At 45.0% G+C, this 576,716-nt stretch overlaps 2 protein-coding genes and 2 long non-coding RNA genes across 11 annotated transcripts; 2 read left to right on the top strand and 2 right to left on the bottom strand.

Annotated features, from left to right (window-relative positions):
• Positions 1 to 209,695: 209,695 nt before the first annotated feature.
• Positions 209,696 to 312,571, bottom strand: LOC130295673 (uncharacterized). The gene is made up of 3 exons (XR_008848955.1): positions 312,474 to 312,571; positions 275,967 to 276,083; positions 209,696 to 210,142 (listed from the first exon to the last, which is right to left on the bottom strand). It is a non-coding gene; the product is annotated as an uncharacterized LOC130295673 (long non-coding RNA).
• A 66-nt stretch (positions 312,572 to 312,637) lies between these two features.
• RASGRP1 (RAS guanyl releasing protein 1) lies at positions 312,638 to 476,565 on the top strand. Of its 6 annotated transcripts, none has more exons than XM_056545526.1 (17): positions 312,638 to 312,665; positions 415,024 to 415,202; positions 451,136 to 451,245; positions 456,408 to 456,466; positions 456,589 to 456,720; positions 457,320 to 457,473; positions 460,280 to 460,453; positions 460,544 to 460,660; positions 461,487 to 461,762; positions 463,925 to 464,005; positions 465,405 to 465,509; positions 465,581 to 465,690; positions 466,224 to 466,368; positions 467,844 to 467,880; positions 468,556 to 468,705; positions 469,101 to 469,468; positions 469,601 to 473,752. In XM_056545526.1, exons 2-17 carry the CDS (start codon positions 415,130 to 415,132, stop codon positions 469,733 to 469,735), a joined length of 2,226 nt encoding a protein of 741 aa, XP_056401501.1. In that variant the 5' UTR covers positions 312,638 to 312,665; positions 415,024 to 415,129; the 3' UTR covers positions 469,736 to 473,752. The 6 variants fall into 6 exon arrangements, with proteins under 6 accessions (XP_056401501.1, XP_056401498.1, XP_056401497.1 ...); XM_056545523.1 differs by having other exon boundaries at positions 312,650 to 312,770; positions 415,021 to 415,202; XM_056545522.1 differs by lacking the exon at positions 312,638 to 312,665 and adding an exon at positions 372,860 to 373,136.
• A 36,989-nt stretch (positions 476,566 to 513,554) lies between these two features.
• On the bottom strand, positions 513,555 to 567,124 carry FAM98B (family with sequence similarity 98 member B). The gene is made up of 8 exons (XM_056545944.1): positions 566,987 to 567,124; positions 554,578 to 554,723; positions 552,980 to 553,111; positions 541,917 to 542,089; positions 538,004 to 538,084; positions 535,669 to 535,785; positions 529,373 to 529,540; positions 513,555 to 514,642 (listed from the first exon to the last, which is right to left on the bottom strand). The coding sequence occupies exons 1-8, from the start codon at positions 567,022 to 567,024 to the stop codon at positions 514,379 to 514,381; spliced, it is 1,119 nt and encodes a 372-aa protein (XP_056401919.1). The 5' UTR covers positions 567,025 to 567,124; the 3' UTR covers positions 513,555 to 514,378.
• A 19-nt stretch (positions 567,125 to 567,143) lies between these two features.
• Positions 567,144 to 571,642, top strand: LOC130295312 (uncharacterized). 3 transcript variants are annotated; one of them, XR_008848769.1, is made up of 5 exons: positions 567,144 to 568,302; positions 568,488 to 568,664; positions 568,994 to 570,001; positions 570,093 to 570,218; positions 570,796 to 571,642. It is a non-coding gene; the product is annotated as an uncharacterized LOC130295312 (long non-coding RNA). The 3 variants fall into 3 exon arrangements; XR_008848770.1 differs by having other exon boundaries at positions 567,145 to 568,664; positions 570,157 to 570,218; XR_008848768.1 differs by having other exon boundaries at positions 567,145 to 568,664.
• Positions 571,643 to 576,716: the final 5,074 nt, after the last annotated feature.

Here is a 576,716-nt window from a genome sequence, read left to right as displayed (position 1 = left end):
CGGACAGCCGGTGGAGGTGAGCCAGGCGGAGCCGGGGTCAGTGAACGACCCCTGTCCGCCGCCCGAGAAAGTGACCATGCCGCATTTGCACGCTGGAAGTGAGCGTGCTGGACGGAGGAACTCGTGGCGCGGGGAAGTGACGTCACCCGCCCGGCTCCGGGGTCGGAGCAGAAGAAACACAGCCGGACCGGGAGTGAGGGTATGTGACCCCGTACGCCCCGCCTGTATGTAGCGGGGGCTTTTTATAGCGATGCCCCTTGCATTGCCCCGCCTGTAGGTGCGGGGGGCCATGGGAATTCCCGCCCCCTCGCACAAATGCAGCCTATTAGAAAAACCAGCGCTCGGAGACAGTTCAAAACATGATAACAGTCAAACCATATTGTAGTAGATTATCACTGAGATGAACTTACTTCACTAGGGGAGATGTGTAGGTAGAGTTACCTTTCACATCATCCCCTTCCAGGAGAGTATGACAAAATGGCCAAAAAGCCCGTGGATGGGTAGGATAGGATTTATTGCGACGCATTTCGGAGGGCTTACAGGATCGCCTCCTTCCTCAGGCATATAACAAGACAAAGTGATAATAACCCCCTTATATACATACCATGTCCGGGGTAGAGGCGTGTTGATTGGTTCTTTGGTTCTAATAAACTAGTAATTTGAGGACCTGCAGATCCGGTTCTGCAGGTCACATGTTCTGTACCCGGGTCACGTGATCCTAGATCACGTGATACCCAGTGGTATGCTGATTTCCTCCTAAGGGAGGAAAGCCGGAAGTTACGGCAATGGGACCCGCGACCACGTGACGAATATCGCCACGTGATCGAGGATCACCCTCCGACCTTCCGGAATGATGCGTTCCACAATGGAGCGCATACCTCCAATGCGCAAGCGGAGATGGGTAGAATGCTCAACGCCTGCGCACCTGATGTATCGAGGACCCGATGCGCTCCAGAGTGGAACGCACTGGAATAACTATGGATACATTGTTTAAGAACCAAAAACGCCTATCCTACGGACATGTTTACACAAAGGAGGTAAATAATACATAAAGAGAAACATATTCAATAAAAAACATGCAATGATAATATAATATAATATAAATAGGATACAAATGTAAAAAATTTATATATATATAATATAGATATATACATGCAGGTGCATGAAAGCATACACATGCGCACGCATATATGTATTACACACTCAATACATATATATATACACACATACACGTACTTACACACACCCACTAAGCAAAAAAAGAAACTTACCCCACGGAGGGAGGTGGTCACTTTCTTTGGAGGTGAGGCTATTACAGGGGCCTACAAGTGTGGACTTAAGAAATGTAAATGCTGTGACATTATTATGCACAGGAGAACTGAAATTCCTTTAGCTGATTCTAAACCTTATCACATCAAGGATTATCTTAAGTGTGCTAGTGGTTTTATTATATATCTATTGGAGTGTCCGTGTGACGTCAGATATATTGGTAGAACCACTACGAGTTTAAGACAGCGTATTAATGGCCATAGATTTAATATACGCCATGGCTTTAACCTCCATAGTGTATCTAGGCACTTTAATCTTCAACATAATAGAGATCCAACACTATTAAGAATAACACCTCTTGAAAAGATTCCAAATAATAACTATAAACTACTATGTGATAAGGAGATGTTTTGGATCTTTAAATTGAACACCTTAATGCCCCGAGGGTTAAACGAATCTTTAGAACAAGTGTATTGATTTCCTTTCTTTTGTGTATTAAGTATTTGACGCATATTTTATATAATATGTAAATACTATGAAATACATTTTAAAGTTACCTGTTTACATGAAAGAATGCAGGTATGTGTGTATGTACACGCGTGTGCGATGGCATATGTGTGTACGTATGCACATAGATATATGTATGTATATATACATTTTATTTTATTTTTTATTTTTTCTACAATGTTAAATCAAGTATACACCTTTGATTGAAATGTGATATGTTATAATATGCTTTATGTGTTTTATGTGATATATATGTGCGATATATATGTGCGTGCGTGTGTGTGTATGTACCAGTATACATATTATTAATGTGTATATATTTGTGTATGTATGAATATATATGTGTATACATTTTATTTGTGTAGGTGTGTGTAAGTACGTGTATGTGTGTATATATATATATATGTGAGTATGGGTGCGTATGTTGGCATATGTGTGGGTGTATTGAATGTGTAATACATATATGCGTGCGCATGTGTATGCTTTCATGCACCTGCATGTATATATGTATATTATATATATATGCATTTTTTACATTTGTATCCTATTTATATTATATTATATTATCATTGCATGTTTTTTATTGAATATGTTTCTCTTTATGTATTATTTACCTCCTTTGTGTAAACATGTCCGTAGGATAGGCGTTTTTGGTTCTTAAACAATTTATCCATAGTTATTCCAGTGCGTTCCACTCTGGAGCGCATCGGGTCCTCGACACATCAGGTGCGTAAGCGTTGAGCATTGGAGGTATGCGCTCCATTGTGGAAGGCATCATTCCGGAAGGTCGGCGGGTGATCCTCGATCACGTGGCGATATTCGTCACGTGGTCGCGGGTCCCATTGCCGTAACTTCCGGCTTTCCTCCCTTAGGAGGAAATCAGCATACCACTGGGTATCACGTGATCTATGATCACGTGACCCGTGTACAGAACATGTGACCTGCAGAACCGGATCTGCAGGTCCTCAAATTACTAGTTTATTAGAACCAAAGAACTAGGGATGCACCGATATATCGGCGGCCGATATATATCGGCCGAAAATAGCTGTTTCGGGGAAATGCCAAAACAACTAAAAATGTGCCGATAATGACCACCTCCCCTGCCCGCCCACAGCACAAGTTGCAAACACTGCCAGTGGCAGAGGCACTCGTGGGCGGTGCAGGGGGGGGCGGCCGCAACATCTTAGGGGGGGGGGGGGGGGAGGATAGAAATACTTCTTCTTATGTGCCCGAGCCGGCTCCCGTGTGTGGCTGCAGGCGGGGGCCGGCCAGAGCATATAAAACCTAATACTATATACTAAAAACCAGGGGGCCTCCAGCTGTTGTGAAACTACAACTCCCAGCATGCCCAGACCGGCAAAGTCTGTCCGGACATGCTGGGAGTTGTAGTTTCACAACAGCTGGAGGCCCCCGGGTTTTTAGTATACATACAGTATTAGTTTTTATATGCTCTGGCCGGCCCCCGCCTGCAGCCACACACGGTAGCCGGCCCGGGCACATAAAAAGAAGTATTCCTAATCCTATCCCGGACATCCCTGTGTCCCGAAAAATCTTTTCGGGACATAAGGATGTCCGCCGGTCACTCACCATTCCCCGGCGTCCTCCTGCGATCCTCCTTCGGTCCTTCGCTTCTCCGCCTCTATGGTCGTACGCACGGGACGTCACTGACGTCCCGTGCGTACAACCATAGAGATGCAGGAGGACTGCAGGATCGTCGCAGGAGAACGCACGCTGGCCGGGGCCTGGTAAGTGACCGCGTCATCTTCTTCAGTGTTCCGGTCACCGCTCCTCTGGTCCCGGCACCTACTGCTATGGTCCATATGCCATAGCAGTAGATGTGACCCCGGGCCGGAGGAGCGGTGACCGGATCACTGTGGGGGCAGCAGTACAGACATACAGCCTCCAGCCATACACTGCATATGACTGGAAGCTGTATGTCTGTGGGGTGGGGGGAAGCTGCCTACTATTGTGGGGGAGCTGCCTAATATTGTTGGGGGGCAGCTGCCTACAAATGGGGGGGGGGGGAGCTGCCTAATATTGTTGGGGGGGAGCTGCCTAATATTGTTGGGGGGGAGCTGCCTAATATTGTGGGGGGGGGGCTGCCTACAAATGGGGGGGAGCTGCCTAATATTGTAGGGGGGAGCTGCCTAATATTGTGGGGGGAGCTGCCTAATATTGTGGGGGGAGCTGCCTAATATTGTGGGGGGGAGCTGCCTAATATTGTGGGGGGAGCTGCCTAATATTGTTGGGGGAGCTGCCTAATATTGTTGGGGGGAGCTGCCTAATATTGGGGGGGGGAGCTGCCTACAAATGTGGGGGGAGCTGCCTAATATTGTTGGGGGAGCTGCCTAATATTGTTGGGGGGAGCTGCCTAATATTGTTGGGGGGAGCTGCCTAATATTGTTGGGGGGGAGCTGCCTAATATTGTGGGGGGAGCTGCCTACAAATGTAGGGGAGCTGCCTAATATTGTGGGGGGAGCTGCCTAATATTGTGGGGGGGGGGGAGCTGCCTAATATTGTGGGGGGAGCTGCCTAATATTGTGGGGGGGAGCTGCCTAATATTGTGGGGGGGAGCTGCCTAATATTGTGGGGGGGAGCTGCCTACAAATGTGGGGGAGCTGCCTAATATTGTGGGGGGGGGGAGCTGCCTACAAATGTGGGGGAGCTGCCTAATATTGTGGGGGGAGCTGCCTAATATTGTGGGGGGGAGCTGCCTAATATTGTGGGGGGGAGCTGCCTAATATTGTTGGGGGGAGCTGCCTAATATTGTTGGGGGGAGCTGCCTAATATTTTTTGGGGAGCTGCCTAATATTGTGGGGGAACTGCCTACTATTGTGGGGGAACTGCTGACCTAATGTGGGGGGGAGCTGCCTAATATTGTTGGGGGGAGCTGCCTAATATTGTGGGGGAAATGCTGACCTAATGTGGGGGAGCTGCCTACTATTGTGGGGGAGCTGCCTACTATTGGGGGGGAGCTGCCTATTAATGTTGGGGAGCTGCCTACTATTGTGGGGGAGCTGCCTACTATTGTGGGGGAGCTGCCTATTAATGTGGGGGAGCTGCCTATTAATGTGGGGGAACTCCCGACCTAATGTGGGGGAGCTGGCAATCTAATGTGGGGGAATCTAATGAGCGGAGCGCTGCATTTTACCAGAAGACGGGGAGAAGTCATTTTCGGTTTCGGTATCGGTTTCGGACGGACATTTTTTTTTTATTTCGGTTTCGTTTCGGTTCTGAAATTTCCATTTCGGTGCACCTCTACAAAGAACCAATCAACATGCCTCTACCCCGGACATGGTATGTATATAAGGGGGTTATTATCCCTTTGTCTTGTTATATGCCTGAGGAAGGAGGCGATCCTGTAAGCCCTCCGAAACGCGTCGCAATAAATCCTATCCTACCCATCCACGGGCTTTTTGGCCATTTTGTCATACTCTCCTGGAAGGGGATGATGTGAAAGGTAACTCTACCTACACATCTCCCCTAGTGAAGTAAGTTCATCTCAGTGATAATCTACTACAATATGGTTTGACTGTTATCATGTTTTGAACTGTCTCCGAGCGCTGGTTTTTCTATTTGTCTTTTTCCTATACACGGACCACGGTACTGTGATTCCGGCTCACCCTGCGCCCTCCCTAAGGGATGTCTATATGACGGAGATTGTTTCAGTGTATAAGCGACAAGAGGACTCTAGGTGTTAGTGGGGGATCACTGCCTTGTGACCTCCCACATACACCGGGTGAGTACATACCTCTTCTACTTCCAATTGCTTTTGGGATTCGAGCGCCGCCTTTTTCAGTTTTACCTATTATATTTACAAATGCAGCCTGATAGGCTTCCCACATGCAACTCTATATGTATTATAATCTATGAAATGCAAATATACGATTTTGTATGTGAGCATATACAGTTGTGGTCTTGATGTTGTTGTAGAAAGTAATATAATAATAATAACAGGCAGTTTATAAATGTGTGTATCTATACATGAATTTCTGAATAAATACAAATAAAAACAGATAAGATGCAATAAATAGAATACTAGCGGAATTGATGTGAAGAATTGTAGGAGGGGGCCCAATAAAGGGTCTGTCGGGGTGCTGATAGACAGCCAGACTCCGATGGGCCGTCCAAAGGGACCGCACCCACTTCAGTCCAAAAAGCCAAACAGTTCTAGGTCATTATTTAAGCCTTTAGGTGCCAAAGAGCCAAACTCAAAAATCTTGCGAGATTCTGCCCTCGACATTTTTCCAATGAAATTCCCTCCCCTCCAGTCTTGATGTATTTGTTGGAGTGCCACATATTTTAAAAGATTAGGATTACCCTGATGAAAAAGTTTAAAATGTGCCGACAAGGGATGTTTCTCATTCTGTTTTTTGATATTATATCGATGTTCAAGAATGCGCGTTTTCAATGCACGTGACGTGCACCCTATGTACTGTTTGCGACATGGGCATTCAATAAGAAAGATAACTCCCTTGCTGGCACAATTTAAAAACTCTTTCATAGAAAAACTAAAATCATTGGATGTGGATTTAATCGTCATCGTTCTTTTGTCAAACTTGGTAGATTTACAATTGGGGCAGTGCCCACATCTAAAAAAAACCTTTCAGATCTACCAAAGTGGAATCTGATTTGGTGTGTTTTAAATTAGAACGGACAGTGGGGGCTATTTTGATTCCTAATTTACAAATCTTTTTAACTTTCTGGCACCAGTTGATAAAAAAAAAAAAAAAAAGTTTTCCACCCGAGTATCCCTTTAACCCCTTCCCGACCAATGACATACATGTACGTCATGACCGGGAAGGTTTTCCCGACCCATGACGTAAATGTACGTCATGCAGATACTGACCGCTATTCGTGGCATCCAGCTGTGCCTGGTAAGATGGTGGCTATCACTGATAGCCAGCCATCTTGCCTCGGGACCTAGGGGGGTTTCGTTCCCCCCCCCCCCCCTCACAGCGATCGCTCCTATCAGCTAGTCAAATCTGAGTAGCTGATGGCAGCGTTTCGAAAAGAAAAATCCTGAGCACCGCAGTGTGTGGTGTCCCGATCACAGGGATCAGGACACACACACTGCTCTGCTAGGAGACCCCAGTGCCCCTTACCTGTCCCCCCTTCCCCGGTGTCCCTTACCCATCCTGAGCTGCTGATGCTGTACCCGCCGGCATGCTTTAGTTTAACTTTCACTTGTTTTTTTTTTTTTGGAAAGGAGCTGTTTTGTTGTACAACAGCTCCCCCTAGTGTCCTAAACCTGTTACTGCATGTTTTGTGCACTAGACAATAGGGAGGAGCTGTTGTACAGAAGTAAAAAAAAAAATATATATATATACGCATATATATATATATATATATATATATATATATATATACACACGTGTATATATACATATATATATATATATGTGTGCGCATATAAATATATATTATATATATGTATAAATATATGTGTGTGTATATTAATATATATATATATATATATATATATAGATTATAGAAAGGTGGGCAGCACTGTTAAGTGTATGCTGGTGCTGCAGGTAAACCCGGTCACAGGTCCAGTAAATCCAACGTAGAGAGCAGCAGCACTCAATTCCGTGGAAAAAATGTGTGGCTTTATTCAACCAAACATACAGGGGGCCACGTTTCAGCTGTCTCACACAGCCTTTGTCAAGCAGTGACTGGTACATAGTGTGGGGTTTATATAGTCAACAGGTGACAATCAATTAGTGTCATAATTGTTTACAAAACAAAGTGCAGCAGTACAGTGGTTATTACGATCATAGATAGTAGGGCAAAATTAAACACCTTACATGCATCAGGCGCCTACCATACATGAAATAAACTCGGTGCAAAACAATAAGTAAACTCAAAACTGTTCACAACTTTTGTAAAGTGCATAATTGTGCATGTATTCACCGTGATGTGTGAGTCTTCCGGGAGGGAGGAGTTCCGCCGCGCGTCTTCCATTCACCGGCACACACGAGGACGCCAACCAGTCCAGCCCAGGTCCGTCTCCTACGTATTTCCGGTTTGCGTCGGAAGTGATCTCATGGTAAACAAAAGCACGTGTATGGCTCACGCTTGCGCGCTAGAGTGAGTGCGGGCTGTACGCCATCTTGGGTCCTGGCTACCCTTACTGACAGTCCATATATGCAATAGTGGTACCTATGATACCGGTTGTACCGGCGCATCGTGGGGGTGGGATTGTCAACTGTTGTGGGGTGATGCCATGGAACGGAAAACCGTTCTGTTTGGCATACCGGCTCTGTGTCTCCCTATCTGGCAATCCAGTCGGGTGGCACAATCCGGATATACCACCCCTAAAGTGACAACCTGGCATCCACTCACCCATCTTTGCCTTCGTAGGTGTATTTCATGCAGCTCGTTTTCGGGGTGCTCAGGTACCCGGCGTCAGGTGCTTAGGAGTATCCGTAGAATAAGGAAAAGGGTGTCGTGATGGCGTCCTCAGTGACCGGTCATGGCTGGAGGCGCAGCGTCTCTCATTCACTCCTCTGGAAGAAAAAAAGTATAAATATATAGAAAAATATATAGAAAAAAAGTACCAATCATACACCATATTACGCGTACTTGTCCTGTGGCGTGTCTCCATGCCAGAGGAGGAATTATGGATTACATATTTTATGGCTGATTTTATATTCAGTGTTCAAACCATGAGGTTTGAGAGTATTTAACTCGTAGATCCACCTCTGCTCTCTCCTTTTTAACTTACACTCCCTATCTCCACCTTTTTTAAGGGGGGGAATGTGGTCTACCAACATAAAACTTAAATCACGTTCTGTATGGCCCAACTCCTCAAAATGTTTAGCCACTGGAAGGTCTTGGCGATTCTTTCTAATGGTATAACGATGGTGATTTATCCTGGTTTTGAAATCCCAGGTGGTTTCCCCAACGTATAACAATTTACACGGGCACCATAGTACATAAATCACGTAAGAAGAATTGCAAGTGAGGTAGTGTTTAATACCAAACTCCTGCCCTGTGTTTGGATGTATAAACTTGTTGCCTTTATGCATCAGGGGGCAATTGATGCAAGATCTACACGGATATGATCCCAAGTTGGCACTGGTGATGAAACTCTGTTTGGGACCTCCCCATCCCACATCAGCCTTCACCAGACGATCCCTCAAATTGCCGGATCTCCGGTATGACATGAGTGGGGGGGAGGCAAATTCCTGTATTCCTGTGTGTCCCTCTTGTAGGATGTGCCAGTGTCTATGTAAGACGCCTGCCACCCTACCAGAGATACCCGAAAATTTGGACACAAACGCTACTCTTTTAGAGGCTGGTCTCTGTTGTGTGATCTCTTCAAGCGGATGGAGAACCTTCTGTTTACTCTCTCTGATTATATGTGCCGGGTAGCCACGTTCTGCAAAGTTGGACACCATTGTGGTAAGGGCGGTCTCCAACTTATCCTCAGAGCTGACTATCCTTTTGACCCGCAACATTTGACTGGTTGGTAGGGAGTTGATCATGTGTCTGGGATGTTGGCTGTCGTAGCGCAAGATTGAGTTACTGTCCGTGGGCTTAACATAAAGGTCAGTCCGCAGACAGTTTCCCTCAATCCGTACCCACGTGTCAAGAAATTGTACTCCTGTGGTGGAATGTGTTAATGTGAACTTGATATTATCATGGATATTGTTCAGATGTTGATGAAAGGATTGAAGTTGGCTCTCACTGCCGGACCAGATGAGGAAGACGTCATCAATGTACCTCCACCACCCCAGTACATGACTGAAGTGGTGGGATACAGAGATGACGTCCTCCTCCAAATGGGCGACGAATACATTCGCGTACGTGGGCGCGACATTCGTCCCCATTGCGGTCCCGACACATTGTATATAGAACTGGTCATTAAATTTAAAGTAGTTCTTGGTTAGAACTATCTTTAAGAGGTCGATGAGCAGGGTGACTTGTTCGCTTGAGAAGTCTCCGGCAATTGTTTGCCTCACAGCGTCAACACCCCCTCCATGGGGTATGGACGTGTAGAGGCTCACAATGTCGAGTGATGCCAATATGGTACCTTCAGGTATAAAGATGGGTTGTATTTTCTCAAGGAAGTCTGAGGTATCCCTTATGTAGGATTTGGCTCTACTAGCATAAGGACGTAGGACCTTATCCAAAAAGATGGAGATGTGACTTGTTGCAGAGTCCCTACCCGAAACGATAGGTCGTCCGGGGGGGCTCTGCAACGATTTATGTATTTTAGGTAATATGTAGAAGTAAGGAGTAACCGGGTGTTTGACTATCAAAAATTCAAACAATGCTTTATCAATCATGCCCTTGTCTACCGCAGGGAGTAATATCCCCTTTATGGCTCTCTCGACTTCCCACCTGGGGTCGGACTGTACCTGTCTGTAGGTGACTGTGTCACTTAATTGCCGATTGACCTCTGCAATGTACTTGGACTTGTCCATCACCACAACCGCTCCACCCTTGTCCGCTGGCTTGATGACCAGGTTGTGGTTCTGGACAAGTTCAGTCATGGCAGTCATTTGTGTTTTGGTGAGATTCGGGTAAAGATGTTGTGAAAAATCAATTTTGAGGCCTTCAATATCTTTTTTAACTAACATCGCAAAAGTTTCCAAGGTAGAAGAATGTAACATAGGAGTGTAATCACTTGGTACACGTATATCATAGTTTTTTAACATGAAACAGCATATATTTTGTTCCAACGGTGGGGCCGGGCCCTCCCCCCGCTCTCCAGAAAACCAAACCCGTAGTTTTAGCTTCCTAAAGAACTGGAGGAGGTCCAGCTCCAACTGGAACCAGTCGGGTTTGGAGGCCGGACAATAATTTAGACCCTTAGCAAGTACATCAAGTTGGCTTTCAGTTAGATCAATAGAGGAAATATTTACCACTAATTTTTTGTGTCTTTCTTTTTGAAGGGGATCTTGGGTTGTATCACCTTCTGGTTGCGTTGTCCCCTTGTCTTTATGGTGTCGTTTGTGTCTCCTACCACCTCTTCTAATGGTCCTGCGGTAGAATTGCTGCCCAGTCCTAAAAAAGGTGCTGTAGTGGAGTGTCCTTGTGCATGGACTGTCGATGTTGATGGTTCTTGGAGTTGTTCTTTGTTTCTTCTGAACCGTCTTGGTCCCGTCTGGTTGTTATTCCACTGGTAAACCCTGTTGTCAGTATAGTCCTGCTGGTCTCTTGCCCACTTGGTGCGTTTGATCTCTTCCTGTTCAGATTTAAGTTTAGACAAAAAGAGTCTCTGTTTGTCCAAAAATTTGGTGCCTTCTTCCTGTGATACATGAATCTTGATGAGAGCCTCAAGGTCAGATACTTTTTTCTTGGTACAATCAATGTCTTTATGTTAGTATTCCAAGTTTAGCAAAATCAGATCTAGTGCGTATTTATTAGAAATCTGTTCGTACCTTGTACGGAAATCAGAGTCTATGGCATAACTGTTCTCCTGTGGTTGAGATCGCATGCCACGTGGGATGCGTTGCTGGCGGTGATATTCCCGCAGTGTGGCTGCGTGTAGACTCAGAGATACAAGTCTTTTAGATTCAAATTCATATCTCCTCTGGAGATCCCGTGCAGATGGTTTATGCAAAAAAGAGGGATCTTCTTCCACGTCCCCAAGGATGCGGTCCGCATCATTACTGGTGTATGAGTATATGTTGGCCGAAGTAGCCATGGAGTAAATATCCAGATGAAAGAGGAAAGCAAATTATATCCAGTGCAGGCTCCACTTGACCCAAGTAGAGATTATAGAAAGGTGGGCAGCACTGTTAAGTGTATGCTGGTGCTGCAGGTAAACCCGGTCACAGGTCCAGTAAATCCAACGTAGAGAGCAGCAGCACTCAATTCCGTGGAAAAAATGTGTGGCTTTATTCAACCAAACATACAGGGGGCGACGTTTCAGCTGTCTCACACAGCCTTTGTCAAGCAGTGACTGGTACATAGTGTGGGGTTTATATAGTCAACAGGTGACAATCAATTAGTGTCATAATTGTTTACAAAACAAAGTGCAGCAGTACAGTGGTTATTACGATCATAGATAGTAGGGCAAAATTAAACACCTTACATGCATCAGGCGCCTACCATACATGAAATAAACTCGATGCAAAACAATAAGTAAACTCAAAACTGTTCACAACTTTTGTAAAGTGCATAATTGTGCATGTATTCACCGTGATGTGTGAGTCTTCCGGGAGGGAGGAGTTCCGCCGCGCGTCTTCCATTCACCGGCACACACGAGGACGCCAACCAGTCCAGCCCAGGTCCGTCTCCTACGTATTTCCGGTTTGCGTCGGAAGTGATCTCATGGTAAACAAAAGCACGTGTATGGCTCGCGCTTGCGCGCTAGAGTGAGTGCGGGCTGTACGCCATCTTGGGTCCTGGCTACCCTTACTGACAGTCCATATATGCAATAGTGGTACCTATGATACCGGTTGTACCGGCGCATCGTGGGGGTGGGATTGTCAACTGTTGTGGGGTGATGCCATGGAACGGAAAACCGTTCTGTTTGGCATACCGGCTCTGTGTCTCCCTATCTGGCAATCCAGTCGGGTGGCACAATCCGGATATACCACCCCTAAAGTGACAACCTGGCATCCACTCACCCATCTTTGCCTTCGTAGGTGTATTTCATGCAGCTCGTTTTCGGGGTGCTCAGGTACCCGGCGTCAGGTGCTTAGGAGTATCCGTAGAATAAGGAAAAGGGTGTCGTGATGGCGTCCTCAGTGACCGGTCATGGCTGGAGGCGCAGCGTCTCTCATTCACTCCTCTGGAAGAAAAAAAGTATAAATATATAGAAAAATATATAGAAAAAAAGTACCAATCATACACCATATTACGCGTACTTGTCCTGTGGCGTGTCTCCATGCCAGAGGAGGAATTATGGATTACATATTTTATGGCTGATTTTATATTCAGTGTTCAAACCATGAGGTTTGAGAGTATTTAACTCGTAGATCCACCTCAGCTCTCTCCTTTTTAACTTACACTCCCTATCTCCACCTTTTTTAAGGGGGGGAATGTGGTCTACCAACATAAAACTTAGAACGGACAGTGGGGGCTATTTTGATTCCTAATTAACAAATCTGTTTAACTTTCTGGCACCAGTTGATAAAAAAAAAAAAAAAAAAAAGTTTTCCACCCGAGTATCCCTTTAACCCCTTCCCGACCAATGACATACATGTACGTCATGACCGGGAAGGTTTTCCCGACCCATGACGTAAATGTACGTCATGCAGATACTGACCGCTATTCGTGGCATCCAGCTGTGCCTGGTAAGATGGTGGCTATCACTGATAGCCAGCCATCTTGCCTCGGGACCTAGGGGGGTTTCGTCCCCCCCCCCTCACAGCGATCGCTCCTATCAGCTAGTCAAATCTGAGTAGCTGATGGCAGCGTTTCGAAAAGAAAAATCCTGAGCACCGCAGTGTGTGGTGTCCCGATCACAGGGATCAGGACACACACACTGCTCTGCTAGGAGACCCCAGTGCCCCTTACCTGTCCCCCCTTCCCCGGTGTCCCTTACCCATCCTGAGCTGCTGATGCTGTACCCGCCGGCATGCTTTAGTTTAACTTTCACTTGTTTTTTTTTTTTTGGAAAGGAGCTGTTTTGTTGTACAACAGCTCCCCCTAGTTTCCTAAACCTGTTACTGCATGTTTTGTGCACTAGACAATAGGGAGGAGCTGTTGTACAGAAGTAAAAAAAAAAAAAAAAAAAAAAATATATATATATATATATATATATATATATATACGCATATATGCATATATATATATATATATATACACACGTGTATATATACATATATATATATATATGTGTGTGTGCATATAAATATATATTATATATATGTATAAATATATGTGTGTGTATATTAATATATATATATATATATATATATATATATATATATATATATATAAAAAGATGATAATAGGCAGCACACCAAAGTTAGTGCAAATAAAGGTGTTCTTTATTCCATATACGAGAAAACCTTTATTTGCACAAACTTTGGTGTGCTGCCTATTATCATCTTTATGTAAAGTGGAATCGGAGCACCGAGATCCAATTGGCGTGCACCCCTGGGACTCTTTTTACTGGATGTGCTGCTTACTATTGGTATATATATATATATATATATATATATATATATATATATATATATATCAACATATATATTCAAAATCTCATTGTTCCCCCAAAAATGTGTGATTTTAAACTTTTGTCGAAAATTTGAAAAAATGCTCATAATAATATAAGTTTTCTAATGTCGTAAAAAGTAAAAGAATGTTTAACAAATTATGCCAGCATAAAGTAGACATGTTGTGGATGTGAATTAATAACTACATTTATTTGGCATGACTATTTCTCTTACAAGTAGAGCATTTTAAACATAGAGAAAAGAACATTTTTCCAATTTTTTTACAAAAAATCGCTTCATGTATCGACAAAAATTTACCGCTAATATAAAGTACAATATGTCTCGAAAAAACTATCTCTGAATCACTTTGCCATCTAAAAGCAGTCGAAAGTTATTACCACTTAAAGAGACACTAGTCAGATTTGAAAAAAACAGACTGGGTCCTGAAGGCCAAAACTAGCTGGGTCATGAAGGGGTTAAAGGTTATATATGCTAAAATCTGCTGATTTATTCTTCCATTTACCCCTTAAGGACTTAGCCCATTTTGACCTTAAGGACAAGGCCAATTTTCCTTTTTGTACTTTAGTTTTTTCCTCCTCTCCTTCTAAAAATCAACGCTTTCAATTTAGCACCTACAGACCCATATGAGGGCTTGTTTTTTGTGCCACCAATCATACTTTGTAATGACATAAATAATTGAATAACAAAATCTACTGCAAAACCCCCAAAAATATATTTGTGCGGTGAAATAAAAACAAAACAAAAAAAACACCATTTTGTAACTTTTGGGGGCTTTTGTTTCTACGCAGTTTTCGGTAAAAATTACACCATGGCCCTTATTTACTAAAAGCAAAGTGTAGGTTTCTTTGTGGATTTTAATTCTCTACAATTTATTTTCTACAGTATTTACTAAGGTTTCCCTACATTTTCCACTTTACCTACATTTTGCTTTTTTTTTACACATACTCTGATCTGTCCGGTTTTCCTCCTGAAATCCACCACATTTTCTGTGGAAACCTTAGTAAATGTGTTGGGTTTTTGTGAAAATGTCAGGAACACGCACCTTTTTGGTGATCAACTCCCCTTTCCCTGACAGCCATGCCCCTTTTTCGGGTTTTCTTAGCAAAATGGAGAGTTAGTAGAGGTTTTTTTCAATTCTGGCGCAAATTCTGGCGCACGACCTGACAAAACATGTCAGGTTTGCAATAGTAAATGAGGGCCCATATCTTTATTCTGTAGGTCTATACGGTTACAAGGATACCCAATATATGTAGGCTTTGTTATATTTTACTACTTTAAAAAATTAAAACTACATGCACAAAAATTTGTATGTTTAAAATTGTCATCTTCTGACCCCTATAATTTTTCCGTAAACAGGGCTATATGAGGGCAAATTTTTGCCGCCTTGGTCTGTAGTTTTTATCAGTACCATTTTTGTTTTGATGGGACTTTTAGATCGCTTTCATTATTTTTTTTTAATGGTATATGAAGTGACCAAAAATGCACAATTCTAGACTTTGATATTTTTTTACGTGTACGCCACTGACCGTGCAGTTTAACTAACCTTATTTTAAAATAGTTCGGACATTTCTGCACATGGTGGTACCACATATGATTATTTTTATTTTTTATCACATTATTATATTTAAAAAAAAATGGGAAAAGGGGCGTGATAGAAACTTTTAAGGGAAGGGGTTAATTCAATTTTATTCACTTTTTTTTTTCCCCCATAGGGAGCTATACCATGCAATCTTCTGATTGCATATACTGATCAATGCTATGCCATAGCAAAACATTGATCAGTGTTCTCAGCGCTCTGCTGCTCTAGCCTGCATCTGAGGCTTGGAGCAGTTGATTGCTGAACAGACGATGAGAAGGCAGGTGAGGACCCTCCCGTCATCCAGTCAGCTGATCTGAACCCGTGATTTCACCACGGATGTCCCGATCAGCTCCACTGGGCTAACTGACACCATTAACCCAGCACTTTAGATGCCGCAATCAACTTTGATCGCAGTGTCTAAAGGTTTAATGCCAGGCATGGGCTCGATCGGTGGTGACCGGCATTAGCTGTAGGTCCTGGCTGCCCATACCACCCGGACCCACCGGGTTTAGCCCATTCTCCGCTCCTGAGAACGGTTTAAACCCCTAAACGGGACCAGGACGTACCTTGGTCCTGGACGAGTTTAATAAAATGGAAGTCTAACATAAACACAAAATGCAGTGGGAACCTAGCCTAAAGGGGAAGTAATTTACTTTATTTTTTTCTTTCAATTTTGGGGTATTCATTCACTGCTTTATTTACCTTTTTTATATTGTTTTATTTTTAACTGATTTATATACTCACTTTCACATTTATTAACCTGGGGCAAGAGTAATCTGGGATCTGCCTTATCCCAGCAAACCTCTGTATGCAGATGACAGATTATATATATGTAATGCACTATTAGCAGTGATCTCAGTACAGAGGATTGCTGGGGGGACACAGGTCATGTTCTCCAGCCTGCTCCTGTTCTGCAGGTCACTGCTCTCCTGGAATCTGACAGTGACCAGCCGACTGCAGGAAGGTAGATTCCTGTATATGTCGGCACTAAGCACAGGGTCTAATCGGGCTCTGTGTTTAGTGATTTATGTGACAAGGAGCCGATCATTTCAGCTCCCTGCACTTCAGGAGCGTGGGCTGACACACTGACAGCCCGACCTCTTTAATAGGAGTTTGCTGTGCTAAAAAAAAACTATTTTGAAGTGCAGCATGCCTTCCCCATCCTGACTGCTGCAGCCTCCCGGGCACTTCACAGTGAGCGGGCTGGAGTGAGCAGGGATTGGATGGGAAAAATCTCTGCCTCTTCTGATCTCCCTGTATCACTGCTCTGCAAACAACTATTGAGGTATGTGCCTTCCTCTCCCCTCCTCCATCTGTCAGAAGCGCAGACTTTATGTCTGCTCAGCATCAGTGAGCGGAATGACGCTGTCATGCAGCAAGGGGTCCGGACTACTGGCCTCTGCGGTCTGGATTTGGACTGCAGTCTGCCAGTTGAGGACCCCTGCTCTAGGGCAACAAAGATCTGGCAGGGAAGTGTGGGAGGTGGAGGAATTTATCAATGAGCCACAGGTGTTACTTCACCAATGGGCGCACTGGCCCTTTAAATCTTAAAGCTCCGGCACGTGAGCGCCCTATGGGACGGGGACACACGCGCCAGATCAGAGAGGCAGGGGCAGAAGTAGGTGAGTGACGGGCTGTGATTTGCATACGGGCGCATCCCAGCCCCGCCGGCAGCAGCAGGTAACGGGACCATGCACTCACGGCCAGCGTGTGTGGCTGGGGCACATAACGCAACAGTACCCCCCCCTTTGGTCTCCTCCTCCTTTTACGATTCAGAAAACTCTGGAGAAATTCAAGGTCCAGGATATTCTACTCAGGCTCCCAAGATCTCTCCTCAGGTCTGTAACCCTCCCAGTCGACCAGAAAAAAGTGTTTACCTCTCACGGTTTTAGTGGGAAGAACCTCTTTAACTTTGTAGATGTCAGAAGAACCATAGACAGGTGTGGTGACAAGATTCTTTTGAGAAAACGGGTGTAGGACAAGAGACTTGAGGAGAGAGATGTGGAAAGAATTGGGAATATGTAACGTAGCAGGTAGATGGAGTTTGTAGGAGACAAGATAAATTTTTTGTAGATTCTGGAAGGGACAAAGCTTGTAACAGGATATCTTGAAGCGGATGTACTCTGATGAAAGCCACACCATGTCACCCGTAGAGAAGGATGGAGGAGGTCTTCTACTCTTATCAGCTTGCGCCTTCATGCGTGAAGAAGCCTGGGATAACGACTGTCGGGTCTGCTGCCAAATGGTGGAGAAGTCGCGGACCAGCTCTTCAACAGTAGGCACACCGGAGGAAACTGGGAGAGGAAGAGGAGAACGGGGATGGAGTCCGTAGACAACAAAAAAGGTAGACGACCTTGTGGACTTGGAATCATTATGATTATATGAGTATTCAGCCCAGGGGAGAAGGTCGACCCAATCGTCTTGGCGAGCTGAAACAAAATGCTGAAGATAAGTCTCAAGAATTTGATTAACCCTCTCCACCTGACCGTTGGACTGAGGGTGGTAGGCCGAGGAGAAGTCCAGATTGATGTCCAGACAGTTACAAAGGGCTCACCAGAACTTAGAGACAAACTGCACACCTCAATCCGAAACGATATGCTGAGGAAGACCATGTAAACAAAAGACATGCAAAAAGAAGTACTTCGCCAGCTGCACTGCAGAAGGAAGACCTGGTAGAAGAATGAAATGAGCAGCATTCATGTCTAGCTGCTGAGGAAAGGTCCTATGGGGGACCTGAAACATGTCCAGTCACAGCCTTAACCACAAGTACCACAATACCAAGTTCCTTTTCCTAGGATACAGTGCTCCTAACCTTCACCACAACTGTTTTCTTATTGGATAAGTGCGCATTGCTCTGCCACGAGGATGCTACCTGTCCATGCACACATCCACAAAAGAAGCTCTGCAGTCCACCTGAAGTGACCCCACTACTGCCGCTGCACACCTGAGACGGCTTAATCTCTAGCAGCGCGCTCCCTGCCCAGGGCGCCGGGACCTCACCGAGACCAGCGCATACCAGTAATGTACTCTCTTTTACTATTTGCTTACTCTGGTATTGCACTTTGTGTCCACCAAATCCGTTCACTGCTTCTCCATTGCGAGACGGCTGAGTCTCCTGCAGCAGGCTCTTTGACATAAGAGCAAGGATTGACACACATACCAGCAAGTGGTCATCAGACTTATTTGGCGTTGCTACAAACTATTTCAGGCCGGATACTTTTTGGCACTACTAGCGCTGTTATCATTACATTTAAAGGAAAAGGTAACTCCTTACCTGGATTACAAAATATTGTGCAATAGTGTTCTAATGCTGCAGGATCAGTATTTATTTGAACCTTTTGCTTTTACATATCCAGGCTACCTACTTCTTTATTGTGGTTACCTTTTATCAAATGTATATTAGCCATGTGATTTTTTATGATATATATATATATTCATTGTTTTTATACACACACATCATTTGTGGTTTAGCTGACCTACAAGGGCCCTGTAGGTCGCAGACCACTTTATTGTAATTTTATTATATTGTTGATTATTTACTAAATAAATACATTATCCAATATTCATTGACCTTGAGCCCCAATTTCTTTACTAATTTTCAAATCTGTTAAACTTTCTGGCACAAGTTGATTTAAACTCCAGTGGAGTACCCCTCTAAGGTGAAAATGGGTTGAGTCCTTAAGGGGTTAAAGGGTAAATTGGTCAAAGCGAGAAGAGATTATGTGATTGTCATAAAGCTAAGCTAAGGCCCCACAAGGCACTATGACTATGAGCCTTCAAAATCTGTGCAATCTGGAAAGAAAAAGAAAAAAACAACAACTGCTTTTCAAATAAAAGAAGTGAAGAGCAATGAGACCGGCTCATTGTGTTCAGATAAAGACTGTGTTGCCATGGTAAGTTAGTCAAAGTGCTCCCATGTAATTGAATCTCTGTGCGTATCATTCACGCATTTAACTAAATGAGCCAGCGACCTGTGAGTCATGTGGAGTGTGCAAAGGATGGCAATGCAGGAGAAACACCTACTCCCGACAGTGATAAGTGGGCAAGTGAACAGTACTAAGTGGCTATAGGTATTATGGGAACTCCAACGCCTTTCCGGATTGTGGGCGACAATAATACAAAAGCTGGAGAGCTGGATTCTAGAGTTCTTACAAGTATCTCTCACTAATTTACCATTTAACCCATTCAATAATAGGGTAACACTGCCTGGCTAGAAATGAACAGGGGAAAGTAGTGCCATAACTATTATGTAACCTTCCTGGAACTTTTTAAATATTCTGTCTGTAATTAGAGTGGACATGTCCGGATTTTATGATTGTATTCAGGTAACTATTGTATCTTATATAGGGGTATCCCGGACCTAATACATCTTATCCCCTATCTAAAGGAAAGGGGATCAGATATCTGATCGCGGGGTCCCGCCGCTGGGGACCTCCGCAATCTGTCATTCAGCACCCACCTTTGCAAGCTCTCCGCAGCGCTGGAGGCTCCGAATGTGCAGCGTGATGACCACAGGGCCAGAGTATCATGATGTCACGACTCAGCCTCCGTGTGACATCACACCCCGCCCGCGTGATGGCTGTGAAGACACCAGAATGCATTTAACCCCTTAAGGACCAAGGGTTTTTCCGTTTTTGCATTTTCGTTTTTCCTCCTTGCCTTTAAAAAATCATAACTCTTTCAATTTTGCACCTAAAAATCCATATGACGGCTTATTTTTTGCGCCACCAATTCTACTTTGTAATGACATCAGTCATTTTGCCCAAAAATCTTTGGCGAAATGGAAAAAAAAATCATTGTGAGACAAAAAATTTTTAAAACGCAGTTTTGTAACTTTTGGGGGCTTCCGTTTCTACATAGTGCATTTTTTGGTAAAAATTACACCTTATGTTTTTTCTGTAGGTCCATACAATTAAAATGATACCCTACTTATATTGGTTTGATTTTGTCGTACTTCCGGAAAAAATCATAACTACATGCAGGAAAATTAATACGTTTAAAATTGTCATCTTCTGACCCCTATAACTTTTTCATTTTTCCGCGTATGGGGCGGTATGAGGGCTCATTTTTTGCGCTGTGATCTGAAGTTTTTAGTGGTACCATTGATAGGACTTATTGATCATTTTTTCATGATATAAAAAGTGAACAAAAAAATGCACTATTTTGGACTTTTGAATTTTTTTGCGCGTACGCCATTGACCGTGTGGGTTAATTAACGATATATTTTTATAATTCGGACATTTCTGCATGCGGCGATACCATATATGTTTGTTTTTATTTTTATTTACACTGTGTTTTTTTTTATGGGAAAAGGGGGGTGATTCAAACTTTTAACAGGGAAGGGGTTAAATGATCTTTATTCACTTTTTTTTCACTTTTTTTTTTTGCAGTGTTATAGCTCCCATAGAGACCTATAACACTGCACACACTGATCTTTTACATTGATCACTGGTTTCTCATAGGAAACCAGTGATCGATGATTCTGCCGCTTGACTGCTCATGCCTGGATCTCAGGCACTGAGCAGTCATTCGGTGATCGGACAGCGAGGAGGCAGGTAGGAATCCTCCAGCTGTCCTGTAAGCTGTTAGGGATGCCGCGATTTCGTCGCGGCTATCCTGAACAGCTCCCTGAGCTAACCGCCATGCATTCACTTTCACTTTAGACGCGACATTCAACTTTGAACGTCGCGTCTAAAGGGTTAATAGCACACGGCACTGCGATCAATGCCACGCATTATTAGCCACGGGTCCCGGCTGTTGTTAGAGGCTATGCCGGCTATGCCATGGCCCCGCGTTATAGATTGGAAGCGGACTCATGACGTACCGGTACGTCATGTGTCCTTAAGGGGTTAATGGTGCAGAGCATGTGAAAAATGTGGTAGTACACATTTTTTATTTTAGTTTTCCACTTTGTATGGTTTCTCCTTTGCAACTGGTTTACCCATTTGCACCGAAATGTGCAACTTTTTTTTACAAATGCTGTCCCCAGTTAGTTGTGTAAGACAGGTCTTGGCCTGTGAACATTTGGGAAAAATTGAGGGCTTTGCAACAATTTGTGTGACAAATCACTATGATAAATAAATGATAACCACTGCATGAGGCTAGGTTTCCACTTGTTTTTTTGTTGACAAAAACGCCAATAAAAACGCCCATCCTGCCGCATGGCGTTTTTTTGGTGAAAAAACGCTGCGGCCAGATGTTAGCTGCAAGTCAATAGTAAACTGCAAAATGCCAAATCCACTTGGCGTTTTTCAGTTTGGCGTTTTTTTTAATCCTTTTGGCGTTTTTGGGCTCCTTGGCAGTTTTTAAAAAACGATCTCTTGTCGAGACTTTGGCGTTTTTTCGGGAAAATCTTGGCGTTTTTCTCCCATAGAAGTCTATGGGAGTGAAAAAACGCCAAGAAAAACGCCATGTGGGTTTTAAATTTGGCGTTTTTTCAGGCGGTTTTTATTCTCTTTTGGACTTTAGCGATCCAAAAAAGTGTTGGAGATACCTTTTTTATTAAAATTTAGTAGGGTACCATTAAAAAATAATAATAAAAAAGATACAGTAGTGATGGAAAAAATTGTATTTAACGAAATGTATCTTTTTTATAACAACATTTTTATAAATTTTTAAACAGGGATCAATTTATGTGGGCGGGTAGGGCAATAAAAATGTAGCCGACAATAATAAAAATGTAGTGTGTGTGTGTTTCACTTTTTTAAAATTTTTTAGGTAGTACTACTACTGCCAGCATGGAACACACTGTTCCATGATAGGAGTAGTAGTTACCTGTACTAATTGACAGATCACAGGGGTCCCTTGCGATCATCCTGTAGAATGTATAGATGCGGCGGCCGCTCTTCTATGGTCCCCTGCACTGCCGTACATATACACATATTCATATTTCCCGCAGAGCTGTGATTGGTCAGATGGTTCCAGCCAATCACAACTCTGTGGGAAATAGGAATATGTGTATATATACGGCCGTGCAGGGGACCATAGGAGAGCAGCCGCTGCATCCATACATTATACTGGAGGATCGCAACGGATGTCAGGAGAAGTGACACTCGCTGCGATCTGTCTATTAATGCAGGTACTACAGCTCCCAGCATGGAGCAGAGTGTACTCCATGTTGGGAGTATTAGTACCTGCAGTAAGGGACAGATCCCAGCGGATGTCACTCCTCCTGACACCCCCTGTGATCAAAGTGACTGTCGGGATCAGCTGTTCTGAAGGCTACAGAGCCAGGAGATCAGCTGATCCTGAGCAGCAGATATACATCGTATATCTACTGCCCAGCAAGAACTTACAGTGAGCCAGCAATGTGTATACAGTATACACATTGCTGGCTCACTTAACCACTTGCTGAGCTGTGCGCTATGCACCAGCCCGGCAAGGAAAGAGTTAACTTACACAGCTGGACAGTGTAGGTTAACTTTTTGGGCGGTATACACTATATACAGCTATCTATAGATAGCTGTATATAGTGTATACAGAAGATGGAGAAGTCCCCTTACCTCTGTCCAGTCCCCGCGGGTCCGCGTAGCTCCGCCCCCTAGTGATGATGTCATTAGGGGGCGGAGCTACAGACGCGATCCAGGCTGGCAAGGGTATAAGGCTCTGTTAACATTGTCCGTATTGAATAATGGGAACAGACCCTTCTGCCAGTGTCTACCCAGACAGTGAGACTCCAGCTGTTGCTAAACTACAACTCCCAGCATGCCCAGACAGCCAAAGGCTGTCTGGGCATGCTGGGAGTTGTAGTTTTGCACCAATTGGAGACTCACTGTTTAGGTAGACATTGCATTATGGGCGCTCTCACCTGCAGAGAGCACAAAAAATGTCCTAACCTATTTTTTTTTGTGTTTTTTCCTTTCTTCTCGTTTCAGATCCGTGTATGCAGAGGATTACGACGGATTCGATGGATTACGACGGATGAACAGTATTTTTTTTAAATATTTTAATAAAATGGTTATCGAGGGCTGTGGGGGAGTGTTTTTTAAAATAAAATAATTTTTCTAATGTGTTGTGTTTTCTTTTTTATTGAATATTCAGGCTTAGTTATGGAGGCTGTCTAATAGACAGAATCCATTACTAAGTCAGGGCTTAGCGCTAGACCCAAAAACAGCTAGCGCTAACCCCCAACTATTTCCCCGCTACCCACCGCCACAGGGGTGCCGGGAAGAGCCGGTACCAACAGGCCCGGAGCGTCAAAAATGCCGCTCCTGGGCCTAGGCAGTAACAGGCTGGGGAGGGCCGGTAACAATGGTCCTTGCCCACCCTGGTAACGTCAGGCTGTTGCTGCTTGGTTGGTATCTGGCTGATATTGAAAATAGGGGGAACCCTTTGCGTTTTTTTTTTGTTTTTTTTTATTTATGAAAAAAAAACGCATAGGGTTCCCTGTATATTCAGTATCAGCACGATACCAACAAAACAGCAACAGCCTGAGGTTACCAGGGTGGGCGAGGACCATTGTTACTGGCCTCCCCAGCCTAAATAACGCCAGCCTGTTACCGCCTAGGCCCAGGAGTGCCACTTTTGACGCTCCGGGCCTGTTGGTACCGGCTCTTCCCGGCACCCCTGTGGCGGTGGGTACCAGGGTAATAATTGGGGGTTAGCGCCAGCTGTTTTTGGGGCTAACACTAAGCCCCGGCTTAGTCATGGATTCCGTCTATTAGACAGCCTCCATAACTAAGCCTGAATATTCAATTAAAAAAAGACACAACACATTGGAAAAAATATTTTATTTTAAAAAACACTCCCCCACAGCCCTCGTGAACCATTTTATTAAAATTAAAAAATAAAGTTCATCCGTCGTAATCCATCGAATCCGTCGTAATCCTCTGCATACACGGATCTGAAACGAGAAGAAGAAAAAAACACAAAAAAATAGGTTAGGACATTTTTTGCACTCTCTGCAGGGGAGAGCGCCCATAATGCAATGTCTACCTAAACAGTGAGCCTCCAATTGGTGCAAAACTACAACTCCCAGCATGCCCAGACAGACTTTGGCTGTCTGGGCATGCTGGGAGTTGTAGTTTAGCAACAGCTGGAGTCTCCCTGTCTGAGTAGACACTGGCAGAAGGGTCTGTTCCCATTATCCAAAACGGACAATGTGAACAGAGCTTCAGACTAGCCTGAATATGTCTGTAGCTCTGCCCCCTAATGACGTCATCACTAGGGGGCGGAGCTACATGGACCGGCAGTGAGAGAAACGAGGGAGGTAAGTGGACCTCCTGTTCTGTATACACTATATACAGCTATCTATAGATAGCTGTATATTCTGTATACTGCACAAAGGGGCTATAGGTGCAGGGAGTCCTGTCAGTCTGGTGACAGGATTCCCGGCTCCTGTATAGTATACCCGGGTACACTATGCCCCCCTGTATACTATACGGCTGGGGGAGGTGAGTAGTGATGCTGTACATCACTCCTCATCTCCATACACTCTGTGGACCGGGCGCTCAGCATCCGACCCACAGAGTGGTACCTGAAGGCAGTGAGAAAACTGCAACAGGGGACAAATTTGGCTGTTTCCACACACCAGGGAAAACGCCAGCAAAAACACCAGAAAAACTGCCAAAACTCAGGAAAAACCTGTGGCAGTTTTTCTGGCATTTTTGATGGCGTTTTTTTAGGTGTACAAAAAAAAACAAGTGGAAACCTAGCCAGAAAGTTACTACAAATCTGTGTATCACAGGGGTAGATTGATCACAGATGCTTAACCCTTTAAGGACCAGGCCAATTTCCACTGTAGGACCAGAGCGTTTTTTGCACATCTGACCACTTTCACTTTAAGCATTAATAACTCTGAAATGCTTTTACCTTTCATTCTGATTCCGAGATAGTTTTTTCGAGACATATTCTACTTTATGTTAGTGGTAAATTTTTGTCGATACTTGCATCATTTCATGGTGAAAAATTACAAAATTTGATGAAAAAATTGAAAATGTTGCATTTTTCTAACTTTGAAGCTCTCTGCTTGTAGGGAAAATGAATATTCCAAATAAATGATATCTTAATTCACATATACAATATGTCTACTTTATATTTGCATCATAAAGTTGACATGTTTTTACTTTTGGAAGACATCAGAGGGCTTCAAAGTATAGCAGCAATTTTCCACAAAATTTTCAAAAGCGGAATTTTTCAGGGACCAGTTCAGTTTTGAAGTTGATTTGAAGGGCCTTCTTATTAGAAATACCCAACAGATTACCCCATTATAAAAACTGCACCCCCCAAAATATTCAAAATGATATTCAGTAAGTGTGTTAACCCTTTAGGTGTTTCACTGGAATAGCAGCAAAGTGAAGGAGAAAATTCAAAATCTAAAATTTTTACACTTGCATGTTCTTGTAGACCCAGTTTTTAAAGGGGTAAAAGGAGAGAAATCTTCCTAAAATGTTTAACCCAATTTCTCTCGAGTAAGGAAATACCTCATATGTGTATGTCAAGTGTTCGGCGGGAACTGTAGAGGGCTCCGAAGGGAAGGAGCGACAGTGGGATTTTGGAGAGTGAGTTTTTCTGAAATGGTTTTTGGGGGGCATGTCCCATTTAGGAAGCCCCTATGGTGCCAGGACAGCAAAAAAAGAAACACATGGCATGCTATTTTGGAAACTACACCCCTCAAGGAATGTAACAAGGGGTCTGCTGAGCCTTAACACCCCACAGGTGTTTGACGACTTTTTGTTAAAGTTGGATGTGTAAATAAATAAAAAAAATTTCACTAAAATGCTGTTTTTTCCACCAAATTTCACATTTTTACAAGGCGTAATAGGAGAAAATGCCCCCCAAAATGTTTAACCCCATCTCTTCTGAGTATGAAAATACCCCATGTTGGGCATCAAGTGCACTGCGGGTGCACTGCAATGCTCAGAAGAGGAGTCACATTGGGCTTTTGGAAAGCACATTTTGCTGAAATGGTTTTTGGGGGGCATGTCCCATTTAGGAAGCCCCTATGGTGCCAGAACAGCAAAAAAAAAAAAACACATGGCCTACTATTTTGGAAAATACACCCCTCAAGGAACTTAACAAGGGGTCCTCTGAGCCTTAACACCCTACAGGTTTTTGACGACTTTGGATATGCTTTTACTAAAATGCTGGTTTTCCACAAAATTTTACATTTTTACAAGGGGTAATAGAAGAAAATGCCCCCCAAAATTTGTAACCCCATCTCTCCCATGTGTGGACGTCAAGTGCACTTTGGGCGCACTACAATGCTCAGAAGAGAAGGAGTCACAATTGCAAATGTTGTTGAAATGGGCGGGGGGGGGGGGGGGGGCATGTCGCATTTACAAAGCCTGTATGGTGCCAGGACAGCAAAAAAAAAAAAAAAAAAACACATGGCCTACTATTTTGGAAACTACACCCCTCAAGGAACATAACAAGGGGTACAGTGAGTCTTAACACCCCACAGATAAATATTCATGAAGTGGGATGTGAAAATGAAAAATTTGATTTTTTTTTTTACACTAAAATGCTGGGGTTACCCCAAATTTTTCATTTTCACAAGTGATTAAAGGAGAAAATGTCATTGTAAATGTGTAAATACATTTCTTTGGAGTAAGGACATACCTCATGTCTGGGCGTAAACAGCTTGCACACCAGTCTCAGAGGTGCCAGAGATCAGTCAGGGTCTTGAGCTTTGGCTTTCTCCTATGGAGCCAGAACAGTGGGACCCCCCCTCAAGGGGCATTACATGGGGTAAATAACTGGGGTACACGTAATAACTAAAATTGGGTACAGTGAATAACTAAAATGGGGTACATAAAATTATAAAACAGATTGTCAGGATCCGGACTGGTAAGCAGCGAGATCACTGGAGGCTGATCCTCTGTGTCAGTGAGGTGATGGCGTGGGCCATACCAGGGGAACGGAATCTAAGGGGTTACTGGTTTTCACCAGAGCCCGCCGCAAAGCGGGATGGACTTGCAGCGGCAGGTAACCCCCAGGTCGTTGCACCCGATAGCGACTCAACCCCACTGACAGCTGAGACAGGTGCGGTACACAGGGACAAGGCAAGAGCAAAGTCGGACTTGGCAGAAGGTCAGGGCAGGCAGCAAAGGGTCGTAGTCAGGGGCAACGGGTAGGGTCTGGATACACAGGCTTGGGATACACAAAACACTTTCTAAGGGCACTAGGGCAACAAGATCCGGCGAGGACAGGAAGGGGAAGTGGGTGAACAACTTATTGGGCCAGGCACCAATTAATGGTGCACTGGCCCTTTAAATTTCAGAGAGCCGGCGTGCGCGCCCTAGAGAGCGGGGCCGCGCGCGCCGGGACGTGACAGCCGGGGAACAGGACAGGTGAGAAGAACGCCATGCGACCCGTGGGCAGGCACGTCCTACCGCGCGGATCGCATCCCCGCCGGGGGACTCAGAGCAGCATCTCCGGTCAGCACTGCTGACCGGAGCGCTGCAGGGCAGAAGAAGCCGCGAGCGCTCCGGAGGAGGAGCAGGGCCCGGAGCGCTCGGTGTAACAGTACCCCCCCCCTTAGGTCTCCCCCTCTTTTTGGAGCCAAGAAACCTGGAAATGAGGTCCTTGTCTAAGATGTTGGCTTCAGGCTCCCAGGATCTCTCCTCAGGGCCGCAATTCTTCCAATCCACCCACATTTTTTTTTTTACCTCTGACCACCTTGGAGGCAAGGATTTGTTTGACAGCGAAGACATCAGAGGAGCCAGAAACAGGAGCGGGAACAGTAACCTTGGGAGAAAAGCGGTTAAGCACAAGAGGTTTGAGAAGAGACACATGGAAAGAGTTAGGAATGCGAAGAGAAGAAGGAAGATGAAGTTTGTAAGAGACAGAATTAATTTGATTCTTGATTTTAAAAGGACCGAGGTAGCGAGGACCCAACTTGTAGCTAGGGACACGAAAGCGTATGTATTTGGCAGAGAGCCACACTTTGTCCCCAGGGAGAAAGACAGGAGGAGTTCTCTTTTTATCTGCATGTCTCTTCATTCGAGACGAGGCCAGTAGGAGCGACTTTTGAATCTCCTTCCAGATAGCAGAGAAGTCCCGGGTTACTTCATCCATGGCAGGAACTCCAGAAGAAGTGGGAATGGGGAGGGGGGGCAGAGGGTGATGGCCATACACCACAAAGAATGGGGATTTGGCAGAGGATTCAGAATTTTTGAAATTGTACGAGAATTCAGCCCAGGGCAGAAGGTCTACCCAATCATCTTGGCGGGAGGAGACGAAATGTCGCAAGTAGTCACCAAGAATCTGGTTTACTCTTTCCACTTGTCCATTGGATTGGGGGTGATAGAAGGACGATAAATTTAATTTGATCTTTAATTGATTACAGAGAGCTCTCCAATATTTTGACACAAATTGAACGCCTCTATCCGAGACGATATGCGTGGGAAGCCCGTGAAGACGAAAAATCTGCAGAAAAAATAGCTTTGCCAACTGTGGCGCAGAAGGAAGGCCTGGAAGCGGAGTGAGCCATTTTGGAGAAACGATCAACGACCACCCAGATGACGGTGTTGCCATGGGATATGGGAAGATCTGTAATGAAATCCATGGCAATTTGGGACCATGGTTGCTCAGGGATGGGCAAAGGATGGAGGAGTCCAGCAGGCTTCTGGCGAGGAGTTTTTTTCCCGGGCACAAACAGTACAAGCCCGAACAAAATCAGTGACGTCACCCTCCAGTGTAGGCCACCAATACAGTCGGGAGATTAGCTGTAAGGACTTTTTAATGCCAGCATGACCAGCCAGGTGAGAAGAATGCCCCCATTTGAGGATCCTGAGGCGAAGGCATGGAGGAACAAAAGTCTTTCCAGGGGGGGTTTGCCCCAGTGAGGCTGTAGCAGAGGAGACCAGGCACTCAGGTGGTATGATATGCTGCAGAGGGGCTTCAGACTCGGAGGCATCAGAGGAACGAGAAAGGGCGTCAGCTCTGACATTCTTGTCAGCGGGACGGAAGTGTATCTCGAAGTTGAAGCGGGCAAAAAACAACGACCATCTAGCCTGGCGAGGATTCAGACGCTGAGCGGACTGGAGGTAAGACAGATTCTTGTGGTCAGTGTAAATGACAATGGGGTGTTTGGAACCCTCCAATAGATGTCTCCACTCCTCGAGTGCTAACTTGATGGCATGAAGTTCACGATCTCCAATAGAGTAGTTCTTTTCTGCCAGAGAGAAAGTCTTTGAGAAAAAAACACAAGTAATGTTACGTCCGGTAGCGTTTTTTTGCAGAAGTATGGCTCCGGCTCCGACTGAGGAAGTATCTACTTCCAGGAAGAATGGTTTTAACGGATCAGGTTTGGACAGAACTGGTGCAGAGGCGAAGGCAGCTTTGAGGCAAATGAAGGCCTCATCCGCTTGTGGAGGCCACGACTTAGGATTAGCATTCTTCCTGGTCAGAGCCACAATAGGGGCCACAATGGTGGAGAAGTGGGGAATAAACTGTCGATAATAGTTGGCGAATCCCAGGAAGCGTTGGATAGTGCGGAGTCCAGAAGGGCGTGGCCAATCCAAAACCGCCGACAGTTTACCTGGATCCATTTGAAGCCCTTGGCCAGAGACTAGGTAACCTAGGAAAGGAAGACTGTTGCATTCAAAGAGACATTTTTCAAATTTAGCGTACAGGTGGCTTTCAAAGAGTCTTTGGAGTACTTGATGGACATGACGACGGTGTTCCTCTACGTTAGAGGAAAAAATCAAGATGTCATCCAAGTAGACCACAACACAGGTATACAATAAGTCCCTAAAGATCTCATTAACAAAGTCCTGGAAGACTGCAGGGGCGTTGCAGAGCCCAAAGGGCATAACTAGATATTCAAAATGTCCATCTCTGGTATTGAAAGCGGTTTTCCACTCATCACCTTTACGGATGCGAATAAGATTATACGCGCCCCTTAAGTCCAGTTTGGTGAAGATACTTGCTCCACGTAGACGGTCAAAGAGTTCGGAGATCAAAGGCAGGGGATAGCAGTTTTTGATGGTAATCTTGTTTAAACCGTGGTAGTCAATACATGGGCGTAAGGATCCATCCTTTTTAGAAACAAAGAAGAACCCCGCTCCAGCAGGGGATGAGGATTTCCGAATAAAACCTCTCTTTAGGTTCTCCTGGATATACTCCGTTATGGCTTGAGTCTCTGGGGCTGACAGAGGGTAAATCCTGCCACAGGGCGGAGTGGTACCAGGAAGAAGGTCAATGGGACAATCAAAACGTCTATGTAGAGGTAAGACCTCTGCTTGCTTTTTGCAGAATACATCTGAATAGTCCTGGTAAGCCTTGGGAAGGCCCGGTAAAAATGAAGCCTCAGCGGTTTGACAAGTGGGAGCATATAGTTACATAGTTAGTACGGTCGAAAAAAGACATATGTCCATCAAGTTCAACCAGGGAATTAAGGGGTAGGGGTGTGGCGCGATATTGGGGAAGGGATGGGATTTTATATTTCTTCATAAGCATTAATGTTATTTTGTTCCAGAAATGTATCTAATCCTTTTTTAAAGCTGTTAATTTTTCCTGCTGTGACCAGTTCCTGAGGTAGACTGTTCCATAAGTTCACAGTTCTCATGGTAAAGAAGGCGTGTCGCCCCTTGAGACTAAACTTTTTCTTCTCCAGACGGAGGGAGTGCCCCCTCGTCCTTTTGGGGGGGGGGGGGTTTAACCTGGAACAGTTTTTCTCCATATTTTTTGTATGGGCCATTAATATACTTATATACGTTTATCATATCCCCCCTTAAACGTCTCTTCTCAAGACTAAACAATTGTAACTCCTTTAATCGCTCCTCATAGCTAAGATGTTCCATGCCCCATATTAGTTTAGTCGCACGTCTCTGCACCCTTTCCAGCTCCACAGTGTCCCTTTTATGTACAGGCAACCAAAACTGAACAGCATATTCCAGGTGATGCCGTACCAATGCTTTATAAAGGGGGAGTATTATGTCCCTGTCCCTTGAGTCCATGGCTCTTTTGATACATGACAATATCCTGCTGGCTTTTTAAGCAGCAGCCTGACATTGCATGCTATTCTGTAGTCTGTGATCCACAAGTACACCCAGATCCTTCTCTACCAGTGACTCTGCCAGTTTAATCCCCCCTAAGAGATATGACGCATGCAGGTTATTAGTACCCAGATGCATAACTTTACATTTATCCACATTGAACCTCATTTGCCAATTGGATGCCCAGACACTAAGTCTATCCAAGTCATCTTGTAACTTATGCACATCCTCTATAGACTGTACTGTGCTACAAAGCTTGGTGTCATCTGCAAAGATAGAAACAGAGCTGTTAATGCCATCCTCTATATCATTGATAAATAAATTAAACAACAGCGTCCCAGTACAGAACCTTGGGGTACACCACTAATTGCCGGGGACCAATCAGAGTACAAATCATTGACCACCACTCTCTGGGTACGATCCATGAGCCAGTGTTCAATCCAGTTACAAACTAAAATTTCCAAACCCAAAGACCTTAACTTACCTGTCAGACGTCTATGAGGGACAGTATCAAATGCTTTAGCAAAATCCAGAAACACTATATCCACAGCCATTCCTCTGTCAAGGCTTCTACTCACCTCTTCATAAAAGCAAATTAGATTGGTTTGACAACTTCTATCCTTAGTAAACCCATGCTGGCTATCACTTATAATACTATTATCCCCTATGTATTCCTGTATGTAATCCCTTATAAATCCTTCAAACAATTTACCCACAATGCACGTTAGACTTACCGGTCTATAGTTTCCTGGGGAAGACCTAGAGCCCTTTTTGAAGATTGGCACCACATTCGCCTTGCGCCTGTCCCTTGGCACAATACCAGACACCAGTGAACCTCTAAATATCATGAACAGGGGTACAGATATTACTGAACTTACCTCTCTAAGAACTCTTGGGTGCAATCCATCTAGCCCTGGAGATTTGCTTACATTTATATTACTTAACTTACCTTGTACCATCTCTACATTAAGCCAGTTCAGTACATTACATGATGTGTTACCAAGACTGACCTGTCCAATGTCAGCTCCTCCTTCTTCCCTAGTATATACAGAACTAAAGAACCCATTCAGTAGCTCCGCTTTCTCTTTATCGCCTGTGACAACCTTCCCATTATCATTATTAAGGGGTCCTACATGCTCTGTCCTTGGTTTTTTTGCATTTATATATCTAAAAAAAATATTTAGGATTAGTTTTGCTTTCTTTGGCCACCTGTCTCTCGTTTTGAATTGCTATTTTTATTACATTTTTACAGATTTTATTAAGCTCTTTGTACTGTTTAAATGTTATAGCTGACCCATCAGATTTGAATTTTTTGAAGGCTATTTTGTTTGTTTGTTTGTTGTTTATTGCTCTTTTAACATCATTTGTCAGCCATGTAGGATTTAGTTTTAATCGTTTATATTTGTTCCCCTTTGGTATATATTTAGCTGTATAGTTATTTAGAGTTGATTTAAAGATGTCCCATTTACCTTCTGTATCAGTATTTGAGAACACCTCCCCCAGTCTATGTCCTGTAGTGCAGCCCTCAGCCCAGGGAAGTTTGCCTTTTTAAAGTTATATGTTTTTGCCTTCCCAGCCTGTTTTTGTTTTCTACATTTTAAGTCAAAAGTAACTATATTGTGGTCGCTATTACCAAGGTTTTCCCGCACAGTTACATTACCAACCAGCTCTGTGTTGTTGGAAATGATCAGATCCAACAAGGCATCACTTCTTGTTGGGTCCTCCACAAACTGGCCCATAAATTTATCCTGCCACAAATTTAGGAATTGTCACCCCTTTGTAGTTTTAGCCAACCCCGGACCCCAATCTATATCTGGATAGTTAAAATCTCCCATTATTACCACTGTACCTGCCCGGGCGGCCCTCTCTATTTGTTTATGCAGCCGACCTTCTATCTCTTCAGTGATATTAGGGGGTCTGTAGATTACACCAAGTATTATTTTTTCAGATTGGGCACAGGTGTATAAATCTTAGCTTGGGACTCTTATTGAGAGCTTGCTCTTCTGAGTGTTGCTGTGTAAGAGGGGGCGTGAAAGAGGAGTTTCAAAAACTGTGATTATCTGTTGTGCGGACTGAATCTGTGGAGTGGGTGCGACTGCCTATAGTCCACATTCATATTTTGGGTAAGTCTTTCTCTCTTGCACATAGTTGTTACGCCTAGCGCTCCGGGTCCCCGCTCCTCCCCGGAGCGCTCACGGCGTCTCTCTCCCTGCAGCGCCCCGGTCAGTCCCGCTGACCGGTAGCGCTGCACTGTCATGGCCGTTGGGGATGCGATTCGCACAGCGGGACGCGCCCGCTCGCGAATCGCATCCCAGGTCACTTACCCGTCCCGGTCCCCTGCTGTCATGTGCTGGCGCGCGCGGCTCCGCTCTCTAGGGCGCGCGCGCCAGCTCTCTGAGACTTAAAGGGCCAGTGCACCAATGATTGGTGCCTGGCCCAATTAGCTTAATTGGCTTCCACCTGCTCCCTGGCTATATCTGATCACTTCCCCTGCACTCCCTTGCCGGATCTTGTTGCCTTGTGCCAGTGAAAGCGTTTAGTGTGTCCAAAGCCTGTGTTACCTGAACTTCTGCTATCCATCCTGACTACGAACCTTGCCGCCTGCCCCCGACCTTCTGCTACGTCTGACCCTGCCTCTGCCTAGTCCTTCTGTCCCACGCCTTCTCAGCAGTCAGCGAGGTTGAGCCGTTGCTAGTGGATACGACCTGGTTGCTACTGCCGCAGCAAGACCATCCCGCTTTGCGGCGGGCTCTGGTGAAAACCAGTAGCCTCTTAGAACCGGTCCACTAGCACGGTCCACGCCAATCCCTCGCTGACACAGCGGATCCACAACCCGTAAGCCGAATCGTGACAGTAGATCCGGCCATGGATCCCGCTGAGGTGCCGCTGCCAAGTCTCGCTGACCTTACCACGGTGGTCGCTCAGCAATCGCAGCAAATTGCCCAACAAGGACAGCAGCTGTCGCAGTTGACCGCCACGTTACAGCAACTTCTGCCTCTGCTACAGCAGCAACCATCTCCTCCGCCAGCTCCTGCACCTCCTCCGCAGCGAGTGGCCGCCCCTAGCCTCCGCTTGTCCCTGCCGGACAAATTTGATGGGGACTCCAGACTCTGCCGTGGATTTTTGTCTCAGTGTTCCCTGCATATGGAGATGTTGTCGGACTTGTTTCCTACAGAACGGTCTAAGGTGGCGTTCGTAGTAAGCCTTCTTTCAGGAAAGGCCTTGTCTTGGGCCACACCGCTCTGGGACCGCAATGATCCTGCCACAGCCACAGTCCAGGCCTTCTTCGCTGAAGTCCGGAGTGTCTTCGAGGAGCCAGCCCCAGCTTCTTCTGCCGAGACTGCCCTGTTGAACCTGGTCCAGGGTAATTCTTCAGTGGGCGAGTACGCCATCCAATTTCGTACTCTTGCTTCCGAGTTATCATGGAATAACGAGGCTCTCTGCGCGACCTTTAAAAAAGGCCTATCCAGTCGCATCAAGGATGTGCTGGCCGCACGAGAGATTCCTGCCAACCTGCAAGAACTCATCCATTTGGCTACCCGCATTGACATGCGTTTTTCTGAGCGACACCAAGAGCTCCGCCAGGAAAAAGACTTTGATCTCTGGGCACCTCTCCCACAGCATCCTTTGCAGTCTACGCCTGGGCCTCCCGCCGAGGAGGCCATGCAAGTGGATCGGTCTCGCCTGACCCAGGAAGAGAGGAATCGCCGTAGGGAAGAAAATCTTTGTCTGTACTGTGCCAGTACCGAGCATTTCTTGGTGGATTGCCCTATCCGTCCTCCACGTCTGGGAAACGCACGCACGCACCCAGCTCACGTGGGTGTGGCGTCTCTTGGTTCTAAGTCTGCTTCTCCACGTCTCACGGTGCCCGTGCGGATTTCTCCTTCAGCCAACTCCTCCCTCTCAGCCGTGGCCTGCTTGGACTCTGGTGCCTCCGGGAATTTTATTTTGGAGTCTTTTGTGAATAAATTCCGCATCCCGGTGACCCGTCTCGTCAAGCCGCTCTACATTTCCGCGGTCAATGGAGTCAGACTGGATTGCACTGTGCGTTACCGCACAGAACCCCTCCTGATGTGTATCGGACCCCATCGCGAAGTGATTGAGCTCTTCGTCCTACCCAACTGTACCTCTGAGGTCCTCCTCGGTCTGCCATGGCTCCAGCTTCATTCCCCCACCCTTGATTGGACCACCGGGGAGATCAAGAACTGGGACTCTGCCTGCCATAGGAAGTGCCTCTCCCCCCCCTCCCAGTCCCGTCAGGCAAGCCTCAGTGCCTCCTCATGGCCCCCGTCCTGGTGACACACTGCCCCGTGCCAGGCTTCGCCCTCTGCCCTCCCTCCCCATTCCCACTCCTGCTGTACTGCCTGCCGTTGAGGAAACCCTCCATTCTTTCCCGGTGTCCTCATCCCAGGGGAGGCGGTTACCGGACAAAGAAAAGGGGAGACCTAAGGGGGGGGTACTGTTACGCCTAGCGCTCCGGGTCCCCGCTCCTCCCCGGAGCGCTCACGGCGTCTCTCTCCCTGCAGCGCCCCTGTCAGTCCCGCTGACCGGGAGCGCTGCACTGTCATGGCCGTTGGGGATGCGATTCGCACAGCGGGACGCGCCCGCTCGCGAATCGCATCCCAGGTCACTTACCCGTCCCGGTCCCCTGCTGTCATGTGCTGGCGCGCGCGGCTCTGCTCTCTAGGGCGCGCGCGCCAGCTCTCTGAGACTTAAAGGGCCAGTGCACCAATGATTGGTGCCTGGCCCAATTAGCTTAATTGGCTTCCACCTGCTCCCTGGCTATATCTGATCACTTCCCCTGCACTCCCTTGCCGGATCTTGTTGCCTTGTGCCAGTGAAAGCGTTTAGTGTGTCCAAAGCCTGTGTTACCTGAACTTCTGCTATCCATCCTGACTACGAACCTTGCCGCCTGCCCCCGACCTTCTGCTACGTCTGACCCTGCCTCTGCCTAGTCCTTCTGTCCCACGCCTTCTCAGCAGTCAGCGAGGTTGAGCCGTTGCTAGTGGATACGACCTGGTTGCTACTGCCGCAGCAAGACCATCCCGCTTTGCGGCGGGCTCTGGTGAAAACCAGTAGCCTCTTAGAACCGGTCCACTAGCACGGTCCACGCCAATCCCTCGCTGACACAGCGGATCCACAACCCGTAAGCCGAATCGTGACAATAGTGGGATAACTGTTAGAGTTTAAACACCCTTTTTCATTTTTTTTTTTTCTCTGTTCCACCTCTAGGGGGATGAGGAGTTGATTGGGCACAGGTGTATAAATCTTAGCTTGGGACTCTTATTGAGAGCTTGCTCTTCTGAGTGTTGCTGTATAAGAGGGGGCGTGAAAGAGGATTTTCAAAAACAGGAGTTTGAAAGCAGGAGGTTGAGATGAGGCTGTGAGTGTTAATTTCTGAACCCACAAGGTCTACAAAAAATTTTAAGTGTAATTTTGACTGTCTGTTTTTGCCTATACATTTGTGAAATCCCCATAACTAGATGGCCTCCATGTTGGAAAATGCAGTCCAATGTACATCCTGTTCAATGTATGCAATCCTTGAACAACAGTTTGAGGGTGCATATTGTTGTGCGAGATGTGTGCTAGTTGTCCGTTTGGAAGCCCAGATCCTGCATCTAGAGGGGCGACTGGCAACAATGAGAAGCATTAACAACATGGAGAGGAGTCTCCTGCTCACTGAGCAGGCACTCTCAGGAATAGAGGTGGGGGAGGACAGTGGGACGGAGTTGCAGGACAGTCAGGCAGTTAGCTGGGTTATAGTTAGAAAGCGGGGTAGGGGAAAAAGTGTCAGGGAGGCTAGTCCTGAACTGGCACACCCCAACAAGTTTGCCCGCTTGGCAGATGAGGGGGATGCCATTACAGAGCTAGCAGAACTGCAGCAGGATACCGCCTCTGACCGCCAGGGGGGTGTCTGCTCCAGTAAGGAGGGAGGGAGGAGTACAGGGCAGGCCAGACAGGTACTAGTGGTGGGGGACTCAATTATTAGGGGGACATACAGGGCAATCTGTCACAAAGACCGGGATCGCCGAACAGTGTGTTGTCTGCCTGGCGCACGAGCACGAGTCTGTTGTCTGCCGAACTTGTGCGCCAGGCAGACAACAGACTGTTCGGCGATGTGAGACATCGCTTGTGACAAGAAGGACCCCAACTTTTGATCTCCCCGGTGGTCCAGTCAAGGGTAGGAGCATGACGCTGGAGCCACGGCAGGCCGAGAAGCACTTCAGAGGTGCAGTTAGGCAGAACGAAAAATTCTATTTTTTCATGGTGAAGTCCAATGCTCATGGGCAGGGATTCAGTGCGGTAGCGCACAGTGCAGTCCATTTTCTCTCCGCTTACAGAAGAGATAAAGAGCGGCTTGACGAGACGGGTTACTGGAATACTGAACCTATTAACGAAAGAGGCCAAGATAAAGTTTCCTGCAGAACCTGAGTCCAAGAAGGCCACTGCTGAGAAGGAGGAGTTGGCGGAAGGAGAAATCCGCACAGGTACAGTCTGACGTGGAGAGGCTGAATTCACACCAAGTGTTGTTTCACCCTTGTGAAGCAGGTGCGTGCGTTTCTCCTGACGCGGAGGGCGGATCGTACAGTCTTTTAGGAAATGTTCGGTACTAGCACAGTACAGGCGCAAATTCTCATTTCGGCGGCGAGTCCTCTCTTGTAGGGTCAGGCGAGACCGATCCACTTGCATAGCCTCCTCGGCGGAAGGCACAGGAACAGATTGCAAAGGACGTTGGAAGAGAGGAGCCAGGGAGAAAAACCGCCTGGTGCGAACAAGATCCTTTTCCTGTCGAAGTTCCTGGCGTCTTTCCGAGAAACGCATGTCGATGCGGGTGGCCAAATGGATGAGTTCCGACAGATTAGCAGGAATTTCTCGTGCAGCCAGGACATCTTTGATGTTACTGGATAAGCCTTTCTTGAAGGTAGCGCAGAGGGCCTCATTATTACAGGACAGCTCTGAGGCGAGGGTGCGGAATTGGATGGCGTATTCGCCCACAGAAGAACACAGGGACGTGACAGCCGGGGAACGGGACAGGTGAGAAGAACGGGATGCGACCCGCGGGCAGGCACTGGCGTAAAACAGATTATATTACCAGAATGATGACCCAGAGCATAGCCAAAACAAAAAAATATGCCCGCCCCAAACCCTATGCTCTGAATCATCATTCTGGGAATGTGATGTGTGTGGCCGTCCCTAAGCTCAAATGCGCACCCCGCTCAGGGGAGAGAGAGCGCTGAGCATTTGAGGCAACATAAAAAGTCCCCGATCATAGTGACTCAGTGACCCATGACCCAGAGAAAAAAATACCCCAAGAAAAATGCCCGGATGATCGGGGCAAGTGTCACATTGATAGGTTGTGTCCTTCTGAAACCCCCTCCTGTTACACACACTGCATTTTTTCTGGGATCGTCCCTTCTTTCCAGTGTGGGGGACTTCACCTGGAAAGTGTTGGCCTGGGACAATCTCGGCACCTATTACTTCAGTTCCTTGAGAAGTCCGGCCTGCTCTTTTCCGGTTGCCAAAGATCAGGACCTTTAGGACTTCTTCTTGGAACTGGAGGAATGTCCCTGTGTTGCCAGCATGTTGGGACAGTACAAAAGAGTTGTACATGGCAACCTGTACCATGTAGACCGCAACTTTCTTGTACCATACCCATGTTTTTCGCATGGCCATGTATGGCTTGAGGACTTGATCAGAAAGATCAACTCCCCCCATATACCGATTGTAGTCCAGAATACAATCGGGCTTTAGGACCGTTGTTGTGGTACCTCTCACAGGGACAGGTGAGCTGCCGTTACCATGGATAGTGGTCAGCATAAGGACATCCCTCTTATCCTTATACCTGACCAGGAACAGGTTTTCATGGGTAAGGGCACGGGACTCACCCTTGGGCATAGGTGTCTGGATTAAATTTAGAGGGAGGCCTCTCTGGTTTTTCCGCACGGTCCCACAAGCGGACATGGATCTGGTGGCAAGGGATGTGAAGAGAGGGATGCTGGTATAAAAGTTGTCCACGTACACATGTTAACCCTTATCCAGCAATGGGTGCACAAGCTTCCAAACGATTTTCCCACTAACACCCAGAGTGGGGGAACAATCTGGGGGTTCAATACGGGAATCTCGTCCCTCATACACCCTAAACTTGAGAGTGTACCCGGAGGTACTCTCACAAAGTTTATAGAGCTTCACACCATACCATGCCCGCTTTGAGAGAATATACTGGCGGAAGATGAATCTCCCCTTAAAACTGAAGAGACTCATCAATCGAGAGTTCCCTGAGGGGTACGTAGGCCTCCAAACATTTGGACCCAAAGTGATCGATGAGCGGCCTCACTTTGTAAAGCCGGTCATAGGTGGGATCACTTCGGGGTGGACATGCCACAATACCTGCATAATGCAGGCATTTCCGAATGGCCTCGAACCGCCTCCGTGTCATGACCATACTGTAAAGCTCCAGTACTGTTTGACACTGGGTTTTTTGACCAGGCCCATATGCAGCAAGAGGCCCCAAAATGTCCTCATTTCTGCTGCATCAATGGCGTACCATTCATTGGGCCTGGCCAAAACGGAATCAGGGTGGTGGGCGATGAACTGCTGGGTGTACAGATTTGTCTGCTCCACCATCAGATTGACAAAACTATCACTGAAAAAATAACTGAAATATTCAATTTCAGTGAATCCAGAATTGTCAATCCAGATTCTGGAGTCGCCAACAAACTCCGGAACCCCTGGCTGATAACCCTCTGGGGGTCTCCAGACAGGTTCACCGGAAGGGGGCTCCAGTAAACTTGTCTGGGGGGTCGGACTCCTAGTACGGGCGGCATTGTCGCTTGCACTAGTGCCGGCCACTGGGCCACTTTCATGGGGGGTGCGTGGCCTCTCCTGGCGGCGTCTCCGCCGCCATACAGGTGACTCATCATCAATACTAGATGATGAGGAGGACGATGAAGAACACAGGAATGTAGGATCTTCATCGTCCTCACTGACAGAATCGGAGTCGGAGGCAAGAAAAGCGTATGCCTCCGCTGCCGAAAATGCCTGGCGAGCCATCGCCTTTTTTCTACGGTGGCGAGGGGGGGAGGAGTATGTAGTGTTGTGTGCTTGGTGTAACTATTATATAACTGTTTGTGATTAGAAATCACACACCGTTATATGGGGGGGGGAAAGGTCTGCGGCCCCCAAAAAAATGGTGGGGCCAAATGCAGCGCCCTGAACCCCTAATAGGGCCCGGGTAACACTGAAAAACTGGACCCTTGGGGACCTATTAGGGGGTCGGGGGGGGGGGGATTTAAAAAAAAACTTTTATTAATTTTTAACACCTACCTGTCCCTGGGGTTAATCTGTACCTGCTCTAAGGGGGATCTTCGGTCCTGAGGGGGCTCCGATCGTGCAGAGGGGGGGTCCCTGGCTTCCTCCAGGAGCTCTGGCCGCTGACTGAACCCAGCGGCAGGAGCTGCAGGAGGATGCCATTAACCCCTCCCCAGCCGGCTGCGATCGTCTGGCCAATAGTAGCGATCCTGGGGGGGGGGGGTGGGTGACAAAATCATTACCTCCCCATAGATACAGTGGGTGATAGGGGGTGTATCCTACACCCACGATTGCCATGTATCTCCTGGTCATCACCGGAATAGCCGAAAATCACAAGTGTGAATTCACTTGCGGTTTTCTGCGATCGCCTAAATGGGAGGGGGGGGGGGGGTCTAATGACCCCCCTGGGCATTTGCCCGGGGTGCCTGCTGATCGATATCAGCAGAGGCGTACCTGTACGCCCTTGGTCCTTAACAGGCTAAATCTTAGTTTGGGACTCATTTCTGAGCTTGCTCTGTCTGAGTGTGGCTTTGGAAGAGAGGCACCTGAAAGAGAGTTGTAAAACAGAGAGTTTGAAAGCAGGAGTTTGAAATCACTGTGAGTGTTACTTTCCTTACACTGTAGAGACTTTAACTCCCAAGGCCTATGGAGAATTTAATTCTATCAGTTACTGTCTGTTTTTGGCTTTTAATCTGTAAAATCCCCTTAACTAGATTACCTCCATGTTGGAAAATGCAGTCTGGTGTACCTCTTGCATAATGTATGCAATCCTTGGGGGTGGGGGAGGATAGTGGGACGGAGGTGCAGGACAGTCAGGCACTTAGCTGGGTTACAGTTAGAAAACGGGGTAGAGGGGAAAAGTGTCAGGGAGGCTAGTCCTGATCTGGCACACCCCAACAAGTTTGCCCACTTGGCAGATGAGCGGGAGGCCATTTCAGAGCTAGCAGTACTACAGCGAAGGGGTGTCTTCTCCAGTAAGGAGGGAAGGAGGAGTTCAGGGCAGGCCAGAGCAGTACTAGTAGTGTGGGACTCCATTATTATGGGGACAGACAGGGCGATTTGCCACAAAAACCGGGATCGCCGAACAGTGTGTTGTCTTCCTAGCGCTCGAGTTCAGCACATCGCGGATCGGGTTGACAGGTTACTGGGTGGGGCTGGAGAGGACCTAGCAGTCATGGTACATATTGGCACCAATGACAAAGTAAGAGATAAATGGAGTGTCCTTAAAAAGATTTCAGGGACTTAGGCCACAAGCTTAAAGCAAGGACCTCCAAGGTAATATTTTCTGAAATATTACCTGTACCAGGAGCCAAACCAGAGAGGCAGCGGAGGATCAGGGAGGTAAACAAGTGGCTCAGAAGCTGGTGTAGGAAGGAGGGGTTTGGGTTCATGGAGAACTGGGCCGACTTCGCTGTCGGATACCAGCTCTACCGTAAGGACGGGCTGCAGCTCAATGGAGAGGATGCAGCTGTGCTTGGGGAGAAGATGGCTAGAAGGGTGGAGGAGTGTTTAAACTAGGGACTGGGTGGAGGGAACCTACGTAGAGGAAGATAGTGTAGATAGAGAGGGGGACGTATTAAGGTACCTGGAGCGGAGGTAGGGGTAAGAATAGTTAATAGAGATAGGCTTCATAGGAAAAAAAACATACACCATTGAATTGCATGTTAACTAATGCCAGAAGTTTGTCCAATAAAACTGACGAACTGGAGTTGATAATGTCTGAGGAGAATTATGACATAGTGGGAATAAGAGAGACTTGGTTGGACGATAGCTGTGACTGGGCTGTCAACATACAGGGTTATAGTCTATTCAGGAAGGATCGGACAAAACATACCAGCAAGGATTAAAGGGGTATTCAAGGCCAAAACTTTTTTTTATATATCAACTGGCTCCGGAAAGTTAAACAGATTTGTAAATTACTTCTATTAAAAAATCTTAATCCTTCCAATATTAGCTTCTGAAGTTGAGTTGTTTTTTTCTGTCTAACTGCACTCTGAGGACTCACGTCCCGGGAGCTGTGCAGTTCCTATGGGGATATTCTCCCATCATGCACAGCTCCCGGGACGTGACATCATCATTGAGCAGTTAGACAGAAAACTTCAGAAGCTAATAACTATTGGAAGGATTAAGATTTTTTAATAGAAGTAATTTACAAATCTGTTGAACTTTCCAGAGCCAGTTGATATATATATATAAAAAAAAAGGGTGATTTCAGGTAGAAAACAGACATGGTGCACATCTACAATCTTGTATAATGATCTGATTGCTTCTCAGCATAATATCAAAAACTAACAGGTTGTTAGTATACATTTTTGATCAAAAAGTACAAGCTCACTCTTTACGTCAAGGCCACCTATTTAGAGTGGGTCCCTAACTTCCCTAGCATAAAATGGCGTAACACTGGGCGGCGACCACCACCGCTGCGACACCAGTGCCCACGGGGGGAAAACGACCCACTGGCAGAGCGGCCCCAACGCCACTCAAACCAGTCTATGGGTCGCACCCCCCCGCAGACACGGCGCCACGGCAGCAACGGACGCTGCACAGCACCACACCAGTGTGAACAAGGTGTAATAGCTCACTTACCATGCTCTCCTAGTCAGACTGGGAGGCTGCTAGGAAAGAAATGGCCCTTGTATAGCTAACTACTACTTATATAGGATTGGGCTGAGGGGGTGGGGAAGAGTGCAGCACATGTTCAAACAAAAAAAAAAAGGAGGGGATAGAAAACACAGTGTGAATTCGGGTAGAAAAAAGACATGGTGCACATCTACAATCTTGTATAATAATCTGATTGCTTCTCAGCATAATATCAAAAACTAACAGGTTGTTAGTATACATTTTTGATCAAAAAGTACAAGGCCACTCGCAACGTCAAGGCCACCTATTTAGAGTGGGTCCCTAACGTCCCTAGCATAAAATGGCGTAGCACTGGGCGGCGACCACCACCGCCGTGACACCAGTGCCTACGGGGGGGAAACGACCCACTGGCAGAGCGGCCCCAACGCCACTCAAACCAGTCTATGGGTCGCACCACCCCGCAGACAAAAAGAAGGTTTTGCCTGGAATACCCCTTTAACCTTCTGAGTGATGTCAGGATGATTTTGTACTGTCACTGCTGTTATTGTGACCATGAGAGTTCCTTCCACGGTGCACAGATATTTCCCATTCTTTCCATTTTATGGGTTGGGACCAGAGCTTTATGGGTGGTCAGAGATGAGAAGAAAGCTTTGATTTAGGTTTGAGGAACAGTGTGTGCAGTGTCCCAGTATCCGTGTCCCAGCTACTTTTAGGAAGTTGCAGTGTGGCTGAGAAACCTCTTGCTATCTATCTTACTCTGTGTCTAGGGCATTGTGATTTAGAGGAGTGTACATGGGTGACAGGGGTGTACATGGTTGACAGAGCGGTGTAGAGGAGTGTACATGGGTGATAGAGGGGTGTAAATGGGTCACAGAGGGGTGTAGAGGAGTGTACATGGGTGACAGAGGGGTGTACATGGGTGACAGAGGGGTGTAGAGCAGTGTACATGGGTGACAGAGGGGTGTACATGGGTGACAGTGGGGTGTACATGGGTGACAGAGAGGTGTGGTGTAGTGTACATGGGTGACAGAGGGGTTTAGAGGAGTGTACATGGGTGAAAGAGCGGTGTAGAGGAGTGTACATGGGTGATAGAGGGGTGTAAATGGGTCACAGAGGGGTGTAGAGGAGTGTACATGGGTGAAAGAGGGGTGTAGAGGAGTGTACATGGGTGACAGAGGGGTGTACATGGGTGACAGAGGGGTGTAGAGCAGTGTACATGGGTGACAGAGGGGTGTACATGGGTGACAGAGGGGTGCAGAGGAGCGTACATGGGTGACAGAGGGGTGTAGAGTAGTGTACATGGGTGACAGAGGAGTGTACATGGGTGAGAGAGGGGAGTAGAGGAGTGTACATGGGTGACAGAGGGGTGTAGAAGAGTGTACATGGGTGAAAGAGGGGTGTAGAGGAGTGTACATGGGTGACAGATGGGTGTAGAGGAGTGTACATAGGTGAAAGAGCGGTGTAGAGGAGTGTACATGGGTCACAGAGGGGTGTAGAGGAGTGTACATGGGTGAAAGAGGGGTGTAGAGGAGTGTACATGGGTGAAAGAGGGGTGTAGAGGAGTGTACATGGGTGACAGATGGGTGTAGAGGAGTGTACATGGGTGAAAGAACGGTGTATAGGAGTGTACATGGGTGATAGAGGGGTGTAGAAGAGTGTACATGGGTGAAAGAGGGGTGTAGAGGAGTGTACATGGGTGACAGATGGGTGTAGAGGAGTGTACATGGGTGAAAGAGCGGTGTAGAGGAGTGTACATGGGTCACAGAGGGGTGTAGAGGAGTGTACATGGGTGAAAGAGGGGTGTAGAGGAGTGTACATGGGTGAAAGAACGGTGTATAGGAGTGTACATGGGTGATAGAGGGGTATAGAAGAGTGTACATGGGTGAAAGAGCGGTGTAGAGGAGTGTACATGGGTGATAGAGGGGTGTAAATGGGTCACAGAGGGGTGTAGAGGAGTGTACATGGGTGAAAGAGGGGTGTAGAGGAGTGTACATGGGTGAAAGAGCGGTGTAGAGGAGTGTACATGGGTGATAGAGGGGTGTAAATGGGTCACAGAGTGGTGTATAGGAGTGTACATGGGTGACAGAGGGGTGTAGAGGAGTGTACATGGGTGAAAGAGTGGTGTAGAGGAGTGTACATGGGTGAAAGAGGGGTGTAAATGGGTCACAGAGGGGTGTAGAGGAGTGTACATGGGTGAAAGAGGGGTGTAGAGGAGTGTACATGGGTGACAGAGGCGTGTAGAGCAGTGTACATGGGTGACAGAGGGGTGTACATGGGTGACAGAGGGGTGTACATGGGTGACAGAGGGGTGTAGAGGAGTGTACATGGGTGACAGAGGGGTGTAGAGGAGTGTACATGGGTGAAAGAGGGGTGTAGAGGAGTGTACATGGGTGACAGATGGGTGTAGTGGAGTGTACATGGGTGACAGAGGGGTTTACATGGGTGACAGAGGGGTGTAGAGGAGTGTACATGGGTGACAGAGGGGTGTAGGGGGGTGACAGGGGTGTAGGGAGGTGTACATGGGAGACAGATGGGTGTAGAAGAGTGAACATGGGTGACGGGGGCATAGGGGTGGACAGGAGTGACAAGGTGGTAACAGGGGTGAAAAGGATGTGGTCAGAGGGGTGGACAATGGAGGGTGAACATGAGTGACAGGGATGGACAGGAGTGACAGAGGGTTGGATAGGGGGATGAATATGGATGACAGGAGGGTGGACACGGGAGACAGGGGATCAGAGGGGTGGACAAGGGTGACGGGGGTAAAAGAGGGGTGGACAGGAGTGACAGAGTGGTGGACTGGGGTTACAAAGGGACAGAGGGGTAAATAGGGTGGACGGGGGGGGGTGAACATGGGTGACAGGGATGGACAGGGGTGCGAACAAGGCGGACATGGATGACAGGAGGGTGGACATGGGTGATGGGGGGAGGGTGGACATGAGTGACGGGGGGTGGACATGGGTGACAGGGATGGACAGGGGGGTGGACAAGGCGGACATGGTTGACAGGAGGGTGGACATGGGTGACGGGGGGGTGGACATGGGTGACAGGAGGGTGGACATGGGTGACAGGGATGGACAGGGAGCAGAACAAGGCGGACATGGATGACAGGAGGGTGGACATGAGTGACGCGGGGAGGGTGGACATGGGTGACAGGGGGGGTTGACGCGGGGAGGGTGGACATTGGTGACAGGGGGGGGGGTGGTTGGACAGGGTTGAGAAGGGGTAACTGGAAAGGGTACTGTATCTTAAGCAAGCCAGCTAGGGAATCCTGCACAGCTTGCAGTTCCACGGCACAGGAATTTGGTGCAGCTTGCAGTTCCACAGCATCTTATAGTTGTAGCAGGGCACCATTTTCGTTTCACTGCGTCGCAAGGGGGATGGGGATGCTGGGGACACTGTGGAACACTGTGTGCGCAGTGCTCACGCAGGCTTCCCTTCCCCCTTGCAGCGCCATGAGTCATAGGCGCACAGGCCGGGGCGGGACATTTAAAAAAAAATTAAAAATTCACTGCAAAATCCTGCGGCATTCCCGGTTGGGAATCACTGACATAGATTGATGTATTCCATATGTGTAAGGCAGTGTTTCCCAATTTCCATGGGGTACCCCTACCGAATTTGATGAGCAAAAAAAAAGAACAGCTGCTATGCACAACATCAAGTTATCTGTTAGCTATGTAGATTACAGTGCTGCTTTATACAGCAACTCACAAGTGACGTCTTCTAAAATCAGCGTTGTTCCCTTCTCTACTCCGGGTCTAGGTCGTCATAATGACTTCTTCCAGCCACAATTCTTCACCGTTAAACCTGCAAAACAAACCTATTAGGCTCCACACTTTTCCTGCATTAGCCTCCAGATTCCCCTTTTACAAGTGAAGAGGAATACAGGGGGGCATAGGTGTAAAGGGGGTAACAGAGGGGTGTAGAATAGTGTACATGGGTGACAGGTGTGTAGAGGAGAGTACATGGGTGACAGATTGGTATAGAAGAGTAGGTAACAGGGGTGACAGGGGGGCGTAGTGGGTGACAGAGGGGTGTACATGGGTGACAGGGGTGTTGGGAGTGTAGAGGAGTGTACATGGGTGACAAAGGGGTGTTGAGGGGTGTACATGGGTGACAGATGGATGTAGAAGAGTGTACATGGGTGACAGGGGGGCATAGGGGGTGAAAGAGGGGTGGACAGGAATGACAATGAATCAGTGGTCACAAGACACACTCCCCAGCTTGCTTCTATGCAGAAGCTTCTGGAAGGCTGAGGGGAGGAGTATCTAATCCAACTCACTCTCTTTTAAAAAAAGATTAGTGAACATCTCTTAGTTCTTCTCCTGCTAGGTAGTCAGTCACAGAAAAAGTGCCTTTACCCAGTTTAAGCAGGGCAGGCCCTACCATGGGACTCAGTGGTACCACTGGCCCCAGGCGGCACTTTTCAGGGGTGGCACTATGCTACCCTTGTTTTTGTTGTTGTTGTACCACCCCATGGTTTATGGCCGCTGCTCACTGTTCTGCGCATAACAGTACAGCGGCCACTTTAGACAGTCAGTCTGCAGCTGGATGGTCCGGGTCTGACGGGGGATGTTGCGCAAGTGACATTCCTCCGCAGACCCACACAGGAGGACATGCTGCCTACCTAATGTGGGGAAACTATGCTGCCTAAATAATATGGGGGAACTATGCTACCTACTGAATGTGGGGAAACTATGCTGCTTATCTAATGTGGGGAAACTATGCCTCCTATCTAATGTGGGGAAACTATGCTGCCAACCGAATGTGGGGAAACTATGCTGCCTACCTAATGTGGGGGGACTATGCTGCCTATCTAATATGGAGAAACTATGCTGCCTACCTAATGTGGGGGAACTGCTGGCTACCTAATGCAGTGTAATTTTATGGAATGGTACATTTTTTTTTTTTTTTGGGGGGGGGGGGGCAGCATTTCGCTCTTTGACCCAGACAGCACAATGTCTTTGCCCGAACCAGAGTTTGAGTGTATCTCTTAAATTCAGCTTAGGCCTATCCTATGTCTTGTCCAAACTAAAGCCTCTTACAAGCAAGTACCAATGCTCATCCAGTTGCAGACTAGCATACAGGCCAGATTTTCTCAAGCTTTCTACTGCTCTGTGCACATGCCAAACACTACCCCAACTTTTCTGTGGTAAGGAGTCATTCTTGGTTAAAAAAGAACTGATATACAAATATGTCAGGAATCATATTGGGGGAAGTTGTTTGATGGTTGTTGGTGGTCCATATGCAGGTATTTAAACGGTCACTGTCATTTCAAATAGGTGCCCACCGTCAGACAGACCACCCCCACCACCACCAGATATCACATTTCCTGACTCCATTAGCTCCATTACAGACCACTTAGTTCCTGCACACTTCCTGTGGATCTGACCACCAAGGAATACATTCAGCTTGCTCATTTACCATCAAGCTTCAGCAACTCAGTGTGGCAGCAACTACCAGAGATGACTGCTTTCATTACAGTGCTGTAAAATCTGTACTATGAAGTTGAATGGCAAGCAGAAGTTTCTGCTTTTCATTTAAAGAATATTATGTAATGCTGAAACATTGTGATTCAGTGACGGGAACCTTGTGAAATTCCTTTGTTTCTCCCTAGTATAGAAAAACGCAGTGTGACAATCTGAGGAACAAATTGTTCAGACAAAAGCAGTAAGGCCAAAAACTCTTTTACTTACATTGCAGTATGCAACTTTGTGAGATCAAATAATGTTCATAGACTTAAAGAAAATGTCCAGCGGTAAGAAACTTATCCCGGGGGTCCAACTGCTGTAAGGCTGCTTTTACACCATAAAAATATTTTCGTTATAGATGCCCGTCAAAAAATCTTGAAAATCGTCCGTTAAACGGCCGATAGAAAATCCCATTCTAGTCGATGGGATTTTTCTAATAGCCGTTTTAACCCGTTATCGCCCGTTATTTTGTGATGGGCGATAGTAACGGGAGAAATAGTGCATGCACTATTCTTCCCGTTCATTCGCCCGTCACAAAATAATAGCTGTTATTAATACTTGGGCGATAACGGGTTAAAACGGCTATTAGAAAAATCCCATAGACTGTGGGTGTTTATAACAGAAGTATTTATATAGTGTGAAAGCAGCCTAACCCTCCACCATCTCCCATACAGGGCCCCGGCTCAGCTCCTGTGTGTGACATTTCCCACACAGCACTTCAGCTAGTCGAAATACGCCCCGTCAATTAATCTCTATAGGGAAAGGCGGAGACACACAAATGCTCCGTCTCAGCCTCTCCCATAGAGATGAATGAAGGGGTGTGTTTAGACCCGCTGAAGTGCTGTGTGCAAAATGTCACACACAGGAGCTGAGCCGGGGCCCAGTACGGGAGATCGCGGGGGCCCAGCAGTCCAATTGGTCTCTTACTGCTGGACATCTTTAAATTATATATGCACATTTTTCATTCTAGCTTATTCAACACTCTTGCTTGCTATGTTGGCCTACAATTCTGGCACTCTTTGCTATTACTCTTGTTTTACACTTCCTACATCCAAAACCTCTTGTGTACGCATGTTTTTATGTAATACCACCATTTTAGGGTACATATAACTTATTGATTCACTTTTATTTACTGTCTACTGTTTATTTTTCCTGCATCCTTTATCATGCTTTTTTTTTTTTTACCTCTATAATATAGATTGTTACAATGACATTTTTTTTAAAATATTTTTATTTATGAATGGAGACTTCACAATGCAATCTTCTGATTGCTGATATTATGAAGCATAGAGGAAAAAAAGAAAAAAGGAGCCTGCACTCAACGGGAGGTTTTGTTTGAAGATTTTGCAATACATGTATGTATGTATTAACCCCTTAAGGACCAAGGGCGTACAGGTACGCCCTTGGACCTGCTCTCCTGATATAACGCGGGGTTACACAGTAACCCCGCGTCATATCACGGCGGGCCCGGCGTCATAGTGAAGCCGGGACCCGCCTCTAATAGCGCGCAGTGCCGATCGCGGCACCGCGCGCTATTAACCCTTTAGCCGCGCGCTCAGAGCTGAGCCGCGCGGCTAAAAGTGAAACCGAAAGTGGCCGGCTAGCTCAGTCGGGCTGTTCGGGATAGCCGCGGCTAATCGCAGCATCCCGAACAGCTGACAGGACAGCGGGAGGGCCCCTTCCTGCCTCCTCGCTGTCCGATCGCCGAATGACTGCTCAGTGCCTGAGATCCAGGCATGAGCAGTCATGCGGCAGAATCGTTGATCACTGGTTTCTTATGAGAAACCAGTGATCAGCATAGAAGATCAGTGTGTGCAGTGTTATAGGTCCCTATGGGACCTATAACACTGCAAAAAAAAAGTGAAAAAAAAAAGTGAATAAAGATCATTTAACTCCTCCCCTATTAAAAGTTTGAATCACCCCCCTTTTCCAATAAAAAAAAAAACACAGTGTAAATAAAAAGAAAAATGAACATATATGGTATCACCGCGTGCGGAAATGTCCGAATTATAAAAATATATCATTAATTAAACCGCTTGGTCAATGGCGTGCGCGCAAAAAAAATTCCAAAGTCCAAAATAGTGCATTTTTGGTCACTTTTTATATCATTTAAAAATGAATAAAAAGCGATCAATAAGTCTTATCAATGCAAACATGGTACCGTTAAAAACTTCAGATCACGACGCAAAAAATGAGCCCTCATACCGCCACATACACGGAAAAATAAAAAAGTTATAGGGGTCAGAAGATGACAATTTTAAACGTATTAATTTTCCTGCATGTAGTTATGATTTTTTCCAGAAGTCCGAAAAAATCAAATCTATATAAGTAGGGTATCATTTTAATCGTATGGACCTACAGAATAAAGATAAGGTGTCATTTTTACCGAAAAATTTACTACATAGAAATGGAAGCCCCCAAAATTTACAAAACTGCGTTTTTTTTTTCAATTTTGTCGCACAATGATTTTTTTTTCCGTTTCACCGCAGATTTTTGGGCAAAATGACTGACGTCATTACAAATTAGAATTGGTGGCGCAAAAAATAAGCCATCATATGGATTTTTAGGTGCAAAATTGAAAGAGTTATGATTTTTTAAAGGCAAGGAGCAAAAAACGAAAATGCAAAAACGGAAAAACCCCCGGTCCTTAAGGGGTTAAAACATACATACATAATAGTATCCTTATGGTGACGCATTTCAAGTCTTTCATTATAAACATAAAGCATCCTATTTATGTGTTTCTTATCCTCATCTTCCGGTGTGCGCTCAGATCCCGGTGGTCACGCCACTTTCGCGGTTCCGGAACTTCCGGTTGCATTTTCCACTGCGTGTTCCAGGTCTCCATTTTATTGTCATTGCACAGACAGAGCTCCTGTGTGGCGGAGATGGGGTGGGAGCATGGCGACATGTGCCCCAGGCACAGAGAGGCGTGTGCACATCCACAGATCTATCACTTCTATGCTGAGATATACAAGCAGGACAATCTTCCCTGCACCACTCTTTGCAGCAGAGTGATTAAATGGGTTAGCCATGTTTTGATTTTTTTAAAGACCCCTAATGCTGTAAATGTCTAGGAGTGCACTATTCTAAAACAAGTGTTCATAAAGTGTACCTCCAGAACTTTTTGCAGTTTTATGATAAAATGACTATAGGGTAGCATTGTTCACAAGTCCTTTTTCTAAATCACTTTAATTTTGAATTAAATGGCAGAATACCTTCACCAAGCGCCCATTCTCCCCGCTTATGTAACTGTGCTTATGTAACTCCATCTTAATATCCCTTACACTGGGCCTTGCACTGGCCAGAGGTGCTTTCGCAGGAAGCTCCCACTCCAAGGGCAGGGAGAAGGGGGAACTCTGTTGCTGAATTCAAAATGTAAAGTTATTTTAAAAAAATATGTTTTTTCATGAAAATACATTTTTTTAAGTATGCGGAAGAGGGAGCCTGGCAAATGAAGTTAAACGGGTACTCCATCGCTAGACATGTTATCCCTTATCCAAAGGATAGGGATAACATGTCTGATCGTGGGGGTCCAGCTGCTGGGGACCCCTTTGATCTCTGCAGTTGCACCCCAGTCATCCGGTGCATGAGGCGAACTCGCTCTGTGCCGTAAGACGAACACAGCCGACATGCCCCCTCCATTTATGTCTATGAGAGGAAGCATGGCAGCCCGTCACGCCCCTCCCATAGACATGAATGTAGGGGGCATGGTGTGACATCACGATCACGGAAGCCTGGGTGACCGTAATACCGCAGTGCTGGTCCGGAGATCACGGGGTCCCTGTGGCTGGACCCCCCGCAATCAGACATGTTATCTGCTATCCTTTGGATAGGGGATAAAATGTCTAGCGACAAAGTACCCCTTTTTTTTTAACTGTAAATTTTTATTAAAGATTTTATCGTAAACAAAAATCCAAACAATGGAGAAAGAGTACACTGATACCATCATAAAGAGGCGGAATTGATGTCACTGTGAATAGAACCGCGCCAAAACATTAATATAGCGAAAACAATGGAGCAGTACATCGACTGGAATAATACACAAACTAGCTGAAGCCCACAGCTCCATACGTGTAGGCAATGAGGCCCAAAGGTCACAACAAAAAACGGGGGGACAACAACAAGTTCCACAGAGACAAACACCGAACAAAACATAACACCCAGGGAAAGAAGAGGGAGAGGAAAAGGAAGGATAAAGAAGAGGAAGAGGGGACAGGAGAGTCAACGTGGCTGGTGATCAGAAAAGTGGTACCAGGGTTCCCAAATAGAAAGAGAGGAAGGGATAGAATTATTTAAGGAGGTCGGGAGGAATTCCAAGGAGTGGATCTCACGAATGCAGGCCAACAGGTCTGATTCAGAGGGAGGTGGAGTCCTCTTCCAAGACTTAGCTATGAGGGTTTTGGCTAACAAGGCAATATGCATGAAAAGTTTAAAGAGTTTCTTAGAAAGGGAAGGGTGAGACAGGTGAAGGAGATAAACAAGAGGGTCTAGAGGGATGAAGACTCCCAGTACATCAGAAACAAGGCTCCGCACTTTAGTCCACTATGAGAGGGCAGGACCAGAAAATATGATATACCGAACTCAACCCCACCCCACAACGCCAGCATTAAGGAGGAATGTCAGGATGCAATCTTTTCAGCAACTCCGGGGTATGATACCAGCCCACAATCATTTTATTCTGAGTTTCCTTTTATGCAGTGCAAATGGAGGCCTTAGAAGCCCTCTCCCAAAGAACACGCCATTGAGGTATGGTAATGGTAGTATTCAGGGCAGTCTTCCAGAGACCCATGTATCGGTGTGAGGGAGGGTCGCCATTAGGGGGTTGAAGAAGTAAGGAATAAATATCCGAGAGAAGGCCCCTCATCTTAGGACCCCCCGACATAATTGCTCAAAATTAGTGGGCAGAGAAAACACAGCAGAGCCGATGCCGAAGGACAAAAAATGTCTCAATTGTAGGTAGTGGAGGCGCTCAGACGAGGGGAGCTCCCAGCAGTTCATCAGTTGGTCAAAAGGCAGAAGAGAGCGAGATAGAGGGTCCACCACGTCATCCCAGCAGAAGAAGCCCCTCGACTACCATTCCCTCACCATTGCAGAAGACATACCAAAGGGGAAGTCAGGGTGATAGAGGAAGGACCACATAAGGGAAGAGGAGGATAACAGTTTGAATTTCACAGAGCAGTAACCCCAGACATATCTAGAGAAAGACATTGGGCCTAGTAGAGGAGAAATTGACAGTGTAAGCGCAGGTGCCAACCAGAGGAGCACATTAGGGTGGACAGGAGCCAACCAGAGTTCTCAAACTCCATCCAACGGCTATACGCGTGATAGGAAGACCACACCACTAGATGGCACAGGTGAGCAGCCCAGTAGTACTTAATCACATCAGGGACCGCCACACCCCCCATAGCTCTACTAGCCATCATGACGGACTTCGGCAGCTGATGTCTCTTTCTGTCCCAGATGAACCGAAAATTGCTGATTGAAAGGAACAAAGGGCAGACAAAGATACTCGAGTGGGCAACGTCTCAAAAAAATAGAGTAATTTTGGCAGTATCGTCATTTTGACTGCCGCTATCCGAAAAAGGAGATGTATTGCGATCAACATTTCTCCAATAGAGCCCGCAGTTTCCGAAAAAGGGGGAGATAATTAGTAGAATAAAGAGAGGAGTAGTGAGAGGTAATATAGACCCTGAGGTATTTGACAGCAGAGGTAGACCATTTAAACGAGTACTCAGAGCGTAGAAGAGTAGACAAGGACAAAGGGAGGTTCAGAGGAAGGGCCTCAGATTAAGAGAGGTTGACCTTGTAGCTTTATACCACATCATAGGCATGAATAGCTTTATAGAGACTAGGGAGAGAAATCAAAGGACAAGAGAGGGTAAGAAGAACATCATCAGCAAACAAAAATATCTCAAATTCCCTATCATGCAAGGGAATACCAGTGATGGGTCACCTTTTATCATAGCGGCCAAAGGTTCAATACACAAGGCAAAAACCTGGCAGTCGCATTAAACAGAGAAAAGGTCGGGGAGGAAGCATGAGGAAGTTTGAGAGAGGCAGTAGGAGAGGAATAGAAACCCTGCAGAGCTGTCAGAAAGTTGCCCGTGATTCCGAACTTTTTCAAGGTAGAGAAAAGAAACGCCCATCCCAATCTATCAAAGGCCTTTTCCACATCAAAACTGAGAATCAGCGGCTGGTCGGATCTCCGATTGATCAAGTCAACCAGATCTACCACCCTCCTAGTGTTGTCACCTCCCTGACGACAGGCGATGAAACCAACCTGATCCTTGTGGATGAGGAAGGGAGAAAAGAGCAAAGTCTGACTGCCAATTCCTTGGAAAAGAGCTTAAAGTCAGAGTTAAGGAGGGCAATAGGCCTGAGGATCCTTACCAGGTTAAGGAATCAGAGTAATTAGGGAATGTAAAAAGGACTGAGGGATCTCCTCTCCCCCCATAAAAGAGTTAAACAAGATGAGGTAAAAGAAGAGAAGAATAAGTCTTATAGTACAGGTACGTGAATCCGCCGGGAGAGCGACCAGCAGGAAGAGATTTGAGAACCTCCAGGAGTTCATCCCCAGTGATAAGAGCATTAAGGACCTCGCGGTCGGCCCCAGACAGGGTGGGCAGCCCACAGCGGGAAAGGTAGGATTCAAGGGCAGCAGCTCTCTCCCCCGGATCAGACTGAAGGAAGAGAGTAAAGACCAGAATAGTAATCAACAAAAAGGCGAGAAATGTCAGCAGGATGATAGTGGAGGACACCAGAGGGATCCTTCAAGGCCGAAGGAGATTGAGCAACAGCACGGTCTCGCAGGCGCCTGGCTAACATGCTGTGGGCCTTATTGCCTTTCTCATAAAAACGCTGTTTAGCATAAAGGAGCTGCCGCTCAACTCTGTGAAGAGCCAGGTCACCCAACTGAGCACAGGCAGTCACCAAGCTCCTCAAGGTCGATGAAAAAGGGGAAGACAGGAGAAGAGTTTCTAAATGCAGAATCTGAGCATGAACTTCCCGAGAGCGAGACAGAGCGCTGCACTTATGTCGAGCACCTAGGGCAATACAATGTCCCCGCACAACTGACTTATGAGCCTCCCAGAGGGTGGCCTGCGATGAGACAGAACCCTCATTGGTTGCAAAGTAGTCAGTGAAACACGTTTTAATCGACTCTAGGGAAGATGGAGATTTAAAAAGAGAATCATTAAGTCTCCATTGGCAGCTCCGAAGGGAAGAAGGAGAGGAGGAAAAAGAAAGGAGAAGGGCACAGTGGTCAGACCAATAGATAAGCTCCTAGGAGGCCGCTGAGAGCATGCACACCATGGGGAGGTTGCCAAAAAAGTAGTCTATGCGAGTGTGCAACTTATGGGAATGGGAGAAAAACCTAAACGAGCGGTCCATAGGGTGATTTATCCGCCACAAATCGAACAGCAAGGAGGCCCGGACAATCCGTCGGAAAACTGCAGCTAAGCAGATCTGGGCAGGGGAAGGAGGAGCAGCAGTGAGAGAGTGGCGGTCCATAGAGAGGGAGAGAATAAGGTTAAAGTCTCCCCCAAGCAGCCAGGCAGAAGAGGGGTATTTATGGAGCTTAGCGAGCACTCTGCGCAGGAAAGGAATTTGAGAAGAGTTTGCGGCATATATATTACAGAGCAGGAGTGAGACCCCACCCAGGACCCCCTCCACCACTACAAAGTGTCCCTGCAGGTCCAAGAATGAGGAAGAGACTTGTAGCCGACAGGAGCCAGAGACAAGAATAGCAACTCCAGCAGTCTTCCTGTCAGAGACGGCAGAATTGGCCTGCGGAAAGAGATGCTGGAGAAAGAGAAATGACCCAGAACGGTCAAAGTGTGTCTCCTGAAGAACTACAACAGGTGCTTTTTAGCGGGAGAGTTCAGACCATTAACATTCAGGGAGACACACTTGACCATGGTAGATGGTGAGAGGAGAAAGACAGCCAGTGAAGAAAAATACTCACAAGGAAATCCAGAAGAATCACATCCCTTCGAAAGAGAGAGAGAGAGAGAACCAGGGAACCAGGCATCCAGGGGGAAGAAAGTGGGGACCTAGAAAAAGAAAAGAACAGGGGGGGGGGGGGAGAACACAAGGGCACATGGAGACCAACAAACAGACACTAAACAGACAAAATAACAAGAGATAAACAGAATGCAATATTGTGCAAAAAAATATACCATTGACCAAAGAGCCAATGCGGAGGCCAGGACCCGGAGTCACGACAAAGGCGATCCATTGCTACAGTCTCGAGGGGAGAAATGGAAGGACACCACCGGAAAACAATCACCTAAAGGGCCAACACTCCGCCCCGAGGCCGTAGCAAAAGGAACACAGAAAAACTACAAACCACTGGTGACCAAAAATGCAACATTAGCAAAACAGATAAAGTGAAGAACGGCAGGATATTGCAACAGGAAAGGGGTAGTCCACAGCAATCAGGAACAGGCCATGAGTGTAGGAGCATCACAATTCAGGAGTATCAAGTGGGAAACAGAGGGCCAAGGTCCACATCTCAGGGGAGACCACGGGAAGGTGCCCCAGGGTCACGAGGGGACGGCTTCCTCTGGGCACTGGACCGACGGGGCCTAACAGGTTGCCACACTTGAGGCAGAGGTGGTGGGGGAGACTTCAGGTCCCAGTCCACCATCTGGGGCACCGGCAGGTCCAGGGCAGCACAAAAGGCAGGAAGATCAGAGAAGGAGCGTAGAACAGCAGAGCGTCCCTCTCTATGGGCGTGGAGAGCAAATGGAAAGTTCCACCGATAGGGAACTTGGTGCGAGCATAGGACCGCAAGAGTGGATGGAGCATCCAACGTTTCCTGAGTGTCAGCCAGGACAGATCTTGAAAGAGTTAAATAGGGGCCCCATCAAAATCAAAGTTCTGCAGAGTCCGAGCCTTAGCCATGATAGCCTCTTTGATTTGAAAGTCGTGGACACAGCAGACAACATCGGGCGGAGGGCTCTATGGGCCTGATCCAGCTTAATTTTGTGGGAAGAGGGCTCGCACAGGATGAGGTTGAAGATGGCCTCCAAGTTAACAGATAAGTCCTCCTCATGGGTAGCCTTAGGCAGCCCCCGGACATGAATATTGTTGCGCCGTCCCCTGTTATCTAGGTCCTCCACATGCACATGTAGATCACACAGAAAGTCAGTTTGAGAGGCAATCGCAGAATGAAGCTGGGCAATATAAGCTCTGGTAGAGTCATGGGCTTCCTCCAAATCTTCCACCCGAGCAGAGACATGTTGGCGATCCTTGCGCATTGGCCGAGATGAGGGAGCGGAAATCTTCTTTAGTAGGGATTTGAGAAAGCAGAAGTCCCATGTCAGACAGAGCAAAGGAGGGTATAGACAGACCTGAGCAGGGCAGGTCAGACTCTGAGAGGGCATCTCATGAGGTAGCAGCAGGTGCTGGTGGGGGAGGCCACGGGGACCCCAAGGGGTGAGGAGGAGACCCCTGCAAGGGCAGGCGGGATGCAGCAGCAGGTAGCATGGCAGCTGGGTGGACCCTCTGGGGTAGAGGAGAGACTGAAGAGAAGGTGCACACTGCAGGGGGGACCAGGGGCACAGCGGAAGATGGCCCAGGGGAGGCAACTGCAAATCCCTACAGGGCAGGCTGTGTGGAGGTGAGACAGCACTTCTCCTGTGATGGTGAAGTAGGAGAGGGGAGGGGTAGGCAATGAGAGTCGGCTGTGGAGGGCAGCAAGATGGCCGCGGGCAGTGCCAGGCCCATCACCACAGAGGCCCAAGATGGAGGCTCCCTGTTTTTGCAGGAGGGGACAACCCTGGCCCCAGAGCACAGGGGCAGGCAAGGATGGCCAAGGGGAGCAGGGTCCACTACGCTCCGACATGGGAGCACACTCACCGCCTATCCCGGACAGTCAGGAGCTCCCCCAGGTTCCCCGTTCTTTACAGCAGCCGGAGCGGGGAGAGCTGGAGACAGGGCCGCAGCACCTGTCAGGGGAGGCAGAGCCGCGTCCAGGGACCCAGGCGGTACAGCAGAGGTCTGCAGGAGCTGATGGGGAATTAACCCCATAGCGGCCGGAGGAGGCAGGTGGAGAGCGGGAGGACCCGACTCCCGGAGTGCAGGTACTGTCCTGGAGTGGGAGTGCAGGCTGCAGGCAGGGCCTGCAATGGCTGGCTGGTGGGTGCGGAGGCCGGGGGAGCCTGGAAGAAGCGGGCAATCTCACCGGGCGGGGTGGAAAGGAGCCGGGCAGCGGAGGGTGAGTTCCTGACCCTACGAGAGGTCCTCCCCATCTGAATAAGCAGGGTCACCAGGGTTTTTAGACAGATTCATGGCCTCAGTAGCGGGAGCAGTCCTAACATCGGGCCATCTCGTTCAACGCCAAGCCACGCCCCAACAAAGTACCCCTTTAAGCTTCAGATGGGGGGGGGGGAGATGCACCCACCAAATTTAATCTACAACACCTCTGACAGATAGGGGTTTGGCAGGAACTATAACCTTCACATAACATTCATGTTTATTTTTTTGCATTAAAGGAACGTTTAAAAAATGTTTTAGAAATTATTTTAAATATATACATTGATTTTTATTTTTTAAAGCCCAAATATCTCCTTGATTGGGTAAATGGGAGTGTTTGCACAGCCAAGTAAGGCTGTATTTTTACGTTCATAAAACATATGTAAGACCGTGCCCGGCAACAGATCTAGAGCCCTGAACTGAAAACCTCACATCGATCTATGATGCTATATCAATTTCGGATCATTAGACATGTGGGTGGGCCCCGACTTAATACAAAATCCATAATATAGCCATAAACATGGGTCCATATTATGGACATGTTTACGTTGCATTACTTTCTAGGATCACACCTGCAGATCTTGCTGTGTAAGCATTAAACAGTAGTGACTCTCAGGAATAGCAAAATATGAGGTAAGAAAGTCATAATCAGACTGTTTTTACAGTATGAAATAATAAAACAGAAATCAGGATTTTCACTGTGATGAAGATTAACTCTGAGACTATCCTAATAATCCACTTTATAGTCTCAGAGTAAATCGTTTGTAGCATATGTGTTTAGAAAGTGCTTTCCATAGACTAGAACATGATTATTAAGTCCTGCAGAGGGCAGACAAGTATAAACCAGTGGGATACTATTGTGTTTTTTTTACAAGATGCTGAATATTTCACACTGAGCATTGTATAACTCTCTGCATGCAAAATGTTCAGGTTATTTTCATGTAACAAACTGGTTTATACTCAGACCTGTGTGAGATAGAAAGTGTCATTGTCATAGCTAAATGTAATTTTCTCCCTCCAGCATTGTGGTCTGTTGCTAGGATCACAAGTTGCTGTTATGTACTTGGCAGTACCCTACACACTAGAGACATTTTTATTTTTTAATGTACGCAGTGTAGGACCAGAGTATCCAGGATCCAGCCGAGAAAGTGTTCAGAAGAACCAACCTTCCAGCTATGTAATACAGATAGATAGATATTGTGACACATTTTTCCATATAGCCTATTAGGTTAGGCTGGGTTCACACGGTAGAATTTCTACACTGAATTTTGCATGGAATTCTGCATGAATTCCATGCATAAATGTATAGCCAATTGTAGTTGAACACTATTGTAATGTCCATATATTTATGTTTTGTTTTAACATTGTTTTTGTCTGGACAGTTTTTGTGTTAATACTCCCTGGTTTGGGAAGAGTTAATGCTTCCAGCCTATGGTATCCCAGGTGGGGTTATTTAGACCCTAGCTCTGGTGGAACTTGCAGCTGGTGATTAGACTTTTTGTCACGCACCTGAATGCGGGCTGTTACAGAGCTGAATGTGGATCCTCTACCTGTGTGGCAGATGGCTCGGACCGTATCGGGGAGCGGAGTCTGAGGTGCCGCTGGTCTTCACCAGAGCCCGCCGCAAGGCAGGATGGATTTGCTGCGGCAGGTGACACCCAGGTCGCTACCCCCAATACAGCTCGACCACACAAGTTACTGGGCAAAGCGAGGTACCGTAGGATAAGGCAGATGCATAGTCAATGTAGCAGAAGGTCTAGGAAGGCAGCAAAGATTCGGAGTCAAAAAACGTAGCTGGAAGGTCTGGAACACGGGTAGGCAAAACACAAATGGGAACGCTTTCTCTTAGGCAATGAGCACTGAAGATCTGGCAGAGAAGTATGGGAGGTGCAGGGACTTATAGAGTAGTGTCAGGTGTTACACATAATTATGGGAGTACTGGCCCTTTAAATTTCAGAGCTCCTAGGAGACGGGGACACCCGTGCTGGAGCTGAGACACAGTGGAGGAGGTGGCAGAGGAGCGAGGTAAGTGACGGGCTGGGATTCACATTTGCGTCCCGCGATGCGAATCCCGGCCCCGCCGGGAGCAGGGACAATGCGCTCGCGGCCAACATGCGCAGCCAGAGCTCAGGCTGTAACAGTACCCCCCTTTTGGTCTCCCCCTTCTTTTGCGGCTCAGGAATTTCTTGAGTAGGTCTTTGTCCAGAATATTGTCCTGCGGCTCTCAAGACCTCTCCTCCGGGCCGAAACCTTCCCAGTCTACCAGAAAAAAGTGTTTTCCTCTGACGAACTTAGAGTCCAAGATTTCCTTTACAACATACACATCTGAGGTACCAGAGATGGGAGCAGGAGAAATGTCCCTAGGAGAAAAACGGTTGAAGATGGCTGGTTTCAGGAGGGAAACATGGAAGGAATTCAGGATCCAGAGAGAGGAGGGAAGATGGAGGGAATAAGCCACAGGATTGAGCCGTTTCTTGACTTTATAGGGACCCAAATAACGAGGACCTAGTCAAGAAATGGTTCAATCCTGTGGCTTATTCCCTCCATCTTCCCTCCTCTCTCCGGATCCCGAATTCTGGGTAACTGTGTATCTTGGGTATCTTGAAACTGGGTATCTTGAAACGGATATATTTAGTGGATAGCCAGACTTTGTCACCAGGAGAACACTCAGGAGGAGGACATCTCTTCTTGTCTGACTGAACTTTCATGCGAGAAATAGCCTGTAGAAGTGAAAGACGTGTCTTTTGCCAGATGGAAGAAAAATTCCATACTTGTTCATCAACGGAAGTAACTCCAGAGGAAGATGACAACGGATGAGGAGGACAAGGATGAAGTCCATAGACCACAAAGAAAGGAGAAGCACCTGAGGAATCGGAATCCTTGTGGTTGTAGGAGAATTCAACCCATGGCAGCAGATCGACCCAGTCATCTTGACGCGCAGAAATAAAATGGCGTAGATAGTCTCCCAAAACCTGATTGATCCTCTCGACCTGTCCATTGGATTGGGAATGGTAAGCCGAGGAGAAATCCAACTTGATTTGTAGACGTGAGCACGGGGCCCACCAGAATTTAGAGATGAACTTAACCCCTCGGTCGGAAACAATATGGGGAGTCCATGCAAATGAAAGATATGATGAAGAAAAAGCTTGGCAAGTTGTAGTGCTGATGGGAGGCCAGGTAGCGGTGCAAAATGAGCCATCTTACTAAATCGATCCACTACCACCCATATGACAGTATTACCTTGGGAAGATGGAAGGTCTGTAATGAAATCCATGGCAATATTAGACCAAGGAAGCTCAGGAACTGGCAAGGGCTGAAGCAGACCTGCTGGCTTGGAACGGGGAGTCTTGTCCCGGGCACAGACTGAGCACGACTGAACGAAATCAACTACATCCTTTTTCAAAGTTGGCCACCAGTAATGTCTGGAGATGAGCTGTAGGGATTTACAAATACCAGATGGCCGGCCAGAAGAGAATAATGTCCCCATTTCAAGACTCAGAGTTTCATACGAGGTAATACGTAAGTTTTTCTAGGAGGTAGATGTTGGAGACTTGCTGGTGCTGTAGAGACGCTCCAGTGGGATAATATGCTGTGGAAGAGATTCACCGTCGTGCACATCTGAACATCTGAAGACCTGGAGAGAGAGTCAGCTCGGACATTCTTATCTGCAGTACGGAAGTGGATGAAGAAGTTGAATCTGGAGAAAAATAAAGACCATAGGGCCTGTCATGGATTGAGATGATGGGCTGACTGAAGATAAAGCAGATTCTTGTGGTCTGAATAAATTGTGACAGGATGTACCGAACCTTCCAAGAGGTGATGCCACTCTTCTAAGGCCAGCTTAATGGCTAAGAGCTCTCGATCTCCAACATTATAGTTTCTTTCCGCAGGGGAGAAGGTTTTAGAGAAAAAGCCGCAGGTTAAAGTTCTCCCTTTAGTAAACTTTTGTGTTAAAACTGCCCCAGCTCCTACTGAGGAAGCATCCACTTCCAAGAAAAATGGCTTGTTAGGATCAGGTCTGCATAAAACCGGAGCAGAAGCAAAGGCAGACTTCAACTGTACGAAAGCTTCTTCAGCCTCTGGTGTCCACACCCTTGGATTAGCCGTCTTTTTGGTAAGGGAGACGATGGGAGCTACCAGAGTAGAATAGTGAGGTATAAATTGCCGATAGTAGTTGGCAAAACCAAGGAAGCGCTGGGTTGCTTTCAAACCAGACCGTTGAGGCCAGTCTAGAACTGCAGACAACTTGTTGGGATCCATTTGGAGACCTTCACAATATAGCCCAAGAAAGGAAGACTGGTTTTTTCAAAAGTGCATTTTTCCAGTTTGGTATAGAGACGATTTTCACAGAGATGCTGTAAGACTTGGCGGAGGTGAGAGCGATGAGATTGAAGATTGGGCGAATAGATGAGTATGTCGTCCAAATAGACTACGACACAGGAGTATAGAAGATCTCGAAAAATATTGTAGACAAACTCCTGAAAGACTGCTGGAGCATTACAAAGTCCAAATGGCATGACAAGATACTCGAAACCTCCATCACAGGTATTAAACGCGGTCTTCCATTCGTCCCCTTTATGAATGCAATTCAAATTATATGCCCCACGTAGATGAAGTTTTGAGAAGATTCTGGCACCTCTAAGGCGATCAAATAATTCCGAGATTAGGTAGTGGCTAGCGGTTCTTTACAGTAATTTTATTAAAACCACGGTAGTCGATACAAGGTCACAAAGAGCCGTCTTTTCTCTCTATGAAGAAGAACCCAGCCCCGGCAGGAGAAGGCAAATTCCTGATAAACCCCTTTCAAAGATTTTCTTGGATGTAGTCTGTATTGGCCTAGGTTTCTGGAACAGACAAGGGGTAAATTCTGCCTCTGGGAGGAGTGGTGCCGGGCAGTAAATCTATAGGGCAATCGTAGGGACAGTGTGGAGGCAATACTTCAGCTTGCTTTTCGCTGAAAATATCCACAAAGTCCTGGAGGAAAGAAGACAGTCCAGGCAGAGGTCTAGAAGTTGGTTTCAACTTAGTAACACGTACATGGATGCAATGCCTGTTACAATGTGGACCCCAGCATGCACAATTACGTCAGGAATGCCTGGAGATTAGTAGTGATGACATCACTGCGATCCCACAGCGGGGTTGCCCAGGCCAAAGCCCTTCCAGACAGGAGACTAATGACGAAGGCTACCTTTGCACGTTCTGTGGAGAACTGGTCCACCTTGAGTTCTATGTGCATAGAGCACTGCGTCACAAAACCACAACAGGACTTTGGATCCCCCTCATATTTTTCTGGAAGCGACAAATGGAGTTTGGTTCCGGAGGAGACTGCAGCAGCGGGAGCGAGGTAAGTGACGGGCTGGGATTCGCATCCCCCGCATGACGCGCCGCATGTGAATCCCAGCCTGTCACTTACCTCGCTCCTCTGCCGCCGGTAGCAGGGACAATGCGCTCGCGGCCAACATGTGCGGCCAGAGCGCAGGCTGTAACACTTTTATATAGACCTTGTCTTGTCTATGATGCACTTTAGTTCTTGTCTGTCTGAGCACATATCCTGGTTTTCTGTCCTGTTTGATATATAAATTTTAGTTTTTTTTTTTTGTACATTTGTCGGATTTTAGTTGTCACGATTCGGCTTACGGGTTGTGGATCTGCTGTGTCAGCGAGGGATTGGCGTGGACCGTGCTAGTGGACCGGTTCTAAGATGCTACTGGTTTTCACCAGAGCCCGCCGCAAAGCGGGATGGTCTTGCTGCGGCAGTAGCAACCAGGTCGTATCCACTAGCAACGGCTCAACCTCGCTGACTGCTGAGAAGGCGTGGGACAGAAGGACTAAGCAGAGGCAAGGTCAGACGTAGCAGAGGGTCGGGGGCAGGCGGCAAGGTTCGTAGTCAGGATGGATAGCAGAAGTTCAGGTACACAGGCTTTGGACACACTAAACGCTTTCGCGACCACCGTGGGAGTCCGGAGTGTCTTACTGTCACGATTTGGCTTACGGGTTGTGGATCCGCTGTGTCAGCGAGGGATTGGCGTGGACCGTGCTAGTGGACCGGTTCTAAGATGCTACTGGTTTTCACCAGAGCCCGCCGCAAAGCGGGATGGTCTTGCTGCGGCAGTAGCAACCAGGTCGTATCCACTAGCAACGGCTCAACCTCGCTGACTGCTGAGAAGGCGTGGGACAGAAGGACTAAGCAGAGGCAAGGTCAGACGTAGCAGAGGGTCGGGGGCAGGCGGCAAGGTTCGTAGTCAGGATGGATAGCAGAAGTTCAGGTACACAGGCTTTGGACACACTAAACGCTTTCACTGGCACAAGGCAACAAGATCCGGCAAGGGAGTGCAAGGGAGGAGATCAGATATAGCCAGGGAGCAGATGGAAGCCAATTAAGCTAATTGGGCCAGGCACCAATCATTGGTGCACTGGCCCTTTTAGTCTCAGAGAGCTGGCGCGCGCGCGCCCTAGAGAGCGGAGCCGCGCGCGCCAGCACAAGACAGCAGGGGACCGGGACGGGTAAGTGACCTGGGATGCGATTCGCGAGCGGGCGCGTCCCGCTGTGCGAATCGCATCCCCGACGGCCATGACAGTGCAGCGCTCCCGGTCAGCGGGACCGACCGGGGCGCTGCAGGGAGAAAGACGCCGTGAGCGCTCCGGGGAGGAGCGGGGACCCGGAGCGCTAGGCGTAACATTAGTATTGGTGTATGTTCATTCTGCATTGCTTTGTGGTGCCTTAGTCTGTATTCACACTATGCGTTTTGTCAGTCCTGTTTTGACCTTGTTTTATCCTGCAACTCCGAGGATAGAATCCTGTTCTGAGCCTGGGGCTAATCTGTCAATCTAGGAGTGAGTGAGTCTTGTGCCTGTACCCATGTTTGCTTGTATTTAGGATTTTTGTTTCCTCCTAGGCCAGTATCCTGATCACTTGGTGGAGAGTTACCGCCGGCTAGGAGCCTATTTGGCTTTGGTGTTGATGTCCCTCCATGCTTGTAGTGGGGTGTCTATTGTGTTCCTTGTTCTGAGTCCAGTGAGAACAGTGCCCTTGATTTCCTGGCCCATTTAGTGTTCTGGCATTCAGTTAACCTGTTCATCCCCTGCATCTCCTGCTTTTGTCTGCTGTATACTTATCCCAATATCTAGTCTTGTTCATTTTATCATATCTGCTGTTAATCTTGATTCTAGTTTCTGAACTGTATGTTAGTATGCCATATCCTGCCTTGTTTGTATTTGACTTTTTTCCCGACTTTGAACGGTTCTGTTTGTTTTGTTGACTTCAACGCCCATGCACTTTAGCGTAAGGAAGGGACTAGTTCCAAGTTGTCCACCCGTCAATTAGAGTGGATGGGCAATTATGATAATTATATTGTAAACTATAGTGTATAATATAATGTAGTTGGACTCTATTGTACACTATATTGTTGGAGCTGGGTGTGGAATCATTGGTCTGTATTTTTGGACCCCCTGACAAAGGGTTTGAAACTTGCACGTCGTTGGATAATGGTTGTATAATATCTTATTCCATACTGCTTCTGTTTGTTGTACTAGTGTTTAAAAAAGAGAGCTTTTTAATGTATCCTTAGAGCAGGGGTCCTCAAACTACGGCCCGCGGGCCACATGCGGCTCGCCGAGGACATTTATCCGGCCCGCGGCTGCCTGGGACATCCCTGTGTCCCGAAAGATGGTTTCGGGACACAGGGATGCGCTCTCGGAGACCCCGCGTATACTTTAAAAACGCAGGGGCCGCCGGGAAGGTGGCGCACGCAGGGACGTCACTGACGCCGTGCATGCACCCATAGCAACGGAGCGCGGAGGAGCGGGGCAGTGATGAGGACGTGCGCTGGCCAGCTAGGTAAGTGTTACCAGCGGCACGTCAGCTTCAGTGCTCCGACCACCGCTCCTTCGGTACCGGCACTTACTGCTATGTCCGGACCGGAGGAGCAGTGGTTGGAGCTCTGAAGTGGGGCAGAACACAGGCATACAGCCTCCAGCCATACACTGTATGGCTGGAGGCTGAATGTCTGTGGGGGAACATACTGCACCTAATGTGGGGGAACACTGCACCAAATGTGGGGAGCTGTACTGCACCTAATGTGGGGGAACTATACTGCACCTAATTTGGGGGATCTATACGGCACCTAATGTGGGAGATCTCTACTGCACCTAATGTTGGGGAGCAATACTGCACCTAATGTGGGGGAGCTATACTGCACCTAATGTGGGTAGAACTATACTGCACCTAATGTGGGGAGATCTATACTGCACCTAATGTGGGGGAGCTATACTGCATCTAATGTGGGAGATCTATACTGCACCTAATTTAAATTTTTTTCCAGTGACGACTTTGTCAATCTGATGGTTGATCAGACAAACCTGTATGCCCAACAGTTCATCACCGCAAACCCGGGCTCCTTTTTAGCTAGGCCCGGTGGCTGGTTCCCAGTGAGTGCAGCCGAAATAGATACCTTTTGGGGCCTCGCACTGCATATAGGCTTAGTTAAAAAAACAAATTCAGGCAGTACTGGAGGGGAGACCTCCTCTACCAGACCCCACTCTACAGTATGGCCATGACCCATCCACGTTTCGAGGCCATTCGGAAATGTTTGCATTATGCAAATCAGAGTACATTGTCTTCCAAATTTTAAAACCAAACACCCTCCCCCCCCCACCAAAAAAAAAAAACTATTTCACAATACCCGATAATATATATATATATTTTTTCTCTAAAAAAATGGTTGATGGGTAGAAATGAGCGAATCGAAGCTGGCGAACTAGAATTCGTTATGAATTTCATGAAATATTCGATTTGCAACGAATGCGAATATCACCGCGATTCTATAGTGCGAATCGCTTCATAAAACTCCATTTACTGCGGTTCAGGCTCCAGGGAATCTAAAATGGCGGATCCACATGTCAGTACATGGGGAAAGGAACGCTGGGGAGGCGCAAAGGCGAGACAGGAAGGGAAGTAGGCAGGATGACCCTGAAAGACATGCAGGATGCAGCCTATCAGCAGACAGTACCCCCTCTGATGCCACAGCCCTATATATTCGGCAGCCATTTTCGGCTCGTCATATCATTCATTACACTGTATAGAAATAGTATGGACATCGCTGTGTGTGTTACACAGAAAAGCTCATTCCAACAGGTTTCACATCCTAGTCACATCAGCATTCTGGTGGACAGAGAGCAGTGTTTTTTTCATTGAAAAGGATTTTTACTGAAGCCATTAACCTCCCAGTCACTTTCTACAGCATTGTATAACAGAGAGGGGCAGATAGCTGTGTGTTGCCTCATACATTTCAACAAGCTGCCTGAACTTAATAAACCTTAGCAGAGAAGGTAGGAATAATTTTTCAGCTCAATTCTGTGTCTTTGTTCCACAACAAATCATCTGCTGGTTATACTAGTCTGTAGACGGTACAATACCCAGCAGTCCATTCCTAATAGTCTTTGACAGAGTGCAATTTTGTGTTCAGTACACAGCTTTTTTGTGCTGCAGCACTGTTGTGTACTGCTGGTGTTGTGCAAAAATAAGTTGTTTTTTTTAAGTGTACTGTACCACATTTTTCTGCCCTCATAAGTGCATACCACATACTTACATCTAAGTAGTGTACTATTTTGTACCTGTTAATCTGTCAAGGGCCTACATACTGTGAAAGGACAGCCAAAAGTAATCACCGGCAGTTTTTTTTTACTCCAATACGTTTGTAAAGCGTACTGCAGCGCATTTTTCGTCCCTCATAAGTGCATACCACACACCTACATATAAATAGAGTACTATTTTGTACTTGTTAATCTGTCAAGGGCCTAGATACTGTGAAAGTCCAGGCAAAAGTAATCGGCTGTTGTTTAACTAAAATACGTTTTTTTTAAGCGTACTGTACCGCATTTTTCTGCCCTCATAAGTGCATACCACATATTTACATCTAAGTAGTGTACTATTTTGTACCTGTTAATCTGTCAAGGGCCTACATACTGTGAAAGGACAGCCAATAGTACACATCTGCTGCTGTTCTACACAAATACTGTTTTAAGCGTAGTGAAGCGTATTGTACTTGTCACGATGCCGGCTGGCAGGTAGTGGATCCTCTGTGCCAGAGAGGGATTGGCGTGGACCGTGCTAGTGGATCGGTTCTAAGTCACTACTGGTTTTCACCAGAGCCCGCCGCAAAGCGGGATGGTCTTGCTGCGGCGGTAGTGACCAGGTCGTATCCACTAGCAACGGCTCAACCTCTCTGGCTGCTGAAGATAGGCGCGGTACAAGGGAGTAGACAGAAGCAAGGTCGGACGTAGCAGAAGGTCGGGGCAGGCAGCAAGGATCGTAGTCAGGGGCAACGGCAGGAGGTCTGGAACACAGGCTAGGAACACACAAGGAAACGCTTTCACTGGCACGATGGCAACAAGATCCGGCAAGGAAGTGCAGGGGAAGTGAGGTGATATAGGGAAGTGCACAGGTGATCACACTAATTGGAACCACTGCGCCAATCAGCGGCGCAGTGGCCCTTTAAATCGCAAAGACCCGGCGCGCGCGCGCCCTAGGGAGCGGGGCCGCGCGCGCCGGGACAGGACAGACGGAGAGCGAGTCAGGTACGGGAGCCGGGGTGCGCATCGCGAGCGGGCGCTACCCGCATCGCGAATCGCATCCCGGCTGGAGGCGGTATCGCAGCGCCCCGGGTCAGTGGATCTGACCGGAGCGCTGCAGTGAGGAGAGTGTAGCGAGCGCTCCGGGGAGGAGCGGGGACCCGGAGCGCTCGGCGTAACAGTACCCCCCCCCTTGGGTCTCCCCCTCTTCTTAGAGCCTGAGAACCTGAGGAGCAGACTTTTGTCTAGGATATTGTCCTCAGGTTCCCAGGATCTCTCTTCTGGACCACAACCCTCCCAGTCCACTAAAAAAAAGGTTTTCCCTCTGACCTTTTTGGATGCCAGAATTTCTTTGACGGAGAAGATGTCCGAGGAGCCGGAAACAGGAGTGGGAGGAACAGATTTGGGAGAGAAACGGTTGATGATAAGTGGTTTAAGAAGAGAAACGTGAAAGGCATTAGGAATACGAAGAGAAGGAGGAAGAAGAAGTTTGTAAGAGACAGGATTAATCTGGCACAAAATTTTGAAAGGACCAAGATAGCGTGGTCCCAACTTGTAGCTAGGGACACGGAAGCGGACATATTTAGCGGAGAGCCATACCTTGTCTCCAGGGGAAAAAATGGGAGGAGCTCTTCTTTTCTTATCCGCGAACTTCTTCATGCGTGATGAAGCCTGTAAGAGAGAATTTTGGGTCTCTCTCCATATGATGGAAAGATCACGAGAAATTTCATCCACAGCGGGCAGACCAGAGGGCAAGGGGGTAGGGAGGGGGGGAAGAGGGTGACGGCCGTACACCACGAAAAATGGGGATTTGGAGGAAGATTCAGAGACTCTGAAATTATACGAGAATTCGGCCCAAGGTAGAAGATCTGCCCAGTCATCCTGGCGGGAGGAAACAAAATGTCGTAAATAATCACCCAAGACCTGGTTAATTCTTTCTACTTGTCCATTGGATTGAGGATGATATGCAGAAGAAAAATTTAATTTAATCTTGAGTTGTTTACAGAGAGCCCTCCAGAATTTAGACACGAATTGGACGCCTCTATCCGAGACGATCTGCGTAGGCAACCCGTGAAGACGAAAAATGTGTACAAAAAATTGTTTAGCCAACTGAGGCGCTGAAGGAAGACCAGGAAGAGGGATGAAATGTGCCATTTTGGAGAATCGATCAACGACCACCCAAATAACAGTGTTGCCACGGGAAGGGGGTAAGTCAGTAATAAAATCCATACCAATCAGAGACCAAGGCTGTTCGGGGACAGGCAGAGGATGAAGAAAACCAGCGGGCTTCTGGCGAGGAGTCTTATCCCGGGCACAGATAGTGCAGGCTCGCACAAAGTCCACAACATCCGTCTCCAGAGTCGGCCACCAATAGAAGCGAGAGATGAGTTGCACAGATTTCTTGATGCCCGCATGACCTGCGAGATGGGAGGAGTGACCCCATTTGAGGATTCCGAGGCGTTGGCGTGGAGAAACAAAGGTCTTTCCTGGAGGAGTTTGCCTGATGGAGGCTGGAGAAGTGGAAATCAGGCAGTCAGGAGGAATGATGTGTTGCGGAGAGAGTTCAACTTCAGAAGCATCCGAGGAACGAGAGAGAGCATCGGCCCTAATGTTCTTATCGGCAGGCCGAAAGTGAATTTCAAAATTAAATCGGGCAAAGAACAGAGACCACCTGGCCTGGCGAGGATTCAGCCGTTGGGCAGACTGGAGGTAGGAGAGGTTCTTGTGATCGGTGTAAATAATAACTGGAAATCTTGATCCCTCCAGCAGATGCCTCCATTCCTCAAGTGCTAATTTAATGGCTAGAAGCTCTCGATCCCCGATGGAGTAGTTCCTCTCCGCCGGAGAGAAGGTCCTAGAAAAAAAACCACAAGTAACAGCATGCCCGGAATAATTTTTTTGTAGAAGGACAGCTCCAGCTCCCACTGAGGAGGCATCAACCTCCAATAGGAAGGGTTTAGATGGGTCAGGTCTGGAGAGCACGGGAGCCGAAGAAAAGGCAGACTTGAGCCGTTTAAAGGCGTCTTCCGCTTGAGGAGGCCAAGACTTGGGATCGGCATTTTTTTTGGTTAAAGCCACGATAGGAGCCACAACGGTAGAAAAATGTGGAATAAATTGCCTGTAATAATTGTCGAACCCCAAAAAACGTTGGATAGCACGGAGTCCGGAGGGGCGTGGCCAATCTAAGACGGCAGAGAGTTTGTCTGGATCCATTTGTAGTCCCTGGCCAGAGACCAAGTATCCTAGGAAAGGAAGAGATTGGCATTCAAACAGACATTTCTCTATTTTGGCATAGAGTTGATTGTCACGAAGTCTCTGAAGAACCATACGGACATGCTGGCGGTGTTCTTCTAGATTGGCAGAAAAAATCAGGATATCGTCCAGATATACAACAACACAGGAGTATAAGAGATCACGAAAAATTTCATTAACAAAGTCTTGGAAGACGGCAGGGGCGTTGCACAGGCCAAAGGGCATGACCAGATACTCAAAGTGTCCATCTCTGGTGTTAAATGCCGTTTTCCATTCATCCCCCTCTCTGATGCGGATGAGATTATAAGCACCTCTTAAGTCCAGTTTGGTAAAGATGTGGGCACCTTGGAGGCGATCAAAGAGTTCAGAGATGAGGGGTAGGGGGTAGCGGTTCTTAACCGTGATTTTATTAAGACCGCGATAGTCAATGCAAGGACGTAGAGAGCCATCTTTTTTGGACACAAAGAAAAATCCGGCTTCGGCAGGAGAGGAGGATTTACGGATAAAGCCCTTTTTTAAATTTTCCTGGACGTATTCAGACATGGCAAGAGTCTCTGGGGCGGACAGAGGATAAATTCTGCCCCGGGGTGGAGTAGTGCCCGGGAGGAGGTCGATAGGACAATCATAAGGCCTGTGAGGAGGTAGAGTCTCAGCTTGTTTTTTGCAAAAAACATCCGCAAAGTTCATATAGGCCTTAGGGAGACCGGTTACAGGAGGAACCACAGAGTCACGGCAAGGGTTACTGGGAACCGGTTTTAGGCAGTCCTTGGAACAAGAGGGCCCCCAACTCTTGATCTCCCCAGTGGACCAATCCAGGGTTGGGGAATGAAGTTGAAGCCAGGGAAGTCCAAGGAGAATTTCAGAAGTGCAATTGGGGAGGACCAAAAGTTCAATCCTCTCGTGATGAGATCCGATGCACATTAGAAGGGGCTCCGTGCGGAAACGTATGGTACAGTACAATCTTTCATTGTTTACACAATTGATGTAGAGGGGTCTGGCGAGACTGGTCACCGGGATGTTGAACCTGTTGACGAGAGAGGCCAAAATAAAATTTCCTGCAGATCCGGAGTCCAAGAAGGCCATAGTAGAGAAGGAGAAGGCAGAGGCAGATATCCGCACAGGCACAGTAAGACGTGGAGAAGCAGAGTAGACATCAAGGACTGTCTCATCTTTGTGCGGAGTCAGCGTACGTCTTTCCAGGCGGGGAGGACGGATAGGACAATCCTTCAGGAAGTGTTCGGTACTAGCACAGTACAGGCAGAGATTCTCCATGCGGCGTCGTGTCCTCTCTTGAGGTGTCAGGCGAGACCGGTCGACCTGCATAGCCTCCACGGCGGGAGGCACAGGAACAGATTGCAGGGGACCAGAGGAGAGAGGAGCCGGGGAGAAGAAACGCCTCGTGCGAACAGAGTCCATATCCTGGCGGAGCTCCTGACGCCTTTCGGAAAAACGCATGTCAATGCGAGTGGCTAGGTGAATGAGTTCATGTAGATTAGCAGGGATTTCTCGTGCGGCCAGAACATCTTTAATGTTGCTGGATAGGCCTTTTTTAAAGGTCGCGCAGAGGGCCTCATTATTCCAGGATAATTCTGAAGCAAGAGTACGGAATTGTACGGCATACTCGCCAACGGAAGAATTACCCTGGACCAGGTTCAACAGGGCAGTCTCAGCAGAAGAGGCTCGGGCAGGTTCCTCAAAGACACTTCGAATTTCCGAGAAGAAGGAGTGTACAGAGGCAGTGACGGGGTCATTGCGGTCCCAGAGCGGTGTGGCCCAAGACAGGGCTTTTCCAGACAGAAGGCTGACTACGAAAGCCACCTTAGACCTTTCAGTGGGAAACTGGTCCGACATCATCTCCAAGTGCAGTGAACATTGGGAAAGAAAGCCACGGCAAAACTTAGAGTCCCCATCAAATTTATCCGGCAAGGATAGTCGTAGTCCAGAAGCGGCCACTCGCTGCGGAGGAGGTGCAGGAGCTGGCGGAGGAGATGATTGCTGAAGCTGTGGTAGTAACTGCTGTAGCATAACGGTCAGTTGAGACAGCTGTTGGCCTTGTTGCGCTATCTGTTGTGACTGCTGGGCGACCACCGTGGTGAGGTCAGCGACAACTGGCAGAGGAACTTCAGCGGGATCCATGGCCGGATCTACTGTCACGATGCCGGCTGGCAGGTAGTGGATCCTCTGTGCCAGAGAGGGATTGGCGTGGACCGTGCTAGTGGATCGGTTCTAAGTCACTACTGGTTTTCACCAGAGCCCGCCGCAAAGCGGGATGGTCTTGCTGCGGCGGTAGTGACCAGGTCGTATCCACTAGCAACGGCTCAACCTCTCTGGCTGCTGAAGATAGGCGCGGTACAAGGGAGTAGACAGAAGCAAGGTCGGACGTAGCAGAAGGTCGGGGCAGGCAGCAAGGATCGTAGTCAGGGGCAACGGCAGGAGGTCTGGAACACAGGCTAGGAACACACAAGGAAACGCTTTCACTGGCACGATGGCAACAAGATCCGGCAAGGAAGTGCAGGGGAAGTGAGGTGATATAGGGAAGTGCACAGGTGATCACACTAATTGGAACCACTGCGCCAATCAGCGGCGCAGTGGCCCTTTAAATCGCAAAGACCCGGCGCGCGCGCGCCCTAGGGAGCGGGGCCGCGCGCGCCGGGACAGGACAGACGGAGAGCGAGTCAGGTACGGGAGCCGGGGTGCGCATCGCGAGCGGGCGCTACCCGCATCGTGAATCGCATCCCGGCTGGAGGCGGTATCGCAGCGCCCCGGGTCAGTGGATCTGACCGGAGCGCTGCAGTGAGGAGAGTGTAGCGAGCGCTCCGGGGAGGAGCGGGGACCCGGAGCGCTCGGCGTAACAGTACTCCTCTCATATACGCAATAAGCATGTCATTCAGAATAGTGCCAGGACGTGCACAGTGAAGTGACAGAGACTTAAATTCATCAGGCGCAGGTAGAGGTTCCAGAGTCGGGGTGTGTGGCAGCCGGAGTCGCAGCAAGAGGTCCTAGCTCCCGGTGTCAGCTAGCAGTCATGTCTCAACCAGCAGCCATGATTGATCGGTTCACTAGGTCATCCACTTCATCCCAAGTGACATGCGACACCCCCAGTCAACAGTCAGTGGGTTCCTCAGACTCAACCCTCAGTTGGCATGGCCCTCATGCTGCTGCTGCCACCTCAAGGCTCTGTCATTGTGCTGCTCTATGGTCTCCTCATGCTAATGCTAACACCTCCAAGCTCTGTCATTATGCCACCATATGGTCTCCTCATGCTGATGCTGCCACCTCTAGGCTCTCTCATTGTGCTGCTCTATGGTCTCCTCGTGCTAATACTACCACCTCCAGGCTCTGTCATTGTTCCGCTATATGGTCTCCTCATGTTGATGCATCCACCTCCTAGCTCTCTCACTGTGCTTCTCTATGGTCACCTCATGCTGATGCTGCCACCTCCAGGCTCTCTAATTGTGCTGCTCTATGGTCTCCTCATGCTGATGCTACTGCCTCCACACTCTGTCATTGTGCCACCATATGGTCTCCTCATGTTATGCTGCCACCTCCAGGCTCTCTAATTGTGCTGCTCTATTGTCTCTTCATGTTGATGCTGCTACCTCCAAGCTCTCTAATTATGCTGCTCTATGGTCTCCTCATGCTAATGCTACCACCTCCAGGCTTTCTGATTGTGCTGCCATGGATACTGCAAAACTTAATTCAGGTGCTTGTCCCCAGTTTCAGAAATTCCTCTGCATTAGGATCACTTTCAGGACTCCTAATACTGTTGCTGCCACCTCCAGGCTGTCTCATTCAGCCACTATATGGTCTCCTTATGCTTCAGCCAACTCCAGGCTGTTCCCTTCAGTCACTCTATGGTCTCTTCATGCTGCCACAAACTCCAGGCTGTGCCATTCAGCCACTATATGGTCCCCTTATGCTTCAGCCAACTGAAGGCTGTGCCATTCAGACACTAAATGGTCTCCCCATGCTGCCACAAGCTCCAGGCAGTCATTCAGCCCCTATATGGTCTCCTCATACTGATACGACCTCCAGGCTCTGTCATTGTGCTGCCATGTGACATGTGACTCCTTGTTTGATTTGGTCGTTTGTACCCACACGCTGGGCCTGGGACACTAAAACTTGGGAGTTAAAGTTTCAATTTAAAAATTCTCAATTTCAATTAAAAAATCTTAAATTTCTATTTAAAACATCTTAAATTTCAAAGGTCTCCTCATGCTTCTGCCAACTCCAGGCTGTGCCATTCAGCCACTATATGGTCTCCTCATGCTTCGGTCAACTCCAGGCTGTGTCATTCAGACACTATATGATCTCCTCATACTTCAGCTACCTCCAGGCTGTGTCATTCAGCCAATATGTGGTTTACTGATGCTGCTGTCACCTCCAGGCTCTGTCACTGTGCTGCCATGTGACATGTGAATCCTTGTTAGATTTATTTTTTTGTACCCACACGCCGGGACCCGGGACACTAAAACTTGGGAGTTAAAATTTCAATTTCAAAATCCTCAATTTCAATTTCAAAATCTTACATTTCTATTTAAACATTTTAAATGTTAATGGTCTCCTCATGCTTCTGCCAACTCCAGGCTGTGCCATTCAGACACTATGGCCCTCATTTACTATTCTAAACCCGACTTCTTTTGTCAGGTTTTTTTGGCGCATCTTTGTCTGCGACATGTCTCAGACATCGTGCGCCAGTCTGCGACACGATGCAACATTTTTTCCCGACGGACCCGATGTGGATTCTCCCAAACCCGAAAAAGGGGCGTAACCCGACATTTCTGAGCTTTCCCACGTATTTATAAAGGTTTCCAACCCGAATTTGTTGAATTGTTGTGGATTTTTTCCCGACAATTCAGAGGAGTTGGAAACCAAAACCAACAAAACCCACGTGCGACAAACAGGATGCGACATAGTAATAAATACCAGGGGAAAAAAGCAGTCGGGTGTCACGATGCCGGCTGGCAGGAGGTGGATCCTCTGTGCCAGAGAGGGATAGCGAGGACCGTGCTAGTGGACCGGTTCTAAGACACTACAGGTTTTCACCAGAGCCCGCCGCAAAGCGGGATGGTCTTGCTGCGGCGGTAGTGACCAGGTCGTATCCACTAGCAACGGCTCACCTCTCTGGCTGCTGAAGATAGGCGAGGTACAAGGGAGTAGGCAGAAGCAAAGTCGGACGTAGCAGAAGGTCGGGGGCAGGCGGCAAGGTTCGTAGTCAGGGGAGATAGCAAAGTTCTGGTACACAGGGTATAAACACACAAAAACGCTTTCACTAGGCTCTAGGGCAACAAGATCCGGCAAGGAAGTGCAAGGGAGGAGACTAGATATAGCCAGGAAACAGATGGGAACCAATTAAGCTAATTGGGCCAGGCACCAATCATTGGTGCACTGGCCCTTTAAGTCTCAGGGAGCTGGCGCGCGCGCGCCCTAGAGAGCGGAGCCGCGCGCGCCAGCACATGACCGCAGGAGACGGGAACGGGTAAGTGACCTGGGATGCGATTCGCGAGCGGGCGCGTCCCGCTGTGCGAATCGCATCCCCAACGGCCATGACAGGGCAGCGCTCCCGGTCAGCGCTGACCGGGGAGCTGCAGGGAGAAAGGCGCCGTGAGCGCTCCGGGGAGGAGCGGGGACCCGGAGCGCTAGGCGTAACAGTACCCCCCCCCTTAGGTCTCCCCTTCTCTTTATCGGGTAACTGCCTCCCCTGGGATGAGGACACCGGGAAAGGAAGGAGGGATTCCTCAACGGCAGGCAGAACCGCAGGAGTAGGAATGGGGAGAGAGGGCAGAGGGCGAGACCTGGCACGGGGCAGTGTGACACCAGGACGAGGGCCATGAGGGGACACAGAAGCTTGCCTGGGAGGGGGGGAGGGGCATTTCCTGTGGCAGGCAGAGTCCTTAATGACCTTAGGGGGACCGGATACAGGAGGAACCACAGAGTTACGGCAAGGGTTACTGGGAACCGGTTTTAGACAGTTCTTGGCACAAGAGGACCCCCAACTCTTGATCTCCCCAGTGGACCAATCCAGGGTTGGGGAATGAAGTTGAAGCCAGGGAAGTCCAAGGAGAATTTCCGAGGTGCAATTGGGGAGGACCAAAAGTTCAATCCTCTCGTGATGAGATCCGATGCTCATAAGAAGGGACTCCGTGCGGAAACGTATGGTACAGTCCAACCTGGCTCCGTTGACCGCGGAGATGCGGAGTGGCTTGACAAGACGGGTCACCGGAATATGGAATTTATTCACAAAGGACTCCCGAATAAAATTCCCAGAAGCTCCAGAGTCCAGACAGGCCACGGCTGAGAGGGGAGAGCTGGCTGAAGTGGAAATCCGAACAGGTACCTTGAGACGTGGAGAAGCCGACTTGGCATCAAGAGACGCCACACCCACGAGAGCTGAGTGTGAGCGTGCGTTTCCCAAACGTGGAGGACGGATTGGGCAATCCACCAGAAAATGTTCAGTACTGGCACAGTACAAACAAAGATTCTCTTCCTTACGGCGATTCCTCTCTTCCAGGGTCAGGCGAGACCGATCCACTTGCATGGCCTCCTCGGCGGGAGGCCTAGGCGCAGATTGCAGTGGAGACTGTGGGAGAGGTGGCCAGAGATCTAAGTCTTTTTCCTGGCGGAGCTCTTGATGCCTCTCAGAAAAACGCATGTCAATGCGAGTGGCTAGATGAATGAGTTCATGCAGGCTAGCAGGAGTCTCTCGTGCGGCCAGAACATCTTTAATGTTGCTGGATAGGCCTTTTTTAAAGGTCGCGCAGAGAGCCTCATTATTCCAGGAAAGTTCAGAAGCAAGAGTACGGAATTGTATGGCGTACTCGCCAACGGAGGAATTACCCTGGACCAGGTTCAGCAGGGCAGTCTCAGCAGAAGAGGCTCGGGCAGGTTCCTCAAAGACACTTCGAATTTCCGAGAAGAAGGAGTGTACAGAGGCAGTGACGGGGTCATCACGGTCCCAGAGCGGTGTGGCCCATGACAGGGCTTTTCCAGACAGAAGGCTGACTACGAAAGCCACCTTAGACCTTTCAGTAGGAAACTGATCCGACATCATCTCCAGATGCAGGGAACATTGGGAAAGAAAGCCACGGCAAAACTTAGAGTCCCCATTAAATTTGTCCGGCAAAGACAGGCGGAGGCTAGGAGTGGCCACTCGCTGCGGAAGAGGTGCAGGAGCTGGCGGAGGAGATGGTTGCTGCTGCTGTAGCTGAGACTGAATCTGCTGTAGCTGCGACTGGAGTTGCTGAGTCATGGTGGTCAAGTACGACAGCTGGTGATCTTGTTGGGCAATCTGTCGGGCTTGCTGGGCGACCAGTGTGGGGAGGTCGGCGACAACAGGCAGAGGAACTTCAGCGGGATCCATGGCCGGATCTACTGTCACGATGCCGGCTGGCAGGAGGTGGATCCTCTGTGCCAGAGAGGGATAGCGAGGACCGTGCTAGTGGACCGGTTCTAAGACACTACAGGTTTTCACCAGAGCCCGCCGCAAAGCGGGATGGTCTTGCTGCGGCGGTAGTGACCAGGTCGTATCCACTAGCAACGGCTCACCTCTCTGGCTGCTGAAGATAGGCGAGGTACAAGGGAGTAGGCAGAAGCAAAGTCGGACGTAGCAGAAGGTCGGGGGCAGGCGGCAAGGTTCGTAGTCAGGGGAGATAGCAAAGTTCTGGTACACAGGGTATAAACACACAAAAACGCTTTCACTAGGCTCTAGGGCAACAAGATCCGGCAAGGAAGTGCAAGGGAGGAGACTAGATATAGCCAGGAAACAGATGGGAACCAATTAAGCTAATTGGGCCAGGCACCAATCATTGGTGCACTGGCCCTTTAAGTCTCAGGGAGCTGGCGCGCGCGCGCCCTAGAGAGCGGAGCCGCGCGCGCCAGCACATGACCGCAGGAGACGGGAACGGGTAAGTGACCTGGGATGCGATTCGCGAGCGGGCGCGTCCCGCTGTGCGAATCGCATCCCCAACGGCCATGACAGGGCAGCGCTCCCGGTCAGCGCTGACCGGGGAGCTGCAGGGAGAAAGGCGCCGTGAGCGCTCCGGGGAGGAGCGGGGACCCGGAGCGCTAGGCGTAACATCGGGTAAGAAAGCAAGATAGACTTACAACCCAATTTTCAAAGTAAATGAGGGCCTATATGGTCTTCTCATGCTTCAGCCAACTCCAGGCTGTGTCATTCAACCAATATATGGTTTACTGATGCTGCTGGGCCTGGGCCTAAAAATGGTAGCTCTAGCTACAATAAATCTTCAATTTAAATTTCAAAATTCATCTTCTAATCTTTGGGATTGTAATGCCCTAGTGTCTACTCATGCTGCTGCCAGCTCCAGGCAGTGTCATTCAGCCACTATATGGTCTCCTCATGCTGCCAACACCTCCACGCTGTGTCATTCAGCCACTATATGTTCCCCTCATGCTTCAGCCACATTCAAGTTGTGTCATTCAGCCACTATATGGTCTCCTCATGCTGCCAATGCTTCCATGCTTTGTCATTTAGCCACTATATGGTCTCCTCATGCTGCCAACACCTCCACACTGTGCCATTCAGACACTATATGGGCTCCTCATGCTGCCAACACCTCCACGCTGTGAAATTCAGCCACTATATGGTTTCCTCATGCTTCAGCCACATCCAAGCTGTGTCATTCAGCCACTATATGGTCTCCTCATGCTGCCAACACCTCCACGCTGTGTCATTCAGCTACTATATGGTCTCCTCATGCTGCCAACACCTCCACACTGTGTCATTCAGCCACTATATGGTCTCCTCATGCTTCAGCCACATCAAAGATGTGTCATTCAGCCTCTATATGGTCTCCTCATATTGATGCCACCTCCAGGCTCTGTCATTGTGCCACTCTGCAGCAGGGATTCTAAAAGCGATGCCTATAATCTGCATGTCATACTGAATAACAGTATTATTTCACTATCCCAGCACACTCCATATGCGTGTTAGAACAAAGCAAAGTGTTTTACACCCCTATTGAGGCTCTCTGTAGTCCAGAAATAGCCATTTTTAATATAGATTCACAAATCTAATTTTTCAAAAATTCGCTCATCTCTAGTCATGGGACACAAAGTCAACAGCATTGGGAGTTTGCAGTTACCTCAAATGCACAGCGCTCTCTCCCCACCTGAGCAGGGTGCGCATTTGAGCTACCAGAATAGGGACGGCCACATACATCACATTCCCAGAATGAGGATTCCGAACATAGGATTTGGGGCGGGCATCATTTTTACTTTTGGCGATACTCTGGGTCATCATTCTGGGAATATAATTGGCATATCAGTACTAAAATTGCAATTTTCATTTTCCCCAAACTACACATCCATTCCTGGAAAATTAATTTAGGGAACACCCGTCTGTTCCAAATCTCCACTTCACCCCTATACACCTTCCCTAGGAGGTGTACTGTTTGTAATAGGCTGAAATATGGGTGTTCCTTTCTTGTATTTTCCTCTGACTGTATGTAACTGTTAGGTCCGTAAGAAACATCAGCCTCAAATGCGAAGAGTTCTCGATCATGAGCTCTGACGTATTTCCAGGAGTCACATGTTAGTTGTTCACAGAATGAGGAAGCAGAGCATAGGTTGAGAATTGCAATTTTCAAATGCTACCCTTCATCCATTCCTGGAAAATAAATTTAGGAAACACCTGTGCGTCAAAAATGTCCACTTTACCCCTATACCCATTCCTCAGGGTGGGTACTTTCTGTAATGGTGTCACATCTGGGTGTTTCATTTTTGTATTTTTTATATCCTACTGATATGCTATGGGCCTGAAATGCATATAGATCTCTATGATTTCTAAGCCTTGTTGTGCGCCCGTCCAGCACGTTACCCCATATGTGGATGTATTTCCATAGTCAGGAGAAAAAGCCCTAAAAAATTTGTAACCCAATTTCTCCCATTACCCCTTTCCCATTATTTTAGTGTAAAAAAATTAAAGTTTTCAATTTATGGCCCACTGTTCAAAAAACCTGTGAGGTGTAAGTACTCACTGTACCCCTTGTTACCTTCCCTGAGAAGTGTAGTTTCAAAATTGTGGTCACTTGCCGGGGTTTTTTCTTTTTAGATTTTATGTCAGAACCTCAAATATTGCAGTGCAAAGCACCACTTTAGGCCACCATTGGTGCTGTCTCACTCCTAAGCCCTGTTTTGCACCTGCATAGTGGTTTACCACCTTACAGGGTGTATTTCCTTATTCCGGAGAAATTGGGCTACACATTTTGTGGAGAATTTTTTTTCTTACTACTTGTAAAATGAAAAAAAATTTGGTTAATACCAACAATTCAGTGTTAAAACTAAATTCTTTCACTTTTACGGCCCACTGTTCAAAAAACTTGTGAGATGTAAGTACTCACTATAACCCTTGTTACGTTCTTTGATGGGAGTAGTTTCTAAAATGGTGTCACATGTGTGGGGTTACTGCTGTTCTTGCACAATGGGTGCTTTGTAAACGCACATGGCCCCCGACTTAAATTCCAACAAACTTTTCACTCCAAAAGCTCAATGGTGCTCCTTCTATTCTGAGCATTGCAGTGCGCCCGCAGAGCACTTTACATCCGCATATGGGGTAATTTCTTTCTCAGGTGAAATTGTGCTTCAAATTTTGGGGGCCTTTTGCCCTATTACCCCATGTGAAAATTAAACATTTGGGGTAACACTATCAATATAGTGTGAAAAATCAAATTTTTCACTTTTACGGGCACTGTTCAAAAAAACCTGTGAGGTGTAATAACTCACTGTAACCCTTGTTACGTTCCTGAAGGGGTGTAGTCTCCAAAATGGTGTCACATGTGGGGGAGTTTCTGCTGTTCTGGCTCCAAGGGAGGTTTGTAAGTGCACATTGTTACGCCGAGCGCTCCGGGTCCCCGCTCCTCCCCGGAGCGCTCGCAGCGTCCTCGCATTTGCAGCGCCCCGGTCAGACCTGCTGACCGGGTGCGCTGCGATATTACTCCCAGCCGGGATGCGATTCGCGACGCGGGATGCGCCCGCTCGCGATGTGCATCCCGACTCCTGTACCTGACCCGTTCCCCGTCTGTGTTGTCCTGGCGCGCGCGGCCCCACTCCTTAGGGCGCGCCGGGTCTCTGCAATTTAAAGGGCCACTACGCCACTGATTGGCGCAGTAGGTCTAATCAGTGTTATCACCTGTGCACTCCCTACTTATACCTCACTTACCCTGCACTCCCTCGCCGGATCTTGTTGCCATTGTGCCAGTGAAAGCGTTCCCTTGTGTGTTCCTAGCCTGTGTTCCAGACCTCCTGCCGTTGCCCCTGACTACGATCCTTGCTGCCTGCCCTGACCTTCTGCTACGTCCGACCTTGCTCTTGTCTACTCCCTTGTACCGCGCTTATCTTCAGCAGTCAGAGAGGTTGAGCCGTTGCTGGTGGATACGACCTGGTTGCTACCGCCGCTGAAAGACCATCCCGCCTTGCGGCGGGCTCTGGTGAATACCAGTAGCAACTTAGAACCGGTCCACCAACACAGTCCACGCCAATCCCTCTCTGGCACAGAGGATCCACTTCCAGCCAGCCGAATCGTGACAGTAGATCCAGCCATGGATCCCGCTGAGGTCCCGCTGCCAGTTGTCGCCGACCTCACCACGGTTGTCGCCCAGCAGTCGCAACAGATAGCGCAACAAGGCCACCAGCTGTCTCAACTGACCGTGATACTACAGCAGCTACTACCACAGCTTCAGCAATCATCTCCTCCGCCAGCTCCTGCACCTCCTCCGCAGCGAGTGGCCGCTACCAGCCTCCGGTTATCCTTGCCGGATAAATTTGATGGGGACTCTAAGTTTTGCTGTGGTTTTCTTTCGCAATGTTCCCTGCATTTGGAGATGATGTCGGACCAGTTTCCTACTGAAAGGTCTAAGGTGGCTTTCGTAGTCAGCCTTCTGTCTGGGAAAGCCCTGTCATGGGCCACACCGCTCTGGGACCACAATGACCCTGTCACTGCCTCTGTAAACTCCTTCTTCTCGGAGATTCAAAGTGTCTTTGAGGAACCTGCCCGAGCCTCTTCTGCCGAGACTGCCCTGCTGAACCTGGCCCAGGGTAATTCTTCTGTTGGCGAGTACGCCATCCAATTCCGTACTCTTGCCTCCGAATTAGCCTGGAATAACAAGGCCCTCTGCGCGACCTTTAAAAAAGGCCTATTCAGTAACATTAAAGATGTGCTGGCCGCACGAGAAATTCCTGCTAACCTGCATGAACTTATTCATCTTGCCACCCGCATTGACATGCGTTTTTCCGAAAGGCGTTAGGAGCTCCACCAGGATATGGACTTTGTTCGCACGAGGCGGTTTCTCTCCCCGGCTCCTCTCTCCTCTGGTCCTCTGCAATCCGTTCCTGTGCCTCCCGCCGTGGAGGCTATGCAAGTTGACTGGTCCTGCTTGACACCTCAAGAGAGGACACGACGCCGCATGGAGAACCTTTGCCTGTACTGTGCCGATACCGAACATTTCTTAAAGGATTGTCCTATCCGTCCTCCTCGCCAGGAAAGACGCACGCTGACTCCGCACAAAGGTGAGACAGCTCTTGATGTGAACTCTGCTTCTCCACGCCTTACTGTGCCTGTGCGGATATCTTCTTCTACCTTCTCCTTCTCTGCTATGGCCTTCTTGGATTCCGGATCTGCATGAAATTTTATTTTGGCCTCTCTCATCAACAGGTTCAACATCCCGGTGACCAGTCTCGCCAGACCCCTCTACATCAATTCTGTTAACAATGAAATATTGGACTGTACCGCGCGTTACCGCACGGAACCTCTCCTAATGTGCATCGGACCCCATCACGAAAAAATTGAAAAATTTTTGATCCTCACTAACTGCACTTCAAAAATTCTTCTTGGATTACAGTGGCTTCAACGCCATTCCCCAACCCTTGATTGGACCACAGGGGAAATCAAGAACTGGGGTACTTCTTGCCACAAGGACTGTCTTAAACCGGCTCCCAGTACTCACAGTCGTGACCCTGTTGTTCCCCCGGTATCTGGTCTTCCTAAGGCCTATCTGGACTATGCTGACGTTTTTTGCAAAAAACAAGCAGAGACTTTGCCTCCTCACAGGCCTTATGACTGTCCTATTGACCTCCTCCCGGGTACTACTCCACCCCGGGGCAGAATCTATCCTCTGTCTTCTCCAGAAACCCAAGCCATGTCGGAGTACATCCAGGAGAATTTAAAAAAGGGGTTTATCCGCAAGTCCTCCTCTCCTGCCGGAGCTGGATTTTTTTTTGTCTCCAAAAAAGATGGCTCCCTACGCCCTTGCATTGATTACCGCGGACTTAATAAAATCACGGTAAAAAAACGCTACCCCTTACCTCTTATCTCGGAACTCTTTGACCGCCTACGAGGCGCCCACATCTTTACCAAGCTGGACTTAAGAGGTGCTTATAATCTCATCCGCATCAGGGAGGGGGACGAATGGAAGACTGCATTTAACACCAGAGATGGACACTTTAAGTATCTGGTCATGCCCTTTGGCCTGTGCAACGCCCCTGCGTGATCTTCTATATACCTGTGTTGTGGTTTACCTGGACGATATTCAGATTTTTTCTGCCAACTTAGAAGAACACCGCCAGCACGTCCGCATGGTTCTTCAGAGACTTCGGGACAATCAACTTTATGCCAAAATGGAAAAATGTCTCTTTGAATGTCAGTCTCTTCCTTTTCTAGGATACTTAGTCTCTGGCCAGGGACTACAAATGGACCCAGATAAACTATCTGCTGTATTAGATTGGCCACGCCCCTCCGGACTCCGTGCTATCCAACGTTTTTTGGGGTTCGCCAATTATTACAGACAATTTATTCTACACTTTTCCACTATTGTGGCTCCTATGGTGGCTCTAACCAAGAAAAATGCCAATCCTAAGTCCTGGTCTCCTCAAGCGGAAGACGCATTTAAACATCTCAAGTCTGCCTTTTCTTCTGCTCCCGTACTCTCCAGACCTGACCCATCTAAACCCTTCTTATTGGAGGTAGACGCCTCCTCAGTGGGAGCTGGAGCAGTTCTTCTACAAAAAAATTCTTCTGGGCATGCTGTTACTTGTGGTTTTTTTTCTAGGACCTTCTCTCCGGCGGAGAAAAACTACTCCATTGGTGATCGAGAACTACTGGCCATAAAATTGGCGCTTGAGGAATGGAGGCACCTGCTGGAAGGATCCAAATATCCAGTTATTATATACACTGATCACAAGAATCTCTCTTATCTCCAGTCTGCCCAACGACTGAACCTTCGCCAGGCTAGGTGGTCGTTGTTCTTCACCCGTTTTAACTTTGAAATACATTTTCGCCTTGCTTACAAGAACATTCGGGCCTATGCCCTCTCTCGTTCTTCAGATGCCTCTGAAGTGGAAGCCTCTCCGCACCACATTATTCCTCCGGACTGTCTGATCTCCACTTCTCCAGCTTCCATCAGACAAACTCCTCCAGGGAAGACCTTCGTTTCTCCACGCCAGAGCCTCGGGATTCTCAAGTGGGGTCACTCCTCCCACCTCGCAGGCCATGCGGGCATCAAAAAGTCCTTTCAACTCATCTCTCGATTCTATTGGTGGCCTACTCTGGAGACTGATGTTGTTGATTTCTTGCGGGCTTGTACTGTCTGTGCACGGGATAAGACTCCTCGCCAGAAGCCTGCTGGTCTCCTTCATCCTCTGCCTGTTCCTGAACAACCTTGGTCACAGATTGGTATGGACTTTATTACGGACTTGCCCTTATCCCATGGCAACACAGTTGTTTGGGTGGTCGTTGATCGATTTTCCAAGATGGCGCATTTTATCCCTCTTCCTGGCCTTCCTTCAGCGCCTCAGTTGGCAAAGCAATTTTTTATACACATTTTTCGCCTTCACGGTTTGCCCACGCATATCGTCTCGGATAGAGGCGTCCAATTTGTGTCTAAATTCTCAAGCAGCTCAAGATCAAATTAAACTTCTCTTCTTCTTATCATCCCCAATCCAATGGGCAAGTAGAAAGAATTAATCAGGTCCTGGGTGACTATTTATGACATTTTGTTTCCTCCCGCCAGGATGACTGGGCTGATCTTCTACCATGGGCCGAATTCTCATACAACTTTAGAGTCTCCGAATCTTCTGCTAAATCCCCATTTTTCGTGGTGTACGGCCGTCACCCTCTTCCTCCCCTCCCCACTCCCATGCCCTCTGGTTTGCCCGCTGTTGATGAAGTGACTCGAGATCTTTCCACCATATGGAAAGAAACCCAAAATTCTCTTTTACAGGCTTCATCCCGGATGAAAAAATTTGCTGATAAAAAAAGAAGAACTCCCCCCATTTTTGATCCCGGAGACAAGGTATGGCTCTCCGCTAAGTATGTCCGCTTTCGTGTCCCCAGTTATAAACTGGGACCACGCTATCTTGGTCCTTTCAAAATCTTGTGCCAGATCAACCCTGTCTCTTACAAACTCCTTCTTCCTCCTTCTCTCCGTATTCCCAATGCCTTCCATGTCTCGCTCCTTAAACCACTCATCCTTAACCGCTTCTCTCCCAAAGTTGTTTCTCCCACTCCTGTTTCCGGTTCGTCTGACGTCTTCTAAGTGAAGGAGATTCTAGCATCCAAGACAGTCAGAGGTAAAAGATTCTTCTTGGTTGACTGGGAGAATTGCGGCCCAGAGGAGAGATCTTGGGAACCTGAGGACAACATCCTAGACAAAAGTCTTATCCTCAGGTTCTCAGGCTCCAAGAAGAGGGGGAGACCCAAGGGGGGGGGGGTACTGTTACGCCGAGCGCTCCGGGTCCCCGCTCCTCCCCGGAGCGCTCGCAGCGTCCTCGCATTCGCAGCGCCCCGGTCAGACCTGCTGACCGGGTGCGCTGCGATATTACTCCCAGCCGGGATGCGATTCGCGACGCGGGATGCGCCCGCTCTCGATGCGCATCCCGACTCCCGTACCTGACCCGTTCCCCGTCTGTGTTGTCCCGGCGCGCGCGGCCCTGCTCCTTAGGGCGCGCGCGCGCCGGGTCTCTGCAATTTAAAGGGCCACTGCGCCACTGATTGGCGCAGCAGGTCTAATCAGTGTTATCACCTGTGCACTCCCTACTTATACCTTACTTCCCCTGCACTCCCTCGCCGGATCTTGTTACCATTGTGCCAGTGAAAGCGTTCCCTTGTGTGTTCCTAGCCTGTGTTCCAGACCTCCTGCCGTTGCCCCTGACTACAATCCTTGCTGCCTGCCCTGACCTTCTGCTACGTCCGACCTTGCTCTTGTCTACTCCCTTGCACCGCGCTTATCTTCAGCAGTCAGAGAGGTTGAGCCGTTGCTGGTGGATACGACCTGGTTGCTACCGCAGCTGCAAGACCATCCCGCTTTGCGGCGGGCTCTGGTGAATACCAGTAGCAACTTAGAACCGGTCCACCAACACGGTCCACGCCAATCCCTCTCTGGCACAGAGGATCCACCTCCAGCCAGCCGAATCGTGACACACATGGCCCCAACTTCAATTCCAGCAAAATTCTCTCTCCAAAAGTCCAATGGCGCTCCTTCTGTCCTGAGACCTGTAGTGCACCAAATGTTAAAAGGGCAATAAATGAGAAAAATAAAGCATTTAAACTACTAAAACAGGACAACAGTGAAGAAGCATTAAAAAACTATAGAGAAAAATGTAAAATATGTAAAAAACTGATAAAAGCAGCAAAAATAGAGACAGAAAGACTCTAAATGTTCTTTAACTATATAAATAGCAAAAAGGGCAAAAATGAAAGTGTTGGCCCTTTAAAAAATGATGAGGAAGAAATTATAAACAGGGATCAGGAAAAAGCTAATATATTAAAAAAATTCTTCTCCATTGTATTCACCGAGGAAAATGAAATGCCAGGTGAAATACAGTGAGATAAGGTAAACTCCCCAGAACAGGTCACCTGTCTAACCCAGGAAGAAGTACGGTGCCGCCTACAAAAAAATCAAAATAGACAAATCACCAGGTCCAGATGGCATTCAACCCCGCGTTCTAAAGGAATTAAGAAATGTAATAGACAGACCCCTATTTTTTAACAACCATGGACTCTATAGTGACAGGGACTGTTCCCCAGGACAGGCGCATGGCAAATGTGGTGCCAATATTTAAAAAGGGGTTAAAAGGTGACCCCGGGAATTATAGACCTTTTAGTTTAACCTCAGTTGTATGTAAATTGTTTGAGCTTTTCCTAAGAGATTCTATTTTGGAATATCTTAATAAAAATAAATGTATGACTCCATATCAACATGGCTTTATGAGGGATCGGTCCTGTCAAACTAACCTGATCAGCTTTTATGAAGAGGTGAGCTCCAGACTGGACCAGGAGAAATCGCTGGATGTCGTATATCTGGATTTTTCCAAAGCATTTGATACGGTTCCACCAAAAGGTTGGTGCATAAAATGAGAGGGATTGGGCTGGAGGAGAATGTGTGTAAGTGGGTAAGTAACTGGCTCAGTGATAGGAAACAGAGGGTGGTTATTAATGGTACTTATTCTGATTGAGTGACTGTTACTAGTGGGGTACCACAGGGGTACGTCTTGGGTCCTGTTCTATTTAATATATTTATTAATGACCTTGTAGAGGGGTGGAATAGTAAAGTAGCAATCTTTGCAGATGATACTAAACTCTGTGAAGCGGTAAACACTATAGAGGACAGTGCACTGTTACAAATGGATCTGGATAGGTTGGAAGTTTAGGCTGGTAAGTAGCAGATGAGGTTCAACACTGATAAATGTAATGTTATGCCCATGGGGAAGAAAAATCTGGGCTGGGTTTATGTGTTAAAAGGGAGAACACTTGGGATGACTGACATGGAAAAGAACTTGGGAGTCTTAGTTAACAGTAAATTTGGCTGTAGTGACCAGTGACGGGCAGCTGCTGACAAGGCTAATAAAATCATGGGGTGCATCAATAGGGGCATAGATTCCCACGACAAGGAAATAATTCTACCAGTGTACAAATCACTAGTCAGACCACACATAGAATACTGTGTACAGTACTGGGCACCAGTGTACAAGAAAGATATAGTGGAGCTGGAGAGGGCAACCAGGGTAATACGGGGAATGGGAGGACTACAGTACCCAGAAAGATTATCAGAATTAGGGTATTTAGTTTAGAAAAAAGAAGGCTTAGGGGCACCCTAATAAATATGTATAACTATATCAGGGGACAGTACAGAGATCTCTACCATGATCTATTCATACCCAGGACAGTATCTATAACAAGGGGGCATCCTCTACGTCTTTACTGTAAGAGCAGTGAGACTATGGAACTCTCTGCCAGAGGAGGTGGTCATGGTGAACTCTGTAAAATAGTTCAAAAAGGGTCTGGATGCATTTTTGGAGAATAATAACATCGCTGGTTATGTATACTAGATTTATAGGACAGAAGGTTGATCCAGGGATTTATTCTGATTGTTATATTTGGAGTCAGGAAGGAATTTTTACTTCTAGTATGAGGGTTTTTTGCCTTCCTTTGGATCACCTCAGTATGGACTCACTAGGGTTATAGGTTGAACTTGATGGACTCTGGTCTTTTTTCAACCTTATGAACTATGTTACTATGTTACCTGTGAGGTGTTAAGGATCCCTATACCCCTTGTTACATTCCTTGAGAGGTGTAGTTTCCAAAATAGTATTCCATGGCACCATGGGGGCTTCTTAAATGCAATATGGCCCCCAAAAACCATGACAGCAAAATTTGTTTTCAAAACTCCCACAGTTGCTCTTTCCCTCTTGAGCCATGTTGTGAGCCCGCAGAGCACTTTATGTCAACATATGAGGTATTTCCATAGTTGAGCGAAATTGGGCTAAAAATTTAGGGGGCTTTTTCTCCTTATACCACTTTTAAAAATGGGGGAAAAAATGGGCTACAAGAACATGTTAGTGCTGCCATTCTTGTGAAACACCTAAAGGGTTAACAAACTTTCTGAATATCATCTTGAATACTTTGAGTGGTTTAGTTTCTATATTGGGGTAATTTATGGGGTATTTCTCACAGAAAGGCCCCTCAAATCCACTTCAAAGTTAACTGGCTCCAGAAAAATTCTGATTTTGAAATTTTCGTGAAAATTTTGGAAATTGCTGCTATACTTTAAATCCCTGTAATGTCTTCAAAAAGTTAAAACATGTCAACTTTCTGATGCCAACATAAAGTAGACATATTGTATTTGTGAATCAATGTATAATTTATTTGAAATATCCATTTTCCTTACGAGCAGAGAGTTTCAAAGTTAGAAATATGTTACATTTTCAAAATTTTCATGAAATTTGGTGATTTTTCACCAAGAAAGGATGCAAGTAACAACAAATATTTACCACTATGTTAAAGTAGAATATGTCGCGAAAAAACTTTCTCAGAATCAGAATAAAAGCTAAAAGCATCCCAGAGTTATTGATGCATAAATTGACAGTGGTCAGAATTGCTCAAAAGGGCCGAGTCCTTAAGGTGAAAATGGGCAGAGTCCCTAAGGGGTTATCTATGCTTTGTTTTGACTCCTACTATTTATAATATGCATTTTTATTGATGTTCCTTTTCTTAGTCAGACAAAACCTTTTTGTACTTGCATTTAATTATTGGTCTTGTTATTGACTTAGTTCTATTTGAGTCTTACACCTGGCGCATATGCAAAGAGACACTGTTTTCTATTTTTTTGTAATAAACTAAGCAGCTCTTTTGGATTTAATAGTTTACAATTGTTTATCTGGAGCACATGTGCATTCTAATATTACAGAGTTTTTCAGTGCCCATGTGGTGTATTTTGTGAAATCCTTTTTTTTCTTCCAAAAGGTTTTTATTTTTGTTATGAACAGAAATAGAACACAAAAGCCCGAAATCCTCTTTTTTCCCATCCATGTACTGTCTTTTTAAGCATTCTATACAATAATGCAGTCAATAACATAATGTTGAATAAAATACCAAAGCATCTTGTCTGTATGATTTATGGGCATTAATCATTATATCTTGTGGCGTCATAATTATGTTGCAGCAGTTACACATTTATATGTAATATAGCACCTGACTCATTGGCATAAACATTAGAGATGAGCGAATCGAAGCTGACGAACCCGAATTCGTTACGAATTTCATGAAATATTCGATTCACAATTAATGCAAATATTGCCGCGATTCTATCGGGCAAATCACTTTATTAAACTCCATTTACTGCGGTCCAGGCTCCAGGGCATCTAAATTGGCTGATCCACATGTCAGTAAATGGGGCAAGGAACGCTGGGAAGGCGGGAAAGGAAGTAGGTGGGATGACCCTGAATCACATGCAGGATGCAACCTATGAGCAGCCAATCACCCCTGTGATGTCACAGCTAGAGATGAGCGAATCGAAGTTGACGAACCCGAATTCCATGAAAAATTCGATTTGCAACGAATGCGAATATCGCCGCGATTCGATCGCACAAATCGCTTCATTAAACTCCATTTTACAGCGTTACAGGCTATTGGAGACCTTAGATGGCGGATCCACATGTGAGTACATGGGGCAGGGGATTATGGGAGGGCGGGAAACAGCGGCGGGAATGAAGGTAGGCGGGCTGACCCTGAATCACATGTGAAATGCAGCCTATCAGTGTTCACTGACCCCTGTGATGTCACAGCCCCTATATAATCGGCGGCCATCTTGCCTCTCTTCATTTCATCTATGCACTCAGATGGAGAGGACGGGACTGTGCGTGTGTGAATAGCTCATACCACAGCATTACACTGCAACTGCTAGTCACATCAGCATTAGGGAAAGACAGGAGTGCAGAGTGCTTTGCCGTTCACACTGAGAAGAATCATTGATATATAAACCTCCTATTCACGTTAATGAGCATTGCAGCAGAGAGGGGCAGATAGCTGTCAGCTGCCTCATACAGATTTCCAAGCTGCCTGAACTTTCTGAAGCATCTTATCTCCTCATTTTTCAGCCCAATTTAGTTAGTTTTTTTTTTGCTCCACAAATCTTCTTCTGGTCAGAATTGTGTGATAGAGTGCAATTTAGTGTTTAATCCTAGGATTTTTTTTTTTTTGTGGTGCAGCACTGTTGGGTCCTGCTGCTGTTCAGAAATATGTGATTGTTCAATGGACTGTAGTGCATTTGTACCATTTAGTACCTGTTAAGCTGTCAAGGTGCTCCATACCGTCAAAGTGCAAACAATAGTATTCACCGACTGGTGTTTTACAAAAATACAGAGTTTTTTCTGCGTATAGTTAGGCATATTACTGCCCTCATCATAGTTACATAGTTAGTACGGTCGAAAAAAGACATATGTCCATCAAGTTCAACCAGGGAATTGAATGGTAGGGGTGTGGCGCGATATTGGGGAAGGGATGGGATTTTATATTTCTTCATAAGCATTAATGTTATTCTGTTCCAGGAATGTATCTAATCCTGTTTTAAAGCTGTAAATTTTTCCTGCTGTGACCAGTTCCTGAGGTAGACTGTTCCATAAGTTCACAGTTCTCATGGTAAAGAAGGCGTGTCGCCCCTTGAGACTAAACTTTTTCTTCTCCAGACGGAGGGAGTGCCCCCTCGTCCTTTGGGGGGGGGTTTAACCTGGAACAGTTTTTCTCCATATTTTTTGTATGGGCCATTAATATACTTATATACGTTTATCATATCCCCCCTTAAACGTCTCTTCTCAAGACTAAACAATTGTAACTCCTTTAATCGCTCCTCATAGCTAAGATGTTCCATGCCCCATATTAGTTTAGTCGCGCGTCTCTGCACCCTTTCCAGCTCCACATTGTCCCTTTTATGAACAGGCGACCAAAACTGAACAGCGTATTCCAGGTGAGGCCGTACCAATGCTTTATAAAGGGGGAGTATTATGTCCCTGTCCCTTGAGTCCATGCCTCTTTTTATACATGACAATATCCTGCCGGCTTTGGAAGCAGCAGCCTGACATTGCATGCTATTCTGTAGTCTGTGATCTACAAGTACACCCAGATCCTTCTCTACAGTGACTCTGCCAGTTTAATCCCCCCTAAGACATACGATACATGCAGGTTATCAGTACCCAGATGCATAACTTTACATTTATCCACATTGAACCTCATTTGCCAAGTGGATGCCCAGACACTTAGTCTATCCAAGTCATCTTGTAACTTATGCACATCCTCTATAGACTGTACCGTGCTACAAAGCTTGGTGTCATCTGCAAAGATAGAAACAGAGCTGTTAATACCATCCTCTATATCATTGATAAATAAATTAAACAACAGCGGGCCCAGTACTGAACCTTGGGGTACACCACTAATTGCCGGGGACCAATCAGAGTACGAATCATTGACCACCACTCTCTGGGTACGATCCATGAGCCAGTGTTCAATCCAGTTACAAACTAAAATTTCCAAACCCAAAGACCTTAACTTACCTGTTAGACGTCTATGAGGGACAGTATCAAATGCTTTAGCAAAATCCAGAAACACTATATCCACAGCCATTCCTCTGTCAAGGCTTCTACTCACCTCTTCATAAAAGCAAATTAGATTGGTTTGACATCTTCTATCCTTAGTAAACCCATGCTGGTTATCACTTATAATACTATTATCCCCTATGTATTCCTGTATGTAATCCCTTATAAGTCCTTCAAACAATTTACCCACAATGCACGTTAAACTTACCGGTCTATAGTTTCCTGGGGAAGACCTAGAGCCCTCTTTGAAGATTGGCACCACATTCGCCTTGCGCCAGTCCCTTGGCACAATACCAGACACCAGAGAATCTCTAAATATCATGAACAGGGGTACAGATATTACTGAACTTACCTCTCTAAGAACTCTTGGGTGCAATCCATCTGGCCCTGGAGATTTGCTTTCATTTATATTACTTAACTTACCTTGTACCATCTCTACATTAAGCCAATTCAGTACATTACATGATGTGTTACCAGCACTGACCTGGCCAATGTCAGCTCCTTTTTCCATAGTGTACACAGAACTAAAGAACCCATTCAGTAGCTCCGCCTTCTCTTGATCGCCCGTGACAACCTCCCCATTATCATTATTAAGGGGTCCTACATGCTCTGTCCTTGGTTTTTTTGCATTTATATATCTAAAAAAATATTTAGAATTAGTTTTGCTTTCTTTGGCCACCTGTCTCTCGTTTAGAATTTTTGCTGTTTTTATTACATTTTTACAGATTTTATTAAGCTCTTTGTACTGTTTAAATGTTATAGCTGACCCATCAGATTTGGATTTTTTGAAGGCTATTTTTTTGTTGTTGTTGATTGCTCTTTTAACATCATTTGTCAGCCATGTAGGATTTAGTTTTAATCGTTTATATTTGTTCCCCTTTGGTATATATTTAGCTATATAGTTATTTAGAGTTGATTTAAAGATGTCCCATTTACCTTCTGTATCAGTATTTGACAACACCTCCCCCCAGTCTATGTCCTGTAGTGCAGCCCTCAGCCCAGGGAAGTTTGCCTTTTTAAAGTTATAAGTTTTAGCCTTCCCCGCCTGTCTTTGTTTTCTACATTTTAAGTCAAAAGTAACTATATTGTGGTCGCTATTACCAAGGTTTTCCCGCACAGTTACATTACCAACCAGCTCTGCGTTGTTGGAAATGATCAGATCCAACAAGGCATCACTTCTTGTTGGGTCCTCCACAAACTGGCCCATAAAATTATCCTGCAATAAATTTAGGAATTGTCGCCCCTTTGTAGTTTTAGCCAACCCCGGACCCAATCTATATCTGGATAGTTAAAATCTCCCATTATTACCACTGTACCTGCCCGGGCGGCCCTCTCTATTTGTTTATGAAGCCGAACTTCTATCTCTTCAGTGATATTAGGGGGTCTGTAGATTACACCAAGTATTATTTTTTCAGTATTTCCTTCCTTTTGTAATTCTACCCACAGTGATTCCACCTCCTCAGAATCATCACACACTATGGCATCGTTCACACTGACTTTCATATCACTTCTTACATACAGACACACTCCACCACCTTTTCTGTTCATTCTATCCTTGCGAAACAATGTAAACCCCTGCAAATTTACAGCCCAGTCATGCGAGGAGTCCAGCCATGTCTCAGTGACCCCAACTATATCAATATGTTCCTCCAGTATCAAGGCCTCAAGCTCCCCAATTTTATTTGCTAGGCTTCTGGCATTTGTGAACATACACTTTACATTTCCATCCTTTATGTTATTGGGGTTAATGGGATTCAAGGGTGTAAGTTTTATTTTCCTATGAAGCCTATTCCTATTAACTATTCTAACCCCTCCCTCCACTCCACCCCCAGGTACATTTATAATTCACACCTCTCTATCTACACTATCTTCCCCCTCTTTGCTGTAGGTTCCCTCCCCCCAAGTCCCTAGTTTAAACACTCCTCCACCCTTCTAGCCATCTTCTCCCCAAGCAAAGCTGCACCCTCCCCATTGAGGTGCAGCCCGTCCCTACGGTAGAGCCGGTAGCTGACAGCGAAGTCAGCCCAGTTCTCCATGAACCCAAACCCTTCCTTCCTACACCAGCTTCTGAGCCACTTGTTTACCTCCCTGATCTCCCGCTGCCTCTCTGGTGCAGCTCGTGGTACTGGTAGTATTTCAGAAAATACTACCTTGGAGGACCTTGCCTTAAGCTTGTGGCCTAAGTCCCTGAAATCATTTTTAAGGACACTCCACCTACCTCTTACTTTTTCATTGGTGCCAATATGTACCATGACTGCTGGGTCCTCTCCAGCCCTGCCCAGCAACCTGTCAACCCGATCCGCGATGTGCCGAACTCGTGCGCCAGGCAGACAACACACTGTTCGGCGCTCCCGGTCTTTGTGACAGATTGCCCTCTCTGTCCCCCTAATAATTGAGTCCCCCACCACTAGTACCTGTCTGGCCTGCCCTGTACTCCTCCCTCCCTCCTTACTGGAGCAGACACCCCCCTGGCGGTCAGAGGCGGTATCCTGCTGCAGTTCTGCTAGCTCTGTAATGGCATCCCCCTCATCTGCCAAGCGGGCAAACTTGTTGGGGTGTGCCAGTTCAGGACTAGCCTCCCTGACACTTTTTCCCCTACCCCACTTTCTAACTGTAACCCAGCTAACTGCCTGACTGTCCTGCAACTCCGTCCCACTGTCCTCCCCCACCTCTATTCCCGAGAGTGCCTTCTCAGTGAGCAGGAGACTCCTCTCCATGTTGTTAATGCTTCTCATTGTTGCCAGTCGCCCCTCTAGATGCAGGATCTGGGCTTCCAAACGGACAACTAGCACACATCTCGCACAACAATATGCACCCTCAAACTGTTGTTCAAGGATTGAATACATTGAACAGGATGTACATTGGACTGCATTTTCCAACATGGAGGCCATCTAGTTATGGGGATTTCACGAATGTATCAGTGCATACTGCATACGTACATCCAAGTATTGTACCATTTAGTACCTGTTCAGCTGTCAAGGTGCTCCATACCGTCAAAGTGCAAACAATAGTATTCACCGGCTGGTGTTTTACAAAAATACAGAGTTTTTTCTGCATATAGTTAGGCATATTACAGCCCTTATCAGTGCATACCGCATTCGTAGATCCAAGTATTGTACCATTTAGTACCTGTTAATCTGTCAAGTGACATCTGACACCCCCAGTCAACAGTCGGTGGGTTCCTCAGACACAACCCTCAGTTGGCATGGCCTGGGAGCAGTCCCTGTCCTCCCATTGCCTTTGTCCTATGCTGTTCCCTCTCCTAAAGAAGTATCTTATGCTGTGGGTTCAGCTCCACTATTTACTGAGGACAATCTAATAGAGGACAGTCAGCAGCTACTGGACAGCCAAGAAGGGGAGGAGACATGCGCCGCTTGCTGCCAAGTAGTGATGCGGAGAGTGACGTGGGAGGCGGTGTTGCAAGTGTTCAGGGTCCTGAAGCGGACACTGTTGGGGAACCTGATGAGTACATCAGTGACGTGCATACACCTGTTGATGATGATGAAGGGGCTTCATCATCATCAGGAGAAGAGAGTTGCTGGTTGCCCTTGAGGCAGCAAGGCGGTAGCACGGTTGACAGTCAGCGTGGTGGTAGTAGTGGAAATTCAGGAGCCAAACGTGCCCAAGGGAGGCCATCTGCTTTGCGGCAGCCTACCTTTCTGGGAGGTAGTGGTACAGGAGTTCCTGTAGACGGTGCCAGTAGGAGTCAATTAGTGCGGACTGCGGGTGGGAAAATCAGCTACTCTGCGGTGTGGAAGTTTTTCCTAAGGCATCTGGAGGAGGTTCATGTAGATACATGCAAGATCTGTCGGCAGAAGTTGAAGCGTGGCCTGGGTCCCAATGTCAGCACCACGGCCCTGCGTCAACACATGCTTCGCCACCATAAAGCGGCCTGGGAGAACCGTGGCTCTGATGTAATGGTCCAGCCTGCTGCATCACCCAGTGGCTATCCGCTCCCTCCTTCATCCAGCCAAGGCTCCACCACCTCAGCTGAAGGGAGCTGTGTGTCAAACCCTCCTTCTGTCACTCCTGCTTCTCCTGCTTTTAGTCAGCCATTCCGCCAACAATCCATAGGCGAAGCCATGTCCAAGAGACAACAGTAACGGCCCACTCATCCAACGGCGCAGAAGTTGAATGTGCTCCTGTCCAAGTTGCTGGTGTTGCAGTCCCTCCCTTTTCAAGTGGTGGACTCTGTACCTTTCAGAGAATTGATGGCTTGTGCCGAGCTGAGGTGGAGAGTCCCAAGCCGTCATTTCTTTGAGAAGAAGGCAGTACCAGCCCTGCATAAGTTTGTACAAGAGAAGGTGGGCCAGTCCTTGAGCCTGTCGGTGTGTTCAAAAGTGCACAGCAGCGCCAACGTGTGGAGCTGTAACTACGGACAGGGACAATACTTGTCTTTTACAGCCCACTGGGTAAATGTGGTTCCTGCACAGCCACAACAGCAACTTGGACAGGTCACACCGCTTCCTCCTCCACGCTCTCGCTCCCAGGCAGTTGGTCCTGTTACAGTGTGCGACGCCGCCTCCTCATCCTCCACCGTGTCCTCGGCCTCCACTGCACGTCCAAATCTCGGGGCCCTTCATCGTACCATGTGTGTAGGGCACGGCGGTGTCAAGGTGTTCTTCACATGGTTTCATTCGTAAAGAAATCCGAGTATGGCTTACTCCACGAAATCTGGAAATGGGAACCATGGTGACCGACAACGGGAAGAACATTGTGTCCGCGCTGCGACAAGGAAGTGTGAAACATGCACCCTGAAACATAAATCTGGTTGTCAAGCACTTCCTCAAGTCTTCACTCCATTTGCAAAAAATCCTGAAAATGGCATGAAAACTGTGCATGCACTTCAGCCACTCGTACATCGCCAAGCACACCTTCCTTAGGCTGCAGCGTCAGAACGGTATCCCGCAACATAGTCTTATTTGTGACGTTGCCACACGTTGGAATTCCACCCTCCATATGTTGGACAGACTATACGAACAAAGAAAAGCCGTCACCGATTTCTTGATGATCCATTCAGATAGGAGTACTCCCCTGTGTAACTTCAATGTGAACCAGTGGCAGTTCATACGTGACACCTGCCGTTTGCTGAGGCCCTTTGAGGTTCAAATAATTTTTTATTGAATTTTTCAAGAAAAATTTTTCACAAAACCGAATTGGCCAATATATAACAAACACGGCCAAAAGAACAATACAGAAATAAATAGAACAGAATCAAAAAATTCTTTAGAAATGATCACTCAGTTTAGATACACTTTAAAAAAAAAATTATAATAGTTAATCAGATCCATCGGATATTGTATAAGCATATCCGGAATGTGTTGGAAAAATCTATAAGATTTACCATTAATTAAATGAACAGATAAGGAAGCCACATTATTTGTGAGACGCCTGGATTACGCCATGAACGACGTAATTCCACTCCTACATTTCCTACAACAAATGATTGAAACCATGACTGGTCACGGCAATGGAGACGTTGCGCCTACATCTCAAGGCTACATGAGCCCTGGGGGGGCTGAACTGGAGAAGGAGGATGATGAGGGGCAGAGCGGAGCACAGTTTAGGTTGGATGAGATGACCGGTGTTTCTAGTCATCGGACAGGAGAGAAGGAGCAGGAGCAGCCAGAGGAGCTGGAGGGTTATGAGGAAGTTGAGACAGAGGACGCAGACACACCGTAGCAGTATGCAGTGGAGATGGAGGCAGGTTGTCCCTCTGAGTCACTGGCGCAAATGGCACGATGCATGCTCAGTTGCTTGCGTAGTGACCCCCGAATTGTCAAAATTCGTCAGCGGGATGACTTCTGGATCTCCACCTTATTAGACCATCGCTACCATCCCAAAATGGGGGCCTTTTTTTACACCCACTGAGAGGGAGGACAAACTGACCTACTACAGAGAGATTCTACGAAGTCAGTTGGCTGATGCCTATCGGCCACATGGTCCATCCACTCGCAGGTCTGTCTCGGGGTGCCCTCTGCGCTCACCTTCCACTGCCATGGCTGCTGGGGAGGGGAGGGGTGGCAGGAGCAGTACCAGCTAGATCAGCAGCATCCTCAGTCTACAGTCGCTGATGAGTAGCTTTCTTCACCCGCATAGTGAAGCAACTCATCAGCAGCAAGTAGAGACGGAGCACTATATGAACCAGCAGGTGGTGGCATACCTTGACATGGCCATGCCAACAACCATTGAAGATCCGCTGGACTTTTGGGCAGCCAAACTTGATTTATGGCCACAACTAGCAGAGTTTGCCCTGGAAAAGCTGTCCTGCCCATAGTCACCCCAAGGCGAACTCATCTGTCCACTAAAAATGTGGAGAGACTGACGTTTGTGAAGATGAATCAGGGATGGATCAGCCAGGATTTCCAGCCACCAATGACAGATGGGTCTGAGTAGATTGACCATGCTGCTACACCAACATTTCCCAATTATGGTTGGTTATGAAACCTTCTTGGGTTATCAATTAGGGTTATGAAACCCTCTTTAGTACTGCTCATCCTGTATCTTTCAGGAACTACTTGCCTCACTGATGCTTCTGGCCTTTGGCCTTTAATTTTTGGATGTTTAGCAGTAGCTAAATATATGCTTAATGCAAATGTCAACATTGATCTTTAAATATAAGGGGTTATGAAACCCTCTTGGGTACTGCAAATGCCTGCTCCTAACTCATTCTGTGTCTTTCAGGAACTACTCGCCTCCCTGATGCCTCAGGCCTTGGGCCTTCAATTTTTGGATGTTTAGCAGTAGCTAAATACATGCTTAATGCAAATTTCCACATTGATCTTTAAATGTAAGGGGTTAGGAAACCCTCTTGGGTACTGCGAATGACTGCTCCTGACTCATTCTGTGTCTTTCAAGAACTACTTGCCTCCCTGATGCCTTGGGCCTTAAATTTTTGGATGTTGAGCAGTAGCTAAATACATGCTTACTGCAAATTTCCACATTGATCTTTAAATGTAAGGGGTTGGTTATGAAACCTTCTTGGGTACTGCGAATGACTGCTCCTGACTCATTCTGTGTCTTTCAGGAACTACTTGCCTCCCTGATGCCTCAGGCCTTGGGCCTTAAATTTTTGGATGTTTAGCAGTAGCTAAATACATGCTTAAAGCAAATTTCAACATTGATTTTTAAATGTAAGGGGTTATGAAACCCTCTTGGGTACTGCGAATGACTGCTCCTGACTCATTCTGTGTCTTTCAGGAAATAATTGCCTCCCTGATGCCTCAGGCCATGGGCCTTCAATTTTTGGAAGTTTAGCAGTAGCTAATACATGCTTAATGCAAATTTCAACAATGATCTTTACATTTTCGGCGCTCTGACAGGGCCTTCTCCTACCCCGCCGGGGCCGTTCCGAGGACCTCACTACACCATCCAATCGGTAGTAGAGACATGCGGAGTGTACAAAGGGCAGGGACTTAATGAACCTGATCTTATGTCCCACGCTTAGTTGTGATTCTTCTATACTGGCAAATAATTTCAATCCCTATCGCGAACGGGGTTCAGCGGGTTACCCGCACCTGTCTGTGAAAGATAGACACACGCTGGTCCGTTCAGTGTAGCGCGCGTGCAGCCCCGGACATCTGAGAGCATAACACACCTGTTATTGCTCGATCTCGCGAGTGATTGTGGAATGGAAGGGGTTATTAAAGCCTCTTGGGTACTGCTGATGCCTACTCCTGACTGCTCCTGTGTCTTTCAGGAACTCCTTGACTTCATGATGCTTCTGGGCTTGGGCCTTTAATTTTAGGATTTTTGAAATACATACATACGTGCTTAATTAAAATATCAACATTTATGGTGCAATGTATGGGGTTATTAAACACTCTTGGGTAGTGTTTTTTTTTCAAATTTTCTGATAATTATCACAGTAATAAACTAGAATTTTCCACAATAATAACCATTATACCATTGAACGCTGGTTGCGTGTGATTTTTAAAGTAAAATTTTCCCAAAAAATACGCAGAGAGATGAACTCTGCTTCTTTGTTTCATAAAAAAATTATTTTATAGAAGAATATCTTTTGGTGGTCCACCGTCCCGCATTATAGAGTCTTCTAAACTCTTGGACATGCGCTTGTTCTTAAACAAAGGTACAAAAACCAAAAATGGACGGCCAGGGCTATGGAGACGTTGCGCCTACATCTTACGGCCACATGAGCCCTGTGGGTGCTTGTGAGATTAGGTCCTTTGTACCCACACGGCGGGGTTCGGGACACAAATTTTGATTTAAATTTCAAATTAAAAAATTACACATTTCAATGGTCTCCTCATGCTGCAGCCAACTCCAGGCTGCGTTATTCTGGTAATATATAGAGAGCACTCGGTGTCCTAAATTTTCGTTAACATTTTTCTTTTTTATTAGGGATTGTGAAGCTTTGGTGCGTACTCATGCATCAGCCAACTCCAGGCTGTGTCATTCAGGCAATAAATGGTTTACTGATGCCGCTGCTGGGCCTGGGTCTGGGAATTTCAAATTTTCTCATAGGTATCACCTGCTATCCAAAAATCTTCTTCATAAATTTCTACAATTGTTGTGTTTTTTGGGGGGGATTGTGAAGCCCTGGTGTGGATTCATGCATCAGCCAACTCCAGGCTGCGTCATTCAGGCAATATATGGTTTGCTGATGCCGCTGCTGGGCCTTGGTCTGGGAATTTCTAATTTTCTCATAGGCAGCACCCGCTATCCAAAAGTCTTCTTCATAAATTTCTACAATTGTTATGTTTTTTGGGGGGGATTGTGAAGCCCTGGTGTGGATTCATGCATCAGCCAACTCCAGGCTGCGTCATTCAGGCAATATATGGTTTACTGATGCCGCTGCTGGGCCTTGGTCTGGGAATTTCAAATTTTCTCATAGGCAGCACCCGCTATCCAAAAGTCTTCTTCATAAATTTCTACAATTGTTATGTTTTTTGGGGGGGATTGTGAAGCCCTGGTGTGTACTCATGCATCAGCCAACTCCAGGCTGTGTCATTCAGACAATATATAGGTAGCACCCGCTGTCCTAAATATTCGTCATTATTATTTTTTTTTTTAAATGGTTGCTTTTTCTTTGGGATTCTGAAGCCCTGGTGTGTACTCAATGCTGCTTCCTGCTACACTCAGCCCGTTGGTCATGTGACAGTGTGCTACTCCGCCTCCACATCCTCAACTGTGTCTTAAGCCTCCACTGCCCGGACAAGTCTCAGTGGCCCTTCAGCATACCATGTGTGCAGGTCACGGCGGTGTAACGCTGTTCTTCACATGGTTTGCCTTGGCGAGAACTCTTGGAAACAATGGCCGGTCAGGGCAATGGGGACGTTGCGCATAAATCTCACGGCCACATGAGCCCTGTGGGGGTTTGTTGGATTTGGTCCTTCGTACCCACAATCTGGGGTCCGGGACACGCAAAGGTTGTTTTAAATTTCAAATCAAAAAATGATGGCGCTGCTGGGCCTGGGTCTGGGAATTTCAAATTTTCTCATAGGTAGCACCCACTATCCAAAATCTTTTTCAAAAATTTCTAAAATTGTGTTGTTTTTTGGGGGGGGATTGTGAAGCTCTGGTGTGTTCTCATGCATCAGCCAACTCCAGGCTGTGTCATTCAGGCAATATATGGTTTACTGATGCCGCTGCTGGGCCTGGGTCTGGGAATGTCAAATTTTCTCATAGGTAGCACCCGCTATCCAGAATCTTTTTCAAAAATTTGTAAAATTGTTGTGTTTTTGGAGGGGGATTGTGAAGCTCTGGTGTGTACTCGTGCATCAGCCAACTCCAGGCTGTGTCATTCAGGCAATATATGGTTTACTGATGCCGCTGTGGGGCCTGGGTCTGGGAATTTCAAATTTTCTCATAGGTAGCACCCGCTATCCAAAATCTTCGGTTTAAATTTCTTAATTCATCTTTTAATCTTAGGGATTGTGAAGGCCTAGTGCCTACTCATGCTGCTGGCAACTCCAGGCTGTGCCATTCATCCACTATATGGTCTCCTCATGCTGCTAACACCTCCATGCTGTGTTATTCAGCCACTATATGGTGTCCTCATGCTTCAGCCTCATCCAAGCTGTGTCATTCAGCCACTATGTGGTCTCTTCATGCTGCCAACACCTCCATTCTGTGTTATTCAGCCACTATATGGTGTCTTCATGCTGCCAACACTTCCACGCTGTGCCATTCAGCCACTAAACGGTCTCCTCATGCTGCCAACACCTCCATGCTGTCATTCAGTCACTATATGGTCTCCTGACACTGATGCCACCACAAGGCTCTGTCATTGTGCTGCTGTGCGGCAGTGATTCTAAAAGCAATGCCGGTAATCTGCATGTTATTCTGAATAACAGTATTATTTCACTAACCCAGCACACTCCATATGCGTTTTAGAACACAACAAAGTGTTCTATACCCCTATAGAGGCTGTATGTAGGCTAGAAATAGCCTTTTTTAATATAGATTCGCCGCCAAAAAAATTGGATCAAAACAAACTTTTTTCGGAAAATTCGGCAAATGGGCCGAATCGATTTTTTGAAAAGTTCGCTCATCTCTTGTCACAGCCCTATATATTTGGCAGCCATTTTGCAGCTCGTCATATCATTCATTACACAGCATACAGATAGGAAGGACATCGCTGTGTGTGTGTGTGTTACACAGAAAAGCTCATTCCAGCAGTGTTTCACCTCCTAGTCACATCAGAGTTCTGGTGGACAGAGAGCAGTGTTTTTTTTTTTCACTGAAAAGGATTTCTACTGCAGCCATTAACCTCCCAGTCCCTTTCTTCAGCATCGTATAACAGAGAGGGGCAGATAACTGTGTGTTGCCTCATACATTTCAACAAGCTGCCTCAACTTCATAAACCTTAGCATAGGAGGCAGGAATAATTTTTCTGCGCAATTCTGTGCCTTTGTTTCACAACAAATCATCTTCTGGTTATATTAGTCTGTATACAGTATAATACCCAGCAGTCTATTCCTAATAGTCTTTGACAGAGTAAAATTTTGTGTTTAGTACACAGCTTTTTTGTGCTGCAGCACTGTTGTGTACTGTTGGTGTTGTGCAAAAATGCATTTTTTAAGCATATTGTACCGCATTTTTCTGCCCTCATAAGTGCATACCACATACATACATCTAAGTAGTATACTATTTTGTACCTGTTAATCTGTCAAGGGCCTAGATACTGTGAAAGTCCAGCCAAAAGTAATCACCGGCTGGTGTTTTACTAAAATACATTTTTTTAAGCGAACTGTACCGCATTTTTCTTCCCTCCATAAGTTTATACCACATACCTATATCTAAGTGGTATACTATTTTATGCCTATTAATCTGTCAAGGGCCTACATACTGTGAAAGTATAGCCAAAAGTAATCACCGGCTGGTGTTTTACTCCAATACGTTTATTAAGCGTAAAGTAGAGCATTTTTCTGCCCCCATAAATGCATACAACATACGTACATCTAAGTAGTGTGCTATTTTGTTCCTGTTAATCTGTCAAGGGTCTAGATACTGTGAAAGTCCAGGCAAAAGTAATCACCGGCTGGTGTTTTAATAAAAAAATTTTTTTTAAGCGTACTGTATAGCATTTTTCTGCCCTCATAAGTGCATACCACATACCTACATCTAAGTCGTGTACTATTGTGTGCCTGTTAATCTGTCAAAGGCCTACATACTGTGAAAGGACAGCCAAAAGTAATCACCGGCTGGTGTTTTACTCATATAATTTTTGAAGCGTACAGTAGCGCATTTTTCTGTCCTCGTAAGTGCATACCACATACCGACATCTAAGTTGTGTACTATTTTGTAACTGTTAATCTGTCAGGGGTCTACATACTGTGAAAGGACAGCCAAAAGGAATCACTGGCTGGTGTTTTACTCCAATACGTTTATTAAGCATACTGTTGCGCATGTTTCGGCCCTCATAAGTGCATACCACATACGTACATCTAAGTAGTGTACTATTTTGTACCTTTTAATCTGTCAAGGGCCTACATACTGTGAAAGGACAGCCAAAAGTAATCACCGGCTGGTGTTTTACTCCAATACGTTTATTAAGCGTACTGTAGCACATTTTTCTGCCCTCATAAGTGCGTACCACTTACGTACTTCTAAGTACTGTACTATTTTGTACCTGTTAATCTGTCAAGGACCTACAATGGGGATCAAAAGTTTGGGCACCCCAGGTAAAAATTTGTATTAGTGTGCATAAAGAATCCAAGGAAAGATGGAAAAAATGCCAAAAGGCATCAAATTACAGATTAGACATTCTTATAATATGTCAACAAAAGTTAGATTTTATTTCTATCATTTACACTTTCAAAATAACAGAAAACAAAAAAATGGTGTCTGCAAAAGTTTGGGCACCCTGCAGAGTTAATATCTAGTACTGCCCCCTTTGGCAAGTATCACAGCTTGTAAATGCTTTTTGTAGCCAGCCAAGAGTCTTTCAATTCTTGTTTGAGGTATCTTTGCCCATTCTTCCTTACAAAAGTCTTCCAGTTCTTTGAGATTTCTGGTCTGTCACGCACTGCTCTTTTAAGGTCTATCCATAGATTTTCAATGATGTTGAGGTCAGGAGATTTTGAAGGCCATGGCAAAACCTTCAGTTTACGCCACTTGATGTAATTCCCCATGGATTTTGAGGTTTGTTTAGGATCATTATCCATTTGTAGTAGCCATCCTCTCTTCAACTTCAGCTTTTTCACAGATGGCATCAAGTTAGCATCCAAAATATGCAGAAATTTTATTGAATGCATTATTCCTTCTACTTGTGAGATGTTCCCTGTGCCACTGGCTGCAATACAACCCCAAAGCATGATTGACAGTTGGACAGAGGTTCTTTTAATTAAATCCTGTTCCCATTCTTCTCCAAACGTACCTTTGCTCATTCCGGCCAAAAAGTTAAATTTTTACCTCATCGGTCCACAGAACTTGTTTCCAAAATGCACCAGGCTTGTCTATATGTTCATTTGCAAAGTCCAAACACTGATTTTTGTGGTGAGGACGTAGAAGAGGTTTTCTACTGATGATTCTTCCATGAAGACCATATTTGTACAAGTATCTCTTTATAGTGGAATAGTGTACCACAACTCCAGTGTCTGCCAGATCTTTCTGGAGGGATTGTGCAGTCAAACATGGGTTTTGAATTATTTTTCTCACAATCCTGCGAGCTGTTCTGTCTAATATTTTTCTTGGTCTTCCAGATATTGCTTTAACTTCCACTGTTCCTGATGACTGTCATTTCTTAATTTCATTCCGAACAGAGGATATTGACATCTGAAAATGTTTTGCTATCTTCTTATAGCCTTCTCCAGCTTTGTGAGCGTCAACTATTTTCAGTTTCAGATTTCTACAGAACTGCTTAGAAGAACCCATGGTGCTGATTGTTGGGGCAAGGTCAGATGAGTCTGGGCATTTAAAACCTTTGCGATTGACATCACTAGGCTTCCCAGATGATTGAGAACAATCCATGACGCTGGCAGGTCTCAGCTTTGCAAAGGGGGCAGTGCATGCTATAAATTCTGCAGGGTGCCCAAATTTTTGCAGATGCCATTTTTTTGTTTTCTGTTATTTTGAAAGTGTAAACAATGGAAATAAAATCTAACTTTTGTTGACATATTATAAGAATGTCTAATCTGTAATTTGATGCCTTTTGGAGATTTTTCCATCTTTCCTTAGCTTCTTTATGCACATTAATACAAATTTTTACCTGGGGTGCCCAAACTTTTGATCCCCACTGTAAGAAATGTAGAATCCCAACTTATCCTGGAACTTTCCCCACAGAACTATACATCAATCTGCACAGCTCCTCCTGCTCTATAGCATGAGGTCTTTGGATTTGACATTAAAATTACCCTTATAGGTTAAAGGAAAGAAAGAAGACTTCTTATAAACATTCACGTTTGGCGGGTATAGACACGTCATTATTAAATGTACTTATCATATCACAGGTTAAGTCCATTTCGCCAGTCGCGCAAAAAAACATATCTCCATCAGTAGCAGATGTTTCAAATGGAGTAATATTAATATTACTATTCCCCTGGTGTATTTTTTTGTTCTCCGTAAGTCAAGTCAAGAAATAGCTGGAAACAATCGACCTGCGTTGCCGGACAAAAAGAGAGACCCTTACTCAGAAGTGATCTCTCATTTTGCAGCAGCGTATGTGTCGATAAGTTAAATATTTTTATGTTTTGTGATTCACCAATTTTTTTGGGATCTTTTTTTATTGCCCCCTTCCCCCCCCCCCCACCCCCCGCCCCTCCTCATTTTCCTCTGGGACAATTGTTCTTTTTAGGCTTTTTGATGGTGTTCCTGTTATTGATGTTACTTGCAGTAAAAGGGATGAGGTTTCCACAATTCGGTGGACCAGCATCACAGGTGGAAAAAAGCTGGTTATCATTTTCATTTTCGGCACAGCATTTACATGCGGTTTTATCAGACCTTCTGCACTGGACAGACGGCAGTCTAAAAAAGAGCTATCAGACATGTCGCTAATCAATAATTCTGAATTATCTGAATTAATGTTCACATTTTCCACAATAGTGCTATCTCCATCAGAGGAAAAAATTATTTTTAAAAATAAATTTTAATGAATGGGGTCTTAATTTTACTTTAAATTATTCTGATACTTCCATAGTGTTTTTAGATCTTGAATCTAAACAACACTATTAAAACAAGGACCCTTTTTAAAAAAGTTGATGTGAATAGTTTTTAAAATTACGATAGCTGTCATTTTCCAAAGTGGGTCAGGAATATACCCTTTGGACAGTATCAAAGAATCAAAAAAAACTGTACCCTGGATGCTGATTTTAAAACACAATCTAAATTATTGTATACACATTTTAGAGAAAAGGGCTACCCTAAAAAAATGTTGGAGTCTGTGTTTAAAAAAACTAACACTAATGAACAAGGGGACTTGTCTTGTTAGTCCCGAAAACAAAAATAAAAGAGAATAAGAATAAAGAAAAACGTAAATTTTATTTTATTACCAATTTTAATAGTTTCACTTTCCAGATTCAAAAAACCTTGAAGAATCATTGGCCGGTAAGTAGACAGCTCTCACCTCCCACTGTACACAGGTGTGCACGGACTGGCGGAAGCGCAACCGCCCAATACAGCAAACAGAAGAGAACGTCCAGCACTCGATGTCCGTTGCAATAGTGTTTATTGGCATAAAAACAGATACATGAACAGGACAGAGCGTAAGCCTACGCGTTTCAGGTAACAAGACCCTTAGTCATGGCATAAAACAAACCCAAAGGTAAAACTATTTATAGTACAACAATTAGTCATGTGACTGCCTCAGCAGATAGAAGTAAAACATGGAACTGGATTACAAATATTTATAAAATTTACATATATAAAGGCAAAGAAGTAGACATGGTAATAGTATCTTTTCAAAACTAGTTACAACATAAATGGATAGATAATCTGGTATTGAAAGTGACATAAAATGTTATCTCCATATACCGTGGTTCACATCGTGCATCCATGGCATAGAACCCCAGATTACTAGACTCCGACACCAATTGCAGCATTGTTTAGCATAGTCATTATATTGTTGCATTGGGTCTAGTAATCTGGGGTTCTATGCCATGGATGCACGATGTGAACCACGGTATATGGAGATAACATTTTATAAGTCACTTTCAATACCAGATTATCTATCCATTTATGTTGTAACTAGTTTTGAAAAGATACTATTACCATGTCTACTTCTTTGCCTTTATATATGTAAATTTTATAAATATTTGTAATCCAGTTCCATGTTTTACTTCTATCTGCTGAGGCAGTCACATGACTAATTGTTATACTATAAATAGTTTTACCTTTGGGTTTGTTTTATGCCATGACTAAGGGTCTTGTTACCTGAAACGCGTAGGCTTACGCTCTGTCCTGTTCATGTATCTGTTTTTATGCCAATAAACACTATTGCAACGGACATCGAGTGCTGGACGTTCTCTTCTGTTTGCTTGAAGAATCATTGGCCTATATTAATAGTGTTGCTCGCGAATATTCGCAATGCGAATTTTATTAGCGAATATCGCATATTCGCGAATTCGAGAAAATTCGCGAATATAGCACTATATATTTGCAATTCCGAATATTCTTTTTTTTTTACAGTACACATCACAGTGATCATCCCTCTCTGCTTCCAGCTTGTGTGGTGTAAAGAAGGCTCTAATACTACTGTGTGAGTCTGGCGTACAAATTTTCGCATTTGCATTTTTCTGCTTATGCTAATTTTCGTATATGCTAATTTTTGCATATGCGAATTTTCGTTTTATGTACATTTACGCATATACGAAAATAAAACGCGAATATTACGAATATGCAAATTTATCGAATATATGACAAATATTCGTCCATATATTCGCGAAATATCGCGAATTCGAATATGGCCTATGCCGCTCAACACTATATATTGATTCAAGAACCGATTTTAAATCAGCAGCTGCCGAAAGCACCAGCAATGACATATCAGAGGGCAAAGAGTTTGCGGAACTATTTTGCGCCCAGTCGTCTCAAAATAGAAAAAGAAAAAAAGATAAAAAATGCTGTGGTGAATACAGAAAAAGTAGGAACCTTTAAATGTAATGTTTCTAGATGTTTGTGTTGTGTTCCTCAGTGAAATTCGAGAAAGGTGATATCCTTCTCTTCGGGTGAATCTTTTGCCCTGGGAGAAGTCAACAATTGTTCTTCTACCTATTTGGTCTATCTATTAACATGTACCACATGCACCACATTCAAACGCTGAGGGCCCGCATGAATAAACATAGATTTAATATTCATTCAAAATTTATGCAGCATAGCGTATCCCGGCATATTGCTTTGATGCACGATGGGGTGGATGAAGGATTGTCCGTAATAGTGATCGAAACAATCCCATAAGAAGCCCCTAACAGATTTCAAAGATGAATAAATAGGGAATCTTTCTGGATATTTAACACATTATCTTAACACAATGTGTAACCACGCATGACGAAAAATCCGAAACGGCTTTGAAACACGTTGCGTGGATCCTTTGTGTGCAATAAATTTACCCATATATACTTCTTGTGGCAGCGCGATTCATCTCCCTTTCTTGGATCTCCTTTTATCTATATTTGCGCCTGGACACTGGGAGCCGCAGCAGCTGCGATTACAGGATTCCTGATCAAGCGCATTGAGTGTTGTGCCTCCATTCGCACAACTCGCATAGATGAGTGCGTTTGATTGGGCTCTTCACTATCTCATCCATCAGGTTCCATCCAGGGGCGCGCACCCTGTTCTCTTTTGTATACCCCTATTGAGGCTCTCTGTAGACTAGAAATAGCCTTTTTTAATATAGATTTGCCATAAATAAATTCGGATCAAAACTAACTTTTTGGGAAAATTCGGCGAATCGGCCGAACCAAATTTTTTAAACGTTCGCTCATCTCTAGCTGCCAACTCCAGGCTGTGCCATTCAGACACTATATGGTCTTCTCCTGCTTCAGTCAACTCCAGGCTGTGTCATTCAGCCAATATATGGTTCACTGATGCAGCTGGGCCTGGGTCTGGGCCTAAAAAGGTTTTCAATCTTCAATATAAATTTCAAAATTCATCTTTTAATCTTAAGAAGTGTGATGCCCTAGTGCCTACTCATGCTGCTGCCAACTTCAGGCTGTGCCATTCAGACACTTTATAGTCTCCTCATGCTTTAGCCAACTCCAGGCTGTGTCATTCAGCCAGTATATGGTTTACTGATGCTGCTGGGCCTGGGTCATGGCGTAATTTTTTTTTCATGGTAGCACTAGCTACCATCAATCTTCAATTTAAATTTGAAAATTCATCAGTTAATCTTAGAGATTGTGAAGCCCTAGTGTCTACTCATGCTGCTGCCAACTCCGGGCTGTGCCATTCAGACACTATATGGTCTCCTCGTGCTACCAACACCTCCATGCTGTGTCATTCAGCCACTATATGGTCTCCTCATACTGATGCCACCTCCAGGCTCTGTCATTGTGCCGCTCTGCGGCAGTGATTCTAAAAGCGATGCCTGTAATCTGCATGTCATTCTGAATAACAGTATTATTTCACTACCCCAGCTCACTCCATATGCGTGTTAGAACAAAGCAAAGTGTTCCACACCCCTATTGAGGTTCTCTGTAGTCCGGAAATAGCCCGTTTCAATATAGATTAACCGCAAAGAAATTCGGATCAAAACAATTTTTTCAAAAAATTCGGCGAATTGGCGAATAAAATTTTTCAAAAGTTTGCTCATCTCTAATAAACATGTTACATAGTTACATAGTTAGTACGGTTGAAATAAGACATATGTCCATCAAGTTCAACCAGGGAATTGAAGGGTAGGGGTGTGGCGCGATATTGGGGAAGGGATGGGATTTTATATTTCTTCATAAGCGTTAATGTTATTTTGTTCCAGGAATGTATCTAACCCTGTTTTAAAGCTGTAAAATTTTCCTGCTGTGACCAGACTGTTCCATAAGTTCACAGTTCTTATGGTAAAGAAGGCGTGTCACCCCTTGAGACTAAACCTTTTCTTCTCCAGACGGAGGGAGTGCCCCCTCGTCCTTTGGGGGGTTTAACCTGGAACAGTTTTTCTCCATATTTTTTGTATGGGCCATTAATATACTTATATACATTTATCATATACCCCCTTAAACGTCTCTTCTCAAGACTAAACATTTGTAACTCCTTTAATCACTCCTCATAACTAAGATGTTCCATGCCCCATATTAGTCTAGTCGCGCCTCTCTGCACCCTAAAGACCTTAACTTACCTGTTAGACGTCTATGAGGGACAGTATCAAATGTTGTTTATATCTACATACTAGGTGTAGGATCACTGGTCTGTATTGGCGACCAGAGACCAGATAGTTCATATTTGTAGATTCTTTTATTCTGGTGTGTTAGTTTGTCTTTTATGTGCACAATCAAGCTGACTTAAAGCAGTACTGTGGTGTTTTTTTTAATCATCCCTCTGTGCCCGTGATGCCAAACGAAACAAAACAAATTTTAACTTATCTTCCTACATTCCCCAGTTGTGCCGATATCGGTGTCCCGTTCTCCTTCCATTTTCTGTGGAATGATGAGTCACGCTGCGTTCAGTGTATCACCGGCGGCAGCAGGACATTGCTTCGGCCGGTGATACACTGAGCACAGAGTGACTCATCGTCCCGCAGGAAGCAGAGGACAGGAGAACGGGACACCGATATCCCCGCAACGGGGGAATGTGAGCTAAAGATAGTTTTGTTTTGTTTAGCAGCCCGGGCACAGAGGGATTAAAAAAAACACCATAGTACTCTTTTAACTTCTGAATATCTGCGTGAGGTGCACCCCTCTTATTAAATGCTTCTGTTTCTCTTCTATTTGGTCCGAATGGCACAGTACACAGGCATTGTACCTCATTCATCTATTATAGCTGTCGCTGAACATTTGTTTGTCCAACAGCTATCTCTCTTATTCACCCCATCCACGTTCATGTGAAATATTGATAGGGGATCGAAGCCGCTGCCAGACTCTTCTAGTGGTTTCCTCCCTCCTGAAAAACAAAAGGGTTGAATAGTTGAAATCCTTCTCCTCCCCTACATCATCTATCAGGGGAGACTCAGAATTGCCTCAAACACAATAGAGAGTCAGCCAGTCCAGTCAACTTGGTGGGGATGGCCAACCTTTAATTAACCTGATAACGACCAAGGACGAGTATAGACATCCTGTTTGGCGGCCGTTCCAGCACCAGGACATCTATACTCGTCCTTGGTTCTAACTGTCGCCGCTCCTAAACAGCGGTGACAATCAGGTGGCGCTCACTGTCACAAACAGCTGAGGGTCAATGGTCCTCGCCCCGGTAGCAATCAGAGCTGTCCTTACAGTATAACCCTTACAGCCGCGGTCGGAAGTGCTGTGTGTGATCCCCGGCGGTGGGGGGGAGGCTCCCTCTGTCTCTCTCCTGTAGCACCCTGCAACGATCGCAGGGTGCTGCTGCTTACCTGGGCAGCCGGGGGTCTGCCCCGGTTATTGACTGTCAGGACGTGCCAGAGGCAGCATATATCTGCAATGCTTTGGAATACTAAGTATTCCAAAGCATTAACCCCTTAAGGACCCAGCAGGAGTGAGGTAGCACGGTTGCCGCCTCACGATCACGTGATTGATCAGTCGGAACGACCAATAAATCACTGTAATGCTGGGCGGAGATCGGGGCGGAGATCGGCGCCGGCGGGGGTCTCCTACCTTTGCCCTGGTCCGGCGGGGGTCCCCTCAAGAGCGGCGGCGATGGTCCCGGCGGCAGCAGCACTGATAGCCTCGGTGGTGCAGGCAGCAGGATACAGCAGGAGGTGAGTCCTGTTCACCTCCTGCTGTTGCTTAGCAACAACTCTCAGCATGCACAGCCAAAGGGCATGCTGGGAGTTTTAGTTTTGCAACAGCTGGAGTTCCAACTACAACTCCCAGCATGCCCTTTGATAGTCTGTGCACGCTGGGAGTTGTAGTTATGCAACAGCTGGAGGCACATTTTTTCTATGAAAATGTGTGCATCCAGCTGTTGCATAACTACAGCTGCCAGCCAACACAGACTACCAAAGGGCATGCTGGGAGTTGTAGCTGTGTGCCTCCAGCTGTTGCAAAACTACAACTCTCAGCATGCCCTTCGGCTGTCAATGCATGCTGATTGTTGCAGTTTTGCAACAGCTGGAGACACATTGGTTGTGAACCAGAGTTTGTGTCCTAACTCAGTGTTTCGCAACCAGTGTGCCTCCAGCTGTGTCAAAAATACAACTCCCAGCATGCACTGAGAGACTGTACATGCTGGGAGTTCTAGTTTTACAACAGCTGGCACAATAGTTGCAAAACACTGAGTTAAGTAACGAACTCTCAGTGTTAAACAGCCAATGTGCCTCCAGCTGTTGCATAACTACAACACCCACCATGTATTGTCTGTCAGTGCATGCTGGGAGTTGTAGTTTTGCAACAACAGGAGCATTCCCCCCCCCCCCCCACAGGCGGGTTTACAGTGAGTTTTGTGCTGCAAGTTTGAGATGCGGCAAATTTTCTGCCGCAGCTCAAACTCCCAGCGAGAAACTCACTGTAAACCCAACCGTGTGAATGTACCCTAAAAACACTACACTACACTACACCTACACAATATAAAAAGTAAAACATTACATATACCCCTACGCAGTCCCCCCCAATAAAAAAAAATAATAATAATTTCTTGTACGGCACAAGGAGCCTCCGGCTGTTGAAAAACATCAACTCCCAGCATTGCTGGACAGCCACTGACTGTCAAGGCATGCTGGGAGTTTTGCAACAGCTGGAGACACCCTGTTTGGGAAACACTGACGTAGGGTATTTTGGTGAGGATGCAATTCCCCAAAATAGGCCTCAATTGCGCATGGCGCTCTCTCGCTTTGGAGCCCTGCCGTATTTCAAGGAAATAGATTAGGGCCACATATGGGGTATTTCCGTACTTAGGAGAAATTGCATTACAAATTTTGGGGGCTTTTTCTCCTTTTACCCCTTAAGAAAAGGTAAAGTTGGGGTCTACACCAGCATGTTAGTGTAAATGTTTTTTTTTTTTTACACTATCATGCTGGTGTTGCCCCATACTTTACATTTTCACAAGCAGTAAAAAGAAAAAAAAGACCCCCACAATTTGTAACACAATTTCTCCTGAGTACAGAAATACCCCATATGTGGGCATAAAATGTTCTGCGGACACACAACAAGGCTCAAGAGTGAGAGTGCACCATGTACATTTAAGGCCTAAATTAGTGATTTGCACAGGGGTGGCTGATTTTTCAGCGGTTCTGACATAAACGCAAAACAATAAATACCCACATGTGACCCCATTTTGGAAACTAAACCCCTCACAGAATGTAACAAGGGGTATGGTGAGCCTTAACACCCAAGGTATTTGACGAATTTTCATTAAAGTAGGATGTGAAAATTAATACTGGTGTTACCCAAAATTTTTCATTTTCACAAGGGAGAATAGGAAATAAGCCCCCCAAAATTTGTAACCCCATTTCTTCTGAGTAAGAACATACCCCACATGTGGATGTAAAGTGTTCTGCGGGTGAACTACAATGCTCAGAAGAGAAGGAGCGCCATTGGGATTTTGGAGAGAGAATGTGTCCGAAATTGAAGCCCATGTGTGTTTACAAAGCCCTCATAGTGCCAGAATAGTGCCCCCCCCACATGTGACCCCATTTTGGAAACTACACACCTCACAGAATTTAATAAGGGGTACAGTGAGCATTTGCACCCCACAGGTTTCTGACAGATTTTTGGAACAGTGGTGCGTGAAAATGAAAAATGTTATTTCTCATTTCCACAGCCCACTGTTCCAAAGATCTGTCAAACGCCAGTGGGGTCTAAATGCTCACTGCACCCCTTATTAAATTCTGTGAGGGGTGTAGTTTCCAAAATGGGGTCACATGTGGGGGGGGGTCCACTGTTCTGGCACCACAGGGGGCTTTGTAAACGCACATGGCTCCCGACTTCTATTCCAATAAAATTCTCTCTCCAAAGTTCAATGGCACTCCTTTTCTTCTGAGCATTGTAGTTCGCCCGCAGAGCACTTTACATCCACATATGGGCTAGTTCCATACTCAGAAGAAATGGGGTTACAAATTTTGGGGGTTATTTTCTCCTATTACCGCTTGTAAAAATGTAAAATTTGGGGGAAAACTGCATATTTGTGAAATTATTATTATTTTTTTCATTTACACATCTAACTTTAACAAAAAGTCGTCAAACACCTGTGAGGTGTTAAGGCTCACTGTACCCCTTGTTACGTTCCTTGAGGGGTGTAGTTTCCAAAATGGGGTCACTTGTGGGGGTTCTGTATAGGTCTGGCAGCTAAAACCCTTTGCAGGCATGAAGTGCGGCCTATAATCCATTCGGCCTAAAATGATGCCCTGAAAGCCAAATGGTGCTCCTCTCCTTCTGGCTCTTACCACGCGGCCAAGGAACCAAATATGGCCTAAGCGGGGGAATTTCCAAACAGGGGCCGAGCAGCTTAATAAAATATGGGGTGTATTTCTTGCAATATCAGAAGTGATTTACAAAAGTATGCCCCACAAATGATGCATTTGTGAAAAAATGCAAATTTTGAATTTTTAACACTGACTTTGTAATAATTCCTGCCATATAACTATGGTGTTAAAATACTCACTGTACCCCCTAGTGAATACCTTGAGGGGTCTAGTTTTTAAAATTGGGTCATTTGGGGGGGGGGGGTGTTCCTATGTTCTACCACCTTCAAATTTCTGCAAACCTTGCATAGCACATAAAAAAAGATGTACTTTTCAAATTTTCTAAATTTTCGAAATTTCAAGTTAAATTGTTAGGCTTCTAATTAATTTAAAATGTTAATTAAAAACAAAAAAATGCTGTCAAAATAAAGTAGACATCTGAAAGTATAAATTCCATAAACTATTTGATCAGTAAGTATAAATATATGCAACCTATTAGTGTTAAAATAGCAAAAAATCGTAATAAAAAAAAAAAAATGTCATGATTTTTTGCATTGTAAAAAAAAAAACTACAAACGATATCGGCTTACTTTTACTATGTACTTGAAGGACAACTTGTGACAAAAAAACTATGTCAGAATTATTGTGATTGGCAAAACGTTACCAGAGTTATTCTCTAATAAAGACAGACATCCCCGATTTGAAAAAACAGGCCTGGTCTTTCAGGGGCGTACAGGTTTACTTGTATTGGTCCTTAAGGGGTTAAAGTATATGGGCACCTTAACAGTGCCATATTACCACTCCATACCACTTGGATCTTGAATTGAGCCAAGGTAATACATTAGTCCAAATGATATAAAAGATTATTTTGTTCTCATCCCCGAGGTCAGATATTTGATCCAACAGCTATTTACAGAACTTTGTAATTGATAATTATGATGCAGCCTTAGCTGTTCAGACTGTATGTATTAAAAGAAAATGTATTTCTTAGACCAGCATAATCAATGTTAGGAAAATCATTTCCATATTAATACTGCTTCTATTTTACACTACTATAATGAAAACTCCCCAGTCACTAATGAAGTGGTGCTCAGCAGACGGCTATTTACAGCACCGAAGTGTTATTTATAGGGAATCATCTATTGATTGGGTGGGGAAAAGGAAAAACAATTTAGTTGTATCAGCAGCCGGAGAGCAAAGCTTTCATTAGACATGGAAAGTAAGCGTCACACTCTTATTATCAGCAAGGACAGCTGTACTAATGAATGAGAAGCTTGTTTGAAGAATTAATCTCATCCAAATGTCACTCTGACTCCTGGCACACAATTAAAAGAAAGGCAAATGTGGATTATGTTCTATATTTCTGGATATACTGTGCACACACACAGTTCATCGAAAAAGAACTCCACAGGAAAACAATGTCATCTACAGGGTGTGTATTGTATGGTAGTGGCTAACTCCATGGGGTGGTTTAAACCAAATTAGGAGTGAGAGTGACAGTGTTCCATAAACTTTACCCATGTGCAAATACAAGATTTTAATTTTATGATATAGTTACATAATATTAGTCAGATGGACCTTGGACATGTGGGGGCCATTCCTAGCTGGTGAGTGTATGCAATGCCTCCTCAACCATCAAAAAATTGAAAAACTAAAGAAAAACTGACAGCTAGTTCATCCGCACTAAACCCAATATTCTGGGTTATAGTACAGGTGAATAGCTGTTAAAAAGGGATTACTCATTTACATATTTAGGTATTTCCTGAGTTCTGCCTGTTTCTAATTCACAGTTATTGTGCAGATATGTGCAGATTTGAACAATGGAGGTGGAGAGCTGGCTCACCTAGTTCCCTAGCCCGTCCCCTTCCTGAATATGTAAACAAACGGGAGAGTCTGCAGCAAGGGGGGAGGGGGGATAAGTAGTGGTGGAGTGAGCACTCAGCTCTAAAAGTATAGTGCAGGCGCCTCTGCCTTGCTTTCCTAGGAAGTTTAGTGTAGCAGGGAACAGAGCACTCATCTCCCCCTAATCCCCCTCCCCTGACAGCTCTCACATGAAAGAAGTGACAGTGAATATGTTTGCATATTCAGGAAGGGGGTGGGCCGGGGAGTAAATATTGAGGAGGCAGGGCTGCTGGACAAGCTGGCTCCCTACCTTCATTAAGCAAAGCTACAGAATAGTTACAGAATTTGAAACAGGCAGAACTCAGGAAATACTTTACCTAAATATGTGAGCAATTACTCTTTTTATAGCTATTCACCCAGCATGTTGGGTTAAATGCAAGTAAACTAGCTTTCAGTTTCTCTTAAGGGGGGGTCATGTAATCAGAAACAGCCTCAAACATGTATTCTCAAAGTACTCAGACATAATACATTTGCCCTGTTGTATCAATGTTTGTCCTCATGAATAATGACCAGGCTTAGGCTGCATTCACACCACGTTTTGTACATACGGGTGCCGAATCCGGCATGGGGAGGGGCAAACCGGGCGCTCCCGTACCCCAGCCGGACCAGCGCTGAACTCCATTTACTTTAATGAGCCACACCCCTACCCCTTAATTCCCTGGTTGAACTTGATGGACATATGTCTTTTTTCGACCGTACTAACTATGTAACTATGTAACCGGAGTCAAACGGTGACTCAGGTCGGCTCAGTTTTTACCCGTATGCGGTTTTGTGACCGGACCTAAAACCGTAGTATACTACCGTTTTAGGTCCGGTCCAAAACCGCATACGGGTCAAAACTGAGCCGACCGGAGTCACCGTTTGACTCTGGTCGGCGCCCTGTCCCCCGCCGGATCCAGCACCCGTATGTACAAAGCGTGGTGTGAGTGCAGCCATAGCCATTCTTTATTGGTTGAAGTGCAAAAAAGAAGTGAAGGGGGCTCATAAGATATAGAAAAGAGCTGGGAGGTGTAAAAGATCTGATACAAAAATGCATTTCAATGAATTGTATCAATATGTGTCACGTATGGACAGGGAAGGAGTGCAGTACTGATCTCACCCACTCCTTCTATCCCTGCCTACTTGCCTATCCAAGTCAATGTCCACTAGCCTAGTCAATACCAGGAGTTGTCTAAGTACAAAAACGCTAATACAAGAGAGAAGCCGAGAAGTCAAGCCAAAAGTCACAGATACCTGGTAAATAGCAATAAACAGGATATATCTCTAGCTACAGGAGAGAACCTCTTTTGCAGGCGAGGTCTAAAAGCATGTTGCAGGTGTAAAGGGGTACTCCGGTGCTTAGACATCTTATCCCCTATCCAAAGGATAGGGGATAAGATGCCTGATCGCGGGAGTCCCGCCGCTGGGGACCCCCGTGATCTTGCATGCGGCACCCCGTTTGTAATGAGTCCCCGGAGCGTGTTCGCTCCGGGACTAAATACCGGCGACTACAGGGCGGACGGCGTGTGACATCATGCCCCCGCCACCTAGTGATGTCATGCTCCGCCCCTCAATGCAAGCCTACGGGAGGGGGCGTGATAGCTATCACGCCCCCACTCGTAGGCTTGCATTGAGGGGCGGAGCGTGACATCACACGGGGGCGGGGGCGTGACGTCACACGCCACCCGCTCGGTAGTCGCCGGTAATCAGTCCCGGAGCGAACACTCCGGGGATGATTACAAACGGGGTGCCGCGTGCAAGATCATGGGGGTCCCCAGCAGCGGGACTCCCGCGATCAGGCATCTTATCCCCTATCCTTTGGATAGGGGATAAGATGTCTAAGCACCGGAGTACCCCTTTAAAAAGGCAGCTACACAGGTGAACAAAACAATTACCTTGTTTAGTTCACCTGTGTAGCTGCCTTTTTAAAGGGGTACTAGGCGTAGCCACAGCAACCAGATAAAAGACTTGCAGAACCGGTTAACCCTACAGGTTCTGACACAATGTCCCCTATGTGTAATGGTGGTGTTTGGTATTGCAGCTTACCTTCATTCAGTTGAATGGGTTAAGCTGCAATACCAGGCACCTCCAACTAACAAGGGTTGTTCAATAAAAGATCGATAGAATATTTAACTAAATAAAAGTAAACAGACTCCTTGAATTTGAGAAATAGTTGACAGTCTTGCTCATACAGCTTTCATTTCTAGTTTTATATTAAAGACTAGCTTTTAACCCGCGGCTTCACTCGCGTAAAATTTGGGGTAACATAGATTAACTATAGTAATGAGGCCGCTCTGGGTAAAATCTATGGGCATCCAAACAACCCGAAACATTACATCTGCTGTTTCATGGAATTGAAGATCGACATCCTTTGAGGACTTTTACCGAGTGCGCGCAGGGGAACCCGCCTTCTGGCGCTGCTTATATACTGCCAACAGTCCTCATATCCCATCCTCATATCCTGTACTCCTATCTCGACCTTCTATCTCGACCTCCTATCTCAACCTCCTATCCCGATCTCCTATCCCGACCTCCTATCCCATCCTCCTATACCGTCCTCCTATCCCGACCTCCTATCCTGTCCTCATATCCCGTCCTCCTATCTTGACCTCCTATCTCGACCTCCTATCTTTACCTCCTATCCCAACCTCCTATCCCGACCTCCTATCCCGACCTCCTATCCCGTCCTCCTATCTCAACTTCCTATCCCGACCTTCTATCCCGACCTCCTATCCCTTCCTCCTATCTTGACCTCCTATCTCGACCTCCTATCTTTAACTGCTATCCCGACCTCTTATCCCGACCTCCTATCTCGACCTCCTATCCCGACCTCTTACCCCAACCTCCTATCCCGACCTCCTATCCTGTCCTCATATCCCATCCTCCTATCCCGACCTCCTATCCCCCTATCCAGTCTTCCTATCCTGACCTCCTATACCGTCCTCCTATCCCGTCCTCCTATCTCGATCTCCTATCCCGACCTCTTATCCCAACCTCCTATCCCGACCTCCTATCCTGTCCTCATATCCCATCCTCCTATCCCGACCTCCTATACTCCTATCCCGTCTTCCTATCCCATCTTCCTATCCTGACCTCCTATCCCGACATCCTATCCCGTCCTACTATCCCGTCCTCCTATCCTGTCCTCCTATCCCGATTTCTATCTCAACCTCCTATCCCGTCATCATATCCCGTCCTCCTATCTTGACCTCCTATCTCGACCTCCTATCTTTACCTCCTATCCCGACCTCCTATACCGACCTCATATCCCAACCTCCTATCCCGTCCTTCTATCCCGACCTCCTATCCCGTCCTCATATCCCATCCTCCTATCTTTACCTCCTATCTCAACCTCCTATCCCGACCTCCTATCCTGACCTCCTATCCCTTCCTCCTATTTTGACCTCCTATCTCGACCTCCTATCTTTAACTCCTATCCCGACCTCCTATCCCGACCTCCTATTTCGACCTCCTATACCGTCCTCCTATCCCGACCTCCTATTCTGTCTTCCTATCCTGTCCTCCTATCCTGACCTCCTATCTTGACCTCCTATCTCGACCTCCTATCCCTACCATCCTTTCCTCCTATCTCGACCTCTTATCCTGTCCTCCTATCTCGACCTCCTATCTCGACCTCCTATCCTGTCCTCCTATCTCGACCTCCTATCTCGACCTCGTATCCCCACCTCCTAGCCCATTCTCCTATCTCAACCTCCTATCTCGACCTCCTATCCCGACCTCCTATCCCATCCTCCTATCCCAACCTCCTATCTCGACCTCCTATCTTGACCTCCTAACCCAACCTCCTAACTCTTCCTCCTATCCCGACCTCCTATCCCGACCTCCTATCCCATCCTCCTATCTTGACCTCCTATCCCGTCCTCCTATCCCGTCTTCCTACCCCGTCCTCCTATCCCGACCTCCTATCCTGTCCTCATATCCCGTCCTCCTATCTTGACCTCCTATCTCGACCTCCTATCTTTACCTCCTATCCCAACCTCCTATCCCGACCTCCTATCCCGACCTCCTATCCCGTCCTCCTATCTCAACTTCCTATCCCGACCTTCTATCCCGACCTCCTATCCCTTCCTCCTATCTTGACCTCTTATCTCGACCTCCTATCTTTAACTGCTATCCCGACCTCCTATCCCGACCTCCTATCTCGACCTCCTATCCCGACCTCTTACCCCAACCTCCTATCCCGACCTCCTATCCTGTCCTCATATCCCATCCTCCTATCCCGACCTCCTATCCCCCTATCCAGTCTTCCTATCCTGACCTCCTATACCGTCCTCCTATCCCGTCCTCCTATCTCGATCTCCTATCCCGACCTCTTATCCCAACCTCCTATCCCGACCTCCTATCCTGTCCTCATATCCCATCCTCCTATCCCGACCTCCTATACTCCTATCCCGTCTTCCTATCCCATCTTCCTATCCTGACCTCCTATCCCGACATCCTATCCCGTCCTACTATCCCGTCCTCCTATCCTGTCCTCCTATCCCGTCCTCCTATCCCGATTTCTATCTCAACCTCCCATCCCGTCATCATATCCCGTCCTCCTATCTTGACCTCCTATCTCGACCTCCTATCTTTACCTCCTATCCCGACCTCCTATACCGACCTCATATCCCAACCTCCTATCCCGTCCTCCTATCCCGACCTCCTATCCCGTCCTCATATCCCATCCTCCTATCTTGACCTCCTATCTCAACCTCCTATCCCGACCTCCTATCCTGACCTCCTATCCCTTCCTCCTATTTTGACCTCCTATCTCGACCTCCTATCTTTAACTCCTATCCCGACCTCCTATCCCGACCTCCTATTTCGACCTCCTATACCGTCCTCCTATCCCGACCTCCTATTCTGTCTTCCTATCCTGTCCTCCTATCCTGACCTCCTATCTTGACCTCTTATCTCGACCTCCTATCCCTACCATCCTTTCCTCCTATCTCGACCTCTTATCCTGTCCTCCTATCTCGACCTCCTATCTCGACCTCCTATCCTGTCCTCCTATCTCGACCTCCTATCTCGACCTCGTATCCCCACCTCCTAGCCCATCCTCCTATCTCAACCTCCTATCTCGACCTCCTATCCCGACCTCCTATCCCATCCTCCTATCCCAACCTCCTATCTCGACCTCCTATCTTGACCTCCTAACCCAACCTCCTAACTCTTCCTCCTATCCCGACCTCCTATCCCGACCTCCTATCCCATCCTCCTATCTTGACCTCCTATCCCGTCCTCCTATCCCGTCTTCCTACCCCGTCCTCCTATCTCGACCTCCTATCCCGACCTCCTATCTCGACCTCCTATCTTTACCTCCTTCCCCGACCTCCTATCCCAACCCTCTATCCCAACCTCCTATCCCGACCTCCTATCTCGTCCTCCTATCCCGACCTCCTATCCCATCCTCATATCCCGTCCTCCTATCTCGACCTCCTATCTCAACCTCCTAACCCGACCTCCTATCCCGACTTCCTATCCCTTCCTCCTATCTTGACCTCCTATCTCGACCTCCTATCTTTACCTTCTATCCCGACCTCCTATCTCGACCTCCTATCTTTAACTCCTATCCCGACCTCCTATCCCGACCTCCTATCCCGACCTCCTATCTCGACCTCCTATACCGTCCTCCCATCCCATCCTCCTATATCGACCTGCTATCCCGACCTCCTATCCCAACCTCCTATCCCGACCTCCCATCCCATCCTCATATCCCATCCTCCTATCCCGTCCTCCTATCCCGTCCTCATATCCCGTCCTCCTATCCTGACCTCCTATCCTTACTTCCTATCCCGACCTCCTATCCCGTCCTCCTATCTCGACCTCCTATCCCGTCCTACTATCCCGTCCTCCTATCCTGTCCTCCTATCCCGTCCTCCTATCCCAACCTCCTATCTCGACCTCCTATCCCAACCATCCCGTCCTCCTATCTCGACCTCCTATCCCGTCCTCCTATCTCGACCTCCTATCCCGACCTCCTATCTCGACCTCCTATCTTTACCTCCTTCCCCGACCTCCTATCCCAACCCTCTATCCCAACCTCCTATCTCGTCCTCCTATCCCGACCTCCTATCCCATCCTCATATCCCGTCCTCCTATCTCGACCTCCTATCTCAACCTCCTAACCCGACCTCCTATCCCGACTTCCTATCCCTTCCTCCTATCTTGACCTCCTATCTCGACCTCCTATCTTTAACTTCTATTCCGACCTCCTATCTCGACCTCCTATCTTTAACTTCTATCCCGACCTCCTATCTCGACCTCCTATACCGTCCTCCTATCCCATCCTCCTATCTCGACCTCCTATCCCGACCTCCTATCCCAACCTCCTATCCCGACCTCCTATCCCATCCTCATATCCCATCCTCCTATCCCGTCCTCCTATCCCGCCCTCATATCCCGTCCTCCTATCCTGACCTCCTATCCTTACTTCCTATCCCGACCTCCTATACCGTCCTCCTATCTCGACCTCCTATCCCGTCCTACTATCCCGTCCTCCTATCCTGTCCTCCTATCCCGTCCTCCTATCCCAACCTCCTATCTCGACCTCCTATCCCGACCATCCCGTCCTCCTATCTCGACCTCCTATCCCGTCCTCCTATCTCGGCCTCCTATCTTGACCTCCTATCCCGACCTCCTATCCTGACCTCTTATCCCGTCCTCCTATCCCAACCTCATATCCCGTCCTCATATCCCGTCCTCCTATCCCATCCTCCTATCTCGACCTCCTATCTTGACCTCCTAACCCGACCTCCTAACCCTTCCTCCTATCTCGACCTCCTATCTTTACCTCCTATCCCGACCTCCTATTCATTCCTCCTATCTTGACCTCCTATCTCGACCTCCTATCTTTAACTCCTATCTCGACCTCCTATACCGTCCTCCTATCCTGACCTCCTATCTCGACCTCCTATCTCGAACTCCTATACCGTCCTCCTATCCCGACCTCCTATCCCGTCCTATCCTTACCTCCTATCCTGACCTCCTATCCCGACCTCCTATCCCGTCCTCCTATCCCTTCCTCCTATCCCGTCCTTCTATCTCGACCTCCTATCTCAACCTGCTATCCCGACCATCCCGTCCTCCCATCTCGACCTCCTATCCTGACCATCCCGTCCTCCTATCTCAACCTCCTATCCCCACCTCCTATCCCGTCCTCCTATCTCGACCTCCTATCCCGTCCTTCTATCCCAACCTCGTATCCCGTCCTCATATCCCGTCCTTCCATCCCATCCTCCTATCTCGACCTCCTATCTCAACCTCCTAACCCGACCTCCTAACCCTTCCTCCTATCTCGACCTCCTATCTCGACTTCCTATCTTTACCTCCTATCCCGACCTCCTATCCCGACCATCCCGTCCTCCTATCCCAACCTCCTATCCCGACCATCCCGTCCTCCAATCTCGACCTCCTATCCCCACCTCCTATCCCGTCCTCCTATCTCGACCTCCTATCTCGACCTCCTATCCTGACCTCCTATCCCGATCTCCTATCCCGTCCTCCTATCCCAACCTCCAATCCCGTCCTCATATCCCGTCCTCCTATCCCATCCTCCTATCTCAACCTCCTATCTCGACCTCCTAACCCGACCTCCTAACCCATCCTCCTATCTCGACCTCCTATCTTTACCTCCTATCCTGACCTCCTATACCGTCCTCCTATCCCGACCTATCTCGACCTCCTATCCCAACCTCCTATCCCGACCTCCTATCCCGACCTCCTATCCCGACCATCCCGTCCTCCTATCCCAACCTCCTATCCCGACCATCCCGTCCTCCAATCTCGACCTCCTATCCCCACCTCCTATCCCGACCTCCTAACCCATCCTCCTATCTCGACCTCCTATCTTTACCTCCTATCCTGACCTCCTATACCGTCCTCCTATCCCGACCTATCTCGACCTCCTATCCCATCCTCCTATCTCAACCTCCTATCTCGACCTCCTAACCCGACCTCCTAACCCATCCTCCTATCTCGACCTCCTATCTTTACCGCCTATCCTGACCTCCTATACCGTCCTCCTATCCCGACCTATCTCGACCTCCTATCCCGACCTCCTATCCTGTCCTCCTATCCCCACCTCCTATCCTGACCTCCTATCCCGACCTCCTATCCCGTCTTCCTATCTCGACCTCCCATCCGTCCTCCTATCCCGTCCTCCTATCTCGATCTCCTATCTCGACCTCCTATCCCGACCATCCCATCCTCCTATCTCCACCTCCTATCTCCACCTCCTATCCCGACCATCCCATCCTCCTATCTCGACCTCCTATCCCCAACTCCTATCCTGTCCTCCTATCTCGACCTCCTATCCCGTACTCCTATCATGACCTTCTATCCCGACTTCCTATCCCATCCTCATATCCCGTCCTCCTATCCCATCCTCCTATCCCATCCTCCTATCTTGACCTCCTATCTCGACCTTCTAACCCGACCTCCTAACCCGACCTCCTATCATGACCTCCTATCTCGACCTGCTTTCTTTAACTCCTATCCCGACCTCCTATCCCGTCCTACTATTCCGTCCTCCTATCCTGTCCTCCTATCCCATCCTCCTATCTCGACCTCCTCTCCCGTCCTCCTATCTTGACCTCCTATCCCGACCTTCCAACCCGACCTCCTATCCCTTCCTCTTATCTCGACTTCCTATCTCAAACTCCTATCTTTACCTCCTATCCCGACCTCCTATACCGTCCTCCTATCCCGACCTCCTATACCGTCCTCCTATCTAGACCTCCTATGTCGACCTCCTATCCCGTACTCCTTTCCTGATCTCCTATCCGGTCCTCCTATCCCGATCTCCTATCCTGACCTCCTATCTTGACCTCCTATCCCGACCTACTATCCCGTCCTCATATCCCGTCCTCATATCCCGTCCTCCTATCCCGTCCTCCTATCCCTTCCTCTTATCCCAACCTCCTATCCCGTCCTCCTATCCCGACCTCCTATCCTATCCTTCTATCACGACCTCCTATCCCGACCTTCTATCCTGTCCTCCTATCATGACCTCCTCTTCCGTCCTCCTATCCCGTCCTCCTATCCCGTCCTCCTATCTCGACCTATTTCGACGTCCTATCTCGACCATTCCGTCCTCCTATTTCGACCTCCTATCCCGACCTCCTATCCCGACCTCCTATTCTGACCTCCTATCCCGACCTCCTATATCGACCTCCAATCCCGACCTTCTATCCTGACCTCCTATCCCGTCCTCCTATCTCTACCTCCTATCCTTACCTCCTATCCCGACCTCCTATCCTGTCCTCCTATCCCGACCTCCTATCCTGTCCTCCTATCACGACCTCCTATCTCGACCTCCTCTTCCGTCCTCCTATCCCGTCCTCCTATCTCGACCTATTTCGACCTCCTATCTCAACCATCCCGTCCTACTATTTCGACCTCCTATCCCGACCTCCTATTCTGACCTCCTATCCCGACCTCCTATCCCGACCTCCTATCCCGACCTCCTATATCGACCTCCAGTCCCGACCTCCTATCCCGACCTTCTATCCTGACCTCCTATCCTGTCCTCCTATATTTACCTCATATCCCGACCTCCTATCCTGTCCTCCTATCCCGACCTCCTATCTCGATCATCCCGTCCTCCTATCTCGACCTCCTATTTCGACCTGCTATCTCGACCTCCTATCCCGACCTCATATCCTGACCTCCCATCCCGTCCTCATACCTTATATCCCGATCTGTAATATGTGTACCAGGTTTTGAAATATCTCCAGCCGTACGGAAGTTATGTGGGAACATACATTTCCCATTGATTTGAAGGGCCGAACTGGGTGTGAAAACCAGCCCTCGAAAAAATTACATACCAGCCCCATCGTGTTGCGTCATTATACCAGCACGTCGTCATTTTCTTTTTCATAAAAGGTAGAATCATGCATTTTAAAGCATATTAGTTTCCCCACATTAGGTGCAGTATAGTTCCCCACATTAGGTGCAGTATAGTTCCCCCCACATTAGGTGCAGTATAGCTCCCCACATTAGGTGCAGTACAGTTTCCCCACATTAGGTGCAGAATAGTTTCCCCACATTAGGGGCAGTATAGTTCCCCCACATTAGGTGCAGTATAGTTCCCCCACATTAGGTGCAGTTAAGTTCCCCCACATTAGGTGCAGTATAGTTACCCCACATTAGGTGCAGTACAGTTCCCCCACATTAGGTGCAGTATAGTTTCCCCACATTAGGTGCAGTATAGTTTTCCCACATTAGGTGCGGTATAGTTTCCCCACATTAGGTGCAGTATAGTTACCCCACATTAGGTGCAGTACAGTTCCCCCCACATTATGTGCAGTACAGTTCCCCCACATTAGGTGCAGTACAGTTCCCCCACATTAGGTGCAGTACAGCTCCCCCACATTAGGTGCAGTTAAGTTCCCCCACATTAGGTGCAGTATAGTTACCCCACATTAGGTGCAGTATAGTTCCCCCACATTAGGTGCAGTATAGTTTCCCCACATTAGGTGCAGTATAGTTTTCCCACATTAGGTGCAGTATAGTTTCCCCACATTAGGTGCAGTATAGTTACCCCACATTAGGTGCAGTACAGTTCCCCCCACATTAGGTGCAGTACAGTTCCCCCACATTAGGTGCAGTACAGTTCCCCCACACTAGGTGCAGTACAGCTCCCCCACATTAGGTGCAGTACAGCTCCCCCACATTAGGTGCAGTACTGCTCCCCCACATTAGGTGCAGTACAGTTCCCCCACATTAGGGGCAGTACAGTTTCCCCACATTAGGTGCAGTACAGTTTCCCCACATTAGGTGCAGTATAGTTTCCCCACATTAGGTGCAGTATAGTTTCCCCACATTAGGTGCAGTATAGTTTCCCCACATTAGGTGCAGTATAGTTCCCCACATTAGATGCAGTATAGTTCCCCCACATTAGGTGCAGTATAGTTCCCCACATTAGGTGCAGTCACTGAGGACAAGCAGTGCTCTGTACACTGAGGACAAGCAGGGCTCTGTACACTGAGGACAAGCAAGGCTCTGTACACTGAGGACAAGCAGGGCTCTGTACACTGAGGACAAGCAAGGCTCTGTACACTGAGGACAAGCAGGGATCTGTACACTGAGGACCTGCAGTGCTCTGTACACTGAGGACAAGCAGGGCTCTGTACACTGAGGACAAGCAAGGCTCTGTACACTGAGTACAAGCAGGGATCTGTACACTGAAGACAAGCAGGGCTCTGTACCTGAGGACAACCAGGGCTCTGTACGAGAGAGCAGCCAGGGTGGCGGGTGCATTGATCGGGGGAACAGTGAACTCCGACCTCGCGCTGCTGCGCTTAGACGTGAGGTCACGTCACCCCCATGGTGACGTGACCTGACGTCTAAGCGCAGCAACGCGCCACGTCGGAGTTCCAAGCGCCTCTCCCAGGCAGCCGATCACCCAGGACCATAAGTATGAAGCAGGGCCGGCCTGGGACAGTGCAGGGCCGGCCCTCTTTTTCTGTTAAGATATTTAGCGTCGGCGCCAGGCGGCCTATGCGGGCCGCCTGTGCAGCCCGCTGGACATATTTTCATGTAGGGGCCTGGAGCCCCTACGTTATTCTGGCCCCAAAGCGGCTCCAGGCCCAGCGGCCCACCGGGATAATTCCCGGTATCCCGGTAGGCCAGTCCGGGCCTGTTGATTTGCATGGGACTTTAAACAAAAACCCCGACCCTCACAAATGGGGGAAGTTAAGGGTTACATAGTTAGTATGGTTGAAAAAAGACATACGTCCATCAAGTTCAACCAGGGGATTGAAGGGAAGGGTGTAAGGGGATAAGGGGAAGGGATGTTGTTTTATAATTCTGCATAAGCATTAATGTTATTTTGTTCTAGGAATGTATCTAACCCTGTTTTAAAGCTATTAATTGTTCCTGCTGTGACCAGTTCCTGAGGTAGACTGTTCCATAAATTCACAGTTCTTATGGTAAAGAAGGCGTGTCGCCCCTTTAGACTAAACCTTTTCTTCTCCAGACGGAGGGAGTGCCCCACGTCCTTTGGGGGGGGGGGGGGGGGGTTAACCTGGAACAGTTTTTCTCCATATTTTTTGTATGGGCCATTTATAGACTTATATACGTTTATCATATCCCCCCTTAAACGTCTCTTCTCAAGACTAAACAATTGTAACTCCTTTAATCATAGTTACATAGTTAGTACGATCGAAAAAAGACATACGTCCATCAAGTTCAACCAGGGAATTGAAGGGTAGGGGTGTGGTGGGATATTGGGGGAAGGGATGGGATTTTATATTTCTGCATAAGCATTAATGTTATTTTGTTCCAGGAATGTATCTAACCCTGTTATAAATGTATTAATCGTTCCTGCTGTGACTAGTTCCTGAGGTAGACTGTTCCATAAATTCACAGTTATTATGGTAAAGAAGGTGTGTCGCCCCTTGACACTAAACCCTTTCTTCTCCAAACGGAGGGAATGCCCCCTTGTCCTTTGAGGGGGCTTAACCTGGAACAGTTTTTCTCCATATGTTTTGTATGGGCCATTAATATATTTATATACGTTTATCATATCCCCCCTTAAACATCTTTTCTCAAGACTAAACAATTGTAACTCCTTTAATCGCTCCTCATAGCTAAGATGTTCCATGCCCCATATTAGTTTAGTCGCGCGTCTCTGCACCCTTTCCAGCTCCACAGTGTCCCTTTTATGGACTGGTGACCAAAACTGAACAGCATATTCCAGGTGAGGCCGTACCAATGCTCTATAAAGGGGGAGTATTATGTCCCTGTCCCTCGAGTCCATGCCTCTTTTTATACATGACAATATCCTGCCGGCCTTGGAAGCAGCAGCCTGACATTGCATGCTATTCTGAAGTCTGTGATCTACAAGTACACCCAGATCCTTCTCTACCACTGACTCTGCCAGTTTTATCCCCCCTAAGACATATGACGCATGCATCTTATTTGTACCCAGATGCATAACTTTACATTTATCCATATTAAACCTCATTTGCCAAGTGGATGCCCAGACACTTAGTCTATCCAAGTCATCTTGTAACTTATGCACATCCTCTATAGACTGTACTGTGCTACAAAGCTTGGTGTCATCTGCAAAGATAGAAACAGAACTGTTAATGTCATCCTCTATATCATTGATAAATAAATTAAACAACAGCGGGCCCAGTACTGAACCTTGGGGTACGCCACTAATAACCGTGGACCAATCAGAGTACGAATTATTGACCACCACTCTCCGGGTACGATCCATGAGCCAGTGTTCAATCCAGTTACAAATTAAAGTTTCCAAGCCCAAAGACCTTAACTCACCTGTCAGACGACTATGAGGGACAGTATCAAATGCTTTAGCAAAATCCAGAAACACTATATCCACAGCCACTCCTCTGTCAAGGCTTCTACTCACCTCTTCATAAAAGCAAATTAGATTGGTTTGACAACTTCTATCCTTAGTAAACCCATGCTGGCTATCACTTATAATACAATTATCCCCTATGTATTCCTGTATGTAATCCCTTATAAGTCCTTCAAACAATTTACCCTCAATGCACGTTAAACTTACCGGTCTATAATTTCCTGGGGAAGACCTAGAGCCCTTTTTGAAGATTGGTACCACATTCGCCTTACGCCAGTCCCTTGGCACAATACCAGACACCAGAGAATCTCTAAATATCATGAACAAGGGTACAGATATTACTGAACTTACCTCTCTAAGAATTCTTGGGTGTAGTCCATCCGGTCCTGGAAATTTGCTTACATTTACTTTACTTAACTTACCTTGTACCATCTCTACATTAAGCCAGTTCAGTACATTACATGATGTGTTACCAGCACTGACCTGTCCAATGTCAGCTCCTCCTTCTTCCATAGTATATACAGAACTAAAGAACCCATTCAGAAGCTCCGCCTTCTCTTGATAGCCCGTGACAACCTCCCCATTATCATTATTAAGGGGCCCTACATGCTCTGTCCTTGTTTATTTGTATTTATATATCTAAAAAAAATATTTAGGATTAGTTTTGCTTTCTTTGGCCACTTGTCTCTCATTTTGAATTTTTGCCATTTTTATAAAATTTTTACAGATTTTATTAAGTTCTTTGTACTGTTTAAATGTTATATCTGACCCATCAGATTTGAATTTTTTAAAAGCCATTTTTTTTGTTGTTTATTGCTCTTTTAACATCATTTGTCAGCCATGTAGGATTTAGTTTTAATCGTTTATATTTGTTTCCCTTTGGCATATATTTAGCTGTATAGTTATTTAGAGTTGATTAAAAAATTTCCCATTTACCTTCTGTATCAGTATTTGAGAACACCTCCCCCAGTCTATGTCCTGTAGTGCAGCTCTCAGCCCAGGCAAATTTGCTTATTTAAAGTTATATATTTTTGCCTTCCTTGTCTGTCTTCGTTTTCTACATTTTAAATCAAAAGTAACTATATTGTGGTCGCTATTACCAAGGTTTTCCCGCACAGTTACATTACCAACCAGCTCTGCGTTGTTGGAAATGATCAGATCCAACAAGGCATCACTTCTTGTTGGGTCCTCCACAAACTGACCCATAAAATTATCCTGCAATAAATTTAGGAATTTTCTCCCCTTTGTAGTTTTAGCCAGCCCCCGGCCCCAATCTATATATGGATAGTTAAAATCTCCCATTATTACCACTGTACCTGCCCGGGCGGCCCTCTCTATTTGTTTATGAAGCCGACTTTCTATCTCTTCAGTGATATTAGGGGGTCTGTAGATTACACCAAATGCAATTTTTTCAGTATTTCCCTCCTTTTGTAATTCTACCCACAATGATTCCACATCCTCAGAATCATCACACACTATGGCATCGTTCACACTGGCTTTCATACCACTTCTAACATACAGACAGACTCCACCACCTTTTCTGTTTGTTCTGTCCTTGCGAAACAATGTGAACCCCTGCAGATTAACAGCCCAGTCATGCGAGGAGTCCAGCCATGTCTCAGTGACCCCAACTATATCAATATGTTTCTCCAGTATCAAGGCCTCAAGCTCCCCCATTTTATTTGCTAGGCTTCTGGCATTTGTGAACATACACTTTACATTTCCATTAAGTTTTACACATATAGTCTCACTAATGGGATTTTCTGAGTTATTGCGGTTAATGTTATTTTTTGAGTTATAAGGGCTAATTGTACTATTTAAGTTATTGGGGCTAATGGGATTTTTTGCGTTATTGGGTCTAACGTTATTATTTAAGTTATTGGGGCTAATGGTATTTTTTGAGTTAATGGGGCTTATTGTAGTTATTGAGTTATTGGGGCTAATGGAATTTTTTTAATTATTGGGGTTACAATTTTTCGGGCTACATTTATTTTTACGGCTGGTTTGTAACCCATGGATCTCCTTATCCACTGCTCTTAACCTCCCCCCACAGGACTCCTCTCCACCCACCATTATGTCCTGACCCCTCTCTAACCTATCCATCCCACTGTCTGCTATCTTTGCTTTATTATCCTCCCCCCCCCCCTCACCTAGTTTAAATACTCTGCCACCCCTTCCAGGATTCTCTCCCCCAGCACAGCGGATTCCCTTCCTTTCAGGTGCAAATTATCCGTAGAATATAGTTTGTACCCCAATGAAAAGTAAGCCCAGTGCTCTAAAAACCCAAACCCTTCCCCCTTACACCACGACTTAAGCCATGCATTTAACTCCCTAAGCTCCCTCTGTCTTTCCTGCGATGCGCATGGCACAGGAAGTATTCTAGAGAACACAACCATAGAGGTCCTTCCCTTCAGCTTGGCACCTAGTTCCTTGTAATTATTCTTCAAGGACCTCCACCTACCATGTATTCAGTCGTTGGTTCCCACATGGACCACGACAGCTGGGTCATCCCCAGCCCCCCCTAGTAATTTGTCCACCCTTTCCACCACATGCCGAACCCTGGCACCAGGGAGACAGCAAACCATTCGGTTGAGGTGGTCTTCGCGACAAATTATTCTGTCCGTCTTCCTGATTATAGAGTCCCCTACCACAACTAACTGTCTTGGCCTACCTGCGTTACCATCCCCCACACTACTAGTTGAGCTGTTTTGTTTTCACGCCGTACAATTTATGGTAAAAATGACGTGTGTTCTTTATTCTGAGGGTCAATACAATTAAAATGATACCCATTATTATATACTTTTATATTATTGTTGCGCTTAAAAAAAATCACAAACTTTTAAACCAAATTAGTACGTTTATAATCCCTTTATTTTGATGACCTCTAACTTTTTTATTTTTCCGTATAAGTGGCGGTATGGGGGCTCATTTTTTGCGCCATGATCTGTACTTTTTTTTGATACCACATTTGCATATAAAAAACTTTTAATAAATTTTTTATAATTTTTTTTTAAATAAAATGTATTAAAAAAGTAGGAATTTTGGACTTTTTTTAATTTTTTTTTGTTCACGCCGTTCACCGTACGGGATCATTAACATTTTATTTTAATAGTTCGGACATTTACGCACGCGGCGATACCAAATATGTCTATAAAAAATGTTTTTTACGCTTTTTGGGGGTAAAATAGGAAAAAACTGACGTTTTACTTTTTTATTGGGGGAGGGGATTTTTCACATTTTTTTTACTTTTACTTTTAAATTTTTTTACATTTTTTTTTACACTTGAATAGTCCCCATAGGGGACTATTCATAGCAATACCATGATTGCTAATACTGATCTGTTCTAATTTCAAACAATCCTTTCTTATTTCTATCCCGACATCCTATCCCGTCCTCCTATCTCTACCTCCTATCCTGTCCTCCCATCCCGTCCTCCTATCTCGATCTCCTATCTCGACCTCCTACCCCGACCATCCTGTCCTCCTATCTCGACCTCCTATCCCGTCCTCCTATCTCGACCTCCTATCCCGTCCTACTATCCCGTCCTACTATCTCGTCCATCTATCCCGTCCTCCTATCTCGACCTTTCTCGACCTCCTATCCCGACCTCCAATACTGACCTCCTATCCCGACCTCCTCTCCCAACCTCCTCTCCCGACCTCCTATCCCGACCTTCTATCCCGACCTCCTATCCTGTCCTCCTATCCCTACTTCGTATCCCTACCTCCTATCCTAACCTCCTATCCTGTCCTCCTATCTCCTGACCTCATATCCCATCCTCCTAACTCGGCCTCCTATCTCTACCTCCTATCTTGACCTCCTATCCCGACCTCCTACCACGACCTCCTATCCCAATCATTCCATCCTCCTATTTCGACCTATTTCGACCTGATATCTCGTGCTCCTATCCCGACCTCCCATCCCGTTCTCATATCCCGACCTGTAATATGTGTACCAGTTAATGTAATATCTCCAGCAGTACGGACGTTATGTGGGAACATACATTTCCCATTGATTTGCATGGGACTTTAAGCAAAAAACCCTGACCCTCACAAATGGGGGTAGTTAAGGGTTAAATTAACTATCCTATATTTTAAGTGGACATATAAGTAACATGTGACCAAGTATTATCGAAATATCTCCAGCCGTTTGGAAGTTATGCAGTAACATATATTTCCCATAGACTTGTATGGGACTTTAAAAAAGAAAACCAACCCCTTGTTCACCCCCTTAAGGGTGGAATTTCAAAAAATCCTTTCTTATTTCTATCCCGACATCCTATCCCGTCCTCCTATCTCTACCTCCTATCCTGTCCTCCCATCCCGTCCTCCTATCTCGATCTCCTATCTCGACCTCCTACCCCGACCATCCTGTCCTCCTATCTCGACCTCCTATCCCGTCCTCCTATCTCGACCTCCTATCCCGTCCTACTATCCCGTCCTACTATCTCGTCCATCTATCCCGTCCTCCTATCTCGACCTTTCTCGACCTCCTATCCCGACCTCCAATACTGACCTCCTATCCCGACCTCCTCTCCCAACCTCCTATCATGACCTCCTATCCCATCCTCCTATCCTGTCCTCCTATCCCGACATCCTATCCTGTCCTCCTATCTCGACCTCCTATCCTGTCCTCCTATCCCGTCCTCCTATCTCGATCTCCTATCTCGACCTCCTACCCCGACCATCCTGTCCTCCTATCTCGACCTCCTATCCCGTCCTCCTATCTCGACCTCCTATCCCGTCCTACTATCCCGTCCTACTATCTCATCCATCTATCCCGTCCTCCTATCTCGACCTTTCTCGACCTCCTATCCCGACCATCCTGTCCTCCTATCTCGACTTCCTATCTCGACCTCCTATCCTGACCTCCTATCCCGACCTCATATTCCGTCCTCCTATCCCGACCTCCTATGTTGACCTCCTATCTCGACCACCAATCCCGACCTCCTATCCCGACCTTCTATCCCGACCTCCTATCCTGTCCTCCTATCCCTACTTCGTATCCCTACCTCCTATCCTAACCTCCTATCCTGTCCTCCTATCTCCTGACCTCATATCCCATCCTCCTAACTCGGCCTCCTATCTCTACCTCCTATCTTGACCTCCTATCCCGACCTCCTACCACGACCTCCTATCCCAATCATTCCATCCTCCTATTTCGACCTATTTCGACCTGATATCTCGTGCTCCTATCCCGACCTCCCATCCCGTTCTCATATCCCGACCTGTAATATGTGTACCAGTTAATGTAATATCTCCAGCAGTACGGACGTTATGTGGGAACATACATTTCCCATTGATTTGCATGGGACTTTAAGCAAAAAACCCTGACCCTCACAAATGGGGGTAGTTAAGGGTTAAATTAACTATCCTATATTTTAAGTGGACATATAAGTAACATGTGACCAAGTATTATCGAAATATCTCCAGCCGTTTGGAAGTTATGCAGTAACATATATTTCCCATAGACTTGTATGGGACTTTAAAAAAGAAAACCAACCCCTTGTTCACCCCCTTAAGGGTGGAATTTCAAAAAATCCTTTCTTATTTCTTGCCTACGTCTTAAAGGGGTTCTCCGGTGCTTACACATCTTATCCCCTATCCAAAGGATAGGGGACAAGATGCCTGATCGCAGGAATCCTGCCGCTGGGGACCCCAGGGATCTTGCATGCAGTACCCCTTTTGTAATCAGTCTGATTACGGGCGACCACCGGGCCGGCGGCGTGTGACGTCACGCCTCCGCCCCCGTGTGACATCACGCTCCGCCCCTCAATGCAAGCCTATGGTAGGGGGCTTGATAGCTGTGAACGGAAAATCCGCTTGGAAATTTGGAAGAAAGGGGTTGCTCTTTCTTCAGGCGGAAATCCACGCGGAACACATTCCAGTCTATTGGAGACTGCAGTGTCCGTGCAGTCCTAGCGCCGACTGATTCAGTCAGCTCTGGCCGCACTCGGAATCTCCGGGCGGAAATTTTCTGCCTGGAGATTCCGTAGTCTGAACCTAGCCTAAGTTCTATGGGCAGTTTTTTCAACCTCACAGTTTTTTTTTTGCTCTGATATGCATTGTCAGCTGTGAGACCTTATATGGGCAGGGTGTGGCTTTCCAAATCTTGTCCAGTCAACTGAATTTAATTAATCACAAGTGGCTCTGATCAAGGTGTAGGAACATCTCAAAGCTGATCAGGAGAAATGGGAGGCTAAATATAAAATGTCATAGCAAAGGGTCTGAATACTTAAGTTAATGTAAAATTGTAGTCTTTCCTTTTTAGTAAATTCCCCCCCAATTTTTTCCCCTTTGAAATCATTTTTATCAGGATTTAGATATCAACAATGCAAAAACATAAGAATTAACCCCTTAAGGACTCAGGGTTTTTCCGTTTTTGCACTTTCGTTTTTTCCTCCTTACTTTTTAAAAATCATAATCCTTTCAATTTTCCACCTAAAAATCCATATTATGGCTTATTTTTTGCGACGCCAATTCTACTTTGCAGTGACATTAGTCATTTTACCCAAAAATGCACAGCGAAACGGAAAAAAAATCATTGTGCGACAAAATCGAAAAAAAAGCCATTTTGTAACTTTTGTGGGCTTCCGTTTCTACGCAGTGCATATTTCGGTAAAAATTACACCTTATAATTATTCTGTAGGTCCATATGGTTAAAAAGATACCCTACTTATATAGGTTTGATTTTGTCGCACTTCTGGAAAAAATCATAACTACATGCAGGAGAATTTATATGTTTAAAAATGTCATCTTCTGACCCCTATAACTTTTTTTTTTTTCCACGTACAGGGCGGTAGGACTCATTTTTTGCGCCGTGATCTGAAGTTTTTATCGGTATGATTTTTGTTTTGATCGGACTTTTTGATCACTTGTTATTCATTTTTTTAATGGTATAAAAAGTGACCAAAATACGCTTTTTTGGACTTTGGAATTTTTTTGCGCGTACGCCATTGACCATGCGGTTTAATTAATGATATATTTATATAGTTCGGACATTTACGCACGCGGCGATACCACATATGTTTTTTTTTTTTACACTGTTTTATTTTTTTTATGGGAAAAGGGGGGTGATTCAAACTTTTATTAGGGAAGGGGTTAAATGACCTTTATTAACACTTTTTTTTTACATTTTTTTTGCAGTGTTATAGGTCACACTGCATAGTACATTTTTTTTGCAGTGTTATAGTAACACTGCACACACTGATCTCCTATGCTGATCACTGGCATGTATTAACACGCCTGTGATCAGCATGATCGGCACTTGACTGCTCCTGCCTGGATCTCAGGCACGGAGCAGTCATTCGTCGATCGGACACCAAGGAGGAAGGTAAGGGCCCTCCCGGTGTCCGATCAGCTGTTCGGAACGCCGCAATTTCACCGCGGCGGTCCCGAACAGCCCGACTGAGCAGCTGGGATACTTTCAGTTTCACTTTAGAAGCGGCGGTTAGCTTTGACCGCCGCTTCTAAATGGTTAATACCGCACATCACCGCGAACGGCGATGTGTGGTATTAGCCGCGGGTCCCGGCCGTTGATGAGCGCCGGGACCGAAGCGATATGATGCAGGATTGCGGCGCGTAAATATACGTCCTGCGTCGTTAAGGGGTTAAAGTACATGTTGAAATATGAAATATTAATGATATATGACCGTGAGTCACTAAACTTTTTTTTTTTATATGTTGTAGTACTTATATACTACAACATATCTCTAATATATATTAATTATTTTTTTTTCCATTAAAATAGTTTAATTTACATTTAAAAACCGGTCACTAGGGGTGACGTCACGCTTGAATTCGAAGCGATGATGGCCGGGCATCGGTCTGAATTCAGTCAGGCTGCGCTCGCTCCCTACCTGTCAATCAAACAAGTGGGAACGAGCGCTTTTAATGAAGAGGATGCGCGCAGGCTCCCTGGCCTCGCACGCCGGCCCCGGCTCCCGGTGAGAGGCAAAATTTCATGCGCAGCTGCTGGGCTAGGACTGTTGCACTTTATTCTTTTGGAGGCGGGCGGGGGGGGGGAGGGGGTGTTGTGCGGCAGGGCTCGGGGATGCGGGATGTGTACAGCGGGGCTCGGGGGAGTGGGATGTGCACGGCGAACACAGATACTGTTTTCATCTATACAGTATGCCTCCAATTGTTTCCCCACTACAACTCCCAGCATGCCTTGACAGCCAATAGATGTCAGGGCAAGCTGGGAGTTGTAGTGGTGAAACAGCTGGAGGTACACTGTATAGCTGAACTAAGGGCGGAAGTGTTGGCCCAAGCAGGCATCAGTGACGTAGTCCCTGCTGGGGAAGTCTGCCTGGTAGTGAGCACACTACCAGGCAGACAAAAGGCATTTTTAATATGTAAAAAAAAAAAAAATTAAGGCAGTGAGGGGGTTAGGGATAGAAAGGCAATAGGCAGGGACAGAGGAAAAAAAAAGGGTGGTGGGAGCTACTCTTTAACATTAATAGTCTTGAATAATCAAATGCGATATAGTTATGTGGTAGCCTGGGGGATGTAGGGTATGGGAGTGCAGCTGTGCGGGTATTAAAGGGTGCTTGTTAACCCTTGCTATTTGTGACGCCAGGGTGGGGGGCTCCTCTATAAAGCTTTTCCTACCGCCGCCCTTCCAAGGAACGATAGGGAGGTAGATGATAATAGGTTTGAGGTAGTGAGTAATAATGGATTGTCCACAACTGGAAAGCTTCTGTAAACAGCGTTACCTTAAAGGGGTACTCCAACGGAGTGGTGTGTTTTACAGTATAGTGTCTATCTGTTATAGTGTATTTTAGTGCTCCGTTTGTGTCTCGGCGCAAAGTATTAGTTCGTCCCCTTCATAATCCTGATTTGTTCACTACCGCCGTGTCCGCGCCCATCACACGCCCTTTATGTTAATGTATGCCTTGCCCCTTTTCGCATTTTAATAATGTTATCCGTCCCAAATCCGCCTATTTTTATTTGTTTGGGGGTTCGGGGTGTGGTTTTTTTCTTTGCCCTGTGTTACTCCCTTTAAAGACGTAATGGCGCATGCGTAAGCATTTCTTCTTGCAATCCTATTGGCTGACCTGCAGCGGGACCTCAAAGCTTTTCACTTCTGAATCAGATTGGCTGAAGTGCCGCGTGACCTCGCGTTGTATTTTTGCGCATTCTCATTGGTTGCTCTGCCTCGTGACCTCGCTGCGTGTGCCAGATGTTGTGAGGTGTGTTTTCTTGTGGTAATTTTTACTGTGGTGCTTCTGTCTGTTCTGCAACCTCTTGAGGCCAAAACCAGCAAGCAAATGAAAAAGCGCATGCACCAGCGTAAAACCCCAATACGCTAACTAACAACCAATAAGAAATTACATATCAAATAGCCACTTCACAGGAAGGTGGATCATGATTATGACGGAAGAATATTCCTGAGGGAGGGGGGCAGACACCAAACGAGCGAGGGCCAAGGCTGTTAGATACGCAACACCCTACATGGAGACGTGGCGAACACAACATGGCGGGCGATTAGAAAAAATTAGTGGTCGACATGAAAATAAGGACTAGAAAAGTACTCAGTTTTCAAATCTCAAAGAAGGTAAACAAACAAGAAATCCATACGCCCGACAAACACCAAACACAGGGGCAAAGAACATAATGGTACACACACACACATAATACCCAAAACCAGTCAAAACAACGGAGAACCCCTTTAACTGAAGATTTTCTGTACACTTCATTAACATAACAGTCTCTTATCAATACAACAGCTTCCTTTTGGAGATTAACAATGGTTGGGACTTTAGCTTTAACCCCTTATGGACCGGGGTTTTTTCCGTTTTTGCATTTTCGTTTTTTGCTCCTGGCCTTTTAAAAAATCATAACTCTTTCATTTTTGCACCTAAAAATCCATATGATGGCTTATTTTTTGCGATACCAATTCTACTTTGTAATGACGTCAGTCATTTTGCCCAAAAATCTACGGTGAAACGGAAAAAAAATCATTGTGCGACAAAATTGAAAAAAAAACGCCGTTTTGTAACTTTTGGGGGTTTCTGTTTCTACGTAGTACATTTTTCATTAAAAATGACACCTTATCTTTATTCTGTAGGTCCATACGATTAAAATGATACCCTACTTATATAGGTTTGATTTTGTCGGACTTCTGGAAAAATCATAACTACATGCAGGAAAATTAATACGTTTAAAATTGTCATCTTCTGACCCCTATAACTTTTTTATTATTCCGTGTATGGGGCGGTTTGAGGACTCATTTTTTGCACCGTGATCTGAAGTTTTTAACGGTACCATTTTTGCATTGATAGGACTTATTGATCGCTTTTTATTCATTTTTAAATGATATAAAAAGTGACCAAAAATGCACTTTTTTGTACTTTGGAATTTTTTTGCACGCACGCCATTGACCGAGCGGTTTAATTAATGATATATTTTTATAATTCGGACATTTCCGCATGCGGTGATACCATATATGTTTATTTTTATTTACACTGTGTTTTTTTTTTTTTATTGGAAAAGGGGGGTGATTCAAACTTTTAATAGGGGAGGAGTTAAATGATCTTTATTCACTTTTTTTTTCCACTTTTTTTTTTCAGTGTTATAGGTCCCATAGGGACCTATAACACTGCACACACTAATCTTCATCATTGATCACTGGTTTCTCATAGGAAACCAGTGATCGACGATTCTGCTGCATGACTGCTCATGCCAGGATCTCAGGCACTGAGCAGTCATTCGCCGATTGGACAGCGAGGAGGCAGGTAGGGGCCCTCCCGCTGTCCTGTAAGCTGTTCGGGATGCCGCAATTTCGCCGCGGCTATCCCGAACAGCCCGACTGAGCTAGCCGGCAACTTTCGCTTTCGCTTTTAGCCGCGCGGCTCAGCTCTGAGCGCGCGGCTAAAGGGTTAATAGCGGACAGCGCCGCGATCGGCGCTGCGAGCTATTAGAGGCGGGTCCCGGCTTCACTATGACGCTGGGCCCGCCGTGATACGACGCGGGGTTACTGTGTAACCCCGCGTTATATCAGGAGAGAAGGACCAAGGACGTACCGGTATGTCCTTGGTCCTTAAGGGGTTAAAAGTATTTAGTCTATTATGCTGTTCCACTGGATTTAGGGGAATTAGTTGCGGTCCAGTAGTCACGCTAGCATTAGCAGGAATTAGAGTAAAACTCACGATTTTTGGTTCTGCTGAGGCTGTAGGTTTTGAGGCCTAGCGTATCTTTGAAAGTTGCGTAGCACATCGTCCTGTTAGTCCGGCATCCACGAGAGCAGCAACCCAAGAAAGCGATAATTGTACACAGCTCCCTTATATGGGCAGGGGCTGGACTAACGCTAATTGGTCCAAACGGATGTCAATCACCTTTACAGAGATTTGAGGGTAACACGTGACCCAAGGACCTTCTAAGGTCCTGCAACATACCAAAGAGGTTACTAGCATGGTCGCATGACCGAAGGTCCTGCGACGCCGAACAAGGTAAGTACTATACATTCCTATACATTTCTATACAATATAGCTATAATTATTAATATATACATTTATGAACATTAAAGTTAGACTTAAGGACTATTGGCTGTCCCACCTGAGGAACCCTACCTGAACGTAGTTACTCTGACTTTAGGGATTTCTACACTAGGTACTGGATGCAATACGGTACCGAGACACCACAGTTACATTGAGGTATATTTAAGAATATTTACTGAGTATATAAAAATTATAATGTAAACAGGGTACAGATTTAATTGAACTTGTGGGAAATACTCCAAGTAATTTGCTCATGGTAGAAAACCCACTCTTCTATTGTTGTGGTTTCTATTAGAAGAAATATATTTACGGAATGTAAAAGTAATACGTCAAGATAACATTTTGCTGAATGCAATATCAATCCACCCACCTTATTTGTAGTTTTGTCTGTTCCTTCCTTGGTCACTTTTGAAGTCTCATCCTCTTCCTGTGTCCCCAGCCCCTAACACATGGTGTATCATTCTGGACTCATTTATATGAGAATGGAGAATGAAAACTCTATTCTCATATGAATAAAAAAGAGTCCTTTTTTCTATCTTTGTGAATACAACTCAGGCAGAGCATAGTAAGTCGCAATGGAATAATGGATGTGGCACAGTAAAAATACTATGGCATTTAACACAGATATCTTGTCAGATCTTCTATTTTGGGAAATGTAAGAGCCAGCGCTCCCAAAGATCTTTACATTTGACACATTACCACTTTGCCAGGCAAATGCTTTTGCTTTTTTGTTTGTTTTTCATTTTAGCACAAGGCCACATCATGACAAAATGTGAAAAAAAATTAAGGGTCTGAAGCCTTTTCAAATGCATTGTATGTACAGGTGGTAAATCCTTCTAAAAGGATACAGTATATGCAAGGAGGGGGTTACGTAAAGGGTTACTCCGGTGGGAAACTTTTTTTTTTTTTAAATCAACTGGTGCCAGAAAGTTAAACAGATTACTTCTATAAAAAAAAAAAATCTAAATCCTTCCAGTACTTATTAGCTGCTGAATACTACAGAGGAAATTATTTTCTTTTTGGAACACAGAGCTCTCTGCTGACATCATGACCACAGTGCTCTCTGCTGACATCTCTGTCCATTTTATGAACTGTCCAGAGCAGCATTTGTTTTCTCTGGGGATTTTCTCCTTCTCTGGACAGTTCTTAAAATGGACAGAGTTGTCAGTAGAGAGCACTGTGGTCATGATGTCAGCAGAGAGCTCTGTGTTCCAAAAAGAAAATAATTTCCTCTGTAGTATAGAGCAGCTAATAAGTACTGGAAGGTTTAAGATTTTTTTTAAAGTTTTCCACCAGAGTACCTCTTTAAATGCAGGGGTCAAGTCCTGGGGAAAAATAGTGAGGGAAATACTCTCAAGAACTGGTCTTGAAGGACTACTGCTAATGGGAACAGTGTTCCTGCTGTGAAAAAAGTGCAGGAACTCAGTTCCTTACATGTCGTGCAGGAGAGACTTCGTGCTTCCACACCCTCCATAAGGATGTTTAGGGACCCTTTCTTTAGAATGAATAACAGATTGTAACACTCCCTGCAGTGGTAGTAACGCTGCTGGATGTGGATCTTCCAACCTGTATGGCAGATGACATGGGCCGTATCGGGGAGCAGAGTCTAAGGTGCCGCTGGTCTTCACCAGAGCCCACCGCAAGGCAGGATGGGCTTACTGCGGCAGGCGACACCCAGGTCGCTACCCCCGATATGACTCGATCACACAGGTAACTGTGGAAGACAAGGTACAGAAGGTTGAGGCACAGGCATAATCAGACTTTGCAGAAGGTCAGAGCAGGTGGCAAAGGTGCATAGTCTAATAACGTAGCGGAAGGGTCAAATACACGGGCAAGGCAACAGACAATAGGAATGCTTAATCTCAGGCTAGGGGCACTGAAGATCAAGAAGGAAAGTGTGGGAGGTGCAGGGATTTATAGAGAAGTGTCAGGTGTTACACATAATTATGGGCGTACTGGCCCCTTAAATTTCAGAGCTCCGACATGTGCGCCCTAGAAGACGGGGGCATGCGCGCTGGAGCTGAGACACAGTGGAGGAGTCGGCAGAGGGCCGTGGTAAGTGACGGGCTGGGATTTGCATGTGGCCGCGTCCCGCAATGCGAATCCCAGACCCGCCGGCAGTAGGGGAGAGAGGAGCAATGCGCTCACGGCCAGCACAAGTTGCCGAAGCGCAATGTGTAACAGTACCCCCCTTCCTTTGATCTCCCTCCCCCTTTTGTGGTTTTAAAAATTTACTGAGAAGGTCACGATCTAGGATATTTTCCTCTGGCTCCCAAGATCTCTCCTCCTGACCGAATCCTTCCCAATCCACAAGAAAAAAGCATTTTCCTCTGATAAACTTGGATTCCAAAATTCCTTTAGCAACATAAACATCAGAGGTACCAGAGATGGGAGTAGGTGAAATGTCTTTTTTAGAAAGGCGGTTGTGGATGACAGGCTTCAAGGGGGAAACATGGAAGGAATTCGAGATCCGGAGAGAGGATGGCAGATAAAGAGAATAGGCAATGGAATTTAACCATTTCTTGATTATATAGGGACCTAGATAGTAAGGGCCCAGTTTATAACTGGGTATTTTGAAATGGATATATTTTGCTGACAACCAGACTTTGTCACTAGGAGAGTACTTGGGAGGAGAACGTCTTTTCTTGTCCGCTTGAGACTTAATACGACTCATAGCATGCAGAAGAGAAGAAGTGCCAGATGGTGGAAAAAATCCTCACTTGCTCGTCAACCACAGGAACTCCGGAAGAAGAGGACAAGGGAAGAGGAGGATGAGGATGAAGTCCATGAACTATGAAGAAAGGCGAAGTTCCAGTGGATTCCGAATCCTTATGGTTATATGAGAAAACTGCCCAAGGAAGCAAATCGACCCAGTCATCTTGACGAGCAGAAATGAAATGACAGAGATAGTTTCCCAAGACATGATTCACCCTCTCAACCTGTCCATTGGATTGAGGGTAGTAGTCGGAGGAAAAATCCAGCTTGACTTGGAGACATGAGTAGAGATAAGCGAACTTTTCAAAAATTCGATTCGGCCGATTCGCCGAATTTTCCGAAAAAGTTTGTTTTGATCCGAAATTATTCGCTGGGAATCTATATTAAAAAAGGCTATTTCTAGCCTACAGACAGCCTCAATGGGGGGGGGGGGGGTATAGAACACTTTGCTGTGTTCTAACACGCATATGGAGTGGGCTGGGGTAGTGAAATAATACTATTATTCAGAATAACATGCAGATTATCGGCATCGCTTTTAGAATGACAGAGCCTGGAGGTGGCATCAGTGTGAGGAGACAATATAGTGGCTGAATGACACAGAGTGGAGGTGTTGGCAGCAAGAGGAGACCATATAGTGGCTGAATGGCACAGTGTGGAGGTGTTGGCAGCATGAGGACACCATATGGGGGGACACATTTTGATCAAAAAGTGTGCTAAGAGCCTCCATTTTGTTGACCAAGTGTGCTGCTGCCATTTTCTTTTTTTACATGTTTTGACACCATATAGTGGCTGAATGGTACAGCATGGAGATGTTGGCAGCATGAGGAGACCATATAGTGGCTGAATGGCACAGCGTGGAGGTGTTGGCAGCATGAGGACACCATATAGTGGCTGAATGACACAGCTTGAATGAGGCTGAAGCATGAGGACACCATATAGTGGCTGAATGACACAGCTTGGATGAGGCTAAAGCATGAGGACACCATATAGTGGCTGAATGACACAGCGTGGAGGTGTTGGCAGCATGAGGACACCATATAGTGGCTGACTGACATAGCGTGGAGGTGTTGGCAGCATGAGGAGACCATATAGTGGCTGAATGGCACAGCGTGGAGGTGTTGGCAGCATGAGGACACCATATAGTGGCTGAATGACACAGCTTGAATGAGGCTGAAGCATGAGGACACCATATAGTGGCTGAATGACACAGCTTGGATGAGGCTAAAGCATGAGGACACCATATAGTGGCTGAATGACACAGCGTGGAGGTGTTGGCAGCATGAGGACACCATATAGTGGCTGACTGACATAGCGTGGAGGTGTTGGCAGCATGAGGAGACCATATAGTGGATGAATGGCACAGCCCGGAGTTGCATGAGTAGGCACTAGGCCTTCACAATCCCTAAGATTAAAAGATGAATTTAGAAATTTAAACCGAAGATTTTGGATAGCGGGTGCTACCTATGATAAAATTTTAATTCCCAGACCGAGGCCCAGCAGCGGCATCAGTAAACCATATATTGCCTGAATGACACAGCCTGGAGTTGGCTGATGCATGAGTAGTCACCAGGGCATCACAATCCCTAAAAAAAACACAAAATTTTTTGAAATTTTAGAAGAAGATTTTGGATAGCTGGTTCTACCTATTATAAGATTTTAATTCCCAGACCCAGGCCCAGCAGCGGCATCAGTAAACCATATATTGACTGAATGACACAGCTTGGAGTTGGCTGATGCATGAGTACACACCAGGGCTTCACAATCCCTAAAATAAAATACAACAATTTTTGAAATTTTTTAAGAAGATTTTGGATAGCGGGTGCTACCTATGATAACATTTTAATTCCCAGACCCAGGCCCAGCAGCGGCATCGGTAAACCATATATTGTCTGAATGACACAGCCTGGAGTTGTTTGAAGTATGAGGAGAACATTGAAATGTGTGATTTTTTTTTTTGAAATTTTAATCAAAGTTTGAGTGTCCCAGACCCCGGCGTGTGGGTACAAAGGACCAGATGTAACAAGCCCCCACAGGGCTCATGTGGCCGTGAGATGTAGGCGCAATGTCTCCATTGGCCTGACCGGCCATTGTTTCCAAGACTTTTCGCCAAGGCAAACCATGTGAAGAACAGCGTGACACCACCGTGCCCTACACACATGGTATGCTGAAGGGCCACTGAGACTTGTCCGGGCAGTGGAGGCTTAGGACACAGTGGAGGATGTGGAGGCAGAGTTTCACACTGTCACAGGACCAACGTGCTGACAGAGTGAAGCAGGAAGCAGCATGAGTACACAAGAGGGGTCCACAACCCCTAAAATTAAAAGGTGAACTTTAAAATCTCTATTGAAGATGCATGTGAGGTAGTGCTACCATCCAAAAATGTAAGGCCCAAGCCCAGAGGCATCAGTAAGCCAAGTAATTCCTGAAACACAAAGGAGCAGTCAGGAGCAGTCATCAGCAATACACCAGAGGGTTTCATAACCCCTTACATTTAAAGATGAATGTTGAAATTTGCATTAAGCATGTATTAAGCTACTGCTAAACATCCAATGCCCGAAGCATCAGTGAGGCAAGTAGTTCCTGAAAGACACAGGATGAGTAAGGAGCAGGCATTCACAGTACCCAAGAGGGTTTCATAACCCCTTACATTTAAAGATCAATGTTGAAATTCGCATTAAACATGTATTTAGCTACTGCTAAACTTCCAAAAATTAAAGGCCCAAGGCCAGAAGCGACAGTGAGGCAAGTAGTTCCTGAAAGACACAGGATGAGTCAGGAGCAGGCATTTGCAGTACCCAAGAGGGTTTCATAACCCTAATTGATAACCCAAGAGGGTTTCATAACCATAATTGTGAAGTGTTGGTGTAGCAGCATGGTCAATCTACTCTGAGGCATCTGGCATTGGTGGCTGGAAATCCTGGCTGATCCATCCCGGATTCATCTTCACAAAGGTCAGTCTCTCCACATTTTTCGTGGAAAGACGAGTTCACCTTGGGGTGACTATGGCCCCGGCCGCACTAAACACCCGCTCTGATGGCACACTACTGGCTGGGCAGGACAGCTTTTCCAGGGCAAACTCTGCTAGCTGCGGCCATAAATCAAGTTTGGCTGCCCAGAAGTCCAGCGGATCTTCAATGTTTGTAGGCATGGCCATGTCAAGGTATGCCACCACCTGCTGGTTCAGGTCCTGCTCCATATCTACCTGCTACTGATGAGTTGCTTCATTATGCGGGTGAAGAAAGCTACTCATCAGCGACTGTAGACTCAGGCTGCTGCTGATGGAGCTGGTACTGCTCCTGCCACCCCTCCCCTCCCAAGCAGCCATGGCAGTGGAAGGTGAGCACAGAGGGCCCCCGAGACAGACCTGCAAGTGGATGGACTACGTAGGATCTCTCTGTAGTAGGTCAGTTTGTCCTCCCTCTCAGTGGGTGTAAAAAAGGCCCCCATTCTGGGACGGTAGCGAGGGTCAAATAAGGTGGAGAGCCAGAAGTCATCCCGCTAATGAATTTTGAGAATTCGGGTTTCATTACACAAGCAACTGAACATACATTGTGCCATTTGCGCCAGTGACTCATAGGAACTACCTGCCTCCATCTCCACTGCATACTGCCACGGTGTGTCAGGGTCCTCTGTCTTGCCTTCCTCATAACCCTCTAGCTCCTCTGGCTGCTCCTGCTCCTCCTCTCCTGCCCGATGACTAGAAACACCAGCCATCTCATCCAACCTAAACTGTGCTTCATTCTGCCCCTCATCCTCCTCCAGTTCAGCCCCCACAGGGCTCACGTAGCCTTGAGATGTAGGCGCAACGTCTCCATTGCCGTGACCAGCCATTGTTTCAATCATTTGTTGTAGGAAATGTAAGAGTGGAATTACGTCGTTCATGCCGTAATCCAGGCGACTTACAAATAATGTGGCTTCCTCAAAGGGCCTCAGCAAACGGCAGGTGTCAAGTATGAGTGTTAGGATTCGGCAGGCTGGATGTGGATCCTCTGTGTCAGCGAGGGATTGGCGTGGACCGTGTCGGTGGACCGGTTCTAGGTTGCTACTGGTATTCACCAGAGCCCGCCACAAAGCGGGATGGTCTTGCTGCGGCGGTAGCAACCAGGTCGTATCACCGGCAACGGCTCAACCTCGCTGACTGCTAAGAAGGCGTGGGACAGAAGGACTAGGCAGAGGCAAGGTCAGACCTAGGTCGGGGCAGGCGGCATGGTTCGTAGTCAATAGCAAGAGGTCAGGAACACTGGTAAGGCAACCACTATAACGCTTTCTCTGGCACAAGGCAACAAGATCCGGCAAGGAAGTGAGGGGGAAGTGAGGTTAAATAGACAGGGAGCAGGTGGAGGCTAATTAGACTGATTGGGCCAGGCACCAATCATTGGTGCACTGGCCCTTTAAATCTTAGAGAGCTGTTGCGCGCGCGCCCTAAGGAGCGGAGCCGCGCGCGCCAGGACGTGACAGCCGGGGACCGGGACAGGTGAGTGACTTGAGATGCGATTCGCGAGCGGGCGCGTCCCGCTATGCGAATCGCATCCCCGCCGGCAGAGTCAGTGCAGCGCTCCCGGTCAGCGGGTCTGACAGGGGCACTGCAGAGAGAGGAACGCCGCAAGCGCTCCGGGGAGGAGCAGGGACCCGGAGCGCTCGCCGTAAGAGTACCCCCCCCCCTTAGGTCTCCCCTTCTTTTTGTCCGGTTGTCGCTCCACCAGGGACGAGGACTTTGGGAGCGATTGCAGAGTCTCCTTCTGGAGGACAGAGAAGTCCTGGGTATACACATCAACGGCAGGCAGTACAGAAGGAGTGGGAATGGGGAGGGGGGGCAGAGGGTGAAGCTTGGTACGGGTCAGAGTGTTACCAGGATGGAGGCTATGAGAAGGCAAAGCATAGTCCTGATAGGTCTTGGGGAGACCAGGTGTAGGAGGAGGCACTGAGGCTTGCCTGACGGGACTGGGAGCAGACGTGAGGCATTTTTTGTGGCAAGAAGCACCCCAGCTCTTGATCTCCCCGGTGGTCCAATCAAGGGTAGGAGAGTGGCGTTGGAGCCATGGCAGACCAAGGAGGACTTCAGAGGTGCAGTTGGGCAAAACAAAAAGTAAAAATTTTTCGTGATGCAGTCCAATGCTCATGAGCAGGGGTTCTGTGCGATAACGCACAGTGCAGTCCAATTTCACTCCGTTGACCGAGGAAATGTAGAGCGGCTTGGCGAGACAGGTCACAGGGATGTTGAACTTATTAACAAAAGAGGCCAAAATGAAATTTCCCGCAGAACCAGAGTCCAAGAAGGCCACAGCTGAGAAGGAGGAGTTGGCAGAAGGAGAAATCCATACGGGCACAGTGAGACGTGGAGAAGCAGACTTCAGACCAAGAGACGCCACTCCCACGTGAGCTGGGTGCGTGCATGCGTTTCCCAAACGTGGAGGATGAATAGGGCAATCCACCAAGAAATGTTCGGTACTAGCGCAGTACAGGCATACATTTTTATCTCTGCGGCGAGTCCTCTCTTCATGGGTCAGACGAGACCGATCCACTTGCATAGCCTCCTCGGCGGGAGGCACAGGGGTAGATTGCAAAGGATACTGTGAGAGAGGTGCCCAGAGATCAAGGTATTTTTCCTGGTGGAGCTCCTGGTGTCTTTCAGAAAAACGCATGTCAATGCGGGTGGCCAAATGGATAAGTTCATGCAGGTTGGCAGGAATTTCTTGTGCGGCCAGCACATCTTTGATGTTACTGGATAGGCCTTTTTTAAAGGTCGCGCAGAGGGCCTCGTTATTCCAAGATAATTCGGAGGCGAGAGTACGAAATTGGATGGCGTACTCGCCTACTGAAGAATTACCCTGGACCAGGTTCAGCAGGGCAGTCTCGGCAGAAGAAGCTTGGGCTGGTTCCTCAAAGACACTTTGAATCTCAGCGAAAAAGGACTGTACGGAGGCAGTGACAGGATCATTGCGGTCCCAGAGCGGTGTGGCCCATGACAGGGCCTTCCCAGACAGGAGACTGACCATGAAAGCCACCTTCGACCGTTCTGTAGGAAATTGGTCCGACAACATCTCCAAATGTAGGGAACATTGTGACAGGAAACCACGGCAAAGTCTAGAGTCCCCGTCAAATTTGTCCGGCAGGGACAAGCGGAGACCAGGAGCGGGCAGTCGCTGCGGAGGAGGTGCAGGAGTTGGCGGAAAAGATGGTTGCTGCTGTAGCTGTGGCAGAAGTTGCTGTAGCATGGCGGTCAACTGCAACAGCTGCTGTCCTTGTTGGGCGAACTGTTGTCCAAGTTTCTCTATCTGTTGAGACTGCTGGGCAACCACCGTGGTAAGGTCAGCGACAACTGGCAGCGAGACCTCAGCGGGATCCATGGCCGGATCTACTGTTAGGATTCGGCAGGCTGGATGTGGATCCTCTGTGTCAGCGAGGGATTGGCGTGGACCGTGTCGGTGGACCGGTTCTAGGTTGCTACTGGTATTCACCAGAGCCCGCCGCAAAGCGGGATGGTCTTGCTGCGGCGGTAGCAACCAGGTCGTATCCACCGGCAACGGCTCAACCTCGCTGACTGCTGAGAAGGCGTGGGACAGAAGGACTAGGCAGAGGCAAGGTCAGACGTAGCAGAAGATCGGGGCAGGCAGCAAGGTTCGTAGTCAATAGCAATAGCAAGAGGTCAGGAACACTGGTAAGGCAAACACTATAACGCTTTCTCTGGCACAAGGCAACAAGATTCGGCAAGGAAGTGAGGGGGAAGTGAGGTTAAATAGACAGGGAGCAGGTGGAGGCTAATTAGACTGATTGGGCCAGGCACCAATCATTGGTGCACTGGCCCTTTAAATCTTAGAGAGCTGGCGCGCGCGCGCCCTAAGGAGCGGAGCCGCGCGCGCCAGGACGTGACAGCCGGGGACCGGGACAAGTGAGTGACTTGAGTTGCGATTTGCGAGCGGGCGCGTCCCGCTATGCAAATCGCATCCCCGCCGGCAGAGTCAGTGCAGCACTCCCGGTCAGCGGGTCTGACTGGGACGCTGCAGAGAGAGGAACGCCGCGAGCGCTCCGGGGAGGAGCAGGGACCCGGAGCGCTCGGCGTAACAATGAGTTGCTACTGGTTCACATTGAACTTACACAGGGGAGTACTCCTATCTGCTTGAATCATCAAGAAATCGGTGATGGCTTTTCTTTGTTCGTATAGTCTGTCCAACATATGGAGGGTGGAATTCCAACGAGTGGCAACGTCACAAATAAAACTATGTTGTGGGATACCGTTCTGACGCTGCAGCTCAAGGAGGGTGTGCTTTGCGGTGTACGAGTGTCTGAAGTGCATGCACAGTTTCCTTGCCATTGTCAGGATGTCTTGCAAATGAGGTGAAGGCTTCAGGAAGTGCTTGAGAACCAGATTCAACATGTGTGCCCTGCAAGGCGCATATTTCACACTTCCTTGTCGCAGCGCGGACACAATGTTCTTCCCGTTGTCGGTCACCATGGTTCCCATTTCCAGATTTCGTGCAGTAAGCCATACTCGGATTTCTTGACGAAGGAATTTTAGCAGTTCCACCCCGGTGTGAAGAACAGCGTGACACAGCCGTGCCCTACACACATGGTATGATGAAGGGCCACCGAGATTTGTACGTGCAGTGGAGGCCGAGGACACGGTGGAGGATGGGGAGGTGGAGTCGCAGACTGTCACAGGACCAACTGCCTGAGAGCGAGAGCGTGGAGGAGGAAGCGGTGTGACCTGTCCAAGTTGCTGTTGTGACTGTGCTGGAACCACATTTACCCAGTGGGCTGTAAAAGACATGTATTGTCCCTGCCCGTAGTTTCAGCTCCACACGTCGGCGCTGCCGTGCACTTTTGAACACACCGACAGGCTGAAGGACAGGCCCACCTTCTCTTGTACAAACTTATGCAGGGCTGGTACTGCCTTCTTCGCAAAGAAATGACAGCTTGGGACTCTCCACCTCGGCTCGGCACAAGCCATCAATTCTCTAAAAGGTGCAGTCCACCACTTGAAAAGGGAGGGACTGCAGCACCAGCAACTTAGACAGGAGCACATTCAACTTCTGCGCCGTTGGATGAGTGGGTGCATACTGTTGTCTCTTGGACATGGATTCACAGATGGATTGTTGGCAGAATGGCTGACTAAAAGCGGGAGATGCAGGAGCATCTGGAGCGACAAAAGGAGGGTTTGACACAGAGCTCCCTTTGGCTGAGGTGGTGGAGCCTTGGCTGGATGAAGGAGGGAGCGGATGGCCACTGGGTGATGCAGCAGGCTGGACCACTACATCGGAGCCACGGTTCTCCCAGGCCGCTTTATGGTGGCGAAGCATGTGTTAATGCGGGGCCGTGGTGCCGACATTGGGACCCTGGCCACGCTTCACCTTCTGCCGACATATCCTGCATGTGGCTGCGTGAACCTCCTCCAGATGCTTGATGAAAAACTGCCACACCGCCGAGTAGCTGATTTTCCCACCTACAGTCCGCACTAATTGACTGCTACTAGCACCGTCTCCAGGAACCCCTGTTCCACTACCTCCCGGAAAGGTAGGCTGCCGCGAAGCAGGTGGTCTCCCCCGGGCATGTTTGGCTCCAGAATATCCACTCCTGCCACCATGCTGACTGCCAACCGTGCTACCGCCTTTCTGGCTCAGCTGCTGCCTCAAGGGCAACCTGCAACTCTCTTCTCCTGATGATGTTGAAGCCCCTTCTGCACCCGGCTCCCAATTGCGATCAGCTTCATCATCAACAGGTGTCTGCATGTCACTGATGTCCTCCTCAGGTTCCCCAACAGTGTCTGCTTCAGGACCCTGAACCCTGGCAACACTGCCTCGCACGTCACTCTCCGCATCACTACTTGGCCGCCTAGCGGAGCCAGCAGCGCATGTCTCCTCCCCTTCTTGGCTGGGCAGTAGCTGCTGACTGTCCTCTATTAGATCGTCCTCAGTGAATAGTGGAGCTGAACCCACAGCATAAGATACTTCTCTAGGAGAGGAAACAGCATAGGACAAAGGCAATGGGAGGACAGGGACTGCTCCCGGGCCATGCCAACTGAGGGTTGTGTCTGAGGAACCCACCGACTGTTGACTGGGAGTGTCAGATGTAACTTATGATGAAGTGAATGAGCGTGTTAACCAATCAACGACTGCAGATGAGTTGCCGGTCGAGACACGACCACTGGCTGATAACGGGAGCTCAGGCCTCTCTTTGCGACTCCTGCTGCCACTCACCCCTTGTCTGCTGCCACCTCTGCCTGAAGTATTTAGGCCTCTGCCACTCCTCTGTGCATGTCCTGGCACTTCTCTGCCTGACATTCTTAGTGCGTATATGAGAGTATTACAATACGCTTCACTACTCTTTTAACGGTATTTGTCTAGAACAGCAGCAGGTGATTACTTTTGGCTGTCCTTTCACAGTATGTAGGCCCTTGACAGATTAATAGGTACAAAATGGTACACTACTTGGATGTACGTATGCGGTATGCACTGATAAGGGCAGAAAAATGCACTACAATGAGCCTAAAAACTCTGTAATTTTTGTAAAACACCAGCCGGTGAGTACAATTGTTTGGACTTTCACAGTATATAGGCCCTTGACAGATTAACAGGTACAAAATGGTACACTACTTGGATGTACGTATGCGGTATGCACTGATGAGGGCAGAAAAATGCACTACAATGAGCCCAAAAACTCTGTAATTTTTGTAAAACACCAGCCGGTGAGTACTATTGTTTGGACTTTCACAGTATGTAGGCCCTTTACAGATTAACAGGTACAAAATTGTACACTACTTGGATGTACGTATGCAGTATGCACTGATGAGGGCAGAAAAATGCGCGACAATATGCAGAAAAACTCTGTATTTTTGTAAAACACCAGCCGGTGAGTACTATTGTTTGGACTTTCACAGTATATAGGCCCTTGACAGATTAACATTTACAAAATGGTACACTACTTGGATGTACGTATGCGGTATGCACTGATGAGGGCAGAAAAATGCGCAACAATCAGCAGAAAAACTCTGCATTTTTGTAAAACTCCAGCTGGTGAGTACTATTGTTTGGACTTTCACAGTATATAGGCCCTTGACAGATTAACAGGTACAAAATGGTACACTACTTGGATGTACGTATGTGGTATGCACTGATGAGGGCAGAAAAATGCGCTACAATGAGCCTAAAAACTCTGTAACTTTTGTAAAACACCAGCCGGTGAGTACTATTGTTTGGACTTTCACAGTATATAGGCCCTTTACAGATTAACAGGTACAAAATGGTACACTACTTGGATGTACGTATGTGGTATGCACTGATGAGGGCAGAAAAATGCGCAACAATACGCAGAAAAACTCAGTATTTTTGTAAAACACCAGCAGGTGATTACTTTTGCCAGGACTTTCCCTGTATCTAGACTTGTTACAGATACAAAATAGTAGACTGCTTTGATGTAGGTATGTGGTATGCACGTATGAGGGCAGACAAATGCACTACAGTGCGCTGAAAAAACATATTTGTGAACAGCAGCAGGACACAACAGTGCAGCACCACCAAAAAAATAAAAAAAAACAGGGATTAAACCCTAAATTGCATTCTGTCACAGAGTGTTAAGAATGCTGTGCACTGGTTTTATACAGTCTACACACAATTATAAGCAGCAGATGATTTCTGGAGGAAAAAAAGCACAGAATTGTGCTGAAAAATAAGGTGATAAGATGGTTCATAAAGTTCAGGCAGCTTGTTGATATGTATGAGGCAACGAAAAGCTATCTGCCCCTCTCTGATGAAATGCTCAATAACGTGAATAGGAGGTTTATATCGTAAGATCCTTCTCAGTGAGAACACCAAAGAACTGCACTTCTGTCTGTGCACAATGCTGATGTAACTAGCAGTTGCCAGTGGTATGCTGTGGTATAAGCAATTCACACACAGACGCGCAGCCCGTCTTCTCTCTCTGAGTGCATGGATGAAATGAAGAGAGGCAAGATGGCTGCCGATTATATAGGGCTGTGACATCACAGGGGTCAATGAATGCTGATAGGCTGCATCTCGCATGTGATTCAGGGTCATCTCGCCTACCTCCCTTCCCGCCGTACTTTCCAGCCCTCCCATAATCCCCTGCCTCATGTACTCACATGTGGATCCGCCATTTTAGGTCTCCTTTAGCCGGGAATGCTGTAAAATGGAATTTAATGAAGCGATTCGCACGATAGAATCGCGGTGATATTCACATTAGTTGTGAATCTAATATTTCATGAAATTCGTATCGAATTCGGGTTCGTCAGCTTCGATTCGCTCATCTCTAGACATGAGCAGAGAGCCCACCAGAACTAAGAGACGAACTGGACTCCACGGTCAGATACAATATGTGAAGACAAACCATGTAAACGGAAGATGTGGCAAAGGAAAAGTTTAGCAAGCTGTGGTGCAGATGGAAGTCCAGGAAGTGGCACAAAATGAGCCTTTTTAGAGAATCTGTCCACTACCACCCAGATGACTGTATTGCTACTGGAAGCTGGAAGGTCAGTAATGAAGTCCATAGCAATATCGGTCCAGGGGAGCTCTGGGACAGGCAAAGGCTGTAAAAGACCTGCAGGTTTAGAACGAGGGGTTTTGTCCCGAGCACAGACCGAACAGGAACGGACAAAATCGACAACATCCTGTTTTAAACAAGGCCACCAATATTGTCTGGAAATGAGCTGTAGGGACTTACGAGTTCCAGAATGACCATCCAGAAGAGAGTAATGGCCCCATTTCAAGACTCGGAATCTTGAAATGGGGCCATTCCTCTCTTCTGGCTATTCATTCTGGAACTCGAAAGTCCCTACAGCTCATTTTCAGACAATGAGCTGTTATAAAAGGGGAGATACTTAAGTCTTACCAGGAGGCAGGTGTTGAAGACTTGCTGGTACTGCAGAGATCAGACGTTCAGGAGGAATAATATGTTGAGAATGGGATTCCATCAGAGAATCTGGATAGAGCGTCAGCTCATAAATTCTTTGCTGGACGGAAGTGGATGAAGAAGTCAAATCTGGAGAAGAACAGAGACTAACTAGCCTGCCTAGGGTTGAGACGATGGGCAGTCTGTAGATAGAGCAAGTTTTTGTGATCAGAATAAATAGTAACCGGATGTACCGAGCCCTCCAAAAGATGCCAATCTTCCAAAGCCAGCTTTATTGCCAAGAGCTCACGATCTCCAATGGTATAATTTTTGTGTTAAAATTGCACCAGCTCCAACAGAAGAAGCATCAACTTCTAAAAGAAATGGCTTGCTTGGATCGAGTCTTGACAAAACCGGAGCAGAAGCGAAGGCAGATTTTAACAGTTTGGAAGCTTCTTCAGCCTCTGGAGTCCAAACCTTCAGATTAGCAGTCTTCTTGGTGAGAGAAACGATGGGGGCTCCCAAGGTGGAGTGGAATAAATTGCCGATAGTACTTGGCAAAGCCAAGCATAGAGATGGTTGTCTCGGAGACGTTGTAAAACTTGGCGGAGGTGGGAGCGATGAGTCTGAACATTAGGTGAGTAGATGAGACTGTCATCCAAGTAGACAACAACACAGGAGTATAGGAGATCACAAAAAATATAATTGACAAACTCCTGGAAGACCTCTGGAGCATTACAAAGTCCAAATGGAATCACAAGATACTAGAAATGTCCATCACGAGTATTAAACTCAGTCTTCCATTCGTCTCCTTCTCATATGCAAATGAAATTATAAGCCCCTATGAAGGTCAAATTTGGAGAAGATCCTCGCTCCACAGAGACGATCAAATAATTCCGAGATCAAAGGAAGTGGGTAGTGGTTCTTGACAGTAATCTTGTTCAAACCACGGTAGTCAATTCAAGGTAGCAAAGATCCATCCTTTTTTTCCACGAAGAAGAATCTTGCTCCGGCAGGGGAGGATGACTTTCTGATAAATCCATTCTGTAGATTTTCTTGGATGTAATTAGACATGGCCTGGGTTTCGGGTACAGGCAAAGGGTTAATCTTGCCCCGAGGAGGTGTGGTCCCGGGCAATAAGTCGATGGGACAATCATAGGGACGATGTGGTGGTAAAACTTAAGCTTGTTTCTCACTGAAGATGTCAGCAAAGTCCTGAAGGAACAATGACAGACCGGGCAGGGGAGTAGAAGGAGACACTAACTTAGAGTCTTAACGGAAGAGTCTGAATACAGTTGTTATTGCAGTAGGTTCCCCAACGAAGTACTTCTCCGGTTTTCTAATCAAGATGCGGGGCATGTAGTTGTAACCAAGGAAGGCCAAGAAGAAGAGTGGAGGTACAATGTGGAAGTACATAGAAGGACAATTTTTCCTTATGCAGAACTCCAACCTGCATAGATAACGGTTCTGTGCGGAATAAGATAGTACAGTCCAGATTTTTGCTGTTGACCGATGAGATGTACTGTACAAAGGCTTCAGAGGACTGGATACTGGCAGATGATACCTATGTACCAAGGATGCATCGATAAAGTTTCCCGCGAAACCAGAGTCCAGGAAAGCAAGAACGGAAATAATCTTTGGAGGGTAGAGAAAGCTATACCGTCAAATTCAAGAATGGAGAGGAGGCATTCACACCTAGGGAGGCCTCTCCTACAAACCCTAGGTGCGAGCGTTTCTCTGTGACTGTGGACGCAGAGGACAATCTCTGAGGAAATTATCTCCACTGGCGCAGTAAAGGCAAAGAGTCTCAGCTCGTTGGCGGGTTCTTTCCTGCAGGGTCAGGCGAGACCGATCCACCTGCATAGCCTCCACAGGGGGAGGCAACGTAGAAGGTTGGAGTGGTTGCTGGAAGATGGGTGCCAGGCGAGGAAAGCAGTGAGGTTGTGCAGACTCCCTTTCTTGAGGAGTTCCTCACGTCGTTCAGAGAAACGAATATCAATCCAATTGTATGAGTTCATTCAGGGTGGGGGGCAATTCCCAGGCAGCAAGGACATCCTTGATATGGCTAGAAAGTCCTCTCTTGAAAGTGGCGCAAAGAGCTTCATTGTTCCAGGATAACTCCGATGCCAGGGTATGGAATCGGATGGCATACTCGCCCACAGAGGAGTTGCACTGAGAAAAATTTAAGAAAGCCATCTCAGCGGAGAAAGCTCCTCGGAATATTGACAGAAAACCCTAGAGATTAGTAGTGAGTGGATCACTGTGATCCCATAATGGGGTTTCCCAGGCCAGGGCCCTTCCAGTTAAGAGACTGAGGACAAAGGCCTCCTTTGCTCGTTCCATAGGGAACTATTCCGCCATTAGTTCAATGTGCATGGAGCACTGTGTCACGAATCCACGGCAAGACTTGGGATCCCCCTCATATTTCTCAGGAAGAGACAAACAGAGCTTATATCCCGAGATGACTGCAGGAGCGAGAGGCAACACTGGAGCAGGAGGAGGCTGTGGCTGCTGCGGCTGTTGTTGAGCAGATAGCAACTGTTGCATCATGGCGGACAATTGGTTTAACTGTTGTGCCTGCTGGGCCAACTGCTGCGACTGGTGAGCCACGATAGAGGCGAGATCTGAATTATCAGGCAGCGGAACCCCAGTGGGATCCATGGCCAGATCTTGCTGTAACACTCAGGGTAGTGGTAGTAGTGCTGCTGGATGTGGATCTTCCAACCTGTGTGGCAGATGACACAGGTCGTATTGGGGAGTGGAGTCTAAGGTGCCGCTGGTCTTCACCAGAGCCCACCGCAAGGCAGGATGAGCTTGCTGCGGCAGGCGACACCCAGGTAGCTACCTCGACCACACAGGTAACTGGGAAAGACGAGGCACATAAGGTTGAAGCACAGGCGTATTCAGACTTAGCAGAAGGTCAGGGCAGGCGGCAAAGGTGCATAGTCAAATATCATAGCGGAAGGGTCAAATACACGGGCAAGGCAACAGACAATAGGAACGCTTAATCTCAGGCTAGGGACACTGAAGATCCGGCAGGGAAGTGTGGGAGTCAGGTGTTACTCATAATTATGGGCGTACTGGCCCATTAAATTTCAGAGCTCCAGCGCGCTCGCGCCCTAGGAGATGGTGACACGCGCGCCGGAGCTGAGACACAGTGGAGGAGGCGGCAGAGGGCCGTGGTAAGTGACGGGCTGAAGTTCACATGTGGGCGAGTCCCGCAATTCGAATCCCAGCCCTGCTGGCAGCAGGGGAGCAATGCAATCACGGCCAGCGCAAGTGGCCGGAGAGCATTGTGTAACACAGATAAGCAAACTTTAGTCTTGCATTACTTGCTGTCCTTTACCAACTTCTGTTTTCCCATACGTTTTTCTGAATTGTATGTATTTTGAGTATTTCTGCATGTGGAGTGGCTGTGATACCTTTATAACTACTCCACTTATCTCCTATATTTCCAAGTAGAGATGGGCGAATTTTTCAAAAATTTGATTCAGCCGGGGGTGTGCTTTGTGGTGTACCAGTGGCTGAAGTGCATGCAAAGTTTCCTGGCCATTTTTAGGGTGTCTTGCAGATGGGTGGAAGACTTAAGGAACCGCTTGACAATCAAATTGAACACGTGTGCCATGTTATGGTTTAATTTTATCGCTCCAACCAGTTTCCTTGGAGCCTTGATGTGGCAGCAGCCCGATGAGACCATAGGGCCTCGCAACTGAAGAGATTAAAAAGATTGTTTAAATGTCAATTGAAGATTTTGAAGAGATTAACAAGTTTTACCACTTAAAGGGGTACTCCGCCCCTAGAGGACAGGGGATAAGATGTCAGATCGCCGCGGTCCCGCTGCTGGGGAGCCTCGGGATCGCTATCATTACTGCACAGAGCGAGTTCGCTCTGCACATAATGACGGGCAATACAGGGGCCAGAGCATCGTTACTTCATGGCTCCGCCCCTTGTGACGTCACGGCCCTCCCCCTCAATACAAGTCTATGGGAGGGGGCGTGGCGGTCATCACGCCCTCTGCCATAGACTTGCATTAAGGGGACGGGCCTTGATGTCACGAGGGGCGGAGCCATGACGTCACGCTGCTCAATTCCCTGTATCGCCTGTCATTACGCACAGAGCGAACACGCTCTGTGCAGCAATGATAGCGCAGTGCCCTAGCGGCGATCCCGGGGCTCCCCAGCAGCGGGATTGTGGCGATCTGACATCTTATCCCCTATCCTTTGGATAGGGGATAAGATGTCTAGGGGCAGAGTACTCCTTTAAGGATGCAGGGCGTACCTATACTTCCTATGTCCCACTAACGGGGTTTAAAGCATTCTCAGGAGCGGAGAACGGGTTAAAACCCGTGGGTCCCAGTTGCTACATGCAGCCAGGACCAACGGCTAATGCCGGGCACTGCAGATCGGGCCAATGCCCGGCATTAACCCTTTAGATGCCACAATCAAAGTTGACCGCGGTGTCTAAAGTGAAAGTAGAACTATCCCGGCAGCTCAGGGGAGCAAATCGAGACTATCATGACAGAATCGCGATGTCCCGATCAGCTTACTGGACAACGGGAGTGTCCTCACCTGCCTCTTCGTCGTTCGATCGGCGATGTATTGCTCTATGCCTAGAACAGCAGAGCGCTGAGAACACCGATCAATGCAATGCTATGGCATAGCATTGATCAGTATATGCAATCAAAAGATTGCATGGTATAGCCCCCTAAGGGCTTAAAAAAATAAAAGGGGTAAAAAAAAAAAAAGATAGTAAATGTGAATAAGCCCCCCCCCCCCCCCCCCCCCCAATAAAATTTTTTGGGTCACTTCATATACCATATACCATAAAAATATTAATAAAATGCGATCAAAAAGTCATGATACCTGGTCAAAACAGGGTACCGATAAAAACTAAAAAAACTAAAATGGTACCGATAAAAACTAAAGACCACGGTACAAAAAGTAAGCTATATGAGTCAGAATATGACAATTTTAAACATACAAATTTTGGTGCATGTATTCAAAAAATGTTAAAAGTAGTAAAATAAATAAAACCTATATAAATTGGGTATCCCTGTAATCATATGGACCTACAGAATAAAGATAATGTGTCATTTTTACCAAAAAGTGCACTGCATGGAAAGGGAAGCCCAAAAAATTAGCAAAATGCCATTTTTTTTTTCATTTCACCCCACAAATGTTGTTTTGCCGCAGTATAGGCTATAAAATAAGTAATGTCATTACAAAGTACAATTGGTGACGCAAAAAACAAGCCCTTATATGGGTCTGTAGGTACAAAATTGAACGTGTTATGATTTTTTGGAGGAAAAAACGAAAGTGCAAAAACAAAGATTGTTTTGAGTCCTTAAAGGGGTACTCCAGTGCTTAGACATCTTATCCCCTATTCAAAGGATGGTGGATAAGATGCCTGATCGTGGGGGCCCCGCAGCTGGGGACCCCCATGATCTTGCACGCAACACTCCAGTTAAAATCAGTCCCCGGAGCATGTTCGCTCCGGGTCTGATTACCGGCGACCAGGGGGCTGGTGGCGTGTGATGTCACGCCTCTGCCCCTGTGTGACGTCACGCTCCGCTTAATGTTCCAGCAGCATGAGGAGATCACATGGTGGCACAATGACACAGCCTGGAGGTGGTGGCAGCCTATGAAGGCTGCAGAGTGGCACAATGATAGAGCCTGGAGGTGGCAGCAGCATGAGGAGAGGTGGCACGTTTGGCTCCAGTCTTTTAGTACTTTAACACTTACTGTCCCCTGTTAACCAGAAAAAAAGTAGAACTGCAGAGTGTGTATATTTTTCACTTTTTTACACAGTAATACACTCCAGTATGGTTGCAATAGAAAAAAAGCATACTCACTCTCTCTCTCTCTCTCTCTCTCTCTCTCTCTCTCTCTCTCTGAACTGTTCCTGCCTGCACTATGATTGCTTGCAGTCTTTTAATGGGGATTGCTCCCAGTTCTGAACTTAATTGACAGACTCTGAAACAACTTCTGAACTGTCCCTGCCTGCACTATGGTTGCTTGCAGTCTTTGAATGGGGAGTGCTTCCTGTGATAATCTCAATTGGCAGACTATGAAACGACTTCTAAACTCTCCCTGCCTGCCTGCAGGGATGTGGGCTTGAGGTCAATGGATTTCCCCTGTGCTGACCTGTATTGTCAGTAACGCTGATTAGTGAGCACACAGTGTCTGCTCCCTCTCTAGCCAGAATGAATGCGGGCTTGAGATGAATGGATTTGCAGCTGAAAACATCTGTATTGTTAGTAACGGTGATTAGTGCGCACACACAGTCTCTGCTCATCTCTATTTCTAAGGCTATGATGGTAGCAAATCTCATCTGCCTTTGATATTTTTGTGCACTATTTGGGGTTTATTTCTATTAGGATATATAAATACTGTTGCAAGAAAAAGTATGTGAACTATTTATATAGATTTCTGCACAAATTGGTCATAAAATGTGATCTGATCTTAATCTAAGTCACAACAATAGACAATCACAGTCTGGTTAAACTAAAAACACACAAAGAATTAAACGTTACCATGTTTTTATTGAACAAATCATGTAAAACATTCACAGTGCAGGTGGAAAAAGTATGTGAACCCATAGACTAATGACATCTCAAAGAGCTAATTGGAGTGAGGTGTCATCCAACTGGAGTCCAATCAATGAGTGTCACGATTCGGCAGGCTGGAGGTGGATCCTCTGTGCCAGAGAGGGATTGGCGTGGACCGTGTCGGTGGACCGGTTCTAAGTTGCTACTGGTTTTCACCAGAGCCCGCTGCAAAGCGGGATGGTCTTGCAGCGGCGGTAGCAACCAGGTCGTATCCACCGGCAACGGCTCAACCTCTCTGACTGCTGAGATAAGCGCGGTACAAGGGAGTAGACAAGAGCAAGGTCGGACGTAGCAGAAGGTCGGGCAGGCAGCAAGGATCGTAGTCAGGGGCAACGGCAGGAGGTCTGGAACACAGGCTAGGAACACACAAGGAAACGCTTTCACTGGCACAATGGCAACAAGATCCGGCAAGGGAGTGCAGGGTAAGTGAGGTATAAATAGGGAAGTGCACAGGGGAAGGTACTGATTACAACCCATGCGCCAATCAGTGGTGCACCAGCCCTTTAAATCGCAAAGACCCGGCGCGCACGCGCCCTAGGGAGCGGGGCCACGCACGCCGGGACAGCACAGACGAGGAACGAGTCTGGTAAGCGAGTCGGGATGCGCATCGCGAGCGGGCGCGTCCCGCATCGCGAATCGCATCCCGGCTGGGAACATTATCGCAGCGCATCCGGTCGGCAGGTCTGACCGGGGCGCTGCGAATAGGGGAACGCTGTGAGCGCTCCGGGGAGGAGCGGGGACCCGGAGCGCTCGGTGTAACAGTACCCCCCCCCCCTTGGGTCTCCCCCTCTTTTTGGAACCTGAGAATTTGAGGATAAGGTTCTTGTCAAGGATGTTGTCCTCGGGTTCCCATGACCTCTCCTCTGGGCCGCAATTCTCCCAATCAACAAGAATTTTTTTTTTTACCTCTGACCGTCTTGGATGCCAGAATTTCTTTCACCGAAAAGATGTCAGAGGACCCGGAAACTGGAGTGTGTGCAACAACCTTGGGAGAGAAGCGGTTAAGGATGAGTGGTTTAAGGAGAGAGACATGGAAAGCATTGGGAATACGGAGAGAAGGAGGAAGAAGGAGTTTGTAAGAGACAGGATTGATTTGGCACTTGATTTTGAAAGGACCAAGATAACGTGGTCCCAGTTTATAACTGGGGACACGAAAGCGGACATACTTGGCGGAGAGCCATACTTTGTCTCCGGGAGAAAAAATGGGGGGAATTCTTCTTTTTCTATCGCCATGTTTCTTCATCCGGGATGAGGCCTGTAAGAGAGAATTTTGAGTCTCTTTCCAGATGGTGGAGAAGTCCCGAGTCACCTCATCAACAGCGGGCAGACCAGAAGGCATGGGAGTGGGAAGGGGGGGAAGAGGGTGACGGCCGTACACCACAAAAAATGGGGATGTAGCAGAAGACTCAGAGACTCTGAAATTGTACGAGAATTCGGCCCAAGGTAGAAGATCTGCCCAGTCATCCTGGCGGGAGGAAACAAAATGTCGCAAATAGTCACCCAGAACCTGATTAATTCTTTCCACTTGCCCATTGGATTGGGTATGATAAGAAGACGAGAAGTTTAATTTGATTCTAAGTTGATTACAGAGGGCCCTCCAGAATTTTGACACAAATTGAACGCCTCTATCCGAGACAATATGCGTAGGAAGCCCGTGAAGGCGAAAAATGTGTATAAAAAATTGTTTCGCCAACTGAGGCGCAGAAGGAAGACCTGGAAGAGGAATAAAATGTGCCATCTTGGAGAATTGATCAACGACCACCCAAATAACTGTGTTGCCATGGGATAAAGGTAAGTCAGTAATAAAGTCCATACCAATCTGAGACCATGGTCATGGCTTCTGGCGAGGGGTCTTGTCCCGGGCACAGACTGTACAAGCCTGCACGAAATCAACAACATCAGCTTCCAGGGTAGGCTTCCAGGGTAGGCCAGAGATGAGCTGGATGGATTTTTTGATGCCAGCATGGCCTGCGAGGTGTGAGGAGTGTCCCCACTTGACAATCCTGAGGCGCTGGCATGGAGAGACGAAGGTCTTCCCTGGAGGAGTTTGTCTGATGGAGGCTGGAGAAGTGGAGATCAGACAGTCCGGAGGAATAATGTGTTGCGGGGAAGCTTCCACTTCAGAGGCATCCAATGAATGAGAGAGGGCGTCAGCCCTAATGTTCTTGTCAGCAGGGTGAAAATGAATTTCAAAGTTAAAACGGGCAATGAACAACGACCACCTAGCCTGGCGAGGGTTCAGCCATTGGGCAGACTGAAGATAAGAGAGATTCTTGTGATCAGTGTATATAATAACTGGATATTTGGATCCCTCCAGCAGGTGCCTCCATTCTTCAAGCGCCAATTTTATGGCCAGTAGTTCTCGATCACCAATGGAGTCGTTTTTCTCCGCCGGAGAGAAGGTCCTAGAAAAGAAACCACAAGTAACAGCATGTCCAGAAGAATTTTTCTGTAGGAGTACTGCTCCAGCTCCCACCGAGGAGGCGTCTACCTCCAGCGAGAAGGGCCTAGATGGATCAGGTCTGGAGAGTACGGGAGCAGAAGAAAAGGCAGTTTTGAGATGATTGAATGCATCTTCCGCTTCAGGAGACCAGGACTTAGGGTTGTCATTTTTCTTGGTTAGGGCCACGATAGGGGCCACAATAGTGGAAAAATGCAGAATAAATTGTCTGTAATAATTGGCAAACCCCAAAAAACGTTGGATAGCACGGAGTTCGGAGGGGCGTGGCCAATCCAATACGGCTGATAGTTTATCTGGGTCCATTTGGAGTCCCTGGACAGAGACTAAGTATCCTAGGAAGGGAAGGGATTGACATTCAAAGAGACATTTTTCCATTTTGGCATATGATTGATTGTCCCGAAGTCTCTGAAGAACCATGCGGACATGCTGGCGGTGTTCTTCTAGGTTAGCAGAAAAAAATCAAAATATCGTCTAGGTAGACCACAACACAGGTATATAGAAGATCACGAAAAATTTCATTTACAAAGTCTTGGAAGACGGCAGGGGCGTTGCAAAGCCCAAAGGGCATAACAAGATATTCAAAGTGTCCATCTCTGGTGTTAAACGCAGTCTTCCACTCGTCCCCCTCCCTGATGCGGATGAGATTATATGCACCTCTTAAGTCCAGCTTGGTAAAGATGTGGGCGCCTCGTTGGCGGTCAAAGAGTTCCGAGATAAGAGGTAGGGGATAGCGATTTTTTACAGTGATTTTATTAAGTCCGCGGTAATCAATGCAAGGACGTAAGGAGCCGTCTTTTTTGGAAACGAAGAAAAATCCAGCTCCGGCAGGGGAGGAAGACTTGCGGATAAACCTCTTTTTTAAATTCTCTTGGATGTACTCCGACATGGCTTGTGTTTCCGGAGCAGACAGAGGATAGATTCTGCCCCGGGGTGGAGTAGTACCAGGGAGGAGGTCAATAGGACAGTCATAAGGTCTGTGAGGAGGCAAAGTCTCTGCTTGTTTTTTGCAAAAAACATCAGCATAGTCCAGATAGGCCTTGGGGAGACCAGGTATCGGAGGAGCCACAGGGTCTTGACTGACAGTACAGGGAGCAGGCTTAAGACAGTTCTTGTGGCAAGTAGTACCCCAGTTCTTGATCTCCCCGGTGGTCCAATCAAGGGTTGGGGAATGGCGTTGAAGCCACAGTAGTGCAAGAAGAATTTCCGAAGTGCAGTTAGAGAGGACCAGAAATTCAATCTTTTCGTGATGGTGTCCAATGCACATTAAGAGGGGTTCCGTGCGGTAACGCACAGTACAGTCCAATCTTTCATTATTAACAGAGGCGATGTAGAGTGGTTTGGCGAGACTGGTCACCGGGATGTTGAACTTGTTGATGAAAGAGGCCAAAATAAAATTTCCTGCAGATCCAGAATCCAAGAAGGCCACAGCTGAGAAGGAGAAGGTAGAAGAAGAAATCCGCACAGGCACAGTAAGATGTGGAGAAGCAGAGTTCACATCAAGAGCTGTCTCACCTTTGAGCAGAGTCAGAGTGCGTCTTTCCTGACATGGAGGTCGGATAGTACAATCCTTCAAGAAATGTTCGGTACTGGCACAGTACAGGCAAAGGTTCTCCATGCGGCGTTGTGTCCTCTCTTGAGGTGTCAAGCGAGACCGGTCAACTTGCATAGCCTCCACGGCGGAAGGCACAGGAACGGATTGCAGTGGACCAGAGGAGAGAGGAGCCGGGGAGAGAAACCGCCTCGTGCAAACAAAGTCCATATCCTGGCGGAGCTCCTAATGCCTTTCGGAAAAACGCATGTCAATGCGGGTGGCAAGATTAATAAGTTCATGCAGGTTAGCAGGGATTTCTCGTGCGGCCAGCACATCTTTGATGTTACTGGATAGGCCTTTTTTAAAGGTCGCGCAGAGGGCCTCGTTATTCCAGGACAATTCGGAGGCGAGAGTACGGAATTGGATGGCGTACTCGCCAACAGAAGAATTACCCTGGACCAGGTTCAGCAGGGCAGTCTCGGCAGATGAGGCTCGGGCAGGTTCCTCGAAGACACTTCGAATCTCCGTGAAGAAAGAGTGTATAGAGGCAGTGACAGGATCATTGCGGTCCTAGAGCGGTGTGGCCCATGACAGGGCTTTCCCAGACAGAAGGCTGACTACGAAAGCCACCTTTGACCTTTCAGTTGGAAACTGGTCCGACATCATCTCCAAATGCAGGGAACATTGTGAAAGAAAACCACGGCAAAATTTAGAGTCCCCATCAAATTTGTCCGGCAAAGATAAACGGAGGCTGGATGCGGCCACTCGCTGCGGAGGAGGTGCAGGAGCTGGCGGAGGAGATGGTTGTTGAAGCTGTGGTAGAAGATGCTGTAGCATCACGGTCAGTTGAGACAGCTGGTGGCCTTGTTGCGCTATCTGTTGCGACTGCTGGGCGACCACCGTGGTGAGGTCAGCGACAACTGGCAGCAGGACCTCAGCGGGATCCATGGCCGGATCTACTGTCACGATTCGGCAGGCTGGAGGTGGATCCTCTGTGCCAGAGAGGGATTGGCGTGGACCGTGTCGGTGGACTGGTTCTAAGTTGCTACTGGTTTTCACCAGAGCCTGCTGCAAAGCGGGACGGTCTTGCAGCGGCGGTAGCAACCAGGTCGTATCCACTGGCAACGGCTCAACCTCTCTGACTGCTGAGATATGCGCGGTACAAGGGAGGAGACAAGAGCAAGGTCGGACGTAGCAGAAGGTCAGGGCAGGCAGCAAGGATCGTAGTCAGGGGCAACGGCAGGAGGTCTGGAACACAGGCTAGGAACACACAAGGAAACGCTTTCACTGGCACAATGGCAACAAGATCCGGCAAGGGAGTGCAGGGGAAGTGAGGTATAAATAGGGAAGTGCACAGGTGAAGGTACTGATTACAACCCATGCGCCAATCAGTGGCGCACAGGCCCTTTAAACCGCAAAGACCCGGCGGGGACAGCACAGACGGGGAACGAGTCTGGTAAGTGAGTCAGGATGCGCATCGCGAGCGGGCGCGTCCCGCATCGCGAATCGCATCCCGGCTGGGAACATTATTGCAGCGCACCCGGTCGGCAGGTCTGACCAGGGCGCTGCGAATAGGGGAACGCTGTGAGCGCTCCGGGGAGGAGCGGGGACCTGGAGCGCTCGGCGTAACAATGATATGAGATTGGAGGTGTTGGTTACAGCTGCCCTGCCCTATAAAAAAAAAAAAAAACACCCACCAGTTCTGGGTTTGCTTTTCACAAGAAGCAGTGCCTGATGTGAGTAATGCTTCACACAAAAGAGCTCTCAGAATACCTATGATTTAGAATTGTTGACTTGCAGAAAGCTGTAAAGGGTTATAAAAGTATCTCCAAAAAGCCTTGCTGTTCATCAGTCCACGGTAAAACAAATTGTCTATAAATGGAGAAAGTTCCGCACTGCTGCTACTCTCCCTAGGAGTGGCCATCCTGTAAAGATGACTGCAAGAGCACAGAGCAGACTGCCCAATGAGATAAAGAACTATCCTAGAGTGTCTGCTTAAGACTTACAAAAGTCTCTGGCAGATGCCAACATCCCTGTTAGCGAATCTACAATACGTAAAACACTAAACAAGAATGGATTTCATGGGAGGATACCACAGAGGAAGCCACTGCTGTCCAAAAAAAAACATTGCTGCCCCTTTGCAGTTTGCACAAGAGCACCTGGATGTTCCACAGCAGTACTGGCAAAATGTTCTGTGGACAGATGAAACCAAAGTTGAGTTGTTTGAAAGAGGAGTGTGGAGAAAAAGAAGCACAGCACACCAACATCAAAACCTCATCCCAGCTGTGAAGTATGGTGGTGAGGGCATCACGGTTTGGGGCTGCTTTTCTGCGTCAGGGGCTGGACAGATTGCTATCATCGAAAGAAAAATGAATTCCCAAGTTTATCAAGACATTTTGCAGAACTTAAGGCCATCTGTCCACCAACTGAAGCTCAACAGCAGATGAGTGTTGCAACAGGACAACGACCAAAAGCATAGAAGTAAATCAACAACAGAATGGCTTAAACAGAAGAAAATACGCCTTCTGGATTGACCCAGTCAGAGTCCTTACCTCAACCTGATTGAGATGCTGTGACATGACCTCAAGAACGCGATTCACACCAGACATCCCAAGAATATTGCTGAACTGAAACTGTTCTGTAAAGGTGGAATGGTCGAGAATTACTCCTGACCGTTGTTCACATCTGATCTGCAACTACAGGAAACGTATGGTTGAAGTTATTGCTGCCAAAGGAGGTTCAACCAGTTATTAAATCCAAGGGTTCACATACTTTTTCCACCTGCACTGTGAATGTTTACATGGTGTGTTCAATAAGAAATGGTAAAATTTTATTATTTGTGTATTATTAGTTTAAGCAGACTGTGATTGTCTATTGTTGTGACTTAGATGAAGATCAGATCACATTTTATGACCAATTTGTGCAGAAATCCATATCATTCCAAAGGGTTCACATACTTTTTCTTGCAACTGTGTATCAATTGCTTTCAATTATGCTTTGCAATATAAAACAAAATGAAAAGTCTAAGTAAAAGAAGAAAAAGATTTAAAACACTTGTCTTTTCAAACACCTATTCTCTGTGTTAAAATGTGACAAATCAGTCTTAGTTTCTTTTCTGCTTTTCCTGGATTCTGATCTTTTAACTCTGTCAGATAATATGTTTCTTAGCAACTATAATGTTGTTGAATTTGTGCTTTTCAAGTGAAATTTGTGATTCACTCAAGTCACATTGAAAAGGCAAAGCTTTTCAGACACCAGGAACTTGGAGGAGATTTAGTTCAGTTCAAAAATGCTGCCTACTTATGTTTCTGGATCAAAAGTTACTTTTCATATATAACTTCACAATATGGTTTAGGCAAAGGCTGTTTGTTTAGCGTGAACACAATGCACTAAATCAGTCATCCAGGTCTTATCCTGCTACAGAAATTACATGCTAGAAGCGTTAATGCATGTTAGAAAGATGCCATCATGATGAAATTCTCAAGGTTGGTGGATAAATAAAGGAAATTCAATTTACACTGAATCAGTTATATACTCTAAATATGTGCAATATTCTGTATTACATGGTATATTGCTAAATATTCCATACATTTATACAATGATGTAAAGGTAAATAGAAAAAGAAATTATAAAGGAAATATGAGACCCTTGAAAAAAGAAAGAGGACTGGTCGGCAAGAACATCTGCAGGACCTCTCTCCAAAAAAATGGTATTGTTAGCTAGCAAAGCATGGGGAAGTTAGCTAATGGTCATGAAAAAGGGGTAAGATAGAAACCAACACCAAGCCCTTATAACCTGGATGGGAATTGTTTGCTATGGGATCCCCTCTCTTCTTTACCATCCTTATCAATCATAATGGTTACTATGATGATGTACAAAGTATAAGGTATTTTATAGGCGACATTTTATGTGCCATAAAGTGAATTGAAAGGAAGCTTTGTTGAAAGGAAGCTTTGTCCGGTGGGGAGGGTTAGTCGTTCCGGGCTGTCCATTTTCACCGGGGGGCCCTCTTCTCCGCGCTCCGGGCCTGCCCCGGACTAGTGACGTTGCCTTGACGCCGCCGCACAGGGACGTTCATGCGCGTCCTGTGCATCGTCGTCATGGCAACGTTACTATGAGGAGAAGAGGCCCCCCCGGTGAAAATGGATGGTCCCTGCAGCATAGATGGCCCGGACCAGCTCACCCTTCCTTCCCACCGAGGGGAGGTGAGTAGAAAACTAAAGGGGGGTCTGGATGATGACGAAGGCCGCAGTGGTCTTCAACCTGCGGACCTCCAGAGGTTTCAAAACTACAACTCCCAGCTGTCCGATGGCTGTCCGGGCATGCTGAGAGTTGTAGTTTTGCAACATCTGGAGGTCCGCAGGTTGAAGACCACTGAGAAGGGATTGACAGGCGGAGAGTTCACTCGAGTATAAGCCGAGAGGGGCGTTTTCAGCACGAAAAATCGTGCTGAAAAACTCGACTTATACTGGAGTATATACGGTAATTATATACAAGAATAGTTGTAAATTCTTTTCTTTGTTGTCCTCTACCCCGATATATGTTCTTTTTCTGCATGTATTGGAATATTATTCCTCATATTACTATTTTAATGTTTGTTTAAAAATTTATAAAAAATTAATTTTTTAAACAAAAAAAAAATATTTTGGCCATAAAGCTGTTTGAAATACAATTAATAGGACTCCATCACATTTTTGACATTTTGTACATGGACCCACATTATAACCATGTGGCTGATCTCTGAAAGATGTGCACAGACTGGGGGCTAGGATTCTAAATGGCCCACCCTTACACTCATACTGTGGGTCCATCTATACAGATGCCAGCTGACAGCTTTTGAAATGAGTGGACATCCAAGTAACACAAGGATGGAATAAAGCCATCAGAGGGGGAACTTATGATTCTTTATTCGCATCTGCATTGTGGCCTTTATCTATCTATCTAACCAAAGAATAAATTGGCCAGCACTATTGAGTCAAAACTATTATATGGACCTGGCTTATATGGACCTGGGCTAAATATACAGCAACAGGAGAATACAGCAGCTCACTGCTAGCACAAAGATATAGATAAAACATGAGTATATAGATGAAACATGAGTATATAGATAAAACATGAAAAGCTATACATCTGTAGTGCAGCAAATGAAATATGTGTAATACAACCAAAGAATAAGTTGGCCAGCACTATTGATTCAAAACTATTAAACCAGGTCCATATAATAGTTTTGAATCAATAGTGCTGGCCAACTTATTCTTTGGTTGTATTACACATACGGGGGAGTGGCTACCTCCATGTTGGCTCTTGCACCCCACCCACCTCTATCAGGTGTATATAAGGTGCCTTGGATGTTTCAGATCCTGCAATGCCTGTTGAACTGTTCACACAGAGGCATATTCATCGTGTAGGGTCCGTCCCAAAATGAAGTCACTTTACCGTGGTGGGATGGTCCAAGCTATTTGGCCGCCAAATTTGCAAGCTAAGTACCTCACTGTTTCATAATTACATATTTTCATTTGTTGCACTACAGCTGTATAGCTTTTCATGTTTTATCTATATACTCATGTTTCATCTATATACTCATGTTTTATCTATATCTTTGTGCTAGCAGTGTGCTGCTGTATTCTCCTGTTGCTGTATCTATCCATCTATCTATCTATCTATCTATATATATAGATATAGATATAGATATATATATATATATATATATATATATATATATATATATATATATAAACTCAATGTGTGTGTGTATGTTCCAGCATCATGGCTAAAGATATTAACATGAAACTTGGCACACATGTTACTGATAGTATAGGTAATTTAGCCCTTACTCACCCCCATTTGCCAGGGTCAGGGTTTTTGTTTAAAGTCCCATACAAGTCTATGGGAAATATATGTTACTGCATAACTTCCAAACGGCTGGATATATTTCGATAATACTTGGTCACATGTTACTTATATGTCCACCTAAAATATAGGATAGTTCATTTAACCTTTAACTACCCTAAGTTGTGAGGGTCAGGATTTTTGTTTAAAGTCCCATGCAAATCTACAGTAAATGTATGTAGAGGACAGGATATAAGGATGGGATATGAGGACAGCATATGAGGACGGGATATGAGGTCAGGATATGAGGACGGGATATGAGGACGGAATATGAGGATGGGATATGAGGTCGGGATATGAGGAAGGGATATGAGGACGGTATAGGAGAATGGGATAAGAGGTCGGGATATGAGGTCGGGATATGGGGACAGGATATGGGGTCAGGTTATGAGGTCGGGATGTGAGGACAGGATATGAGGATGGGCTATGAGGGCGAGATAGGAGGACGGCATAGGAGGTTGTGATATGAGGATGGGATAGGAGGTCGAGATAGAAGGTTGGGATAGGATGTCAGGATAGGAGCACGGGATATGAGGTCGATATAGGAGGATGCAATAGGAGGACGTGATAGGAGGTCGGGAAAGGAGGTCGGGATAGGAGGTCGAGATAGGAGGTCGGGATAGGAGGTCGGGATAGGAGGACAGGATATGAGCACAGGATATGAGGATGGGATAGGAGGTCGGGATAGGAGGTTGGGATATGAGGACAGGATTTGAGTTTGAGATATGAGGATGGGATATGGGGATGGGATATGGGGTTGGGATATGACAACAATATATTAGGATGGAATATGAAGTCAAAAGCTTCCTCCTTTGTTGATTTTCCTCCCCAACAAGGATTAGGAAGGAAAAAACGGGCAACGCCGGGTTCTCAGCTAGTCTATATATATAAAACTCAATGGCCCTCATTTACTAACATGATTCCAACTCTTCTTGTCGGTTTTGCGCCTAAATTCTGTTGCACGGCATGTGCGACAGAAAAAACCCGACAGAATCTGAATCACTCAGAGTGAGAAAAAAAATACAAAATGTGCATTGTTTTCGGGAAAAAGGGCGTGTTCCCTACATTTCAGCCAAAATCACTCGTCTTTTCCTAAAACCACTCTGAAATTCATGTGAATTATCTGGAAAGAAAACCTGTCACTTTAAAGCATGTATAAAGTTTCAGAAAGCGGAGAAAATTCTCTGGCTGTTTGCTCCTTTGCCTGCCTCGGCTTTTTCAAGCAATTCTTACTTGTAATTAAAAAATTTTTTTTTTTGCACAATTTAATTTTTAAGCAAGGTTTTAGCTTTATTAACTATATATATATATATATATATATATATATATATATATATATATATATTCATTTAATACATCTGTCTATATTTGTCTCCCTCCTTCCTCAGTTCCGAGTGACAGTGTGTGTATACTATACGGTACTTTATATATACAAATTTCCATGAATACATTAACCCATTAAACATTTTAAGTTTGCCGGGTCTGAATGCTATTGGAGGCTGAGTATGACGTCAGCCTCCAGAGTCTATTGGTGGTGTATAGGAATGAATGGGCTAGATCTATAATATTGTGATTTTTTGGCCATTGTGGTCTACGGAGATCTTGTGACAAATGAGGTAGAAAGCTAAACCGCATGGTGCTGGTAGTAACATGGATGGGAGACCCTGGTGTGGGTTCCATTCCCAACATACAGTGTTATGATTATACTTTAATTAGGATAGACATATATGGGTCAATTGATAGTTAAGAAAGTGTTGTTAAAAAAATCATGTCTATCGTAATTAAAGTATAATCCCAACACTGTATATCAACCCAGGAATTCAACCCACACCAGGGTCTCCAATCCACATTACTACCAGGACCCTGCTGTTTAGCTTTCTACCCCATTTGAAACAAGAACTCCATAGAGAGGGATGTCTGGGATGAGGACATTCTGCCACTGCACCTTCACTAGCAAGGGATGGTCATTTTCTTCACGTCACATGTACTCCATCAGGACTGGTATTTATTTTGACTTGACCTGCTAGCCATTAGGGTATTTGGATAGGTGGTTGTCAGTCAGTACACTTATAATTTTTGGATAGTATTAACCTGGTTTCATCTTGATGTCATACCCTTGTTGATCTTATGTATTAAGTGGAAGGCTAAAGAAGTTTAGCCTGTGTTTGTGGGAGGGGCTACTGGGCCTTTAAGAACCCGCCGTGCACTCGGTCTTCGTGCCACGGGTTCTTCTCGTTACTGTAGGTCAGCTGACTCTCCGGGTCAGCTGACCGAAAGCAGCTTCAAGCGGTGACGCTTGGGTAAGTGGCCTGGGATGGCCGGGGTGGCGGCGTTCAGTGCAGCCCTTACTCCGAAGGTAAGCCGGAGTTCAGAGGGTACCCTGGCCAGCCCAGCCCCGGTTGCATGTAATATAGGGACATGCGTCCCACGTTGTGTTCTCCAGGCACCCCCGTTCTCCAGGCGCCCCCGTTCTCGGTGTGCGCTCCCGGGCTCAGCGAGCCTGCCCTGGCAGGGCACAGCGAGTCAGCTTCGGCAGCCTGACTCATGACAGGGACACAACGGCAGTCACATGGGGAAGACTTCACTCCCCCACGAGCCGGTGGTGTTGGGGGGGATTAGGCGGGATTTTCCATGTCAGCACTCACTTGCTTGGTCCCCCTCCGGTGTCCTTACGTTTTCTGACGCCACTTGGTCACTCTCACTGGGCTGTCTGCAGCCCACCACAATGTTTGGTCATATTGAATGTGTTATACTGGGCGAGCACTGACCCCAGGCCATATGATGTATAAACTGCATGTGGCCAGTGTTAAACTGTATTTAACAGTATGTGGCCACGTCTTAGTATTTGTGAGTCTGCGGTTTCTGTTCATTCGCTCCTCCCTTCGGGCTTGCCGTGCCTCATGCTAAGAAAAAAAAAAAGGTAGTGGCAGTTGTTATGAGTTTAATCCATAACATGGGAATTCAGATGATTTCGCTGTGGAGATAGGTTCATTTTATTGTTTCCAGTTACATCTACGCCGTAGCATCGATACTGTACACATACTCGCAGCATGTACACACGCTCGCAGCATGTACATACGCTCGTACTGTCTATACTCTGCGCACGCTGGTGGCGTTTGTGCTGTGTGCGCGCTCACAGCGTGTACAGATGTTCGTAGTATCTATATTGTGTGCATGCTTGTGGCGTTTATGTTGTGCACACGCTTGTAGCGTCTGCGCTGTGCATGCTCGCAGCGTGTGCACACGCTCGTAGTATCTATACTGTACTTACGCTTGTAGCATTTATATTGTACACACGCTCGCAGCATGTACACACGCTTGTAGCATCTACACTGTACACGCTCGCAGCATGTACACATGCTCATAGTATCTATACTGTTCGCACGCTGGTAGCATTTATACTGTACACACGCTCGCAGCATGTACTCATGCTCGTAGTATCTATACTGTACACACACTGGTAGCATTAATACTGTACACACGCTCGCAACATGTACAAACGTTCATAGTATCTATACTGTACACACGCTGGTAGCATTTATACTGTACACATGCTCGTAGCATGTACACACGCTCGTAGTATCTATACTGTATACACGCTGGTAGCATTTATATTGTACACACGCTCGCAGCATGTACACACGCTTGTAGCATCTACACTGTACAGGCTCGCAACAGGTACACACGCTCGTAGCATCTATACTGTACACACGCTTGTAGAATTTATATTGTACACACGCTTGCAGCATGTACACACGATTGCAGCATCTACACTGTACACGCTCGCAGCGTGTACATGTACACCTGCTCTTAGTATCTATACTGTACATACGCTTGTAGTATCTATACCGTACACAAGCTTGTAGCATTTATACTGTACACACGCTCGCAGCATGTACACACGCTTGTAGCCTCTACACTGTACTCACCCGCAACATGTACAAAACGCTCACTGTACACACGCTTGTAGCATTTATATTGTACACACGCTGGCAGCATGTACACACGCTTGTAGCATTTACACTGTACGCGCTCGCAGCATGTGCACGTGCTCGTAGCATCTATACTGTACATGCGCTTGTAGCATTTATACTGTACACACGCTTGTAGCATTCACACTGTACACGCTCACAGCATGTACACACGCTCGTAGTCTCTATACTATACACACGCTTGTAGCTCTTATACCGTACACATGCTCGCAGCATGTACACACGCTTGCAGCTTTTACACTGCACACACTCTCAGCATGTACACATGCTCGTAGTATCTATACTGTACACACGCTTGTAGCATTTATACTGTACACACTCTCGCAGCATGTACACACGCCCACAGCATTCATACTGTACACACGCTTGCAGCATGTACACACGTTCATAGCATTTATACTGTACACAAGCTCTTAGCATCTATACTGTACATTCGCCCGTAGCTTTCATACGGCACAACACGCTTGTAGTATTTATTCTGTACACATGCTCGTAGCTTATACTGTACTAATGCGCGTATACTGTTCACACGCTTGTAGCATTATTCTTTACACACGCTCGCAGCATGCACATACGCTCGTAGCATCTATACTGTACACACTCGTAGCAGTTATACTGTACACACGCTGGTAGCATTTATACTGCACACACGCTCGTAGCATTTGCACTGTACACACGCTCGTAGCAGTTATACTTTACATGCTCGGAGCATTTATATTGTACACACGCTCGTAGCTTTTATATTGTACACACGCTTGTAGCATTTACACTGTACACACGCTCGTAGCATCCATAACTGTACACACGCTCGTAGCATGTACATTGTACACACGCTCGTAGCATTTATTCGGTACACACGCTCGTAGCATTTATACTGTACACACGCTCGAAGCATTTATACTGTACACACGCTCATAGCATTTATACTGTACACATGCTCGTAGCATTTATACTGTACACACGCTTGTGGCATTTATACTGTACACACACTCGTGGCATTCATACTGTACACACGCTCATAGCATGTACATACGCTCTTAGCATTTATACTGTACACACACTTGTAGCATTTATATTGTACACACGCTCATAGCATTTATACCGTACATACGTTTGTAGCGTTCACACTGTACACACGCTCATAGCATTTATACCGTACATACGTTAGTAGCATTCACACTGTACACACGCTCATAGCTTTTTTACTGCACACGCTCGTAGCATGTACATTGTCCACACGCTCATAGCATGTATATTGTACACACGCTCGTAGCATTTATTCTGTACACACGCTCGTAGCATTTATACTGTACACAAGCTCCTAGCATTTATACTGTACACATGCTCATAGCATTTATACTGTACACACGCTTGTGGCATTTATACTGTACACACGTTTGTGGCATTCATACTGTACACATGCTCATAGCATGTACATACGCTCTTAGCATTTATACTGTACACACGCTCGTAGCATTTATATTGTACACACGCTCATAGCATTTATACCGTACATACGTTTGTAGCATTCACACTGTACACACGCACATAGCATTTATACCGTACATACGTTTGTAGCATTCACACTGTACACACGCTCATAGCTTTTTTACTGCACACGCTCGTAGCTTTTATACTGCACACACGCTTGCAGCATTCATACTGTACACAAGCTCGCAGCTTTTATACTGCACACACACTCATAGCATTTGTGGTCGTGGCTTAAATGGAACACGTACTTACCAACGTATGTTCTTACAACCTACCCTACGGTCTGAGGTGTGCCAAAACCGTAAAGCGTGGGCAGGCCTGTAGAGGGCATGCCCTACTGAAAGCTGAAATAAAGTGCGGGATTAGGGTGGGTTTCACACAACGCCACAAATGCCCTGATTGCTGCAGATGGGGGGTATTTATAGGAGACCGCCCCCTCCCACAAATACAGCCCAAGGGTTTAACACTTGTGGTCATGGCTTAGATGAAACACGTATTTAGCAACGTATGTTCTAACAACCTACCCTACGGTCTGAGGTGTGCCAAAACCGTAAAGAGTGGGCACGCCTATAGAGGGCAAAAGACAACATGTTTAGGTAAAGTATTTATTTACACAGTAAGCGTATTACAAAGCCAAATACGTAAACACATGAGCCACCTCGACATGCGGGTTGGGAATGTACCTGAGGCTGCCTCCATGCGAAACGAATGACCCAAAATGAGCTTTGAGTCATGCCCTAACGCAGCAACTAGAGTGCGGACTTTCTGAACGAAGCAGGAGGTGGACAGTGGCCGCTGACCTACCGGGAGCAGCGGACTGGTAGGAGAGGCGTGTGCGGTGGCAACTAGGAGGGCGTCCAAGACTATCACAAGGCACCACTTGTGCCCGGTGGGAAAGAAGGTGACCTGAACCTCATGCCGTGACGTCTTGGTGGAGGTGAGTGTGAGGACCCTGGTGTGACCCCTGCTGGACAACTGTCCTCTGACCAACCCTGTCCCTGTGTGGGAGTAGTGTGTGAACTCCCCGGGCCGTAGGAACCTGTAGAAGCCAATGTAAATGGCAGCTTCAATGACTAGGGTAAGAAGGAAACCGAAAGGGGAGGAGTCCAACATATCGGACATGCCCCTAAACAGCTCCACTGAGACAGGAACCCTGGTGGGCACCTTAGCATGTGCCACATTGCTGATGCCCTTGAGTATGGCCTTGATAGGATGGGCCGCAAACAGTGAGGGCGTACCCGGGTGCTGCATGGGTGTAAACTGTTGAACCCCTGCTAAATACCTCTTGATGAGCACCAAGTGAGACAGTGCCAAGGTGGGTTGGCAAAAATTAACGAAGCTAAGTAGGGAAGGGATGTAACCGGTATTGTCCTCTGGGTGTGCAGCCAGAAACTGCTAATAAGCGTTCCAAGCTACCTGGTAACGACATTTGGTGCTGGCTGAGAGGGAACTGGTGATGAGGTTATTGGCCAGGCGTCTGAACAGAGTTAGCCCATCCCCAGCGACTGGAACGGGGGTACTGGCGCGCCGACTGGATCCGTCCCTAGTGACACCTGAAAGAAAAGATCTGTGTTAGCAGGTGAGAGAGCATCAGCTGCAATGTTGCGTGAACCCTTGATAAAAGTGGCCGTGAACTGAAAGTTGTAACGCAAGGACAGCCACACCAACCTCCTGAGAAACCTCATGACCTGCGAGGACTTGGACCTACCCTTATTAAGAATCTCTACTATGGCTTGGTTGACACACACGAACGTGACCAGTTGGTGAGACCAGCCCTGCCCCCACACCTGAGCTGCCACCACTATGGGGAAAATTTCAAATAAGGCCGAGCACGTAGCAAAGCCCGGGTTCTCACTGACCTGCTGCGGCCAACGATCGGCCACCCAGTGAACACCAAAAATAGCAGCGAACCCAATTAAAGAGGACGCATCGGTGAACACCCTGGGCGACCTGTCTGATGCCACTGGAACAAAAAAGGACACGCCATTCCAGGATTCTAGAAACTGCTGCCACATCAGAAGATCCTCTACCGCCTCATGACCTACCTGAACGAGGCTGTCCTGACAGGGTGCTGCTGACAACAGAGCCAGCACCCTGGAGACAAAAGCCCAACCCTGAGGAATGATCCTCATGGCAAATGCCAGCATGACCAGTAGACTCTGCAACTCTACCCTAGTAGTAACTTGGGACCGGGTTAACTTACCTATCGCCGTCCTGATCCTATCCAACTTCTCCTGGGGCAACCAAGCTTCCATCTTGGCCCCGTCCAACACTACCCCTAGAAATAGACAATTGACGGGACCCTCCACTTTCTTAGGAGAAACCAGGACCCCTAGAGACTGGAAAAGCTGCAGACCCTCAGCTAGCTGACATAGGACAACCCCTGGTGGCTCAATTAGCAGAAAGTCATCTAGGTAGTGGAGTACATGTCTGCACCCCACCACCCGCCCGAGAGCCCAGTGTAGGGCTATAGCCAGCGGGTCGAAGAGCCAAGGACTACTCTTCGAACCGAACGTGAGCTTGACTGCGAAGTAGTACTTGTCCTCCCATTTGATGCCATACCACTGCCACAGGTCCGGTTTGACTGGAAGGAGCTTGAAGGCATCTGCGATGTCGATCTTAGACAAAAAACACCCCGGCCCTAACTGGAGGATCATTTGTATCGCCTGGTCGATAGAAGCGTATTTCATACCGAACTCTTCGGAGGGAATCAGAGAGTTGAGGCTTGTGACTAGGGAAGAATGAGGCGCTGACAAGTCATAAATGAGACGCCTTTTATTGGAGAATTTTCCAACCACAATGCCAATCGGTCTGACTCTCCACGCGTCAAATGGTGGAATGATGAATGGTCCGATGATGAACCCCTTGTCCACCTCCAATTGAATCAGTTCCGACACTGCCTGCGGATCATTGGAGGCGGAGCGCAGGTTGTCACACTCGTGAGTGGCCTGGGGTAGGGCCACCAATCCTGTATGGAAGCCCTGACGGAAGCCATCCAGGAGCCACCCCACCCATCCTTGGTCTGGATGTGCCCCCAGAACCCTACCAAGAGCCGAGACCCGGACCACGCCTAGTCACGCCTGGGAGAATTTCTGAGGGCACACTGCCCTCGGATGGGCTCGGTAGCAGTTGAAGCACACATGCAACAGTCTGCACTGGTTGTAGTTGCATGTGAAAATGTTAAAATTGTTGCATATTTGGTTCCGTCCTAGGAACCAAATTGGGCTCCCCATCTTGTCCACACTAGGCACGCTCTTGGGGCCTGCTGCTGCCATCGAGCCAGAAATTCTACCCACCGGGGCCTCCTTGGGGTCGAGGTCGCACCAAGCCGCCGTGTGGGAGATAGACTGACACGTGGAGCAAGCTGGCTCCTTCAAGCCGGCGAAGTGTTGGCAAAACAACCCGGTGTCCACTCTGGCCCAGTCTGTAGTGTAGCGGCGGCCGCTTTGGCCGAGAAAGACTTTTGAAAGTCATAGAAAGTTGAACCGCCAAACCTGTACCCCAGGTTGGTCACATTCAACAGGTAGGCGTCCAACTCCTCTGTCCTGTCTGGACTGACAGTGCAGATCACATCTCGGAACATGCTAAAGCCAATAACAAACTCCGGAATGGTCTGGCGTCCTTGCTCTTAAACATCACCGACAGTTCCCCGCAGGATACCACCCGGGTTTCGGTGACATCATGGGTGGCGATGAGCAAGGATGCCAAGTTAAAATCACGGCCCTCCAAAATGTCCTTCCTAAGGGCAGGACTGATGTTGCGTGCCTGACTGACCCTCGGGGGCTCGAGCATCCTACCTGAGGTGCTAGCCTGAGGATCATGTGCCAGGGGCACCAGCTGGAAACTGGGACCCAGGACCGGTTGGACAGGAGCAAGGAACGTGGTGGCCGCCGCGGCCTGTACAGCCTGAGCTTTGTCCTGTCCATGGAGTCCAGTCTGGCCTGAAACCCCGAGACCGCATTCAGGACCGAGTTCATCATGTCATGCAGCTGCGTGACCGGGTTGTCCTCAGCAGTGGTGCCACCAGAGTCCCGACTGGAGCCGGTGTGAGGTGGTTTTTTGCGCCCCCGTAGATCCATGCGTCCGCTCCTCCCCCAGCTCTCTGAACATTTCTGAAACTAGAACTGGGGGAGGGCAGAGCAAGGGGAGAGAGAAGGTCCACGCCCCCTCCCTCATCTCCCCTCCCTGAGCTCGGCTGGACGCAGATCACTACGGCACGCCCCCTCCCTGAGGACATTGATCGCCACGGCAGGTCCCTCCCTCATCTCTCCTCCCTGAGGACGTAGAGCAGTGCTCCCAATGAGCTCTATGTGTAAAGGGGGACATACTGCATGGGCTAAAGGGGGACATTTAGCCCGTGCAGTATGTCCCCCTTTAGCCCATACAGTATGTCCCCCTTTAGCCCATACAGTATGTCCCCCTTTAGCTCCTGCAGTATGTCCCCCTTTAGATCCTGCAGTATGTCCCCCTTTAGCCCGTGCAGTATGTCCCCCTTTAGCCCATACAGTATGTCCCCCTTTAGCCCATACAGTATGTCCCCCTTAAGCCCATACAGTATGTCCCCCTTTAGCTCCTGCAGTATGTCCCCCTTTAGCTCCTGCAGTATGTCCCCCTTTACACATAGAGCTCATTGGGAGCACTGCTCTATGTCCTCAGGGAGGGGAGATGAGGGAGGGGACCTGCCGTGGAGATTTACATCCTCAGCTCGGGGAGATGAGGGAGGGGGCGTGCTGTAGAGATCTGCATCCAGCCGAGCTCAGGGAGGGGAGATGAGGGAGGGGGCGTGGACCTTCTCTCTCCCCTTGCTCTGCTCTCCCCCAGTTCTAGCTTCGGAAATGTTCGGAGAGCTGGGGGAGGAGCGGACGCATGGATCTACGGGGGCGCAAAAAACCACCTCACACTGGCCTCAGGTTCAGCCCTGAGCAATTTATAGAGCTCCGCCTTTCTGGCGGAGGCCGGATATGCCACCCCCTTTTTGCGGAGCTCGTCCATGAGCCTCGGGTTGGTCCAGTTGTGGTACGCCCGAACGCTTCCCCCCGTCAGAGCCTCCTACGGGAGTCTCTGGCAGAGACCTGGTCTCCTCAATGTCAGACGCATGAGACATGTTGGCACCACCTGTCCGGGTCAACAAGATTGGGTACCGGTGGAGAAGGAAAAACATCATGAATAACCCTGCGCAACAGGAATCTACCCCCCCCCCCACCACCACCACCAAGCACCATACCCACCTGAAAACAACCAAGCTATTGCTGGGGAAACTGAAGGCACTGCAAGCAACCTATGAGTAGAGAAAATTGTATAATGGCATCGTATCCTGTGACCAACTGACCCCTCCCGTCGCCGCCTGAGTGCCTAAGCCATGAGCGAAGAAAGCTGTCACCGGGAGAGGGAGTAGAAACCAGCCGGTGCAAAACCGCCCGCGCCCTGAGAGTGAGTTGCTGTACTGGCCTCTCCGAGGGCAGAATGTCTGAGGGACACCATACTGTATATCGCACCTGCACAGCAAGTGCTGCTGCCGGAAGCGGCTGCGCCCCTGAAACACCTGGACCACTGAAGCAACTAAACAAAGAGACAAAACGGAATTAATAAGGAAACAACGTATGAGCTCCCTACACTAGGTGCATACCCGGTGTATGAGAGCAAGAGTAGGCCACCACGCACGCTTCTGCTCTGAGGACTGGACAGAAGCAACCGCGGCTGTGAACCTGACCTGGACCAACATGAAGAGGAGTCAAAGGACAAACATACCGTGAAATTGCTCTGAGGACGTATCAGTAACAACTAACTATGAAACATGCCTAGACCGCTCTGAAGACGTGTCAGTAGCCGGCGATAGTGTGGTATTGCTCTGAAGACGTGTCAGTAACAATCGGCCGTGCCTAGACCCTAGACTAACCTGAAGTCGTGTCGATAGACAGTCATAGCGCAATTGCTCTGAAGACGTGTCAGTAACAATCGGGAGTGTGAACGTACCTAGACTGCTCTGAAGACGTGTCAGTAGTCAGTCTTGCGTAAAGGTTGCTCTGAAGACGTGTCAGTAACAATCGGGAGTGTGGACGTACCTAGACTGCTCTGAAGACGTGTCAGTATACAGTCGCATGCGTAACGTTGCTCTGAGGACGAGTCAGTAAAAAACTGGGACTACAATAAGGCTGCTCTGAAGACGTGTCAGTAGTCAGTCAAACTGGTGAAAGTTGCCCTGAAGATGTGTCAGTAACAACATAACCGGCCAGTATACCCCACCCCTAAGTCTGTGCGTACGTGTGTTTTTTTATTTAATGTATTTTTATATGTACACATATATATACATATATATATATATATATATTTATTTTTATTTTTTTTACACCAGCAACCGCTACCAAATTGCGAAGCTAGGTTCAGGCCAGGAGCTTCCTGTACTGAACCACCCACCCAGCGAGTGCACTACACACAGAGTAACCATTACACTACACACCTTCTGTGTATCCGAGGTAAGCAGGAATTGACACAAAGTAACTAGGATATAACAAGCAAATAAATGTGTATAATACTGAACGACCGTATACCACATGGCCGCCCCCCAGGCCTGTTAACCCCTGGAGCGACCACCGTGGCTCTGAGGAAGCACGGTGTTGGTGCCAACTGAGCCAGGAGCGTCCAGACAGGTGATTTGGGCAGGAAAGGGGTTAGTTGGCAGGTGAAAATAACCCCCAGCTTGCTGCACTGCACCGTGCAGCAGTGCAGGACCAGCAGACACTGCAGCAGTATGCCCTGAGAGGGAATTTTTTTAGAGCACTCAATGCAGCAGGAGTGCTGGCCAAAAGAGGGTTAACCTCTGAGTGCAGCACAGCAACATCGGCAGCGCCCCAGCTCACACGGAGCGGTGCAAGCTGCTGCCTGCCCTCCCCTAAAGCCATGCCCCGGCCGTAAAACCGGCCCTAAAGACCCGCCTCCCCTGCAAGGGACGCAACCGCCGGGAGTAGACACGCCCCGAGCCGCATCCCCGCTACACAGCTATGCTGCGCCGGCCGCTCCTGAACCGGCGGCGCGACACAACGCGAAGTGGAGAGCACTGAGAGGTACCTGGGAAACCAAGCACGAGGCCCCGTGAAAACCCGCACCCATCCCCGGAGACACCCCCCCCCGTCCTGATGTGACGCGTAGCGTGTCCCCCCGCTGCTGCAAGCGAGTAAAGCCCGCAGGGGGGGGAGACCCTGATCACAACAGAACTGGACCCAATTAGGAGTGAAATGAGAGGGATGTGATAAGAGCAGGGACCCCTTGGGGACAGCTGCTGGCACGGTGGCCAGTGACATGTAGACAACATAGCAGGGCCAAGACGGCGCTTATCTGACAAGACGCCGGAGCGGGCAGGAACAAACACATGGTGAAACAGCACCGGGAACGTATGAGCTAACTGCAGTATAAACACTGCACAACGTCACATACGCCCTGATTGCTGCAGGAGGGAGGTATTTATGGGAGACTGCCCCTCCCACAAATATAGCCCAAGGACTTAACACTTATACTGTACACATGCTCATAGCATGTACACACGCTCGTAGCATTTATATTGTACGCATGCAGAAAAATAAAATAAATAAAAAATTTAAATAGTTATAGTTGTTCTGTGCACACGCTCCTATAATCTGTGCTATGCAGACGGTCATATAGTCGCATATAGTCATGAGGTCATTCTTTGCACATGTTCCCATAAATTATTCTACGCATACAATCATATAGTTGTTCTATACACACGCTCCTAAAAATGTATTCTTCAATCCTACATACGCTCGTAGTGTTATACCGTTCATAGATGGCGTTACACCTGTTATGACTGCCACGCCTGCAGGGGGATGCACTGCGCAACTTTTGTTTCTGACACGTCTTCAGAGCAACAATATCACGACACATAGGCGGTTGTATACTCTTATACCTGCCACCTCTGCAGGGGGATGCACTGCGTAATTGTTATTACCAACACATCTTCAGGAGCAACAACATCATGACATATAGGCGGTTGTATAACCTTATACCGGCTACGTCTGCAGGGGGATGCACTGTGAAATTGTTGTTACTGACACGTCTTCAGAAAATACATAGAAAAAATTTAAAAAAACTTCATTCTAGCCTCACGTTCATAGTTTGTGCGGTACAGGCTCTCATATAAATTTTGTCGGTGTATACGGTCATGGTGTCTGGTTTGGACTAGGCCTTGGTTTGCTGTTATCCTGACACGTTTTAAGGGGTGACCTTGGCCTGCGGCTGTTACTGACACGTCTTCAGAGCAGTTTCGCATCTCATATGTCATTTAGATTGTCATGGCATTTGACTGTGTTGCATACATCCGACCCACTTAGCTTGCATCAGCACCTCATTTGGGTAAAGCACGCATGCTAGGTTAGAATCTGATCACTTCTGGGGTTGCTTAGATCACTCAGCGTTGTACTGACAGTCCAGCCGTATACTTATGTTATGCTAGTTTTACATCACGTCCATTCCAATTCGCTACGCACATCTCGTTCCTATGGATTGGTTCCCAATGGCTAGTTCAGTTCAGACTTAGCCTGTGAATTTGGTGGTTCTATGTGGTTTTGGTGTTCTTGATGTACACTTGGTCTGGCTAGCTATGCCGGGCCCACGTTCATATTGTCATGTTCAGCATATGTGTCAAGGAGTTATGCTACGCATATGCTTATAGCGTTCATAATCGGTACATGTTCATTTGTTCATTCGGTACATACGTTACTTTGGTTGAGGCTTTGATTCGGATTGACCAGTCACATCTACAGGTCAGTCCGGATACAACCTGACACGACTTCAGGTTGGTGCCAATGTCATTATATACATTGTGGCTATTCAGCAGTTGGGTGAAGCTACAGGAATACAGCTATATTTTCCATTGTGAATTATCACGTTTATAGGCAATCATGTTTTCAACCTGTATTGGCTTCAGGTTGACGGTCATACTATTAGTTACATACTTGGCTGAGTCTTTCATTTTTGGCCTGTCTTGTCTACTGGTCGGTTTAGTTACAACCTGACACGTCTTCAGGTTGGCGACAACGAGATGTTTTCATATGTTTACTTAGTATTTGGGTTGCGCATACGGGGACATGCCGGTCACATCCACGGATTAGTTACAGTGGCAACCGGACGCAGGTTTTTCCTCCATATTTTTTCTATGGGCCATTAATATACTTATATACTTTATCATATCCCCCCTTAAACGTCTCTTCTCAAGACTAAACAATTGTAACTCCTTTAATCGCTCCTCATAGCTAAGATGTTCCATGCCCCATATTAGTTTAGTTGCGCGTCTCTGCACCCTTTCCAGCTCCACAGTGTCCCTTTTATGGACAGGGGACCAAAACTGAACAGCATATTCCAGGTGAGGCCGTACCAATGCTTTATAAAGGGGGAGTATTATGTCCCTGTCCCTCGACTCCATGCCTCTTTTGATACATGACAATATCCTGCTGGCTTTGGAAGCAGCAGCCTGACATTGCATGCTATTCTGTAGTCTGTGATCTACAAGTTCACCCAGATCCTTCTTTACCAGCGACTCTGCCAGTTTTATCCCCCCTAAGACATACGACACATGCAGGTTATTAGTACCCAGATGCATAACTTTACATTTATCCACATTGAACCTCATTTGCCAAGTGGATGCCCAGACACTTAGTCTATCCAAGTCATCTTGTAACCTATACACCTCCTCTATAGACTGTACCGTGCTACAAAGCTTGGTGTCATCTGCAAAGATAGAAACAGAGCTGTTAATGCCATCCTCTATATCATTGATAAATAAATTAAACAACAGCGGTCCCAGTACAGAACCTTGGGGTACACCACTATTTACCGGGGACCAATCAGAGTACGAATCATTGACCACCACTCTCTGGGTACGATCCATGAGCCAGTCTTCAATCCAGTTACAAACTAAAATTTCCAAACCCAAAGACCTTAACTTACCTGTCAGACGTCTATGAGGGACAGTATCAAATGCTTTAGCAAAATAGAAACACTATATCCACAGCCATTCCTCTGTCAAGGCTTCTACTCACCTCTTCATAAAAGCAAATTAGATTGGTTTGACAACTTCTATCCTTAGTAAACCCATGCTGGTTATCACTTATAATACAATTATCCCCTATGTATTTCTGTATGTAATCCCTTATAAGTCCTTCAAACTATTTACCCACAATGCACGTTAAACTTACCGGTCTATAGTTTCCTGGGGAAAACCTAGAGCCCTTTTTGAAGATTGGCACCACATTCTCCTTGCGCTAGTCCCTTGGCACAATACCAGACACCAGTGAATCACTAAATATCATGAACAGGGGTACAGATATTACTGAACTTACCTCTCTAAGAACTCTTGGGTGCAATCCATCTGGCCCTGGAGATTTGCTTACATTTATATTACTTAACTTATCTTGTACCATCTCTACATTAAGCCAGTTCAGTACATTACATGATGTGTTACCAGCACTGACCTGCCCAATGTCAGCTCCTCCTTCTTCCCTAGTATATACAGAACTAAAGAACCCATTCAGTAGCTACGCTTTCTCTTTATCGCCTGTGACAACCTCCCCATTATCATTATTAAGGGGTCCTACATGCTCTGTCCTTGGTTTTTTTGCATTTATATATCTAAAAAAATATTTAGGATTAGTTTTGCTTTCTTTGGCGACCTGTGTCTCATTTAGAATTTTTGCTGTTTTTATTACATTTTTACAGATTTTATTAAGCTCTTTGTACTGTTTAAATATTATAGCTGACCCATCAGATTTGTAGTATGCAAAAAGGGCATGCTGGGAGCTGTAGTTATGCAACAGCAGGAGGCAGACCACCACAATTCACAGCATTCCCTTATGGGCATGCTGGGACTTATGGTTTTGCAACAGCTGGAGGGACATTTTTTCTATGGAAAAGTGTACCTTCAGCTGTGGTATAACTACAACTCCCAGCTTGCACAATCAGCTAAAGTGCATGCTGGGAGTTGTAGTGGTGCATCTGCTGGTTGCATAACTACAACTCCCAGCATGCCTGTTGGCTGTCGGTGACTGCTGAGAGTTGTAGTTTTTAACAGCTGAAGGCACACTGAGTTAAGTAGCAAACCAGTGTGTCTCCAGCTGTTGCATAACTGCAATCCCCAGCATCCCCAGCCAAAGTAGTATGCTTCCAGCTGTTGCATAACTACAAGACCCAGCATGCCCTTCCACTGTCCGTACATGCTGGGAGTTGTAGCTTTTGCAACAGCTGAAGGCATACTTGTTACCAAACTCAATGTTTCACAACCAGTGTGCCTCCAGCTGTTGCAAAACTACAACTCCCAGCATGCACTGATAGACCGTACATGCTGGGAGTTGTAGTTTTGCAACAGCTGGATGTTTCCACCCCCCCCAATGTGAACGTACAGGGTACACTCACATGGGCGGAGGTTTACAGTAAGTATCCGGCTGCAAGTTTGAGCTGCGGCAAATTTTCTGCCACAGCTCAAACTGCCAGTGAGAAACTACTGTGAACCCCCGCCCGTGTGACTGTACCCTAAAAACACTACACTACACTACCAAAAAATAAAATAAAAAGTAAAAAAACACTACATATACACATACCCCTACACAGCCCCCCTCCCCTCCCCAATAAAAATGAAAAACGTCTGGTACGCCACTGTTTCCAAAACGGGGCCTCCAGCTGTTGCAAAACTACAACTCCCAGCATGCACTGATAGACTGTACATGCTGGGAGTTGTAGTTTTGCAACAGCTGGATGTTCCCCCCTCCCCAATGTGAACGTACAGGGTACACTCACATGGGCGGAGGTTTACAGTAAGTATCCGGCTGCAAGTTTGAGCTGCGGCAAATTTTCTGCCGCAGCTCAGACTGCCAGCGAGAAACTACTGTGAACCCCCGCCCGTGCGACTGTACCCTAAAAACACTACACTACACTAACACAAAATAAAATAAAAAGTAAAAAACACTACATATACACATACCCCTAAACAGCCCCCCTCCCCTCCCCAATAAAAATGAAAAATCCTGGTACGCCACTCTTTCCAAAACGGAGCCTCCAGCTGTTGCAAAACAATAACTCCCAGTATTGCCAGAAAGCCACTGACTGTCCAAGCATGCTGGGAGTTTTACAACAGCTGGAGACACCCTGTTTGGGAATCACTGGCGTAGAATACCCCTATGTCCACCCCTATGCAAATCCCTAATTTAGGCCTCAAATGCGCATGGCGCTCTCACTTTGGAGCCCTGACGTCTTTCAAGGCAACAGTTTAGGGCCACATATGGGGTATCGCCGTACTCGGGAGAAATTGTGTTACAAATTTTAAGGGGTATTTTCTGCTATTACCCTTTTTAAAAATGTAAAATTTTTGGGAAACCCAGCATTTTAGGTATTTTTTACATATGCAAAAGTCGTGAATCACCTGTGGGGTATTAAGGTTCAAATTACCCCTTGTTACGTTCCCCAAGGGGTCTAGTTTCCAAAATGGTATGCCATGTGTTTTTTTTTTTTTTGCTGTCCTGGCACCATAGGGGCTTCCTAAATGCGGCATGCCCCCAGAGCAAAATTTGCTTTCAAAAAGCCAAATGTGACTCCTTCTCTTCTGTGACCTGTAGTGCGCCAGCAGAGCACTTTTCACCCCCATAAGGGGTGTTTTCTGAATCAGGAGGAATTGGGCTTCAAATTTTGGAGGGTATTTTCTGCTATTACACTTTTAAAAAATGTAAAAATTTAGGAAAACCAAGCATTTTAGGTAAAAAAAAATGTTTTTTTTTTCATATGCAAAAGTTGGGAAACACCTGTAGATTCACATTACCCCTTGTTACGTTCCCCGAGGTGTCTAGATTCCAAAATGGTATGCCATGTGTTTTTTTTTTGCTGTTCTGGCACCATAGGGGCTTCCTAAATGCGGCATGCCCCCAGAGCAAAATTTGCTTTCAAAAAGCCAAATGTGACTCCTTCTCTTCTGAGACCGGTAGTGTGCCAGCAGAGCACTTTTCACCCCCATATGAGGTGTTTTCTGAATCGGGAGAAATTGGGCTTCAAATTTTGGGGGGTATTTTCTGCTATTATCCTTTTTAAAAATGTAAAAATGTTGGGAAACCAAGGAAGGGATACACGCCCCCCAAAAACCATTTGTCGCTCCTTCCCTTCGGAGCCCTCTACTGCGCCCGCTGAACATTTAACATAGACATATGAGGTATGTCCTTACTCGAGAGAAATTGGGTTTGAAATACAAGTAAAAATTTTCTCCTTTTTACCCCTTGCAAAAATTCAAAAATTGGGTCTACAAGAACATGCGAGAGTAAAAAATGAAGATTTTGAATTTTGTCCTTCCCTTTGCTGCTATTCCTGTGAAACACCTCTAAAGGGTTAAAACGCTGACTGAATGTCATTTTGAATACTTTGGGGGGGTGTAGTTTTTATAATGGGGTCTTTTTTGGGGTATTTCTAATATGAAGACCCTTCAAATCCACTTCAAACCTGAACTGGTCCATGAAAAATAGCGAGTTTGAAAATTTTTTGAAAAATTTCAAAATTGCTGCTGAACTTTGAAGCCCTCTGGTGTCTTCCAAAAGTAAAAGCTCATAAATTTTATGATGCAAACATAAAGTAGACATATTGTGTATGTGAACAAAAAAAAATTTATTTTGAATATCCATTTTCCTTACAAGCAGAGAGCTTCAAAGTTAGAAAAATGCAAAATTTTCATTTTTTTCATCAAATTTGGGTATTTTTCACCAAGAAATGATGCAAGTTACCATAAAATTTTACCACTAAGTTAAAGTAGAATATGTCACGAAAAATCAATCTCAGAATCAGAATGATAACTAAAAGCATTCCAGAGTTATTAATGTTTAAAGTGACAGTGGTCAGATTTGCAAAAAACGCTCTGGTCCTTAAGGTGTAAAATGGCCTGGTCCTTAAGGGGTTATAGTTATATGTTTTTGCCTTCCCCGTCTGTCTTTGTTTTCTACATTTTAAGTCAAAAGTAACTATATTGTGGTCGCTATTATCAAGGTTTTCCCTCACAGTTACATTACCAACCAGCTCTGCGTTGTTGGAAATGATCAGATCCAACAAGGCATCACTTCTTGTTGGGTCCTCCACAAACTGGCCCATAAAATTATCCTGCGATAAATTTAGGAATTGTCGCCCCTTTGTAATAGTTTAATGTAAAAGCAGCATTGTTTATAGGATTCTATGGCTTCTTTAGGCCCGGAGAATTCACAAGCAGTTCCGACAGATCGTCGTACTAAAGTCAGGTCAACTTAGTTGGGTCAAGGACAACCACGTACTAGACCTCAGTACCACGAAACGTCTCTCCCAGGTCTAGCAGGGTTAGTGTCTTACTTTGCCACCTCTCACAAGTGGTGCCCAATAGTGACTGCCATGCGTTGATGGCCTTCCATACAAATGCAGACTAAAACTCATCATTACTGTGAAACATTACTGTCATCCCCCTTTACTACTTCAGAGTTTATTAAATAGTTGCGTATTATAATTAAGTCTTTAGGTCATGGTCCTTCAGTCATCTACGGGCATTCGCTACGTATAGGTGCAGCGGCTGCCTTGAGGCATGGTGTCCCCGCTCACGTCATCAGAGATTGGGACGGGGGAAATCTCATGCTTCCATGTCTTATGAGCCTATTCCTCATATGGAAATGAAAGAAGCTTTCCTTTCTTTGTTTTGCTATTATGTCGGTAAGTGGTATGTTCTGATCATTAGGTTTTTGCCCTCTTGTTCTCAATTAAGGTATACCCGTATGCGGCAGTATATGGCACAAGTCTGACTGCCTAGTTGTTAGAAGGTATTAGGTTGTAAGGTTAGGCTCACTATACATTGTAGCACCGAGTACAAGTGGAAGGCTAAAGAAGTTTAGCCTGTGTTTGTGGGAGGGGCTACTGGGCCTTTAAGAACCCACCGTGTGCTCGGTCTTCGCGCCACGGGCTCTTCTCGTTACCCAGCCCTCCCTCCCTCTATTTCTTCTGTTTCACCTAAGGTATGCCCTCTTGTTCTCAATTCAGGTATACCCATATGCGGCAGTATATGGCACAAGTCTGACTGCCTAGTTGTTAGAAAGTATCAGGTTGTTAGGTTAGGCTCGCTATACATTGTAGCACCGAGTACAACTGCATTATATATGTATATATATGTATCATTTGAGATTGGTGTTATTTATTTTCTATTCTAACATCTTTTGTGGCAGGATTGTCCTCTTCCTGGAGAGTGGGTGATTCACCCGGCACGGGGTGGGTGTAGTAGGATTACATTCCTCCATCCAGAATGTATGGTTTCTAATTTATTTTAAATGTCTGTATACTCTCTTCTTTTTTGTACATGTGTGGATGATGACATGAGCCGTGTCAGGGAGCGGAGTCTAAGGTGCCGCTGATTTTTACCAGCCGCAAAGCAGGATGGTCTTGCTTCAGCAGGCGGCACCCAGGTCGCTACCCCTGGCACGACTCGTCCACACAGGTTGCTGGGATGTGGCATGGCACAGAAGGAAACTGGCAAGACGTGGTCAAGGTAGCAGTAGGTCAGGTATCGGAACAAGGATCTGGTACACAGAAATCAGGAACACAGAAACACAGTAGCTTTCTCTAGGGCACAGAGGCAACAAAGATCCGGTAGGGAGACAAGGAAGGAGCAAGTACTTATAACAAGAGCACAGGTGAATACACTTAATTAAATGAGTACTAGCTCTTTAAATGTAAGAGCTCCGGGGCTGCGGGAACAGAAAGACCAGGGAGGTGAGTGACAGGCTGGGATTTGCATGCGGGTACGTCCTGCGATGCGCATCCCAGCCCCGCCGGCAGCGGGGACATGACAAGAGAGCACTCATGGCCAGCGTGTATGACCGCAGTGTGGATGTTACAGTACCCCCCCCCCTTTGGTCTCCCCCTCTTCTTTGGGACTCACCACTACATGAGACCAAGGGGTTTCTGGAATGGATAAAAGGCTGTAAGGGACTTGCAGGTTTCTGTCGTGGAGTCTTCTGTCTTCTAAGGTGACCAACTGGCAAAGAAGAATGTCCCCAATTCAAGACTTTACGTCTGAGTTTAACAGGCACAGAAGATATTACATGAGGAACACTATGCCTTGGCGTGGAGTCCAATTCTGCAACATCAGAGGATCTGGAAAGAGCGTCGGCTCTGAAGCTTTTATTGGCAGGCCTAAGAGGAGGCACAAGACAGTGATCTTGGCAATATTGTCCCCAGCATGTGATTTCACCAGATTTCCAGTCAAGTTATGGAGAATGACGTTAAAGCCAAGGAAGACCAAGAAGAAGCTCCGAAGTACAATGTGGTAGCACATGAAATTCTATTTTTTCCTTATGCAAATCCCCTACTTGCATGACGAGGGGTTGAGTGTGGAATTGCACCTTACAGTTCAGATTTTGTCCATTAACAGAAGAAATGTAGTAGTACTTCATAAGATGCTTCACTGGAAGCATAAGATGCTTCACTTTGATAAAAAGTGATCCAGACTGGCACAATATAGGCACAAGTTCTCATTGCATTGATGTGATCTTTCTTGCTGCGTTAAGCGAAAATGGTCCACTTCCATAGCCTCTTCGGCAGGAGGCAAAGAAGATAGTAGAGGTGGATGTTGGAACACGAGTGCTAGATGAGGTAATCGCTGTGTTCGGGCAGGTTCTTTTTCCAAAGGAAATTCTTCCTGCCTCTCAGCAAAACGCACATCTATTCGAGTGGCTAAATGGATATGTTCGCTCAGATTAGTCGGAGAATCTCGTGCAGCGAGAGCATCCTTGATTCTAGAGGAAAGTCCTTTTTTAAAGGTAGCACACAAGGCCTCGTCGTTTCAAGAAAGTTCAGAGGCAAGTGTGCGGAACTGAACCGCGTTTACACCAAGGAAGAGTTCCCATGGCAGAGGTTCAGAAGAGCCGTCTCGGCAGAGGAGGCTCGCGTGGATTCTTCAAATGCATCGCGGAATTCTGGAAGGAAGGCTGACAGGTTCAAGGAGACTGGATCTCTACGATCCCACAGTAGTAGCCCAGGCTAAAGCTTTTCCAGACATTAGGCTGACCACAAACGCCACTTTAGCACGCTCTGTCGGGAACAGATCTGCCATGAGTTCTAGATGGATAGAACACTGTATCACAAAGCCTCTACACAGCTTGGGATCTCCATCATACTTAGGCAAGGTAACAAGGACAAACAAATCTTGGTCCCAGGAGAAGTTGCAGCCACAGGAGGAGGCTCAGGAACAGGTGGCTGTTGCTGTTGCTGCTGAGTGGCAAGAATCTGAGAGTTGATTCAGTTGTTGCGCCTGATGGGCTAACTGCTGCTACTGTTGAGCCACGATGGTTGAAAGATCCGAGACATCTGGCAAATGCACCCCAGCGGGATCCATGGCCGGATCTCACTGTAATGGGTCACGGCAGGTGGTGGATCCTCCGGACCTGTGTGGATGATGACGTGAGTCGTGCCGGGGAGCGGAGTCTAAGGTGCCGCTGGTTTTCATCAGAGCCCACCGCAAAGCGGGACGGTCTTGCTGCGGCAGGCGGCACCCAGGTTGCTTCCCCTGGCATGACTAGTCCACACAGGTTGCTGGGATGTGGCATGGCACAGAAGGAAACTGGCAAGACGTGATCAAGATAGCAGTAGGTCACGGCAGGCGGCACAGGTGCAGGGTCAGATAACGGAACAAGGATCTGGTACACAGAAATCAGGAACACAGAAATACAGTAGCTTTCTCTAGGGCACACAGGTAACAAAGATCCGGCAGGGATACAAGGGGGGAACAAGTACTTATAACAAGAGCACAGGTGAATACACTTAATTAAATGAGTACTGGCCCTTTAAATGTAAGAGCTCCGGCGCGCGCGCGCACTCTAGGAGACAGGGGCACACGCGCCGGGGCTGCGGGAACAGAAAGACCAGGGAGGTGAGTGACAGACTGGGATTCACATGCGGGCACGTCCTGCCATACGAATCAGAGCCCCGCCGGCAGCAAGGACATGACAAGAGAGCACTCATGGCCAGCGTGTCTGGCCGGGGCGCAGATGTTACAATTTTCTTATAATTAGGGATGAGCAAATCGAAGCTGACGAATCTGAATTCATTACGAATTTCATGAAAAATTTGATTTGTAACGAATGTGAATATCGTTGCGATTTTATCACATGAATCGCTTCATTGCACTCCATTTAGCGTGGTCCAGGCTGCAGGTCATCTAAAATGATGAATCCACAGTGTTACCTCATACATTTCAACAAGCTGCCTCAACTTCATGAACCATAGCAGAGGAGGCAGGAATAATTTTTCAGTGCAATTCTGTGTCTTTGTTACACAACAAATCATCTGCTGGTTATACTAGTCTGTAGATGGTATAATACCCAGCAGTCCATTCCAAATAGTCTTTGACAGAGTGCAATTTAGGGTTTAGTAAACAGCTTTTGTGTGCTGCAGCACTGTTGTGTACTGCTGGTGTTGTGCACAAATAAGTTTTTTTTAAGCCTACTGTAGCGCATAAGTGCATACCATAAACCTCTAAGTAGTGTACTATTTTGTAACTGATAAACTCTATAGGGCCTAGATACTGTGAAAGGCCAGGGAGGGAAAAGTAATCACTGGCTGGTGTTTTACTAAAATACATTTTTTTAAGCATACTGTAGCGCATTTTTCTGCTCTCATAAGTGCATACCACATACCTACATCTAAGTAGTGTACCGTTTTGTAGCTGTTAATCTATCAAGGTCCTAGATACTGTGAAAGTCCAGGCAAAAGTAATCACCGGTTGGTGTTTTACTCCTAAACTCCTAAACTAGTCTGTAGGCAGTATAATACATACCCAGCAGTCCATTTCTAATAGTCTGTGAGAGAGTGCAATTTTGGGTTTAGTACACAGCTACTGTGTGCTGCAGCACTGTTGTGTATTGATGGTGTTGTGCAATAATACGTACCGTATTTTTCAGCATATAAGATTACTTTTTAACCCCGTAAAATGTTCTCAAAAGTCGGGGGTCATCTTATACGCCGGGTGTTGTCTTATACGCCGGGTGCTGCAGTCCAGCCGGGACGGTATGGATAATCCATACCCTGGGAATCCCGGCCGAGATTAACTTCCCCCGTCACATTCGGGACATCCCTGTGTCCCGAAAGATGTTTTCGGAACACAAGGATGTCCCGGTTACCTATCTGCAGCCCCGCATTCATTTTATGAACGCAGGGTGCGCCGGGAGGTAGCACACGCAGGGACGTCACTGACGTCCTGTGTGTGAGTCCATAGCAACAGCAGAGCAGAGTGGAGCAGCGAGGACACGCGGGCATGGTAAGTTACCAGCATGTCATCTTCGGTGCTCTGACTACCGCTCCTCCGGTCCTGGGACCTACTGCTATGGCCTGCAAGGAGCAAGGTCAGGTGACGGAGTAAAGGATCAGAAACACAGCAAGGCAATAACAGGAATACTTTCTCTCAGGCTCAAGGCAACACAGATCAGGCAGGGAAGTGAGGAGGGTGGAGGAATTTATTAATGAGCCACACATGAATTACATTAATGAGCACACTGGCCCTTTAAATCTTAAAGCTCCGGCACGCGCGCCCTAGGGGATGGGGACACGCGTGCCCAAACTGAGAGGCAGAGGGGCAGGAGAAGCACAAAGTGAGTGACGGACTGGGGCTCACGTGCGGGGGAGTCCCACGATGCGAGTCCCAGCCCTGCCGGCAGCAGCCGGTAACGAGACTATGCACTCATAGCCAGCGTGTGCGGACAGAGTGCACGACGTAACAGTACCCCCCCATTTTACAAGTCAGAAAACTCCTGAGAAGGTCACGACCCCAAATTTTTTTTTACCTCTCACATTTTTTGTAGCAAGAATCTCTTTAACCTTGAAGATGTCAGAAGAGCCGGAGGCAGGTGTGGGGACAAGATTCTTCTGAGAAAACCGGTTTATGACAAGAGGCTTGAAGACAGACGTGGAAGGAATTGGGAATACGTAACATAGCAGGTAGATGGAGTTTGTAGGAGACAGGGTTAATTTTTTGTTGAATCTGGAAGGGACCAATGTAGCGAGGACCGAACTTGTAACATGGGATCTTGAAGCGCATGTACTTGGATGAAAGCCACACTATGTCACCAGGAGAGAAGGATGGAGGAGGTCTTCTACTTTTATCCGCTTGCGTCTTCATGCGTGAAGAAGCCTGGGATAACGACTGTTGGGTCTGTGTCCAGATGGTAGAGAAGTCATGGACCAGCTCATCAACAGCAGGCACACCGGAGGAAACTGGGAGAGGAAGAGGAGGACGGAGATAGAGTCCGTAGAAAACAAAAAGGGGGGACGACCTTGTGGACTCAGAATCCTTATGATTATATGAGAATTTAGCCAAGGGGAGAAGGTCGACCCAATCTTCTTGTCAAGCTGAAACAAAATGGCGAAGATAAGTCTCTAGGATTTGATTAACCCTCTCCACCAGACAGTTGGACTGAGAGTGGTAGGCCGAGGAGATGTCCAAATTGATGTCCAGATGGTTAAAAAAGGGCTCATCAGAACTTAGAGACAAACTTCACACCTCGATCCAAAATGATATGCTGGGGAAGACCATGTAAACGAAAGACATGCAACAAGTACTTCACCAGTTGCGGGGAAAAAGGAAGACCTGGTAAAGGAATGAAATGAACCATCTTGGAAAACCGATCTACAACGACACAGATGACAGTGTTAATATGAGATAGAGGAAAATCAGTGATGAAATCCATGGCGATATGGACCAGGGAGTCTCTGGAATGGGTAAAGGCTGTAAGAGACCTGCAGGTCTCTGTCGAGCAGTTATGTCACGGGTACAAGTTTCACAGGAACGAACAAAATCAGAAACATCACCTTCAAGATGAGGCCACCAGTAGTGCCGAGAGATAAGATGTAGAGTCTTGCGTATTCCAGGATATCCTGCTGTCAAGGAAGAATTACCCCATTTCAGGATCTTGCATCTCAATCTGGCAGGCACAAAGGATTTTCCCGGAGGAACTTGCTGAATCTTGGCAGGAGCAGCAAGAATAAAATTGCCAGGAGGAATAATATGCATAGGTGTTGAGTCCAAACCAATGACATCAGAGGACCTGGAGAGAGCATCAGCCATGATGTTCTTGTCTGCCGGACGGAAGTGAATGAAGAAGTTGAACCTAGAAAAGAACAATGACTACCTTGCTGCAGCCTTTAAGTAATTCCTCTCAGCAGGAGAGAAGGTCTTAGAGAAGAACCCACAAGGTACAGTCTTGCCCTTGGCATTTTTCTGAGTAAGAATGACACCTGCTCCATTAGATGAGGCATCAATCTCCAAAGCAAAGGGCCTCTCTGGATCAGGTGTTGTAAGCATGGGAGCAGAGCCAAACACAGACTTTACATGGGAGAAGGCCTCTTCCGCCTCTTGAGGCCAAGATTTAGGATTAGATGCCTTTTTAGTGAGAGCCACAATTGGAGCAACGAAGGATGAAAAATGTGGGATAAACTGACGATAATAGTTTGGGAATCCCAGAAAGCATTGAATAGCACGTAGGCCCAAAGGACAAGGACAATTCAATACTGCAGACAATTTATCTGGATCCATCTGCAGGCCCTGATGAGAGACAATGTAGCCAAGAAATGGAAGACTAGATTTCTCGAACAGGCATTTCTCCAGTTTGGCGTAGAGATGATTCTTAGGTAGTCGCTGAAGAACCAGATGAACATGAGTACGATGCTCCTCTAAGTTGTAAGAGAAGACCAGGATGTCATCTAGGTATAGGACAACACTGTAGAGAAGATAACAGAAGACATGATTGACAAACTCTTGAAAAACGGCTGGAGCATTGCACAGACCAAAAGGCATTGCAAGATACTCAAAATGTCCGTCACGATTATTGAAGGCCGTTTTCCATTCATCTCCCTTGCGGATACGAATGAGGTTATATGCTCCACGTAAGTCCAACTTGAAGAATACCTTGGCACCACGTAGACGGTCAAAAAGTTCTGAGATAAGAGGTAGAGGGTAACGGTTCTTGACCGTGATTTTGTTAAGTCCCCTGTAGTCAATGCATGTACGGAGCGAGCCATCCTTCTTTCCAACAAAGAAGAAACTAGCTCCAGGAGGACAAGAGGACTTACGGATAAATCCCTTTTGGAGATTCTCCTGAATAAACTCAGCCATGGCTTTGGTCTCAGGAATCGATAGAGGGTATATCCTTCCACGAGGAGGAGTGGGACCAGGCAGAAGATCTATAGGGCAGTCGTAAGGATGATGTGGAGGCAGAGACTCAGCCTGTTTCATGCAGAAAACTTTAGAGAAATCTTGGTAAGGTGGTGGCAGGCCAGGTAAAGGAGGAGGACGAAAGACAATTTTAGACTGAACTGATTGGAGGCAAAGATTTTGACAGGATTGTCCCCAACTAATAATCTCTCCAGTTCTCCAATCCACTTGCGGGGAATGGCGTTTCAGCTAAGGAAGGCCAAGAAGAATCTCTGAAGTACAGTGTGGCCGAACATAGAATTCAATCTTTTCTTTGTGCAATACTCCCACTATGTAACTATGTAACTTGTATGACAAGATATTCCGTATGGAAGTGAACCATACAGTCCAGATTTTGTCCATTAACATAGGAGATGAACAAGGGCTTGGCAAGCCGAGTAAGAGGAAAATGATACTTGTGGACCAAAGAGGCATCAATAAAGTCACCTGCTGATCCAGAATCCAAAAATGCTGTAGCACTGAAGGAAGACTTGGCTGAAGCAAAGACTTCTACAGAAATAGTCAAGCGTGGAGATGTAGTATTCACACCCAGGGAAGTCTCTCCCACAAATCCTAGGTGCGAGAGTTTCCCTGACACTGTGGGCGAGCTGTACAGTCCTTGAAGAAGTGCTCCGTGCTAGCACAATACAAGCACAAATTATGTTGTCGTAACCTCTCCTGTTGTGTAAGACGAGCACGATCCACTTGCATAGCCTCTTCGGCAAGAGACGCAGGAAACAGCAGAGGTGGACGTTGAAACACAGGTGTTAGACGAGGATATCGCCTTGTTCTGGCAGGTTCCCTCTCTAAGCGCAGTTCCTCCTGTCTCTCAGCAAAACACACATGAATGCGAGTGGCCAAGTGGATAAGTTCAGTCAAAGAGGATGGAGGATCACGTGCTGCAAGGGCATCTTTAATCCTGCTTGACAGTCATTTTTTGAATGTGGCTCGCAAGGCCTCATCATTCCATGCAAGTTCAGAGGCAAGAGTGCGGAATTGAACCGCATAGTCACTAGTGTTGAGCGGCATAGGCCATACTTGAATTCGCGAATATTAGCGAATATATGGACGAATATTCGTCATATATTCGCGCATATTCGTATTATTCTCGTTTAATTTTCGCATATGCGAAAATTCGCGTATGCGAAAATTAACATATGCGAAAATTAGCATATACTAAAATTTGCACAAGCGAAAATTCACATATGCGGAGATTAGCATATGCAAATTTTCGCATATGCAAAATTTCGCACACCAGTCTCACACAGTAGTATTAGAGCCTTCTTTACACCACACAAGCTGCAAGCAGAGAGGGATGATCACTGTGATGTGTACTGTGAAAAAAATAAAAATATAAAAAATAACGAATATTCGTAATAACGAATATATAGTGCTATATTTGCGAATATTCGCGAATTTGTGAATATGCTATATTCACGAATAAAATTTGCATTGCGAATATTCCCGAGCAACACTAATAGTCACCAACGGAAGAACTCCCTTAGGAGCAAAGCCGTCTCAGCAGAAGAGGCACGTGCGGGTTCCTCAAAGACACTGCAAAATTCTGCCAAGAAGGCCGACAAATTGGAGGATACCGGTTCACCACGGTCCCCAAGGGGTCTAACCCAGGCCAGGGCTTTTCCGGACAGTGGACTAATAACAAAGGCCACCTTAGCACGTTCTGTCGGAAACTGTTCAGACATGAGCTCCAAGTGCATGGAGCACTGTGTAATGAAGCCTCTGCATGACTTGGAATCCCCATCATACTTGGAAGGTAAAGGAAGATGTAGCTGGTGGGAGTGGGCCAAGTTGCGGTACCTGCTGCTGTTGTAAGGCCAAAAGCTGTTGCATCATAGCAGAAAGTTGAGAAAGTTGCTGCGCCTGTCGGGCCAACTGCTGCGACTGATGTACCACAACGGAGGGAAGATCCGCAACTTCAGGCAGGGGTACCTCAGCGGGATCCATGGCCGAATCTTACTATAACACTCAAGTTTCAGAAGACAGGAACCCCGGTGAATGTGGATACAATGGACCTGTGTGGCAGATGACTCGGACCGTACCAGGCAGCGGAGTCTAAGGTGCCGCTGGTTTTCACCAGAGTCTGCTGCAAGGCGGGATGGACTTGCTGCGGCAGGCGGCACCCAGAACGCTACCCCTGGCATGGCTCGACCACACAGGCGGCTGAAGAGAGGCACAAGAGGGATAAGACAGCTCGTAGTCAGGATAGCAGACGGTCAGGGCAGGTGGCACAGTAGCGTATTGAGGAACGTAGCAAATGGTCAGTAGGCAGGCGGCAAGGAGCAAGGTCATGGAGCAAAGATACACACCAAGGCAATAACAGGAATGCTTTCTCTCAGGCTCAAGGCAACAAAGATCCGGCAGGGAAGTGAGAAGGGTGGAAGAATTTATCAATGAGCCACAGGTGAATTACACTAATGAGCACACTGGCCCTTTAAATCTTAAAGCTCCGGCGTGCGCACGCCCTAGGGGACGGGGACACACGTGTCGGGGCAGAGAGGCAGAGGCGGGGGCAGGAGAAGCACCTGGTGAGGGAAGGACTGGGGCTCGCATGCGGGTGCATCCTGCCATGCGAGTCCCTGCCCCGCCGGCAGCCGTAGGTAACGGTAACATGCGCTCACGGCCAGTGTGTGCGGCCGGAGCGCATAATGTAACAATCACACAGTGGCACGCCGCTTCCTCCTTCAGCCAGCCGATGCTCCACCACCTAAGCCGAAGGGAGCTGTGTGTCATAACCTCCTTCGGTCGCTCCAGATGCTCCTGCTCCGCCTACTTTTTGTCAGTCATTCTGCAAACAATCCATCGGTGAAAGCATGTACAAGAGGCAACAGATTGCGCCCACTCATCCAACTTCGCAAGTTGCTGGTGCTGCAGTCCCTTCCTTTTGAAGTGGTGGACTCTGCACCTTTCAGAGAACTGATGGCTTGTGCCGAGCCAAGGTGGAGGGCACCAAGCCATCATTTCTTTGCGAAGAAGGCAGTACCAGTGCTGCACAATTTTGTGGAAGAGAAGGAGGGCCAGTCCTTGAGCCTGTCGGTGTGTACCAAAGTAAACTGCAGCGCCGATGTCTGGAGCTGTAACTATGGTCAGGGAGAATACATGTCCTTTACGGCTCACTGGGTGAATGTGGCTCCTGCACAGCCACAACACCAACTTGGACAGGTTACGCCGCTTCCTCCTCCACGCTCTCAGGCCGTTGGTCCTGTGACAGTATGCGACTCTGCCTCCTCAGCCTCCACTGCCCAAACAATCCTCAGTGTCCCTTCAGCATACAATGTGTGCAGGGCACAGTGGTGCCTCCATGCCCCTTCAGCATACCATGTGTGCAGGGCACAGTGGTGTCACAATGTTCTTCACATGGTGTGCCTTGGCGAACTGAGTCACACAGGGAAGGAACTGCTAAAAGTAGTTCGTAAAGAAATCGGAGCATGGCTTACTTCACGAAAACTGAAAATGGAAACTATGGTGACTGACAAAGGGAAGAGCATCTTCTTTACGCTGCAACTGGGAAGGCTGAGCAGTGCGCCCTGCATGGCACATGTATTCTATCTGGTTGTCAAGCGGTTCCTGAAGTGTTCCCTCCCCATTTGCAAGACATCCTAATAATGGGAAGGAAACTTTGCATGCACTTCAGCCACTCGTACACTGCAAAGCACACCCTCCTTGAGGTGCAGTGTCAAAACACCATCCCCCAACATAGTCTGATTTGCGATGTTGACACACATTGGAATTCCACCCTCCATATGTTGGACCGACTATACGAACAGAGAAAAACCATCACTGATTTCTTGATGATCCAAGCGGATAGAGGTACTCCCCTGTGTAACTTCAATGTCAACCAGTGGTAGCTCATACGTGACACCTGCCGTTTGCTCAGACCCTTTGAAGAAGCCACATTCTTAGTAAATCGCCAGGATTACAGGATGAACGACATCATTCCACTGCTTCATTTCTTACAACATGTGTAGGAAACGATGGCTGGTCAGGGCACTGGAGACGTGGCGCCTACATCTCATGGCCACATGAGCCCTGTGGGGGCTGAACTGGAGGAGGGGCACAGGGAAGCACAGTTTAGGTTTTGCCAAATGGGTGTTTTTTCTAGTAATCTGACAGGAGAGGAGGAGCAGGAGCAGCCAGAGGAGCTAGAGGGTTATGAGAAAGGCAAGACAGAGTACCCAGACACACCGTGGCAGTATGCAGTGGAGATGGAGGCAGGGAGTCCCTCCGAGTCACTTGCACAAATGGCATGATGCATGCTCACTTGCTTGCGTAGTGACAGCCGAATTGTCACCATTCGGCAGCGGGATGACTTCTGGCTCTCCACCTTATTGGACCCTCGCTACCGCCACAAAATAGGAGCCTTTTTCACACCCACTGAGAGGGAGGACAAACTGACCTACTACAGAGGGATCCTATTTAGCCAGTTGGCCAATGCCTATCGGCGTCATCGTCCATCCTCTCGCAAGTCATCTCGCACCTTTCTTCACCAGCATAGTGAAGCAACTCATCAGCAGCAGGTAGAACTGGAGCAGGACCTGAACCAGCAGATGGTGGCATACCTTGACATGCCCAGGACAATACACCTTTATGATCTGCTGGACTTCTGTGCAGCCAACTTCATTTGTGGCCTCAACTAGCAGAGTTTGCCCTGGAAACACTGTCCTGCCCAACCAGTAGTGTGCCATCAGAGCGGGTGTTTAGTGCGGCCATAGTCACCCCAAGAACTCTTCTTTCCACGAAAAATGTGGAGAGACTAACCTTTGTGAAGATAAATCTGGCATGGATCAGCCAGGATTTCCATTCACCAATGCTTGATGCATCAGAGTAGTTTGACCATGGTGCCACACCAACACTTCACAAATATGGATAGTGCCAAACAGATTTAAGGCGCGGCTCCCCAGTTACAAACATTCCTCTGCATCATACCTTTTTCACCCACCTTCATCACTGGGTACTGGTATTGCTACCCACCGCACCACTCTATCATCGGGTCACTTTCAGGACTCCTGATGCTGCTGCTGCCACCTCCAGGCTGTGCCATTTAGCCACTATATGGTCTCCTCATGCTTCAACCAGCTCCAGGCTGTACCATTCAGCCACTATATGGTCTCCTCATGTTTCAGTCACCTCCAGGCTGTGCCATTCAGACACTATATGGTCTCCTCATGCTGCCACAAACTCCAGGCTGTGCCATTCAGCCACTATATGTTCTACTCATGCTGCTGCCAACTCCAGGCTTTGCCATTCTGCCACTATATTGTCTCCTCATGCTTCAGCCACCTCCAGGCTGTGCCATTCAGACACTATATGTTCTCCTCATGCTGCCACAAACTCCAGGCTGTGCCATTCAGCCACTATATGTTTTACTCATGCTGCCACCAACTCCAGGCTGTGCCATTCAGCCACTATATGGTCTCCTCATGCTTCAGCCACCTCCAGGCTGTGCCATTCAGACACTATATGGTCTCCTCATGCTGCCACAATCTCCAGGCTGTGCCATTCAGCCACTATATGTTCTACTCATGCTGCTGTTAACCACAGGCTTTGCCATTCAGTCACTATATCGTCTCCTCATGCTTCAGCCACCTTCAGGTTGTGCCATTCAGACACTATATGGTCTCCTCATGCTGCCACAATCTCCAGGCTGTGCCATTCAGCCACTATATGTTCTACTCATGCTGCCCCCCAACTCCAGGCTGTGCCATTCAGCCACTATATGGTCTTCTCATGCTTCAGCCAACTCCAGCCTGTGCCATTCGGCCACTATTAGGTCTCCTCATGCTTCTGCCAACTCCAGGCTGTGTCATTCAGCAACTATATGGTGTCCTCATGCTTCAGCCAACTCCAGGCTGTGCCATTCAGCCACTATATGGTCTCCTCATGCTTCAGCCAACTCCAGGCTGTGCCATTCAGCTACTATATGGGCTCCTCATGCTTCATCACCTCCAGGCTGTGCCATTCAGCCACTATATGGTCTCCTCATGCTGCCAAAAACTCCAGGCGGTCATTAAGTCACTATATGGTCTCCTCATACTGATGCCACCTCCAGGCTCTGTCATTGTGCTGCCATGTGACATGTGACTCCTTGTTAAATATGGTCCTTTGTAACTACATGCCGCAGCCCAGGAGATTAATACATTTGGGAATGTAATGTTAAACTTCAATGTAAAAATGTTAAATTTCAATAAAAAAAATCGATGTAATCTATTCAATAGTGAGGCCCTATGGTCGTCAACGTCATATAGTAGCTGTGGAATTACCACAAGAATCCAATGAAACTGGTTGGAGCAATCACAATGAACCATTACTGATTAAATGAAACATTTGCAGTTCCACAAAAGAGTAAGACAGTGGGGGGGGGGGGCGTTGTGAGGCACGGGCTGGAACAGGTGGTAGCTTGCCGCGTGGCGAACTGCCAGCTCAATGCTCACCAAAATGGGTACTCAAAAAATGTAAATAAATTCAAATTAAATAAAAATTACATCAAAAAATCTAAAATCTATTTACTCTTTTCAATTTTGACGCCATGTGGTCTCCCTGCTGCCACATTCAGAAGCTCTGCCGCAGTGATTCTAATAGTGATGCCTGTAATCTGCATGCCATACTAAATAACAGTATTATTTCACTTACACAGCACACTCGCAATGCGTGATAGAACAAAGCAAATTGTTTTCCCCCCCTATTGAGGCTCCCTGTAGGCCAGAAATTGCTGTTTTTAGTACAGATTCGCCGCAAATAAATTCGGACCGAACCAATTTTTTTCGGAGAATTCAGGGAATCGTCCGAATCTAATTTTTAAAAAGTTCTCTCATCTCTACTTGTAATATACAAATGGAGACTCTCTCTTCTACAATATCCCCTTTCTCTGTCACAACTGACCTGGGCAACCATTTCCGATATGAATATGTGCAATATACAAGACATTTGTCCTAATAATTTCTTGCTACCACTGCAGGGGAAATGTCAGCTTACCTTCAGCCATTCCTGATGATCACAACTCATCACCAAGGGATTTCAGACCTTCCTGACCTAGGTCTTTATTCAAAGAAGGGGATGTCCAGATAAAACAAACGTTTACATTTCTAATACAATCGTACAAACACATAAGCAGTAAAACATAATACCAGGGAATGCTTCAACACAATATAAATATAGTGACGTACTTACTGTAACTGTAATGTTAATACATTTACTTTGGCAAATTATGTTAGGTGCTTGTTTTCTGCAGATTGCTGGATAATACAACGATCTGAACTGGTCAGGCGTGTGTTTAGGAATCACATACAATTTGTTCTAAATGCTTTTAATTCTCTTGCCAAACAGGCAGAAGACAATTAAGAATGTTGTTGGTTTAGAAAATCTTGGCACTCAGATGTAGTAATTCTCAATCCACTTCACCCACATTTGTGGCATCTTACTTCACTAAGAGATGATTCACTTAAATATGAATTTTCCTTCTTTGTTCATATGCGGCATATCTTCTTGTTACTATGAGAAAGATTATTTTTCTTTAGTACTTGGGAAAACAAGCAAACCTATGTGTGCAAAGATAACTGCAATGTGAAATCAAGAGATGAGGGGACTTTGCTACATGTAACCTCCCAATGAACACAGACAGATTATGATAGACTAATACATTGGATCACATTTGTCTGACCGGCATCTTTGAAAAGTTCAAGACGTCGGTTTTGCTGAACCTTTTCAAAATTGTTGGTTCGATTCGGCTTGGTTTAACGCAAACCGGCTCTTACATAAGCCCCAAACATGTTTCTAACACTGACTAACAGCTGTCAAGCCCTCTCTAACACTGCTAAGTATGTATTCAAGCAGTTAGTAAGTATTTTTAAGGCTCAGTTATGACAACATGTGGTAACTTATGGAAACTAACAGCTTCTTGAATGCGCTGGTGGATTTTTGAGGCTTATTCACACTAAAATAAAGTAGCATCAAGTATCCCTGGTTGTCGGTAGATGTCTGCCAGTATTAAAATGTACACAGAGGTACTGAAAACCTCAGTGGCTTTCCAGGCGTTTCCAAAATTATCCCTTTTTGGGAGTAGCAACAGATTTTTAGTCTGCCAAGCAATGAAGATGGCATTGATTTCTCCAGCCGTTCAAAGTGGTGGACTGGTGTTCAGGTGGTGGTGGACTGGTGTTCCTAGTAGTAGTCAACGTACAGCAGGGGTGATTGTAATAGTGCCTAATCAGTGGCATCTGGCACAGGAGGTTCAAAGTTCTCAATGATCATAGAAGCAGAGGATCACCTGGACGGCATGACATGCTAGTCGTTGCTCTGTCTTTTTTCGCCCTCCTTCCCCATCCCCCTCTGCTGTCTGCTTCAGCTCTCTGGCTTTGCACAAGCCTGCTGAGTGGCATCTGAGTCCTGTGGAGTCAAGTGTGGTAGAGGGTGTGATGCAAAGGGCAGATGGAATTATCCTAGGGGCAGATGGCATTAACCTCTTGTATTCGTGACGCCGGGGCATGGTTTATCCTCAATACCACCCGAAGGTATACCACTAGATCCTGGGCTAGGCAAGGGGGCAATAATGACTCCAACGCCAAGTTACGGATAACAATAGATTTATTGAGGGTAGACAGATGGTAAAGTCAATACAGTTCAGCCAGGGCCCACGAAGGTGACCATAGACCTTAAGGGCTTGCTGGGACTTGTAGTAGATATGGTCAATTTAATGCAGGCCACGTTGACTTGACAAATGGTGACTGTGACAGACTTGACTGATGACTGACAATACTGAGACTGTGGCTTACTTGTAGCTGCTTGTGGCTGCAGACTGGACTTGAGGCCTCCAATGACTCTGGATACTCTCTAGGACTCGACTTGACCTCAGCATAGACTTGTAAGGAAAGAGAGAGAGCTAGCTCCACCCAGGGCTTATATGGGGGAGACTAGCAGGGAGCCCATAACAATCACATGGGCAACAATCACATGACAAGTCACGTGGTAAACAGTCTTAAAGTGAAAACGCTTTCTGAACACATTACATGGTATAATACTAGAGATGAGCGAATCGAATCTGACCAAGTCAAATTCGTTCCGAATTTCATGAAAAAATTTATTCAGACCGAATCTGAACTTCGACTCAATTCTAAATAACGATCCTGTATAATGGCCCTGATTTTTAAAGAGTGGAGTGTAGGTTTCTTTGTAGGTTTTCATTCCCTAAAATTTATTTTCCATGGTATTTACTAAGGTTTCCCTACATTTTTCACTTTCCCTACACTTTGCTTTTTTTTTATACATGCTCTGATCTGTAGGGTTTTTCTCAGCTCATTTTATGTGGAAACCTTAGTAAATATGTTGGGTTTTTGTGAAAATGTCGGGACAGCAACCCCTTTTGGAGACCACGCCCCCTTTCCCAGCGGCCATGCCCCTTTTTGGGTTTTCTTAGCAAAATGGAGAGTTAGTCGGGTTTTTTTCAATTCTGCCGCAAATTCTGGTGCAAAATCAGGCGCAGACAGAATTTCTGGCGCAATGTGACAGAATCTGGTGCACAACCCGACAAAACATATCGGGTTTGCAATAGTAGATGAGGGCCAATGTATAGTTGCGAGCGGCTTTCTCCTGTGCTCGCAACTCTGCAATAGATAGGATGATGACAGTGGGTGTCAGGAGTGATACTTGCTGCAATGTGTCCTCGACTGCAGGTACTACTACTTCCAACATGGAGCACACTCTGTTCCATGCTGGGAGCTGTAGCACCTGCATTAATAGACAAATCGCAGCGAGTGTCACTTCTGACACCCGATGTGGTAGTCCTGTATAATGTATAGATGCGGGTAGCTGACCGATCTTCTCTTGTCCCACTGTAGTATGAGTATATGCCGTATATATATACCTATTATTCATATTTCCCGCAGAGAGCTGTGAGTGGCTGGAACCATCTGGCCAATCACAGCTCTCTACGGGAAATATGAATGGGTATATATATACGGGAGTGCAGGGGACCATAGAAGAGCGGCCGGCCGCATCTATTCATTATACAGGTGGATCGCAACGTGTGTCAGAAGTGACACAGTGATCTGTCAATTAGTACAAGTACTACTACTCCCATCAGGGAACAGTGTGTTCCATGCTGATAGTAGTAGTACTACCTAAAAAAAAAAAAGTTATAAACACACACTACATTTTTATTATTGCCGGTTACATTTTTTAGTGCCCTCCCTGCCCAAATAAATTGATCCCTGTATAAAAATGAATTTAAATTTTGTTATAATAAAGATACATTTTGTTAAATAAAATTTTTTCCACCACTACTGTATCTTTTAAAATATTTTTTTTAATGGTACCCTACGAAAAAAAAAAAAAATAGTATCTCCATCACTTTTTGGGAATGCTAAAGTTCATATTTTCTCCGTTATTGCCTCCTAAATGGACCAATCTAATGACGGATGCAAAGGGATGCCATTTAGTGGCATCCATTTGCATCAGTTTTTCATACGTTGATATCAGCCATCGACAGACTCCCGCAGCCGGGACTACTACTACTCCCATCATAAAACAGATTTCTTTCCATGATGGAAGTAGTAGTTCCCTGGCTGCGGGAGTCTGCCGGTGGCTGGGGAGGCTACATTAGTGTTTGTACTAATACCCCCATCATGGAACAGACTCTGTTCCATGATGGGGGTTGTTGTACAGGGGCTGAGGGATTGATCGCACTGGGTCTCACTTCTGGCATGTTCCACTCCCCTGCAATGTACGATGTATTTTTACTTTCATCTTTTAATTCCTCATCTGCGATCTGTCTATTAGCACAGGTACTATTACTTCCATCATCAAACAGTCTGTTCCATGCTGGGAGTAGTAGTACTACCTAAAAAATTTAAAAAAATTGAGATAAAAAAGTGAAGCACAGACACTTTATTAAACAAATTATTAACCCCTTAAGGACTCAGGGTTTTTCCGTTTTTGCACTTTCGTTTTTTCCTCCTTACCTTTTAAAAATCATAACCCTTTCAATTTTCCACCTAAAAATCCATATTATGGCTTATTTTTTGCATCGCCAATTCTACTTTGCAGTGACATTAGTCATTTTACCCAAAAATGCACGGTGAAACAGAAGAAAAAATCATTGTGCAACAAAATCGAAAAAAAAAACGCCATTTTGTAACTTTTGGGGGCTTCCCTTTCTACTCAGTGCATATTTCGGTAAAAATTACACCTTATCATTATTCTGTAGGTCCATACGGTTAAAATGATACCCTACTTTTAAAGGTTTGATTTTGTCGCACTTCTGGAAAAAATCATAACTACATGCAGGAAAATTCATACGTTTAAAAATGTCATCTTCTGACCCCTATAACTTTTTTATTTTTCCATGTACAGGGGGGTATGAGGACTCATTTTTTGCGCCGTGCTCTGAAGTTTTTATCGGTATGATTTTTGTTTTGATCGGACTTTTTGATCACTTTTTATTCATTTTTTTAATGGTATAAAAAGTGACCAAAATACGCTTTTTTGGACTTTGGAATTTTTTTGCGCGTACGCCATTGACCGTGCGGTTTAATTAATGATATATTTTTATAGTTCGGACATTTACGCACGCGGCGATACCACATATGTTTATTTTATTATTTTTTTACACTGTTTTATTTTTTTTATGGGAAAAGGGGGGTGATTCAAACTTTTATTAGGGAAGGGGTTAAATGACCTTTATTAACACTTTTTTTTTACATTTTTTTTGCAGTGTTATAGGTCCCATAGGGACCTATAACACTGCACACACTGATCTTCTACACAGATCACAGGCGTGTATTAACACGCCTGTGATCAGTGTTATCGGTGCTTGACTGCTCCTGCCTGGATCTCAGGCACGGAGCAGTCATTCGTCGATCGGACACCGAGGAGGCAGGTAAGGGCCCTCCCGGTGTCCGGTCAGCTGTTCAGGACGCCGCGATTTCACCGCGGCCGTCCCGAACAGCCCGACTGAGCAGCCTGGTCACTTTCAGTTTCACTTTAGAAGCGACGGTCAGCTTTGACCGCCGCTTCTAAAGGGTTAATACCGCACATCGGCGCGATCGGCGATGTGTGGTATTAGCCGCGGGTCCCGGCCGTTGATGATTGCAGGGACCGACGCGATATGATGCAGGATCGCGGCGCGATCCCGCTTCATATCGCGGGAGCCGGCGCAGGACGTAAATATACGTCCTGCGTCGTTAAGGGGTTAAAATACATTACTAATAAAAAATCGCCAAGAATGTATTCGGATACAATCTATTTTTTTTTTTTTATTATTTTTTATTTTTTTTCCAAAATTCGCTCATCACTGGTAGGCTTCTTTAACTTTGAAACTTGCCATCCCAGGCTCACCTGTCGGACTGCTTCCGAGGCTGGGACATGTAGCGGGGTCCACGGGACTGTTCCCCCTATAATGGACTCACTCGGGTGTTCCGGTTCACCCTGGACAAAGTAGACTCTGTAATGGTGGGGCTGATGGTGACCACCATTTGTACTACAGTGGCTTGGACCACTGGGGGAACAGCAGTCGTACCTGTTGGGCTGGCCAAACCTCCTCTTGCGGAAGTAGGCAGAGACACTTCAGTTGGTGCCTGCTGGTTAGGACAAACCTCCTTGACCACAGAAGTAGGCCTGGGCACATTAACAGATGACTTTGGCAGGTACTTCGGAGCCATGTTAGGCACCTCGGGACTGTAGACCTCCTCCTCCTCCAGGACGGTACCTCTGACTCTAGGTAACAACAACCCAAAGGGATCGGCGTCCCAGTAGTCCGATGGAAAGTATGCAAACGGAATCTGGGTTGGATTCTTCAGACAGGTCACCACAGCCGCCCACTCTCCTCTCAAGCTTAGTACAGGAGTATACTCCACGTTCTCCCCGCTCTCTAGAGAATGCAGGGGTGGGGGGAAGATAGTCTCTCTGCACTGCCCTATGATTGACCAAGATGGTCCCACCATGACGACAGTCCATGAGGGTGCCAAACTCTCGCACTTTCTCAAATTTTATGACCGTGACTCTGCGACGTTCCAGGGGTGGCTCGCCCTCTTGGGTTGATGTTCTAGCTTCCTAATGTACAGGGTCTCCAATGCTTTTGTGTCCTGCTGATGCGCTTGTCACACCTCATACGGCAGTAGCTTCGGCCCATATCTTTCCATTCTCTTTGGCCTCCGCCCCTCTACAATCTCGGCCACCTAAGCTTGTCTTCTAGCCCTCTCGGACTGGGTCAGTGAGACTGAAGGTGCTCCCTCATATATTGTATTAGTCCAGGCTCATCGCCAAACAACCACTTTGGTAAAGGTGTGGACCAGGGACGTGCTGCAGACTTCTGAGCCTGGGATTCTACTCTGAGCTAGGGTTAAAAGGAGGGGTAGAGAAAGCGGGCTCAGCCGGGGTACTCACTTCTGACTCCTCTGTGTAAATTTCGGCCCAGGACCCCCAGGTCCGGTGGTGTGGGAACAGCCTCAACGGCGATGATGCATGAGAAGATGCCGGCGTTCCCTCTGCCGGGTCGGTGCCCAGTATTCATTGTCCTCGGGCAGTGGGACTTGGTAGCAAGCCTCTTCGGCCCCGATGGAGATCTTCTGGAGACGGTCAGCTAACTCTTGAAACAGGTGTGCCGCGGCCGCAGTGACTTTCCGGGCCTCAGGCACCATCTTGGGACTCTCTGCCCATGTGCTTGCCTGTTCTGCCATGTTGCTCCACCTGCTGACTTCCGGCAAACTGGGAGGATCTGGCAGCCCTGCTCCTTTTATGCAGTGCTTCGGGAAAATGGCCGCCAGCCGTAAGTGCGTCAGCGGTGCAGCGCTGATCTTTACAGTTCCACTTCATCATCGATACAGCAACATGGTTTCCCTGCCCAGGGGTGGGATGCTGACCAGTGCGGGACATTTTTACGTGCTTCTCTGGCACATCTTGAACCCTTGCAGGTATAGACAATACTTTGACAACGTAACATAGCTTCTGATCTGATCTTGCACATAGTGGACACAGTAATGTTTCACACTGGCGGACAACAGTCTTTTCTTCACCTCCCATTCTATTTCTAGCTTCCTAATGTACAGGGTCTCCAATGCTTTTGTGTCCTGCTGCTGCGCTTGTCACACCTCATACGGCAGCAGCTTCGGCCCATATCTTTCCATTCTCTTTGGCCTCCGCCCCTCTACAATCTCGGCCACCTAAGCTTGTCTTCTAGCCCTCTCGGACTGGGTCAGTGGGACTGAAGGTGCTCCCTCATATATTGTATTAGTCCAGACTCATCGCCAAACAACCACTTTGGTAAAGGTGGGGACCAGGGACGTGCTGCAGACTTCTGGGCCTGGGATTTTACTCTGGGCTAGGGTTAAAAGGAGGGGTAGAGAAAGTGGGCTCAGCCGGGGTACTCACTTCTGACTCCTCTGTGTGAATTTCGGCCCAGGACCCCCAGGTCCGGTGGTGTGGGAACAGCCTCAACAGCGATGATGCATGAGAAGATGCCGGCGTTCCCTCTGCCGGGTCGGTGCCCAGTATTCATTGTCCTCGGGCAGTGGGACTTGGTAGCAGGCCTCTTCGGTCCCCGATGGAGATCTTCTGGAGATGGTCAGCTAACTCTTGAAACAGGTGTGCCGCGGCCGCAGTGACTTTCCGGGCCTCAGGCACCATCTTGGGACTCTCTGCCCGTGTGCTTGCCTGTTCTGCCATGTTTCTCCACCTGCTGACTTCCGGCAAACTGGGAGGATCTGGCAGCCCTGCTCCTTTTATGCAGTGCTTCGGGAAAATGGCCGCCAGCCGTAAGTGCGTCAGCGGTGCAGCGCTGATCTTTACAGTTCCACTTCATCATCGATACAGCAACATGGTTTCCCTGCCCAGGGGTGGGATGCTGACCAGTGCGGGACATTTTTACGTGCTTCTCTGGCACATCTTGAACCCTTGCAGGTATAGACAATACTTTGACAACGTAACATAGCTTCTGATCTTGCACATAGTGGACACAGTAACGTTTCACACTGGCGGACAACGGTCTTTTCTTCACCTCCCATTCTATTTCACAAGCGCCTCGGGTATAACACTTTCCACTGATAAAGTCCCGTACACTTTCTGGCGCAACTTTTATTCTCATTGGCATGCGACTTTCTGACAATACTGGACACAGTTCAGACTGGGGGGGAGGACTTCTCGCATAAGGTGCACACCCGTATCCTGTTCGAAGGATGCCAAAAGTTGTGGTAGAGGGTGTGATTCAAAGAGCAGATGGAATTACCCTAGGGGCAGATGGCATTAACCCCTTGTATTTGTGACGCCAGGGTGTGGTTTATTCTCGATACCACCTGAAGGTATACCGCTAGATCCTGGGCTAGGCACTTGGGCAATAATGTCTTCGACGCCAAGTTACGGATAACGGTAGCTTTACTGAGGGTAGACAGATGGTAAAGTCTATACAGGTCAGCCAGGGCCCACGGAGGTGACCCGTGACTGAGAGACCTTAAGGGCTTGCTGGGACTTGTAGTAGATATGGTCAATTTAATGCAGGCCACATTTTACAAATGGTGACTGTGACTTACTTGACTTGACTGATGACTGACAATACTGAGATTGTGGCTTACTTGTAGCGGCTTGTGGCTGCAGGCTGGACTTGAGGCCTCCAATGACTCTGGACACTCTCTAGGACTCGACTTGACCTCAGCAAAGAATTGTAAGGAAAGAGAGCTAGGTCCACCCAGGGCTTATATGGGGGAGACTAGCAGGGAGCCCCTAGGTCACCCCTGGTATCACCTGGTCACTGGTAACAATCAGTCTTAAAGTCACAATGCTTTCTGAACACATTACATGGTATAATACATTAGAAACATACTTACATGGGGGGACAGATGCAAGGGGGCCCAGGGGACACTGTAGGGAGGCTGCCTGACAGGGAAGCAGGAGTACAGGGTAACTCCTCCTGTACTGGGCCACCACACAAGCAATGTGGCCTCTCCCTGTGGTGACATGGCGAGGAGAGTCCAGGCCATGAAGGGGTCCCCTCTGCTGCAGCAGTCTAGGTGACAGTTGGCCATTATGAGAGGTAGAATGGCAGGGTTCCTGGCTATGCAAACTGTGGAAAGTCTGCTCCGGCCAGCAGCTTGGGGGTTAAGTTCTCAGCTGCAGGCTTTGGGGCCGTGTGCACAGGAATATTCGTCCACCTGGCCAGATACCTGTAAGTCACTGATAAACGCTGATTTAACCCCTTAAGGACCAAGGGTGTACAGGTATGCCTTTGCTCCCTGATACTTAAGGACCAAGGGCGTACCTGTACGCCCGTGGGAATTTCAGTCCCGCCGTGCGCCGGGCGGGGACCGGAATGGGGTGACTGTTGATATCTATCAGCAGACACCCCGCGCAAATGCCCAGGGGGGTCATCAGACCCCCCATGTCGGCGATCGGCGCAAATCGTAAGTGAATTCACACTTGCGATTTGCGTGATTCCGGGTCATTACGGGTCTATGGTGACCCGGAATATAAGGGGGATCGCGGGTGTCTAAGACACCCACAATCCCCCTGAAGAGATAGGAGTGAGGTGGCAGGGGTGCCACCCATCCTATCCCTGCTATTGGTGGTCTAGACATGACCACCAATAGCAGATCGGGGGCGGGGGGTTTAACTTTCGTTTTCCCCGTTCTGCCCACCCACAATAGGCGGGGTAGAACGGGGAAACGACAGAGGACCGGCGCCAAAGTCCACTTACTGATCTGCGGAGGCTGCGGGCGACGATCGGCGCCGGAGATCGGTGGGCGGCGATGTCGTGCAGCAAGCTCCCTGGATCCGACGGAAGCCGATAAGTTGCCTAGCAACATCTGGAGGGCTGCAGTCCGAGACCACTATATAGTGGTCTCTATATTGTAGTACTCCAGATGTTGCAAAACTACAACTCCCAGCATGCCCAGACAGCTGTTTGGGCATGCTGGGAGTTGTAGTTTTGCAACAGCTGGAGGGCTACAGTTTGAGACCACTATATGGTAGTCTCTGAACTATAGCCCTCCAGATCTTGCAAAACTACAACTCCTAGCATGCCCGCACAACTGTTTGCTGTCTGGGCATGCTGAGATTTGTAGTTTTGCAGCATCTGGAGGGCCACAGTTTGCAGTGGTCTCTATACTGTAGCTCTCCAGATGTTGCAAAACTGCAAATCCCAGCAAGCTGGGAGTTGTAGTTGCGATCCCTCCAGCTTTTGCATAACTACATCTCCCAGCATGCCCTTCAGTGATCAGTACATGCTGGGAGTTGTAGTTTTGCAACAGCTGGAGGCACACTGGTTGGAAAATATTGAGTAATATAACAGAACCTAACTGAAGGTTTTCCAACCAGTGCCTCCAGCTGTTGCAAAAGTAAAACTCCCAGCATGCACGGTCTGTCAGTACATGCTGGGAGTTGTAGTTTTGAAACAGCTGGAGGTTTGCCCCCCCCCCCCCCATGTGAATGTACAGGGTACATTCACACGGGCAGGCTTACAGTAAGTTTTCTGCTTCAAGTATGAAATCACTGTAAACCTCCGCCAGTGTGAATGTACCCTAAATCACTACACTACACTACACTACACTAACACAAAATAAAGGGTAAAACACTACATATACACCCCCTTACACTGTCCCCCCCCCCAAAAAATGTAAACTTATTTTACAGCAGTGTTTCCAAAACGGAGCCTCCAGCTGTTGCAAAACAACAACTCCCAGCATTTTCGGACAGCCACTGACTGTCCAGGCATGCTGGGAGTTTAGCAACAGCTGGAGGCACCCTGTTTGGGAATCACTGGCATAGAATACCCCTATGTCCACCCCTATGCAATCCCTAATTTAGTCCTCAAATGCGCATGGCGCTCTCTCACTTCGAAGCCCTGTCGTATTTCAAGGAAACAGTTTAGGGCCACATATCTCTGTACTGGGGAGAAATTACACTACAAATTTTGGGGGGGCTTTTTCTCCTTTTACCCCTTACGAAAAGGAAAAGTTGGGGTCTACACCAGCTCAGGAGTGAGAGCGCACTATGTACATTTTTTGAAGCCTAAATTGGTGATTTGCACAGGGGTGGCTAATTTTACAGCGGTTCTGACATAAACGCAAAAAAATAAATACCGACATGTGACCCCATTTTGGAAACTACACCACTCACAGAATGTAACAAGGGGTATAGGGAGCATTAACACCCCACAGGTGTTTGACAAATTTATGTTAAAGTTGGATGGGAAAATTAAAAAAATTATTTTTTTTCACTAAAATGCTGGTGTTACCCAACATTTTTCATTTTAACAAGGGAAAATAGGAAAAAAGCCCCCAAAATTTGTAACCCCATTTCTTCTGAGTAAGAAAATCCCCCAAATGTGGATGTAAAGTGCTCGGCGGGCGAACTACAATGCTCAGAACAGAAGGAGCCCCATTGGGATTTTGAAGAGAAAATGTGTCCGGAATTAAAGGCCACGTGTGTTTACAAAGCCCCCATAGTGCCAGAACAATGGACCCCCAACATGTGACCCCATTTTGGAAACTACACCCCTCACGTCATGTAATAAGGGGTGCAGTGAGCATTTACACCCCACAGGTGTCTGACAGATTTTTGGAACAGTGGTCCGTGAAAATGAAAAATTGAATTTTTCATTTACACAGCCCACTGTTCCAAAGATCTGTCAAATGCCAGTGGGGTGTAAATACTCACTGCACCCCTTATTAAATTCTGTGAGGGGTGTAGTTTCCAAAATGGGGTCACATGTGGGGGGTCCACTGTTCTGGCACCACGGGGGCTTTGTAAACGCACATGGCCCCTGACTACCATTCCAAACAATTTTACTCTTCAAAAGCTCAATGGCGCTCCTCCTTTTCTGAGCATTGTAGTTCGACCGCAGGGCACTTGACGTCCAAACATGGGGTATTTCCATACTCAGAAGATATGGGGTTACAAATTTTGGGGGGTATTTTCTTCTATTAACCCTTGCAAAAATGTGAAAAAAATTTTTTTTACATATGCAAAAGTCGTGAAACACCTGTGGGGTATTAAGGCTCACTTAATTCCTTGTTATGTTCCTCAAGGGGTCTAGTTTCCAAAATGGTATGCCATGTGTTTTTTTTTTTTTTTTGCTGTTTTGGCACCATAGGGGCTTCCTAAATGCAACATGTCCCCCAAAAACCATTTCAGAAAAACGTACTCTCCAAAATCCTTTTGTCGCTCCTTCGCTTCTGAGCTCTCTACTGCGCCCGCCGAACACTTTACATAGACATATGAGGTATGTGCTTACTCGAGAGAAATTGGGCTACAAATAAAAGTATAAATTTTCTCCTTTTACCCCTTGTAAAAATTCATAAATTGGGTCTACAAGAATATGCAAGTGTAAAAATTGAAGATTGTGAATTTTCTCCTTCACTTTGCTGCTATTCCTGTGAAACACCTAAAGGTTTAAAACGCTGACTGAATGTCATTTTAAATACTTTGGGGGGTGCAGTTTTTATAATGGGGTCTTTTATGGGGTAATTCTAATATGAAGACCCTTCAAATCCACTTCAAACCTGAACTGGTCCCTGAAAAATAGTGAGTTTGAAAATTTTGTGAAAAATTGGAAAATTGCTGCTGAACTTTGAAGCCCTCTGGTGTCTTCCAAAGGTAAAAACTTGCCAATTTTATGATGCAAACATAAAGTAGACATATTGTATATGTGAATAAAAAAAAATTGGGGAATATCCATTTTCCTTACAAGCAGAGAGCTTCAAAGTTAGAAAAATGCAAAATTTACAATTTTTTCATCAAATTTGGGGATTTTTCACCAAGAAAGGATGCAAGTTACCACAAAAATTTTCCACCATGTTAAAGTAGAATATATTGAAAACGATTAAGGAAGTGTGAGATGTACTCAATCTGGTGTGGTGACCGAGAACTTCAGTCTGGGTATAATCTCCTGTATACCCTGATTAAGCAGAAAATTCGTAAAGATAAATGGGGGTGACTGGTTCTCAAGGTCTTGAGTGTGATGGAAATGTGTTGTATGGTTTTGTCTGTGAATATGTAATGATGATAGTGGTGTTTATGAATAATTCAAGAGGGTGATGATGGGTGTTTGTATAAACTTGAGGGTATGTATATATATATAATGAAGGAGGGTGATAGGTGTTCCTGTATAAACTGGAGAATCTGTATATAATGATCGGTGTATATGGGAGAGAGGGAAAAGTATGGGGGAGAAAAGTATCTTGATAGGTGTTTGTGAATGATTGGAGAGGGGGATGGTAAGTGTTACTGTATAAATTGGAGAATATGCATGTATATAATGAATATTTGTGATGATAGGTGTTTCTATATAAACTGCAGGATGTGTGTGTATATATTGATCGGTGTATATGGGAGAGAGAAGTATAGGGGAGAAGGAAATGATTGAAGGAGAAGGGGGATGATGAAAGAGAGATAGAGGATGGTGAAAATAAAAGAAAAGGCTCTTACTTGGATAGATAAAAGCGTAATTTATTTGTAATTTAATAATATAAAACAGGAAAAAACGCTGGGCCCTAGCGCTTATACTTTCCAATGCATATGAAACAGTTAAAATAATTCATAAATGTAATTCATAACAAGGTCAGTAGATGAAAAGCACTAAATAGTTATACAATGTGCAATAGTAGGTAAATGAACCCGGTGCTGCGACCGCAAGGTATAACAGACCAAGTCAATTGCTCTCGGTACGGCGACCGTAGAGATGTGTGAAATAGTCAAGTAGTCCACGGTGCTGCGACCGTATGCCAGAAAGAAGAAACAAAGTCACAATGTAGCGGTACTGCGACCGTATGCCAGAAAGAAGAAACAAAGTCACAATGTAGCGGTGCTGCGACCGTAGTTGGTAGTACAATTCAATGGGACACAGTGTGTCAATGTTGCGAGGGTGCGTGCTGTCTCTAACAGAGTGAGGGAGCCATGGATTGGCAGTGGGCCAAAAGGAGGAAGCTCCAGCGGTTGCAAGGCTGGGTAGTGGAAAGGAAGAAGAAATATCTTGTGGTACTATGTACCTCTCACCCGGTCACTCCTATGGACTTTGTGATGTCGGTCCTCACTCTGGAAACGAAGCCGCTTGTTTGTGGCTGTCTGCGGTCACTGGTGCTCGGCTTCTCCTCGTGGTGGTGAGCGTGTTGGGCGCGTAATAGAATCCTGGCGCGCTGTGATGATCCTGTGGTTGAGCTGGTGATGATAGTGCTTGCAATGGTGTCTACTGCCTTAAGACTAGACGCGTTTCGGACCCTCTAGGTCCGTCCTCAGTAGTCTCCGAGGACATCACAACTACTCATCCCCGCTACATCCTCACCTGTGTCTGCTTCACAAGAAGTTTTCATCAGGACAGCCGCCGGCAGAACGATTTGTGCATGTATCTCCAGCCGGAGCGGCAGGCTGTCAGCTCATCACAGCACAATCCAGTGTGAGTTGTGTAGACAACTCTAGGACCAGCAGTAAGCGGAGCCTCACTGACCTGCTATCTCCCGGGCTGCAAATACTACCTGTATAGGTGAGAAGTGCAGCGCACCATTTGACTTTCATTATTTTACTGTATATACGGAGAAGTGAGTAGCTATTTCATTCTATTAAGGATCTACGTGCAATACTTTAGTATCTACAACTGCATCTGTACTACCATAGGATTACAATATGCATATGAATGATTAACAACTACGGCGACTACAAGTCCCATATTGCCTTACATTTACTTTCAACTAACTACAAGATGCATAATGCCTTTCTACTTTTCTGTGAATACCACTATGCACTTTGACCACTAGCAGCAGTATTGTTTTATTAATTTCTATTATTATTATTATTATAATATTTTTATTATTTTATTGTAAGTAGCCGGGGGGTGGTCACAAGGGCCCTGTGACATAACCAAAATAATTTTACTATATATTTTTACTATAATAAATATCTGGCTTTAATTTGAGAAGCAAATCTATTGTAGTTTTATACTACATCCCTCTCCTTATTTACTTGTATAGTACATACCAATATTATTTTATTGAAATATATATATATATGCTAGCTGAGTACCCGGCTTTGCCCGGTTTTTCCTTCCTAATCCTTGTTGGGGAGAAAAATAAACAAAGGAGGAAGCTTTTGACTTCATATCCCGTCCTCATATATTGTTGTCATATCTCAACCCCATATCCCTTCCTCATATCCCGTCCTCCTATCCCGACCTCCTATCCTATCTCGACCTCCTATCCCTTCTTCCTATCCCGTCCTCCTATCTCGACTTCCTATCCCGACCTCCTATCTCAACCTCATATCCCTTCCTCCTATCCCGTCCTCCTATCTCGACCTCCTATCCAGTCCTGTTATCTTGACCTCCTATCCCACCCTCCTATCCCGTCCTCCTAAATCATCCTCCTATCTCGAGCTACTATCTCGACCTCCTATCCCGACCTCCTATCTTGACCTCCTATCCCGACCTCCTATCCCGACCTCATATCCCTTCTTCATATGCCGTCCTCCTATTTCGACTTCCTATCTCGAACTCCTATCCCGACCTCCTATCCTGTCCTCCTATCTCGACCTCCTATCCCATCCTCCTATCCCATCCTCCTATCTCAAACTTCTATCTCGACCTCTTATCCGGTCCTCCTATCTCGACCTCCTATCCCACCCTCCTATCCCGTCCTCCTATCTCTAGCTACTATCTCGACCTCCTATCTCGACCTCCTATCCCAACCTCCTATCCCGACCTCCTATCCCGACCTCCTATCCCTTCTTCATATGCCGTCCTCCTATTTCGACTTCCTATCTCGAACTCCTATCCCGACCTCCTATCCTGTCCTCCTATCTCGACCTCCTATCCCATCCTCCTATCCCATCCTCCTATCTCAAACTTCTATCTCGACCTCTTATCCGGTCCTCCTATCTCGACCTTCTATCCCACCCTCCTATCCCGTCCTCCTATCTCGAGCTACTATCTCGACCTCCTATCTCGACCTCCTATCCCAACCTCCTATCCCAACCTCCTATCCCGACCTCCTATCCCTTCTTCATATGCCGTCCTCCTATTTCGACTTCCTATCTCGAACTCCTATCCTGACCTCCTATCCCGACCTCCTATCCCGACCTCCGATCCCGTCATCCTATCTCGACCTCCTATCCTGTCCTCCTATCCCGACCTCCTATCCCGTCCTCCTATTCCGTCCTCCTTTTCCATCCTCATATCTCGACCTCCCATCCTGACCTCCTATCCCGTCCTCCTATCCTGTCCTCCTATCCCGTCCTCATATTCCGTCCTCCTATCTCGACCTCCTATCCTGACCCGTAATATGTGTACCAGATATTGAAATATCTCCAGCTGTACTGAAGATATGTGGGAACATGCATTTCCCATTGATTTGCATGTGACTTTAAACAAAAACCCTGACCCTCATAAATGGGGGTAGTTAAGGGTTTAATTAACTATCCTATATTTTAAGTGGATATATAAGTGACATGTGACCAAGTATTATCGAAATATCTCCAGCCGTTTGGAAGTTATGCAGTAACATATATTTCCCATAGACTTGTATGGGACTTTAAACAAAAACCCCGCCCCTGGCAAATGGGGATGAGTAAGGGTTAAATTACCTATCCTATGTTTGTTGTTGACATATTAGTAACATGTGTGCCAAGTTACATGTTAATATCTTCAGCCGTTTGGACTTGATGCTGGAACATACACACACACACACACACACATTGGCCTAGATTTATCAAGCTGTGTGAGAGAAAAAGTAGAGTGATTTTCCCACAGCGACCAATCACAGCTCAGCTAAAGAGCTGAGGTCAAGTGAAAGCTGAGCTGTGATTGGTCCCTGTGGGAAAATCCCTCCACTTTTTCTCTTACACAGCTTGATAAATCTGGGCCATTGTCCCTCATTTACTATTGCAAACCCGACATGTTTTGTCGGATTGTTCGCCAGAATCTGTCACATTGCGCCAGAAATTCTGTCTGTGCCAGATTTTGCCCGACTAACTCTCCATTTTGCTAAGAAAACCTGAAAAAGGGGCCTGTCTGCCTGGGAAAGGGGGTGCGGTCTCAGAAAAGGGGCGTGTTCCTGACATTTTCACAAAAAAACAACATATTTACTAAGGTTTCCACATAAAATGTGGTGCATTTCAGCTGAGGAAAACCCCACAGATCAGAACATGTGTAAAAAAAAGCAAAGTGTAGGGAATGTGGAAAATGTAGGGAAACCTTAGTAAATACTTTGGAAAATACATTGTAGGGAATTAAAACCCACAAAGAAACCTACACTCCACTCTTAGTAAATGAGGGCCATTGAGATATATATATAGGCTAGGGGCCCCTGTGAGAGAGGGACCTCTTTGGATGTGTTATGGGACTTGTTTTTCCATTTTCTGGGGACCTATTGTCGTAATATGTACACTACTTGCTCAGCTCTGCTATAGTTGTAGTCTGCAGGGCTATAGTACGTTTAAAACAATGAGATTCCCTTGCTCTCTGATCTCCCTGGAAGAGGGGGAAGTCAACTGCTAAGACTGTCCTGGAGCAGATGGAATTTTCCTTTTTAATGACATCTGTTATGGTGTGAACTCTGATATTAATATCAGAGCATGGAGTGCCTCAAGTGTGGTGCATAGAGCTCTCTTTTTCTCCATTGCCTTAAAGCCCTGGACAGGACTGGCTTATAAAGGCATGGGAATGACTTTGTCTAAAAAACTTAAGATCAATTTGGACAAATTGGACTATATGGATATTTTAGAGTTCTATGGGAGATATGTTCTATTAAAAGCAACATCCTACTGTTTGTAACCCATAATGAAGAGATTCCCTGTAATAACCTATTTCTCAGGTCAGAGGCCTCTGTGAGAGAAGGGCCTCTCTGGAAGTGTTATAAAACTTTGGGGGGCCCATTGTTGCAACATGTATACAACATGCTCAGGTCTGCTATATGTATAGCTTGTGTTCATGTTTGCTTTATGCATTTTGCTAACTTTTTTCTACTAAATGCACATAGCCTTTTTTTGTTTGTTTTACTTACACTGTAGACTCATTTTTATTATGGATATATACATGAATCATGGCTATATGTACATTGTATTGTTTGCTTTAAGCACATTACACATGTAAGCTTTGCTACATGTAAGCTACACATCTCATCTACATTTCTTAGGCCCCTTCTACACTACAGGTATCATCCTGTAAAAAAAACCTCCATTATTACTCCTGTCAAAAAGTCCTGAAAACGGCCGTCAAAAAATCCCATTCATGTCAATGGAATTTTTTGGTAGTTATCCAGAGACAGTAGGGGGGGGGGGGGGGGTCAAGTATAGCCGGACGTGTGCGTGTGGTCTTTTTTTTTTTTTTGTAAGAGGTGATTAGTATATTGACATGGAACATAAGGGGCATGTCGGACAGACTAAAAAGATATGCGGTGTATAAACAAGTGGCATGACATCTCCCAGCTACCGTTGCTATTTTGGAAACCCATTTAACCAAGGATACTCTTAAGATAGCAAAAAAAAATTGGGCTAGTTATGAATACCATTCTGTGTACTCATCCTATTCTAGAGGGGTTTCAGTGTATATACATCGTAACAGGGCAGTAGCTTCCATAAGGCAACTGAGACTATTGCCTCAGGCGTGCTTCTGCAAGGGCGCACATCGGCTAAGGATGGGCGGCACAGGGAGTCCAGAACACATTCCATTTGGCAATGATTCCCAACCAGGGTGCCCCGGCAGGGGTGCCGGGACACTCCAGTGGGAAAGATGACACAAAAATGTTGTTGAATTTTTCATCCTGGCCTGGGCCTGCAGCGCGTAAGTGAGTCACAGGCGTGCAGGCTGGGTGGAAGAGACATCTGTGTGCACTGCCGGGACGGAATGCTGCAGCTCTGATCCCTGTGTATCCTCCTTCTCCTGTGAAGCAGCTGTGGACTCCGGATTCTCTCTGGTCCCTCAGCAGAATGATGTGGATGGAGGGAAGGAGCAGGGGCAGCGCTGACAGAGGCATACTCAGCTTCAGGTAGTGCACCCCCACCCTTCTTTCACTCCACTACACCCTTCTGTCACCCTCTTAACCCCTCTGTCACCCCTGTAAACCCCACGGTTAACCCCTACACTCCTCTGTCACCCCTCTACACCCCTCTGTCACCCCTGTATGCCGCTCTGTCACCCATGTACACCCCTCTACATTCCTGTTTCCCATGTACACACCTCTGTCACTCTGTGGGGTAAGGCTGAAGCATTGTGTTTTGGTGAGGCAGAAGGCATTGTGTGTGGGGAAGGCTGGAGGAATATGGGTAAGGCAGGAGGTAGAGATGAGCGAATCGAAGCTGACTGTAACAGTGAACGCTCCGGTCCCCTCCTCTGTACCGGAGAGCTCGCTGTCCCTGCCTCCGTCTATTGTGTCCCGGCGCTTCCCGGTCAGACACACTGACCGAGAGCGTGGGCATTCCGCCGGCAGGGATGCGGTTAGCGTGGCGGCTGATTCCCGCACACGCACCGCATCCCGCATTCTCTCACCTGCAGCCCCGTCCTCCTGCGCTGCCTCTGTCTCCTGGCGCGCACCGCCCCGCTCCTTAGGGTGCGCGCGTGCCGGCTTCATGAAATTTAAAGGGCCAGCGCACCATTGATTGGTGCCTGGTCCTCACTGCCCATATAAATGTCTCCTGCCCCTTCCTGCCCTCGCCGGATCTTTAGTGCCTTGTGCCTAGTGAAAGCGTTCCCATAGTTCTGTGTTGCCCTTGCCTGTTGCCGACCCGTTGCCGTGACTACCGCTAGTGAACCTGTTCTGCCTGCCCTGTTGCCTGACTGTCGCCTGTGAACCTGTGCCGCCTGCCCTGACCTCTGCTACGTCTGATTACGCTTCTGCCTGCTCCTACTGTACCGCGCCATTCTCAGCTACCAGAGGGGTCGAGTCGCTATCGGGTGGAACGACCTGGGGGCTACCTGCCGCAGCAAGACCATCCTGCTTTGCGGCGGGCCCTGGTGAAGACCAGTAGTCCCTTGGACTCCGTTCCCCTGGTACGGCCCACGTCATCGCTCCTCTGGTTCAGTGGATCCACCTCCTGTCACCTGACCGGTACGTTACAGTAAGATCCGGTCATGGATCCCGCTGAGACGCCTCTTCCTAGCCTTGGGGATCTTACCACTGTAGTGGCTAAACAGAATCAGCAGATTGCCCAGCAAGGTCAACAGTTGGCCCAGTTGGCCGCCATAATGCAGTAACTCCTGTCTGCCCAGCAACAGCTGTCACCTCCACCTGCACCTGCTGCTCCGCCACAGCCTGCAGTCATCTCCAGTGCCAGAATCTGTTTGTCCTTGCCGGACAAGTATGACGGTGATCCGAAGCAGTGCCGTGGGTTCCTGTTGCAGTGCTCACTCCATCTCGAGTTACTGGCCGACCAGTTCCCGTCCGAACGAGCCAAGGTGGCTTTCATACTTAGCCTGCTCTCCGGGAAGGCCCTGGCCTGGGCTACACCTTTGTGGGATCGCTTTGACCCAGCCACTACCTCCATCCAGAGCTTCTGTCAAGAGTTCCGGTCTGTTTTTGAGGAACCTGCCCGGGTTAGCTCCGCAGAATCTGCTTTGCTGAACCTGACCCAAGGAGGCTCTACTGTGGGTGAATAAGCCATCCAATTCCGTACCCTCACCTCCGAGTTGAATTGGAACAATGATGCCCTTTGTGCCACGTTCAAGAAGGGATTAAGTAGTGAAGTTAAAGACGTCCTAGCTGCACGGGAAATACCATCTACCCTCAGTGACCTTATTCTACTGGCCACTATGATCGACAAGCGTTTCGCCGAGAGGCAAGAGGAACTCCTTCAGGAAAATGAGAAAGCTTGTCCTAGACGCTATCCTCGCCTGGCTCCCGTTTTTCAGCGTCCACCGCAACCCGTCTCTGGGCCTCCCGCCGTGGAAGCCATGCAAGTGGACCGGTCTCGCCTGACCCCACAGGAACGGAGCCATCGCAGAGACGAGAACCTGTGTCTGTACTGTGCCAGTACCGAGCACTTCCTCAGAGACTGTCCTCTTCATCCACCGCGTTCGGGAAACGCTCGCACCTAGTAAACGTGGGAGAGGCATTGCTAGGTGTGGATTCTTCCTCTCCACGTCTCATGGTATCAGTGCAGCTTTCCGTTTCCTCCAAGTCTGCCTTCACTGCCACTGCCTTCTTGGATTCTGGATCTGCTGGGAATTTCATTCATGCCGCCTTGGTTGACAAGCATCAATTCCCTGTGGTCCGTTTGCCCAAGCCACTTTTCATTTCTACGGTCAACGGGGAGAGACTTTCTGCCACTGTGCAGTACCGCACCTTGCCTTTGCAGATGGGCATCGGATTTCTGCATTCTGAAACGTTTTTGGTCCTTCCCTTCTGCTCTTCTGAACTCCTCTTGGGTTTGCCATGGCTTCAGCGCCACAGTCCCATCCTGGATTGGTCCTCCGTAGAGATTCTGAGGTGGGGTCCTTCTTGCTCCGGTCGTTGTCTCAAGTCTGTTCTTGTCAAACGGGACCCCATTATTCCTCCGCCTCCTGGTCTCCCGGAGCCTTACCACTGCTTCGCTGACATTTTTGTAAGAAGCAGGCCGAGGTTCTTCCACCTCATAGACCTTACGATTGTCCTATTGACTTGGTACCCGGTACTACTCCACCCCGGGGTAGAATTTACCCACTCTCACCACCAGAGATTCTCGCCATGTCGGAGTACATTCGTGAAAATCTGCAGAGAGGCTTCATAAGGAAATCTTCCTCCCCCGCTGGGGCCGTTTTTTTCTTTGTTACCAAGAAGGACGGCTCCCTCCGTCCATGCATAGATTATAGAGGTCTAAACAAGATTACCATCAAGAATCGTTACCCTCTCCCCTTGATCTCAGAGCTATTTGACCGTCTCCGTGGGGCTAGGATATTCAACAAGTTGGATCTGCGAGGAGCTTACAATCTGATCCGAATCCGAGAGGGTGACAAGTGGAAGACCGCTTTCAACACAGGGGATGGCCATTTCGAATATCTGGTGATGCCATTCGGGCTCTGCAACGCATCTGCGGTATTTCAGGAATTTGTCAACGACATTTTCAGAGACTTGCTTTACACCTGCGTGGTCGTATACCTTGACGACATCCTCATCTTCTCCACCAACCTGGACCAACACCGGTTCCATGTCCGTCAAGTTCTTGCACGCCATAGGAAAAATCGCCTGTATGCTAAGATCCAGAAGTGCCTGTTCGATCGGTCCAGTCTGCCCTTCCTAGGGTACCGAATGACCATGGATTCAGGAGTTTGTCTGGCGCAGAGAGGAACCATCCAAAAGAAGGTCCACTGCAGCCCTCCTGGGTAGAAGTAAAATCAAAACCGAATGACCATGGATTCAGGAGTTTGTCTGGCGCAGAGAGGAACTGCAGTGGACCTTCTTTTACATTTCTTCTGCACTTTACCTTGTTGTGTGTGGGCGCACAACCAACTTTGGTAAGCGGTTTGGGAATTACCGTCCCCCACCCCCACTAACAAGATCTGCTGAAAACATGAGGCGCCTTCCTCCCTCTCTCTAGACTTCCTAGGGTACGTCATTTCAGCCCAGGGTCTACAGATGGACCCAGCCAAGCTATCAGCGGTCCTGGACTGGCCACGCCCCTCTGGACTCCGTGCCATTCAAAGATTTTTGGGGTTCGCCAATTACTATAGGCAATTCTTTCCCCACTATTCCACTCTGGTCTCACCCATTGTAGCTCTGACCAAAAAGGGGGCTAATCCCAAATCTTGGCCTTCTCAAGCTGAAGAGGCCTTCCAGTCATTGAAAGACTCTTTTGCCTCCGCACCAGTACTCTCCAGACCTGACCCCACTAAGCCATTTTCCCTGGAAATGGACACCTCCTCCGTGGGAGCTGGAGCCATACTTTCCCAGAAGTCACCCAGGGGCAAGACACTCTCTTGCGGATTCTACTCCAAGACCTTCACTCCCGCTGAGAGAAATTATTCTATTGGTGATAGGGAACTGTTGGCCATAAAATTGGCACTCGAGGAGTGGAGGCACCTTCTCGAGGGCTACATTCACCCTGTGAGTATTTTCACCGACCACAAGAACCTTGCCTATCTCAAATCTGCACAAAGGCTGAATCCACGTCATGCTCGCTGGTCCTTGTTCTTTGCTCGCTTTCATTTTGTGATTCATTTTCGTCCTGCGAGCAAGAACATCAGGGCTGATGCCCTTTCCCGCTCTTCCGATGTGCTGGGCGACGAGTTAACTCCTCAGCATATAATTCCGCCTGAGCGCCTAATTGCCGCTGCTCCAGTGGAACTGCGCTCTCTTCCCCAGGCAAGTCCTATGTGCCACCATGTCAGCGTCTACGAGTCCTCAAGTGGGGCCATGCCTCTTTATTCGCAGGTCATCCTGGAGTACAGAAGACTCTTCAGCTCATCTCCCAGAGATACTGGTGGTCTACTATGGAGAAAGATGTCTCAGATTACGTCCAAGCTTGCATGATTTGTGCTCGGGACAAGTCGCCTCGCCAGAAGCCTGCTGGTCTCCTCTTGCCCCTCCCTATTCCTGAGGTCCCGTGGTCCCACATCGCCATGGACTTTGTTACCGATCTCCCCTCCTCCCATGGAATGACGGTCATTTGGGTCGTAGTTGATCGCTTCTCGAAAATGGCCCACTTCATACCAAACAGTTTTTCCAGCATATTTTTCACCTCCACGGTCTTCCCAAGCACATTGTCTCTGACCGTGGGGTACAATTTGTCTCCAAATTTTGGAGGGCTCTTTGTGGTCAACTCGGGGTCAAGTTTGACTTCTCATCTTCCCATCATCCTCAGTCCAATGGCCAGGTGGAACGGGTGAATCAAATTTTGGGAGACTATCTACGCCACTTTGTGTCCTCACGCCACAATGACTGGTCTGATTTGCTTCCCTGGGCAGAATTTTCTTATAATTACAAACATTCCTCTGCCTCTAACAAGTCTCAATTTTTTGTAGTTTTTGGTCGCCACCCTCTTCCACCTCTGCCGCTGTCCTCCTCTTCTTCCGTACCGGCTGTTGACGACCTTGTCCGAGATTTCGCTTCCATCTGGCGAGAGACCCGCACTGCTCTCCTCAAAGCCTCTGCCCGTATGAAGTCCCAGGCAGACAAGAGACGCAGAGCCCCTCCAGAGTTTTTTCCTGTTGACAAAGTTTGGCTCTCCTCCAAATACATTCGATTCAGGGTTCCAAGCTACAAATTGGGTCCCGCTACTTGGGACCCTATAAAATCAAGAAGCGAAACAATCCAGTATCCTACCAACTCCATCTTCCTTCCTCCCTCAGGATCCCCAACTTGTTCCATGTCTCTCTCCTAAAACCTGCCATCTTTAATCGCTTCTCCCCCAAGGTTCCTACTCCTACCCCTGTGACCGGCACGACGGATGTATCCTCTGTCAAGGAGATTTTGGCATCTAAGTTCATTCGGGGAAGAAGATTTTTTCTGGTCGACTGGGAGGGCTGCGGTCCTGAGGAAAGATCTTGGGAGCCTGAGGAAAACATCTTAGACCACAGCCTCATCCTCAGTTTCCTTGCTACCAAAAGGAGGGGGAGACCTAAGGGGGGGTAACTGTAACAGTGAGCGTTCCGGTCCCCTCCTCTGTACCGCAGCGCTCGCTGTCCCTGTCTCCGGCTATTATGTCCCGGCGCTTCCCGGTCAGACACACTGACCGAGAGCGCGAGCATTCCGCCGGCAGGGATGCGGTTAGCGTGGCGGCTGATTCCCGCACACCCGGGAGCCCCGTCCTCCTGCGCTGCCTCTGTCTCCCGGTGCATGCGGACCCGCTCCTTAGGGCGCGCGCGTGCCGGCTTCATGAAATTTAAAGGGCCAGTGCCCATATAAATGTCTCCTGCCCCTTCCTGCCCTCGCCGGATCTTTAGTGCCTTGTGCCTAGTGAAAGCGTTCCCATAGTTCTGTGTTGCCCTTGCCTGTTGCCGACCCGTTGCCCGTGACTACCGCTAGTGAATCCGTTCTGCCTGCCCTGACCTGTTGTCTGACTGTCGCCTGTGAACCTGTGCCGCATTCCCTGACCTCTGCTACGTCTGACTACGCTTCTGCCTGCTCCTACTGTACCGCGCCATTCTCAGCTACCAGAGGGGTCGAGTCGCTATCGGGTGGAACGACCTGGGGGCTACCTGCCGCAGCAAGACCATCCCACTTTGCAGCGGGCCCTGGTGAAGACCAGTAGTTCCTTAGACTCCGTTCCCCTGGTATGGCCCACGTCATCGCTCCTCTGGTTCAGTGGATCCACCTCCTGTCACCTAACCGGTACGATACACTGACGAATCCGAATTCATTATGAATTTCAAGAAAAAATTTGATTTGCAACGAATGTGAATATCGCCACGATTCTATAGCGCAAATCGCTTCATTAAACTAATCTAAAATGGTGGATCCACATGTGAAAGCATGGGGCAAGAAACTCTGGGAATGTGGGAAGGCAAGGCGGGTAGGCGGGATAACCCTCAATCATATGCAGGATGCAGCCTATCAGCAGCCAGTCACCCCTATGATGTCACTGCCCTATATAATCGGCAGCCATATTGGCTAGTCACTTCATTCATTACACTACAGAGAGATAGGGCAGACAGCCTGTGTGTGTGTTACACAGAAAAGCTTTTTCCAGCAGCGTTTCACCTCCTAGTCACATCAGCATGGACAGAGAGCATTGCTTTTTTCACTGAAAAGGATTTTTCTGCAGCCATTAACCTCCCAGTCACTTTCTTCAGCATTGTATTACAGAGAGGGGCAGAGAGCTGTGTGTTGCCTCATACATTTCAACAAGCCGCCTCAACTTCATAAACCTTAGCAGAGGAGGCAGGAATAATTTTTCAGTGCAATTCTGTGTCTTTGTTCCACAAACAATCATCTGCTGGTTATACTAGTCTGTAGACGGTATAATACCCAGCAGTCCATTCCTAATAGTCTTTGACAGAGTGCAATTTTAGGTTTAGTACACAGCTTTTGTGTGCTGCAACACTGTTGTGTACTGCTGGTGTTGTGCAAAAATATGTTTTTTTTAAGCGTACTGTAGAGCATTTTTCTGCCCTCATAAGTGCATACTACATATCTACATCTAAGTAGTGTACTATTTTTTTGTACTCAAGAGCATAGATACTGTGAACGGCCAGGGAAAAGTATTCACCAGCTGGTGCTTTACTAAAATAAGTTTTTTAAGCATACTGTAGCGCATTTTTATGCCCTCATAAGTGCATACCACATACGTACAGGCCTAGATGCTGTAAAAGTCCAGGCAAAAGTATTCACCGGCTTGTTTTGTACTCAGATACTTTTTTAAGTGTACTGGAGCGCATTTTTCTGCCTTCATATGTGCATACCACATACCTACATCTAAGTAGTGTACTTTTTTGTACCTGTTAATCTGTCAAGGGCCTAGATACAGTGAAAGTCAAGGGAAAAGTAATCACCAGCTGGTGTTTTACTCCAATACATTTTTTAAGTATACTGTAGTGCATCTGCCCTCTTTGTTCCACAACCAATGGTCTGCTGGTTATACTAGTCTGTAGACAGTATAATACATACCCAGCAGTCCATTCCTAATAGTCTGTGAGAGAGTGCAATTTTGGGTTTAGTACACAGCGAATATGTGCTGCAGCACTGTTGTGTACTGTTGGTGTTGTGCAAAAATACGTATTTTTAAGCGTACTGTAGCGCATTTTTCTGCCCTCATAAGTGCATACCACATATGTACATCTAAGTAGTGTACTATTTTGTACCTTTTAGTCTGTCAAGGGCCTAGATACTGTGAAAGTTCAGCCAATAGTACACACCTGATGCTGTTCTAGACAAATACTAATATCGTAACATAGTTCATAAGGTTGAAAAACGACCAGAGTCCATCAAGTTCAACCTATAACCCTAATGAGTCCCTACTGAGCTGATCCAGAGGACGGCAAAAAACCCTCATACTAGAAGTAAACATTCCTTCCCAACTCCAATAATGGCAGTCAGAATAAAAACCAGGATCAACCTTCTGTCCCTATAAATCTAGTATATATAAGCAGTGATGTTATTATTCTCCAAAAATGCATGTTACAGAGTTCACCATGACCACCTCCTCAGGCAGAGAATTCCACAGTCTCACTGCTCTTACAGTAAAGAACCCCCATCTGTGCTGGTGTAGAAACCTTCTTTCCTCTTAACGTAGAGGATGCCCCCTTGTTACAGATACAGTCCTTGGTATAAATAGATCATGGGAGAGTCTATAAGTGTTACACCCTCTATCTGGCCTAATACTAATCTTATAGTAAACAATATTGTATTTGTGTATGAGTTGAGTTCAATGAGGTTGATTGCAACTTTAGATTTCGTAAAGGGGTACTAAGAACAGGGTGCATCCATATGCTAATTCTGCCTTTCAGTCACAATTATAAGGCTTAGGATGGGGCCTTGCAAACACAAAATAAAACAGCCAATGGTTTCATGGTATTGCCATTACTGTTTGTTGTAAGCTGTATATCATCATGTCATGTCACCACAACATAGGAGGTCTATGGTTCATTTAGGCTTCTGCATGGGGGCTGAATAGATAATGACATCCTTTTAATCATTAGGACCACTTGCTGGACTAGGTTAGTGTTTTAATAATCCATTTTTGGACCTTGCAGATTATTGGCATTTACAGATCTTTCCAATTATGCATAGATGTTAAAGGGGTACTTGGGTGGAAAAAATTTAGTTTTTAAATCAACTAGTGCCACAAAGTTAAACAGATTTGTAAATTGCTTCTAGCCAAAAATATTAATCCTTCCAGTACGTGTCAGCTGCTTCCAGAGGAAGTTGTATAATTCTTTTCTGTCTGAACACAGTGCTCTCTGGTGACACTTCTGTCACTGTTAGGAACTTTCCAGAGCCGGAGAGGTTTGCTATGGGGATTTGCTTCTACTCTGGACAGTTCCTGACAAGGACAGAGGTGTCAGCAGAGAGCACTGTGGTCAGACAGAAAAGCATCATACAACTTTCTTTATAGTATACAGTAGCTGATAAGTACTGGAAGGCTTAAGATTTTTAAATGGAAGTAATTTACAAATCTGTTTAACTTTTTTGCACCAGTTGATTAAAAAATATATATATTTCCACCGGAGTGCCCCTTTAACCCCTTAAGGACCCAGACCATTTTAACCTTAAGGATTCTGATTCCGAGATAGTTTCTTCGTGACATATTCTACTTTATGTCAGTGGTAACTTTTTGTCGATACTTGCATCATTTCTTGGTGAAAATTTTGCATATTTTTAACTTTGAAACTCTCTGCTTTTGAGGAAAATAGACATAACAAATAAATTATATATTGATTCACATATACAATATGTCTACTTTACATTTGCATCACAAAGTGGACATGTTTTTACTTTTTGAAGACATCAGAGTGCTTCAAAGTTCAGCAGCAATTTTTCACAAAATTTTCTAAACCGGAATTTTTCAGGGACCAGTTCAGTTTTGAAGTGGATTTGAAGGGCCTTCTTATTAGAAATACCCAATAAATAACCCCATTATAAAAACTGCACCCCAAAAAGTATTCAAAATGACATTCAGAAAGTGTGTTAACCCTTTAGGTGTTTCACAGGAATAGCAGCAAAGTGAAGGAGAAAAATAACAATCTTAATTTTTTACACTCGCATGTTCTTGTAGACCCAGTTTTTGAAATTTTACAATTTTACAATTTCTCGAGTAAGAAAATACCTCATATATTATGTAAAGTGTTCAGCGGGCGCAGTAGAGGGCTCAGAAGGGAAGGAGCAACAATGGGATTTTGGAGAGTGAGTTTTTCTGAAATGGTTTTTGGGGGGCATGTCACATTTAGGAAGCCCCTATGGTGCCAGAACAGCAAAAAAACATACTATTGGCATACTATTTTGAAAACTAAACCCCTCAAGGAATGTAACAAGGGGTACTGTGAGCCTTAACACCCCACAGATGTTTGACTACTTTTCATTAAGGTCAGATGTGTAAAAAAAAATGTCACTAAAATGCTGGTTTTCCCCCAAGTTTTACATTTTTACAAGGGGAAATAGGAGAAAATGCCCCTCAAAATTTGTAACCCCATCTCTTCTGAGTATGGAAATACCCCATGTGTGGACGTCAATTGCACTGTGGGCACACTACAATGCTCAGAAGAGAAAAATTCACATTTGGCTTTTGGAAAGCTAATTTTTCTGAAATGGTTTTTGGGGGGCATGTCGCATTTAGGAAGCCCCTATGGTGCCCGAACAGCAAAAAAAACAAACACATGGCATACTATTTTGGAAACTACACCCCACAAGGAACGTAAGAAGCCTCAACACCCCACATGTGTTTGACAAATTTCCGCAAAAGTTGGATGTGAAAATGAAAAATTAATTTTTTTTATTTGTACTAAAATTCTGGTGTATCTGTCATATTTTTCATTTTCACAAGGGTTAATAGGAGAAAAAGCCTCTTAAAGTTGTAATACCCCATAAGTGGATGTAAAGTGCTCTGCGGGCGAACTACAATGCTCAGAAAAGGAGCGCCAATGAGATTTTGGAGAGAGAATTTAGTTGGAATAGAAGTCAGGGGCCATATGCGTTTACAAAACCATCCGTAGTGCCAAAACAGTGGACACCATTTTGGAAACTACACTCCTCACAGAATTTAGTAAGGGGTGCATTGAGTATTTACACCCCACTGGCGTTTGACAGATCTTTGGAACAGTGGGCTGTGCAAATGAAAAATTTTATTTGACACCTGTGGGTTGTAAATGCTCACTGCACCCCTTATTAAATTCTGTGAGGGGTGTAGTGTCTAGGCTTCTGCAATTCGTTTCGGACATAATTCGTTTTTGTCCGAATTCTTCATATTTCGTACATTCGGATTGATCCGAATGTACAAAATATTTACAATCCGAATGAATCCGAATTCGTAACAAAACGAATTGTACATGCTTACGAAATCGTGAAAAACGAATTTTATTTTTGTTAAAACAAAATTCGTTTTCATTTAGAAAAATTTAATAAAGTGTGTGTGTTTAACTTTTTTTTTTTCTATTTTTTACATTTTTTAGGTAGTAATACTACTCCCAGCATGGAACAGACTGTTCCATGCAGGGAGTAGTAGTACCTGTACTGATAGACATATCGCCCCGGGTGTCAGTCGTGACTCCCGATGCGATCGTTCATAATATAGTAGAGATGTGGAGCGGCTCTATACAGCGCTCGCATCTCTGCACTATACTCCGGCCAGTGATGTGAATAGAACATCATTCAATCATATTTTCCGCCCAGAGTGGGGATTGACCAGATGGTTGCAGCCAATCCCAGCTCTGAGGGAAATATGAATGAGTGAGTGGCCAGCTGGAGTATAGTGCAGAGATTCAAGTGCAGGAGAAAGCCGCTCCATCTCTGCAATAGACAGGACGATCGCCGCGGGTGTCCGTAGTGGTACCCACTGTGATCTGTTCTTACCTGCAGGTACTGTTCTCCATGCTGTGAGCTGTAGTACCTGCATCAATAGACAGATCGCAGCGAGTGTAACTTCTGACACCTGCTGCAATTTGTCTATTAATGCAGGTACTACAGCTCCCATCATGGAGCAGAGTGTGCTCCATGTTGGGAGTAGTAGTATCTGCAGTTAAGGAAAGATCACAGCGGATGTCACTCCTGACACCCGCTGTGCTCCTCCTGCATATTGTATAGATGCGGCCGGCGCTCTTCTATGGTCCCCTTCACTGACGTATATACGCACATATTCATATATCCCACAGAGAGATGTGATTGGCTGGAACCATCTGGCCAATCACAGCTCTCTGTGGGAAATATGAATAGGTGTATATATACATCAGTGCAGGGGACCAAAGAAGAGTGGCTGGCCGTATCTATACATTATACAGGAGGATCACAACTAACCCCGGCGATCTGTCAATTAGTACAGGTACTACTCACATCATGGAACAGTGTGTTCCATGCTGATAGTAGTAGTACTACCTAAAAAAAACGTAAAAAATAAAGAAAAAAGTTAAAAACACACAAAATACATTTTTATTATTGTCGGCTACATTTATAGTGCCCTGCCCGCCCACATAAATTGATCCCTTTTTAAAAATGTATAAAAAATTTGTTATAAAAAAGATGAATTTCGTTAGAGACAATTTTTTCCTTCACTGCTGAATCTTTTTTTTTTTTTTAATGGTACCCTACAAAATTTTATTAAAAAAGGAATCTCCATCTCCAATAACCATAAAAACGAATAACAAAATCGGCTGAAAACTAAAATAAAACTAACGACATGTATAACGAATAGATCCGAAATAACGAATCCATCCGAAAGCCGAACAGTTTCCGAATAGAAAAAAAATATATATGAATGCATCCGAAAACAGATTACTGTATCCCGAAGGTTTAACAGAACCGAAAAAATTTTATCCGGAAAAAAAACAAAACAAAACAAAATCTTTGTTTGTGCACATGTCTAGTAGTTTCCAAAATGGGGTCACATGTGGGGGGTCCATTATTCTGGCACTATGGGGGCTTTGTAAACACACATGGCCTTCAATGTCAAACACATTCTCTCTCCAAAAGCCCAATGGCACTCTCTCTTCTGACCATTGTAGTTTGCCTGCAGAGCACTTTACATCCCCATATGGGGTATGTTCTTATTCAGAAGAAATGGGGCTACAAATTTTGGGGGGCTTTTTTCCTATTCTCCCTTGTGAAAATGAAAAATGTAGGGTAACACCAGCATTTTTTTTCATTTTCACATCCAACTTTAACGAAAATTCATCAAACACCTGTGGGGTGTTAAGGCTCACTATACCCCTTGTTACATTCCGTGAGGGATGTTTACTGTTGTTTTGCATTTATGTCAGAACCACTGTAAAATCAGGCACCCCTGTGCAAATCACCTCAAATGTACATGGTGCGCTCTCACTTCTGAGCCATGATGTGCACCTGCAGATCCCTTTACACCCACATATGGGGTAGTTCCGTACTCAGGAGAAATTGTGTTACAAATTTTGGGGGTCTTTTTTTCCTTTTACCGTTGGTAAAAATTAAATGTATGGGGCAACACCAGCATGTTAGTGTAAAATAAATAAATAAAATTACACTAACATGCTGGTGTAGACCCCAACTTTACCTTTTCATAAACAGGGTGCCTCCAGCTGTTGCAAAACTCCCAGCATGCCATGACAGTCAGTGGCGGTCTGGCAATACTGGGAGTTGTTGTTTTTCAACAGCTGGAGGCTCCGTTTTAAAAACATGGCCATACAAGACATTTTTTTTTTCTTTTTATTGGGGGGGGGGACTTTGGGGGGTTTATATGTAGTGTTTTACTTTTTATTTTGTGTAGGTGTAGTAAAGTGTTTTTAGAGTACATTGACACGGGCGGGGGTTTATGGTGAGTTTCTCGCTGGGAGTTTGAGCTGCGGCGGTCCTGCCGCCGGGACCTCCACCGCCACTTCTGAGGAGACCCCCACCGGGCCAGGGAGAGGTAAGAGACCCCACTGGCCCCGATCGCCGCACCGATCACCGCCTAGAAGGGCAGTGATTGGTAGGTCGTTCCGACTGATCAATCACGTGATCGTGAGGTGGCACCCGTGCAACCTAACTCCTGCTGGGTGTTTCCCAACAGGCATGACATCATTGAAGCCTGCTGGGGGACAACTTTCACCCTAACATCATTGCAGTGCTATGGGAGAAGACCTCAGGCTCTGTGCATGTTTCAGTATGTGTTGCTATCAGTGAGGCTCTCCTGCAGCTTTCAGTCTGTGCAGATTTCTGTGAAAATCTGTGGAGCTTTAACTTTATGTGCAGCTGTCAATCAAGCTTAGTGCAGAGAAGCACCTCCTGAGTGTGGTCTTCTGGCAGGTCGGGAGGAGACCAAACTCTCTGTATTAATTGTAACGAGGGAACAGAACAGAGCCACCTAGTGGCTGTTTTTTCTATTACATTTTAAACATATTTATGTTGATAATTTTAAAAGCAAGTGAATGAGAAGGTGTCTGCTAATTACACAAGGAACACTATATTAAAAGTTTTATTTGATGACAGGTACTCCTTAAGCCCCAGTAGGCCCCCCAGTAAAATGGACTATAATCTTCTCTACCTCATTTGATAACAAAAATCATCAGTGCCTGAAAGGGGGAACCAAATATTATCAGTGCCTGAAAGGGGTGAACCAAAGCCTGTACCACATCTAGTTTTTCTGAGTTGTTTCATCAACCAGTTAGCTATGTAAATGTCTATTCCAGATTATGCCAGAGGACGCATCTAATAGCTAGGAACTCCATTGGGGGGTAAGACTAGACAATATGATTTACTTGTCAACCAGTGCAAGCCATGATACCTGATACTAACTTTACAATGTTAGAAAAATGCAAGTCACAAATTGTAAAGTTTAGGCTCATTGTGGTCTGCGGTTTTCCTATTACAGGAAGTGCTTCTGCAGCTTATGTTGTTCATGTGAGTGCAGACAATATTTTCATAAATGATTATATCAGCACTAATGACTTATATAACTTGTCATGAAATGTAACTACAACCCCCAGCATGCACGGACAGCCAAAGGGCTGGACTCAAGGGACAGGGACATAATACTCCCCCTTTATAAAGCATTGGTACGGCCTCACCTGGAATATGCTGTTCAGTTTTGGGCACCTGTCCATAAAAGGGACACTGCGGAGTTGGAAAGGGTGCAGAGACGCGCGACTAAACTAATATGGGGCATGGAACATCTTAGCTATGAGGAGCGATTAAAGGAGTTAAAATTGTTTAGTCTTGAGAAGAGACGTTTAAGGGGGGATATGATAAACGTATATAAGTATATTAATGGCCCATACAAAAAATATGGAGAAAAACTGTTCCAGGTTAAACCCCCCCAAAGGACGAGGGGGCACTCCCTCCGTCTGGAGAAGAAAAAGTTTGGTCTCAAGGGGCGACACGCCTTCTTTACCGTGAGGACTGTGAATTTATGGAACGGTCTACCTCAGGAACTGGTCACAGCAGGAACAATTAACAGCTTTAAAATAGGATTAGATACATTCATGGAACAAAATAACATTAATGCTTATGAAGAAATATAAAATCCCATCCCTTCCCCAATATCGCGCCACACCCCTACCCTTAATTCCCTGGTTGAACTTGATGGACATATGTCTTTTTTCGACCGTACTAACTATGTAACTATGTAACTATGTCAAAGGGCATGGGAGTTGTAGTTTTGCAACAGCTGTAGGTTTGCCCCCCCCCCCATGTGAATGTACAAAGTACTTTCATACAGGCGGGGGTTTACAGTGAGTTTCTTGCTACAAGTTTGAGATGTAGCTAATTTTCCACTGCAGCTCAAACTCCCAGCAGGGAAACTCGCTGTAAACCCCCGCCCATGTGAATGTACCCTAAAAACACTACACCTACACAAAATAAAAAGTAAAAAACACTACATATACACATACCCCTACACAGTCCCCTCCCCCCCCCCAATAAAAATGAAAAGCGTCTGGTACGACACTGTTTCCAAAACCGAGCCTCCAGCTGTTGCAAAACAACAACTCCCAGTATTGCCGGACAGCCATTGACTGTCCAGGCATGCTGGGAGTTTTGCAACAGCTAGAGGCACCGTGTTTGGGAATCACTGGCGTAGAATACCCCTATGCAAATCAATAATTTATGCCTCAAATGTGCATGGTGCTCTCTCACTTTGGAGCCCTGTCGTATTTCAAGGCGACAGTTTAGGGCCACATATGGAGTATTTCCGTACTAGGGAGAAATTGGCTAACAAATTTTGTGGGGCTTTTTCACCACAGGGTAGGGGTGTGGCGCGATATTGGGGAAGGGATGGGATTTTATATTTCTTCATAAGCATTAATGTTATTTTGTTCCAGGGATGTATCTAACCCTGTTTTAAAGCTGTTAATTTTTTCTGCTGTGACCAGTTCCTGAGGTAGACTGTTCCATAAGTTCACAGTTCTTATGGTAAAGAAGGCGTGTCGCCCCTTGAGACTAAACCTTTTCTTCTGCAGACGGAGGGAGTGTCCCCTCGTCCTTTGGGGGGGTTTAATCTGGAACAGTTTTTCTCCATATTTTTTGTATGGGCCATTAATATACTTACCGTATATACATTTATCATATCCCCCCTTATACGTCTCTTCTCAAGACTAAACAATTGTAACTCCTTTAATCGCTCCTCATAGCTAAGATGTTCCATGCCCCACTTTAGTTTAGTCGCACGTCTCTGCACCCTTTCCAGCTCCACAGTGTCCCTTTTATGGACTGGTGCCCAAAACTGAACAGCATATTCCAGGTGAGACCGTACCAATGCTTTATAAAGGGAGAGAATTATATCCCTGTCCCTCGAGTCCATGCCTCTTTTTATACATGACAATATCTTGCCGGCCTTGGAAGTAGCAGCCTGACATTGCATCCTATTCTGAAGTCTGTGATCTACAAGTACACCCAGATCCTTCTCTACCAGTGACTCTGCCAGTTTAATCCCCCCTAAGACATACGACGCATGCATGTTATTAGTACCTAGATGCATAACTTTACATTTATCCACATTGAACCTCATTTGCCAAGTGGATGCCCAGACACTTAGTCTATCCAAGTCATATTGTAACCCATACACATCCTCTATAGATTGTACCAGGCTACAAAGCTTGGTGTCATCTGCAAAGATAGAAACAGAGCTGTTAATGCCATCCTCTATATCATCTATATATATAAAACTCAACGTGTGTGTGTATGTATGTCTGTATGTTCCAGCATCACGTCCAAACGGCTAAAGATATTAACATGAAACTTGGCGCACATGTTACTTATATGTCAACAACAAACATATGATAGGTGATTTAACCCTTACTCACCCCCATTTGCCAGGGGTGGGGTTTATGTTTAAAGTCCCATACAAGTCTATGGGAAATATATGTTACTGCATAACTTCCAAACGGCTGGAGATATTTCGATAATACTTGGTCACATGTTACTTATATATCCACTTAAAATATAGGATAGTTAATTTAACCCTTAACTACCCCCATTTGTGAGGGCGGGGTTTTTGTTTAAAGTCCCATGCAAATCAATGGGAAATGTATGTTTCCACATAACTTCCATATGGCTGGAGATATTTCAATAACTGGTACACATATTACGGGTCGGGATAGGAGGTCGACATAGGAGGTCGGAATAGGAGGACGCGATAGGAGGACGCGATAGCAGGACCGGGATAGTAGGACCGGGATAGGAGGACCGGGATAGGAGGACCAGGATAGGAGGTCGAGATAGGAGGTCGGGATAGGAGGATGGGATATGAGGACGGGATAGGAGGTCGGGATAGGAGGACGGGATAGGAGGTCGGGATAGGAGGTCGGGATAGGAGGACGGGATAGGAGGTCGGAATAGGAGGTCGGGATAGGAGTTCGGGATAGGAGGTCGGGATAGGGGTTGGGATAGGAGGTCAAGATATGAGGACGGGGATAGGAGGTCATGATAGGAGGAGGGATAGGAGGTCATGATAGGAGGACGGGATAGTAGGTCGAGATAGGAGGATGGGATAGGAGGACGGGATAGGAGGACGGGATAGGAGGTCGGGATAGGAGGACGGGATAGGAGGACGGAAAAGGAGGACGGAAAAGGAGGACGGGAAAGGAGGTCGAGATATGAGGACGGGAAAGGAGGACGGGATAGGACAGGATTAATGGACGGGATAGGAGGATGGGAAAGGAGGACGGGTAAGAAGGTCGAGATAGGAGGACGGGAAAGAAGGTCGAGATAGGAGGACGGGAAAGGAGGATGGGAAAGGAGGACGGGAAAGGAGGATGGCATAGGAGGACGGGATAGGAGGACAGGATAGGAGGATGGGATAGGAGGACGGGATAGGAGGTCGGGATAGGAGGTCGGGATATGACAACAATATATGAGGACGGGATATGAAGTCAAAAGCTTCCTCCTTTGTTTATTTTCCTCCCCAACAAGGATTAGGAAGGAAAAACCGGGCAACGCCGGGTACTCAGCTAGTTGATAAATAAATTAAACAACAGCGGGCCCAGTACTGAACCTTGGGGTACACCACTAATAACCGGGACCAATCAGAGTACGAATCATTGACCACCACTCTCTGGGTACGATCCATGAGCCAGTGTTCAATCCAGTTACAAACTAAAGTTTCCAAACCCAAAGAGCTTAACTTACCTGTCAGACGTCTATGAGGGACAGTATCAAACGCTTTAGCAAAATCCAGAAACACAATATCCACAGCCATTCCTCTGTCAAGGCTTCTACTCACATCTTCATAAAAGCAAATTACATTGGTTTGACAACTTCTATCCTTAGTAAACCCATGCTGGTTATCACTTATAATACAATTATCCCCTATGTATTCCTGTATGTAATCCCTTATAAGTCCTTCAAACAATTTACCCACAATGCACGTTAAACTTACTGGTCTATAGTTTCATGGGGAAGACCTAGAGCCCTTTTTGAAGATTGGCACCACATTCGCCTTGCGCCAGTCCCTTGGCACAATACCAGACATCAGTGAATCTCTAAATATCATGAACAGGGGTACAGATATTACTGAACTCTCCAAAAATGCATCCACCACCTTTTTTAAACTCTATTACAGAGTTCACCATGAGCACCTCCTCAGGCAGAGAGTTCCATAGTCTCACTGCTCATACAGTAAAGAACCCCCGTCTGTGCTGGTGTAGAAACCTTCTTTCCTCTAGACGTAGAGGATGCCCCCTTGTTCTAGATACAGTCCTGGGTATGAATAGATCATGAGAGAGATCTCTGTACTGTCCCCTGATGTATTTATACATAGTTATTAGGTCACCCCTAAGCCTTCTTTTTTCTAAACTAAATAATCCGAATTCTGATAATCTTTCTGGGTACTGTAGTCCTCCCAGTCCCCGTATTACCCTGGTTGCCTGTCTTTGAACCCTTTCCAGTTCCGCTACATCTTTTTTGTACACCGGTGCCCAGTACTGTACACAGTATTCTATGTGTGGTCTGACTAGTGATTTGTACAGCGGTAGAATTATTTGATTGTCGTGGGCATCTATGCCCCTATTGATGCACCCCATTATTTTATTTGCCTTGGCAGCAGCTGCCCGATGCTGGTCTCTACAGCTAAATTTACTATTAACTAAGGCTCCTATGTCCTTTTCCATGTCAGTCGTCCCAAGTGTTCTCCCATTTAATACATAATCCCAGTCCGGATTTTTCTTCCCCATGTGCATTACCTTACATTTATCAGTGTTGAACCTCATCTGCCACTTCCCAGCCCAAACTTCCAACCTATCCAGATCCATTTGTAACAGTGCATTGTCCTCTATAGTGTTTACCGCTTTACAGAGTTTAGTATCATTGCTACTTTACTATTCAACCCCTCTACAAGGTCATTCATAAATATATTAAATAGGACAGGACCAAAGACTGATCCCTGTGGTACCCCACTAGTAACAGTCACCCAATTAGAATAAGTACTGTTACGCCGAGCGCTCCGGGTCCCCGCTCCTCCCTGGAGCGCTCGCAGCATCCTCGCATTCGCAGCGCCCCGGTCAGACCTGCTGACCGGGTGCGCTGCAATATCTCTCTCAGCCGGGATGCGATTCGCGATGCGGGAGGCGCCCGCTCGCGTTGCGCATCCCGGCTCCCGTACCTGACTCGTTCCCCGTCTGTCTTGTCCCGGCGCGCGCGGCCCCGCTCCTTAGGGCGCGCGCGCGCCGGGTCTCTGCAATTTAAAGGGCCACTGCGCCATTGATTGGCGCAGCAGGCTTAATCAGTGTGCTCACCTGTGCACTCCCTACTTATACCTCACTTCCCCTGCACTCCCTCGCCGGATCTTGTTGCCATTGTGCCAGTGAAAGCGTTTCCTTGTGTGTTCCTAGCCTGTGTTCCAGACCTCCTGCCGTTGCCCCTGACTATGATCCTTGCTGCCTGCCCTGACCTTCTGCTACGACCGACCTTGCTCTTGTCTACTCCCTTGTACCGCGCCTATCTTCAGCAGTCAGAGAGGTTGATCCGTTGCTGGTGGATACGACCTGGTTGCTACCGCCGCTGCAAGACCATCCCGCTTTGCGGCGGGCTCTGGTGAATACCAGTAACAACTTAGAACCGGTCCACGCCAATCCCTCTCTGGCACAGAGGATCCACCTCCAGCCAGCCGAATCGTGACAGTAGATCCGGCCATGGATCCCGCTGAAGTCCCACTGCCAGTTGTCGCCGACCTCACCACGGTGGTCGCCCAGCAGTCGCAACAGATAGCGCAACAAGGCCACCAGCTGTCTCAACTTACCGTGATGCTACAGCAGCTATTACCACAGCTCCAGCAACAATCTCCTCCGCCAGCTCCTGCACCTCCTCCGCAGCGAGTGGCCGCTTCCGGCCTACGATTATCCTTGCCGGATAAATTTGATGGGGACTCTAAGTTTTGCCGTGGCTTTCTTTCGCAATGTTCCCTGCACTTGGAGATGATGTCGGACCAGTTTCCTACTGAAAGGTCTAAGGTGGCTTTCGTAGTCAGCCTTCTGTCTGGGAAAGCTCTGTCATGGGCCACACCGCTCTGGGACCGCAATGACCCTGTCACTGCCTCTGTACACTCCTTCTTCACGGAGATCCGAAGTGTCTTTGAGGAACCTGCCCGAGCCTCTTCTGCTGAGACTGCCCTGCTGAACCTGGTCCAGGGTAATTCTTCTGTTGGCGAGTACGCCATCCAATTCCGTACTCTTGCCTCCGAATTATCCTGGAATAATGAGGCCCTCTGCGCGACCTTTAAAAAAGGCCTATCCAGCAACATTAAAGATGTGCTGGCCGCACGAGAAATTCCTGCTAACCTGCATGAACTTATTCATCTTGCCACCCGCATTGACATGCGTTTTTCCGAAAGGCGTCAGGAGCTCCGCCAGGATATGGACTTTGTTCGCACGAGGCAGATTCTCTCCCCGGCTCCTCTCTCCTCTGGTCCTCTGCAATCCGTTCCTGTGCCTCCCGCCGTGGAGGCTATGCAAGTTGACCGGTCTCGCTTGACACCTCAAGAGAGGACACGACGCCGCATGGAGAATCTATGCCTGTACTGTGCCGGTACCGAACACTTCTTGAAAGATTGTCCTATCCGTCCTCCCCGCCTGGAAAGACGTACGCTGACTCCACACAAAGGTGAGACAGTTCTTGATGTCAACTCTGCTTCTCCACGCCTTACTGTGCCTGTGCGGATATCTTCCTCTACCTTCTCCTTCTCTGCTATGGCCTTCTTGGATTCCGGATCTGCAAGAAATTTTATTTTGGCCTCTCTCATCAACAGGTTCAACATCCCGGTGACCAGTCTCGCCAGACCCCTCTACATCAATTCTGTTAACAATGAAAGATTGGACTGTACCGTGCGTTACCGCACAGAACCTCTCCTAATGTGCATCGGACCTCATTGCGAAAAAATTGAATTTTTGGTCCTCTCCAACTGCACTTCTGAAATTCTTCTTGGATTACCGTGGCTTCAATCCCATTCCCCAACCCTTGATTGGTCCACAGGAGAAATCAAGAACTGGGGTACTTCATGTCACAAGGACTGTCTTAAACCGGTTCCCAGTACTCCTTGCCGTGACCCTGTGGTTCCCCCTGTATCCGGTCTTCCTAAGGCTTATATGGACTATTCTGACGTTTTTTGCAAAAAGCAAGCTGAGACTTTACCTCCTCACAGGCCTTATGACTGTCCTATTGACCTCCTCCCGGGTACTACTCCACCCCGGGGCAGAATCTATCCTCTGTCTGCTCCAGAGACTCTTTCCATGTCGGAGTACATCCAGGAGAATTTAAAAAAGGGGTTTATCCGCAAGTCCTCCTCTCCTGCCGGAGCTGGATTTTTTTTTGTGTCCAAAAAAGATGGCTCCCTACGTCCTTGTATTGATTACCGCGGACTTAATAAAATCACGGTAAAAAAACGCTACCCCTTACCTCTTATCTCGGAACTCTTTGATCGCTTACAAGGTGCCCACATCTTTACCAAACTGGACTTAAGAGGTGCTTATAATCTCATCCGCATCAGGGAGGGGGACGAATGGAAGACTGCATTTAACACCAGAGATGGACACTTTGAGTATCTGGTCATGCCCTTTGGCCTATGCAACCCCCCTGCCGTCTTCCAAGACTTTGTTAATGAAATTTTTCGTGATCTCCTATATTTCTGTGTTGTGGTTTATCTGGACGATATTCTGATTTTTTCTGCCAACTTGGAAGAACACCGCCAGCATGTCCGCATGGTTCTTCAGAGACTTCGGGACAATCAACTTTATGCCAAAATGGAGAAATGTCTCTTTGAATGTCAATCTCTTCCTTTCCTAGGATACTTGGTCTCTGGCCAGGGACTACAAATGGACCCAGATAAACTCTCTGCCGTCTTAGATTGGCCACGCCCCTCCGGACTCCGTGCTATCCAACGATTTTTGGGGTTCGCCAATTACTACAGACAGTTTATTCCACACTTTTCCACTATTGTGGCTCCTATCGTGGCTTTACCCAAGAAAAATGCCAATCCCAAGTCCTGGTCTCCCCAAGCGGAAGACGCATTTAAACATCTCAAGTCTACCTTTTCTTCTGCTCCCGTGCTCTCCAGACCTGACCCATCTAAACCCTTCCTATTGGAGGTAGATGCCTCCTCAGTGGGAGCTGGAGCTGTCCTTCTACAAAAAAATTCTTCCGGGCATGCTGTGACTTGTGGTTTTTTTTCTAGGACCTTCTCCCCGGCGGAGAGAAACTATTCCATCGGGGATCGAGAACTACTGGCCATTAAATTGGCGCTTGAGGAATGGAGGCACCTGCTGGATGGATCAAAATTTCCAGTTATCATATACACTGATCACAAGAATCTCTCCTATCTCCAGTCTGCCCAACGACTGAACCCTCGCCAGGCCAGGTGGTCGTTGTTCTTTGCCCGTTTTAACTTTGAAATTCATTTTCGCCCTGCTGACAAGAACATTAGGGCCGATGCCCTCTCTCGTTCTTCTGATGCCTCTGAAGTAGAGGTCTCTCCGCAACACATCATTCCTCCTGACTGTCTGATCTCCACTTCTCCAGCCTCCATAAGGCAAACTCCTCCAGGGAAGACCTTCGTTTCTCCACGCCAGCGTCTCGGGATTTTCAAATGGGGACACTCCTCCCACCTCGCAGGCCATGCGGGCATCAAAAAATCCTTGCAACTCATCTCTCGTTTTTATTGGTGGCCGACTCTGGAGACTGATGTTGTTGATTTTGTGCGGGCCTGTACTGTCTGTGCCCGGGATAAGACTCCTCGTCAGAAGCCTGCTGGCCTCCTTCATCCTCTGCCTGTCCCCGAACAGCCTTGGTCACAGATTGGTATGGACTTTATTACGGACTTGCCCTCATCCCGTGGCAACACAGTTGTTTGGGTGGTCGTTGATCGATTTTCAAAGATGGCACATTTTATTCCTCTTCCTGGTCTTCCTTCAGTGCCTCAGTTGGCAAAGCAATTTTTTGTACACATTTTTCGCCTTCACGGTTTGCCCACGCATATCGTCTCGGATAGAGGCGTCCAATTCGTGTCTAAATTCTGGAGGGCCCTCTGTAAACAGCTCAAGATCAAATTAAACTTCTCTTCTTCTTATCATCCCCAATCCAATGGGCAAGTAGAAAGAATTAATCAGGTCCTGGGTGACTATTTACGGCATTTTGTTTCCTCCCGCCAGGATGACTGGGCAGATCTTCTACCATGGGCCGAATTCTCATACAACTTCAGAGTCTCCGAATCTTCTGCTAAGTCCCCATTTTTCGTGGTGTACGGCCGTCACCCTCTTCCCCCCCTCCCTACTCCCCTGCCCTCTGGTTTGCCCGCTGTGGATGAAGTGACTCGTGATCTTTCCACCATATGGAAAGAGACCCAAAATTCTCTTTTACAGGCTTCATCCCGGATGAAAAGATTTGCAGATAAGAAAAGAAGAACTCCCCCCATTTTTGCTCCCGGAGACAAGGTATGGCTCTCCGCTAAATATGTCCGCTTTCGTGTCCCCAGTTACAAACTGGGACCACGCTATCTTGGCCCTTTCAAAGTCTTGTGCCAGATTAACCCTGTCTCTTACAAACTCCTTCTTCCTCCTTCTCTTCGTATTCCCAATGCCTTCCACGTCTCTCTCCTTAAACCACTCGTCATTAACCGCTTCTCTCCCAAACTTGTTTCCCTCACTCCTGTTTCCGTTTTTTCTGACGTCTTCTCCGTAAAGGAGATTCTGGCCTCCAAGACTGTCAGAGGAAAAAAAATTTTTGGGGTGGATTGGGAAGGCTGTGGCCCAGAAGAGAGATCCTGGGAACCTGAGGACAACATCCTAGACAAAAGTCTTATCCTCAGGTTCTCAGGCTCCAAGAAGAGGGGGAGACCCAAGGGGGGGGGGGTACTGTTACGCCGAGCACTCCGGGTCCCCGCTCCTCCCCGGAGCGCTCGCAGCATCCTCGCATTCGCAGCGCCCCGGCCAGACCTGCCGACCGGGTGCGCTGCAATATCTCTCTCAGCCGGGATGCGATTCGCGATGCGGGAGGCGCCCGCTCGCGATGCGCATCCCGGCTCCCGTACCTGACTCGTTCCCCGTCTGTCTTTTCCCGGCGCGCGCGGCCCCGCTCCTTAGGGCGCTCGCGCGCCGGGTCTCTGCAATTTAAAGGGCCACTGCGCCATTGATTGGCGCAGCAGGCTTAATCAGTGTGTTCACCTGTGCACTCCCTACTTATACCTCACTTCCCCTGCACTCCCTCGCCGGATCTTGTTGCCATTGTGCCAGTGAAAGCGTTTCCTTGTGTGTTCCTAGCCTGTGTTCCAGACCTCCTGCCGTTGCCCCTGACTACAATCCTTGCTGCCTGCCCTGACCTTCTGCTACGTCCGACCTTGCTCTTGTCTACTCCCTTGTACCGCGCCTATCTTCAGCAGTCAGAGAGGTTGAGCCGTTGCTGGTGGATACGACCTGGTTGCTACCGCCGCTGCAAGACCATCCCGCTTTGCGGCAGGCTCTGGTGAATACCAGTAGCAACTTAGAACCGGTCCACCAACACGGTCCACGCCAATCCCTCTCTGGCACAGAGGATCCACCTCCAGCCAGCCGAATCGTGACAAGTACCATTAATAACCACCCTTTGTTTCCTATCACTGAGCCAGTTACTTACCCACTTACACACATTTTCCCCCAGCCCAATCCCTCTCATTTTATGCACCAACCTTTTATGTGGAACCGTATCAAATGCTTTGGAATAATCCAGGTATACGACATCCAGCGATTGCCCCTGGTCCAATCTGGAGCTCACCACCTCATATAAGCTGATCAGGTTAGTATGACAGGACTGATCCCTCATAAAGCTATGCTGATATTGATTCATACATTTATTTTTATTAAGATATTCCAAAATAACATCTCTTAGAAAACCCTCAAACAATTTACATACAACTGAGGTTAAACTAACAGGTCTATTATTCCCGGGGTCAACTTTTGACCCCTTTTTAAATATTGGGTTTAAATAGGGGTCTTTCTATTACATTACTTAGTTCCTTTAGAACATGGGGGTGAATGCCATCTGGACCAGGTGATTTGTCTATTTAGGTTTTTTGTAGGCGGCACTGTACTTCTTCCTCGGTTAGACAGGTGACCTGTACTGGGGAGTTTACCTTATCTCGCTGTAGTTCACCTGGCATTTCATTTTCCTCAGTGAATACAGTGGAGAAGAATTTGTTTAATATATTTGCTTTTTCCTGATCCCCGTTTATAATTTCTTCCTCATCATTTTTTAACGGGCCAGCACTTTCATTTTTGACCTTTTTGCTATTTAAATAGTTAAAGAACACTGTGGGGTTAGTTTTACTTTCTTTGGCATTGAGCCTTTCTGTCTCTATTTTTGCGGATTTTATCAGTTTTTTACATATTTTACATTTTTCTCTATAGCTTTTTAATGCTTCTTCACCATTGTCCTGTTTTAGTAGTTTAAATGCTTTATTTTTGTCATTTATTGCCCCCTAACCAGTTTTATTCATGTATATCGGTTTTCTTTTATTTCTGACCCTTTTATTCCCATAAGGTATATACATCTTACAGTGAGAATTTAAGATATTTTTAAAAGTCTCCCATTTAGTGTCAGTATTGTTCTTTTTGAAGACATTATCCCATTTTATATTGTTAAGGGCTTCTCTGAGTTGATCGAACTTTGCCTTCCTAAAGTTCATTGTTTTTGTGGCCCCTCGAGAGATTCCCTTATTGAAGAACAATTTATAATGTATTATATTATGATCACTATTTCCTAGGTGTCCTTCTACTTGCACATTAATTACTCTCTCAGGTACGTTGGTTAATATTAAATGGGTACTCTCAAAAAAAAAAAATTTTATTAAAAAGATTATGTAAAAAAAAAATGTTTCTAATATATTTTATTTAAAAAAAATCATGTTTTATTTGTTTTTTTTACGTTTGTAATCCTGGCCACTAGGTGTCACCCTATATGGCTCAGGATTACTTTTCCTCCCCTCACGTTCAGCACATTCGGACCAACGCTGGCCGGGCAGCGTGGCCCAGCGTGGTCCGAAACATGCATACACATGAATGAGGAGAGCGAGATGCAAGGCGGGCAGGGATTTTAACATTTTGCGCGCCGCGTGTGCACGAGCGCTGTGCTCGTGCTCTGCCTGTTTCCTATACAGGCAGAGAGTGAGTACAGCGCTCGTTCGCGCGCAGCATGCAAAATTTAAATATCCCCACCCCCCTGCATCTCCCTCTCCTCCTTCATTGCAGTGCTCGAGCTGCAGGAAAGAGAGAGAAGATGGGCGGAAGCGATCCCCAGCCAGGCTTCAGATGACGTTGTGCCTGCCGGGACCGCCCACTTCCTGTCCTCGCCAGAGAGCTCAACTCTGAGCTCCTCCAGCCATTCTACATAAGGTAATTTCATGGGGATTTGGGCAGAAATAAAGACAGGGATAGATGTAGTTAGTGTCAGGGACAGATAGGGAGGGGGAATAGGGAAATTTAGTGATAGCTACTCTTTAAGTCTAGTTTTGTCCGATCCTTACTGAATAGACTATAACCCTGTATATTGACCGCCCAGTCACAGCTATTGTCCAAGCAAGTCTCTGTTATACCCACTATGTCATAATCCTCCTTAGAAATTTTCAACTCCAGTTCATCTGTTTTATGGGACAGACTTCTGGCATTAGTCAACATGCAATTCAATGGCGCATGTTTTTTTTCCTATGATGCCTATCCCTATTAACTATTGTAACCTCTCCCTCTGCTCCACCCCCAGGTACATTATTAAGTCCAATAAAATGAGGAAACAGACAGACCTCTAGGTATATATAGGTGATGAAATGGATTTGTGTGCAAAATGTGGGCTAGGTAAAGTGAGTGCCAATGTGGTGTGGAAAATTTTATATAAAATATAATAAAAAAATATATATAAAAAATATATATATATATATTTATATTAGAGATCGATCGATTATCGGTATGGCCGATATTATCGGCCGATAATCACGATTTCGAGCATTATTGGTATCGGCAATTACCTTGCCGATAAGCCGATAATGCCCCGCCCCCCACACCGCCCCCACCGCACTGCGACCGTCCGTCCCCCCCCCCCGACCCGCCGCACCGCGACCGCCCCCCCGACCCACCGCGTCGCACCCCCCACTGTAGTGCTGGGCGGTATACCAGTATGGATTTTTGCCCATACCGCTATACCGGTCGGGCCTCTCCCCCACCCTCCGAGTCAATAAAAAAAATTAAACTTACTCGTAATGGGGGTGGTCCGGGCCATCCATCCTTCCTTCCTGTAGTGTCCGGCGGCATTCCGGGTGGAGGGTGAACCGGTCCGGGCTGTCCTTCTCCGGGGGTCATCTTCTCCACTCCGGGCAGGCTCCGGCCTAGTACACTGCATAGACGCCGCTACGCCGTGACGTCAGGTGCGTCGCTGCGCACGGGCGTCACTGCGCAGCAGCGTCTATGCAGCGTACTAGGCCGGAGCCTGCCCGGAGTGGAGAAAATGACCCCCGGAGAAGAAGGACAGCCCGGACCGGTTCACCCTCCACCCGGAATGCCGCCGGACACTACAGGAAGGCTGGCCCGGACCACTGTGACAGGTAGGGGGAGAGAAGCGGGTGGTGGTGGCGGCGGCCTATGGCCCCGCAAATGCCACTGCAGTACATTGATTTTAAGCGCCGACTTTAAATCAATGATCTGCAGCGGTGTCGAGGGGGAATAAATAGCCAATAACTTATACCGGAATATCGGTATAAGTTATCGGCTATCGGCCCTAACCTCCACCGATTGTCGGTATTGGCCCTAAAAAAACGATATTGGTCGATCCCTAATATATATATATATATATATATATATATAATAAAAAAAAATTAAAATTAAAAAGTGAACATATATAATGTAAGAAATATATAATGTAAAAAAATTGAATGAATTGGAGATGTAAAATAGGTGAGTGGTGAATATGTGAGAGGTGAAGAGATATCAAAATGTATAATTTAAATATATAATTAGAAAAGCTGGTTTAAACAAGTATGTTCAAATTGATTAATATTAAAATATTTCATAACGTATAGGGCCCTTGCTGTGGACAGTAAGCATAAATATAACAATTAAAAAACAGGTATAAGTAAATAGGAATAATAGTACAATAAAATCATTTATAGTTAAAGGGTTATTCCAGGCAAAAACTTTTTTTATATACCGTATTTATCGGCGTATAACACGCTCTTTTTAGGCTAAAATTTTTAGCCTAAAGTCTACCTGCGTGTTATACGCCGATAAGCAGCTGCAGTTCAATTATTTAAATCAATGAACTGAAGGGGCTTTGCAGGTGCAGAGACCGCCGGCGCTGCCGGCTTCTCTGCCCCTGCCGGCCCTTCTCTCCCCCTGGCTATCGGTGCCGCTGCCCGTTCTCTCCCCCTGACTATCGGTGCCGGCGCCATTGACGGTGCCGATAGCCAGAGGGAGAGAAGCGGCGCCGGCAATGGGGCAGCGGCGCCGACAGCCAGGGGGAGAGAAGGGGCAGCGGCACCCATTGCCGGCGGCGCTGCCCCGTTGCCTCCCCCCATCCCCGGTTGCATAATTACTTGTTGCCGGTGCGTGGTATACCCCGATAAATACGGTATATCAACTGGCTCCGGAAAGTTAAACAGATTTGTAAATTACTTCTATTAAAAAATCTTAATACTTCCAATAGTCATTAGCTTCTGAAGTTTTCTGTCTAACTGCTCAATGATGATGTCACGTCCCGGGAGCTGTGCATAATGGGAGAATATCCCCATAGGAATTGCACAGCTCCCGGGACGTGAGTCATCAGAGAGCAGTTAGACAGAAAACAACAACTCAACTTCAGAAGCTAATAACTATTGGAAGGATTAAGATTTTTTAATAGAAGTAATTTACAAATCTGTTTAACTTTCCGGAACCAGTTAATATATAAAAAAAAGTTTTGGCCTGGAATACCGCTTTAATACTGCCACCCGTAAGTTGGTGGCAAAAGCCGTTAATTGAAACCAAGTTTTTTTAAATTTTTATTATTATTATTTTTAATTATAGATATATATATATATATATATATATATATATATATATATATATATATATTTATTTATTTATTTATTTTTTATATTTTTTATTATATTTTATATACATTTTTCCACACCACATTTGCACTCACTTTACCTAGACCACATTTTGCACACAAATCCATTTCATCACGTATATATACTTAGAGGTCTGTCTGTTTCCCCTTTTTATTGTATTGTATCTATCGGCACGTAGGGTACGTGTATCACAAGTACCTCGGTATATATTATATAGTGTGAGCCCCCCAACCTTTTTATTTTTTCCATTTACATTATTACCCCCCCCCCTCTATCTACACTATCTTCCCACTCTATGTTGTAGGTTCCCTCCCCCCAGTCCCTAGTTTAAACACTCCTCCACCCTTCTAGCCATCTTCTCCCCAAGCACAGCTGCACCCTCCCCATTGAGATGCAGCCCGTCCCTACGGTAGAGCCGGTATCCGACAGCGAAGTTGGCCCAGTTGTCCATGAACCCAAACCCTTCCTTCCTACACCAGCTTCTGAGCCACTTGTTTACCTCTCCAATCTCCCGCTGCCTCTCTGGTGTGGCTCGTGGTACAGGTAATATTTCAGAAAATACTACCTTGGAGGTCCTTGCCTTAAGCATGCGGCCTAAGTCCCTGAAATCATTTATAAGACACTCCACCTACCTCTTACTTTGTCATTGGTGCCAATATGTACCACGACTGCTGGGTCCTCTCCAGCCCCACCCAGCAACCTGTCTACCCGATCCGCAATGTGCCGAACTCGAGCGCAAGGAAGACAACACACTGTTCGACGATCCCGGTCTTTGTGACAGATCTATAAACCTACAACTAGCACCCAATAAGAGTCCAGGAATATAAAAAGTCAAAAAATGAAAATACTTTATTTAGAACAATTCAATATACACAATATGGGACCCACCCAATTAAAACAACCCATCCTTAAAAATGAACCCAACAAAAATAGACAGGGAATAGCTCATCTATAGACCCTTGCATACATGAAAGAATCACAAAAATATCAAAGTCAAAGAAGGAAATAATGTGGTCATGTGTCATTACCTAAGGTAGTCATACTGGGTCCTGCAAGATCACTATGCCCCCGCCGCCGCCTCAACACGTGTTTCGTATTCTTCCTCAGGAGGTGTGACAGATCTGTCTGTCCCCCTAATAATTGAGTCCCCCACTAGCAATACCTGTCTGGCCTGCCCTGCACTCCTCCCTCCCTCCTTACTGGAGCAGACCACCCCCCCTGGCAGTCAGAGGCAGAGTCCTGCTGCAGTACTGCTAGCTCTGAAATGGCATCCCCCTCATCTGCCAACCTGGCAAACTTGTTGGGGTGTGCCAGATCAGGACTAGCCTCCCTGACACTTTTCCCTCTACCCAGTTTTCTAACTGTAACCCAGCTAACTGCCTGACTGTCCTGCACCTCCATCCCACTATCCTCCCCTACCTTTACCCCAGAGAGTACTTGCTCAGTGATCAGGAGACTCTTCTTCATGTTGTCAATGCATCTAAGTGTTGCCAGTTGCTCCTCTAGATCCAGGATCTGGGCTTCCAAATGAACAACTCACACACATCTCACACAACAATATGCACCCTCAAACTGCTGTTCAAGGATTGCATACATTGTGCAAGATGCACACTGGACTGCCTTTTCCAACATGGAGACCATACTAGATTTGGGGATTGCAAAATTTAACACAAAAAAAAACAAAAAACAATCAAATATTTCAATTTAAACTTCCTGAATTTAAAGTCCCTTAATTTTAAGTCCCCTCACTTTTATACTACTCACTTGTATACTTCACACTCTTGTATACAATGAAAATTTAAATTTTAGGGACAAGTCCCCAAGGACTGCCCTAAACTTGAGACCACTTAACTAAATTATTAAAACGTAACTTTTATTTCAACTATTTAAATACATATTGTGCTTTTTGGTACTATAGTGAAAAACTTTTAAAAAGTCTGGTCATCCACTCTGTGACTACAAATAGGTTAATACTTCCAATGTGCTTTGAGACCAGTGTCACTGTGGGAAAGTCTAGTTCTTACAGACAGTGCTACCACCACTGACTAGGAAGAACTCCCACCCAATTACAGTATTACTCTTGTGTCACTAGGATGCCGTTTTATAAAAACATTATAGCCCCTCCTTCACTTCTTTGAAAAAGCCAGGGTACACTGGCGAAACGTTAGCAGGAGGAGCTATAATGTTTTTATAAAACAGCATCCTAGTGACACAAGAGTAATACTGTAATTGGGTGGGAGTTCTTCCTAGTCAGTGGTGGTAGCACTGTCTGTAAGAACTAGACTTTCCCACAGTGACACTGGTCACAAAGCACATTGGAAATATTAATCTATTTGAAGTCACAGAGTGGATGACCGGACTTTTTAAAATTTTTTCACTATAGTACCAAAAAGCACAATTTATATTTAAATAGTTGAAATAAAAGTTAAGTTTTAATAATTTAGTTAAGTGGTCTCTAGTTTAGGGCAGTCCTTGGGGACTTGTCCCTAAAATTGTAATTTTCATTGTTTGGCCCTGAGACACTTAGGAGTATTTGGTTGGTTTACTCTTGTATACAGACACACAATCGCTAGCTCAACAATCGCTTAGTGTACTTGTTTTTTACATTTACCAAAATCCACCTCTCTCTTCCACTTCTTGGAAGTGAATGCAAAATTCATGGGGGATAAGATGTATGTGTCGGAGTACCCCTTTAAGGACCAAGGGTTTTCTCATTTTTGTACTTTCATTTTTTCCTCACCTTCTAAAAAGCATAGCACTTTAAATTTTCCACCTACAGACCCATATGAGGCCTTGTTGTCTGTGCCACCAATTTTACTTTGTAATACCATCAATCGTTTCACCACAAAATCTACAGTGAAACTAGAAAAAAAATTGTGAAAAAAACGCCATTTTGTAAGTTTTGGGGCTTTTGATTCTACGCAGTGCACTTTTCTGTAAAAATGACACCACAAATTTATTCTGAAGGTCCATACGGTTACAAGAATACCTAATTTATATAGGTTTATTTTATTTTACTACTTTAGCTACATGCACCAAAATTATAGCTACATGCACCAAAATTAGTATGTTTAAAATTGTCATCTTCTGACCCCTATAACTTTTTATTTTTCCGCATATGGGGCTATATGAGGGCTAATATTTTGCAACGTGATCTGAAGTTTTTATCGGTACCATTTTTGTTTTGATGGGACTTTTTAATCAATTTTTATTAGCTTTTTTTAGGGTATACAAAATGACCAAAATAGGCAGTTTTAGACTTTGTAATTTTTTAATGTATACGCCATTGACCATGCGGTAATATTAAAACTATATTTTTATAGTTTGGACATTAACGCAATACCAAGGGCAATAACTCTCACTGGGTTAGAATAAAGGCACCCAAGGTCAATTAGATAAATCAATCCCTAGGTGAAGACAATTGTAACAAACTCTAAGACAAAATATTCACCAATTAGGCGCAAGATACTAAAAACATAATTATATTTAGCTAATAAGAACATAACATTATGTATGTGTTAGGATAGAGGATAGGGTACAGGTTAATAGCTACACTAGAAACCCTACCTGTCTAGGGGAAGCTCCTATAATTGAGTGTGGATAGGGTAGGGGATCATAATGCAAAGTAGTGGTTCATGTGAAAAAAGGCCTCTCTAGCCTATGCATTTCACCAAAAGATGATAAGGGCTCATCAGGGAGTGAGAGGACTCCACAATACAACACTGAGAATAATACTAAGCATATATATACATTACAAGATACTAGTAGAACAAAACACATACAAAAACAATAGATAGATATTAGTAATATTAGTGTAAGCGTCCGTAAATTAGTAACCGTCAAGCTAGTAGTCAGATAGGGTCACATAGATAACCATAACATATAGTCAGCGTGAAGATGCACATAAATCACACCATCCGGTCCATAGAAGATGGGTAGTGATTGAATAGGATTCTTGACAATAGGAACCTCTGGTAAATTTATATTACAAAATAACTACAAAAGGGTTACTGGCTTACCAATCATAGTACATTGTAGATATAAAGTCCCCTGTAGACAGTTATAGAGATAAACAAAATAGCTGACAGTACTTAAGGTCAAGATTAGAGATGAGCGAATCGAAGTTGACGAACCCGAATTCATTACAAATTTCATGAAAAGTTTGATTCGCAACAATATGAATATCGCCGCGATTCTATCGCGCGAATCGCTTCATTAAACTCCATTTTACAGCGTTCCAGGCTATTGGGGACCTAAGATGGCGGATCCACATGTGAGTACATGGGGCAGGGGATTATGGGATGGCGGGAAACAGCGGCGGGAATGAAGGTAGGCAGGCTGACCCTAGATGCAGCCTATCAGTGTTCACTGACCCCTGTGATGTCACAGCCCCTATATAATCGGCGGCCATCTTGCCTCTCTTCATTTAATCTATGCACTCAGATGGAGAGGACGGGACTGTGTGTGTGTGAATAGCTCATACCACAGCGTTACACTGCAACTGCTACTCACATCAGCATTAGGGAAAGGCAGGAGTGCAGAGTTCTGTGCTGTTACACTGAGAAGGATCATTGATTGCTTAACCTCCTATTCACGTTATTGAGCATTGCAGCAGAGAGGGGCAGATAGCTGTCAGCTGCCTCATACAGATCTCCAAGTTGCCTTTACTTTCTGAAGCATCTTATCTCCTCATTGTTCAGCCCAATTGAGTTTATTTTTATTTGCTCCACAAAACTTCTGCTTCTCAGAATTGTGTGACAGAGTGCAATTTAGGGTTTAATCCCTGGATTTTTTTTTGTGGTGCTGCACTGTTGGGTCCTGCTGCTGTTCAGAAATATGTGATTGTTCAGGGGACTGTAGTGCATTTGCACCATTTTGTACCTGTTAATCTGTCAAGGGGCTGGCTACATACTGTGCAAGTCCAAACAATACTATTCAGCGGCTGTTTTTTTTTTTTTTTTATAGTTTTTTCTGCGTATAGTTACGCATATATAACTGCCCTCATCAGTGCATACCACATAGGTACATGCAAGTATTGTACCATTTAGTACCTGTTAAGCTGTCAAGGTGCTCCATACCGTCAAAGTCCAAACAATAGTATCCACCGGCTGGTGTTTAAAAAAAAAAAAAGAGTTTTTTCTGCTAATAGGCATATTACTGCCCTCATCAGTGTATACCGCATACATACATCCAAGTATTGTACCATTTAGTACCTGTTAAGCTGTCAAGGTGCTCCGTACCGTCAAAGTCCAAACAATAGTATCCACCGGCTGGTGTATTACAAAAATACAGAGTTTTTTCTGCTAATAGTTAGGCATATTACTGCCCTCATCAGTGCATACCGCATAGGTACATCGAAGTATTGCACCATTTAGTAGCTGTCAAGGTGCTCCAAACCGTAAAAAGTCCAAACAATACTATCCACTGGCTGGTGTTTTACAAAAATACAGTTTTTTCTGCTAATAGTTAGGCATATTACTTCCCTCATCAATGCATACTGCATACGTACATCCAAGTATTGTACCATTTATTAGCTGTCAAGGTGCTCCAAACCGTCAAAGTCCAAACAATAGTATCCACCGGCTGGTTTATTACAAAAATACAGAGTTTTTTCTGCTAATAGTTAGGCATATTACTGCCCTCATCAGTGCATACCGCATAGGTACATCCAAGTATTGTACCATCTTGTACATGTTAATCTGTCAAGGGCCTACATAATGTTCAAGGACAGCCGTAAGTAATCACCTGCTACTGTTCTAGACAAATACTGTTTAAAGAGTAGTGTAGCGTATTGTAATACCCTCATAAACGCACTAAGTATGTCAGGCAGAGAAGTGCCAGGACGTGCACATAGGAGTGGCAGAGGCCTAAATACTTCAGGCAGAGTTGGCAGCAGACTTGGGGTGAGTGGCAGCAGGAATCGCAGCAAGAGGCCTGAGCTCCTGTTATCAGCCAGCGGTCGTGTCTCCACCAGCAACCCATCTGCCGTCGTCGATTGGTTAACACGCTCATCCACATCATCACAAGTGACATCTGACACCCCCAGTCAACAGTCGGTGGGTTCCTCAGACACAACCCTCAGTTGGCATGGCCCGGGAGCAGTCCGTGTCCTCCCATTGCCTTTGTCCTATGCTGTTCCCTCTCCTAAAGAAGTATCTTATGCTGTGGGTTCAGCTCCACTATTTACTGAGGACGATCCAATAGAGGACAGTCAGCAGCTACTGGACAGCCAAGAAGGGGAGGAGACATGCGCCAATTGCTCCGCTAGGCGGCCAAGTAGTGATGCGGAGAGCAACGTGGGAGGCTGTCAGGATTCAGCAGGCTGGAGGTGGTTCCTCTGTGTCAGAGAGGGATTGGCGTGGACCGTGCCGGCGGACCGGTTCTAAGTTGCTACTGGTATTCACCAGAGCCCGCCGCAAAGCGGGATGGTCTTGCAGCGGCGGTAGCAACCAGGTTGTATCCACCGGCAACGGCTCAACTTCTCTGACTGCTGAGATAGGTGCGGTACAAGGGATTAGGCAAGAGCAAGGTCGGACGTAGCAGAAGGTCAGGGCAGGCAGCAAGGATCGTAGTCAGGGGCAACGGCAAGCGGTCTGGAGCACTGGCTTGGGACATACAAAGAACGCTTTCACTGGCACAATGACAACAAGATCCGGCAAGGAAGGAAAGGGGAAGTGAGGTTATATAGGGAAGTGCACAGGTGAACACACTAATTAGAACCAGGCGCCAATCAGCGGCGCACCGGCCCTTTAAATCGCAGAGAGCCGGCGCGCGCGCGCCCTAGGGAGCGAGGCCGCGCGCACCGGGACAGAGCAGACGGGGAACAAGTCTGGTAAGCGGACCGGGATGCGAATCGCGAGCGGGCGCGTCCCGCATCGCGGATCGCATCCCGGCTAGGGACATTATCGCAGCGCTCCCGGTCAGCAGCTCTGACCAGGGTGCTGCGAACAGGAAAACGCTGCGAGCGCTCCGGGGAGGAGCGCGGACCCGGAGCGCTCGGCGTAACAGTACCCCCCCCCCCCCCTTGGGTCTCCCCCTCTTTTTGGAATCTGAAAATTTGTGAATGAGGTCCTTGTCGAGAATGTTATCCTCGGGTTCCCACGACCTCTCCTCAGGACCGCAATTCTCCCAATCTACGAGAAATTTTCTTTTACCTCTGACCGTCTTAGACGCGAGAATTTCTTTAACCGAGAAGACATCTGAGGACCTGGAGACAGGAGTGGGAGCGACAACCTTGGGAGAGAAGCGGTTAAGGATAAGCGGTTTAAGGAGAGAAACATGAAAACCGTTAGGAATACGGAGAGAAGGGGAAAGAAGGAGTTTGTAGGAGACAGGATTGATTTGGCACTTGTTTTTAAAGGGTCCAAGATAACGTGGTCCCAGTTTATAACTGGGGACACGGAAGCGGATATACTTGGCGGAGAGCCACACTTTGTCTCCAGGAGCAAAGACAGGAGGAGTTCTTCTCTTTTTGTCGGCATGCTTCTTCATCCGGGATGAGGCCTGTAGGAGGGATTTTTGAGTCTCTTTCCAGATGGTGGAGAAGTCCCGGGTAAACTCGTCAACAGCGGGCAAACCAGAAGGCGTGGGAGTGGGGAGGAGGGGAAGAGGGTGACGCCGTACACCACAAAGAACGGGGATTTAGCAGAGGATTCAGAGACTTTGAAATTGTACGAGAATTCAGCCCAGGGTAGAAGATTGGCCCAATCATCCTGGCGGGAGGAAACAAAATGTCGCAAATAGTCACCAAGAACCTGGTTAACTCTCTCTACTTGCCCATTGGATTGGGGATGATAGGAAGACGAGAAATTTAATTTTTAGTTGATTACAGAGAGCTCTCCAGAATTTCGACACAAATTGAACGCCTCTATCCGAGACGATATGCGTGGGAAGCCTGTGAAGGCGAAAAATGTGCACAAAAAATTGTTTCGCCAACAGTGGCGCAGAAGGAAGGCCTGGAAGTGGAATAAAATGTGCCATCTTGGAGAAATGATCAACGACCACCCAAATGACTGTGTTGCCATGGGATAAAGACAGGTCCGTTATAAAGTCCATAGCAATCTGAGACCATGGTAGCTCAGGGACAGGAAGAGGATGAAGGAGGCCGGCAGGCTTCTGGCGAGGAGTCTTGTCCCGGGCACAGACTGTACAAGCCCGAACAAAATCAGCAACATCTGCTTCCAGGGTAGGCCACCAATAAAATCGAGAGATGAGTTGGATGGACTTCTTGACGCCAGCATGGCAGGCGAGGTGCGAGGAGTGTCCCCACCTGAGGATCTTGAGGCGCTGGCATGGAGGGATGAAAGTCTTTCCAGGAGGTGTTTGTCTGATGGAAGCTGGGGAAGAGGAGATCAGACACTCAGGAGGAACAATGTGTTGCAGGGGGGCTTCCGTTTCGGAGGCATCAGAGGAACGAGAGAGGGTGTCAGCCCTGATGTTTTTGTCAGCAGGGCGAAAATGAATCTCAAAGTTAAAACGAGCAAAAAACAACGACCACCTAGCCTGGTGTGGGTTCAGCTGTTGGGCAGACTGAAGATAAGAGAGATTCTTGTGATATGTGTATATGATAATTGGGTATTTGGAACCCTCCAGCAGGTGCCTCCATTCCTCGAGGGCTAGTTTTATGGCCAGCAGTTCTCGATCACCAATGGAGTAATTTTTCTCTGCCGGAGAGAAGGTCTTAGAAAAGAAACCACAAGTAATGTTATGTCCAGAAGAGTTTTTTTGTAGGAGTACAGCTCCGGCTCCCACCGAGGAGGCATCTACCTCCAGTAAGAAGGGTTTAGATGGATCAGGTCTGGAGAGTACAGGAGCAGAAGAAAAGGCAGTTTTGAGACGGTTGAATGGCTCGTCTGCTTGGGGAGGCCAGGACTTAGGGTTGGCGTTTTTCTTGGTTAGGGCCACAATTGGGGCCACAATGGTGGGAAAATGTGGAATAAATTGTCTGTAGTAATTGGCAAACCCCAAGAAGCGTTGGATAGCTCGGAGTCCGGAGGGGCGTGGCCAATCTAACACGGCTGACAGTTTGTCTGGGTCCATTTGAAGTCCCTGGCCAGAGAATAAATATCCTAGGAAGGGAAGAGATTGGCATTCAAAGAGACATTTCTCCATCTTGGCATATAATTGATTGTCACGGAGTCTCTGGAGCACCAGACGGACATGACGGCGGTGATCTTCGAGGTTAGAAGAGAAAATCTAAATGTTGTCCAAGTAAACCACAACACAGGTATATAACAGATCATGAAAAATGTCATTCACAAAGTCCTGGAAGACAGCAGGGGCGTTGCAGAGCCCAAAGGGCATAACCAGATATTCAAAGTGTCCGTCTCTGGTATTAAATGCGGTCTTCCACTCATCCCCTTCCCTGATGCGGATGAGATTATATGCACCTCTTAAATCCAATTTGGTGAAGATGTTAGTGCCACGTAGGCGGTCGATAAGAGGCAGGGGATAGCGTTTTTTTATAGTGATCTTATTAAGACTGCAGTAATCGATGCATGGCCGTAAGGAACCGTATTTTTTGGAGACAAAGAAGAACCCCGCTCCGGCAGGAGAGGAAGACTTGCGGATGAATCCCCTTTTTAAATTTTCTTGGATGTAATCCGACATGGCTTGTGTCTCAGGAGCTGACAGAGGATAGATCCTGCCCCGGGGTGGAGTAGTACCAGGAAGGAGATATATAGGGCAGTCATAAGGCCTGTGAGGAGGCAAAGTCTCTGCTGTTTTTTGCAAAAAACATCGACATAGTCCAAATAGGCCCTGGGGAGACCTGGTACAGGAGGAGCCATAGGGGTTTGACTGGCAGGAGTGGGAGCAGACGTGAGGCATTTTTTGTGGCAAGAAGCACCCCAGTTCTTGATTTCCCAGGTGGTCCAGTCAAGGGTAGGGGAATGGCGTTGGAGCCAAGGCAGTCCGAGAAGAATTTCAGAAGTGCAGCTAGAGAGGACCAGAAATTAAATTTTTTCGTGATGAGGTCCAATGCACATTAACAGGGGTTCTGTGCGGTAACGCACAGTACAGTCCAATCTTTCTCCATTAACTGAAGCGATGTAGAGAGGTCTGGCGAGACTGGTCACTGGGATGTTGAACCTGTTAACGAAAGAGGCCAAAATAAAATTTCCTGCAGATCCAGAATACAAGAAGGCCACAGCTGAGAAGTTGGAGTTAGAAGAAGAAATCCGCACAGACACAGTAAGACGTGGAGTTCACACCTAGAGCTGTCTCACCTTTGTGCGGAATCGGAGTGCGTCTTTCCTGACGTGGAGGACGAATAGGACAATCCTTCAGAAAGTGTTCGATACTGGCACAGTACAGGCATAGGTTCTCATTGCGGCGGCGTGTCCTCTCTTGTGGTGTCAGGCGAGACCGGTCTACTTGCATAGCCTCCACGGCAGAAGGCACAGGAACAGATTGCATCGGACCAGAGAAGAGAGGAGCCGGGGAGAGAAATCGCTTAGTGTGAACAAAGTCCATATCCTGATGGCGTCTTTCGGAAAAGCGCATGTCACTGCGGGTGGCCAAATGAATAAGATCATGCAGGTTGGCAGGGATTTCTCGTGCGGCCAGCACATCTTTGATGTTACTGGATAGGCCTTTTTTGAAGGTCGCGCAGAGGGCCTTGTTATTCCAAGATAATTCAGAGGCGAGGGTACGAAATTGGATGGCGTATTCGCCTACAGAAGAATTACCCTGGACCAGGTTCAGCAGGGCAGTCTCGGCAGAAGAAGCTCGTGCTGGTTCCTCGAAGACACTTCGAACCTCAGCGAAGAAGGACTGTACAGTGGCAGTGACAGGATCATTGCGGTCCCAGAGCGGTGTGGCCCATGACAGGGCCTTCCCAGACAGGAGACTAACCACGAAAGCCACCTTCGACCGTTTAGTTGGAAATTGGTCCGACATCATCTCCAAATGCAGGGAACATTGCGAGAGAAAACCACGGCAAAGTCTAGAGTCCCCATCGAATTTGTCCGGCAAAGATAAGCGGAGGCTGGATGCAGCCACTCGCGGAGGAGGAGGTGCAGGAGCTGGCGGAGGAGATGGTTGCTGAAGCTGAGGTAGAAGCTGTTGTAGCATAACAGTCAGTTGAGACAGCTGATGGCCTTGTTGCGCTATCTGTTGCGACTGCTGGGCGACCACCGTGGTAAGGTCAGTGACAACTGGCAGCGGGACCTCAGCGGGATCCATGGCCGGATCTACTGTCAGGATTCGGCAGGCTGGAGGTGGATCCTCTGTGTCAGAGAGGGATTGGCGTGGACCGTGCCGGCGGACCGGTTCTAAGTTGCTACTGGTATTCACCAGAGCCCGCCGCAAAGCGGGATGGTCTTGCAGCGGCGGTAGCAACCAGGTCGTATCCACCGGCAACGGCTCAACCTCTCTGACTGCTGAGATAGGCGCGGTACAAGGGATTAGGCAAGAGCAAGGTCGGACGTAGCAGAAGGTCAGGGCAGGCAGCAAGGATCGTAGTCAGGGGCAACGGCAAGAGGTCTGGAACACTGGCTTGGGGCATACAAAGAACGCTTTCACTGGCACAATGGCAACAAGATCCGGCAAGGAAGGAAAGGGGAAGTGAGGTTATATAGGGAAGTGCACAGGTGAACACACTAATTAGAACCAGGCGCCAATCACAATCAGCGGCGCACCGGCCCTTTAAATCGCAGAGAGCCGGCGCGCGCGCGCCCTAGGGAGCAGGGCCGCGCGCGTCGGGACAAACAGACGGGGAACGAGTCTGGTAAGCGGACCGGGATGCGAATCGCGAGCGGACGCGTCCCGCATCGTGGATCGCATCCCGGCTAGGGACATTATCGCAGCGCTCCCGGTCAGCGGGTCTGACCGGGGCGCTGCGAACAGGAAAACGCTGCGAGCGCTCCGGGTCCTGGAGCGCTCGGCGTAATAGAGGCGGTTTTGCAAGTGTTCAGGGTCCTGAAGCAGACACTGTTGGGGAACCTGAGAAGGACATCAGTGACGTGCACACAACTGTTGATGACGATGAAGCCGATCGCAATTGGGAGCCGGGTGCAGAAGGGGCTTCATCATCATCAGGAGAAGAGAGTTGCAGGTTGCCCTTGAGGCAGCAAGGCAGTAGCACGGTTGGCAGTCAGCGTGGTGGCAGTAGTGCAAATTCAGGAGCCAAACGTGCCGGTGGAGTATGGCTTACTCCACAAAATCTGGAAATGGTAACCATTTTGACAGACAACGGGAAGAACATTGTGTCCGCGCTGCGACAAGGAAGTGTGAAACATGCGCCCAGCATGGCACACGTGTTGAATCTGGTTGCCAAGCACTTCCTCAAGTCTTCACCCCATTTGCAAAACATCCTGAAAATGGCAAGGAAACTGTGCATGCACTTCAGCCACTCGTACACCGCCAAGCACACCTTCCTTGAGCTGCAGCGTCAGAACGGTATCCCACAACATAGTCTTATTTGTGACGTTGCGACACGTTGGAATTCCACCCTCCATATGTTGGACAGACTATACGAACAAAGAAAAGCCATCACCGATTTCTTGATGATTCAAGCAGATAGGAGTACTCCCCTGTGTAACTTCAATGTGAACCAGTGGCAGCTCATACGTGACACCTGCCGTTTGCTGAGGCCCTTTGAGGAAGCCACATTATTTGTGAGTCGCCTGGATTACGCAATGAACGACGTAATTCCACTCTTACATTTCCTACAACAAATGATTGAAACCATGACTGGTCACAGCAATGGAGACGCTGCGCCTACATCTCAAGGCTACATGAGCCCTGTGGGGGCTGAACTGGGGGAGGAGGATGAGGGGCAGAGCGGAGTACAGTTTAGGTTGGATAAGATGGCCGGTGTTTCTAGTCTTCGGCAGGAGAGGAGGAGCAGGAGCAGCCAGAGGAGCTGAAGGGTTATGAGGAAGTTGAGACAGAGGACCCAGACACACTGTGGCAGTATGCAGTGGAGATGAAGGCAGGTAGTCCCTCCGAGTCACTGGCGCAAATGGCACGATGCATGCTCAGTTGCTTGCGTAGTGACCCCCGAATTGTCAAAATTCGTCAGCGGGATGACTTCTGGATATCGACCTTATTAGACCCTCGCTACCGTCCTAAAATGAGGGCCTTTTTTACACCCACTGAGAGGGAGGAAAAACTGACCTACTACAGAGACATTCTACGTAGTCAGTTGGCTGATGCCACATGGTCCATCCACTCGCAGGTCTGACTCGGGGGGCCCTCTGCGCTCGCCTTCCACTGCCATGGCTGCTGGGGAGGGTTGGGAGGAGCAGTACCAGCTCAATCAGCAGCAGCCTGAGTCTACAGTCGCTGATGAGTAGCTTTCTTCACCCGCATAGTGAAGCAACTCATCAGCAGCAGGGAGACATGGAGCAGGACCTGAACCAACAGGTGGTGGCATACCTTGACATGGCCATGCCAACAACCATTGAAGATCCGCTGGACTTCTGGGCAGCCAAACTTTAAATTTATGGCCACAACTAGCAGAGTTTGCCCTGCAAAAGCTGTCCTGCCCGGCCAGTAGTGTGCCATCAGAGCGGGTGTTTAGTGCAGCCGGGGCAATAGTCACCCCAAGGCGAACTCGTCTGTCCACCAAAAATGTGGAGAGACTGACGTTTGAATGAATCAGGGATGGATCAGCCAGGATTTCCAGCCACCAATGCCAGATGCCTCAGAGTAGATTGACCATGCTGCTACACCAACATTTCCCAATTATGGTTGGTTATGAAACCCTCTTGGGTTATCAATTAGGGTTATGGAACCCTCTTTGGTACTGCAATTGCCTGCTCCTGGCTCATCCTGTGTCTTTCAGGAACTAGTTGCCTCACTGATACTTCTGGGCTTGGGCCTTTAATTTTTGGATGTTAAGCAGTAGCTAAATACATGCTTAATGCAAATTTCCACATTGATCTTTATTTTTTTTTATTTTTTTTTATTTCTTTAAAAGACATACAGGAAAAGAAACTCAAACAATGATATTTGACAATACTAAACAACAGAAAAAGTTTAAGCAATTTAAATCTCTTTTCCACTCCATTCATACTCTCCATATTTCCTAGGCATCCTCTGCTTCCCTCTAATCTCCACCCATAATCTGTTTTACTTACTGTTTTTTCTAACTAACTAACTTCCCCTCAGTTTCCTAACTCTTGAATTTGTATCTCGAAAGATTCCCAGATTTTTCTCCATTTCCTTCTATTTCTCTGATTAGGCAAACTATCTAGTCTCAATTTCTCCATAATGCAAGTCTGTTTTATATCTCTTAAGATACTAGGGATTTGGGGGAGTTCCTGGGATTTCCAACATCTTGCAATACCTACACGGGCTGTGGCCAGCATATGGTAACTTATTGTTATTTTCTCTAATGATAATACCTCCAGTCCCAGAGACAAGAGGGCCATTCCCGGACCCAAGCCCTGGATGTCCTCGGTTTCTAATAATTTGCTTAATGTGTAGTAAACACTACTCCAAAAGGGCTGAATTTTTATACAATTCCACCATATGTGTAACATTGACCCCTCCTGTGAATCGCATCGCCAACACAAAGAGGAGTTGGTCATGTTAAATTTAGTTATTTTCAACGGGGTCATATACCATCTATACAGCAGCTTATGTGAGGATTCTAGGTGAGATACGCAGTGAGATACCTTTATTGGAATAGTGTATATAAAAGCCCATTTTTCTTCTGTAATGGTAATTCCCAACTATCCTGGTAACTTTGCCTATAACTCTGCTTTATTAATTGGAGAGCTTTATACGTTTTAGAAATACCTTGGATTTAAAGAAATATTCACTATAAGCCGATTTCTCCAAAGGATTCCTCCCTTTAAAAGATGAGATACAGTGTCTGAGTTGCAAATATTTAAAAAAATCTTTAGAGGAAATTCCATACTTAATTGAAATTTGGGGAAATTGAAGGAGCACTCCCTTTTCATAAATAGAGCCCACTGTCTTAACCCCTTTACTTATCAATATGGACAAGTCAGTTGCAGGCAATAGATGTTGTATGACTTCCATCGGGATATCTTCCAATCTCCCCAAATTAATAATATTTTGTTTTAAGGCTTTCAGCCACTCTGTTATGCTTGCTTCCAATGCGGAAGGAAATCTTATTTTAGTCCTATTTTGGAGTGCTGCTTCCCACAATATCTCTCTGGGATATATTACTCCCGCTGCCTGAGCTTCCAGGGCAACCCAGTGCACATCCAAATCATTATGCCACAATCTTTGTGTTTGGGTAAGTATTATAGCTCTATAATAATTTAAAATATTAGGGTAGCCTAGACCTCCTTTTTCCAATGGTTTATATAAAATTTTTGCTGCTATACGAGGCTTCTTATTTCCCCAAACAAAATTTTGTATTATTTGTTGGAGAGTGTTGATTGTCTTCATTGTAATTTTTACTGGAAGATTTCAGAGGGTATATAAGATCTTAGGCAATAATATCATTTTTGAGACTGCTATTCTGCCTATCCAAGAAATCGGAAGTCGTATGTATGAGCCTATGTCTGTGTTTAATTGGCGACAGAGCCTGTTTATATTTATTTTAATAGAATCGTGTAGAGAAGGGGCTAAGTCGATACCCAAATAGGTCATTGACTTATTGGTCCAGTAAAAGGGGTAAGATTTTTCTAATTGTAATTTGGTGTCTAAGTCTATATGTAATAATAAGGCTATGGATTTGGAGACATTTAATTTATAATAACTAATTGATGAAAATTGTGCAATCAGGGCCATTAGTGATTTTAAAGATTCTGTTGGGTTGGTACATGAAATAAGAATATCATCAGCAAACAAACTTATACGATGTTCGTCGTTCCCTACTTGAATGCCCTGGATTCCCTTCGATCTCCTCACTTGTTCTGCAAAAGGCTCTATTGCCAAGGTAAACAACAATGGGGACAGGGGGCAGCCCTGTATTGTACCATTTGAGATGACAAATTTCTTTGATAATACTCCCTCCGTATATACTCTAGCACTAGGAGCAGAGTACAGGGCCATTATAGCTGAGATTAATTTTTGGGGAAAGCCGAATTTGGTCATCACTGAGACCAGGTATCCCCAGTGTACGCGGTTGAATGCCTTCTCCGCATCCAATCCTAGGAAAAGAGAAGGCACCCGACCGCGCCCCACTATATTGATCAGGTCCAGGACTCGTCTAGTACCGTCCAATGTTTGGCGCCCTTTTATGAATCCGACCTGATCGACTTGTACTATGTTAGGGAGTATTTTATTTATTCTATCTGCAATAATTTTGGCGTAGAGCTTAATATCTTCATTAAGGAAGGAGATTGGCCTGTAATTTGATGTTAAAGATAAAATCTTTCCTTCTTTAGGGATTGTAATCACAGTTGCCTCCAACATCTCGGCCCTCACTGAACCTGAACTAAGTATTTCATTGAATACCTGTTAATATTGGGGTTATTTTGTTTGTATGTGTTTTATAGAGTTCACATATTAACCCATCTGGTCCTGGAGCTTTTGCTGAGGTTAGTTTATGTATATGTTTAGTGTCTTCCTTTTCAAGGATAGGTTGGGACAAGTTTATGTTCTGTGATTCAGAGATAACAGGTAAATTAATTTGTGACAAGAAATTATTTATTATTTCATCAGTTGGCTGGTTAATTTTAGAGTCTTCTTTTAAATTATACAAACTGCTGTAATATTCAGCGAAGGCATTTGCCACACTCTTTGGGTCGTAGACTCTATCTCATGTGGGCAGGGCTATATAATCAATTTTATCTCTTTTATTCTTCCTTTGGATTTGTCTAGCTAAATACTTTCCTGGTCTATTGGCTAGCCAGTAAGTACCTAACTTTTTATTTTGAAGTGCCTTATTAAACTTATATAGATCAAGATTGTGTAGTTCCGAAGTTATATCAGTAATCTCTTCAGCTGTTGTATTGTTGTATTGGTTTTTATTCTTCCTATGTAGTTCCGCAAGCTTTGTTAATAAAGCTACTCTTTTAGATTTACTTTGTTTATTATAGAAAGCGTTTTGACTTATCAATTGGCCTCTAATTGTTGATTTCAAAGCACACCAGAGCATGGAAGATGTACTCACCGAGTTTTTATTTATTTCTAAGAATGAATCAATGAACGAGGACATGTTCAGTCTTAGGTCCTCGTTCATTATAATATGGGCTTTAGCTCTCCATGGTCTGTACCCCGGGGTGGGGCTTGTCTTCCGTAGTATTAATTGAATCGGGGCGTGATCTGACCACGAGATAGTCTTAATGTCTGTAGATAACACGCCATCCAAAAGAGGCCTGCTGATCAGAAAATAATCAATGCGGGTATATACCGCATGCATATGCAAAAAGAATGCAAAATTTGCCTCCGTTGGATGGCGTATCCTCCAGACATCAAACAAATCATATTGGGCCATAATCTTGACCATCTCAGTTGGCTCATTATAATGTACCCTAGATGTAGAATCCACAGAGGGCCAAATTGTTTGGTTAAAGTCACCCATAATTACAACATTATCCTTACTTGAAAATGAGGTTTTACGGAGCACTGAACGTAAAAACTTATTTTGGCTGGAATTAGGAGCATTTATTCCTATTAATACATATTGAACCCCATTAATACCTCCTCTAAAGATTATATATCTTCCCTCTTTGTCTCACTGAGTTACGGGATTTGTTAGTGAGATAGAATCTCTAAATATCAAAGCTACTCCTCCTTTCTTCCCTGGAGCTGGTGCATGAAAAATAGTTGGAAAGAATTTGTGATTTAATCTATATGTGTCTTTTATTTTTAAATGTGTTTCTTGTAAACATAATATATCGGTTTTTAACTCTAGTGCTTTCTTCCATACCTTGTTTCTTTTGATTGGGGAATTCAAGCCTTTGCAATTAACGGAGGTCAGTCGGAGTGCCATAATGCTTTAAGTTGATACTCTTCTTTAACCTTCGGGGTTTCCCATGTTAATTTCCTGAGTAGGAGGGGGGAGGGGAAGCAGATGAATACCTTTACATACATACATTCACACAACTTTCTTCCATTAGTATCCCCTTTAGCGGAGATGCAACAAAACAAATAATGAAACAAATAATTTAAAGAAAAATTAATACATAAACAAAAAAAATTGGCGTGTTTCCCACGCTAGGTGGTGAGTATGATTTTTCTTCTTATTCATACTCTAGCGTCAGCTATACCGGCTAATTGAGGAAACAATAAGTAATTTATCCACATTTTAGATGCCTTGTTCTATTTATATAATTTCTAACAAATTCTAAACTTTGTTTTCTCTCTTTTTCCTTAGCATAACATAACAGGAGAGTCTGAAACCCACTTTTGCCGATTCCAAAATACTCATTATGATAGCAGGGGACAATATGGGGGGGGGGGGGGCGAAGAGGAAAAAGAAATAAAGTAAAATAAAATAAAAATGTGGGCGTGTTTCTCACGCTAAGTGGTGAGTGTGAATTTTCTTATTGTTCGTACTCTAGCGTCAGCTATACCGGCGGATTGAGGAAATATAATGAATAATTTATCCAGATTTTAGGTGCCTTATTCTATTTACATGATTTCTAACAAAATTTGAAACTTTTCTTTCTTTTTCCTTAACATAATCGGAGAGTCTGAAACGCATTTTTGTCAATTCCAAAATACTCATTGCGAAGGCGGGAGACAGTAGGGGGGAAGGGTGTGGGGGGGGGGCGAAGAAGAGAAAAAAATGATCTTTAAATGTAAGGGGTTGGTTATGAAACCCTCTTGGGTACTGCGATTGCCTGCTCCTGGCTCATCCTGTGTCTTTCAGGTACTACTTGCCTCACTGATGCTTCTGGCCTTGGGCCTTTAATTTTTGGATGTTTAGCAGTAGCTAAATATATGCTTAATGCAAATGTCAACATTGATCTTTAACCCCTTAAGGACCCGGGCTTTTTCCTTTTTTTAATTTTCAATTTTTCCTCCTTAACTTTAAAAAATCATAACTCTTAAAAATTTTCACCTAATATTCTATATGATGGCTTATTTTTTGCGTCACTAATTCTATTTTGTAATGACATCAGTCATTTTACCCAAAAATCTACTGTGAAACGGGGAAAAAAATCAATGTGCGACAAAATTGATGAATAAACACTATTTTGTACGTTTTTGGAGCTTCGCAGTACATTTTTTGGCAAAAATGATACCTTATCTTTATTCTGTAGGTCCATATGGTTAAAATTATACCCTACTTGTATAGGTTTGATTTTGTATCACTTCAGAAAGAAATCATGAATACATGCAGGAAAATTTATACACTTAAAATGGTCATCTTCTGACCCCTATAACTTTTTTATCTTTCTGTGGTCAGGGTGCTATGAGGGCTAATTTTTTTTGCGCCGTGATCTGAAGTTCTTAGCGGTACCATTTTTGTTCTGATCAGACTTTTTGATCACTTTTTATTGACTTTTTTGTGGTATAAAAAGTGATCAAAATGCGCTATTTTGGACTTTGGAATTTTTTTGCGCGTACGCCATTGAACGTGCGGTTTAAAAAGCAGTATATTTTTTATAATTCGGACATTTCCTCACACTATGATACCACATATGTTTGTTTTTATTTTCATTTACACAGTTTTTTTTTTTATTCTTGGAAATGCCAGGTGATTCAAACTTTTATTAGGGGAAGGGATCATTGAAAGGCTTAATGATTTTTTTACACTTTTCTTATGCCATATTATAGCCCCCAGGGGGGGCTATAACAGTGCATTAACTGATCTTTTACACTGATTGATCCATCTCCATAGGAATGGATCAAACAGTGTTTTTGGCAATTGAATGCTCAAGCCTGGATCTCAGGCTTGAAGCATTCAATCGGCGATTGGACTGCAGGAAGGAAGGTAAGAGACCTTCCTCCTGTGCTACAGCTGTTCGGGATGCCGCGATTATAGCGCGGCGATCCCGAACAGCTCCCTGAACTAACCAGCAACTTTCACTTTTGTTTTTAGCTGCGCGGCTCAGCTAAATCAGTGCTGTGTGCTATTAGAGGCGGGTCCCGGCTTCACTATGATGCCGGGCCTGCCACGATATGATGCAGGGTCACCGTGTGACCCCGCGTTATATCGCAGGACCGGGACCCAGGACGTACCCGTACGTCCTGGGTCCTTAAGAGGTTAAATGTAAGGGGTTATGAAACCCTCTTGAGTACTGCGAATGCCTGCGCCATACTCATTCTGTGTCTTTCAGGAACTACTTGCCTCCCTGCCCTCAGGCCTTGGGCCTTCAATTTTTGGATGTTTAGCAGTAGCTAAATACATGCTTAATGCAAATTTCAACATTGACTTTTAAATGTAAGGGGTTGGTTGTGAAACCCTCTTGGGTACTGTGAATTACTGCTCCTGATTCATTCTGTGTCTTTCAGGAAATAATTGCCTCCCTGATGCCTCAGGCCTTGGGCCTTAAATTTTTGGAAGTTTAGCAGTAGCTAATACATGCTTAACCCCTTAAGGACCGGAGGTTTTTCCGTTTTTGCATTTTCGTTTTTTGCTCCTTGCCTTTAAAAAATCATAACTCTTTCAAATTTACACCTAAAAATCCATATGATGGCTAATTTTTTGCGCCACCAATTATACTTTGTAATGACGTCAGTCATTTTGCCCAAAAATCTATGGTGAAGCGGGAAAAAAATCATTGTGCGACAAAATTGAAAAAAAACGCTGTTTTGTAACTTTTGGGGGCTTCCGTTTCTACGTAGTACATTTTTCGGTAAAAATGACACCTGATATGTATTCTGTAGGTCCATACGATTAAAATGATACCCTACTTATATAGGTTTGATTTTGTCGGACTTCTGGAAAAAATCATAACTACATGCAGGAAAATTAATACGTTTAAAATTGTCATCTTCTGACCCCTATAACTTTTTTATTTTTCCGTGTATGGGGCGGTATGAGCGCTCATTTTTTTGCGCCGTGATCTGAAGTTTTTAACGGTACTATTTTTGCATTGCTAGGACTTATTGATCACTTTTTATTCATTTTTAAATGATATAAAAAGTGACCAAAAATGCACTATTTTGGACTTTGGAATTTTTTTGCGCGCACGCCATTGACCGAGCGGTTTAATTAATGATATATTTTTATAATTCGGACATTTCCGCACGCGGTGATACCACATTTGTTTATTTTTATTTTTATTTACACTGTTTTTTTTTTATTGGAAAAGGGGGGTGATTCAAACTTTTAATAGGGGAGGAGTTAAATGATCTTTATTCACTTTTTTTTTTCCCTTTTTTTTTGCAGTGTTATAGGTCCCATAGGGACCTATAACACTGCACACACTGATCTTCTATGTTGATCACTGGTTTCTCATAAGAAACCAGTGATCAACGATTCTGCCGGATGACTGCTCAGGCCTGGATCTCAGGCACTGAGCAGTCATTCGGCGATCGGACAGCGAGGAGGCAGGAAGGGGCCCTCCCGCTGTCCTGTCAGCTGTTCGGGATGCCGCGATTAGCCGCGGCTATCCCGAACAGCCCGACTGAGCTAGCCGGGAACTTTCACTTTCACTTTTAGCCGCGATCGGCGCTGCGCGCTATTAGAGGCGGGTCCCGGCTTCACTATGACGCCGGGCCCGCCATGATATGACGCGGGGTTACTGTGTAACCCCGCGTTATATCAGAAGAGCAGGACCAAGGACGTACCGGTACGTCCTTGGTCCTTAAGGGGTTAAAGGTGTATTCCAGGCAAAAACTTTTTTTTATATATCAACTGGCTCCTGAAAGTTAAACAGATTTGTAAAGTACTTCTATTAAAAAATCTTAATCCTTCCAATAGTTATTAGCTTCTGAAGTTTTCTGTCTAACTGCTCAATGATGATGTCACGTCACGGGAGCTGTGCATAATGGGAGAATATCCCTTGCATGATGGGAGAATATCCCCATAGGAGCTGGACAGCTCCCGGGACGTGAGTCATCAGAAAGTAGTTAGACAGAAAACAGCAACTCAACTTCAGAAGCTAATAACTATTAGAAGGATTAAGATTTTTTTAATAGAAGTAATTTACAAATCTGTTTAACTTTCCGGAGCCAGTTGATATATAAAAAAAAATGTTTTTGCCTGGAATACCCCTTTAATGCTAATTTCAACAATGATCTTAAAATTCTCGGCGCTCTGCTAGGGCCTTCTCCTACCCCGCCGGGGCCGATCCGAGGACCTCACTAAACCATCCAATCGGTAGTAGAGACATGCGGCGTGTACAAAGGGCAGGGACTTAATGAACCCAAGCTTATGATTAGTTGTGATTCTTCTTTCCTGGCAAATAATTGCAATCCCTGATCCCTATCGCGAAGGGGGTTCAGCGGGTTACCTGCATCTGTCGGTGAAAGATAGACACACGCTGGTCCGTTCAGTGTAGCGCGAGTGCAGCCCCGGACATCTGAGGGCATAACACACGTGTTATTGCTCGATCTCGCGAGTGATCATGCAATGTAAGGGGTTATTAAAGCCTCTTGGGTACTGCTGATTCCTACTCCTGACTGCTCCTGTGTCTTTCAGGAAGTACTTGACTTCCTGATGCTTCTGGGCTTGGGCCATTCATTTTAGGATTTTTGAAATACATACATACATGCTTAATTAAAATTTCAACACTTATGGTGCAATGTATGGGACATTCTTGGGTAGTGTTTTTTTTAAATTTTCTGATAATTATCACAGCAATAAACTTGAATTTTCCACAATAATAACCATTACACCATTGAACGATTGTTGCGTGTGATTTTTTAAGTAAAATTAAAAAAAAAAAAATACGCAGAGGGATGAACTCTGCTTCTTTATTTCATAAAAAAATTATTTTATAGAAGAATGTCTTTTGGTGGTCCACCGCCCTGCATTATAGAGTCTTCTGGACTCTTGGATATGCGCTTGTTCATAAACAAAGGTACAAAAACCAAAAATGGCCGGTCAGGGCTATGGAGATGTTGCGCCTACATCTTACGGCCACATGAGCCCTGTGGGTGCTTGTGAGATTATGTCCTTTGTACCCACACGGCTGGGTCCGGGACACAAATTTTGATTTAAATTTCAAATAAAAAAATCATACATTTTAATGGTCTCCTCATGCTGCAGCCAACTCCAGGCTGCGTCATTCTGGTAATATATAGAGAGCACTTGCTGTCCTAAATTTTCGTTAACATTTTTCGTCAAAAATGTTTGTCTTTTTTATTAGGGATTGTGAAGCTTTGGTGCGTACTCATGCATCAGCCAACTCCAGCCTGTGTCATTCAGGCAATAAATGGTTTACTGATGGCGCTGCTGGGCCTGGGTCTGGGAATTTCAAATTTTCTCATAGGTAGCACCTGCTATCCATAAGTCTTCTTCTTAAATTTCTACAATTGTGTTTTTTTTGAGGGATTGTGAAGCCCTAGTATGTACTCATGCATCAGCCAACTCCAGGGTGTGCCATTCATGCAACATATAGGTAGCACCCGCTGTCCTAAATATTCTTAAAATTATTTTAAAAATGGTTGTTTTTTCTTTCGGATTCTGAAGCCCTGGTGTCCTGCGACAGTGTGCTACTCCGCCTCCACATCCTCCACTGTGTCTTAAGCCTCTACTGCCCGGACAAGTCTCAGTGGCCCTTCAGCATACCATGTGTGCAGATCACGGCGGTGTCACGCTGTTCTTCACATGGTTTGCCTTGGCGAGAAGTCTTGGAAACAATGGTCGGTCAGGGCAATGGAGACTTTCGCCTAAATCTCACGCCCACATGAGCCCTGTGGGGGCTTGTTGGATTTGGTCCTTCGTACCCACACGCTGGGGTCCGGGACACGCAAAGGTTGTTTTAAATTTCAAATTTAAAAAATGATGGCGCTGCTGGGCCTGGGTCTGTTAATTTCAAATTTTCTCATGGGTAGCACCCGCTATCCAAAATCTTTTTCCAAAATTTCTAAAATTGTGGTGTTTTTTTGGGGGGATGGTGAAGCCCTGGTGTGAACTCGTGCATCAGCCAAGTCCAGGCTGTGTCATTCAGGCAATATATGGGTTACTGTTTCCGCTGTGGGGCCTGGGTCTTTGAATTTCAAATTTTCTCATAGGTAGCACCCGCTATCCAAAATCTTTTTCAAAAATTGTGGTGTTTTTTTTGGAGGGGTTGTGAAGCCCTGGTGTGTACTCGTGCATCAGCCAACTCCAGGCTCTGTCATTCAGGCAATATATGGGTTACTGATGCCGCTGTGGGGCCTGGTTCGGGTAATTTCAAATTTTCTCATAGGTAGCACCCGCTATCCAAAATCTTCGGTTAAAATTTCTTAATTCATCTTTTAAGCTTAGGGATTGTGAAGGCCTGGTGCCTACTCATGCTGCTGGCAACTCCGGGCTGTGCCATTCATCCACTATATGGTCTCCTCATGCTGCCAACACCTCCATGCTGTGTCATTCAGCCACTATATGGTGTCCTCATGCTTCAGCCTCATCCAAGCTGTGTCATTCAGCCACTATATGGTGTCCTCATGCTGCCAACATGTCCATGCTGTGTCATTCAGACACTATATGGTCTCCTCATGCTGACAACTTCTCCATGCTGTGTCATTCTGCCTCTATATGGTGTCCTCATGCTTCAGCTTCATCCAAGCTGTGTCATCCAGCCACTATATGGTGTCCTCATGCTGCCAACACCTCCACACTGTGCCATTCAGCCACTATATGGTGTCCTCATGCTGCCAACACTTCCATGCTGTGTCATTCAGCCACTATATGGTGTCCTCATGCTTCAGCCTCATCCAAGCTGTGTCATTCAGCCACTATATGGTGTCCTCAAGCTGCCAACATGTCCATGCTGTGTCATTAAGCCACTATATGGTCTCCTCATGCTGACAACACCTCCATGCTGTGTCATTCTGCCACTATATGGTGTCCTCATGCTTCAGCTTCATCCAAGCTGTGTCATTCTGCCCCTATATGGTGTCCTCATGCTGCCAACACCTCCACACTGTGCCATTCAGCCACTATATGGTGTCCTCATGCTGCCAACACCTCATGGCATGATTAAGGACTATATGGTCCGAAACGCGTCGGCGTTTCTGCTATGATTTTATCTCCCCCGTCTATTTTTGTTCACTCAATTTTAATGGCTTGAATTAAAATTTTGCATTTTATCCGTTTTTCTGGGAGCTGGACCCTGCCCTCTTTCTTCATCCCAAGTCTTCACTCCAAACGTGCGGTTGGATGTTGTCCGTGCTTCCTACCTACATTTGAAATCCTTCTCTTCTCAAGAACTCATATGGTGGTGAGCTGGTTTTCCATTTCCATTGACTTTTTGCTATCCTCATGCTTCAGCTTCGTCCAAGCTGTGTCATTCTGCCACTATATGGTGTCCTCATGCTGCCAACACCTCCACACTGTGCCATTCAGCCACTATATGGTGTCCTCATGCTGCCAACACCTCCATTCTGTATCATTCAGCCACTATATGGTGTCCTCATGCTTCAGCCTCATCCAAGCTGTGTCATTCAGCCACTATATGGTGTCCTCATGCTGACATGTCCATGCTGTGTCATTCAGCCACTATATGGTGTCCTCATGCTGCCAACATGTCCATGCTGTGTCATTCAGCCACTAAATGGTCTCCTCATGCTGCCAACACCTCCACGCTGTCATTCAGTCACTATATGGTCTCCTGACACTGATGCCAGCCACCACCAGGCTCTGTCATTGTTCTGCTGTGCGGCAGTGATTCTAAAAGCGATGCCGGTAATCTGCATGTTATTCTGAATAACAGTATTATTTCACTAACCTAGCACACTCCATATGCGTTTTAGAACACAGCAAAGTGTTATATACCCCTATAGAGGCTGTATGTAGGCTAGAAATAGCCTTTTTTAATATAGATTCGGATCGAAACAAACTTTTCCGGAAAATTCGGTGAATCGAATTTTTGAAAAGTTCGCCCATCTCTAGTCCAGATAAACGACCCAAAACGACCAAAACCTAAAAAACATTATGAAAAAAACAAAACCTAAGATGTCAGCCTTGCAAATGGTCTGGCTATAGATCCCATACAAGAGAGTGACAGTGACTACCCGATAACACAAGGCTGAAATAGTCAAAGAAGCCTATGGTAAGATGGTTGAGTATGTCGACATTCTATTCCGATCAATAGCATAAATAAAGAAATAGTACAGACCTGATATAGGGGAGCCTGAGTGTATATAACCGCTGCCCAGATGTCCCAGGACGCCGCTTGGTGAACGCCATTCTTTTGGCATTTAAAAAGGACCCAGTGTGGCGCATAGATGTGCCCAAGTTCCGGGTCGAAGTGCACATGTGATTAGGTCACGACCAATCACAGTGCGTATCAAGATGCCGTGGACCGCAAGTCTGGACCACTTCCGGTTGGTTGGAACGCAAGTCGCGTACATTACGGCAAGTCCAGTGTGGATATACTGAAGCATAGGATTCCGTCACATCTGGTCTTTTGGAACGCAAATACACAGAGCGCTGAAGTGGAACGCAGGTCCATATTGTGGCCGGAAGTAATGCATTCCACCCGTGGAGATATAATTAGAGGCTAATATTATACAAATAAAAAGATATATGGAGAATAGATTAAAAATGTAATATGAATAGATTTGTTTAGACATGATTTGAAAGTCCAAATCTGTTTTTTCACAATTTGATGGTAAACATTAGAGATGAGCGAACTTACAGTAAATTCGATTCGTCACAAACTTCTCGGCTCGGCGGTTGCTGCCTTTCCTGCATAAATTAGTTCAGCTTTCCGGTGCTCCGGTGGGCTGGAAAAGGTGGATACAGTCCTAGGAAAGAGTCTCCTAGGACTGTATCCACCTTTTCCAGCCCACGGGAGCACCTGAAAGCTGAACTAATTTATGCAGGAAAAGACATCAACTGCCGAGCCGAGAAGTTTGTGATGAATCAAATTTACTGTAAGTTTGCTCATCTCTAGTAAACATGATTGTTTTACACTATTTCGTAATGAACATGATTAAGTCTGATGACTAGGTTAAGACAACTAATCCGGGTTGCACTAGGAGAAACCACACATTTCAAGGATACAAAAGGATAAGTGGGGAAATAAATCCCTGATAAATATAGAGATATAGATATGGGCAGTTACATTGATTTATACTGGAACTCATAAAAGAAGGATTATGAAGAGAGGAAGAACAGGAAAAAATGGTACTGATTAAAATTTTTCATATATTTATATTTACTTACAAACAGTGTTCAGGGGTTAAATAAATGACACAAATGATAGTGACTCATTTAGGCCCAATGGTGTTACTGTTTGGAGCAGTAGGTTTCTGGACTCATTAAATTTGGAAAGTTGGAATGAAAAGACTAAGGAAATATTCTCTGACAGGGAACTCATCCAAGTGAATAACTTCACTCCTACTTTAAATCAAATATTTAAGGATTTACATATTACTTACAAAGACCAGGTGAAGTCCTGGTGGGAATTGAAATCTTTGGAAAACGATATCTCTAATAACATTGTTTGGAAAGGTCTGAGAATTGCAATTATTCCTGCAGCACATTCTAGAACCCCCCATCTTATGGCCAGATGGGAAAAGGAAGCCACCAGTTCCTCCATTAGGTTCATGCAACTCCTCGTAAAGGAAGAAAAGATTAATCTTGATAACATTACCAAAAAATTACAAGATCAGATTAAAACGGCTAATACCTTCAAAACCGACCCGGACTTCCTAAAAAAGGAAGGTGAACTACAAAGTAATATTGAGAAGTACAAATACTTTGTCAAAGAAAGAAAACATAAACAATTCCGGACAATAAAGCTTATACTTTTATAGGACAAGAATCTAACAGGGCCACTGACACCGACATCTCATCATCAGAGATAGATCTAGAAACCCTAATCATCTTTCACCCTACAAAATGAGACACTGAGGACAAAAATGGAACTATACCCCTCGAGGCAGAGGCAGGAAGCAATGAGGAAGAGGGAGAGGCTGGACCAGGTCGATTTGGACCTTCCTCCTCCTCACAATCCCAATCAGGTACTATACCACAACCTTCTTTTTTGGACAGGGGATTTCAAGAACAAACACATCGGACCTAGATGTTCCCCCGAATAACCAGATTATTAATCTCTCTAATCATACACTGACTAATCATGAATTATCCCTCTTAAAGAAGGGTTTATCATTTGTCCCCACCTCTACACCAAATGTCTTCAATTGGATCAAATATATTCACCTCTTTGGTCGCAAGCTAAAATGGAAAAAGTTTTTCAAATTACAGGATGTACACATCTGCTCAGAACTTTGTATTTCTCCAATAGATTTGGAAGGGGTTAATTCTTTGAATTCCCTTCTTACAGACAGTGAAAGAAATCCAGGGGAAGGCCCCTTTACATAAATAAAAATGAAAAGTACTAAATATCCGCCGATTGGGGATCAGGACTGCATTGACTTGTTTGTTAATGTCGTCTGCCAGAATATTGAAGAATACCTACTACTTGCTATATTCCTCGACATAACCTCTCTTACCAGGAATCCCAGGCTCTGAATCGTCTGAGAAAAGACTACAGTATTATAATCAAGCCTTCAGACAAAGGCAGGAACCTGGTATTGCTGAAACAAGAGGATTATGCTGAGATGTGTCTAAAAATTCTAAATGACGCAACAACATATTAAATTCTGAGTTCAAACCCCATGACCAACTATATGAACAAATTGAGAAACATCTTGATTGAGGCCAAAACCTGTAAACTAATCGATGATAAGGAGTTCTCTTTTTTGTTACCCACACACCCTCGCTTAGCTACCTTCTATGGGTTACCCAAAATACACAAAGGGTTGCCCCCTTTAAAGTGTTGCCCAATTGTTTCGGGCATAAATAACATTACCCAAAATATCAGTATGTACTTAGATACCATCTTGCGTCCATATGTTCTTAGCCTACCGTCTTATATCAGAGACACAACTGATCTTCTTTTAAAGTTAGAGGGTGTCATCTTAGAGGAACATCACTGGCTGTGTGCCATTGATGTGGAAGCCTTGTATAGTTCTATTCCCCACTCTGCAGGGTTGGCCGCCATTGAGTTCTACCTAAGAAGCAGGAGTGTTCATTTGACAATGCATAACCAATTTATTCTATTACTACTCTCATTCATCCTAACACATCATTTTTTCATCTTTAACAACAGAATCTACCACCAACTCAGGGGCATGGCAATGGGGTCCCCAGTGGCCCCCACATATGCCAACATGCTCCTGGGTTGGTGGGAGGAGACCACTGTCTTTGGAGACCACCACTCTCAATATCATGATCAAATAATCTTCTGGGCACTTTATATCAACGATATAGCGATTATTTGGTCAGGAACATCAGAGTCTTTTGAGGAATTTGTCTTGGCCCTTAATAACAACGACATTGGCCTGAAGTTTACCCATGAGATAAATAAAAACACCTTGAATTTTCTTGATGTGTCGATAGAACGCAGGGAACAATCTGTTAAGATGGGAGAGTCACCATCCCTCGTCACTTAAACGAGGCATTCCAAAAGGCCAGTACTATCGTATTAGACGCAACTGCTCCTCAAAAACTAGCTTCAAGATTGAAGCAGACAAGCTAAGAGCACGTTTTAGGGAAAGGGGGTATCCTGACAGGATTCTAAAAGATGCCTTTCAGTGTGTACAACGAAAGGAGAGAATAAACCTCCTTCAATCTATGGTTAAGGATGATGACACCACCACTCCACCTCGAATTATTGCTACATTTGATGCCGCAGCAGATGGCATACGTGGCATTATCAATCAATTTTGGCCAATACTTAAAGCCGACCCTGTGGTAGGTCCCCTTATTGAGGATAGGGCCATCATCACTTATAGAAGAGCTAAGAATCTTAATGACTTCCTGGTCAATAGCCATTTCTCACCCCCGAGAAAATCTACCTGGTTAAACTGCAATATTACAGGTACGTTTAGATGCGGGGGTGGAAAGCCTGTAAGTTTATTAACGTCTCCAAATCTTTTAGGATATATACTGACAACCGGACTTACAAGAATTTCAACTATGCTAACTGCAAAACAGAAGGGGTTGTATATTTGGCCTCCTGTCCCTGCCCAAAGGGATACGTGGGCAAGACCCATAGACAATTCAGGAGACGTATCCTCGAACATATCGGGGATATCAAAAATAAAAGGGACAGAACCCTTTCAAACCATATGCAGTTATGTCATGCCTCCTCACGTTTGGATATATTACATTTCAAGCGATTGAGACATTTAAACCTGATGGCAGGGGTGGGGATGTGGACAGAAGACTTTTGCAACTAGAAGCCAGATGGACACACCGGCTCCAAACAGTAACACCATTGGGCCTAAATGAGTCACTATCATTTCTGTCATTTATTTAACCCCTGAACACTGTTTGTAGATAAATATAAATATATGAAAAATTAAAATCAATATCATTTTTTCCTGTTCTTCCTCTCTTCATAATCCTTCTTTTATGAGTTCCAGTATAGATCAATGTAACTGCCCATATCTATATCTCTATATTTATCAGGGATTTATTTCCCTACTTATCCTTTTGTATCCTTGAAATGTGTTGTTTCTCCTAGTGCAACCCGGATTAGTTGTCTTAACCTAGTCATCAGACTTAATCATGTTCATTACGAAATTGTGTAAAGTGATCCAGACTTGCGGTCCACAGCATCTTGATACGTACTGTGATTGGTCGTGAACCTAATCACATGCGCACTTAGACCCAGAACTTGCGCACATCTATGCGCCACACTGGGTCCTTTTTAAACGTCAAAAGAATGGCGTTCCACAAGCGGCGTCCTGGGACACCTGGGCAGCGGTTATATACACTGAGGCTCCCCTATATCAGGTCTGCACTCTTTCTTTCTTTATGCTGTTGATAGGAATAGAATGTCGACATAACCATCTTACCATAGGCTTCTTTGACTATTTCAGCCTTGTGTTATTGGATAGTCACTGTCACTCTCTTGTATGGGAACTATAGCCAGACCAGCAATATCCCCCTTATCCATGGGATCTTAAGGTTAGTGCTTTGGTCACTATTCCTTTCATTATGCTATACTTTTTTTTATTATGCTATACTTCTACAGTCCTGGTGTACGTCTCCTTTGGTTACTAGTGCTATTTGTTCATTCTAGCCTAGGACTATACATCCTGATTATTACCACCGCATTTGGCCCGCTGCTTCTTACTCTCACCCTTGCCCTCCATCTTGGATTGGTATGTTTGATTCATCATGTGGATTGTACCATTTTTTGTTAGTCTTTATCGAGAATATATAATTTGCAAGGCTGACATCTTAGGTTTTGTTTTTTCACAATGTTTTTTAGGTTTTGGTCGTTTTGGGTCATTTATCTGGACCTTAAGTACTGTCAGCTATTTTGTGTATCTCTATAACTGTCTACAGGGGTCTTTATATCTACAATGTACTATGATTGGTAAGCCAGTTACCCTTTTGTAGTTATCTTGTAATATAAATTTACCAGGTTATCTTATTGGCGATTATGACGGCCTCCTCATATTTGTCTTTTCCAACAGAGAACAGAGGTTCCTATTGTCAAGAATCCTATTCAATAATATGTTTATTATTATTTACACAGTTTTTTTGTTTTCAATGGGAAAAGGGGGTGATTCAAACTTTCATTAGGGAAGGGGTTAAATTGTCTTTATTCACTTTTTTTTTCACTTTTTTTTTGCAGTATTATAGCTCCCATAGGGGGCTATAACACTGCACATACTGATCTTTTACATTGATCAATGGTTTCTCATAGGAAACCATTGATCAATGATTCTGCCGCTTGACTGCTCATGCCTGGATCTCAGGAACTGAGCAGTCATTCCTTAATCAGACAACAGGAGGCAGGTAAGGGGACCCTCCTGCTGTCCTACAGCTGTTTGGGATGCCGCGTTTTCACCGTGGCGATCCCAAACAGTTCCCTGAGCTAACCGGCATAGGTTTACTTTTACTTTAGGTGTTAATAAAGGGTTAATAGCCTGCGGCACCGCGATCAGTGCCACAGGCTATTAGCCACGGGTCCCGGCCATTGTTAGAGGCTGGGCCTGACCCGCTATGACTCTATAGATATAGAATGGGAAAGAACCCAGGATGTACTGGTACATCCTTGGTCCTTAAGGGGTTAAGCATGGAGGGGATAAGCATAAGGCTATCTTTCATATAAGATGGGGCCAGGGACTATTGATAGGATTCAGATTATTGGGCAGACTAGATGGGCCAATTGGTTCTTATCTCCCGACACATTCTAAGTTTCCATGGTCAGTGTTATCTGTGCTCGATTGCTCCAGCCTGGTGAGCCAGTCTGGAGCATTGCAGAAGGAATTGGATGGCAAGGAGGAAAGTAGGGACCCTCCCGGCATCCTGTAAGCTCAACGGGACACTGCAGTTTCACCATGGTGATCCCGATCAGCCCAAATGAGCAGCCAGGAATGCTTTTTATTTTCATTTTAGACACAGCGATCAACATTGATCGTCATGTCTAAGGGGTTAATGCTAGACATCACCGCAATCGACGATGTTTGGCATTAGACATGGGTCTCAGCCGTTGATGGCCTCCGGAACCACCCCGCTATGACGCTGGGTCAATGTTCCAAATTATTATGCAAATAATATTTAAGTGTTACAAAGATTAAATATTTTGTTTTTCAAATTAACTCCTAGATGGCATTGTGACTCGGCTCTTTTGATCACTGAAAACAATCTCAGGCACCTGTGATAATTAGATTGCCAGGTGATCCCAATTTAAGGAAAAACTGCTAAAGGTTGGTGTTCCACATTATTAAGCAGAGCACCATTTTCAAGCAATATGGGGAAGAAAATGAATCTCTCTGCTGCCAAAAAGAGTGAAATAGTTCAATGCCTTGGATGAGGTATGAAAACATTAGATATTTCACGTAAACTTAACCCCTTAAGGACGCAGCTCATTTTCACCTTAAGGACGCAGCCTTTTTTTTGCAAATCTGACCACTGTCACTTTAAGCATTAATAACTCTGGGATTCTTTTACTTTTCATTCTGATTTCGAGATAGTTTTTTCGTGACATATTCTACTTTATGTTAGTGGTAAGTTTTTGTCTATACTTGCATCATTTATTGGTGAAAAATTCCCAAATTTTATGAAAATTTTGAAAATGTTGCATTTTTTTAACTTTGAAACTCTCTGCTTATATTTATTCCCAAATAAATTATATATTGATTCACATATACAATATGCCTACTTTATGTTTGCATTATAAAGTTGACATGTTTTTACTTTTGAAAGACATCATAGGGCTTCAAAGTTCAGAAGCAATTTTAAAAATGTTCACAACATTTTCAAAATCTTAATTTTTCATGGACCAGTTCAGTTTTGAAGTGGATTTGAGGGGCCTTCATATTAGAAATACCTCATAAATGACCCCATTATTAAAACGGCACCCCTCAAAGTATTCAAAATTACATTCAGTAAGTGTGTTAACCCTTTATGTGTTTCACAGGAATAGCAGCAAGCAGAATGGAAAAGGAGTGAAGGAGAAAAGTGAAGTGAAGGAGAAAATTCAAAATTTCATTTTTTTACACTCGAATGTTCTTGTAGAGTTTTTGAATTTTTACAAGGGGTAAAAGGAGAGAAATCACCCTAAAATTTGTAACCCAATTTCTCTCGAGTAAGGAAATATCTCATATGTATGCCAAGTGCTCTGTGGGTGCACTAGAGGGCTCAGAAGGGAAAAAGCGACAATGGGATTTTGGAGAGTGTTTTTCTGAAACTTTTGATAACTTTTCTTTAAAGTTGGATGTGTAAATGCAGTTTTTTCCCCAAATTTGACATTTTTACAAGGGGGGGGGGGTAATAGGAGAAAATGTCCCCCAAAATTTGTAACCCCATCTCTTCTGAGTATGGAAATACCCCATGTGTGGACGTCAAGTGCACTGCGGGCGCACTACAATGCTCAGAAGAGAAGGAGTCAAATTTGGCTTTTGGAATACAAATTTTCCTGAAATGGTTGGCATGTCACATTTAGGAAGCCCCTATGGTGCCAGAACAGCAAAAAAAAAAAACTCATTGCATACTATTTTGAAACTATACCCCTCAAGGAATTTAACAAGGGGTACAATGAGCTTTAACACCCCACAGGTGTTAGCTGACTTTTTGTTAAAGTCGGATGTGTAAATGAAAAAAAGAAATGTTTTCACTAAAATGCAGTTTTTCCCCCAAATTTTACATTTTTACAAGGGGTATTAGGAGAAAAGGCCCCCCCAAAATTTGTAACCCCATTTTTTCTCAGTATGGAAATACCCTTAGTGTGGACGTCAAGTGCTCTGCTGGTGCACTACAATGCTCAGAAGAGAAGGAGCCCCATTGAGCTTTTGGAGAGAGAATTTGGTTGGAATACAAGTCGGGGGCCATGTGCGTTTACAAAGCCCCCCACCGTGGTGCCAGAACTGTGGACCTCACAGGTGGTTGACGAATTTTCGTTAAAGTTGGATGGGAAAATGAAAAAACTATTTTTTTAACTAAAATGCTGGCGTTACCCTAAATTTTTCATTTTCACAAGGGAAAATAGGGGGGGGGGAAGCCCCCCAAAATATGTAACCCCATTTCTTTTGAGTAAGAACATACCCCATATGTGGAATTAAAGTGCTCTGCGGGCAAACTACAATGCTCAGAAGAGAAGAAGGATGCCATTGGGCTTTTGGAAAGAAAACTTGACAGGAATTGAAGGTCACATGTGTTTACAAAGTCCCCATAGTGCCAGAACAATGGACCCCCCCCCCACATGTGACCCCATTTTGGAAACTACACCCCTTTCATCAAATACCCCTTGTTACATTCCGTGAGGGGTGTGGTTTCCAAAAAAGGGGCCACACGTTGGTATTTATTTTTTTGCGTTTTTGTCAGGACCAATGTTAAATCAGCCACCCCTGTGCAAATCACCAATTCAGGCCTCACATGTACATAGTGCGCCCTCAGAGCATTTTAAGCCCACATATGGGGTATTTGTGTACTCAGAATAATTTTTTTCCTTTTACCTCTTGTGAAAATAAAAAGTATGTTAGTGTAAAAATGTTATTTTTTTTACACTAACAGGCTGGTGTAGACCCCAACTTTTCCTTTTCATAAGGGGTAAAAGGAGAAAAAGCCCCCAAAGTTTGTAACACAATTGCTACTGAGTACGGAAATAGCCTATATGTGGCCCTAAACTATTTCCTTGAAATACGACAGGGCTCCGAAGTGAGAGAGTGCCATGCGCATTTGAGGACTAAATTAAGGATTGCATAGGGGTGGACATAGTGGTATTCTACGCCAGTGATTCCCAAACAGGGTGTTTCCAGCTGTTGCTAAACTCCCATCCTGCCTGGACAGTTAGTGGCTGTCCTGAAATGCTAGGAGTTGTTGTTTTGCAACAGCTGGAGACTCCATTTTGGAAACACTGCCATACGATACGTTTTTCATTTTTATTGGGGGGGGGCAGTGTAAGGGGTTGTATATGTAGTGTTTTACCCTTTATTTTGTGTTAGTGTAGTGTAGTGTTTTTAGGGTACATTCACGTAGGCGGGTTTACGGTGAGTTTCCCGCTAGGAGTTTGTGCTGTGCCGGAAAATTTGTTGCAGTATAAACTTGAAGCAGGAAACTCACTGTAAACCCGCCCATGTGAATGTACCCTGTACAGCTGTTGCAAAACTACAACTCCCAGCATGTACTGACAGACCGTGCATGCTGTGAGTTGTACTTTTTCAACAGCTGGAGGCACACTGGTCGGAAAACCTTCAGTTAGGTTATGTTGCCTAACTCAGCATTTTCCAACCAGTGTGCCTCCAGCTGTTGCAAAACTACAACTCCCAGCATGTACTGATCGCCAAAGGGCATGCTGAGAGATGTAGTTATACAACAGCTAGAGGTACGCAACTACAACTCCCAGCATGGCGAGACAGCTGTTTACTGTTCGTGCATGCTGGGAGTATTGGTTTTGCAAGACCACTGCAAACCACTGCACAGTGATCTCCAAACTGTGGCACTCCAGATGTTGCAAAACTACAAATCCTAGCATGCCCAAACAGCAAACAGCGGTCTGGGCATGCTGGGAGTTGTAGTTTTGCAACATCTTGAGGGCTACAGTTTAGGGACCACTGAATAGTGGTCTCCAAACTGCAGCCCTCCAGATGTTGCTAGGCAACTCACCGGCTTCCGTATCCTGCAGTATCGCCGCACACTAGGGAAAGGATCGCCGCCCGCCGCCACCAATCGCTGCTGGTAAGTGACCTCCACCGCCGCCGCCGGTCACACTACAGTTCCTCCATTCTGCCCTGACCACCGTGGGTGGGCAGAACAGGGAAACCAAACTTTGACCCCCCCTGCCCCCAATCTGCTATTGGTCAGTCGTTTCTAACAGACAAATTGCAGCAATAGGAGGGGTGGCACCCCTGCCACCTCACTCGTATCCCTCCAGGGGGATCGGGGGTGTCTTGGACATCCCCCATCCCCCTTATTTTCTGGGTCACCGGAGACCCGAATGACCTGGAATCGCCAAAGATTTGCGGCGATCACCGACATGGGGGGGGGTCTCAGGACCCCCCTCGGTGATGTGCCGGGATGCCTGCTGAATAATTTCAGCAGGCATCCTGGTTCGGTCCGACCGGCTAGCAGCAGGGACCGAAATTCCCATGGGCGTACCTGTACGCCCTACGTCCTTAACCTCTTAAGGACTCAGGGCATACCTGTACGCCCTGAGCCTGGTCCCGGTGTGAAAAACGGGGTCATGCCGTGACCCCGCATCACACCGGGTCGGTCCCGGCTGCTAACAATAGCCGGGACCCTGGGCTAACAGCGCGCGGCACCGATCGGTGCCGCGCGCTGTTACGCCTTCAGACGCGGAGATCAAAGTTGACCATTGCGTCTGAAAGTGAAAGTTAACGCTTCCCGGCAGCTCAGTTGGGCTGATCGGGACATCACGATAATATCGCGATGTTCCGATCAGCTGGGACACAGGTGGAGGTCTCCTTACCTCTCTCCACGGCGTCCGATCGTCGATTGATTGCTCTAAGCCTGAGCTACAGGCTTGAGCAATCAAGCCCCTATCTGACTGATCCGTGGAAAGCTATGGCTTTGCAGGGATCAGCATAGGAGATCAGTGTGTGCAGTGCTATAGCTCCCTATGGGAGCTATAGCACTGCAAAAATAAAGTGAAAAAAATAAGTAAACAAAGGTCATTTAACCCCTTCCCTAATAAAAGTTTGAATCACCCCCCTTTTACCATAAAAAAAAACTGTGTAAATAAAAATAAAAATTTACATATGTGGTATCGTCGCTTGCGTAAATGTCCAAACTATAAAATTATATCATTAACTAAACCGCACGGTCAATGGCGTACGCGCAAAAAAAATTCCAAAGTCCAAAATAGCGTATTTTTGGTCACTTTTTATATCATAAAAAAATTAATAAAAAGCGATCAAAAAGTCCAATCAACACAAAAATGGTACCGATAAAAACTTCAGAACACGGCGCAAAATATGAGCCCTCATAACGGCCCGTATGCGGAAAAATAAAAAGTTATAGGCAGTGGCGTTGCTAGGGTTGCTGTCACCCGGTGCGGTAGAAAATGGTGTCACCCCATACCTTCCCCCCCCCCTCAGTAAGTTTTTAGCCTGTTGCGACAGACACCACTGTTGTAGCACATTGTGAGAAATTCCAGTATAATAACTGAATAGACCAGTTGCCACAGAATAGGAAAGTGTTAAAGAAGTTTTCACCATTTAAATATACAGCTCCCAGAATTACTTAAAGGGGTACTCCACTGGAAAACATTTACTTTTATATCAACTGGTGCCAGAAAGTTAAACAGATTTTTAACTCCTTAAGGACCCATGACGTACCGGTACGTCATAAGTCCGCTCCCGATCTATAACGCGGGGCCACGGCCGGGACCCGTACGGCATTGATCGCGCACGGCATTGATCGCTATTAACCCTTTAGACGCGGCATTCAAAGTTGAATGCCGCGTCTTAAGTGAAAGTGAAAGCATGCCGGTTAGCTCAGGGAGCTGTTCGGGATAGCCGCGGCGAAATTGCGGCATTCCGAACAGCTTACAGGACAGCTGGAGGGTCCCTACCTGCCTCCTCGCTGTCCGATCGCCGAATGACTGCTCAGTGCCTGAGATCCAGGCATGAGCAGTCAAGTGGCAGAATCATCGATCACTGGTTTCCTATGAGAAACCAGTGATCAATGTGAAAGATCAGTGTGTGCAGTGTTATAGGTCCCTATGTGTGCAGGTCCCTATGGGAGCTATAACACTGCAAAAAAAAAGTGAAAAAAAAGTGAATAAAGATCATTTAACCCCTCCCCTATTAAAAGTTTGAATCCCCCCCCCCCCTTTTCCCATAAAAAAAAACACAGTGTAAATAAAAATAAACATATATGGTATCGCCGCATGCGGAAATGTCCGAATTATAAAAATATATTGTTAATTAAACCACACGGGCAAGTCCAAAATAGTGCATTTTTGGTCACTTTTTATATAATGAAAAAATGAATCAATAAGTCCTATCAATGCAAAAATGGTACCGCTAAAAACTTCAGATCCCGCTGCAAAAAATAAGCCCTCATACTGCCCCATACACAGAAAAATAAAAAAGTTATAGGGGTCAGAAGATGACAATTTTAAGCGTATTAATTTTCCTGCATGTAGTTATGATTTTTTCCAGAAGTACGACAGAATCAAACCTATATAAGTAGGGTACCATTTTAATCGTATGGACCTACAGAATAAAGATAGGGTGTCATTTTTACCGAAAAATGTACTACGTAGAAACAGAAGCCCCCAAAAATTACAAAACAAGCGTTGTTTTTTTTCAATTTTGTCTCACAATGATTTTTTTTTCCGATTCGTCATAGATTTTTGGGCAAAATGATTGATGCCATTACAAAGTAGAATTGGTGGCGCAAAAAATAAGCCATCATATGGATTTTTAGGTGCAAAATTGAAAGAGTTATGATTTTCTAAAGGCAAGGAGGAAAAAACGAAAATGCAAAAATGGAAAACCCTCGGTCCTTAAATGGGCACTGTCACCAACTTATGTACTATAACATATCTCTATATTTATTTTTTTTTATTAAAATTGTTTAATTTACATTTGAAAACCGGCCACTAGGGGTCTCCCTCCTAGTGGCCGGCTGCAGCCTGGCGTGACGTCACGCCTGAAAAAGGACCTATGCGGCCGGGCATCGGTCCTTTTTCATTCAGCCTGCGCTCGCTCCCTGCCTGTCAATCAGACAGTCAGGGAGCGAGCGCATTGGCTCCCCGGCCACTGGCTGGGAGGCCACTCCTCCTGCACATCTCCGCCTCCGCCGCCTCTGCCTCGTCACCGCCTCCGCCTCGTCGCCGCCGCTGTCCCTGCACGCCCGCTCGCTGCCGGACTCTGCAGTAAGTGTAATGGGGGGGGGGGTTGTGATGGAGGGAACGGGGTATGGCGCGGGGGGGGGAGGGAGACGGAGGGGATGGGCTAGCGCCGCATGTAACTAATAGTTTATCTACACAGGGTGCCTCCAGCTGTTTCAATACTACAACTGAAGAATTAAATGCAGAATAATAAAACTACATCCCTTTTCCTTATCCCCTTCACTTCAATTCCCTGGTTGGACTTGATGGACGTATGTCTTTTTCAACCATACTAACTATGTAACTATGTAACTCCCAGCATGCCCTCACAGCCAATAGATGTCAGGGCAAGCTGGGAGTTGTAGTGATGAAACAGCTGGAGGCACCCTGTGTAGATGAACTAAGGGCGGAAGTCCCCACCAGCAGGCATCAGTGACGTGGTGCCTGCTGGGGAAGTCTGCCTGGTAGTGAGCACACTGCCAGGCAGACAAACTGCATTTTTAATATAGTAAAAATAAAAATTAAAAGCAGGGAGGGTGTTAGGGATAGATTGGCAATAGGCAGGGACAGGGAAAAAAATAGGATGGTGGGAGCTACCCTTTAAGGGGTTAAATTACTTCTATTTAAAATCTTAATCCTTACAGTACTTATAATCTGTTGTATTCTCCACAGGAAGTTGTGTAGTTCTTTCCAGTCTGTCCACAGTGCTCTGTCTGTCCATGTTAGGAACAGACAGAGCAGGATAGGTTTGCAATGGGGATTTGCTCCTACTATGGACAGTTTTTGACATGGACAGAGGTGTCAGCACAGAGCACTGTGGTCAGACAGAAAATAAATTAAAAAAGAAAATAACTTCCTGTGAATCACTTATACAGCAGCTAATAAGTACTGGAACGATTAAGATTTTTAAGTAGAAGTAATTTATAGATCTGTTTAACTTTGTAGCACCAGTTGATTAAAAAAAATGTTTTCCAGTAGAGTACCCCTTTATGCAGTGGTAAGGTTATGCTGGGAGTTGTAGTTTCACTCACCATAACTGTAGAACTTACAAGTGACTACAGCTCTGATAGGACATAGAGAGGAGAATACACAATTATATCAGTGACTACACGTGACGTCTTCTCTATAGTCTTCCCTTATCTAATTCAGATGGGACATACCACCGGGTCCAGCTAAAACTTCTCTCTGCAGAATGTGACGCCCAGACGTCTCCTCACTATGTCAGCGCATTCTCATCCTCTATATGAAAACAAGTATTATTATAAACCTGCCAGACACTGTATACTCTAAATATAATACTACTATACACTACACTCTTTGATTATAAACCTTACACACACCATACCCACTGAATATAATACTACCACATACTGTACATTCTGAATATAATACCAACACATACTGTACACTCTAAATATAAATCTGCCACATACTGTACCCTCTGAATATAATACCGCCACACACTGTACCTTCTGAATATAATACTACCACATACTGTACCCTCTGAATATAAATCTGTCACATACTGTACCCTCTGAATATAAATCTGCCACATACTGTACCCTCTGAATATAAATCTGGTGGTATTGCCAGTGGATGATGGGGGTGCTAGTACTGGGGGGGGGGGTGGGTGCTGCTGGAGGATGATGAGAGTGCTAATGGCCATCCCCCTGGCAGTATCACCCCCATTCGGCAGCATCATCCTCCTGGCAGGAGCACCCCCATCATCCACCATCAGGATCTGCTGATGGAGGTGCTGCTGCTGGGGGGGGGGGGGTTGCTGGTGGATGATGAGGGTGCTACTGCCAGGGGGGGAGCATTAGGTAGGCAGCAGTTCCCCCACTTAAGGTAGGTAGCAGTTCCCCCACATTAGTTAGGTAGCAGTTTACCCATGTTAGGTAGCATAGATTCCCCACATTTGGTACCAGTTACCCCACATTAGGTAGTAATTTCCCCACATTAGGTAGCACAGATTCCCCACATTAGGTAGCACAGATTCCACACATTAGGTAGCAGTTTCCCCACATTAGGTAGCATAGATTCCCCACATTAGGTAGCAGTTTTCTCACATTATGTAGCAGCTTTCGCACATTAGGTAGCAGTTTTGCAACATTAGGTAGCAGTTTCCCCGCATTAGGTAGCAGTTTCCCCACATTATGTAGCATAGATTCCCCCCATTTGGTAGTAGTTTCCCCCCATTAGGCCGCAGGTTCCCTTGAATGTTCCCCACAATAGGTCAAAGTCTCCCCACCTTAGATCGCTGGTTCAAACAAACCCCCCCTCCCCCCACACACAAAAAAAAACACATACACACACAACACAGAGACACACACACAGATAGATAGAGAGAGAGACACACACACAGTCAGAGAGACACATGCACAGTCAGAGAGACACACACTCACAGACAGTCACACACAGTCACACACACACAGAGTCACACACAGACAGAGAGTCACACACAGACAGAGATAGCGACAGACACACACACAAAGACACACACACAGAGACACACACACACACACACAGAAAGTCACACACACACACAGAGTCAAACACAGACACAGAGTCACACACACACACACAGAGAGTCACACACAGTCACACGCACACACAGAGTCACACACACACACACACACAGAGTCACACACACACACAGAGTCACACACACACAGACAGAGAGACACACAAACAGAGATAGAGTGAAACAGACGCACACTCACCCATCCAGCGCAGCGCTCCTTCTCTCCGGGCGCTCTGCGAGTGACGTCACGTCCTCCTGCGCGGCCCTGCGGTGGCACGTCGGGCCGGCGCAACAGAAGACGTGGGGGCGCAGGCCGGTTCACTGTGCAGGTGACGGGGGGGGGTGGTCCTACTAGTACGGAGACAGCGCAAGTGAGGAGGTGGGGGGGGACAGGGGGTGCAAGTACAGAGACAGCGCAAGTGAGGACGGGGGGGGGGTGCTGCTAGTACGGAGACAGCGCAACTGAGGACCGGGGGCGTACCTGGTGTCACCCCATCAGGATGGTGTCACCCGGTGCGGGCCGTACCCCCCGCACCCCGGTCGCAACGCCACTGATTATAGGGGTCAGAAAATGACAATTTTAAACGTATACATTATCCTGCATGTAGTTATGATTTCTTTCAGAAGTGCGACAAAATCAAACCTATATAAATAGGGTATCATTTTAACCGTATGGACCTACAGAATAAAGATAAGGTGTAATTTTGACCAAAAATGCACTGCTTAGAAACGGAAGCCCCCAAAAGTTACAAAATGAAATTTTTTCTTCAATTTTGTCGCACAATGATTTTTTTTTCCATTTCGCCGTGGATTTTTGGGTAAAATGACTAATGTCACTGCAAAGTAGAATTGGTGGCGCAAAAAATAAGCCATCATATGGATTTATAAGTGCAAAATTGAAAGTGTTATGATTTTTAGAAGGTGATGAGGAAAAAATGAAAATGGAAAAACGGAAATGGAAAAACCTTAAATGGACGCTGTCACCAACTTTATTTTTTGATATGTTGTAGTACTTATGTACTACAACATATCTCTAATATATTGTCATTATGTTTTTTTGGGGATTATCAGGGTGAAATTTACGTTTAAAAACCGGCCACTAGGGGTCATCCTCCTAGTGGCCGGCTGCAGCCTGGCGTGATGTCACGCCTGAAAAAGGACTTATTTTGGCCTGGCAATCAGTTCTTTTTCATTTAGGCTGCTCTCGCTCCCTGTCAATCAGAGGAGGAGACCATATAGTGGCTGAATGGCACAGCGTGGAGGTGTTGGCAGCATGAGGACACCATATAGTGGCTGAATGACACAGCATGGAGGTGTTAGCAGCATGAGGAGACCATATAGTGGCTGAATGGCACAGCGTGGAGGTGTTGGCAGCATGAGGACACCATATAGTGGCTGAATGACACAGCGTGGAGGTGTTAGCAGCATGAGGAGACCATATAGTGGCTGAATGGCACAGCGTGGAGGTGTTAGCAGCATGAGGAGACCATATAGTGGCTGAATGACACAGCATGGAGCTGTTGGCAGCATGAGGAGACCATATAGTGGATGAATGGCACAGCTCAGAGTTTCCAGCAGCATGAGTAGGCACTAGGCCTTCACAATGCCTAAGATTAAAAGATGAATTAAGAAATTTAAACCGAAGATTTTGGATGGTGGGTGCTACCTATGACAAAATTTTAAATTCCCAGACCCAGGCCCAACAGTGGCATCAGTAACCCATATATTGCCTGAATGACACAGCCTGGAGTTGGCTGATGCACAAGTACACAGCAGGGCTTCACAATCCCCCCCCCCAAAAACACCTCAATTGTAGAATTTTTTTTAAAAGGTTTTGGATAGCGGGTGCTACCTATGAGAAAATTTGGAATTCCCAGACCCAGGCCCCACAGCGGCATCAGTAACCCATATATTGCCTGAATGACACAGCCTGGAGTTGGCTGATGCACGAGTACACACCAGGGCTTCACAATCCCCCCCCCCAAAATACACCACAATTTTAGAAATTTTTGAAAAAGATTTTGGATAGCAGGTGCTACCTATGAGAAAATTTGAAATTACTAGACCCAGGACCCACAGCGGCATCAGTAACCCATATATTGCCTGAAGGACACAGCCTGGAGTTGGCTGATGCACGAGTACACACCAAGGCTTCACAATCCCCCCCCAAAAAAACACCACAATTTTAGAAATTTTTCAAAACGATTTTGAATAGCGGGTGCTACCTATGACAAAATTTGAAATTACCAGACCCAGGCACAGCAGCGCCATCATTTTATTTTTTTTTTAAATTAAAACAAACTTTGAGTGTCCCGGAACCCATCGTGTGGGTACGACGGACCAAATCCAACAAGCCCCCACAGCAACATCAGTAAAGCATATATTGCCTAAATGACACAGCCTGGAGTTGGCTGATTCACAAGTACACAGCAGGGCTTCACAATTCCCCCCCCAAAACACCACAATTTTAGAAATTTTTGAAAAAGATTTTGGATAGCGGGTGCTACCTATGAGAAAATTTGAAATTACCAGACCCAGGCCCAGCAGCGCCATCATTTTTTTTATTTGACAATGAAAACAAACTTTGCATGTCCCGGACCCTAGCGTGTGGGTGCGAAGGACCAAATCCAACAAGCCCCCACAGGGCTCATGTGGCTGTGAGATTTAGGCGCAATGTCTCCATTGCCCTGACCGGACATTGTTTCCAAGACTTCTCGCCAAGGCAAACCATGTGAAGAACAACGTGACACTGCCATGACCTGCACACATTGTATGCTGAAGGGCCACTGAGACTTGTCCGGGCAGTGGAGGCTTAAGACACGGTGGAGGATGTGAAAGCGGAGTAGCACACTGTCGCAGGACCAACGGGCTGACAGAGTGTAGCAGGAAGCAGCATTGAGTACACACCAGGGCTTCAGAATCCCAAAGAAAAAAACAAACATTTTAAAAATAATTTTAAGAATATTTAGGACAGCGGGTGCTACCTATATATTGCCTGAATGACACAGCCTGGAGTTGGCTGATGCATGAGTACACGCTAGGGCTTCACAATCCCTCCCAAAAAAATACAACAATTGTAGAAATTTATGAAGAAGACTTTTGGATAGCGGGTGCTACCTATGAGAAAATTTGAAATTCCCAGACCCAGGCCCAGCAGCACCAGCAGTAAACCATATATTGCCTGAATGACACAGGCTGGAGTTGGTTGATGCATGAGTACGCACCAAAGCTTCACAATCCCTAATAAAAAAGACAAACATTTTTGACGAAAAATGTTAACGAAAATTTAGGACAGCGAGTGCTCTCTATATATTACCAGAATGACGCAGCCTGGAGTTGGCTGCAGCATGAGGAGACCATTGAAATGTATGATTTTTTTATTTGAAATTTAAATCAAAATTTGTGTCCCGGACCCTGCCGTGTGGGTAAAAAGGACCTAATCTCACAAGCACCCACAGGATTCATGTGGCTTTAGGATGTAGGCGGAACATCTCCATAGCCCTGACCGGCCATTTTTTGTTTTTGTACCTTTGTTTGAGAACAAGCGCAAATCCAAGAGTCCAGAAGACTCTATAATGCAGGACGGTGGACGACCAAAAGACATTCTTTTATAAAAGAATTTTTTATGAAATAAAGAAGCAGAGTTCATCCATCTGCGTATTTTTATTTTTTTTAATTTTACTTAAAAAATCACACGCAACAATCGTTCAATGGTGTAATGGTTATTATTGTGGAAAATGAAAGTTTATTACTGTGATAATTATCAGAAAATTTGAAAAAACACTACCCAAGAGTGATTAATAACCCCATACATTACACCATAAATGTTGAAATTTAAATTAAGCATGTATGTATGTATTTCAAAAATCCTAAAATTAAAGGCCCAAGCCCAGAAGCATCATGAAGTAGGGTAGTTCCTGAAAGACACAGGAGCAGTCAGGAGTAGCCATCCGCAGTACCCAAGAGGCTTTAATAACCCCTTACATTTCACGATCACTCGCGAGATCGAGCAATAACAGGTGTGTTATGCCCTCAGATGTCCGGGGCTGCATGCGCGCTACACTGAACGGACCAGCGTGTGTCTATCTTTCACCGAAAGGTGCGGGTAACCCGCTGAACCCCATTCGCGATAGGGAACGGGGATTGCAATTATTTGCCAGGAAAGAAGAACTAAGCGTGGGTCATAAGCTCAGGTTCATTAAGTCCCTGCCCTTTGTACACACTGCATGTCTCTACTACCGATTGGATGGTTTAGTGAGGTCCTCGGATCGGCCCGGCGGGGTAGGAGAGGGCCCTAGCAGAGCGCCGAGAATTTAAAGATCATAGTTGAAATTTGCATTAAGCATGTATTAGCTACTGCTAAACTTCCAAAAATTGAAGGCCCAAGGCCTGAGGCATCAGGGAGGCAATTATTTCCTGAAAGACACAGAATGAATATGGAGCAGTACCCAAGAGGGTTTCATAACCAACCCCTTACATTTAAAGATCAATGTTGAAATTTGCATTAAGCATGTATTTAGCTACTGCAAAACATCCCAAAATTTAAGGCCCAAGGTCTGAGGCATCGGGGAGGCAAATAGTTCCCAAAAGACACAGAATGAGTAAGGAGCAGTCATTCGCAGTACCGAAGAGGATTCATAACCATCCCCTTACATTTAAAGATGAATGTTGAAATTTGCATTAAGCATGTATTTGGCTACTGCTAAACATCCAAAAATTGAAGGCCCAAGGCCTGAGTGCAGGGAGGCAAGTAGTTCCTGAAAGACACAGAATGAGTATGGACCAGGCATTCGCAGTACCCAAGAGGGTTTCATAACCCCTTACATTTAAAGATCAATGTTGACATTTGCATTAAGCAGATATTTAGCTACTGCTAAACATCCAAAAATTAAAGGCCCAAGGCCAGAAGCATCAGTGAGGCAAGTAGTTCCTGAAAGACACAGGATGAGCCAGGAGCAGGCAATCGCAGTACCCAAGAGGGTTTCATAACCAACCCCTTACATTTAAAGATGAATGTTGACATTTGCATTAACTCCTTAACGACGCAGGACGTATATTTACATCCTCCGCAGGCTCCCATAATACGCCGCGGGGTCACGCGGTGTCCCCGCGTCATATCGGGTTGGTCCCGGCGGCTATCAACGGCCGGGACCCGCGGCTAATACAGGACATCACCGATTGCGGTGATGCCCTGTATTAACCCTTCAGACGCGGCGATCAAAGCTGACCGCCGCATCTGAATTGAAAGTATCAGTCGGGCTGTGCTCAGTCGGGCTGTTTGGGACCGCCGCGGTGAAATTGCGGCATCCCGAACAGCTTACAGGACACCGGGAGGGCCCTTACCTGCCTCCTCGGTGTTCGATCGACGAATGACTGCTCCGTGCCTTAGATCCACGCAGGAGCAGTCAAGTGCCGATAACACTGATCACAGGCGTGTTAATACATGCCAGTGATCAGCATGAGAGATCAGTGTGTGCAGTGTTATGACCTATAACACTGCAAAAAAAAAGTTAAAAAAAAGTTTTAATAAAGGTCATTTAACCCCTTCCCTAATAAAAGTTTGAATCACCCCCCCTTTTCCCATAAAAAAAATTAAACAGTGTAAATAAAAAAAAAAAACATATGTGGTATCGCCGCGTGCGATAAACGTATACATTTTCCTGCATGTAGTTAGGATTTTTTCCAGAAGTACGACAAAATCAAACCTATATAAGTAGGGTATCATTTTAGCCGTATGGACCTACAGAATAATGATAAGGTGTATTTTTGCCGAAATATGCACTGCGTAGAAACGAAAGCCCCCAAAATTCACAAAATGGCGTTTTTTCTTCACTTTTGTCGCACAATGATTTTTTTTTCGTTTTGCCATGAATTTTTGGGTAAAATGACCAATGTCACTGCAAGGTAGAATTGGTGACGCAAAAAATAAGCCATAATATGGATTTTTAGGTGGAGAATTGAAAGGGTTATGATTTTTAAAAGGCAATTAGTTCCTGAAAGACACAGGATGAGCCAGTAGTAGGCAATCGCAGTACCCAAGAGGGTTTCATAACTAACCCCTTACATTTAAAGATGAATGTTGAAATTTGCATTAAGCATGTATTTAGCTACTGCTAAACATCCAAAAATTGAAGGCCCAAGGCCTGAGGGCAGGGAGGCAAGTAGTTCCTGAAAGACACAGGATGAGCCAGGAGCAGGCAATCGCAGTACCAAAGAGGGTTTCATAATCCGAATTGATAACCCAAGAGGGTTTCATAACCAACCATAATTGGGAAATGTTGGTGTAGCAGCATGGTCAATCTACTCTGAGGCATCTGGCATTGGTGGCTGGAAATCCTGGCTGATCCATCCCTGATTCATCTTGACAAACGTCAGTCTCTCCACATTTTTAGTGGACAGACGAGTTCGCCTTGGGGAGACTATGGCCCCGGCCGCACTAAACACCCGCTCTGATGGCACACTACTGGCCGGGCAGGACAGCTTTTGCAGGGCTAACTCTGCTAGTTGTGGTCATAAATCAAGTTTGGCTGCCCAGAAGTCCAGCGGATCTTCAATGGTTGTTGGCATGGCCATGTCAAGGTATGCCACCACCTGCTGGTTTAGGTCCTGCTCCATGTCTACCTGCTGCTGATGAGTTGCTATACTATTGTTTGGACTTTGACGGTATGGAGCACCTTGACCGATTAACAGGTAGTAAATGGTACAATACTTGGATGTACCTATGCGGTATGCACTGATGACGGCAGTAATATGCCTAACTATATGCAGAAAAAAATCTGTATTTTTGTAAAACACCAGCCGGTGAATGCTATTGTTTGGACTTTGACGGTATGGAGCACCTTGACAGCTTAATAGGTACTAAATGGTACAATACTTGGATGTACCTATGCGGTATGCACTGATGAGGGCAGTTATATATGCGTAACTATACGTAGAAAAAACTATTTAAAAAAAAAAACAGCCAGTGAATACAATTGTTTGGACTTGCACAGTATGTAGCCCCTTGACAGATTAACAGGTACAAAATGGTACAAATGCACTACAGTCCACTGAAAAATCACGTATTTCTGAACAGCAGCAGGACCCAACAGTGCAGCACCACAAAAAAAAAAAATCCAGGGATTAAACTCTAAATTGCACTCTGTCACACAATTCTGAGCAGCAGAAGATTTGTGGAGCAAAAAAAATAAACTCAATTGGGCTGAAAAATGAGGAGATAAGATGCTTCAGAAAGTTCAGGCAGCTTGGAGATCTGTATGAGGCAGCTGACGGCTATCTGCCCCTCTCTGCTGCAATGCTCAATAATGTGAATAGGAGGTTTAGCTATCAATGATCCTTCTCAGAGTAACAGCACAGCACTCTGCACTCCTGCCTTTCCCTAATGCTGATGTGACTAGCAGTTGCAGTGTAACGCTGTGGTATGAGCTATTCACACACACACAGTCCTGTCCTCTCCATCTGAGTGCATAGATGAAATTAAGAGAGGCAAGATGGCCGCCGATTATATAGGGGCTGTGACATCACAGGGGTCAGTGAACACTGATAGGCTGCATCTCACATGTGATTCAGGGTCAGCCCGCCTACCTTCATTCCCGCCGCTGTTTCCCGCCCTACCATAATCCCCTGCCCCATGTACTCACATGTGGATCCGCCATCTTAGGTCTCCAATAGCCTGGAACGCTGTAAAATGGAGTTTAATGAAGCGATTTGCGCGATCGAATCGTGGCAATATTCGCATTCGTTGCTAATCGAACTTTTCATGAAATTCGTAACGAATTTGGGTTCGTCAACTTCGATTCGCTCATCTCTAATTATTATATTTGATTGGGTGTGCGCTATATGGTGTACCTTTTCTTCTTGTTTTGCAGACATAGATGACTTGACTTACTGACTAGTAGTTGCAATTTAGGTTTGATGCCTTCAGATGTGCTGGACACTGGCTCTGAGATGTCTGGACTGTACTTTACCTCAGCAGAAAGTGTTGTAGAAGAGCAAAAGAGGCAGATTGCAGCTCCTCCTTTCCTTATAAAGGGGGCTGAGCAAGGATCCCATAGGCCAACTGCGGGTCACCTGGTGCTCTCTGGGTAACATAACATGTGACTTAAACATGTGACCACCCTTATGTGACTAATAACCATGTGACCATATCAAAGGTCCTTTACACTAAATAGATAACTTATACACATTATGGGGGGAACACTGCAGGTGAGCCCTGTGGACGTACAGGAACTTCTGACAGGACTGTAGGAGCATATCCCGTACTGGGACATCACATCTCCTTGTATACTGGTATTATTGGTAATATTGGTTTCACTATACAAGATTTGGTGAATAACCAATGATCAAGTATGATGGTAATATGTATGGTGATAATGGGGGAGATTTATCAAAACCTGTCTAGAGGAAAAGTTGCTGAGTTTCCCATAGCAACTAATCAGATCGCTTCTTTCATTCCTGAAAAGGCCTTTGTGAAATGAAAGAAGCGGTCTGATTGGTTGCTATGGGTAACTCAACAACTTTTCCTCTGGACAGGTTTTGATAAATCTCCCTCAATATTCCTCCTTGTATACTGGTATTATCGGTATTATAGGTCTCAGTATACAGACAGGGCCGGCTCTGCCTATAGGCAAGATAGGCACCCGCCTAGAGCGACCTCTTGAGGGGTACGGCGCTCTGCCGCTGCAACAAACACAACCAGCTAGCTTTTCTATGCCCCAGCCCGCGCAGTCCTGATCCTTCATCCTCAAGCTAGAGGAGTGTGGCACGCAGCGCTCCACTGAAGTCACCGTCTTCATCATGCTGAAGGAATGCTGCCAGCAGTGATCCTCTCCCCTGCCCCCCATGGGCGTAGGAAGCAGGGGGATGGGGAACGCATCACCCCCAAGAAATCGTGTGGGAGACGGATGACAGGATCCCCGCCAGTAGTAACTGGGGCGACATCAGGGCAGGCAGTATTAGGGGGACTGGGCTGTCTATTTGCTACCTGCAGCCACTGGCGCAGTGGCAGCTTGTTCCAAGTGACAACTGTCCCTTTAAGAGGAACAAGCGTGCTGCACACAGGCACGTTTGTTTAGAAGCTCCTGAGGTCAGTGGAGCTCCTGACATCCTGATGCCGAGCTCGCAGCCCCTGCAGTGTGGTGCTGTCCTGGCGGATCCCGCTCAGCTGCTCTGTGCCGGGAAAAAACCCTGTGAATCCTGACAACAAGTACCTGCAGCAGTGACTGGAGGAGGGAACGCTGGACCTGACCATTATCTGCTCCTTTGTTAATGCTCCTCCTCACTTAAAGGAAACACCCCACCACATGCCTCTCCTCATGCACCTCCTGCCTTTCTTCTATTAGCAACTGCCCCATACCCTGTGGGAATACACCTCATTCCCTGTACCTTTCCCCCACCTACCACATTTGACCCTCTTGTACTCAGACCCCACCCCTTCTGATGTGACCCTATGTACCCTGCCCCCTCTGTGGTACTAGGACCTCCTGAGCCTCCAGAACAGTGCTTTCCAAACTGTGTCCCCAGCTATTACAAAACTAAAACTGCCAGCATGCCCGGACAGCCAAAAGCTTTCTTTTTTAGTTGTAGTTTTGCTGCAGCTGGAGGCACACTGTTGGGAAAACAGTGCTCTAGACCTTGAGAAGATGCAGTGGAACTGTTGCTTGTAGCAACCAGTCAGAATGCCCCCGTAATATTTAACTCCTTAAGAGAGTTTTCATTTTTGAACTTTTTCCACCTTAACTTTTAATTTTGCACCTACAGACCTATATGAGGGCTTGATTTTTGCACCATCATTTGGACTTTATAGTGACATTAATAATTTCACCTCAAAATATACAGCGAAATAAAAAAAAAATATTTGTGGGCAAAATTGAAAAAAAAAAAGAAAAAGGCATTTTCTAAATTTTTGGGGCTTCCATTTTTACACAGTGAACTTTTCTGTAAAAATGTCAAATTATTTTTATTCTGCAGTCAGGGCTGGCTCTGCTTGCCACAACTAGCTATTCAATGGCCCGATCAGCCAGCTGCATCTACTATTATATATATATATATATATATATATATATATAGAGAGAGAGAGAGAGAGAGAGAGAGAGAGAGAGAGAGAGAGAGAGAGAGAGAGAGAGAGAGAGAGAGAGAGAGAGAGAGAGAGAGAGAGAGAGAGAGAGAGAGAGAGAGAGAGACATTTATCAATGTTTGCTTATGTATTCCTTTTTTAGTACTTTTTTCTTTACTCTTTTTCTGCTTATGTGTGACTTATTTATCAACTGGTTTCAGCCTGTTTATAATTTTCTTTCACGTAAGCAATTTTTTTACTTTGGTAGTAGCTTTTTCTGCTCCATGTTTGAGCTGGAGTAAATTTAGTAAATTTTTAACCTTGTTGCGGCTTTTTTTTGCGCACTTTCGACTGTCGCAGTTAATAAATACCAGACTACCCATAGTCCATTTTAAAATTATTACTACATAGTTAAGTTTTGGAAAACTTGCTTTTCTCGCTTTCCAGTCAAAATATCGCACGAAAAATCGCTCAGTCGCAGGTGCGACATTTGTGCGACATTTTTAGTAAAAAATGTTTTACTAAATCGCTTGATAAGTGTCTGTCATAGTGAAGCAGCACTCCAATTCAAAGTGAAATAAGTAGGTGTTTATTTACACATCTGTGATACATGCAACATTTTGTCTCACCAATAGAGCCTTTCTCAAGCATTCTCAATGAGGGACATTTATCAATGTTTGCTTATGTATTCTTTTTTTAGTAATTTTTTCCTTACTTTTTTTTTTGCTTATGTGTGACTTATTTATCAACTGGTTTCAGCCTGTTGATAATTTTCTTTCACGTAAGCAATTTTTCCTTTTTTACTTTGGTAGTAGCTTTTTCTGCTCCATGTTTGAGCTGGAGTAAATTTAGTCAATTTTTAACCCTGTTGCGACTTTTAACCCTGTTTGCGCAGTTGCGACTGTCGCAGTTAATAAATACTTGACTACCCATAGTCCATTTTAAAATGATTTGCTTCAACCTGGATGCTGGACATTCTTCTTGTATATTGCTCTGCATTGAAGCTGGAGACGGGATCGGCGGGTCCGTGCACAGGTGTGGAGCCTGATCAGGAGCTGTCACTACTTGATGTTTTGCACTAGTTGCCCATAGCAACCAATCAGAGCACTGCTTTGTTTTTTGTTTTTGTTTTTTAAAGGCCTCTGAAAAATGAAAAAAGCACTCTGATTGACTGCTATGGGCAACTGCTCCACTTTTCCTCTGCATAGGTCTTTATATATCTCCCCCAATGTTCTTAAGGGGTTATCATTCTGATAATACACTGTAACTAAAAACCTCCTTATGTCCCTATCATCACGATAACACAGTGTAAAAAAATCTCCTCTTGTTACCTCCTTACTACTGGGGTGACACACTGTAACAAACCTCCTCCTCATGTAATCTCCTTACTACTGGGGTGACACACTGTAACAAACCTCCTCATGTAATCTCCTTACTGCTGTAGTGACACACTGCAACAAACCTCCTCCTCATGTAATCTCCTTACTACTGGGGTGACACACTGTAACAAACCTCCTCATGTAATCTCCTTACTGCTGTAGTGACACACTGCAACAAACCTCCTCCTCATGTAATCTCCTTACTACTGGGGTGACACACTGTAGCAAACCTCCTCCTCATGTAATCTCCTTATTACTGGGGTGACACACTGTAACAAACCTCCTCTTCATGTAATATCCTTACTACTGGGGTGACACACTGTAACAAACCTCCTCCTCATGTAATCTCCTTACTAAAAGGGGTGACATGCTGTAACAAACCTCCTCCTCATGTAATTACCTTATTAATGGGGCGACACACTGTAACAAACCTCCTCCTCATGTAATTACCTTACTACTGGAGTGACACACTGTAACAAACCTTCTCCTCATGTAATCACCTTACTACTGGGGTGACAAGCCGTAACAAACCTGCTCCTCATGTAATATCCTTACTACTGGGGTGACACACTGTAACAAACCTCCTCCTCGAGTAATTACCTTACTACTGGAGGGACACACTTAACAAACCTCCTCCTCATGTAATTATCTTACTACTGGGGTGACACACTGTAACAAACCTGCTCCTCATGTAATCTCCTTACTACTGGGGTGACACACTGTAACAAACCTCCTCCTCATGTAATTACCTTACTACTGGGGTGACACACTGTAACAAACCTCCTCCTCATATAATCTCCTTACTACTGAGGTGACATACTGTAACAAACCTCCTCTACATGTAATCTCCTTACTACTGGGGTGACACACTGTAACAAACCTCCTCCACATGTAATCTCCTTACTACTGGGGTGACACACTGTAACAAACCTGTCCCTCAGGTAATTACCTTACTACAGGTATGACACACTTAAACAAACCTCCTAATGGAATTTCCTTAATACTGGGGTGACACACTGTAACAAATCTCATTCTATGTAATTACCTTACTAGAGTGAAATGTGACCTCTCCTCCAGCTTGGCCCCGCCTCCTCCACAGCATCACACAGGTCCTTCAGCCACGACCTTTCCTCTCCATCACAGCTAAGCTCCGCCCCCAACATGTGATGGTGACATCATCACAGGTCCTACATCTCCAGCATCTAGCAGTCCAGGCCTGGGAGGAGACAGAGGGAGGGTAAGAACAGAGGTCGGTCCTGCACGACTAGTGTAACAGGGACGGCGTTTCTCCTTTGGAAAAAGCAAGGGAACGCCATTCCTGTGCATTCCTGCAGGACTTGAGGTAAATTTTGGTTGATACAAGCAACATGTTTGTGAAAAACTCTAAAATATTATTGTTTTATTGTACAAGTCATTACAAATGTGGCAATACCTACTATGTATAGGTTTGCTGGATTTTTTTTTGTAATAATATGATGCTTTATTGGAAAAAGGGCATTTTTTTTTTTTACACTTTATTTATTTGGTCTCCAACAAAAGAAAAAGAAACAAGGCAACAAATACACTGCTCAAAAAGAATAAAGGGAACACTAAGATAACACATCTTAGATCTGAATGAACGAACTAATCGTATGAAATACTTTCGTCTTTACATAGTTGAATGTGCTGACAACAAAATCACACAAAAATTATCAATGGAAATCTAATTTATCAACCCATGGAGGTCTGGATATGGAGTCACACTCAAAATCAAAGTGGAAAACCACACTACAGGCTGATCCAACTTTGATGTAATGTCCTTAAAAAATGTCAAAATGAGGATCAGTAGTGTGTGTGGCCTCCATGTGCCCATATATGACCTCCCTACAACGCCTGGGCATGCTCCTGATGAGGTCGCGGATGGTCTCCTGAGGCTGATATCCTCCCAGACCTGGACTAAAGCATCCGCCAACTCCTGGACAGTCTGTGGTGCAACGTGGCATTGGTGGATGGAGCGAGCCATGATGCCTTCCTCTTGCAGGAACTGCTGACACAATCCAGCCACATGAGGTCTAGCATTGTCTTGCATCAGGATGAACGCATGGCCAACCGCACCAGCATATGGTCTTTCAAGGGGTCTCAGGATCTAATTTTGGTACCTAATGGCAGTCAGGCTACCTTTGGCAAGCACATGGAGGGCTGTGCGGCCCCCAAAGAAATGCCACCCCACACCATTACTGACCCACCGCCAAACCGTCATGCTGGAGGATGTTACAGGCAGCAGAACGTTCTCCACGGTGTCTCCAGACTCTGACACGTCTGTCACATGTGTTCAGTGTGAACCTGCTTTCATCTGTGAAGAGCACAGGGTGCCAGTGGCAAATTTGCCAATTTTGGTGCTCTCTGGCAAATGCCAAACGTCCTGCACGGTGTTGGGCTGTAAGCACAACCCCCACCTGGGGACATTGAGCCCTAATACCACCCTCATGGAGTCTGTTTCTGACCGTTTGAGTGGACACATGCACATTTGTGGCCTGCTGGAGGTAATTTTGCAGGGCTTTGGTAGTGCTCCTCCTTGCACAAAGGCGGAGGTAGCGGTCCAGCTGTTGGGTTGTTGCCCTCCTACGGCCTCCTCCAAGTCTTCTGATGTACTGGCCTGTCTCCTGGTAGTGCCTCCATGCTCAGCGGACACTACGCTGACAGACACAGCAAACCTTCTGGCCACAGCTCGCATTGATGTGCCATCCTGAATGAGCTGCTCTACCTGAGCCACTTGTGTGGTTTGTAGACTACGTCTCATGCTACCACTAGAGTGAAAGCATCACCAGCATTCAAAAGTGACCAAAACATCAGCCAGGAAGCATAGGAACTGAGAAGTGGTCTGTGGTCAACACCTGCAGAACCACTCCTTTATTGGGTGTGTCTTGCTAATTCCCTATAACTTCCACATGTTGTCTGTTCCATTTGCACAACAGCATGTGAAATTAATTGTCAATCAGTGTTGCTTCCTGAGTGGACAGTGTGATTTCACAGAAGTGTCATTGACTTGGAGTTACATTGTGTTGTTTAAGTGTTTCCTTTATTTTTTTGAGCAGTGTGTACTTATGTAACCAACACAAATCTGTGTAGTGTAAGATAGATTCACCAAATTATAGCACTACCACCAGATATAAATCAAACATATAAATCTTTATTTATAATCCAAACATATTAAGACCATTTCTTAGACATACAGTACTGACCAAAGGTTTGGACACACCTTCTCATTCAGAGTTTTCTTTATTTTCATGATTATGAAAATTGTAGATTCACACTGAAGGCATCAAACTATGAATTAACACGTGGAATGTTATACATAACAAAAAAGTGTGAAAATATGTCATATTCTAGGTTCTAGCCACCTTTTGCTTTGATTACTGCTTTGCACACTCTTGGCATTCTCTTGATGAGCTTCAAGAGGTAGTCACCTGAAATGGTCTTCCAACAGTCTTGGAGTTCCCAGAGATGCTTAGTACTTGTTGGCCCTTTTTGCCTTCACTCTGCGGTCCAGCTCCCCCCAAACCATCTCGATTGGGTTCAGGTCCGGTGACTATGGAGGCCAGGTCATTTGGCGCAGCACTCCATCACTTTCCTTCTTGGTCAAATAGCCCTTACACAGCCTGGAGGTGTGTTTGGGGTCATTGTCCTGTTGAAAAATAAATGATGGTCCAACTAAACGCAAACCGGATGGAATAGCATGCCGCTGCAAGATGGTAGCCATGCTGGTTCAGTATGCCTTCAATTTTGAATAAATCCCCAACAGTGTCACCAGCAAAGCACCCCCACACCATCACACCTCCTCCTCCACACCAGCACACCTGTGAAGTGAAAACCATTTCAGGTGACTACCTCTTGAATCTCAACAAGAGAATGCCAAGAGTGTGCAAAGTAGTAATCAAAGCAAAAGGTGGCTACTTTGAAGAACCTAGAATATGACAAATTTTCAGTTGTTTCACACTTTTTTGTTATGTATATAATTCCACATGTGTTAATTCATAGTTTTGATGCCTTCAATGTGAATCTACAATTTTAATAGTCATGAAAATAAAGAAAACTCTGAATGAGAAGGTGTATCCAAACTTTTGGTCTGTACTGTACATATTTCACATTGGCACCAAAAACTGTTCTTTCCGGAATACATAGGCAATAATATATAAATGTAAACTAAAGAATACAGATCTATCTAAATTCATACGCATGAATGCAAATAAAGTGCATAGTGCAATCCTTAAGAGCATAATAAGAGACAGAGCATTACATAAAAAATCCCAGCAAAATATCATACACATGTGCCTTACCAAAGCCTGTACCAACCCCAAATATTTATTTATTGATAAACCTTTTATTTTTATCATTTTTATTTTTCACCTGTATACTATGCTACAGTACATCTGTCCTGCAGCACAGCATAACTATTATTATTGGCTGGACCTCACAGGCTGCAGTTTTTGGCAGGCAGGAGGCTGTCAGCTGGCCTCCTGCTGTCATGACAACTATCGGAACCCCGTGATAACATTGCTGGGACGCTGATTACGAACAGGGAGCCCCCTTCCCCTGTGAATCCTATAGGTGCCGTGGTCAGCACTGAACATGGCATCTATGGGGATAATGCTGCAGAGACCAGCACAATCTTGATTGACAGCCATCTCCTGCCACTGATCTCCTGCAAAGCAGAGATGTATACATATGTCCAGTTGCACAAAAGTGTTAGCAGCTGGGACATATGCATGCATCTTATTGCAGGAAGGGGTTAAAGGAGATATCCTGTATTGAAAAACTTATCCTAATGATAGGGGAAAAGTTTCAGATCGCGGGTGGTCCGACCGCTGGGACCCCCTGCGATCTCCTATATGGAGCCCAGCAGTCTGCAGGAAGGGGGCGCGTTGTCCACCGCACAAAGCTCCACTCTATGGGAGAGCCGGAGTGCTGCCTCCGGCAATCTCCAGCTCTGCCATAGCCCTGTATTGAGGGGGCGTGTCAGCCGCAGTTTCGTGCGGTGGTCGCCACGCGCTATCTGACCGGAGAGCCGGGGCCCCATATGGGACCCCCCGCGATCTGAAACTTATCCCCAAATGCTATTTATATATGTCTTTTTTATTTATTTATTTTTGCACTGTAATCTGTAGTTTTTATCGGTAATACTGGGATGTAATGTAATCAAAAATGTTTGACTTCTTTATGTTTTTGTTATTCTCAGTACAAGATCACCAAGTATGTTTGTTTCCTTTATTTTCATTTTTTTTTTTTGTAAAATGGTAAAGGGGGGTGATTTAAATCTTTACTGGGAAGGAACTTATTCACATTCTAAAAAAAATGTTTTAAACTATTTGTTTAAAATTTTTTAAGTCCTTACCTCCGACCATTAATAGCAATCTTTTAACTGCTATTACTGTCCAGTGCTATGCAATGGTATAGCACTGATCAGTAATATTTGAGATTTACTTGTACAGCCTGCCTGAGTGGGAAGCCTATACAAGAAGATCCCCAGGCAGCACCGATAAGGTTAGGAGACCTCCAGCTGCCATCTTCATACATTAGACCCCTGCAATCATGCTGGGGGTGGGGTGGAGTGTCCTCAAAGCCCGCACAACTGCTTTTGATGCCGTGATCAGCTCTTGGGCTCACTTCTTTGCATTGTGTAAATCTACATCATGATGTACATGTACCAACATGCTGTACATTTATGTCATGTGTCTGATGTGGGTTATAACTTCAGAAGGTTTATACTCACTATTTAAAATTGTACAGACATTACAGAACAAGCAGAAAGTAACATGTTTCAAAACATTTGTTTCCCTAAGTCATGCTAAATATGTCTTTGTACCAATCACACATAATAAATATATGTAACGCCGAGTGCTCCGGGCCCCACTTCCCCTCCGGAGCGCTCGCGGCGTCACTTCCCAGCTTGCAGCGCCCCGGTCAGCGAGTCTGACCGGGAGCGCTGCTCTGTGTCCCTCGGCGGGGATGCGATCCCTGTGGCGGAACGTACCCGCCCGCAGGTCGCATCCCATGTCACTTACCGGCCCCGTCCTTCTGCTCAGTCCCGGCGCGCGCGGCCCCGCTCGCGCTGGGTCTCTCAGATTTAGTTCCTAACACTCCCAACACTATATAAACCCACTTCCTCTTCCTGTCCCTGCCGGATCTTGTTGCCTTGTGCCCTGAGAAAGCGTTTCTGTGTGTTCCATTGCCTGTGTATCCAGACCCTTGCTGTTGCCCCTGACTACGAACCATTGCTGCCTGCCCAGACCTTCTGCTACGTCCGACCTTGCTCTTGCCTTGTCCTTGTGTACCGTGCCTGTCTCAGCTGTCAGTGAGGTTGAGTCGCTATCGGGTGGAACGACCTGGTGGTTACCTGCCGCTGCAAGTCCATCCCGCTTTGCGGCAGGCTCTGGTGAAAACCAGTAACCCCTTAGATTCCATTCCCCTGGTATGGCCCACGCCATCACCTCACTGACACAGAGGATCCACCACCCGTGTCCTCTCCGCATACCAGTCCGGATCCTGACAATATATTCTACTTTATGTGACTGTGATTTTGTGCCACCAAATTGCAAGCGTTAATTGAGAGAAAAAAATTATTGAAATTTACTTTATTAGCAATTAAGCATCACAAAACAAATATACATAACATTTACTGATTTACTTATTTTCCAAGACTTACAGTGCCCCAAATGGTAATAATGCCATATTAGAGAAGGTAGATAAGTGGGTAAGGGAGCAGAAGGTAGATTCCCCCCCCCCCCCCCCCATTAGGTAGTTAGGTCACTCCAGTAGTTAGACAGGTCCCGTCTCGTAGTTCCTTCCCTTTACATAGATGCTCTAAGTAGGTTGAAACCCCCCACCTCCCTGGATAGCTGCTTGCTGTAGGTAGACCTCCCCTAGATACCGTATATACTCAAGTATAAGCCGAGTTTTTCAGCACGATTTTTCGTGCTGAAAACACCCCCCTCGGCTTATACTCGAGTGAACTCTCCACCCGCAGTGGTCTTTAACCTGCGGACCTCCAGAGGTTTCAAAACTACAACTCCCAGCAAGCCCGGGCAGCCATCGGCTGTCCGGGCTTGCTGGGAGTTGTAGTTTTGAAACCTCCGGAGGTCCGCAGGTTGAAGACCACTGCGGCCTTCGACATCATCCAGCCCCCTCTCACCCCCCTTTAGTTCTGTACAGTACTCACCTCCGGTGCTGCAGGACTGTCCGGAGAGGAGGTGGTCCGGTGGGATAGTGGTTCCGGGCTGCTATCTTCACCAGGGAGGCCTCTTCTAAGCGCTTCGGGCCCGGCCCCAGAATAGTCACGTTGCCTTGACAACTACGCAGAGGTACGTTCATTGCCAACGTACTTCTGCGTCATTGTCAAGGAAACGCCTCTATTCCGGGCCGGAAGCGCGGAGAAGAGGCGCCCCCGGTGAAGATAGCAGCCCGGAACCACTATCCCACCGGACCACCTCCTCTCCGGACAGCCCTGCAGCACCGGACCAGCGCCGAGCGGAGGTAAGTACTGTACAGAACTAAAGGGGGTGAGAGGGGGCTTGATGAAGTCGAAGGCCGCAGTGGTCTTCAACCTGCGGACCTCTGGAGGTTTCAAAACTACAACTCCCAGCAAGCCCGGACAGCCGATGGCTGCCCGGGCTTGCTGGGAGTTGTAGTTTTGAAACCTCCGGAGGTCCGCAGGTTGAAAACCACTGAGGGCGGATGATGAGAAGAGGATGATGAAGGGGGGGGTGGGATGATGACAAGAGGATGATGAAGGGGGGGTGTGGGATGATGAAGGGGGGTGGGGATGATGACAAGGGGATGATGAAGGGGTGTGTGTGGGATGATTACAAGGGGATGATGAAGGGGGGTGGGGATGATGACAAGGGGATGATGAAGGGGGGTGGGGATGATGACAAGGGGATGATGACAAGGGGATGATGAAGGGGGGATGTGTGGGATGATGACAAGGGGATGATGACAGGTGATGATGATGAGGGTCTCAATGATGACAGGCGGTGATGATGATGAGGATGTTAATGACGGGTCTGGATGATGACAGGCGGTGATGATGTATTTCCCACCCTAGGCTTATACTCGAGTCAATAACTTTTCCTGGGATTTTGGGTTGAAATTAGGGGTCTCGGCTTATACTCGGGTCGGCTTATACTCAAGTATATACGGTAGTTCCCTCCGCCCCCGGAGAATTTGGGAGACCCCCTGGATAGTTGCCTTTCTAAGGAGATTCCCTGGAGATAGGGAGAACCCCCTAGATATTTTTCCCCTGTAGGCAGAATGCCCTATATAGTTGCCCCTGTAAATAGATGTCTCCTTGTATATAGTTGCCCTTCCTCCATAGGTAGAAGCACCCCTACAGATAGTTGCCCCCACAAGATTAATAAAAAAGAAAAAAAACATACTCACCAAACCTGCTAGATCCTGCATAGTTCAGAGCATGGCCGCTCCTCTTCTCTTCTTCCTCCACTCAGCTCCAGTGCATGATGACACCACTAGTGTGTCAGAGTGTACAGGAGGAGAGTGGCCTCTTGTGACTGCCGAATAATGCAGCCGGCGGTCACAAGAGAGACTGACAGGGCAAAGAGACAATGGCTCTTAGCACTCTCTCAAAGCTAGGGGGGCCAAAAGCGGGACAGGAGTAACCAAAATTAGGATGGTGGGTGGGGACTTCGTGACTAAATCAGAACAGTTGGGGGCATGATGCACCATACATAGCGGCTACACTAACATTCATGCACACATTATAAAAAAAAGTCAAGCATTGCAAACAGTGAAATGCGATGGAAGTTGGAAAAGAATGGGGCAGTGAGAAGGGATCACAGGCCCATAACTGAGAGCAGTGTTGATCAGTGTTGATAAGGCAGGGCTACAAGTTCTGCGGTAATTATTTATTAAGTCTGTGCCCCATTTTAATACATTTGGTGCAAGTAAGCCAAAAACACACAAAATAAAAACAGGCTGCCCACAGACACATAAATAAATAAGTCTCACCAAAGACACTCCCTCGATATAGGAGTTCATAGCATATCATGATAAGAGGAGGAGGGATGGGGACACACCTGGGGTGAAATATTGCACTGCTATGCCTGTTGTGTTCTCCATTGGTATATATCTCTGGTGGTGCTGCCCTGATTCTATGGCTAGGCTGTGAGTGCTTAGTTAAGTATCTCTGTCTCTGAGCTTATCTAGTTTCTCCTGTGCATAGAAAAACGCTTTTTTATTTTTATTTTTTTGGGGGGCAAAAACAGCACTACTCCTGTTCACAGGTGGGTCTTGGTATTGCAATGCAGCTCCAATGAAGTAAATTAATCCCCAGTACTGCACACAACCTGCAGACAGGAGTGGTGCTGTTTTTTGAAAAAAAAAAAGAAGCAGCATATTTATAATATTTGACTACCCCTTTAAAAGGGTTATTCAGTGTTTTGTTTTTTAATTTTTTTTTTGCTGGAATAAAAATAAAAAACTTTAAATGGGCACTGTCATCAACTTTTTTTTTATATGTTGTAGTACATATGTACTACAACATATCTCTAATATATTTTCACAATTTTTTTTTTTGTAATATATTGTAATTTACATTTGAAAACCGGCCACTAGGGGTCTCCCTCCTAGTGGCCGGCTGCAGGCTGGCGTGACATCACACCTCCCGGCATCTACACGCTGCTGCTGCTCCGCATTTGGGTATGTCTTTTGCGGGAGATGAGGGAGACCGGGAGTTCGGGGTAGTGCTGCGGCCCTAAAACTTGTTTTCAACAGAGGGGGGGGGGGGGGGAGAGCGGGGTTTGTGGTAGCGCCGTGGCACTAAAACGATTGTTTTAAACAGAGGGGGGAGAGCGGGGTTCGGGGTAGCACCGCAGCCATGCCCTAACAAAATTGTTGCTTTCAACACAGGGTGCCTCCAGTTGTTTAACCACTACAACTCCCAGCATGCCCTGACAGCCAATAGATGTCAGGGCAAGCTGGGAGTTGTAGTGATGAAACAGCTAGAGGCACCCTGTATACATAGTTACATAGTTAGTATGGTTGAAAAAAGACATACGACCATCAAGTCCAACCAGGGAATTGAAGGGAAGGGTGTAAGGGGATAAGGGAAAGGGATGTAGTTTTATAATTCTGCATAAGCATTAATGTTATTTTGTTCCAGGAATGTATCTAACCCTGTTTTAAAGCTGTTAATTGTTCCTGCTGTGACCAGTTCCTGAGGTAGACCGTTCCATAAATTCACAGTCCTCACGGTAAAGAAGGCGTGTTACCCCTTTAGACTAAACCTTTTCTTCTCCAGACGGAGGGAGTGCCCCCTCGTCCTTTGGGGGGGTTTAACCTGGAACAGTTTTTCTCCATATTTTTTGTATGGGCCATTTATATACTTATATACGTTTATCATATCCCTCCTTAAACGTCTCTTCTCAAGACTAAACAATTGTAACTCCTTTAATCGCTCCTCATAGCTAAGATGTTCCATGCCCCATATTAGTTTAGTCGCGCGTCTCTGCACCCTTTCCAACTCCGCAGTGTCCCTTTTATGAACAGGCGACCAAAACTGAACAGCATATTCCAGGTGAGGCCGTACCAATGCTTTATAAAGGGGGAGTATTATGTCCCTGTCCCTTGAGTCCATGCCTCTTTTGATACATGACAATATCCTGCCGGCTTTGGAAGCAGCAGTCTGACATTGCATGCTATTCTGTAGTCTGTGATCTACAAGTACACCCAGATCCTTCTCTACAAGTGACTCTGCCAGTTTAATCCCCCCTAAGACATATGACGCATGCAGGTTATTAGTACCCAGATGCATAACTTTACATTTATCCACATTGAACCTCATTTGCCAAGTGGATGCCCAGACACTTAGTCTATCCAAGTCATCTTGTAACTTATGCACATCCTCTATAGACTGTACCGTGCTACAAAGCTTGGTGTCATCTGCAAAGATAGAAACAGAGCTGTTAATACCATCCTCTATATCATTGATAAATAAATTAAACAGCAGTGGGCTATAGATGAACTAAGGGCGGAAGTGTCGGCCCCAGCAGGCATCAGTGACGTTGCGCCTGCTTGGGAAGTCTGCCTGGTAGTGAGCACACTACCAGGCAGACAAAAAGGCTTTTTTAATATAGTAAAAGAAATGTAAAGGCAGGGAGGTTGTTAGGGATAGATGGGCAATAGGCATAGGCAGGGGCAGAAAAAAATGGTGGGATGGTGGGAGCTATTCTTTAAAGGGGTTATCCAGGAATAGAAAAACACAGGTGCTTTCTTTCAAAAACAGCTCCACATCTGTCTCCAGGTTGGGTGTGGTTCTGCAGCTCATTTCCATAGGAGTGAATGGAGCCAAGTTGTAAAACCACACCCAACCTGGAGACAGACGTGGAGCTGTTTTTGAAAAAAAGTAGCTGTGTTTTTCTATTCCTGGATAACTCCTTTAACTTACCACCAGCCGCACCCCCTGTGCCACTGGATTCGGTCTCCTGTCCTCTGGCCCCAGTCTTCTTCCCGCTTTTGGAGCCCCACAAGTCACACTGCGCTCAGATAATTGCCGGCCGCAGCAATATCCAGCCCCGCTTGTGATAGGCGGAGCAGCAGGGTCATATAATTGGACGAGGACCTGCCTTTATCTTAATAACTGGGTCTGGTACATAACACTGCCACTGGATAACCCTTTTAAGACCTCAAGAGGTCTTAGCTCTCGTGGGTAGAGTAAACAGTATGCAACACTAATGACCTTTAGGCTACGTTCACACAGCGGAATTTCTGCGCAGAATTTTGCTTGAAAATTCTGCAGTAAATTCAGCAGAAATTAATTGCTCATTCATTTTAATGGAATTCCTGCTGCCGAAATTCTGCAGCAGAAATTTAGCTGTGTGAATGAGACAGCAGAATCCCATTGAAGTGTATTGGCAATAAATTCATGCCCAATATTCATGCGGAATTCCATGCATAAATTCTGGTGTGAGAACATAGCCTTATGCTCTATTCACACCATATCTGAACATTTACCATTGACTTTGTGTGAAAAAAAAAGTCATACACTTACACATTTAATTGTGCAGCACACTACTCTTAAATATTGTGTGGCACACTACTGTCATAAAACACTGTCAAGACATTAGACATCCATAAGCTGTACAGCATTTCTGGATATATTTGGCCTACAGTAAGGTAGGGCTGGGCGGTATGACCAAATATGTGTATCACAGTATTTTTTTTACTTAGGGCGGTTCCACGGTATATAACGGTATTTTCACCCCCCCCCCCAAATCATGTGACCCGCCAGCACTGTTCTGCTCCCCCCAATTAGTGATCAGCCCAGCGGGGTACTACTCACAGATGTCACCTTCAAGCACTGCCCTCCTCCTCTTTGTTGGGGGCCGCCGGCGATGGAACTCACTGTACGCCAGTGGTCTCCAACCTGCGGACCTCCAGTTGTTGCAAAACTACAACTCCCAGCATGCCCGGACAGCCAACGGCTGTCCGGGCATGCTGGGAGTTGTAGTTTTGCAACAGCTGGAGGTCCGCCGGTTGGAGACCACTGCTGTACGCTGTAACCCTATGCCCGGGCTGCAAAAGATACAGAAAATAAACTTTAAACTCACCTACAGCCACATGCTGGGGACTGGAATGTCGGACAGCCGTCGGCCTATCACCGGCCGGAGCGATGTCCCGCCCCGGCCAGTGATAGGCTGAGCCCACTGTCATGTAAGAAGCTCTGGCCCCTGGGTAGTACCCCGCTGGGCTGATCATTAATTTGGGGGGGGGGGGCAGAACAGCGCCAGCGGGTAACATAGGATTAGTTCCCCGATGTGGGGACAGCGCTGCACTGGGCTGATAATACATTCCCAAGGGGGAGGGGCCCAACCGTTAATGCGGTATGGGGGAAAATCCATATCGTGCAGCCCAAAAAATTTGGTATTCGGTATGAACCGGTATACCACCCAGCCCTACAGTAAGGTACCAGCAAATTTCTCCTTAAGGCATGGCGTGCATTGAGCATTATTGCTTTATTTCTAAATGGATGCTGCTGGCATTTTAACAGTTAAACAAGCAGTATCAAGATAATATATGAGTGGGAATTGGACAGCAGCGTCTCTGTGCTTCACCAGCATTTCCAGTTCAGCGACTTGTTTTGGAGCCCATGCTGGCAGCACGCAGTGTATAGATGTGGGAATCACATGCTGATGGCACCCACACACTCACATACCCACACAAAGCCTAACAACATACTGGTATCTGCAGTGATTTAGTGTTTACCATCAAGTCAAGAAGCAAGGACTGAATGCTTTTTTATTCCTTCTGCATCCTCTACTTTATCTCTCTTCCACACTCATGCTTAATGTTTCCTGTCCCTTATTAGATTGAAGTGTATCAGGTCTCATCTGCTGCTGAGTGAGTCTGCCACTGGGTGGAATTCACATGACTGTTCCATACAACATGACTGTCCATTATATGCGGAGCCTTATTGCATCACTTCCCAGTCTCTTGGTTGCTCGTAGTTATTAGATTAAGCTGTTATTGAGGAATGCTGGGTGGTAGCGTGGCATGTTTGTCTGCCTTATCTCATTTTCCAGTTCTGTATAAACTCCTCATTTCTCTGAAAGGTGAACAATAACACGCAAAAGCATGTGAGGATCATGTACAGCAATAAAACAGCTCTTAGCTTGTTGTGTCCACCATCCATTAAAGGGATTTTTTTTTTTTTTAAATCAACTGGTGCCAGGAAGTTAAACAGATTAGTAAATTACTTCTATTAAAAATCTTAATCCTTCCAGTACTTATTAGCTGCTGAATACTATAGAAGAAATTCATTTCTTTTTTAAGCACAGTGCTCTCTGCTGATATTACGAGCACAGTGCTCTCTGCTGACATCTCTGTCAATTTTAGGAACTGTCCAGAGCAGCATATGTTTGCTTTGGAGATTTTCTCCTATTCTGGACAGTTCTTAAAAAGGACAGAGATGTCAGCAGAGAGCACTGTGCTCGTGATTCAGCAGAGAGCTCTGTGTTCCAAAAAGAAATTAATTTTCTCTGTAGTATATAGCAGCTAATAATGGAAGGATTAAGATTTTTTAATAGAAGTAATTTACAAATCTGTTGGACTTTCTGGCACCAGTTGATTTAAAAAAAAAAAAAGGTTTCCCACCTCGGAGTACCCCTTTAATTCCATTTTAAGATACAACTACAACTACTGAAGAAGGGTTAGGGTATGTTCACACAGCAGAATTTCTGCACGGAATTCTGCTTTGCCCATTCACTTCAATAGAATTCCTGCGGCAAAAATTCTGCAGCAGAAATTCGGCTGTGTGTATGGGACAGAGAGGCCCTGTGAAGTGTATTAGCTATTAATTTATGCAGAAATTCTAGTGTGTGAACATAGCCTTACCATCATATTGTATGATATTATATGATAAATTAGAATAAACAACAATATTGCTGAATTTTAGGAATATACTTGCATTCAAGTCTTCAAGTTGTGCTCATGGGATTACAGCTATCGGATTGAGCCATGTCTGCTTACCCATACATGGCAGACCAAATGTGGTGTATTCAGTCTAAATGCCTAGGGCAGCAGGAGCTGTAAATACAGACTTGGTCACTGCTGCCATTACTAAACTACCAATAGCATAATTTGTCACCAAGGCCATGGAAGGTAAGAGAAACGGCACTGTGGCTGTCCCTTTAATAAGGGTACTGTGGCTGGCAATATATTGTATTGTTTGGGAATTAAACGTTATGTAATACTCATGATTCGTGGGCATTATGTTGGGACACGGTCTATATACTAAATGGCATAGGTAAGCAAATATGAGTATAAGGCCAGGTTCACACTTTATAATTTCCAACTTGAATTCCACTTTTAAAATTCTGTCGGAAATTCCACTGACTGAGGGTAAAATGCGGGTAAATGGGTTTCACTGTAGAATTTTACTGGGTGGAATATGCGTCCGAAGCTCCAATCTTAAAATTCCGTTAGAACATTGAACTTGCACAATGTTCTGGCGGGAATCCACATTGGTGTCTATCAGCAATGTCTATGATCCTCACAATGATTAAATTTGCTAACATAAAATTTGCAGTGTGAAATCTGCAGCAGCTTATGTACATGTGAACATACCCTTAAAGGAGTAGTCCGGAGCGCACATTTTTCCTTTTATCCCGTCCGGGCTGCAAAATAAAAGAAAACACACTTTCTCTTACCTGCCAATGAGCCCCCGGAGCTCCGGTACACTCCAGTACAGGTGTTCGGTCCCCGGGCTGTATTCTTCTTACTTCCTGTTAGCCCGGCACGTCACACGGAGCTTCAGCCTATCACCGGCTGAAGCTCCGTGTGACGTGCCGGGCTAACAGGAAGTAAGAAGAATACAGCCCGGGGACTGAACACCTGTACCGGAGTGTACCGGAGCTCCGGGGGCTCGTTGGCAGGTAAGAGAAAGTGTGGTTTATTTTATTTTGCAGCCCGGACGGGATAAAAGGAAAAAAGTGCGTGTCGGAGTACTCCTTTAAGTATTATTGTTTCTACTTTTATTGCACAGGAATAGTATAATAGATTTAGCTTATCACTTACATCTTTTGTCCTCATAAGGGGCCAATGTAAGAAATAGAACTTCTAGCACCCAGTATCTTATCACACGTTAAGGCCATGTTCACACACAGAAAAATTCTGCACAGACATTCCACAGCAGCAGAGTCCCATTGATTTCAAAGGGATTCTGCTGCACTGTGCACTTAGCGCAATTTTCGCTGCAAATGTTTCTGTCAGGAATTCCCGATTCCAGGGTCCAAAGAAATGCAATCTTAGAAAATGTTCTAAGATTGCATTGAATTAGACGTGGAGCGGCTGCAGTCACTTGATATATTCTTTGCTCTTATCCATTGTTGCACTGGTGGAGTGTAACCTCGTGTGGTAAGCATTAACTTTGCCCGAGCCCCCCCCACCATGCAACCACGTTAACACACTACAGAGCACTGTCTGTCTCTTGTTTCAGCATCCACAGAAAGAATAGGCTTGTCTATTCTTTCTGTGGATATTGCTTGGAAATGCGCCTGCCAGATCGTGTAAATGAGCAGAATTCCGCACATTTGCACATTCCTCTGGTGAAAACCAGCGGAACCTTAGACTCCACTCCCTGGTATGGCCCGCGTCATCTGCCACACATGTCCAGCGGATCTAATACCTCCTGTGTTCCTATCTACTGAACAGTGAGTGTTACAGTAAGATCCGGCCATGGATCCTGCTGAGGTACCCCTGCCTGAAGTCACGGCTCTTCCCTCAGTTGTGGTATATCAGTCGCAGCAGTTGGCCCGACAGGCACAGCAACTCACTCAACCTGTCCCATTCCCTCCACCAGTTCCTGCAGTGTCTTCTGGCTCTCTGGCTCTCTGGCTACGTCTACCTTTACCCTCTAAGTATGATGGTGATTCCAAGTTATGCAGAGGCTTTGTTACACAGTGCTCATGTCTGAACAGTTTCCAACAGAACGTGCTAAGGTGGCCTTTGTCATTAGCCTACTGTCTCGAAAAGCCCTTGCCTATGCTATACCCCTTCGGGACCGCGGTGACCCGATATCTTCCAACTTAACAGCTTTTCTGGCAGAATTTTGCAGTGTCTTTGAGGAACCCGCACTTGCCTCTTCTGCTGAGACGGCTTTGCTGAACCTCTGTCAAGGGAATTCTTCTGTTGGTGACTACGCGGTTCAATTCTGCACTCTAACCTCAGAACTAGCATGGAATGATGAGGCATTGTGTGCCACATTCAGAATAAGACTATCAAGCAGGATTAAAGATGCCCTCGCTGCACGTGATCCTCCGTCTTCTTTGATTGAACTTATCCACTTGGCCACACAAATTGATGTGCGTTTTGCTGAGAGGCAGGAAGAACTGCGTTTAAAGAGGGAGCCTGCCCGAACACAGAGATATCCTCGTCTGGTACTTGTGTTCCAACGTCCACCTCTACAGTTCCCTGCGCCTCCTGCTGAAGATGCTATGCAAGTGGATCGTTCTCGTCTTACGCAACAGGAAAGGTCACGAAGACGCAGTGAGAATTTGTGCTTGTATTGTGCTAGCCCAGAACACTTCCTCAAAGACTGTTCTGTTCGTCCTCAGTATCCGGGAAACGCTCGCACCTAGGGCGCGTGGGAGAGGCATCCCTAGGTGTGAATATTTCCTCTCTTCATTTGATCATCCCAGTATTAGTCTACGCTTCTGTCAAGTCTTCTTTCAGCGCTACTGCATTTTTGGACTTTGGTTCCACAGGTGATTTCATTGATGCCATAAATATCATCTTCCTGTTACTCGGCATGCCAAACCTTTGTTCATCTTTTCAGTTAATGGACAAAATCTGGACTGTAAGATTCTTTTCTGTACTGAGCCTCTCATCATGCAAGTGGGAATTTTTTCATAAAGAAAATATTGTATTCTATGTCCTTCCTCACTGTACCTCTGAGCTTCTTCTTGGTCTACCTTGGCTTCCACATCATTCTCCGCAACTTGATTGGAGAACTGGAGAAATTATTTGCTGGGCATAGGACTGTCAAAATTTTTATCTCAGGCCAGTTAAGCCTAAAGTTGTTGCTCGTCCTCCTCCTTTGCCTGGTTTACCTGTACCTTACCAAGATTTTCCGGACATATTCAGTAAGAAGCAGGCCGAGTTTCTACCTCCACATCGTCCTTACAACTGCCCCATTGATTTACTGCGGGGTACCACACCTCCTCATGGAAGAATTTACACGTTATCAGTTCCTGAGACCCAAACCATGGTAAAGTATATCCAGGAAAACCTCCATCTTATCTCTGTATTTTTTGACTGCTTCCGAGGAGCCAAGGTCTTCTCTAAGTTGGACTTGGGGGGTGCATATAACCTTATTCGTATCCGCAAGACACTTTGAGTATCTTGTGATGCCATTTGGTCTCTGCAATGCTCCTGCCGTTTTCCAAGAATTTGTCAATCATCTCTTCCGGGATCTTCTCTGCACCTGTGTTGTCATGTACCTAGATGAAATCTTGATCTTCTCTACCAACTTAGAGGAGCATCGTACTCATGTTCGTCAGGTTCCTCATCACCTTCGGAAGAATCATCTCTATGCCAAACTGGAAAAATGTCTATTCGAGAAATCTAGTTTCCAGGCTACATTGTTTCTCATCAAGGCCTGTAGATGGATCCAGATAAATTGTCTGCGGTATTGGATTGGCCTTGTCCTTCTAGCCTACGGGCTATTCAACACTTTATGGGATTCGCAAGCTATTATTTTCAATTTATCCCACATTTCTCTTCCTTGGTTGCTCCGATTGTGGCTCTAACTAAAAAGGGCTCTAATCCCAAGACATGGCCTCCTGATGCCGAACAGGATTTCTTTCATTTAAAGTCTGCATTTTCCTCTGCTCCCATGCTTTCTAGACCTTTTGTTGGAGCCGGTGCTGTTCTCACCGTTTTTTTTTTTTTTTCAAGAATTTCTCACCAGCTGAAAGGAACTAATCCATTGGAGATTGAGAACTCCTCGCTATTAAGCTTGCCTTGGAGGAATGGTGACTTTTATTGGAAGGGTATTCTCATCCGGTCAGCATCTACACAGACCATAAGAATCTTCTGTACCTTCAGTCTGCTCAGCGATTGAATCCTCGCCAGGCAAGGTGGTCTTTGTTCTTTTCTAGATTAAGTTCTTTTCCATCCAACTAACAAGAACATCAGTGCTGATGCTCTCTCCAGGTCCTCTGACGTAATTGGTTTAGACTCCCCACCACGGCATATTATTCCTCATGATTGCTTGATTTCTGTCGCTCCTGCCGAAATTCAGCAAGTTCCTCCTGTAAAATCCTTTGTGCCCACCGGATTGAGACGCAAGGTACTGAAATGGGGTCATTCTTCTCTGTTGGCAGGTCATCCTGATGTACATAAAACTTTACTCCTAATTTCTCGGCACTACTGGTGGCCGCATCTTAACGTGATGTTTCTGATTTTGTCCGTTCCTGTGATACTTGTGCCCGTGACAAAACTCCTCGGCAGAAACCAGCTGGACTCCTGCCGCCTTTGCCCATTCCGGAGACTCCCTGGTCCCACATCAATATGGATTTTTTTCACCCATCTGCCCCCTTCCCGTAATAGTAACATAGTAACATAGTTCATTGGGTTGTAGTTGATCGGTTTTCCAAAATGGCACAATTCATCCCTCTTCCTGGCCTTCGATCTGCTCCACAGCTGGCAAAGTACTTCTTGCTTCATTTCTTTCGTCTACATGGTCTTCCACAGCATATTGTTTTGGATCGCGGAGTTCAGTTTGTTTCAAAATTCTGGCGAGCTCTTTGTAACTGTCTCGACATCAATCTGGACTTCTCCTCTGCCTACCACCCTCAGTCCAACGGTCAGATGGAGAGGGTTAATCAAATTCTGGAGACTTATCTTCGTAATTTTGTTTCAGTTCGCCAGGACGATTGGGTCGACCTTCTTGCTTGGGCAGAATTCTCATATAATCATAAGGATTCCGAGTCTACCCTTTTTGGTTTATGGCCTCCATCTCTGTCCTCTTCCTCTGCCTGTCTCTTCCGTTGTGCCAGCTGTTGATGAGCTTGTTCGGGACTTCTCTACCATTTGGCAACAAACTCGAAAGTCTCTTTTTCAAGCTTCCTCAAGCATGAAGGCTCAAGCTGATAGGAGTAGAAGATCTCCTCTGTCCTTCTCTCCTGGTGACAAGCTGTGGCTTTCCTCCAAATATATTTGGTTCAAGATACCCTGCTACAAGCTTGGTCCTCGCTATCTCAGTCCCTGTTGCAAAAAATGTATCCTGTCTCTTACAAACTCTGTTTACCTGCTACTTTATGTATTCTTAATTCTTTCCATGTTTCTCTCCTCAAGCCTCGTCATAAACTGGCTTTCACTAAAGCATCTTGTTCCCACGCCAGTCTTCTACTCTTCTGATGTCTTTAAGGTCAAAGTGGTTCTTGCCACCAAGACCGTGAGAGGTAAACAATTCTTCTTGGTTGATGGGAAAGGTTATGGTCCTAAGGAGAGATCTTGGGAGCTGCAGGAGAATATCCTGGACCGTGACCTTCTCAATAAATTTCTGAACCGCAAAAGGAGGGTGAGACCAAAGGGGGGTACTGTTACGGTTTGCGCTACAGCCACCCGTGCTGGCTGTGAGCGCATTTCTCTGCTCTCTCCTGCTGCCGGCGTGGCTAGCGTCACTCACCTCGGTCCTCTGCCACCTCCTCTCCTGTCTCTCAGCTCCGATGAGCGTGTCCCTCGAGTCCTAGGGCAAGCGCACGCCAGAGCTTTAAGATTTAAAGGGCCAGTAAGCCCTTAACCCCTTAAGGACCAAGCATTTTTCTGATTTTGCACTTTCGCTTTTTCTTCCTCACCTTTTAAAAATCATAACCCTTTCAATTTTGCACCTAAAAATCCATATGAGGGCTTATTTTTTGCGCACCACTTTGTAATGACATCAGTCATTTTACCCAAAAATCTACGGCGAAACAGGAAAAAAAATCATTGTGCGACAAAATTGAAGAAAAAACTACATTTTTTTGAAATTTTGGTGTAAGTCCTTCCTTTATATGTCCTATTCCTTTTGAATACACTTCTGGCTTTGGCTCAAAAACTGCAGTAGCAGTTTTCCAAAAACTGACAGAAAACAAACCATGTGGAAGGTCCAACATTGTGTAAGAGGTGTAAGAAGCTTATTGAGGGTTATAGGAAGCAACTGATTTCAGTTATTTTTTCAAAAGGGTGTGCAACCAAATATTAAGTTAAGGGTGCCAATAATTTTGTCCAGCCCATTTTTGGAATTTGGTGTGACATTATGTCCAATTTTTTTTTTTTTCCTCCCATTTTTGGTTTAGTTCCAATACACACAAAGGGAATAAGCATGTGTATAGCAAAACATGTGTTAATCCCTTTCTGTGAGAAATACTTGATTTTCTTGAAAATTTTCAGGGTCCCAACATTTACGGTCATGACTGTAGATCATGAGGTTGAAAAAGACCAGAGTTCATCATGATTAATCTAAACCCCTATTGCATACCTACTGTGGTGATGAGGAATGAGGAAAAAAAAACCTTAGGCTATGTTCACACTGTAGAGTTTCCGCATAGATTCATGAACTCCACTTCCACATTAATTTTGGCTGGAATTCCGCATCTTTTAAGCATTTGCGGAATTTATGCAGAATTCATGCGGAATTCGAGCAAAATGTACGTAAGAATTCCACATAATTCCGCAGTATGCTTAAAAGGTGGACTTTACTTAATGCAAAATTAAAATTTCACATTATGCGCAGAAAATTCCATTTACTTCACGGGAATTCCACCACAAAATATAAGACAGGACTTGGCTTTAAAGGGGTACTCCAGCCCTAATACATCTTATTCCCTATCCAAAGGATGGGGTTAAGATGTCTGATCATGGGGGTCCCGCTGCTGGGGATTCAGCACCCACCTTGGCGAGCTCTTCGCAGCAATGGAGGCTCTGAGTATGCAGCGTGATGACCACGTCACATGAGGCTCACAAAGGTGGGTGCTGAATGACAGATTGCGGGGGTCCCCAGCGGCTGGGAGTCCCCAGCAGCAAGACCCCCGCGATCAGACATCTTAACCTGCTTTTGGATAGGGGATAAGATGCATTAGGGCCGGAGTACTCCTTTAAAGTCATGTGAAATTTCAGTGCTGATTTCAATGTGGAAACATAGCATTATGAAGCTGATGCCAATTGCCCCATATCAGAAGGAAACATTCCTTACCGACTCCAAATATGGCACTTTAGAGTGGTCCCTTAAACCCTTAAAGAACTCAGAGTTACATAGCGCACAGCTAAGCCAGTCGAGTCTCTGGTGACCCAGAAAATAAGGGTTATTGGTGCCGTTCGAGACAGCACCAATCACATTTGACCAGCAGGATTGAAGTGGCACTGGTGGGGCTTCTGCTTGGGGTGGTGGGGCTGACTGTACCGCTTTGCCCCTAGACTGGAGAGCAGAGTGGGTGAGCTGTGGGGGAGGTCACCTGTAAGAGGCAGAAGTGGCAGCGCGGTCCGGCAGGAGGTGGAGGCACACTTTTTTTCTATGAAAAAGTGGCTCCAGCTGTTGCATAACTACAATTCCCAGCATGCACGGTCCGCCAAAGGGCATGCTGGGAGTTGTAGTTATGTGCCTCCAGCTGTTGCCTAACAACAACTCCCAGCATGCCCTTTGGCTGTCTGTGCATGCTGGGAGTTGTAGTTATGCAACAGCTGGTGGCACAAAACTAAAACTCCCAGCATGCCTTTCGACTGTCCGTGCCAGCATGCACAGACAGTCAAATGGCATGCTGGGAGTTGTAGTTATGCAACTGCTGGAGGCACACAACTCCTAGCATGCCCTTTGGCAGACCATGCATGCTGGGAGTTGTAGTTATGCAACAGTTGGAGGCCCTTCTTTCTAAGCTGTGCCTCTAACTGTTGCATAACTACATCTCCCAGCATGCACGGACAGCCAAAGGGCATGCTGGGAGTTGTAACTATGCAACAGCTGGAGGCACACTTTTTGATAGAAAAGAAGTGCCTCTAGCATTTGCATAACTACAACTCCCAGCATGCACGGACAATCAAAAGGCACGTTGGGCATTATAGTTATGCAACAGCTGGAGGCACATAACGCTAATACGCACATACCCTTTAGATGTCTATGCATGCTTGGAGTTTTAGTTATGAAACTGCTAGAGGCACTTCTTTTCTATCAAAAATTGTGCCTCCAGCTGTTGCATAACTACAACTCCCAGCATGTGCAGACAGCCGAAGGGCATGCTGGGAGTTATAGTTGTGTGCCTCCAGCTGTTGCATAATTACAACTCCTAGTATGCCCTTCGGCATGCTGGGAGTTGTAGTTATACAACAGCTAGAGCACATAGTGGGTTTACAGTAAGGTTTCCCACCCCAAGTTTGAGCTGCGAAAAATCTACCATGGCTGAAACTCCCAGCGGGAAATTCATTGTAGACCTCACCATGTGTACATACTGTAAAAACACCAAACACTGCACTACACTAACAAAAAATAAAGAGTAAAACACTACATATAGACATACCCTTACACTATCACTCCCCCGCCCCCTATAAAAATTAAAAACACCTTGTACGGCACTGTTTCCTAAACAGAGCCTCCAGTTGTTTCAAAATGACAACTCCCAGCATGCACGGACAGCCTTTGACTATCCAGGCATGCTGGAAGTTGTAGTTTTGCAACAGCTGGAGGCACCCGGTTTGGGAAACACTCCCATAGGGTATGCAAATCCTTAAATTAGGCCTCAAATGCACATAAAGCATTCTCATTCTTGAGCCCTGTTGTATTTCAAGGCAACAGTTTAGTGCCACATATGGGGTATTTCTGTACTCGGGAGAAATTGAGTTACAAGTTTTGGGGAGCTTTTTCTCCTTTTACCCCTCATGAAAAAGAAAAGTTGGGGGGCTACACCAGCATGTTAGTATGAAAAAATATATATTTTTTACACTAAGATGCTGGTGTAGCCCCATACTTTTAATTTTTACAAGAGGTAAAAGGAGAAAAAGACCCCTAAAATTTGTAAAGCAATTTCTCCTGAGTACTGAAATACCCCATATGTTGACGTAAAGTGCTCTGTGGGCGCACAACATGGCTCAGGAGGAAGAGAGACTAAATTGGTGATTTGCACAGGGGTGGTGATAGTTGCAGCAGTTCTGACATAAACAAAAAAAAAAAAAGAAACATGTGTGACCACTTTGCATCCACATATGAGGATATATCCAAACTCAGGAGAAATTGCGTTACAAATCTTTGGGGTCTTTTTCTCCTTTTACCTCTAGTGAAAATTAAATGTATGGGGCTACACCAGCATGTCAGTGCACAAAATGTAATTGTTTTACACTAACATGCTGATGTAGCCCCAAACTTTTATTTTTTATAAGGAGTGAAAGGAGCAAAAGCCCCACACAATTTGTGACCCAATTTCTCCCGAGTACAGAAATACCCCATATGTGGACGCAAAGCGATCTGCGGGCGCATAACATGGCTCAGGAGTGAGAGCGCACCATGTACATTTGAGACCTTTATTGGTGATTTGCACAGGGGTGGCTGATAGTTGCAGCGGTTCTGACATAAACGCAAAAAAAAAAAAAACACCCACATGTGATTCCATTTTGGAAACTACACCCCTCAAGGAATGTAATAAGGGGTGCAGTGAGCATTTACACAGCACGTGTCTGAAAGATTTTTGGAACAGTGGTCCGTGAAAATGAAAAATTGAATTTTTTATTTGCACAGCCCACTGTTACAAAAAAATTTCAAATGACAGTGGGGTTTAAATGCTCACTGTACCCCTTGTTACATTCACTGAGGGGTGTTTCCAACATGGGGTCACATGTGGGGGGTCCACTGTTCTGGCACCATGGGGGCTTTGTAAACGCACATGGCCTCTGACTTCAATTGCAGCCAAATTCTCTCTGCAAAAGCCCAATGTGCTCCTTCTTTTATGAGCCCTGTTATGTCATTTATTTATTTATTTTTGCTGTTCTGGCACCATAGGGGCTTCTAAAATGTGATATGCGCCCCCCCCCCCCCCCCCCCAAAAAAAAAAAAAAAAACAATTGCAGCAAAATTCTCTCTCCAAATGCCATATATTGCTCCTTCTCTTCTGAGCTCACATATTGGGTATTTCCATATTCAGAAGAAATGGGGTTAAAATTTTAGGGGAGCTTATTCTACTATAACCCCAAATTCTCTCTCCAAAAGCCCAATGGCGCTCCTTCTCTTCTGAGCCATGTTTACATTCACAAATAAGGTATTTCTAAGGTTTTTTTTTCCTATTACCCCTTGTGAAAATGAAAAAATTCGGGCAATACAGGGGCCGGAGCATCGTTACGTCATGGCTCCGCCCCTCGTGATGTCACGGCCCGCTCCCGTCAATACAAGTCTATGGGAAGGGGGCGTGGCGGTCGCCACGCCCCCTGCCATAGACTTACATTAAGGGGATGGGCCGTGATGTCATGAGGGGCGGAGCCATGACGTCACGCTGCTCCGGCCCCTGTATCGTCCGTCATTACGCACAGAGCGAACTCGCTCTGTGCAGTAATGATGGCAGGGTGCCGCAGCGGCGATCCCCGGGGTCCCCAGCAGCGGGACCGCGGCGATCTAACATCTTATTCCCTATCCTTTGGCTAGGGGATAAGATGCCAGAGGCGGAGTACCCCTTTAACCCCTTCAGGACCAAGCCCATTTTGGCCTTAAGGACCGGAGCGTTTTTTGCACATCTGACCACTGTGACTTTAAACATTAATAATTCTGGACTTCTTTTAGTTATCATTCTGATTCCAAGATTGTTTTTTCGTGACATATTCTACTTTAACATAGTGGTACATTTTTGTCGATACTTGAATCCTTTCTTGGTGAAAAATCCGTAAATTTGATGAAAAATTTGAAAATTTTGCATTTTTCTAACTTTGAAGTTTTCTGCTTGTAAGGAAAATGGATATTACGAATACATTTTTTTTGGTTCACATATACAATATGTCTACTTTATGTTTGCATCATAAAATTGATGAGTTTTTACTTTTGGAAGACACCAGAGGGCTTCAAAGTTCAGCAGCAATTTTCCAATTTTTCACAAAATTTTCAAACTCAATTGTTACGCCGAGCGCTCCAGGTCCCTGCTCCTCCCCGAAGCGCTCGCGGCGTTTCTCTCCCTGCAGCGCCCCGGTCAGACACGCTGACCGGGAGCGCTGCACTGACATTGCCGGCGGGGATGCGATTCGCATAGCGGGACGCGCCCGCTCGCGAATCGCATCCCAAGTCACTTACCTGTCCCGGTCCCCGACTGTCATGCTCTGGCGCGCGCGGCTCCGCTCTCTAGGGCGTGCGCCCGCCAGCTCTCTGAGATTTAAAGGGCCAGTGCACCAATGATGGTGCCTGGCCCAATCTCCCTGATTACCTTGCACCTGTTCCATGCCCTACTTATACCTCACTTCCCCTGCACACCCTCGCCGGATCTTGTTGCCTTTGTGCCTTGAGAAAGCTATTACTGTGTTTTACCCATACTGTGTTCCTGACCTCCTGCTATTGCCATATTGACTACGAACCTTGCCGCCTGCCCCGACCTTCTGCTACGTCTGACCTTGTCTCTGCCTAGTCCTTCTGTCCCACACCTTCTCAGCAGTCAGCGAGGTTGAGCCGTTGCTAGTGGATACGACCTGGTTGCTACCGCCGCAGCAAGACCATCACGCTTTGCGGCGGGCTCTGGTGAATACCAGTAGCATCTTAGAACTGGTCCACCGGCACGGTCCACGCCAATCCCTCGCTGACACAGAGGATCCACAACCAGCTAGCCGAATCGTGACAGTAGATCCGGCCATGGATCCCGCTGACGTGCCGCTGCCAAGTATCGCTGATATATCCACGCTGGTCGCCCAGCAATCCCGACTGATCGCCCAACAAGAAAACCACTTGTTGTACTTGACCACCATGACACAGCAACTTCAGTCACAGCTTCAGCAACTTCAGCCACAGCTACAGCAACTTCAGTCACAGCTACAGCAGCTGCAACAGCAACAACCATCTCCTCCGCCGGCTCCTGCACCTCCTCCGCAGCGAGCGGCCGCTCCTAACCTCCGCTTGTCCCTGCTGGACAAATTTGATGGGGACTCTAGACTCTGCCGTGGTTTTCTGTCACAATGTTCCCTACATTTGGAGATGTTGTCGGACCAATTTCCTACAGAACGGTCGAAGGTGGCTTTCGTGGTCAGTCTCCTGTCTGGGAAGGCTTTATCTTGGGCCACACCGCTCTGGGACTGCGATGACCCTGTCACCGCCTCTGTACACTCCTTCTTCTCTGAGATTCGCAGTGTCTTCGAGGAACCAGCCCGAGCTTCTTCTGCCGAGACTGCCCTGTTGAACCTGGTCCAGGGTAATTCTTCAGTAGGCGAGTACGCCATCCGATTTCGTACTCTCACTTCCGAATTATCTTGGAACAACGAGGCTCTCTGCGCGACCTTTAAAAAAGGCCTATCCAGTAACATCAAAGATGTGCTGGCCGCACGAGAGATTCCTGCCAACCTGCATGAACTTATCCATTTGGACACCTGCATTGACATGTGTTTTTCGGAAAGACACCAGGAACTCCGCCAGGAAAAAGACCTTAATCCCTGGGCACCTCTCTCTCGGTATTCCTTGCAATCTACCCCTGTGCCTCCCGCCGAGGAGCCTATGCAAGTAGATCGATCTCGCCTGACTATTGAAGAGAGGTCTCGCCGTAGGGATAAAAATCTATGTCTGTACTGCGCTAGTACCGAACATTTCTTGGTGAATTGCCCTATTCGTCCTCCACGTCTGGAAAATGCACGCACGCAACCTGCTCATGTGGGCCTGGCGTCTCTGGGTACGGAGTCTGCTTCTCCATCTCTCTCTGTGCCCGTACAGATTTCTCCTTCTGCCAACTCCTCCTTATCTGCTGTGGCCGTCTTGGACTCTGGTTCTTCTGGAAATTTTATTCTGGCCTCTTTGCTTGATACGTACTGCATCCCGGTGACCCGTCTCATCAAGCCGCTCTATATTTCTTCGGTCAACGGGGTCAAGCTGCACTGCACTGTGCGTTATCGCACAGTGCCCCTGCTTATGAACATTGGACCGCATCTCGAGGAAATTGAATTTTTGGTTTTGCCCGGCTGTACCTCTGAAATCCTACTCGGTCTGCCATGGCTCCAGCACCATTCTCCCACCCTTGACTGGACCACCGGGGAGATCAAGAATTGGGGTCTTGCTTGCCGCAAGGAGTGCCTCACGTCTGCTCCCAGCCCTGTCTGTCGGTCCTCAGTGTCTCCTCCTGTGCCTGGTCTCCCCAAGGCCTGTCAGGACTGTGCCGTGCCCCCTCATAGTCCCCGTCCTGGTGACACTCTGCCCCGTGTCAAGCCTCACCCTCTGCCCCCCCTCCCCATTCCCACTCCTTCTGACCGGTCTGCCATTCATGTTTATACCCAGGACTTCACTGTCCCCCAGAAGGAGACTCTACAATCGCTCCCAATGTCCTCGTCCCAGGTGGAGCGACATCCCGACAAAAAGAGGGGGAGACCTAAGGGGGGGGTACTGTTACGCCGAGCGCTCTGGGTCCCTGCTCCTCCCCGAAGCGCTCGCGGCGTTTCTCTCCCTGCAGACCCACTGACCGGGAGCGCTGCACTGACATTGCCGGCGGGGATGCGATTCGCATAGCGGGACGCGCCCGCTCACGAATCGCATCCCAAGTCACTTACCTGTCCCGGTCCCCGACTGTCATGCTCTGGCGCGCGCGGCTCCGCTCTCTAGGGCGCGCGCGCGCCAGCTCTCTGAGATTTAAAGGGCCAGTGCACCAATGATGGTGCCTGGCCCAATCTCCCTGATTACCTTGCACCTGTTCCATGCCCTACTTATACCTCACTTCCCCTGCACTCCCTCGCCGGATCTTGTTGCCTTTGTGCCTTGAGAAAGCTATTACTGTGTTTTACCCATACTGTGTTCCTGACCTCCTGCTATTGCCATATTGACTACGAACCTTGCCGCCTGCCCCGACCTTCTGCTACGTCTGACCTTGTCTCTGCCTAGTCCTTCTGTCCCACGCCTTCTCAGCAGTCAGCGAGGTTGAGCCGTTGCTAGTGGATACGACCTGGTTGCTACCGCCGCAGCAAGACCATCCCGCTTTGCGGCGGGCTCTGGTGAATACCAGTAGCATCTTAGAACTGGTCCACCGGCACGGTCCACGCCAATCCCTCGCTGACACAGAGGATCCACAACCAGCTAGCCGAATCGTGACATCAATATTTTTCAGGGACCAGTTCAGGTTTGAAGTAGATTTGAAGGGTCTTCATATTAGAAATACACCATAAATAACCCCATTATAAAAACTACACCCCCAAAGTATTCAAACTGACATTCAGTCAGCGTTTTAACCCTTTAGGTGTTTCACAGGAATAGCAGCAAAGTGAAGGAGAAAATTCACAATCTTCATTTTTTACAATCACATGTTCTTGTAGACCCAATTTTTGAATTTTTACAAGGGGTAAAAGGAGAAAATTTTTTACTTGTATTTGTAGCCCAATTTCTCTCGAGTAAGCACATACCTCATATGTCTATGTATAGTGTTCGGCGGGCGCGGTAGAGGGCTCAGAAGGGAAAGAGTGACAAGGGTATTTTGGAGAGTACGTTTTTCTGAAATGGTTTTTGGGGGGCATGTTGCATTTAGGAAGCCCTTATGGTGCCAGAACAGCAAAAAAAAACAAAAAACATGTGGCATACCATTTTGGAAACTAGACCCCTCGCGGAATGTAACATGGGATAAAGTGAGCCTTTATACCCCACAGGTGTTTCACGACTTTTGCAAATGTAAAAAAAAAAAAAAAATTTTACCAAAAATGCTTGTTTTCCCAAAAATTTTACATTTTTAAAAAGGGTAATAGCAGAAAATACCCCTAAAAATTTGAAGCCCAATTTCTCCCGATTCAGAAAACATGCCATATGGGGGTGAAAAAGTGCTCTGCTGGCGCACTACAGGTCTCAGAAGAGAAGGAGTCACATTTGGCTTTTTGAAAGCAAATTTTGCTCTGGGGGCACGCCGCATTTAGGAAGCCCCTATGGTGCCAGGACAGCAAAAAAAAAAACCACATGGCATACCATTTTGGAAACTAGACCCCTGGGGGAACGTAACAAGGGGTTAAGTAAACCTTTATACCCCACAGGTGTTTCACGACTTTTGCATATGTAAAAAAAAAAAAAAAAATATTTTAACCTAAAATGCTTGTTTTCCCAAAAATGTAACATTTTTAAAAAGGGTAAAAGCAGAAAATACCCCCCCCCCCAAATTTGCAACGCAATTTCTCCCGAGTACGGCGATACCCTATATGTGACCCTAAACTGTTGCCTTGAAATACGTCAGGGCTCCAAAGTGAGAGCGCCATGCGCATTTGAGGCCTAAATTAGGGACTTGCATAGGGGTGGACATAGGGGAATTCTACGCCAGTGATTCCCAAACAGGGTGCCTCCAGCTGTTGCAAAACTCCCAGCATGCCTGGACAGTCAACGGCTGTCCGACAATACTGGGAGTTGTTGTTTTGCAACAGCTGGAGGCTCCGTTTTGGAAACAGTGGAGTACCAGATGCTTTCATTTTTATTGGGGAGGGGAGGGGGGCTGTGTAGGGATATGTGTATATGTAGTGTTTTTTACTTTTTATTTTATTTTGTGTTAGTGTAGTGTTTTTAGGGTACAGTCGCACGGGCGGGGGTTCACAGTAGTTTCTCGCTGGCAGTTTGAGCTGCGGCAGAAAATTAGCTGCAGCTCAAACTTGCAGCCAGATACTTGCTGTAAACCTCCGCCCATGTGAGTGTACCCTGTACATTCACATTGGGGGGGACATCCAGCTGTTGAAAAACTACAACTCCCAGCATGCGCTGACAGACTGTACATGCTATGAGTTTTAGTTTTGCAACAGCTGAAGGCACGCTGGTTGTGAAACTCAGAGTTTTTTTTTACCTAACTCAGTGTTTCACAACCAGTGTGCCTCCAGCTGTTGCAAAACTACAACTCCCAGCATGTACGGTGCATGGTGTACATTGACTGCTGAGAGTTGGAGTTTGCAACAGCTGGAGGCACACCAGTCGTGAAACACTGAGTTAGGTAAAAAAAAACTCTGAGTTTCACAACCAGTGTGCCTTCAGCTGTTGCAAAACTACAACTCTCAGCAGTCACCAACAGCCAACGGGCATGCTGGGAGTTGTAGTTATGCAACCAGCAGATGCACCACTACAACTCCCAGCATGCACTTTAGCTGTTTGTGCAAGCTGGGAGTTGTAGTTATACAACAGCTGAAGGTACACTTTTCCACAGAAAAAATGTGCCTCCAGCTGTTGCAAAACCATAAGTCCCAGCATGCCCATAAAATCAAAACCGAAAGACCAGGGAGTCAGGAGTTTGTCTGGCGCAGAGAGGAACCATCAGGCAGCCGAGTAAAATCAATGGATTTATTATATGCAACGCGTTTCGCTGCGCATGCGCAGCTTCATCAGGCATGACAAGAGAAGGCTGGTAACAGGTATATATACCTCCAGGAATTAACCATTAGAGTACTTTTTGAAAGGGTTGTTACATAAAATTACAAATCCACATAAGAATGTGACAATGTGTAAAAAATATATAAATGGATATAAATAAATATAAATAGACAGACAAAAATCACAATAATAATAATGAAACAATAATAGCACAATGGAATCATATAAACATATATATATATATATATATAATATAATTATCGCATGTGGTGTGAATATACCACCACACGCGACCCAAGCAATCACACCGCCTAGTCTCCGGTGCGGCATTCAACAACGCAAGTTGGATATTATTTTAATGTATATAGTATAAAAGACCTATAAGGTGCTATGTATGTTGGTTCAAAAGAGTAAAAAATAGATTTGTATATAAATGCATTATTAAATAAAAAATAAATAATAAACGGTGCGGTAAAACAAATCGCAACTGACCAAAGGGTGAAATATGGACACTATTTATAGAAAAAAATGAACTAGAATAACTAGTGCGGTATTGAATACAGCACCCGGCGAAAACGCAGGGTGTGAATATTCGTAAAGATCCAAATATACAAACATTATATAAATAAAAAAATGCGAAAGTTTCTGTATGCAGAAAGCAAGGAAAAACATGAATAATAAATCATAAAAAATGAATACACAGTGGGGCGCTCCAGGGTGAACAGCACAGAGGGAACAACGAAAAAAATATATCAAGATATGATATTTTTGGTAATTAATCCATTGAAAAAAATGGAAAGTTTTTTAAAAACTAATTTATCAGATTATTTAACTGTATCGATACATTCATTAAAACCTTGAGGGTGCAAAGTATGTAGTTTGTGGATCCAGAAGGATTCACGATTATTTAATCTTTGTATTCTGTTAGGTAAATGAATGGGGATAGTTTCTAAAATAATTAATTTCAAAGTTTCGGTATTTTTTTGATGGTGAAGAGTGAAATGTCGGGACAAACTATGCAACAAAAAACCATGTTTTATGTTCCATCTGTGCTTGTTCATCCTGGAGCGCACCGTTTGTGTGGTGCGGCCAACGTATTGGCGGTCGCAACCACAGGTTAGTAAATAGATAGCAAAAGTGGTGTCGCAATTTAGTGAATCTTTTATTTTAAATGTTTGTTGTGTGGAAAGAGAAGAAAAAGTATCAGTTTGGATAATCCATTCGCAACAAAGGCAGCGACTTTTTTTACAAGGGAGACAATACGGTTTAATGGAACAGGTGTTCTGTGGTGTACGATGTTCGGAAAATCTACTGGGGGCTAATAAATTGCTAAGATTTCTGGAACGTCTATAGGTAACATTAGGAACTGGGGGGATTATTTGGTTTAGAATTTTATCATTTTGAATGATGGGCCAGTTTTTAGTTAGTATTTTTCTGATATTAGATGCCTCAATATTGAAATTCGTAACAAAGTTATATCTAAAGGGGTTGTGAGGCTGATTGGAACTAGATTTTTTGGAAATAGATGTGACTAGATCAGATTGTTTTTTATCCTTCACCTTCATGTATGCCTTGGTTAGGAGCGATTTAGGATAGCCCTTCTGTATGAAGCGTTGTTTTAAAACCTCAGCTTGAGAAATAAAATCTGAATCAGAAGTACAGTTTCTGCGAATTCGTAAATACTGGCCGAATGGCACCCCTCGTAGCCAGCTTGGATAATGTGCACTGTCAAACTGTAAAAAACTGTTAATATTAACAGATTTGAAAAAAGTCTTCGTGGAAATAGTGCCATCGGCTGTTTTATGGATATCAAGATCTAAAAATTGAATGGAGTTTTCTGCATAATGCATAGTGAATTTTATGCCCCATGTATTAGTATTCAGCTCATGTACAAAGAGATCAGCTTCATGTTTGGTACCTACCCAGATCAAGAAGAGGTCGTCAATATAACGACGAAAGAAAAAACAAATTTAAAATACAGGGACTGTGTCATAACTAGGGACTCGAATCGCCCCATAAACAAATTTGCGTAACTAGGGGCGAATCGAGTCCCCATGGCACAGCCCCTGTTCTGCCGATAAATGGTGTGATTGAATTCAAAAACATTATTAAGAAGAATAAATCTAATCGACTCCAGTAAAAATTCGGACTGACTGGGGTTTAGTGAAGGGTCCTCTTGTAAAAAGTGTTTAATTGCAGGAACACCTAAATCAGTGGAGATGTTAGAATAGAGGGAGCACACATCCAGGGTAAGGAAACTATAATGGGTAATTTTTTACTCTTTTGAACCAACATACATAGCACCTTATAGGTCTTTTATACTATATACATTAAAATAATATCCAACTTGCGTTGTTGAATGCCGCACCGGAGACTAGGCGGTGTGATTGCTTGGGTCGCGTGTGGTGGTATATTCACACCACATGCGATAATTATATTATATATATATATATATATATATATATATATGTTTATATGATTCCATTGTGCTATTATTGTTTCATTATTATTATTGTGATTTTTGTCTGTCTATTTATATTTATTTATATCCATTTATATATTTTTTACACATTGTCACATTCTTATGTGGATTTGTAATTTTATGTAACAACCCTTTCAAAAAGTACTCTAATGGTTAATTCCTGGAGGTATATATACCTGTTACCAGCCTTCTCTTGTCATGCCTGATGAAGCTGCGCATGCGCAGCGAAACGCGTTGCATATAATAAATCCATTGATTTTACTCGGCTGCCTGATGGTTCCTCTCTGCGCCAGACAAACTCCTGACTCCCTGGTCTTTCGGTTTTGATTTTACTCTTACCCAGGAGGGCTGCAGTGGACCTTCTTCTTTACTCCTTCTGCACTTTACCTTGTTGTGTGTGGGCGCACAACCAACTTTGGTAAGCGGTTTGGGAATTACAGTCCCCTATCCCCACCAACAAGATCTACTGATCCCGCACATGAGGCGCCTTCCTCCCTCTCTCTAGCATGCCCATAAGGGAATGCTGGGAGTTGTGGTGGTCTGCCTCCTGCTGTTGCATAACTACAGCTCCCAGCATGCCCTTTTTGTATGCTGGGAGCTGTTGCTCAGCAACAGCAGGAGGCTGTCACTCACCTCCTGCTGCTGCCGGCACACAGGTCAGTCCCTCGTCGTCGCCGCCGCCGCTCCTGGGTCCCCGATACCAACATTGACGCCGGGGATCGGGGTCCCTAGCACCCGGGGTGCACGTCCCGCACCCGCTCACGTCCTCCGGAAGAGGGGCGGATCGGGTTGCGAGAGTGACACCCGCAGCAGGCGCCCTGATTGGTAATCCGGCCGACGAATAAGGGCGATCGTGAGGTGGCACCAGTGCCACCTCACCCCTGCAGGCTGTGGCTGTTCGGGGCCATCAGAGACGGCCCCGATCAGCCAGTAATTCCGGGTCACCAGGTCACTGGAGACCCGATTGACCCAGAATCACCGCAGATCGCTGGACTGAATTGTCATAATGACCCCCCTGGCCGATATGCCAGGATGCCTGCTAAACGATTTCAGCAGGCATCCGGTTCCGGTCCTTAAGGACTCGGAATGCAGGGCGTATCCATACCCCCTATGTCCTGAAGAGGTTAAGGGGAAAAAAATTTAATTTTCATTTTCACGTCCAACTTCAACAAAAATTAGTCAAACAGCTGTGTGGTGTTAAAGCTCACTGTACCCCTTATTATGTTCCTTGAAGGGAGTAGTTTTCCAGTGTGTGCCATGTGAATTTTGGGGGGCTTTTTACCCCTTGTAAAAAAAAAAATGTAATAAATGGGGCTAAAAGAATATGTTAGTGTAAAAAAAATTAGATTTTGAGTGTTCTCCTTCACTTTGCTGCTATTCCTGTGAAACACCAAAAGGGTTAACACACTTTTAGAATGTCATATTAAATACTTTGAGGGGTGCAGTTTCTATAATGTGGTCAGTAATGCAGGATTTTTTACAGAAAGGACCTTAAAAACCACTTTAAACTGAACTGGTCCCTGAAAAGTTTAGATTTTGAATTTTTGAGGAAAATTTGGAAAATTGCTGATAATCTTTGAAGCCCTCTAATGTCTTCAAAAAGTAAAAACTTGTGAACTTGATGATGCCAACATATAGTAGACATATTGTATATGTAAATCAATATAGAATTTATTTGGCATGTCCATTTTACAAGTAGAGAGTTTCAAAGTTTGAAAAATGCTAAATTTTCTAAATTTTCATGAAATTTGGGAATTTATCACAAAGCAATTATGCAAGTATCAACAAAAATTTACCACTATCTTAAAGTAGAATATGTCACAAAAACAGTCTCAGAATTAGAATGATAAGTAAAAATATCTCAGAGTTATTAATGCATAATGTGAGGTCAGATTTGCAAAAAATGAATGTGCTATAAGGTCAAAATAGGTTGCATGCTTAAGGGGTTAAGGACAAAGCTCATTTTGGCCTTGAGGACAAATATATCGCGCAAAAAAAATATTATTTTGTTGGGAATTTCAAAAGAAAATCTGTATTTTGCAACTTTCAGAGGGTTTTAGGTTTTAGACAGTGCACAAGAAGCAGTGACAAGAAGCTGATCAGACATTCAGGAGTCTGTGAAAGCTGAATGACACACATAGTGACAGCTATGTTGATTAGCATCCAGCTTTACTAGGAACAGATAGAAAACGTATACATAAAAACTACTGTGCAGTGATTTGCAGACTGCCAGGCTGCTCCCAGACTCAGAGCAGATGAGTCATCACAGTGCGGTAGAGAGATGGACACGCCCCCCCCCCCCACAAGGCAAGAAGACAAAGCAAGTGAGCAATATATAAATGCTATTTGTTAGGGATATATAGGTCATAGACACATAAAAATTATGGGTACATGATCGGGATTAGGTACTGAGTAACATATAATTTATTTATTTTTTTGCACTATGACAGGTACGCTTTAAAATAAAATCTATAAAAAAGAATAGGACCCAAAACTTAGGTATCAAATTCTTTAAAAAATAATCAAGATATATGACATCCAGGGATTCACCCCAGTTCATTCTTGAGCCCATTCCTCATATAAGCTGATTAGGTTAGTTTGACATGACCGATCCCTCATAAACCCATTGTTTTTGAGATGCTACAAAATAGCATATCTTAGGAAATACCATCAAATTTACATACACTGGAGGTTAAACCAACAGACCTATAATTCCCCTTTTTTAACCTCTTAAGGACTCAGGGCGTACCTGAGCCCGGTCCTGGTGTTTAAAACGGGGTCACGCCGTGACCCCGCATCACACCAGATCGGTCCCTGCTGCTATTCATAGCCGGGACCCTGGGCTAACAGCTCGCGGCACTGATCGTTGTGCTGCGCGCTGTTAACCCTTCAGACACGGCGGTCAAAGTTGACACGTCGGTCGACCACGTTTTTGCCTGCAGCCGGGAAACCGCATACGGACAAAAAAGCAACCGACCGGAGGCTGCGGTTCACTCCAGTCAGCTCAGTGCGGGTGTTGCGATTAAGCCCCGCCCACCCCTCCTCCCAGCCATATATGGGAACTGTAAGTACAAACCGTAGTGTGAACCCAGCCTTACAGCAGTAGGAGGATTGATGCATCAAGGGGTAACTTTTTTGGAATCTCCAGGCAGGCTTTCATGTGTCTTTTACTAAGATGAGGCCTCTTTCTGGCCACTCTGTTATAAAGCCCAGATTGATAAAATTCTGCAATGATCTTCTGGAAGTTTCTCCCATCTACACACAGGATCTTTGGACCTCAACAGGAGTGACCATTAAGTTCTTGGTCATCTCTCCTACCAAGGCCCTTCTGGTCCTGATTGTTTCAATATTCTTCCATTTAGGAATTATATAGGACACAGTGCTCTTGGGAACTCTCAGTGCATCTTTTTCATATCTGCCTCCCCAAAATCCTGTATCTGAGCTCCACAGGCAGTTCTTTCCCTCTCATGGCTTGGTTTTTGCTCTGATATATATTGTCAGCTGTAAAACCTTATATAGACAGGGGTGTGTCTTTCCAAATCATGTCCTGAAATTTACCACAGGTGACTCGAGGGATCAATGTGTAGAAACATCCCAAAGATGATGAAGAGAAATCGAAGGCCCCATACTTAAGTCTATATGAAACTTTGGTTTTACCTTTCTAACAAATTTGCTAAAATTCCTAAAATGTTTTTCACTTTGTTATTGTAGAGTATTGGGTGCAGAAGGATGGGAAAACTTTCCATTTTTGTTTTATTTATTTCATAACAAAATGTGAAAAATGTATGGTATGGTTTGGTAGCCTTTAGATTGCAGTTATGTGGGCTCTTGTTCCTGGTAGATCAGGTTCTTAAGAATATAGTTCACGGAAGTTGTAAATTTATTTTGGTCTATGCAGTACTCAAAATGCACACGTGAAACTTAGTTCTTCCTGCTGATATAAATCTCCAGTCACTTCCCACCTGTACAGCGGCTGTGAAATGTATGTGAGATTGTGTTGAAGACGCTGAAGATTTGCATAAGGCAGAGATGTGTTAATTAAGAGATTCTGGGAAAAAATAAAGGAGTATCCTAATTTCCATTTATGGTTTATCCACAGGATAGTTCCTAAATGTCTGAAAGATGCAGTTCCACCTCTGGAATCTACACATAAAGCCCCCTGGTCCTATGTAGTCCTTGCTGCAGCCTGAGTAGGTTGGAAAGCCAAAAACCTTTTAGCATGCTGTTCTACAAAGTTTATGTAACTTCTATAGAATTGTGTAAACAGCATAGCACTATGAGCCCAGAGGTGGGACCCACAACTATCAGAAATGTATGGTATATCCTGTGGAGGTGGCCTATTGTGTGTGTCATATTTTTCAGAATTATTTCATATTTGTGCACTATGTATGCAACACTGCCCTAAGTCAGTTATGTTGAACTAATGTTGAGGTCAAAGTGAAATTCTATTGCAGCAATGAGTGACAATTGGATTCTGCTTCACACTATGGAATTTCAGTAGTGGAGCTTTCTGTCGCTGAAATTCATCTGCTAAAAGAATGAAAATATTCATTCTTTTGGCAAAATACAGAGTGAAATACATTGCCTATGGACTATGGAGACTGTCAATGTGTATGTGGTCCTAGTGTGTCAAAAATTCAACACAAACCTATAAAAAAACATGTGGTCAAAAGCAGGAATTTTGGGAGGGTTCTGGAGCAGTTTTTTACACCACTCAGTGATAATAATGTGAACATTTGAGAGGCACTAAGATCTTAAATCAAAACATTATTCATAACAATGTTAGTTAAAATCATCAGACAAAGCATGTGAAGCTCAACAAAAATCACTGCACCCAGATGGGCCTCCAAGCAAATATTAGCGTGGGCAATGGAAAAAGCAAGTAGAATAACGCTCAACAGAGATTATAACAAACAATATTCCTCTTACCATACACATTATGATCTGTATGAATGGACGTGCAGGCACCTTTCCTTTGAAAAGAGCACTCGAGGGTTTCCATAACTCTCATTCGTGCAGCGTTGGCTGCAGAGAGTATGAAGACTCGATTGTTCAGGACAGTAGTACAAGTCTTGCACATGTACCCTCTTGCAGTGACCTTCTGACCTTAACCCCTTGGGGACGGAGGGTTTTACAGTTTTTGCACTTTTGTTTTTTCCTCCTTACCTTTTAAAAATCATAACCCTTTCAATTTTGCAGCTAAAAATCCATATGATGGCATAATGGGGAAAAAAAATCATTGTGCGACAAAATTGAAGAAAAAATGTCATTTTGTAACTTTTGGGGGCTTCCGTTTCTACGCAGTACATTTTTCAGTAAAAATTACACCTTATCTTTATTCTGTAGGTCCATACGATTAAAATGATGCCCTACTTATGTAGGTTTGATTTTGTCGTACTTCTGGAAAAAATCATAACTACATGCAGGAAAATGTATTCGTTTAAAATTGTTATCTTCTGACCCCTATTACTTTTTTATTTGTCTGCGTATGGGTCGGTATGAGGGCTCATTTTTTGCACCGTGATCTGAAGTTTTTAGCGGTACCATTTATGTATTCATCAGACTTTTTGATCACTTTTTATTCATTTTTTCATTCCTTTTTAAAACATATGCTAAAGAAGGTAGTAGAAAGGGATGGCCGGGACTGGGACTGTCTATTACCCTACCCACTGTCAAAAGTAAGTTTCTAGCAAAGGGGCAGGGTCCCTATGAGATTGTAGAAAAGATGAGTGAGGTGAATTACAAGGTCCATCAACCAGACAAGAGAAAACCCTTCCAGGTTTACCACATAAACCTGATCAAGCCATGGAAAGATTGTGAGGCTTTGGTGGCCACCCAGACTGGGCTTAAAGATGTGGTGCAACCAGTTCCCCCAGAACAATAAGTGAGACATTGTCAGTGCACCAGAAGCAGGACGTGAGGGAATTCCTGCCGGAAAACAAGTTTTCTGACCTATCGGGCCGTACTCCCCTAATAAAACACCATATTAAAACTGAGCCTCACAGTAAAATGAACGTAAAGCCATACAGGATTCCAGAAGTGCGCAGGGAGGCAGTGTCCTCTGAGGTCAAGCGCATGCTGGAATTAGGTGTCAATGAGGAGTCTACTAGTGAATGGTCAAGTCCCATTGTGCTAATCCAAAGCCCAATGGGACGTGGAGATTCTGTAATGACTTCAGAAAATTAAATGAGGTCTCAAAATTCGATGCATACCCGATGCCCTGGGCAGACGAACTTATTGAGAGGCTTGGGAGGGCAAGGTACATCACAACACTTGACCTTACAAAGGGCTATTGGCAGATACCGTTATCTGAGGAGGCTAAAGAGAAGACAGCATTTTCCACTCCAGAAGGCCTGTTTCAGTATGTTGTGATGCCATTTGGGTTACATGGTGCCCATGCTACATTTCAGAGGCTGATGGATCTATTCTTTTTTCATCTGACTGGAAAAGTCACCTCTGTAAGGTACAGGCTGTGTTAGACTCCATCAGTGATGCAGGCTTAACCAGAAATCCTGAGAAATGTGCAGTGAGTCTAGAGGAAGCAAAATACCTTTTTTATATTATTGGTAGAGGGCTGCTTAACCCCTTAAGGACCACGGGTTTTTCCGTTTTTGCACTTTCGTTTTTTTCTCCTCACCTTTTAAAAAGCATAACCCTTTCAATTTTGCACCTAAAAATTCATATGATGGCTTATTTTTTGCACCACCAATTCTACTTTGCAGAGACATCAGTCATTTAACCCAAAAATCTATGGCGAAACGGAAAAAAAATCATTGTGCGACGAAATTGAAGAAAAAACGCCATTTTGTAACTTTTGGGGGCTTCCGTTTCTACGCAGTACATTTTTCGGTAAAAATGACACCTTATCTTTATTCTGTAGGTCTATACGATTAAAATGATACCCTACTTATATAGGTTTGATTTTGTCCTACTTCTGTAAAAAATCATAACTACATGCAGAAAAATGTATACGTTTAAAATTGTCATCTTCTGACTCCTATAACTTTTTTATTTTTCCACATGTGGGGCGGTATGAGGGCTAATTTTTTGCGCCGTGATCTGAAGTTTTTAGCGGTACCATTTTTGTATTGATCGGACTTTTTGATCGCTTTTTAATAATTTTATCATGATATAAAAAGCGACCAAAAATAAGTTTGGTACACTTTGGAATTTTTTGGCGCGTACGCCATTGACCGTGCGGTTTAATTAATTATATATTTTTATAGTTCGGACACTTACGCACGCGGCGATACCACATATGTTTATATTTATTTTTATTTACATGGTGTTTTTTTATGGGAAAAGGGGGGTGATTTGAACTTTTATTAAGGAAAGGGTTAAATCACATTTATTAACTTTTTTTTTACACTTTTCTTTTGCAGTGTTATAGCTCCCATAGGGACCTATAACACTGCATACACTGATCTTATACCCTGTTCCCTGCAAAGCCATAGCTTTGCAGGGATCAGGGTTCTCGGCGGTCGATTGCTCAAGCCTGAATCTCAGGCTTGGAGCAATCTCCGAGGGGACACGCCGGAGGCAGGTAAGAGGACCTCCGCTCGTGTCCCAGATGATCGGAACACCGCATTTTCACTGCGGTGGTCCCAATCAGCCCCGCTGAGCAGCCGGACAGCTTTCACTTTCGGTTTAGATGCAGCGTTCAACTTTGAACGCCGCGTCTAAAGGGTTAATAGCGTGTGGCACCGCGATCGCTGCAGCGCGGTATTAGCCCCCGGTCCGACCGGGACCGACCCGATATGACGCGGGGTCACCGCGTGACCCCGCGTTATATCGCGGGAGCCGGCCAAGGACGTAAATATACGTCCTTGGTCGTTAAGGGGTTACCCCCAGATCAATAAAATTGAGGAAACACAGAACTGGCCCAAGCCATTAACAAAGAAACAGGGGAGGGCCTTCCTTGGCATAGCTGGGCACTACCGTCGGTTTGTGCCCAACTTTGCCTCAATTGCTACACTATTGACAGACCTTACAAAAGGTGGTAAGTCAGTAATGGTGAAGTGGACCCCAGAGGCAGAAAAGGCTTTTTAGAGCCTAAAGTCTGCCCTGTGTGAACAACTAGTGCTTGTTTCCCCAGATTTCAGCAAACAGTTTCTGGTTCAGACGGATGCGTCTGATACAGGTTTGGAAGCACTCCTGTCACAAGTTGTAAATCGGCAAGAACACCCAGTAATGTACCTAGTAGGAAACAGACCCCAGCAGAGAAAAATTATGCCAAAGTGGAAAGAGAGTGTCTTGCCATCAAGTGGGCATTAGAGTACCTGAAATATTACCTGCTGGGTAAAGAATTTGTGTTGGTAACAGACCGTGCTCCTCTGGCCTGGATAAAACAAAATAAAGAGAGAAATGCAAGAGTGACCAGATGGTTTCTTTCCTTACAAAATTTCAGTTTTAAAGTGGAACATAGACCAGAGAAATTACAAAGGAATGCGGATGCATTGTCCAGGGTGTACTGTATGGTCACTATAAATCCCCAGACCTCTGGTCTGAATAAAAGGGGGGGGGGGGGGGATATGTGGTAAAGTGTATGGAAAAGTGGTGGATGGGGTGTATATTTCGCCTGGTTTCCTCAGCCAGTCACGATAAAGGAAATCCAGAAGGACATGCTGCTTTAGAAGAGCTAGTCTGCTAGGCCTCTTTTGTTTAAACTTCAAGGGTTGGATTTCCTGTACTGGAGGACAGGTTGGATGTGAAAGTGCTCCAGTCCACACCTCTAGTTCACTATGGGTTTCCCTATTTCAACGTGTCTTCAGGGGAGGTTGGGTGCCTGCTGATTGCTGGAGAGACAGAGGAGAAACAGACACTGCCAGAGCTTCAGCTGAAACCTAGCAGGTCTGAACCTTCCTCTATGGACATTTGTGTGAGTTTGCTTGGGGCCAGACATTAGGCCCACAGCAGGATAGAGAGATATCCCGATGTTTAGTTAGAGCCGGACAGGCTTAGTTTTTTTTGTTTAGTTTGCACTATGCTTTTTTTCTAAAATTCATTTCAATAAACATCCTCTTGGATGTCTGAAACCTACTGCCTGTGCGAATACTGTTATTGCCGACCCCACCATGTGAGGTGTGAGTTGTTCCCTACAATATATATATATATATATATATATATATATATATATATCTTAATGTTAATCTTAACATTGCTGTGAACTGCACAATCCATCGTCAGCTGTGGTGGGATGTATACAAGTCCATTGATGACAACACAGCAGCAGATAGGACGTATGGATACATCCAGGGGAGAAAAGGGGTTAAATATGCCAATAGTTTTAATAAGTTTTAGTGGAGGAGTGTTTTTAGTTTCTTCAAAATGCAGATGTTTGAGCTCAATATTACACTGCTCAAAAAAATAAAGGGAACAGTAAGATAATACTTCCTAGATCTGAATGAATGAATTAAAGGAGAACTCCAGAATATAAAAATTGTCCTCCATACCTTCGGCAGAAAAAAATAAAGATGTACATACCTTCCTTCGCACCCCTGGGGCCTCTGGTAACTGGCTCCGGTCTCCGCCGCGATCCTCTTCCTGGTTGCTTGTGTTCGGCGAGTCATACTGCGCTCAGCCAATCACCGACCGCAGCGAAGTTCCAGCTCGGCCGGCGATAGGCTGAGCGGCAGTGTGAAAACACTTCAAGACACAAAATCCTTCACTACACCAGCACCTGCTGCCGGGGCTGAAGACGTCACACTGCCACTCAGCCTATCGCTGGCCGCGCTGGGACATCGCTGCGGCCGGTGATTGGCTGAGCACAGTATGACTCGCCGACCACAAGCAACCAGGAAAAGGATCGCGGCAGAGACCGCAGCCGGTTACCAGAGGCCCCGTGGGAGCGAAGGAAGGTGTGTACATCTTTATTTTTTTTACTGCTGGCAGTATGGGGGACAATTGTAATATTCTGGAGTTCCCCTTTAATCGTATAAAATACTTTCGTCTTTACATAGCTGAATGTGCTGAAAACAAAATCACACAAAAATTGTCAATGGAAATCAAATTTATCAACCCATGGAAGTCTGTATATGGAAAGTGGAAAACCACACTACCGGCTGATCCAACTTTGATGTAATGTCCTTTAAAATAAGTCAAAATTAGGCTCAGTAGTGTGTGTGGCCTCCAGGTGCCCGTATGACCTCCCTACAACGCCTGGGCATGCTCCTAATGAGGTTGCACCACTCCTGGACAGTCTGTGGTGCCACGTTGGTGCAACTGTGGTGGACTGAGCACAATTGGATTGAGGTCTGGGTAACGGGCGGGCTAGTCCATAGCATCAATGCCTTCCTCTTGCAGGAACTGCTGACACACTCCAGCCACATGAAGTCTAGCATTGTCTTGTATTAGGAGGAACCCAGGGCCAACCACACCAGCATATGGTCTCAGAAGGGGTCTGAGTATCTCATCTCAATACCTATTGTCAGTCAGGCTACCATCACAAAACCGGTCACGCTGGAGAATGTTGCAGGCAGCAGCACGTTCTCCACGGCGTCTCCAGACTCTGAAATGTCTGTCACATGTGCTCAGTGTGAACCTGCTTTCATCTGTGAAGAGCACAGGGCGCCAGTGGTGAATTTGCCAATCTTGGTGTTCTCTGGCAAAATCCAAACGTCCTGCACAGTGTTGGGCTGTAAGCACAACCCCCACCTGTGGACGTCGGGTCCTCATACCACCCTCATGGAGTCTGTTTCTGACCTTTTGAGTGGACACATGCACATTTGTGGCCTGCTGGAGGTCATTTTGCAGGGCTCTGGCAGTGCTCCTCCTGCTCCTCCTTGCACAAAGGTGGAGGTAGTGGTCCTGCTGCTGGGTTGTTGCCCTCCTAAGGCCTCCTCCACGTCTCCTGATGTACTGGCCTGTCTCCTGGTAGCACCTCCATGCTCTGGACACTATGCTGACAGACACAGCAAACCTTCTTGCCCCAACTCGCATTGATGTACCATCCTGGATGAGCTGCACTACCTGAGCCACTTGTGTGGGTTGTAGATTCCGTCTCATGCTACCACTAGAGTGAAAGCCCTGCCAGCATTCAAAAGTGACCAAAACATCAGCCAGGAAGCATAGGAACTGAGAAGTGGCCTGTGGTAACCACCTGCAGAACCACTCCTTTATTGGGAGTGTCTTGCTAATTGCCTATAATTTCCACCTGTTGTCTGTTCCATTTGCACAACAGCATGTGAAATAGATTGTCAATCAGTGTTGCTTCCTGAGTGGACAGTGTGATTTCACAGAAGTGTGATTGACTTGGAGTTACATTGTGTTGTTTATGTGTTCCCTTTATTTTTTTGAGCAGTGTATTTAAGAAGTGTTTAAAAGTAAACAAAAAAAAGTGCAAGAATTGCTCATTTTAGCCATCTTTGCTTCAAAAAAAGTGGCATAAACATGATCAAATGGTACTAGTAAAAAGTAAAGCTTGTCACTTAGAAAATAAGATCTCACACAATGCTTTCATACAAAAAATAAAGTTACGGTTGTACACAAAAATAGCATAATCATACCCCAGTCACAGGTCAAGCTGTCTTCCCAGTCACACTACTGAGGGTGAAGTTACACCATCATGCCAGTGATGCTGAGATGCTTGGTGGAACTCAGCGCAGAGCATCTCTTTGTGCATCTTATTACAGGTGTGGTTACTCCATGTTCGGTGGGCTGCATGCCCTGGCTCTAGACTATACAGTGTCTGAACAAATATGTATAAAACCCATGCTGTAGTTTTATGGCAGCACAGCCTTCTCTGGGTAATGACCAGATGGAATGGAAGGTTTAAATGGATACTGTTGCCCCAAAAGCCAAAAATACATCCATAGAAGTTTTTTTTTTTCTTTGATGACATATCAATATTCATTTAGCGGGGTCCTCTAACTAAATGGGCAGCAAAGTCAAGTGAAGCCACTACCTAATTTACAGCAGTGTGCCTGGTAGAAAGTGGAGAGGCTGCGGCAATCATATGAGTGCATCAGCAAATTCCATCAGCGTATCATCAGGGGGGCCAGGAGTCAGATCCCCACCAATCATATATTGTTGGCCTATAGTGTTGAGCACGAATATTTCCTGAATATTTGGAATATAGTGATATATATTCGTAATGACAAATATTCGTCCATATATTAGCGAAATATCACGAATTCGAATATAGCCTATGCCGCTCATCACTATTGGCCCATTCTAAAAAAAATCCTTAACAATGGGAAAAGAGAAATTATATGCTTAAAGGGGTACTCCGGCGGAATTTTGTTTTATTCTAATCAACTGGTGCCAAAAAGTTAAACAGATTTGTAAATTATTTCTATACAAAAATCTTAATCCTTCCAGTACTTATGAGCTGCTGTATGCTCCAGAGGAAGTTGCGTAGTTCTTTCCAGTCTGACCACAGTGCTCTCTGCTGACACCTCTGTCCATGTCAGGAACTGTCCACTGGCCCCCAAGTGACAGGGTAAAATGGCTGTAGGTCATTGATCTTACACTACCAACTCACAGCAAAGGTCCTTTTACAGTGGCTAATTATCAGGCAAATAAGCATTTTTAGGAACGTTTATACCCATTAATCGGCCCCTGGTAAAGGGCCAACAATACGTCAGCTGAATGGATCTTTTGTACGGCCATATAGGTTATGGTTATTGGTGCACATCGCCTATGTAAACAGGTGATGTGCGGCTGACAGTGATAAATTTAATGGGCTGCATGAGACAACAATCGTTCCTGGGCCCCCGCTGCATGATTGATTGAGACTTTTAAAGGCTCCAATGGCCTGTGGAAAAGGGCCCTTAGGGATTGTTCACATGTTTAGGTTTTCAATTGCATTTATTGAATACACAGCCAGGGACGGATTGGAAAAAGGAGATGTCCCAATGTTTCCTTTATTCCCCATTTGCCTCCATTTATGATCAGTTTTGTTTTTAATAATTGCAATTAAAAACCTAAACATGTGAACACAGCCTTAGGGATGTTACACATGAAATTCAGATAAGGTTATCTAAAAGAAAGTTAGGGAATACAATCTGGTAATAAAGTGGGAAGATGGTCACTTTCTACTGATTTGAATTAGCAACTCCATCAAAGTCAGTTTGGTCCAGACTGGCCTAGATGGACTTTTTTGTGCCTGTTTTGTGTTGTTTCTGTTTTCAGGCTGCTTCTCACTTAGGGTTGGTTACCTCACTCCAATTTCATTTATTATTAACATAAGTACAGATAAAAGAAACAACCCCAAAGCCATGTCTGAATCAAGATGTTTGGTGTATGTTTTTTCATGAGTTGGGACTTGTTTGATTTTATTTTTTTTTTTTACATTTATATCCATAGCAAGCTTAGCATGCTTTTCTGGCTGGTGCATAGGTGGCATAAACCTTTTTTTTTTTTTTTTCAAAGCAAAATTCTATGAAATCTGTTCTCCCATCATGAAGCAATATTGCATTCTCTGTCAGGCACTTTCTTACAGACACACTTCAAGTTGTGCCAGCCACAGATGCCTCGACTACTTTCCAAGTGTGGCCCCCTTTAATGCAAATCACAAATTCTTCCTAGTAGTCAAATATGCCTTCCTAGTGCCTACCATGGATACCCTGTATACAGTGTAAACCCCTACAGTGCCAGGCATTGATGTAGCAAGCCACAGATACTTGTTTTTGTCCCAGCCACAGGCTCACCCTGAATGCTCCTGTGGTGTTGGGGTGAAAGGATGTAATGGGGGTGTTGCGGAGTGGTAGTGTAGGGTATTGGTATTAACCCTATGTTGTTGTGACACCAGGATGCGGTTTCCTTAGGGTAATGGTCCTATCGCCAACCGTCCCAGAAACGGTAAGGAGAAATAAAGGAATGTCCACAGCAGATATTGATGAAAACCGGAATAAACTTTACTGCATATTTAATGCAACTACAGAAAACAAAATAGTCTTTGTATAGAGGACCGTAGTTCAGGTTCCTCACAGGTTTTCTGGGACTTCTTAGAGATCAATGAGCTCCTGGCCACTGTGCTACTGAATTTAGGATAACTGATTTGAAGTAGTCACACAGGATTTTAGTAGTTTTGAGTTGGATAACTCACGGTTTAGTGGCTGTGGAAGCTAAGGCTTCAGGCCTAGCTTGAGTTGATGATTTGTACTGAGACGTGCTTTCTTTAAGTGCCAGGAACAAAAGAGAGAATTTAGTGGCGGCAGCAGCCCCTTATATATTAAGAGGGCGGGACAAAGCTCATTGGATAGCCAAACCTGTCAGTCCTCACCTCTGGAACTCTGGGTTTATCACATGACCCAAAGGTCTTTAAACCAAAGCATAACATAAATTATCCCCTTAAGGACCCAGCCCATTTATACCTTAAGGACCCGGACATTTTTTGAACATCTGACCACTGTCACTTTAAACATTAATTACTCTGGCATGCTTTTACTTTTCATTCTGATTCCGAGATAGTTTTTTTGTGACATATTCTACTTTATGTTAGTTGTAAAAATTTTGTCGATACTTGTATCATTTCTTGGTGAAAAATTCCCAAATTTGATGAAAAAATTTTAAACTTTTTTTTTTACTTTGAAGCTCTCTGCTTATAATCAAAATGGATATTCAAAATAAATTATATATTGATTCACATATATAATATTGTTACGCCGAGCGCTCCGGGTCCCCGTTCCTCCCCGGAGCGCTCGCCTCATCTTCGTTGTTGCAGCGCCCCGGTCGGATCCACTGACCGGGTGCGCTGCGGTCCCGCCTTCAGCCGGGATGCGATTCGCGATGCGGGTAGCGCCCGCTCGCGATGCGCACCCCGGCCCCCGTACCTGACTCGCTCTCCCTCGGTCCTGTCCCGGCGCGCGCGGCCCCGCTCCCTAGGGCGCGCGCGCGCCGGGTCTCTGCGATTTAAAGGGCCAGTGCACCAATGATGGTGCCTGGCCCAATCTTCCCAATTAGCTTAATTGGCTCCCACCTGTGCACTTCCCTATATCACCTCACTTCCCCTGCACTCCCTTGCCGGATCTTGTTGCACTTGTGCCTAGTGAAAGCGTTCCCTTGTCTGTTCCTAGTCCGTGTTCCTGACCTCCTGCCGTTGCCCCTGACTACGATTCTTGCCGCCAGCCCCCGACCTTCTGCTACGTCCGACTTTGCTTCTGCCTACTCCCTTGTACCTCGCCTATCTTCAGCATCTTCAGCAGCCAGAGAGGTGAGCCGTTGCTAGTGGATACGACCTGGTCACTACCGCCGCAGCAAGACAATCCCGCTTTGCGGCGGGCTCTGGTGAAAACCTGTAGTGGCTTAGAACCGGTCCACTAGCGCGGTCCTCGCCATCCCTCTCTGGCACAGAGGATCCACTACCTGCCAGCCGGCATCGTGACAGTAGATCCGGCCATGGATCCCGCTGAGGTTCCCCTGCCAGTTGACTCTGATATCACCACGGTGGTCGCCCAGCAAGCCCGACAGATCGCCCATCTAATCCACCAGCTGTCGGAAATGTCCACCATTGCGCACCAACTTCAGTCGCAACTTCACCAGCAATCTTCTCCTCCGCCAGCTCCTGCACCTCCTCCGCAGCGAGTGGCCACTCCTAGCCTCCGCCTGTCCTTGCCGGACAAATTTAATGGGGACTCTAAGTATTGCCGTGGCTTTCTTTCGCAATGTTCCCAGCACTTGGAGATGATGTCGGACCAGTTTCCTACTGAAAGGTCTAAGGTGGCTTTCGTGTTCTGCCTTCTGTCTGGAAAAGCCCTGTCATGGGCCGCACCGCTCTGGGACCGCAATGACCCCGTCACTGCCTCTGTACACTCCTTCTTCTCAGAAATTCGAAGTGTCTTTGAGGAACCTGCCCGAGCTTCTTCAGCCGAGATTGCCCTGCTGAACCTGGCCCAGGGTGTTTCTTCCGTTGGCGAGTACGCCATTCAGTTCCGTGCTCTTGCTTACGAGTTGTCCTGGAATAGTGAGGTTCTCTGCGCGACCTTTAAAAAAGGCCTATCCAGCAACATTAAAGATGTTCTGGCCGCACGAGAGACTCCTGCTGACCTACATGAACTCATTCACCTTGCCACTCGCATTGACATGCGTTCTTCCGGATGGCGTCTGGAGCTCCGCCTGGATATGGACTTTGTTCGCACGAAGCGTTTTTTCTCCCCGGCTCCTCTCTCCTCTGGTCCTCTGCAATCTGTTCCTGTGCTTCCCGCCGCGGAGGCTATGCAAGTTGACCGGTCTCGCTTGACACCTCAAGAGAGGACACAACGCCGCATGGAGAATCTTTGCCTGTACTATGCCGGTACCGAACACTTCCTGAAGGATTGTCCTGTCCGTCCTCCCCGCCTGGAAAGACGTACGCTGACTCCGCACAAAGGTGAGACAGTTCTTGATGTCAACTCTGCTTCTCCACGCCTTACTGTGCCTGTGCGGATATCTGCCTCTACCTTCTCCTTCTCTACTATGGTCTCCCTGGATTCCGGATCTGCAGGAAAATTTTTTTTGGCCTCTCTCATCAACAGGTTCTACGTTCCTGTGACCAGTCTCGCCAGACCCCTCTACATCTATTGTTTTTACAATAAAAGATTGGACTGTCTCGTACGTTTCCACACAGAACCCCTCCTAATGTGCATCGGACCTCATCACGGAAAAATTGAGTTTTTTTTCCTCAGGTTCTTTGGCCCCAAGAAGAGGGGGAGACCCAAGGGGGGGGGTACTGTTACGCCGAGCGCTCCGGGTCCCCGTTCCTCCCCGGAGCGCTCGCCTCATCTTCGTTGTTGCAGCGCCCCGGTCGGATCCACTGACCGGGTGCGCTGCGGTCCCGCCTTCAGCCGGGATGCGATTCGCGATGCGGGTAGCGCCCGCTCGCGATGCGCACCCCGGCCCCCGTACCTGACTCGCTCTCCCTCGGTCCTGTCCCGGCGCGCGCGGCCCCGCTCCCTAGGGCGCGCGCGCGCCGGGTCTCTGCGATTTAAAGGGCCAGTGCACCAATGATGGTGCCTGGCCCAATCTTCCCAATTAGCTTAATTGGCTCCCACCTGTGCACTTCCCTATATCACCTCACTTCCCCTGCACTCCCTTGCCGGATCTTGTTGCACTTGTGCCTAGTGAAAGCGTTCCCTTGTCTGTTCCTAGTCCGTGTTCCTGACCTCCTGCCGTTGCCCCTGACTACGATTCTTGCCGCCAGCCCCCGACCTTCTGCTACGTCCGACTTTGCTTCTGCCTACTCCCTTGTACCTCGCCTATCTTCAGCATCTTCAGCAGCCAGAGAGGTGAGCCGTTGCTAGTGGATACGACCTGGTCACTACCGCCGCAGCAAGACCATCCCGCTTTGCGGCGGGCTCTGGTGAAAACCTGTAGTGGCTTAGAACCGGTCCACTAGCGCGGTCCTCGCCATCCCTCTCTGGCACAGAGGATCCACTACCTGCCAGCCGGCATCGTGACAAATATGTTTACTTTATGTTTACATCATAAAGTTGACATGTTTTTACTTTTGGAAGACATCAGAGGGCTTCAAAGTTCAGCAGCAATTTTCCAATTTTTCACAAAATTTTCTAAATCAGAATTTTTCAGGGACCAGTTCAGTTTTGAAGTTACATAGTTACATAGTTAGTACGGTCGAAAAAAGACATATGTCCATCAAGTTCAACCAGGGAATTGAAGGGTAGGGGTGTGGCGCGATATTGGGGAAGGGATGGGATTTTATATTTCTTCATAAGTGGATTTGAAGGGCCTTCATATTAGAAATACCCCACAAATGACCCCATTATAAAAACTGCACCCCTCAAAGTATCTAAAATGAAATTCAGTCAGTGTGTTAATCCTTTAGGTGTTTCACTGGAATAGCAGCAATGTGAAGGAGAAAATTCAAAATCTTCATTTTTACACTCGCATATTCTTGTAGACCCAGTTTTTGAATTTTTACAAGAGGTAATAGGAGAGAAAGCCCCCCAAAATTTGCAAATCAATTTCTCTCGAGTAAAGAAATACCTCATATGTGTATGTCAAGTGTTCGAAGGGCGCAGTAGAGGGCTCAGAAGTGAAGGAGCAACAATGGGATTTTGGAGAGTGAATTTTGCTGAAATGGTTTTTGGGGGGGCATGTCACATTTAGGAAGCCCCTATGGTGCCAGAACAGCAGAAAACCCCACACGGCATACCATATTGTAAACTAAACCCCTCAAGGCACGTAACAAGGGGTTCAGTGAGCTTTAACACCCCACAGGTGTTTGACGACTATTCGTTAAAGTCGGATGTGTAAATGAAAAACAATTTTTTTCACTAAAGTGCAGTTTTTCCCCCCAAATTTACAATTTTTACAAAGGGTAATGGGAGAAAATGCCCCCCAAAATTTGTAACCCCATGTCTTCTGAGTATGGAAATACCCCATGTTAGGACATAAAATGCTCTTTGGGCGAACTACAATGCTCAGAAGAGAAGGAGTCACATTTGGCTTTTAGAAAGCAAATTTTGCTGAAATGGTTTTTGGGGGGCATGTCACATTTAGGAAGCCCCTGTGGTGCCAGAACAGCAAAAAAAAAAAAAACACATGGCATACTATTTTGAAACTACAACCCTTAAGGAATGTAACAAGGGGTACAGTGAGCCTTAACACCTTAAAGGTGTTTGAAGACTTTTTGTTAAAGTTGTGTGTGTAAATGAGAAAAAAAATATAATAGATAAAACAGAAAAAGGCGGCGCTCAGATCCCAAAAGCAATTGAAAGTAGAAGAGGTTTGTACTCACCCGGTGTATGTGGGAGGTCACAGGACAGTGATCCCCCACTAACACCTGGAGTCCTCTTGTCACTTGTACACTGAAACAATCTCCGTCATGTAGACATCCCTTAGGGAGGGCGCAGGGTGAGCCGGAATCACAGTGCCGTGGTCCGTGTATGAGAAAAGAACAAATGGAAAAACCAGCGCTCGGAGGCAGTATAAAACATAATAACAATCAAACCATAATATAGTAGATTGTCACTGAGATACACTTACTTCACTAGGGGAGATGTGTAGGTACAGTTACCTTTCACATCATTCCCTTCCAGGAGAGTATGACAAAAAGGCCCGGAGGTCCGTGGATAGATAGGGTAGGATTTATTGCGACGCGTTTCGGAGGGCTTACAGGATCGCCTCCTTCCTCAGGCATATATCAAAACAAAGTAATAACAGCCCCCTTATATACATACCATGTCCGGGGTAGAGGCGTTTTAATTGGTTCTTGTGTTCTAATGAAAGGATAGTTTGAGGACCTGCAGATCCGGTTCTGCAGGTCACGTGTTCCAGGGTCACGTGATCATAGATCACGTGATACCCAGAGCTATAGTGATTACCTCCTAAGGGGAGGCCGGAAGTTCCGGCAATGTGACCCGCGACCACGTGACGAGAATCACCACGTGATCGAGGATAACACGCCGTCCCTCCGGACAGATGCGTTCCACGCTGGAGCGCACCAATGCGCAAGCGGAGATAGATAGAACACTCGACGCCTGCGCACCAGACGTGTCGGCGACCCGATGTGCTCCAGAGTGGAACGCACTGAAATAACTATCGGTAAATTGTTAAAGAACCAAAAACGCCCATCCTACGGACATGTTTACAAAAAGGAGGCAAATAATACATTAAGAGAAACATGTTCAATTAAAAACATACAATAATGATATAGTATAATATAAAAAGAATACAAATGTAAAAATATATAAATATAGTGTACATATGTACATGCAGGTGTATGGATACATACGCACATGCATGTACACATGCATAAAACACTCAATCACACATCTGCTGACATACACACCCATACTCTCATATGTATATATATATATATACATACACATACATACACATTCACATATACTTGGAAATACACATACACACATACACGTACTAACATACACCTACACAAATAAATGTATACACACATAGAAAATACATATACCAGTGTACATACATACACGCATGCACATATAATCACACATAAATATCACTTAAACACATAAGGCATATTCTAACATATCACATCTCAATCACAGGCATATAATTAATTTAACATTATAAAAAGAAGGAGAATAACAAATTATATATATATATACACATATACATGTATCCATGTGTATACGTACACATACGTGTAGATGCACGCGTGTGCACATACACACATATCCACATTCTTCCATATAAAAGGATAACTTAAATATATACTCCACAATATATGCATGTCATATAAAATACGCGTCAATTACTTGATGCATAAAAGGAAGGGGATGATGTGAAAGGTAACTGTACCTACACATCTCCCCTAGTGAAGTAAGTTTATCTCAGTGACAATCTACTATATTATGGTTTGATTGTTATTATGTTTTATACTGCCTCCGAGCGCTGGTTTTTCCATTTGTTCTTTAAATGAGAAAAAAAAAATGTCACTAAAATGCAGATTTTCCCCCCAAATTTTTAATTTTTACAAGGGGTAATTGGAGAAAATGACCCCCAAAATTTGTACCCCCATTTCTTCTGAGCATGGAAATACCCCATGTGTGGACGTTACGTGCTCTGCTGGCGCACTTCAATGCTCAGAAGAGGAGGAGCGCCATTGAGCTTTTGGAATGAGAATATGTTTGGAATGGAAGTCAGGGGCCATGTGTGTTTACAAAGCCCCCCGTGGTGCCAGAACAGTGGACCCCCCCACATGTGACCCCATTTTGGAAACTACACCCCTCTCAGAATTTAATAAGGGGTGCAGTGAGTATTTACACCCCACTGGCGTTTGACAGAACTTTGGAACAGTGGGCTGTGCAAATGAAAAATTAAATTTTTCATTTTCACGGACCACTGTTCCAAAAATCTGTAAGACACCTGTGGGGTGTAAACGCTCACTGTACCCCTTGTTACATTCCATGAGGGGGGTAGTTTCCAAAATGGTGTCACTTATGGGTCCATTGTTCTGGCACTATGGGGGCTTTGTAAACACACTAGGCCTTCAATTCCGGACAAATCTTCTCTTCAAAATCCCAATGGTGCTGCCTCTCTTCTGAGCATTGTAGTTTGCCCGCAGAGAACTTTACATCCACATATGGGGTATTTTCTTACTCAGAAGAAATGGGGGGTTACAAATTTTGGGGGGCTTTTTTCCTATTTTCCCTTGTGAAAATGAAAAATTTTGGGTAACACCAGCATTTTGGTGAGAATTTTTTTTTTCATTTTCCCATCCAACTTTAATGAAAATTCATCAAACACCTGTGGGTTGTTCAGACACACTATACCCCTTGTTACGTTCCGTGAGGGGTTTAGTTTCCAAAATGGGGTCACATGTGGGTATTTATTTTTTGGCGTTTATGTCAGAACCGCTGTAAAATCACCAATTAAGGCCTCAAATGTACATGGTGCCCTCTTACTCCTTAGCCTTGTTGTGTGTCCGCAGAGAATTTTACACCCACATATGGGGTATTTCCGTACTCAGGAGAAATTGCGTTACAAATTTTGGGGGTCTTTTTTTTGCTTTTACAGCTTGTGAAAATAAAAAGTATGGGGCAACACCAGCATGTTAGTGTAAAAATTTTAATTTTTGTACACTAACAGGCTGGTGTAGCCCCCAAATTTTCCTTTTCATAAGGGGTAAAAGGAGAAAAAGCCCCCCAAAATTTGTAGTGCAATTTCTCCCGAGTACGGAAATACCCCATATGTGACCCTAAACTGTTTCCTTGAAATACTACAGGGCTCCAAAGTGAGAGAGCGCCATGCGCATTTGAGGACTACATTAGGGATTGCATAAGGGTGGACATAGGGGTATTCTACGCCAGTGATTCCCAAACAGGGTGTCTCCAGCTGTTGCTAAACTCTGAGCATGCCTAGACAGTCAGTGGCTGTGTTGTTTTGCAACAGCTGGTGGCTCCGTTTTGGAAACACTGCCGTACAATAAGTTTTTCATTTTTATTTGGGGGGGGACAGTGTAAGGGGTGTATATGTAGTGTTTTACCCTTTATTTTGTTAGTGTAGTGTTTTAGGGTACATTCGCACTGGGGGCGTTTACAGTGAGTTTCCCTCTAGGAGTTAGCGCTGTGAAGAAAAATTTGCCACAACCCAAACTTGAAGCTCCAGGGAGCCAGCCGCATCACATTGCCGCGCGCCGATCACCGTCACCGATCCCTGCCCGCTGCCGTCGGATGGGTAAAAGGATCTTCTGCCGCCGGTCCTCTGTCCCGGTCCTCTGTCGGTTTCCCCGTTCTGCCCCGCCTATTGTGGGTGGGCAGGACGGGGAAACCAAAAGTTAACCCCCCGCCCCCGATTTGCTATTGGTCGTCGATTCTGGCAACCAATAGCAGGGATAGGAGGGGTGGCACCCCTTAGACAACCGCGATCCCCCTTATATTCCGGGTCACCGGGTGACCATAGACCCGTAATGACCCGGAATCGCGCAAATCGCAGGTGTGAATTCACCTGCGATTTGCAGCGATCGCTGAAATGGGGGGGTCTAATGACCCCCCTGGGCATTTGCGCGGGGTGCCTGCTGATCGATATCAGCAGTCACCCCGATCCGGTCCCCGCCCGGTGCACGGCGGAGACAGAAATTCCTATGGGCGTATGGATACGTCCTGGGTCCTTAAGTACCAGGGCCTCAAGGCGTAGCCATACGCCCTAGGTCCTTAAGTGGTTAAAGGCACGTGACCTCTAAGGTCCTATACGGAGGTATCCTAGATTAATTAAATATATACATTTATACATTAAACATTACCATATTAAGAGGCGACTAGCGGTTAGCCCTTCAGGAGAGACCATTAGCATGGAGGTACTCTGGCTGAGGGGACCAGGACACCACACTGCCATAACTGCACAAGCCACAGATGCCACATATAGCACCAGCTAAAGAGGTATCTTGGGGGATTACCATGGCATATGCTAGGGGTGCTAACACACCACCTTGACTTGCACCATTTTCCTCCTGGATGTTTTTTTAGTGTTACAAAACTGTATACTACTTCCTTGGTTTGAATAATTGACTGTTCCCATTAAATAGGATCATTTCATCAAAAACTCCCAGAGCATATAGGGGAGAGTTATTAAAACCTGTCCAGAGGAAAAGTTGCTAAGCTGCCTATAACAACCAATCAGATTGCTTCTTTCATTTTTGAAAAGACCTGTGAGAAAAAACGAAACAAGCGATGATTGGTTGTTATGGGCAACTTATAAACTTTACCTCTGGATGGGTTTTGATAAATCTCCCCCACAGGATTTAGGTACCTAAATCATTTGTGGGGAACATATAAAGGTCTCCTGCAAAATACACACACATTTTTCTTTCTTGAGCATACATCATTTTAAACCTTAAAGGGGTACTCAACTGGTGCCAGAAAGTTAAACAGATTTGTAAATTACTTCTATTAAAAAATCTTAATCGTTTCCTGTACTTTTTAGGGGCTATATACTACAGAAGAAATGCTTTTCTTTTTGGATTTCTCTGATGTCACGACCACAGTGCTCTCTGCTGACCCCTGCTGTCCTTATTTGGAACTGTCCAGAGCAGGAGAAAATCCCCATAGCAAACATATGCTGCTCTGGACAGTTCCTAAAATGGACAGCAGAGGTCAGCAGAGAGCAGTGTGCTCGTGACATCAGAGAAATCCAAAAAGAAAAGCATTTCCTTTGTAGTATACAGCCCATAAAATTTATTGGAAGGATTAAGATTTTTTCTTTTTAACTTTCTGTTTAACTTTCTGGCACCAGTTGATAAAAAAAAAAAAAAAGTGTTCCACAGGAGTACCCTTTAACCCCTTAACCTCTTCAGGACATAGGGCGTATGGATACGCCCTGCATTCCGAGTCCTTAAGGACCGAGGGCGTATCCATACGCACGTGGGAATTCCGGTCCCCACCGCTAGCTGGGAGTTGTAGTTTTGCAACAGCTGGAGGCACCCTGGTTGAGAAACACTGGTCTAGTATACAGGTAGTGGTGTCCCTGCTGTGTATTAGGAGATCTTAATGTATTTTCTAGTATACAGGTAGTGGTGTCCCTGCTGTGTATTAGGAGATCTTAATGTATGGTCTACTATACAGGTAGTGGTGTCCCTGCTGTGTATTATATTATGGTCTAGTATACAGGTAGTGGTGTCCCTGCTGTGTATAAGGAGATCTTAATGTATGGTCTAGTACAGTGTTTCCCAACCAGGGTGCCTCCAGCTGTTTCAAAACTACAATTCCCAGCATGCTGGGAGTTGTAGTTTTGCAACAGCTGGAGGCACCAGGGTTGGGAAACACTGGTCTAGTATACAGGTAGTGGTGTCCCTGCTGTGTATTAGGAGATCTTAATGTATTTTCTAGTATACAGGTAGTGGTGTCCCTGCTGTGTATTAGGAGATCTTAATGTATTTTCTAGTATACAGGTAGTGGTGTCCCTGCTGTGTATTAGGAGATCTTAATGTATTTTCTAGTATACAGGTAGTGGTGTCCCTGCTGTGTATTAGAGATCTTAATGTATGGTCTAGTATACAGGTAATGGTGTCTCTGCAGTGTATTAGGAGATCTTAATGTATGGTCTAGTATACAGGTAATGGTGTCTCTGCAGTGTATTAGGAGACCTGTAATGTAAGTTCTAGTATACAGGTAGTGGTGTCTCAACTGTGCATTATAAGAACTGTCATGTATGTTCTAGTATACAGGTAGTGGTTTCCTTGTGTATTAGGAGACCCTCATATATGTTCTAGTATACAGGTAGTGGTGCCCTTACAGTATATTAGGAGACCCTCATGTATCTTTTAGTATACAGGTAGTGGTGTCCCTACAGTATATCAGGAGACCATCATGTATAATGGACGTTATTTGTGATGGAAGAAAAAACGGCACATGCACAAATTTCACTTTGCTGCTATTCGTGTGAAACACCTAAAGGGTTAAAACGCTGACTGAATGTCATTTTGAATACTTTGGGGGGTGTAGTTTTTATAATGGGGTCATTTATGGGGTATTTCTAATATGAAGACCCTTCAAATCCACTTCAAACCTGAACTGGTCCCTGAAAAATATCGAGTTTGAAAATTTTGTGAAAAATCGGAAAATTGCTGCTGAACTTTGAAGCCCTTTGGTGTCTTCCAAAAGTAAAAACTCATCAATTTTATGATGCAAACATAAAGTAGACATATTGTATATGTGAACCCAAAAAAATATATTTTGAATATCCATTTTCCTTACAAGCAGAAAGATTCAAAATTTGAAAAATGCTAAATTTTCAAATTTTTATCAAATTTACGGATTTTTCACCAAGAAAGGATGCAAGTATCGACAAAAATGTACCACTATGTTAAAGTAGAATATGTCACGAAAAAACAGTCTTGGAATCAGAATGATAACTAAAAGCATCCCAGAGTTATTAATGTTTAAAGTGACAGTGGTCAGATGTGCAAAAAACGCTTCGGTCCTTAAGGCCAAAATGGGCTTGGTCCTGAAGGGGTTAATGACCCCAGACGTAAATTTACATCCTGGTTTGGCGGCACAGGATGTACATTTACGTCCTGTGTAGGACCGTGAGAATCGGAGCGGTGCTCGCATCATACACGGCAGGTTCTGGTTGATAAATGTAAAAATAAAAAGTTTAAAAAAAGTGAAAAATCCCCTCCCCCAATAAAAATTGTGCGTTTTTTCCCATTTTACCCCCAAAAAGCGTAAATTTTTTTTTTTATAAAACCGCGTGCAGAAATGTCCGAACTATAAAAATATAATGTTAATGATCCCGTACGTTGAACAGCGTAAACGTAAAAAAGTCCAAAAATGCTGCATTTTATTTAAAAAATGTATTAAAAATTATATAAAAGTTTTATATATGCAAATGTGGCATCGATAAAAAGTTCAGATGACGGCACAAAAAATGAGCCCTCATACTGCCCTAGAAAACGAAACCCTTCAAAATGTGCAAAATTGTGGTTTTCATTAAAATTTTCTCCCTAAAAAAATATTTCTTGGGGTTCGCCATACATTTTATGGTAAAAAGTACAATTGGTCACGCAAAAAACAAGCCCTTATGTGGGTCTGTAGAAGGAAATATGAAAGAGTTACGGATTTTAGGCAGCGAGGAGGAAAAACGAAAATGCAAAAATAAAATTGGCCTGGTCCTTAAAGGGGTTCTCCGGTGCTTAGACAGTTTATCACCTATCCGCTGGGGACCCCCGTGATCTTGCACTCGGCACCCCGTTTATAATCAGTCCCCAGAGCGTGTTCGCTCCGGGTCTGATTACCGGCGACCACAGGGCCGACGGCGTGTGACGTCACGCCTCCGCCCCCGTGTGACGTCACGCTCCGCCCCTCAATGCAAGCCTATGGGAGGGGGCGTGATAGCTGTCACGCCCCCTCCCATAGGCTTGCATTGAGGGGCGGCGGGACTCCCGCGATCAGGCATCTTATCCCCTATCCTTTGGATAGGGGATAAGATGTCTAAACACCGGAGAACCCCTTTAAGGTGAAAATGGGCTTGGTCCTTAAGGGGCTAAATGTTCTGCTGGCAGGGCACAAAAAATGTAGCCGACAATAATAAAAATGTAGTGTGTGTGTGGGTGTGTGTGTTTCACTTTTTTTTGTTATTTTTTACATTTTTTAGGTAGTACTACTACTCCCAGCATGGAACACACTGTTCCATGATGGGAGTAGTAGTACCTGTACTAATTGACAGATCGCTTTTGGTTCCGTTGTGATCCTTCATTATAATTTATAGATGCGGCCGTTCTTCTATGGTCCCCTGCACTGCTGTATATATATATACCTATTCATGTTTCCTGCAGAGAGCTGTGATTGGCCAGATGGTTACAGCCAATCACAACTCTCTGTGGGAAATATGAATAGGTGTATAAATATGTCAGTGCAAGGGACCATAGAAGAGCGTCCGGCCGCCAGCATCTATACATTATACAGCATCTATGACAGGAGTGACATCCGCTGTGATCTTTCCTTAACTGTAGGTACTACAGCTCCCAACATGGAGCAGAGTGTGCTCCATGTTGGGAGTAGTAGTACCTGCAGTTAAGGACAGATCACAGCGGGTATCACTCCTAACACCCAATGTGATCGTCCTATCTATTGCAAAGATGTGGAGCGGCTCTATACAGCACTCGCATCTCTGCACTATACTCCGGCCAGTGATGTGAATAGAACATCACTCATTCATATTTCCCTCAGAGCTGTGATTGGTTGCAACCATCTGGCCAATCACCACTCTGGGCAGAAAATATGAATGAGTGATGTTCTATTCACATCACTGGCGGGAGTATAGTGCAGAAATGCGAGCGCTGTATAGAGCTGCTCCACATCTCTGCTATATTATGGACGATCGCATCGGGTGTCACGACTGACACCCCGGGCGATATGTCTATTAGTACATGTACTACTACTCCCATCAGTAGTAGTACTACCTAAAAAATGTAAAAAAAAAAAGATAGGGAGAAAAAAAAGTGAAACACACACACTGTTTAAAATTAATTACAATTTCATTATAAAAAATATTAATTTAGTTAAATCCTTTTTTTTTTCATCACAACTGCATCCTTTTTTTCTTTTTTTTTTTTTTTTTTGGTACCCAACAAATTTTGGGTACCAAAAAAAAACGCCAAAGGGGACAAAAATGCAATTTCCAATCAAATTCAAAAAACACCAGAAAAAAGGCGTTTTTTTTTCTTGCGTTTTCTTGGGCCACAAAAAAACCAAGTAGAAACTTAGCCGTAGGGTACCACTAGTAAACGGGCTTCATCTACCCAGCTACCCAATAACTAAATTGATGAAAAGTGGTGCATGTTGGTAAAGGAAATTTAGTTTTCCAAAACTGCTACATTTGAATGTGTCACATAGTAGTAAAACATCCTCTTATGTACAATGCAGAAGCTAGGAGTTACCTCAGTGTAGTCTCCACAGCCTCAGCCTGGCAGTGCTACCACTGCTCCCGTGTGTGACCGGGCTGTGCCTATAACCGGATATAGAGCTGCTGGCAGCGATACCGCAGGGTTAATGTAGAGGTGTGGGAGGAGTGAGCTGTGTGTGAGGCAGCACACAACTTGTCACAAGTAGCAGAAGAGCGGTAGTGTACTGTTCTCCTGACTGTCAGGCTGCGATAACACGACAGGAGCCGCACGACAGGAGCCGCAGGGAGCAGTCGCGATGAGTGTGACACGGGGCACTGGTGCTGGCAGAGCTGCAGACTGGGAGGTGTGCTGGGGTGGAGACCAGTGAGCAGCCCCATTCCAGTATGGGATACAGGTGGAGTGCTGGGACAGCAGAGCACACACTCCACACTGGCATCTTCATCATGGGGACCATAGGCAAGAAGAAAGGCATCCAGTAAGTCAGTATATATGTATGTTCTAGTATACAGGTAGTGGTGTCCCTGCTGTGTATAAGGAGATCTTAATGTATGGTCTAGTATACAGGTAGTGGTGTCCCTGCTGTGTATTAGGAGATCTTAATGTATGGTCTAGTATACAGGTAGTGGTGTCCCTGCTGTGTATTAGGAGATCTTAATGTATGGTCTAGTACAGTGTTTCCCAACCAGGGTGCCTCCAGCTGTTGCAAAACTACAATTCCCAGCATGCTCGGAGTTGTAGTTTTGCAACAGCTGGAGGCACCCTGGTTGAGAAACACTGGTCTACTATACAGGTAGTGGTGTCCCTGCTGTGTATTATATTATGGTCTAGTATACAGGTAGTGGTGTCCCTGCTGTGTATAAGGAGATCTTAATGTATGGTCTAGTACAGTGTTTCCCAACCAGGGTGCCTCCAGCTGTTGCAAAACTACAATTCCCAGCATGCTGGGAGTTGTAGTTTTGCAACAGCTGGAGGCACCAGGGTTGGGAAACACTGGTCTAGTATACAGGTAGTGGTGTCCCTGCTTTGTATTAGGAGATCTTAATGTATTTTCTAGTATACAGGTAGTGGTGTCCCTGCTGTGTATTTTAGATCTTAATGTATGGTCTACTATACAGGTAGTGGTGTCCCTGCTGTGTATTATATTATGGTCTAGTATACAGGTAGTGGTGCCCTTACAGTATATTAGGAGACCCTCATGTATCTTTTAGTATACAGGTAGTGGTGTCCCTACAGTATATCAGGAGACCATCATGTATGTTCTAGTATACAGGTAGTGGTTACCTTGCTGTCTATTATGAGACCCTCATATATATTCTAGTATACAGGTAGTGGTGTCCCAGCCGTGTGTTTATTTGAAGACCTTGATGCTTTTATACATGTAGTCGTGTCCTTACTGTGCAGTCTGTATTAATGAAGCTTTATACATAAATAGGGCTCCTTTTGTGCTCTGAATATAGAGACCTTTGGACTACATATTATGTGAATGTGCACACAATATACAGGTAGTTGTGCCTTTGCTGCGCCCTGTATATTATGAAAATGTATATATTTAGAGGTATATGTGTGTAGTACACATACTGTATATCAATGTACATATATTACACATGTATTGATGCTCCTATTATATATTATAATATTATCATTTTCATATAATAAGAAAGTAAGCAGAAGTCAGGGCCAAGGCCCCTTTCACACTATAAAGTTGTTCCGTTAAAAGACCTGTTATAAACGTCCGTTAGAAAAGCCTTAAAAACGGATGTTAAATGTCTGTTACAAAATCCCATTCAAGTCTATTTTTTGATTATCCGTTATGACCCGTTATAGCCCGTCATGAATAATGGACGTTATTTGTGATGGAAGAAAAAACGGCACATGCACAAATTTTTCTTCCGTCACAAGAAACGGGTACATTAATGCCGTTATTTTTAACATTGAAGTCTATGGCAAACGGATGAGCCTTTATGTCATCCGCTTCCACCTGGTTTATAATATCTGTTATTACTTCTGAGCATGCCCAGAAGAGGTGACATCAGCAGACTCCTGCAGAGCTGAGGGACTACTACTACTCCCATCATGGAACAGACTTGTGCGGGAGTCTGCCGTTGGCTGGGGAGCCTACATCAGTGTTTGTACTACGACCTCAATCATGGAACAGACTCTTTTCCATGATGGGGGTTGTAGTACAGGGTCTGAGGGATTGATTGCACAGAGTCTCACTTCTGATACCCCATGCGATCTGACGTTATTAAGCAGGGGAGCGGGCGGCATGGCCCGCAACCCTGCGATGTATAGTTTGTTTTTACTTCCCCCGTGGGGAGCCCTGAATGGCCGGTACCGGGGAGCCATTCAGGGCTCTCCGCCGTTTTTTTAAAATGAACATTGTGAGTGGCATCGGGGCCATATGTATATTAAAAGTGCTGTGGGGGCAAGATATATAGCGCTGCAGTGGGGGGGGCAGACAGCCTATATATCTAGCCCCCCCAGCGCATTTATAATGTTCTCCCCGCAGCGCATTAATAAAGATATGACCCTCTGCCGGTGCATATATAATGTGCCCCCCGCCGGCACATTTCTCATATTATGCCACCGCAGTGCTATATGTGAAAAGTGTTTCTATCAGCAGCATATCGGGCCAGCAGCCAATGATGCTGACACAATACTTTTCATACATAGCGCTGCAGGGGCATATGTATATAGATGCGCTGGGGGGGCAGACATATAGCGTTATCTGCTCCCCACAGCACTTCTATATACATATGCCACCGCAGCGCTATGTATGAAATGTATTTCTATCAGCAGCCGGCCGGCCCGATGGGGTCATGTCTTTATTAATGCGCTGCGGGGGGGCATATTATAAATGCGCTGAGGGGCTAGATATATAGACTAAATGTCCGCCCCCCCCCCACTGCAGCGCTATATATGCCCCCCACAGCGCTTTTAATATACATATGGCCCCCTCTGCCACTCACAATTTTCATTTTAAAAACCCTGCGGAGAGCCCTGAAAAAATTTAAAGTAAAAACACACGAAACATCGCAGGGGAGAGCAGCATGCAGCCAGCTCCCCTGCTTAATGGCTTCTGATTAAAAGTGCGACCCAGTGCAATCAATCCCTCAGCTCCTGTACTACAAACCCCATCATGGAACAGAGTCTGTTCTATGATGGGGGTAGTAGTACAAACACTAATGTAGCCTCCCCAGCCACAGGCAGACTCCCACAGCCGGGGAATTACTACAAGTCTGTTCCATGATGGGAGTAGTAGTAGTCCCGGCTGTGGGAGTCTGTAGGCAGAGGTGTTAAATCGGCCGTACATAAGGGATGTTATAACGGGTCTTAACGAATGAATGTGCCCGTTATTCTCATGGACATTATTCAGCCATTAGCATCCATTACTTCATCCGTTATTATACATCTGTTTTTACACAGAAAATGTATGTTTAATAACGGATGAATGCACATAGTGTGAAAGGAGCATTATGGGTAATTAGTCTGCAGCAATACCCTTTCCTTTATAAATACATTAAGAGTAAGTCTCAAATAGTATAGAAACATTTACGCTGTGAAACAGGCTTAAATGTCTGTGCCAGAATCCACAGTAAAATATGCATGTGTTAGGCTGCATTCACACCACGTTTTGTACATACGAGTGTCGAATCCGGCGGGGGGAGGGGCAAACCGGGCGCTCCCGTACCCCAGCCGGATCGGCCCGTGACTCCATTTACTTTAATGATCCGACCGGAGTCAAGCGGTGACTCCGGTCGGCTCAGATTTGACCCGTACTACGGTTTTAGGTCCGGTCCAAAACCCCATATGGGTCAAAACTGAGCCGACCGGAGTCACCGGTTGACTCCGGTCGGATCATTAAAGTAAATAAAGTCACGGGCTGATCCGGCTGGGGTACGGGAGTGCCCGGTTTGCCCCTCTCCCCACCAGATCCAACACCCGTATGTACAAAACGTGGTGTGAATGCAGCCTTAGAAGTGAATTTTGTCAGTGATTTTGCTGCAGTATTTAGTTACATATTTACTCATTGAACAGCCGTGGTGATAATCTCCAGTATTTTTGCAACAGATATCCTGGGAATACTGAGGATTTGGAAATCTGCAGTGTTCCTACAATCCGCTGGGGATTTTTTTTTTTACCATGAGTAGATCAATTAAAGTGGACCTGTCAGCAGGTTTTTGCTGTATAAACTAAGGCCATGGCTATATAGGGCTTTTTGCCCTGAATCCATGCATACCTTTTTAATAGTTGACCCTTGCAGTGTGGACATATCACACTTTGAATTGATATGCAAATTAGCCTTGAATGCCCAGGGGGTGCTCCACTGGCCCACAAAAGCCCAGCACTTGAAAGCAACATTTCTCGGAGGAGGTTGCAATTAGGACAAGAGTTGTTCCTAACAAGTGGATGGGATACATTTTGTTGAGCTTTGTTGGCTAAGGGGAATACTAGAGGGTTCCATAATGGAAACAAAGGTATGCATGGATTCATTATCAGAAGGCCTTTACAGCCATGGCCTTAAAGGGGTACCCTGCCCCTAGACATCTTATCCCCTATCCAAAGGACTGGGACCCCCGAGATCTCTGTGCAGCACTCTGCATTTGTTTAGAGCGCTGGGTGCAGGCAGTGGGGGTTGTGACGTCAACAGCCACGCCCCTTGTGACGTCACGCCATGCCCCTCAATGCCAGTCTATGGGAGTCTATGCAAGTCTATGGGAGACGTCACGCCATGCCCCCTCAATGCAAGCCTCTCACTTGTTTTGAGGGGGTGTGGTGTGACAGCACAAGGGGGTGTGGCGTGATGTCAAGACCCCTGCTGCCCGTTTCAAGCATTCGGAACAAAATATTCCGAATGCTGGCGCAGTGGAGTACCCCTTTAAGTTTATACCAAACTTAAGACTCTTGAACCTTGGATCATTCATAGGGCTCTTTAACCCCTTAAGGACCAAGGGCGTACAAGTACGCCTTTGCTCCCTGGTACTTAAGGACCGAGGGTGTACCTGTACGTGGGGATTTCGGTCCCCGCTGCACGCTGGGCGGGGACCGGACCGGGATGCCTGCTGAAATCATTCAGCAGGCATCCCATAACAAAGCTGAGGGGGGTCCTGAGACCCCCCCACATCGGCAATTCACACCATCGATCCGCAGCGATTCTAGTGATACGGGTCCAAAGACTGTCTAGGCATGCTGGGAGTTGTAGTTTTGCAACATCTGGAGGGCCACAGTTGGGAGACCACTGTGCAGTGGTGTCCAAACTGTAGCCCTTCCAGATGTTGAAAAACTACAACTCCCAGCATGCCCAGACAGTCCAGAATTTTCTCACTTTGCTGCTATTCCTGTGAAACACCTAAAGGGTTAACACACTTACTGTATGTCACTTTGAATACTTTGAGGGGTGCAGTTTTTATAATGGGGTCATTTATGGGGTATTTCTAATATGAAGGCCCTTCAAATCCACTTCAAAATTGAACTGGTCCCTGAAAAATTCCGATTTTGAAAATTTTGTGGAAAATTGCTGCGGACCTTTGAAGCCCTCTCATATCTTCCAAAAGTAGAAACATGTCAACTTTATGATGAAAACATAAAGTAGACATATTGTATATGTGAATCAATATATAATTTATTTGGTATGTCTATTTTCCTTACAAGCAGAGAGTTTCAAATTTAGAAAAATGCTAAATTTTCAAATTTTTCATGAAATTTTCAAATTTTTCACCAAGAAAGGGTGCAAGTATCGACGAAATTTTATTGCTATGTTGAAGTAGAATATGTCACGAAAAAACATTCTACGAATCAATCTCATAAGTAAAAGCATTCCAGAGTTATTAATGCTTAACCTCCTGAGCGGTATTCCCGAACGTGACTCGGGGTTAATTTTACCTGCCAGGATCGGTAACCCCGAGTCACGCTCGGGGTAGAATTGCAGAGTTCCCGTCCGGGCTGCACGATATATCGCAAAAGCAATGCGATATAGCGATGCGGCCCCCGGGAAAACATGCGATTATCTGCTCTGGTCGGCTCCCGTTGCGGGGGCCGGCCAGAGCAGGTAAAGAAAAATACTAAAAGTCAGTGTTTCCCTACCAGGGGGCCTCCAGCTGTTGCAAAACTACAACTCTCAGCATGCCCGAACAGCCAAAGGCTGTCCGGGCATGCTGGGAGTAGTAGTTTCACAACAGCTGGAGGCACCCTGTGAGAAAAACACTGAGCTAAATGTAAAAGTAAAAAGTAGTAAAATAAAAAAACCTTTTGCTCACCTAGTCCCGGTCCCTGCAGATGTCGTTCCCCTCCGTACGCTCTGGTCCCTGCTCTATTCATCTTACAGGACCTTTCACTTTTCAGCCAATCACAGGCCGCAGTGGTGTAAAGCCTGTGATTGGCTGAAGGGGAAAGGGCTTGTTCTGCAGCAGATACACTAGATTTGAAATCTGCCGGCAAACCTAGTGTATGCTGCTGCAGGACAAGAATGTGACAAGGGGGGGAAGAATGTGACAAAGGGGGGGATGTGACAAGGGGGGGAATGTGACATGAAGGGGGGGAATGTGACAAGGGGGGGGGATGTGACAAGAGGGGGGAATGTGACAGGGGAGGGGGAGGAAATGTGACGGGGGGGGAATAATGTGACAAGGAGGGGGGAGAATGTGACAGGGGGATGTGACAAGGGAGAGGGGGAATGTGACAAGGGAGGGGGAATATGACAAGGGAGGGGGAATGTGATGGGGGAGATGTGAAATGGGCGGGGGGAGATGTGAAATTCAGTGCAAAAAATTGTACCGCTTTTGGTACAAATTTCCAGAAAGAATCATACCGCCAGGGAGGTTAAAGTGACAGTGGTCAGATGTGCAAAAAACGCTATGGTCCTTAAAGGAGATATCCAATAGTGAAAAAAACTAAATTAAGTACCTGCCACAATGTAGACCTTGCCTCCATCATCACACAGCACTTTTCATTATTTGTCTGACCGCTCCCATTTGTGAGATATGCTGCAGTGAAAATCCCTGTACTTCCTGGTTATGGAGCTCAGCTCCCATCATCCTTTTCACTCTCACACAGCCGACTTCCTCCCAAGTACAAAACATAATCTACGCCCCCATACAATAAAAAAAGCCCCCAAGCCGTCCTCTAACACGACCTACTATGCTAAGTCACTGCCCTTCCTAGTGCTCACCAATCACAGTCCTCATAGCTGCACCAATCACAGCCCACACATTGCTATGCCGACCGACATTGTATATACGCCCATTCATTACAAGCTGCGCTAGCCTGACATAAAAAAGATACACGAAGATGAATAATACAAGATGCATAATATGCAGGGGGAGAATGAGGACTTACACCAGTGGTCTTCAACCTGTGGACCTCCAGATGTTGCTAAACTACAACTCCCAGCATGCCTGCTAGGAGTTGTAGTTTTGCAACATCTGGAGGTCCACAGGTTGAAGACCACTGACGTACACAGCTCCTTCCCTCTCCTGCTCTGTCTACATAGGACACACAGAGCAGCCATGGGTTGGATTTGTTCACTGGAGAAGACATTGCAGGGGGAGAATGAGGACGGACACAGCCCCTCCCCTCCCCCAGCTCTGTCTACACAGGACCTCATTTATCACAGGGAGGTTTCAAGTTTTCACAGGGAAAACACAGAGCAGGGGAGTGAAGGAGCTGTGTACATCAGTGGTCTTCAACCTGCGGACCTCCAGATGTTGCAAAACTACAACTCCTAGCAGGCAGGCTAATACTGGATAACCACTTAAATGGACCAAACCTAGTCCACTGCTCTGTTTCTGAACATATACTTTTATTTAATCAGACTCAAAAGCACAGAAGACCAAGCTTTTGAGTATCACAAAATAAAAGTATATAGACTGCTCAAAAAATATAGGGAACATTAAAACAACACAATGTAACTCCAAGTCAATGACACTTCAGTGAAATCACACTGTCCACTCAGGAAGCAACACCGATTAACAATCAATTTCCCATGCTGTTGTGCAAACGGAACAGACAAGAGGTGGAAATTATAGGCAATTAGCAAGACACCCACAATAAAGGAGTGGTTCTGCAGGTGGTGATTACAGACCACCTCTCAGTTCCTATGCTTCCTGGCTGATGTTTTGATCACTTTTGAATGCTGGCGGTGCTTTCACTCTAGTGGTAGCATGAGACAGAGTCTACAACCCACACAAGTGTCTCAGGTAGTGCAGCTTATCCAGGATGGCACATCAATGTGAGCTGTGGCAAGAAGGTTTGCTGTGTCTGTCAGCATAGTGTCCAGAGCATGAAGGCGCTACCAGGAGACAGGCCAGTACATAAGGAGACGTGGAGGAGGCCAAAGGAGGGCAACAACCCAGCAGCAGGACCACTACCTCTGCCTTTGTGCAAGGAGGAGCAGGAGGAGCACTGCCCGAGCCCTGCAAAATGACCTCCAGCAAGCCACAAATGTGCATGTGTCCAATCAAACGGTCTGAAACAGACTCCATGAGGGTGGTATGAGGGCCCAACGTCCACAGGTGGGGGTTGTGCTTACAGCCCAACACTGTGCAGGAGGTTTGGCATTTGACAGAGAACACCAAGATTGGCAAATTCGCCACTGGCGCCCTGTGCTCTTCACAGATGAAAGCAGGTTCATACTGAGCACATGTGACAGACCTGCAACATGCTTCAGCATGACTGTTATGGTGGTGGATCAGTAATGGTGTGGGATGGCATTTCTTTGGGGGGGCAACACAGGCCTCCATGTGCCTTTGGGGGGCCGCACAGGCCTCCATGTGCTTGCCAGAGGTAGCCTGACTGCCATTATTTACTGAGATGAGATCCTCAGATTCCTTGTGAGACCATATGCTGGTGTGGTTGACCCTGGGTTCCTCCTGATCCAAGACAATGCTAGACCTCATGTGGCTGGAGTGTGTCAGCAGTTCCTGCAAGAAGAAGGCATTGATGCTATGGACTGGCCCGCCTGTTCCCCAGACCTTAATCCGATTGAGCACATATGGGACATCATGTCTCGCTCCATCCACCAACACCACATTGCACCACAGCCTGTCCAGGTCTGGGAGGACATCCCTCAGGAGACCATCCGCCACCTCATCAGGAGTTTATAGGGAGGTCATACGGGCACAGGGAGGCCACACACAACTGAGCCTCATTTTGACTTGTTTTAAGGACATTACATCAAAGTTGGATCAGCCTGTAGTGTGATTTTGTTGTCAGCACATTCAACTATGTAAAGACGAAAGTATTTCATACGATTAGTTGATTCAGATCTAGGATGTGTTATCTTAGTGTTCCCTTTATTTTTTTGAGCAGTGTATTTGGAAATTAACCAAACGTAATCACTAGTAGAACAAAAATTGAGAAACAGAAACATAGCCGCACATCCACAAATTGTATTTTGATCTACTTGCTTCTCATAATTTCAAAAACTAACAGGTTGTTAGTATACATTTTGATCAAAAAGTTCAAGCCCACTTGCCAAGTCAGGGCCACCTAGTCAGAGTGGGTCCCTAACCTAGCACTGGTGTAGCGCTGGGTGATGATCACTGCCCCTGCTACACCAAGCCCACAGGGGGAACGACACACTGCTGCCCGACCAAGCCCTGGCTCTGGGTCACACCACCCCACAGACAACAAAGCATCACAGAAACAATGTCTGTCACAGAGCACTACACCAATGTGAACACCGACATGTTTACTAACAACCTGTTAGTTTTTGAATTATGCTGAGAAGCAAGTAGATCAAAATACAAATTGTTCATGTGCAGCCATGTTTCTGTTTCTCTATTTTTGTAATCAGTAGGATACTGTGCTTAGTTCAAGTTAAAATAACAGGACAGTTTTTCAACTGCATTTTTATAATAAGTCATGTGATTTCTTCATCATGTGACTCACGGATATTGAAGAAAGGGGGGGAACGCCAATGCTAAACCTTCTTGTCTTTTTTATGGCTATGTTTTTCTTCCATAGACTTCTATATGAGAGAAACACCAAGATTTCCTTAAAAAATATATATATATAAGTGGAAACCTACCAAGATTAAAATGTATCACCTATCCACAGGATCTGATCAGTGGGGTCTGACCACTGGGGGTGACATAGCATGCTCTTCAGACGTCCTATACCAAGTGAATAAAGTGGTGGCTGAGCATGCCTGGTCACTAAATTCCTCTAGTGAACTCCTCTTGTACTTGTGATCATTGGAAGTTCTAGCAGTTGGATCTCCACCAGGGTCCTCTGAATAGGTAATTTACATCTTGGCAGAGCGCCTTCAAGCAATAAAGGCTTAAAGGGTTACTCAGCTGTTAGACATCGTATCCCCTATCCAAAGGATAGGGGATAAGATATATGATCGCGGGGGGCCCCTGCGATCCCCCTGCAGCAGCCCAGTACCTCAGCAGCCCGGAGGTAAGTTTTCTCCGAAGCTGATGACGGGCGGTGCAGGGGACAGGGCATCATGATGTCATGGCCCGCCCCTTGTGACGTCATTCCCCGTCCCCTCAATACAAGTCTATGGGAGGGGGCGTGACGCCCCTTCCATAGACTTGTATTAAGGGGGCGGGACATGACATCACGAGGGGGGAGGGCCGTGATGTCATGATGCCCCATCCCCTGCACTGCCCGTCATCAGCCTTGGAGAAAACTTGGCTCCGGGCTGCTGTGGTACTTGGCTGCTGCATGGGGGGATCGCGGGGGTCCCCAGCGGCGGGCCCCCCGCGTTCCGACATCTTATCCCCTATCCTTTGGATAGGGGATAAGATGTTTAACAGCAGAGTACCCCTTTAATCTCAATACCGCTTGCAGCCTTACCCCAGATAATGATATTTTATGCACATAAATGAGTGCAACAAATCTGACATGTGTGAACTCACCCTAAACAGAGGAATATATATGTGTTGTTGTTCACCGGGTAACATATCAATGTTTTATTACTTATATTGTGTTGGTTGGTGCCATCTAGAACTGGTCTAGATATGTTTAGGGTCTTAAACAATGCTGGCAGTATCAGAACCATCTAAGTGCACAATGAAGAGTGGGTGGTGACCTTTCGCATAGGTTGTGTCTATTTAGAGCTGCTTTACATGATAAGGATTTAGTCTGTATTGCCCTTCCTGGCAGAATTCCACCTGGGATTGTATTCATTGTCTCCTCTGGCCCAACCTTTTATGCCCAGAGCTGCTATAAAAAAAAAAAAAAAAAAATTCACTACAGGTACAGCCCTCCAGTCACTCTATTGGATGCTGGATTGTTTTATTTTGTTGATAGGGGGTATGCTGCTGTATATTATTGCTAGTTTATCCAAAAGGAGTTTTGCCTTCATAGATGGAAGCTAATGTTAGTGCCCTGATAGGTAAGTGCTGTACCTTCTGCATATGTTATTCTGTAATAGTGTTGAGCGGCATAGGCCATATTCGAATTCGCGAATATTCGCGAATATATGGACGAATATTCGTCATATATTCGCGAATATTCGCATATTCGTTATATTCCCGTTTTATTTTCGCATATGCGAACATTCGCGCATGCGAAAACTATCATATGTGCATATTAGCATATACAAAATTAACATACGCGAAAATTCGCATATATGAAAATTCGCATGTGCTAATTTTCGCATATGCTAATTTTCGCATATGCGAATTTTCGCGCGCCAGTCTCACACAGTAGTATTAGAGCCTTCTTTACACCACACAAGCTGGAAGCAGAGAGGGATGATCACTGTGATGTGTACTGTGAAAAAAAAAAAAAAAGAATATTCGTAATTACGAATATATAGCGCTATATTCGCGAAATTCGCGAATTCGCGAATATGCGATATTCGCGAATAATATTCGAATTGCGAATATTCGTGAGCAACACTATTCTGTAACACTCAGATCTGTTCATTATACATCTATTATCTGAATTTTCCTGCCATTGATTGCTTGAGAGGACTGAGGAAATCAAAGACCTTCTTCATAGGCAAGTAATGAACTCAGACAATCTTATGTCACACACCTATTACTTCATAACAAGGAGCAAGGAAGGGGAGATTATTCTATCTCATACTACTATGTCAAAACTGCTGCAAAGAAGATATGTCCCCTCATTTCCCAGAAGTTTCCTTTGGAAAATGAAACATCAATCTCATTGTTTCCCATGGGTAACTCCTGCCTTGCTGCTCTGCTAGAGGGTGTTTTAACCCCTTAAGGACTCAGCCCTTTTTCACCTTTAAGGACTCAGCCCTTTTTTGCAATTCTGACCACAGTCACTTTATGCATTAATAACTCTGGGATGCTTTTACCGATTATTCTGATTCCGAGATTGTTTTTTCGTGACATATTCTACTTTAACATAGTGGTACATTTTCATCGTTACTTGCATCCTTTCTTGGTGAAAAATCCCCAAATTTTTAGACAACATTTTCAAAATCTGAATTTTTCGGGGACCAGTTCAGATTTGAAGTGGATTTGAGGAGTCTTCATATTAGAAACACCACATAAATGACCCCATTATAAAAACTGCACCCCCCAAAGTATTCAAAATGACATTCAGAAAGTGTGTTAACCCTTTAGGTGTTTCACAGGAATAGCAGCAACATGAAGGAGAAAATTCAAAATCTTCATTTTTTACACTCGCATGTTCTTGTAGACAAAGTTTTTGAAATTTTACAAGGGGTAAAGGGTTACAAATTTTGGGGTCTTTTTCTCCAAATTTCTCTTGAATAAGGAAATACCTCATATGTGTATGTAATGTGTTCGGCGGGTGCAGTAGAGGGCTCAGAAGGGAAGGAGCGACAATGGGATTTTGGAGAGTGAGTTTTTCTGAAATGGCTTTTGGGGGGCATGTCCCATTTAGGAAGCCCCTATGGTGCCAGAATAGCAAAAAAAAAAAAAACATGGCATACTATTTTGTAAACTACACCCCTCAAGGAACGTAACAAGGGGTCCGCTGAGCCTTAATGCCCCACAGGTGTTTGACGACTTTTCGTTAAATTCGGATGTGTAAATGAAATTTTTTTTTCTCTAAAATGCTGGTTTTCCCCCAAATTTTACATTTTTACAAGGGTTAATAGGAGAAAATGCCCCCCAAAACTTGTAACCCCCATCTCTTCTGAGTATGGAAATACCCCATATGTGGACGTCAAGTGCACTGCAGGCGAACTACAATGCTCAGAAGAAAAGTCACATTTGGCTTTTGGAAAGCAAATTTTGCTGAATTTTTTTTTCTGGGGGGCGGGGCATGTTGCATTTAGCAAGCCCCTATGGTGCCAGAACAGCAAAAAAAAAACATGTCATACTATTTTGGAAACTACACCCCTCAAGCAACGTAACAAGGGGTACAGTGAGCCTTAACACCTCACAGGTGCTTGACAAATTTCCGCTAAAGTTGGATGTGAAGATGAAAAATTTTATTTTTTTTCACTAAAATGCGGGTGTTACCTCAAATTTTTCATTTTCACAAGGGGTAATTGGAGAAAAAGCCTCCTCAAATTTGTAACCCCATTTCTTCTGAGTACGGGCAAACTACAATGCTCAGAAGAGAAGGAGTGCCATTGAGCTTTTGGTGACAGAATTTGGTTGGAATGGAAGTGAGAGGCCATGTGCGTTTACAAAGCCCCCATAGTGCCAGAACAGTGGACCCCCCACACATGTGACCCCATTTTGGAAACTACACCCCTCACAGAATTTAATATGGGGTTCAGTGAGCATTTACACCCCACTGGCGTTTGACAGATCTTTGGAACAGTGGGCTGTGCAAATGAAAAATTAAATTTTTTATTTTCACGGAACACTGTTCCAAAAATCTGTCAGACACCTGTGGGGTGTAAATGCTCACTGAAGGGTGTAGTTTCCAAAATGGGGTCACATGTGGGGAGGGGTCCACTGTTCTGGCACTATGGGGGCTTTGTAAACACACATGGCCTTCAATTCTGAGCATTGTAGTTAGCCAGCAGAGCACTTTACATCCACATATGGGGTATGTTCTTACTTAGAAGAAATGGGGCTACAAATTTTGGGGGGCTTTTTTTCCTATTCTCCCTTGTGAAAATGAAAAATGTAGGGTAACGCCAGCATTTTAGTGAAAAACCTTTTTTTTTTCATTTTCACATCCAACTTAAACGAAAATTTGTCAAACACCTGTGGGGTATTAAGGCTCACTATATCCCTTGTTACATACCGTGAGGGGTGTAGTTTCCAAAATGGGGTCACATCTAGGTATTTTTTGGGGGGTTTATGTCAGAACCGCTGTAAAATCAGCGACCCCTGTGCAAATCACCAATTTAGACCTCAAATGTACATGGCACGCTCTCATTTCTGAGCCATGTTGTGCGCCTGCAGAGCATTTTACGGCCACATATGGGGTAGTTCTGTACTTAGGAGAAATTGCGTTACAAATTTTGGGGGTCTTTTTTTCCTTTTACCGCTTGTGAAAATAAAAAGTATGGGGCAACACCAGCAAAAAAAATTTCTTTTTTTTAAACTAAAATGCTGGTGTAAACCCCAACTTTACCTTTTCATAAGGGGTAAAAGGAGAAAAAGCCCCCCAAAATTTGTAACGCAATTTCTCCCGAGTATGCAGATACCCCATATGTGGCCCTAAACTGTTTCCTTGAAATACGACAGGGCTTCGAAGTGAGAGAGCACCATGCGCATTTGAGGCCTAAATTGGGTATTTGAATCCGCCACAAAAATACCCTACGGCTGTTTCCCAAACAGGGTGTCTCCAGCTGTTGCAAAACTCTCAGCATGCCTTGACAGTGGCTGTCCGGCAATACTGTGAGTTTTGGAAACAGTACTGTACAAGACATGTTTTTTTTTTTTTCATTAAGGGGGGACTGTGTAGGGGTATGTGTATATGTAGTCTTTTACTTTTGTTTTGTGTAGGTGTAGTGTAGTGTTTTTAGGGTACATGCACACGGTTGGGTTTACAGTGAGTTTCTCGCTGGGAGTTTGAGCTACGGCGGAAAATTTGCCACATCTCAAACTTGCAGCAGAACTCGCCATAAACCCGCCCGTGTGAATGTACCCTGTACATTCACATGGGGGGGGGGGGGGCAAACCTCCAGACGTTGCAAAACTACAACTCCCAGCATGCACTGACAGACCATACATGCTGGGTGTTGTAGTTATGCACCAGCTGGAGACACTTTGGTTGCGAAACACTGAGAGTTTGTTACTTAACTCAGTGTTTCACAACCAGTGTGCCTCCAGCTGTTGCAAAACTAGAACTCCCAGCATGTACAGTCTCTCAGTGCATGCTGGGAGTTGTATTTTTGTAACAGCTGGAGGCACACTGGTTGCAAAACATTGATTTAGGTAACAAACTCTGTTTCACAACCATTGTGTCTCCAGCTGTTGCAAAACTGCAACAATCAGCATGCATTGACAGCCGAAGGGCATGCTGAGAGTTGTAGTTTTACAACAGCTGGAGGCACACTTCTACAACTCTCAGCATGTCCTTTGGTAGTCTGTGCATGTTGGGAGTTGGAGTTATGCAACAGCTGGATGCACACTTTTTCATAGAAAAAATGTGCCTCCAGCTGTTGCATAACTACAACAGTATGCACAGACTATCAAAGGGCATGCTGGGAGTTGTAGTATGAACTCCAGCTGTTGCAAAACTACAACTCCCAGCATGCCCTTTGGCTGTGCATGCTGCGAGTTGTGGCTAAGTAACAGTAGGAGGTGAACAGGCCTCACCTCCTGCTGTATCCTGCCGCCAGGACCGCCGTTGCTACTGCAGCCGATCCTGCTGCTCCTGTCACCGATCCTGAGGGGACCCCTGCCGGACCAGAGCAAGGTAGGAGACCCCCGCCGGCGCCAATCTCCACCATAATCGCCGCCCCGATCGCAGCCCAGCAGGTCGTTCCAACCGATCAATCACGTGATCATGAGGCGGCACCTGTGCCACCTCACTCCTGCTGGGGCTCGGACAGCCCCATTCACCCTTTTTTTCCGGGTCACCAGAGACCCGATTGACCTGGAATAGCGCAAATCACCGGTCTGAATTGACCGGCGATTTGTGGCGATCACCAACATGGGAGGTTCTCAGGACCCCCACAGGGGTTTGCACGGGGTGCCTGCTGATAGATATCCATACCATACCCATACACCCTGGGTCCTGAAGAGGTTAAAAAATCCTTACAACCTGTAAGACTCTGTTGACACCTGTGACGTGGTTTCTGTTAAAACTAGAAACCTATGTAATGCTGGTCTCAGGACAGACACTGACAGCATTCAACAGAGCCCATTATCTATTGAGTTCTGTTATGTTCAGGCTATGACTGTGGGGGTTATTTATCAAGAGTGGTGTAGGTGAACGTCTTTTTACCCCATTAATTAATGTGGAGAAAACTGTGTACCTGCACCAAATGTACTACACGGTGCAGGGCAATTGATAAATCTGGTGCTGATCACATTTCTTACTTCAGTACTCCCCTTTGTATGATTCCTCTGCGACTTTTTGTGCGACTTTTTATCCCGTGCGACAAAATGTGTGACTTTTTAATAATGCTGTCAACAGTCAGTTTTGTAAGCCAAGACAGGGCTGGTGTAGATTTGCGCCTAACTGAGCACAGTTGCGACAAAATATGCAACAAACTGAAAATTCGCATTTCATGAATACCTGACCACTGCATAATTTCAACTGAAATCATGACTTGGCATGTTCCTTTAGAAAAACCTTCTAAAGCAAAAGTCGCAATGAAGTCTCAAAACAGCGTCTGAGACAAACTGTGAGACAAATGTACACCACAAAACCATGGTAAAACCAATGCTAAATGTGCCAATTACAATAAAATAAATTTCTGGTGTTTTTCCTGTAACCTGCAGGACGAAAAAAGGAACACTTGCACACGTAACTTTAGGGTTGGCCCCAAAAATGTGTTCTACTTGTAGGCCCTAGGCACCCGACCCAGTACTGGTCATGGTGTTTGTTATATTATTGAAGGAAAATAATGGTACAACATGCAGCTCTATTTTTTTCATCAATTGTCATAGATTCCTAATGGTGTCTTCAATGCAGATCTCAACATTGCTAAGAAAAAGTTGAAAAAATAAATACATTATTGTTAAAATGCTTCTTCCCTCCCTGGAACAGGTCCCTTTCAGTCTGGTGTTGACTAGGCAACGTCCGATGGATGTGACCTGCCCTTGTTATCCAGCGGCTGCCCGATACATTAGCATTTCAGCCATAGTGACAACATGTATTGCAACAAACACTGGATGATGACTGGATCATAAATGCCAACATTTTGCTAAGAAATTGTCTTTTAGAACCATAGTAAGTTGGACAGAATACATGCTATACGGTGGAACTGAAAATATGTCACCGCATAAAAAGCCATAAGGGAGATTTATTAAAACCTGTGCAGAGGGAAACTTGCCCAGTTGCCCATAGTAACCAATCAGCTTGCTTCTTTCATTTTCATGAAGGCCTGTGAAAAATGAAAGAAGCGATCTGATTGGTTGCTATGGGCAACTGGACAACTTTTCCTCTGCACAGGTTTTGATAAATCTCCCTAATAGTCTTTTGGGGCAGTGTCAGTTTAGGTGACTTTATCAGTTGTTATGGGTAAATTCTTTAATTGCTTTTATTTCCCAAAGGGCCTGCAAAAAATCACAGTTGAATGTTTGAGATTATTCCTCTTTTTTGTGTAACAGCTTTGATACATCTTTCTTATAAGTGACATAGATTTATGCCACTGTTAAAAAATAAAACCCTTTGTGTTGCCCATAGTAATGAATCAGCGCTCAGCTGTTATAAATGAATAACTGCTGTTGTAAAATGAAAACTGCACAATAATTGGTTGCTATGGGCAACTAAGGCATTTTTCTCTTTAAGACAGTATTGATAAAGAGGGTTATTTAAAACCTACTGTTTGACTTACAATTCTAAATGAAAAGAGAGAAACAAAGGCGCTCCTGGTGGAGTATCGCTTGCAAAAAGGATACAGGGGGGGGGGGGCTTGGGGGGAAATCACTGCTTACTGATAGAAGTTGTGTACCAACATAACAATGGCAATCGTAGGTAGATATTATATGCCCGTCTGCAGCCTTGCTGGAGTGTAGATTAGCAAGGTAGAATAGGACTTCGTGACTGCAGGAATTTCGGTGCTGATCAAGGCAAGGAGTCGCAAAGGTCATTATTTTCAGCATGGAGCATATTAACAACAATGCAATGCGTTTCGCTGCGCATGCGCAGCTCCATCATGCCTGATGAAGCTGCGCATGCGAAGTGAAACCCGTTGCATTGTTGTTAATAAACTCCAAGCTGGAAAATGTTACCTCTGCGACTCCTTGCCTTGATCAGCGCCACAATTCCTGCACCCACGAAGTCCTTACAATTATGTATGTCAAAGTTTATCAACCAGTGCGCCTCCAGCTGTTGCAAAACTACAACTTTCAGCATGCCCGAATAGCGTTTGACTGTCCAGGCATGCAGGGAGTTGTAGTTTTGCAACTGCTGGGGGCACAATGGTTGTGAAACACAGATGTATGTAAATGGGCCTTGGGTGTATGGGTAGGGCTACAAACATTAGATCTCATGCTAATAACTAGTACAGACAAAGGTTTCAGTATTTCTCTGCACAGTCAGCAGCAAAGTCACTTGTTTCATTGTATTTGTTTTGTAGTGCAGTGTTTTTCTGCAGGACATTATGTCGCTCTGTATGAAATGTCCTTGTGGCTTGCAGCCATTGGATGACAATTCAAGTGACATGGCATTATTACCGAGGCAATGTCACTACAGCTTACAGCCATTAAATGCCATCCAGTCAACATGCGACCTATAGAGACATGTTTCAGGGCACATAAGATGCATTTCAACATTAATTATGTTACAAAGTCATAATTTACTAAAACTACAACAAAGAACCAACTTGTAAAATGAGTAAGTATAATTGTAGCCCAAAACCAATTTTGGCAGAGAAAACAACTGCTGCAATATCTGCATTATAACCACAGGGGTGTAACTATAGAGGGTGCGGTTGTGCCTGAGGGGTGAATGAGGTCTTGTTTTCCTATAGTAGTAGAACAGTGCTATAAATCTTTGGTATGGGGAGAGAAGGATGTCAGCAACTCCATCCGTAGAGTCTCATCAGGTGGCAGATGTGATCTACTTGCTGGCGGTAAAAGAAATTGTATGAAGATTGTTTGGCTTGTGGTGCCCTGAAAAGAGCCCTCACCCTGGAAACTGGGGTGTTCAGATAACACTGGAAAGATTGAGAATTGTGCTTAAATTTTTCTAGCGTGACTGTTGCTTTTATCCCCGGATATGGAAATCCTGTTACCAGAACTTAAACGGGTACTCTGGTGGGAAAAAATGTTTTGTAGGTCTTTATAAGTCAACTGGTGCCAGAACATTAATCAGATTTGTAAATTACTTCTATTAAAAAAAATCTTTACCCTTCCTGTACTTTTTAGCAGCTGTATGCTACCGAGGAAATTCTGTTCATTCTTAATTTCTTTTTTGTGTTGTCCACAATGCTCTCTGCTGACATCTGTCCATGTCAGGAACTGTCCAGAGCAGCATAGGTTTGCTATGGGGATTTTCTCCTGCTCTGGACAGTTCCTGATATGGACATCAGGTGTCAGCAGAGAGCACTGTGGACAAGACAAAAAAGAAATTAAAAAAGAACAGACTTTCCTCTGTAGCATACAGCAGCTAAAAAGTACAGGAAGGGTAAAGATTTTTTGTTAATAGAAGTAATTTACAAATCTGTTTAACTTTCTGGCACCAGTTCATAAAAAAAATAAAAATAAAAAGTTTTCCACCGGAGTACCCCTCATGTTGAGCCAAAAGTCATACATAGACCCACATTCCTTGTTTGTAGAGGAGAAGAGGTTACGGTCCCTCTCCCTTACACATTTTTTGAGATGCATAACAGTAAAGCATGCTCACTTGGCTCTTTCTAATCCACATATAGAGTAAGTACTTACACAAATGCAAATAGGGGACATGGGACACACATTCATGTTGGGTAACACCTTTAATCCATGTACAGTGAGTGGCTTAAATAGACCATTTTAACCCCTTCAGGACCAAGCCCATTTTGGCCTTAAGGACCAGAGCGTTTTTTGCACATCTGACCACTGTCACTTTAAACATTAATAACTCTGGAATGCTTTTAGTTATCATTCTGATTCCGAGATTGTTTTTTCGTGACATATTCTACTTTAACATGGTAGTAAATTTTTGTGGTAACTTGCATCCTTTCCTTGTGAAAAATCCTAAAATTTGATGAAAAATTTGAAAATTTTGCATTTTTCTAACTTTGAAGCTCTCTGCTTGTAAGGAAAATGTATATTACAAATAAAAAAAAATTTTTATTCACATATACAATATGTCTACTTTATGTTTGCATCATAAAAGTGACGAGTTTTTACTTTTGGAAGACACCAGAGGGCTTCAAAGTTCAGCAGCAATTTTCCAATTTTTCACAAAATTTTCAAACTCACTATTTTTCAGGGACCAGTTCAGGTTTGAAGTGGATTTGAAGGGTCTTCTTATTAGAAATACCCCACAAAAGACCCCATTATAAAAACTGCACCCCCCAAAGTATTCAAAATGACATTCAGTCATCATTTTAACCCTTTAGGTGTTTCACAGGAATAGAAGCAAAGTGAAGGAGAAAATTCACAATCTTCATTTTTTACACTCGCATGTTCTTGTAGACCCAATTTTTAAATTTTTACAAGGGGTAAAAGGAGAAAATGTATACTTATATTTGTAGCCCAATTTCTCTCGAGTAAGCACATACCTCATATGTCTATGTAAAGTGTTCGGCGGGCGCAGTAGAGGGCTCAGAAGGGAAAGAGCGACAAGGGGATTTTGGAGAGTACGTTTTTCTGAAATGGTTTTTGGGGGCATGTTGCATTTAGGAAGCCCTTATGGTGCCAGAACAGCAAAAAACCCTCACATGGCATACCATTTTGGAAACTAGACCCCTTGAGGTACGTAACAAGGAATAAAGTGAGCCTTAATACCCCACAGGTGTTTCACGACTTTTGCATATGTAAAAAAAAATATTTTTTTTTCACTAAAATGTGTGTTTCCCCCCAAATTTCACATTTTTCCAAGGGTTAATAGCAGGAAATACCCCCCAATATTTGTAACCCCTTCTCTTCTGAGTATGGAGGTACCCCATAAGTTGACCTGAAGTGCACTATGGGTGAACTACAATGCTCAGAAGAGAAGGAGTCACATTTGGCTTTTTGAGAGCAAATTTTGCTCGGGGGGCATGTCGCATTTAGGAAGCCCCTATGGTGCCAGAACAGCAAAAAATACCCACATGGCATACCATTTTGGAAACTAGACCCCTTGAGGAATGTAATAAGGAATAAAGTGAGCCTTATTACCCCACAGGTGTTTCATGACTTTTGCATATGTAAAAAAAAAAATAATAATTTCCACTAAAATGTGTGTTTCCCCCCTAATTTCACCTTTTTGCAAGGGTTAATAGCAGAAAATACTCCCCAAAATTTGTAACCCCATCTCTTCTGAGTATGTAGGTACCCCATAAGTTGACCTGAAGTGCACTATGGGCGAACTACAATGCTCAGAAGAGAAGGAGTCATATTTGGCTTTTTGAGAGCAAATTTTGCTCGGGGAGCATGTCGCATTTAGGAAGCCCCTAAGGTGCCAGAACAGCAAAAAAAAAAACACATGGCATACCATTTTGGAAACTAGACCCCTTGAGGAACGTAACAAGGGGTACAGTGAGCATTTACCCCCCACTGGTGTCTGACAGATCTTTGGAACAGTGGGCTGTACAAGTTTTCATTTTATGGACCACTGTTCCAAAGATCCGTCAGACACCTGTGGGGTGTAAATTCTCACTGCACCCCTCATTACATTCCGTGAGAGGTGTCGTTTCCGAAATGGGGTCACATGTGGGGTTTTGTTTTTTTTGCGTTTGTCAAAACCGCTGTAACAATCAGCCACCCCTGTGCAAATCACCTCAAATGTACATGGTGCACTCTCCCTTCTGGGCCGTGTTGTGCGCCCCCAGAGCACTTTGCGCTCACATATGGGGTATCTCTGTAGTCGGGAGAAATTGCGTTACAAATTTTGGGGGGCTTTTTTCCCTTTTACCTCTTGTGAAAATTTAAAGTATAGGGCAACATCAGCATGTTAGTGTAAAAAATAAAAAATGTTTACACTAACATTCTGGTGTAGACCCCAACATTTCCTTTTCATGAAGGGTTAAAGAAGAAAAAGCCCCCCACACCTTGTAACGCAATTTCTCCCGAGTACAGCGATACCCCATATGTCGCCCTAAACTGTTGCCCTGAAATACGACAGGGCTCCAAAGTGAGAGCGCCATGTGCATTTGAGGCCTAAATTAGGGATTTGCATAGGGGTGGACATAGGGGTATTCTACGCCAGTGATTCCCAAACAGGGTGCCTCCAGCTGTTGCAAAACTCCCAGCATGCCTGGACAGTCAACGGCTGTCCGACAATACTGGGAGTTGTTGTTTTTCAACAGCTGGAGGCTCTGCTTTGGAAACAGTGGCGTACCGGACGTTCTTATTGGGGGAGGGGGGCTGTGTAGGGGTATGTGTATATGTAGTGTTTTTAACTTTTTATTTTATTTTGTGTTAGTGTAGTGTAGTGTTTTTAGGGTACAGTCACATGGGCGGGGGATTACAGCGAGTTTCCCAGCGCAAAATTTGCTGCATCTCAAGATGCGAGAAACCCACTGTAAAAGCCTCGCCCATGTGAATGTACCCTGTACATTCACGGGGGTGGCGGGGCGGGGGGGGCTTGCATCAGCTGTTGCAAAACCACAACTCCCAGCATGCATGGTCTGTTAGTGCATGCTGGGAGTCATAGTTTTGCAACAGCTGGAGGCACACAGGTTAGGAAACACTGAGTTAGAAACAGACAATGTTTCCCAACCAGTGTGTCTCCAGTTGTTGCAAAACTACAACTCCCAGCATGCCCAGACAGCTGAAGGGCATGCTGGGAGTTGTAGTACGGCAACATCTGAAGGGCCAGATGTTGCTGAACTAAAACTCCCAGCATGCCTGGACAGTCAGTGCATACTGGGAGTTGTAGTTTTGCAACAGCTGGAAGAGCACAGATTGGAGACCATTATACAATGGTCTCCAAACTGGGGCCCTCCAGATGTTGCAAAACTACAACTCCCAGCATGCATGGTCTTTAGTGCATGCTGGGAGTTATAGTTTTGCAACAGCTGGAGGCACACAGGTTAGGAAACACTGAGTTAGAAACAATGTTTCCCAACCAGTGTGTCTCCAGCTGTTGCAAAACTACAACTCCCAGCATGCCCAGACAGCTGAAGGGCATGCTGGGAGTTGTAGTTCGGCAACATCTGAAGGGCCAGATGTTGCTTAACTAAAACTCCCAGCATGCCTGGACAGTCAGTGCATGCTGGGAGTTGTAGTTTTGCAACAGCTGGAAGAGCACAGATTGGAGACCATTATACAATGGTCTCCAAACTGAGGCCCTCCAGATGTTGCAAAACTACAACTCCCAGCATGCCCAGACAGCCAAAGGCTGTCTAGGCATGCTGGGAGTTGTAGTTTTCAGACTCCTAGAAGCAGCAGTGAAGATCTTCACTGCTGCTTCTGAGGACCATATACTCACCCGTCGCTGCTCGTCCACGTGGCCGGTCCCGCGCTGCTCCTCGGTCCCGCCGCTGGATCAGGTAAGTCCGCCGGTCCCCTCCTGTTCCCCCCCGTGTGCCGCAGGTCCCCGCGAGCCCCCGCAGCCTTCGTCCCCCGTTCTGCCCGACTTCCAGGGGCGGGCAGTGCGGGGGATCTGAACTTTCACCCCAGATCACTGTGATTGGTCCACAGGGACCAATCACAGTGATCGCTGACCAGGACCATCAATTGATGGTCCTGGGGGTGAAGCAGAAGTTGTCCCCTGCTGGAAACAGCGGGACTTCTGCCAGTTAACCCGTGCGATGCTGCGCATCGCCGGGTTAACTGCATGTCATTTATAAACGCCGGGATGCGCGAACGCACTGCACAACCCGGCGTTTATATATGACATTCTGCGGGAAGGGGTTAAAGTTTGTCCATTTTAAGTAAACATTCACTATGACAGGCATCTTGACAATCCTATGGACACGCCCTCTATGTGTGCCTTAATTGGTCAACTGACAAGGTTGTTGCATATTGAACGCAATTCGGTTGATAAATGTTTTGGAAAAATTTGCAACAACATCCGTAACAAAAACACAGGTCTACTTCTTTTATGTTTTACTCTATATTTATGCATGCTATGAAGTACAGTCATGGCCGTAATTGTTGGCACCCCTGAAATTTTTCAAGATGATGAAGTATTTCTCACAGAAAAGGATTGCAGAAACACGTGTTTTACATGTTTATTCCCTTTGTGTGTATTGGGACTAAACCAAAAAAGGAGGAAAAAAGTAAATTTAACATAATGTCACACCAAACTCCAAAAATGGGCTGGCCAAAATTATTAGCACCCTTAACTTAAAAATTTGTTACACACCCTTTGGAAAAAATAACTGAAATCAGTCGCTTCCTATAACCATCAATAAGCTTCTTACACCTCCCAGCTGGAATGTTAGACCACTCTTTCATTGCAAACTGCTCCAGGTCTCTCTTATTGGAAGGGCGCCTTTTCCCAACAGCAATTTTAAGATCTCTCCACAGGTGTTCCATGGGATTTAGATGCTGGCCACTTCAGAACTCTCCAGCACTGTGTTGCCATCCATTTCTGGGTGCTTTTTGACATATATCTGGGGTCATTGTCCTGCTGGAAGACCCAAGATCTCGGACGCAAACCCAGCTTTCTGACACTGGGATGTACAGTGCGACCCAAAATCTGTTGGTAATCCTCAAATTTCATGATGCCTTGCACACATTCAAGGCACCCAGAGCCAGAGGCAGCAAAACAACACCAAATCACATAATTGAACCTCTACCATATTTCACTGTAGGTACTGTGTTCTTTTCTTTGTAGTCCTCATTCTTTTTTGGTAAACAGTAGAATGATGTGTTTTACCAAAAAGCTCTATCTTGGTGTCATCTGTCCACAAGATGTTTTCCCAGAAGGATTTTGGTATTTTGGCAAAATGTAGTCTTGCATTTTTATGTCTGTGTCAGCAGTGGGGTCCTCCTGGGTCTCCTGACATAGCGTTTCATTTCATTTAAATGTTGACGGATAGTTTGTGTTGACACTGATGCTCCCTGAGCCTGCAGGACAGCTTGGATATCTTTGGAACTTGTTTGGAGCTGCTTATCTACCATCCTGACTGTCCTGCTTTGACACCTTTCATCAATTTTTCTCTTCCGTCCATGCCCAGGGAGATTAGCTACAGTGCCATATGTTGCAAACTTCTTGATAATGTTGCGCACTGTGGACAAAGGCAAATCTAGATCTCTGGGGATAGAACTGTAACCTTGAGATCGTTGATATTTTTCCACAATTTTGGTTCCCAAGTCCTCAGACAGTTCTCTTCTCCTCCTCCTGTTGTCCATGCTTAGTGTGGCAAACACAGACACACAATGCAAAGACTAAGTGGACTTCTCTCCTTTTTATCTGCTTTCGTGTGTCAGCATTTACGCCCATGACTGTATGAATTTATGTATATAACAGATTTGTTTCAAAGTGAACCTGTTATGTTGTCAAATCCAAAGACATCATGTTATAGAGCAGGAGGAGCTGTGCAGATTGATGTATAGTTCTTTGGGGAAAGTTCCATGATAAGTTGTGATTCTACATTTCTTACAGTGGGGATCAAAAGTTTGGGCACCCCAGGTAAAAAATTGTATTAATGTGCATAAAGAAGCCAAGGAAAGATGGAAAAATCTCCAAAAGGCATCAAATTACGGATTAGACATTCTTATAATATGTCAACCAAAGGTAAGATTTTATTTCCATCATTTAACACTTTTTCATAATAACAGAAAACAAAAAAAGGGCATCTGCAAAATTTTGGGCACCGTGCAGAGTTAATATCTTGTACTGCCTCCTTTGGCAAGTATCACAGCTTGTAAACGCTTTTTGTAGCCAGCCAAGAGTCTTTCACTTCTTGTTTGAGGTATCTTTGCCCATTCTTCCTTACAAAAGTCTTCCAGTTCTTTGAGAGGTCTTCCAGCTCTTTTAAGGTCTATCCTTAGATTTTCAATTATGTTGAGGTCAGGAGATTTTGAAGGCCATGACAAAACCCTCAGTTTACGCCTCTTGATGTAAACCCCTGTGGATTTCAAGGTGTGTTTAGGTTCATCATCCATTTGTAGAAGCCATCCTCTCTTTAACTTCCGCTTTTTCACAGATGGCATCAAGTTAGCATCCAAAATTTGCTGAAATTTTACTGAATCCATTTTTCCTTCTACTCGTGAGATGTTCCCTGTGCCACTGGCTGCAATACAACCCCAAAGCATGATTGATCCACCCCCATGCTTAACAGTTGGACAGAGGTTATTTTCATTAAATTCTGTTCCCCTTCTTCTCCAAACGTACCTTTGCTCATTCCGGCCAAAAAGTTCAATTTTAACCTCATTGGTCCACAGAACTTGTTTCCAAAATGCATCAGGCTTGTCTAGATGTTCATTTGCAAAGTTCTAACGCACAAATATGTACAAATATCTCTTTATAGTGGAATAGTGTACCACAACTCCAGTGTCTGCCAGAGCTTTCTGGAGGGATTGTGCAGTCAAACGTGGGTTTTGAATTGCTTTTCTCACAATCCTGCGAGCTGTTCTGTCTGATATTTTTCTTGGTCTTCCAGATCTTGCTTTAACTTCCACTGTTCCTGATGACTGTCATTTCTTAATTTCATTCCGAACAGAGGATATTGACATCTGAAAATGTTTTGCTATCTTCTTATAGCCTTCTCCAGCTTTGTGAGCATCAACTATTTTCAGTTTCAGATTTTTAGACAATTGCTTAGAAGAACCCATGGTGCTGACTGTTTGGGCAAGGTCAGATGAGTCTGGGCATTTAAAACCTTTGAGTTTGACATCATCTGGTCTTCCCAGATGATGATCGAGAACAATCCATGAAACTGGCAGGTCTCAGCTTTGCAAAGGGGGCAGTGCATGCTATAAATTCTGCAGGGTGCCCAAACTTTTGCAGATGCCATTTTTTTGTTTTCTGTTATTATGAAAGTGTAAATGATGGAAATAAAATCTAACTTTTGTTGAAATATATTATAAGAATGTCTAATCTGTAATTTGATGCCTTTGTTATTTTTCCATCTTTCCTTGGCTTCTTTATGCACATTAATAAACATTTTTACCTGGGGTGCCCAAACTTTTGATCCCCACTGTATCTATTACATGATGTCTGCAGATTTGACTGCATTTATATGACTTGTCCTCTTTAAAATTTAGGTCCATCTAATCTTAGAAACTCTTGTTGATGTGAACTGATACTACACTACATTTTCTGCCATGTTAATGTGAATCCTCTGCATTATATTAGCTTCCATTTACAGCAGCCTATAATCTGCCTTTGTGGCAGCAGCTATTTCCCTGTGGAGTCCTTCCTCTATAATCTGAATCCAATAAATAATTTCTTCAAAGATTAATTTGCAATTAGGTATGAACAGTGTTAATAGATTAAAATGTAGTTACAATTCACACAATATAGCTTGGTTAATTTATTTGTTTCCAAGGTGATTGTAAACGCATTCAAGTTATTATGTAAAACAAGAAGAGTCAGAACGTCACCATGTTTTATTGACTTGCTGTCTCTGGCGTTTAGACTTTCTGAATATGATTCATTCTTTAGCTCATCTACAAGGAAGAGCATAATGTGCTACTTCTAGATCCTACATGTTGAGGTGCTTCCATGGAAATACCCTACACTCAGTAATTGGTGATTCTAGCTTCTGAAATAAACACTGGCAATCTCACAGCCTCCATAAAATATAACACTTTACTACCTGTTACGCCGAGCGCTCCGGGTCCCCGCTCCTCCCCGGAGCGCTCGCTTCACTCTCCCCGCGGCAGCGCTCCGGTCACGTCCTCTGACCCGGGGCGCTGCGATTCCGCTGCCAGCCGGGATGCGATTCGCGATGCGGGTAGCGCCCGCTCGCGATGCGCACCCCGGCTCCCCTACCTGACTCGCTCTCCGTCTGTTCTGTCCCGGCGCGCACGGCCCCGCTCCCTAGGGCGCGCGCGCGCCGGGTCTCTGCGATTTAAAGGGCCACTGCGCCGCTGATTGGCGCAGTGGTTCCAATTAGTGTGTTCACCTGTGCACTTCCCTATATCACCTCACTTCCCCTGCACTCCCTTGCCGGATCTTGTTGCCTTAGTGCCAGTGAAAGCGTTCCTTGTGTGTTCCTTGCCTGTGTTTCCAGACCTTCTGCTACGTCCGACCTTGCTTTTGCCTACTCCCTTGTACCGCGCCTATCTTCAGCAGCCAGAGAGGTGAGCCGTTGCTAGTGGATACGACCTGGTCACTACCGCCGCAGCAAGACCATCCCGCTTTGCGGCGGGCTCTGGTGAAAACCAGTAGTGGCTTAGAACCGGTCCACTAGCACGGTCCACGCCAATCCCTCTCTGGCACAGAGGATCCACTACCTGCCAGCCGGCATCGTGACAGTAGATCCGGCCATGGATCCCGCTGAAGTTCCTCTGCCAGTTGTCGCTGACCTCACCACGGTGGTCGCCCAGCAGTCACAACAGATAGCGCAACAAGGCCAACAGCTGTCTCAACTGACCGTTATGCTACAACAGTTACTACCACAGCTTCAGCAGTCATCTCCTCCGCCAGCTCCTGCACCTCCTCCGCAGCGAGTGGCCGCTCCTGGGATACGCTTATCCTTGCCGGATAAATTTGATGGGGACTCTAAGTTTTGCCGTGGCTTTCTTTCCCAATGTTCCCTGCATCTGGAGATGATGTCGGACCTGTTTCCCACTGAAAGGTCTAAGGTGGCTTTCGTAGTCAGCCTTCTGTCCGGAAAAGCCCTGTCATGGGCCACACCGCTCTGGGACCGCAATGACCCCGTCACTGCCTCTGTACACTCCTTCTTCTCGGAAATCCGAAGTGTCTTTGAGGAACCTGCCCGAGCCTCTTCTGCTGAGACTGCCCTGTTGAACCTGGTCCAGGGTAATTCTTCCGTTGGCGAGTATGCCGTACAATTCCGTACCCTTGCTTCAGAATTGTCCTGGAATAATGAGGCCCTCTGCGCGACCTTCAAAAAAGGCCTATCCAGCAACATTAAAGATGTTCTGGCCGCACGAGAAATTCCTGCTAATCTACATGAACTTATTCACCTAGCCACTCGCATTGACATGCGTTTTTCCGAAAGGCGTCAGGAACTCCGCCAAGATATGGACTCTGTTCGCACGAGGCGTTTCTCCTCCTCGGCTCCTCTCTCCTCTGGTCCCCTGCAATCTGTTCCTGTGCCTCCCGCCGTGGAGGCTATGCAGGTCGACCGGTCTCGCCTGACACCTCAAGAGAGGACACGACGCCGTATGGAGAACCTCTGCCTGTACTGTGCTAGTACCGAACACTTCCTGAGAGATTGTCCTATCCGTCCTCCCCGCCTGGAAAGACGTACGCTGACTCCGCACAAAGGTGAGACAGTCCTTGACGTCTACTCTGCTTCTCCACGTCTTACTGTGCCTGTGCGGATGTCTGCCTCTGCCTTCTCCTTCTCTACAGTGGCCTTCTTGGACTCTGGATCTGCAGGAAATTTTATTTTGGCCTCTCTCGTCAACAGGTTCAACATCCCGGTGACCAGTCTCGCCAGACCCCTCTACATCAATTGTGTAAATAATGAAAGATTGGACTGTACCATACGTTTCCGCACGGAGCCCCTTCTTATGAGCATCGGTTCTCATCATGAGAGGATTGAACTTTTGGTCCTCCCCAATTGCACCTCGGAAATTCTCCTTGGACTTCCCTGGCTTCAACTTCATTCCCCTACCCTGGATTGGTCCACTGGGGAGATCAAGAGTTGGGGGTCCTCTTGTTCCAAGAACTGTCTAAAACCGGTTCCCAGTAACCCTTGCCGTAACTCTGTGGTTCCTCCAGTAACCGGTCTCCCTAAGGCCTATATGGACTTCGCGGATGTTTTCTGCAAAAAACAAGCTGAGACTCTACCTCCTCACAGGCCTTATGATTGCCCTATCGACCTCCTCCCGGGCACTACTCCACCCCGGGGCAGAATTTATCCTCTCTCTGCCCCAGAGACTCTTGCCATGTCCGAATACGTCCAGGAGAATCTAAAAAAGGGCTTTATCCGTAAATCCTCCTCTCCTGCCGGAGCCGGATTTTTCTTTGTGTCCAAAAAAGATGGCTCCCTACGTCCTTGCATTGACTACCGCGGTCTTAATAAAATCACGGTTAAGAACCGCTACCCCTTACCCCTCATCTCTGAACTCTTTGATCGCCTCCAAGGTGCCCACATCTTCACTAAATTGGACTTAAGAGGCGCCTATAACCTCATCCGCATCAGAGAGGGGGACGAGTGGAAAACGGCATTTAACACCAGAGATGGACACTTTGAGTATCTGGTCATGCCCTTTGGACTGTGCAACGCCCCTGCCGTCTTCCAAGACTTTGTCAATGAAATTTTTCGTGATCTGTTATACTCCTGTGTTGTTGTATATCTGGACGATATCCTAATTTTTTCTGCCAATCTAGAAGAACACCGCCAGCATGTCCGTATGGTTCTTCAGAGACTTCGTGACAACCAACTCTATGCCAAAATTGAGAAATGTCTGTTTGAATGCCTATCTCTTCCTTTTCTAGGATATTTGGTCTCTGGCCAGGGACTACAGATGGATCCAGACAAACTCTCTGCCGTCTTAGATTGGCCACGCCCCTCCGGACTCCGTGCTATCCAAGGCTTTTTGGGGTTCGCCAATTATTACAGGCAATTTATTCCACATTTTTCTACCATTGTGGCTCCTATCGTGGCTTTAACCAAAAAAAATGCTGATCCCAAGTCCTGGCCTCCTCAAGCAGAAGACGCCTTTAAACGACTCAAGTCTGCCTTTTCTTCGGCTCCCGTCCTCTCCAGACCTGACCCTTCCAAACCCTTCCTATTGGAGGTTGATGCCTCCTCAGTGGGAGCTGGAGCTGTTCTTCTACAAAAAAATTCTTCCGGGCATGCTGTCACTTGTGGTTTTTTCTCTAGGACCTTCTCTCCAGCGGAGAGGAACTACTCCATCGGGGATCGAGAGCTTCTAGCCATTAAATTAGCACTTGAGGAATGGAGGCATCTGCTGGAGGGATCAAGTTCTCCTGTTATTATCTACACCGACCACAAGAACCTCTCCTACCTCCAGTCTGCCCAACGGCTGAATCCTCGCCAGGCCCGGTGGTCTCTGTTCTTTGCCCGATTTAATTTTGAGATTCACTTTCGTCCTGCCGATAAGAACATTAGGGCCGATGCTCTCTCTCGTTCCTCGGATGCCTCAGAAGTTGAACTCTCTCCGCAACACATCATTCCACCTGACTGCCTGATCTCCACTTCTCCTGCCTCCATCAGGCAGACTCCTCCAGGAAAGACCTTTGTTTCTCCTCGCCAACGCCTCGGAATCCTCAAATGGGGTCACTCCTCCCATCTCGCAGGTCATGCGGGTATCAAGAAATCTGTGCAACTCATCTCCCGCTTCTATTGGTGGCCGACTCTGGAGACGGATGTTGTGGACTTTGTGCGAGCCTGCACTATCTGTGCCCGGGATAAGACTCCTCGCCAGAAGCCCGCTGGTTTTCTTCATCCTCTGCCTGTCCCCGAACAGCCTTGGTCTCTGATTGGTATGGATTTTATTACTGATTTACCCCCTTCCCGTGGCAACACTGTTATTTGGGTGGTCGTTGATCGATTCTCCAAAATGGCACATTTCATCCCTCTTCCTGGTCTTCCTTCTGCGCCTCAGTTGGCTAAACAATTTTTTGTACACATTTTTCGTCTTCACGGGTTGCCTACGCAGATTGTCTCGGATAGAGGCGTCCAATTCGTGTCTAAATTCTGGAGGGCTCTCTGTAAACAACTCAAGATTAAATTAAATTTTTCTTCTGCATATCATCCCCAGTCCAATGGACAAGTAGAAAGGATTAACCAGATCTTGGGTGATTATTTGCGACATTTTGTTTCCTCCCGCTAGGATGACTGGGCAGATCTCCTCCCATGGGCCGAATTCTCGTATAACTTCAGGGTCTCTGAGTCTTCCTCCAAATCCCCATTTTTCGTGGTGTACGGCCGTCACCCTCTTCCCCCCCTCCCTACTCCCTTGCCCTCTGGTCTGCCCGCTGTGGATGAAATTTCTCGTGACCTTTCCATCATATGGAGAGAGACCCAAAATTCTCTCTTACAGGCTTCATCACGCATGAAGAAGTTCGCGGATAAGAAAAGAAGAGCTCCCCCCGTTTTTTCCCCTGGAGACAAGGTATGGCTCTCCGCTAAATATGTCCGCTTCCGTGTCCCTAGCTACAAGTTGGGACCACGCTATCTTGGTCCTTTCAAAATTTTGTGTCAAATTAATCCTGTCTCTTATAAACTTCTTCTTCCTCCCTCTCTTCGTATCCCTAATGCCTTTCACGTCTCTCTTCTCAAACCACTCATCCTCAACCGTTTTTCTCCCAAATCTGTTCCTCCCACTCCTGTTTCCGGCTCCTCGGACATCTTCTCGGTCAAAGAAATTTTAGCTGCCAAAAAGGTCAGAGGGAAAAATTTTTTTTTAGTGGACTGGGAGGGTTGTGGTCCTGAAGAGAGATCCTGGGAACCTGAGGACAACATCCTAGACAAAAGTCTGCTCCTCAGGTTCTCAGGCTCTAAGAAGAGGGGGAGACCCAAGGGGGGGGGTACTGTTACGCCGAGCGCTCCGGGTCCCCGCTCCTCCCCGGAGCGCTCGCTTCACTCTCCCCGCGGCAGCGCTCCGGTCACGTCCTCTGACCCGGGGCGCTGCGATTCCGCTGCCAGCCGGGATGCGATTCGCGATGCGGGTAGCGCCCGCTCGCGATGCGCACCCCGGCTCCCCTACCTGACTCGCTCTCCGTCTGTTCTGTCCCGGCGCGCGCGGCCCCGCTCCCTAGGGCGCGCGCGCGCCGGGTCTCTGCGATTTAAAGGGCCACTGCGCCGCTGATTGGCGCAGTGGTTCCAATTAGTGTGTTCACCTGTGCACTTCCCTATATCACCTCACTTCCCCTGCACTCCCTTGCCGGATCTTGTTGCCTTAGTGCCAGTGAAAGCGTTCCTTGTGTGTTCCTTGCCTGTGTTTCCAGACCTTCTGCTACGTCCGACCTTGCTTTTGCCTACTCCCTTGTACCGCGCCTATCTTCAGCAGCCAGAGAGGTGAGCCGTTGCTAGTGGATACGACCTGGTCACTACCGCCGCAGCAAGACCATCCCGCTTTGCGGCGGGCTCTGGTGAAAACCAGTAGTGGCTTAGAACCGGTCCACTAGCACGGTCCACGCCAATCCCTCTCTGGCACAGAGGATCCACTACCTGCCAGCCGGCATCGTGACACTACCAATACTTTGCAATACTGCCAATATGAGGGATGAGGTTTGATGATCTAGCTAGGATAGAAGATGGATTTGGTGTGGATATATATATATATATATATATATATATATATATATATATACAAAAAAGTATTGCAGCACTACGTATCCCAGTCCATGTGGGGTGCCAGTGCCCAGACTTGATCAGAGTCCTCGGAGTATAGAAATAAACGCAGCACTCCTCCAGTACGTGAAAAAAAGTGGATTTATTAGCTCACATGTAAAGCAGCAACATTTCTGACCTACTATAGCTTGAAAATTGTCCTATAGTAGGACAGAAAAGTTGCTGCTTTACATGTGAGCTAATAAATCCACTTTTTTTCACGTACTGGAGGAGTGCTGCGCTTTTCTCTCTCTCTCTCTCTCTCTCTCTCTCTCTCTATCTATCTATCTATCTATATATATATATATATATATATCTACATAGATTATATTATATACCGGTATACATATAACAAATCCAAAATTGTAGCCCTATTTTTGCTTGGAGAAAAGTCAATTCTAATGCTGTCCTGCATGCTTTCCACAAATGTTTCACAATAGGAACTATCACAGTTGTAGTCAACGTAATCGGCACCTTTTAGGCTAAGTTTCCACTTGTTTTTTTTTCTGGCACTTTTTGGAAAACTGTCACTGCAGTTTTTGAGCCAAATCCAGAAATTTATTCAAAAGGAATAGGACATATAAAGGAAGGACTTACACTTCTCCTCCCTTATGGATCCACTTCTGACTTTGGCTCAAAAACTGCATTGACATTTTTCCAAAAACTGCCACTGCCAGAAAAAAAAAAAAAAAAAAATTGTTTGTTTAATCTAAAAACCAATATCTTTGATAATCCCCTGGTCTCATTGTTTCTGTAACACGATCAAGGGCCCAATTCTCAGAGGCAGCAAAGAAGACCCACAACATTATGAATCCACCAACATAGGTAGAGTGCACTTGTTGTGGTTTGTGGCTTTGGGGTAGAATTGGATTTGGCTCCAAAGGTTATTCAACCAGTTAAATATCTGCAGACCATGCATCTAAGGTCATCAATGGCTGAGAAACAAGATGGCTGCCACTGTGTGGTCTAGTGAATACAATATATTCACAAAGACCGGGTACATAGACACCTAAAGGGGTATTCCAGGATTTTATTTTACTATGCTACAGGGGCTGTAAAGTTAGTGTAGTTAATAATATAGTGTCTATTCCTGTGTGTGACGGTTTTCTCACAATTCTTCTGTGATTTTCACTCCAATATTTACTTTTATCAGCATACAAAATGACTGTTGTCTCAGATTTTTCCCAGCTTGCAATGTGGCCGAGACCTGACCTCACTAGTCAGCTGATGACAGGGAGCCTGTCTGCTTCAATGGGTGGAGGAATCGCTTGGTGGGAGAGAGATCAATCTGCAACTTATGCAACAGCTGTAGGCACCCTGATTGAAAACCACAGGTCTTTTTGAATGGATGCAGCTCATTTATGTTTCAATGGGTACCCCACCCACTGAAACATAAATGAGCTGCATCCATTCAAAAAGACCTGTGGTTTTCAATTAGGGTGCCTACAGCTGTTGCATTAGTTGCAGATTGGCTGATGTGTGAGAGGGAGGAAATGGAATTGTGGGATTTGTAGTCAAAAAACGAAAAGTCAAACAGGAAATACCAGTTAACAAAATGCTAGCCACAGTGTTATGGTAATATCACAACATAGCCATTTAGCCCCAATACTAGCGCAGATCCTTCCTAAGCATGTCCATTACTGCCAGCCAGGTACGTACTAAAATCACCTTATGGTGGATAACCCCTTTAACTAAGCAGCATTATTGGGGACCAACTGGATTCATTAACACGCCAACAGACCAACCTATTTATTAGGAATTTTGGAAGAGTTATATCCTAATATCCTATGCACAAATTAACACTACACACCCAAATACTGGCAGAAATAAAGATGTTTAATAAACAATTAAGCTAAACACGTTCTAACTAAGGGAAAGGGTAGAAGGTGGATTTTCTTTTAAAGGTACAACTATCATAAATGAAACACACAAAAGAATATAACTGAAAACACTTAGCTTCAGGGAACATTTACAGCATGTATGAGAAACAAAGACAGGCATGGAAGTAGCTGCAGTCCTTTGTCTCAGGATCAGGCACAAACAGGAAGTTGAATGGAAGGTGTTATGTTTGCTGACCCGGAAGAGAAAGAGCTTGGTCCCTTTCAATGGGTTTTATTGTGTTGTCTCCGCCCCCTTTTATAGCCCACCTGTGTTTACAAAAACACCTTTAGGTCCCTGTGAACATGCCTTGGAGACCCCTCTTAAAGAAGATCCTCCATCTTGCCTTTGTTAAAACTCCATGCGGCTTTCTGGTACAGGAACACAAAAGGTAGTCATTCCAGAACAGCACTTTTTTTTTTAAATAAAAGCTTAATTTCATCTATAAATATAATGCTGGTATGCATTTTCAAAGGACGTTAGTAACTTTACGTAAAATTTAGTCACTCTTTGTGATTCTTTTCTTTAAACAACAGGGTCCTCCTTGGCCTTTGCCCATACATCTCTGTTCAGGGTTCAGTGTATGGGACAGGATGCACTCCAGACATAACTCCAGATGACTCCACCTCAGCCTAGGGGTTATTCAGGATTTGAAAAAAACATAGCTTCTTTCAGAAACATAGAGGCACTTTATCCTTCCCGACCTATGACAAACACCTGGAGCAGGGTGGGGAAGCATAGAGTGGGCTCTGAAGCTGAGCCTGCTCCATATACCTACACCATGTCACATCAGTGACAAGCATTGGAAATCCGATGCTGATAGTTTAACTCTCTAGATGTGGTTAATAGTGACAGTGGAAAAAAGTGAGTTATTTGACAGGTGCCACATCTGTTAGGGTTCCAATTGGCACCCCTGTGACACAATTTTTGAATGCCTGTCGGTTGTCAAGGCAGCTGGAGGTCTTCCAAAGGCTTCCGTGGTTACCATGTCAGTTCTGCAAAAAAAAAAGCCTACTTCAGAAGTAACTAAAGCCTAACAAAGGTTCAAAAAGTGTTTTAAAACCTATAGAAATCAATTTGGATCAGTTGTCATAGCAGCCGGAGGTTTTTTGTAGGCCTCTGTGGCTGCTGTAAGAAATCTGATATAGGAAAGCTGTGCTAGTAGAGTGCCAATTTGATAGATCAATGTAATACAGTAGTATAGCCTTAATCTATGTAAGCAATCAAATGATTGCTTATAAAAGTCTCCTAGGAGGACTAAAAAAGTGTAGAATAGAAGCCAAAATATGTTGTTTTTTTTAAATATAAAAAAATCCCTATAATAAAAAAATCTACTCACTCCCCTTTTCCAATTTTTTTCAAATAAAAAATCTTGACTCCCAAAAAATTCTGCTTTGTAAATGCTGTAAGTGAAAAAGGCAAACAAATGCCAGAATTACTGATTTTTGGTCACATTACATACTCGAAAAAAGTGATTAGAAAACGATCTACCCTATAATGGTATTGATAAAAACTACAGATTACAGCGGGAAAAAAACACTGCCAAAGATGTATCAGTTTAGTTTTTTTAAAGTATTAGATTTGTTTTAACCCCAAGAAATCATCAGATGTACATGTACGCCCATGCTGTCTGAGACTTAATGCGATAAGTGACTACAAAATGAGGTCAGGAGCTGCACTTGCTTCATAGGCAGTAAATGATGGCTACTATTAGTAGCCAGACACTTACCACTAATGATGGGGAGCAACGATTCTGCCAAAGCCCATCAATAACTCTTTTCAGGCACTGTGATCAATGCCAATCACTGTGGTATAAATGATTGATGGCGGTTAGATGTGAGTGCTCATTGGAACCCCACAACATGATTGCGGGGGTCAGATGAGCTAAAATGACGACAGAGAGTCCCTTTACCTGCCTCTGGCCACCAGATTGGTGCTCCAATGATGCAGCCTGGATTGCTGATCTCACTGTATTATGTGATAGCTATGGGGACTGAAAAAAAAAGAAAAAGATTTTCAAATAATAGAAAATCCACCTCCCCTAATAAAAATGAAATCACCCTTCTTTTCTTATTTTGCTTGTAATTAAAACAAGGGGATACAGTCCTCAAGCACTCCCTAGTGGGATAGTATGGACGGAAGGGTTGGGGAAAGGGGAGTGAGGAAGTCGTGATACCACTGATAAGCAATAAAAAAATGTATTAATAAAATAGATGTAAATAACGAGGAGGGTGGGGTAGTCCGCAGGGCCCTTGCGAATACTATCCCAGTCCAACTAATGCTATAGTTAGTACATATGTGTAATAAAATATTATATACAGTAGTATCAGACTGGAATGGATTACATGGAGTCCAGGAGAAATGGGACTACTTAAAAGACACATTATTAAAAGCAACAGAAAATTACATTAGACTTGTCAGTAAAAGCAGAAAAAGGAAGAGACCACTGTGGTACTCAGCAGAAGTGGACAAAATCATAAAAAAACAAAAAGCTAGCATTAAGTAATTATAAAACAACCCAGAGCAATGAAGATACGGAACTCTACAAGATTAGGCAGAAAGGCCATGCAAGTCATAAGAGCTTCAAAAGCACAGGCAGAAGAAAAACTCAGAGGGATATGCCAAGTGGAAAAGTATTTAGGCAAACTAGAAGAATGGTCAGAACTCTGGCAACTGAAATTTAATGTGGATAAGTGCAAGATAATGCACCTGGGGCGTAAAAACCCTCGGACAGAATATAGAATATTTGACACAGTCCTGACCTCAGTATCTAAGGAAAGTTTATTTCAGGAAAGTTAAAGGTAGGAAGACAATGTAATAGAGCAACAGGAAATGCTAGCAGAATGCTTGGGTGTTTAAGGAGATGTATAAGCAGTAGAAGGAGGGAAGTGCTCATTCCGCTGTACAGAACACTGGTGAGACCTCAATTGGAATATTGTGCGCAGTACTGGAGGCCGTATCTCCGAAAGGATATAGATATTCTAGAGAGAATTGAAAGAAGAGCTACTAAACTAGTACATGGATTGCAGGATAAAACTTACCAGGAAAGGTTAAAGGGTAGCTCCCACCATCACTTTTTTTTCTTTTTTCTGTCCCTGCCTGTTACCCATCTATCCCTAACCCCCTCCCTGCCTTTAATTTTATTTTATTTTTTTTACATATTAAAAATGCCCTTTTGTCTGCCTGGTAGTGTTCTCACTACCAGGCAGACTTCCCCAGCAGGCACCACGTCACTGATGCCTGCTGGGGCCGACACTTCCGCCCGTAGTTCACCTATACAGGGCGCCTCCAGCTGTTTCCCCACTGCAACTCCCAGCATGCCCTGACATCTATTGGCTGTCAGGGCATGCTGGGAGTTGTACTAGGAACCAACTGGAGGCATACTGTATAGGTGAACACTGTGATGGCCGCACATCCCGCTCCCCGCCGCGCAGCCCGCAACCCCCCGGCCCCATCGTGCCGGTCAACCCTCTCCCCACCCCCCCTTAGTTCACCTATTCAGTGTCCCTCCAGCTGTTTCCCCACTACAACTCCCAGCTTGCCCTGACATCTATTGGCTGTCAGGGCATGCTGGGAGTTGTAGTGGGGAAACAATTGGAGGCATACTGTATAGCCCGCAACCCCCCTGGCCCCGCTCAACCCACAGCTCCAAAGCTTGACATTATTTTTTGCCAACAGGATTTGACATACAGAGCATAGCTCTGCAAATGGCTCACATCTTCTTTTACAGGAGCACATGATTGGCATCGCTCTGGTGTTTATCACTGGCAAAGGATAGGGCTACTACACAGAGCTTAGTTCTCACTGTTGCATCTTAGTATTTGACCACAGTTTATATACTAGCTACATAGTAGCCACAATTAACTTTCTCCTACTGGACCCGTATCGAGTCTTTAGCGGTATTAGATGCATTGGCTTAGTGGGACAATTTTAGCATTTTTTCATAATTTATCATTGTTTGTGTGGTTTTTCTTATTACTACTGTATATATTTTATTAAGCATATGTACTAACTATAGCATTAGTTGGAATGGGATAGTATTTGCAAGGGCCCTGCAGATTACCCCACCCTCCTCGTTATTTGCATCTATTTTTATTAATAAATTGTTTTATTTCTTATCAGTGGTACCACAACTTCCTCACTCCCCTTCCCCCAACCCTTTCGTCCATAATTTTCCACTAGGGAGTGCTTGAGGACTGTATCCACTTTCTTTAACTACTTTACAGAACCCTTAGACAATTTGGGCATTAAGTGCCCCTCAGTTAATCTCAGCACCCCCCTTTTGTCTTTGTGAGCTGCACTTTCTTTTTCTGGTTTTGCAGTTTTAGTTGTATTGACCTACAAAATAAAGCGAACAAGTCAATTTTTACCATAATGTGCACTGCAAAAAAAAATAACCACCCCTTCCCCTGATTTTCTTTTTAATTTCCCCCCACAAATCATTTTTTTGGTTTGGTGTAAATTTTATTGTAAAAAGTACAAAAGTACAAAGTACAATTGGTTGCACACAAAAAATTAAATAAATAAAAAAACACCTTAATATGGAATATAAGGGTTATGCCTCTTAAAAGGCAGGGAGGAGGAAACTAAAGATGGAAAATGGGCTGTGTCCTCAAGGCAAAATGGGTTGTGTCTGTAAGGGGTTAAGTAGTAAAACAATAAGTATACAAATTTAGTATTGTTCTATTTATTCTTATCCACAGAATAAAGGTTACATGTCAGTTTTATTAGGTTTATCCTAGTGATCAATAGGATATGCCATCACTTTTTTGTTGGTAGGCACCCAACCTGTAAAATAAAGAACTACAGCACTGATTTAGAGTTGTGTTCTCTTCATTGGTTTTTCCTGGTACTGCGACCACCAGTTGTGCAGGGAACTGCAGCTCCATTCAACAAATCAGGCTGTGCAGCAGTTCCTTGTGCAACCAGGTGTGCAGGGGTAACATACATACAGAAAACTGAAAACCTGTATAGACCTAATATTTTTCACAATGCTTCTACAAGTTAAAGCAATTCTCTGTTGTCTAAGTTTATCAGTATGCAATGTCCAAACTTATTTACCTATGACTGGACAAGCCCTTTTTCACTGTGTTCAAATTGTTCTAATGTGTCATATGTTAAATAATTGCTTATGACTATTGTGAACAAGTCCTCAGCAGCTGCTGACTGTGCTTCTGCAGTCTATGCTGTTGTATGATGTACCTTTTTTCCTTTTACATCTCTATCTATCCATCTATCTATCTATCTATCTCATCATCATATTGAAATCATGAGGGCCTGCTGGATGTTGTGGTTTTCCCACAGCAGAAGAGAGACAGGCTGCAAACCACTTATACCATGCATTTAATAGATAAGCCAACCAGCAGAATACTTATCTGCATTACAGCCAACAAACTTGCCTATTTGTAAATATTATGCTTTTACTTCCCATAAAGTATAATAATGATGTTAGAGGAAACAAACACACAAATATGTGTTAAACATAATGATTGTCAAACATAACAAAGTATTGTAGCAATTTCAGATAAGGTAAATGACACAGTAAACATGAAGAACTAGCGGAAGCCATAAAGCCACTGAGTTGATAACCATGATAACTCAGACTTCACACTTCCCTATAACATTCTCTATAGAGATACTGAGCTCTAATCAAAACAAAGATCTTAATCCTAATGTATTAATTAAGATATAGACAATATAAATGACCTGTAGATCATTGTCTCTTGCTTAACAAAATAAACTAGTTGGATAATAAAATAACAGGACTGCATGGTTATGGATCCACTATTAATGCTGTGTGTTGTAGACTAGGGCTACACTGAATTTTAGCCACAAAGGGGTCACGGTGTCGCCCTGCATGCTCATGCTAAACAAAATAAATGGGCTTATGTTGCAAGCTACAAGATGCTGTAAATTGAGCCAATTCAATGGTTAAAGTCAATTTGCTTTCCATAATGTACAACAAGATTGAGTTCCTATAGTATCCTCTTTATTGCGAGAAGGGCCACTGCTTAGGCCCCTTTCACTCTATAAAAATACTTTGGTTATGAAGGCCCGTTATAAATAGCCTGGAAATGGGCAGTTATATGGCCGGTACAAAATCCCTAACGGCCCTTAGAAAATTCCATTATAGTCTATGGGATTTTTCTAATAGCCGTTTTAACCCGTTATCGCCCGTTATGAAAAACTGCCATTATTTTGTGATGAGCGAATGAATGAGAGAAATAGTGCATGCACTAATTCTCCCGTTACTGTCGCCCGTCACAAAATAATGGCCGTTATTAATAATGGGCGATAACGGGTTAAAACGGATATTAGAAAAATCCCATAGGCTATAATGGGATTTTCTAACGGCCGTTAGTCATTTTGTACCGGCTGTATAACTGCCGATTTCCAGGCTTTTTATAACGGGCGTTCATAAGAGAAGTATTTTTATAGTGTGAAAGGGGCCTTAGCATTCAGCATGCCTGTAACAAGATGTCCTTTTGTAGGTATGCTGAATCTTAGGCAGCAACATCCCTATGATAAAAGTGGTTACAATAGTTTCTTTGTAAATCTGCCTTGAACTGCATATTCTTTATTGGTGATTCATTAATGGGGGAAAGTACCCAAAATCTGTCTTTGCCATTCAAAAAATTCCCATCTACTCCGTATTGGTAACCATTATAAGATGAAGACCTCTTTCTACATGGAATTCAAGCCCACAAGTAGAGGAGAGCCATAGACAAGCATGCTTGCTGATCATTCATTGAATTTAGGGGATAAGTAAAACTCTGAAAGAAAAACATTCTTCATTGTCACTGTTCCTAGGAGAGCTAAGAATACTGATTTGTGGTTGGCACAGGAGGAGGAGAGCTAGGAAGAGGAGGTGGTAACCTTCTTTACCAGCTGTGTAGCTGTTTTATCTGTGGTCTCTTTTCTTTCTTAGTAGACCTGCACATGGCTGTACCACCATTCCAAGGCTGGCACTGGAACTAAAGCAAATCATCCATTGCTCCTCGCATCCCAAACTTCCCCAGGTCACTCCCATACGGGTGATGATGCCTCTAGGACAGCTCATCAAGGGAGCCAGCTTGGACGAACTGATACAGATGTGCATTCAAAGTTTTGGTGAGTTACTTTCACTCTTCTCTCCTGGTTATATTCTTGTGAATGCATAGGTGTGCAATGAGCTTGAAGTAAGGTCTAGAGTCACAGGCAACCATTGTTCATAGCCTTTTCCTCCTGTAGAACTTTACATCAGGACTATACAGCTGTATTAGTGGATTTAATCTGATTATGTTTTGTAAGAAGAGCTTTTTACAACGGTACACATAAGAAGCTCTGCCGCATCTGCACATTCTTTTCCTTTGCATGAATTGCTATTTTACTGCAATGGTCTGTTGTATACCTGTGATTTTCCACAGTTGCCGTACGGTTCTAGTGTACCAATAACTATGTATGTAGGGTAGGTGTGTGTCATTTTACATGGGTACATTATCCCATCAGTAATCTGTTATCTGTGTCTGAGGCACAGAGGGACAAAATTACCTGTCCAGTTTCCACGGAGCAAGAGGTTTTGAGCGTTTCTCAATGCCAATGTGCTTAACCAAAGTGTTTCCACAAGTGTTTTCCAACTAAGTTGCCGAAGGCTGTCCAGGCATGCTGGGAATTGTTGTTTTGAAACAGCTGAAGGCACCCTGGCACTATCCAGTCTTAATGACTTCTTCATTGGATTAGGCAGCTAGGCTGACAGCTGCTAGGTTCACTATTGAGAATAGAATATTCACAAATATGCAAAATAATACATTCACTATTTGACTATTGTATTCAATGAAACAGATATTGTGCTTCATTTATAGAGTCGATTACCTCATATAAGGTAGATATCTGACCCGGATTGGCATTTCTGGATGATTACGGGCACAGCTGTGAAGTCCAGTGCTGTCTCGTTATCTTGTGTTCATATAAGGCAGAGAAACTTTTTGGGCCACCTCAGTCTTGGGGGTCTAACCTTTGTCTAACATTAGCATTCACTTTATGCTAACACATTAAATGTACTAGGCATGAACCTCCACTTTAGTCTGGGAAGCTGAGATCTGCACCCTTCTAAGGGTTCTTCTCACTGCAAACTGTTTTAAATGCCCCACGGTCTGCTAAACTATCATGGTGGGAACTTTATAGTTATTAACAAGGTTTGTATAGCCAAGATCCAGACCTCCTATGACTCTAGTCAAACATAGGGTTCTGTGGCCTCAATCCATATGTTCATATTACAGCCATGGGAAGTGCAACTGTGATGTATTCACAATGACATGACCATAAGTGGTTATAGGGGTTATACAGGATTGAGAAAAAAACTGAGCTGATTACTACAAAGAACAGCACCCCTCTTGTCGTCAGATTGTGGGTGGTATTGCAGTGCAGTTCTATTGAAGTAAATGGAGCCATGTTGTAATACCAAATACAACCAAAATGACCTTTATTTTCTATTCCTGGATAACCCCTTTAACATAAAGAGTGCTTTACAGATAACTTAAAACATTTCGGAAATAAATCTCCCCTTCACCCACCCTTTTCCACATGATGGAGGCAACTGTGAAAATGTAACATAAAGAAAAATAACCTGTAAATGGAAAGAAAACATTCACAGGGCAGTGAAACAACGATATATCACATGTCAGAATGACTGGAGCCTCAGATAAGTGTTCCCTCTGGTTCCAGAGATTAACAGTGAGACAGGGCATGGCACTATGATAAGGTGATAAGTGTAGATTAGGGGGAGTCTGTATCCTCTACACTAGTAATTACAGACCAGGTCAATGGGACATGTTTATGGACCATATCTCCCATCTGTATTTATACCTTTTTGTGTTGTTGTTAAAGTAAACTTTTTTGTTGTTAAATTAAAGGGGTGTTTTCATAGTAATCTACAGAACTGTGGAGAAATTTACACCGCCTGTAGTTTTACAGTTTGCTGGGCAGTAAAGTTTGGTAGGTCTGCCAACTACAAAATATAGTTTGGTAATACACATAAGAGGGTGGAAACATACCTAGAATATAAAAAAGTAAGAGGTTACACAGTACATAAGAAAAAAAAAGTGCATCAAGTTCAACCAAGGTGGGGAGAAAATGTGGATAAATGGAAAGGGTTGAAGAGCAACATTTTAAAACTTTGTTTAGACAAGTTGATCCAGCAGACGGTAAAAAACCCATACAGGTGTCCTCCTGATCATGTCAAAACAATATAGAAGGGTTTATTTTTTATTTTGTTGTAAGAAATCAAGTACCGTATTTTTTGTCATATAAGACGCTCCGGCATATAAGACGCACCTAATTTTATAGGATAAAAATCTAGAAAATAAAGATTCTGAACCAAATCCAATGTAAACTATAGGACAGTGATCTTCAACCTGCGGACCTTCAGATGTTGCAAAACTACAACTCCCAGCATGCCCGGACAGCCGTTGGCTGTCCGGGCATGCTGGGAGTTGTAGTTTTGCAACATCTGGAGGTCCGCAGGTTGAAGACCACTGGTATAGGAGGTAGTACTCACGTGTCCCCGCCGCTCCGGACCCGTCACCGCTCGTCACCACTGCCCTGAATGTCGCCCTCCATCGCTGTTGCCGCGTCCCCGGGGTGTCCCCGTCGCTCCGGAATGTCTCTGCCACCCGGTATCCTCGCTCTCCATCGCAGCCATGACGTTGCTACGCACGCTGCTCCTATTGGATGATGGGACGGCATGCGCGACGACGTGATGACGACGAATGAAAGCGCCAGCCATGCAGGGGATCTTGGCATGGAGCAGACACTGAGGAAGCAGGTAAGGTCCCTCCCTGTGTCCTGTAAGCTGTTCGGGACGCTGCGATTTCACTGCGGCGGTCCCCGAACAGCCTGACTGAACAGCAGGGTTAGTGTTATTTTCGCTTCAGACGCGGCGGTCAGCTTTGAGCGACACGTCTGAAGGGTTAATACAGGGCATCACCGCGATCGGTGATGTCCTGTATTAGCCGCGGGTCCCGGCCGTTGATGGTGCGCAGGGACCGCCGCGATAGGTGTGTATTCGCCTTATAAGACACACCAACTTCCCCCCCCCCCCAGTTTTGGGGAAGAAAAAGTTTGTCTTATATGGCGAAAAATACGGTAAGTCATCTAAGAAACCTTCACCTTTTTTGTGGGAGCAGCTCCTGAAGTAGTCTATTCCACCTGTTCACAGTTCTCTGTGCCCCTTGTCTTTAGCTTTTTATACAGTTCACAACAATGAAAGAGTAGTCCAGCGCAGGCAAATGCATACATTCTTTATTCACAAGGGTGAAACGCATCACTTTTGTACATGTCCATGTCATGTGAATAAAGAATTTATGCATCGAGCCTGCGCTGGACTACTCTTTCGTTGTTGTGGATTTTAGAGTGGGATTGGAGTATCCCAGTCCGAGACATAGAGGAGGCAAGGGGGTGAGCTGAACACTCTATTATCCAAGACTTATACAAGTTAATTGTCTCTACTTAGTTATTGATGGCTGTCAACATGTGATAGATACCGGTGTGACCTCTAGGACTACGCCCAATTGTCAGATAGACAGCGACACCCTTTGTTTCCCTGTAGGTCAGTCACAGGAAAGTATGGAAAGTCAGAATTATAATACATGCACATTACAAATGTCCTCTCTTAATATAGCAGAGTAAGAATTTACCACATGCTTGCTATGAGCTAATGTACCTATATTTACAATAATTATCTGGAGCCAGCGCAAGGGCCCTGTGCTAGACTTCAGTTATTCTATGTAATACATTGCATTTTATTTAATAAATACTCATTATTTAATTGTACTGGATGTGCACAAACAGATATATAATTATATCCTTATAGGCTGGATTATCCACAGACGTGTGGCTTTTATATTGATTTTATTTCATTATTATTATTTTTAATATTAACGTATTCTATGCTATTTATGTGATTTTTATTTGCAATCTATTGAATTTTGTGTCCCCGTTGACCCACAAGGGCCCTGTGTGTCATGGAGCACATTACATATCTTAAACAAATGAATTAATAAATATTTATCCAGTATTCAAGATCCTGAGCCTCAATTTTCTTTATTAATTCTCAAACGGCTCCATTGGGGGACACAGACCATGGGTATATGCTGCTGTCACTAGGAGGCTTGACACCAGGCAACAAGAAAATTTGGCCCCTCCCAGCAGGATATACCCTCCCACAGGCACCTGAGCTAATCAGTTTTAGCTTAGTGTCTGTAGGAGGCAGACACAGGTCTGGAGCTCCAGACCTGGTTGCTTGTTTTCTCTTGTTTTTGAGATTAGGGATGTATAGTTAGAAATTTCTCTCCCTTTTCTTTCTCTTTTTTCAGGTGGGGTCTCAGGAACATAGCGTTTCATGTTTCCCCATTTGCGAAGGAGGGGCACAGGCATAAAGTCATGTACTGTCAACCCCTTCTCACCACCAGTCAGCGCCTGGGGTTGTACCTCTGGGTCCAGGTCTCTACCTTCCCTGCTCATCTGGCTTTTTCGGCACGGCATGATGCAAGTGTTTAATAGCTGACTGAAGACTTCATTAAGTACGTTTTCTAACGACAAAGGTGAGTATTTTCTCCCTTTTCTTTCAGGTTTCTAAGGATTCTCAACCTTTGCAGCACCCTATTTGGAGCCCACTCCTTTTTATTCTTTCTATGGATAGCCCCTGCTCGGCCAGGAGCTCGACAGGAGCGCCGGGCTTCCTTTACCCTATCGGCAACGCGGTCTATGGTTTTTCTTCTACCGGCCTCACTCTCCTTAGTTTTTTGGAGTTCTGGGGGCATTTTTCACTATGGCCACGGCATTTCACTTCACTGAACTTAGCCCCGCCCACTATTGGATGTCGGGAATTCCAGCCTATGGCGTTTCTGCGCTCTTATTCTGGGCCTGCTTATCTGCCTATCAGCACGGTGCACACGCTGCAGGGGTCAATTTTAGCCAATAGGAGCTCGACTGGTACTGGTCCGGCCCCCTCCTTCATATTGGACTAGCCCTCCTCCCCCTCCTGTCTCTCTCTCTGCTCAGGGACCGGTGTACCCTCACACAGCCTGCTTCTTCTCTTCCTGAGTGACACAAACACTGGGGTTAGACTGCTTCATTTTATTTGACCCCCTCCTCTCCAGACAGGTACCTGGGGCCCTGGTCATCTATTATGCCTGCATGGGCTGCAAAATTAAAATGCCTTGTGATTCAGCTGAACCACTTTGTCCTGCCTGCACCACTGTGCCCCCGGCCCTCCTGGTATATGTTCCAAGGACGTTCCACTAGAACCTGTGGGCTCTGCTCTCCCTCTAGAGTGGATGTTTTTCCTCTCCCAGTCTATTTCTGCTTAGCGCAGGTCTTATCAAGGGGAGTTTCTTTCCTAGGGGGACATCCGAGATGCCTACCTCCACATCCCCATTTTTTCCAGCACATCAGCAATATCTTCGCTTTGCAGTTCCAGAGGGCCATTTTCAGTTTGTGACCCTTCCTTTTGGACTGGTCACTGCTCCGAGGGTCTTCACCAAGGTCCTGGGGGCAAAGATCACCCTCCTGCGTGCCCGGGTGTATCAGTGATTCCCTACCTGGATGACCTCTTGTTCAAGGCTCCAACAAGGGCCCAGAATCAAGAGAGTCTCCGTCTCACTCTTCAGACCTTGACCCGTTTCGGCTGGGTGATCAATCAGGACAAGTCCAACCTGACTCCCACCCAGTCTCTAATCTTCTTGGGACTCCAGTTCGACATGGCGTCCACCTGGATTCGGCTTCTGTCGGACAAGCATCTTGCTCTATTATCAGGAGTTCGGATTCTCCGGCGCCCTGTTCCAGTCTCCATTCGGTTCTGCATGGAGGTCCTGGGTCAGATGGTTGCGGCCATGGAAGCCGTTCCTTTCACCCAGTTTCATTGTCGACCTCTTCAAATTTCTCTCCTGTCTCGGTGGGACAAGCCTCCGCTATCCCTCAATCACAGAATCATCCTTCCTCCCAGGACTCGCCAGTCCCTCCTGTGGTGGCTTCGGTCCCCTCTTCTGCGTCAAGGGCGATCCTTTCTGCCCCTCCACTGGCAAGTCATCACGTCAGATGCCAGGGACCGCACAGTCCAGGGCCTTTGGTCCTCCCGAGAAGCCCTTCTCCCCATCAACACCCTGGAACTCAGGGCAATGTGCCATTGAGAGCACCTTCTCCAGGACTCTACTGTTCATGTCCAGTTGGACAACTCCACAGCTGTGGTGTATATCTATTGCCAGTGCGGCACACGCAGCTCAGCAAGGATGGCCGAGGTCTCCAAGATTCTTCTCTGGGCGGAGCTCAGAGTTCCCTCCATCTCAGCCATTCACTTACCAGGAGTGAAAAATTGGGAGGCGGACTTTCTCAGTCGCTCCTCAGCCGACTCCGACGAGTGGTCTCTTCATCCAGAGGCGTTTGTGGAAATCTGCATCCTCTGGGGCACTCAGGACGTGGACCTATTTGCGTCCCGCCACAACCAGAAAGTCCCTCACTTTTTGCGAAGTCCTGGGATCGCTTGGCCCTAGCCGTGGACGCTCTGATGATTCCTTGATCGCACTTTGCCCATCCCTATTTCTCCCTTCCACTTCCTCTCCTTTCCAGGGTCCTAAGGAAGCTCAAAGCAGAGGGCATCCCCACCACTGGACTGGCCGAGGCAGGTGTGGTATGCTGACGTGGTTTATCTAGTGGATGACGTGCCACTGCGCCTTCCACTTCGTTCAGACATTCTCTCTCAAGGTCCTCTTTGCCACCCCGATTTACAGTCGCTGCACTTGACGGCGTGGCGGCTGAGACCGTGGTTCTGAGAGCAAGAGGATTCTCTCCCCAAGCACTGCGAAGATTTAGCACCGTACTTGGCGTTCTTATTTTCATTGGTGTGAATCTCACTCCTTTTCTCCAGTTACTTTTTCTCTCCCTCGACTTCTTTCCTTTTTACAGTCGGGGCTGGAACAATGTTTGTCTCTCACTTCCCTTAAGAGGCATGTTTAGGCTCTTTCCATTCTCGTTCAACGTCCCCTGGTGTCCAATCCTCATATCCGGACTTTTCTTCAGGGTGTGGCTCATGCGGCTCCACCTTACAAATCACCTATTCCCCCTTGGGATCTGAACCTGGTTCTCAGTGCCCTGCAGGGTCCTCCCTTCGAATCTATTAGGGACGTTACTCTTCGTCTCCTTTCCTGGAAAGTTTCTTATTGCGGTCACTTCTATTAGAAGGGTTTGGGAGCTGGCAGCCCTATCCTGCCGATCTCCCTACCTGGTCCACTGGTTCCGTCCTTCCTACCTAAGGTGGTTTCCATCTTTCACCTAAATGAGGACATCGTCCTTCCGTCTTTTTGTCTTGCTCCGTCTCATACTAAGGAATGTTTGCTCCATAGGCTTGATGTGGTACAAGCTGTTCGGATTTACCTTTCAGCAACTTCTTCCTTTCGCCAGAGTGACTCCTTATTTGTGCTTCCAGAGGGTCGACGTAAGGGGCTCCCTGCTTCAAAAGACACCATTTCGCGGTGGATCCGTTCTGCCATTTTGGAAGCCTACCGTTGCAAGGGGAACACTCCACCCTTCAGACGCGGCTCATTCCACTCGTTCTGTTGGAGACTCCTGGGCTCTCCGCAACAGGGCTTCAGCCACGCAAGTTTATAAAGCAGCCACTTGGTTGTCTTTACACACTTATACGAAAATTCTACCAGGTACATACCTTTGCATCTGCTGATGCTAATCTGGGTCGCAAGGTGTTGCAGGTGGCTGTGCCAGCCTTTCACCTAAATTAGGCATCTTTTACCCACCCCAGGGACTGCTTTGGTACGTCCCATGGTCTGTGTCCCCAATGGAACCGATTGAGAAAAGTAGATTTTTATGCTTACCGTAAAATCTCTTTCTCGGAGGATCCATTGGGGGGGACAGCACCCACCCATTTTATTCTGGTATTCCTGGTTCGGTTACCTGTCCAAGAGTGTTGTTCAGTCAATTTTTAATTCTGTGGTTTCCTCGGACATTTACTGTTTTTTTTCTTGCCTGTTGTGTCTCTCCTACTGCTCTGGGACTGAACTGATTAGCTCAGGTGCCTGTGGGTGGGTATATCCTGCTAGGAAGTGCCAACTTTTCTTGTTGCCTAATGTCAAGCCTCCTAGTGACAGCAGCATATACCCATGGTCTGTGTCCCTCAATGGATACTCTGAGAAAGAGATTTTATGGTAAGCATAAAAATTTACTTTTTCATTTGGGTTAAACATTGGGACCAAAAAAACAGTCTTCTTTTGGTAAAGGTCCCAAAAAAGTACATGCCACTTAACAATTAAAATAAAAAGATGTTCTGAGATGGTCTATTGTATGCTGTATGAATGCAGTTTTTCTCCCCTGCAGTCTTTGTTATCGGAGCCCATAGGAATGTGAACAGAAGCTGTGTGGTTCCATTTTATTGACCCAAATAGACTCCAAGCACTGATATATAGGCTCCTATATAGGGGATTTAACATAAGTATTTACCCTGAACATCTATCATGTTGCTAAATATTCTATTTAAATAGCTATATCTTGGCTATTACAGTTCTCACACAACCTGTCCATAAGTGGTAAATCTGTTCAGCTGTTCTGTGATACAAAATAGAGAATACATTGCTGGATGACTAGGTAGGTAAATGACTAATATGTAAAAAATGGAAATTGAGGCTAAGGGTCGATGAATTTTGGATGATGATATGTTTATTATAATAAAATATATATGATAATTAAAGTGTGTACCGAACCTCACAGGGCCCTTGTGGGTCGGCAAATACACAATAAAAATTCACAATAAATATACAAATATAATATGGCAATTGTAACTAATATCAACAGGTATTCATAAAATTTTAAAAAACAGTATCCGATAAATCAGTCAAAATTATCCACAGTGTCCGATAAGCCAGGTGAAAAAATAGAGATGTTCTTGAGAAATTGATCTACTAGTTCAGATGTTGGGTACCATGAAAATAAATTGCATATAAATCTCTTAGTAGGACAGTCTCTTAGAGGATAGGAACAGTAGCACCTTTCTACATCACTCTTGGTAGACAATTTTAGCAGGTATAGACGTTATGATGTAACGCTGGTGTATGCGCTATGGGTCAGTGCTACAATGTGCAACAGTCACTTCTATAACTTCATCATGAAAGAAAATGAAAAGAACGGAGCACTGACCAGTCTGTAGCTGCAGAATTCTTTATTCACTTCATACGGCAATCCATATGGAGGGGGAGGGCGGACGGCAGGTGAGACCTCGGGCAACAGACCTAAGAGGGCCTGAAGAAGCCGTATGAAGTAAATAAAGAATTCTGCAGCTACAGACTGGTCAGTGCTCCGTTCTTTTCTTTTTCTTTCATGATGAAGTTAATCTCATAGTAGTTTTGTTCAAATGAATCCCCTTGTATGTAAATCATTTGTAATCCGATGTATAAGTTCTGGCTTTTTATGCAAAGAGCCCGCTGCTAGAGACTGGGCAGTCTCAACGATATGCAGCGATGTCGGAAGTGAGCTTATAGGGTGGATATAATGTTGCTAGACAAGTGATACAATGTATGCATACAGTTGTGTAAAGGGTTTAGTTCTCTTGAATGAAACACCTGCTGCTAGAGATTTTGCGGCCTCAAATTATGCAGTGGGTTTTGGTGGGCAAATAAACAGGGGACTGCAGATGATGGTCGGCTTTCCCTTCTAAGTGCCACTCCATACAGTCAATATCCCAGACTCAGAACCCTTCAATTTTCGGTGCATCAAACCTATGCGCAACACTCCAGCCACGAGGATACGCTACACCGGGCTAATTATCAGAGCCGTTACAAGGATCGGATCCTCTACAATTTGCTGTATCTTTTGAGAAAATATCAGAAAAAAGAGAGAAGTTCTCTGGATGTGCCTAAAATATAACTTTTACTTAAATCAATTAAAATATTTATAATCATTAGGTGTATGGTTAACTATACACCTAATGATTATAAATATTTTAATTGATCTAAGTAAAAGTTATATTTTAGGCACATCCGGAGAACTTCTCTCCTTTTTCTGATACTTTCATGCTGGATGACTATACATTAAATAGTGGTCTATGTAGAACCACCTTACTTTATTCTACGTTCTAGTTTATTTCTTTTGAGACAAGCTGTGTCTCTAACAGCCGACCATCATCTGTACTAAGCCGGGACCACCAGCGCCACATCAGGTACTATGTATACAGCTATGCTGTACATTTGAAGCGCTGCAGTCCCGTTTATTTGCCCACCAAAACCCACTGCATAATTTGAGGCCGCAAAATCAGCGGGTGTTTCATTCAAGAGAACTAAACCCTTTACACAATTGTATGCATACATTGTATCACTTGTCTAGCAACATTGTATCCTCCCTATAAGCTCACTTCAGACATCGCTGCATATCGTTGAGACTGCCCAGTCTCGAGCAGCGGGCTCTTTGCATAAAGAGCCAGAATTTATACATTGGATTACAAACGATTCACATACAAGGGGATTCATTTGAACAAAACTACTAAGAGATTAATATGCACTTTGTTTTCATGGTACCAAGCATCTGAACTAGTAGATCAATTTCTCAAAAATATCTCTATTTTTTTGGCTGGCTTATCGGACACTGGATAATTTTGACTGATTTATCGGACACTATGGATATTTTGGCTGTTTTATCGGATACTGTGGACACTCTTATATTTTTTACAATTTTATGAATTTTACTAATACCTGTTGATATTAGTTACAATTGCTGCATTATATTTGTATATTTATTGTGAATTTATATTGTGTATTTGCCGACCCACAAGTGCCCCGTGGGAGGTTCGGCACACACTTTAATTATCATATATATTTTAATATAATAAACATATCATCATCCAATATTCATTGACCCTGAGCCTCAATTTCCATTTTTTATTTATTATATTGCATTTTACACCGTGGGTATAGGTGTTGTTATTTGAGTAGCTCGGGTCCGAGGAAACTAGTTGATAAGAGCCTCTCCTACTCTTTATACATTTTAAATAATTAATATGGCTTTAAGACAGCTACTTTCTATCCTAAAAATGAAAGCAGAAGTCTTGCCTGAGTACCTGTACTTTGCTTTCTGCCTCTTCAAGTGCACTGGCTCAGCTGTTCTTCAAACCTCCCATAAACATAGTTCACAAGGTTGAAAAATGACAAGAGTCCATCAAGTTCAACCTACAGTATATCCCTATTGTGTCCCTACTGTGTTGATTCAGAGGAAGGCAAAAAAAAAACTTATGAGACTGATGCCAATTGCTTCATAACAGAGAAGAAAATTCCATTTCAACTCCAAATATGGCAATCAGAATAAATCCCTGGATCAATGTTCTTTCTTTATAAATCTAGTATACATAAGTTAAAGGGTTATTACTCTCCAGAAATGTATCTATGCCACTTTCAAACTCTTTTGTTGTGTTCACCATGACTACCTCCTCTGGCAGAGAGTTCCATAGTTACTGATCTTACAGTAAAGAACCCCTTTCTGTGCTGGTGGAAAAACCTTCTTTTCTCTAGCCATAGAGGAGAGATCGCAGTACTGCCTCCAGATGAGAGGCGTACCTAGTGCCCCTTGCGCCCCTGGTGAGGTGCTGTATCGGCCCTGCTCTATGTATTAGGTATTGTCCCCCCCCCATATGGATTAGATACTGCACCAAGGCCAGACTGGGACCAAAAATAGGACTGGCCATTTTAAACGAAGTAGACCATTTTTTTTAGTGGGGGTCCAACTCAACTGCTGGGACCTCCATCGATCACCCTGGTTTAAGTGGCTCTCCAGCTGTTTCAAAGCTACAACTCCTATCATGCCTAGAGAGCCTCAGGCGTTATGGGAGTTGTAGTTTTGTATCAGCTGGAGAGCCACGGATTGGGATCCAGTTTTTCCCATCATAACTACAGAACTTACAAGTGACTACAGCTGATGGGATACAGTCGGGAGAATACACAATGATATAAGTGACCTGAGTGACGTCTTCCCTGCTGTCTTTCCTTTTACTTCTTCATCTGGTCCAGAGGCTGGGACTTCTTCCAGCTACATCTGGAGTCTAACACCCACACATCATTGGTTCCTCACTTTGTCAGCAGATCCTCATCCTCTGTATTAAGACTCCCAGCTCCTCCGCCCCCCTCCCTAGTCCTCTTCATGTTCCTCTGCCCCCCCCTTCCCAGAACCCAAGTCCATTCTACGCTCCTCTGTCCCCCCTCCCCAGACCCCTAAGGCTATGGTCTACACGGTGGATTATGTGGGGAATGTCCACCCAGAAATGATAGGACCACTCGGAAATGTGCTGTCTCAAAGACGTCAGTGCATTTCGAATCCGCAGAAAAAATAGGATTGGAAATTCTTTCTGAGCACCTCGGAATTTATGCTTGAGATATTGCTGCAGCAGATATTCTGCCATGTGCACAGTGCAGCAGAATCCCATTGAAATTAATGGGACTCTGCTACTGCGGAATATTCCTGTGGAATTCCACACAGACATTCCGCCGTATGAACATACCCTAAGTCCTCTCCATGCTCTTCTGCCTCCCTCCCCCAGACCCAAATGTGAATGTATGAGAGATGTGTGTGTATATACTAGATGTGTGTATGTATGATGGATGTGTGTGTATGTATGTATTATAGGTGTGTGTGTGCGTGTGCGTGTGTGTGTGTGTGTGTATGATAGATGTGTGTATGTATAATAGATGTGTGATCTATTCTACATACACACATCTATCATACATACAATGGGGGCAAAAAAGTATTTAGTCAACCACCAATTGTGCAAGTTCTCCCACTTAAAAAGATGAGGCCTGTAATTTTCATCATAGGTATACCTCAACTATGAAAGACATAATGAGAAAAAAATCCATAAAATCACATTGTCTGATTTTTAAAGAATTTATTTGCAAATTATGGTGGAAAATAAGAATTTGGTCAATAAGAAAAATTAATCTCAATACTTTGTTATATACCCTTTGTTGGCAATAACAGAGGTCAAACATTTTCTGTAAGTCTTCACAAGGTTTTCACACACTGTTGCTGGTATTTTGGGCCATTCCTCCATGCAGATCTCCTCTAGAGCAGTGATGTTTTGGGGCTGTCGCTGGGCAACAGAGACTTTCAACTCCCTCCAAAGGTTTTCTATGGGGTTGACTTCTGGGTCACTCCAGGACCTTGAAATGCTTCTTACGAAGCCATTCCTTTGTTGCCAGGGCAGTGTGTTTGGGATCATTGTCATGCTGAAAGACCCAGCCACGTTTCATCTTCAATGCCCTTGCTGATGGAAGGAGGTTTGCACTCAAAATCTCACAATACATGGCCCCATTCATTCTTTCCTTTACACGGATCAGTTGTCATGGTCCCTTTGCCGAAAAACAGCCTCCAGAGCATAATGTTTCCACCCCCATGCTTCACATTAGGTATGGTGTTCTTTGGATGCAACTCAACATTCTTTCTCCTCCAAACACGACAAGTTGAGTTTTTACCAAAAAGTTCTACTTTGGTTTCATCTGAAAATATGACATTATCCCAATCCTCTTCTGGATCATCCAAATGCGCTCTAGCAAACTTCAGACGGGCCCGGACATGTACTGGCTTAAAGGGAAGCAATCACCAGATTTTACCCTATATAACGCTTGGCAAAGCGTTATATAGGGTAAAATCTTTATCCTCACCATACCCGGGGGGCGCTCCTGCCTACAGGGATGGTGAAGATATGAAGTTATAAATTAGTCGCAGCCGGCCCCCCAAGTAGTCCCCTGGACTCTTCTTACCAGGTCCCATTACTTCAGCCGGCAGCGACGCCTCACCCCCCCCCCCGTCTTGACTGACCGTCTGCATCATCGCTCTGCTCACTGAACAGATGGAGCAGCCGAGGGGGCGTCGCTGCCAGCAGAAGTAACGGACTAGGTAAGAGGAGCTCCTTGCCCAGGGGACTACTTGCGGGACCAGCGGGACTAGTTTATAACTTCATATCTTCACCATCCAAGCGTTATATAGGGTAAAATCTGGTGATGGGTTCGCTTTAAGCAGGGGGACACGTCTCGCACTGCATGATTTTAGTCCCTGGTGGCGTAGTGTGTTACTGGTAGCCTTTGTTACTTTGGTCCCAGCTCTCTGCAGGTCATTCACTAGGTCCCCCCGTGTGTTTCTGGAATTTTCGTTCACCGTTCTTGTGATAATTTTGACGCGTGGGGTGAGATCTTGCGTGGAGCCCTAGATCGAGGGAGATACACACAGTCTCTTCACCAACCCCATCCTTGGTCTCCTCGGACCAAAGCCAGTACACTCACCCTTCAGTGTCACGGTACTGAAAAACTGTGAGGTGGCAGAGGCTTCTTCTGTGTGCACTGCTGGGGATGTCAGAGGCTCGGAGCTGACGTGCGTGCCTACATGGGGCACGTCAGCTCTCAGCAGCCACTAACCTGTTCAGCACTGCACAGATTCTTTAAAGGGCCCGCACCTAGTATGAGGGTAATTGTGCTTGCAGCGACAGGCTCTGCTGCTGCAGCATAAGGTGTAGTGTGGCTCCCCCTGCGCTTCTTATAGGGACTGCTGCCCTGCGGCCGCCAATCCCGCTGCCCAGACACTGTCCATTAACTGCCAATGCAGGAGAAGCAGCCTGGTAGCCTGACACGTTTTGCGGCCTGCACCCCTTCAGGGTGTGCGCCCCCCTGGGGCCGGGTTCGCCAAATGGTAGGTACGCCCTTGCCCCTGATCTCATATGTCAATGTTAAAAAAAAAAATCTCTCACTAAACTATAGTTTGCAGGCATGTTTTTGTAATTTCAGAGCTTTGTTGCACCTTGGGAGTGCACAGCTGAAATGTCACTGTTCTGGCACCAATCACAATGTGTTTGATGTGAGAATCTCAAGCTGCCTCCAGTCAATAAAGAATTACATCAGATACTTTGTTGTTGACTCTTTGAAGCAGTTAACCATTTACCTTTTTCAGAGATCCTATAGTTTTTAGGTATATATAAGTTTTAACAACTGAACAAACAGAAGAGCAAAATGTTGAGTCACATGGTAAAACAACCTTTCGTAAAGCTTTTCAGCTATGTATACTTTCTCCATTTTGGCTCTTCCACTTGAAGGGGTACTCTGCTGGAAAACATTTTTTTAAATCAACTGGTGCCAGAAAGCTAAACAGATTTGTAAATTATTTCTATTTAAAAATCTTAATCCCTCTAGTACTTATCAGCTGCTGTATACTACAGAGGAAGTTCTTTTCTTTTTGAATTTATTTTCTGTCTGACCACAGTGCACAGTGCTGTTGACACCTCTGTCCATGTCCAAAACTGTCCAGAGTGGGAGCAAATCCCCATAGCAAACCTCTCCTGCTCTGGAAAGTTCCTGACATGGACAGAGATGTCAGCAGAGAGCACTGTGGTCAGACAGAAATTCAAAAAAGAAAAGAACTTCCTCTGGAGCATACAGCAGCTGATAAGTACTGGAAGGATTAAGATTTTTAAATAGAAGTAATTTAGAAATCTGTTTAACTTTCTGACACCAGTTGATTTAAAAAAATTATTTTCCACTGGAGTATCTCTTCAACCCCTTAACCTCTTAAGGACGCAGGGCATACCTGTACACCCTAAGTTCACTCCCTTTCTATAATGCGGGGCCACGGTGTCATAGCGGGTCGGGCCCGGCCTCTAGCAACGGCCGAGACCAGTGGCTAATAGCGTGCGGCACCGATTGCAGTGCTGCGCGCTATTAACCCTTTAGACGCGGCGTTCAAAGTTGATCGCCACGTCTGAAGTGAAAGTAATCTACTCCCGGCTAGCTCAGTGGGCTGTTCGGGACCGATGCGACAAAATCACCACATCCCGAACAGCTGGAGAACACAAGGAGGGTCCCTACCTTCCTCCTGCATGTCCGAATGACTGCTCCGTGCCTGAGAAACAGGCATGAGCAGTCAAGTGGCAGAATCATTGATCAATGTTATCCTATGGGATAACAATGCTCAATGTAAAAGATCAGTTTGTGTCCCTATGGGGGCTATAACATTGCAAAAAAAAAAGTGAAAAAAAAAAAAAAGTTTATAAAGATCATTTAACCCCTTCCCTAATAAAAGTTGAATCACCCCCTTTTCCCATTTAAAAAAAAGTGTAAATAAAAATAAACATATGTGGTATCAGCACGTGCGAACTATAAAAATATATTGTTAAATAAACCGCACGGATGCGCAAAAAAATTCCAAAGTCCAAAATAACGTATTTTTGGTCACTTTTTTTATTATGAAAAAATGAATGAAAAGCGATCAAAAAGTCTGTTCAATACAAAATGGTACCGCTAAAAATCACAGCACGAAAAAAATCACGGCGCAAAAAATGAACCCTCATACTGCCCCGTACGCGGAAAAATTAAAAAGTTATAGGGGTCAGAAGATGACCATTTTAAACATATACATTTTCGTGCATGTAGTTATGATTTTTTCCAGAAGTACAACAACATCAAACCTATATGAGTAGGGTATCATTTTAATTGCATGGACCTACAGAATAAAGAGAGTGTGTCATTTTTCCGAAAAATATACTGCGTATAAACCGAAGCCCCCAAAAGTTACAAAATGGCGTTTTTTCTTCAATTTTGTTGCACAATGATATATATATTTTTTTGTTTCATCATATATTTTTCAGTAAAATGACTGATGTCATTACAAAGTAGAATTGGTGACGCAAAAAAATAAGCCATCATACGGAATTTTAGATGCAAAATTTAAATAATTATGATTTTTTAAAGGGAAGGAGGAAAAAACAAAAATGCAAAAACGGAAAAACGCGTAAAAGGGGTTATCCACCATAAGGTGATTTTAGTACGTACCTGCCAGACAGTAATGGTCATGCTTAGGAAGGTTCTGTGCTTGTCTTGGGGCTAAATAGTTATGTTGTGAGATTACCATAACACTATGGCTAGCTTTTTTGTGAACTGGTATTTCCTTTTTGAGTTTTCTTCTTTTGCCTACAAATCCCATAATTTCAGTTTCCTCCCTCCCACACATCAACCACCCCACCTATTGAAACATAAATGAGCTGCATCCATTCAAAAGTCCTGTGGTTTTCAATCAGGGTGCCCACAGCTGTTGCATTAGTTGCAGATTGATCTCTCTCCCACCAAGTGATCGTTCCACCCATTGAAGCAGACAGGCTCCCTGTCATCAGCTGACTAGTGAGTCAGGTCTCGGCCGCATTGCAACCTGGGAAAAATCTGAGCGAACAGTCATTTTTTACACTCGCATGTTCTTGTAGATCCAAGAGGTAAAAGGGAAAAAAAATCCTCTCAAAATTTGTAACCCAATTTCTCTTGAGTAAGGAAATACCGCATATGTGTATGTCAAGTGTTCAGCGGGCGCAGTAGAGGGCTCAGAAGGGAAGGAGTGACAATGGGATTTTGGAGAGTGAGTTTTTCTGAAATGATTTTTGGGGGGCATGTCACATTTAGGAAGCCCATATGGTGCCAGAACAGCAGAACCCCCCCCCCCACATGGCATACCATTTTGGAAACTAAACCCCTCAAGGCACGTAACAAGGGGTCCAGTGAGCCTTAGCACCCCACAGGTGTTTGACGACTTTTCATTAAAGTCGGATGTGTAAATGAAAAAAAAATATTTTTCACTGAAGTGCAGTTTTTCCCCCCAAATTTACCATTTTTACAAAGGGTAATGGGAGAAAATGCCCCCCAAATTTGTAACCCCATCACTTCTGAGTATGGAGATAACCCATGTTAGGACGTAAAATGCTCTTCCGGCGAACTACAATGCTCAGAAGAGAAGGAGTCACATTTGGCTTTTGGAAAGCAAATTTTGCTGAAATGGTTTTTGGGGGGCATGTCTCATTTAGGAATCCCCTATGGTGCCAGAACAGCAAAAAAAAACTCCACATGGCATACTATTTTGAAAACTATATCCCTCAAGGAACGTAACAAGGGGTACAGTGAGCCTTAACACCTCACAGGTGTTTGACGACTTTTTGTTAAAGTCGGATATGTAAATGAAAAAAAAAATCTTTTCACTGAAATGCTGGGTTTTTTCCTCAAATTTTACATTTTTACAAGTGGTAATAGAAGAAATGGGGCTACAAATTTTGGGGGTAATTTTCTCTTTAGTATGGAAATACCCCATTTGTGGACGTCAAGTGCTCTGCTGGTGCACTACAATGCTCAGAAAAGGAGGAGCGCTATTGAGCTTTTGGAAAGAGAATTTGTTTGGAATGGAAGTCAGGGGCCATGTGCATTTACAAAGCCCCCCGTGGTGCCAGCACAGTGGACCCCCCCCCCCCACATGTGACCCCATTTTGGAAACTACACCCCTCACAGAATTTAATAAGGGGTGCAGTGAGTATTTACACCCCACTGGCATTTGACAGATCTTTGGAACAGTGGGCTGTGCAAATGAAAAATTACATTTTCATTTTCACGGACCACTGTTCCAAAAATGTGTAAGACACCTGTGGGGTGTAAATGCTCACTGTACCCCTTATTACATTACATGAGGGGTGTAGTTTCCAAAATGGGGTCGCATGTGGGAGGGGGGGGTCCATTGTTCTGGCACTATGGGGGCTTTGTAAAAACACGTGGCCTTCAATTCCGGACAAATTTTCTCTCCAAAAGCCAAATGGCGCTCCTTCTCTTCTGAGCATTGTAGCTCGCCCGCAGAGCACTTTACATCCACATATAGGGTATGTTCTTACTCAGAAGAAATGGGGTTACAAATTTTTGGGGGCTTTTTTCCTATTTTCCCTTGTGAAAATGAAAAAATTTGGGTAACACCAGCATTTTAGTGAAAAAAAAATATATATATTTTCATTTTACTATCCAACTTTAAGGAAAATTCGTCAAACACCTGTGGGGTATTAAGGCTCACTATACCCCTTGTTACATTCCGTGAGGGGTGTAGTTTCCAAAATGGGGTCACATGTGGGTATGTACGTATTTTTTGCGTTTATGTCAGATGTACCCTGTACATTCACATGGGGGCAAACCTCCAGCTGGTTCAAAACTACAACACCCAGTATGTACTGACAGACCGTGCATGCTGGGAGTTGTTGGAAAACCTTCAGTTAGGTTTTGTTTCCTAACTCAGTATTTTCCAACCAGTATGCCTCCAGCTGTTGCAAAACTACAACTCCCAGCATGTATTGATCACCGAAGGGCATACTGGGAGATGTAGTTATGCAACAGCTGGAGGTGCGCAACTACAACTACCAGCCTGCCGAGACAGCTGTTTGGGCATGCTGGGATTTGCAGTTTTGCAAAATCTGGAGGGCTACAGTTTAGAGACCACTGCACAGTGACCTCCAAACTGTGGCCCTCCAGATGTTGCACACTACAAATCACAGCATTCCCAGACAACAAACTGCTGTGTGAGCATGCTGGGAGTTGTAGTTTTGCAAGATCTAGAGGGCCACAGTTTAGAGATCACTGCACAGTGATCTCCAAACTGTAGCCCTCCAGCTGTTGCAAAACTGCAAATCCCAGCATGCCCAAACAATAAACAGCTGTCTGGGCATGCTGGGAGTTGTAGTTTTGCAACATCTGGAGGGCTACAGTTTAGAGACCACCGTATAGTGGTCTCAAACTGTAGCTCTCCAGATGTTGCTAGGCAACTCACCGCCTTCCGTAGGATCCAGGGAGCCGCATCGCTGTCCTCTTCCGCCGATCACCGCAGCTGGTCGCCGCCTGCTTCCGCCGCCGCCAATGGGTAAGTGGACTTCGGCACCGGTCCTCATTAGTTTCCACATTCTGCACGGCCTACTGTGGGTTGGCAGAACGGGGAAACCGAAAGTTAACCACCCCGCCCCCAATCTGATATTGGTCGTCACTCCTATTCCTTCAGGGGAATCGTGGGTGTCTTGAACAACCCCAATCCCCCTTATTTTTTGGGTCACCAGAGACCTGTATGACCCGGAATTGCCACAATGGGGGGGGGGGGTCTGATGACCCCCCTGGGCATTTGCACAGGGTGCCTGCTGATAGATATCAGCAGTCCCCCCGGTCTGGTCCCTGCCTGGCGCAGGGACCAAAATTCACATGGCCGTAAGTGTATGTCCTTGGTCCTTAACTACCAGGTAGCTAGGACGTATGCGTATGTCCTTGGTCCTTAAGGGGTTAAGGACCCAGCCCATTTTTACCTTAGGGACCCGCATTTTTTGCACTGTCACTTTAAGCATTAATAACTCTGGGATGCTTTTACTTTTCATTCTGATTACGAGATTGTTTTTTCGTTACATATTCTTTCTACTTTGTTAGTGGTAAATTGTCGCCGATTCTTGCATCATTTCTTGGTGAAAAATTCCAAAATTTGATGAAAAATTTTAACATTTTGAATTTTTTTTACTTTGAAACTCTCTACTTATAAGGAAAATGGACATCCCAAATAAATTATATATTGATTCACATATACAATATGTCTACTTTATGCTTGCATCATAAAATTGACATGTTTTTACTTTTGGAACACATCAGAGGGCTTCAAAGTTCAGCAGCAATTTTCACATTTTTCACAAAATTTTCAAAATCTGAATTTTTAATGCTCGCATGTTCTTGTAGACACAGTTTTAGAATTTTTACAAGGGGTAAAAAAGAAATCCCCCCCCCCCTCCAAAAAAAAGAAAAAAGTTTGTAATCCAATTTCTCTTGAGTAAGGAAATACCTCATATGTGTATGTAAAGTGTTCGGCGGGCGCAGTAGAGGGCTTAGAAGGGAAGGAGCAACAATGATATCTTGGAGAGTGTTTTTCTCTGAAAGGGTTTTTGGGGGGCATGTCACATTTAGGAAGCCCCTATGGTGCCAGAACAGCAAAAAAAAAAAAAAAACAACAACAAAAAAACTACATGGCATACTATTTTGGAAACTACACCCCTCAAGGAACATAACAAGGGGTACAGTGAGCCTTAAAGGAGAACTACAGGATTGAAAATTTTATCCCCTATCCTAAGGATAGGGGATAAGTTTCAGATTGCGGGGGGTCCGACCGCTGGGGCCCCCCACGATCTCCCGTACGGGGCCGCGGCTCTCTGCATAGAGAGGGTGTGTCAACCACCGCACGAGGCGGCGAGCTGACAAGCGCCCTCCATTTACTGCTATGGGAGAGCCGAAGCGCTGCCTTTGGCAATTTCCGTCTCTCCCAAAGCAGTGTATGGAGGGGGCGTGTCGGCCACTTCTTCGTGTGGTGGTCAACACGCCCTCTCTAACCAGAGAGCCGGGGCCCCGTACGGGAGATCGTGGGGGGCCCCAGCGGTTGGACCCCCCGCTATCTGAAACTTATCCCCTATCCTTAGGATATGGGATACATTTTTCAATCCCGTAGTTCTCCTTTAACACCCCACAGGTGTTTGACGACTTTTCGTTAAAGTTGGATGTGTAAATAAAAAATGTTTTCACTAAAATACTGGTTTCCCCCCAAATTTTAAATTATTACAAGGGGTTATAGGAGAAAATGCCCCCCAAAATTTGTGACCCCATCTCTTCTGAGTATGGAAATACCCCATGTGTGGACGTCAAGTGCACTGCAGGCACACTACAATGCTCAGAAGAGAAGGAGTCACATTTGGCTTTTGGAAAGCAAATTTTGCTCAAATGGTTTTTGGGGGGCAAGTCTCATTTAGGAAGCCCCTATGGTGCCAGCACAGCAAAAAAAAAAAAAAAAAAAAAAAACACATGGCATACTATTTTGGAAACTAAACCCCTCAAGGAACGAAACAAGGGGTACAGTGAGCCTTAACACCCCACAAGTGTTTGATGACTTTTCGTTAAATTTGGATATTTAAATGATTTTTTTTTTATTTCACTAAAAAGCTGGTTTTCCCCCAAATTTTAAATTTTTACAAGGGGTAATAGGAGAAAATGCCTCCCAAAATTTGTAACCCCATCTTTTCTGAGTATGAAAATACCCCATGTGTGGACGTCAAGTGCACTGCAGGTGCACTACAACGCTCAGAAGAGGAGTCACATTTGCAAATTTTGCTGAAATGGGGGGGCTGTCACATTTAGGAAGCCCCTATGGTGTCAGAACAGCAAAAAAAAAAAAAAAAAACATGGCATACTCATTTGGAAACTAGCCCCCTCAAGGATCGTAACAAGCAGTACAGTGAGCCTTAACACCCCACAGGTGTTTGATAAATGTTCATTAAAGTGGGATGTTAAAAGGAAACATTTTATTTTTTATACGAAAATGCTGGGGTTACCCCAAATTTTTCATTTTCACAAGTGGTAACAGGAGAAAATGTCACCGTAAATTTGTAAATACATTTATTTGGAGTAAGGACATACCTCATATTGGGATGTAAACAGCACTGTGGGTGCACACCATGTATCGGAAGAGCCGGAGCGCAATCAGGGGCCTTGAACATTTACATAGCCTATGGAGCCAGAACAGCAGGACCCCCCCTCAAGGAGCATTACATGGGGTACGCTAAGTTACTAATGTGGGGTACAGTGGGCCGTAAAATGATAAAATAGGTTATGTTCTCACAATGATGACTCAGAGCATAGCCAAAACTAAAAAATATTCCCACCCTATGCTCTGAATCATCATTCTGGGAATGTGATGTGTGTGGCCGTCCCTAACCTGTTGCCTCAAATGCGCACACCGCTCAGGTGGAGAGAGCACTGCGCATTTGAGGCAACTGCAAATGATGATCGGGACTCAGTGACCCATGACCCATTTTGGGAAAAAATACCCCCAGAGGTCTTAACAGTTTTTTATTTTTATTTTTTAATGAAAGATGTTTTTGCGCAATTTGGGGGTTTATGGGGTTAAAATTTTGAATGTGCTCTGGACTTGGTACATTGGGGTCAAGCTATGGGAAATTAAAATGAATAGGGAAAATGTAGTACTGCATGGAAGTGTGATACTCCCTCAAGCAGTTTCTAATGTAGAGGCCCGGATGATCGGGGCAAGTGTTACACTGAGTGGTGGTGTCCTTCCGTACCCCCCTCTTGTGACACACTCTGCATTTTTTCTGTGATCGTCCCTTCTTTCCAGTGTGCGAGACCTCAAGTGGAAAGTGCTGGCCTGGGACAATCCTGGCACCTATAACTCCAGTTCCTTGGGAACTCTGGCCTGCTCTTTCCCGGTCGCCAAAAATCAGGGACCATAGGACTTCTTCTTGGAACTGGAGGAATGTCCCTGTGCTGCAAGCATACTGGAACAGTACAAAAGAGTTGTACATGGCAACCTGTACAAAGTAGACCACAACTTTTTTGTATCATATCAGTGTTGGCCGCATTGCCCTGTATGGCTTGAGGACTTGATCAGAGAGATCAACTCCCCCCATATACTGATTGTAGTCCAGAATACTATCAGGCTTGAGGACCGTTGTTGTGGTACTTCGCACACTTAAAACTGATAAGAGACTCCTCTACCGAGAGCTGCCTGAGCCTCCAAAAATTTGGCCCCAAAGTGATTTATGACCGGTCGCAGTGGTCCGTCCCACAGCATTTTTTTTTTTTTGCTAAACATGTGGTCGGGCCCTCTTAGCTATAAAAGAGCGGTCCGCAGCCATTAGCTAAAGCCCACCCGCCGCTGATCAGTCCCGTAGTATAGATGGACCGTACCTCTGTATGCGGCCTTCTCCACCGTTGTCAGTAATTTATCACTGATGATCGTTTTTTTGGGTTCAGGCGGGAGATTTTTTTCTGGTTTTAATGTTTTTTTATTTATTTTATTTTTCGTTTATTTTGTGTGGGGTTCTGTGTACATGCCACCAGCCACTGTTCTGGGCTGAGATGCCAGACCCCCCCCCACTGACTTCTGCGTCCCCCTGCCGCCACCAATCGCTAATAAGTGTGCACACCAATTATTAGGTAAACACCTTTTTTTGCACTGGGTTTTTGTTTCTTTTTCTTTTTTTTTAGTTTAGTTTTAATTTTTTTATATTTTCGTTCTTAGGGCGGGTAAGTTAGTAGTTTAGGGCAGGTTAGGATGGGTTAGGGTAGGAAGTCTTGCACCACACCACACGCAGCAAACTCAATAAAGTTTTTACCCCACATATATACACTTCACCCCCCATTAGAGTAGGGAAATGGCCCGCAGGAGATTTACTGGTTTACTGGTGCCCCATACCAGTGAACTTGTCTGGACTCAGCCAGCGGACCATGAGCCCGTGATTCCTGAGTTTGTTGGCGACTCAGGAATCAAGATTGACATGGTCTGGTTCACTGAAATTGACTATTTCAGTTTTTGTTTCAGTGACGACTTTGTCAATCTGATGGTTGACCAGAGGAACCTGTACGCCCAACAGTTTGTCGCTGCAAACCATGGACAGTCCGGAATCAAAGAGACCTTCCGCCCCATCCCCTAAACGCTCCTATCCCCCGGGGTGAGTCCTGTGCCTATTCCCATGAAAACCTGTTGCTTGTCCGGTATAAGGACAAGAGGGATGTCCTTATGCTCACCACAATTCATGGGAACGGCAGCACCCCTGTCCCTGTGCGAGGTACCGGTCCTCAAGCCTGATTGGATTCTGGACTACAATCAGTATATGGGGGGAGTTGATCTCTCTGATCAAGTCCTCAAACCATATGATGCCATGCAGAAAACACGGACATGTTACAAAAAAGATACGGTCTGTTTGGTACAGGTTGCTATGTATAACTCTTTTGTATTGTCCTAGTACGCTGGAAACACATGGACATTCCTGCAGTTTCATGAGGAAGTTCTAAAGGCCCTCATCTTTGGTGACTGCCAAAGAGTGGGTCAGAGCACCTCTGAAACTTCAGTTCCTCGGATTGTCCCCGGCCAACACTTTCCAGGTGAGGTCCCCTACACTGGAAAGAAGGGACGATCCCAGACAAAAAAGCAGAGTGTGTCACAGGAGGGGGAATTGAAAGGACACTTGTCCCGATCATCCGGTCCTCTGCATTAAAAGCTGCTTCAGGGAGTATCACACTTCCATGGAGCACTACATTTTTAATCCTTTTCCTTAATTTAATTTCCCCAGAATTAGGGATGTCCCAATAGCATTTTTTTTTAAGACCGAGTACGAGTACCAATACTTTAATTCTAGTACTCGCCGATACCAAGTAAGAGTAATTTTATTTTAAAGAGAATCTGACACCAGGGTGACCCGGTTTCTGGCACTGCTTACCGTGCTGATATGTGGGTTCTTGTTGTGTGCAATGGAGACGGTTACTGTAGTATGTGCCAAGATCTCTCTCTTCCCCATTGGACAGGGAATTTGCATTGGCGGCGAGACCGATGTCTCCGGAGCGATTGCGCTGATGTTCACATGGTGAGCAGCGGTAGAAACCGAGTCACCTGCACTACCTATAAATTCAAGTTAGTGCAGGTGACTGTGCTGTAAGATTGCCTTTAATAGTAGGTAGTATCCCCTTGTAGGTAGTATAGATAGCTGCAGACATTAGACAGCAGCCCCCTGTAGATCGCAGCCCCCTTGTAGACAGCGCCCCCCCTTGTAGACAGCACCCCCTCTTGTCCCCCTTGAAGATATCGCTCCCCCGTGTCCCCCTTGTAGACAACAAGCCCCCCCCCTTTAGACAGTGCTCCCTCTTGTCCCTCTTACAGACAGCAGGCCCCCCCTTGTAGACAGCAGGCCCTGCCACTTTGTAGACAGCGCTCCCTCTTGTCCCCCCTTGTAGGGAGCAGGGTCGCCCCTTGTAGGGAGCAGGGTCGCCCCTTGTAGGGAGCAGGGTCGCCCCTTGTAGGGAGCAGGGTTGCCCCTTATGTAGGGAGCAGGGTCCCCCCTTATATAGACAGCAGGCCCCCCTCTTATAGACAGCAGGCTCCCCTCTTATAGACAGCAAGCCCCCCTTATAGACAGCAGGCCTCCGCTGTCCCGTTCTCCCGATCGCATCATGGCGTCCTATGGAGGAGCATGTGACATACATGTCACTCTGCTTCCTCCGTAACGTTACGCTGGGCGCAGGGGAGGAGGAGTGACGTGTGTGTCACATGCTCCTCCATAGCACGCCATGATGCGATCAGGAGAACGGGACAGCGGAGCGGGCCGCACAGCAGCAGGTATCGGACATGGTATCGGAGACATTAAAGGAGTCCCCGATACCATGCAAATGCCAAGTATTGGCTCTGACATTGATACTAGTATCGGTATTGGGACATCCCTACCCTGAATTACACTCCCCCTCCCAAAAAAAAATAAAAAATAAAAATACAGCATTGGGGGTTTGCAGCTGCCTCAAATACGCAGAGCTCTCTCCCCACCTGAGTGGGGTGCGCACTTTAGGTAACAGGTCAGGGACGGCCACACACATCACATTCCCAGAATGATGATTCAGAGCATAGGGTTTGGGGCGGGCATCATTTTTACTTTTGGCTATACTCTGGGTCATCATTCAGTATTAAAATTGCAATTTTCATCCCCCCTATAGTACAGTTCATCCAGTCCTGGAAAGTACATTTAGGGAACACCCGTCTGTTCCAAATGTCCACTTCACCCCTATACACCTTCCCTAGGGGGTGTACTGTTTGTAATATTCTCACATGTGGGTGTTCCTTTCTTGTATTTTCCTCTGAATGTATGTAACGGTTAGGTCCGTAAGAAACATCGGCCTCCAATGCGAAGAGTTCTCACTCGTGAGTTCTGTCGTATTTCCAGGCGACAATTCAGAGTCACATGTTAGTTGTTCCCAGAAAGATGAAGACGAGTATAGGTTGAAAATTGCAATTTTCAAAAGCTACCCATCATCCATTCCTGGAAAATTTAGGAAACATCCGTGCGTTCAAATTGTCCTCTTTAGCCCTATACCCATTCCTCAGGGTGGGTACTTTCTGTAATGGTGTCACATGTAGGTGTTCCTTTTTTGTATCTTCCTCTGAATATATGTAACCGTAAGCTACTGATATCCCATAGGCCTCAAATACAAACTGACCTCTATGACTTCTGAACCTTGTTGTGTGCCCACCCAGCATGTTACCCCATATGTGGATGTGTTTCCATAGTGAGGAGAAAAAGCCCTCCAAAATTTGTAACCCAATTTCTCCAATTACCCCTTGTGAAAATGTAAAAAATTGGGTAACCCCAGCATTTTAGCGTTAAAAAATCTAATTTTTCAATTTGCGGACCACTGTTCAAAAAACATGTGAGGTGTGAGTACTCATTTTACCCCTTTACGTCACCTTCCTTGAGGGGTGTAGTTTCAAAATTGTAGTCACTTGCCGGGTTATTTTAGATTTTATGTCAGAACTTCAACCATTAGGCCTCAAATCTCATCGGTGCTCTCTCACTCCTAAGCCCTGTTTTGCACCTGCATAGTGCTTTACAGCCATATATGGGGTATATCCTTTTCTGGAGAAATTGGGCTACAAATATTGTGGAGCTTTTTTAATCTTATAATTTTTTTGGTTAATTTTGATTAATACCAGCAATTTAGTATTAAAACAAAAAAATTTCACTTTTACGGCCCACTGTTGAAAAAACATGTGAGGTGTAAGTACTCACTATAACCCTAGTTACATGGTTTAGTTTCCAAAATGGTGTCACATGTGTGGGGTTTCTGCTGTTCTTGCACAATGGTGGCTTTGTAAACGCACATGGCCCCCGACTTCAATTCCAACAAACTTTTCACTACAAAAGCCCAATGGTGCTCCTTCCTCAGGCAAAATTGCACTAAAAATTTTGTGGGCCTTTTCCCCTATTACCCCATGTAAAAATGATACATTTGGGGTAACACTATCAATATAGTGCAAAAAATCAAATTTTTCACTTTTACAGCCCACTGTTCAAAAACCTGTGAGGTGTAAGTACTCATTGTAACCCTTGTTACGTTCCTGGAGGGGTGTAGTTTCCAAAATGGTGACATGTGGGGTGTTTCTTCTGTTCTGGCACCATTGGAGGATTGTAAATGTACATGGCCCCCGACAATTTCAGCAAAATTCTCTCTCCAAAAGTCCAATGGCGCTCCTTCTGTTCAGAGACCTGAAGTGTGCCAGCAGAGCATTTAACGTCCACATATGGGGCGTTTTCTTAATCGGGAGAAATTGGGCTTCAAATTTTGGAGTCCATTTTCTCCTTTAACCCCTTCTGAAAAAGAAAAATTTTGGTTAACACCATTATTTTAGTGTTAAAAATCAAATTTTCCATTTTCACGTCCAACTTCAACGCAAAGTCGTCAAACACCTGTGAGGTGTTAAGGCTCACTATACCCCTTGTTACGTTCCTTGAGGGGTATAGTTTCCAAAATAGTATGCAATGTTTTATTTTTATTTTTATTTTTTTTGCTGTTCTGGCACCATGGGGGCTTCCTAAATGCAACATGGCCCCCAAAAACGATGACAGCAACATTTGTTTTAAAAAATCCCACAGTTGCTCTTTCCCTCTTTAGTCATGTTGTGAGCCAGCAGAGCACTTTATGTCAACATATGAGGTATTTCAATACTCAAGAGAAATTGGGCTACAAGTTTTGTGGGGCTTTTTCTCCTTATACCACTTTTAAAAATGGAAAAAAAATGGCTACAAGAACATGTTAGTGTAAAAAAAAAATGCAGATTTTGATTTTTCTCTTCCACTTTGCTGCTATTCTTGTGAAACATCTAAAGGGTTAACAAACTTTCTGAATGTCATTTTGAATACTTTGAGTGGTGCAGTTTCTATAATGGGGTCATTTATGGGGTATTTCTTAAAGGCCCCTCAAATCCACTTCAAACTTAACTGGTCCCTGAAAATTGGTGCTATACTTTGAAGCCCTCTAATGTCTTCAAAAAAGCAAAAACATGCAATTTTCTGATGTCAACATAAATTAGACATATTGGGGGATATTTATCAAAGTTGTCTATGTCCCGCATCAATATAGACAAAACTACAGAGGGTTAGGCTGGTCTATTGTGCGCCTAATTTATCAAAAGGCGCAAGGCTCTTGATAAATTCTGTGCACAGACTTCGGGATCTATGCTTTAGACAACATGGTCTGACATTTCGGCGTACTTTCAGCCGATGCGACTTGTCTCTGAAAAGTCGCTTTTGATAAATTTAGGACCAATGCATTTTCCAATGCATTTCCGTCTAAAATAGACTAGAATGCATCATGTTCTAAAAATCCTCTAGAGCAAAAGTCGCACGTATTTAGACTGCGACTTTCTGTGCAACAAATATAGACAGGAAAAACCAGTCTAAATGCTTTGATAAATATCCCCCATTGTATTTGTGAATCAATATATAATGTATTTGGAATATCCATTTTCCTTACAAGCAGAGAGTTTCAAAGTTAGAAAAATGCAAAATTTTCGGAATTTTCAGGAAATTTGGGGATTTTTCACCGAGAAAGGACGCAAGTAACGACAAATATTTACCACTATGTTAAAGTAGAATATGTCACGAAAAAACTATCTCAGAATCAGAATAAAAGGTAAAAGCATCCCAGAGTTATTAATGCATAAAGTGACAGTGGTCAGAATTGCAAAAAAAGGTCTTTAAGGTGAAAAAGGGCTGAGTCCTTAAAGGGGTACGCCACTGCTCAGCATTTGGAACAAACTGTTCTGAACGCTGGAGCTGGCGCCAGGAGCTCATGACGTTATAGCCCTGCCCCCTCCTGACGTCACGCCCTGCCCCCTCAATGCAAGTCTATGGGAGGCGCTTCGGAACAGGGGAGTACCCCTTTAAGGGGTTGAAGTCTAAAGTATGTGCAAAAGATGGGGGGGAAATGTGCTGTGGACAAGTAGGGAGACACCTAGTGGCAGCTTTTTTAAACACAAATAAAACATAAAGATTTTTTTATTTACTGATTTAGAGTGCAATAGCAAAACTTTTTTTTTAATGAGAGTGCCCATTTAAGGCTGTGTCCAGCTGTGCAACTATTGTGTATTGCCTTGATCTAGCTGCCCTAGTTCAGTATCTAAGGTAGAGTGGCTTGTTGGTGCCCCTGGGACTCAGCACATAGGGCACATGTTCCATCAATCTACACCACCCATTGTACCCCTGAATTATGTCTATACATAGCAGTGGCCATAAAAGTCCCTACAACATACAACTATACTAGGCACAATGGGGGAGATTTATCAAAACCTGTGCAGTGGAAAAGTTAACCAGTTGACCATAGAAACCAATTAGCTTGCTTCTTTCATTTTTTAAAAGGCCTCTGAAAAATGAAAGGAGCGATCTGATTGGTTGCTATAGGCAACTGGTCAACTTTTCCTCGGCACAGGTTTTGATAAATCTCCCCCATTATCCCTATAATACAAAGTTTATAGTTGATCTATCATCAGGGGCGTAACTATTGGGGATGCAGATAGGGCCTGAGGGTGGCCATAAAGTCGTCCATATGAGAAATAAATATAAAGGTAGAATGCACTTACCAGATTGTGTTGCGCAAAGAGCTTAATACCTTGATGGGCATGAAAGTTTGCATGATGCCAGGCCAGCAGCCTTTCCATCCTACTCAGATGCCACATTAGCAAGCCGATATATGCAAATAGGCAATTTGCTGGACGTGAAAAAGATGCTTCTCCTGAGGATGAATGGTCAAAAAATATTTATTCCATGTAAAACCATGCATTTCTAACTCTGTTTGAAACGCATTGTTTTATATGGAATAAATATTTTTTGGCCATATATCCTCGGGGGGGAAGTACCTTTCTTCTTATAATTGAAGCATTATAGGGCCCTGTTACAGATTTTAAACTAAAGCCCTGAATCTTACACCTCTGTCTATGATTGATGTATTTTACCATTGCATGTGTATGGTATTTCAGGATAGTCCCAGGAATCCTTTTACTGTCTCAGTAAAGTTTTGACAATTATTCCATAGAGCTGCCTCTGTACTAGTGTTTGGACCTGGGACTGCACATATTAAAGCAGCATGGTCAGGGATAGAGATGAGCACATTTTTTTTTAAATTTGATTCAACCGATTTGCTGAATTTTCCGGAAAAATTTGGTTCAGTAGGGATTTATTTGTGACGAATCTGGATTAAAAACGTCTATTTCTGGCCTACATAGAGCCTCAATAGGGGTGTAGAACACTTTGCCTTGCTGTAACACGCATAGGGTGTGTGCTGGATTAGTGAAATAATACGGTTATTGAATGTGACATGCCGATTAGAGGCGTTGCTATTAGAATCACAGAGCAGCACGATGACAGAGCCTGGAGGTGGCATCAGTATGAGGAGACCATATAGTGGCTGAATGACACAGCGTGGAGGTGGCGGCAGTATGAGGAGATCATATAGTGCCTGAATTACACAGTGTGGAGGTGTTGGCAGCATGAGGAGACCATATAGTGGCTGAATGACCCAGCCTGGAGGTGGCAACAGCCTGACGAGACCATAGGGCCTCCCAATTGAAAAGATTAAAGATATTTTTGGACATTTAAATTAAAGATTTCAAATAGATTAACCTAAAAAGTTTTATTTAATGTGCCAACAACATGAGGAGACCACATGGTGGTACAGTGACACAGCCTGGAAGTGGCGGAAGCATGAGGAGACCATATAGTGGCTGAATGACACATCCTGTAGTTGGCAGCAGCATGAGGAGACCATATAGTGGCTGAATGACACAGCCTGGAGTTGGTGGAAGCAAAAGCAGACCATATAGTGGCTGAATGACACAGCCTGGAGTTGGAGGAAGCATGAAGAGACCATATTGTTGCAGAATGAGACAGCCTGGAGGTGGCTGGAGACTTTAACAGGAACAAAATGGTACACCTCTTAGATGTACAAATGTGTTATGCACTTATGAGGGGAGGACAATGCGCTCCAGTACGCTGAAAACAGTATTTGTCTACAACACCAGCAGGTGTGTACTTTTGGCTGGCCTTTCACAGTACCTAGGCCCTTAAGACTTTAACAGGAACAAAATGGTACACCACTTAGATGTACGCACACAGGTTGCTTGTAGTGCTCTGCTCACCCTAACTGGCTGGCTACTATTAGCTTTTCAGTTGTTGTACACACCAGTGCTGCAGCACACAGTTGCTGAGTACTACACCCAGAATTGCACTTTCTCTCTCAATCTCACTCCCTTCCCTATCAGTGCTTCTAGGCTGGATTTGGGCTTGAGGTGAATCGCTGTTGTAAAAAAGCTTTTCTGTGCAACACACTGCTCTCTGTCCCTCTCTCTCTGTAATAAAATGCTGATGTGACTGGGAGGTGAATCGCTGCTGTAAAAATGCTTTTTCTGTGAAACACACACTGCTGTCTGTCCCTCTCTCTCTGTAATAGAATGCTTATGTGACTGGCCACAAGATGCTGCCGATTTATAGGGCTGTGACATCGCAGGGGTGGCTGGCCGCTGATAGGCTGCAGGCTGCATGCTGCATGTGATTCAGGGTCATCCCGCCTTCCCAGGATTCCTTGCCCCATGTCCTCACATGTGGATCCGCCATTTTAGATGCCCTGGGAGCCTGTACAGCACTAAAAGGAGTTTAATGAACCGATTCGCATGATTGAATCGGGGCAATATTCGCATTCATTAGGAATCAATTTTTTCCTGAAATTCGTAACGAATTCGGATTCGTCAGATTCGATTTGCTCATCCCTAGTCAGGGACTACTCTTTTCGCCATGAATGTATTGTATACATTGCTTATAGGAAGATGTGATCTCTGCAGGAAGGGTTACATTTCAGAAAGCTAAATGAATAATGATTATCATATAAACCTCACTAAGACATCTGTCAGTGTTAATCTTCACAAAAACCATAGCTGCCTTTTACCTCTCCTTGAGTTGTGCCTCATAGCGGGGGACTGCTCTGTGTGGTACCTGGGGAGCAGGAATCAACTGGAAACCCCCAGGGACTGATTCTGTGCTGGGAAATGTGGGAGGAACATTAACAAAAGAAAGTCTATTGTTTGTCACTCTGAAGGAAAATGGAGGAAAATTGCAATCACATTAGCATTAATACAACAAGTTTCCCTGAATGGAAACGCGGCAGGAAATCTTCTGCTAACCTGCTAGAACAGAAGAAGTGAAATAGAGAAACGGCCTCCTTAATTTAGATTTATTTTCCATGACGTGATGTTCAGAGTAAATGACAGATTATGTGCTAAAGTGGTATCTTATGTTCTTGGAGTGATCCTAGAAAACAACTTGTGACACTGTATAATAATCCTGAGTACCTCTGCATGCTATTGCTTATGTAACTGGGACAAAGCCACAGGCTGGTGTGATAACATGCAACGTGTTCCACGGTTCTCCTCGTGAGCTATTAACCCTTGGTATACACATGGAAAATAAATAGCTCACTGCTAGAGGGACTGTGTGGTCTTACCGTGTGTTAGTTACGTACCCCCACCTTTCATCATCTTGAAAATGCCTCCCGTAACCACTTCTTCTAAGTTGTAATAAGCAAGAGAGGAAGCTCAAAGCCAAGTATGAGCAACACAAAGATATTAGATGCTTCCAGCCTCATATGTAATGTATGTGAACAAAAAGACACAAAAGGAACTCTGACATATCTCTAAATGCTAGTGCATGGTGGGGGAGATTTATCAAAACCTGTCCAGAGGAAAAGTTGCTGAGTTGCGCATAGCAACCAATCAGATCACTTATTTCATTTTTGAAAAAGGCCTCTAAAAAATGAAAGAAGCGATCTGATTGGTCACTATGGGCAACTCTGCAACTTTTCCTCTGGACATGTTTTTATAAATCTCCCCTGATGTCCTTCTAATGTGGAATTAAATGCTGGTAAATCCTCAAATCATTCTCCGAAAGTTCAAGTAGGGGGCCGGAAAAGTGCCTTCTATATCTCTGTATAACAAAGACAGGATTCATCAGATTTACTGTTACTGATTTTCGGTTTCACAGTTTTCAACGCAAATTTTCTCTGATTTCATCTCTGAAGGTAGCCATACATATATATAGATATAAGTAGGTCGATGGTTGAACAGTCAATGAACAAACTATTGACGGATGAACGATCATTTCACAGATGCAGCCATACACATTTCAGTACTTATTGGCCGTTAATTGTTAAAATTGGCCATACATGATCAATGACATCAGGTGAAGGACGAACAATCTTCAATTTGAGAATATTTTGAGAATGCTCTGAGAATCTTCTGGGAATGTTCTGATATTTCAAGAATATTCTAATCTAAAAGAACGTTTGTCCAAAAGTTTCCAACAAAGCCAATTTCTTTTTGGAAGATAATATTCTGTTATCAGTTAGCTAAATCACCCTCTCTTATGAAGTTTAATTTAAGAGTATGAGCACTTTAAGTGGTTTTGTTGCCTTGTTCCCCTCAGGAAATTTACCCAATTCTTAAAGGGATATTCCGGGCAAAAACATTTTATCCCCTTTCCAAAGGATAGGAGATAAGATGTCTGATCGCGGGGGGGGGGGGGGGGGCGCTGCTGAGACCTCCCGCGAACTCCCTGCAGCACCTGAATTTCCAGTTTCGGAAACCTCCGGGACTGGGGATGTGACGTGATGCCACGCCCCTTCCATTCATGCCTATGGGAGGGGCGTAGACATGAATGGAAGGGGCGTAGCGTCACGTCCCCAGTCCCGGAAACCCGGAGGTTTCCGAAACTGGAGATTCAGCACCTGCATAGAATGCGGGTGCTGCAGGGAGTTTGCGGGGGGTCTCAGCAGCGGGCCCCCCCCCCGCCATCAGACATCTTATCTCCTATACTTTGGATAGGGGATAAAATGTTTTTGCCCGGAATACCCCTTTAATGTAATTGAATACATGTTTCTGCAAAGGTTGAGGAAATAGCTAACATACACCTAATACTGACAGCTCTCTTATGAATATAGCTAGCTTTGGAAGTGCCTTTGGGATTAATACCTGCTTACACATTAAAGGGAACTTGTCAACATGAAAATATTGTCTAATCTGCAGGCAGCATGTTATAGAGCAGGAGGAGCTGAGCAGAAGTCCCAGAATAACTTGTCATTTATTCATGCAAACCGCTGCATATTCTGGGCTAAGTAGTCAAGTGGGTGGTGCTACTCAGTGACCAGCAGCTGTCACTATATGCACACTGACACCCTAAAATAGCTGTGAGTCACTAAGGAGGACTGCCCACATGAATGAACAGAGGTACATGAATAAAAGACACGTTAACCTGGAACTATTCTCACAAAACAATATATCAGTTTGCTCCGCTCCTCCTGCTCTATAACATGATGTCTGCAGATTGGACTGCATTTTCAATGTGAAAGGTCCCCCCCAAAAAAAAAACTGCATTCAAAAAACAATATCCGCCTTCACAGCCAGTCTGTTTATCATGATCCATTGCAGCTAATTAAAAAATGTAGTAATTTAGAAAATATTTTGTTTAGTATCTACAGCTCCTAATCAGACCTGTGTGTTTCCATGGTAACCGACTTCAAACTCTGTGTAGTCTGACGGTCCATACTGTCCCCATCAGATTAGAGAGATGCAGTGACATAAGTCAAACAAGCAATGTTTATTTATTTATTTTTTTATTGTGCCAGAACTTGTTCCTGTGACAGAATTGACACATCTGCCCCTATTATGCCTTAAAGGGGCACTCCGGTGAAAAACTTTTTTTTTTTTTTTTTTAAATCCAGAAATGCCAGAAAGTTAAACAGATTTGTAAATTACTTTTATTAAAAAATCTTAATCCTTCCTGTACTTATTAGCTGCTGAATACTACAGTGGAAATTATTTTCCGTTTGAAGCACAGAGCTCTCTGCTGACATCATGAGTACAGTGCTCTCTGCTGACATCTCTGTTCATTTTAGGAACTGTCCAGAGTAAAAGGAAATCCCCATAGCAAACATATGCTGTTCTGGACAGTTCCTAAAATGGACAGAGATGTCAGCAGAGAGCACTGTGCTCATGATGTCAGCAGACAGCTTTGTGTTTCAAAAAGAAAAGAATTTCCCCTGTAGTATTCAGCAGCTAATGAGTACAGGAAGGATTAAGATTTTTTTTTATAGAAGTAATTTACAAATCTGTTTAACTTTCTGGCACCAGTTGATTTAAAAAAAAAAAGTTTTTCACCGGAGTACCCCTTTAACACCTGTATTTACTAGCATCAGCATGCATCCTGTACTGCTCGCCATGTTCTCCTGAGCAGGAAAGCAGAGTTCCTGTTACTTTATTAGATTGGATTCATCCCGTATAATATTTATAACCCTTATCTTTTTCAGATTCTGATGGGAATGTTTGCCAGGGCAACGAGCTGGTGCAAATCATGCTGACAATGCATGGGTTCCTGATTCCCTCAGCAGACCTGCTAAACAAGCTCAGGACACTATATCCTTTGCTGCTTACTGCATACATAACACCATTTCATTCTGGCTTTAGTTATGCATCATTAATTGTTCTGTGTTCTATTCACTCTCTATTAACAAATAGCATTGGAAAAATATTTATTGTGTAAGAACTCCTTTACGCATGCATACAAACGCAATTTTTTCAGTCTTTATAAATGCTTGTACAAACACCATGGGGGGAATTTATCAAGGGTGCTGTAGGTGAAAGATCTTTTACATTTTAAATGTATGCAGTGTTAATGTGTAAGTGCGCCAATTAACCCCTTAAGGACTCAGCCCATTTTGGCCTTAAGGACTCAGACAATTAAATTTTTACGTTTTCATTTTTTCCTCCTCGCCTTCTAAAAATCATAACTCTTTTATATTTTCATCCACAGACTAGTATGAGGGCTTGTTTTTTGCGCGACCAGTTGTCCTTTGTAATGACATCACTCATTATATCATAAAATGTATGGCGCAACCAAAAAACACTATTTTTGTGGGGAAATTAAAACAAAAAACGCAATTTTGCTAATTTTGGAAGGTTTTGTTTTCACGCCGTACAATTTATGGAAAAAATTACATGTGTTCTTTATTCTGAGGGTCAATACGATTAAAATTATACCCATTATTATATACTTTTATATTATTGTTGCGCTTAAAAAAAATCACAAACTTTTTAACCAAATTAGTACGTTTATAATCCCTTTATTTTGATGACCTATAACTTTTTTATTTTTCCGTATAAGTGGCGGTATGGGGGCTCATTTTTTGCGCCATGATCTGTACTTTTTTTTGATACCACATTTGCATATAAAAAACTTTTAATACATTTTTTATAAAAAAAATTTAATAAAATGTATTAAAAAAGTAGGAATTTTGGACTTTTTAATTTTTTTTTCGTTCACGCCGTTCACCGTACGGGATCATTAACATTTTATTTTAATAGTTCGGACATTTACGCACGCGGGGATACCAAAAATGTCTATAAAAAATGTTTTTTACGCTTTTTGGGGGTAAAATAGGAAAAAACGGACGTTTTACTTTTTTATTGGGGGAGGGGATTTTTCACTTTTTTTTTACTTTTACTTTTACATTTTTTAACATTTTTTTTTACACTTGAATAGTCCCCATAGGGGACTATTCATAGCAATACCATGATTGCCAATACTGATCTGTTCTATGTATAGGACATAGAACAGATCAGTATTATCGGTCATCTCCTGCTCTGGTCTGCTCGATCACAGACCAGAGCAGGAGACGCCGGGAGCCGCACGGAGGAAGGAGAGGGGACCTCCGTGCGGCGTTATGAATGATCGGATCCCCGCAGCAGCGCTGCGGGCGATCCGATCATTCATTTAAATCGCGAACTGCCGCAGATGCCGGGATCTGTATTGATCCCGGCACCTGAGGGGTTAATGGCGGACGCCCGCGAGATCGCGGGCGTCGGCCATTGCCGGCGGGTCCCTGGCTGCGATCAGCAGCCGGGATCAGCCGCGCATGACACGGGCATCGCTCCGATGCCCGCGGTTATGCTTAGGACGTAAATGTACGTCCTGGTGTGTTAAGTACCACCTCACCAGGACGTACATTTACGTCCTGCGTCCTTAAGGGGTTAAAAAAAAATATTTGTGATAAATATGGTGCACATTTTTTAGATTGCACTTCAGTACGCCACTTTGTATGGTTCCCACATGATGAATTCACAATTAGTGCAAAAAGTTGACCAAACTATATTAAAGGGGTACTCCGGTGCTAAGACATCTTATCCCCTATCCAAAGGATAGGGGATAAGACGCCTGATCGCGGGGGTCCCGTCACTATGCTCCGTCCCCATGATCACCAGTAATCAGACCCGGAGCGAGCACGCTCCGGGGGCTGATTCTAACGGGGTGCGGCGTGGAAGATCACGGGGGTCCCCAGTGGCGGGACCCCCGTGATCAGGCATCTTATCCCCTATATATTATAGACTTTAAGCATTACTGTCATTAAAAACAACTTTTGACATGACAAAAGTTGTTGCTGGTAGTGGGTCTCACTCTTGATGAACATGAGTTATTTGTCGGCATCATTGTGCTCTGCTCCCAAGCCGGCCGAAATATTCAGAATTTTTTAATGACAGTGTTGCATAAAAGTGGTCATTGAAATGAATGGGGCACGTACCTGTCCTAACATGGATACATCAGCACACCACTTTAACCCCTTAACAACCACGGACATAAATGTACGTCCTGGTGTGGTGGCACTTAGCGCACCAGGATGTACATTTACGTCCTGTGTATGACCGCGAGCATTGGAGCGGTTCTCGCATTATACACGGCAGGTTCCAGCTGCTAGCAGCAGCCGGGAACCCGTTGGTAATGGCCGACATCCGCGATCACACGGATGTCCGCCACTAACCCCTCAGATGCCATGATCAGTACAGATCACGGCATCTGCGGCAATGCGCATGTTAAAATAAATGGTCGGATCGCCTGAAGCGCTGCTGCGGGGATCTGTCATCTATAGGGCGGACGGAGGTCCCCTCACCTACCTCCATCCGTCTCCTGCTTTGGTCTGAGATAGAGCAGACCAGAGCAGAAGATAGCCGATAATACTGATCAGTGCTATGCCCTATGCATAGCACTAAACAGTATTAGCAATCAAATGATTGCTATACATAGTCCCCTGTGGGGACATAAAAAGTGTAAAAAAAAAAAAATGTTGAAAAATGTAAAAATAAAAAGTAAAAAAAACTGTGAAAAATCCCCTCCCCAATAAAAATGTTAATTGTCAGTTTTTCACATTTTACCCCCAAAAAGCGTAATTATTATTTTTATATATATAAACATATTTGGTATCGCCGCGTGCATAAATGTCCGAACTATCAAAATATAATGTTATGGTGAATGGCGTATATGTAAAAAAAAAAAAAAAATCCAACAATTTTACATTTTATTCCAAAAAGATATAAAAAATGTATAGTATTACATATGCAAATGTGGTATCGATAAAAAGTACAGATGGCGGCGTAAAAAATTAACCCTCATACCGCCCTATATACGGAAAAATGAAAAAGTTTATAGGTGGTCAAAATAGGGCGATTTTAGATTACTGATTTTGTAGAAAAAGTTTTTAGATTTTTTTCAAGCGGTACAAAAAATATAAAAGTATCTAGCCATGGGTATCATTTTAATCGTATTGACCCACAGAATAAAGAACACTTGTCATTTTTACCGTAAAATGTACAGTGTGAAAACAAAACCCTCCAAAATGTGCAAAATTGTGTTTTTCATTTAAATTTCCTCCCTCAGGGTGCGTTCACACGCTAGTAACTAGCAACTGGTTTCCCGTTGCGGGATACCCGCTGTGAGATACGCTACCATTCACTTGAATGGGTCCGCGGACAGTCTACAAATCTGACACCATTGCAGACACCATGGGACTGTGGACCCATTTAAATCAATGGTAGCGTAACTCGCATCAGGATTCCCGCATCAGAGTTCGCCATACATTTTATGGTAAAATAAGAGGATTCATTACAAAGTACAATTGGTCACGCAAAAAACAAGCCCTTATATGGGTCTGTAGATGGAAGTATAAAAGGTGAGGAGAAAAAAACACAAAAATAAAATTGGCCTGGTCCTTAAAAGTGTACTCCGCCCCTAGACATCTTATCCCCTATCCAAAGCATAGGGGATAAGATGTCTGATCGCGGGGGTCCTGCAGCTGGAGACCCCCGGGATCTCGGCTGCAGCTCCCCGCTGTCATTACTGCACAGAGTATACTCACTTTATTCGCTATATTGCCAATATAGATGGTAATAAAATTCAGTCTGTGAGCAGAACCCTTGATACAGAGATGATGATATATATAGGTTAAAAGCAGTATAGCATATTGCAACATAAAAAATGGTTTTAAAATGATGGTCCCAGTCTTTGACAAGGAAAAAGTTAGAATCACTTGTGAAAGGATGTATCATAAAAATAGATTAAAATAGTAGCAGCACTGTAAATACAGCAGTCTAATGTATAAGGGATGAATATGATGAAATATAGTGCTGTGCAGATTGGCACGGGTGTTGGTGCTGGTCCTCACAGCGCACCCGGCTTGGTAGAAATAGTCCTGGGAATCTGATCTAATATAAGGTGCCATTTTCATTGACATGTGGGCATTGTGTAACAAAAAATACAGATCCTGGATTCCTCCATGGAATTCGGAATGCTGAAGGTGTCTATCTGTAGCAAGGGCTGGCAGAACAAGCTGGGGCTAGGACCACTCAGAAATGTGCCGTCTCAATAGACGGCAAAGCATTTCCGAGCACCGAAAGAATAAACATGTTTATTCTTTCAATGGGGTCTGGGATCCAGAAATTCTGCAGCAGGATGTCCACTGCAGAAATTCCATAGTTTAAATGGTACAGCAGAATCCCACTGAAATCAATGAGAGGCTGCTGCACTGTATTTTCCGCAGTGGAACTCTGGAGTGGAATTCCACTAAGAAAATGCATAGTTTTCCTAACGTATCCATATATTGGAGTCACAAATCATGGTTTGAATAGGCCCTTAGTAAGATTAAGTAAGGCATAACTAAGCATTTTAGGAAGTGAATGAAGTGCAGTTGTTTCATGAAAGGGACAAACATGAAATGCCAACATAGGGGATACTAGCCAGTTGTTTGTGTAAAATTGAAAAATTCTATGAAAAGTCAGGATGGGAACTGTGTCTCAGAGTACGTAAATACTCATGACTCCCACCAGTACTACAGGGTTTGGAGACAGACAGATGAGGGCTGAACAAGTGGCCGGGACAAGACCTTATAGTTCTGTAATTAATGGGGTCTCCAAAGCATGCTTTAAAAGCTTATACATCTGACATCATAAGCATGTGTGTGAATACTGACATGTGCTCATGATGTAAGGATGATTCCCATGGGGGAGGCATAACCTCGCAACAGAGAGATTACATAGAACTCTTGTTTATTCTATAACCCACTTTAACCTCCTCCTATCCTACAGAATTCAAAACCTTCTGTTACATTCAGTGTGTGACACAATACATAGCGCATGCCCTCTATAACTAGTTTTCATTGAATTGTATACATTATTTTATATAACAAGCTCTGGTTATTTCTCCTCTGTCCAGTATAAAGGATATATATATTACCTTGACTAAAATTCTGAACATATGAGGAGGCTTTGGAGAAGAAGTCATTGATATTCTGCCTCAAAATCTGCTACCTTGTAAGGTGAGATGTCTATGAAGTTGATGGTTGTCTTCATTTCTCGGTCAGTCTTATACAGATTACTGAGCTTTTCTGTCGCGGTACATGTAGTGTGACTAACTCCTAACTTCAATTATTCCTACTAGGTACTGGATTACAGAGCTTTGGACAATGTTTAAAATGGACTTGCGTCTCACTCAGACCATGGAAGAGTTCCAAGAGATGGTGCGAGCACAAGGCGAAGAATCACACTGGCTGCTTCTTGACACGGCTCAAATGTTAGTAGTTAGAACAGGCTTGGGAAGTTTTATTATCTGTTTCTCAGTTCAAGATAAGAGGTTACTTAGGTTATTGCAGCCCCTGTAGGTATATATCAAATGATTGAGTCCAAGCTACTCAGTAATGATGTGCATCTGTGTCTGCGGTGCTCACGGCAGAGAACAAGTTCATACAATCACGGTCAATGTGAGAAATGGAGCACTCACCTCGGACACTGGAAGATGCAAAAAAACTTCTTTATTGAAGGAACGTGTGGAGACATAGCAGGGAGGTGGAAGGTGGTCAGGAACGGGAGGGTGCTGCCGGTGGGCGACGGTCCGTTATCGCGCTTCTCACGCTTCGTCAGGCCCCTCGAGGGGCCTGACGAAGCGCGAGAAGTGCGATAACGGACCTTCGCCCACCGGCAGCACCCTCCCGTTCCTGACCACCTTCCACCTCCCTGCTATGTCTCCTCACATGTTACTTCAATAAATACGTTTTTTTGCATCTTCCAGTGTCCGAGGTGAGTGCTCCGTTTCTCACATTGACCGTGAAGTTTTATTATCTGCTTACCTAATTGTACATTTATCCTCGGTCTATTTTTTTTTTTTTCTTCTAGTAACTCTCGGGAGTGGTCAAGAAAATTGACACAAAGAATAAAACCTAACTGTAGCAAGAAGAGGAAAGTCTCCCTTCTGTTTGACCACTTAGAGCCTCAAGAATTAGCAGAACACTTAACTTATCTAGAGTTCAAATCATTCCGCAGAATTTCTGTGAGTAAACAGAACAAAATATGGCAACATTAAGGTATTGCAATAAAATAGTGCCTCTCATAGTCGAGGTTCTTCTACAGTATACCCCCACTGTTTGCTATATAGAGCAGGAGAATCGTGTGGGTTTTCTTGTTTTGTTGCAAGAGTTGGAGTCTATAGTTAGACTTTGAAGTCTGTCTGTGTGACATGTCAAAAGTTTTTTTAAAGTAACAGTATTGCTTTAAAGGGGTTATCCAGGAAAAAACTTTTTTTTATATATCAACTTGCTCCAGAAAGTTAAACAGATTTGTAAATTACTTCTATTAAAAAATCTTAATCCTTTCAGTACTTATGAGCTTCTGAAGTTAAGGGGTATTCCAGGCCAAAACTTTTTTTTTATATATCAACTGGCTTCGGAAAGTTAAACAGATTTGTAAATTACTTCTATTAAAAAATCTTAATCCTTCCAATAGTTATTAGCTTCTGAGGTTTTCTGTCTAACTGCTCAATGATGATGTCACATCCCGGGAGCTGTGCATGATGGGAGAATATCCCCATAGGAACTGCACAGGGACGTGAGTCATCAGAGAGCAGTTAGACAGAAAACAACAACTCAACTTCAAAAGCTAATAACTATTGGAAGGATTAAGATTTTTTAATAGAAGTAATTTACAAATCTGTTTAACTTTCCGGAGCCAGTTGATATATAAAAAAAAGTTTTGGCCTGGAATACCCCTTTAAGGTTGTTCTTTTCTGTCTAAGTGCTCTCTGATGACACGTGTCTCGGGAACCGCCCAGTTTAGAAGAGGTTTGCTATGGGGATTTACTTCTAAACTGGGCGGTTCCCGAGACATGTGTCATCAGAGAGCACTTAGACAGAAAAGAACAACCTTAACTTCAGAAGCTCATAAGTACTGAAAGGATTAAGATTTTTTAATAGAAGTCATTTACAAATCTGTTTAACTTTCTGGAGCCTGTTGACAAATAAAAAAAAGTTTTTTCCTGGAATACCCCTTTAATAATTATTTGGCACCTGCAATAGGCCTGATAGTGACTACCATACAGCAATAGGAACACTAGCATGATTGCAGATTAACTCTACAGGAGGCAATGACTGTGTGTTAGATGGAATATAAACCTGAAGGCAGAAGGATGTTCAATGGGAGGTTATAAAAATGGTGGGGGAAACTTATTGAAACACTGTACAATACAGACAGTAAGGTGCAATACATTGTATTGCTGCTCAGTAAAAAGCAACCTGAACTGCAATACTAGACATGGCCTATGGACAAAAGTTGCACTGTTTATGCCAATTTGTGTAAAAATCAGTTCAGGTTTTTTTTTTTTTTTTTTTTTGCCTGAGCTGTTTTTAACAGCATTTAAGAAGATGCTTTACAGAAAGCCCAATGGACATAGCCAATAATAGACAGGAGCATATACATTCACATGAATGCAAAAAAAAAAAAAAAAAAGGCTTTAGGGTGTGTCCTGTGACCTTTGCAGTGGTCCTTCCACAGGGAGGAGGCAGGCTGAGCTGTGAACATTATCTATTGTCTTTTCTACCTACTGGTGTCACCTTTCAATGTAATGTTATATAGGTCATATTCCAGCATCCTCCTCCTTATCATCACAGACAGAACAGGAAGTCTCAGCTTAGTTTTAGGCTTAGTATATAGTGTACTGCAAGATTTTAGGATTATTTTATAATATAAATAGTAAAATGGAAAATTTTGAAAAATAATCACCAAAAATTCTTAATATAAATTCTTGACATGTTTAATGTAAAAACCGGATTCAAACAAAAGGCCACTTTCTAATAACAAATTCAGTTTGAACATTTCATGTTTACATGTTATTGTTCTATGAGATGAAGACACTTAAAGGGGTTATCCAGGAAAAACCTTTTTTTTATTTATATATGAACTGGCTCCAGAAAGTTAAACAGATTTGTAAATTACTTCTATTAAAAAATCTTAATCCTTTCAGTACTTATGAGCTTCTGAAGTTAAGGTTGTTCTTTTCTGTCTAAGTGCTCACTGATGACACGTGTCTCGGGAACCACCCAGTTTAGAAGCAAATCCCCATAGCAAACCTCTTCTAAACTGGGCGGTTCCCGAGACACGTGTCATCAGAGAGCACTTAGACAGAAAAGAACAACCTTAACATCAGAAGCTCATAAGTACTGAAAGGATTAAGATTTTTTAATAGAAGTAATTTACAAATCTGTTCAAGTGCTCTCTGATGACACGTGTCTCGGGAACCGCCCAGTTTAGAAGAGGTTTGCTATGGGGATTTGCTTCTAAACTGGGTGGTTCCTGAGACACGTGTCATCAGAGAGCACTTAGACAGAAAAGAACAACCTTAACTTCAGAATCTCATAAGTACTGAAAGGATTAAGATATTTTAATAGAAGTAATTTACAAATCTGTTTAACTTTTTCGAGCCAGTTGATATATATAAAAACGTTTTTTTTCCTGGATAACCCCTTTAATCTGAATGACTACAAATAAATAGCTGTGAATCAATAGCTATACCTGCAAATCCCTTCTTCACAGTAGATCCCTTCTTCACAGTAGATCTCCCCTTGACATAATGAAGTTGAGGACCAGATGAGAACAATATATGATATATTTATGAGGTTGAACATCTTTTGTTGGAGGTAACTTTTTTTTAGCACTGAAGGTATCTGAAAGTTATGGAAATCACTGACATTTCCATAGTTCTTCTACTTAAATTTTTATTTCATGCACCCTGGTTGTTTGCTAAATATTACATGTAAAAACGTTGACTTGAGTTCCTCATAATATTCTTGACTTGTTTCCTTCAGTTTTCCGATTATCAGAACTACATTGTGAATGGCTGCGTGAAAGATAATCCCACCATGGAACGTTCAATTGCTCTCTGCAATGGGATTTCCCAGTGGGTTCAACTGATGGTCTTGAGTCGGCCAACTCCCCAGCTACGAGCTGAAGTTCTCACCAAATTCATTCACGTGGCTCAAGTATGCAGTCATTCATGTACATGTGTTGTAAGGGAGAAAGTATGTATATTACTCTTACACCAAGATCATGTTGTTTCATTGATTGTACAGAAACTTCAGCAGCTGCAGAACTTTAACACTTTAATGGCAGTCATCGGAGGCCTTTGTCACAGCTCCATCTCTAGGCTTAAGGAGACCAGTTCCCATGTTTCTCATGACGTGCATAAGGTATGTATTAAATATATTTACCTTACACAGGCATTGGGTGTTCAGGTTATATTTTAATGCCATGTGAAAAGAGAATAACTGAAGGCCCTAAGATGTTCCAGATATCTTCAAGTATGAAGGTACAGTGGTCCCTCAACATACGATGGTAATGTGTTCCAAATGGACCATCGTTTGTTAAAACCATCGTATGTTGAGGGATCCGTGCAATGTAAAGTATAGGGCAGTGGTCTACAACCTGCGGACCTCCAAATGTTGCTAAACTACAACACCCAGCATGCCCGGACAGCCAACGGCAGGTTGAAGATCACTGGTATTGGAGTTTATACTCACCTGTCCCCACCGCTCCGGACCGTCACTGCTGCCCTGTATGTCGCCTTCCATCGCTGTCGCCACGTCCCCGAGGTGTCCCCGACGCTCCGGCAAGGCCTCTGCTTCACCGGCATCCTCACTCTCTGTCGCCGCCATCACGTCGCTATGCACGCCGCTACTATAGGATGACGGGACGGCGTGCCCAGCGACGTGATTACGACCATGGAGAGCACCAACGATGCAGGGAATCCCGAAGAGGACAGGTAAATGATCGTCAGCGGACCACACGGGGCACTGTAAACTGCTATCCGGTGGCAGCTGAAGCAGTCTGTGCTGCCGGATAGCCGTTTATGCGATGGCCCCGACATACAAAAGCATCGTATGTTGATGCTGCCATCGTATGTTGAAATGATCGTAGGTCGGGGGGGGTCACTGTATTTGGGTGTTGCTGGGCTGATAAAGTCATGTTCCGGGATTAAATAAACTGACTAAACATAACTTTTTTTTTTTCTTGCAGGTACTAAATGAAATGACAGAACTCCTTTCCTCCTGCAGGAATTATGATAACTACCGGAGAGTATACAACGAGTGCAGCAATTTCAAGATTCCCATCCTCGGCGTGCACCTGAAAGATCTTATTTCTCTTTATGAGGCCATGCCTGACTTTGTAGAGGAGAAAAAAATTAATGTGCCAAAGTTGCACTCCATGTACAACCATATCAATGAGCTCATCCAGTTACAAAACATAGCTCCCCCACTTGATGCTAATATGGATCTTGTACATCTGCTTACAGTGAGTAAATCCCCCTCAACATGTGATATTAACCCACAAAGTTATTGCCTAAGCTCCCATTGTAACTTATACAAGGTTTATCTGCCTGGTTCATACCAACTACAACACAGCGATAGTCTTCTGCAGCGGTTTTAAACCACATAGTGGTACTCTACAGGGGCCAACAAAGTCAAGTGATACTGTAGTTAAAGGGAGATTCCGGGGAAACAATGTTTGCAAATCAACTGGTGGCAGACAATTATATATTTGAAATATTTTATTATGTCCTTTCATGTGATAATACTGAAGAAATGACACTCTGCTACAATGTAAAGAAGTAAGTGTACAGCCTGTATAACAGTGTTTAATGTTGCGTCCCCTCAAAATAACTCAACACGCAGCCATTAATGTCCAATCCTTGGCAACAAAAGTAAGTACACCCTTAAGTAGGAAATGTCCAAATTGGGCCTAAAGTGTCAATATTTTGTGGGGCCACTTTTATTTTCCAGCCCTGCCTTAAGCCTCTTGGGAATGGAGTTCACCAGAGCTTCACAGTTTACCACCGGAGTCCTCTTCCACTTCTCCATGACATCATCATGTGGATGTTAGAGACCTGGCGCTCTGATTAAGGATGCCCCACAGATGCTCAATAGGGTTTCGGTCTGGAGACATGTTTTGCCAATCCATCACCTTTACCCTCAGATTCTTTAGCAAGGCAGTGGTCGTCTTGGAGTTGTGTTTGTGGCCATTACCATGTTGGAATATTTCCCTGCAGCCCAGTCTCTGAAGGATCATGCTCTGCTTCAGTATGTCACAGTACATGTTGGCATTTATGGTTCCCTCATTGAACTGTAGTTCCCCAGTTCTAGCAGCACTCATGCAGCCCCAGACAATAACACTCCCACCACCATGCTTGACTGTAGGCAAGACACACTTGTCTTTGTACTACTCAACAGTTAGCTGCCACACACGCTTGGGCAAACTATTTTCAGGCTTTCTTGTGCTTTATCTGTAGAAAAGGCTTCCTTCTGGGATGACAGCCATGCAGACGGATTTAATGCAGTGTGTGGCATATGATTTGAGCACCAACAGGTTGACCTCTTCAACCTCTGCAGCAATACTGGCAGCACTCATACATCCCTTTCCCAAAGACAACCTTTGAAAATGATGCTGAGCATGAGCACTCAACTTCTTTAGTCAACCATAGCTAGGCCTGTTCTGAGTGGAACCTGTCCTGTGAAATCACTGTATAGTCTTGCCAATTGTTCTGCAGCTCAGTTTCAGGGTCTTGGCAACCTTCTTATGGCCTAGGCCATCTTCATGTAGAGCAACATTTTTTTTTATAGATCCTCAGAGTAATATGTTAAAATTTTAGTGGCCAATATAAGAGAGTGTGAGAGTAATAACACCAAATTTAAGACTTCTGCTTCCCATTCACACCTGAGACATTGTAACACTAACGGATAACATTACACCAGGGGAAAATAGCTATTTGGACATTTTCAATTAGGGGTGTAATAACTTTTGTTGCCAAGATTTAGACATTAATGGCTGTGAGTTGAGTTATTTTGTGGGAAAATAACATTACACACTGTTATACAGGCTGTGTGCTCACTACTTTACATTGTAATAGAGTGTCATTTCTTCAGTGTTGTCACAAGAAAAAAATATAATAAAATATTTACAAAAATGTGAGGGCTGTACTCACTTATGTGAGATACTATAGCAGCCCACTGATCTCCCCCCAAATTCATCTGTGCTTACTGTTTTACCTATTAATATTTGGTTTAGCTGCAATCTATTGCAACAATTTCAGTCTGGTAGTAGCCATGGCTATAGAAGCCCAGCTAGATCATAAACAGCCATACTTATTACAGTGCAGATGTTAACCCACCGTGTAACACCTCACCAAGTACCAAATTGTTTTCTAAGATGTTCACCATTAACTACACCAGCAACCACATGCCCCTATTGTTTTCCCCATTCTGGGAAAGGAACATTTGGGAATATCTATCTATCTGATTACATGAACGGGCCTTGGGAAACAGATGTCTGCTTATTTGTGTAACCTATACAATTAGATTTAGGATTTAATGTGTTGCCCTAGGCAGTGTACGTATTTTTATTCAAATGGGTTTTTATAAATGTCCTTCACAGTTCTGTTTTCATTCTGTGTTTTCCAGCTTTCTCTGGACTTGTATTACACAGAAGATGAAATGTATGAGTTGTCTTATGCAAGGGAACCAAGGAATCATCGAGCTCCAGTAAGTAAAAGTGAGGAATATTGAGATTGAAGAGTCAGGTAAAGACACATCCATACAGGAATAACACCAATAAAAAGATGCTTCCACGTATATGCAGCCAAACCTGAGAGTAAGAAAAGGCAGGGGTATTTACCATATGTTTTTCATGTGACATTGGTAGACACTGTGTAAAGAGGGTAACTCTACACTTGACCTGCTTGTCATAAGCTACTAGAATTCAACACTTTCAGTAGATAAGGTACTTTGTAGGGACAGTATCAAGCCGGTGATTAGATAAATGTTTCTCTTTTATTGAGGTCAGCTGGAAATTAGGATGGAAAGTTGTCAGTGCATACATTGGCGCTATCACTTATATAACACTCATTACTTGATAGCATAAACAGCTGCCACAGCTAAAATATGATTCATATCATGTTTTCATGGCCTACATATTCATGGGCAAGTGAAATATACATTGTGGGGCACATTTTTTTTTAACAGATAAGAAGCAATGAGGGAATCAACAAAGCACTCTTTTTTAATGCCTATTTAGTGCAGTATAGAATAATGTAGAGGCTCTTGTTTATGCCTTGTTCATTTAGTTGATATGGCTCTTCTACTGTAGCCTACAATTCCCATGATGACTCTGGCTTTGCAGACAGTAGGCAGAGTCTCAACACATTGCACTAGCTCTAGCTGCTATCTTAGTGAGAAAACTTATGTCCTTAAACTCACGCTGAAGAGTTGTATTCCTATGAGATGCAGCATCAGCCTTTGTCCATATGATAGGTTTCTCCCTGTCAACGCCTACAAGCAGTGCAAAGCTGCATCTCATAGGAATTGACTTGCAATTATGCATACAGCAGATACTGTAGCAGATACAGGCACTGTAAGTCTGTAGGGGGGGGGGGTTGAAAACTGCAGAACGTCCAGGCAGGGACGCATGGAAGGCTGGGGAGGGCTCTAGATTTTGTAAGGAACACAACACAATATTCTGCAGTATTTTGTGCTGATTTTAAGATACAGGCTCAAGCCTAAATCCACTATGATATTACAAACATTACATTTACCTGTATGTAGTTGGAAATAATTCTGCAATTTCTGAAAACTAAATGAAGCCTGGTGTAAATGACAATATAATTAGCAGTAGAATTTTGACACCTCAAATGCCCACAAAACACGTATTATATGTGATAAAACTGAAGGTGGATCTAGTTGGCTGGAAGTGTAATCTAATCTCTCATCTGAATATTGAGAACAATGATCTATACATAAGTAGAGACAAGAGAGATACAGACAGGCAGAAAGTGTATTGTCCTCATTCTGTCTAATTCCTAGTCATTCTATCAAATGTTTAATGTTATAACTAGACTAAGGGCTATATGGGTGACATAAAATGGAATAACATCTCTTCATACAGCCCGTCACCCCCTCCAAGCCTCCAGTTGTAGCAGATTGGGCATCCGGTGTCTCCCCTAAACCAGACCCAAAAACAATCAGCAAGCACGTGCAAAGGATGGTAGATGTAAGTAACGTTTCATATATAGGGCTCTTATATCTTTGTAGTTAAGTATAACAAGTGTTTTTCTGTTCTAGTCTGTATTTAAAAACTATGACCTGGACCAAGATGGATATATATCCCAAGATGAATTTGAGAAGATAGCTGCCAGCTTTCCCTTTTCTTTCTGCATTATGGACAAGGACAGGTAAGATCTATTATGTCACCATCTGCAATCAAATATACCCAAAGAGGAGATTAGTTCCCAGTTTTAGTGTTTAAAAAAAAAAGGTTGCAAAAGGGCCCAGGCCATGAGGCTTGACACATTTATTACAATGTATGCCAGTATTCGGCATATATTATAGTTGAAATCTACACCAGTTTGAAGCTCGTTTAGATTTCCAAGGCTCCCACACGGGGCAGCCACAAAATTGCTGGATTTATGAAGAGGAACACTGTTCCCATTAGCAGGAGTCCTGCAGGACCTGCAGGGTGAGTTCAAATACTTTTTTCCCCCAGGACCCCTGCTGTACATGCATTTGGGTGTTTTTTTTTTGTTTTTTTTTGGGGGGGGGGGGCATTTCTTCCCCACAGTTCTTCACTAGAAAGCCTTAAGTTACATGATAAAAAATATTGTAAGAACAATTCACGAGCTGATTCATTTTATTGTCAGTGATTTTTCACTGTTGTCATGGTATATAGTCCTAGTGCTAATCTGGTCATTGTTTATGCTCCTAATAGGGAAGGTCAGATCAGCAGACAAGAAATCACAGCCTATTTCATGCGAGCCAGCTCCATATGTTCAAAGCTTGGCCTGGGTTTTCTCCATAACTTCCAGGAAACCACCTACCTCCGTCCTACATTTTGTGACAACTGTGCCGGATTTGTAAGAATTACATTTTAAATACAAATTCAGTAATTCAATGTGCTTCTGAATTCTATGATTTGCAGGCATATAGTTTTACTCCATATATAGAGTTCAATGCCCTTTTTGGAAGTTGCTTACTAATAGTGGGTGTGTCATCTATTATGAGGAAATGGCGAATGTGTGCCCTTATAAAATAGAATTAGCACTACTAGACTATTCCCATAAGTAGTATAGAATACAATGTAGTGAGCCATGCACAGGATCTTAGTTTTTTCAGGGGATAAGGGGTCAAAAAGTTTTAAGCAAGTATACACCATAAATGTCAATGGTTGCAATCCTTTTGATGACAGCCTTCCTTTGTATGCTGCATTTTATCTCTTGCATACAATGAACAGTTGTATTTGCTAAATGTGTGAGTTCTATTAGCAGGAAATCAATTAGGCTAGGTTCATACTTAGGAATCTTCTGAATTTGGCAAGAACCAACTGAACTATCTGTGGAGCACGTTCATTTCTTTGGCAGCAGAATTTCAGCGGTGGAATGTCCACTGCTAAAATTCCATAGTGTGCGCTTTGCAGCGGAATCCCATTGCCAACAATGGTATTCTGCTGCATCAGAATTTCTGACCAAAATTACTTAGTGAAATTCCGATCGGAAATTCCATAGTGTACCTTACGGCATACAATACCAACTACTGGTTATATGTGAAAGGGGTATTCAGGTAAAAAACAAAAAAACAAAACAGAAGCATAAAACATTACCTGCCTTTTTTGCCACAGTTATGAAACTACCCAAATCCATTTGTTTTGTAGGGCTGTAATCTGCTCTCTCACCATTTCAAAAATAATCTCCTTGTTGAGCAGTTGCTAAGTACTACAATTCCCAGAATGCATTGTTTTTCCTCAGCTTTTCATCACAGTCCTCCCTTCCTTTCTACTGCCCTCCCACAGTACTCCTGCCAGTTCCCTGTCCAGAGCTCTTTCAGAATATTCCATAACACAGCAAACTCTTTCACCATTGCTGTATTCACTCCCTGTCTGTTCCTCTGCCTGTGGCATTTTTCAGCACAAGGCAAAATGGTATTAACATATCTTACTCTTCTCTCAATGTCTCAATAAAGATATATGTATATATCACAGGGAGATGGTGATGTAGGCTGTAGGGGCTAGTCAGAGGTGGTGACAGTACACAGAGGGCGAGGCTAGTACTCAGAGAATAAAACAGCTATGCTTCCTGAGACAGCAGATGATGAATTGTCTTGGGAGATAGGAAGGAATCGAGGAGCTGGAGAAAATAATACACTGACAATGAAAGAACTACACAAATTCCTGTTAGACATGAATCATGCTAAAACATGCTGAAGCCAGTGCAATTTGTGATAACACTATATATGTTACTAAGTTATATGTCTTGGGGTGATACCCCTTTAAGTAGCTATATATGAAATTTTAATGTCAATATTAAATATATAATGTTTATTGCATATTTTTCAGCTTTGGGGTGTAATTAAACAAGGATATCGCTGCAAAGGTAAATACCACACTTCACATGTACCAGTTTAGAAACTCTATATGTAGAATAGGTATGACTGGAGCAGGTTTACAGATATCACTGATGTGGGTAAGCTAAAAAGATGAGAATAGTGATACGGATTACTCTCATTTCATATCATTAGTATAGAGACCTGTAGTAGCCATCAATTCACAATAAAATCTGCACCATTTTCTGGATTTCTGCTTTATACATTTGAATAAAACTGTCTCCTTGGGCTCCACATCTGCTTATCTATTCACTTTTCAAAATTGATGAGCAACATAAAGGGCAAATGTCACACACACCATAATTTGTGATCCTTTTTTTTGGAACAGTTTATGCTGCTTAGTAAATGTGGGTCATTATGTGTGTGAATACCTGCAGTTGCATATAATTATCTATAATTGGCATGTACTTTATCACTTACACAACGTCATGCATATAACAGCCCATATCAATGGCGTGATACTATTATTGTCTCTGCGGAAAAACAAACAAGGAAGTTTCACCACGCCTGGATGTATGCAGGGCATTTCCCACTTACTAGTGTTAACATGCACAGAGGTGCAGATGCATTGGTAAAGTCTCTGTAAATGGGGTGTGTAGCTATACTACTTGTTTCTCTAGTATTATACTCATTACTTCATGTTCTCCATTTTGTTTGTGCCACAGACTGCGGGATGAACTGCCACAAGCAATGTAAAGAACTGGTTGTCTTTGAGTGTAAGAAAAGGTCAAAGTGCCCCACTGGGGACAGCAGTTTGTCACCAGACTCCGGACAGACCGATGTTTCATTAGCCAGTGGCAAAGGCATGACAAACGGTGAGCACCTGTCTTATGGAAACAATTGGCTTGCAACAGATATATATTTTTGTATTACCTATATTCAATGCAACATGTAAATCTTTATACAGTGAGAAAAGCCATAGTCTTCATTGGTTCCTTCATATTTTATGCTTTAAAAAGTTTGACCAGTACCAATATTACCGGTGTGAGCAGCCAAAAGACTGTGGGGATGATTTATCAAAATTTGTGTAGAGGAAAAGTGGTTTAGTTACTCAAAGCCACCAATCCGATTGCATCTTTTCTTTTTAAAGAGGCCTGTGAAAAATTAAAGAAGCGATCTGGACAACTGCACCACTCTTCCCCTACACAGGTTTTGATAAATCTCCCCCCATGAGCTGGTTTGCTCAGTTTTTTTTGGAATCTCTCTTCAGATTGCTTAACAGATGAGGACCCCTTTTCTTTTGCAAATGGGGAAGGAAATAACCATACAGAACTCAGCAAAGACAGAACAATCATGTTGATGGGGAGCTCTGCTCAGAAGATTTCTGTACGGTTACAACCAGCTGTAAAACACCGTGCCACCCAGACAGATGAGTGTCCTGCTAGCCCTACTTTACTTGTTCCCTCCATGCACCGGAGCCGTACACCAGATCCCTCTCTAAACCGTAGCTCATCTCCCTGTCCCAGTCCAATGCTAATAAGGAAGCGGGCGTATGCCAAGTGGGAAAATAAGGACTCTGTTCGAAAAGCACGAGAGGAGAGACGAGGAATTAAACCCACAAATCAAGAATTGGAAAAAGTAAGTTATATAAAACAATAATATAAAAATGTTGTGAATCTATATTTACTACAGTGTAAAGGACAAATTCACATTACAAATTGACCCAATTCATAACAGTCCTAACTAGTGTTTTCTTCCCCTTCGGAACAGGAGAGATCACATCTAAAGGAGGAGAACACAAGTCTGAGGATCCAGCTTAAAGATGCTCAGCGACGAATTGAAGCTTTGCGAGCGGAACTCAGAAAATACATTCTGGACAGTGAGCCTGTTGGGAAGGGATCATAGCCATAGAGACTGGACAGCTGCATTGCCACGTATTGTATAGAAAATAGCTAATCCACTGCCAAAGTGGATGAGACGGATGCTTGCGGTATCCCTACGGATGGAGTACAGTGTGATAAATCCCTGTGCCTGCTCTTTGTTGGTAGCTTAGTAGGAGATACCTGTGTTGTACTTAGAGTTGCAAATGCACAGTATTCACTCCATAAGGGGCACTTGGAAAATCTAATAGTTCTCATTAAATAGTCAGTTTAGGAAGCCTCTCCCAGCACATAACTATTCACGTGCATGGGTTATGGGGTGATGACTATGCAGAGGAAATATACACCATTGTTTACCTACTGTTTTAAGGAGAAGATGTGTAATGTTTCTCTTTATTACCTGTGCATCATGTATATTTTGTTTATCCCTGCCCTGTCGGTAGCAGAGGTAGAGGGTGGCACCATACACACCTGTACATTCCTGCAACAATTCATAAATATTTAGATCTTGCTATGGTCGGTAAAACAAAGCAGTAATGTAAGCTTCAGGCCGTTACGCTCCGGCTTTTCCTTATCATCTGTGCTGGTTACAATAGGTAAAGTCTGCTAATGGAACATGAATTCAAGCATAACTCCAGGAAGATGAGATTTGAGGTGCTTCATTTCCCAAAGCAAAGGCATACTTTAGCCTGCAGATGGGACATGGAAGCAGCAAGATGATATAGTGAATTGGCTTAGGATCTGATAGGTTGAACTTACAGTCCTTGATAGAGACCAAAGGTAAGCAAACTGTGCCTTTGCTGTAGTTGTATTTGGGTATAGAAGATTGGACTAAAACTTTTAGTTTCCCCTTCAGTTGTGGGCTCACCATAATGTTTGCTTAGAACTTGTAAGACATTAAAAAGCTACTGTATACAAAACTTGTAACATAGTAGTAACATAGTTCTTAAGGTTGAAAAAAGACCAGAGTCCAAGTTCAACCTATAACCCTAATGAGTCCCTACTGAATTGATCCACAGGACGCCAAAGGACTCATACTAGAGGTAAAAATTCCTTCCTGACTCCAAATATGTGAATATATCAGAATAGATCCCTGGATCAACCTTCTGTCCCTATAGATCTAGAATCCATAACCTGTAATGTTATTATTCTCCAAAAATGCATCCAGACCTCTTTTTTAAATTCTTTTACAGAGTTCACCATGACCACCTCCTCAGGCAGAAAATTCCACAGTCTCACTGCTCTTACAGTAAAGAACTCCCATCTGTGCTGGTGTAGAAACCTTCTTTCCTCTAGACATAGATGTTGTTATGGATACAGTCCTGGGTATAAATAGATCATGGGAGAGATCTCTGTACTGTCCCCTGATATATTTATACATAGTTATTAGGTCTCCCCTAAGCCTTCTTTTTTTCTAAACTAAATAACCCCAATTCTGATAATCTTTCTGGGTATTGTAGTCCTTCCATTCCCCGTATTACCCTGTTGCCCGTCTTTGAACCCTCTCCAGCTCCACTATATCTTTCTTGTACACTGGTGCCCAGTACTGTACACAGTATTCTATGTGTGGTCTGACTAGTGATTTGTACAGTGGTAGAATTATTTCCTTGTCGTGGGCATCTATACCCCTATTGATGTACCCCATGATTTTATTTGCCTTGCCAGCAGCTGCCCGACACTGGTCACTACAGCTAAATTTACTATTAACTAAGACTCCTAGGTCCTTTTCCACATCAGTCGTCCCAAGTGTTTTCCCATTTTATACATAATCCCAGCCCTCTTCCCCATGTGCAACCTTACATTTATCAGTGTTGAACCTCATCTGCCACTTCCTTGCCCAAACCTCCAACCTATCCAGATCCATTTGTAACAGTGCACTGTCCTCTATAGTGTTTACCGCTTTACAGAGTTTAGTATCATCTGCAAAGATTTCTACTTTACTATTCAACCCCTCTACAAGGTCATTAATGAATATATTAAATAAGACAGGACGAAGTCTGACCCCTGTGGTACCCCACTAGTAACAGTCACCCAATCAGAATAAGTACCATTAACCCCTTAAGGACCAGCGTTTTTTCCGTTTTTGCACTTTCATTTTTTCCTCCTTACCTTTCAAAAATCATAACTTTGCACCTACAAATCCATATGATGGCTTATTTTTTGCGCAACCAATTCTACTTTGTAATGACATCAGTCATTTTACCCAAAAATCTACGACGAAATGGAAAAAAAAAAATCAAATTCCCTTTCTACACAGTACATTTTTCGGTAAAAAGTACATCTCTTTATTCTGTAGGTCCATACGTTAAAAATGATACCCTACTTATATAGGTTTGATTTAGGAAAATTTATACGTTTAAAATTGTCATCTTCTGACCCCTATAATTTTTTTTTATTTTTCCGCGTATGGGGTGGTATGAGGGCTCATTTTACCATTTTTGTATTGATCGGACTTTCTGATTCCTTTTATTCATTTTTTCATGATATAAAAAGTGACCAAAAATACACTATTTTGGACTTTGGAATTTTTTTGCGCATGCACCATTGACCATGCGGCTTAATTAATTATATATTTTTATAAGTCAGACATTTCCGTACGTGGCGATACCACATATGTTTATTTTTATTTACACAGTTTTTTCTTTATGGGAAAAGGGGGGTGATTCAAACTTTTATTAGGGAAGGGGTTAAATGATCGTAACTTTTTTTTTTTTTTTTTGCAATTTTATAGCTCCCATAGGGGGCTATAACACTGCACACACTGAGCTTTTACACTGATCAATGGTTTCTCATAGGAAACCATTGATCGATGATTCTGCTGCTTGACTGCTCATGCCTGGATCTCAGGCACTGAGCAGTCATTTGGCGATCGGACACCAGGAGGCAGGTAAGGGGACCCTCCTGCTGTCCTACAGTTTTTCGGGATGCCGCGATTTCACCGCGGCGATCCCGAACAGCCCGCTGAGCTAGCCGGGGGTAGTTTAGTTTCACTTTAGACGCGGTGATCAACTTTGAATGCCGCGTCTATAGGGTTAATAGTGCGCAGTACTGCGATCAGTGCCACGCTCTATTAGCCATGGGTTTCGGCAATTATTAGAGGCTGGGCCTGACCCGCTATGACGTGGGGCCACGCCGTGGCCCTGCGTTATAGAACGGGAGCGGACTCAGAGCATACAGGTACGCCCTTGGTCCTTAAGGGGTTAATAACCACCCTCTGTTTCCTAACACTGAGCAAGTTACTTACCCACTTGCACACATTTTCTCCCAGTCCAAGCATTCTCATTTTATGCACCAACCTTTTATGTGGCCCCGTATTAAATGCTTTGGAAAAATCCAGATATACGACATCCAGCGATTGCCCCTGGTCCAGGCTGGAGTTCACCGCCTCAGCTGATCAGGTTAGTTTGACATTACCGATCCCTCATAAAGCCATGCTGATATGGGGTCATACATTTATTTTTATCAAGATACTCCAAAATAGCATCCCTTAGAAAACCCTCGTGGTAGGTCATCATCAAGCAATAAAATAAAAGCCATATATATATAAAGTGTTAAACTGAAAATTTGACAACTCCACCTACCAGTGGTCATGTGTAGAGAGAGGTTTCCAAACTGATGTCAGTGTTACTGGTTATAATGTAGATAGCATAGAGTAATCCATAGTAGTTAGCGTACATGACTAGCTAGAACTGAGACTGACTATGTGAATGGAATACCTTCACTGTTGTGTTAGGACTTTAGAAACATAGAAGCTGGATCCATTGCTGCTACACTCTCTGTGTTAGGTGCAGGTACTTGTGCTGATTGTCGGAAGCTCTCAAGAACCTTCTATGTAAATATTGTACAGTTTTTTATTTGTTGATATTGTCAGTTTTTGTGTCTATTATTTAAAACCAGTTGATCTGATTTTTGTTCACATCTGAGTCCAGAAAGTCAAACAGCTTATTGTTTTGGTTTCAGGATTTCTGTGCTTGTTATTCTGGGCTGGGAAGGGGACTAAAGCGGTTGATGTTATATTAATAAAACAAATGGGAAAATATAATGGATTTATGACTTTTGCTTTATATCCTGCACTGTGGCTGCCTTTAGTAACATCTATGCACCTGCTGTGCAGGAGACCTTCCGCACGGCCCTCTCAAGGGAAGAGGGCTGGCTACAGGAACTGAAGCCCACCTCTGGTACACCACCAGTCCTGCATCTCAGGATTGGTAGGGGTTCAAGCAGTTGGACTCTCCCCGTATGATCTAGGTTAATCCATCAATTTAGAAGATGGGGATGCCCTTTAAATCTGCCACTGGGCCAGGATTTGTGGTTATAAAAACCCAAATGTTGCCCTCTGAATGAGGACTTATAGGCCTTTTCAAATATAATACTATTCACTTTTTCTCTAAAGAAAATCTCTCACTACTTCCATGTTGCCTGAACCAGAAATCATCAGGGACGTACAGCCTCGACTGATAGATTTCTCCCTATACCCAAAAAGGATCAGTCAAGGTCAGTGGGGCGGGGAGAAGCCATCAAGCAGCATGAAAGCGATGACAGGTGCCCTTTAAAGGGGTACTCCTGTGGAAAACTTTTTTGTTTAGATCAACTGGTGCCAGAAAGTTAAACAGATTTGTAAATTACTTCTATTAAAAAATCTTAATCCTTCCAGTACATTTTAGGGGCTGTATACTACAGAGGAAATGTTTTTCTTTTTGGATTTCTCTTATGTCACGACCACGGTGCTCTCTGCTGACACCTCTGTCCATGTCAGGAACTGTCCAGAGCAGGAGAAAATCCCCATAGCAAACATATGCTGCTCTGGACAGTTCCTAAAATGGACAGCAGAGGTCAGCAGAGAGCACTGTGGTTTTGACATCAGAGAAATCCAAAAAGAAAAACATTTTCTTTGAAGTATACAGCCCCTGAAAAGTAATGGAAGGATTAAGATATTTTAATAGAAGTAATTCCACGGGAGTACCCCTTTAATGGATCTTCTCCTATCCTTGGAACGCCCATTAAGGATACATGTAGACTTTTTGTAGTAGCACTGATTTCATACATATCAAAGTATTTATTATACTCCATAAAGCAGACATCTTCTTAACTCCTTTTCTAATCTCTTTATAATATGTATTCAATCTGTCAAATAATTATCCATGCATAAAAGGTAAAAACAATACTGAGAGTATCATAGTAATACATTAGTTAAATCATACATTGGACTCTTTATTAGTATAAATCTGGAGATGTGTTGTGCAAAGTGGTGTTTTCCCTTTAAGATGACAGTGGAAACTCCCTTTAAAAAGTTACTGTCTTTAAAAACAACTTTTGACATTTTTCTCAGACATGGCAAAAGTTGTTGATCGCACTGGGTTTCCAGACCCTTTCATTCTTTTTTTTTTTTTTTTTTTTACATTTTGTTATGTTGTATCCTTGTGCTAAATAAAAAAAAAAAATGTGGGATGGCAACTTGTGTATTTATCCTAGGTTGATTTTGGCTAAGTTTCCAGTTGGCTTTTTTACGGCAGTTTTTGGAATACTGTCACTGCAGTTTTTGAGACAAAGCCAGAAATGTATTCAAAAGGAATAGGACATATAAAGGAAGGACTTACACTTCTCCTCCCTTATGGATCCACTTCTGACTTTTTCTCAAAAACTGCAGTGGCAGTATTCCAAAAACTAACAGAAAAAAAAAGCCAAGTGGAAACTTAGCCTTTCTCAAGGGTATTTTCTAGAGAGAAAGCAGGAAGCACTCTAATGTCTAGTCACTGTGCAAATAACCCTTTTCAGGCCATGGTAGTGAGGAGACTGCTGCTTTGCCCTAGGAAAATAGAGTCCCCTGAAACACCTCACTGGATCATTTTATCATATTGGAAAGAATCTACCTGTTCTGCAAACCTGAAAGTCTGCTGAATTTCTGTTCCCTGACGGACCACTGTTGAAGTACTGCAGCATTTGCATAAAGGTAATTTTTTTTCCTGCTTCCCGACCAAAATGACAAAGTAAAAAATTAAATTCTAGAAATGTTTTAGAAATGTATTAAAAGGGAAAAATAAAATTTCTGTATTTAGATCCTTTATTATGACACTTGAAATTTAAAATGAAACTGGCAGTAGATTCCCCTGCAGTGCACTAACCTGCTTATGGAGGGTAATTGTGCGGGTGACACTGACCCCAACACTCTTTATGGTTTTCCTTTCCTGAGTTATTTTCCTGGCAAAAAGTATAAATGTAAATTACCTTCTTGTTGCACTCAGGGCGTTCCCAACCCCTTGAGGCACTGCTCTGCCCACTGGCACAGGCCCTGTTATACAGCCCCCTTTATACATATTCATTTGGATTTCTTCAGCATGGAAACCGATACATGCACTGATATACGGCCCATAACCACTAGTGCGCATGTGCCACTTTCCTGCTACAAAAAAAAAAAAACATGGCAACTATCAGACAGTGAGAAACCAAAGTCTCTGGTTTACTGAAAACAGAATTGCACCTCAAGCGTCAATTATTCAGGCAGGTTCACACTGCAGAATCTCCAGCGCTGGGACTGCATGTATATTGTCTTCCCTACAGACTGCATTGTATTCCAGGTGGGTTCTGCCGAAAGAATGACAGGGATATTGAGGAATGATGGAGGAACACTTTAATTTTTTTTTTTCATCTTAGCATAAGGAGGCAACATAACAAGCACTTGTGTTGACTTGCTGGGTATTTCATGCCTGTTGATTGACTTATGGCTCTAACAAACTATGACGATAGTGCAAGCGTTTTTCTGCACCAATCATGCAGGGAGGACATGTTTTCATTACAGGAAACTACAGCTATGATGTGTCACTGGAGTTTCCAAGAAAAATTCTGTAGTATTACTTCAGTCTATAGCATTGCATTTCCACCCCAATAAAGAGCTCTGTGCTGTTCTATCTCTCTCTATCTCCTATCTATCTATATATATATATATATATATATATATATCTATCTATCTATGTCATATCTATCTATCTCTATATCTATCTTTCTCATATCTATCTATCTATCTTTCTATCTCCTATCTATATATCTATGTCATATCTATCTATCTATCTCTATATCTATCTTTCTCATATCCATATATCTATCACATCTATCTATCTATCACATATCTATCTCCTATCTATCTATCTATCTATCTATCACATATCTCTCTATCTATCTATCTATCTATCTATCTCTCTAAATAAATAAATAAAAAATCCAGAAAACCAACTCAGCATTAAAGGGGTACTCCGCTGCCCTGCTTCCGGAGCTCCGCTCCCCAGCGTTCGGAAGTTTATTGTTCCGAACGCTGTGTGCAGGCTTCCGTGTTCAGGGTCGCCCCTCGTGACGTCACGTCCGCCCCCCCTCAACGAAAGTCTTTTCTTTTCTGTCTAAATCCTCTCTGATGACACCTGTCTCGGGAAATGCCCAGTTTAGAGGCAAATCCCCATAGAAAACCTCTTCTAAACTTGGCGTTTCCCGAGACAGGTGTCATCAGAGAGGATTTAGACAGAAAAGAACAACCTTAACTTCAGAAGCTCATAAGTGCTGAAAGGATTAAGATTTTTTAATAGAAGTAATTTACAAATCTGTTTAACTTTCTGGAGCCAGTTGATATATATAAAAAAGTTTTTTCCTGGAATACCCCTTTAACCCCTTAAGGACTCAGCCCATTTTGGCCTTAAGGACTCAGACAATTTAATTTTTACGTTTTCATTTTTTCCTCCTCGCCTTCTAAAAATCATAACTCTTTTATATTTTCATCCACAGACTAGTATGAGAGGTTGTTTTTTGCGCGACCAGTTGTCCTTTGTAATGACATAACTCATTATATCATAAAATGTATGGCGCAACCAAAAAACACTATTTTTGTGGGGAAATTAAAAAGAAAAACGCAATTTTGCTAATTTTGGAAGGTTTCGTTTTCACGCCTTACAATTTATGGTAAAAATGACGTGTGTTCTTTATTCTGAGGGTCAATACGATTAAAATGATACCCATTATTAAGTACTTTTCTATTATTGTGCTTAAAAAAAATCACAAAATTTTTAACCAAATTAGTATGTTTATAATCCCTTTATTTTGATGACCTCTAACTTTTTTATTTTTCCGTATAAGCGGCGGTATGAGGGCTCATTTTTTGGGCCATGATCTGTACTTTTTTTTTATACCACATTTGCATATAAAAAACTTTTAATACATTTTTTATAATTTTTTTTAAATAAAATGTATTAAAAAGTAGCAATTTTGGACTTTTTTTTTTTTTTCGTTCACGCCGTTCACCGTACGGGATCATTAACATTTTATTTTAATAGTCCGGACATTTACGCACGCGGCGATACCAAATATGTCTATAAAATTATTTTTTTACGCTTTTTGGGGCTAAAATAGGAAAAAACTGACGTTTTACTTTTTTATTGGGGGAGGGGATTTTTCACTTTTTTTTTACTTTTACTTTTACATTTTTTTTTACACTTGAATAGTCCCCATAGGGGACTATTCATAGCAATACCATGATTGCTAATACTGATCTGTTCTATGTATAGGACATAGAACAGATCAGTGTTATCGGCGATCTTCTGCTCTGGTCTGCTCGATCTCAGACCAGAGCAGGAGACGCCGGGAGCCGGAAGGAGGAAGGTGAGGGGACCTCCGTGCGGCGTTCTGAATGATCGGATCCCCGCAGCAGCGCTGCGGGCGATCCGATCATTCATTGAAATCGTGCACTGCCGCAGATGCCGGGATCTGTATTGATCCCGGCACCTTAGGGGTTAATGGCGGACACCCGCGAGATCCGCCGGTCCCTGGCTGCCGGGATCAGCCGCGCATGACACTGGCATCGCTCCGATGCCCGCGGTTATGCACAGGACGTAAATGTACGTCCTGGTGCGTTAAGTACCACCGCACCAGGACGTACATTTACGTCCTGCGTCCTTAAGGGGTTAAGTCACCTGACGTGATCTGCTAGAATCTCAATCACACCAGAAATGGAGACATTAAGGCTATGTTCACATGGCAGAATGTCTGCTGCTGTAGAATGCCTGTGCGGAATCCTTCACAGAGTCCCATTCATTTCAACGGGATTTTGCTGCACTGAACACACAGTAGAATTTCTGCGCCAGATGCTTCTGACACGGAAATTCAGATTCTGGCATCCGCAGATACAATAGACTCGTCTATTCTTTCAGCAGATACCGCAAGAAAATGCAATGCCGTCTAGACAGTATATTTTTGAGCAGTCCTAGAGCCAGCATGTTCTGCCAGCGATCCGCTGTCTGTGGAATGTCCGCACAGAGATTTTCTGTGGACATTCCACCATGTAAACATAGCCTAACAGGAAGGTTTCTGCATTATTCTGTATGTTCACAGTATAACATCAGTGTGAATAAAGTCTTACAAGTGGATGGCTGGATGATGTAATTCTTTCACTTTATGTATGTAAGTGTCCAAAGAGGGAAAACTGCTTTATATAGCTAATGAATGATATTTAGACAATTAAAGGAAAACTGTCACTTGTTTTCTCCAACACTATCCACAGGTACTGGTTGATAGTGTGGGAGACGCTGATTAAAACGAGCCCTACCTTGTCCGGATCTGCGCCACCGTTCTCCCGCAATTGTAGTTTTATTATCTGTTGAAATCTTCCTGTAACTGGCACGGGCGGGGCTTCGGTGCTTAACTGGCACTGACGTGAGCATCGCTTATGAATATTCATCCCCCCAGTTAGGAGCGGCTAAGAGAGGGAGAACTGGAGGGAGGGGGGGAATGAATATTCATAAGCGGCACTGACATCAGTGCCAGTTAAGCGCCGAAGCCCCGCTTGTGCCAGTTACAGGACGATTTCAACAGATAATAAAACTACAATTGCGGGAGAAAGGCCGCACAGATCCGGCCAAGGTAGGGCTCATTTTAATCAGCATCTCCCGCACTATCCACCAGTACCTGTGGATAGTGCGGGAGAAAACTAGTGACAGTTTTCCTTTAAATAGGTTGATGAGCGGGAAAGGATGGGCTTTGAGTTTAGTGCCCCGGAGTACTCCTTTAAAGGGGTACTCAGCTGCCCTGCTTCAGAATCTCCGCTCCCCAGCGTCTGGAAGTTTATTGTTCTGAACGCTGCGTGCGGGTTCCGTGTTCAGTGCCGCCCCTCGTGACGTCACGCCCGCCCCCTCAACGAAAGTCTATGGGAAGGGGGCGTGACGGCCGTACTAAATCCACAACAATACATAAAATATACAATTGTTAAAAGTCTGCACCATGATTAGAGTGGAATTCCCCTAATAACAATCACAATCAGAGGAGTTGTCGGAGTTCTAGTAAATGTAGACGGGAGTCATCAAGATAAACAACTCTCTGTGCCAAATCAATTCTCTGCAAGTTCAGGAGCTTGAAACTTCTCAAACTTTATTTAGTAAAAGGAATTAAAATCCATATAATTCCTATTACTAAGGAATGTAGCTCCAACATTGGACTGCAATCTATGTGGTCTTAATCATGGTTGCTTCTTTCCATGTTAACATGTACATTTTGTTAATGCATTTTAATGCCTGTTGCTGAATAAAGTTTGAAACATTTTATGCTCCTGAGTTTACAGAACTTTTTTTTTTGTTATTGCATTTATAAGCCTGGACAGAAGCATGGGGTTCATATGGAGTTGAGATGAGCTGGTTTGTGTTTCTTTGTACAGCTGGATTGATCTACTACCCCTTCTGATGCTTGTGCTCCGAAATAGAAAGTTTTTTGCATGCAACTTACATTAATGTCACCATCATAGGCAAATATTATACATATAGTAAGTTCTTCCAGAGCCAAGTATAACAGGATTCCAATTCCAAATCTGTAATAGAGGTTTTGGACTATCACATGTCATTTATAGAATGGTTCTCTGTACGTGGGGCAAAGGGACCCCATCAGGCTCCTAGACCTGGGGGCCAGCTGCAAAACTTATGGTTACATCCATGTTTAGACTGGTACACTCCGCCATATAAGCAGATGCCCCATCTACTACATGCAGCTGGGAACTACACTAGGGTGTAAAAGTATAAGGAACTAGTATAAGTTAAATACTTGCAACTTGCTCAACACTTTATTTAGATTTTAACTCTAAATCTGGTTTACTATCTCCAAAGGACCCATCTCTCGTTGATATATGCCTTGGCAACAATACATCGAGTTCAACCTAAAACCCTACTGTGTTTGATCCAGAGGCAGTAAAAAAAAACATGAGGCTGATGACAATTGCCCCATGTGAGGAAACATTCCATCCCGACTTAAATATGGAAATAAGAAGAAATCCCTGGATCAACATTCTATCCACATGAATCTACATCTGTAGTTTTGCTTTAAAAGTAACTTGTCATCACTTTCATGTTGTCTGGACCACAAGTCTTCAGGATGGTCCTTGGCAGCTTTTCCCTGCATCATCAACCTTTATTGATAGATCTCTCCATGTTTGGGTAAAGGGAGATAGCTATAAATCAAAGCATGCGGGGGGCAGGGAGAAGCTGCTGAGGACCACCCTGATGTTCAGGTAAAATCAAATTCCCTAAATTACCAAGATAATTAGGGGAGTAAGTGGCTTAACCCCTTAAGGACACATGACGTACTGGAACGTCATGTGTCCACTCCCGATCTATAACGCGGGGCCACGGCGTGGCCCCGCGTCATAGCGGTTCGGGCCCGGCCTCTAACAACAGCCGGGACCCGTGGCTAATAGCGCGCGGCATTGATCGCTGTGCCGCGCGCTATTAACCCTTTAGACGCGGCGTTCAAAGTTGAACGCCGCGTCTAAAGTGAAACCGAAAGCATGCCGGCTAGCTCAGTGGGCTGTTCGGGATAGCCGCGGTGAAATCGCGGCATCCCGAACAGCTGACAGGACAGCGGGAGGGCCCCTACCTGCCTCCTCGCTGTCCGATCGCCGAATGACTGCTCAGTGCCTGAGATCCAGGCATGAGCAGTCATGCGGCAGAATCATCGATCACTGGTTTCTTATGAGAAACCAGTGATCAATGTAAAAGATCAGTGTGTGCAGTGTTATAGGTCCCTATGGGACCTATAACACTGCAAAAAAAAAGTGCAAAAAAAAAGTGAATAAACATCATTTAACCCCTTCCCTATTAAAAGTTTGAATCACCCCCCTTTTCCCATAAAAGAAAAAACACAGTGTAAATAAAAATAAAAATAAACATAAATGGTATCGCCGCGTGCGGAAATGTCCGAATTATAAAAATATATCGTTAATTAAACCGCACGGTCAATGGCGTGCGCGCAAAAAAATTCCAAAGTCCAAAATAGTGCATTTTTGGTCACTTTTTATATCATGAAAAAATGAATAAAAAGCGATCAATAAGTCCTATCAATGCAAAAATGGTACCGTTAAAAACTTCAGATCACGGCGCAAAAAATGAGCCCTCATACCGCCCCATACACGGAAAAATAAAAAAGTTATAGGGGTCAGAAGATGACAATTTTAAACGTATTAATTTTCCTGCATGTAGTTATGATTTTTTCCAGAAGTCCGACAAAATCAAACCTATATAAGTAGGGTATCATTTTAATCGTATGGACCTACAGAATACATATCAGGTGTCATTTTTACCGAAAAATGTACTACGTAGAAACGGAAGCCCCCAAAAGTTACAAAACAGCGTTTTTTTTTAAATTTTGTCGCACAATGATTTTTTTTCCCGCTTCACCATAGATTTTTGGGCAAAATGACTGACGTCATTACAAAGTAGAATTGGCGGCGCAAAAAATAAGCCATCATATGGATTTTTAGGTGTAAATTTGAAAGAGTTATGATTTTTTAAAGGCAAGGAGCAAAAAACGAAAATGCAAAAACGGAAAAACCTCCGGTCCTTAAGGGGTTAATGGACCAAGGTTTGGAGTTACTCAGTTTGGAAGAAAGACGTTTTAGAAGCGATTTGATCATAAAGTGTGTATATATGTGTATGTATATATATATATATATATATATATATGTATGTATGTATATATATGAATAGACAGTACAGGGATCTTTTCATACCTAGGCTAGTAACCAAGACAAGGGGCATCCCTCTATGGGGGAGATTTATCAAATCCTGTCCAGATGAAAAGTTTCTGAGTTGCCCATAGTAACCAATTGGATTGCTTCTTTCATTTTCCAGAGGACTTTTCAAAAATTAAAGACGCAATCTGGTTGCTATGAGCAACTCAGCAACATTCCTCTGGACAGGTTTTGCTAAATCTCCCCCTATGTCTAGAGGAAATAAGGTTTCATCATCATCACAGAGATTCTTTAATGTAAGAGCAGTGAGACTATGTAACTCTCTGCCACATGATGTCGTGATGGCTGGCTCAACAAACAAGTTCCAGCTGTTTTTCTGGAAAAATACAATATTACACATTATGGATACTGGATATATAGGGTCAGAACATTGTTCCAGGAATTTATTCTGATGCCATATTGGAGTCAGGAAGAAATATTTCTTCTTTTATGGGGCAATTAGCATCAGCCTCATAGGGGTTTCTGCCTTCCTCTGGATCAACACAGTAGGGTTATAGGTTTAACCTGATAGACTCTGGTCTTTTTCTCAACTTCTTTCACACTGCCGTTGTGCCCCGTCGAGAACGGACTTTAAAATTTTTTTTTTTTAAACAGCGGTGCCCGACTGACCCCATTATTTTGATGACCTATAACTTTTTCATTTTTCCGTATAAAAGGCGGTATGAGAGCTCATTTTTTTGCGCCATGATCTGTACTTTTTATTGATACCACATTTGTGTATATAAAACTTTTATAAATGTTTTTATTTTAATTTTTTTAATAAAATGTGACAAAAAAGCAACAGTTTTGCATAATTTTTTTTTTTACGTTCACCATACAGGATCAGTAGCATATTTTAATAGTTCGGACAATTACGCACGCGACAATACCAAATATGTGTATTAATAAATATTTTTTTTTTTTACACTTGGGGGTAAAATGGGAAAAAAATGACATTTTACATTTTTATTGGGGGAGGGGACTTTTTTTTTTTTTTTTACTTTCATTTTTACACCTTAAAATCCTTTGATTGCTAATACTGTTCAGTGCAATGCATGGGGTATATAGCACTGATCAATGTTATCGGTGATCTTCTGCTCTGTTCTGCTCAATCTGAGACCAGAGCAGAAGACCCTGGGAGATGGCTGGAGCCAGGTGAGGGGACCTCCGGCCGCCATGCTGGATGATCGGATCCCCGTGGCAGCGCTGTGGCTGATCCGATTATCCATTTAAAGAACCGCACTGCCACAGATGCCGTGATCTGTATTGATCACGGCATCTGAGGGGTTAATGGCGGACATCCGTGCGATCGCGGATATGTGCCATTAACGGTGGGTCCTTGGCTGCTGATAGCAGCTGGGACCTGCCACGCATGTCCAGTCGTGACGGAGCGTAAATGTACTCCATGGTGCGTTAAGTACCACGCAACCATGACGTTCATTTACGTCCATTGTCGTTAAGGGGTTAATTTTCCCCAGTGACCCTAGATGTAAACTATATGGCCACACGTGCATGTTGTCAATGTGAGGTCACATGATGTAGTTGCATGTTGCATATTGTACAAGGGCTCATGCTGCACATACATACAAACCATCATAACATTTATTTGATCATCACACTTGCAACAAACTTGGCACAATCGAATTTAAGAAACTTTGATACATTATTTTAACCCCTTAAGGACTGAGCGTTTTTCCACTTTCATTTTTTCCTCTTTACCTTTCAAAAATCATAACCCTTTCAATTTTGCACCTAAAAATCCATATGATGGCTTATTTTTTGCGCCACCAATTCTACTTTGTAATGACATCAGTCATTTTACCCAAAAATCTACGGCGAAAAGTAAAAAAAAAAAAATCACAGTGCGACAAAACTGAAGAAAAAACGCCATTTTGTAACTTTTGGGTGCTTCCGTTTCTACGCAGTGCATTTTTCAGTTAAATTGACACTTTATCTCTATTCTGTAGGCACATACGACTAAAATGATACCCTACTTATATAGGTTTGATTTTGGAAAATGTATACATTTAAAACTCTATAACCTTAAAACCCCTATAGCTTTATTTTTCAACGTATGGGGCGGTATGAGGGCTCATTTTTTGTGCCATGATCTGAAGTTTTTAGCGGTACCATTTTTGTATTGATTGGACTTTTTGATCGCTTTTTATAAATTTTTTCATGCTATAAAAAGTGACCAAAAATACGCTATTTTGGACTTTTTTTGCGTGTACGCCATTGACCGTGTGGTATAATTAATGATATATTTTTATATTTCGGACATTTCCGCATGTGGCGATACCACCTGGATCTCAGGCACTGAGCAGTCATTCGGCGATCAGACTCCGAGAGGCAGGTAAGGGGGCCCTCCTCGTGTCCTACAGGTCACCGTGATTTCGCTGCTGTGATCCTGAACAGCCCACTGAGCTAACCGGCAGCAGTTTAGTTTCACTTCAGATGCGGCGATCAACTTTGAACGCCGTGTCTAAAGGGTTAATTGTGTGCGGCAGCGCGATCAGTGCCGCGCGCTATTAGCCACGGGTCCCGGCCACTGTTAGTGGCCGCTATGACATGGCCCCGCATTATAGAAATTGAGCGGACTCAGGGCGTACAGGTACGCCCTGCGTCCTTAAGGAGTTAATATAGAAAAATATAAATTTCCCCACTTATCAGGCTACGTTCCTTCTTACTTCATCAATCACCAACATGAAAATTGTCAGCTCACTTAGTGACCAGGTTACATATTACTCATTGAAATCTATATAGTGAATGAAGAGTTGGCTGCAGCTTAAGACAGAGGCCGAGAGAAAACACACAGAGACATGGTGCAGACGGTAAGTGTTTTCTCTAATTCTGGATTTACAGCATACATTACTCAGTACTAAGCACAGGATCCTCTGCTATGTGTGTTTGTGTGCAGTGTAGAAGAGACATCGCAACTAGTAGCTCGGGGGGAAAAAGATTAGAACTGAAACGTGCAGAGGGGAAAACTGCTAAAAAAAAATGCGATATAAAAGTTATATAATGGTCAGAAACACACAAGACAGCTTTTTCTGTAAAGATTCTTTATAAAGTGTGGCGACCATTTAATGAGAACCTATATTCAATGCAGTTACATGACCATACATCTACATGTATCACATGTTGCTGGGGCTGCACAGCTTACATACACTGATTGGGGAGCTGGTTAATAACATAGTTGTAAATATCTTGGCTATGCCTGTACAGCCCATTTATCTACTAATGAAAAGAACATTTCTGAATCCCCTAAAAAAAACTTTAAGGTTTCCTAAAATAGCGAAACAAGGAAATTTCTGTGCCCAAATCCTGGCCTGGCTGCATGTCTGCTCACTCAAACTAACAGCATCCTAAAAACCTGTAATGTTGTTGGGCCAGAAATTTGCAATGATTTTTTACCGCATATATTCTGGGATGCCGCCTCCCAAATCAGAATGCAAATTGTCTCCTCAGCAATATAGTAGATATTAGATATTCATGGGAGGGACTGCATAGTAAAACTTAACTTTTAATTGTAATGTTTAAAATACGGGAGCAAACACAAATATATATCGTATGTATACAATGTGTGCAAATAATTGTGCATATAGCGAATACACAAACAGGATGATATTCAGGGTTACAGACAATATCATCCAAGTGTACAAGGGGAGTGGGGTGGGAAACTCTCCCTATATCTCTCCCTCTTCTTGACAAGTGTTGCTCGCCCTTAAAAGGGCTGCCCCACACCGGAACCTGTCCATAAGTGTCCTTCTCTGTCCCTACGAGTTTAATGTGCCAGAAGTGGAGCAATCATCAGGGGAAAATCATATACAGGGAGTTATAGAAAGATATATGGTGTAAGGATAATGCCAGTTATAGTCCTGCACCGAAGTACTAATCCACCTTATGTGTAATAAAGTGTGTGTGTGTGTGTATAGTAAGATCCCATTAGAAACCTGTACAACAACTATATATATATCAGATGCTACAACGGCTATTCACAACCCCATCGGTGTCGGCATATGAGGAGTCAGTTCAAATATAAATGTCTGTTAAAACAAATATACAATGATCATTATAGTTACTGTTAGCGCCATATGCCGAAACAGGTATGGGGATACTAACAGCTTAGACAGAATATACTACAACTGTAACATGGGTTATTGTTACTTGACTCTGTTGTTGCAGGTATAAAAAAAGGACAGGACCGCACAGTGGTGCATCCATGCCGGGATCTCCCGTTGTCTCCGCACAGTGGTTGCAGGCAGCGCGGGAGCTTTGGAGCTTCCGCTCTGGCTAAAGAATACTTGCCGGCATGTGACATCACATCCGGGTATAGGACTGCTGTAATACGCAAGTGCCAGGAGCTCGCGTGTTCAGCTGCACCATCTAATGGTGGAGCCTGCTAAATAGCAGTCCAAATTAACCCACTAGTGACTTGTAACAGCAGTGTACAAGTCTAGGGACATTGGGGCAAATTGATAAGAGTAAGACTTACATGCAGGGCAATTATATATACAGTATATACATCTGGCCAAATGGAGGAAGCTGGATTCATAAATACTTCTATTGGGCATAAATTGGGCCCAATAGAAGATAAAGACGCCATACTGAATTAACAGTCTGAGGATCGTAATAAACAGTCTGAGGATCTTAATGACATATTCTGTGTGTTTTGGAAGAGACACCAGGTAAATGAATGAGAAAAATATATAATGTAGAATTTTATCATTAACCCCTTAAGGACTCAGCCCTTTTTTGCAATTCTGACCACAGTCACTTTATGCATTAATAACTCTGGGATGCTTTTACCGATTATTCTGATTCCGAGACTGTTTTTTCGTGACATATTCTACTTTATGTCAGTGGTAAATTTTTGTCAATATTTGCATCATTTCTTTGTGAAAAATTTCAAAATTTGATAAATAGAAAATGTCGCATTTTTCGAACTTTGAAACTCTGCTTGTAAGGAAAATGGATATTCCCAAAAAAAATCTATATTGATTCACAAATACAATGGGGCATATTTATCAAAGTTGTCAATGTCCCGCATCAATATAGACCAAACTACAGAGTGTTTGGCTGGTCTATTGTTTGCCTAATTTATCAAATGGTGCACAGCTCTTGATAAATTCTGTGCACAGACTGCATAATCTATGCTTTAGTCTATATTTAAACCTGCTCCAGCATGGTCTGACATTTCGGCGTACTTTCAGCCTATGCGACTTGTCGCTGAAAAGTTGCTTTTGATAAATTAAGCACCAATGCATTTCAGCCTAAAATAGACTTGCATGCATCATGTTCTAAAAATCCTCTAGAGCAAAAGTCGCAGAAAAGTCGCACATATTTAGACTGCGACTTTCTGTGCGACAAATTTAGACAAGAAAAACAAGTCTAAATCCTTTGATAAATCTCCCCCAATATGTCTACTTTGTGTTGACATCATAAAGTTGACATGTTTTTACTTTTTGAAGACATTAGAGGGCTTCAAAGTATAGCAGCAATTTTCACTAAAATTTCAAAATCAGAATTTTTCAGGAACCAGTTAAGTTTGAAGTGGATTTGAGGGGCCTTTTGTGAGAAATACCCCATAAATTACCCCATTATAGAAACTACACCCCTCAAAGGATTCAAAAAGACATTCAGATTTTTTTTAACCCTTTAGGTGTTTCACAAGAATAGCAGCAAAGTGGAGGAGAAAAATCAAAATCTGCATTTTTGACACAAACATGTTCTTGTAGCCCCATTTTTTTTCATTTTTAAAAGTGGTATTAGGTTAAAAAGCCCCCAACATTTGTAGCCCAATTTCTCTTGAGTATGGAGACACCTCATATGTTGACATAAAGTGCTCTGTGGGCTCACAACATGACTAAAGAGGAAAAGAGCAACTGTGGGATTTTTTAAAACAAATTTTGCTGTCATGGTTTTTGGGGGCCATGTTGCATTTAGGAAGCCCCCATGGTGCCAGAACAGCAAATAAAAACCACATGGCATACTATTTTAGAAACTACACCCCTCAAGGAACGTAACAAGTGGTATAGTGAGCCTTAATACCTCACAGGTGTTTGACGACTTTGCTTTGAAGTTGGACGTGAAAATGGATTAACACTAAAATGGTGTTACCCCAAATTTTTCATTTTCACAAGGGGTAATAGGAGAAAATGGACCCCAAAATTTGAAGCCCAATTTCTCCCATTTAAGAAAACGCCCCACATGTGGACGTTAAGTGCTCTGCTGGCGCACTACAGGTCCCAGAACAGAAGGAGCGCCATTCGTCTTTTTGAGAGAGAATTTAGCTAAGATGGTTTTTGGGGGGTATGTTGCATTTAGAAAGTCTCCAGGGAGCCAGAAAAGCAAAAAAAAAAAAAAAAAAACCACATGGCATACTATTTTGGAAACAACACCCCTCAAGGAATGTAACAAGGAGTATTGTGAGCCTTAACACCTCACAGGTGTTTGACGACTTTGCGTTGAATTTGGACATGAAAATGGAAAATTTGTTTTTCAACACTAAAATGATGGTGTTACCCCAAATTTTTCTTTTTGACAAGGGGTAATGGGAGAAAATGTACCCCAAAATTTATTTGAAGCCCAATTTCTCCCAATTAAGAAAATGCCCCATATGTGGATGTTAAGTGCTCTGCTGGCGCACTACAGGTCTCAGAACAGAAGGAGCACCATTGGTCTTTTGAAGAGAGAATTTTGCTGAAATAGAAGTCGGTGGTCATGTACATTTTCAAACCTCCCATGATGCCAGAACAACAGAAACCCCCCACATGTGACATCATTTTGGAAACTTGACCCCTCCAGGAATGTAACAAGGGTTACAGTGAGTACTTACACCTCACAGATTTTTTGAACAGTGGGCTGTAAAAGTGAAACATTAGATTTGTCATACTAAATTGCTGGTATTAACCAAAATTTTTTTAGTTTCACAAGTAGTAAGAGAAAAAAAGCTCCACAAAATTTGTAGCACAATTTCTCCAGAATAAGCATATACCCCATATATGGCAGTAAAGCACTATGTGGGTGTAAAACAGGGCTTAGGAGTGAGACAGCACCGATGAAATTTGAGGACTAAAGCGGTGCTTTGCACTGCAATGGTTGAGGTTCTGACATAACATAAAAAAAAATAAAAAATAAAATAAAAAACCCAGCAAGTGTCCACAATTTTGAAACTACACCCCTCAAGGAAGGTAACAAGGTGTACAGTGAGTACTTATACCTGACAGGTTTTTTGAAGTAGGCCGCAAAATGAAAAATTTTATTTTTTACACTATGATGCTGGGTTACCCAATTTTTTTTTCTTTCTTCATTTTTGTTTTGACAATTGTCATTATTTCCATTAAAAAACATATCATTCCACATTTATCATTACAGCAGATATCATACAAAATGCCTTATATTATACACCAAAACCCACCCCACCTCCCACCCCCCGTGTGGTAAAAAAAAATAAAAATAAATAAAAATAAAAAGATAAGAAGATCGCATAACCTACACAGCACTTTAACACATTACCAAGATTACTCCATATGACCCACATCATTGCCATCTGCCCCATGTCCTATCGAACTCTCTTTGTTTTTTTTTCGACACCCCTATTCTACATTTTTCGTAGCGTTTGATCCTCTCCACTAACACTACCCACTGCTCTATATGTGGGGCATTTTGGTCAAACCATTTTCGTATTATCAAGTACTTAGCCAAAATTACTATCTTCAACAAGATTTCCTTTAGACCCCCGAAGTTCATACAACCCAGAATGGCCGATCTGATGTCCAGCATTATTGTTTTTTTTTTAAATTTTCCCCCAGACATTTCTCTATATTTGTCCAGAAGTTTCTCACCTTTCTACAATTCCATATCAAGTGCAGAAAGTTTGCTTCCTTTTCCTGACATTTTGGACAGCTAGAGTCTAATCTACATCCAATTGATTCAAGAAAGAGAGGGGAGTAGTATAATCTGTATATTACCTTCAACTGTAAATACTGAAATTTTTTATTTGACGAGCCCAGAACTTCATTTTTTAAGATTTCTTCCCATGTAATATTTCCCAATGGGCCAATATCCCTTTCCCATTTAGTTTTAACCTGTTCCTGAAAAATAACTGGTGTTTCCTGAATTAGACCCTTGTATGTAGCCCTCAAAGACTTCATTGTGCTCTGTGCTTGCATAATATATTCAAAAAGATTGTGTTTCTATTAACAATTTATCTCTATCTCTAGTGTGTTTATCCGCTTCCCTCAACTGTAAATAGAAGAATTCCTTCTTCTCTCCAATACCAAATTCCCGTCTCAGTGCTTCAAGTGATTTCAACTCCCCTTGACAATAGAGTTGTTCAACAAACTCAATTCCCCCTTGTATCCAAACCTGTTTTTCCAAACCACTATTAAACTCAGTGAATTTATAATTACCTCAGATCTTTGTGCATCCAAAACTGTGTTGAATTTTACAAATACGTTTAACTTTATTCCATACATTATAATATATATCAAATATTGAGGAGAACTTACTAAGGTGTTCTTTCGGTTGTGATTGCAAAAATACTACCATACTCCCTTGAATAAAAATCTACCAACTGTTCCATAATCCAATTCCTGCTACCCTGCTTTATATCCTGGATTTTTGTGGCCAAGAAATAAAATCTAAAGTTGGGCAATGCCCAACCTCCCCTACCCTCAGGAAGGGTGAGGGATGAATATTTTATTCTTACCCTACCTCTTCCCCAGATCAATTTATTGAGGATTGCTTCCAGCCCTTTAAACCAGGATTCAGGAACCCAAACTTGGGTTGCTATACTCTGTCTGCCTGGGAGAGGGGGAGTTTATCCCATATACTAACTTTTTATTTTATTTTTTCCCTTAAGGGATTTAGATTTGTATCCATAAATATGTTTTTTCGTGAAGAAATCTCTATCCCCAAGTATTTTAAAGTTTCCCCGGGTTTCAGACAAGTTACCCCCTGCGCTAATATTTTTGCTCCTACTACTATCAGTAATAGAAATGATTTATTCCAATTCACCTTCATTCCGGATATTTCTTCAAAATTATTAACCTTTTCCATAACTATCATGCATTCGGTTTATCTAAAAATAAAATCATATCATCCGCATATAGGAGGATCTTATTATTCTCCCCCTTGATACCAAAACCCTTTATATCTACCGATCTCCTAACTGCCTCTGCCAATGGTTCTATAAATAATACAAAAAGGAGCGGGGAAAGGGGGGCATCCTTGTCTGGTTCCCGTAGAGAGTGGAAAAGAGTCCGAAAGCCTACCATTAAGGATTATGCTTCCTATTGGGTCCTTATATAGCAATTTCACCCATTTAATAACATTTTTCCCGATTCCAAACCGTTCCAGAACATGCCACAAAAACTCCCATTCCACCCTATCAAAGGCTTTCATTGCATCCAATGCCAGGGCAGAACGGGAGGGGTCACGTTCCATCTGGATACTGGCCAATACCTTTGCTATGTTATCATGGATTTGCCTACCTGGGATAAACCCGGACTGGTCCGGGTTAATCAATATAGGGACCACTCCGACCAATCTACGTGCTAAGATTTTTGCAAGGATTTTTACATCCACATTTAACAATGATATTGGTCTTAATGCTACTAATTCTATTATCGATTGTTATTTTTTGGGGATTAATGTGATGTTCACCTCCAACATGGAGGGAGGGAGATTACCACTTTTCCAGGATTCATTAAATACTTTCAATAGTGTAGGTAGCAAAACACACTCCCACTCTTTGTATCTCCCCACCGGGATCCCAGGTGCCCAGGTGCCGATGTCTCTGCTAGGGAGTACAGAGCGGATTTTACTTCCTCTATTTTTATAGGGTAATAAAAATAGGTAATTCTCAACTCTTCTGGGAGTTTTGGTAAATCTATCTGCCCCATAAATGCTTCCCATTTGGTTTCAGAGAATTTAATTTCAGATCTATACAAGTTAGAAAAGAAATCTACTACTTTCTGCCATATTACTTTCGGTTGAGTTATTATTTCACCTCCCATAGTCACAATACTTCCAATATCCATACTACCCCTTTGAACTTTAAGTAATTTGGCCAACAGGCTTCCCTGTTTACCCCCATCAATAAATTGTTTCTGGCCCCCCAAAAAAAGGCTTTCTGTTAAACTTTATCCTGCAAGAATTCCCCAAACTCTTTCTGTGATTTTTTCCGACAATCATAATGCTTCTGTACCGGATCCTCAGCAAACACCCTCTCACACTCCAGGACCTGCTCAGTTTTTTTTCTACTATACCAAATTGCTTCTTTTTATGCAATATTTCCCTAAATAATAAGCCCCGGAAGTGTGCTTTAAGGGAGTCCCACACCATTTGGACGGATGCTGAGGAATAATTTATATCCAAAAATTCTTTAAGTTGAGTTCCCACCAAATTCTTCCTGTCAATAATGGTCAACCAATGGGGATTAATGCGGAAATTCCACACACAACCAAGTACCTCCCCTCCTATTCTAATTTCTGTCACCATAACACCATGATCTGATATAGATTTAGGGTGATAGGACATATCCTTAATCAAAGGGAGACCAATGGTATTGCAAAAACCCAGATCGATTCTTGAGGCTACCTGGTAAGTGGTTGAGTAGCATGAAAAAACATCTGTTGTAGGGTATAAATGCCTCCAGATGTCCTTCCACCCCACCTCTCCCATCCATCTAGCCAAATAGGTTTGAGATGGTTTCAACTGATCATTCTTCATCCCAACCCTTCTCCTATCCTTATTTTCGTCCATCACATTATTCAGATCTCCCCACATAAACATCGGCATCTCCTCTTTTCTCTTTATACATTTCAATAAAGAATTCAATGGGCCTATATGGAATGGTGGGGGGAATGTACATAAACGCTAATATTATCATTTGTTGCTTAAATTTAATCTGTACAAAGACAGACCTGCCCCTCTGATCAATTACTTTATCAATTATTTCAATAGGAAGACTCCTGTGAACATATAGTGAAACCCCCGAAGAATAATTGGAAAATTTTGAATGCAGTATAATTTTAGCCCACCTTCTATTCAGAGATTGCTCAGTTTCGGTGGTTACATGCGTTTCCACCAGGGCTATTATTGCTGGTAAAAATTTCTCTACCCTATCAAAGACTGCTTGTCGCTTGCGCCTCTCCCCCATCCCCCGAACATTCCACAAGACAATTTTAAGTGCCATTTATCTAAAAAAAATTATAATAAATAAAATAAAAAAATAAAAAATAAATGAAACAAAAAGACCTCCACACGGGATCCCTCCCCCTTCCCCCCCTCCATGTTCTGCCAACCCAGCAGATCTTCTCCTGACGTCAATTCCACGCCCCCTAGCCCCCCCCATCCCCCGCACATTTTTACTTTACGGAATTCCCTCCCGGTCCATCCATTCCCGTACCTCCACAGTGTCCCTAAAGAAAACGGATTTCTCATTGTATGATACCCTTAATTTAGCTGGGAATATCAATGAGAATGCTATTTTAGCCTCAAATAACCTTTTCTTAACTTCTTTATAGGAGACTCTTTGATTTGCAATTGAGTGGCTCTGGAGTAATCGGGAAAGATCAGAATTTTTGCGCCATTATATAGCAAAGGGACAGACTCCCTCGCCTTCCTTAACAAAACATCCCTATCACTATAACAAAATACCTTAATCAGTATCGTCCTATGTGGGCTACCTGGGGGGGGCACCACAAATGGAACTCTATGGGCTCGCTCCAAAGCGAACCATGCAGAGAAGTTTTGAGCTCCAAACACATCCTCAAACCATTTAAAACAAAAAGATCTAATATCCCCTCCCTCCACCCCCTCTGGCATTCCCACAATTCTGACATTATTTCATCTGTTTCGATCTTCAATATCTGTGATCTTTCCCCTCAAATTCATCATCTCCTTTTTCATGGAACAAAACTCTGCTTTCAGACCCTGCACTTCCTTCTCAGTTGCGGGGGCCATTTTTTCCACTATGGCAGTCCTCTGTCTTAATTTACTCATATGATCCCACATAAAAGACAGTTCTGATGAGAGAACTCCAACTTGAGTATTTAGATTTGTGAGGGCTTGATTTGATTGTTGCACTTCTTTTAATATAGCCTCCAACACTGGGGAGTTCACCACAGGCTCTTCCTGATCCCCTCCCATTTCTTCTTCCTGCATCAAAACCGAATAACGGGAACCCGATGCTATATTTGTTTTCTTAGACTGGAAAATTTGTGGAAAAATGTTCCTGCTACTGCGGGTATTTGAGGCAACAGGGGGGGTCTTGAGATATTTCTCTATTTTCCCTGTTAATGCAGAATTTTTGGGGGGGCTGTTCCCACCCGACCGTCTTTGTGAAGGTTTTGGCGGCATTCCCCTTCTACAGTCTTTTATTTTTCACCCCCTTTGCTTTCCTCACCACTGCGTGTGGGTTACTGGACCTGCAAAGGTAATTAATAAGGAGATTTTTTATTTACGTACCGTAAAATCTCTCTCGGAGTATCCATTGGGGGACACAGACCGTGGGTGTATGCTGCTGACTCTAGGAGGTGTGGCACTATGGTAATAAAAAAAAGTCGGCTCCTCCCAGCAGGATATACCCGCCTCCAGGCCCTGAGCAAATCCGTTTTAGTTCCAGAGCAATAGGAGAGGACCAACAGGTCAAAGAAGACCCAAACTGTCCGAGAACCAGAAGAAAAAATACAACTGAACATACCCTCGGACAGAGAACCGAAGAAAACCCCATAAAAGGGTGGGAGCTGTGTCCCTCAATAGATCCTCTGAGAAAGAGATTTTACGGTAAGTAAATAAAAAATCTCCTTTTCTCTATCGGCTCATTTGGGGGACACAGACCGTGGAATGTACCAAAGCCGTCCCTTGGGTGGGCAGATAAGCAGTCAGGCAGACGGCCATTCCACTGCAGCCTGCAACACTTTACGGCCCAGACTAGCATCAGCCGATGTGAATGTATGAACCCGGTAGAACCTCGAGAAGAGTGTGCAAAGACGACCAGGTAGCCGCCTTGCAAATCTGCCAAGGCTCTGTTCTGGAGAGCTCAGGATGCCCCAACAGAATGGGTAGAATGAGTCACAACCCTGAAGGGAGGAATCTTCCCTTTACAGCGATAGGCTTCCAAAAAGGCAGACCGAATCCACCGAGAAATGGTGGCCTTGGAAGCAGGTTGTCCCTTACGACGACCTTCCGTGAGGACGAAAAAGGAATCACACTGACAAAACGAAGTAATAGAGAGATAGGACCTAACAGCCCGAAAACAACCTGTCCTGGTGGACCACCAGAAAAGGAGAACGGCAGGAGAGAGCCGCCAATTCAGACACCCTCCGGATGGAGGTGATAGCAACAAGAAAAGCCACCTTCCAAGAAAGGAGGCGCAGAGACACCTCTCTAAGGGGCTCAAAGGGTGAACCCTGGAGGGCACTCAGAACCAGATTCAAGTCCCAAGGGGGAGAGGGTGACCGGTAAGGTGGGACAGCATGTGCCACTCCTTGAAGGAAGGTCCGGACATGAGAATTAGAAGCTAGAGGACGCTGGAAAAGAAAAGGCCGAAACCTGACCCTTAAGGGAACTGAGAGACAACCCCATTTCCAAACCCGACTGCAAAAAGGAGAGAAGACGGGAAACCGAGAAAGTCACAGGAGACAGGACCTGAGCTTCACACCAGCGAAAATAAGACCGCCAAATACGGTGGTAAATTTTTGCAGAGGAGGGGTTACGAGCCCTGAGCATGGTCTCAACCGCCACACCGTCAAATGCAGCGACTGTAAATTGGGGTGGCAAAGAGGACCCTGTGAGAGCAGGTCTGGACAAAGCCGAAGGCACAGCGGAGCGTCGTCCTGGAGCCTGACTACGTCGGCGTACCACGACCTTCGGGGCCAATCTGGAGCTACCAGAATGGCGGAAACGTCCTCCACTTTGAGCTTCCTCAGTACTCTGGGAAGGAGCGGAAGGGGAGGGAACAGGTAGGGTAGGGCAAACCATGCCCAAGGAATCACTAGGGCGTCCACAGCTAGAGCCTGAGGGTCCCAGGACTTGGAAACAAAAAGAAGGATCTTCCGATTGTACCGAGACGCGAAGAGGTCCATGTCTGGAATGCCCAGAGGTCGCAGACCCACGGAATGTGAATCGTCGAAATGGCCGGAACCTTGCTTTCGGCCCAGATGAGAATCTTTGTCACCTCGGCCATGGCTGCCGAGCTGCGAGTGCCGCCTTGGCGATTTATGTACGCCACGGCCGTGGCATTGTCCGACTGGACGTGAACAGGACGGGACCGAAGCCGGGACTCCCAATGAAAAAGACAAAGAAGAATCCCCAGTAGTTCAAATATGTTTATCGGAAGAAGGGCTTCTCGGGGAGACCAGAGTCCAGTCCCTGAGCCGTCCAATCCCTGAACACACCGCCCCAGCCCGACAGACTGGCATCCGTTGTAACTACCTGTCAGTGAAGGGGAAGAAATTACCTCCCCTGAAGAAGAAGGGGGGAGCGGAGCCACCAGAGCAGAGACTGACGGATCCTGTGAAGGAGAGCAATCTTGCGATCGAGGAACAGAGGAAATCTGTCCCATCAAGAGAGAATCGCCAGCTGAAGAGGGCGGTAATGAAACTGGGCAAAGGGTACAGCCTCCATGGCCGCCACCATCCGACCCAGGACTTTCATACAAGTGCGGATGGAAACTGGGACCTGAGCCCGAAGGGAGCGGACTCCTGACATAAGAGTCAGACTTTTGTCTGGCGGAAGGCAAATTCGGGCAGAGGCCGTGTTGAAGTGAAGTCCCAAGAAGATCAGAGACTGGGTGGGAGAGAGGACTGACTTGTCCCGGTTGACCATCCACCCGAAGCGATCCAGAGTGTGAAGAGTGACATCCACATTCTCCAGAGTCTGGGCTCTGGTGGGAGCCTTGATGAGAAGGTCGTCCAGGTAGGGTATCACCGAGACTCCCCTCGACCGCAACAGGGCAATCACTGGCACAAGGATCTTGGTAAAGACCCGAGGAGCCGTGGTCAGGCCAAAGGGGAGGGCTACAAATTGAAAATGCCCCTCCAGAACCGCAAAGCGGAGATACCGATGAGTGCCTGGAAATATTGGCATATGGAGGTAGGCATCCTTGATGTCCACCGAAGAAAGAAACTCCCCTTGTTCTAGGGATGCCACTACCGAACGGAGAGATTCCATTCGGAAGTGGCGGATGAGAAGATGACGGTTGAGACGCTTGAGGTCTAGGATTGGTCGTACAGAACCGTCCTTCTTGGGGACCACAAAAAGATTGGAATAGAAACCCTGAAAACGTTCCCCTGGAGGAACGGGAACGATAACCCCCTGGAGAAGCAGAGACTGGAGAGCCTCTCGAAATTGCTTCGCCAAGGAAGGAGACCGGGGGGCTCGGGATCGAAAAGAGCGATCCCTCGGGAGGGAGGCGAATTCGATTCGGTAACCGTTGGACACCACGTCCCTGACCCAGGAGTCCTGAATGTGTGTGGTCCAGATGTCTCGAAAAAGTAAGAGACGACCTCCCACACGAGAAAAAACTGCGGGTGGGGGCTTCACTTCATGCGGAAGTGGGTTTGCGGTTACATAGTTAGTATGGTTGAAAAAAGACATACGTCCATCAAGTTCAACCAGGGAATTGAAGTCCAACCTGATTTGGCTGCAAACCGGCCAGAACGGTTGGTGTCCGACTTCCAAGACGGGCGCGCCCGGAACGAGGGAGTCTTCTTGTCCCGCGAAGACGCCTGCTCAGACCCCTTGCTGGGGCCAAGGGTCCGAAAGGATTGAAAGGAAGAGGAATTCCTTTGGGAAGTGGAGCGCGCCTTATTTTGAGGCAACAAGGAACTCTTACCCCCTGTCACCTCAGAGATAATCTCGTCAAGGCGCTTGCCAAAGAGACGGCCACCCGTAAAAGGAAGCTCAGTGAGAGAGCTTTTGGAAGCGGCATCCGCATGCCAAGCTTTAACCCATATAGAATGGCGGAGAGCAGCTAGGTGACCCACAGCAAAGGCAGAACAACGGGCTGACTGCATGGAAGCTGTGCACAGAAATTCCCCAGCTTTAGAGCATTGGAGAGCCAGAGCAGACAGATCCTCTGGGGGGATCCCGCTAGGATACACTGACGGAGTTTTAGGCACCACTCCGATAGGGCCTTGCACGCCCATGTCGAAGCGAAGATGGGAAGAAGCGAAGAGGCACCTGCTTCAGAGGCAAACTTTGCTAAGGACTCCACCTTCTTGTCCGTGGAATCCGTGAAGGCAGCCGCATCTGCCAGTGGCAGTGTAGTAGCCTTAGAGATTCGGGAGATTGGTGGATCCACTGAAGGAGGGGAAACCACCTTAGTGACAAGATCCTTGTCAAATGGATAACGTTCTTGAAATAGTCTTTATTCCCGGGAACCTCTTGTCTGGACGTTTCCATGCAGATTCCAGAATGGCGTCAAAGTCAGCGTGAGAGCTGAACCTTTGAGGTGCTGGCTTCGCACAATGAATGGATACTTCAGGAGTTATATCCGAAGATCCTGGGTCCTCTTAAGTGAAAGGTTTCTCTTATGGCTGCGACCAATGAGTTCACCGTTTCAACTGTACCCGAGCGGTCCTCTGAGTCAGATGCCGATTCGGAAACCTCATCAGCCAGTTCACCAGGAGAATGTGAACGAGTGGAGGCAGTCCTGGAGGGTGGTGACCCTGACCGGGTACGCGGCTCTGGCGTGGATGAGCGGCGACTCAGAGAACGTCCTCTGGAGGAGCGACGTTAGTGACCAGATGACGGGGGGCGGGAGACTCTGAAGACTCAATGGAACAGTCGGATGAGGCACCCCTAGTACGCTTGTGAGAGCGTGAAGTATATGAGGAGCGGGCCCCCAGAGAGGGCCGGCGCAGGGCAGATCCCTTCAAGGCTGACGCCACTTCCCGGGAGGCCTCAGCCACCGAACGGGAGACTTGAGTCAAGTCAGCCATATACTGGGTCAGAGAAAAGACCCAGGCTGGAGGGGCGGCTGAATCCACCGGAACCAAAAGGGCATCTGGGGGTACCAGGGGGTCTGGGGGAGTAGTGGAGCAGGCAGAGCAAGTGGGCTCAGTAGAGCCAGGCATCTTAGCATTATAGTGCTTACAGACAAAATAAGACACCGACATTCCAGTTTTCTGTTTAGAGGGAGGAACAGCTCTGGGTACGGACATAATGAGAAAAAGACAGGAACTTTCTCACCCTAGTCTGTGTCCCCTGGCAGCTACAGTGAGGAGAACTCGGCTCCGTACAGCTAGAGTGTAAAACGGGACAGCCAATAGCCAGAGAGGGGCGTGCCTGAGGCAGAGGCACTAACTGACTGTCCCCTACTGAAATTCACGCCCATGACGCTGATTGGAGGCCACTTCGCGCTTCTAGGGAGCTCTGACAGCCCAGGGGGCGGAGCTATGAGAAGAGCGGAGAATTAGCTGTAATGGCGCCCGCTCCTTGTCCCGAGCGCACATGTCAGCCGCATATGCGCTAGGGGGGAAGTGAGCGGGAGGCCCAAATGCCGGCAGCGGCTGCCGGAGAAAACGAAAGTAAGCCAGCGCTCAGAGCACCCGGTCAGAACGAGCGCCGCGGCTGTCAGCCGCATATAAGGTGCCATGGTCATAACTGCACAGTAAACACCACACACACAGTGAAGCAGTAAAAACACATTCACACAGTGTAAAAACAATGCATTCCCCCTAAGATGCCACTGCTCGCCCCAGAATAAAAGTCAAGCCCCAGTATAAGCCAGCCCCATAAACCTGAAAAGGTGGGCCAAAAACTGAGGGTCTCCAGAGGTTGCAAGTCCGCACCCAAGGGAGAAAAGGGAAATGTACTTACCTCAGTCAGAAGAACTTACCTAATGGAGTCTTCCATGAAGTCTTCAGTCAGCTTTTTGTCGCCTGCATCACGCCTAGCTGCTATGCGCAAGCGTGGCGAGCAGGGGAACCCGGACCCATGAGGTACCAACCCAGGCGCTGACCGTTGGCGAGGGGGGTGAACACCGGATATACGCAATGTCTGTGCCCCCTTACTCGCAATGGGGAAACAAGTAACCGGAGTCCCTGAGTCCCCACCTGAAAACATGAAAGAAAAAGGAATAAAAAACTAACACGTCCCTTTACTAGGAAAACAATAAATCAGAAGACCTGGTCTGGAGAATTCCAGACCATGTCCACCTCCTGCAAGACACTAAGCTAAAACTGATTAGCTCAGGGCCTGGAGGCGGCTATATCCTGCTGGGAGGAGCCGACTTTTTTTTATTACCATAGTGTCACACCTCCTAGAGAGACAGAAGCATACACCCACGGTCTGTGTCCTCCAATGGAGCAGATAGAGAAATAAACATTTCCTTACCCTGATTTTGCCTCGAGAGTCACAGTCATGTATAATATTCATTATTGAGGGGGTAACTTACAGTTCTGATGTAATACTTCAGTGTACTCCCCTGTAAAAAATTTATAAATGACCCCCTTTAATAAAAAAAAACTCCACAAAATCAGTCCCAGTGAAGAAGAGAAAATTGGTTACCCAATTTTTTACATTTTCACAAGGGGTAATTGGAGAAATTGGGTTACAAATTTTGGAGGGCTTTTTCTCCTGACTATGGAAACACATCCACATATGGGGTAACGTGTTGGGCGGGCGGGTGCACAAAAAGGCTCAAAAGTCATAGACCTCTGTTTGCATTTGAGGCCGATGTTTCTTACGGACCTAACTGTTACATACATTCAGAGGAAAATACAAGAAAGGAACACCCACATGTGAGCCTATTACAAACAGTACACCCCCTAGGGAAGGTGTATAGGGGTGAAGTGGAGATTTGGAACAGACAGGTGTTCCCTAAATTTATTTTCCAGGAGCGGATGAAGTGTACAATGTGGGGGGGGACCTGGAATGAAAATTGCAATTTTAATACTGATATGCCAATTCCCAGAATGATGACCCAGAGTATAGCCTAAAGTAAAAATGATGCCCGCCCCAAACCCTATGTTCTGAATCATCATTCTGGGAATGTGATGTGTGCGGCCGTCCCTATTCTGTTACCTTAAATGCACACCCCGCTCAGGTGGAGAGAGAGCACTGCACATTTGAGGCAACTGCAAACCCTCAATGCTGTTGACTCTGTGTCATATGACCCTTTTTATTATCAGGGGTATTGGGATATAGGTTCGTTCTTTTTGTGTGTGTGTGTGTATGTGTGTGTGTGTGTGTGTGTGTGTGTGTGTGTGTGGGGGGGGGGGGGGGGGATTGGTTTTAAAGTTTGGAGGACAATTTACTCTGGCCTGGTACATTGGAGTATAATTCAGGGGAATTAAAATCAGGGAAAAGGATAAATAATGTAGTGCTCCATGGAAGTGTGATACTCCCTGAAGAAGTTGTTAATGCAGAGGCCCGGATGATCGGGTCAAGTGTCACACTGAGTGGTGGTGTCCTTCCGAATCCCCCTCCTGTGACACACACTGCAGTTTTTCAGATTTTTTGATCTGGGGCACTGAAGTTCCAGAGATGCTCTGACCCGCTCCTTGGCAGTCACCAAAGATGAGGGCCTTTTGAAACTGCAGGAATGTCCCTGTGTTGCCAGTGTACTGGGACAGTACAAAAGAGTTTTACTTGGCAACCTGTACCATGTAGACAACAACTTTTTTGTACCATACCAGTGTATTTCGCATGGCATCATATGGCTTGAGGACTTGATCAGAAAGATCAACTCCCCCCATATACTGATTGTAGTCCAGAATACAATAGGGCTTGAGGACCGGTCCCGCGGTACCTCGCACAGGGACAGGCGAGCTGCCGTTCCCATGAATTGTGGTGAGCATAAGGACATCCCTCTTGTCCTTATACCTGACCAGCAACAGGCTTTCATGGGAAAAGGCACGGGACTCACCCCGGGGGATAGAAAAGAGTAGGGGATGGGGCAGAAGGCCTCTTTGATTCTTCTGGACTGTCCACAAGCGACCGTGGATCTGTCGGCAAGGGATTTGAAGAGAGGGATACTAGTATAAAAGTTATCCACGTAAAGGTGGGGGGGACATTCTGGGGGGTTCAAAACGTGAATCTCGTCCCTCATACACTATGAACTTGCAAGTGTACCCTGAGGTACTCTTGCAAAGTTTATACATCTTCATGCCATACCGCGCTCGCTTGGTAGGGATGTACTGCCGTAAGCTGAATCTCCCCTTAAAGCTGAGGAGAGACTCATCAATAGCGACCTCCCGCCCCGGGACACAGGCCTCCCAAAATTTTTTTTGGGGGGAGGGGACATGCCGCATTATCAGCATAATGCAAACATTTCCGGATGGCCTAGAACCGGGGACGTGTCATGGCCATACCGTAGAGGGGGTCTGGTAGAGGATATCCACACTTCAGTATGGCCAGACACTGGGTTTTTTAACTAGACTCATATGCAGCAGGAGGCCCCAAAAGGTCCTCATTTCGGCCGCATTGACGGCATACAATCCATTGGGTCTAGCTAAAAATGAGCCCGGGTTTGCGACGACGAACTGTTGGGCGTACAGGTTCCTCTGGTCAACCATCAGATTGACAAAGTCGTCACTGAAAAAAAACCTGAAATAGTCCATTTCAGTGAATCTGACAATGTCAATCTTATTTCCTGAGTCGCCAACAATCTCAGGAATCACGGGCTCGTGATCCGCTTGCTGAGTCCAGACAAGTTCGCCGGTACGGGGCACCAGTAAACTTGGCTGGGGGGCTTGACTAGCAGCACAGGGTCAGGAGCAGAGGAGGTTTGCGGCCTCGCTTGGTGGCTCATCATCAGAAGATGATGAGGACGACGAGGAAATAAGGAAGGTGGGGTTTTCCTCGTCCTCTGAGATGCTTTCAGAGTCGGAGGCAAGTAAGGCATATGCCTCCTCCGCTGAAAACGCCCTGTGGGCCATTTCCCTACTCTAATGGGGGGTGAAGTGTATACATTTGGGGGGGAAACTTTATTGCATGTGATGAGTGTGGTGTGGTGAGATACTTCCTACCCTAACCCGCCCTAACCTAGCCAACTAACCTGCCCTAAGAACAAAAATATAAAATAAAACTAAACTAAAAAAAAAAAAAAGACTTCTAGCGCAAAAAACCCTGTGCCAAAAAAAAAGCGTTTACCTAATCAGTGGTGTGCACACTGATTAGCGCTTGGTGGCGGCAGGGGGCGCAGAAGTCAGTGGGGGGTCTGGCCACTCAGCCCAGAACAGTGGCTGGTGGCACGTACACAGACCCCCACACAAAATTCCCCCAAAATAAAATAACGTTTGACCCCGAAAAAATGCACCCGCCTGAACCCCCCAAAAAACCACTGATCAGTGATAAATCACTGACAGCAGTGGGGCAGGCCGCACACAGAGGTACGGTCAGTCCACACAGTACAGGCATGCTACTGGTAGCACAGACCGCCTATAGGTGCAAAAAATGTAAATAAAAAAAAAAGCCGCTATAACCCGAAAAAGCACCTGCTCTACAAAAACAAAAAAAAACAAAAAAAAAACTGATCAGTACTACGGAACTGTTCAGCGGCGGGTGAGCTTTAGCTAATGGTGGCAGACCGCTCTTTTATAGCTAAGAGGGCCCAGTCAAACATTTAGCAAATAAAAAGGTCTGCGCCCCAAAAAACAACTGGGGTCAGACCGCAGTGACCCTGTAGGGCCGGGGTCACGCAGCTAAAGGCGCTACGGACCCACGGACACCTACAGACTTTTTTTTTTTTTTTTACCTGCACACCAGATCTCTGTGAAATGGTGGGCAGAATGGAGCAGCGTGCTCCTGCACCCCCCTCCCCATAATGCAGTGATTGGCGCGGTCACTACGGCCGCCCAATCACTGCTGTAGTGGGGGGTGGCAACAGTGCCACCCCCAGTACTGTACGGATGATGATTATTGGTGGTCTATATTACACCACCGATCATCATCATTATCCGGGTCATCGGGTCACACGTGACCCAGATGACCCGGAACCGCCGGTTAGTATTTACCGGCGATCTGCAGCGATCGCCGATATGGGGGATCCTCAGGATCCCCCTCGGCACTCTGATTTTACGAAATGTTACGAAATGCATGACAGAAGGGAATGCTTAGACATGGGCATTATGGTGGAAGACCTGCCAATGGTACGAGAACTAGAAGATTTGCTTACTGAAAATGATAGGGCAAGTGAGGAGAGCCCTTTCATGCAGTGCAGACTAAAAAGTTAGAGTACCTGTCATCAACAAAAACTTGTAATATGTTGTTCATAATCATTAATGAAGACATATTAATATTTTTTAATGAAGATATATTACAATATTAATACCAGTTTTTTCATTTTATACTTTTGGCCACTAGGGGTCTCTCTTCTATGCCTGGTCTGCAAGCAGCTTCCTATGCTTTTCATAGTAAGTGTACAGCTTTTAGGACTAATGCTGAAAGGGCTCTGGTCCTTCCACAGGAAGTTCAGTACTCTCAGCTCACTGTGAGCTACAAGCCTGCACATGCCTCTCATATAACAGAGGCCAGTCACCTCCCCCTCCCCCCTGCTCTGTGTTCTCCCTGCCCCTCACCTGTGCCCCCTTACTCGCAATGGGGAAACAAGTAACAGTTGTAGTTTTGCAACAGTTGGAGGTACCCTGGTTGGGAAACACTGCTGCAGAGGGAGAGCAGCATACAGGAAGACTGGCAGAAGCAGAGTCCCGGCCAGGCTTCATGTGACATCATGCCTGCCGGGACCCGCCTACTTCCACCCCTCAGAAAGACAGTGCTCCTGAGCTAATGAAGAGGGGGAAAAAAAAAAAAAAAGGTATTTCCACAGCGTTTTAAACCTCAATAAACACAGGGATAGGCATAGTTAGAGTAAGGGACAGATGGGGAGGGGGATCAGGGAAAGCTTAGTTGATGACCGGTACTCTAAGTTTCTCCCAGTATCAGATATATCATGTATAGAGGTTTTTCAAAATAAGGTGGTAGAGGAACTACAAACTTTGATAAATCAGGGAGGGTCGCAACAATCTCCCCAAAAAGGAGAAATATGCTGTCACACATGGGCAGTGAAGGAGTGCACTCTAATCTCGCCCGCTCCCCTATCCCTGCCTACTTACATACCTGCCCTAACCGACAGGTCCATAACCACGAAGACAGTCCCATCCTAAATACGTGAGGGGAGTAAATGTCAACACAATAAAATACAAAGAAACTGTCAATGTCCGGGACCAGTGGAAAATGGGCAACTTAACAAAATAAAACTAAATACACACACACAAAAGTCAGAGTCAACAAACCGCATCAAAGCCAGGAGAGGACAGAAGTACAAAGTCGCTTATACCAGAGAGAGCAGTCAGAGAGAGGAGCCAAAAGGTTCAGATAGCCAGGTATAACAAATTCAGCAGACAGCTAGCTAGAGTACAAAACTGAGCTCTATAACAAGCACTGACTGGGAGTAAACTGCCAGCTTATATAAAGCCAGACCAGGTGCTGAAAAACAAGGTCACCTGACCAGTCCAGACAGCCGGGCATAACCCAGCAAGAACCAACAAGAAGCTATCAGAACTTTTTAACCCTACAGGTTCTGACATATGCGTTGCGAACATTACAACAAAACCCCTCCCAGATTATCAAACCCTCGAACAAAAGGGGGAAACATAGTTTTGACAGAACATGACCAATATGTGAAAATGTTCCTTGATTTGTTACTAGATACTGACACCTATGAACTGTTGGACCGAGACCCCACTACTGAGTATATGGTGAATTGAAGGTAATTTTGGATACTTATTGATAAACTTATTGATAAGAACGAATACGAATCTCTAGGTCCAAAATGCCCAGTGGTGCTGACGTTCTATACACTAGCCAAGATCCACAAGGGGACCTCTCCCCTCAGGGGTTACCCCATCGTATCGGGGATTGGGAGTGTATCTCAGAACGGCGGCATCTACTTGGATCAGGTATTGAGACCCTTTGTGTACGCGTTACCATCATATAAACGTGATATCTCACCTCGAGTAAATTGGAAGGAATCGAGGTGGGGCCCGTTGTAATGCTGACAAGCATAGATGTCGAGGCCATATATTCCTCGATCCCACATGAGGCAGGATTAAGAGCTACATCTTATTTGCTCTCAACACGAGGGTCTCACTTACAAAATCATAATTGGTTTGTACTATCTTTTTACTACAATTTGTGCTCACACAAAACTATTTTGTGTTCAATGGCCATCACTATCACCAGCTCAGGGGAACAGCAATGGGGAGCCCATGTGCTCCCTATTACGCCAATTTACTTCTGGGCTGGTGGGAGACCACCTAAGTCTTCATTGAGAACATGGAGGGTGTCATCGGGCAGGCCCTTTTATGGGCCCGCTATATCGATGATATATTTGTCCTCTGGGCCAGAACACAATCACAATTTGAGGATCTTATTGACACCTAAAACTGACACCCCTGATAAACAACTACGGGTAATAGGAACCTTTGACTGTGCTTCTAGCGAGATCTGCAAAATCCTAATGAAACATTGGGATATTCTATTAATGGATTAGGACCTCACTGACATACCATACCCACAAATTACCTATAAGAGGGGGAAAAAATCTGGGGGACTTGTTAGTCAACAGTCACCTTAAACAAGTCCACGGACGTGGCTAAATAGGATACCCATTAACCACTTAAGGACCTAGGGCATATGGATACGCCTTGACGTCCTGGTACTTAAGGACCCATATTAATCAGCAGGCACCCTGCGCAAATGCCCAGGGGGGGTCATCAGACCCCCGTCCCCCCCCCCCCCCCCCCTGTCTGCGATCGGCGAAAATCGCAAGTGAATTCATACTTGCGATTTGCGCCGATTCCGGGTCAGACGGGTCTATGGTGACCCGGAATAGAAGAGGGATCGCGGTTGTCTAAGACACCCACGATCCCCCTGTAGGCATAGGAGTGAGGTGGCAGGGTTGCCACCCCTCCTATTGGTCTGCTATTGATCGTCAGAGGCAACGACCAATAGCAGACCAGGGCGGGGAGGGGGGAGGGGGTAACTTACGTTTTCCCCGTCCTGCCCACCCACAATAGGCGGGGCAGAACGGGGAACCGAAGGGGATCGGGCGCCGACATCCACTTACCGATCCGGAGGCTGCGGTGACGTTGATCGGCGGGCGACGTGACGTGCGTCTGAAGAGGATGGCTCCCAGGATCCTACGGAAGCCGGTAAGTTGATCTGGAGGGCTACAGTCAGACTGTGGTCTCTAGCTGTAGCCCTCCAGATGTTGCAAAACTACAACTCCCAGCATGCCCAGACAGCTGTTTGGGCATGCTGGAATATGTAGTTTTGCAACACCTGGAGGGCTGCAGTTTGAGACCACTATACAGTGGTCTCTAAACTATATCCTTCCAGATCTTGCAAAACCTATGCCCACATAGTTGGTTGTCTGGGCATGCTGGGAGTTGTAGTTTTGCAACATCTGGAGGTCCACAGTTTGGAGATCATTGTGCACTGGTCTATAAACTGTAGCCCTCCAGCTGTTGCAGAACTGCAAATCCCAGCATGTCCAGACAGCAAACAGCTGTCTCGGCATGCTGGGAGTTGTAGTTGGGTACCTCCAGCTGTTGCATAACTACATCTCCCAGCATGCCCTTCGGTGATTAGTACATGCTGGGAGTTGTAGTTGGGTACCTCCAGCTGTTGCATAACTACATTTCCCAGCATGCCCTTCGGTGATTAGTACATGCTGGGAGTTGTAGTTTTGCAACAGCTGGAGGCACACCGGTTGGAAAATACTGAGTTAGGTAACAGAACCTAACTGAAGGTTTTCCAACCAGTGTGCCTCCAGCTGTTGCAAAACTACAACTCCCAGCATGCACGGTCTGTCAGTACATGCTGGGAGTTGTAGTTTTAAAACAGCTGGAGGGGTACAGGGTACATTCACACGGACAGGTTTACAGTAAATTTCCTGCTTCAAGTTTGGTCTGCGGCAAATTTTTCGCCGCAGCGCAAACTCCTAGCGGGAAATTCACCGGAAAACGCCAGTGCGAATGTACCCTAAAAACACTACACTACCACATAATAAAGGGAAAAACACTACATATACACCCCCTTACACTGTCCCCCCCCCCAATAAAAATAAAAAAACGTCTTGTATGGCAGGGTTTCCAAAACGGAGCCTCCAGCTGTTGCAAAACAACAACTCCCAGCATTTCTGGACAGCCACTGACTGTCCAGGGATGCTGGGAGTTTAGCAACAGCTGGAGGCACCCTGTTTGGGAATCACTGGTGTAGAATACCCCTATGTCCACCCCTATGCAATCCCTAATTTAGTCCTCAAATGCGCATGGCGCTCTCTCACTTCGGAGCCCTGTCGTATTTCAAGGAAACAGTTTAGGGCCATATATGGGGTATCGCCGTACTCGCGAGAAATTGCACTACAAATTTTGGGGGTCTTTTTTTCCTTTTACCGCTTGTGAAAAGGAAAAGTTGGGGGCTACACCAGTCTGTAAGTGTAAAAAAAAAAAAATTTACACTATCATGCTGGTGGTGCCCCATACTTTTTATTTCCACAAGCGGTAAAAGGAAAAAAAGACCCCCAAAATTTGTAAAGCAATTTCTCCTGAGTACGGAAATACCCCAGATGTGGGCGTAAAATGCTCTGCGGACGCACAACAAGGCTCAGGAATGAGAGCGCACCATGTACATTTGAGGCCTAAATCGGTGATTTACACAGGGGTGGCTGATTTTACAGCGGTTCTGACAAACGCAAAAAAAAAACCACATGTGACCCCATTTTGGAAACTACACCCCTCACCGAACGTGACAAGGGGTATAGTGAGCCTTAACACCCCACAGGTGTTTGACGAATTTTCATTAAATTTGGATGGGAAAATGAAAAAATATATATTTTTTCACTAAAATGCTGGTGTTACCCTACATTTTTAATTTTCACAAGGGAAAATGGGGTTACAAATTTGGGGGGGGCTTTTTTCCTATCTCTTCTGAGTAAGAACATACCCCATATGTGAATTTAAAGTGCTCTGCAGGCGAACTACAATGCTCAGAAGAGAAGGAGTGCCATTGGGATTTTGTAGAGAAAATTTGTCCAGAATTGAAGGCCACATGTGTTTACAAAGCCCCCATAGTGCCAGAACAATGGACCCCCGACACATGACCCCATTTTGGAAACTACACCCCTCACGTAATGTAATAAGGGGTACAGTGAGAATGTACGCCCAAAAGGTGTCTGACAGATTTTTGGAACACTGGTCCATAAAAATAAAATTTTTCATTTGCACAGCCCACTGTTCCAAAGATCTGTGGGGCGTAAATACTCACTGAACCCCTTATTAAGTGAGGGGTGTAGTTTCCAAAATGGGGTCACATGTGGGGGGGGGGGGGGTCCACTGTTCTGGCACCACGGGGGCTTTGTAAACGCACATGGCCCCTGACTACCATTCCAAATGAATTCTCTTTCCAAAAGCTCAATGGCGCTCCTCCTCTACTGAGCATTGTAGTTCGCCAGCAGAGCATTTTACGTCCTAACATGGGGAATTTCCATACTCAGGAGAAAATGACCCCCAAAATTTGTAACCCCATTTCTTCTATTACCCCCTTGTAAAAATGTAAAATTTAGGGGGAAAACTGCATTTTAGTAAAAAAAGAATTTTTCTTCATTTACACATCCAACTTTAACAAAAAGTTGTCAAACACCTGTGGGGTGTTAAGGCTCAGTGGACCCCTTGTTACGTTCCTTGAGAGGTGCAGTTTCCAAAATAGCATGCCATGTGGGTATTTTTTGCTGTTCTGGCACAACAGGGGCTTCCTAAATGCGACATTCCCCCAAAAAGCCATTTCAGCAAAAGTTGCTTTCAAAAAGCCAAATGTGACTCCTTCTCTTCTGAGCATTGTAGTTCGTCCGCATAGCATTTTACGTCCTAACATGGGGTATTTCCATACTCAGAAGAGATGGGGTTACAAATTTGGGGGGGCATTTTCTCCCATTACCCTTTGTAAAAATGGTAATTTTGGGGGGAAAACTGCACTAAAGTGTGAAATTTTTTTTTTCCCAATTACACATCCGATTTTAACGAAAAGTTGTCAAACACCTGTGGGGTGTTAAGGCTAACTGGACCCCTTGTTACGTGCCTTGAGGGGTGTAGTTTCCAAAATGGTATGCCATGTGGTGTTTTCTGCTGTTCTGGCACCATAGGGGCTTTCTAAATGTGACATGTCCCCCAAAAACCATTTCAGAAAAATTCTCTCTCCAAAATCCCATTGTCGCTCCTTCCCTTCTGTGCCCTCTACTGCGCCCGCTGAACACTTGACATACACATATGAGGTATTTCCTTACTCGAGAGAAATTGGGTTACAAATTTTGGGGGCTTTTTCTCCTATTACCACTTGTAAAAATTCAAAAACTGGGTCTACAAGAACATGTGAGTGTAAAAAATTAAGATTTAGAATTTTCTCCTTCACTTTGCTGCTATTGCTGTGAAACACCTAAAGGGTTAACACACTTACTGAATGTCATTTTGAATACTTTGAGGGGTGCAGTTTTTATAATGGGGTCATTTGTGGGGTATTTCTAATAAGAAGGCCCTTAATCCACTTAAACTGAACTGGTCCCTGAAAAATTCAGATTTTGAAAATTTTGGGAAAAATTTGAAAATTGCTGCTGAACTTTTAAGCCCTCTGATGTCTTCCAAAAGTAAAAACATGTCAAACTTTATGATGCAAACATAAAGTAGACATATTGTATTAGGGATCGACCGATAGTTTTTTTTTAGGGCCGATACCGATAATCGGTGCAGGTTAGGGCCAATAGCCGATAACTTATACCGATATTCCGGTATAAGTTATCGGCTATTTAACCCCCTGCAGATCATTGATTTAAAGCGGGCGCTTTAAATCAATGATCTGCAGTGGCTTTTGCGGGGCCATAGACCGCCACCACCCGCTTCTCTCCCCTACCTGTCAGGGTGCTCCGGGCCATCCATCCATCGTTCATGTAGTGTCCGGGGGGCGTTCCGGGTGGAGGGTGGTCCGGTCCGGGCTGTCCTTCTCCGGCGGTCATCTTCTCCACTCTGGGCAGGCTCCGGCCTAGTATGCTGCATAGACGCCGCTGCGCAGTGACGCCCGTGCGCAGCGACGCACCTGACATCACGGCGTAGCGGCGTCTATGCAGCGTACTAGGCCGGAGCCTGCCCGGAGTGGAGAAGAAGGACAGCCCGGACCGGACCACCCTCCACCCGGAACGCCCCGGACACTACATGAAGGAAGGATGGCCTGGACCACCCCCATTACGGGTAAGTTTAATTTTTTTTATTGACTCGGAGGGTGGGGGAGGGGCCCGACCGGAATAGCGGTATGGGAAAAAATCCATACCGGTATACCGCCTAGCATCACAGTGGGGGGTGTGACGCGGTGCGGTGGGTCGGGGGTGCGGTGTGGCGGGTCGAGGGGGTGGCAGTCGCGGTGCGGTGGGGGCGGTGCGGGGCATTATCGGCTTACTGGCAAGATAATTGCCGATACCGATAATGCCCAAAATCGTGATTATCGGCCGATAATATCGGCCATGCCGATAATCGGTCGATCCCTATATTGTATATGTGAATCAATGTATAAATTTATTTGGAATATCCATTTTCCTTATAAGCAGAGAGCTTCAAAGAGCTACATTTTCAATTTTTTCATCAAATTTTGGAATTTTTCACCAAGAAATGATGAAATTTATCACTAACATAAAGTAGAATATGTCACGAAAAAACAATCTTGGAATCAGAATGAAAGGTAAAAGCATCCCAGAGTTATTAATGCTTATAGTGACAGATGTGGTCAGATGTTCAAAAAATGGCCGGGTCCTTAAGGTATATTTGGGCTGGGTCCTTAAGGGGTTAAGGGTAATTTTAAATGTGGGTGATGTAAAGCCTGTCATTTTATGGTAAAAACGGATACTTTTACATCTACAGTGATGGGCCGGGTTATACCATCTCTCAGATTTCATCAACTGCATGACAAAAGGTATTGTGTACATGGTGACATGCACCTGCCCCCTAATGTATATTGGTAACACTATCCGCGAAGTCCATCGTTAGATTTTGGAACACATTGGGGGACGTTACACCTCACTGTCAAGACATGTACACCAAGCACACGGTGGGGATCCCAACTCCCTGACATGCACAAATATCTGCTCCAACCTGAACGCAGATGGATTTTACAACTCAGATCCGTGTCATCCTACGGTTTGAGTTTACAAATTAATTTTTCCCCATTTCTATAATATTATAAAAAAGGGGTATTCCAAGAAAAAAAAACTTTTTATATCAACTGGCTCCAGAAAGTTAAAAAGATTTGTAAATGACTTCTATTAAAAAAATCATAAAAAATAATTATCAGCTGCTGAAGAGGAGTTGTTCTTTTCTGCTGACATCTCTGCTTGTCTCGGGAACTGCACAGAGCAGAATAGGTTTGCTATGGCAATTTTCTTCTACTCTGGACAGTTCCTGAGACAGGTGTCATCAGAGAGCACTTAGACAGAAAAGAACAACTCAACTTCAGCAGCTTATAAGTACCAATACATACATAAAAAAAAGTTTTTTCCTGGATAACCCTTTTAATGATAAAATTCTACATTACATCTATTTGCCATTCGTCTACCTGGTGTCTTCCAAAATACAGTGAATAGGTCATTGAGATCCTCAGACTGTTAATTCAGTATGGCGTCTTTATCTTCTATTGGGCACAATTTATGCTTAAGTATTTATGAATCCAACTTCCTCCATTTGGCCAGATGTGCGCGTGTGTATGAACATATATCAGCCAGAAATTTGCAACATAATTCATTCTATTTTCAGTACAAAGCACCACGTCAAGTGTATCTTTTATTATTGTTACATACTCTCAGGAAAGGATGCTGGTGACGGGACATCACCACAGTAAAATTGATAGGCATCAGATCAAATATTCTGAATTATCAAATAAAAAAATAAATAAGACTCGCTAAGAGGGAAAGACTACCAATATCAAAATAGTGACAAATTATTCTATTACTATTTCCTCATAAGAAGAGTTCCATAACTGGTTATGATATCCCACATTATATTCACTCCTGTGCTTAAAACAAGATCTAGATTATCAGATTTTATGGATTTACTGGAAGCCAAATTCAAGAAATTTTACAGTACCTGCAGTAACCTGAAATACTACCTGATGAAAGATTACTATGTCCCTTTAATAATGCATTACAATGTGTTATCATGGATTGTCCAGGAATAATAGCGCCAAGCAGCTCTCCTCACTACAAACAATACTGGCTTATGAGTGCTCTGCATTCTAAAACCTTCATGGTGCAGATGTTACTACAAACGTATTAATTCAGACATTTAAAATATATAAAAGTTATTGCAAGTCTCCGCAGAGACTGACCATAAACAGGAATGGCATTTAATGTATTATCAGAACTATAGAGGCTGTGCTTAGCATGAAACTGTAGGTCACAAATGTTCTGTTTGCCACATAGGAGTCAACTTGAAGTTAGTTTCTGTGATCGCTTAGGTTACCAACATAGAAAAATTAATAAGCTGAGTAGCAAAAATGAGAAACATGAGCTGCTCCATTAGTAGTTCATTGAAATGTTTTTACAGGTACAGAGGTTGTTTTTCCAGCATTTCTACAGGTATAAAACATGTTCAATTAATATCTCCTATAATTCCCTCTTCCTCCATAGCCTCCATCTCCATATCCTCCTCGGCCTTGGTAGCCTCCTCGTCCACCTCTATTGAAATCCCTTGGACCTTGATTATACCCTCCTCTTCCATAACCACCTCCACCTCGTCCACCTCCTCTCCAGCCTCCTCTTCCATCGTCCTGTCTTTTCTGCCATGGTGGCATTTCAGGAGGTGGGGGCTCGATCTCTGAAGGCCTTCCTCCTCGATCTGGGACCCTGCCCATCAGAACCTGAATGAGGTTATAATCTATTATTACAATTGATTTAGAAAGCAGAAACATCACATGTTCATACATTATACAGCAGGACACAAAGATCGTCAAAGTTACACACAATCACAATTTTGAACAGTCAATATGTAACCCTAAATATGTAACCATAAAACTATAACCCCCAGAAATGGATTGCAGCCTTTGCCAGTTGTATTTTTACAAACCGTTATACAATTAACTTAAAGGGATGATCCAGGAATTGAAAAACAGAGTTCCTTTCTTTCAGAAAACGTCCCCTCTGTCTCCAGGTTGGGTGTGGTTCTGCAGCTCATTTCTATTGAAGTGAATGAAGCCAAGCTGTAAAACCACACCCAATCTGGAGACAGACTGGGAGCTGTTTTTAAAAGAAATTAGCTGTGTTTTCCTATTCCTGGATAACCCCTTTAATAAAAACACAGTATGCTGTAGGCTCTCTCTATTGATGACTGTAGGTACCTTATAAATCTAACTATGCAGGGAATTTGGAGCTTTGTATGTTCGATAGCAGTTAGGGCAAGGCAACATATGACACATTTCATATACTAGCCTGTGCTTCCATAATGTAGAAAAATGCTTTTATTCTCTTGCATGAAAGAGGCATTCCTAAGTTACACCCCTTCCATCCCTGATTGGCGGTCAGCTGGAAGTCAAGACCTGTTTCCAATTCTTGTGCCTGGTTGTGCACAAACATCGGGGGAGATTTATGAAAATCAGTGCAAAGGAAAAGTTGCCTAGTTGCCCATAGCAACCAGATTTCTTCTTTCATTTTGCAGAGGCCTGGTTAAAAATGAAAGAAGCGATCTGATTGGTTGCTATGGGCAACTTTTCCTATGGACAGGTTTTGATAAAATCTACCCCATAGTGCCAAAACAAGATTTGGAAACAGGGCTCGGACTTCTATCCCTGTCAATCAAGCAGGGATAAGGATGGGGGTGGAATAAGAGACTACTTTATTTTTTATTTTTTTTAAATATGTATGATGGATACTATCTAGTAGTATCAATCATAACTATACAGTGAAGTAATACTGTATGTTGGGGAGTCTAATGCATAAACTGTCTGGGTCTGTCAGAGCTGCTGCTTGTTATGTCTCACTGCTCTTGTTCATGACATCTGTATACTGTATCTGGACATATGCCCAGTTGTGACAACCCCTTTAAATGTGGTGATCAGTATCACTCAAACAAAAGGTTGTTACAGTACCAGGCAAACTTTATAACCTTCTTCCAGATTTTTCCACATAGTTGACTTGTGGTGTGGATGTTAAAATCCTCTGCACATCAATTTCTGTTGCAGACTTTCACTGTGCAATTTTTCTGCCATCAATGTTGAAAACTGCGGTAAATCTGCAGCAAACTCTGGACAAGCACTGACAAATGACCAGTCAGGCAAGGGAACCCCAAAATTGCTGATAATAATTGGGTTCTGGGGGTGGTTTTTTATGGACAGATGACTGGACATACCTAGGTACTTCTCTACTGAAATGAATGTAAACAAGTGGTGAACTAAAATGAATTTTTTTGGGCAGGGACCAAAAATGCAGGGTGTGCTTGGCTTAAAACTGAAAATGACTTACCTCGTCCACTAGTAATAAAAAATAAAATCATTTTTGTATAATTGTATTACCTGAATTTATTTAAAAATGGTACCAGTCATTAGTAATACAAGTTAATATGTTATATTTATATATTAGCCTATTTGAATTACCTTTCTAATATACTTTTTAATAAAATGTTGTAACTTTATGTGTTGAATTAACCTCAAAGTTTTACCACTAGGGGTCCTCCTTCTGTCTAATGTAGCAGCCTGGCAAAGACAAAAGTCAGGAAATGCAGGTGTGTGACCTCAGCTAGCAAAGTGAGGGAGGAAGTTCTCCCCTAGCATGGCTTTAGATGATGTCACACCTGCTGGGTAACGCCCCTTCCCAGTCTTTGGAGCTGACAGACTGAGCAGAAGATACAGAAAAATATCCAGGTAGAAGACTATAAAAAATATTAAAAATAAAGGCAGGAGGTGGTTTATCATAATGGGGGGAGTGAACTAGGAGGATTATAAAGTTTATCAAGAACATTACCAGTACTTGTTAAATAAATTCATGAATTTAAGTAATCTGAAATTAAATGCAAACTAACATACATTTTATTACACAACACAAAAATTGGCCAACAATTTGTCCAAAATTGGTCACAGTAAAACAAATAAAAACATACTGATGCAAAACAGTAAATTAAAGGGGCGACGTGTCTGATCGTGGGGGGGGATCTGACCTCTGGGACCCTCCCCAACTTAGGATTTGTTAAAGGGGCCCCCTTGCAGGGTGTTCCAGCCCCCACCTTCTGCGGCACACTCGTCTCAACATTGACAGCCTGCTTGGCCAATCACCTAAAGCCGATGATTAGCTGAGTGGCCTGTCATTGCCGAGATGAGGGCCCCGTTCAGAAGATTGCAAGGAAGGGTATCCCAGAGATCAGATTATTGTATAATGTAAAAAAAATAAAATAAAATATATTATATATATACACACACACACAAACACACACCTACACACCTTTACTTATGCCGCCCTTTAGTATTTCACAGCTGTGTACACATTACTTTGTGCAGTAAGTTCAGCTGAGCATAGACAGCTGCTTGCATGAGGCAAGGCACAAGAGTTTCTGAAGGCTTCTTGTGTTAGTCTATGAGTAAAGAGCATGCTCTCCCGGAGGTTCACTGTTATGTATCATATAATAGAAATAGATAAAAATTCAGTTCACACCTCCTGCTTGGGTCAATTAATTCGGCAGCAGCAACGTGTGTCTCATGTAGGAAGCACGGAGGAAAACACTCTCCGTAGATGAAACAAATCTAAACTTTAATAAAAATTCTTAAAAAAACATACAGGTGGAAAAAATAGAAAAACCAACAAAAGGTAAAAGCACAAATTGTTTGTCTGTTCTCCCGTGCTGCCTATTATAATATTCAAATGTTTCACATACTAATTTACTGTGCGTTCCTCCATGCTGCTCACAAGATATACCGTATATACTCGAGTACTAGCCGACCTGAATATAAGCTGGGGCTAGGGCTGGGGCTGGGCAGTATGAGCAAAAACGCGTATCACGGTATTTTTTTAAGTGATGGCGGTTTCACGGTATTTAACGGTACTCCCCCCCATATGTGACCTGGGTGCCGCTTCTCTCCCAACAACCCCCCCCCCTCACAATTAATTATTAGCTGAGCTGTCCCCACATCTGTCCCCACATCATGTCACCCGCATGTGCTCCTCTGCTCATCCCCCTATGAGTTGCAGGCCACCAGCGCTAGAAATCTGTACTACAAATAACGTTTCTCGGGCTGCAAAAATAAACAAAATAAACTTTAACCTGCCTACATTCCCCCGTTGCTCTGCTACCGTCTTCACTGTCCTACGCTGTGGTCCTCTTGCAGTTACCTTGGAACGGGAAAGTCACAGAGCCAGCCTATCATCGGCCGAGGTGGGACATCGCTGCGGCCGTTGATAGGCTAACGGCTCTGTGAAGTTCCGGCTCTGTGAAGTTACCCATCGGAAGGTAAGTTAAAGTTTCTTTTGTTTATTTTTGCAGCGTTATTTGTAGTACAGATTTCTAGCGCTAGCGGGCCGCAAATTGTATGAGGATGAGCAGAGGAGCGCACGCGGGTGACATGATGTGGGAACAGATTATCTGCGCTGATAATTCAGGGGGGGGGGGGGGGGCGGATCAGCAGAATAGCGCTCGCGGGTCAAATGATTAGTTCCCCGATGTGGGGACAGCGCGCTGCAGCGGATAATTCACTCATTCGAGGGGGGGGGAGGGGTGGATATGAGGGGCCCAACCGGTATTACGGTACGGGCAAAATTCATATCGTGAGGGGGAAAAAAAATTTAAATTTAAAAAAAACGGTATTCGGTATGAACCGGTATACCGCCCTGCCCTAGCCGAGGCCCCTACTTTCACCCCCAAAACCTGTGAAAACTTATTGACTCGAGTATAAGCCTAGGGGGGAAAATACATCATCCCCTCTCATCATCCAGACCCCCCCGTCATCATCATCCCCTGTCAACCCCCCCCCCCCCCCCGTCATCATCCAGACCCCCGTCATCATCACCCCCAGTCTATATCCCCCCGTCATCATCCAGACCGCCCCTCCATCATCATATAGGTCCCCCTCATTGTCTGCTCACCTCCCCAGTTCTCTCGGTCCTGTTGCTTAGTAGCTGCAGGGACCGTCCGCATTCCAGTGGGGAGGGTGAGCCGGTCTGGGCCATCCATCTTCACCGGGAGGCCCTCTTCTCCGCTCCGGGTCGGCCCCAGACTAGTGAAGCTGCATTGATGCCGCCATGCTGGGATGTCCGTGCTCACGGACGTACCTGTGCTGCGGCGTCAATGCAGCGTCACTAGTCGGATGGTGCCTGCAGCAAAGATGGACAGCCCGGCCCATCCCCCCCCAACGGTATTTTTTTTTCCACTCGAGTATAAGCCGAGGGGGGCATTTTCAGCACGAAAAATTGTCCTGAAAAACTCGGCTTATACTCGAGTTTATACTGTAACTGCCATTTATATCAGGATAACACTTATTGATAAATATATATATATATATATCAAAATCATCGGTAGTTGCAGTATCTTGTAATACCTTTTTTATTGGACTAACAAGATTTTGTAGAGACAAGCTTTCGGGATTCCTCCCTTTATCAAGTCATAAGCATTTCTGAGCTCACAAGGAGAAAACACAGGTTCTATCTCACAAAATATGCAGGGGTTATTTTGTGAGATAGAACCTGTGTTTTCTCCTTGTGAGCTCAGAAATGCTTATGACTTGATAAAGGGAGGAATCCCGAAAGCTTGTCTCTACAAAATCTTGTTAGTCCAATAAAAAAAGGTGTTACAAGATACTGCAACTACCGATGATTTTGCTTTTTGCATCACTGGACTAATACGGCTACTCCTAACTAATCTCTCTATCTCTCTCTCTCTATCTATCTCTCTATATATATATACACATACACACACAATGTGTGGCGAGACCGCACCTGGGGACAGACCTCTGTGCATGTGACTACCCAGGCAGCCAGCCAGGGATAGTAATATAAAGGTCTTTCTCTTTAAAAAAAAAAAAAAAAAAAAATATTTATTTTTTCAGCATCCTCATCAGTAATTATTTATCAATTGATTATCAATTGATTTTATGGTAATTTTTTTCTTTTTCATTTTTTATATTTATAGGCACGGACACTTTGTTCAGAAGATGATGGATTTATTGTGAAGGACCTTCATCCCAGCCTGGATCACCAACATTATAGCCTGTTATTTGAGTATTTTTTTGTCCCTTTGCCCCAATCATGCATGCCAGCCTCTCTACATATAGATTTTGTATAACATACTACAATATTGTCATAATAAAAACATTGAATGTTAGCACTGGATTGTGTACAATGTATTGTCTATGAATGGGCTTTGCGCATGCGCGGTTCGCCGTTGCACTCGTCATCCTGATTCAGGGTGACGCCCGTGCACGGCGGGTTGGTGCAGGCGCATTGAGCCCGAGACACCTAATTTGGGTATGGGCATGACGTAAGTAGCGCGACTTGCATGATGCGCTGTATGTGACTGGCACGCGATTGGAGGATGGAGGGTAAGCATACTGACACGCTGATGATGCGTGCGCAGTAGGTTTGTTTACAAACGCAGGCATTGAACAATCGGCACTATGACCTGTTGCCTGGCATGATGGATCGGCGATCAGAGCTATATAGAGACTGAGGATGAAGGTACCTAAATCCACATCATATGTATTTGGTTTTAATTCACAGTAAACACTGTATATTCACTTTGACTCTATTGTATACACAAGTTGCCATGACGATATGATGTCACATAGATTGACAGGTTTCTACACCAATAGGCACACACTGTAGGTGTGGACACTAATGATTGTATACCGACTACACCTGTGTTGTAACCAATGGAAATGATTTCATATGTATATAAATGTGCATTTCCTCTGTATTCACTATGCTTGATAAAGGCTACCACAGCTGAAACGTTGCACCTTATTTTGGGAATAAAGAATACCAGCTTTTATTGATCCAAGATCTACTTGTGCGGTGATTTCTGGACATAGACACATTATATATATATATATTCTGCTGGATATTATGTAGTGCACTAATGGATCCTTTTGTTGGTTCCTCCGCCTGGAGGTACGACATCATTGTAGGGGCGTACACTTCAGATGGCGTGTCACGTGTTTAGTGCCGGTTTGTTTAAACCGGTTGTTGTGTCCGAGTAAGGTGCCATGAGTAAGACTTGTTGACAAGTCGAAACGCGTTGGAGTTTTGTTTGTGCTTTCACCTTTTGTTGGTTTTCCTATTTTTTGACACCTGTATGTTTAAGAATTTTCATTAAAGTTTGGATTTTATTCATCTACTGGGAGCCGGATATCCGCTTTTTGCTTGGAGTCACTGTTGGGTACCCATGGTTGGGCATACCTCAATAGCAAATCCAATCATTGAAACAAAATGTCATTGCTACTAGAAGGTTAAAATACTGAAAGTTGAGTATTGAGTAACCATAAAAAAAAACATCTAAAAACTAAGTGATAATAATAAGAAGAATTAGGGTTAGGATATGCTCACAGAAAATGGGCAAAAAACATGGATTTTACCTCCCTTAACCCTGAACGTGCAATTCACACAACTGAGACACTGCCTAGATTAGGGACCAAAGACTCTCTGGCCCTGATGTTGTGAGTGTAAACCTACATCAAATTAGTTTTACTACTTTTTCAAATTATTGTGGCAGTAAGCCATGTGTGCTGGAATGGAAATTTTGGAATATGTGGCAAAGCTTCTCCCAGAATACTACACTCTCTACGTAGGATTCTAGAAATGTATATTTACTCACAATTACTTTAAGTGACAACAAGGTAACCCAGGAAGCTTCCTCTGTTTGATCCCAACCACTTAGTAAGAATTCTGTGGGGAACTATAAATCTCTCTCCCCTCCATCTGGTTACCAATTAAATAGGGGGGAAAAAAAGTTTTTAAAAACTTGATAACCCAAACTTAAAAGGGGTACATGGGGGTACTGGCAATGCGGGATGGAGGCTCCTGATGTCACGGCCACGCCCCCTCAATGCCCCCTCCTGGCGCTGCACCCGACGCTCTAAACGAACGCCGGGCGAAGCAGGGAGATCCCGGGGGTCCCCAGCGGTGGGACCCCCTTGATCAGACATCTTATCTCCTATCCTTTGGATAGGGGATAAGATGTCCAGGAGCGGAGTACCCCTTTAAAAAGCAGCTCAAGGTCTCAGTCAAATTGTAAACTATTGAACACTATAAATGGGAAAAGGTCTGATGTAAAACCCCAAATGTGGAAAGTTCTAGCAATGATCTACAGTACATGATCTAAATGTCACAAATATAATAGAAATGTAAAAAAAAAAAAAACACAGAGAAATCTATTTCCATGCAGCCAGTGCATTGTGCCCATGGAAGACATGCTCCTGGCTTAGAGGTCAGGACAGTAGGTGCAGAGCTTTGACATGCTCCTTAGTATCCTATTAAGAAGTAGAAATGCTCTGTGGTGTCACCATTCTGCTCAGAGGGAATATTCAGCATATGGCAATGTCATATCATGCACATAAAATAGGACTGTAAATCAGAGCTCAACAAATCCCAGCCGCTGGGTCTCCATGGTGACTGAAAAATGAGACCTGGTGACTAAGCTGTAAGTCCAGCTGCCTTTCATTGTTCTGTCTGGGTTTGACAAAAAAAAAAAAAAAAGTAGTGATCTGTACCTCATATGCATTGAGAAGATGCTTCCTTATGTTATAGGCAGAGTAAATTATATTGAGAAACTGCACGTTGGATGCGATTACAAAGTATGAGAATTAAAGGCGGTATCAGGTCTTTAAAAGAACTAACATCAGGATGGGCCATCAATATTAAATCTGTAATGGTCCGACTCCCTGCACCCTCACTGATCGGCTATTGAATGGCCTGTCTGCTCAACAAAGTACTCTTACAGTATATGCAATCACCCAACTATTAATAGCAGAGGTGCAAGATAGAATTGAACAATTGCACCTTGCACCATTGTTCATTATTAAGAAATTGGAAGTATGGCAATGTAAACATTTAAAGGGGTACTCCAGTGGGAAAACTTTTTTAAATCATCTGGTGCCAGAAAGTTAAACAGATTTGTAAATTACATCTATTAAAAATCTTAATCCTTCCAGAACTTATCAGCTGCTGTATATTAGAGAGGAAGTTACTTTTTTTTTTAATTTCTTTTCCGTCTGACCACAGTGCTCTCTGCTGACACCTCTGTCCATGTCGGGAACTGTCCAGAGCAGGAAAGGTTTGCTATGGGGAATTGTTCCTGCTCTGGACAATTCCTGACATGGACAGAGGCATCAGCAGAGAGCACCGTGGACAGACAGAAAATAAAATAGAAAATAAAAAAGAAATGAACTTCCGCTGTATTATACAGCTGCTGATAAGTAATGGGAGGATTAAGATTTTTAAATATAGCAGTAATTTACAAATCTGTTTAACTTTCTGGCATCAATTGATTAAAAAAATATATATATGGTTTTCCACTTTAAGCAGCTGCAGTTCTTGTATTAACACCAGGGCCCCTTAAAACACCTGATCAGCAATGCTGTCAGGAATTGGACCCCAGCCATTCGAACATAGGCTTGTATTTTATTTATTTTTTTCAAGCTGCATAAAACCTTCAAAAGTGTCCCTGCCATTTGACATACTGCAGGGGTATCAAATGCAGATTAAATAAAAAAAAAAAACAAAAAAAAAAAACAGCAAATATTTAGGTTATGTTCACACGGCAGAATTTCAGAGTGGAATCTGAATTCAGGTAGAAGACAGACATGGTCGCACATCTACAATCTTGTATAATGATCTAATTGCTTCTCAGCATAATTTCAAAAACGAACAGGTAGTTAGTATATACGTTTTGATCAAAAAGTACAAAGCCCACTCGCCACATCAAGGCCACCTATTTAGAATGGGTCCCTAACGTCCCTAGCATAAAATGGTGTAGCACTGGGCGGCGACCACCACCGCCGCGACACCAGTGCCCACAGGGGGAACGACCCACTGGCAGAGCGGCCCCAATGCCACTCAAACCAGTCAATGGGTCGCACCTCCCCACAGACACGGCACCACGGCAGCAACGGACGCCGCACAGCACCACACCAGAGTGAACAGGGTGCTACAGCTCACTTACCATGCTCTCCCAGTCAGACTGGGAGACTGCTAGGAAAGAGATGGCCCATGTGTAGCTAACTACTACTTATATAGGGTTGGGCTGAGGGGGTGGGGAAGAGTGCAGACACATGTTCAAACAAAACAAAAAACAAAAAAGCGGGGATAGAAAACACAATGTGAATTCAGGTAGAAGACAGACATGGTCGCAGATCTACAAGCTTGTATAATGATCTAATTGCTTCTCAGCATAATTTCTGAGAACTTACTACCTGTTAGTTTTTGATATTCTGCTGAGAAGCAATTAGATCATTATACAAGATTGTAGGTGTGCGACCATGCCTGTTTTTTCTACCTGAATTCACATTGTGTTTTCTATTCCCTCCTTTTTTTTTGTTTGAACATTTTGTCTGCACTCTTCCCCACCCCCCTCAGCCCAACCCTATATAAGTAGTAGTTAGCTACACAAGGGCCCTTTCTTTCCTAGCAGCCTCCCAGTCTGACTGGGAGAACATGGTAAGTGAGCTGTAGCACCCTGTTCACACTGGTGTGGTGCTGTGCGGCGTCCGTTGCCGCCGTGTCTGTGGGGGGGTGCGGCCCATAGACTGGTTTGAGTGGCATTGGGGCCGCTCTGCCAGTGGGTCTTTCCCCCCCCCCCCCCCCCCCCCCGTGGGCACTGGTGCCGCGACGGTGGTGGTCGCCGCCCGGTGCTACGCCATTTTATGCTAGGGACGTTAGGGACCCACTCTGGATAGGTGGCCTTGACGTGGCGAGTGGGCTTGTACTTTTTGATCAAAAATGTATACTAACTACCTGTTAGTTTTTGATATTATGCTGAGAAGCAATTAGATCAATATACAAGATTGTAGATGTGCGCCATGTCTGTTTTTTCTACCTGAATTCAGAGTGGAATCTGCTGACAAAAATCAGCTTAGAAATTTTGCTAAATTTACTGCACATTGTGTTGAATAGGGATTCTGCTATCTCATTCACACAGCAGAATCTGCCCAGCGGAAATTCTGCTTTTCAGATACTGCAAAAACATTGAACCTGTCAATAGTTTTTGCAGAATTCTGCGCAGAGCCCCTTCTGAAGTAAATGGGACACTGAACTCCAACCATAAGTTGTGTGTTGAGCGCACAAATTCTGCATAAATTCAGTACACATTCCGTGCGGAATACAGAAATTTGCATAAAAAAAATAAAAAATAGCTGCCAGGCAGAATTGAATTTTGAGTGGAAGCATGAAAAGTCTGCCATGTGAACATAGCCTTATAATGAGATGTTTCTTGTGCAGAGATTGAAATCACAGTCGATGAGAGAAGCACATAACCGTAATCCTTGCAATTTTTTTAAATTTTTTTTTAACACAATGGGGGACATTTACTAATCTAGTCTATTCTGGGTATGCTTATAGACCAGCGTATGTGGTAGTCTCCTGTCTATTGTGCTCCTAATTTATCAAAGGTCTCACAGCCCAAAGATAAATTCTGTGCTCAGACTTCAGGGTCTACAGCTTAAACTGCATTTAGACCTGCTCCAACATGGTCTGACATTTCAGCGTATTTTGGGCAGATGCGACTTGTCGCACAAAAGTCGCACTTGATTCAGCACCAATGCATTTTCCAATGCATTTCCATATAAAATAGACTTGCATGCATCATGTTGTAAAAATCCTCTACAGCAAAAGTCGCAGAAAAGTCGCACATATTTAGACTGCGAATTTCTGTGCGACAAATTTAGACAGGAAAAACCAGTCTAAATCCTTTGATAAATCTCCCCCAATGATTTGAACACAAATTATTCTCAGACTGAGAATAAAAAAGGACCAACATTTTAGTGACCCTAAAGACAGCTATGGGAACCAGCCACAAATCACTTCTTATGTAGGAGTATCAAGATATTTAGCCTATTCATGCCTGACCACAGTGCTCTCTGCTGACACCTCTGTCTGTATAAGGAACTGTCCAGAGCAGGATAAGTTTACTATGGGGATTTGCTTGTACTCTGGACAGTTCCTGACATGAACAGAGGTGTCAGCAGAGAGCACTGAGGTCAGGCAGAAAAGAAATTCAAAAATAAAAGACCTTCCTCTGGAGCATACAGCAGCTGATAAGTACTGGGAGGATTAAGATTTTTAAAGGGTACCTTTCATCAAAAAACTTGATATATTATAGATGAATGTATGCAGAATAACTTTCCAATAGCATGTTACAAAAAAATATGCTTCTTTCTATTTAATTTTCCACTTTGAAAAAATGACCACTAGGGGGTCTCCCTACCAGTCCTTTTTTATAGATTTCAGACTCATGCAGGAGTCCTAAATCTCAGACTGCAGCCAGGACACAGACAAGCTCTACACTGCTCCCTGGCAGTGAGCAGTGTTGAGTTTGTCTGTGGTCTGGCTGCAAAAGTTTATTTGATGAAAGGTACCCTTTAAATAGAAGTAATTCATAAATCTGTTTAACTTTCTGGCACCAGTTGATAAAAAAATAGTTTTTTCACTAGAGTACCCCTTTAAGAACTTCTCTTCCCACGATCCACAGAATGTATGTCTGATATGCAGAAGGAGGTCCTATTTACCCAGCAGAAACTCAGGCCCCCACCTTCTCAGACGTACTTGTCTTGGCAGTGCCAGCTCACTCATCCAATCACCGAATAAAGCAGGACACTGCAGCTGGTGTTTGGTAAAGTGGGCCGCCACTGCCAAGATAACTTCATCTCGAAAGGTGAAGGCTGGAGCATTGAGCTCAGGGAGTCAGGCCTCGTTCTAATGATTGTGGGGGGGGGGGGGGGGGGGGGACGACATAGAGGGGTTAAACCACCCCGCAATAATACACTTATCCTGTGGAAAGAGGATACGTTTTTAAAGGGGTTATCTAGGAATAAAAAAAAAACAGAGCACATTTCTTTAAAAGTTTAAAAAAAAAACGCTCCTCTTCAGTCTCCAGTTTGGGCCAGGTTGTAATACCACACACAACCTGGGGACAGACATGGACCTGTTTTTTTTTTTTTTTTTTAAGAAATTTGCTCTGTTTTTCTATTTCTGGATAACCCCTTTAAAGGCTGAATAACCCCTCTAACCATATAAACTGTAGGCACTCAATGTACCTTCACATAATTTACTATATACAGAATTATACAGTATAATCCTGTAATATACAGCACAAATCTATTTCCTGTCAGATTCAACAGAAGGAAAAAAAAAAAACAAAAAAAAAAAAAAAAAAACTGTATGCCTCCGTATGAAATCTTAAGTATATGGAGGTTCAGAAGCATGATGCCACAGATTTCTATGGGTTCTCCATTACAATACTGTACAGCTCCTACTTAAAAGGGGTATACCAGTGCTTAAAAATGGGTCCCTGATTCTCCCTGCTGCATGGGGCAGTGGGTCAGCATGTGCTCCATGGATTGGTGCCTGAGATAGCCAAGTACAGCACACTCCTACTTCCAGCACTTGCACAGACAAACACTGGAAATCCCCTTTAAATGGACACTGTTTCAAAATCATTTGTATACAGTACACCTTGGCGAAACTTACACCTTTCTAATATACTTTATAAAAAACGAAAATGCATCTCCTTTTTATAGAAATCATAGCTTTTATAAAAAAGACTGGTCAATCATGCCCCCGTACCATCCAGACAGGCAGGAACAAAATCACTCCTTTGTGTATATTCCTGTCCGGTCTATCAGACTGAAGTATGAAAACAGAGAGGAGGGGGTTACAGAGCAGCCTGCAGTGATTGGATGAAGAGAACCAACACAGCACAGCAGACTCAGGGAGAAAGTGAATGCATAGTGAATGAGTGCTAGTCTGGGACATGCCCCTTCGTGAGTAGTGGATGTTAAAGTGAGTGATCAGAAAAACAGAGGGATGTGGGAGCCAAATACAAAAGCTAGAAACAAAGTAAAAAAAAAATGTTAAGAATCTGCATGACCTAGTAAGTAACATATATAAGCATTATTTTTTTCTGTGATATGACAGGTACACTTTAAGTATAACATGTACAGTGCTGAACTCTAGGACCCCAACCCTGGCTCGCGATCAGAGACAGGATAGGAGATACATTTTTAAGAGCTAGAATACACCTTTAGGGTAGGGTCACCCGTAGCGCATTTCATACTGTGGGAAATCTGCCGGGCAGTGGGAAGTACACGGCGGATTCTGCTATGAGCAGACACTCAAGGCTACTGCACCACAGCTGTGTGTGCAGTACGGTTTGGGGTGGCCCTGCTCGTATCAGCCAAGTCAGCATGCTGGGCCTGCTCGTAACAGCCAAGTCAGCACGCTGGGCCTGCTCGTAACAGCCAAGTCAGCACGCTGGGCCTGCTCGTAACAGCCAAGTCAGCACGCTGGGCCTGCTCGTAACAGCCAAGTCAGCACGCTGGGCCTGCTCGTAACAGCCAAGTCAGCACTGCCTCCAAACCTTACTAGACACACAGGGCTATGGCGTGAAAGCAGAATCTGCAGTGTTTTACCCGGTAACCAGCAGATTTCTCACAGCATGAAATACACAGCGGATGTGCTACGTGTGACCCTACCCTTAAGCTGGGCAATTGCCCTTATTGCACTAGTGAACAAATTAAAACCAATGCTATACTGAACAAATCCTTCATTGTATCCAGAGTTTGCCTGAAACTGATATCAGGAACAGTTATTAGTAACTGCAATATAGTCTGTTCACTTCTGATGCTGTATTTATTGAATACCCACAACACAAGTACCATGTTCCAGCTGCACAGATTCTGCATCCCTGTTTCTTCACAACTTCATAGGGTTGGGGTGAGAATTACTAAAATCCAGCTCATTCTTCCCCAATCTACCACCTGTGGCTGACAGCTTTCCCCTGACCGGTCAATCATGACATGTGGGCTAGGAGATCATCCAGCTCATAGAACACAAGTATTTGTTTTAGTTAGGGTGCTTTCACACCACGTTTTCAGGCTACGGCTACAGGATCTGGCTTGGTGGAGGGGAAAACCGGGCGCTCCCGTACCACAGCCGGACTGGCCCTGAAATCCATTGACTTTAATGAGCTGACCAGAATCACCGTTTGACTCCGGTCGGCTCATTTCTGCCCCGAATCCGGTTTTCTGACCGGACCTAAAACCGTAGTATACTACGGTTTTAGGTCAAGTCAGAAAAACGGATACGGGTCGAAAATGTGCCAGCCGGAGTCAAACGGTGATTCTGGTCAGCTCATTATAGTCAATAGATTTCAGCGCCGGTCTGGCTGGGGTACGGGAGCGCCCGGTTTTCCCCTCCCCCAGCCGGATCCTGCAGCCGTAGCCTGAAAACGTGGTGTGGAAGCCCCCTTACCCACATCAAACATGTGCTTTTAAAAATTGTAAAAACGACATGAAACCAGTATCATCTCCACCACATTACTTGATGCCTTCAGACAGAAACATGTGAAAGATCGGCTTTAAATATTGTGAATGAAAATATATGATCTATTATCCTGGATAAATTACCTTATTGACAGGACAAACCATCTTCTCCCGAACTGACCCGCTGCTGGTACGCACTATCCTGGAGAGATCCTGTCTGGCAGCCAGGAGATGTGGCAAAGTGATTCCAGATTTTGGAGACAGTGAGTAACGGATTGGTTGGTAAACTTTTGCAATTTCATCAGTTTTTGCCTTAAAAAAAAAAAAAAAAAAAAAATATTCACAACCAATATATATTAAATAATATTTTTTTTTCTACATGAATATATCAACCACATCATAGAGGAAGGTAAACAGTTACCGCTATCGTAGTCTGAATATCTTGACAGATTTGGCTCAGAACTATATAATCTGAGATTTAAAACACTGTTAGGTGGAGGTCCTCTCCAATGATCACACTGATAACACATCCTAAATATAGACCACGAATGGAAAATAACCCTATAAAAGGTGCAACATGTCCCTTTATAGCAGTGGTCTCCGACCTGCGGACCTCCAGATGTTGCAAAACTACAATTCCCAGCATGCGGGACAGCCAAAGGCTGTCCGGGCATGCTGGGAGTTGTAGTTTTGCAACATCTGGAGGTCCGCAGGTTGAAGACCACTGCTTTATAGCATCCTCCAGAACCCAATCATTAGAGACCTTAGAAATAGCAGTATGATAAATTCAATGGTCATGTATTGATTCTCTGGGCGTGTGGCTTGTAGCATAAACATTTCCTGCTGCTATCAACACAGAAACCACTGAACATTTGTGGCTTGTATTGTTTGCCATGTGGACTTTACATTACACAAGCACAAGGCTAGTCATTACATAACTATTTGGCAAGCAGCCCCATGTGAATGTGTTGACAGACCTTTTTCTCATCATTCGCTCATTAAGAAATCACTTTTTATTCAATTGTATCAAGTGGGAGATTATACCAGTAAGGTAGCGTTTATTGTTGGAGTGGTTTAAAAATCAGGAAAACCTATTACAGTCCTACTGCTTTTATTTCAGGCGGCGGTGCTCACAATGGAGGTTTTGCATTGTAGTTTGTACTCTCTCTAGCTTATGTTATGACATACCATGCATTAGAATGGCTAGATTTACACTTGTCACGTGATGCAAAGTCAAAAGCACCACAGGATAATATAAATGTAGACAGTTACAATGCGTTTTGTAGGGAAATGCTGCCCTCATGTGCCATTTAATGTCACTGCATGTACTATCTTTGTAATGAATTTGTGACGTTTTTATACCCTTTAAAGGGGTACTCCGCCCCTGACATCTTATCCCCTATCCAAAAGGATAGGGGATAAGATGTTAGATCGCCGCGGTCCCGCTGCTGGGACCTTGGGGATCGCCACTGCGGCACCCCGCCATCATTACTGCACAGAGCGAGTTCGCTCTGTGCGTAATGACGGGCGATACAGGGGCCGGAGCAGCGTGACATCATTGCTCCGCCCCTCATGACATCACAGCCCGTCCCCTTAATGCAAGTCTATGGCAGGGGGTGTGACGACCGCCACGCCCCCTTCCCATAGACTTGTATTGACGGGGGCGGGCCGTGACGTAACGATGCTCCTGCCCCTGTATTGCCTGTCATTACGTGCAGAGCGATCTCGCTCTGCGCAGTAATGATAGCGGGGTGCCGCAGCAGCGATCCCCGAGGTCCCCAGCAGCGGGACCCCGGCGATCTGACATCTTATCCTCTATCCTTTGGCTACGGGGATAAGATGTCTAGGGGCGGAGTACCCCTTTAAAGGGGTTATCCAGGAAAATCTTTTTTTTATATACAGTGGTCCCTCAACATACGATGGTAATCCGTTCCAAATGGACCATCGTTTGTTGAAACCATCGCATGTTGAGGGATCCGTGCAATGTAAAGTATAGGACAGTGGTCTACAACCTACAGACCTCCAGATGTTGCAAAACTATAACACCCAGCATGTCCGGACAGCCGTTGGCTGTCCGGGCATGCTGGGTGTTGTAGTTTTGCAACATCTGGAGGTCCGCAGGTTGAAGACCACTGGTATTGGAGGTTATACTGACCTGTCCCCGCCGCTCCGGACCGTCACCGCTCATCACCGCTGCCCTGGATGTCGCCGGCCATCTCTGTCACCGCATCCCCGAGGTGTCCCCGACAAGGCCTCTGCTTCCCCGGCATCCGCGCTCTCCGTCGACGCCATCACGTCGCTACACACGCCGCTACTACTGGATGACGGGACGGCGTGCGCAGCGACGTGATGACGACGATGGAGAGCGACGACGATGCAGGGGATCCCGAAGAGGACGCGCCAGAGCCCCGAGGACAGGTAAGTGATGGTCAGCGGACCACACAGGGCACCGTAAACGGCTATCCGATGGCAGCTGAAGCAGGCTGCGCTGCCGGATAGCCGTTTATGCGATGGCCCCGACATACAAAATCATTGTATGTTGATGCTGCCTTCAACATGCGATGGCCTCTGAGAGGCCATCATATGTTGAAATTATCATATGTCGGGGCAATCGTAGGTCGAGGGGTCACTGTATAGCAACTGGCTCCAGAAAGTTAAACAGATTTGTAAATGACTTGTATTAACATTTTTTAATCCTTTCAGTACTTATGAGCTGCTGAAGTTGAGTTGTTTTTTTCCATCTAAGTACTCTCTGATGACACGTGTTTCGGGATCTGCAGTTTAGAAGCAAATCCCCATAGCAAACCTCTTCTACTTTGTGCAGTTCCCGAGACAAGCAGAGATGTCAGCAGAGAGCACTGTTACCAGACAGAAAACAACAACTCAACTTCAGCAGCTGATAATTATTGAAAGGATTAAGATTTTTTAATAGAAGTAATTTACAAATCTGTTTAACTTTCTGGGGCCAGTTGATAGGGAAAAAAAGGGGGGGGGGGAGAAAGGGTTTGCCTGGAATATCCCTTTAACATGTTGCGGCATTGTGCTACAATACAAAATGAATGAATTTTACTAATCTTTTTTTAATTGAATAGGAAGAAATAAAATATTGCATTGACATATGTATTCAGGCCCTTTACTCAGTACTTATTTGAAGCAGCTTTGGCAGTGATTACAGCCACCAGTCTTGTTGGGGGGTGATGCTACAGAGTTTGCACATCTTGATTTAGGGACTTTCTGCAATTTTTTTCTGCAGATCCTCTCAAGCTCTGTCAGGTTGGACGGAGACAGTAGGTAGAAGCCATATTCAGGTCTCTCCAAGGATGCTCAATTGGGTCCAAGTCAGGGCTCTGGCTGGACCACTCCAGGACATTCACCAATAGTTGTCCCTAAGACACTCCTGCGTTGACTATATTGCGTGCTTATGGTCATTGTCTTGTCGGTAGGTGAACTTCCAGCACAGTCTAAACACCCCCACAGCATGATGCTTCCACCACCATGTTTCACTATAGGGGTGGTATTGGGCAGATGATGAGCAGTGCCTGCTTTCCTTAGAATTAAAGGGGTACTCTGGTGAAAAACATTTTTTTTTTCTTTCTTTTGTTTAAATCAACTGGTGCCAGAAAGTTAAACAGATTTGTAAATGACTTTTATTAAAAAATCTTTACCCTTCCAGTACTTTTCAGCAGCTGTATGGTACAGAGGAATTTATTTTTAGTCTTGTCCACAGTGCTCTCTGCGGACACCTCTGTCAGTGTCAGGGACTTTCCAGAGCAGCATAGGTTTGCTATGGGGATTTCCTATCAGTTCCTGATACGGGCATCAGGTGTCAGCAGAGAGCACTGTGACAAGACAAAAAAGAAATTCAAAAATAAAATAATTTCCTCTCTAGCATACAACTGCTAAAAAGTACTGGAAGGGTAAAGATTTTTTAATAAAAAGTAATTTACTAATCTGTTTAACTTTCTGGCACCAGTTGATTTAAAAAAAATAAATAAATAAAGTTTTCCACCGGAGTACCCCCTTAAGGCCAAAGAGTTAAATCTTAGTTTTCCTATAACAAGAGAATCTTGTTTTTCTACTGTGTGAGATTCCTTAAGTTTTTTTTTTTTTTTATGTCTTTCATATGTATTTTACGGAGATTGGTGGAGTGCTGCAGTGAGAGTTTCTCCCATCTTCACACAGGATCTTTGGTGCTCAGCTAGAATGAGTACTATATTCTTGGTCACCTCTCTTTTGATTAGTTGGTTTGGTGGGTCGGCCAGCTTTAAGAAGAGTCCTAGATGTTCCATATTTCTTCTGATCCAGAATTATGGAGCTCACTGTGCTCTTAGGAATAGAGATGAGCGAAGTTACAGGAATTCGATTCGTCACAACCGACTCGGCGGTTGCTGACTTTATCCTGCATAAATTAGTTCAGCTTTCAGGTGCTCCGGTGGGCTGGAAAAGGTGGATACAGTCCTAGGAGAGAGTCTCCAGCCCACCGAAGCACCTGAAAGCTGGTCTCATTTATGCAGGCTAAAGTCAGCAACTGCCAAGCTGAGAAGTTTGTGAAGAATCGAATCACTGTAACTTCGCTCATCTCTACTTAGGAGCTTTCAGTTCAGGATTTTTTGTACCCTTCTTCATATCTGTGCTTCCACACATTCCTGCTCTAAGTCCTACAGGCAATACTTTCCCACCCATGGCTTTGTTTTTGCTCTAATATGCAGCTGTCAGACTTTAGACAGTGGTGTGTCCTACCAAATCATGTACAGTCAATTAATTTCACCACAGGTGACTCCAGTGAAGGTAGATAACTTATCCAAGATGATCAAGGAAAATGGGAAAGTGTCTAAATACTTATATTCATGTCAGTGGTTAGCATTTTCCTTCTTAATAAATTTGCTAACATTTCTAAAACTCTGTTTTCATTTTGACAGTATGGGGTGTTGAGTACAGAATAATGGGGGGGGGGCAGCGCATACATTTGTTTTATTTTAACACAAGGCCCGCAATTTACCCATCACCAAACTTTTAATATATTGTTCCTTATGTAATTATAAGACACTTTGCTTATTACTTGCTGTTAAAATTCTCAACCTTTATATGTTTTTAATGGGATTGAAAAAATGGCCACTAGGTGGCTCTGTTCTGTTCCCTGTGCAAGTCAAACAGGTAGTTTGGTCTCCTCCTGGCCTGAAAGGAGACCAAACTCTCGCAGACTTCGGCGACGCTGCACCTACTTTCTCCAGCCAGGAACTCACACAAAGTGAGCAAGGGGAGAGTTCTGATACACAGCTTTTTAAAGCTCGGAAACAAAATTTAAGGGAAGGGAGGGGTGTTCGGAGTAGTTAGAGAATATCTTAATTCATTTAGAAAATATGGTTTGATGACCGGTACTCTTTATCAAAATGTGAAAAAGTTAAAGGATCTGAAGACTTTGCAAATGCACTATATGGACACAACATATTTGACAGCACTGTACATAAAATATATTTATTACATCAGTTCCTGGCCCCCATCTATATATGCTAGGGTCAATTTTTAAGAAGTCAATAAATCTAGTCCAATGGACTTCATCCTGTGGCTCTCCAGCTATTGCAATACAACAATGGCTGCCTACACATGCTGGAAGTTGTAGTTTTGGAATAGCTGAAGAGCCACCAGTTGCTGTTTACTGAACAAGTTGATGTATTTTTAGCATGGAAAACACTCTAGGTAGATGCTGACATGATAAGATTTGAGCTCAGTGTTTAAATCACAATGCCATGAAGTTATCCAAATATAAAATGACACCACTTACTTTTAAATGTTTTGCTAAGAGGGCTCTAGAGAATAGCTTATCTACAGCTAGTGAAACAAAACAAACATACGTGAACTCTGTTTCTGTTACATTGGTAAAAGGAGGCAATGTTCCTAAAAATAATAAAAATATGGTACTTCTGAGCCCTGATTAACATTGACAGAAAATACATGGACATGAAGTGGAACAAAGGTGACACATACAGTATAAATAATTATGGCACACATTTAAACAAGTTTTTCCATGCAAACCTCTATGGAGATGGTCAGAAGCAAGTACATCTACCTCCCTGTTGGATTCTGTGGATGTAATGGTCACACGTGAAAGGTATGGGACCACATTTCATAGATTTTCACAGGATACATTATAAATGTATAATATACATTTAAAAGGCAAGAACCACCTTTATGTTCTGACTATGGAACATCTGTAAATATATCAGTATAAAGAATTTCGAAGATTCTGGTCATCAAAATCAACTGACTTCCTGTCTTGTACATCTATCATATACAGAAGCAACCAGGGTGTAAGACATTACACCCATCTAAGCAGCTTGTGACAAAATGTACAAGGATACATGATGCAGGATTATTCCTACCCATACACTTCTCACTGCAGTCCCTCTGCACTCCAGGTTACTATATTGCACGTCACTCACCTTAGCTCTGTCGGACCAACCAAACGACTGCACAGTGACATCCAAACGTTTTATTAACATTCTGCGCCGACACTCATATTCTTTACAGAGAGCTTCATTTATTTTCTCCAGACGATCCTATAAATGAAAGAGAAACAAATAACTTGTGCAATACAGTATTCTCAGTGTGGTAGTTCCATAGATATCCCAAGGCATCTTTAAAGGGAAACTCCAGTGGAAAACATTTTTTTTTCCCCCCAATATCAACTGGCTCCAGAAAGTTATACAGATTTGTACATTACTTCTATTTAAAAAAAAAATCTAAATCCTTTCAGTACTTATCAGCTGCTGTATACTACAGAGGAAGTTGAGTTGTTCTTTTCAGTCTGACCACAGTGCTCTCTGCTGACACCTCTGTCTGTGTCAGGAACTGTCCAGAGTAGGAGCAAATCCCAATAGCAAACCTCTCCTGCTCTGGACAGTTCCTGACACAGACAGAGGTGTCAGCAGAGAGCACTGTGGTCAGACTGTAAAGAACAACTCAACTTCATCTGTAGTATACAGCAGTTGATATCTGTTTAACCCCTTAAGGACGCAGGACGTAAATGTACGTCCTGGTGAGGTGGTACTTAACGCACCAGGACGTACATTTACGTCCTAAGCATAACCGCGGGCATCGGAGCGATGCCCGTGTCATGCGCGACTGATCCCGGCTGCTGATCGCAGCCAGGGACCCGCCGGCAATGGCAGACGCCCGCGATCTCGCGGGCGTCCGCCATTAACCCCTCAGGTGCCGGGATCAATACAGATCCCGGCATCTGCGGGAGTTCGCGATTTTAATGAACGATCGGATCGCCCGCAGCGCTGCTGCGGGGATCCGATCATTCATAACGCCGCACGGAGGTCCCCTCTCCTTCCTCCGTGCGGCTCCCGGCGTCTCCTGCTCTGGTCTGTGATCGAGCAGACCAGAGCAGGAGATGACCGATAATACTGATCTGTTCTATGTCCTATACATAGAACAGATCAGTATTAGCAATCATGGTATTGCTATGAATAGTCCCCTATGGGGACTATTCAAGTGTAAAAAAAAAAAATGTAAAAAAAGTGAAAAATCCCCTCCCCCAATAAAAAAGTAAAACGTCCGTTTTTTCCTATTTTACCCCCAAAAAGCGTAAAAAACATTTTTTATAGACATATTTGGTATCGCCGCGTGCGTAAATGTCCGAACTATTAAAATAAAATGTTAATGATCCCGTACGGTGAACGGCGTGAACGAAAAAAAATAAAAAAAAGTCAAAAATTCCTACTTTTTTAATACATTTTATAAAAAAAAAAAATTATAAAAAGTGTATTAAAAGTTTTTTTATATGCAAATGTGGTATCAAAAAAAAGTACAGATCATGGCGCAAAAAATGAGCCCCCATACCGCCACTTATACGGAAAAATAAAAAAGTTAGAGGTCATCAAAATAAAGGGATCATAAACGTACTAATTTGGTTAAAAAGTTTGTGATTTTTTTTAAGCGCAACAATAATATAAAAGTATATAATAATGGGTATCATTTTAATCGTATTGACCCTAAGAATAAAGAACACACGTCATTTTTACCATAAATTGTACGGCGTGAAAACAAAACCTTCTAAAATTAGCAAAATTGCGTTTTTCGTTTTAATTTCCCCACAAAAATAGTGTTTTTTGGTTGCGTCATACATTTTATGATATAATGAGTGATGTCGTTACAAAGGACAACTGGTCACGCAAAAAATAAGCCCTCATACTAGTCTGTGGATGAAAATATAAAAGAGTTATGATTTTTAGAAGGCGAGGAGGAAAAAATGAAAACGTAAAAATTTAATTGTCTGAGTCCTTAAGGCCAAAATGGGCTGAGTCCTTAAGGGGTTAATTTTCTGGCACAAAAAAAAAAAAAAAATTTATACATATAATAATATCTATCTATCCATCTATCTACATCTACCTATCTATCTATCTATATATATATGTATATTTGTTTTCTACCAGAGTACCCCTTTAAAGATAAAATATGACAGACAGATGTCAATGTTGGGCACAAAAAAAAATAAAATTATTGTGATATGTTCCATTAGATATGGTCCTACAAAAACTTACTCTCTGTAATAATGCACTGAATGGCACTATACAATGGCAGGCAGAACTCCATGTGCCTCAGTATACTGCCTCATGGACTGCCTAAAGCTCTTCCATGTACATGAGGCCACATTATGGATGACATGCTAGTTCTATGTATTTTTTCAGACTTCTATGATGGATGAGGTGTATATATTATAGATACAGGATGGCCACAGATCCAGACATATGAATTTTGCAGCTTTCTCACCAGCTGTTGTACATTCAGATCCACATTGAGCAGTGCCTGGTCAATGCAGGCAGCCTTAGCTTTTGGTAAGAGTTCAGAAATCTGCAAGCAATGGAAACATTTGGGTTAATGATATACAAATTTGCTGATCTAAATATAAATACAAGAAGTTATTCAAAGTCTAAGATCGGGCTAACTCCCTTGATTTTCCTGACAGAAGTTTGTTCATCTCAAGCCAAGAAATAGAGTTAGACACGTCCTACGGACAAAGATCTCTCCAAGGATTTTCTCCCTGCAGCCACTCTGAGCTGGTGTGTAACTCACTACCTACACAGTACACAGGTGTCCATAACCCTACTGGTCAGAGGACACTCATCTCATTTAGAGAATCTATTAAAAATATCCAAATGCTGATAATCCTCTTTCTAAAAACATAAGCAACATATACTTCAAAACTTGCTAATATATTGTTCCATATGCTACCCATCAGCATCTAAAATCATAATTCAACATAAACCAGCTGTCTCCTTTTCAGTAGCCATTTGGCTGTTCAAAGTTGATCACATTTATTGAATGGAGGAATTACTAGCCTGGGAAAGTAGGACCGATCATGTTTTGTAGTAAAAGGTAAAATCACGGGCTATGTTTCCCTAAGTGGAACTGCAGCATAAGTGAAGGGTGGTAATGGCCATGAAAGACAGTTACCGGTATAACCTAAATATACAAATGTAAGACACTACGTGCTGTAAGGGTAAGCTGAAATTTATATATGCACAAGCAAGAGTTGTATCAAACACACATAACTGGTATTATGCTATGGATGTAAACGTATACATATGTATATCCCATGCAGTACAATAATTGTACCTCTCACACTTGTTTGAGGTAAAGTAGTTGCTTTGGGCCATTTAGTTCCTAGAACTGGATCTTAGTACTCTGTTAATCATTCACTGGCCTCGTTTAAAAGGAAATTTAACATACCGTATTTTTTGCCATATAAGACACATTTTTTCTTCCCCAAAACTTGGGGGGGGGAGTTGGTGCATCTTATACGGCAAATACACATTAAAACCGTGTCCTATCGCGGCGGTCTGTGCAGCCATCAACGGCCGGGACCCGCGGCTAATACAGGACATCACCGATCACGGTGATGCCCTGTATTAACCCTTCAGACGTGGCGATCAAAGCTGACCGCCACGTCTGAAGCGAAAGTGACACTAACCCGGCTGCTCAGTCTGGCTGTTCGGGACCGCCGCGGTGAAATCGGGGCGTCCCGAACAGCTTACAGGACACCGGGAGGGACCTTACCTGCCTCCTCAGTGTCTGCTCCGTGCCGGGATCCCCTGCATGGCCGGCGCTCTCCTTCGTCGTCATCACGTCGTCACGCACGCCGTCCCGTCATCCAATAGGAGCGGCGTGCATAGCGACGTGATGGCGGCGATGGAGAGCGAGGATACCGGGCAGCAGAGACGTTCCGGAGCGACGGGGACACGGCGACAGCGATGGAGGGAGACATCCAGGGCAGCGGTGACTGGTCCAGAGCGGCGGGGACACGCGAGTATTACCTCCTATACCAGTGGTCTTCAACTTGCGGACCTCCAGATGTTGCAAAAATACAACTCCTGGCATGCTCGGACAGCCAACGGCTGTCCGGGCATGCTCGGAGTTGTAGTTTTGCAACATCTGGAGGCCCGCAGGTTGAAGGTTCAGAATCTTTTTTTCTAGATTTTCACCCTTTAAAATTGGGTGCGTCTTATATGCCGGAGCGTCTTATATGGTGAAAAATAAGGTATCTATAAATGTTGGCTTATATGTGTTTTATCCTACAGTGCACACTGTTTGTAAGATATTAGCAGGTTCCTTTGTAAGCAATGAGTCGGGGGGGGGGGGGGTTAAACTTAAGCAGTGCTAAAGTCAATTGTAGCAGAATATAAATATTTATAATAATCTGTTGACTGTCTGAATCAACAAATGGAAATGCACCCTCAGGTTTATGGATAAAACCAACAGAAAGTAATTTTAGGGTGCGTTCACACGCCATTTGTTCTTGAGGGTTTTCCACTGTGTATTTCAAAGTGGACGGGCTCTTCTCGGCTGTCCGTAGCAGATTTTCCATGGCGGAATTTACGTTGTGGAAAATCCGCCGCAGTCCCTATTAACTTCAATGGGGCTTGTGGCGGATTTTCCGCAGCGTAAATTCCTCCGTGGAAAATCTGCTGTGGACAGCCGAGAAGAGCCCGTCCCTTGTCAAATACGCAGTGGAAAACCCGCAAAAACAAATAGCGAGTGAACGCACCCTAAAGGAGGTTTCACTTTCTTTTCAGGGATTAGGAAGCAGGGTCGCTGCCGCTCTTAAGTCCCAGGCAGAAGTGGCAATATGATATCCCTGTATACCTAGCATAAGACGCCGCAGCCAATCAGTAAATGGCCTCAGTGATCATGTGAAACCTTCAACCAATTTGACCACCATCTATGAACGCATGAAAGCTAGAATCCGACTGGTTGCTATGGGCAGCTATTGATTTTACACACAAAGCATACAGTATCTCAAAATTATAAAGGCTTTGTGGTACATGTAGGGTAGTTGGGGTGTTGCTGTCCTGGATTATAAAAGGGCGCTGTTAACCCTTGTCATTTGTGACGCCAGGATGAGGGTTAAATACTGTAATGGTGCTGGGCCTATCGCCACCCTTCCCAAGAGCGATAGGTGAATGCGTAATAAATAGATTGTCCACGACCACTGTCAACTAAAACTTGCAGGAACTTTTACTGAAGATTTTCTGAAGTAGACAATAGCAATAACAGTCCAGATAAAGTCTATTTGTAGTTGAGCAGCGATTGACAGTTGGTTGGGATCAGATAAGCTCAATTTAGCTTTAGAAAGATTCCGTTGCATAGATCCGCTGGATTTAGGGGTGCATTTAGGTCCAGTGATCTAGCGGAGAGTAGCGGGGAATTATTTATATATAACCGCTGTGGTGTAGGCTGAGGCTGCAAGGCTTTGGCCTAGTAAACGTACTTGAAAGTTGCGGAGGTTTTACCTTGTTCAGAGTCAGCAACCCAAGAGAGAAGATTAATGGCCGCAGCTCCCTTATATGGGCAGGGGCTGGCCGTTTTGGATTGGTCCAAAACAACTGTCAATCACCGTTACACGGCATTATGGGAAAACACGTGACTCAAGGACCACCTAAGGTCCTTCAACATACCATAGAGTTCCGAACCGAGTCACATGACCCGCAGGTCCTGCGACGCTAAACAAGTGAGTAACACAATATATACATTTACAATGATAATATTTATAAATATCAAGTTACTAAGGGGTGAATAGGGGCTAATTAGGGAAGCAAAACTCGACAGTTCCATGAAGTCTAGCAGACTGTTTTCACCATTCTTTGGCCTCAGGTAAACAGGACAACATTCTGTGACATCAATAAGTCATAGGCATGTAACTTGTGTCACATAAAGCTACCCAAGCACAAAAATCATTCTGTCAAGTGTCATCTATCCCAGCTGCATATAAAGCACACAGTTGAGTGTCACATTGTACTCCTATTGACAGATATTAAGTTTTAGAAGACTCTTCATATTCCCAGCCGTAAAGCATACTGAAGAGATGTCTAATAAGGTTGGCATAAGGCTGGTGGTAGCACATAGAATAGAAATGGTAAGCAGACGGATTTTTGGTAATAAGTATACAAAAGGACTGTAACAAAAATGGGCACGTGAAGAGCACGAGACTCATAACTGGATACCAGAATATTCACAGCTACACAAAGTAGAGAATCAAGGTGTCTTATCATAACCCAATATTACAATAGCTAAATCTGCAGAATGAAAAGGAATAAATTCATTGCTACAGTTTTGTGAATCTTCATCTCCTGTGGAGAAATCTAATCTAATATTTAGGTCCAGTTAGCAGATGTGAGGCCCTCACCTTTTCCTCCACACTCTTTAACATAGACACAATATTTGAAGATGACTGTTCAGGAAGTCGAAGAGCTGCACAGATCGTTCTGACTTCTTTACACACTTCACCACCAGGATCCGAGTCTTTCTGCTTGTGGTTTTGTAAAATTTGCAAGGCCTGAAGCTCTGAACCTAAAAACACTGGAAAGAATCAGAAAGAACATGAGGTACTAGACTTCAATGTTTAGGTGGACATTAAAATTATCCTTTGCATGCAGCACATCTCCCCTATGGGAATGTGCAGACAACATACAGTGTGGTAAAAAAGTATTTAGTCAGCCACCAATTGTGCAGGTTCTCCCACTTAATAAGATGAGGCCTGTAATTTTCATCATAGGTAAAGTACACATCAACTATGAGAGACATAAATGAGAAAAAAATAATCCATAAAATCAATGTCTGATTTTTAAATTTATTAGCAAATTATGGTGGAAAATAAGTATTTGGTCTCCTACAAACAAGCTAGATTTCTGGCTCTCACAGACCTGTAACTTCTTTAAGAGTCTCCTCCTCTTACCTGTATTAACCCCTTAACGACCAAGGACGTATATTTACGTCCTTGGCCGGCTCCCGCGATATAACGCGGGGTCCCCCGAGTCATATTGGGTCGTCCCGGCATGTATCTGATGCCGGGACCCAGGGCAAATAGCGCGCGGCAGCAATCGCGGTGCCGCGCAACTATTAACCCTTTAGACGCGGCGTGCAAAGTTGAATGCCGCGTCGAAAACAAAAGTGAAAGCTGCCCGGCTGCTCAGCGGGGCTGATCGGGACTACCGCAGTGAAAATGCGGTGTCCCGATCAGCTGGGACACGAGCGGAGGTCCTCTTACCACCTGCCTCCGGTGTGTCCTTTCGGCGATTGATTGCTCCAAGCCTGAGATGCAGGCTTGAGCAATCGACCGCCGATAACTCTGATCATTGCAAAGCTATGGCTTTGCAGTTAACAGTTCTGGCAATCAGTGTGTGCAGTGTTATAGGTCCCTATGGGAGCTATAACACTGCAAAAAATAAAAAATAAAATAAATAAATAAAGGGTCAAAAAAATAAAATAAGTTAATATATGTGATTTAACCCTTTCCTTAACCCCTTAAGGACCAGGGGTTTTTCCGTTTTTGCACTTTCGTTTTTTGCCCCTTGCCTTTAAAAAATCATAACTCTTTCAATTTTGCACCTAAAAATTCATATGATTGCTTATTTTTTGCACCACCAATTCTACTTTCCAGTGACATTAGTAATTTTACCCAAAAATCTTAGGTGAAACGGAAAAAAAATCATTGTGAGACAAAATTGAAAAAAAAACAAAACGCAGTTTTGTAAATTTTGGGGGGTTCCGTTACTACGTAGTACATTTTTCGGTAAAAGTGACACCTTATCTTTATTTTGTAGGTTCATACGATTAAAATGATACCCTACTTGTACAGGTTTGATTTTGTCGTACTTCTGAAAAAAATTATAACTTCATGCAGGAAAATTTATACGTTTAAAATTGTCATCTTCTGACCCCTATATCTTTTTTATTTTTCCGCATATGGGGCGGTATGAGGGGTCATTTTTTGAAGTTTTTAACGGTACCATTTTTGCATTGATAGGACTTATTGATCACTATTTTGGACTTTGGAATTTTTTTTGCGCGTACGCCATTGACCGTGCGGTTTAATTAACGATATATTTTTATAATTCGGACATTTCCGCACGCGGCGATACCACATATGTTTATTTTTATTTACACTTTTTTTTATGGGAAAAGGGGGGTGATTCAAACTTTTAATAGAGGGGGTTAAATGATCTTTATTCACTTTTTTTTTTGCAGTGTTATAGCTCCCATAGGGACCTATAACACTGCACACACTTTCTCATAGGAAACCAGTGATCGATGATTCTGCCGCTTGACTGCTCATGCCTGGATCTCAGGCACTGAGCAGTCATTCGGCGATCGGACAGCGAGGAGGCAGGTAGGGACCCTCCGGCTGTCCTATAAGCCGTTCGGGATGCCGCGATTTCGCCGCGGCTATCCCGCACAGCCCACTGAGCTAACCGGCACTTTTTACTTACATTTTTAGCCGCGTGGCTCAGCTTTGAGCTATTAGCGGCGGGTCCCGGCTTCACTCTGACGCCGGGCCCGCCGTGATATGATGTGAGGTCACCGTGGGACCCAGAGTTATATCACGGGAGCGGGACCAAGGACGTACTCAAACGTCCTTGGTCCTTAAAATGTTAATAAAAGTTCAAATCCCCCCCCACTTTTCCCATAAAAAACAAAAAATAAAAAAAACAAAAAAAAACACCATGTAAATAAAAATAAATATGAACATATGTTGCATCGCCGCTTGCATAAATGTCCGAACTATAAAAATACATAATTAAACAGCACGGTCAATGGCGTATGCACAAAAAAAATTTAACATATTTTTGGTCACTTTTTATATCATGAAAAGAATAAAAAGCGATCAAAAAGTCAGATCAATACAAAAATGGTACTGCTAGAAACGTCAGATCATGGCGCAAAAAATGAGCCCTCATACCGCCCCATATGCGGAAAAATCAAGAAGTTATAGGGGGTCAGAAGATGACAATTTTAAACGTACAAATATTTCTGCATGTAGTTATGATTTTTTACAGAAGTACAACAAAATCAAACCTATATAAGTAGGGTATCATTTTAATCGTATGGACCTACATAATAAAGATAACGTGTCATTTTTACCGAAAAATGCACTGCGTAGAAACGGAAGCCCCCAAAAGTTACAAAATGGCGTTTTTTCTTCAATTTCGTCGTGCAATGATTTTTTTTTTCGTTTCGCCGTAGATTTTTGGGTAAAATGACTGATGTCACTGCAAAGTAGAATTGGTGGCGCAAAAAATAAGCCATCATATGGATTTATAAGTGCAAAATTGAAAGGGTTATGATTTTTAAAAGGTGGGGACGAAAAAACGAAAGTGCAAAAACGAAAAAACCCATGGTCCTGTGAGGGGTTAAGGACACAGCCCATTTTCACCTTAAAGGGGTACTCCGATGCTAAGACATCTTATCCCCTATCCAAACGATAGGGGATAAGATGCCTGACTGCGGGGGTCCCACCGCTGGGGACCCCCGTGATCTTCCACGCCGCACCCAGTTAGCATCAGCTCCCGGAGCGTGCTCGCTCTGGGTCTTATTACTAGCGATCACAGGGACGGAGCATAGTGACGTCACGGCTCCGCCCCCTCAATGTAAGCCTATGGAGGGGGTGTGACGCTCCCTCCGTAGGCTTGCATTGAGGGGGCGGAGCGTGATGTCACACGGGGGCGGAGCCGTGACGTCACTATGCTCCGTCCCTGTGATCGCTAGTAATCAGACCCGGAGCGAGCACGGAGCTGATGCTAACGGGGTGCGGCGTGGAGGATCACGGGGGTCCCCAGCGGTCAGGCATCTTATCCCCTATCCTTTGGATAAGGGATAAGATGTCTTAGCGTCGGAGTGCCCCTTTAAAAGGACAGCCCTTTTTTGAAATTCTGACCACTGTCACTTTATGCATTAATAACTCTGAGATGCTTTTACCGTTTATTCTGATTCAGAGACTTTTTTCGTGACATATTCCGCTTTAACATAGTGGTAAATTATCGTCGTTACTTGCATCCTTTCTTGGTGAAAAATCCCCAAATTTCATGAAAATGTGTCAATTTAGCATTTTTCGAGCTTTGAAACTCTGCTTGTAAGGAAAATGGATATTCCAAATAAAAGTTATATTGATTCACAAATATAATATGTCTACTTCATGTTGGCATCAAAAAGTTGACATGTTTTTACTTTTTGAAGACATTAGAGGGCTTCAAAGTATAGCAGCAATTTTCACGACAATTTCAAAATCTGAATTTTTCAGGGACCAGTTAAGTTTGAAGTGGATTTGAGGGGCCTGTGAGAAATACCCCATAAATGACCCCATTATAGAAACTACACCGCTCAAAGTATTCAAAATGACATTTGATATATAAATGAAAAAAGGAAATTAAAACAAGGAATAACTAAATTAAAAACAAAGGAAGTAAGGTATGTAGAAGACAATAAAAGGGCTAGCCGACTATTTTAATGAATACTCTGCTCAGTTTTTACCAGAAGAAAAAGAAGGAAAAGGACCTCAATTAGGGAGGATGACTAACGAATCGTTTGATGCATGTGTCTAGACAGCAAATGTAGAACCTCTTCCTCTGTAAAAAGTGAAGACAAATAAGTCACAGGGGCCTGATGGGATACACCCAAAATTATTAAAAGAGCTTAGCGATGAATTAGCAAATCCGTCAACAGATTTATTTTACCAATAACTGGTAACAGGAGTCGTCCCGGAAGATTAGAAATTAGCAAATGTCATGCCCATTCACAAGAAAGGTAGTAGGGAGGAATCAAGCAACTATAGGCCAGTAAGTCTGACATCAATGGCGGGGAAATTTATGGAAATGCTACTAAAGTATAGGATTGTGGAACATCTAAAATCACATGGATTGCAAGGTGAAAAACAACATGGGTTTACTTCAGGGAGATCATGTCAAACAAATCTTATTGATTTTTTTGACTGGGTGACTAAAATAATAGATGGCGGAGGGGAAGTAGACATCGCATATCTAGATTTTATTAAGGCTTTTGACACTGTCCCACATAGAAGACTTATCAATAAACTACAGTCATTGAGCTTGGACTCCCATATTGTTGAGTGGATTAGGCAGTGGCTGAGTGACAGACAACAGAGGGTCGTAGTCAATGGAGTATATTCAGAGCAAGGTCTTGTTACCAGTGGGGACCTCAGGGATCTGTACTGGGACCAATATTGTTTAATATCTTCATTAGTGATATTACAGAAGGTCTCGATGGTAAATTATGTCTATATGCTGATGACACAAAGATATGTAACAGGGTTGATGTTCCAGAGGGATATGCCAAATAGAAAATAATTTAGGCAAACTAGAAGAATGGTCCCTGCTAGCCCGATACAGGGCTAAATCTATGAACAATTCACCTGCCCGGCGCCCAAAACTACTTGTCCCGGGAGTCGGGCGATAGGATTTCCACATCCCTGGGTCAGAACTCTGGCAACTGAAATTTAATGTGGATAAGTGCAAGATAATGCACCTGGGGCGTAAAAACCCTCGGGCAGAATATAGAATATTTGACACAGTCCTGACCCCTGTATTTGAGGAAAGGGATTTAGGAGTAAATTATTTAAGAAGACTTAAACGGTAGGAAGACAATGTAATAGAGCAGCAGGAAACGCTAGCGGAATGCTTGGATGTGTAGAGAGAGGTATAAGCAGTAGAAAGAGAGAAGTGCTCATGCCGCTGTACAGAACACTGGTGATGCCTCACTTGAAATATTGTGCGCAGTACTGGAGGCCGTAACTCAAAAAGGATATAGATACTCAAGAAAGAGTTCAGAGAAGAGCTACTAAACTAGTACATGGATTGCAGGATAAAACTTACCAGGAAAGGTTAAAAGGACCTTAACAGGTATAGCTTGGAAGAAAGAAGAGACAGAGGGGATACGATAGAGACTTTTAAATACATAAAGGGAATTAACACGGTAAAGGAGGAGAGCATATTTAAGAGAAGAAAAACTACCACAAGAGGACATAGTTTTAAATTAGAGGGGCAAAGGTTTCTGCAGTGATATCAGGAAGTATTACTTTACTGAGAGAGTAGTGGATATATGGAATAGCCTTCCTGCAGAAATGGTCACTGCAAATACAGTGAAGGAAACATACATGGGATAAGCATAAGGCTATCCTTCATATAAGATAGGGCCAGGGACTATTGATAGGATTCAGATTATTGGGCAGACTAGATGGGCCAAATGGTTCTTATCTGCAGACACATTTTATGTTTTTATTGATAACCCTTTAGGTGTTTCACAAGAAAAGAAGCAAAGTGGAGGAGAAAAATCAAAAACTGCATTTTTTACACCAACATGTTCTTGTAGCCCCTTCCCCCCCCCCCCCCCCCCATTTTTAAAAGTGGTATAAGGGGAAAAAGCCCCCCAAAATTTGTAGCCCAATTTCTCTCAAGTATGGAAATACCTCATATGTTGACATAAAGTGCTCTGCGGGCTCACAACATGGCTCAAGAGGGAAAGAGTAACTGAGGGATTTTTTAAAACAAATTTTGCTGTCATCGTTTTTGGGGGCCATGTTGCATTTAGGAAGCCCATGGTGCCAGAACAGCATAATAACCCTCACATGGCATACTATTTTGGACGTTACACCCCTCAAGGAACGTAACAAAGGGTATAGTGAGCCTTAACACCTCACAGGTGTTTGACGACTTTGCGTTGAAGTTGGATGTGAAAATGGAAAATGCGATTTTTTAACACAAAAATGGTGTTACCCCAAATTTTTCTTTTTCACAAGGGGTAATAGGTGAAAATGGACACCACAATTTTAAGGCTAATTTCTCCCGATTAAGGAACCGCCCCATATGTGGATGTTAACTGCTCTGCTGGCGCACTACAGGTCTCAGAACAGAAAGAGCACCATTGGACTTTTGGAGGGAGAATTTTGTTGAAATTGAAGTTAGGAGCCATGTGCGTTTATAAACCTCCCATGATGCCAGAACAGCAGAAACCTCCCCACATGTGATACCATTTTGGAAACTCTCCCCCCCCCTCAGGAACGTAAGAAGTCTTACACCTCACAGATTTTTTGAACAGTGGGACGAAAAAGTGAAAAATTAGATTTTTTTAACACTAAAATGGTGTTACTCCAAATTCTTCCATTTTCACATGGTGTAATAGGAGAAAATGGACCCCAAAATTTGAAACCCAATTTCTCCCAGTTAAGAAAACGCCCCATATGTGGACGTTAAGTGCTCTGCTGGCGCGCTACAGGTCTCAGAACAGAAGGAGCGCCATTGGACTTTTGGAGAGAGAATTTTGCTGAAATTGAAGTCGGGGGCCATGTGCGTTTACAAACCTCCAATAGTGCCAGAGCAGCAGAAACCCCCGACATGTGACACCATTTTGGAAACTAAACCCCTCACAGAATTTAATAAGGTGCAGTAAGCATTTTACACCCCACTGGCATTTGACAGATCTTTGGTACCGTGGGCTGACACCTGTAGGGTGTAAATGCTCACTTCACCCATTATTACATTCCTTGAGGGGTGTAGTTTGCAAAATGGGGTCAAATGTGGGGGGAATTGAAGGCCATGCGTGTTTACAAAGCCCCCCGTGGTGCCAGAACAATGGACGGGGGGTCCACTGTTCTGGCACCACGGGGGGCTTTGTAAACACACATGGCCTTCAATTCCAGAATCATTCTCTCTCCAAAAGCCCAATGGCGCTCCTTCTCTGTGTAGGGGTATGTTTATATGTAGTGTTTTACCCTTTGTTTTGTGTAGATGTAGTGTAGTGTTTTTAGGGTACAATCACACGGGCAGGGGTTGAAAGCGAGTTTCACGCTGGGAATTTGCGCTGCAGTGGAGAAACTCCCTGCAAATCCCCGCCCGTGTGATTGTACCCTGTACATTCACATTTGGGGGGGGGGGGGGGGGGCGCAAGCCTCCAGCTGTTGCAAAACTACAACTTCCAGCATGCCCTTTGGCTGTTCGTGCATGCTGGGGGTTGCAGTTATGCAACAGCTGGAGGAACACTGGTGTCCAAACTGCAGCCCTACAGATGTTGCAAAACTATAACTCCATGTAGTTTGGAGACATCCGAAGGGCCACATGTTGCCGAACTACAATGCCCAGCATGCCCGGGCAGTCTGGGCATACTTGGAGGTGTAGTTCTGGAACATCTGGAGGGCTAAAGCTTAGACACCACTGTATAGTGGTCTCCAAACTGTGGCCCTCCAGATGTTGCAAAACTACAACTACCAGCATGCGAAGACTGCCTTTGGCTGTCTGGGCATGCTGGGAGTTGTAGTTTGGCAACTACTATAAAAGGCAGCAGTGAAGATCACTTACAACTCAACTTCACTGCTGCCTCCACACTGCAGCCGATCCCGTCGGCTCCATGACGACTCCGGTACCCACCGCCATCTTACCCCACTCTGCCGAATCCAGGGGCGAGCAGAGCGAGGATTTCAACTGTAACCCCCACCCCCAACTGCCATTGGTTGGTTAGTCCTAACCGACCAACGGCAGGGGATAGGAGGAGGTGGCACGGGGGGGCATCCCGGTCCCCACCCGGCGAGCGGCAGGGACCGGAAATACTCAGGGCTCAGGTACACCCTGAGCCCTTAAGAAAGTGAGAACGGGGGAGTATCCTGTTTGAACCTGTTTAAGGTTGTGGACAGGTGTCTTTTATACTGATAAGTTCAAACAGTCACACTCCAAACTCCACTATGGCCAAGACCAAAGAGCTATCGAAGGACACCAGAAACAAAATTGTAGACCTGCACCAAGCTGGGAAGACTGAATCTGCAATAAGCAAGCAGCTTGGTGTCAAGAAATCTACTGTGGGAGCAATTATTAGAAAATGGAAGACATACAAGACCATTGATAATCTCCCTCGATCTGGGGCTCCACCCCGATCTCACTCCGTGGTGTCAAAATGATCACAAGTCCCAGAACCACACGGGGGGGATCTAGTGAATGACCTGCAGAGAGCTGGGACAAAACTAACAAAGGCTACCATCAATAACACACTACGCCGCCAGGTACTGAAATCATGCAGTGCCAGACGTGTACCCCTGCTTAAGCCAGTACATGTCCGGGCACGTCTGAGGTTTGCTAGAGAGAATTTGGATGATCCAAAATAGTATTGGGAGAATGTCATATGGTCAGATGAAACCAAAGTAGAATTTTTTGGTATAAACTCAACTCCGTGTTTGGAGGAGAAAGAATGCTGAGTTGCATGCAAAGAACACCATAACTACTGTGAAGCATGGGGGGGGGGGGGAGGAAACATCATGCTTTAGGGCTGTTTTTCTGCGAAGGGACCAGGACGACTGATCCGTGTAAAGGAAAGAATGAATGAGGCCATGTTTTCATTTTTAGTGAAACCCTCCTTCCATCAGCAAGGGCATTGAAGATGAAATGTGGCTGGGTCTTTAAGCATTGACAATGATCCCAAACACACCGCCCAGAGTGGCTTTGTAAGAAGCATTTCAAGGTCCTGGAGTGGCCTAGCCAGTCTCCAGATTTCAACCCCATAGAAAACCTTTGGAGGGAGTTGAAAGTCTGTGTTGCCCAGCGACAGCACCAAAACATCACTGCTCTAGAGGAGATCTGCATGGGGGAATGGGCCAACATACCAGCAACAGTGTGTGAAAACCTTGTGAAGACTTACAGAAAATGTTGGACCTCTGTCATGGCCAACAAAGGGTATATAACAAAGTATAGAGATGAACTTTTCTTATTGACCAAATACTTATTTTACACCATAATTTGAAAGTTAATTCTTTAAAAATCAGACAATGTGATTTTATGGATCTTTTTTCTCATTTAGTCTTTCATAGTTGTACCTATGATGAAAATTACAGGCCTCATCTTTTTTAAGTGGGAGAACATGCACAATTGGTGGCTGACATCTTTGAGAGGAGAGGACGACCTCTACGGTTGATCAGTCATGTTCATAGACCCCAAGTCTATGAAATGGGCTTTCCTACCAAAGTTTTTCATATGGGAGTGAGCTATGCACTGCCACTGGCTTCCCCGGCTGATAACTAGTGATCGCAGCGAGTCTCAGGAGTGAGACCCAGTGTGATCGAACCTTTTGACTGTGATTTAGTTTAGTTACAGTACCTACAGGTAGTCTGAGACAACTGTCTCACTGGTTCAGGCTTTTTCTGCAGTTCTGCTTCGTCTGATTGGATTCTGTGTATAACAAAAGTCTATCCCAGGCTCCCTAGTAAGTCAGTGGGAGAACTAATTTTTATTACAGCAAGGGCAGATGACTAATGAGAAGAGACTAAATCACTGGTAGGAAAACAACGATGATCAGATATCTGCTACATACATGCTGAGGCAATTAAAGCCTCTCTCCCCCCCAAAAAAATAAAAAATAAATAAAATAAATTATGTTGCTCAGTACTTCATCCTGATCACGTGCATCTAATTTTTAGATCCGCCGTGCCGTTCTTCTATTTTCGGAATATGCAAATGAGGTACTAACTGGCGCCGGCCGGGCTAACGGGCACTCTGACGTCAATGCCGCTGGCCGCAGCACCGCCCAGCTCATCAATATTCCTCCCCTCTCTCTTCATTACAGAGTGGGGAGAAGAGGGAGGGGAGGAATATTGATGAGCCGGGCAACGCCGCGGCCAGTGGCACTGATGTCAGAGTGCCAGCTAGCCCGGGCCGATGCCAGTTAACACCTCATTTGCATATTCCGAATGGCGCAGCGGATCCGGCACGATAAGGACCAAACTGATCAGCGTCCCCTACCAGCCAGTACCGCTGGTTAAAGGAGAACTCCAGAATATAAAAATTGTCCCCCATACTGCCGGCAGTAAAAAAATAAAGATGTACATACCTTCCTCCGCTCCCCCGAGGCCTCCGGTAACCGGCTCCGGTCTCCGCCGTGATCCTCTTCCTGGTTGCCGGTGGTCAGCAAGTCATACTCCGCTCAGCCAATCACCAGCCGCAGTGAAGTCCTGACTCGGCCGGCGATAGGCTGAGCAGCAGTGTAACATTTTCGGCCCCAGCAGCAGATGCCGGTGTAGTGAAGAATTTCGTGTCCTGAAGAGTTCTCACACTGCCGCTCAGCCTATCGCCGGCCGAGTCGGGACTTCACTGCGGCCGGTGATTGGTTGAGCGCAGTATGAGTCGCCGACCACCGGCAACCAGGAAGAGGATCGCGGCAGAGACCGGAGCCGGTTACCGGAGGCACCTGGAGAGCAGAGGAAGGTATTTACATCTTTATTTTTTTTACTGCCGGCAGTATGGGGGACAATTTTTATATTCTGGAGTTCTCCTTTAATGTGGGGGGAGAAAGCTGACAGTTTTCCTTTAAGTGTTAGTAAGGTACAGTTCTCTCATGACAGCTTCGACTTTTTCTCAATGAGTTTTGTAGTATCTGAGGTATGTGTTAAGGAAATTCTTCATATTTTCATTTCACTACACTCACACAGTAGTTTCACACAGTCTTCCTTTGTCTTTAATCTATCCTTAAAGTCTCCAGTTACCAAAACAGGATAAGGGCAGGAGAGCTCCTTCAAGAAACCACTTATTTCCAGCAGAACACTTTCTACATCGCCACCTAGAAAGGAAAGCTGGACAGTTAGATAGCAACAACATGTTCCATTTTCTGACGTATATTTAGAAAAGCATTCTATCCTGATAATATAAACTTATTTTTACAGATTAAGAGTATAATTTATTGTATGGATTGCTCCTTAGAGAATGGGGGTCCCTTGTCCTCCATGTGAATATAGCTGTGGTAGAGCATGCAAGCTACCTCTCCATTTATTATCTATGGGATAGATTGTGATAGGGGAAAGGAAGGGGGGGGGGGGGGGTCCCACCAATTGGTCAGACCAACCACCACCTAGACTATGGAAAACTAATAAGGTTCAATCTTGGAATCATCCCTTTATAGGAAAACTGTCAGCTTGTTCACCCACACTAAACCCAATACACTGTGTTATAGTGTGGGTGAACAGGAGTCCAACAAAGGGTCACTTACTTAAATATGTCCAGTAGGTCCTGAGATATGTCCCCCAGAAGATCCTCTGCTAAATTCAGTGAATTTTGAGAGGGGGCTCCACCCGCTCGTTTTACATATTCCTTACATGTGACTCCACATCCCAGCCAGTGGAGTACAGTCACAGACAAAGAATATGTAAATTGAGCCGGCAGGGCCTCGCCTCCTGTGCGCAATTCACAGAAATTAGCAGAGGATCTTCTGGGGTACATATCTCAGGACCTACCGGACGTATTTTAAGGAAAACTGTCAGCCTGTTTATCCTAAACCCAATACATTGTGTGGGTGAACAGGTGTCCAGAGATGGGTCACTTACTTAAATATGTCCAGTAGGTCCTGAGATACGTCCCCCAGAAGATCCTCTGCTAAATTCAGTGAATCGCATTCAGGGGCGGGGCCTTGATGGCTCAATTTACGTATTCATTGTCTGCAAATCCACATCCTTGTGGAGTGGAGTCACAGACAATAAATATGTAAATTGAGCCAGCGAAGCCCAACTGCCTGCGTGCGATTCACTGAATTTAGCAGAGGATCTTCTGGGGGACATATCTCAGGACCTACTGGACATATTTAAGTAAGTGACCCCTCGTTGGACTTCTGTTCACCCACACTATAACAGTGTATTATGTTTAGTGTGGATGAACAAACGAACAGTTTTCTTTAAGCTGCCATAGTATGGGCAGCCACTCTGCAACATGAAGAAAAACCCACACTATCAAGCAGATGAAACGCTATCTTCTACTCCACTGCAATAGTCAAAACATACAAATGCGCTTGAACTGAGCAGGAGAAGATAGATGTCAGTACCAAGTAAGTATTCACCTGGAATAACACGTGCATTTTTATTGAGTTATAGCCAAAAGTGGAAACAACTAAAAGGAAAAAGTGCAGAAGACACATTTATACTTCTCTCTTCACTACTTTACTTTGCTCAAAATCCATAGCAAAAAGTGGTAAAATGTCAGTGATGGGGACAGCAGAAGATAGACGGTTCTCTTTAATTTGTCCAGGTTGTCACTTACCTTCAGAACTTACACTTTCTTCTAAATTATCTAATAATTTAATCTGAGATGTAAGCCATTTTAAGACCTGAAAATACTCAGGAGACGACAAACCACCTTCTAATGCTGGACCCAGAGCGTTCTCATCCAATAAGGGTCCTTGGTACCTAAATGGAGACACATACACACTATTTCAGGAAGTCACAACATTTTATTAATTATAAAAAATAAAAATCAAACTATATTTTTATAGTACCAATAACTTATACACTGTTATAGGTAGGGATCGACCGATTATCGGTTTGGCTGATATTATCGGCCGATATTCACGATTTTGGACGTTATCGGTATCGGCAGTTACCTTGCCGATAATCCAATAATGCCCCGCCAACCGCATCTCCCCCCCCCCCCCCACCGCACTGCCCCAGCCAGAGACCACCGCCGCCGCTGCCCCATTGCCTCACCAATCCCCGGTTTTATAATTGCCTGTTCCCGGGGCCCATGAAAAGAGGGATTTTTTTTTTTTTACAATAAATGTAGTTTATAGGGGCATAAAAAGATGTACATGGTCAGGATTAAAGGGGTACTCCGGCACTAATCATCTTATCCCCTATCCAAAGCATAGGGGATAAGATGTCTGATCGCGTGGGTCCCGCCGCTGGGGACCCCCGCAATCTCTCCTGCAGCACCCCTTTTTTTCAGCTGCACAGAGCGAGCGCTTAAAAAGGGAACTTCTGGACTTTTCTTCTTATCACCTATGCACAGGATAGGGGATCAGCATATGATGGCGCAGATGGCAACCGCATTGACCCCTGCATGCAAATTCCCAGCAATTATTCCCCAGGCGGTGCAGCATTTAGAAGAAGAAGTCTGCACTGAATCTTAGGAGTGAAGCATCGGCATCAGGACCCAGATGCTGCCATCGGTCACTATTGAGCGGTGCACATTCTAAGAGCTCCTATGCCTCTGGCCCTTGCAGGAGACATGGAGAGATTACGCCGTGCACAGGCTGTCAATCACACCTATGTAGGCACGATTAGGGCAGTAGAGGTGCGATTAAAGCCTTGGGCACAGTGACTACTTCTTAATGCAGCACCGCCCGGGTGACTGCTTGGCTGGAATTTGCATACAGGACGAGTCATTTCCAAATATTGTTTTATGAAGATTGCCTGCATCTATTGGACATAGAGGTATGGAAGGAATTGCTATACAACCTGTTTATAATGGCTACAGGGAGTAAAATGTCATGACAGGTTCAAACAGTGTGGCTGTTGCAAACTATGCTGGGAATTGTAGTTTTCCCATCAGCTCAGTGACGTTGCCAGGGGGGTGCGGACCACACTGGGTGACACCCCCTGGTGGGGTGACACCCTGACTGACTGAGGTGCTATCCCACCCCGTGAATCCATCCCTACAAAAATGTGTCATGGTACACATCCATACCCTCCATGCCCCACCACACTTCGGGAGCCGAGGGTTTATTTAGTTCAAACTGAGAGTGTCATAGCTCTGCTGAGGCTGGCGCCGACGTCTCTTACGTCAGGTCGGACCAGTGCAGCTCTGCAGAAGGAGCAGGACCTGAGCAGCGCCAGCACAGCCAAAGATGTGAGACTGGAAGAAACTGGCTAGTGAGGTATTCACACGAGTCCCGGGGGAAAGTGCTTGTGGGTGGTGATGGTAGGGGTTGAGGTGGAAGCGTGCCGCTGCCAGTAACTAACTGAATCTTCAGCCCGTGTCCCGGGCTTACATTGCGCATCATGTGGTGGTGGTGGGGGGCCTGGGGTTCCGTAACTGCCTGTGGGTACCATGTGGGGAAGGTGTAAGAGTGTGGCACCGCACAACAGCAGCCTTGGAGAGGTTGTTCATTACCTGCCGGATGATCAGGTAGGGGGTGTCATGCTGCTTCTGTCCGATGTGGCCCAGCTGGTGCTGGGTGAGTGCTGCCTGAGGGGCCACAAACTGATGTCCACAGCATAGAGGCCGCCTCTGCCATGACTTCTGTTTTATACAGACACCTGCAACCCATCCCAATGTAATGTATATAATGCCACCCCCAGCTGACATGTGACATGTCCCAGCATGTACTGCCAGCAGGAGACCTCTATCAATTAAGTGCTCCCTATTAGCGAGTTACTATTTATGTATTTTTATTCTTATGCAACTATGTCCCCCATCCTGTGGCCTTTGCAAATCTACAACTCCAACCCAGTGACAGTATTATATTCAGAGGGTACAGTGTGTGGCAGTCTTCTTTTCTGAGGGTGTAGTGATTGGCAGTATTTTATTAAGCAGGGGTGCAGTGTGTAGAATAATTATATTCAGAGGGTGCAATGTGTGCAGTGTATGGTAGTATTATATTCAGAGCATACAGTGCCTGGTAGTATTATATTAACAGGAAACAGTGTATGGCAGTATTACATTGAGAGGGCACAGTGCGTGGCAGTATTCTACTCAGAGGGTGCAGTGTGTGGCAGTATTATACACTGCTCAAAAAAAATAAAGGGAACACCAAGATCTGAATGAACTAAAATCGTATGAAATACTTTTGTCTTTACATAGTTGAATGTGCTGACCACAAAATCACACAAAAATTATATATGGAAATCAAATTTATGAACCCATGGAGGTCTTGATATGGAGTCACACTCAAAATAAAAGTGGAAAACCACAGTACAGGCAACTTTGATGTAATGTCCTTAAAACAAGTCAAAACGAGGCTCAGTAGTGTGTGTGTGTGTGTGTGGCCTCCACGGGCCTGTATGACCTCCCTACAACGCCTGGGCATGCTCCTGGACAGTCTGTGGTGCAACGTGGCGTTGGTGGATGGAGCGAGACATGATGTCCCAGATGTGCTCAATTGGATTCAGGTCTGGGGAACAGGCGGGCCAGTCCATAACATCAATGCCTTCCTCTTACAGGAACTGCTGACACACTCCAGCCACATGAGGTCTAGCATTGTCTTGCATTAGGAGGAACCCAGGGCCAACTGCACCAGCATATGGTTTCACAAGGGGTCTGAGGATCTCATATCGGTACCTAATGACAGTCAGGCTACTTTTGGCAAGCACATGTGCGGCCCCCAAAGAAATGTCACCCCACACCATTACTGACCCACCACCAAACCGGTCATGCTGGAGCATGTTGCAGGCAGCAGAACATTCTCCACGGCGTCTCCAGACTCATATGTGCTCAGTGTGAATCTGCTTTCATCTGTGAAGAGCACAGTGCACCAGTGGCGAATTTGCCAATCTTGGTGTTCTCTGGCAAATGCCAAATGTCCTGCACGGTGTTAGGCTGTAAGCACAACCCCCACCTGTGGAAGACCACCCTCATGGAATCTGTTTCTGACCGTTTGAGTGGACACATGCACATTTGTGGCCTGCTGGAGGTCATTTTGCAGGGCTCTGGCAGTGCTCCTCCTGCTCTTCTTTGCACAAAGGTGGAGGTAGGAGTCCTGCTGCTGGGTTATTGCCCTCCTACAGCATCCTCCACATCTCCTGATGTACTGACCTGTCTCCTGGTAGCACCTCCATGCTCTGGACACTACGCTGAAATACACAGCAAACCGTCTTGCCACAGCTCGCATTGATGTGCCATCCTGGATCAGCTGCACTACCTGAGCCACTTGTGTGGGTTGTAGACTCCGTCTCATGCTACCACTAGAGTGAAAGCCCCGCCAGCTTTCAAAAGTGATCAAAACATCAGGCAGGAAACATAGGAACTGAGAAGTGGTCTGTGGTCACCACCTGCAGAACCACTCCTTTAATGGGGGTGTCTTGCTAATTGCCTATAATTTCCACCGGTTTTCTGTGAAATTGATTGTCAATCAGTGTTGCTTCCTGAGTGGACAGTGTGATTTCACAGAAGTGTGATTGACTTGGAGTTATATTGTGTTGTTTAAGTGTTCCCTTTATTTTTTTGAGCAGTATTTAGAGGGCACAGTGTGTGGAAGGTTTATATTCAGAGGGTGCAGTGTGTTGCAGTATGATATTCAGTGGGGACGCAGTGTGTGGCAGAATTATACTCTAGGGGGTGCAGTGTGTGGCAGAATTATATTTAGAGGGTTCAGTGTGTGGTAGTATTATATTCAAAGAATAAAATGTCTGGCATCATTATATAAATAATTGTTTTCATATAGAGGATCAGAATTGACATAGTGAGGATCTTGGCGTCACATTACATAGTTACATAGTTAAATAGTTAGTACGGTCGAAAAAAGACATATGTCCATCAAGTTCAACCAGGGAATTAAGGGGTAGGGGTGTGGCGCGATATTGGGGAAGGGATGGGATTTTATACATTCTGCAGAGAGAAGATCTAGCTGGAACAAGTCATGGCGGTATGTACCATCTGAATTACTTAAGGACCCCGCAAATTTTCACTGTAGGACCCGGCCAGTTTTTGCACATCTGACCACTGTCAATTTAAGCATTAAATAACTCTGGGATGCTTTTACCTTTCATTCTGATTCCGAGATTGTTTTTTCGTGACATATTATACTTTATATTAGTGGTAAAATTTGGTCGATACTTGCATCATTTCTTGGTGAAAAATTCCAAAATATGATGAAAAAATGGAAATGTAGATTTTTTTTTTTTTACTTTGAAGCTCTCTGCTAATAAGGAAAATGAATATTCCAAATAAATTATATATTCATTCACATATACAATATGTCTACTTTATGTTTGCATCATAAAGTTGACATGTTTTTACTTTTGGAAGATATCAGAGGGCTTCAAAGTTCAGCAGTAATTTTCCACAAAATTTTCTAAATTGAAGTTTTTCAGGGACCAGTTCAGTTTTGAAGTGGATATGAAGGGCCTTCTTATTAGAAAGTAGTGCTGGGCGATATGACCAAAAATTTGTATCACAGTATTTTTTTTTTTTTACATTGAGACTTGCATTGAGGTGGCATAGCGGAACTAAATGGGCTTTTGGAACTAAATGATCTGAACAATGGGGCAGTGGAGTACCCTTTTAAATAGATGTAACAAACAACCCTACAGCCTCCAGCTGTTTCAAAACTACAACTCCAAGCATGTTGGACTATATAGTAGTGTATAGTATAGGTCAGTGTTTCCCAACTAGGGGTGCCTCCAGCTGTTGCAAAACTACTACTCCCAGAATGTTGGACTATATAGTAGTATATAGTATAGGTCAGTGTTTCCCAACCAGGGTGCCTCCAGCTGTTGCAAAACTACAACTCTCAGCATGTTGGACTATATAGTAGTGTATAGTATAGGTCAGTGTTTCCCAACAAGGAGTGCCTCCAGCTGTTGCAGAACTACTACTCCCAGCATGCTGGGGGATGCTGGGAGTTGTAGTTTTGCAACAGCTGGAGGGCCTACTAAAGGGATAGTATATTATACAGACCCCTGTCCATCCCAGAACCCTGACTCACCTTCCCAGTTGCTGCAGGGACCGTCCGGGGAGGGTGAACCGGGCCACCCATTCTTCCTGTAGTGTCCGGCGGCATTCCGGGTGGAAGGTGAACCGGTCCGGGCTGTCCTTCTCCGGGGGTCCTCTTCTCCACTCCGGGCAGGCTCCGGCCTAGTAACGCTGCATAGACGCCGCTGCGCAGTGACGTCCGTGCGCAGCGACGCACCTGACGTCCAGGCGCCGCGGCGTCTATGCAGCATTACTAGGCCAGAGCCTGCCCGGAGTGGAGAAGAGGACTCCCGGAGAAGAAGGACAGCCCGGACCGGTTCACCCTCCACCCGGAATGCCGCCGGACACTACAGGAAGGATGGCCCGGACAACCCCCATTACGGGTAAGTTTAATTTTTTTTTATTGACTCGGAGGGTGGGGGCCCGACCGGTGTAGCAGTATGGGCAAAAATCCATACCGTGGGAGAAACAAAAAACAAACAAAAAAAACAGTATCCGGTTCATACCGGTATACCACCCAGCACTATTAGAAATACCCCACAAATTACCCCATTATAAAAACTGCACCCCTCAAAATGACATTCAAAAGGTTTGTTAACCCTTTAGGTGTTTCACAGGATTATCAGAAAATTGAAGGAGAAAAGTCAAAATCATTTTTTTTTTTTTTTTTTTTTTTACACTGGCATGTTCTTGTAGACCCAGTTTTTGAATTTTTACAAGTCGTAAAAGGAGAGAGATCTTCCTAAAATTTGTAACCCAATTTCTCTCGAGTAAGGAAACACCTCATATGTGTATGTCAAGTGTTCTGTGGGTGCACTAGAGGGCTCAGAAGGGAAGGAGCGAGGATTTTGGAGAGTGAGTTTTTCTGAAATGGTTTTTGGGGGGCATGCCACATTTAGGAAGCCTCTATGGTGCCAGAACAGAAAAAAAAACGAAAAAAAAAAAAAAAAAAAAAAACTTACATGGCATACTATTTTGGAAACTACACCCCTCAAGGAACGCAACAAGGGGTACAGTGAGCCTTTATACCCCACAGGTATTTGACGACTTTTCGTTGAAGTTGAATGTGTAAAAGAATTTTTTTTTTCACTAAAATGCTTACAAGGGGTAATAGGAGAAAATGCCCCCCAAAATTTGTAACCCCAACTCTTCTGAGTATGGAAATACCCCATGTGTGGACATCAAGTGCTTTGCTGGCGCACTACAATGCTCAGAAGAGAAGGAATCACATTTGGCTTTTGGAAAGCAAATTTTCCTGAAATGGTTTTTGGGGGGCATGTCGTATTTAGGAAGCCCCTATGGTGCCAGAACAGCAAAAAGAAAAAAATAAATAAAAATAAAAAAATAAAAAAAACCTACATGGCATACTATTTTGAAAACTACACCCCTCAAGGAACGTAACAAGGGGTACAGTGAGCCTCAACACCCCACAGGTGTTTGGCGACTTGTTAAAGTTGGATGTGTAAATGGAAAAAAATAAATGTTTTCACTAAAATGCAGTTCTTTCCCCAAATTTTACATTTTTACAAGGGGTAATAGCAGAAAATGACCCCCAAAATTTGTAACCCCATATCTTCTGAGTACGGAAATACCCCATGTGTGGACATCAAGTGCTCTGCTGGCGAACTACAATGCTCAGAAGAGAAGGAGCGCCATTGAGCTTTTGGAGAGTGAATTTGTTTGGAATGGAAGTCAGGGGCCAAGTGCATTTACAAAGCCCCCCGTGGTACCAGAACAGTGGACCCCCCCCCCCCCCCCACGTGACCCTATTTTGGAAACTACACCCCTCACAGAATTTAATAAGGGGTGCAGTGAATATTTACATTTTTCATTTTCACGGACAACTTTTCCAAAAATCTGTCAGACACCTGTGGGGCATAAATGCTCACTGTACCCCTTATTACATTACATGAGGAGTGTAGTTTCCAAAATGTTCTTGCACCAGGGGGGCTTTGAAAACACACGTCGCCTTCAATTCCGGACAAATTTTCTCTTCAAAAGCCCAATGGCGCTCCTTCTCTTCTGAGTATTGTAGTTCGCCCACAGAGCACTTTACATCCACATATGGGGTATGTTCTTACTCAGAAGAAATAAGGTTACAAATTGTGGGGGGCTTTTTTCCTATTTTCCCTTGTGAAAATGAAAAATTTAGGGTAACACCAGCATTTTAGTTAATAAATGTTTTATCCATTTTTCCATCCAACTTTAATGAAAATTCTTCAAACACCTGTGGGGTGTTAAAGCCCACTATACTACTATACTAGTGGTGGGCGGTATGACCATAAATGCATATCATGGTATTTTTGCAAGTTATAGCGGTTCCACGGTATTTAACGGTATTTCCCCCCCCCCCCCTCTGAGGAACTAATCATATGACCCCCAGGCGTTGCTATATTTATCTAAATCCCCCCCCCCCCCCTCCAGGCCACCGGCGCTTAACATGAATGAAATGCGGCCGCGGCACTTTAACCCCTTAAGGACTCAGCCCATTTTGGCCTTAAGGACTCAGACAATTTAATTTTTACGTTTTCATTTTTTCCTCCTCGCCTTCTAAAAATCATAACTCTTATATTTTCATCCACAGACTAGTATGAGGGCTTGTTTTTTGCACGACCAGTTGTCCTTTGTAATGACATCACTCATTATATCATAAAATGTATGGCGCAACCAAAAAACACTATTTTTGTGGGGAAATTAAAACGAAAAACGCAATTTTGCTAATTTTGGAAGATTTCGTTTTCACGCCGTACAATTTATGGTAAAAATGACGTGTGTTCTTTATTCTGAGGGTCAATACGATTAAAATGATAGCCATTATTACATACTTTTATATTATTGTTGCGCTTAAAAAAAAAAAATCACAAACTTTTTAACCAAATTAGTACGTTTATTATCCCTTTATTTTGATGACCTATAACTTTTTTATTTTTCCGTATAAGCGGCGGTATGGGGGCTCATTTTTAGCGCCATGATCTGTACTTTTTTTTGATAACACATTTGCATATAAAAAACTTTTAATACATTTTTTATAATTATTTTTTGAATAAAATGTATTAAAAAAGTAGGAATTTTGGACTTTTTTTTTTTTCGTTCACGCCGTTCACCGTACGGGATCATTAACATTTTATTTTAATAGTTTGGACATTTACGCACGCGGCGATACCAAATATGTCTATAAAATTTTTTGCGCTTTTTGGGGGTAAAATAGGAAAAAACGGACGTTATACTTTTTTTATTGGGGGAGGGGATTTTTCACTTTTTTTTTTACATTTTTTTTTTTTTTTTTTTACACTTGATTGCTAATACTGATCTGTTCTATGTATAGGACATAGAACAGATCAGTGTTTTCGGTGATCTTCTGCTCTGGTCTGCTCGATCACAGACCAGAGCAGGAGACGCCGGGAGCCGCACGGAGGAAGGAGAGGGGACCTCCGTGCGGCGTTATGAATGATCGGATCCCCGCAGCAGCGCTGCGGGCGATCCGATCATTCATTCAAATCGCGCACTGCCGAAGATGCCGGGATCTGTATTGATCCCGGCACCTGAGGGGTTAATGGCGGACGCCCGCGAGTTCGCGGACGTCGGCCATTGCCGGCGGGTCCCTGGCTGCGATCAGCAGCCGGGATCAGCCGCGCATGACACGGGCATCGCTCCAATGCCCGCGGTTATGCACAGGACGTAAATGTACGTCCTGGTGCGTTAAGTACCACCTCACCAGGACGTACATTTACGCCCTGCGTCCTTAAGGGGTTAAAATGAAGGAAATACAGGACGCCGGTGCTTTAGATTAATGAGATGCGGGCTTTGTTGCTTTAAAATGTATGAAATGCGGTCCGCGGCACTTTAAAATGAATGAGATGCGGGCTGCGGTGCTTTAAAATGAATGACTTGCGGGACGCTGGCGCTTTAAATGAATAAGATGCGGGGAGATATAGTTATGCAACAGCTGGAGGTATGCAAATACAACTCCCAGCATGCTGATACAGCTGTTTGGGCATGCTGGGATTTGCAGTTTTGCAACATCTGGAGGGCTACAGTTTAGAGACTACTGCACAGTGATCTCCAAACTGTAGCCCTCCAGCTGTTGCAAAACTGCAAATCCCAGCATGCCCACACAGCAAATAGCTGTCTGTGGATGCTGGGAGTTGTAGTTTTGCAACATCTGGAGGGCTACAGTTTAAAGACCATTGTATAGTGGTCTCAAACTGTAGCCCTCCAGATGTTGCTAGGCAACTCACCGGCTTCCATATGATCCAGGGAGTCAGCCGCACATCCGTCGCTGTCGGATGGGTAAGTGGTTCTTCGATGTCGGTCCTCTATCGGTTTCCCCGTTCTGCCCCGCCTATTGTGGGTGGGCAGAACGGGGGAAACCGAAATTTAAACCCCCCGCCTCCGATCTGCTATTGGTCATTGCTTCTTGACGACCAATAGCAGGGATAGGAGGGGTGGCACCCCTGCCACCATAGACCCGTATGACCCAGAATCGCACAAATCGCAAGTGTGAATTCACCTGTGATTTGTGGCGATCGCCGACATGGGGGGAGGGGGGTCTAATGACTCCCCTGAGCATTTGCACGGGATGCCTGCTGAATGATTTCAGCAGGCATCCCTGTCCGATGCCCGCCTGGCGGGAACCGGAACTCCCCATGACGTACGCGTACGTCATAGGTCCTTAACCTGTTAAGGACATAGGACGTTCTCTAACGTCCCCACTACCTGGGCTTTAATGCCCAAGGACGTTAGAGAACGTCCTGTTGTATTTCCGATCTCTGCCGCGCGCCGGGCAGAGATCGGAACTGGATGCCTGCTGAAATCTTTCAGCAGGCATCCAGGGCAAACGCTGAGGGGGGCCATGTAGGCCCCCCATGTCGGCGATCGCCACAAATCGCAAGGGAACTCGCCCTTGCGATCTGCGGCGATACCGGGCCGATCGGGTCTCTGGGACCCGACCGCCCGGTAATTTCACATGATCCCGGCTGTTACAGACAGCCAGGACCATGCTGAAGACTAGGAGCGAGGTGGCAAGCCTGCCACCTCCTCCGATCCCCTGCGATCCGTCGGTTAACTAACCGACCAATCGCAAGGGGGGGGGGCGGTTACTTCCTCCTGTCCTGCCCGGCCCCTTGAAGTCCGGAGAGGACGGGAGGAAGACCGGAGGACGCGGCGGGGGACGGGGGAGTGCCGGGGACCGGCCCCGGTACTTACCTCGTCCCTGAAGACCCGTATCCCGGCGAGGAAGACGGCGGCGGCGGCGACAGGTGAGTAGATCTTCAGCCGCGGTCGGGCCCTTTACAGCAATGCACGTCGCCGTAAAGCGACATGCATTGCTGTAATGGGACCCTGTAAACTACAACTCCCAGCATGCCCAGACAGCCCTTGGTGTTGTGGCACCATAGGGGCTTCGTAAATGCGACATGCCCCCCGACCAAAATTTGCTCTCCAAAAGCCAAATATGACTCCTTCTCTTCTGAGCATTGTAGTTCGCCCGTAGTGCACTTCAGGTCCACTTATGGGGTACCTTCATACTCAGAAGAGATGGGGTTACAAATTTTGGGGGGTATTTTCTGCTATTAACCCTTGCAAAAATGTGACATTTGGGGGGAAACATTTTAGTGAAAAAAATTTTTTTTTTCTTACATATGCAAAAGTCGTGAAACACCTGTGGGGTATAAAGGTTCACTTTACCCCTTGTTACGTTCCCCAAGGGGTCTAGTTTCCAAAATGGTATGCCATGTGGGGATTTTTTTTTGCTGTTCTGGTACCATAGGGGCTTCCTAAATGCAACATGCCCCCCCAAAAACCATTTCAGAAAAACGTACTCTCCAAAATCCCCTTGTCGCTCCTTCGCTTCTGAGCCCTCTACTGCGCCCGCCGAACACTTTTCATGGACATATGAGGTATGTCCTTACTCGAGAGAAATTGGGCTACAAATATAATTATACATTTTCTCCTTTTACCCCTTGTAAAAATTCAAAAATTGGGTCCGATACAGGGGACGGAGCAGCGTGACGTCATGGCTCCGCCCCTTGTGACATCACAGCCCGCCCCCTTAATGCAAGTATATGGCGGGGTGACGACTGCCACGCCCCCTCCTATAGACTTGTATTGAGAGGGGATAAGATGTCTAGGGGCGGAGTACCCCTTTAAGTACCAGAGTGCCATGACGTAGGCATACATCAAGGGTCCTTAAGGAGTTAAGGAAAGACTATAGAGAAGACGTCACCTGTAATCACTGATATTGTGTATTCTCCTCACTATGTCCCATCAGAGGAGTAGTAACGTGTGAGTTCTGCAGTAATGATGAATGAAACAACAACTCCCAGCATAACCTTACCACTGCTTAGGTCATACTGGGAGCTGTAGTTTTACATTGTAAAAGTTTCTTTAGTGCTTTCCCCTCACTTGGAAATTGGTATATTTGATTATTATACTGGAAGTACTTTTCTGTGATTCTTTTCTATGATTGAAAGAACAGGCTAAAATATTACTTTGATGGTGGGCAATGTGGGGTGACACCAACCCTAGCAACACCACTGCATCAGCTAGAGGCACACTGATTGGAAAACACTTAATAATAATGATGTTTATTTTTTTTAAAGCACCAACATATTCCACAGCACTTTACAATTCTGACATTATATTATTACATGCTAAATATTTAAACAAAGAGCTAGCGCCCTATTTAAAAGGGGTATTCAGAGTTAACATTTTCTTAACCCCTATCCACAGTGGAATGTTAGATCACAGGAGGTCTGACTGCTGGGACACCACCATGACCTATAAAAAATAAAACTCTTCATTTGTGCTCTGACTGCCCCAGCTGTCATCTGTGGAGAACCTGAAAACAAGCCATCAAACCACCTGCAGCGCCACCACAGGGGACATAAGGCATTACACCGCATCGCACGAGAGGGATGCAATGCGGAGTATCCGGAAGCCCGCATACAAGCCCGGTCATTGTCAGTCCATGTGGTAAAGGCTGCGGTTCTGCAGCTCCGAGCGTCTCCTCTAGCTGTGCCTACACCCCATACATTACACTCACCCCAAGACCTCCAACGTGTCCAGTAAATCCGCCTCCATCGCTTTACGGCACTAAAAAATTATACAAATTGGGGATCTGTACAGTACAAAACCCCGGCTGCAGTCAGGAGCGCTTTTTCCAGCGGTTTCCGGTACAGCATTAATACGCATCCGTGCCGCAACATAACTTCCGGTGCATAACGAACACGTGACTAGAGATCCCACTATAGATAGGCTCTTCTGCTCCCATAGTTAGCGCTGTAACTGTATCAGGAGCCGGGCATTTTCATGTGTAGTCTCTGGGCTCCTAGTCCGGGGTGTCACGTATATAAGGAGTTGTGGGCACATGGCGGAGGCTTCTCCAGAGCAGACAGTCACATTCAGTCTTTTACTTTTTCCAGCACTTAAAAAAGTGAAAGAAGACGTGACTGGTGGATATGGGGGCTATGGGGCAACGTACAAAAGCCCTACAGAGCAGTGTTCCAAACTGTGGACCTCCTGCTCTTGCAAAACTACAAATCCCAGCATGCCCACCCCCCAGTCAGATCCAGCTGTTGCAAAACTACAAATCCCAGCATGCAACCCCCCCAACCAGTCAGATTCACAGACTGGGGAGGGGCGTTACCCAGCAGGCATTACATAATCTGAAACCATAGAGGGGAGAATTTCCTCCTGCGCTCTGCTACACGAGCTATGATTGGCTAAGGCTGCTGTCATGTTTTTGAGAGACATGTTGCATTTAGGAAGCCCCCATGGTGCCAGAACAGCAAAAAAACACATGGCACACTATATGGGAAGCTACACCCCTCAAGGAACCTAACACCTCACAGGTGTTTGGCCACTTCGTTAAAATCGGATGTAAAATAAAAATAAAAAATGTTCCACTAAAATGCTGGTGTTACCCAATTTTATCATTTTTTACACGGGGTAATGGGAGAAATTGGGTTACAAATTTTGGAGGGCTTTTTCTCCTGAGTATGGAAATACATCCACATGGGGTAACGTGCTGGGCGGGTGCACAACAAGGCTCAGAAGTCATAGAGGTCTGTTTGCATTTGAGGCCTATGGCATATCAGTAGCTGATGGGTATAGAGGTAAAGAGGACATTTTGAATGCACAGGTGTTTTCCTTGTTTGGGAAAATTGCACTTTTCAACCTATGCTCTGCTTCATCTTTCTGGGAACAGCTAACATGTGACCCTGAATTTTTGCCTGGAAATACAACGGGGCTCATTAGAGGGAACTCTCTTTGCATTTGAGGCCTATGTTTCTTAGTAACCTATCAGTAGCTGACTGTTACATACATTCAGAGGAAAATAAAAGAAAGGAACACCCACATGTGAGCGTATTACAGACACTCTCCCCCCCCCCCCCCTGGGGAAGGTGTATAGGGGGGAAGTGGACATTTGGAACAGATGGGTGTTCCCTAAATTCCACCTGGGTGTTCCACCTGGGCAACCTATTATTTTGGGGATTGGGAGCATGTGTGAAAAGGCGAGTACATTTATTGATTTTTCCTTGCAGCCCTTGGTGACGAACATACCATCATATATACGAGATTCTATGCATCTAATGCAGCAAATTCAGGACATGACCCTACCGGAAGGCACTCTACTTAACACTTGTGATGTCGAGTCTCTATATTTGAACATTGGACATGAGGATGGTATACATGCTGTGACACACTTCCTGGAACAACAGGTAGACCATGATTCTGATTTTGATTTCTTTATCATCAAACTATTGGATTTTGTTCTACGTCATAACTTTTTCCTGTTTGACGGACAGTACTATTTGCAGACATCAGGCACGTTGTGCCCCCTCATACGCCAACCTCTTTTTGGGGTGGTGGGAGGGGGCACACGTGTACCCATCGCCGCATTTCAAACATGTCTTGAAATGGTTCAGGTTTATAGATGATATTCTGTTCTTTTGACATGGATCGGAGGATGAATGTATTGAGTTTATTTCATCTCTCAATCACAATAATCTGAATATCAAATTGACCTATAACATCTCTGTGTCTACAGTGGACTTCCTGGACCTACAATTAACATTGACAAATGGCCATCTGAAGACTAACCTGTTCCGAAAAGCTACCGCCACGAATAGCCTGTTACATTATTCTTCTTTTCACCCGAAGCATAACTTGAAGGGGATACCCACGGGCCAATTTTTTAGAATTAAGAGGAACTGCAGTGAACCAGCAGATTATAGGAAACAAGCCCTTGATCTGACTAAAAGATTTAGGGATCGGGGGTATCCCAAAAGAATTGTATCACGGACCTATCAGAGAGCAAATGACGTGGAGAGACAAGTGCTACTGAGAGGTGCTCAAAGAGAGCCAGCGGAAGATGTCTTGAGATTTATTGCAACATATAATAACCAATGGAGGGACATTGAGAGGATCTTGAACGCTAATTGGCTCATTCTACTTTCGGATGGCCAAATAAAACCCAAAATACCACAAAAGCCATCCCTGGTGTCGCGGAGAGCCCCGAACCTGGGAGATATACTCACCAGGAGCCATTTTCAAAGGTCTACTCAACGTATTGGTAGGGGCTCGGGACACCAAGGATCATATCCCTGCGGTGACTGTACGGTTTGCCAGCTTATGATACCTAAAACTCATTTTGTCAACCCTAAGAATGGAAAACAATATCGATTAAAAGGATATGTCAACTGCAAGAACACCAATGTAGTGTATGCCATTATCTGCCCATGTGGGATGGTATACGTCGGACAGACTAGCCAACAATTGTGAAAGAGGATACAGAAACATATTTCAACCATTACTCTAGCCAAGAGGGACAAGGAAAGAAACAAATTGCTAACCTCAGTTGTGAACCACTTCTTGGAACATCATAGAGGACAGCCAAAAGGTATGCAGGTGGTCGGACTGGAAAGGGTTACAGTTGACTTGAGTGGAGGACCCATCAATAATAGAATTTTCCAAAAGGAGTCAAAATGGATATATGAACTGGAAACAGTAACTCCATCAGGACTTAATGAAGAATTATTGTTCACTGGCTTTCTAGGTGAGTAAATGAGCTGATATTTGTAAGAATCCTCCTGGTGGCTAAATAATATGTATATATAAAAAAATGTTTCTTCTTTCTGTCACTCAAGGGATCTTGCTTGGCATCTAGAATTAGTATGCCACAAGATCTCTCAATGTCTCTTCTTTACACAGATACTCTATAATGGTACTGAGGAACACGTACTCCATCAGCAGCCTGCAGCATCACTTTAGAGGTATGTTATTGGGTGTTTAGTTGGATAATGGGTAGAAGTTATACATGGGGAGGCATGGATGACAGGGAGTGTGTATGTTCACAGTGTGGTTGACACGTGTGAGTGTATAGGTCACGCTTGAATATGACACATCACTATTATCACACACATCTAGTACACATCTTAACATAATATTATTTATCACATAGTTGTAGTTCATAGACTCACTTATAACCACATACACTTATCACATATACATTATTTATTATATTATAATTTTAATTACTGTACACAATTAGTACATGCTACAATTCAACACATAGTTTTTCACATAGTTCCAGTTCACATATTCATATATGATCACACTCACTTATCACACATACATTATTCACAACAATTTTTTCACACATAACACATTATTCACCACATAGGTATTTGAGTCAGTACACATCAGCAGTTTCACATGACATCTGCACAATTAGCTAGCCCGGGTGGTAGTATGGTTGCAGGTGGTAGCAGCTGCAGTACGGTGGTATCCTGACAACCAGGTATTGATAAAGGGTGCCTTATACACATGTCATTCCTTTGTATCCTTTAGTATCTGTGTTACCCCCCATTGGGATCAAGTATGACGGTTTTGAGAACAGATGAGGATTACTGCATGAATAGACGTAGAGGACACCAGGAGAACCTTGGATACACCATAGGGGGATATCTCTCTGAAAAGAAGAACAGGCCTGAGATGAGTTAGGAGAGGGAATATTTGATAGAAAGAAGAAGCGAAGAACCGGCCTGAGAGAAGTCATGAGAGGGAATATGTGATGAATTGGAAATGCGGCCTACACTATTTTAGGTGGACCACTAATTCTCCATGACCTTTACAGGAGGACTACTATTACTACTTCACCATACTGGTATATATCCTCTGGACCTTTTTTTTAATTTTTTTAATTGTATTTTTTGGGGGGAGCAGAGGATTGGATTTGTCAGGTGTATTATATGTATATTATATGTCTTCACAAATACTCATCATCTACATGATTGGATTAGCTTATGATTGGATATATTAATTATAACAGATTACCTAGGTATGATTGCTTATTTATTATTGTTGCATAGATTCTTTTGCTATATCTCTTGTCTGGATGCTGAATAGGGTGCGCGCGGTTTGCCATGTAAAGTGCTTGTTGGGACTTATATATATTATGGTAACTATGGGGTTATGGGGGGACTATATAGTTTTCTTGTGAAGTGGTAGCTATGCTCCTAATGATTGGATATCCAACAATCCATGGTCTCACACATAATTATAGATGAAGTTGGGTTATATATTATAATATAATAGGGGATGGGATACACTTCACCTTGATATTTATCTAATATTTATAGATGCTATTCACTACTAGCTATGTATTATTTACTATTATTGATATGAATGTTATGATACTCAATTGCATATATGTGCATGTATATATATATATATATATATATATATATATATTACTTGCATATGTATGTTATATATTGTTCACTCACTAATTATGTATATACATTTTATATAATCATTTTTTATAATTACTTTTATATTGAGTTTTTCACTTATTAATCACATACATATAATTTGTGTATATATGTGCATGCATGTGTATGTTATATGTATGTATGGATATATATATATATATATATATATATATATATATATATGTACATAGATGTTATGTATTATCGACTGTTCTTTTCACATATCAATTTTATATATATATATATATATATATATATATATATATATATATATATTTTATATTAATTCTTATAATCCTTTTTATACAGATTTTTTAACGTATTAATTATGTATATGACTTCATGGAAGATATGAAAAAGTAGAGGGCACTCACCCAAGGTCTGAAGAATCACATCGATTTATTCATAGCAAAAAAGTGCAGTTTGGAACAAACAAAGACAGGACGGACGGGTTCTGCAGGTGAACTCAGACAGGCAATAGTACCATTTCGCACCGAAGCGCTTCAACAGAGGCCTGTTGAAGCGCTTCGGCGCGAAATGGTACTATTGCCTGTCTGAGTTCACCTTCTGAACCCGTCCATCCTGTCTTTGTTTGTTCCACGCTGCACTTTTTTGCTATGAATAAATTGATGTGATTCATCAGACCTTGGGTGAGTGCCCTCTACTTTTTCATATCTTCCATACAGTCTTGTACATGAACTGTTACCCATAAGAGTGAGCACCACAGGCTGATAGTGGTTTCGTTGGAAGGAGCGGTGTAGCGCAAGCTGCGCTGTAGAGTGGGACTAATTGCAGGAGGCTACAGCTGTTGCCCGAAGTTGCATTTCTCTTTGCTATCTTTAATTATTTATATATATGCACATATATAATGTGGGTGTATGTGTGTATGTATATGTATTTTGTATATTTTAATATATATATATATATATATATATATATTTATATATTTGTATTTCATATATTTTTATATATATATATATATATATATATATATATGTTTAATAATTTTTTACACATATAATATATAACTTTCTATTTATATTATAATACATTTTTCCCACTTTGGATTTATGGTGTTAATATTATTTAGATTAGGGTGTAATTATGCAGATCTTATTATTATTATTATTATAGTGATGGGACTAATGGAGTATTATTCAACTGGGTTTAAGTATAAGGAGCAAGTAGTTACCAAGGCAATATATAATCATGCATAAGTATATATTTTCCCAACTCCCGACTATAAACATAGTACTAAGCACCTTCTGCCCAAGCGCCGATATGTCATTCAGTGCTTGTTCTTCTTGTACCAGCCTTGTAAATATTTACTAATGCGCATGCACTTGTGAATTTGGAATTGTGTATGCGCCTGCGCGGAAATATGTGATCACATGACCCGACACGTGACCGCTCTAGGTCACGTGAGCGGGAGAGCGTCATCGTATATGTTATACGTAGCGCTATGCACGATAGAAGCACAGGAAGTGGGGCTTGGAGTGGGGCAGAAGCTCCATATGGTCGCGGCGCAGTGTGTAATGGCGGATGGCGCACAGGAAGTGGGGCTTGGAGTGGGGCGGAAGCTCCAGATGGTCGCGGCGCAGCGTGTAATGGCGGATGGCGCGCTCACCTGTCCAGCATTCAGGTAATGAGAATATGAGTATAAATATGCAATAGAGATACAAGGACACAACACCCCTGAGGAAGTCACCTAGTGACGGAACGCGTGGGGTTCCTGTACCCAGTCCCCCTCTTTTGGCATCATTGCACCTCTGCTCCTCTGTCTGGTTGTGGTTTGCCTGTTTATTATATACCATTTAGTTGTTTGCATCTTAGGAATATTGAAATTATTCTAAAGTCTATACTCATATTCTATGCATTGATGTGATTGTAGCATTACTATTGTGTATCTAAGTGCTATAGGCAACACAGACAGGGGTGTATTGTATAGTACATTGCATATTGTATTGTGTATTTGGTATTTAGGGAGACGGGTATGGTGAAAGGGGGGTCATGGCCCCTTTCCCATGTTGTGTCATGCTCCTTGTGAGCAATTTTTTATTGATTTTAAATGTCTCTTGTTTGGATATTGATTTCTATATTTTGTTAATAAAGAATTTATTCATATATTGATCTTTGGGTGTGCACTGGTTACAGTTATTCTTGTTCTCCGTTGCTAAATTTATTTTCCAGGAATGGATGGTGTAGTTTCGGGAAAATGAAAATTGCACCTTTACTACTGATATGCCAATTATGTTCCTTGTGTGGCTGTCCCTAACCTGTTACCTCAAATGTGCACCCCGCTGAGGTGGGGAGAGAGCGCTGCGCATTTGAGGCAACATGCAAACCCCCAATGCTATTGACTCGGTGACCCATGACCCATTTTTTGGGGGGGGAAAATCAAGAGATGTTATAAGGGGTGTTATGTAAAAAGTTTTTTGTTTTTTTTTGGGTCGTTTGGGTTTAAAATATGGAAGACTCTGGACTGGTACATTGGGGTAAAATTATGGGAAATTAAAATAAGGGAAAAGGATTATAAATTTAGTACTCCATGGAAGTGTGATTCTCCCTGAAGCAATCTTTTGCACAGAGGCCTGGGCAAGTGTTTCACTGAGTGGTGGTGTCCTTCCGTATCCCCCTCTTGCAAGATACTCTGCATTTTTTGGGGGATCGTCCCTTCTTTCCAGTGTGGGGGACCTTACCCGGAAAGTGTTGGCCTGGGCCTGGGAGTTCCAGAGGTACTCTGACCCGCTCTTTCCCGATCGCCAAAAATCAGCGCCTTTAGAACTTCCTCTTGGAACTGAAGATATGTCCTTGTGTTGCCAGGGTACTGGGACAGTACAAAAGAGTTGTACATGGCAACCTGTACTGCATGGCATTTAATAGTTTGCGGACTTGATCAGAGAGATCAACTCCCCCATATACTGATTGTAGTCCAGAAAACAATCAGGATTAAAGACCGTTGTTGTGGTACCTCGCACAGGGACAGGGGTGCTGCCATTACCATGAATTGTGTTCAGCATAAGGACATCCCTCTTGTCCTTATACCTGACCAGCAACAGGTTTTCATGGGTAAGGGCACTGGACTCACCCCTGGGGATAGGTGTCTGGGGTCTAGATCAGGAGGCCTTCTTGATTTTTCCAAACAGTCCCACAAGCGACTGTGGAGCGGCGAGGGATGTGAAAAGAGGGATACTAGTATAAAATGTATCCATATAAAGGTAGTAACCCTTATCCAGCAGTGGGTGCAAAAGGTCCCACACATTTTGCTGCTAACACCCAGAGTGGGAGACATTTTGGGAGTTCAAGACAGGAATCTTGTCCCTTGTCCATTCTAAACTTGCAAGTGTACCCTGAGGTACTCATGCAAAGTTTATACATTTTCACGCCATACCTCACCCGCTTAGTGGGGATATATATGGTGCTGCACTGTTGTGTCCTTCTGCTGTACAAAAATAAGATTTTTCAGTGGACTGTAGTGCATTTTTCTGCCCTCATACGTGCATACCACATACCTACTTCAAAGCGGTCTACTATTTTGTATCTGTAAACCTGTAACAAGTCTAGATACTGGGAAAGTCCAGGCAAAAGTAATTGCCGGCTGGTGTTTTACAAAAATACATTTTCCAAGTGTACTGTAACGCATTTTTTTTGCCCTCATACGTGCATACCACATGCCTACATCTAAGTAGTGCACTTTTTTGTACCTGTAAATCTGTAAGAAGCCTACATACAATGAAAGGCCAGGGAAAACTAATCACTGGCTGTTGTTTTATGAAAATATGTTTTCCAAGTGTACTGTAGCGCATTTTTTTGCCCTCATACGTGCATACCACATACCTACATCTAAGTAGTGTACCATATTGTACCTGTTAACCTGTTAAGGGCCTACATACTGTGAAAGTCCAAGCAATAGTACTCACCAGCTGGTGTTTTACAAAAATACATAGTTTTTAGGTGTATTTTAGCGCATTTTTATGCCCTCATCAGTGCATAACTGTCAGGGTCCGGACTAGCGGCTGGTGAAGACACTGGAGGTGGATCCCTTGTACCAGAGAGGCGATGACGCGGGCCGTACTGGGGAATCGGTTCTAAGCAGTTACTGGTGTTCACCAGAGCCCGCCGCAAAGTAGGATGGACTTGCTGCGGCAGTAACTACCAGGTCGTGTTCCCCAGTAGCGACTCGACCTCTCTAGCAGCTGAGACTGGCGCTGTACACAAGGACTAGACAGAGGCGAGGTCAGACGTAGAAGAAGGTCAGGGCAGGCAACGAGGTTCGTAGTCAGGGGCAACAGCAGAAGGTCAAGGTACACAGGCTTGGGACACACTAAACGCTTTCTCAGGGCACAAGGCAACAAGATCCGGCAAGGACAGGAAGGGGAAGTGGGTTTTTATATGTTTTGAACTGATTGGGCCAGGCACCAATTAGTGGTGCACTGGCCCTTTAAATTTCATATAGAGCCGGCGCGCGCGCCCTAGAGAGCGGGGCCGCGCGCATCGGGAGGGCAGTGAAGGAGGACGTGGTGGGTGAGAGACACGGGACGCGATCCGAGAGTGGGCACGTCCCGCACCTCGGATCGCGTCCCCTCCGAGAACATGGAAGCAAGCGGTGCTGACCGGAACGCTGCATACAGAAGCACACCGCGAGCGCTCCGGGGAAGCAGCGGGACCCGGAGCGCTCGGCGTGACAGTACCCCCCCCCCTTGGATCTCCCCCTCTTCTTGGAACCAAGGAATCTGTAGATGAGTTCTTTGTCTAGAATATTGTCCTCTGGCTCCCAAGACCTCTCTTCGGGGCCACAATTCTCCCAATCAACAAGAATTTTTTTTTTACCTCTGACAATCTTTGAAGCGAGAATTTCTTTAACCGAGAAGACGTCAGAGGAGCCCGAGACAGGAGCAGGAACGGTGACCTTGGGAGAAAAGCGGTTAAGAATGAGAGGCTTGAGAAGGGAAACATGAAAGGAGTTAGGAATACGAAGAGAAGGAGGAAGATGAAGCT

The sequence above is a fragment of the Hyla sarda genome, chromosome 11 (assembly GCF_029499605.1).
Source record: "Hyla sarda isolate aHylSar1 chromosome 11, aHylSar1.hap1, whole genome shotgun sequence".
Lineage (NCBI taxonomy): Eukaryota > Metazoa > Chordata > Amphibia > Anura > Hylidae > Hyla > Hyla sarda.
The sequence above is the reverse complement of the archived record's forward strand: the minus strand, read 5'-3'. Positions and strand labels throughout refer to the sequence as shown.

Bases quoted from the DNA above. Each gene is read 5' to 3' on its own strand.
- FAM98B (XM_056545944.1), bottom strand. From the start codon at position 567,024: ATGGAGGCGGATTTACTGGACACGTTGGAGGTCTTGGG. The intron at 554,724-566,986 runs GTGAGTGTAATG...GTCTCCATTTAG, and splicing joins GACACGTTGGAGGTCTTGGG to GTACCAAGGACCCTTATTGG. The intron at 535,786-538,003 runs GTGAGAAAGCTG...TTTCATTTATAG, and splicing joins ATCTGAATGTACAACAGCTG to GATCGTCTGGAGAAAATAAA.
- RASGRP1 (XM_056545521.1), top strand. From the start codon at position 373,045: ATGGGATACAGGTGGAGTGCTGGGACAGCAGAGCACACACTCCACACT. The intron at 456,721-457,319 runs GTTAGTAGTTAG...TTTTTCTTCTAG, and splicing joins CTTCTTGACACGGCTCAAAT to TAACTCTCGGGAGTGGTCAA. The intron at 461,763-463,924 runs GTGAGTAAATCC...TGTGTTTTCCAG, and splicing joins ATCTTGTACATCTGCTTACA to CTTTCTCTGGACTTGTATTA.